This window comes from Oncorhynchus tshawytscha, linkage group LG26 (assembly GCF_018296145.1).
Source record: "Oncorhynchus tshawytscha isolate Ot180627B linkage group LG26, Otsh_v2.0, whole genome shotgun sequence".
NCBI lineage: Eukaryota > Metazoa > Chordata > Actinopteri > Salmoniformes > Salmonidae > Oncorhynchus > Oncorhynchus tshawytscha.
In genome coordinates, this window is record NC_056454.1 from 20,092,362 (window position 1) to 20,652,596 (window position 560,235).

General features: G+C 43.2%; 10 protein-coding genes and 1 pseudogene across 47 annotated transcripts; 5 read left to right on the forward strand and 6 right to left on the reverse strand.

Annotated features, from left to right (window-relative positions):
• Positions 1-31,272: 31,272 nt before the first annotated feature.
• caska (calcium/calmodulin-dependent serine protein kinase a) lies at positions 31,273-248,474 on the forward strand. 19 transcript variants are annotated; one of them, XM_042306876.1, is made up of 29 exons: positions 31,273-32,104; positions 117,928-118,040; positions 136,981-137,086; positions 139,836-139,913; positions 140,715-140,787; positions 188,560-188,662; positions 203,157-203,335; positions 203,473-203,595; positions 204,426-204,509; positions 204,626-204,725; positions 205,354-205,371; positions 205,647-205,768; positions 209,474-209,551; positions 214,205-214,339; positions 215,253-215,333; positions 217,373-217,561; positions 219,204-219,282; positions 224,886-224,971; positions 225,053-225,121; positions 231,418-231,492; positions 232,411-232,446; positions 235,736-235,780; positions 240,218-240,414; positions 240,650-240,765; positions 244,421-244,486; positions 244,594-244,674; positions 244,831-245,033; positions 245,148-245,231; positions 245,722-248,474. In XM_042306876.1, exons 1-29 carry the CDS (start codon positions 32,046-32,048, stop codon positions 245,896-245,898), a joined length of 2,955 nt encoding a protein of 984 aa, XP_042162810.1. In that variant the 5' UTR covers positions 31,273-32,045; the 3' UTR covers positions 245,899-248,474. The 19 variants fall into 19 exon arrangements, with proteins under 19 accessions (XP_042162810.1, XP_042162807.1, XP_042162808.1 ...); XM_042306873.1 differs by having other exon boundaries at positions 31,276-32,104; positions 244,406-244,486; XM_042306874.1 differs by having other exon boundaries at positions 31,276-32,104; positions 203,157-203,332; positions 244,406-244,486.
• gpr34b (G protein-coupled receptor 34b) lies at positions 182,196-185,927 on the reverse strand. Its single transcript, XM_024389178.2, has 3 exons — positions 185,507-185,927; positions 184,158-184,783; positions 182,196-184,022 (listed from the first exon to the last, which is right to left on the reverse strand). The coding sequence occupies exons 2-3, from the start codon at positions 184,751-184,753 to the stop codon at positions 183,455-183,457; spliced, it is 1,164 nt and encodes a 387-aa protein (XP_024244946.1). The 5' UTR covers positions 184,754-184,783; positions 185,507-185,927; the 3' UTR covers positions 182,196-183,454.
• An 11,654-nt stretch (positions 248,475-260,128) lies between the features above and the next one.
• On the reverse strand, positions 260,129-282,582 carry LOC112225327 (ATP-dependent RNA helicase DDX3X). 7 transcript variants are annotated; one of them, XM_024389182.2, is made up of 20 exons: positions 282,263-282,582; positions 278,137-278,185; positions 277,966-278,013; positions 274,911-274,970; positions 272,669-272,779; positions 272,024-272,150; positions 271,814-271,921; positions 271,473-271,572; positions 271,190-271,325; positions 270,873-270,967; positions 270,610-270,708; positions 270,008-270,168; positions 269,647-269,791; positions 269,409-269,553; positions 268,474-268,521; positions 264,597-264,778; positions 264,296-264,413; positions 263,553-263,709; positions 263,286-263,425; positions 260,129-263,101 (listed from the first exon to the last, which is right to left on the reverse strand). In XM_024389182.2, the coding sequence occupies exons 1-20, from the start codon at positions 282,305-282,307 to the stop codon at positions 263,004-263,006; spliced, it is 2,172 nt and encodes a 723-aa protein (XP_024244950.1). In that variant the 5' UTR covers positions 282,308-282,582; the 3' UTR covers positions 260,129-263,003. The 7 variants fall into 7 exon arrangements, with proteins under 7 accessions (XP_024244950.1, XP_024244947.1, XP_024244951.1 ...); XM_024389179.2 differs by having other exon boundaries at positions 272,600-272,779; XM_024389183.2 differs by lacking the exon at positions 274,911-274,970.
• Positions 282,583-285,879: 3,297 nt separating this feature from the next.
• On the forward strand, positions 285,880-288,504 carry rpl8 (ribosomal protein L8). Of its 2 annotated transcripts, none has more exons than XM_024389195.2 (6): positions 285,880-285,903; positions 286,714-286,856; positions 286,995-287,136; positions 287,292-287,510; positions 288,026-288,141; positions 288,317-288,504. In XM_024389195.2, the coding sequence occupies exons 2-6, from the start codon at positions 286,719-286,721 to the stop codon at positions 288,473-288,475; spliced, it is 774 nt and encodes a 257-aa protein (XP_024244963.1). In that variant the 5' UTR covers positions 285,880-285,903; positions 286,714-286,718; the 3' UTR covers positions 288,476-288,504. The 2 variants fall into 2 exon arrangements, with proteins under 2 accessions (XP_024244963.1, XP_024244962.1); XM_024389194.2 differs by having other exon boundaries at positions 285,901-285,981.
• Positions 288,505-288,946: 442 nt separating this feature from the next.
• On the reverse strand, positions 288,947-375,718 carry LOC112225329 (probable ubiquitin carboxyl-terminal hydrolase FAF-X). Of its 7 annotated transcripts, none has more exons than XM_024389189.2 (50): positions 375,239-375,718; positions 358,114-358,405; positions 356,298-356,443; positions 356,087-356,166; positions 351,630-351,742; positions 348,835-349,053; positions 347,780-347,895; positions 344,586-344,837; positions 344,253-344,391; positions 343,942-344,094; positions 342,924-343,028; positions 342,721-342,819; positions 338,268-338,375; positions 337,962-338,098; positions 337,261-337,299; positions 336,236-336,369; positions 332,348-332,438; positions 331,962-332,075; positions 331,551-331,779; positions 325,606-325,701; positions 325,112-325,323; positions 324,740-324,980; positions 324,459-324,608; positions 324,110-324,230; positions 323,727-323,857; positions 323,317-323,595; positions 323,047-323,172; positions 322,730-322,867; positions 322,163-322,329; positions 321,674-321,782; positions 319,585-319,731; positions 315,041-315,187; positions 314,590-314,797; positions 314,057-314,277; positions 306,964-307,154; positions 306,468-306,641; positions 305,662-305,803; positions 305,252-305,455; positions 304,390-304,960; positions 303,196-303,319; positions 302,688-302,922; positions 302,269-302,398; positions 301,929-302,114; positions 301,591-301,811; positions 300,414-300,502; positions 299,095-299,251; positions 294,188-294,400; positions 293,225-293,335; positions 290,854-290,958; positions 288,947-290,688 (listed from the first exon to the last, which is right to left on the reverse strand). In XM_024389189.2, the coding sequence occupies exons 2-50, from the start codon at positions 358,216-358,218 to the stop codon at positions 290,485-290,487; spliced, it is 7,929 nt and encodes a 2,642-aa protein (XP_024244957.1). In that variant the 5' UTR covers positions 358,219-358,405; positions 375,239-375,718; the 3' UTR covers positions 288,947-290,484. The 7 variants fall into 7 exon arrangements, with proteins under 7 accessions (XP_024244957.1, XP_024244956.1, XP_024244955.1 ...); XM_024389188.2 differs by having other exon boundaries at positions 300,414-300,499; positions 331,926-332,075; XM_024389187.2 differs by having other exon boundaries at positions 288,947-290,685; positions 331,926-332,075.
• Positions 375,719-382,485: 6,767 nt separating this feature from the next.
• On the forward strand, positions 382,486-424,618 carry med14 (mediator complex subunit 14). 2 transcript variants are annotated; one of them, XM_024389196.1, is made up of 29 exons: positions 382,486-382,917; positions 383,057-383,083; positions 383,200-383,305; positions 383,562-383,735; positions 384,137-384,266; positions 384,381-384,509; positions 385,900-386,007; positions 386,549-386,681; positions 386,836-386,986; positions 387,084-387,195; positions 387,337-387,462; positions 387,588-387,666; positions 389,212-389,371; positions 389,566-389,760; positions 400,218-400,352; positions 400,620-400,696; positions 401,639-401,799; positions 401,933-402,171; positions 403,933-404,085; positions 404,242-404,511; positions 404,625-404,874; positions 408,205-408,327; positions 408,927-409,106; positions 410,301-410,539; positions 412,783-412,962; positions 416,378-416,485; positions 418,161-418,286; positions 423,315-423,504; positions 423,647-424,618. In XM_024389196.1, exons 1-29 carry the CDS (start codon positions 382,745-382,747, stop codon positions 423,718-423,720), a joined length of 4,308 nt encoding a protein of 1,435 aa, XP_024244964.1. In that variant the 5' UTR covers positions 382,486-382,744; the 3' UTR covers positions 423,721-424,618. The 2 variants fall into 2 exon arrangements, with proteins under 2 accessions (XP_024244964.1, XP_024244965.1); XM_024389197.1 differs by lacking the exon at positions 408,205-408,327.
• Positions 424,619-424,879: 261 nt separating this feature from the next.
• Positions 424,880-433,213, forward strand: si:ch211-218d20.15. Of its 3 annotated transcripts, XM_024389200.2 has the most exons (8): positions 424,880-425,214; positions 425,461-425,579; positions 425,785-425,845; positions 425,949-426,016; positions 429,706-429,808; positions 431,935-432,053; positions 432,232-432,377; positions 432,581-433,213. In XM_024389200.2, the coding sequence occupies exons 1-8, from the start codon at positions 425,151-425,153 to the stop codon at positions 432,681-432,683; spliced, it is 783 nt and encodes a 260-aa protein (XP_024244968.1). In that variant the 5' UTR covers positions 424,880-425,150; the 3' UTR covers positions 432,684-433,213. The 3 variants fall into 3 exon arrangements, with proteins under 3 accessions (XP_024244968.1, XP_024244966.1, XP_024244967.1); XM_024389198.1 differs by lacking the exon at positions 424,880-425,214 and having other exon boundaries at positions 425,223-425,579; XM_024389199.1 differs by lacking the exon at positions 424,880-425,214 and having other exon boundaries at positions 425,223-425,579; positions 425,955-426,016.
• Positions 433,214-451,777: 18,564 nt separating this feature from the next.
• Positions 451,778-461,534, reverse strand: prmt2 (protein arginine methyltransferase 2). 2 transcript variants are annotated; one of them, XM_024389202.2, is made up of 9 exons: positions 460,843-461,530; positions 457,511-457,732; positions 457,107-457,268; positions 456,679-456,843; positions 456,086-456,261; positions 455,212-455,341; positions 454,418-454,554; positions 454,156-454,327; positions 451,778-452,131 (listed from the first exon to the last, which is right to left on the reverse strand). In XM_024389202.2, the coding sequence occupies exons 1-9, from the start codon at positions 460,954-460,956 to the stop codon at positions 452,099-452,101; spliced, it is 1,311 nt and encodes a 436-aa protein (XP_024244970.1). In that variant the 5' UTR covers positions 460,957-461,530; the 3' UTR covers positions 451,778-452,098. The 2 variants fall into 2 exon arrangements, with proteins under 2 accessions (XP_024244970.1, XP_024244969.1); XM_024389201.2 differs by lacking the exon at positions 451,778-452,131 and having other exon boundaries at positions 453,788-454,327; positions 460,843-461,534.
• A 5,869-nt stretch (positions 461,535-467,403) lies between these two features.
• Positions 467,404-480,602, reverse strand: LOC112225011 (annotated as a pseudogene).
• A 1,865-nt stretch (positions 480,603-482,467) lies between these two features.
• Positions 482,468-490,868, reverse strand: LOC112225335 (UDP-glucuronosyltransferase). Its single transcript, XM_042306491.1, has 5 exons — positions 489,823-490,868; positions 488,212-488,343; positions 485,912-485,999; positions 485,508-485,727; positions 482,468-484,254 (listed from the first exon to the last, which is right to left on the reverse strand). Exons 1-5 carry the CDS (start codon positions 490,759-490,761, stop codon positions 483,969-483,971), a joined length of 1,665 nt encoding a protein of 554 aa, XP_042162425.1. The 5' UTR covers positions 490,762-490,868; the 3' UTR covers positions 482,468-483,968.
• Positions 490,869-538,198: 47,330 nt separating this feature from the next.
• Positions 538,199-555,246, forward strand: gpr161a (G protein-coupled receptor 161a). 3 transcript variants are annotated; one of them, XM_024389205.2, is made up of 6 exons: positions 538,199-538,451; positions 542,253-542,661; positions 546,954-547,687; positions 548,490-548,597; positions 549,422-549,541; positions 554,405-555,245. In XM_024389205.2, exons 2-6 carry the CDS (start codon positions 542,297-542,299, stop codon positions 554,680-554,682), a joined length of 1,605 nt encoding a protein of 534 aa, XP_024244973.1. In that variant the 5' UTR covers positions 538,199-538,451; positions 542,253-542,296; the 3' UTR covers positions 554,683-555,245. The 3 variants fall into 3 exon arrangements, with proteins under 3 accessions (XP_024244973.1, XP_042162795.1, XP_042162796.1); XM_042306861.1 differs by lacking the exon at positions 538,199-538,451 and adding an exon at positions 540,922-541,666 and having other exon boundaries at positions 554,405-555,246; XM_042306862.1 differs by lacking the exon at positions 538,199-538,451 and adding an exon at positions 541,675-541,848 and having other exon boundaries at positions 554,405-555,246.
• The last annotated feature ends 4,989 nt before the right edge of the window (positions 555,247-560,235 follow it).

The window sequence follows — 560,235 nt, forward strand, 5'->3', positions numbered from 1 at the left end:
CTCAGACGAACAATCAAACAGGCAAAGCGTCAATACAGAACTAATATTGAATCCTACTACACCAGCTCTGATGCTTGTCGGATATGGCAGGGCTTGAAAAATATTACGCACTACAAAGGGCGTGAGCTGCCCAGTCACACAAGCCTACCAGACAAGCTAAATGCCTTTTATGCTCGCTTCGAGGCAAGCAACACTGAAGCAGGCATGAGAGTACCAGCTGTTCCGGATGACTGTGTGATCACGCTCTCCATAGCCGATGTGGGCAAGACCTTTAAACAGGCCAGACGGATTACCAGGACGTGTACTCAAAGCATGCGCAGACCAACTGGCAAGTGTCGTCACTGACATTTTCAACCTATCCCTGACCGAGTCTGTAATACCTATATGTTTCAAACAGAACACCATACTCCCTGTGCCCAAAAAAACAAAGGAAAATGATATAACCCCCCTGTAGCACCCACGTAGCATTGAAGTGCTTTGAAAGGCTGGTCATGGCTCACATCAACACCCTCATGCCAGAAACCCTAGACCCACTCCAATTCACATATCACCCCAACAGATCCACAGATGACTCAATCTCATTCGCACTTCACACTGCCTTTTTCCACCTGGACAAAAGGAACACCTATGTGAGAATGCTGTTCATTGACTACAGCTCAGCATTCAACACCATAGTGACCCCAAAGTTAATCACTAAGCTAAGGACCCTGGGACTTAACACCTCCCTCTGCAACTGAATCTTAGACTTCCTGATGAGCCGTCCCCAGTTGGTAAGGTTAGGCAACAACACATCTGCCACTCTGATCCTAAACACTGGGGCCCCTCAGTGGTGCGTGCTTAGACCCCTCATGTATTCCCTGTTCACCCATGACTGCATGGCCAAGCACGATTCCAACACCATCATTAAGTTTGCTGATGACACAACAGTGGTAGGCCTGATCACCGACAATGATGGGACAGCATATAGGGAGGAGGTCAGAGACAAAGGAGCTGATCATGCACCATAGGAAAAGGAGGGCCGAACAGGCCCCCATTAACATCGACAGGGCTGAAGTGGAGTGGGTCGAGAGTTTCAAGTTCCTTGGTGTCCACATCGCCATGGTCCAAACACACTAAGACAGTTGTGAAGAGGGCACAACAACACCTTATCCCCCTCGAGAGACTGAAAGGATTTAGCATTGGTCCCCAGATCCTCAAAACGTTCTACAGCTGCACCATCTTAAAATGCAATTACTTCCTAAAACAAAATACAAGGGATTCCGTACAAATTTGGCCACATTAATCTCCAAGTCAGAAAAAGGAACAAGCATCACAGCCTGGAATGGCAACTGCTCGGCATTTGACCTTAAGGCGCTACAGAGGGTTGTGCGTATGGTCCAGTACATCACTGGGGCCAAGCTTCCTAACATCCAGGACCTCTATACTAGGCGGTGTCAGAGGAAGGCCCAAAAAATGGTCAAGGACTCCAGTCACCCAAGTCATATACTGTTCTTTCTGCTACCGTACGGCAAGAGCTCCAAGTCTTGGACCAAAAGCATCTTTAACAGCTTCTACCCCCAAGCCACAAGACTGCTGAACAATTAATAAAATGGCCACCGAGACTATTAACATTGACATCCCTCCACCCTTTGGTTTTACACTGCTGCTACTCGCTGTTTATTATCTATGCATAGACACTTTACAAATTATCTCAACTAACCTGTACCCCCGGACATTGACTCGGCACTGGTACCCCCTGTATATACCTCGTTATTGTTACATACTTTTCTTGTGTTACTTTTTGATTAAATTTTTTTTTTCACTTTAGTTTATTTAGTATGAATGACCTTGCTCAAAAAGCTCCCGTTGGAACATTAAAATGTCTCCCAGGGAACTCTGAAATGGAACAATTAATTTATTTTGGCACCGAAGCTCAAATGACTGCCACTTATGTGCATTCAGTCCTCTCATGGAGAGGTGCCCTTGCGGGCTAAATAGTAGCAATCAAGTTCAGAGGTAATCCTCTATCTGTCGGATTGGGCCCAACAGGCGAATGGTCTCTGTGAACCAAAACGGGGCCACAAGAATCATCGACAAGCCCTCAAGCTCTTGCTTTCCAATGTGGGTTGAACCAGCCCGTGGGGGGAAATGCGTGAAGGAGGATCCAATTCAACTGGCACACCGGTGCATCTGTTCCCAAAGGAGCGCTCCTCATCAAGAAAAACAGACGACAATACACGTTTTCTTGCAATGCGTAAAGATCTAAGTAGGCCCTGCAGAACATTTCCTATATCTGGGAGACCACCCAGGGGTGTAGCCTCAACTCCTGAGAGAGAGGGCTGCACCCAAGTTGAGGCAACTGGGGACAGCATGCGCTCTGAACCACTGTCCGTCCCTCAGAATGGAGTTGCTTTCTTTTTATTTATTACATTTTATATTTAACCTTTACTTCACTAGGCAAGTCAGTTAAGAACTAATTCTTACTGATGGCCTTCACCAGCCAAACCAGGACGACGCTGGGCCCATTGTGCGCTGCCCTATGGGACTCCCAATCACGGACGTCCTGGTTGTAAATACAGCCTGGATTCAAACCAGGGTGTCTGTAGTGACGCCTCTAGCACTGAGATGCAGTGCCTTAGACTGCTGCGCACTCAACCCTCGGTGTGATACATCTGTCGTGATAACCTTGCAGGATACAACTCAGCCCATCACAGCCCAATGACAATTGCAAGGGTGGCGGGCTTCTTGCAGGCTATACAGCATGGGTGTTAAACTCAAAGGTGTATCAAAAACCCGCAGACACTCATCCCTACGTGAAATTAGTTTGACACATTGTCATTATGGGCACAGGGGGATCCGACAATGGCTGGGACTAGTACCCCGTTTGGACAGTAACCAAATGTGGGGGCACTGTTGTCACGGAAATATTTTTGTGGAGGGGCACACTGGTTTCTCAGACCCATGCTAAGGGCCCTAAAGTGCTTGGGGGGCTGCTTCCTTATCGGAGGTGCACGCAAGCTCCCGCTTCCTCCACTCGCTCCAACTCCAAGAATTGGAAATAAGAATGGGGTTGCCATAACGCCTGGGGAAAGCTAGTGATCTTTATTTACCAGAAGGCATGCATGCTAGCCGACATTAGCGAGGAGGCTTTTTAGTCCAAGCTAGGCTAGCTAACCTCTGACCGCAGCATGGTCTGTTTAGGATAACCAAGCGACTTAACGCTACATACACTAAACAAGCAGCTACCCAAGCAATTCCACCGTAGGGAGGCAGGACTAACTGGTAGTGGCTTGCCTCGGCGAGTTAGCTAACCTGGCTAGAACGCTATGCAGTGCTTGTTTAGCCTGGTTTCAAAAGTCTACATAGGACCAGATCACCAAGATGGGACCGGACCCTTCATCAACAACTCTGGGAAGAGAGGCAAGCGGTGCTTGACCAAGGCAGACACAGGCGGCAGAGGGGTAACCATCAAACCTGTCTGACTCTCTATTTGAGTAGCCTCCCGTAACTGGCAACAGAGCACACAGGACCTGGGTTGAGTGTGGGCAGCTTCAGCATACACCACGCTCAGGCAGAGAAGACATTTGCTTAAACCAAAGTCCCAAACCATCTCCACGTCCTGCAACTCAGACTCCGCTGAGGTATGGGTACCCGGGAGAGCGAGTCAAATCAAATCAAATCAAATCAAATTTTATTTGTCACATACACATGGTTAGCAGATGTTAATGCGAGTGTAGCGAAATGCTTGTGCTTCTAGTTCCGACAATGCAGTAATAACGAACAAGTAATCTAACTAACAATTCCAAAAAACTACTGTCTTATACACAGTGTAAGGGGATAAAGAATATGTACATAAGGATATATGAATGAGTGATGGTACAGAGCAGCATAGGCAAGATACAGTAGATGATATCGAGTACAGTATATACATATGAGATGAGTATGTAAACCAAGTGGCATAGTTAAAGTGGCTAGTGATACATGTATTACATAAGGATGCAGTCGATGATATAGAGTACAGTATCTACGTATGCATATGAGATTAATAATGTAGGGTAAGTAACATTATATAAGGTAGCATTGTTTAAAGTGGCTAGTGATATATTTACATCATTTCCCATCAATTCCCATTATTAAAGTGGCTGGAGTAGAGTCAGTGTCATTGACAGTGTGTTGGCAGTAGCCACTCAATGTTAGTGGTGGCTGTTTAACAGTCTGATGGCCTTGAGATAGAAGCTGTTTTTCAGTCTCTCGGTCCCAGCTTTGATGCACCTGTACTGACCTCGCCTTCTGGATGACAGCGGGGTGAACAGGCAGTGGCTCGGGTGGTTGATGTCCTTGATGATCTTTATGGCCTTCCTGTAGCATCGGGTGGTGTAGGTGTCCTGGAGGGCAGGTAGTTTGCCCCCGGTGATGCGTTGTGCAGACCTCACTACCCTCTGGAGAGCCTTACGGTTGAGGGCGGTGCAGTTGCCATACCAGGCGGTGATACAGCCCGCCAGGATGCTCTCGATTGTGCATCTGTAGAAGTTTGTGAGTGCTTTTGGTGACAAGCCGAATTTCTTCAGCCTCCTGAGGTTGAAGAGGCGCTGCTGCGCCTTCCTCACGATGCTGTCTGTGTGAGTGGACCAATTCAGTTTGTCTGTGATGTGTATGCCGAGGAACTTAAAACTTGCTACCCTCTCCACTACTGTTCCATCGATGTGGATGGGGGGTGTTCCCTCTGCTGTTTCCTGAAGTCCACAATCATCTCCTTAGTTTTGTTGACGTTGAGTGTGAGGTTATTTTCCTGACACCACACTCCGAGGGCCCTCACCTCCTCCCTGTAGGCCGTCTCGTCGTTGTTGGTAATCAAGCCTACCACTGTTGTGTCGTCCGCAAACTTGATGATTGAGTTGGAGGCGTGCGTGGCCACGCAGTCGTGGGTGAACAGGGAGTACAGGAGAGGGCTCAGAACGCACCCTTGTGGGGCCCCAGTGTTGAGGATCAGTGGGGAGGAGATGTTGTTGCCTACCCTCACCACCTGGGGGCGGCCCGTCAGGAAGTCCAGTACCCAGTTGCACAGGGCGGGGTCGAGACCCAGGGTCTCGAGCTTGATGACGAGCTTGGAGGGTACTATGGTGTTGAATGCCGAGCTGTATCGGAAACACCAAGCCCCCTCAAGAATGCTACACGATTGTCAAGAGAACCTGCACCTTGGACTATGGGAATAGTGCCATAGTCCGCTGATACCTTCCCCCAGTGCCGCACACTAACTGATTCGAGCGAGGGCAGACAGAATATGTGCCAAGACAAACAAGACAACAAACGTGAGTATCTTCTATTCATCTGGGCACAGTCGCGAACCTGGCTGGTAAGCCTTCGTTGTTTCGGTCACGTTAGCCCTCTTACTATTTCCTACAACCAGGCCAAGCAATCCGAAGAATAACTAATTGGTTTGTGGTCGGAAACTAGGAGAACAAATACAAACTCCAGAACACAACGTCCAGAGGGTGAGCACGCTCTACCACAAAGGGACAGATTAGTTGGCGCCAACTTAGTCTCACTTTCCAATTTGTTCTGTTTGTAGCGTGAACTGTTCTTGCTCACATCGAGGTGAAGAGCGGAAGAATTGAAGGAATGAATCCGAGCCTCAAGCTTATCACCTGTGGAAGGTAGGGATTCTAGCCAAGTGCGGATTTCATTGTCCTTGTCAGGCGTGATTTTAGTTTTTCAATCTAAGTTGCGAGAGTGTGACTCCCCATAGTTGTGTTGTACCGAGAGTACCGACTGAAAGGGAACCGAAAGACAGCAACTGTCTTGTCCAAAACAAGAGCGTTGGCTTTAGCTCAAAGGGTTAATGCTGTCTTCCTTCACAATGGACCATATCCATTTTTTAGGACACCCTCACTTTCATACCTCACCTCTTTAAGCCAATCCTTAACCCCTTGCAGGTTCCTAAAATGGACACTGTATGCTGTCATGGTGAGGTGAGTGATGTCTTGCTAGCTGTGGCCGTGTGAAGTTGCCTCTATCTCTCTCCACTCAGAGTTTCAGTTCAGGTGAGGACAGTCAACACTCAGACATCGGCCATTTAAGATAAGGGAGAGAGATAGCCAAGGTGTCTGGAGAAGACTTTCTAATACTTTCACTCTCTTTCTCTCTCTCACACACATACATAGGCCTACACAGACCACCATACGCATATACCGTACACACACACACACAAGGACATGACCCTGTCATTGATTTGTGCTGGAATTCCTGGTCTGCAGTACCATGCTTTAGCAGCAGAGGTCTCTACACCCAAACTACTTTAGGAAATGTACTAAAGTTTATCTTATCTTCTCTTACGTCAGTGGACCTTGTGTCAGAAAATAACAGATATTTTCCGATGTCAGCTATATCCTAGAAATCAATCAATTAAAGCATGTTTTTGGGATCATTCAGTAGTTTTAAGTAATTAAGTAGAATCCTGTTGAAAATCATATTAAAAGTAGAATTTTTATTCCTGAAACAAAAGTTGAAAATTATACTGTTGCTGCTTCCTGTTGTCATCAATTTCTGATTTATAGCCCAGTGAACTTGGATATACCATATACAGCAGTGGAGGGTGACGGAAGGATCTATAGGAGGACGGGCTCACGGTAATGGCTGGAATGCAGTGGCGGTCAGTGCCGTTTAAGATGAGAACAAGATGAGAACAATTTACAGCATATTGGATGACTCTCTAACATATTCCATTCACCCAGTTCAGTATAACAGCGATAGGTTTAGGCTACTACATGATACTAGAATTTTCCCTATACCCATCATGAGGTTGATACAACCTATCCTATGAAGGAAAGTTTACAAAGTAGGTGCACACAGGTCGAAAGACAAATATGAGGTGACATACAGGGACACATGGACAGACAGTGACATTCAATACCGCCTTGCACACTCTTGCTAGTTGAAGTCGGAAGTTTACATACACCTTAGCCAAATACATTTAAACTCAGTTTTTCACAATACCTGACATTTAATCCTATTAGAAATTCCCTGTATTAGGTCAGTTAGGATCACCACTTTATTTTAAGAATGTGAAATAGTAGAGAGAATTATTTATTTCATATTTTATTTCTTTCATCACATTCCCAGTGGGTCAGAAGTTTACATACACTCAATTAGTATTTGGTAGCATTGACTTTAAATTGTTTAACTTGGGTCAAACGTTTCGGGTAGCCTTCCACAAGCTTCCCACAATAAGTTGGGTGAATTTTGGCCCATTCCTCCTGACAGAGCTGGTGCAACTGAGTCAGGTTTGTAGGCCTCCTTGCCTCCACTCCTTTTCAATTCTGCCCACAAATGTTCTATAGGCTTGAGGTCAGGACTTTGTGATGGCCACTCCAATACCTTGACTTTGTTGTCCTTAAGCCATTTTGCCACAACTTTTAAAAGTATGCTTGGGGTCATTGTCCATTTGGAAGACCCATTTGCAACCAAGTTTTAACTTCTTGACTGATGTCTTGAGATGTTGCTCCTATATAGTCACAAACCTTTCCTCCCTCATGATCATATCTATTTTGTGAAGTGCACCAGTCCCTCCTGCAGCAAAGCACCCCCACAACATGATGCTGCCAACCCCATGCTTCACTGTTGGGATGGTGTTTTTTGGCTTGCAAGCCTCCCCCTTTTTCCTCCAAACATAACAATGGTTATTATGGCCAAACAGTTCTATTTTTTGTTTCATCAGAGCAGAGGACATTTCTCTAAAAAGTATGATCTTTGTCCCCATGTGCAGTTGCAAACCGTAGTCTGGCTTTTTTATGGCAGTTTTGGAGCAGTGGCGTCTTCCTTGCTGAGCAGCCTTACAGGTTATGTCGATATAGGACTTGTTTTACTGTGGATATAGATACTTTTGTACCTGTTTCCTCCAGCATCTTCACACGGTCCTTTGCTGTTGTTCTGGGATTGATTTGCACTTTTCGTACCAATGTATGTTCATCTCTAGGAGACAGAACACGTCTCCTAACTGAGCGGGATTACGGCTGTGTGGTCCCATGGTGTTTATACTTGCATGCCATTGTTTGTACAGATGAACGTGGGCATTTGTAAATTGCTCCCAAAGATGAAGCAGACTTGTGGAGGTCTACAATTTTTCTTCTGAGTTCTTGGCTGATTTCTTTTGATTTTCCCATGATTTCAAGCAAAAAGGCACTGAGTTTGAAGGTAGGCCTTGAAACACATCCACAGGTACACCTCCAATTTACTCAAATGATGTAATTTGGCCTATCAGAAGCTTCTAAAGCCACAACATAATTTTCTGGAATTTTCCAGACTTTTTAAAGGCACAGTCAACTTAGTGTATGTAGACTTCCGAACCACTGGAATTGTGATACAGTGAATTATACGTGAAACAATCTGTTGGAAAAATGACTTGTGTAATGCACAAAGTAGATGTCCTCACCGACTTGCCAAAACTATAGTTTGTTAACAAGAAATTAGGGGAGTGGTTGAAAAAGCAAAACAGGCAAAAAAATAATATATATTCATATATTTCAACCACTCACATAGAAAGTTGCATGGATTCATTCTGTGTGTAATAATAGTGTTTAACATGATTTCTGAATTTCAACCTCATCTCTGTACCCCACACATACAGTTCGTTTTCTGTTTAGGTCCCTCAGTCGAGCAGTGAATTTCTAACACAGATTCAACCACATCAACAAGGGACCTATTAGATAGATGGGTAAAACAAAACAAAAAGCAGATATTGAATAACCATTTGAGTATGGTGAAGTTATTAATTACAATTTGGATATCCTCTATCTCTGTGGCCTGTTGTTTGTATGCCTATCTGCCCTCTCGTTGGCTAGAATGGTCCCACCTCCTCCCGCCTGCCTTCCATCTTTGAGGACATGTATTTCCATTGTTAGAGCAGTCACTTGAATATCTTGTCAATATAATATACATTCTTTGGTTCTACATAGTGACAGGGGTAGATATTAATCTGTTTAAAGCAATCAATTTAGTATGTTCTTGATGACTATAAACTTTTATATTAACATCACTAATCTGAGATAAAAAGGATGTGTGATTCCATTCAGTTTATGTGATGAAAATGCAAGCTTGTGTAAGGTACACTTAGAAAAAAGGGTTCCAAAGATGTTATTTGTCTGTCCCCATAGGAGAACCCTTTTTGGTTCCAATTAAGGGTGTGGAAAGATTTCTACATGGAACCAAAAAGGATTCACCTATGGGGACAGCCAAAAAAAACATTTCAGTTCTAGATAGCACCTTTTTTTCTAAGAGTGTAGTAACACATACGGTTCACATTAGGGAAATTAGCTCAATATAAAATAATGTAATATGACCTAATAATTCAACATGTCAATTTAGGATGATAGCATATGTTGCCTTCTCCAACCTACTGCAACGATTACTTTTTTTCTCACTAATTTAACCATTTAGAGAGTTTTAAAATATTCTCAAACAACAATTGAACCGGCCCCTCTAGATTAGAGCCATACTGTCTGTGCAGCAGCTTGAACGTCCGGAGTCCCTACTGTAGTTGTTCACTCTCTGTTGTAATCGGGCCAAACACTAGATGGCCACAGTAGCGAAAGGCTTTCCTTCGTGATTCAAGGTTTAACACTTCTCTCTGGCTGTTCCTACACGTAGAGAAGAACCATTTATATTGATTGGGAGCAAATGCACTGCAGCTCCCATGGATTTGAGCATTATTCTCCTGTAAGGCATCTCAGCTCCTAGACGAGCCTCGCACTCCTCATTTCCACAAACTAACATGACTGTTTATCTGTGTGTGTGTGTGTGTGTGTGTGTGTGTGCGTGTGGCAGCCAGCCTCCCACTCTGAACCAGATAACCTAATAAACCTGGGTTGCAATAAGCAAAATCTCCTTCTATGATCATTAACCACACAATGTGTGTGTGTGTGTGTGTGTGTGTGTGTGTGTGTGTGTGTGTGTGTGTGTGTGTGTGTGTGTGTGTGTGTGTGTGTGTGCGCGTGCGTGTGTGTGTGTGTGTGTGTGTGTGTAACACTCTCCTCAGGGTGAAGTAAGAAAGCCAGAGACCACCCAAGGGAACCCTTGGAGATAAGGTAAGGTACTGTATGGTAAGGTATTCAGATGTAGCTCTGAGGAGTTTTCACAGCAATACAGACCAATGGGACCCAAATCCAATCCATACTGCCTTCCTCCCTTCGAACCCCCAACGGAATTCATAAAAATATTCAGCGATGTTCTGTTGAGAGAATCTCCCTTGCTTCTCAATATCACATGTGGTGTCCTGTATCCCCAAATTGTTATTTTACCCAAAAACTACCAGAAAATGGTGTGTTGAGGATTTCAAGGGGCCATCTGCATTCAGCTCAGCACACTGTCTTTTTTATGGGTGTGTGTGTGTGAGACGCACACACACATTACAAAGATGTGTTTGTTTTCAGATGCATTATATACTGAACAAAAACATAAACGCAACATGTAACAATTTCAAAGATTTCACTGAGTTTCAGTTCATATGTGGAAATCAGTCAATTGAAATAAATGAATTAGGCCCTAATCTATGGATTTCACATGACAGGAAATATAGATATACATCTGTTGGTCACAGATACCATTAAAAAAAAAATGGCCCTCAGGAGCTCATCAAGGTGTTTCTGTGCATTCATCGATAAAATGCAATTGTGTTCGTTGTCCGTAGCTTATGTCTGCCCATACCATAACCACACCATGGGGCACTCTGTTCACAATATTGACATCAGCAAACTGCTCGCCCACACAACGCCATACACGTGGTCTGCAGTTGTGATGCCGGTTGTACGACGTTAGAGGCGCCTTATGGTAGAGAAATTAACATTACATTATCTGGCAACAGCTCTGGTGGACATTACTTCAGTCAGCATGCCAATTGCACACTCCCTCAAAACTTGAGACATCTGTGGCATTGTGTTGTTTAATAAACTGCACATTTCAGATTGGCCTTTTATTGTCCCCAGCACAAGGTGAACCTGTGTAGTGATCATGCTGTTTAATCAGCTTATTGATATGCCACACCTGTCAGGTGGATAGATTAATGCTCACTAACAGGGATGTAAACAAATTTGTACACAACATATTAGAAAAATAAGCTTTTTGTGTGTATGGAAGATTTCTGGGATCTTTTATTTATTTCAGCTCATGAAACATGGGACCAACACTTTACATGTTGTGTTTATATTTTTGTTCGGTGGAGAATGCATAATTTATTTTCTCTACCTTTCAACTCTTGATACAAGGGAATAAAAACATCATTTAAAGCCTTTCATCTGGTGTATGATCACAAGTCTGGTGTAATTGATTTGTCAATATAACAGACACACACATAAACACAGACACACATCACATACGTAAAAAAGTGCCCTACTGTACTCTACTGTGCCTTGCTGTGTAGTATCAGCAGGGGAAATGCAGCTGTTACATGGTACCTTGCTGGGAGAGCTGGTGGGTTTGTGTATGGGGGGGGTATTTGATGTGTCCGCTCATGACAGCGTGTATAGCCTGTGGACACCTGGGACTCAGCTGTTGCCAAGAGAGCTCTCTCAACACCATCTCTCTCTCTCTCTCGCTCTCTCACACACACATATACACACAGAAATATACAGTGCCTTCAAAAAGTATTCATACTCCTTGACTTTTTCCACACAAATGACTCATTAATTATTCAACCCCTTTGTTATGGCAAGCCGAAGTCACTTCAGGAGTAAACATTCACTTAACAAGTTACACAATAGGTTGCATGGACTATTATTGTTATTATAATTGTGTGCAATAATAGTGTTTAACATGATTTCTGAATGACTAACTCATCTCTGTACCCCACCATACTGAATCATGGGTTATGGGTATGCTTGTCATCTGGAATTGCTTACCAAGAGAACATTTAAATGTTCCTGAATGGCCTAGTTGACTTAAATTTGCTTGAAAATCTATGGCAAGACTTGAAAATGGCTGCCTAGCGATTATCAACAACCAACTTGACAGAGCTTGAATAGTTTTTTGTAATGTGCAAATATTGTACAATTCAGGTGTGCAAAGCTCTTCGAGACTTACCCAGAAAGATTTGCAAACCATGTTTTCACTTTGTCATTATGGGGTATTCTGTGTAGATGGGTGAGAAAAAATCTATGTAATCCATTTTGAAGTCAGCCTGTAACACAGCAAAATTTAGAATAAGTCAAGGGGAGTTCCTAATGTTTGGTATACTCAATGTGTATATACTGTATATATACACACATCAAAATGAGCCCCCAAAATGGGGATACAACCACACACACACAGCTGCCTGACATCTGGCTGGGAAGGGAGAGAGAAGCCCAGGGGCTACAGGGAATTCCCCTATAGGCTGACATAACACCATATCACAAGAATTATCACACCAAACATCCTATACTAGGTTAGATCTCTATAACAGGGATCTCCAATTAGCTGTGTGCAGGATTGATTTCCATCCCAGCACTAAGATACCTGATACAAATAACCAATTACCATTATGGTCTTTAGTCTGAGTCAGGTGGTTGAGTCAGGTGTGTTACAGACGAGCTAGCATGAAAGAGACTCCTGCTCTATATGCTAACCCTTAAGCATGTGTCCTTAAAGCTATCAGAGCATGCTCTGTGACAGACTGGTAATCACCCAGTGCCTAACAGAAGATTACTGGAGTACTCATTTTCACAGCTCTGAAGGGTGTCATGTGCCATGGGGTGGATCCCGTCTAAAGTGCAATCCTTTCCTTGTGTCCTTAGGATCCTAGTTAGGGCTAGTGTGTGCAAGTGCGAGTGTGTCTAATCCTAGGTATATACTGTGTTTCAGTCAGATGTCATTACTGTACATGGAATTCATGTTCTGATCTCTACCTCTGTCTCATAGACACACAGCAGGGAGAAGGAAAAAAACCTTCTCATCCTCCACTCTCACTCTCTCTCCCTCCACTCTCTCTGTCCTTTGTTTTGTCCCTCCATTTTGTCCCTCCTGTCTTTCTCTTCCCTATTTTCTTCCTCTTTTATATCCCTTCATTCTCTCCTTCCATTCACTCCCTCCTCTCTCACTTCCCTGATTCAATTACCCATCACTGAGGGAGAACGGATCTCTACACCTTGCCTACTCGAATAATTTATTTACACACACACACACACACACACACACACAGACACACACACACACACACACACACACACAGAGAGAGAAGGATACACACACATACAGTGTGAAAGTATTCGTACCCCTTGACTCATTCCACATTTTGTTGTGTTACAGCCTGAATTCAAAAGGGATTAAACAGATTTTCTTCTCTCACTCATATACACACAGTACCCAATAATGACAAAGTGAAAACATGTTTTTAGAAATATTTGCAAATGTGCTGAAAATGAAAAACAGAAATATCTCGTTTACATAAGTATTCACACCCCTGATTCAAAACACATTAGAATCACCTCTGGCAGCAATTGCAGCTGTGAGTCTTTCTGGGTAAGTCTCAAAGAGCTCCAAAGTGTAATTAATAACTTAACCATGCTCAAAGTGATATTCAATGTCTGCTTTTAAAATGTTTACCCATCTACCAAAAGGGGCCCTTCGTTGCGAGGAATGGAAACCTCCCTGGTCTTTGTGGTTGAATCTGTGTTTGATATTCACTGCTCGACTGAGGGACCTTACAGATAATTGTATGTGTGGGGCACAGAGATGAGGCAGTCATTCAAAATCATGTTAAGCACTATTAATGCACACAGAGTGAGTCCATGAAACTTATTATGTGACTTGTTAAGCACATTTTTACTTATTTAGACTTGCCATAACAAAGGGGTTGAACACTTACTGACTCAAGACATTTCAGCTTTTCATTTTTTGTTAATTTGTAAACATTTATAAAAAGCATCATTCCACTTTTATGTTATGGGGTATTGTGTGTAGGCCAGTGACACAACATCTCAAATGAATCAATAAAAAATTCAGGTTGTAACACAACAAAATGTGGAAAAAGTAAGGAGGTGTGAATACTTTCTGAAGGCACTGTACACGCAATACACACACACACACACAACACACCCCAAACCACACACACACAAACACACACAACACACCCCAAACCACACACACACAAACAAACACACACACACACACACACACACGTACACACATACCCACACTCCAGCACAACCACACACACACCCCAAACCACACACACACAAACACACACTCGCACACACACGCGTACACACATACCCACACTCCAGCACAACCACACACACACCCCAAACCACACACACACAAACACACACGTACACACATACCCACACTCCAACACAAACACACACACACCCCAAACCACACACAAACAAACACACACATGCACACACACGTACACACATACCCACACTCCAACACAAACACACACACACACACCAAACCACACACACACAAACACACACACACACACCACAAAAGTAATGTGTATGTCTGGCCACTGACTGATAGTGTTGGCAATGTGTTGATGGGAATGAATTAAACCAATGATGACAATCTACATTAGCTCCAGACACCGCTGGCTCTGTTCATTTGGTTTAGCCCAAACGAAGCAAGAATGTGTGTGTGTGTGTGTGTGTGTGTGTGTGTGTGTGTGTATCGGTTGAATGGTATCAAATACATCAAACACGTGGTTTCCAGATGTTTGATGCCATTCCATTTGCTCCGTTGTGGCCATTATTATGAGCCGTCCTCCGCTCAGCAGCCTCCCTGGTGTGTGTTTGTTGTGTGTGTGTGTGTGTGTGTGTGTGTGTGTGTGTGTGTGTGTGTGTGTGTGTGTGTGTGTGTGTGTGTGTGTGTGTTTGCTCACAGAGATTGGTGTTAATGGAAGAATGGAGCGAGTGAATAATTGTGTTCCAGCTAGCGAGAAGCAACATCCATTAAAAATGTGTCCATTACATTCCTACAGCGTGCCTTTCAACCAGGGCTGTTTGGGGACCAAACTCTGGAGGTCAGATGAAATTGAGCATACTGCAAAAATAGCAATTTTTCAAGGCAGCACATTTAGTTGAAGAGCAAGAGCTACATAGGGGATGAGGTTTAACACAGAGACACTTGTGGGAGGAGACACACAGTGGTTTGGGTTCGCTGCATAAGGGAATACCATATGAAAATCCCGCCTACTACCTGGTTCAAGTCTTGTACAGTTTTTGAATTAGCGTAAAGCATATATCATCGAATTCATGAAAATGGGATCATTAAAGATGTAAATTTATATTTGCATTCATGGATCATTTTACCTTTAACCAATGCATTTTATGAATGTTTTCGATTATGGGTGTGAGGAGTGTGTATTGGAGGCGAAGTCAGGTGCAGGAGAGCAGAGTGTAGTGAACAGGCGCACTTTTTATTCCAGTCCAAAATGATAGCACAAAGTAACATAAAATGTGCCCAAACACGGAACATAGGCAAAAAGTAATGCGCATAACAATATCCACAATTCCAAAATACACGTAACACAAACAATCTTACACAAAGACATGATGAGGAACAGAGGAATAAATACATATGGATTGATTGGGGAAACAAAAACTGGTGTGAAGGGAACAAGACAAAACAAATGGATACATGAAAAATGGAGCGGCGATGGCTAGAAGGCCGGTGACGTCGATCGCCGAACGCCGAACGAACAAGGAGAGGAGCCGACTTCGGCGGAAGTCGTGACAATGGGGGAAAAATCACAATAAAAAAGCTTCATGACCAAATATCTCAAGTGATCATGTTTTCATGAATTTGATGATATAAGTGTGAAGACCATGATTGTGTCTCTGGCCTACACAGAATATCCCATAATGTAATAATGTAATTATTTTTTAAGATTTTTTTACAATTAATAAAAAACTAAACGTTGAAATGTCTTCAGTCAATAAGTATTCAACCTCTTTGTTATGGCAAGCCTAAATAAGTTCAGGAGTAAAAATGTCACATAATAAGTTGCATAATGAGGAATGAAAAAATTACCCCCCCCCAAAAAACTCTAACCTCCCCTGGTATTGTAATTGTGAGCAGTTAGCATGTCCTGGGGGTATGATATTTGTGCATCTATAACTTTCTCACTCATCATTATTCACAATTTATTCAGGATTATCCGTAATCATGGTAGCATCCACATTAATGTAGAACTGTTTAGAAACATATTTCATTCTTATTTACACTAAAAGTGACTCCAAAATGACACCATACATTATTTACCATTCATTTCTATTGGGCACAAAATAATTTGAAACACAACCAAAAACAAACAGCAAATTAAAGCTGCCAGTCTGCACTTTAACCTCAGAATCATTGTTTGATTTCCAATCTAAACTTTTGGAGCGTAGAGCCAAAATAAGAGAAAATGCTTCACTGTCCCAATGATTACAAAGGGCGCTATATCTGTTCAACGCAATGTATTTAGTTGTGAAGGTTCTGTGATGTTGTGCTCTCCTGACCAGGCCCCTGTATTAGCCTCTCTGAGTACTGAGAAAGCCATCATCTCTACAATACTGTCTACTCACTGAATGTGTCAGACAGTCGCTAAATATTTGGTCAATCGGTAGCTGATCTCCTTCCCCACTCAAGTATTTGAACATTCCTCTGACATTCTGACTGTATTTATGTCAGATGTGGGAATTAGTATCAGGGAGACAGAGACTCAGAGAGTGAGAGAGTGGGACAGAGAGCAAGAGAGAGCGAGAGAGAGCGAGCTGAGCAGAACTGTAAAGCATCAGCAACAGACAGTCTTTTTTTAAACCTGACACAAATGTATCGGTCTCCTCTCTCCTTCCCTCTGCTCCTCTCCTCCTCCCTTCTTCTCTCTCCCTCCACTTACCCTGAAAAGCACTCCATTAAGACAGGAGCTCCACGGTGAGCTAGACAGATGTGCTACCTCAACCCATACACAGCCCCGCTCTGGTAGATGCCTTCCTCATTTCACTCGTTCCACCAGTAAACCAAATGATGAATCCGCTCTTCCACGGCACGTCAAACAGGCATCGATTCCCTTAATGCTAACCGGCATTGATTTCTTGTCCGCTAATAACATTAGGGGGAATCTAACGCGGGAAGATGCATGGTTTCTAGTGTTTGCGGGAGAAAGGTTGGCCTAATAATTGGATTCTATGTGCTGGTCCGGGTTTTTTGTTTCTCCCCTGGATCCTGAAATAGGATGGCTGATGATGGTACATGTTTTTTCATTGACAGGCTTTGTCAATACTATAGTCGCAGAATAGCAGCTATTGGAACAGGTCTACTGTGGAAAGACCTTGTGGTTTTTACTCCTTAACAAAAACACACTCTTCCGGTCGTCTGGGGTCTGGCATTTGTCTGAATAGATGGGAAGTTCATAGAAGTCAATACTGTACTAAATGGAATCTATGGGTCAATGGTAAGTATGGGCAGCAGAAGAGAACTAGATAGATAGAGAGAGAGAGAATAAACAGAATACAACATTTAAAAATCAGACTAAACCAAATTACAACACAGTCAAAACAAAACGATATTACCAATTGGGAACGAAAAATCAAGTGCTATCTGGCTCTAAATCGACAGTACACCATAGCAAATTATTTGACCATGGTTACTGATCAAAACCTTAGAAAAACCTTGACAAACTAGTGAGCACAGCCTTGCCACTGAGAAGAGTAGACACAGGAAAACCTAGCTCCCTATAGACGAAAGGCTGTGCAACCGCTGCACCACAGCAGAACCCGTGACAGAGATGCATTTCCTTACAAAATGTAAAAAATATATATTTTTAGAGTGTCATGTCACCAAATTTGAAACCCTTATTCAAGGTTTCAAAGACCTCTCTGATGAGAATAGGCTACCGGCCTGTTGAGGGAAGATGCAGAGAGCTGTGGGTTGGCAGCGCACTACATTGCTGCCTGCCATAAAATGAGAGACAGTGCCTGACAGACCAAATAGCCTGCACATGTTCTCTATGCCATTGTTATTGTCTATTGTATAGTTATTTATACCCTTGATTATTGTGGTTACTGATTGTCCCATTGACAATATTGGTTATTATTATTTTAATTATGTTAATATTATACATTTCTCACTTAATCTCCAAAGTATGCTTTGGCAATATGTACATTGTTACGTCATGCCAATAAAGCAAATTGAATTGAAAGAGAGAGAGACTTCTCAGAAGGGTAGGTAATTTACACAATCTCCTTTAGATATGACAAGTTTGTGTAGGACTAGGTGACTGCAGGGCGCAGTCCAATAGGCAAAATATAAAACCCTCCCACAATGTATTTCCTCAAGTCAAGAATGATGCATCTCTATGCAACACTCTTGAATTGAATCTCAAATGTATTTCCTTGATTCCTCACATCCTCCCTCCTCGTCTTCTCAAAGTGCATTGGACCGGCAGATACGAGGTTCCTCCCCTCAGATGTTCTCCTCCAATGTGTTTTGAGGAGTCAAGGAGAGAGGACACAAGGTATCAAGGAAATACGATTGAGATGCACCCTGGTTCTCCCAATCCTCTTAGTAGAAAAGAAGAACAACTCCGCTCATGAAAAATTACAAAGGCTTTTTGTCTCACCCAGGGGTGAGATTGAAACACCCAACCAAGAAACAATTGTGAAAATCATTATGCCAAGAAGTGCATCATCTAGTCCTGTGATCTGAAATAAGCCTGGTTAAAATGAATTGTACATCAGAAGTTCATTCCAAGCGCTAAGAAGATACATTATGTAGAATAACTCAAGCAATATCTCTAGTGTAGACAGCTAAGTAAACACTAGTGAGATAATGTGGGTTTTGGAGTGTTTAGGGCTTGGGTTAGATATAAGTCCCCTCTGGTGTAGGGTAACCTACTTTATGAAACACCCTGAAAGTAGCACACACTGTATTTGCACACAAATACAAACACACACCACACACACACACACACACACAGAGACAGACTCACACATACGTACATTATACAATCTCTCTTGCTCTCTCTCTCACACACACTCTCACACACACACTCCTCCCAAGCACATTCACCCCTTGAAGGCACAGCAGATCAGCTCCTGTGAAAGAGAGGAGAGGTGGAGAAAGGAGACAAGAGAAGAGTGGAGCCAGGGAAGACAGAACTAGGGGCAGAGCACCAAAGGGTGAGATGCACCTCCAGGTAGGACCGCAATGCAGGTAAGATCAAAGAATCAGGTCTGTAATACCAAAACACAGTGGGCTCTGGTGAGCTTCAATTGTCTTCCAAAATGGCTGATTATCTCACAAACAGTGTTTATTTAGTTCATGAAGCTGGTTTCTTTGGTTCATGGTGTGTGGATGGTTTCATTTTTTAAAATCTGACATGTAGGCAATTTCTGCTGTGTGGCTGTTCTCCCACCTTAACTTTGGGCATGTCTTAAGCTTTTCAAGGTGAAGCATAGCGAGGGCAGATAACACACGCACATATACACACACACACACACACACGTACACACACACACACATGTACACACATACACACAAACACACACTGCCGTATGAGTCTAGAAAGGTGTAGGCTGAGATAAGATTTCTCCCCGATGTCCCAGATCTTTCTCATTTTTTCGAATTCCCCCCTGTGGTCACACACACACACACACACACACACACACACACACACACACACACACACACACACACACACCACAGCCAGTGGCATCCCAGCGAAGTGAGACAGCAGAAATTGCTGTCTGACTTCCCTTTGTTTGTTGTTTCCATCTATATTTCACAGAATAATACCAGCTGGATATGCAGGTTATCACATTTGGCAAAGCACCAGATGGAAGGACTTTTTATATCGCCCTTTATGCAGAAACGACACAGTGAAAAACTAAACTTTACATCCCCTAGGGCCTGGCTGTATTTAATCTTTCCAAAAATCATTAGCAGGGCGGAGGCCAGCGTTCAGGTGAGAATTTGGTTCTTACTTCTGAGATTAGGCTGTATCAGAGCCATGTACTGTATATAGATGTAAATACATTGTGATGTATCAGTATCAGACACACACTCACAGAGCTACTCTCTCGTTCCCTAATGTAAGCTGGACTACACCAGCTGTTAATATTCACTAGGGCAAACACAATGAATTAGTAGAAGGGTAAGTTGTAAGATATGATGGCACACGTGTGATGAAACAGTCTTTGTATGATGGCACACGTGTGATGAAACAGTCTTTGTATGATGGCACACGTGTGATGAAACACTCTTTGTAAGATGATAACACACTTGTGATCATTAGCATGTGAAAGCACACATGAATGCCTGTGCTCTATAACCAAATAGTTCCCTCCTGAGAAAAGCCAGCTCTGGAGGTCTCTGGGGAAGTGATAACGAAACAAGACATACAAACAAACATATAACAAAGAAAATTAAACTAGCATGTCTGCCGTGGCAACCCCAAATATTTTGACTGAATACCATCTCATTTGCTTCCAGGGGACTAGACAAAAAAACAAAATCCTATCGACCAAATGTAAGGGACACAAACTAAACCTTAGGAGGGTTTAGTTTGGGAAGGCTTCTCCAAGGCTCTCTGAATAATACAAACATAATTACACCACAGTTTAAAAGTTTGGGGTCACTTAGAAATGTCCCTGTTTTTGAAAGAAAAGCACATTTTTTTGTCCATTAAAATAACATAAAATTGATCAGAAATACAGTGTAGACGCTGTTAATGTTGTAAATGACTATTTTTAATGGAATATCTACATAGGCGTACAGAGGCCCATTATCAGCAACCATCACTCCTGTGTTCCAATGGCACGTTGTGTTAGCTAATCCAAGTTTATAATTTTAAAAGACTAATTGATCAAAACCCTTTTGCAATTATGTTAGCACAGCTGAAAACTGTTGTTCTGGTTAAAGAAGCAATAAACCTGGCCTTCTTTAGACTAGTTGAGTATCTGGAGTATCAGCATTTGTGGGTTCGATTACAGGCTCAAAATGGACAAAAACAAAGTACTTTCTTCTAAATCTCGTCAGTTTATTCTTGTTCTGAGAAATTAAGGTTATTCCATTGGAGAAATTGCTAAGAAACTGAAGATCTCGTACAATGCTGTGTACTACTGCGTTCATAGAACAGCGCAAACTGGCTGTAACCAGAATGGAAAGAGGAGGGGGAGGCCCTGGTCCCCAGACGCCTCACAAGTCTTCAACATGCAGCTTCATTAAATAGTACCCGCAAAACACCAGTCTCAACGTCAACAGTGAAGAGGCGACTCTAGGCAGAGTTCCTCTGTCCAGTGTCTGTGTTCTTTTGCCCATCTTAATCTTTTCTTTTTATTGGCCAGTCTGAGATATGGCTTCTTCATTGCAACTCTGCCTAGAAGGCCAGCATCCCGGAGTCGCCTCTTCACTGTTAATGTTGAGACTGGTGTTTTGCGGGTACTATTTAATGAATAGTCATTTACAACATTAACAATGTTACTGTATTTCTGATCAATTTGATGTTATTTTAATGGGCAGAAAAATTTGCTTTTCTTTCAAAAACAAGGACATTTCTAAATGACCCCAAACTTTGGAACCGTAGTGTATGCGGATAATTTCAAAACATTTATATTTTGTTAAATACACAACATTTTTAATACACTCGATTCACATTACAATGAAGTGCATACCTTTTATTGGTGTCCTTTAGTAGTGGTTTCTTTGCAGCAATTTGACTAAGAAATGTCACGTCTGCTCCCACTCTCCCTCTCCGATGCTCGAAGTCACTAGTTCACTCATCATTATGCACACCTGCCACCATCTTGACGCGCACCTGGGCTTAATTATGGGACTCACTTGGACTCCATCACATCATTTATTAATTACCCTATGGATGGTGTATCAATACACCCAGTCACTGCAATCTGTCACTTCCTCAGTTTCATTCCAGGGTCAGCATTGATGTTGTTACATTTCTCCTGTCCAGACTCTGTTCTTGTTTTGTTTCATGGCTATGTATTATTAAATCCACATCCTGTACTTGCTTCTCATCTCCCAGCATCTGTCATTACAAAACCGCAATAGAATGCTGACTCCACAATTGGAAGCATCAGGGAGGTTGTTTTTTTTGGTGACGTCGGGTCCGGGTGCCTCTGCCAAAGCAATTGGTGTGCCTCAGCTGGCTGGTCAGGCTCCCATGCCTCAGCCGGCTCGTCAGGCTCCCACGCCTCAGCCGGCTCGTCAGGCTCCCACGCCTCAGCCTGCTCATTAGGCTCCCACGCCTCGGCCGGCTCGTCAGCCTCCCACGCCTCAGCCGGCTTATCAGGCTCCCATGCCTCGCCAGCCAGCCAAACTCGCCCAAGTGGGACGCCAGGTGGTGCACCTAGAGAGGGGGGGTACTGTCACGACTGCTCCCCCTCTCCAGTGAGCGAGGTCACCAGTTCACTCATCATTACGCACACCTGCCACCATCGTTACGCGCACCTGCGCTTAATTATGGGACTCACCTGGACTCCATCACATCATTTACCTCCCCTATATCTGTCACTTCCTCAGTTTCATTCCCGAGTCAGCATTGATGTTGTTGTTATGTTTCTCCTGTCCAGATGCGTTTCTTGTTTTTGTTTCATGTCTATTTGTTATTAAATCCACACCCTGTACTTGCTTCTCGTCTCCCAGCATCTGTTGTTACAAAACCGATTCACACAGTCTCCTCTGAACAGTCGATGTTGAGTATAGGTATATATTCTGCATACCCCCATACCTTGTCACAACAAAACTGATTGGCTCAAACGCCAAATTCCACAAATGAACTTTTAAGAAGGCACACGGGTTAATTGAAATGGATTCCAGGTGACTACCTCATGAAGCTAGTTGAGAGAATGCCAAGAGTGTGCAAAGCTGTCATCAAGGCAAAGGTTGGCTATTTGAAGAATCTCATATAAAATATATTTGGATTTGTTTAACACTTTTTTTGGTTACTACAGGATTCCATATGTATCATTTCATAGTGTTGATGTCTTCACTATTATTCTACAATGTAGAAAATAGTAAAAATCAAGAAAAACCCTTGAATGAGTAGGTGTTCTAAAACCTTTGACTGGTTGTGTATGTAAATATGTTTACATGTGTTACTTATCCATACAGTGCCTTCATAAAGTATTCACACCCCTTGACTTTTTCCACGTTTAGTTGTGTTAAAGCCTGAATTCAAAATTGATTAAAAAATTTTTTTTGTCACTGGCGTATACGCAATACCCCATAATGTGAAAGTGAAATTGTGTTTTTTGACATTTTTTACAAATGAATTCAAATGAAAAATCTTAAATGTCTTCAGTCGAAAAGTACTCAACACCTTTGCTATGGCAAGCCTAAATAAGTTAATGTCACGCCCTGACCATAGAGAGCCCTCTGGGTTCTCTATGGTGTAATAGATCAGAGCGTGACTAGGGGGGGGTTCTAGTTATTATAGTTCTATGTTGGTGTGTGAGTATGGTTCCCAATTGGAGGCAGCTGAATATTGTTGCCTCTAATTGGGGATCATACTTAGTGTGTCCCTTTTCCCACCTGCGTTGTGGGATATTGTTTTGTTTAATGCCTATGTGTGCTACGTATGGCACGGTCGTTAATTCTTTGTTGTTTTGAAGTTTCACTGTAATAAATATGTGGAACTCTACTCACACTGTACCTTGGTCCGATTATTTAAATGACGGTCGTGACAGAATATCCCACCACTACAGGAACAAGCAGCGTGCCCAGGAGGTAAAGGAGAGTTGGACATGGGAGGAAATACTGGGTAGATGCGAGACCCTTCCTTGGTGGGAGTCGCCAAGGAGTATAGGAGGACAGCGATGACGCCGGGGTCAGCCCAAGGGCAACCCCAAGATTTTTGTGGGGGGGCACAAGGGGCAGTCGGCTGAGCCGAGGAGAGAGCCAGAGACCGTCTGGGAGTCAATGGAGGAGTTTGAGGAGGGATACCGGAGAGCGGTGTTGGCTAGGAGTATGCTGCAGGCGTTTTGAAGAGCGTGTCATCAGTCCAGTGAAACCTGTGCAAGCTCCACGCACCAGGCCTCCAGTGCGCCTTCCCAGTCTGGTACGTCCTGTGCCGGCTCCCCGCACTAGCCCTGAAGAGTGTGTCATCAGTCCGGTGAAACTTGTACCGGCTCCACGCACCAGGCCTCCAGTGCGCCTTCCCAGTCTGGTACGTCCTGTGCCGGCTCCCCGCACTAGCCCTGAAGAGTGTGTCACCAGCCCTGAGTCTCCACGAAGGTCTAAAGCTCGGAATCTCCAGCGACGGTTCACATTCCGGAGCTTCCAGCGACAGTCCATGGCCGGAGCCTTCCTCTGCGCCGGTGCCCAGTCCAGGCACGGCGTCCAGTCCCGCTCCATGGCCGGAGCCTTCCTCTGCGCCGGTGCCCAGTCTAGGCACGGCGTCCAGTCCCGCTCCATGGCCGGAGACTTCCTCTGCGCCGGTGCCCAATCCAGGCACGGCGTCCAGTCCCGCAACATGGCCGGAGCCTTTCTCTGTGCCGGTGCCCAGTCCAGGCACGGCGTCCAGTCCCGCTCCATGGCCGGAGCCTTTCTCTGCGCTGGTTCCCAGTCCAGGCACGGCGCCCAGTCCCGCTCCATGGCTGGAGCCTTCCTCTGTGCCGGTGCCCAGTCCAGGCACGGCGTCCAGTCTTGCTCCATGGCCGGAGCCTTTCTCTGAGTCGGTTCCCAGTCCAGGCACAGCGCCCAGTCCCGCTCCATGGCCGGAGCCTTCCTCTATGCCGGTGCTCAGTCCAGGCATAGCGCCCAGTCCCGCTCCATGGCCGGAGCCTTCCTCTGTGCCAGTGCCCAGTCCAGGCACGGCGTCCAGTCCCGCTCCATGGCCGGAGCCTTTCTCTGAGTCAGTTCCCGGTCCAGGCACAGCGCCCAGTCCCGCTCCATGGCCGGAGTCTTCCTCTGTGCCGGTGCTCAGTCCAGGCACAGCGCCCAGTCCCGCTCCATGGCCGGAGCCTTCCTCTGTGCCGGTGCTCAGTCCAGGCACAGCGCCCAGTCCCGCTCCATGGCCGGAGCCTTCCTCTGTGCCGGTGCTCAGTCCAGGCACAGCGCCCAGTCCCGCTCCATGGCCGGAGCCTTCCTCTTTGCCGGTGCTCCGTCCAGGCACAGCGCCCAGTCCCGCTCCATGGCTGGAGCCTTCCTCTGCTCCGGTGCCCAGTCCGGGCACGGCATTCAGCCCGGCTTCATGGCCGGACGCTAGTTGCCCACTCTAACCCTCCCATCTAGGCTTAGGTTTTGCGGTCGGAGTCCGCACCTTGGGTGGGGAGGTACTGTCACGCCCTGACCATAGAGAGCCCTCGGGGTTCTCTATGGTGTAATAGGTTAGAGCGTGACTGGGTTTTTTTTCTAGTGTTTCCCTTTTCCCACCTGCATTGTGGGATATTGTTTTGTTTAGTGCCTATGTGCGCTACGTATGGCACGGTCGTTAATTCTTTGTTTTGAAGTTGCACTGTAATAAATATGTGGAACTCTACTCACGCTGCGCCCTGGTCCGATTATAATTGACGGTCGTGACAGAATATCCCACCACTACAGGACCAAGCAGCGTGCCCAGGAGGTAAAGGAGAGTTGGACATGGGAGGAAATACTGCTTAACAAGTTACATATGTTGCATGGATTCACTCTGTGTTTATCATGATTTTTGAATTACTACCTCATCTCCCTACCTCACACATACAGATAATTGTAAGGTTCCTCAGTCAAGCAGTGAATTTCAAACACAGATTCAACTACAAAGACCAGAGGTTTTCCGATGCCTTACAAAGAAGGGCACCTATTGGTAGATGGGTAAAAATAAAAAGCAGACATTGAATATCCCGTGAGCATGGTGAATTTTTTAATTACCCTGTGTTTGGATTACCAGTCAATACAAAGATACAGCTGTCCTTCCTAACTCAGTTGCCGGAGAGGAAGGAAACTGCTCAGGCCAACTGTGACTTTAAAACAGTTACATTTAATGGCTCTGATAGGAGAAAACAACTGAGGATTGATCAACAACATTGTAGTTACTCCACAATAACCTAGTTGACAGAGTGAAAAGAAAGAAGCCATGAAATTAATAAAAATATTCCAAAACATGCATCCTGTTTGCAACAAGGCACTAAAGTAATACTGCAAAAAATGTGGCAAAGCAATTCACTTTTTGTCCTGAATACAAGTGTTATGTTTGGAGCAAATCCAATACACCCTCCATATTTTCAAGCATAGTGGTGGCTGAATCATGTTATGGGTATGCTTATAATCGTTAAGGACAGGTGAGTTTTTCAGGATAAAAATGAAACGGAATGGAGCTAAGCACAGGCAAAATCCTTGAGGTAACCCTGGTTCAGTGTGCTTTCCACCAAACACTGGGAGATGAATTAACCTTTTAGCAGGACAAGAACCTAAACCACAAGGTCAAATCTACACTGGAATTGGTTACCAAGAAGACAGTAAATGTTCCTGAGTGGGATACCTAGTCAGTTGTACAACTGAAATGTGTCTTTTAACTGAACTAGAGAGGTGTGGGGGGCTGCATTAATCAACAGCTTCAGTATCCAGGTTAACTGCCTTGCTCAGAGGCAGAACGACAGATTTTTACCTTGTCAGCTTGGGGAGTCGAGCCAGCAACCTTTCAGTTACTGGTCCAACGCAGAAAACACTAGGCTACCTGGCCGTGTTACATTTGGACTTAAATCTACTTGAACATTTATGGCAAGACCTGAAAATGGTTGTCTAGCAATGATCAACAACCATTTTGACAGAGCTTGAAGAATTCTTGAAAAGAATAATGGGCAAATGTTGCACAATCCAGGTGTGTAAAGCTATTAGAGATTTATCCAGAATGACTCATGGCTGTAATCGATACAAAGGTATTGACTCAGGGGTGTGAATATGGGATATTTCTGTAATTAATTTTCAATAAATTAGCAGACATTTCTAAAAACATGTTTTCACTTTGTCATTATGGAGTTATTATTATGAATTCAGGCTGTAACACAACAAATTGTGGAATTGTTTATTTTACTAGGCAAGTCAGTTAAGAACAAATTCTTATTTTCAATGACAGCCTAGGAACTTTGGGTTAACTGCCTGTTCAGGGGAAGTATGACAGATTTGTACTTTGTCAGCTTGGGGGATGCGAACTTGCAACCTCTCAGTTACTAGCCCAACGCTCTAACCACTAGGCTACCCTGCCACCCCATAATAAGTAATGGTGTATAAACACTTTCTGAAGGCACTGTATGTTTTAGTATGCATTTTATATACATGTGCTATTCATATATTTACATGTATTTCTTTAAACTATATTTAACAGTAGGCATGAGTAAAACATGAGTAAAACATAGCTCATGATATATGGTGATACTGTATATGTGCAAGAAATGTAATGGAATGCATGTCAAGTGCAACAGAAAAGAGGCACACAACACAGACAATTAAGACTCGAAAATGTATTGTTTCCTTTGTGAGCTCAGAAAGTCACTGGAAGGTCACATCCGAAAAACGATATATAATGAACAAATTACTTTTATGCACTTATCTGTATTTGAAAAGAAGGTATTTAAACAAGTTCACAGTTACCCTGAGGATAATGTGCCAGAGAGCAAAAAAAATCCACACAAGATGAAGAATTAGGGGTTAATGTGCGGTCGGTCTACCTGATTTGGTCGGGCTCCACTGTTAGCAGAGTGATACGAATTTGTGCTTCAATAAGTTTGGCTTCTTAGCATTCATTGTCATGGTTATCAACTGTACCGCAGAAATGTAAATCCCAGAAAATAGATGTTGTGGTGGCAGCTGCAGAGAAGCACTCGGGTGTACGAGATTTTACTGCAGGAGAGTTACAAGGTGTGTTTGAACTAAATAGTCCCGTCCTCCCAGGCCGTCGCCCTGGTGTAGGATCAGTTAGGGTCAAAGAAGTAGAATGGGGTGCTGTTTTATCTCTTTATTGAATTTCAATGTTTTATGAAATAGTGGTGTATGGCTAGTTGGTGGTGCAATTTTTTTCATTTCCCCATTATTTTTCAAATTTGTTTCACAAAATGTAACGTGATCGACCACACACTCCCGCACAGTAGGTGGATCCATGCAGAAGAAGAAGAAGAAAAAGAAGAAGAAGGCCTATCTCAGGTGTTCAACTTAACTTTGGGCTCTATTCAGATAGAGATTATTCAGTCTGAATTGGGGAATTTCAGGTTTACAGTGTGATTGAAATTTAAAGGCAATGTGCCAGCTTCAGCGAAGACTGCATCCCATGGTAAACGCTGCTTATGTCACTCAATCGGAAATTGCTTATCAATTTCTATCACGGAATCTGTAACACATCAGCTTTACAGATTGAATAGGGCCCTTGATCATTCCTGTGTCTGCCAGACAGAGGGACATGTTGGTGTGCTGCCAGGTTTATGGCATGAAAAAGCCTGGGTTTTCTTTTGAGAGCACTATTAAGATTTTATGTCCTTTATACCATGTGCTGTTTGTTAGTTTTGTTGTATATATTTTGTACAGCTCCCAGATTTATTCCTCCCACTGTTAATAAAAAACCCATCCTGAGCATTGCACCTGGGGTGTATTCATTAGTGCACACCAGAGCAAAATGTTTTGCACGGTTGCACCATAGCAAAATAAAACTTAATGTAAGAGTCTGTTATTGGACAAATTTATGTCACAATTTCTGCTTGTTTGCCTCTGTTTGGTTCCTAATGTGTGTGTGTGGCGAGGGGTGATATAGGCTTGTTTTTTGGGACAATGGTAGTTGAGGAAACAGACGCAATTTCACAGGCAATTCAACACAGGAAGCAGTGACCTAAATTCTCCAGCCTTATACAAAACCATAAAAAATAACCTACTGTATACATCAGCAGCGGTCAGTGCAGTTTAAGATGAGGGAGGACAACTTTTTTTTTCATGAGCATGGCCTTATTTCTTTTACAGCATATTGGATGACACTCATTCATATGCCATTCACCCAGTTCAAAGTAACAGTGATTGGTTTATGCTAGTACATGATGCACGCAAGTCTAGAGACAAATTTGAGGTGACATACAGTGACACATGGACAGACAGTGACATTCAATACCGCCTTGAACACTCTTGCCTGCATGTAGCTGATATAGTGTAGAATCATTAGTCCAACAGTTGCAAACAAGAGTTTATATTGGACAAATTCAGGTATGTTTATCTCTGTTTTATTCTGTTTGCTTCCATTTAATAATTTTTTTTCAACAGAATTGGCAGAATGAATACACCGTTCACTTTCATAGCAGCCACGTTTGTTAAAGAATGTCTAGTTGATAGGTAATCAACTAGCCGGACTGTTCCCCGGACTCCACGTGTAGGGATTTGTACAATGCATGAACAAGGCTATTGAACTTGACATTGGTGTCTGTCTTTATTCCTTTATCCAACACATCATACTGAAGCAACGTTGTATTGCTATGCTCTCTCCTCCTCTCACCTTTTCCCTTCGCTTGCGGACTTCAATGTGGACTTCAATGCACATTAAAGCACAGTAAAGCCAGTAAGCAGTCCCCCCGGCGGGCCCCAGTGGCAGTAAATTAATAAAAACAAAAGCTTACCTTGACCTAGAAGAGTTCCAGTGTTGTGTTGGAAAGTCATAGCCAGCTAGCTAACATAGCATCCTATTGAGCAGGGTGTTTCATCTCTTTGAGCAGGGTGTTTCATTAGGCTAAACTAGCTAGGTTAGTTTGCTGGCCAAGTAAGTGAAACTGAAAGCGAAAAGAAATGACAATCTCTCACTCTTTCTCTCTTGCTTCGCCTTCATTTTGGAAGAAATTAATTTGTTCAAAGCTGTTCAACTATTGTCTTTCTCTCTCTTTGAGACAACTACTCACCACACTGCAGTGCTAGGTAGCAGTAACTTATGCTTTCAGTACTAGATTAATTCTCTGATCCTTTGATTGGGTGGACAACAAAAGTCAGTTCATGCTGCAAGTACTCTGATAGGCTGGAGGACACCCCCTGGAAGTTGTCATAGTTACTGTGTAGGTCTATGGAAGGGGGTGAGAACCATGAGCCTCCTACGTTTTGTATTGAAGTCAATGTACCCAGAGAACAGAAGAAGAAGAAGCTAGCCAATGATTATAATGGTGATTCTGATCCAATCATAAATTCATACGTTAGCCTAGGACAACAAAATCTAAAAGCGTGTTCTCTTTGACAGCGGATTGCAAGTATATTGAGTCAACATGTTTTTTTCTACTTGCACTAATGCACGCACGCACGCACACACACTAACACAAACACACAGATAAATCAGAACATGGACAGCCACATCATATTTAACTGACTTCGATTGGACTGAATTGTTTTTGGTATCTTTTAGTTGTCACAATATTAGACTAAGCATAGGTGATTTGATGATGTTGAAATGTTGAAGTTGAAATGGTGCTGGAATGGTGGAGCTCCTGTTTTCTTTGCGACTTGCTGTAACTCTCCGTGGTTCTAAATCAAGTTGTTTAGTAGTCCATAAATGTCGTAAACATTAACTTGCTTGACCATGCTGTAGGTTATGTAACTGTTTGTTACATGCAATATGCTTTGTGGACTCCACCGGATAGAGGTTGCTCTCTGGTTTTGTGATGAAACAAAGGTGTGTTTGAATTCATTCTGCCACTGTGTCTTCTTATTGTCTCGGCCTTAAGCTTATTTATCACGGTCGCAAGGCATATTACCTAACAGTTATAGAGCAAATAACGCAATTATCACAACACATAGGTTGTAATATGGCAATTTTTTTCTGGCTTGCCTTCCTCAGAGACTTTACCCACACACCACTACTGCCATTCAATAGCACCGAATGAGTTCTGTTTGAGTTAAATAATTAATACTGCTGTGAAATATATTTTCCATAACCAAAAATATTTATTTTCAGCTGTTGTACAAAACCGAAAGTAAAAGACACAAAAATGTAATTTAAGCAGAGGAAGCATAGAAGTAGTGCACATAGAACAGCTCTACTGCTTCTTAGACTTGCTTTCAATGAGAATGACAGATCTATAACACACATTTCTATGTTGATTTGGTTGTGTCACCCAAAAAGTTACATATTGCAGGTTTACATGCCTAAGTGTGCATGCTGGGGTGTCATTTGCACTTTGAAAAGGTACACCTTGTTGTGATTTATTGTTATTTAAAAGTGAATCTGGAAACTGCGACTCGAAAACTACCACAAAGGCGCTCCCGCCACGTCATCTTGGCTCAAGCACCGTGTGTTTCAATTGTGGGATCCCGGTACGCAGCCGCTCCTGCGGAACCATAATGGTGGTTTGCGGGGCAGTTTCATAATCTTGGGTGGGAGGAGCTTGGCTATGCTGGACGAGGAGCGACGAAGGAAGATAGGAAAATTGGAGCAACGATAAAGTGAAAGGGAGAGAGAGAGAGGATTAGAGCACGCCCCTGAAGCCCATTTTCAGTTAATAGTTTTACCTTCCCGATCGAGTCGCGTGTGCACGGGAACCATGCGCGCTTTTCAAGGGGGACGAAACTAACCTTTTCACCTCTTTTGGGATGTGAAGAATGTAGCTAGACTACACGTATGTGTTATTTACATTAAACAGTATTTTGAGTAAATAGTTCGTTTTGTTGATGAACTCTACAAGATACACAGAGTATAGCTGTAGTTTTTGCAGCGGGTTGTAGCCTACGTGCGTTCTGGACGGTTGACTAATGTGGATCAGCGGACAGGGCACGCGACTCGAGTTGTTTATTATAACGTTTTACAATACCACCGTAGGCTTCGAGGAGGAGTAGCCTACATAGGAAACCGGGAAACCTGGGCAAGGTGGGGCAGAACCGGAGACCGTAAACGGGATTATTGAAAAACTCACGTTGCCTTGAAGCTTCGCACCGTAGTTGAACCACCGCAGCTACGCAGCGTTTTGGGGAAAAAAATATTTTTCTAGCCCATTGGAATTGGGGAAGCTTTATTCCCAACTCCTTGGTGATTAGTCTACGCTTCAAGTAGCCTAGGCTACAGAGAGCAGAACAGTTTGTATTCACAAAAACGTCCGTTTGTTGTGATTATTTGCTTTGGAACATACGTTTCAGGACGGATTTGGGGGGAATTATTTCCCCAGCCTCGCTGGACCATGGCGGACGACGACGTACTGTTTGAAGATGTGTACGAGCTGTGTGAGGTCATTGGAAAGTACGTGTAATGTTTGTTGCCTTTTATTACACTATGCGGTTACATTGTATCTCCCCGAATGTGTCCCCTGTCTAGAGTATTTTCTCTCTCTTTCTCTCTGTGTGTGTGTGTGTGTGTGTGTGTGTGACAACATGCACGGGAGACACTTCACAGTTCATCATGGTGTGGTGGAGAGTGAACACACACACCCTGTATCGGTCATGACAGCTGAGCTGTAGTGCATATTACCACGTCTGAGTTACATATTTTAATTCATAGCCTTCAATCTCCTGTGCAAGATGCAAGTCTCCCATGTTACACATTCCTCTATTAGCAATGTCAGATAGGTAATGACCTGTGATTTCTTATAGGTATGAGACAATCGCATGAGTCATGTGCAATCAATGTGTCATGTTGTACGAGAAGGCTATCTGCATATTGTCACTTGCGGTTGTGACTAGGCTACATGCAAATGTGACAATATAATCTTTCCTCTTTTGGTCACTCCCAGGAAATCCAATTACTTCAGAGCCAATGAAAATGCATGATTACTTCTCTGTGGATGAATTTATCTTCCTTCTTATGTTGTGGGTGCATACTTCTTTCCTGCAGTGACAGCAAATGTCTGTTCTATGTTCTTTATTCTATTCTATTCTATGCTATGCTATTCTACATGTTGTAAGTGGGCCTCCTCCACAGCTGCTGTGTGGGTCTGATTCTCTCAGTCTGGGATGATGAGGACACATCAGAATGATGATTATGGTGAATGAATAGGGATTCGGCAGGCTTCAAGTCCCAATGCATTACAACCCTGTCGGTCTGTATAGTCAATCATTGCCTTGGTGTCCTGTTTAGATGTAGGCTACTCCACTCTAGCATTTGCATAATAGTTGCACTGTAATTACATAGTCATTAGGTTGAGTGTAATTACACAATTGGAAAGGGACTTTTATATTACTCTAAACAACAGCAAAACGCGTGTTCATAAATACACTATACAGAAGGCTATCCGTGCATTAGATTTAGTACATTGGATAGAAGGTTTTCAGGCAGTTAGCAAGAGCCTCTCCCTGAAAATCAGGTCTTGAAAATCAGGTGTAAAACCAAAGGCGGAAACACATCAATCATCATATTGACGGGATCCGGGCTGGGTTGGCTTTGTTGACAGTGGCCACTGTGTGTGTGTGTGTGTGTGTGTGTGTGTGTGTGTGTTGTGTGTACTGACACTGTGTTTTATGGTTGGGCGGTATCCAGATTTCCATACCTTCATAACGTGACTGTGCCCCCCACCCCCAGTATACTAACAACACGCTAACAAGTACTAAGGAATCCCCAAGTACTAAGGAATCCCCATAGCGGATGCAAGGTAAATGCTAACGAGCGCATGCAAACATTTACCACTAAGAGAGACGACCCAGCTTATAAAGTTATGCAAGTATATAAAAAGGCAGTTTGCACCATGCACAAAACATATATTAGACAGCAGGATCTTTATCCAGGAGGCGATTGTCTCTGCTGCTGTTACGAAAAAGCTTGATCTTGCAAGCTAACATTAGCCACTTATGTTAGCAAAACCTAGCTGTAGAGAGTTTATTTTACACACCGTAGATAGTTAACCTAATGGTTATACGATATATAGCTGGCAAACTTTAGTAGTGGATTTCAGACAAATGTAACTTGATCACCTCACTAAGTTGCGCTGCAGGAGTGACTCACCTCACAAAGCTCCCGTTTTGCTTGTCCCTCTTTGTAAAAAAACATATGTGACTGGCTCAAACATCTGTTTTGGGAAACTAGTAACGGAACGCTTCATAATGAAAAATAATTTAACAGGCGAAATGTTGAGAGCAATCTACTTTATGTTTTACCTAGTGCACAAGTTGACTGCAGGTATTTCTGTAAAAAGTTTAAATAACGTCAAAGGTGGTATTGCAAAAGTCATGCAGAGGGTATTTCAAAATACCCGAGTTACGGTATAACGCCCAACCCTAGTGTGTACTGACTGGGCACTGGGCCTACTGTAACATGTTTAGGCAGGCCTGAAACCTGTGTGAGAAATGTAAAAGACACTGACAGACAAAATACCTGTCTCTGTACTTGATATCCGGAGGAGTTAGGTACACACACATTAAACAAACATTTGTAGGATGAAGTTTCCCCTAGACACTGGTATATGATCAGTTAAGCATTTTATCCCCGATGGTCAGGATTGGGGATAGCGTTATCTGATCCACGATCTGTGTTTCGTGGCAGCTGCTATCATACCAGCCTAGTCCCAATCCAGCCCAACAGCCGATCGGTCAGAACAGATATTGAAAGAGACAAGACTACAATAGTAAAGTCGAACACTTCAAATCTCCGCTTGTTAGCTGCACTCACAGACACACACTCATTTTTGTTTCTGTCAATTCCAGTGTGGTTTACAACACTTGAACAACATTTGAATAATCAACATCAGTCTTTGGTTCCTGCTAGACTACTGTTTAATGGAGCGGTGAAGTAGACTGTTGATTTGATCCTGTGAGAAAAGAGATTAACAAAGGGAACGGGGAAACCCTACCAAATAACCACACAGCCGTTTGCAGAGGCGTCACTTTAAAAGCCTAATGCTCCAGATCGTCAGGGTTTTATGTCGAGGTTAGATGCACAGTGATACTATAGGCCTATATATAGGTCAGCTTAACGCTGGACTGTGTGTGGAAGAGTAGGGTTTTTGCAGTGTGTTGTCCCAGAGTATGTGTGTGAATGAGATTTTGGCACGTGTGTGTGTGTGAGCGGGATTTAGGCCTAAGCTCTCAATTTTAGAACACTGACCTCAGGCACAAATCCTGTCTGTCTGTCAGCGAGTGTGTTGGTGTTTGGATGTGAGAGTGCACGTTTGTGTGTGCATGTGGCATGTTGCTGTTAGATTGATTCACTCTGTTCCCAAGACTGCAGGGGAATGGGAGGTGAAGAAGGGAGAAGGGAGGGAGTGAAAAGGGCGATGTGTTGGGAGTTTGTAGTAGAAAGAAGTCCAATAGTTTTACTTTGAGATGTACTCTACCTTCAGGCTACTCTCTTTTATTATCAGGCCTCTGATCAACTCAGAACAATGGATGTGTGTGAGTGTGTGTGAGCGTGCGCATGTGTGGGTTGTGTGGTGAGGGGCCATAATTAGTGCTCTGTAATAGAGGTTGACCGATTTATGATTTTTCAACGCCGATAGCGATTATTGGAGGACCAAAAAAGCCAATACCGATTAATCGGCCAATTAAAAAAAAAAAAAAAAAAAAAGAAGAAGAAAAAAAAGTGTTTGTAATAATGACAATTACAACAATACTGAATGAACACTTATTTTAACTTAATATAATACATCAATAAAATCAATTGAGCCTCAAGTAAATAATGAAACATGTTCAATTTGGTTTAAATAATGCAAACATGCTATGTAAGACAGCTAACGTTTCAGTTCCTTGCTCAGAACATGAGAACATATGAAAGCTGGTGGTTCCTTTTAACACGAGTCTTCAATATTCCCAGGTAAGAAGTTTTAGGTTGTAGTTATTATAGGAATTATAGGACTATTTCCCTCTATACCATTTGTATTTAATTAACCTTTGACTATTGGATGTTCTTATAGGAACTTTAGTATTGCCAGTGTAACAGTATAGCTTCTTCTCGCTCCTCACTAGGCTCGAACCAGCACCACAATGACAACAGCCACCATTGAAGCAGCGTTACCCATGCAGAGCAAGGGGAACAACAACTAGAAGGCTCAGAGCGGGTGATGTTTGAAACGCTATTAGCGTGCGCTAACTAGCTAGCCATTTCACTTTCACTCATCTCGGGAGTTGATAGGCTTGAAGTCATAAACAGCGCAATGCTTGACGCACAACGAAGAGCTGCTGGCAAAACGCACGAAAGTGCTGTTTGAATGAATGTTTACGCGCCTGCTTCTGCCTACCACCGCTCAGTCAGATACTTAGATACTTGTATGCTCAGTCAGATTATATGCAACGCAAGACACGCTAGATAATATCTCGTAATATCATCAACCATGTGTAGTTAACTAGTGATTATGATTGATAGTTTTTTATAAGATAAGTTTAATGCTAGCTAGCAACTTACCTTGGCTTACTGCATTCTCGTAACAGGCAGTCTCCTTGTGGAGTGCAACGAGAGAGAGGCAGGTCGTTATTGCGTTGGACTAGTTAACTGTAAGGTTGCAAGATTGGATCCCTGAGCTGACAAGGTGAAAATCTGTCTTTCTGCCCCTGAACAAGGCAGTTAACCCACCGTTCCTAGGCCGTCATTGAAAATAAGAATGTGTTCTTAACTGACTTGCCTAGTTAAATAAAGGTTTAATTGTTATTATTATTTTAAATCGGCAAATCGGCGTCCAAAAATACAGATTTCCGATTGTTAGGAAAACATGAAATCGGCCCTAATTAATCGTCCATTCCGATGTGTGTATGGTTGTGGGTGTGTCTGGTTGTGGGTGGGCCAGTTGCATGTGACAGCTCAGGCAGATGATGTCAGTGTCAGTATGGACTGTAGAATAAGTGCTGCATACAGTTCTGCTTATCCTGCTGTTTGGACCTCAGTCTTATTTCATTAGAACAGCCTTTATTTACAAGTGTTGCGTGATGCCTACATGCTACACACTATCTCTTTCTCACTCGCTCACACACAGACAGACAGACAGACAGACAGACAGACAGACAGACAGACAGACAGACAGACAGACAGACAGACAGACAGACAGACAGGAGTCAGTAGTCAGTAGGCCATGCAGTAGTCTCAGGCCTCGTACAGTAAACTATAATCCGGTGTAGTTCAACCCAGCCCAGCTCCATCAAGCCTCTTATCCATCTCTGCATGGGCAGCTTCAAAGGAGACTGAATAGGAAGTAATATACTCCTCTCAATGAATCAATGCACTCACAGGCCTGCCTACAGTCTCACTGTATATTTAACAATGTCCTCACTGTGGATTTAACCATGGGGTGTGTCCTTTACCGCACAGTGAAGTGGGTCTACTTTAAAGTGAATAGTGAATTACTGTCCATTTGCATTACCTTAGTCAGGGACTCAGACAGGCTTAATAAAGAGCCAATATGTAATCACTTTGCAGGGTGTGGGCACGAGTGTGGCACGAGTGTGGAAGTGTGTGTAATGGGAGTCAGCAATGTGTGTATGTGTATGGCCATACAATAGCCTGCCAGTCCTGCCCTCGGGCCCTACTCCACAAGGGGCTAAAGGGGGCTTACCCTCTCAGTTCAACTTGAGCCCCCTCAGTTGTAGTTTTATGTCCCTCTTTAAGGACTCCTGAGTGGCACAGTGGTCTAAGGCACTGCATCACAGTGCTAGAGGTGTCACTACAGACCTGGGTTCGATCCTGGGCTGTATCACAACCGCCTGTGATCAGGAGTCCCATAGGGCGGCGCACAATTGGCCCGGCGCCGTCCGGGTTAGGGGAGGGTTTTGCCGGGGGGGAGCTTTACAAGGAGTCTGTCATTGTAAATAAGAATTTGTTCTTAACTGACTTGCCTAGTTAAATTAAAAAGCTAAAAAAGTTTACATGATTGAGTGTGTCAGCACAATGGACAGGGCGCGCCACTGTGTGTGTCTTTGGAAAGCCACTGGGTGGCTAGGTATGAGTCCTTTGGGTTTCCATAAAAAGCAGGTTGGGGGGTGCTACTCATCTCTGTGGTAGGCAAAGTGAGCAATGTGATACCTGTAATATTTAGATTTTAAGGCCTGTGAAGTTTACCGTTGAAGCTGCTTCACTCAACTCTGCCTCACACCCCGCCACTACCGAGTTTAGGTAGCTTCTTGGCTAACTGTAAAAAGTGTTAGTCTTATTAGCCTTAGCCTATTTAGCTAGCTCAAACCAGCTAATCTGCCATGATGGATATCAGAAATGAACTTTGCCAAGTACCCCCCCAAAAAAAGAGAAGGAGAGCAACAGCAGCAGCATCAAACCACTGAGGCTGCCGCCAAGCCCAGCAGCGATGATGCTGTGTGTGCAGTGCCTACAAACCCTTCCACAAGCGGCGCCAGGATAATGGCTCCACAGCCGCCTGGAACAGAGGAGCCAGCCCAGGTTAAATCCTACCCTAGCCACAGGTTTTCTGTCCAAAAACATTCATTTAATAACAACTGGTTCATAGGAAGAGAGTGACTGGAATACTTGGTTACTGCTGATGCAGCATTTTGTTTCTCAATGTCGAAAGTTTTGTGTTTCCCAATGCTAAAACAGACAAGGCCTTCACCCAAGCTGGCTATTCTTACTGGAAGAAAGCTGTTGATAGTACCAAAGGATTTGCTATGCACGCATCAAGCAAAGAGCCTTAGAGGCGGCTCTTGGATGCTGTCATCGGTGAAATGTCAGAACGATTCAGGGAGGCCATGTGTGCCCTTGACCCCGAGAGTTATGACTTTCCAGATGTTGAAAAAGGTGAAACCATTGCTGGATCTAAGCAAAATAGATTTGGTGGAAGCTGAGATTGGTGTTGCTCCGCCCCTCTGGCTCCGATGAGGACAAATGGACCCCACTTGATATGCTGCAACAATTCTCTGAGCCTCTCTCCTCTATGCTGACCGTGCTTACTGCACTGAAACATGGACAGACTTTTGGGGCGTCCACAGCTACATGCGAGAACTCATTTTCCACTTTGACAAACGTGTTCAGTCTGCACAGAAGAGGCATGCTACACCCGAGGAAAGCTCAACTAATCCAACTGGCATTTGAGGGGGATCTTACAAGAAGATTTCAGGGAAAATGGAATGATCGATTACTTTTGAAAAGGTAAGATTGAAACAATCTAGCTGGTTGTTTATTATAAAAATCTTTCTTTTAGTGTGTAGGCCGCTGTCCATGGTGCTGATAGAGCGCAGTGGCAATTTCTTGCCATTGAACCTGTCACTTCATAGTCGAAAGCGTTTGAACTTTTATGTTTATTGTGGTATAGTGTGATATAAGCAGAATTCAATATAATTCCAATGAAGAACCCAAATGATGTCCCTGTGTGTAGCTACATATTTACATATGTTTCATTATAGAAATGGATACATTCAATTATGGTTTACTTGATAGCCTATTGGTTTTCGTTTCTGTACGTGTAGGAAGCGTGTTTATGGTAGGCTGGCATTGCTTAATTAATTAGGTGGTTTCAAATTTGATTCACATAAGTGTATTGTGCCATATGACAACATGTTGAACTCATGAGCGAGCTGAATGATTTTCCATGTTTGCCTTTATAGGCTTATTCATTTGGCAAGCAGCTGTGCATGGCTGCATCTCATTGTAGTAGGCTGTAGGCTATTTGGATCTCAATTCTCCTTTTGTTTACTGCGTTTGTTTATTGTTAATGTAACTAGCCTACATATAGATTGTGTCATGCATGTATCGATCTGATATTTTGTTTACTAGGACTACTACTTGGTACCACTGTTTTGTTCTGTTCTCATTCATTTGTTCACATTCGCAGATGTTGGTATTCTAAGCCAAAACTGCTATTTATTATTTTTGTTTCCATGCATGAATAACTAGGCTACTAATTTTAGCATCATTCACACCCTCTTATGCCTTAGCACTGCCCATCTCTTTAAGAATTCACATGTGAGGCCATGTGCTAAACAGAGTAAGGTAGTGTAGTAAACATCTAAATATTTCAAGACTAAAAGTGTTGAAAGTATTATCAAAAAGTAGTACTAAAAATACACTTGATGTAGTCCTTGGCCTATATTTTAATCTGACCTAGGTGCAGGTCATGTTTGTTCACATTTCCGTCTCTGGTAAACACACACTAAATAGAATCAAAGTTTATTTGTCACATGCACAGAATATAGAAGGTGTAAACGGTACAGGGAAATGGTTACTTGCATAGTGGAGTCTTTTGTCTAGACATGTAGGTAGGTAGTTAGCTAGCTAAACAAGGAACCATAATCCCAACCCATACTACTAGCAATAGAAAATGATTGTCATAGCTAGCCACCATGCATGAATCTGCAGGTATTTAAAGCTAACCAACTAGTTTCAATTTGATCTAGCTATCTAACATTAGGCTATAAATAGCAATGCAAATAGATTTCTAAGATATGAATAAAATTACCATACAGATCAACATTAGCTAACTAGCTAACAGTACGCTTTAACTTGCAATAAAAACAACTTTCTGACAAAATTAGATGCCATGGTTGCCCTTAGTTTGAAGATGTAATCCAGAGACAGGTGTTGGGCCAGCCTGTCACTCAATCAATGTCATTTTTTGCTATTTTTATATAGGGACAAAAAAATAAAACTGAGGGAGTAAGCACCCTTGTGGAGCTGGGCCTGAGGGCAGAACTGACAGACGTATGTATGGCCACACACACTTCCTACCATTAACACACACTTCCACACTCGTGCCCACACCCTGCACAGTGATTACATATTGGCTTTTTATTAAGCCTGCCTGAGTCCCTGACTAAGGTAATGCAAATTGACAGTAATTCACTCTATTCATTTTAAAGTAGACCCACCTCACTGCGTGGTAAAGGACAAGCCCCATGGTTAAATCCACAGTGAAGACATTGTTAAATATACAGTGAGACTTTAGGCAGGCCTGTGAGTGCACTGATCCATTGAGTGGAGCATATTACTTCCTATTCAGTCTCCATTGAAGCTGCCCATGCAGAGATGGATAAGAGGCTTGATGGAGCTGGGCTGGGTTGAAATAGTGACTTGCGACATATGCCTAGCTTCTTGAAACGGGTCACGTATTCATTACCAAAAGGGGCCTTGCTGTAGGACACTGTCCATTGTGCTGGTACAGCACAGCAGAGATAGACTACAGATTTCAAAAGCACTCAATGATCTTGGAGTCTTTGTATTTGAACTTTATGCTGCAGCCGAACACACCATTGGGTGCACACTGCCTGCCCTACAGGACATCTTCAACACCAAGTGTCGCAGGAAGGCTAAGAAGATCATCAGGGACCCAAGCCATGCCCTGTTCTCCCCACTTCAATCACTCACACAGGCAGTGCAGGAGCATCATGGCAAAAACTGAAAGACTGGCCAATAGTTTCTACCCTCAGACCATCAGGCTGCTGAATAGCCACCACTATTCAGCTACTGCTCCACCCTCCCCTGCTACTCCCCCTATGGACATGAATCTGAATCAGTTTGTTTTGGTATAGTGTGATTTATATAAGCAGAATTCAATATAATTTCAGTGCAAGAATCCCCCTAAAAATTGACCTCTCGCTGATTAAAAAAATAAAAAAAACACACCCACACACCAACATTTTCTGGGGATCAAAAAGGGGCTTAGGTGGTGGGCTTGGCAGGGGGCGTGGCAATGGGTGTTGTCGGCCCGGGTACATTTTTGAGAGATTTTTAGTAGTCCCAATCTTAATGGTGTAGAGGAATTTTTGCATTTTTAAGTCAATTTCATGCAATTCTACACATTTCTCTATGTAGCTCAGATAATTATCTTGTGGTTTTAAAGCTAATTCAATTCCTGTGCCAAGTGGAGGGTTAGAGGTTAGCTTGGTATAAACAGTGTTATGGAAGAGCAGAAGTCCATTTGCATTAGCATTAGTGTAGGTGATTAGGTTAGCAACAATATTATGACTCAAAGCAGACATGTGTCCCCCATTGAATGCATAAGATTCCTTGCTGACAGCAGGAAATCCGTGAACAGCTTGTTGACGGATGTCACTATGGTGACCCAAGGCTCTTTGGCACTGGGATCCAGTGGGATCCAGGCCCTACAGTGTTCAGATAATCACATGATAGTTAAGAGAAACCAAACGTCTCTTGCATTGATAAGAATGCACATTTCTTGTGTTGTGCATCTATTATTTGCCATGCAATTAACATGCCCATATTGGAATTGATTGAATATGTGACCCGTTTCAAGAAGCTAGGCGTTGAAAGACATAACTTTAGCCATCGAGAACTACAAAAGTTTTACTCAAGAACATTGATGCCCTGAATTTAGCAGGCACTATCGAGAGATAAGTTGGGAAAGGTTGTGGTGGGCTACTTTCTGCACAGGCCACGGTCAGCGTGAACTGGAGTGACTTGGCACAATGCTGGCCAAAGAAGATGTAGCTACAAACAAAACTAGAGGTCGATCAATTATGATTTTTCAATGCCGATACCGATTTATTGGAGGACCAAACAAAGCCAATACCAATTAATCGGCCGATTGTTTTATTATTATTATTTTTGTTTGTTGTAATAATGACAATTACAACAACACTGAATGAACACTTACTTAATATAATACATCAATAAAATCAATTTAGCCTCAAATAAATAATGAAACATGTTATATTTGGTTTAAATAATGCAAAATAATGTTGGAGAAGAAAGTAAAAGTGCAATATGTGCCATGTAAAAATGCTAACGTTTAAGTTCCTTGCTCAGAACATGAGAACATATGAAAGCTGGTGGTTCCTTTTAACATGAGTCTTCAATATTCCCAGGTAAGAAGTTGTAGGAATTATAGGACTATTTCTCTCTATACCATTTGTATTTCATATACCTTTGACTATTGGATGTTCTTATAGGCACATTAGTATTGCCAGTGGAACAGTATAGCTTCCGTCCCTCTCCTTGCCCCTACCTGGGCTCGAACCAGGAACACATCGACAACAGCCACCCTCGAAGCATCGTTACCCATCACTCCACAAAAGCCGTGGCCCTTGCTGAGCAAGGGGAACAACTACTCCAAGTCTGAGCTTAGTGATGTCACCGATTGAAACGCTATAAGCGCGCACCGTGCTAACTAGCTAGCCATTTCACATCGGTTACACCAGCCTAATCTCGGGAGTTGATAGGCTTGAAGTCATAAACAACTCAATGCTTGAAGCATTGCGAAGAGCTGCTGGCAAACCCACGAAAGTACTGTTTGAATGAATGAGTACGAGCCTGCTGCTGCCTACCATCGCTCAGTCAGACTGCTCTATCAAATCATAGACTTAATTATAACATAATAACACACAGAAATACGAGCCTTTGGTCATTAATATGGTCGAAATACGGAAACTATCATTTCGAAAACAAAACGTTTATTCTTTCAGTGAAATACGGAACCGTTCCGTATTTTATCTAACGGGTGGCATCTCTAAGTCTAAATATTCCTGTTACATTGTACAACCTTCAATGTTATGTCATAATTATGTACAATTCTGGCAAATTAAATACGGTCTTTGTTAGGAATAAATGGACATCACACAGTTCGCAACGAGCCAGGCGGCCCAAACTGCTGTATATACCCTGACTGCTTGCACGGAATGCAAGAGAAGTGACACAATTATAAGAAATTCATGTTAGCAGGCAATATTAACTAAATATGCAGGTTCAAAAATAAATACTTCTGTATTGATTTAAAAAAAAGGCATTGATATTTATGGTTAGGTTTGGTGCAACGACAGTGCTAAATCATCACAAGTAGGCTGTGATTCGATGAGAAATTAACAGACACCGCATTGATTATATGCAACGCAGGACACGCTAGATACACTAGTAATATCATCAACCATGTGTAGTTAACTAGTGATTATATGAAGATTGATTGTTGATTGATTTTGTAAGTTTAATGCTAGCTAGCAACTTACCTTGGCTTCTTGCTGCCCTCGCGTAACAGGTAGTCAGCCTGCCACGCAGGCTCCTCGTGAAGTGCAATGTAAGGCAGGTGGTTAGAGTGTTGGACTAGTAACCGTCATTGAAAATATGAATGTGTTCTTAACTGACTTGCCTATAAATGTGTAAATATAATATAATAAACTATTTTAAAAAATTGGGCCAAATCAGTGTCCAAAAATACCAATTTCCCATTGTTATGAAAACTTGAAATCGGCCATTCCAATTAATCGGTCGACCTCTAAACAAAATGGTTAAAGGGTTCCAGTCTGCCGTGATTCATTCATCCATGTATACTGGTAAGAGTCTAGCTACATTTTCAGATATTATACGTTTATCATTTTGTGAAAGTCTTTTTCATTGCAAGTTAAAGCGTACTGTTAGCTAGCGAGCGTTAGCTAGCTAGCATTGAACCTAGTTGGTTAGCTTTAGATACCTGCAGATTCATACTACAGCTATGACAATGTTTGTATTGGTAGTAGTATGAGTTGGGATTATGCCGGTTCATTGTTTCACTTTGCCAGATGATTACGACCCATGACGTTAGCCAGGTATGTGTGTCTGGGGGTGATTACGGCCATCTATTGTATTGTATTTCATGAACATGTGTACAAGTCTAGACAATATTGACCCATATACTTAGCAAGATGTGGCTGGGGGATTGTTATAGCATTTCTTTCACGTGACCCATCAATTTAGACAAATGTGTCTGGGTAATCATCTAATAATGATAAAATACTTATACAATATTTTTATCTGGACACTTTGTTTTTGATATTCCTACTATGCAAGTAACCGTTTCACTGAACCATTTACACCTTCTGTATCCTGTGCATGTGACACATAAACATCCATTTTATTTTATTTAGTGTGTGTTTACCAGAGATGATAATGTGAAGAACAACATGACCTGCACCAAAGTCGTATTAGGATATAGGCCAAGGACTAGAAAAAGTCTGTCTTTATCTGGAGTTTTTCCTTATTGTAGGCTACTACTTTTACCACTTTTAGTCTTGAAATCTTTGGTTGTTTACTACACTACTCACTCTGTTTAGCACATGGCCTCTCATGTGAATCCTTGAAGAGATGAGTGGGGCTAAGGCTTAAGCGGGTGTGAACGATGCTGAATGGGTGTAGACAAAGAAGAGCTCTCCAGTAGGTATACCAAAATATTCAAGGCAAATGTTCTCAATAGAGCGGTCACGAGTTTATCAACTTTCAAAGCAGAATTACTTTCCCATTGTTCCTCAACTGCAGTGTATGATGTACACTTTTCTAGCTTTGAGTCTCTACTTTAAACTAAAGTAAAAAACACCATTTAAAATCTTGCTGCATTGTACCGAATTTAGGTGGTGGGTCACATATGGCCCTTAGCCTAGAGTTCAGGTGAATTTGTTAATATTTTTATTTATTTAACCCCTATTGAACTAGGCAAGTCAGATAAGAAAAAAATCTTATTTACAATGACGGCCTACCCCGGCCAAACCCGGATGACATTGGGCCAATTGTGCACCGCCCTATGGGACTTCCAATCACAGCCGGATGTGACGCAGCCTGGAATCGAACCAGGAACTGTAGTGACACCTCTTGCACTGAGATGAAGTGCCTTAGACCGCTGCGCAACTCGGGAGCTCAACATCCTCAAACACACAGCCTTTATAAGGGGCCTTCATCCACACTGTGTGCAGTTGAAGTCGGAAGTTTACATACACCTTAGCAAAATACATTTCAATTCCCTGTCTTAGGTCAGTTAGGATCACCACTTTATTTTAAGAATGTGAAATGCTTTGTGAGGGCTTTGAGGGCTTTGTGATGGCCACTCCAATACCTTGACTTTGTTGTCCTTAAGCCATTTTGCCACAACTTTGGAAGTATTCTTGGGGTCATTGTCCATTTGCAAGACCCATTTGCGCCCAAGCTTTAACTTCCTGACTGACTGTCTTGAGATGTTGCTTTAATATATCCACCTCATTTTCCATCCTCATGATGCCATATGTTTTTTAAAGTGCACCAGTCCCTCCTGCAGTGAAGCACCCCCACAACATGATGCTGCCACATCTGTCCTTCACGGTCGGGATGGTGTTCTTTGGCTTGCAAGCCTCCCCCTTTTTCCTCTAAATATAACGATGGTCATTATGGCCAAACAGTTCTATTTTTGATTCATCAGACCAGAGGACATTTCTCCAAAAAGTACGATCTTTGTCCCCATGTGCATTAGCAAACCGTAGTCAGGCTTTTTTATGGCGGTTTTGGAGCAGTGGATTCTTCCTTGCGGAGCGGCCTTTCAGGTTATGTCAATACAGGACTTGTTTTACTGTGGATATAGATACTTTTGTACCTGTTTCCTTCAGCATCTCCACAAGGTCCTTTGCTGTTGTTCTGGGATTGATTTGCACTTTTCGTACCAATGTATGTTCATCTCTAGGAGACAGAACACGTCTCCTAACTGAGCGGGATTACGGCTGTGTGGTCCCATGGTGTTTATGCTTGCTCCCACGGATGAACCAGACTTGTGTCTGGAAAGGTCTACAATGTTTTTTTCTGAAGTCTTGGCTGATTTCCCCTTGATGTCAAGCAATGAGGCACTCTGTTTGAAGGTAGGCCTTGAAATACATCCACAGGTACACCTCCAATTGACTCAAATGATGTCATCAGAAGCTTCTAAAGCCATGACATAATTTTCTGGAATTTTCCAAGCTGTTTAAAGGCACAGTCAACTAAGTGTATGTAAACTTCTGACCCGCTGGAATTGTGATACAGTGAATTATAAGTGAAATAATCTGTCTGTAAACAATTGTTGGAAAAATGACTTGTGTCATGCAAAAAGTAGATGTCCTAACCGACTTTCCAAAACGATATTTTGTTAACAAGAAATTTGTGGAGTGGTTGAAAAACGAGTTTTAATGACTCCAACCTAAGTGTATGTAAACATCTGACTTCAACTGTATGTGTCAAGCACAGCCTCTCTGTTAGTTGTTTTCTGATGGGATAGGGGAGAATTCTGCTGAGAGGGTAGTTTTAGCACGCACAATTACCCAAAGACACTAGTGCAGTGTTCTCATATTTAGCTCCTGAAATCTTTATCCCTCATGTCAAGTCCATGAAAACATGGTCTCTTGCAGCTCTATGTGTGCAGCGACAAGAAAAATGCTCCTTCCATCATGTTCACACATCCCTCTTAGGAACATATTAGGAAATTAAAGGTCCAATGTAGCCATTTTTATGTTTTTTGCTTCCATCCAGCCACAAGGATTAGTGAGGTGGATTAGGCTGTTAGGCGATTAGGCTCGCAGTTGACGTTCCAATTCATCCCAAAGGTGTTTGATGGGGTTGAGGTCAGGGCTCTGTGCAAGCCAGTCAAGTTCTTCAATACCGATCTCGACAAACCACTTCTGTATGGACCTCGCTTTGTGCACGGGGGGCATTATCATGCTCAAAAAGGAAAGGGCCTTCCGCAAACTGTTGCCACAAGTTGGAAGCACAGAATCGTCTGGAATGTCATTGTATGCTGTAGCGTTGAGATTTCCCTTCCCTGGAACTAAGATCTCCCTTCACTGGAACCTAGCCCGAACCATGAAACAGCCCCAGACCATTATTCCCCCTCCCCCAAACTTTACAGTTGGCACTATGCATTGGGGCAGGTAGCGTTCTCCTGGCATCTGCCCCACCCAGATTCGTCCATCTGACTGCCAGATGGTGAAACGTGCTTCATCACTCCAGAGAACACGTTTCCACCGCTCCAGAGTCCAATGGTGGTGAGCTTTACACCACTCTAGCCGACGCTTGGCATTGCGCATGGTGATCTTAGGCTTGTTTGCACCTGCTCAGCCATGGAAACCCATTTCATGCAGCCCCCGCAAACAGTTTTTGTGCTGACGTTGCTTCAAGAGGCAGTTTGGAACTCGGTAGTGAGTGTTGCAACCGAGGACAGACAATTTACTCGTGCTGCGCACTTCAGCACTCGGCGGTCCTGTTTTGTGAGCTTGTGTGGCCTACCACTTTGCGACTGAACCGTTGTTGCTCCTAGACGTTTCCACTTCACAATAACAGAACTTACAGTTCTAGCAGGGCAGAAGTTTGATAAACCGACTTGTTGGAAAGGGGGCATCCTATGACGGTGCCACATTGAAAGTCACTGAGCTCTTCAGTAAGGCCATTCTACAGCCAATGTTTGTCTATGGGGATTACATGGCTGTGTGCTCGATTTTTATACACCTGTCAGCAAGGGGTGTGGCAGAAGTAGCCGAATCCACTAAATTGAAGGGGTGTCCACATACTTTTGTATAATATAGTGTATGTATAAAACATGAAAATCAAGTTTTGGACTGCACTTGGCCTTTAACATTGATTAAACGTTTTTCCAATTCCCATCATAATGCTTGAGACAGTCTGACAGTTGGCTACGTGATTTAGCTTAGCAGCTAGCTTAGGAAGCCAGTGAAGAAATCCCCCCTCCCTCTACTTTCAGTTTCAGTGAAGAAGACACAATCATTACTGTCTGTCTAGCCAGGCTGAACTGAATGCTAGGCTAATGCAGACAGACAGCAGCACTTTTTCAGGTCACTAACCTCAACGCTTCATTACAGATAACGGCACACACTGTCTGATTGCTTTTTGCCGACATGATCGGAATTTGGAATTTTTATAATTTTTAAAAATTCTCTGGAACTTACAGAAGTATTTTACAATAACATCACAGGACTAGTTAGGAGGGAGGGAAGTGACATGGCTGTGTCCTGATATTGTAATATGTTTTTACTCACTTGTCTGCTGAGTGAAAAAACTTTGTCTTTATACTCAAGTGCATCATAGTGCATTATAGTTCAGTGGAGGTAAAGAAAGGAAAGGAGGCTTTTTAGGAAGGGACAGGGATTACTTCAAGGGTAAATCCAGTTGAAATCAGTCACTTTTTGCCCATGGAAGAAGTTAATTCATGTTTGCCTGTGGAAGAAGTGAATTCATGTTTGCATGTGGAAGAAGTGGTCAGAAAGTGACTTTTTGGACCTGAATGTCAAAACATTTAGTTGATAAAGATGCTAAGAATTGACCCATTTTGCATACTCCATACTCCATGCATACTCCATGAGATAACCGTGTCTTCATCACTGGAAAATATAACAGTTGAGGTTGATGTAATTTAGAAGCTAGAGGTCTTCACAGGTTCAACAAGTTGGATAATAGTAATGGCCATAAAACACCAAACCATCACAAAAGTTTCTTAAAGCCATTCCAAATTCACATAGAAATGTGAGTTATAGATCTGTCATTGTCATTGAAAGCAAGTCTAAGAAGTGGTAGATCTGGTTTGTGTGCGCTATTTCTGTGCTTCCTGTAATTAAGTTTTGTTTTTGCATCTTTTTACTTTTTGGTTTTGTATAATAGCTTCAAACAGCTGAAAATACAATATTTTTGGTTGTAGAAAAGATCTTTCACAGTGGTTAAGATGGTACAATTATTTTGTCACAAACTGTAATTAGACACTATTATTTGCAACCAGGAAATGGCGGAGCGATTTCTGAATATTGCACCTTTACTTTATTAGGGTTATATCAAAGTAAGTCAAGTCATTATTTATAGGGGAAAAAAATCGAATAGGTTATTATATTGAGGCATTACATTACGTTTTTCATCTTCCCCTCTTTGGTTTTTCCTTTTCATGGTTTGCGTGTGAGTAGCTCTAAAGTACGCCTACATGTAATTCTATTCTGTTGAGGCAAATCAACAACAGTTGGAACTTAATTTTGCCAAAGAAAATGGCTCAACAGAATGAAACAAAACACATTATTTAAAGAACTGGTTTAAACCTTCACAGCAGCAATTTCCAACATAGGTGAGCGTTCTACCATAGGCCTACTACCCAACAAATGACAGTAATAGGTTAATGTTATTTATTTTACAACACGCCTGCTTTTAACCTATTTTAAACTAAATACGGAGCACAATATTAAAAAGACAGTTCGAACTTAATTTAACAAAAATGTCTCAACAAAACAGATCCTGCTTATTGTTTGAGAATTAAAACATTTTTATAAGCACCACGCAACCACACGTTGGATGAACAATTTCAGAAATTCAGCTGTTTTTCATCTTTCCTATGCAGTAATAAAGGTTTTACACATTTTTTTGCGTAATTGGCCGACTCCCACCATGGTAAAGGAGGTGCAGCGGTTTTTAGGGTTTGCCCATTACTGCCGGATAATCTCCGGGGTTTTGGCCAGGTGGCTGCTCCCATTACCTCACTGCTGAAGGGGGGTCCTGTACGTCTGCAGTGGTCGGCTGAGGCGGACAGGGCTTTTGGGCAACTAAGAGCTCTGTTTACCTCGGCTCCCGTGCTGGACCATCCGGATCCCTCTTTGGCGTTCATAGTGGAGGTGGATGCGTCCGAGGCTGGGATAGGAGCTGTGCTCTTTCAACGCTCAGGCACGCTACCGAAGCTCCGCCCTGTGCTTTCTTCTCAAAGAAGGGATGTGGGGGACTGGGAGCTGTTGGCTGTGGTTAAAGCTTTGAAGGCGTGGAGACATTGGCTTGAGAGGGCTAAACGCCCTTTTCTCATCTGGACTGACCACCGCAACCTGGAGTACATCCGGGCAGCGAGGAGACTGAACTCTCGTCAGGCAAGGTGTGCCATGTTCTTTACCCATTTTGTGTTTACCCTGTCCTACAGACCAGGTTCCCAGAATATGAAGGCAGACGCACTGTCCCGGCTGTATGACACAGAGGAGCGGCCCATGGATTAGACTCCCATACTCCCGGCCTCCTGCCTGGTAGCGCCGGTCGTGTGTGAGCTGGACGCCGACATTGAGCAGGCGTTACGTACAGAGCCCGCTCCCCTCCCGTGTTCTGTCGGGCGTCTGTACGTTCCGTCTGCTGTCCGTGACCAGTTGATTTATTGGGCCCACACGTCACCCTCCTCTGGTCATCCGGGGATCGGTCGGACGGCGCTCTCTGACTGGGAAGTACTGGTGGCCCACCTTGGCAAAGGACGTGAGGGTTTATATTTCCTGCTCGGTGTGCGCCCAGAGCAAGGCTCCTAGGCACCTGCCCAGAGGTAAGTTACAACCCTTACCTGTTCCACAACGGCCGTTGTCGCAGCTGTTGGTAGATTTCCTGACCTTCATCCCTCACAGGGTAACACCGCGATCCTGGTTGTTGTGGATCGTTTTTCTAAGTCCTGTCATCTCCTCCCTCTGCCTGGTCTCCCTACGGCTCTACAGACTGCGGAGGCCTTGTTTACACACGTCTTCCGGCACTACGTGGTGCATGAGGATATAATGTCTGATCTGGGTCCCCTGTTCACGTCGAGGGTATGGAAGGCGTTCATGGAACGTCTGGGGGTCTCGATCAGCCTTACTTTGTGTTTTCACCCCGAGAGTAACGGGCAGGCGGAGAGAGTAAACCAGGATGTGGATAGGTTTCTGAGGTCCTATTGGAAGGACCGGCCAGGAGAGTGGGCAGTGTTTGTGCCCTGGGCAGAGATGGCCCAGAACTCGCTCCGCCACTCCTCTACTAACCTCACCCCTTTCCAGTGTGTATTGGGGTATCAGCCGGTTCTGGCTCCTTGGCATCAGATTCAGACGAGGCTCCTGCGGTGGACGCCGCCCATGTCCACCTTCAGCACGCCATGCTGCGCCAGAAAGTTGGCGCAGACCGGCACTGCAGTGAGGCCCCGGTGTTCGCACCGGGGGACCCGGGTCTGACTCTCGAACTGAAACCTGCCCCGCCGCCTGCCCTGCCGGAAGCTGGGCCCGCGGTTTGTGGGGCCATTCAAAGTCCTGAGGAGAGTGAATGAGGTTTGTTACAAGTTACAGCTTCCCCCCGATTACCGTATTAACCCCTCGTTCCACGTGTCTCTCCTCAGGCCGGTGGTGGTTGGTTCGCTCCAGGAATCTGAGGTGCGGGAGGTTCCTCCGTCCCCTCTGGACATCGAGGGGGCCCCGGCGTACTCCGTTCGTTCCATCCTGGATTCAAGGCGTCGGGCGGGGGGGGTGTACTGTCACAACTTCCGTTATTCTGTTGCTTTTCACAAGGGATGTTTATTGTACAACATTTGCTACATTTTTGTGACTGTTTCGCGCCTTGCACTTTTACCTTTGGCTGGAGGTTTTGACGCAGTAGCGTCTGTCTGTTTTATTTGCCTCTGCCTTAATAAAGTGTGCGCCTGTTCACAATTCTCTGCTCTCCTGCACCTGACTTCTCCACTAGTAACGCAAACATTGACAGTACTCTTTCTCCTCTAACTATTGTTTTACTTTAATGAAAAATGCCTCCATGTTTGCAATCAACAGTAGCCTAGGCTCCTTTCACTCACTCTTTGTTGCGCCTCTGCACCAGGTGCACTTTTAGATTTTTTTTTAGATAATTCACTTTAAAAGTTACATTTGTTTTTATTTAACACCATTTTTTCCCTTCAGAAATGTGAAAATAGTTTCACAACCCTGCTTGTAAGCTTTTAAATGATATCAATCTCAACTGTTTATCTTTTCCGGTGATGAAGACTCATGGTCTGCAAAATTGGGAGTGGGGAAGAAAGTACCCAATTGTCATACTTGAGTAAAAGTGAAGATGCTTTAATAGAAAATGACTCAAGTAAAAGTTACTCCGTAAAATACTGCTTGAGTAAAAGTTCAAAAGTATTTGGTTAAAAATATACTTAAGTATCAAAAGTAATTAAAAGTAATTAAGTACTTAATTTTCTTTACGAATGTAGTGAAGTAAAAGTTGTCAAAAATATGAATAGTAAAATACAGATACCCCAAAAACCTTTTAAGTAGTACTTCAAAGTATTTTTACTTAAGTACTTTACACCACTGAAATAGATCACCTTTATATCTTGAATGTTTTATCATTCAGGTCCAAAAAGTCACTTTCTGAGCACTTTATACGAAGGGCAAATATGTATGGTAGGTTCCATTCAAATCAAAAGGGATGCTGTCATAGTGATTGAATTCAAATAGATTTACCCTCAAGGAAGGGATGAAGGATGGGCCATTGTCACAGATTCAGACCAGTGAAGCATTGAAGACGGTGGCAGGCAGAAACAGGCCAGTGCTCTTTTGTCTCTGTGTGTCTGTGGGTGTGTGGTCCAGAGACTGCATGCCCAGCAGGTCCTGTTGTCTGACGAGATGATTCATTTATTCATGAATTATTAATTCATTATCTTCCAGCTGCTCTAACAGTGTGTCATACGTGCATAATCTACAAGCAGATCACCCACATACCAGGAGTAAAATGTGGGGAATGAAAACATACACATTACACACATTGCCTCCCATAAACATACACTTACACACTCGTGCCCACCACCTAAGGTAATGCCAATGCACAGACAGACAGACAGACAAACAGACAGACACACACTGTGTCACTAAGGACCACCTCCCAACTCCTTGCATACTATCTATCCCATGCCTGCTGTCCTCCCCTGGCTTAAACATTGAGATCATTCCCTGCTCTCGTGTCCGGCCTCATCGTCCCTCAATGGCAACTCAGACTTTGACGCCTCGTCCATATGGACAAAATGACCTAATCATTTGGGGACCAAAATGGCACTTTATCCTGAGTGATTCTGGTGGTGTCTGACTCGGAGAAAAATTGGGCAAGACATCCATCTGTCCAAGCTGCTAATGCAGCCAGTTGTATTTTAGGAATAATTTCCCCTCCTTTCTTCCATCCCTCTCTGTTTATTTTCTTTCTTCCATTTCCGGTGGGCCTTTTGAATCTCAAGTCATCTCCTCCCTCCCTGCCAAAACACACAGTAACCTGGGTTACCACCCTGGCTGCATACACACACACCCTAACTAACCTCGAGGAGCCATTTCCAAGGAAACCACCACTTTTCAGGATTGGAGCTATAATTCCCCTGCAAAAACACAAAAACACCAAATCACCATCCCTACAACCCACACAGATTTTGGAGGACACTCCAAAAGACCACTCCTTATAAATCCACATGGAATAAAGAACGTTTAAGTGCATTCCCAATTCAACTTTATTTTTTGTTTCCTGATATCTGCATAATCTGATTGAGTTTACTCACATTCGCAACGATCCTAGACATTCATTGTGTAGCCTACATCATGACTTGCCTGTGTTATTGTCATTGATTGGCCATCTTGGAAAAACAACCGGCTGGCAGCCACCCGGCTCGAAAGCCCAGTGTTGGAGTGAGCTGCAGGAGTCAGTAAGAAGGCAGTGAAATAAAAGTTTTGCAAGTTCAGTTGTTTTTTGAGTCATCATTGTCGTGCGTGTCAGTAAAGGCTTCTGAGGGCAACAAAAAACAACATGTGGCTCCAATCAGAGAGCTATTTGTTTATGCGGAGAGAGAAGAGGAAAGTGAAAATATGTGCTGTGTTTGAGAGAGGATTCCCAGTTCCCACACTAGTGATGGTGGCTTTCAGATACTGAGAAGAAATGCAACAAGTCCATCTGCATACCCTCAGCTCTGTTTAGAGTTACTTCAAAATCTAAAGTGATAAGCTAAAAGTGTTTTAAAATAGGGTATGCGTGTGTTGTGATGTGACTATCATTAATTATTTCATCAAATCAATTAACTAGGTTGCATTATTACGTGGTTACATCAATCATGTAACAATTAACTCATTAGTAACTTGGGGCACCACAGAAAAACGTATTTAACGAGTTACTATCTTCCGATTTAAACTCTTAAGATATATTCATATCTATAGGTAACAGTCACTTATTAATGTATTATTACCTCGTCAGTCTCATTCTGAATGTCGTTGACCTCATAAACCTGCACAAACCCTAGCCTTAGTGATGATTCAGCGATACACAAATTGGCTTAATTATTTATTTACTAACTAAATAATCACACAGCACTACATAAACACACACACAGTATAGATGGTTGATTACTAACATAATGCAATGAAACACAGTCCCTAGTGGACTAACCCGATATCAGGGCTTGTTACACAATAGAAAGGGGGTGTGGAAAGATAAGGAGCGGGAGAGAGGAAGAGAGTGGACTTATCGTACATACAGTTGAAAAATACGCTCACTGTAAATATGGATATTTAGCACCCTAACAACGGCTCATTCAGATGTCTTTCTCTGTCGTCTATCTGTTGAACTCGATTGTTCAGTGTGATGGTTCAATGTAAGTCTCTGGTGGTCCACCAGAGGTCACAATGTTCTTCGTAGTTGTAGGCTTCTTTTGTTCGGGAGTGTTCATTAGAATGGTTCCATCAGAGGTGTATCACACGGTGGTGATAGGGAACAGTTCTTCTTTCCTGTCTGGGTCAATTGTTCTAGACTACTCTACTTTACATTACATTAGCTGCAGACTGACAATGTTTGGTATAGTCTTTGCCTTCAGAGGGTCTTACCATTTCCTGGTCTTGTAGTTTTAACCATTTCCAGCCATATAGCCACCGCTCCACGCTGTCTGGTCTGTAGAGATTTAACCATTGGTAACGTATTCAGCTCGCACTGCGCGTAGACTGGTCTCAGTGGCTGATTATTCAGGGTACAGCTAGAACCACTTTACACACCAGCAGCAACCCGACATGTGTTGGTTTAATGTAAATTCTTCAGCGCCGACACAATGTCTGTGCTCACATGGGCGTGGTTACTGACTGGATAAAACTTTATGACAACAATGATCTAATTTAGAAGGCTAAAATCACATTGTTATCACTAAAGTATTCTTATACTTAATAATTTATTTTATACAACATTTAGATGCAAACCTGACAACTCGGATGTGTACACTTTCAGAGTTACAGTTATCTTCTTATACCATCCTTAAAACCTCTTTGGGCTGCAATTCCGTTAACGGGATGACATGACAACAGCCAGTGAAAGTGCAGGGCGCCAAATTCAAAACAACAGAAATCTCATAATTAAAATTCCTGAAACATACATGTATCTTATACCGTTTTAAAGGTAGTCTTGTTGTTAATCCCACCACAGTGTCCGATTTTAAATGGGCTTTACGGCGAAAGCACCACAAACGATTATGTTAGGTCACCACTAAGCCACAGAAAATCACAGCCATTTTCCCAGCCAAAGAGAGGAGTCACAAAAAGCACAAATAGAGAACATGAATCAGTAACCTTTGATCTTCATCAGATGACACTCATAGGACTTCATGTTACACAATACATGTATATTTTGTTTGATAAAGTTCATATTTATATAAAAAAAATCTTGAGTTTACATTGGCGCATTACATTCACTAGTTCCAAAAACATCCAGTGATTTTGCATAGCCACATCGATTCAACAGAAATACTCATCATAAATGTAGATAATACAAGTTATACACATGGAATTATAGATATACCTGTCCTTAATGGAACCGCTGTGTCAGATTTCCCAAAAACTTTACGGAAAAAGCAAACCATGCAATAATCTGAGACGGCGCTCAGAACAATCAAGTCAAATTAGCCGTCATGTTGTAGTCAACATAAACCATAAATTACATGCTAAATATTCCCTTACCTTTGATGATCTTCATCAGAATGCACTCCCAGGAATCCCAGGTCCACAATAAATGCTTGATTTGTTCGATAATGTCCGCTATTTATGTCCAATTAGCTACTTTTGTTAGCGCGTTTGGTATACATATCCAAACACTCGTTCTGGTCAGCGTTACGTCGGACAAAAACTTAAAAAAGTTATATTACAGGTCGAAGAAACATTTCAAACTAAGTACAGAATCAATCATTAGGATGTTTTTATCATTAATCTTCAATGAAGTTCTAACCGGAGTATTCCTTTGTGTCTTGAGGAGCCATAGAACGCAGGTCGCTATCATGTGAAATGCGCGTGACCAGGAAATGGCTGACTGCCAGACACCTGATTCATTCTGCTGTCATTCAGTCCCACAACACAGTAGAAGCCTCATTCAAATTTCTATAGATGGTTGACATCTAGTGGAAGCCGTAGGAAGTGCAACTTCATTAATATCTCAAGGGGATTTTAATGGGAACTGTGTTGAATACATACCAACCTCAGTTTTATCACTTCCTGTTTTGATTTCTCCTCAGGTTTTTGCCTGCCATATGAGTTCTGTTATACTCACAGACATCATTCAAACAGTTTTAGAAACTTCAGACTGTTTTCTATCCAATACCAGTAATAATATGCATATATTGGCAATTGAGACTGAGGAGCAGGCCGTTTACTTTGGGCACCTTATTCATCCAAGCTACTTAATACTGCCCGCCAGCCATAAGAAGTTAATGACATCACAAAATACTAAATGATATGACATGATTATTGTTTGGATCCCCACCAACTATTCCAAACGTTTGGACATTGGAACATTAGTTTTGAAATCCAATCTTTTGATGTTGACGGCACAGTCTCTGTGACACTCAGACATTCCATTCTCAATACTGCAGAGCCAATGGCAGCGTTTCTGCAAGGTATTTACGATCTGGTTGTTAAGTCATAAAACCGGACCAACTCCCCCAGGAGAGAGAGAGAGTTTGGCTATCTGTCAGCCATTGGCCTGGTTGATCCGGCACCTTTGATCCTCACCCAGGAAAGAGAGTCATGACATGTGCCTTCACATACGCAAGTTTGTGTGTGCTCGTGTGTGTATGTGTCCGCGTGCATTGGTGTGTGTATTGTATTGGTGTAGACAAAGCCACCGCCTAAGCAGGTTTGACAGAATCCTGTCCTGAAGGTAGTTGTCCCTAACCCCTGACTGGCTGCACAGTGGCAGCCTGTCTGCAACTGCCTCCAGGGAAGGAAGTGCTAGAAGTTTATCCACAGCAACACATCACACTAGCTGCTGTATCCTAGGCCTGGTTCTTACACTGGCAGCCAGATAACCAGTAGTGGATTGTTATAATGGATGGCATTTATACAAAGGCTCAATGAGGTTTACATAACATTATATACCGTGCTTCTACACCTGCATTGCTTGCTGTTTGGGGTTTTAGGCTGGGTTCCTGTACAGAATTTTGTGACATCAGCTGATGTAAGAAGGGCTTTATAAATAAATGTGATTGACATCTATAGGCTTCGGTAGATACAGTGAGGGAAAAAAGTATTTGATCCCTGCTGATTTTGTACGTTTGCCCACTGACAAAGAAATTATCAGTCTATAATTTTGGTTATTTTGAACAGGTTTATTTTTAACAGTGAGAGACGGAATAACAACAAAAAAAATCCAGAAAAACCCATGTAAAAAATGTTCTGAATTAATTTGGATTTTAATGAGGGAAATACGTATTTGACCCCCTCTCAATCAGAAAGATTTCTGGCTCCTAGGTGTCTTTTATACAGGTAACGAGCTGATATTAGGAGCACACTCTTAAAGGGAGTGCTCCTAATCTCAGCTTGTTACCTGTATAAAAGACACCTGTCCACAGAAGCAATCAATCAATCAGATTCCAAACTCTCCACCATGGCCAAGACCAAAGAGCTCTCCAAGGATGTCAGGGACAAGATTGTAGACCTACACAAGGCTGGAATGGGCTACAAGACCATCGCCAAGCAGCTTGGTGAGAAGGTGACAACAGTTGGTGCAATTATTCGCAAATGGAAGAAACACAAAAGAACTGTCAATCTCCCTCTGCCTGCGGCTCAATGCGGATCTCACCTCGTGGAGTTGCAATGATCATGAGAACGCTGAGGAATCAGCCCAGAACTACACGGGGGGATCTTGTCAATGATCTCAAGGCAGCTGGGACCATAGTCACCAAGAAAACAATTGGTAACACACTACGCCGTGAAGGACTGAAATCCTGCAGCGCCCGCAAGGTCCCCCTGCTCAAGAAAGCACATATACATGCCCGTCTGAAGTTCGCCAATGAGCATCTGAATGATTCAGAGGACAACTGGGTAAAAGTGTTGTGGTCAGATGACACCAAAATGGAGCTCTTTGGCATCAACTCAACTCGCCGTGTTTGGAGGAGGAGGAATGCTGCCTATGACCCCAAGAACACCATCCCCGCTGTCAAACATGGAGGTGGAAACATTATGCTTTGAGGGTGTTTTTCTGCTAAGGGGACAGGACAACTTCACCGCATCAAAGGGACGATGGACGGGGCCATGTTCCGGCAAATATTGGGTGAGAACCTCCTTCCCTCAGCCAGGGCATTGAAAATGGGTCGTGGATGGGTATTCCAGCATGACATTGACCCAAAACACAATGGCCAAGGCATCAAAGGAGTGGCTCAAGAAGAAGCACATTAAGGTCCTGAAGTGGCCTAGCCAGTCTCCAGACCTTAATCCCATAGAAAATCTGTGGAGGGAGCTGAAGGTTCGAGTTGCCAAACGTCAGCCTCGAAACCTTAATGACTTGGAGAAGATCTGCAAAGAGGAGTGGGACAAAATCCCTCCTGAGATGTGTGCAAACCTGGTGGCCAACTACAAGAAACGTCTGACCTCTGTGATTGCCAACAAGGGTTTTGCCACCAAGTACTAAGTCATGTTTTGCAGAGGGGTCAAATACTTATTTCCCTCCATTAAAATGCAAATCCATTTATAACATTTTTGACATGTGTTTTTCTGGATTATTTTGTTGTTATTCTGTCTCTCACTGTTCAAATAAACCTACCATTAAAATTATAGACTGATAATTTCTTTGTCAGTGGGCAAACGTACAAAATCAGCAGGGGATCAAATACTTTTTTCCCTCACTGTACATACATGGACTCATCCCTAATCTCCATATGAATATTGTCTCCCATATCTCTCTCTCTCGCCAGGGCTGTAGTTTAAGGAGCTCTCCTACCAATATGTCATCACACCAAGAGAATATACTCAATGTGCTCCTCTACACACACACACACACACACACACACACACACACACACACACACACACACACACACACACACACACACACATCTGTGTTAGCAGTAGGCTGGGACAAGCCAAAACCCCCTCCAATTATCAGGCAATAATCTCCTTTCCTCTTCCCTCCTCTCATCTCTTCTCCCCATCCTATCTTCCTGTCCCCTGTATGTCTGCCAATAACCTCTTTAGCAACCTCATAAAAGTTCCTTGTCTGTCAGAAGCTATTACTCCATTACAGCTCATATTAAACCTCATATTGCCTGGTAATTACTACTACCACAGACCTTTGTGTGTGTATGAGGCAATGAGGCCCATAGATCCTCTTACTCAGTTCTATATACTTCATCCAGTATTTGTAAAGTCTCTAGCTGTGTTCGAATACCCATACTAACATAATACATACTTCATGAGTTTAAACTATATACTAGTAGTTAATTCTAGTATAATGTAAACAAACGGTATCCTTTCAGTTGAGTGTACTAGTGCTTCGCCTGTCTACCAGAAGTTGATGCTGTTGCTATGCAACGTCTTGCTTGCATAAGAAATTACTAGCCAAGTATCTTACGTCATCTTACGACTATACCGCTAAGCTAAGAATGATGTGAATAAATCAAGTTAATATACTGGCAAGTTCGATGTATTAGTAGCCAACTAACGTTCGGTATCTAGCTAACATACTGGTACATTGTTGCAACAGTGTTGCTTCCGTCACTCTCCTCACCCCAACTTGGGCTTCAACCAGGGACCCTCTGCACACATCAACAACTGCCTCCCACGAAGCATCGTTACCTACGCTCCACAAAAGCCACAGCCCACAGAGCAAGGGGAAAAAAACGTCAAGGTCTCAGAGCGAGTGACGTCACCGTTTGAAACACTGTTAGCGCGCATCCCACTAACTAGCTAGCCATTTCACACCTACTGTAATAGTAAGGTGTGAAGGAAGGTTTACAACGTAGGTGCACACAGGTCGAGAGACAAATTTAAGGTGACAGACAGTGACATTCAATACCGCCTTGAACACTCTTGCCTGCATGTAGCTGATATAGTGTAGAATCATTAGTCCAACAGTTGCAAACGAGAGTTTCTATTGGACAAATTCAGGTATTTTTATCCCTGTTTTTTTCCCCCATTTGCTTCCATTTAAGAAACATTTTTCAACAGAATCGGCGGAATGAATACACCTCTGATCACGCGTTAACAGAGGACACACTCATAACAGCCACATTGTATTCCTTCTCTTCCCTTCACTTGTGGACTTCAATGCACAACAAGTCAGCTGTATGTGACCAAGCGAAAAAACCTTTCCATGCCAAACCTCTATAAACAGCCTACATCGCTGTCACCATATTAGCTAAAGTAACGTCATAGTCAGCATAGCCTATAGAACTAATCCACAATAAATCCACAGCCATACACACGGACTCAAATCAGTTGATGATAGGACTTAGACAAGTTGTAAATGCAACAAGTACTGATCATATAATGTATCATATAATGGCACACAGCTTTATAAAAAAACTAAATCTGAGACATTTATAGTCTGTTTACATATATTTTAGAGGCTATTTATACAGGAATTTGGTATAAAACCTGTATCAACTGTATTTATCATCCTATGACAATATTTTAGGTTGACTATAATTCCATTACATCATTTAGGATACATCGCATACGTTTTTTTCCGTACATAAATAAAAGCAGGAAATGCATCACCTATGTGTCTACTGCCATTGATTCCAATTAGACTGGTTTTGGATTTCTCCCTGACCAAGATGCTGCCATTTTTGTCCAATTATGGAACTTTGAGGTTTATCCCCTCTAGTAAATTAATAGGATCTCTATGGTGCTGTGGCTGTATCACGTCCTCTGACACACACACACACACAATTCCTAAATCAGTGTTACACAACCATTTTATTTTGGGTTTGTTGTGCTGATTCACTCATGACTGCCTATTGAACCATGCACACATTACTACAGGCCATGTAGTAATACAAGGCCTGTAGTAGTAATGGCTCCTCTGTGGCAGGGAGATGTATGTGGGAATGAGCTGAGAATATTGCAGACAGTAATCATTTTGTCCCCGCATTCTCTCCCAAATAAAATTTCCCTTGGGGCCCCTCAAAGGCTAGGGCCGACTGTATGGATGTGGGTACGCAGACCCGCGAGCCCCTCATGAGTTCACATTTTTTGTGGCCCCTACCCCCATCAAAGTTTCCTATCCCAGCTCTATTGTCTCTGTGGTTATCCGTACCATCGCTGATGGTATGTATCCCTCTAAGAAATTCCCAACAGCAGGAATGAGAAAACGGGATCGAGCAGGGAAGTGAGTTATATTGACGGTGTAAGCCTCTATCTGATGCAGTGCGACACACATCATGCACACACACACACACAACATGTTGTTTACCAGGTCATTTTGTAATGTGACAGGCCGTTATGACAGAGAGAGAGACAGATGGACGCAGGGCTTGATGTGGCTCCTCTGTGGTGAGCTGAGAGGGAAGTCACAATTCAAACCACACAGAACCACACAGGCTTCACACAACAATACATTGCAGACTGGAAACAGCTCTCTGTGTTTGTATCTCTCCATCTCCCCATTTTCTTTGTCCCCCTAGCACTCTATTGTCACTGCCTCTTTCGCTCTCTTTATCCCACCCTATCTCTCTTTCTCTGTTCCGTGCATCTTGTCCACCCCTGCAGAATAATCTGAGCAGTGAAATCCTAACTCCGTATTACCATATCAGCATCATTAGACAGAGAGAGAAAGGGACAGAGAGAGAGAGAGACACAGACAGAGAGACAGACAGACAGACAGACAGACAGACAGAGGGACAGAGACAGACAGACCATTTCTCACCTCGCTCTCACCTCGCTCTCACCTCCTGTCTTTTCTCTCTGCTCCCTTCTCCTTTTTCATTCCCTTTTTCACTCTTCCACTCGTTCTTCCTTTCCTCTCTCCTGTTGAGTTGTTGCAGAGCCCCAGGCACAGTTCATCCATGCAGACAATAGTGTGTGTGTGTGTGTGTGTGTGTGTGTGTGTGTGTGCGCGCGTGCATGCGTGGTGTGTGTGTGTGCGCGCGTGCATGCGTGGTGTGTGTGTGCGCGCGTGCATGCGTGGTGTGTGTGTGCGCGCGCGCATGCATGCGTGCGTGCGAGCGAGCATAGCATGCTATTTCTGATCTGTGTGAGTTGCTCCCAGGCCCCCTCTCCCTGCCTCTGACGAGCTGCAGTGTGTGTTTGCACGGCCACGTTTGCTGTTCCTGTCATGACCATGCAGAGCTGTGCCTTTGATCGTGGTGCTGATAGCACTGGCCACACGCACACTCATACCTGCACATTGGTCAATTCACACACCCAGTTAGTGTTATCGCTTTCCACCCTGTGTGTCAACACACAATAACTGTACAAATCGGAGATAGACTTGTGTCCGCCCTGAGATTGTAAGGTTGAGAGGTTGGTCATGCCAAAGACTGTAAAAATGGATCCCGATGCGTCTCTACTTGGCACTCGGCATAAAGATAAATAGAATGGGTGTAGAGCCCCGCGATAGACTAGTGTCCTGTCCAGGTGGTGTACATCCAGCTGCCTCACGCCACAGAAACAGGATATGCTTTCAGGCTGCTTACAGTCAGACAGAACACAGACCTTTGGTTATTTTTCTATCTCTCTCTCTACACACACAGGTCATGCAGTCTTTACTCTATTTATTTACTAATAGCAGTCTCTCTCTCTCTCTCTCACTCACTCACTCACTCACTCACTCACTCACTCACTCACTCACTCACTCACTCACTCACTCACTCACTCACTCACACACACTGGCTACTGCCACGTCTCTACAGCCGGTCTTCTCTCTGCCACCCACACATAGAGTTAGGACTTGGACAGACATTCCAGTCTTTCCACACACAGTTCCAGTGACATATTGACTCTGTGGAGGCAGCCCTAAAGATTGGGCCTCTCAATCCAGTCTAAAGGTTAATGCAAGTGATGGGTCATGTCTTATTAGCTTGCAGTCCTCTAGTTCCTCTGCAGGTTTCTTTCTTCTAGGGCGCCTAGGTATTCTTTGTCATGGTTGTCAGTGTGCTGACTGCTTGCCCTTTGGGGATCTGAGCTGAGTTACTGAAAAGCACTTTGTGACAAATGTTGTAAACAGGGCTAGATATAAATGTGATTGATTGGGACTTGACAGCCTGCAAGCTATGTTCTGTTTCTCAGGACAACATGGCCATCCTTCTCTCACGATGGAGGGATGAAGAAAGGGCAATGGGGGAGGAATGGAGGGATAAAGGAGGAGAGGAACTGTTCTCACCTCTCTGCTATGTCTGCCCATCCCTCCATCTGTGTCACTATAGGGGAGAGGGGGCGAGTTGTTGTTGTTGGCCTCAGCGAGCATATGGGTATGTGTCTGTGTGTGCACGCATGTGTGTTATTTTAGCAGTGTATGTTTTGTCTAGTATTGTCTTTCTGTTGGGTTTTAGCCCACACTGCAGACGGTCAGCCAACAGCATGCAGGGATGTGTGTACTATAGGCCTGCTCGACTCTGCATTATTGTATGAACACACGCACACACAAACACTCAGCCGCCTCAAATATTTACAATCCGATTCTGCGGATGGACATCTATCTGTTTGTTTCTGGGACTGAATGAGAGAGGGAGGGTGAGACGGTTATGAGTCAGCTATTCGAGTTGTTTGGGCACATTTTGAATCCTTGACTTGTGTACTTGTTCATATTGTAAGAGCACGGTACTGTCTACTGACACACACACAAACCAGGGTTTCCGTTAGACAATGCCAGACAACGTGACTGGGAAGATGTTAAATTTACCGTACCCATATTGTCACGCCTGCTCCCGCTCTCCCGTCTCTGGCGCTCGAGGGTGCCAGGCTGCCCATTACGCACACCTGTCACCATCATTATGCGCATCTGTGCTCATTGGACTCTCCTGGACTCCTTCACGTTGTTGATTGCCCCCTCTATATCTGTCTGCTCCTCAGTTTTGTTTCCCGTGTCAGCATTGTTGTCGTAATGTCATTTTGTTCCCCCTGTCCTTCCTCTGTTTGATGTCCGTTTTCCATTAAATGTTCACTCCCTGTACTTGCTTCTCGTCTCCAGCGTCGGTCCTTACACTGGGTGCATAACCCATTAGGGCGTCTACCCACGGGACACAGAATTCACATTTACATTATGGTAATTCATATTTTTTTGTTTAACCTTTTATTTAACTAGGCATGTCAGTTTAAGAACTAATTCTTATTTACAATGACAGCCTACCCTGGCCAAACCCGGACGACGCTGGGCCAATTGTGTGCCACCCTATGGGACACGGCTGGATGTGATACAGCCTGGATTTTAACCAGGGACTGTAGTGACGCCTCTTGCACTGAGATGCAGTGCCTTAGACCACTGCTCCACTCGGGATCTTAACAGAACATACAACTCATTTTTTTTTTTTTTGAACTCATGTAATGTAGTAGCCAATAAAATGTCATTTTAAAACGTGTGTCAAAATGGGGGAAACACCATTCTAAACAGTGTCCCTGGGAAAACACCATTCTAAACAGTGTCCCTGGGAAAGCACCGTTCTAAACAGTGTCCCTGGGAAAACACCATTCTAAACAGTGTCCCTGGGAAAGCACCATTCTAAACAGTGTCCCTGGGAAAACACCATTCTAATCAGTGTCCCTGGGAAAACACCATTCTAAAGAGTGTCCCTGGGAAAGCACCATTCTAAACAGTGTCCCTGATAGCGGTTCCATATGTGACTGAGATGAAAATCTCTTTTAGAATCTTAGAGGGGGATCTAACGATGCAACAACTAGGATGGGTTGCTAATATGATTAGGATTGTGCCTCTGGCTTCTGGACAACAAAAGAAAGTTGATATGAAAAGCAATAGAACAGGGGAGAAATGGCATAGCCGTGGGTCCAATATGGAAAGAAATGGAAATACATTTGCCAAAATGATATAATACCTCCAGTCTATACAGAAAAAAAATCAAATACTTCACTAGAAAGCATAACTTGGCCACAGAGGAATTGAAGATTATTAGCTTCTGTGGATTGTTTCAAATCACAAGTTTTTAGACCTATGCCTGTTTGGAAAGCCCACAATTTGGGCAGTGTGCATGGCAATAGGTCTAGCTCAATACTCAGTTGTGGCTGTCAGTGAAAATCATCTGAAATACATTGCATTCGGAAAGTATTCAGACCCCTTCACTTTTTCCACATTTTGTTACATTACAGCCTTATTCTAAAATTGATTTAATTGTGTTTTTCTCTAATCAATCTGCACACAATACCTCATAATGTCAAAGCAAAAACAGGTTTATATACATTTTTGCGTATTTTATAAAAAATAAAAACTGAAATATGACATTTACATAAGTATTCACACCCTTTACTCAGTACTTTGTTGAAGCACCTTTGGCAGCGGTTACAGCCTCGAGTCTTCTACAAGCTTGGCACACCTGTATTTGGGGAGTTTCTCCCATTCTTCTCTGCAGATCCACTCAAGCTCTGTCAGGTTGGATGGGGAGCGTCGCTGCACAGCTATTTTCAGGTCTCCAGAAATGTTAGATCGGGTTCAAGCCCAGGCTTTGGCTGGGCCACTCAAGGACATTGGTGAATGGGAGGCACGCTTCAATGACCGGTTGAGAAATAAAAATAGTAGCTATTTTTAATCGCGCACCAAAACTGTTTTTAACACGCAATTACATTTAGAATTGTTGCGCAATGAATGGGTTTATTAAAGCACATGTTTTACTCCAGCAGCAACCAGCTGAGGAGCTGCAGGACAAATCCCCCTCAAAATAGGCTCTGTATGCTGTGCACATGTGATTAGTTGTGTTGGATAAATAAGATACATGATGACTAACAAAAATACACAGTCCAATTTAATTCCACTAAATTATGCACATTAACCTATAGACCGATAAGCATGACGGTCAAATGTATTTACATCGCCTGGTATTTCCATCAATGAATAAGAAGCATTATTTAGCAATGGGATTTTTTTTCTCCCGGTGATTTAGGCTGGAAACAGTTTTATTTATCTTATTTATTTTTATTGGCCAAAAGCCCTGACATTAACAAGCACATATACATACACATACTCCCTCTCCCTTTCTCTGTTTGCAGCTCCCAAGCCTGGGCTTATTCATCTACAGTAGTGAGTGGCACAGCTTAGCCATGTGCCACGTGTGTAATGCTGTAACTCGCTCTCTCCATTGGTCATAGTGTTAGACCTTCCTGAGGGCTCAAGGAAAGGAATAGTGGCTGCAGAAATCTCCTCCAGCAGCCAAGCAGGAAGTGGAACAGCTTAGCTCTGGTTTTGTTGTGGCATTAATAGCATAGAGATGGCTTTGCTACATAGGACAGACATGCATGCCCGGTTCCCTGTACTGCTCCATGGTATTGATATGAGGGATGGAAGGACTCTAGCCTGGTCCCAGATCTGCTAGTGCTGTCTTTCCAACTCCTGTGCTCATTGTCACACCAATGGCCATAGGAGATGGCAAGGCAGCACAGATCTGGGACCATGCTTGAATGACTCCAATTGACATTAGATCAGTGTCTAGAGGTAACTTCATCCATCCTTTACCCTAGTGCAGTAGGGAGTACAGTGTGTGTAATGTGTGTGTGTTGTATTGTTTAGGTTGTCGCTTAAATCTGGTCCTTTGACAGAGGGCAAAATGCTAGTGTCAGTGTTTTATACACTCTGGCAACCTTAACACAGTGATAACAGGAACACTCACACACACAAAACACATACACAGTGATAACAGCTCCTCAGCAGTTTTCACAAGCCCCTTTATAACAGCATACTGAGCTCTCTGCTACCTTCTGCCAAAGCAACACACCACGCCAAGCTCAACGCTCTGTCTGTCAACACACACACACATCCTGCTTTTCCTTATATTTCAATGTAATTTCCAGTTACTCATACTGCATGCTGTGTGCTAGCAACTTACAGTAGGCCTAGTCTGAACATATGGCTGTCAGTGTACAAAAGTACACATAGTGTCAATCCAGTAAAATTGAAGGCTGAGTGGATATTGAGTTGACTGAGAGGTCAAGTTTGGTTTACACACTTCTTTACAACCTCCTCTCCTCTTCCTCTCCCCCCTCTCTTTATTTAGAAAGTAAACAACAGGCACATTCTGTTGAATTGGTTTAAACCAACACCGGATTCCAAATGGTTGCCCTGGCAACCTCGTTACATCACGTTTACCTTTATGTTGACTCGGATGTCATCGGGTGCATGTGCGCATGCACGTGCGTGTGCTGATGCAGGCGCTAGGCAGGATGGATCGGAAAGTGTGGTGGCTTCGCACTCTGGGCTAGAATTCAAAACCTCTTCTTTGCGACAGGACAGAGAGTGCTGTGACAGCGACACACACACACACACACACTAGAGAGAAAATCTTGGCACTGAACTAAATGTTCCCGGGATAATGTGGAACAGAGGAGAATCACTGTCTTGTCTTCATTATGCACTCAGACTGACACACACACACCCCTGGTTGTAAGAATCATCTAATGACTCTACTGACCGTTTATAGTCCTGATGGCAGTGCCACTAGACAAACTTTCTGATGGTGTGTGTGTATGTGTGAGGAGGAGGTTGTAATCGCACTGGGGGTGTTTTGCTGTACTGCCGTTTTGTTTACTCAGATGTTGCTGTGGCTCCATTTCATTAGCATTGCTAAACGTGCTAGGTCCCACCACTACTTTGTGTGTGTGTGTGTGTGTGTGTGTGTGTGTGTGTGTGTTTGTACACATTTTACTTTACTTGGAAGTACCAGAAGTCCTCACAAGAATAGTAAACCAACAAAAATTCAGAGAAGTGAGGACATTTTGCCAGTTCTCACTTGTTAAAAGGGTATTTTAGGCTTAGGGGTTAGAGTTAGTGGTAAGGGTTTGAATGGGAATCAATTGTTGGTCCCCAAAAAGTCTAGTAAGACATAGCTGTGTGTGTGTGTGTGTGTTGGGTGGTATCCAGATTTCATCATACCGTCTTTCTCTCATCCCGGGATTTGTGGTATTACCGGATAAGTACACAAGGGGGTGCCATAAACCCACAAAAAACGCCCGTTGGGCGTCTATTACCAGAATGCTGACTACATTTGCACAAGAAATGGTGCATTACCATGGAGGCTGCTAACTAATTATACTAATGAGTGCAAACGAAAATAAACTAATTGCAAAGACAGGCAATCTAGCTCATAAAGTTGTACATACATTTGAAGTTGGAAGTTTACATACACCTTAGCCAAATACATTTAAACTGTTTTTCACAATTCCTGACATTTAGTCCAAGTACAAATTCCCTGTTTTAGGTCAGTTAGGATCACCACTTTATTTTAAGAATGTGAAATGTCAGAATAATAGTAAAGAAAATGATTTATTTCAGCTTTAATTTCATCACATTCCCAGTGGGTCAAAAGTTTACATACAATCAATTAGTATTTAGTAGCATTGCCTTTAAATTGTTTAACTTGGGTCATATGTTTCAGGTAGCCTTCCACAAGCTTCCCACAAAACGTTGGGTGAATTTTGTCCCATTCCTCCTGACAGAGCTGGTGTAAATGAATCAGGTTTGTAGGCCTCCTTGCTCGCACACACCTTTTCAGTTCTGCCCACAAATTTTCTATCGGATTGAGGTCAGGGCTTTGTGATGGCCACTCCAATACCTTGACTTTTTTGTCCTTAACCTCTCTGGGATATATGGTACGTTAGAGTCCCACCTCGCCAAGAGCCAGTGTAAGTGCAGGGCGCCAAATTCAAAACAACAGAAATCTCATAATTAAAATTCCTCAAGGATACAAGTATTTTACACAATTTTAAAGATAAAATTCTCGTTAATCCAGCCACAGTGTCTGATTTCAAAAAGGCTTTACAGCGAAAGGACCACAAACGATTGTTAGGTACCACCAAGTCACAGAAAAACAGCCATTTTTCCAGCCAAAGCGAGGAGTCACAAAAAGCACAAATAGAGATAAAATTAATCACTAACCTTTGATGATCTTTATCAGATGACACTCATAGGACTTCATGTTACACAATACATGTATGTTTTGTTCGCTAAAGTGCATATTTCTATAAAAAAAATCTAATTTTACATTGGCGCGTTACGTTCAGTAGTTCTAAAACATGCGGTGATTGTGCAGAGAGCCACATCAATTTACAGAAATACTCATCATAAATGTTGATGAAAATACAAGTGTTATACATGGAATTAGAGATATACTTCTCCTTAATGCAACCACTGTGTCAGATTTTTAAAAAACGTTACGGAAAAAGCAAACCATGCAATAATCTGAGTACAGTGTTCAGACAACAAAGCAGCCAAAAAGATATCCGCCATACTGTGTAGTCAACATTAGTCAGAAATAGCATTATAAATATTTACTTACCTTTGATGATCTTCATCAGAATGCACTCCCAGGAATCCCAGTTCCACAATAAATGTTTTATTTGTTCGATAAAGTTAAAAGAAGCTACTTGGACATAAATTATTGTTAGGGCGTTTGGTAAACAAATCTAAATGCGCGTTCAGATCTAGCTTAACGTCGGACGAAAAGTTAAAAAAGTTATATTACAGGTCGTAGAAACTTGTCAAACTATGTATAGATCAATCTTCATGATGTTTTTATCTTCAATAATGTTCCAACCGGAGAATTCCATTGTCTGTAGAAAAGCAATGGAACGAGAGCTGGCTCAATCCCCTCTCACTCGCCCCCACTTCACAGTAGAAGCCTCAAACCTCAAGCCTCAAGCCTCAAACAAAGTTCTAAAGACTGTTGACATCTAGTGGAAGCAATATGACCCCCTTTACACTGTATATTGGAATGGCAAAGAGTTGAAAAACTACAAACCTCAGATTTCCCACTTCCTGGTTGGATTTTTCTCAGGTTTTCGCCTGGCATATGAGTTCTGTCATACTCACAGACAACATTCAAACAGTTTTAGAAACGTCAGAGTGTTTTCTATCCAATACTAGTAATAATATGCATATATTAGCATCTGGGACAGAGTAGCAGGCAGTTTACTCTGGGCACCTTATTCATCCAAGCTACTTAATACTGCCCCCCTGTCACCAAGAAGTTAAACCGTTTTGCCACAACTTTGGAAGTATGTATGGTGTCATTGTTCATTGTTCATTGTTCATTTGGAAGACCCATTTTGGCGACCGAGCTTGAACTTCCTGACTGATGTCTTGATGTTGCTTCAATATATCCACACAAAGTATTCGGCCCCCTTGAACTTTGCGACCTTTTGCCACATTTCAGGCTTCAAACATAAAGATATAAAACTGTATTTTTTTGTGAAGAATCAACAACAAGTGGGACACAATCATGAACTGGAACGACATTTATTGGATATTTCAAACTTTTTTAACAAATCACAAACTGAAAAATTGGGCGTGCAAAATTATTCAGCCCCCTTAAGTTAATACTTTGTAGCGCCACCTTTTGCTGCGATTACAGCTGTAAGTCGCTTGGGGTATGTCTCTATCAGTTTTGCACATCGAGAGACATTTTTTCCCATTCCTCCTTGCAAAACAGCTCGAGCTCAGTGAGGTTGGATGGAGAGCATTTGTGAACAGCAGTTTTCAGTTCTTTCCACAGATTCTCGATTGGATTCAGGTCTGGACTTTGACTTGGCCATTCTAACACCTGGATATGTTTATTTTTGAACCATTCCATTGTAGATTTTGCTTTATGTTTTGGATCATAGTCTTGTTGGAAGACAAATCTCCGTCCCAGTCTCAGGTCTTTTGCAGACTCCATCAGGTTTTCTTCCAGAATGGTCCTGTATTTGGCTCCATCCATCTTCCCATCAATTTTAACCATCTTCCCTGTCCCTGCTGAAGAAAAGCAGGCCCAAACCATGATGCTGCCACCACCATGTTTGACAGTGGGGATGGTGTGTTCAGGGTGATGCGCTGTGTTGCTTTTACGCCAAACATAACGTTTTGCATTGTTGCCAAAAAGTTCAATTTTGGTTTCATCTGACCAGAGCACCTTCTTCCACATGTTTGGTGTGTCTCCCAGGTGGCTTGTGGCAAACTTTAAACAACACTTTTTATGGATATCTTTAAGAAATGGCTTTCTTCTTGCCACTCTTCCATAAAGGCCAGATTTGTGCAATATACGACTGATTGTTGTCCTATGGACAGAGTCTCCCACCTCAGCTGTAGATCTCTGCAGTTCATCCAGAGTGATCATGGGCCTCTTGGCTGCATCTCTGATCAGTCTTCTCCTTGTATGAGCTGAAAGTTTAGAGGGACAGCCAGGTCTTGGTAGATTTGCAGTGGTCTGATACTCCTTCCATTTCAATATTATCGCTTGCACAGTGCTCCTTGGGATGTTTAAAGCTTGGGAAATCTTTTTGTATCCAAATCCGGCTTTAAACTTCTTCACAACAGTATCTCGGACCTGCCTGGTGTGTTCCTTGTTCTTCATGATGCTCTCTGCGCTTTTAACGGACCTCTGAGACTATCACAGTGCAGGTGCATTTATACGGAGACTTGATTACACACAGGTGGATTGTATTTATCATCATTAGTCATTTAGGTCAACATTGGATCATTCAGAGATCCTCACTGAACTTCTGGGGAGAGTTTGCTGCACTGAAAGTAAAAGGGGCTGAATAATTTTGCACGCCCAATTTTTCAGTTTTTGATTTGTTAAAAAAGTTTTAAATATCCAATAAATGTCGTTCCACTTCATGATTGTGTCCCACTTGTAGATTCTTCACAAAAAAATACTGTTTTATATCTTTATGTTTGAATCCTGAAATGTGGCAAAAGGTCGCAAAGTTCAAGGGGGCCGAATACTTTCGCAAGGCACAAGCGTACTCTTGTGAACGTGGTACCTTCAGGCATTTGGAAATTGCTCCCAAGGATGAACCAGCCTTGTGGCGGTCTACATTTCTTTTTCTGAGGTCTTGGCTGATTTCTTATGATTTCCCCATGATTTCAAGCAAGAAGGCACTGAGTTTGAAGGTAGGCCTTGAAATTCATCCACAGGTACACCTCCAATTGACTCAAATTATGTCAATTAGCCTATCAGAAGCTTCTAAAGCCATGACATAATTTTTTTTATTTTTACAAGTTGTTTAAAGGCACAGTCAACTTTGTGTATGTAAACTTCATAATGTAACAATATGACAGATGAAATGAACACGATTGGCTTTATCTCTTAACGTATTGCACACATTGACTGCAGGTCAATACTTAAAAAGTAGCTACAAGTAATACAAAATGAATTGAAACACTTCAAATAAATAGTTTCAACGTTATTGACGGTATTGTGAAACCATCATGTGGCTATTTCCAAATACCCCGGTATACGGTATACCGCGAAAGACTAGTGTGTGTGTGAGAGAGAGAGAGAGAGAGAGTGTATGCGTTCCTGCATGTATGTGTGTATCTTTACGAATAATTTCATCAAAGTGTCACGTTGCTAAAGGAACGTGGAGGAATTCTACCCGCTCATCAGCCAGAGCACTACTGACTTGAAAATGGGCTATTCAATGGTAACGGAAATTACGCTTTAACTTAGTTTTTTTCACTTTAAAATATATGCTAAACAATAAACATTGATTTAAAAGTTTGCATGATGACTACTTTTAACAATTTCCACAGAAACATTTCCAAAAACGAATTTAGTGGAAGAACTGTGCAGAACAGTTCAGATGGTAACGGAATTACAGTAAAATCTCCCTCAAGTTTTTGTGACCATGTTTTCCAAAGCCTTTGTTAAATATCTGCTCCGAATTACGATTCAACAATGTTTGCAGAAAGAATGGGGTGTCATTGAAGAACTGGGGGTCATTGAAGAACTGGGGGTCATTGAAGAACTGGGGGTCATTGAAGAACTGGGGGTCATTGAAGAACTGGGGGTCATTGAAGAACTGGGGGTCATTGAAGAACTGCGACATTTTGAGCTTCCAGGAATTGTGTACAGATCCTTGGCAAAGGTAATCCATCCTCACTAACAGGGATGTAAACACATTTTGGCACAACATTTGAGAGAAATAAGCTTTTTGTGCTTTTGGAACATTTCTGGGATATTTTATTTCAGCTCATGAAACATGGTACCAACACTTTACATGTTGCATTTATATTTTTGTTGAGTATACGTTTCAACGTCCGGTGTCGGTCGGTGCTCAGTGGGTGAGGATGCTGGTTACAGTACATGGAAAGAGAGGGGGCTAAATAAGAGCTGGGAGATGTGACATTAACTGGAGAGCGAGAGAGATAGAGGCGGAGAGAGAGGGAGGGGTTGTCCAGTTTTACCACTATTGGTTTGACCACCAGACAACAGCAAGACAAAGAAAACAGTTATGAGCTGAACATAACAGTATGCCGGTAGAAAGGAGGACAGTGCAGGTGACCCAACTGTGTTTTGTGGCTTATGATTTCCTGTTGTTGCCAATTCAGTTGCAGTAATTCCCTTCATTTTTTGTAATTCCGTTACTAATTTGGTAACGAAGTTACGAGTTTTAATCTCTTCCTAATTCCAAACCTTTTGTGTCTCACTGCTTGATCTTGGCCAGGTGGTAGTTGTAAATGAGAACTTGTTCTCAACTGGCCTACCTGGTTAAATAAAGGTGAAATAAAAAAACGTTCATTATCGAGAAATGTAAAAAATCTTAAAGATATGTGGGTTTTTGGTAACTGGATTACAAGGCAATATTTCTTAAACATATAGAAGGTAAAACTAAATATAAGTGTTGATATTAGTTGTCAGGGGTCTTTACTTCAACATTATTGTGTTTTGATGTATTTCTGATACCTTTAAGACTTTCTCTGGTAGATGTGTATGCTCCTATAAACATCACATGTAGGTGCTAATGGGTCCTTTTACATGGAAATGCCCAACTGCAACAAGACAGGAGAAATCTCATCAATGTTATAATATCGATTCATTGGCTTCCATTTGGTGTAAAGATTAGCATAACTATGGGTGCGTTTAAATGTGAAAAGATTAGTGTAATTATTCAATGAATAAATATATGATGAATTGAAACTCTATGGTGTGGTAAATTGTCATGTGTAGAGGTTTATTAAAGGAATCCCATTCACTCTCAATGCACATCAGGCTGTTGACTAATTGTATCAGGTGTGCCAGTTTAGGGTTAAAACAAAAGGTGAAACGTCTGAGGGGCCTGAGGAGAGGGTTGGGAAACCCTTAGAGAAGGACAGTCCCCGTATTCTAAAAGTTCAGTAGACTAAGGTGTGGACAGATCATGACAGCTACAGTCTAGTTGCTGACTTTGATTGACATATTATGTAATCTCCTCAAATCCAGCAACCCCAAGCGTGCATTTGTGTGTGTGTGTACGTGCGTGTTTTATGTCATCGTTGGCCAGTGTGTGAGAGCCTATACGTCAGTATATGAGTAATATTTGGTGCTAGCTCCAGCCAACTAGAACAGATTAAAACAAACAAGCATGCAGACTTCTGCCTCCATACAGCACTACAGACTGAGCGAACAATGAGTCTGTCCGTCATGTATTCCCTTATTCAAACATGGATCCCACTAACTACCTCTCTCTTCCCCACACAGCTCAGTGTTTCCCTTAGGATTTGTTTCACCAGTGGTTGCAAAGTTAGCTGGGGGGGGCATGCTCAATGGCACGGTTTTAGAAGCCCTCCTTTTGGCAGCAGAGACAACATTTTGCTGTTTTAAAGCTAATTTCCTGCAATTGTACATGTTGATTGTTAGTTCTCAGAGATCTTATTTAAAAAAATAAAAATTGCACCATTTTCTTTTTTATGTGCTTTCTATCTGGTTTTAGTCATTTAAGTTTACAGTAAAAACGTTTTATCATCCTGAAAAGTAAAATATATTTTTATATATATAAAAAATGTAATTGTGGCCGCTGCTAAGTGCATATAGGGGAAACACTGATAGCTGTACACCTGTAGGCTGGTGGTATCTCCTACATGCTGCTGTATGGCACCTAAGGCATTTAAGTTCATTCCATGTCATTTCAGCAAGCCATGACACCCACCATGTCAGATTGTTCTGAAAACGTTTCTGTAGTTAGAAACAGATAAGATTAGCGTTCCTGAAACATTAAAAAAATATATATAATTTGGTCTCTGAGAAATTAAGCAAATTGATCGCACACAAATTTGCCATTTGAATGTATAGGATTAAAATGATCTTCAATAAATATAGTACCTCACATCCGGTTTGGATGATAATTCTTTCTAACAATGAGTAAGACATGAGGAATCAAGTAAAATTGTCAAAGCCACCCACGGACCCCCCACAATCCACATCAATAACACCCCAACAACCAGTATATAGTGCATTGGGAAAGTATTCAGACCCCTTGACTTTTTCCACATTTTGTTACGTTACAGCCTTATTCTCCAATTTATCAACCATTTTTTCCCAGCAATCTACGCACAATATCCAAAATGACAAAGCGAAAACAGGTTTTTAGAAGAAAAAAAACAGAAACCTTATTTACTTAAGTATTCAGACCCTTTGCTATGAGACTAGAAATTGAGCTCAGGTGCATCCTGTTTCCATTGATCATCCTTGAGATGTTTCTAAAACTTGATTGGAGTCCACCTGTGGTCAATTCAATTGATTGGACATATAAGGTCCCACAGTTGACAGTGCAAACCAAAGCCATGACGTCGAAGGAATTGTCAATAGAGCGCCGAGACAGGATTGTGTCGAGGCAGAGATCTGGGGAAGGGAACCAAAACATTTCTGCAGCATGGAAGGTCCCCAAGAACACAGTGGCCACCATCATACTTAAATGGAAGAAGTTTGGAACCACCAAGACTCGTCCTAAAGCTGGCCAGCCGGCCAAACTGAGCAATCAGGGGAGAAGGGCCTTGGTCAGAGATGATCACTCTGACGGAGCCTCAGTGTTCCTCTGTGGAGATGGACGACCATCTCTGTAGCACTCCACCAATGAGGCCTTTATGTTAGTGGGTGAGTGGCCAGATGGAAGCCACCCCTCAGTAAAATAAACATGACAGCCCACTTGGGCTTTGCCAAAAGACACATAAAGGACTCTGACTGTGAGAAACAAGATTCTCTGGTCTGATGAAACCAAGATTGAACTCTTTGGCCTGAATGCCAAGCGTCACACCTGGAGAAAAGCTGGCACCATCCCTACGGCGAAGCATGGTGGTGGCAGAATCATGCTGTGGGGATGTTTTCAGGGGAAGGGACTGGGAGACTAGTTAGGATCGAGGGAAAGATGAACGGAGCAAAGTACAGAGAGATCCTTGATGAAAACCTGCTCCAGAGCGCTCAGGACCTCACACTGGGGTGAAGGTTCACCTTCCAACAGGACAACGACCCTAAGCACACAGCCAAGACAACACAGGAGTGGCTTTGGGACAAGTCTCTGAATGTCCTTGTGTGGCCAGCCAGAGCCCGGACTTGAACCCGATCGAACATCTCTGGAGAGACCTGAAAATAGCTGTGTATTGACACTTCCCATCCAACCTGACTGAGCTTGAGAGGATCTACAGAGAGGAATGGGAGAAACTCCCCAAATACAGGTGTGCAAAGCTTGTAGCGTCCTACCCAAGAAGACTCACTGTATCCGCTGCCAAAAGTGCTTCAACAAAGTACTGAGTAAAGGGTCTGAATACTTATGTAAATGTGATATTTCAGTTTTTTGTTTTTTTTTGCAAAAATTCTAAAGACCTGTTTTTGCTTTGTCATTATGGGGTATTGTTTGCGGATTGATGAGGAGAAAAGACTATTTAATACATTTTAGAATAAGGCTGTAATGTAACAAAATGTGGAAAAGGTGAAGGGGTCTGAATACTTTCCGAGTACACGGTAGAGTATCAGTTCTCTACGTCTGACAAGTAGTATGGAGCTGCTGCTTGGAGTATTGCTTCTTCAACCTTTGATATGCTCTCTGTGATTCTGGTTTTGTTTATTTATTTCTGTTCAGAGAAATTAGCCATTGAAGTCTTGCATTCTATACCATAAATGAGTGTGAAGGTACCAAGATTTGCCCAATAGATACAGCTCTTCCTGCTACTGCCACCACACCCTATTACCCATGTTGCTGGTCTCTTGTGTTTATTCAATGGATCACAACATTTTCTTTGCAACTTTGGGTAGAAAACCAATAGCTTTTGCTCACGATGAAAATTAATGTTGTGGTGCAATCAATTAGCTTACTTTCTCAGAGTTCAAAATAATGTTTCAGGAATGCTAATCTTATCTGTTTCTAACTACAGAAACGATTTCAGTATAGTCTCTCCGAGTGTGCTCTGCTGTACCATACAGTAATATTAACATAGGGAGTAATCCGGGATACATCTGCCTACTGTTACTGTATGGCTTTAATGGGATCCTATAGACACACTGACTGACAGTGGAAACCCAGTCCCCCAGGCCTCTCCTGCTAGAGAGGGGGGTGGGGTGGAAAGAGAAGAGAAAAAGGGATAGGGAGACTGGAGAGGAAGAGAGACCTGATGAAGGAAACAGGAGAGTAGAGAAGGAGAGATATGGAGAGAGAGAGTATATATTGATGGGTTTATCTCCTCTCTTAGTCCAGATGTCTGTGTAGAGCTGAAGGGACTATTACTACAGGTCTGTCTGCATGTCTGTCTACTTTAAAAAAAAAATATTTTTAGGTATTTTCTTAAAACTGCATTGTTGGTTAAGAGTTTGTAAGTAAGCATTTCACTGTAAGGTCTACCTACACCTGTTGTATTCGGTGCATGTGACGAATAAAGTGAGTGTGTTTGTGTTTAATAAGCTGCTGGTTTAGACTCAGTATCCCAGCAGGACAGCAGGGTGATGGGAAAGACATGACCTTCTTGGTTGTTAAGAGGGAGACACAGAAACAAACGAACGGACTGTCTTTCCCATCACCATGCTGTCCTGCTGGGATACTGAGTCTAAACCAGCAGCTTATTAAACACAAACACACACACTCACTCATACAGAAAAACATATACGCATGCACACACACACAAACACACACATCCACACTTTTCTCTCTAGTGGCTAGAGTAGTAGATGGCCTATATGGTCACAGAGGAGCTCATTGTGTAAAATAAAGGCCTTGCTGAGAGCTTTCTACTGAGTATTGAGTTTCCTTACACACACACACACACACAGAGCAGACTCCCCAGTCAGACTATTGACTGTGAAGAGCTAGGGATCAAATAAATAAATAATTTGTCACATGCGCCGAATACAGCAGGTGTAGTAGACCTTACAGTGAAATGGTTACTTACAAGCCCTTAACTTCTTGACGCTACCCATCCCTGTAGCGGGATCATTTTCGTCAGCAACCGCTGAATAGCATAGCGCAACAGTCAAATAATATTACTAAAAAATATTCATATTCATGAAATCACAAGTGCAATATTGCGAAACACAGCTTAGCCTTTTGTTAATCACCCTGTCGTCTCAGATTTTGAAATTATGCTTTACAGCGAAAGCAATCCAAGCGTTTGTGTAAGTTTATCGATAGCATAGCATTATCTATACCTAGCATCAGGAAGCTTGGTCACGAAAATCAGAAAAGCAATCAAATTAACAGTTTACCTTTGATGATCTTCGGATGTTTTCACTCACAAGACTCCCAGTTACACAGCAAATGTTCCTTTTGTACCATAAAGATTATTTTTATACCCAAAATACCAACGTTTGTTTGTCGCGTTATGTTCAGAAATCCACAGGAAAGAGCGGTCACGAAAACGCAGACGGAAATTCCTAATAGTCTTCATAATGTCCACAGAAACATGTCAAACATTTTTTAGAATCATTCCTCAGGTAGTTTTTAAAATATATATTTGATGATATATCAATCGAGTGTGTAGCTTTTTCCATAACAGCGGGAGGAACAATGGCGGCTTTACTCAATTGCGCACAAACTCTCTCTGAGAGCCCCCACCTCTCCACTTACGCAATGTGACCCTTCACGCTAATTTTTCAATATAAAAGCCTGAAACTATGTCTAAAGACTGTTGACACCTTAGGGAAGCCACAGAATATGAATATGGAATATGGTTGATATCCCTTTAAATGGAGGATAAGCATGCATAGGAACACAGAGGTTTCAAAATAAGAGGCACTTCCTGATTGGATTTTCCTCTATTGCAGAACTGCAATATCAGTTCTTTTATACTCAGACAATATTTTTACAGTTTTGGAAACTTTAGAGTGTTTTCTATCCTAATCTGTCAATTATATGCATATTCTAGCATCTGGTCCTGAGAAATAGGCCGGGGGGGCAAATAGTGGGTCAGTGAGAGTGTGAACAGGGCAGAGTGTCTACCACAGGGGTCTCCAACCTTTTCTAGCATGAGAGCTACTCATATATATTTTTTATATAGCTTTCATTTAGGCACATTCTTCTCTTCTCTTTTCATCTACCCTGCTTCTCTTTCCTAGGTCCTTGGTGTTCAAGAGCTATGTTTTCTGTCAGTATACCCTTCCCCCAGTATACCTGGTACAATAATGAATAATAAACAACTCACATTTTATGGGGCCCCATTATAGGTTCTTTTTTTTTACTCTCAATATTGCAATTATTCATAGAGAAACAACGAAAATTGATCTTCTGAGTCCATCACAATGCTTAAATCCCATCAGAAAACAAAACTAAAACAAAAATGATTTTTTAAAACAAAACCTGACAAAGCTTGAGAGGATCTGCAGAGAATAATTTGATGGTAAATAATGCAAGCGACTTCAATGACTAATTTCGCTGCACAGGGGGGGAAAACATCCCCAGATTCACAGGGAATACATTACATAGTACGGAAAAGCAATACTTCAAGCCACAGCTTCATACTACTTGTCAAGCATGGAGAACTGATACTGTATACTGGTTGTTGGGGTGAGATTGGTACAGTATGGAGTGTGGGGTTCTGTGGGTGGCTTTGGCAAAACTTTTTTGATTCCTCATCTTACCCATTCCAACCATTCCAGTGTTTTACTTGCTATATTGTATTTACTTTGCCACCATGGCCTTTTTTTTGCCTTTACCTCCCTTATCTCACCTCACTTGCTCACATTGTATATATACTTATTTTTCTACTGTATTATTGACTGTATGTTTGTTTTACTCCATGTGTAACTCTGTGTTGTTGTTTGTGTCGATCAGCTTTACTTTATATTGGCCAGGTCGCAATTTTAAATGAGAACTTGTTCTCAACTTGCCTACCTGGTTAAATAAAGGTGAAATAAAAACAATTGGCAGGAATTGGTTTGGTCCAGATTGGATGTTGGTACAACATTTATTGAATATTATCTGAATCCTATACATTTAAAATGTCCAGTTTGGGTGCAATTAATTAGCTTCATTTCTCAGATATTACATTTCAACAAAATGATGTTTCAGGAATGCCAGTCTTACTTGTTTGTAACTACAGAAACGTTTCCAGAACAATTTGAGATAGTGGGTTGACTCAATGGTAAAACGTTTGATATCATTTTTTCCTGATTCGATCACTCTTTTCGACCAACTCTGATGGGTGTTTTTAGAAGTAGAATTTTGACAATATTACCGCCATATCAACGCACTCATCACTCGCGTTAAACTACTCTAAATCGCTTTAGCACAGTAGGCATCAAGTCACTTGCCGATAATGTTGCAAACAATGTTTGAAAGGTTGTGTCATTTTCATTGAACACAATCAAAGTTAACATAAGCCCTAGATGCCAAACTGATAGCCATGTCCAATTTAGTCATCTTTTTAACAATATGAAGTTGCTATCCAAAGAGAACATGATGTAGGTAATTAAATAATCGAAAGAAAAACATGTTTATTTGTTCGCCAAGTGGTTCTAAGTATTTCTGCATATCATGTGAAATTGGCCCAGAGATAGCGCTAGAGATACTGTTGCATGTACTGTAGGTATAGAACTATCAAAACGTTATTTAGACAACTCCAAAGAAATTCCATGTGGCAAAGGAACCACTGGCTCTCTGCAATTTTCTATTATGCCAACTCTTAACTAGTTAGGACAGCTCACGAGGGCTCCTAAATATCGGTTGACTAGGTGGGACTCTTATGATTAGAGAGGTTTCATGCATAGCTTTCATTTCTACCCGAGTAGGAGTAAAATGTCTATTCTCAGCACTTGCAACCAATTTCCTACTCCGAGAGACTTTGTGGCTACGGGCCTAGGCTTCTAGTAACCTCAGGGTTAAGCTTACGACTTGACTCGACAGAATTTGGGGAAACTCTGACTCATACTATATGTTGCCACATGCTGTCCCGTCCTGCTCCTAGCCAGCTCCAAGCCACTGGCCTGAGCAGCCTTTTACACTAGTCAGGAACAGACACCACGGAGCCGGTACTGGTACTTCCCTCCCCACAGCCATCCAGTCACAGAGCCAGGCTTGGAAAAGGGTTCTCACTAGATCTCACTGCGAAGTCAACATGGGCTATATCGGCAGAATTGATGAGGAACTAAATCGGCTATTCGTTTTTCATTTATGGTTCAGGTTAAGCATAATGTTACTATTAGTTGAAAGGTCTGTGGAGTGGAAGACCAGGGAGCCATACTAGCTGACAGACATGTCATCCGTTCTGACTTGCAGAATCAGCCATCTTGGGTTGCTGTAAACGGGTTGCTTTACATTGGCTTTGAGCAGAGCATTTGGGGGCTGAGAAGGACATGTGGAATGGTTACTTTTACTTCTCTTTGGGAGGTCCAGTCAGAGGAACAAACATCTACAGGCAATTTAAACTTCTATAAAAAAAACTCTGTATTTATCTCTAAGACTGCAGCTGCATGGCTGGCCTGACGTTGACCACTGGTTTGCAGTTTGTACAGAGGGAGAGTTCATGCCAGTATAATTCTACAGTCAGTGCTATTCTAGTTCTGACCTCCCACAGTAATCCAATGACATCATAGTTTAAACCCACAAAGGAAACTGTTGGTAGAATAAGCATTTTACTGGGTGGTAGCAGGCCTCAAGTTCTATAGTATCTTTGCTACACTAATGCCAGCTAGCTCTACTATGCAATACTGCTTTACATTTGACGTTAAAGCACCGTAGTGCATTGATTAGAAATCCTGTATATGCTGTTAAACAAATTATGTTTACCTGAAACTTGACTTTTCTAGTTGGATCTGTGTGTGTTCAAACCCAATATACCAGTTTTACCATTCATCAAGGTCTTTCTCTCTCTCTCTCTCTCTCTCGCTCTCGCTCTCGCTCTGTGTGTGTGTGTGAAATAGCCACGGGAGGGTTTTTCAATACTGTTGAAATGTTTAAAATAATATTTGTAGCTACTTTTGAAGTAAATACCTGTATTCAACTTGTGCAATACTTTAAGAGATAAAGAAGATTGCGTTCTTCATTTCACTTGTCACATCATTTTTCATTACGAAGCTTACCTATAGTCCCCAGTCACATGGTGTTTGTTTACAAGTACACAAGGACGAAAGACCTGCAAGACTCTTGACCCCTCCTAGATCAATATAGAATGTTTGTTTTGTGTGTGCAGCAAAGTGAGTAGCATTTTTTTAGTTATGTTTTAGTTACGCTATGAGCTGGGATGCCTGTCCTACAAATAGTTTAGGTCAGAGACTGTATAAAAAGTTCACAATCGGGATACCACCCAAGCCTAGTGGGTGTGGGTGTGTCAGTGCCAAAATCCCTAGCCTAATTGCCCCTCTCCCACAACACAGAGCGGTGTCTCATTATGGCAACCAACCACAGTGTATTTTAGAGACACACACACACACACACACACACACACACACACACACACACACTCATTCATGCAGCACAGTACTTATCATTTCAGTTTTGATATGCTCCCTAGATAGAGAAAGAGTGAGTAAGAGTAGGGAACGGGAGAGATGGAGTGTATCTGTGTGTGCGTTGTCTGTAGTGAGGATTTGTGATGTATGTATAGTAGATGGATGGTATTGCAGATCATCGCCTATTTAACATAATCATGCTGCTTCTCTGTGTGGAGTTAAATGCTTGCTAATGCCCCCCCCCCCTCCAATGCTCTCTGCTGCTCTGCCATGGTTATGGGCCTGCAGCTTATCAATGATTTACTAGGGGGAGAACAGGAGGAGGGGAGGATTGAGAGAGGATGAACTAATGGAGCATTGTCTATTCTAAACCATTCATGTTTCATCTGCTTGGCAGCAACACTGGTAAAATCAGTGAAGGGTTTGTGTTATTGTGTCACTGACTGTACAGTGTTCTCCTGGTAACACTTTACTAAATGCAAAATGTCAACTTACTGTATGTCAGCGACCCCCTCGTTGATTTTGTCATTATGTCTTGCGGTTGTTGACATTATGTACAGTACTGCTGATGAATGGAGGTCTGGACCTTTATGGCACAGGATGCTGTGTGTTTGCATTGCAACAGCAGGACTTCTGCTTCAAGCCCCACTCCGGCTCTTCCCCCTCAATCACTACATATACCAGTGACCCTCAGACTTTGTGTGTGGTGTGAGAATCTATTCTACTAGTCACAGAGGAACAGTAGTGCCAATTGTCTGATGTGTGGGACTTGGAATGGAAGATGGAATCCACCAGCATTCTTTCTTTTATGGCCTTACAGATTCCATCCAGTCCACTGCTGAGGTCTCTCTCCAAAGTGTCAGCATTCTAGCATTAACACTGTTTACGATGTCTATACAATCACTTGTGATTCAGAGTATCTGCACTTCTATATACTGTACTGGTGAATATACACACTGGTGGAGTAGCAGAGATACTGTAGTGCCACTTGGAGCTGTTGGTGTGCGTGATGAAATGGCAGCTAGTGACACTTTTTGGAGAACACATGTCAGGAACGAGGGAGGGAGAAAGGGGAGGAAAAGAAAGAATGCATTGCAAGGCATAGTCTGAGTGTGGGGGTGAATTTGCTGTCTTGCTGTTTTTTAGCGACATACAGACAGACAGACACTCGGTGGATTAGCTAGCTGATTTGGTACCTTACATTAGCCAAATAGCTAATCAATTCTCAGCCAACGCTCTGTTCAGTTAGCGTCGTGCCATATGCCTGATGGGAACCTTTAGCTGATAAATCCATCCGATGGAATGACTCTTAACGGAAGCACAGAAATGTGTAGGCTGAGGAGAGGGGCCATATCTCAATGCATCCTCTATGGCTTGTCGCTCCCTTTCTCTCTCTGGAGGAAAACAAGGGAATGTGTCCTTATTGATGTTTAAAACCCACTGCTCTGTTCTCCTTATTGATGTTTAAACCCACTGCTCTGTTCTCCTTATTGATGTTTAAAACCCACTGCTCTGTTCTCCTTATTGATGTTTAAACCCACTGCTCTGTTCTCCTTATTGATGTTTAAAACCCACTGCTCTGTTCTCCTTATTGATGTTTAAACCCACTGCTCTGTTCTCCTTATTGATGTTTAAACCCACTGCTCTGTTCTCCTTATTGATGTTTAAAACCCACTGCTCTGTTCTCCTTATTGATGTATAAAACCCACTGCTCTGTTCTCCTTATTGATGTTTAAAACCCACTGCTCTGTTCTCCTTATTGATGTTTAAACCCACTGCTCTGTTCTCCTTATTGATGTTTAAACCCACTGCTCTGTTCTCCTTATTGATGTATAAAACCCACTGCTCTGTTCTCCTTATTGATGTTTAAAACCCACTGCTCTGTTCTCAGCAGAGATTGCATTCATTCATTCATTAATTGAATAATTGAATGAGTGAATGAGTGAATAATTGAATGAGTGTGAGTGAATGAGTGAATAATTGAACGAGTGAATAATTGAATGAGTGAATGAGTGAATGAGTGAATGCGACTATTTAGCTATTTAGTACCAGCCGCCTTAGAAATTCATACACATCTATTATGGGCCTGGCTGAATATGAGTTTAGTTCATTACTCTAAGTAATGCTGCGTTGTCAGTTTAGGGAGAGATTCATTTCATATTAAAATGCCAAATATGTTTAAGGGTTTGAGTACACCACTGTAGTCTAGATCAGAGGGGAAAGCCAGAGAGGAGGAGGGCACTGAGGAGGGGGTAGACAGGGTAAGGGGTGGTTGGAGGGTTGAAGACCCTGTCACATTCCATAGAGGCTACAGTGTCCCCTCTCTCCCCCTCTGTGTTCCCTCTGGGGCCCGGCATAGCGGTTAGGGGCCAGCTCTCGACCCCCGTGGCCCTGGCGCTCACTAATTGTGTGTTGTTATTGTTCTGGTCCCATTCCCAACAGAAAATCTCCCACTTCCTCAGCGTGTGTGACAGGTCGGATAGAGGCAGGATCAGACAGGGTTAGAGTTGGTTTGAGGTTTCGGGCTTTAATTCCAGAGAAGACATAATCGGCAGCAATCAATCATTAGAAGTAGGTCTCCTGAAAAAATTCTAAAAACAAATGATAGACACGTAACTGCGTCTAAATGGCAGTTATTTGCCCCCTCACATCTCTCTCCAGTGTTTGTTTGAGTTTGGTTTGCTCTGCGGGGTTTTGTGAGTTACTGTGCTGTCCAGACTTGGTATGCTGGTCCACTGGCTGAACCCAAGCTGTATTTTACATGTATTTAATTCAGAAATGTTCAGAATCAAACAGGCACATTTTACATAGAAAAAAAGACACTTGTTAAAAGAAACAGGCCGAGCATGTTGTACCCAACAAGATAGTTTAAATAATATCAGTGCATATCTGGGCAGATGCTGGTGAGTGTCAGGCGTTTAATTGAATTTGTAGCACTGTTGGATCCACTTAGACTGATCAGCAGCAGCAGCATACTGCATCACACACACACAGACACATCAGATAGATGTGACGTGATACTGAGTGTGTACGTGGGTATCTGAATGGGCAGAGAGTGACGTGTGTGTGGACTAATCGTAAGGCTACTCGGCCACTGTTACCTAGGAGAAACGTGTTTGTACTATACACTCAGTCAAGGGCAAACTGAGGAGAGGACATGAGATAGAGATAGAGACTCTCCATGCAGTCTCAGATGCTGCTTTGATGTGCCACATCCACCTGTGTGCACACACAAAATCTCCTTCCTCTGATACCCTACTGTGTGGACTGTCCTCAATGACCTCACTGGATTAAGAATGTGCTGTTTGCAATGCACGGTATTCACACACCAATGCCTCTTAATTTAGACCTGCCTACCTCTCCCCGAAATATACCTTACCAAAGTTCTCTCTCTCTCTACCTCTCTCTTCTCTCACTTTTCTTTTTCTCTCTTTCTGTTCTTAATTCATTAGAAACATTGCCTTGGGCCTTGAAATTCCGTTACCAAAAAGCCACATATCTTTAAGTTGTTTTCTAATGAAATTTCACAGAAGTAACAGGTAAAGGTAAACCTATCAATGAGTTATTTTGTTTTTACTGATATCAGTTGTGTTTATGATTTATTAAGTGGTTAAAACAAATTCTGTTACCAAAAATCGGTAATGGAATTTGCGTAAAATTGGTAACGGAATTCCTGCAATTGAATTGGCTATAATGGGAATCATTGTAGTCACAAACCACAGTTGGGTTCACAAGTTTGGACATTACAGCACAGTAGAATACAGTAAACAAAAGTATAGTTTAGTACAGTATACAGAGCACACTAGAGTTGTGTACTCTATAATGTATTGTACTGTAGTAAACTATACTGTACTCTACTGTGCTGTACTTTGATGTCCAAACTTGTGAAACATAGACTCCTATGATTGGTTCAGATTTGGTCCGGTTTGGGGGTCAGAGCTCATTAAAAATAATAGCCAATATGTAGAATAATACCCAAATATGCAAAGGAGTATATCGCATACAGTTGAAGTCGATATCATAACTGCCATCAATAAGAGACATTACTGTGCAGCCGTATTCATCGACCTGTCTAAGGCTTTCGACTCTTGTCAATCACAACATTCTTATTGGCAGACTCAACAGCCTTGGTTTCTCAAATGATTGCCTCGCCTGGTTCACCAACTACTCCTCTGATAGAGTTCAGTGTGTCAAATCGGAGGGCCTGTTGTCCCGACCTCTGGCAGTCTTTATGTGGGTGGCACAGGGTTCAATTCTTGGACAGACTCTTTTCTCTGTATACATCAATGATGTCGCTCTTGCTGCTGGTGGTTCTTTGATCCACCTCTACGCAGACAACACCATTCTGTATACTTCTGGCCCTTCTTTGAACACTGTGTTAACTAACCTCCAGATAAGCTTCAATGCCATACAACACTCCTTCCGTAGCCTCCAACTGCTCTTAAATGCAAGTAAAACTAAATGCATGCTCTTCAACCGATCGCTGCCTGCACCCGCCCGCCCGTCCAGCATCACTACTCTGGACGGTTCTGACTTGGAATATGTGGACAACTACAAATACCAAGGTGTCTGGTTAGACTGTAAACTCTCCTTCCAGACTCACATTAAACATCTCCAATCCAAAATTAAATCTAGAATCGGCTTCCTATTTCGCAACAAAGCATCCTTCACTCATGCTGCAAAACATACCCTCGTAAAACTGACCATCCTACCGATCCTCGACTTCGGCGATGTCATTTGCTAAATAGCCTCCAACACCCTACTCAACATATTGGATGCAGTCTATCACAGTGCCATCCGTTTTGTCACCAAAGCCCCATATACCACCCACCACTGCGACCTGTACGCTCTCGTTGGCTGGCCCTCGCTTCATACTCGTCGCCAAACCCACTGGTTCCAGGTAATCTACAAGTCTCTGCTAGGTAAAGCCCCGCCTTATCTCAGCTCACTGGTCACCATAGCAGCACCCACCCGCAGCACACGCTCCAGCAGGTATATCTCACTGGTCACCCCCAAAGCCAATTCTTCCTTTGGCCGCCTCTCCTTCCAGTTCTCTGCTGCCAATGACTGGAACAAACTGCAAAAATCACTAAAGATGGAGACTCTTATCTCCCTCACTAGCTTTAAGCACCAGCTCTTGTCAGAGCATCTCTACCATTCCAGTGTTTAATTGCTATATTGTAATTACTTTGCCACCATGGCCTATTTATTGCCTTACCTCCCTTATCCTACCTCATTTGCACATGCTGTATATAGTTTTTTCTACTGTATTATTGATTGTATGTTTTGTTCATTCTATGTGTAACTCTGTGTTCTTGTATGTGTCGAACTGCTTTGCTTTATCTTGACCAGGTCGCAGTTGCAAATGAGAACTTGGCTCAACTAGCCTACCTGGTTAAATAAAGGTGAAATAAATGTTTATTTTTTTAAAGTCTGAAGTTTACATACACTTAGGTTGGAATCATTAAACTATAGTTTTGGCAAGTCGGTTAGGACATCTACTTTGTGCACGACACAAGTAATTTTTCCAACAATTTTTTACAGACAGATTATTTCCCTTATAATTCACTGTATCACAATTCCAGTGGGTCAGAAGTTTACATACACTAAGTTGACTGTGCCTTTAAACAGCTTGGAAAATTCCAGAACATTATGTCATGGCTTTAGAAGCTTCTGATAGGCTAATTGACATCATTTGAGTCAATTTAATGTGTACCTGTGGAGAAATGTCCTCTGGTCTGATGAAACAAAAATAGAACTGTTTGGCCATAATGGCATAATTATGTTTGGAGGAAAAAGGGGGATGCTTGCAAGCCGAAGAACACCATCCCAACCGTGAAGCCCCGGGGTGGCAGCATCATGTTGTTGTGGTGCTTTGCTGCAGGAGGGACTGGTGCACTTCACAAAATAGGGCAGCAGGTAGCCTAGTGGTTAGAGTGTTGAACTAGTAACCGAAAGGTTACAAGATTGAATCCCCGAGCTGACAAGGTAAAAATCCTGAACAAGGTAGTTAACCCACTGGGCCGTCATTGAAAATAAGAATTTGTTCTTAACGGACTTGCCTAATGAGGGAGGAAAATCATGTGGATATATTGAAGCAACATATCAAGATTTGCTTGGCTGCAAATTGGTCTTCCAAATGACCCGAAATATACTTCCAAAGTTATGGCAAAATGGCTTAAGGACTACAAGGTCAAGGTATTAGTGGCCATCACAAAGCCCGGACCTCAATCAAATCAAAGTTTATTTGTCACGTGCGCCGAATACAACAGTGAAAAGCTTACTTACAGGCTCTAACCAATAGTGCAAAAAGGGTATTAGGTGAACAATAGGTAGGTAAATAAAACAACAGTAAAAAGACAGTAGCGAGGCTACATACAGACACTGGTTAGTCAGGCTGATTGAGGTAGTATGTACATGTAGATATGATGAACAGAGAGTAGCAGTAGTGTAAAAGAGGGGTTGGCGGGTGGTGGGTGGGACACAATGCAGATGGCCCAGTTAGCCAATGTGCGGGAGCACTGGAAAACGTGGTTGCAGAAAGAACTGAGGGAGATTTTACTGAAATTATCATACCAAAAGTTGCATCTGCAGAGTACTTCCAGTGAATGTGGTTTTGTAAAAGTAAGGGCTGTCCTCGACCACAAAAAAATAATAGTAGACTGAGAGTCGTTTAAAATGTTTAAACGTGTATTTTTCCATATATAGACACAACCTATGTTTGAATAAAATCTTGTCTGATGCTTTAAGCAATGCGATTAAAGATGAAGACACACAAATTACTGAAGAATAATAGCTTATCCAGAAGAAAAAAACCTGTTCCCAACCCGAAACAACCCTCCTCCTCTCACAGCCTACTGCTGCTGGCCTTTGCAGATGCTGCCTTTATGCTTCTGAAGTTGCTGGTAATAGGCTACACCAGCGATCGGGAACCTTTTCCATTTGGAGTGCCAAGTTATTATACCATTTCTACATTTCTTTCATTTAATTTATAATAAAGTCTTTATCTCAAAATCAACGTCATATAAGAAAACAAAATTCTGTCTAAATGAAGATGATACAAATCTTAAAGTAACTTCCATTGCCAATATATAGAAATAGCCTACATAAAGCCAGCAAATTAATAAAAACCTTGCAGCCCGCAGGTAGAAAATATCCTGATAAAAATAAATATTCTATAAATCACATTGGCTACACATGGCCTGTCTTCAAGGAACTTGAAACATTCTATCAACTATAAATTTGGTCCGGCTCAAAGCTCCTGCTAGCAGACTTGCAGCATTATATAAAATATTCTGGGCTCTCAGTTTCTTGCACCAGTGGGCTCTGGACAAACAGACACACCTGTAGGCTATTTGCGCAAGGGATAAGAAGTAATCAGGTAGGCCCATCTTATGATGTTTCCACCGGATCAGAGCACAACACTTTTTTTTACCCCTTTCATGCTGAGTGGTTATTGAAAGGGAAAGAGCTGGAAAGATGTTTCAAATAGGCCACATTTAGGAACTATTTTCAATGGATGTAAAAACAGACTTTGTTGACTTGCTGTTTGAGGCAAAGAAAAAATATATTTGAGAAGCTCCACGGTGATGGTGAGTTAAGACAATCAGAAATAGTGTCAGATCCCCAAATGGGCACGTTTATAGGCCTACATTTGCACGCAGGTCAGGTAGCCTCGGCCTACTTCTGTGCATAATCAGGAGCACGTCCTTACTCAAGATTGAAAGGAGCGCTCCAAACAAAAGACAATGAATAAATTGACAACTCGTGAATGGAGTGAAATAAACCACAACTTTCTTCTCACACGTGTAGCTGCAAACAACGTGTCCACTCCTACAATGAAAACGGTAAGACTGTCATAATAGTATATTGAATGCATTAACAGGAATGACCGTAACCAAACAAACATTGTAGATGATAAATGATGGTTATTAAGGGTAAATGTACTACTGGTGATACTGGTGTGCCATCCCCGCAGGCTCCACGCATCAGACAGATGTGCCATAAATTATTTTTTATATGTTTGTTACACTTTGAAATTAATCGATTTTATTTGCCATACATTTTTTTGTGAATCTCAGCGCATTCCTTTGCCGTGGATTTGCTCAGTATTGGCTGGTTCTTCGATAGCTCTAATGTTGTTAAAGAGCTACACTCACTGACAGAGAGGTATGTTAACCTTCACCTTGTCTGCTGGATAGATCACAATCACACACAGACAGCTACCTACCTATGACCAGGTGTTATGACCAGCTAATGTTTCCTGCTACATTGTGTTCCTTAAGGTGAAAGGTCATGGCCTTTCCTACCTGTGTGTTACTATGGGGTGGTGTTAAGAGATATGACAGTTATATAATATCCTGTAAGAAGTGCAGAAATAAACCCTCCAGACTGGATGGGGTGTGTATCACTGGGAGTAGCTTATAAAGGATTTGAACTGAGGCAGAATCTCAAGATGGGGAACTCTTTGATTTAAGTAGGCTAGTCTTTTAACAGTACTGGGGAAGGCATGATAAGAATTAAACAGTCATCACTAGTGGGCTACCACACGTTTAGGGCCCTGCACGGGCATTAATTTTAAGCCCGAGACCTACTCATGCCTGTGATGTTCAGACCCTACCTTACAAGTTTGTGGAAATGTGAAATTAATGTAGGAGAATATAACACATTCGATCTGGTAAGAGATAATTAAAAAGAAAAAACATTTTCTTTGTACCATCTTTGAAATGCAAGAGCAAGGCTATAATGTTTTATTCCAGCCCAGGCGCAATTTAGATTTCGGCCACGAGATGGCAGAAGTGTATGTGCAATCTGTTAGACTGATCCAATGAACCATTGCATTTCTGTTCAACATTTTGTATCAAGATGTGCCTAATTGGAATATTAATAACTGTGCACTCTCCTCAAACAATAGCATGATATTCTTTCACTGTAATAGCTACTCTAAATTGGACAGTGCAGTTAGATTAACAAGAATTTAATCTTTCTGCCAATATCAGATATGTCTATGTCCTGGGAAATGACTTACAACCACATGCTAATCGCAGAGAAAAATAAGAGTTAAGAAAACGCAATAAAAGAACAATAACGAGGTTATATATACAGAGAGTACCGGTACATAGTCAATGTGCGTGGGTACAGGTTAGTCGAGGTAATATGTACATGTATGTAGGGGTTAAGTGACCATGCCTAGATAATGAACAGCAAGTAGCAACCGTGTAAAAAAGGGGTGGGGGGCAATGCAAATAGTCTGGGTAGCCATTTGATTAGCTGTTCAGCAGTCTAACCGCTTGGGGGTAGAAGCTGCTAAGAAGCCTTTTGGACCTAGACTTGGCGCTCCGGTACCGCTTGCTGTGCGATAGCAGAGAGAACAGTGTATGACTAGGGTGGCTGGAGTCTTTGGCAATTTGTAGGGCCTGTTTCTGACACCGCCTTGTATAGAGGTCCTGAATGGCAGGAAGCTTGGTCCCAGTGATGTATTGGGCCTTACGCACTACCTTCTGTAGAGTCTTGGGGTTGGATGCAGAGCAGTTGCCATACCAGGAAGTGATGCAACCAGTCAGGATGCTCTCGATGTTGCATCTGTTGAACTTTTTGAGGATCTGAGGACCAATGCTAAATCTTTTCAGTCTCCTGAGGGGGAATAGGCATTGTCGTGCCCTCTTCCCAACTGCCTTAGTGTGTTTGGACCATGATAGTTTGTTGGTGATGTGGTCCCATTAGAATGGCCCTCCTTTTCCTGTTGTTCACGATAATCTATTTTGTCTTGATCACGTTGAGGGAGAGGTTGTTGTCCTGGCACCACACTGCCAGGTCTCTGACCTTCTCACTGTAGGCTGTCTCATTATTGTCGGTGATCAGGCCTACCACCGTTGTGTCGTCTGCAAACTTAATGTTGGTGTTGGGGTCGTGCTTGTCCACGCAGTTGTGGGTGAACAGGGGGTACAGGAGGGGACTAACCATGCACCCCTGAGAGGCCCCTGTGTTGAGGATCAGGAAGTCCAGGATCCAGTTGCAGAGGTAGGTGTTTAGTCCCAGGGTCCTTAGCTTTGTGATGAGCTTCAAGGGCGCTATGGTGTTGAACGCTGAGCGTTAGTCAATTAAAAGTATTCTCACGTAGGTGTTCCTTTTGTCCAGGTGGGAAAGGGCAGTGTGGAGTGCAATAGAGATTGTGTCATCTGTGGATCTGTTGGGGCGGTATGCGAATTGGAGTGGATCTAGTGTTTTTGGGATGATGGTTTTGACATGATCAATGCCAAGCCTTTCAAAGCACTTCATACAGATGTGAGTGCTATGGGTTGGTAGTCATTTAGGCAGGTTACCTTGGTGTTCTTGAGCGCAGGGACTATGGTGGTCTGCTTGAAACATGTAGGCATTACAGACTCGGTCAGGGACAGGTTGAAAATGTCAGTGAAGACACTTGCCAGTTGGTCAGTGCATGCTCTGAGTACACGTTCTGGTAATCCGTCTGGCCCTGTAACCTTGTAAATGTTGCCCTGTTTTAAGGTCTTACTCGCATCGGCTTCGGAGAGCAGGATCACACAGACGTCCGGAACAGCTGGTGCTCTTAAGCTTCAGTGTTCATGCTTTAGTGTTGCTTGGCCCGAAGAGCACATAGAAGTAATTTCGCTCGTCTGGTAGGCTCATGTCACTGGGCAGCTCGCTGCTGGGCTTCCCTGTGTAGTCCGTAATAGTTTGCAAGCCCTGACATATTTGACGAGCTTTAGAGCCGGTGTAGTAGGATTCAATCTTAGTCTTGTATTGACACTTTGCCTGTTTGATGGTTCGTCAGAATTTTGCGGAATTTCTTATAAGTGCTCTTGTTCTTGAAAGCGTCAGCTCTACCCTTTTAGCTCAGTGTGGATGTTGCCTGGTGGGGTTATGTACGTATGGTCACTGTGGGGACGACGTCATCGATGCACTTATTGATGAAGCCAGTGACTGATGTGATATACTACTGTTTGCTTCTGCAAAATTAAAGGCCCGAGCTTGCCCAAAACCTGAAACAAAAATAACTTATTCCGTTAGTAAATCCATTAGCTGCTCCTCTCTGTCTGTCACTCAGTCGCTCCCTGCATGCAGGCAGCTCGCTGTGCATACACTCTTCTCATGGCGGCTCTGAGTCTGTGTATCCATAGCATCAGTCCCGCTTGGGCTGCTCTGCCAGAGATATTAGAGACGGGAGGAGATAGGAATCCCATTGGGCAATGAACGAAGGAAAGTCTAACGCCCCATCTAGCAGACAGTCGACCAATCACATTCACGTTATCATACTGTGTCATACGGTTGCTAAGCTAATCGTCACGCAATCCCATCTCACAGTCAGGGTATGCGTCGAGAAACGTGTCTATTTTCCTCAAGTATGTAATGTTACGATTCCAAAGCTATACAATATTACAGGTAGCAATTTAATTATCTCAAATCTTGGGAAAAATGTGTAATGTTGTGCTCCTTGTTGACGAAATTCATGCTAATGTTGGGTTTTTGAGTTAGCGCCTGACTCCCATTCACTCTATGAAGGAGAGCTCCAAAATTGGCCAGAATGCACCACGTGGCCCAGTGTCATAGCATGGGCAATGTACACAATGGGTGTTATTACGATTCCAATGGAGTTTTCTCCTCAAAAGTATCTCTGGCTCTGCTCAGTGAACGAATAGACATGAGATAGCAGTTAGCTGTTAGCTACTTTTGGTCGGTAAATGCTGACAAAACTCAAGAAACAATATAATACAAACTATTTGACACGGTTGAAGCACTTCTGACACAATGTGATGGACCTAGATATTACTGTACTGTGCAGCAGAGCACAAGCAAATGGCTCAGCTGATCAATTTAGTGATATCCGAGCCCTATCCGTACCCTAGTTATTGATGAAAAAACAGGCCCTACTGGGCTCTAACCTGATGCATAATGTTGGGGCCCGTAGGGCTCGGGTAAGGTAGCAGACTCTACAACCGGTATCCTACCTTACTTGATTAAGTGAGTGCTACTTGCAACTCACAGTACACAAACACCAAGGCCTCTCAATCCAGACCTGCTTAACTCCCTCCTTCCCTCCTCCCCACCTCCCATTCCTCCACCTCATCTTCTCTGTGTTAATGGGACTTCGTTCTACTTTCTCTGCTCATTAGCATCTGACCTCTAATGGACAGTGACCTGTGAGCTAGACAGGCAGAGAGGGGGCTTGGGGGCTGGGGCATTAACCCTTGGCCTTCTGTAATGTGTTAGTAGTACTGGCTGGATCTTATATAGCTCAAATGGTGTTAAAGAACTACGCTCACTGACAGGGAAGTATGTTAACCTTCACCTTGTCTGCTGGATAGATCACACACACACACCATTGTCATCATCATCATAATCAAGACTGGGTGAGTGGTGGGCCTTAGAACTAGAGGTTACAGTTCAGACAGATGTCTACGTGTGACCAGGTGTTATGACCAGTTAATGTTTCCTGCTACATTGTGTTCCTCAAGGTGGAAGGTCATGGCATTTCCCACCTGTGTGTTACTATGGGGTGGTGCTAAGAGATATGACTGGGAGTAGCTCATAAAGGATTTGAACTGAGGCAGAATCTCAAGCTGGGGAAATCTTTGATAGCTGTACTGGGGAAGGCAGAGATGAAAGTTTTAACTTTGCATGGTAAGAATTAAACAGTTATCACGAGACGGCCTCTGTGCAGTACCCTGCCCTGAACCTTAGACACGGTCACTTTCCAGCTACTAGGGATGTAAAGATTCACCTATACACATCGGTCCTGGTTCAAATGTTCAAGTTGTAAGTGCATCGGTCCGCGGACCCCAAACCGATCCAAATGTAGCATGCATCAGTCAGAAAATCTATTCAAGTGTTACAAATCGCCGGTCCACTAAAATGTTTTGCTCATATTACTTTCTTTCTAACTTCCGAAAATACCTCATATTTTGTGACAACTGATGTGTCCTCTTCTTCAGTGTCGAACTAAGCATATAACTGTGCTGACAGTTATTGATCAACAAGTCATTTGGCCGAACCACCCAGGCAATGTCAGTAGCCTAATCAAACTGCACAAACTGCACTGCTTTGCACAGTGAGGTAGGCCGCACGTCAACATTCAAATGTTTGTAAAAATGGTTTGTGCAATATAAGGCTTTATTAGTTGAGTGACAGCCAGTGTAATTGGGCTATTGTTATCAAATGCCCTGTTGAAAATGATGTTCTACCAGAATAAAATGGCCTAAACAACCGCCTGAGACACGACTCTCATCTGGCTACGTAGCATACCTGCTGATTGGGGCTCAGGCTGCATTAGATTTTACTTCAGCTGTTCAGGTTCCCCATCAACAATAGTTTTGGTAGTTTTGCTTTAAACAATCAGTAGATATGGTCACTTTTAGATATACAGGATAAAGTTGATACATTTCATAACGAGGACCACAATCGCTTTTTTACCCACACTGCCCTGTTGAAGCAGGAAGAACTTCCAAACGTCTGAACCATTCCATTTTGATTTGGGGAGGAGGGGTGAAATCCAAGTTGTGCTATATATTCATTGGCTATGTCATGCATCATAAATATTGATACATTGCTGTCTACAGTATACACACCATTCACATACATATAGATTTATATTCCGGACTCTGGTCCACATATAAATACCTGCAATTCTATCCATTTTGCCAGCGGTTTTGTGCTGTTTATTTAAATTGTAACGGTCGTCGTCGTTTGATGAGGAAGAATCGTGTGGTAAGTGTTCATGACTTTTATTCAACTGAACACTGAAGCAAAAATAACAAAGTGCAAAACGAAACCGAAACAGTCCTGTCAGGTGCAGAACACTAAACAGAAAACAACTACCCACAAAACATAGGTGGGAAAAAGCTACCTAAGTATGGTTCCCAATCAGAGACAACGATAGTCAGCTGTCCCTGATTGAGAACCATACCCGGCCAAAACAAAGAAATACAAAACATAGAAACAAGAACATAGAACGCCCACCCCAACTCACGCCCTGACCAAACCAAAATAGGGACATAAAAAGCTCTCTTCAAAGTTTAGGGCGTGACATAAATACTCTTTTTTCGACCTCACTTTTTATTATTTCTACTACTGTACATTTTAGTTACACTGTTTGTACACACCATATTAATTAATTTATATACTGGATTCTTGACATGGCTCATTCCAATATATCTACTGCTGTACTTATAAGTAAGTCTTGTTTTAAATCATCCAGTGTATGGCATTTGGATTACTGCTACAGTGCTGTTTGGGCTAATTGGATTCGTTTTGACGTTTTCAAGATTCTTTTTGTATTATTTGTGTACTTGTTTGGCATTTTTCTGCATTGTTAGGAGGATTTTGCTGCACCAACAATATCTCAGTAGGAGGCAAAATTATGGCTGCACGATATGGGTAAAAATGTAAATAGCATCTTATTTGTATTACCAAATATTGCGATTGAAATTTGACTTGCGAAATAGATCAAAACACTTGGGTGAACTGTTGGAATCAAATAAATAATATGATTTATATTAAGAAGCAAAGTGGAAAGCGGCTTGGTCGTTTGGAACAATGTGTTGACTGCATAGTTCCAAACAGCATGCACATTTACAGTGAATATAACAGCGGGGGCTGGGGCTTTGTGTGTGGAAAGCAGACGCAAGAGGAGTGAGGGAGAGCGCTGACAATCAGAATAAGCTATAAAAAACAAACGTTGTTTGGATCTCTATATGGATCTCTTGCGATATGGATATTACACAATATTGCGAATTCGATGAGAATTCTATACATTTTGCAGCCCTAGTGAGAATGACATTAGAAATGCAGCTCTGAGAATTGAGGACACACACACACACACACACACAAACAGGGCTCATCATCACAGTCTGACATGGTCGTGACCTGTATCTGAAGAGCAAAGTGGAGAGAGAGGGCAACACACACGCACAAAATCTGGTACAGGATCAAGTGTAGGTCATTGAAGAGAGTTGTCATACATAGGAAACATACCGTTTCTGTACTATACTGGGGTATATGGTATTACCAGAAGTACACACTAAGGGCGCTATTTCAATAAAAATGTTGGACGGACAAAACTATTGGTTGTGTCTGTAGTCTGGGTAACAGACCTTTTAGCTAACATTCCACTCCTTGCCATTCCAAAGAGACTGGCCTTTCGCCAATCTCAATGTTCAATATGCAGTTGGATTTGGGGCAGAGTTGCTCATTGGTTGTTGGAAATAACATTAATATATTCCATGACAATTTATAGAGCCTTGAAAATAGAATCAGAATTATAACAAAGTCAAAAAGAAACATTTAGCTGTTAGCTTGGCAAGTTGTTGTATTTTGAGGCTTAAAATCAAAGAGGTTTTGTGGTTGGAATTGCTGGTACTCAGGCTAGAACAGCATTTCCCATGCTCGGTCCTCGGGACCTCAAGGGGTGCACAGTTTTTTACCTTAACACTACACAGCTGTTTGATGATTAGTTTGTTATTTGAATCAGCTGTGTAGTGCTAGGGCAAAAACCAAAACGTGCACCCCTTGAGGTTCCGAGGACCGAGTTTGGGAATCCATGGGCCAGAATGTCTCTGACGTAACCAAGAAGCTTAATCTTGACATCTAGCCGCTTAGCTAGCAAGTTAGCAAACCAAATGCAAAGCTGGAGCCCTAAGCTGGATATAATTTATTTGACACATCTTAGATTTCTTATAGTTCTACTTAACGTATAGTTATAAGCAGTGGCGTAGCACACACCCCCACAGCCCCCGGGTATTGAAAGTCATACCGCAGTATTTCGAAATATCCCAGTATACGGTATAAGCAATATATCGCCCTAGCCTAGTCATTATTCTACAGTGGAGGTATGGTAATAGTAACTAGAGGGTTCATCTTACATCAATGTCTGTCCCTTGTAATGTCTGTCCCCATCACCAAATTACAGTATCCTCTTCCTGTCTCTCCTCTCTTCTTCACTCCTCTCTCTCCCTGTCTCTCGCTCTCATTATAGAGGGACCTCTTTCTCTCCTTTAACATCTGTGAATGGACTTGACAGACTGTATTAAAGGCTTGTATTGTTTTATGTTCCTTTTAGTTCATAAACAACTTGCCCCTTTCCTGTCTCCATTTGTAGTGAAATAAGTATATTCTTCTGTCAATTTGAATTTCTTTCCAAACGTACTCATTTTATTGTGTGTGTGTGTGTGTGTGTGTGTGTGTGTGTGCGCGCTCCTCAGCATGGCTTAGTCAGGCTATAGCTGACTGAAACCTGACGTCTGACTGCTTCCCACCAAATCCCTCTGGATCACAGCTCAGACACACTCCTAACCAACAGCCTTTACACAATACCACTACTTACTCTATCCCTTTCACGCTCTCTCTTTTTATCTCTCGCTATCTCGCCTCGCCCTTGTTCTTTTTCACTTTCTCTTACTCATTCTCTCTCTCTCTCTCTCTCTCTCTCTCTCTCTCTCTCTCTTGTCTCTACCTCCAGTGTTTTCTAAACGGTAGGGAGAACAAGAGGGAATTCTACTATAATGCATTGAATGACACTTGAGAAACACACACACATACAGGACACAATGTTGATGCCACCACCAACAACAGGGTTAAGTCTCCTGGGCTTCTCTGTCTGTCTCTATATCCACAGAATCAGACCCTATCATAGTTGTGTAACAATATTCTCTACTTAACTTCTACATAGAATAAGTTTAACTGATGTTGGCTTTAGAAAGTAAAGAGGATCACATGGACTGTACTGGCAGAGACCATACACACGGGCTTGAATAGAAATCATACTCTATCAATTGAATTTGTATTTATTAAGGATCTCTGTTAGTTCCTGCCAAGGAAGCAGCTACTCTTCCTGGGGTCCAGCAACATTAAGGTAGTTAAATACAATTGCAAATATTACATGACATTACATTTTAATAACGCTTTTCACAACACTTGAAGTGTGTTCCCTCACGCAACTACTCACTCTACTACTACATGTCTATCTCACACGCACGCACACACAGAGACACTTCGATAGCCCCAACCTACCATAGATCTATTATAATGTATAACTGCTCTTTATATTGATAGACTGATCCTATACTCTAAATGTCAGAGAGGGATTCAGTTGGTAGAGTTTAGCAACCGTGACTGAATGACTGCAGTATCACGGATCCACAAACACACACACACACACACACACACACACACACATAATAACATGCTCATGCCGTTTATACATATTTTACCACGCACACCCATATTGAAACAAGCTCTCTTCCACACATACAGAGGGTCATCCTTTCCCTAGGGGTTAGCCCATTATGTGAAGTAATGAGAGTATGTGAGTGATGTTGGTCACGCTTGTGTGCATTTGAGGGTGTGTGTGTGTTGTAAAACTGCTGACATTTACGGAATGAGATCCAGAGTGATGGATGCACTCTGAAGTAAGTGAGGAGTACTGACTGCAAATCACCTTCACTACACGTACATACTGTACACACATGCACGCACGCACACACACAAACACGTACATACACACACACACTTGTTACTGGCTCTGTTCTGTCGTACTAGGAGTCTGTTTCCTGTCGGGTCAGGGGTCATTACAAAGGTCATTGGGAGGTAAAAGTGGGTTTTGGTTCAGCTTGTCAAACACATGTCCTGTCCCACACTACTACTTTTACATTTAAACAGACATACGCACACACTCCTCTCTGCAGCTGCACATCACCTCTCCTTTCTCTCGCTCTTCTCCCTTCCTGTCTCCTATGTGAAGGAGGGGGAAGAGTATAATCCCATCTGATAACAGTTATACTGCATCAATTAGACCTGAGTCTGTGTGCAGCTGAACTCCATTCAGACCTCTAATGGCTGGCTCTGTACGCAGCTGCACTCTATTCAACCCCAGAGTGGTGGACTTTCTGTGCAGCTGAACCCCATTCAGACACATAATGGCGGCTTCTATGTACAGTCAGACTCAAAGTTTCAAGGATACAGAGTTCCTGCCTCTCAATCTGTTTAAGACTCTCTTTTTCCATCTCATTCTCTTCCTCCTTCGTTTATTCCTTCTCTCTCTCTGATTTCCTCTCCACAGACCAATTTTGAAAGTTTGGCTAATCGTGTGTGAATGTGAAATGAAGATTTGAAGATTGAAATGAAGATTTGAATATCATTTTGAAGATATTTACACGAGAGCTTCTCTCAATGAATCCTCCTCTCCTCCGCTTTCACAGTTCTTCACTCAACACACACACAAACAGACACACACGGTTTACAGTTTCACTTTTCTCTCTGGGGCTGCGTGTGAACTCACACTCTTATCTGTCTGTATATCACTCAGTCATCTTTGTTTTTGTCTTGCCTACTTCTCTCATGAATAAGAGATATATAACGCTACTGGTGTTTTTTCCCAGAGACAATTCGATCCTTATTGGTATGCTGAGGTTTCTCTTGTGCATCCTTTCTTTTCTCTGTTGTTTTTCTGTCTAGAGTTGACATTTAGCGTGTAGCTCCAGCAGACCTCACAGTCAGACAGTGAGCGAGGGACGGCGGGAGAGGGAGACTGAGACAGAGAAGGGGCGAGACGTGCCTGTAAAGGTAGACTGCATCAGATAAGGAAGGAGGACACAACATTTGCCTTACGAAGCTGTGCCACAAATGTCCCCGTCCCCCCCCGCTCGTTTTTGTACCATTCCCTCCCTGCTGGATATGACCTGTAAGATCCCAGTGAGATATCAGGAACATTGTCTGTTTTCTGTGTGTCTCAATAAAGCATGATACAAGTTAAAGCAGACTGACTGTATTGTTTTGTAGTTGAGAGGCCGTGTGGAGGGCTCTGTCCTTACTTATTTTCTTGATTCTTTCCTTGGTCTTTTCTTTCCATTTGTTTTTCTATGGTGGAGGGTTAAAGCACTGTTAGTTTAGCGGTACCCACAGATCTTTTTTTAAATTAGGGAGGAAGAGGACAGAGTTTTAGTTTCCTGGGGTTTGAACGGTGTGGTTGGCGCGATGGCTTCGCAGCCTAGCGCGGGAGAGACGCTGTTGTTACGGCATGGATTCAGGTGTGTTCCTGAGATTGGAGTTAAGGTGGAAGAGGTTTTGCTCGCGGTTGGTTAACAGGTAGAAGCTGAATTTATACGCATCCAGAGTGAACAACGCTGTGGTTGTGTTAATGATGGTGCCGATTTCTCCTCTTTCGACACCTTTGTTTAGGGTGGTAGTTGCAAAACTGCCTCCGTTTATTACGGTTGATCAAATCCGGAAAGAGAGGAGTTGGTTTGGTAAGCGGTTTTCGTGTGCTGTTGGCAGGTTTTCAGGCAGATGCCTTTAAGTATGTTGTTTCGTTCTGGAGGCAAGTGTTCATGTTTCTGAATAACAATGACCAACAGCTAAATGTGCATTTTAAGGTGAGGCATGGGGAGGGGCTCTATGCGTTGTTTGCCAGCACAGATAGCCTATGGTGCTTTGAGTGTGGGGATTTGGGGCATAAATGCTTTGTGTGCCCATATAAAGGCCATAGACACGGTGAGGGTACAAGCACCAGTGGGGGAAATCGAGGTCACCGTGCAGGGGGTCATGAAATGCAGGCAGCAGAGGCTGGGCCTAGTTATGCTATAGATGGTGGTGTAGTTGAAGCTGGGTCTAGTCATGCTATAGATGGTTGTGTAGATGAGGCTGGGTCTAGTCATGCTATAGATGGTGGTGTAGATGAGGCTGGGTCTAGTCCTGTTATGGATGGTGGTGTAGATGAGGCTGGGTCTAGTCAAGTTATGGATGGTGGTGTAGATGAGGCTGGGTCTAGTCCTGTTATGGATGGTGGTGTAGATGAGGCTGGGTCTAGTCAGGTTATGGATGGTGGTGTAGATGAGGCTGGGTCTAGTCCTGTTATGGATGGTGGTGTAGATGAGGCTGGGTCTAGTCAGGTTATGGATGGTGGTGTAGATGAGGCTGGGTCTAGTCAGGTTATGTATGGTGGTGTAGATGAGGCTGGGTCTAGTCCTGTTATGTATGGTGGTGTAGATGAGGGTCTATGTTATGGTGGTGGTGTAGATGAGGCTGGGTCTAGTCAGGTTATAGATGGTGGTGTAGATGAGGCTGGGTCTAGTCAGGTTATGTATGGTAGTGTAGATGAGGCTGGGTCTAGTCCTGTTATGTATGGTGGTGTAGATGAGGCTGGGTCTAGTCAGGTTATGGATGGTGGTGTAGATGAGGCTGGGTCTAGTCAGGTTATAGATGGTGGTGTAGATGAGGCTGGGTCTAGTCATGCTATAGATGGTGGTGTAGATGAGGCTGGGTCTAGTCCTGTTATGTATGGTGGTGTAGATGAGGCTGGGTCTAGTCAGGTTATGGATGGTGGTGTAGATGAGGCTGGGTCTAGTCAGGTTATAGATGGTGGTGTAGATGAGGCTGGGTCTAGTCAGGTTATGTATGGTAGTGTAGATGAGGCTGGGTCTAGTCAGGTTATGTATGGTGGTGTAGATGAGGCTGGGTCTAATCAGGTTATGTATGGTGGTGTAGATGAGGCTGGGTCTAGTCAGGTTATGTATGGTGGTGTAGATGAGGCTGGGTCTAGTCAGGTTATGTATGGTGGTGTAGATGAGGCTGGGTCTAGTCAGGTTATAGATGGTGGTGTAGATGAGGCTGGGTCTAGTCCTGTTATGGATGGTGGTGTAGATGAGGCTGGGTCTAGTCAGGGTATGTATGGTGGTGTAGATGAGGCTGGGTCTAGTCAGGTTATGTATGGTGGTGTAGATGAGGCTGGGTCTAGTCAGGTTATGTATGGTGGTGTAGATGAGGCTGGGTCTAGTCAGGTTATGTATGGTGGTGTAGATGGGGCTGGGTCTAGTCATGTTATGTATGGTGGTGTAGATGAGGCTGGGTCTAGTCAGGTTATGTATGGTGGTGTAGATGAGGCTGGGTCTAGTCAGGTTATGCTAGTGGATGAGGAGAGTATAGTGGGGAAGGGCAAGCGACTAGGGGGGAGGAGGAGGGTGTCAAGCGGAAGAGGAAAAAGGGGGAGAACAAAGTTTTATTTGTCACATGCGCCGAATACAGCAAGTGTAATAGACCTTACAGTGAAATGCTTACTTATAAGCCCTTAACCAACAATGCAGTTTTAAGAAAAATAAGTGTTAAGTATAAAGTAGATAAGTAACATAAAAAAATACAAGTAACAAATAATGATGCAGCAGCAGTAAAATAACAATAGTGAGGCTATGTACAGGAGGTACCAGTACAGAGTCTAAATGTGTGGGGGCACCGGTTAGTCAAGGTATTTGAGGTAATATGTAAACTCAGCAAAAAAATAAATGTCCTCTCACTGTCAACTGTGTTTATTTTCAGCAAACTTAACATGTGTAAATATTATAACTGAGACATAAACTGAACAAGTTCCACAGACATAATGTGTCCCTGAACAAAGTGGGGGTCAAAATCAAAAGTAACAGGCAGTATCTGGTGTGGCCACCAGCTTCATTAAGTACTGCAGTGCATCTCCTCCTCATGGACTGCACCAGATTTGCCAGTTCTTGCTGTGAGATGTTACCCTACTCTTCCACCAAGGCACCTGCAGGAAGATTGTCCCCAGTGGTATACTGGGCCGTACGCACTACCCTCTGTAGTGCCTTGCGGTCGGAGGCAGAGCAGTTGCCATGCCAGGCAGTGATACAACCAGTCCAGATGCTCTGTAGAACATTTTGTGGATCTGAGAACCCATGCCAAATCTTTTCAGTCTCCTGAGGGGGAATAGGCTTTGTCGTGCCGTCTTCATGACTGTCTTAGTGTGTTTGGACCATCATAGTTTGTTGTTGATGTGGTCACTACAGCCCTGTCGATGAGAATGGGGTGTGCTCGGTCCTCCTTTTCCTGTAGTCCACAATCAGTACAACACGCTTTGAAAAATGAGTAGCATGGTGTCCTCTCATCCATGAAACATTTTAGGATGAGGAAGTTGGTCACAACCTTGTGTAAGGGTCTTCCTTCAGATGCTGTTTAGATGAATGTAATTTTTTCTGGCACTAGGGCTTTGCTATTGGTCTCTTTCCTTGATGGCTTTTCTTTCACTTCTTATGGAAACTCTTCGGGTATGCTCGCTTAATATAAATGGCATCAGATATGTGGGAAAGAGGAGTCTGTTGGGTGAATATGTAAAACAAAAAAAGTACAGATGTTGTTTCTGCAAGAGACGCATAGTGATGTGGTGAATGAAGTCGTTTGGGGGCTCTGGTGGAAAGGGGAAAGTGTGCTGAGCCATGGAACAAATGTTAGTGCAGGGGTGGCAGTCCTTTTGCACCGGGGCTGTCTGTGTGTTGAGCCATGGGACAGATCTTAGTTCAGGGGTGGCAGTCCTTTTTGCACCGGGTCTGGCCGTAAAAATGTGCTCTTCAAAGGAGGTGTGTAGGAGTAGACTGCTTGTAGTAAAAGCAGAAATTAACAACAGGGGTTTTGTCCTTAGAAACGTGTAGGCGCCTAACACAAGGAGAGAGAGGGGTCATCTGTTTGGGTGTATCAGACAGGAACTCTCACAGGTAGCGCCTGAGGAGACGCCGGTGGTCGGCGGGGACTAGAACTGTACAATGTATTTTACGAAGATTGAAATGGAGAGGAGCCTGATTCAAGCTCAGTGAGGGGTGTTAAGGGACATAATTAAGCAGTTTGACCGAGTGGATGTTTGAATAACTAGACATTACAAAACAGTATACATGGGTGAAGGTTTTTGGGGCTAAGGTGAGTGCAGCCAGACTAGATCGGTTTTACATGTCCAAGAATCAGAGCAATAGACTGTTGAGCACTACCATTCTCCCAGTAGGTTTTTCGGATAACCACATAACCATGGCTCGGCTCTCTATTTCACCAGGGCCTCGGCAGGTATACTATTAGAAGTTTAATGTAAAGCTCTTACAAGATCCCAGTTTTTGCTCAGGTTTCCAGACTTTTTGGGGGAAGGTGGGGGCAGCTAAGAGAGTATGAGTCTGGGTCAATGGTGGGATGTGGGAAAATTCCAAATGTGGTATACAGCTCTCTCATCCTCAGAGGCTAGGAGGGTATTGGGAGAACTCGAGCGCAGTATCAGTGAAGTGGTGGTAGAGATGGTGGGGCAAGGCAATGTAGGCCTCAAGGCTAATTTAGCTGAATTACGTAGGGACCTGGGCAGTTTTTTCCAGGTTAAAGCAAAGGCAGCACTTGTAAGAGCTAGGTTCTCCATGCTCAAGGAGATAGATATTCCCAGATCCTTCTTCTTTGGTTTGGAAAGACAGAGCGGTGAAGCCAAGGGTATGCATTGTCTGTCGGATGGGCGGGTGACCTCTGAGGTGGGGGAGATGCGTGATCAGACTGTGGAGTTTTATACTGAGTTGTATAGAAAAGAACTGTGTGATCCTATGTGTGCTCAGGTTTTGTTTGCAGAACTCCCTAAGCTATCTCTGACACAGAGGGATGAAATGGATATTCCCCTGTTGCACCATGAACTAGCAGAGGCTGTAACCCAGATGTCCCAAGGCTGTGCACCGGGGGTCGATGGACTCCCAGTGGAGTTTTATAAAAACATCTGGGTAGGAGAGTTGCCGATGAGCTGTCGTCAGGCGGCTCTGACTCTCCTGCCCAAAAAAGGGGACTTGTGTGAACTTAAGAACTGGAGTCCTGTGGCATTGAACTGAAGGCCCATCTGGACATAGTACACAAGGACCAGACATATTGTGTACTGGGACGCTCAATCATGGACAACTTTTTCTTAATCAGGGACATGTTGGACTTGTTGAGAGTTTCTAATGTGAACTTTGGACTGGTCTCTTTAGACCAAGAGAAGGCTTTTGATAGAGTGGACCGTGAGTATCTGTTTGATGTGATGTTTGGATTTGGGGAAAGGTTTTTGGCTTGTGTGAAGATGTTGTATGCTGGAGCGTCATGTATGGTCAAGGTGGGAGGGGGCTTAGTAGGCCAGTCTGGGAGAGGCGGGGTATTAGACAAGGATGCCCTCTATCTGGGCAGTTATGTACACTAGCCATTGAGCCTTTATTGGGCCACTTTATTGGGCCACATGATGCACAGCTTCTCTCATAACACAGAAAGGACACCCCTGTCTCACTCCCAGGTTGACCCGTGCCAATCAGCTATTAGCGGCCAGGGCTCCATGTTGAACCCTCCACTGGAGGTCCCCTGACCTCTTTGGTACGTACTGGGGCTTTGTAGAGCCCCCTCCATCTAAAACCGACCATACTCTCCTCCCCACATATCACCTACCACTGATGTGCCTTCAGTCTTGTTAGGTTCCTAATGTTCCTCACCTTAATGGAAAGGTTATAAAGGGCTTTACCTTTAAAGTCCAACAAGTCCTCCAGACCCCCTTGCCAGTCCCCAGTCTCTGCCGTCACCTGCAGTGGCGGAAACAGTGGTGGCCCCTCCACCTTTGGCTGCTCAAACACCCCCCTTACCGGCTCAGACACTGCCTCCTCAACCTTGCCCAGGAATCTCTCCAACAGCCTAAGAGATGTTAGTCCTGTTTGTTGTGCCAGGACTTGCTGGGTTTTCAACCCCTCCTTCCCCAGCAGCCACATGTTACCCGGCCTTAGTAAACCCGCTGCGATCAGTCGCTTCTGCAGGGGGGCTGATTGAACCAATCTCAAAAGAAGGGCTGGATTGTGGAAGATTATAGGCTCCTCCCACAACCACAGCCCAGACTCCCCCTTCTCGTGTGAGCCTTAGCATCTTCCAGGTCCTCAGCACTGCAGAGTAAAAATCAGAGAGACCTGCTGTACTCAGCCTCTCCAGCCTCATGAGGAACAACTGCCGGTCCAACCCTAATCCGCCAGCTCTCCTCAGCAGCACGCATGCTGGTGAGCAGCGCGAACCACTGCTTTTAACCAGGGCAAGGTGACCAGAAACATGACCGAATACAAACAGTGTAGCTATTCCCTCCGCAAGGCAATCAAACAAGCTAAGTGTCAGTATAGAGCAGAGGTCGACCGACTGTGATTTTTCGATACCGATACCAATTATTGGAGGACCAAAAAAGCCGATACCGATTAATCGGACGATTTAAATTTACTTTTTTTAGTAAAAAAAGACAATTACAACAATACTGAATTAACACTTATTATAACTTAATATAATACATCAATAAAATCAATTTAGCCTCAAGTAGATAATGAAACATTTGGTTTAATTTGGTTTAAATAATGTGAAAACAGTGTTGGAGAAGAACGTAAAAGTGCAATATGTGCTATGTAAGAAATCTAACGTTTCAGTTCCTTACTCAGAACATGAGAACATATGAAAGCTGGTGGTTCCTTTTAACATGAGTCTTCAATATTCCCAGGTAAGAAGTTGTAGGTTGTAGTTATTATAGGACTATTTCTCTCTATAGCATTTGTATTTCATTAACCTTTGACTATTGGATGTTCTTATAGGCACTTTAATATTGCCAGTGTAACAGTATAGCTTCCGTCCCCCTCCTCGCTCCTCCCTGGGCTCGAACCAGCAACACAGCGACCACAGCCACCACATCGAAGCAGCGTTACCCTTGCAGAGCAAATGAAATAACCACCCCAAGGCTCAGAGCGAGTGAAGTTTGAAACGCTTTTAGCGCGCACTAACTCCCCAGGCATTTCACTTCGGTCACACCAGCCTCATCTCGGGAGTCGATAGGTTTGAAGTCATAAACAGCGCAATGCTTGACGCACAACGAAGAGCACCTGGCAAAACGCACGAAAGTGCTGTTTGAATGAATGTTTACGTGCCTGCTTCTGCCTACCACCGCTCACAGATACTTAGAAACTTGTATGCTTGTATGCTCAGTCAGATTATATGCAACACAGGACACGCTAGATAATATCTAGTAATATCATCAACCACGTGTAGGTAACTAGTGATTATGATTGATAGTTTTTTATAAGATAAGTTTAATGCTAGCTAGCAACTTACCTTGGCTTACTGCATTTGCGTAACAGGCAGTCTCCTTGTGGAGTGCAACGAGAGAGAGGCAGGTCGTTATTGCGTTGGACTAGTTAACTGTAAGGTTGCAAGATTGAATCCCCCGAGCTGACAAGGTGAAAATCTGTCTTTCTGCCCCTGAACGAGGCAGTTAACCCAACGTTCCTAGGCCGTCATTGAAAATAAGAACGTGTTCTTAACTGACTTGCCTAGTCTGCTGTTCCAACATGCTTCAAGAGGGCTACCATTGTTCCTGTTCCCAAGAAAGCTAAGGTAACTGAGCTAAACGACTACCGCCCCGTAGCACTCACTTCCGTCATCATGAAGTGCTTTGAGAGACTAGTCAAGGACCATATCACCTCCACCCTACCTGACACCCTAGACCCACTCCAATTTGCTTACCGCCCCAATGGGTCCACAGACGACGCAATCGCAACCACACTGCACACTGCCCTAACCCATCTGGAGAGGAGAGAGGAATACCTATGTGAGAATGCTATTCATCGACTACAGCTCAGCATTTAACACCATAGTACCCTCCAAACTCGTCATCAAGCTCGAGACCCTGGGTCTCGACCCCGCCCTGTGCAACTGGGTACTGGACTTCCTGATGGGCCCACCCCCAGGTGGTGAGGGTAGGTAACAACATCTCCACCCCGCTGATCCTCAACACTGGGGCCCTACAAGGGTGCGTTCTGAGCCCTCTCCTGTACTCCCTGTTCACCCACGACTGCGTGGCCATGCACTCCTCCAACTCAATCATCAAGATTGCAGACGACACTACAGTGGTAGGCTTGATTACCAACAACGACGAGACGGCCTACAGGGAGGAGGTGAGGGCCCTCGGAGTGTGGTGTCAGGAAAATAACCTCACACTCAATGTCAACAAAACAAAGGAGATGATTGTGGACTTCAGGAAACAGCAGAGGGAGCACCCCCCTATCCACATCGACGGGACAGTAGTGGAGAGGGTAGTAAGTTTCAAGTTCCGGGGACAAACTACCTGCCCCCCAGGACACCTACACCACCCGATGTCACAGGAAGGCCATAAAGATCATCAAGGACAACAACCACCCGAGCCACTGCCTGTTCATCCCGCTATCATCCAGAAGGCGAGTACAGGTGCATCAAAGCAGGGACCGAGAGACTGAAAAACAGCTTCTATCTCAAGCCCATCAGACTGTTAAACAGCCACCACTAACATTGAGTGGCTGCTGCCAACATACTGACTCAACTCCAGCCACTTTAATAATGGAAATTTATGGAAATATATGTAAAAAAAAAATGTATCACTAGCCACTTTAAACAATGCCACTTAATATAATGTTTACATACCCTACATTACTCATCTCATATGTATATGTATATACTGTACTCTATATCATCTACTGCATCTTGCCATCTTTATGTAATACATGTATCACTAGCCACTTTAAACTATGCCACTTTATGTTTATATACCCTACATTACTCATCTCATATGTATATACCATCTACTGCATCTTGCCTATGCCGTTCTGTACCATCACTCATTCATATATCTTTATGTACATATTCTTTATCCCTTTACACTTGTGTGTATAAGGTAGTAGTTGTGGAATTGTTAGGTTAGATTACTCGTTGGTTATTACTGCATTGTTGGAACTAGAAGCACAAGCATTTCGCTACACTCGCATTAACATCTGATAACCATGTGTATGTGACAAATAAAATTTTATTTGATTCCCTCCAGCCTAAATCGGTATGGTACAGCAGTCTCTGCGCCGCCTTTAGTCGGAATGCCCTGCTCTTCAGTTCCACCAGGCCCTGTCCTCCTCCATGGACGGACATGTACAACATTGCCGCCCTTAGTCAGTGAAGACCACCAGCTTGCGTGGCAGGTCTGTGACCAGACCGGCAGGGGATTGAGGACAGACAGTTTATGCCACAGGGAGGATGCCGCCATGTTGTTGATTATCAGCACCCTCCTTCTATATGACACTTGGGACAGGAGCCACTTCCACCTGGCCAGTCTTGACACCACTGCCTGTGACAGTGCCTCCCAGTTCTTCCTGACCCACCTCTCCGAGCCCAGGTATACCCCCAAAATGTTAAGCCCTTCACAACCCCACTGCGCACCCCCTGGAAGCCGAGGGGGGGGGCCCTATCCCTCCAGGCCCCACATAAGAGCTTTGCTCTTGCCCCAGTTCACCTTAGCTGACGAAGCTCCGTTGTACACCTTCAGAATAGTCTCTAGTGCCTGCATATCCTGCCCATCCCTGATCATCACAGAAACGTCATCTGCATACGCCGACACTCCAATGCCTGTTACCACACCCATGCCTGTCCAGCACACTCCCTGCAGTCTCCTGCGTAGTGTTTTTTGTGTGCGCCAGGTTAATGCCATTAATGTCTCTGTTGGAATGTCTGAATTAGTGGTTGGGGGTGGAGTTTACTGTAGGGATGCTTATAATGGGGTACAGGTATTCGAATAAGGAATAGGCCAAATGTGTTTTGTTGAATTTTCTGTTTGCTCAGGCAAAGTTGGCTATTTTGCTAACAAGGAGGAACAGGGTCAAAGGTGGGGGGATAACAGACCCTTTACTATTATTTAATGGGATGGTCTCTACGCGCCTTAGGGTGGAATTTGTGTTCTATAAAATTATTAGGCCGTCTGTATAGCTGGGTAAGATGGGTTGGATATATGGTTGTAGAAGTGGTGAGGTTTTGGTGATGTTGTGTTATATCGTGGGGTAGAGGGCAAGGTGGGTATGCAGCTCAGGGGGTATTTGTTTTTTAAAGAGGGGTGGTGGTGGTGGTGAGGCTGTAATGAAATGAGGATGTATCATTAAAGAAATACAAAAAGTCAAATGTATCTCTTTCTCTCTCTCAATTCTCTTCAAGGGGGTTTAATTGACATGGGAAACATATGTTCACATTGCCAACTCAAGTGACATGGATAAACTAAAATGAAATATTACACTCACACAAGTTCCAAAAGAACAGAGACATTTCAAATGTCATATTATGTCTATATACAGTGTTGTAACGATGTGGAAATAAATCAACAATAAAAGGGGTTGTATTTACAATGGTTTGTTCTTCACTGGTTGCCCTTTTCTTGTGGCAACAGGTCACTGATCTTGCTGTAATTGTACGGTGGGGCAAAAAAGTATTTAGTCAGCCACCAATTGTGCATGTTCTCCCACTTAAAAAGTAGGACATTGTAAAACTCACATTGTAGGATTTTTAATGAATTTATTTGCAAATTATGGTGGAAAATAAGTATTTGGTCACCTACAAACAAGCAAGATTTCTGGCTCTCACAGACCTTCTTTAAGAGGCTCCTCTGTCCTCCACTCCTCTGTCCTCCACTCGTTACCTGTATTAATGGCACCTGTTTGAACTTGTTATCAGTATAAAACACCTGTCCACAAACTCAAACAGTCACACTCCAAACTCCACTATGGCCAAGACCAAAGAGCTGTCAAAGGACACCAGAAACAAAATTGTAGACCTGCACCAGGCTGGGAAGACTGAATCTGCAATAGGTACACAGCTTGGTTTGAAGAAATCAACTGTGGGAGCAATTATTAGGAAATGGAAGACATACAAGACCACTGATAATCTCCCTCGATCTGGGGCTCCACGCAAGATCTCACCCCGTGGGGTCAAAATGATCACAAGAACGGTGAGCAAAAATCCCAGAACCACATGGGGGGACCTAGTGAATGACCTGCAGAGAGCTGGGACCAAAGTAACAAAGCCTACCATCAGTAACACACTACGCCGCCAGGGACTCAAATCCTGCAGTGCCAGACGTGTCCCCCTGCATAAGCCAGTACATGTCCAGGCCCATCTGAAGCTTGCTAGAGAGCATTTGGATGATCCAGAAGAAGATTGGGAGAATGTCATATGGTCAGTAAAAACTCAACCCGTCGTGTTTGGAGGACAAAGAATGCTGAGTTGCATCCAAAGAACACCATACCTACTGTGAAGCATGGGGGTGGAAACATCATGCTTTGGGGCTGTTTTTCTGCAAAGGGACCAGGACGACTGATCCGTGTAAAGGAAAGAATGAATGGGGCCATGTATCGTGAGATTTTGAGTGAAAACCTTCCTCCATCAGCAAGGGCATTGAAAATTAAACGTGGCTGGGTCTTTCAGCATGACAATGATCTCAAACACACCGCCCAGGCAACGAAGGAGTGGCTTCGTAAGAAGCATTTCAAGGTCCTGAAGTGGCCTAGCCAGTCTCCAGATCACAACCCCATAGAAAATCTTTGGAGGGAGTTGAAAGTCTGTGTTGCCCAGCAACAGCCCCAAAACATCACTGCTCTAGAGTAGATCTGCATGGAGGAATGGGCCAAAATACCAGCAACAGTGTGTGAAAACCTTGTGAAGACTTACAGAAAACGTTTGACCTCTGTCATTGCCAACAAAGGGTATATAACAAAGTATTGAGATAAACTTTTGTTATTGACCAAATACTTATTTTCCACCATAATTTGCAAATAAATTCATAAAAAAATCCTACAATGTGATTTTCTGTATTTTTTTTCTCATTTTGTCTGTCATAGTTGAAGTGTACCTATGATGAAAATTACTGGCCTCTCTCATATTTTTTAAGTGGGAAAACTTACACAATTGGTGACTGACTAAATACTTTTTTCCCCCACTGTATTTCACCCAATAGATATGGGAGTTTATCAAAATTAGATTTGTGGGTCTGTGTAACCTGAGGGAAATATGTGTCTCTATGGTCATACATTTGGAGGTTAGGATGTGCAGCTCAGTTTCCACCTCATTGTGTGGACAGTGTGGATATAGCCTGTCTTCTCTTGAGAACAAGCGCTGCCTTCGGCGGCCTTTCTCAATAGCAAGGCTATGCTTTGTACTGAGTCTGTACGCAGTCAAACATTTCCTTCATTTTGGGTCAGTCACAGTGGTCAGGTGTTCTGCCACTGTGTACTCTCTGTTTAGGGCCAAATAGCGTTATAGTTTGCTCTGTTTTTTTTGTCAATTCTTTCCAATGTGTCACGTAATTATCTTTTTGTTTTCTCATCATTTGGTTGGGTCTAAATGTGTTGCTGTCCTGGTGCTCTGTGGGGTCTGTTTGTGTTTGTGAACAGAGCCCCAGGACCAGCTTGCTTAGGGGTTCTTCTCCATGTTCATTTCTCTGAAACTGATGGTTTGGGAATCGCTTCCTTTTCGGTGGTTGTAGAATTTACGTTTGTACATGGAGGATATTTTTGAAGAATTATGCATGCAGTCTCAATTTGGTGTTTGTTCTGTTTTGAGCTGAGGATGATGTTAGAGTTTAAGTATAGCTCTCGCTCGCTCCTCTCTCTGGCCACAACATCAGAGCACATCTGCCTGGTTTCAGATGCATGAGCTGGGCTGAGGAGGAATTTACAGTGTGTGTTTTCAGTGGCTAACACCGTTGCTAATTACCGATCAAACAACCGTTAAATCCAAATGTCTTTCATGTGACTTCAGCCGTGGAAACCTCGGAATGTTTCCTTTCGCTAAGCTGTTGACCCAGGAGCTCTGCCAGGAGTTATGCTGTGTGTGTATTTATATTCTTTATTTATTGCATGATAAATGTCCCTGTTATGCTCAGAGAGACTTCTGCAGTACCCTCGGTCTCACCAGTTCTCTCTTGCTGTCACACACACACACAAACACACAAATGTAGACTTCACCATCCCTCTTCCTCTGAAGATGTAGGCGTTTCTGTCTCTGCTCCCTGACCAACGTCCAAAGGGAGCAATCCTATACACTAATCCTCATCTTCCTCTCTCTCTCTCTCTCTCTCTCTCTCTCTCTCTGATTCTTTCTCTTCCACACACTCCTACTCTCTCTATTCCTTCCTCTCTCCTGTTGGCTATATCTCCTTTCTCTTGGAAGGGAAGCTGTGGAGTCATTGTTTATTCATTAACTGTAACTGTATGCTATTGGGTTTCGTGCCTTCAGAGAGAAGGTGCTGCCTTGTTTCTAAGGGAACTCCAGCAGAGAATAAAGAACTTGAACAAATGCACTAACTCTACTTCTCATATACAGTGTTCCTGTGTGCTTGAATGTGCACGTGTGAGTGTGTGTGTGAGTGTGTGAGCTTGGTTATTGGAATGGATTTTGACCTCCATAAAAAATGACAGGCAGCCAGGTCAAAATGATTACACTTTACTCAGCATTATTGCTATCTAAGTGTGTGTGTGTGTGTGTGTGTGTATAGCAGATGGTTGATCAGATTAACGCTGCTTAGCTTCAGAGGGGTGATGTACAGAGAAACACTGCCCAGAGATGGTAAAACACAGACACACACACACACAGGCAGGCTGGAGAGCTGTTCATCAAACTAGTTTTGACTGCCGCTTGGTGATGACATTGATTGTGTGTGTTTAGTAGAATATTCCCAAATGCTCAACGGGAAATATGTGTCAATAGGTTTTCTCTGTCTTCTGGTTAAAAGCTCACTAACAGTTCAGACAGATGGGGGTAGACAGAGATGGTGAGGCATAGAGAGAGACCACTTATTTTCCCGTTCGTTTTGCACATTGTTACATTGCACATTGTATATAGCCAATAATATACCATTTGAAACGTCTATATTATTTAAAAATGTGTGTGTGTAATGTTTACTGTTCATTTCTGATTGTTTGTCCATTTATCTTATTTCCCTTCTGTTTTGTCGATTTCACTTGCTTTGGCAATGTAAACATATGTTTCTCATGCCAACAAAGCCCTTTTAATTGAATTGAAGAGATGGGGAGGGGAGGAGGAGAGAAGTGGGGAGAGGGAGAGAGATGGGGGAGTCGGACAGGGAGGGAATATGAAAGGAGAGCGACAGCAATGCGGTCAAACTGTCCCACACGCATGCACAAACGCACGCACCCACCCATACGCACTCACACTCATATTCAGTCTCTTTGTATTCTCTGAGGGTGTGTGTGAACTGGGTCATCTTTAATCAGACGTTGTCTAGCATACACACACCTGAGGCAGGAGAGGCTCTGCTTTCCAAGGAATGTGTGTGTGTATGTGTGAGGGTGTGTGTGTGCCTTCTGCTCTGTGCCAACTGCCAAGCTACTGTGAGAGGTCTGCGAGGGCAGCGGAAACCTTGTATTCACTAAACACCTCTCACTGACTCAGGGTCAACTCCATCTGTGTTAAGGTCACTGGTGTGGTTTACATTTTCCTCATCTTAGAATGATTCAACATCAGAACTGACTGAAGCTGATGGAACTGACCTCAACTCTCTTATCTAAACTAGAGTGCTTGGGTTGTATGTGTTTTATATAGTGTAATCATATTCAGCCTCAATGTCTTGCTTTTGGGTACTGCAGAGACGTTAAGGAACAATTGAATGAATACATTAGTCTGTGAAAGACTATACTTGTACTAGGGTCTTTCTATTTGATTTCAATCACTTTTTGACCGCACCCCTTCAAACTCAAACATTTCTCTTTTCCAGTGTTGAAGACATGGATGTCTCATGGGGTTTGCAAAATTGGTCAGCTTTGAGCACATCTATCTCCTAATTGTTTTGGCAATAAATGCTTCACAGAGTTCAAGTAACAGACACATCTCAACATCAACTATTCAGAGGAGACTGCGTGAATCAGGCCTTCATGGTCAATTTGCTGCAAAGAAACCACTGCTAAAAGACACCAATAAGAAGAAGAGACTTGCTTGGGCCAAGAAACACAAGCAATGGGCATTAGACCGGTGGAAATCTGTCCTTTGGTCTGATGAGTCCACATTTGAGATTTTTGGTTCCAACCGCCGTGTCTTTGTGAGACGCAGAGAGGTGAACAGATGATCTCCGCATGTGAGGTTCCAACTGTGAAGCATGGAGGAGAAGGTGTGGGGGTGCTTTGCTGGTGACACTGTCAGTGATATATTTAGAATTCAAGGCACACTTACCCAGCATGGCTACCACAGCATTCTGCAGCGATACTCCATCCCATCTGGTTAGAGCTTAGTGGGACTATCATTTGGGGCTATTTGACCAAGAAGGAGAGAGATGGAGTGTTGCATCAGATGACCTGGCCTCCACAATCACCTGACCTCAACCCAATTGAGATGGTTTGGGATGAGTTGGACCACAGAGTGAAGGAAAAGCAGCCAACAAGTGCTCAGCAAATGTGGGAACTCCTTCAAGATTGTTGGAAAAGCATTCCATGTGAAGCTGGTTGAGAGAATGCCAAGAGTGTGCAAAGCTGTCCTCAATGCAAAGGGTGGCTACTTTGAAGAATCTCAAATATAAAATATATTTTGATTTATTTAACACTTTTTTGGTTACTACATGATTCCATGTGTGTTGTTTCATAGTTTTGTACACTATTATTCTACAATGTAGAAAATAGTCAAAATAAAGAAAAACCCTTGAATGTGTAGGTGTGTCCCAACTTTTGACTGGTACTGTAAATCAAAAGGGGTACAGTTAAAAGGCTCTTACAATATATACAAAATGGAACAACCCACTATTTGTGTTTCTTTTGTATTTAATGATGAGATGGTAAGGTGTTCTGTCCTATGTATAAAGGTATGAGATGTTAAGGTGTTCTGTCCTAGGTATAAATGTATGAGATGTTAAGGTGTTCTGTCCTAGGTATAAAGGTATGAGATGTTAAGGTGTTCTGTCCTAGGTATAAATGTATGATATGTTAAGGTGTTCTGTCCTATGTATGACGATATGAGATGTTAAGGTGTTCTGTCCTAGGTATAAATGTATGAGATGTAAAGGTGTTCTGTCCTATGTATGAAGGTATGAGATGTTAAGGTGTGTGTGTTCTTTCCTGTGCAGGGGTCCGTTCAGCGTGGTGAGGAGATGTATCAACAGAGACACAGGACAGCAGTTTGCTGTGAAGATTGTAGATGTGGCCCAGTTTACCTCCAGCCCTGGACTCAGCACAGAGGGTAAGAAAACGCATGCACACACTATATCACTCTCTCTCTCTCTCTCTGTTGTGTGTGGATGCTGATGCTTATAGAGACAAATGTACACACTTATCAGCTGGGTGCAGGGTGATGTGGGAGGCCTGTGTGTGTGTGTGTGTGTGTGTGTGTGTGTGTGTGTGTGTGTGTGTGTGTGTATGTGTGTGTGTGTGTGTGTTCTCACTCTGAATCTGTACTCCAAATAACCCTTTAGCCCTGCCTCTGAGGTAAAAAAAAACTAGACATAGACATCTTGGTACTTTGTTTTGTTCAGAAAGCAAACTAATCACAAAGAGGCCAGTGAGTCATGAAATTGTCTGCACAAAGCACCAGACGCAGGGCACAGGCCTCATATCAAATCTAATGTTATTTGTCACATGCTTCGTAAACAACAGGTGGAGACTAACAGAGAAATGCTTTCTTACGGGCCCTTCCCAACAATGCAGAGAGAAAATAGAGAAATAATAGAAAAGTAATAACCCATAATAATAAAAGTAATAATAAATACACAATGAGTAATGACAACTTATAAACACAGGGTAGCAGTACCTAGTCAATGTGCAGGGGTACGAGGTAATTCAAGTAGATATGTACATATAACTATATAACTGTACATATAACTATGAATAAAGTGACTAGGCAACAGGATAGATAATTAGCAGTAACAGCAGAGTATGTGATGAGTAAAACAAGTTAGTGCAAAAAAGCCAATGCATATAGTCCGAGTAGCTATTTGGTTGACTGTTTTTCCAACTATTTAGCATTTAGCAGTATTATCGCTTGGGGGTTGAAGCTGTTCAGGGTCCTGTTGGTTCCAGACATGGTGCATCAGTACTGCTTGCCTTGCGGTAGGAAGGGGATCAGTCTATGACTTGGGTGGCTGGAATCTTTGACCATTTTTAAGGCCTTCCTCTGACACCGCTAGGATAGAGGTCCTGCATGGCAGGGAACTCGGGCCCCAGGATACAGTTTCAGCGTGAGGTGTTCAGTCCCAAAGTCCTTAGCTTAGTGATGAACTTAGAGGGCACTATGGTGTGGAACTCTGAGCTGTAGATAATGAACAACATTCTCACATAGGTGTTCCTCATGTCCAGGTGGTAGAGGGCAGTGTGGAGTGCAATAGAGATTGTGTCATCTGTGGATCTGTTGGGGCGGTATGCGAATTGGAGTGGGTCCAGGGTGTCTGGGACGATGGTGTAGATGTGAGCCATGACCGGCCTTTCAAAGCATTTCATGGCTACAGACGTGATAGTCATTTAGACAGGTTCCCTTCGCATTCTTGCAGTGATGTGTCCTATAAGAAGCATTGGTGGCAAATCTGCTTGAAACTTGTAGGTATTACAGACTGGGTCAGGGAGAGGTTGAAAATGGAATACCTAATTGTTAAATGCCGACCAGTCTACCTCCCGAGGGAGGTTTCAGCACCATTGAGAGAATCTTGACTGGCTGCATCACTAGATGTTCTTTACCAGTCAGTCATCAGATTTGCCACCAATGCTTCTTATGGGACACATCACTGCACTCTATTACTCCTCTGTGAACTGGTCCTCTCTGTGTACCTGTCGCAAGTCCCACTGGTTGATGCTTATTTATAAATCCCTCTTAGGCCTCACTCCCCCCTATCTGAGATATCTACTGCAGCCCTCGTCCTCCACATACAACATCTGTTCTGCCAGTCACGTTCTGTTAAAGGTCCCCAGAGCACACACATCCCCGGGTCGCTCCTCTTTTCAGTTCGCTTCAGTTAGCGACTGGATCGAGCTGCAGAAAACACTCAACCTGGGCAGCTTTTATCTCCCATCTTTTCATTCAAAGACTCAATTATGGACACTCTTACTGACAGTTGTGGCTGCTTCGTGTGATGTATTATTGTCTCTACCTTCTTGCCTTCGTGCTGTTGTCTGTTCCCAAAAATGTTTGCATCATGTTTTGTGCTGCTACCATGTTGTGCTGCTGCAATGTGGTGTTGCTACCACGTTGCTGTCATGTTGTGTTGCTACCATGCTGTGTTTTCTTGTGTTGCTACCATGCTATGTTGTTGTCTTAGGTCTCTCTTTACCCTATAATGACAAAGCAAAAAAAGGGTTTTACGACATTTTTGCAAATGTATCAACAATAAAAAACAGAAATATTACATTTATATAAGTATTCAGACCCTTTACTCACTACTTTGCACCTTTGGCAGCGATTACAGTCTCGAGTATTCTTGGGTATGACGCTACAGGCTTGGCACACCTGTATTTGGTGAGTTTCTCCCATTCTTAACCGCAGATCCTCTCAAGCTCTGTCAGGTTGCATGGGGAGCGTTGCTGGACAGCTATTTTCAGGTCTCTTCGATTGGGTTCAAGTCCGGACTCTGGCTGGGCCACTCAAGGACATTCAGAGACTTGTCCCAAGCCACTCCTGTGTTGTCTTGGCTGTGTGCTTAGGGTCGTTGTCCTGTTGGAAGATGAACCTTCACCCCAGTCTGAGGTCCTGAGCACTCTGGAGCAGGTTTTCATCAAGGATCTCTCTGTACTTTGCTCCATTCATCTTTCCCTCTATCTTGACTAGTCTCCCAGTCCCTGCCGCTGAAAAACATCCCCACAGCATGATGCTGCCACCACCATGCTTCACCATAGGCATGGTATTGGCCAGGTGATGAGCGGTGCCTGGTTTCCTCCAGACGTGACACATTCAGGCACAATAGTTAAATCTTGGGTTTCATCAGACCAGAGAATCTTGTTTCTCATGGTCTAAGAGACCTTTAGGTGCCTTTTGGAAAACTCCAAGCGGCTGTCATGTGCCTTTTACTGAGGAGTGGCTTCCGTCTGGCCTCTTTACCATAAATGCCTGATTGGTGGAGAGCTGCAGAGATGGATGAGGATTGATATTTCTTTCTAATAAGTAGTTTTCAAAATGCTTGCGATTGTGATTTTTTTCCTGAAAGGATCATAAGGGAGATAAATAACAGAAAACAGAAAAATGTAGTATTGTGGTTGATATGTACTTTTTTAAAACAGTATTACCATTTCTAAAAAATCCAGTGAGATTGTGCTTTCGTGATCCGTATTAAGTTTTACAGAGAGTTTAAAACGGCAAAGCTGACAAATTGCACTCAGTGCTTTGAGCAGCGCTCTCCATAGACAGACTGGGGAGAGCAGAGTACCGACCACCCTGCTAAGCCAGGGTTAGCAGAGTAAAAGTGATATAAATGAGCCCATTTGGGGATCTGTGTCACGCCCTGACCTTAGTATTCTTTGTTTTCTTTATTATTTTGGTTAGGTCAGGGTGTGACGTGTGTTTTTGTCTCATTCTAGGGTGTTTGTACTGTCTAGGAGTTTTTGTAGATTTATGGGGTTGTTTTCATCTAGGTGTTTATGTTGGTCTATGGTTGCCTAGATTAGTTCTCAATTAGAGGCAGGTGTTTATCGTTGTTTCTGATTGGGAGCCATATTTAGGCAGCCATCTTCTTTGGGTATTTCGTGGGTTATTGTCTATGTTATGTTGCACGTTAACACGTTGTTTATATAACGGTCACGGTCGTTTTGTTGTTTTTGTTTAAGTGTTCTTCGTGTTCTTCATTAATAAAGAAGAATGTATTCTAACCACGCGACGATCGTGACGATCTGATCGTATTTCTGATTGGCTTAACGCCCCACCACTAATGAGCTGTGGCGCTTCTCAAACTAATGTTTTCTTCACCTCAAACATCAAGCAAACTAAGTCTGTTTTTTCCTCCTCAATGTATTTGAGAATCTTTCCAAGTCTCTGAGGGCGCAGAATATTTGATAAAATATTGCAAGTTTGCTAGTTCAAGCTTTGGGCTGGACCAATTAGTAAATAGTTTACACAATGTTTCAAGTTTGTTGCAGACAGGCCATGCAAAGCCAATGTGATTTATAGGAAATACATTTTTATCAGGATCATTTCTACCTGCAGGCTGCAATGTTTTTAATTGTTGGCTTTATAGGCTATTTTTACATAGTTGGCAACAAACGTCACTTTTTAGGTTTGTAATCATTTTCTTTTAGGTTTGGATATAATTTGGATTAATTACAATCATTATACAATGGATATAAATAAACAGATGCCTCACAAGTCCTCAACTGGCAGCTTCATTAAATAGTACCCGCAAAACACCAGTCTCAACGTCGAAGAGGCGACTCCGGGATGTTGCCTTCTAGGCAGAGTTGCAAAGAAAAAGCCATATCTCAGACTGGCCAATAAAAAGAAAAGATTAAGATGGGCAAAAGAACACAGACACTGGGCAGAGGAACTCTGCCTAGAAGGCCAGCATTTCGGAGTTGCCTCTTCACTGTTGATGTTGAGACTGGTGTTTCGCGTGTACTATTTAATGAATCTGCCAGTTTAGGACTTGTGAGGCGTCTGTTTCTCAAACTAGACACTCTAATGTACTTGTCCTCTTGCTCAGTTGTGCAGAGGCTGTCTTTAACACAATGGACATCTACTGTACCTGGGCTCCGGGGGACTGGCCTGGGATGGGTGAGTTGGTGTGACCACTGATGGGGCAGCTGCCATGCCGGGAAAGCACTCCAGAGTAGTAAAGCGAATCATGGAGAGAGCACCAAGTGCGAAGTGGAACCACTGCTTCCTACACAGGGAGGCATTGGCAGCGAAATACATGGTGCCTGACCTCCACGCCACTCTTCAGGATGTGATCAAGTGTGTTAACTATATCAAAAACAGTTCCACGAAAAGCAGGTGTCTCCAGGCCTTCTGCAGGTATATGGGGAGAGAGCACCAGCAGGTGTCTCCAGGCCTTCTGCAGGGATATGGGGAGAGAGCACCAGCAGGTGTCTCCAGGCCTTCTGCAGGGATATGGGGAGAGAGCACCAGCAGGTGTCTCCAGGCCTTCTGCAGGTATATGGGGAGCGAGCACCAGCAGGTGTCTCCAGGCCTTCTGCAGGTATATGGGGAGCGAGCACCAGCAGGTGTCTCCAGGCCTTCTGCAGGGATATCGGGAGCGAGCACCAGCAGGTGCTTTATCATGCAGAGGGCCGCTGGCTCTGGGGTAAAGTGTTGGGTCGCTTTTATGAGCTTCACATGGAGATTGCTGCGTATCTTTCGGAAAACAAGTCACCTCTGGCCAAACATTTCAATTGTGAGGAATGGCTGGTGCAGGTTGCCTACCTGGCGGATATTTTTGATCATCTGAGTTCTCTCAATGTGTCAATGTAAGGGAGGGGGCACAATCAATTTGAACAGATGGATAAAGTGGATGCCTTCAAGATGAAGCTTACCGTTTTGTCAAAGCATGTTCCTAACGGGAGGATTGACATGTTTCCCAATGCTGATTTTGAGATTCAGAATCTGATCAACAAGTTGCACGGCAACACACTGAAAAACAAACATTAAACAGTATCTTGTCAAGCTGCAGGGAAAGTTTTGCGACTACTCCCCGGAGGAGAACAGGAGACAAGATGACTGGATACGCGACCCCATTTTGAATGGAGATGGGATGCGTCATGTTGCCAAGCAATTAAGATGACAGCTGTTGGAACTGTCATTTTGATCGCGGACTGAGCATGTGCCCTGGAAATGACACTGCCACAGTTCTGGAGCAGCGTAGTGGGAGAGTATCCTGCTCTCGCCTGTCGTGCAATCAGAACCATGCTATCGTTCAGCACTACATATCTGTGTGAAAGTGGCTTCTCTGCTATGGCCGTACTGAAAACTAAAAGAAGAAACAAACTGGACAGCCAGAATGACCTCCGAATGTCCCTGTCAACCCCGGACTTCAATAAACGTACCAACCTGAAGAAACACCCCCAGCTTTCCCGCTGATAGGCCCCGCACACAATAAATAAACAGGTTCATGAGTTCTTGTTCACTCTGCCAATTGTTATTGTTAATTAATTATGACATTCATATGACATTTTTCATATGACTGGTTAACTTACACCTTTTAAAAAAACTTCAAGGTTGTGAAACTATTCACATGGTAATTGATGATAAAAAAATACTAAGATTGTTTTTTTTCTATTTTATTAAACACTTATGTGTTAATGTTCATTAACACTATTGGACTGGTGTGTGTTACTGTTCATTAACATTATTGGACTGGTGTGTGTTACTGTTCATTAACATTATTGGACTGGTGTGTGTTACTGTTCATTAACAATATTGGACTGGTGTGTGTTACTGTTCATTAACACTATTGGACTGGTGTGTGTTACTGTTCATTAACATTATTGGACTGGTGTGTGTTACTGTTCATTAACATTATTGGACTGGTGTGTGTTACTGTTCATTAACAATATTGGACTGGTTTTAATGTCATGTTCTGAGTCTGATCATTTATTACACCTCTGAACTGGTCGCCTAATTCTCAGCTAATATGTCTGTGTAATGATTTTCTTTAACACCATAATAGTAGCCCAGTGAGACAGAGTCTATTTTGCAAGTGAAGCCTGCCCAAGAAGGCAGCTGCAATACAACATTACAAAATGCAATCATTAACAGTCCATAATATTGGTTTGTGAATAAATTGTTCTTGTCAAATTTGGGGCCCCAGGCAAAACCAGTTGAGAACCACTGGTCTACAGCTTATCTAACTCGAAGGGAGCTCGTCCAGTTCTCCAGTGATTGCACATTGACGATTTATTTACTCGCCGACTTAATTTTGCCAGGGTGCCCGCACGTTGGCCTCTCTTACACCATTACTTCCTGTTCCTGAGTGTCAGGGATAGTCCTAGTCTAGTCCGGGGCCTAGTCCGGGGTGTCCTGCGGCACCGGACTCAATGAAGTAGAAATCCTCATCCACATCCTGGTTAGTGACCACTGTTCTGATGTCCAGAAGATCTTTTCGGTCATAGGAAATGATGGCGGACACATTACAGTGGGGCAAAAATGTATTTAGTCAGCCACCAATTGTGCAAGTTCTCCCACTTAAAAAGATGAGAGGCCTGTAATTTTCATCATAGGTACATTTCAACTATGACAGACAAAATTAGAAAAAAAATCCAGAAAAGCACATTGTAGAATTTTTTTATGAATTTTGGTGGAAAATAAGTATTTGGTCACCTACAAACAAGCAAGATTTCTGGCTCTCACAGATCTGTAACTTCTTCTTTAAGAGGCTCCTCTGTCCACCACTCGTTACCTGTATTAATGGCACCTGTTTGAACTTGTTATCAGTATAAAAGACACCTGTCCACAACCTCAAACAGTCACACTCCAAACTCCACTATGGCCAAGACCAAAGAGCTGTCAAAGGACACCAGAAACAAAATTGTAGACCTGCACCAGGCTGGGAAGACTGAATCTGCAATAGGTAAGCAGCTTGGTTTGAAGAAATAAACTGTGGGAGCAATTATTAGGAAATGGAAGACATACAAGACCACTGATAATCTCCCTCGATCTGGGGCTCCACGCAAGATCTCACCCCGTGGGGTCAAAATGTTCACAAGAACGGTGAGTAAAAATCCCAGAACCACACGGGGGGACCTAGTGAATGACCTGCAGAGAGCTGGGACCAAAGTAACAAAGCCTACCATCAGTAACACACTACAGGGACTCAAATCCTGCAGTGCCAAACGTGTCCCCCTGCTTAAGCCAGTACATGTCCAGGCCCGTCTGAAGTTTGCTAGAGAGCATTGTGGATGATCCAGAAGAAGATTGGGAGAATGTCATATGGTCAGATGAAACCAAAATATAACTTTTTGGTAAAAACTCAACTCGTCGTGTTTGGAGGACAAAGAATGCTGAGTTGCATCCAAAGAACACCATACCTACTGTGAAGCATGGGGGTGGAAACATCATGCTTTGGGGCTGTTTTTCTGCAAAGGGAGCAAGACAACTGATCTGTGTAAAGGAAAGAATGAACGGGGCCATGTATCGTGAGATTTTGAGTGAAAACCTCCCTCAGCAAGGGCATTGAAGATGAAACGTGGCTGTGTCTTTCAGCATGACAATGATCCCAAACACACCGCCTGGGCAACGAAGGAGTGGCTTCGTAAGAAGCATTTCAAGGTCCTGGAGTGGCCTAGCCAGTCTCCAGATCTCAACCCCATAGAAATCCTTTGGAGGGAGTTGAAAGTCCGTGTTGCCCAGCAACAGCCCCAAAACATCACTGCTCTAGAGAAGATCTGCATGGAGGAATGGGCCAAAATACCAGCAGCAGTGTGTGAAAACCTTGTGAAGACTTACAGAAAACGTTTGACCTCTGTCATTGCCAACAAAGGGTATATAACAAAGTATTGAAATTAACTTTTGTTATTGACCAAATACTTATTTTCCACCATAATTTGCAAATACATTCATTAAAAAAAATCTGATTTTCTGGATTTGTTTTTCTCATTTTGTCTGTCATAGTTGAAGTGTACCTATGATGACAATTACAGGCCTCTTATCTTTTTAAGTGGGAGAACTTTCACAATTGGTGGCTGACTAAATACTTTTTTGCCCCACTGTATGTACAAAAAAAGTTCAGACCAGTGGGAAAAAAACCCACAACATCAGAATTGGTCAGCAGCTCATAAAACTGCAGCACCATTCATCCACTCTGAAAGAGAGAGAAATAGAGGTGTTCTATTTTTTTACTCCCTTCTCATGGTATCCAATTGTTAGTAGTTACTATCTTGTCTCATCGCAACAACTCCCATACGGGCTCGGGAGAGACGAAGGTCGAAATTCATACGTCCTCCAATACACAACCCAACCAAGCCGCACTGCTTCTTAAGACAGCGCGCATCCAACCCGACCAATGTGTCAGAGCAAACACTGTACACTACCGGCCAAACCCTCCCTAACCCAGACGACGCTAGGCCAATTGTGCGCCGCCCCACGGACCTCCTGGTTGCAGCCAGCTGCGACAGTGCCTGGGCGCAAACCCAGAGTCTCTGGTGGCACAGCTAGCACTGTGATGCAGTGCCCTAGACCACTGCGCCACCCGGGAGGTTCTATTTGTTTTTAAGAGGAGAAGATTGCAGGGTTCAATCTCAGTGAAGTCTGCCACTTTATTTTAGAGGACCACATATGGACTGTAGTTACTTCAACCACCTATTATGATATATCTTCCTTTTCTTGTCTCAGGCAAACGCACGCACGGAAGCACGCACGCACACACACACACACACACACACACACACACACACACACACACACTGAGCCAATTGAGGGTAAATTGGCAGCAGAGTATGTGCCTATTCTTTGCATAATTGCCTAACACACACATAGGTAACTGATGGCATCTCATCTGCAATGGAGACTCATACATCTACATTATATTACATTACCACTGTGCTCTGCCTTACCATTACCTCAACCACTGGCACGTTATACTTAGTGACCATTACAGCTCTAACGCCTACCTTCTATGAGAAGGAGAGAGAGAGACAGGCAGGCGGACCTGTAGAGTGAGAGATTAGGAAATGGATAAAGAGAGCGAGGGAGAAATAATGGTTTGAATTTGGAGGGCGAGAGGGAAAAGGAAACAAAGAGGGAGGTTCTGTGAGATCGGTCTTTCTGTGCTCTATGAAGGCTGTCTAATGAGACTGTTCTTTCCTGTCCGCTGAGCACATCCTCTGCTCTGTCATTAGGAACCTTCTTGAAAAATATAGACTTTTAATGCCTGATTCTGATCTCAAAGCACATTCCACATTCATGTAGGCTATCCTGGTACTAGCTGCTATGTTTTTACATTGCTGGAAATATATCATTTTTTGCTGAACAATGACAATGAGAAAAGTGAAACAAGGTTATTGATTTATATTGCTGGGCCCTCAAGTCCCTTCAGTATTGAATCAAGTTGATCAGAACTGCCATCTCTAAGTGTGTGTGGTCTGCGTGTGTCAGACTCAAGCGTTCATACGTCAATACTGACAACAGTAAAACAATTGCACTGTCCAATATCTCCGGAGAAAAACTGGGATGGTCCTCTTGTCTTTTGTCTGTTGTCTTGAGTGTCATACAGTTGTACAGTTTGTCACTCCACTCTCATGTTTCCACCTCCATTCTCATTTCTTCCTACTGGAGTGTATATGGACTAGCAGGAGATTTGACAGAGAGATATGTGTGCACGTGTGTGGCTCGGTATAGTCACAGATGGGTGTTGAATGGTAGATTTCACTAGAGTGAAGTATGATATGTCACTGTGTTGTTAGGTAGCTGATCCGGCCTGTTCCCCTGATGCAGGACACATCTGTGGTTTCTCCAGACAACACTGCTCCCCTCCGTGCTAGTCGGTTTGGCATAACAATTCCAATTATTATTACTAGTATTATTTATTATTTCTGTAGTAGTGTGTGTGAGTGTGTGTGTGCGTGCGTGCGTGCATGCTATGAAAACTCACTGTCAGGTTAAGTCCTTTTCTAAGTCTGCAAGAGTATTTGAGCTTAGCTTCTCTTCCTACCACACTCCACAGACAATCCCCTACAAACCCCTTCTGAACGAGGGATCATGTACCCCGCTCCACGGAGGAGAAATATATATTTTTCTACCAGAGCCAGGGATTTCTGTCATCCCTCCCTTCTCATAAAGCGAGTGATGGAAACAGAGTGATGGAAACGACCGAGAAGAACACAAATGAAACGTTTACTAGGCCTCCCATTCCTCTCCATCACCCTACCACCTGTTTGTATCCAATCACAAGCCTTGGCTGGAGCTCTGAGAAATCTATCGACCGTACACACACACACACACACACACACACACACACAACACACATACACACACACACAAACTCTAGATGGCAGTAACACTGTTTCCTTTGTTGATTTGTCTTTTATATTTCACATTTGTTGGGTGATAGAAAATAGAACAGTTACTCTTGAACAAGCAGCTTTAATACAGGAGAGTAGTCACACACACTGCTGCACAACAACTAGGGACGGGCCTGAAGGACCCAGAAATGGTGTGGGCCGGCGATCGATTGGCCAGCAGGGGTCACACACACTGCTGCACAACAACTAGGGACGGGCCTGAAGGACCCAGAAATGGCGTGGGCCGGCGATCGATTGGCCAGCAGGGGTCACACACACTGCTGCACAACAACTAGGGACGGGCCTGAAGGACCCAGAAATGGCGTGGGCCGGCGATCGATTGGCCAGCAGGGGTCACACACACACTGCTGCACAACAACTAGGGACGGGCCTGAAGGACCCAGAAATGGCGTGGGCCGGCGATCGATTGGCCAGCAGGGGTCACACACACACTGCTGCACAACAACTAGGGACGGGCCTGAAGGACCCAGAAATGGCGTGGGCCGGCGATCGATTGGCCAGCAGGGGTCACACACACACTGCTGCACAACAACTAGGGACGGGCCTGAAGGACCCAGAAATGGCGTGGGCCGGCGATCGATTGGCCAGCAGGGGTCACACACACACTGCTGCACAACAACTAGGGACGGGCCTGAAGGACCCAGAAATGGCGTGGGCCGGCGATCGATTGGCCAGCAGGGGTCACACACACACTGCTGCACAACAACTAGGGACGGGCCTGAAGGACCCAGAAATGGCGTGGGCCGGCGATCGATTGGCCAGCAGGGGTCACACACACACTAAAGCTTTCACACACACACATGCTTGCACATTCTCTCCATCTACAAACACACACTTGCTGAGGCCCCCTGTCCCAGTGGTGTGTGATGAATAGGTCAGACTGCAGAAGAGATAAGAGAGAAAAGCAGCCCTGAGAACCAGAGATTCATCACTTTCAGTCTCCCTACCTCCCCATCCCTCTCCCCATCCCTCCCTCCCCATCCCTCTCCCCATCCCTCCCACCATTCCTCCCTCCCTCTCACCATCCCTCCCTCCCTCTCACCATCCCTCCTCCTCCTCTCCAGGTGGTAGCTATAGTAATTGGGGCACCTGGCACCTAGAGCTCTACTACATGTACCAAGGCCTCTCTCTGCTGCCCCTTTGGAGCAGGTATTGACTACCAGCAGCAGAAACATCACACAGTGCACACACACACACACACACACACACACACACACACAGACAGACAGACAGACAGACAGACAGACAGACAGACAGACAGACAGACAGACAGACAGACAGACAGACAGACAGACAGACAGACAGACAGACAGACAGACAGACAGACAGACAGACAGACAGACAGACAGACAGACAGACAGACACACACACACACAGACACACAGACACACAGACACACAGACACACAGACACACAGACACAGACAGACAGATCAGGCCCTCCTCCAGAACAGGCTTTAACTCCCAGCTGGAGAAACTGGGACCTCTATTGAGATCTCTCTCTCCCCCTCCTCCCCTCCCCCCCTCCTAACTGCTTTATCTGTGGTGAGTCATTGAACATGGCACTGTTTGACATGCCCCCTGCAGTGTGCATGCGTGTCAAAGCCATATGGAGGTTTGTGCTTTCCTCCTATGGGTTTTGATCTGGCTTTGAAGAAAGTACATGGCCTTGTTGTGTGTGATCTATATCCATCTCCCTCCCTCCCTCTCTCCCTCCCAATTTTCATTCATTTAATCTCTTTCATTCAACCACACTTATGCAATCTCTCTCTCTCTCTCACGCTCCCTCCCTCCTCATTTATTGCCTCTATTCTGAGGTCAGCTGTAATACTGATGCAGTGATCTGAGAATCATTTCCATTCAGTCACTTCCAACCACACACACACACACACACACACACACACACACACACACACACACAGAGACCGAGGCCTGAGAGCTTCTACTGGGAGCTGAAACATTGTATCTTTTGGTATTTGTTTCATTAGTCCACGCATCATACTGTTTCTCTATTTTGTAGGTTCTATATCGGGAAATCTTGATTGCTGACATGCAAAACATTTTGCGACTGTATCAACAGTGGACTAGTGAAACAAATACCAAAGGATATTTTTTGAGCTGTATTTTCCTTTCAGCACTGTTGCGGTTTTGCTATTATCTTAATAATTATCTTAGGACAAACAATGAATTATCTTCGGACAAACACCCACTAGGCTAGCGCTAATAAGCGTTTTACTAAACCCACCAGGAGGCCTACAAGAGCCACGTGTCTCTCTGATTCTCACAGTGAAGCCATTTAGTGTTGTTATTCCAAGTTCTTTCTCTGATTATATAGCATGCTGTAATCATGAGTCCTGTTGCTATTAAATTCCCTTCTTGTCATTAGCCTACGTTTGCTAGTCAAGTGAAGTCATTTTCCTTCAGTTTGGGGATTTATTTTGAGTGCTTACTGTATGTTTGTTTTCGTTTGTGGCCGCTTCTCACGCCCACTGACATTTCCGTGTAGATGTGGGATTGCTCAAGAGGTGTGCACCCCTTTTTCCTGCCAGTTCTGCCATTTTGTTTATCTGTTAATTGAGATCACGGCTATTGAAGATGTGGACCGGTTTGATTTGAAGGCCTATGGATAATGTGATGTTATGGTGGTCTGTTATTAGATGTTTCTATAGCCTTTGTGTTGTGTAAATACATGTTTAACCAGTTTATGTGCAGTGTGCACCCCTACTCATTGTGGCTATGGTTTAGCCTAGAACATGGCCCAAGGTATTTCTACCTGGCTTTGCCAGAGTTCTGTAAGCTTGGAAGTGGAGCGTGTCCGCCTTCTCAGTACCTGTAGTCTTTTTACCTAAGTCCAGTTTTGGATTGTTTTGCTTTTGATTTCTGGGAAGAAATTCATTTTTGTTCATTGTTTTTTTTGGTAAGTCATTTTCGACTACTTGCCAACATGAACCTTTAGTGCCATTGCACTGACATAATTTATATGAACAAAATCACTATTTTATATACCTTATCCTTTACCTCCTGACTGCCCATAAAGGTGCTACACATATTTTTCCATTGTAATTTCAGAACATAATACAGTATATCTGCAGTAATAGTGGAAGGAAAGTGTTTCACGGTATTAATTACCTGCCAGTGTTGTGAATGGCTGTAATATTGGCTTATTTTCTTTCATTTGACCTTTTATTTATACAGGTTTTTTCTCATTGAGATAACATCTCTTTTCCAAGAGAGACCTGGTCCAATAGCAGCAGGGGGAACAACGTTTCAGACAAAACAACTTACATACACTAACACAACATTAAACAAAACTATAAACACACATACAGTACAACAGAAACATTTGTACATTAAAAACACAAACGTCTTGACTAAAAACAGCTGTCCTAAAAACAATTACACTCTTCTATGATGTATACATCGATCAAGTGTTTAAACTCCACCACCGAAACCAGATCATCGCATTTTAAAATGTTCAGGAGGGAATTCCAGGACCACGGTGCTAAGTAACTAAAACTATTTCTACCATGACCTGTTCAAATTTTTGGTACTGTTAGAAGCAAATCAGAATGGGACCATAATTGATATTTATTTACTAACCTGACTAAAACAGAGATAAACAGGCATTTTAGCCAATATGGCCTTATAAATCAGTGTATACCAGTGTCTAAGCCTACGCAAGGTCAATGACGACCAGCCAACAGCACTGTAGAGTTCACAATGATGTGTTAGACGTTTCTGATTTGTAATGATCCTGAGGGCTGCATGATATACTGAATCAAGTGCTCTCAGGGTAGTGGCTGAGGCCTGCATATATATAACATCACTAAAAACTAAAACCGACAGTAATGTACATCGTACCAGCTCCTTCCTGGCGTCAAAAGAAAAACAAGCCTTATGCCGGTAATAAAATCCTATTTTCAGCTTGAGCTTCCTTATCAAGTTCTCTACATGCAGTGAAGCTCAGCTTATCATCAACCCACACACCCAAATATTTGTACACTTTAACTTGCTCTATAGTATGTCCAGCCAATGTAGCAATGACATGATTTGTAACATGCCTGGCATTTGAAAATACCATGCATTTTGTTTTACCCGAATTTAGAATCAGCTTTAAATCATACAGATTCTGTTGTATGATGTTACATGCTCTTTGGGCATTTTCAAAAGCTAAAGATAAACTACTACCACTTGAATAAAGAACAGTATCATCTGCATAAAAAGGAACATCCACTGTTTCAATAAGATCCCCAATGTTGTTGATATACAAAATGAACAACAGTGGGCCCAAAATAGAACCTTGCAGAACACCTGAGCACACCTCTATGGACTCAGATTTACAACTATCCACCATTACACATTGTGTACGATTTGATAGGTACTTTATAAACCAATCTAGAGCATGACCAGTAATTCCACAACATTTTAATCTTTGCACTAACACAGCATGGTCCACGGTGTCAAAAGACTTCGACAAATCAAAAAAGACAGACAACACAATGCAACTTCTAAATCAAGAGCACAGTGGATGTCATTTAAAACCTTCAATGTTGCTGAAACAGTGCTGTGGTCAGACCTAAAACCTGATTGCATTCCATTTAAGAGGTTGTTTTCTTGGAGGTAGGCCTTCAGCTGCCTACTAACTAAGGACTCCAGTACCTTTGACAGTACAGACAATTTTGATATGGGACGAATAGTTGACAAGTAGTGAAGGATCTCCATTATTATTTCTCCAGTGTACGGAATGCCACCCACACTCTCCGATATCTCCTTTCACATTGCGTCCCTTTCTTTCTTTCTTTCTTTCCTTCTTTCTTTCTTTCCTTCTTTCTTTCTTTCTTTCTTTCTCCTGGAGCTCTGACATTGGCACTGCTGATGAATGTTAAATGTCCTCCGGCTGCATCAAAATGTATTGCAGGCTGTACTGTATGAATGAGAATTTGTGTGTAGCGGTATTTGTGTGTCTGCATAGTTTGGTTTTATGTGTGTGATAGTGCAGAGAAGGATATTAAAAGTGAATGCTGTTAAGAGTGAGGAGTAATGTGTTTTCCTGGAGTGTGTGCATAAAGCTGAAAAGTTAGGTACTCGTGTGTGTGTGTGTGTGTGTGTGTGTGTGTGTGTGTGTGTGTGTGTGTGTGTGTGTGTGTGTGTGCACAAGATTACATATGATATCTCACTCGTCTAGCTCCAATATTCCCTCCCAGAATAGCTGTTGCCTGGAGGTGGGTGGGTGTTAAGGTAAGTGCCTGCTGTAGGGGATGGGTGGATGAGGAGAGGAGCTGAGACGGGGCTCTTCAGTGCGACCATTTCCACCCGCATATGTGCCTAAATATTATGCTGTGCGACCTGTCATTTTTATTTAGGAGCACCAGAGTGAGTACCTAGAAACATTTTAAGGATTTTAGCTTTATTACCTCAAATATGTTTCATTGTGCTCCTAAATATCTTTGTGTTGCATCTACATTTTCCAATTTAGGCGCACACGTGCTCCTTGTAGAAAAAGGTTAGCGTGGAGCCCAGGGCGAGGCAAAAACAGGAGAGGGAAAGGGAGGAAAGAGGAGAGAGGAAAATAGATCAGAGCAACGCTGGTCCATTGTGTCTGTAGAACCAAGAAGTTCTACATTCTAACATTCCAGTGCTTGATGAAGATGGTGCTGTAGTCAAAACAACATGCAGCATGTTTGTGTTGATCTATTGGTTCTCTCACTCTGTAGTATACACTGAGTGTACAAAACATTACGGACACCTGCTCTTTCCGTGACATAGGCTGACCAGGGGAATCCAGGTGAAAGCTACAGTGTGATCCCTTACTGATGTCACTTGTTAAATCCACTTTAGTCAGTGTAGTTGAAGGGGAGGAGACAGGTTAAAGAAGGATTTTTAAGCATTGAGACAATTAAGATTTGGATTATGTATGCCATTCAGAGAGTGAATATAAGAGAAAATATTTAGGTGCCTTTGAACGGGGTATGGCACCCATTTGAGTGTCAAGAACTGCAACGCTGCTGGGTTTTTCACACTCAACAGTTTCCCATGTGTATCAAGAATGGTCGACCACCCAAAGGACAGCCAGACAACTTGACACAACTGTGGGAAGCATTGGAGTCAACATGGGCCAGCATCCCTGTGGAACACTTTAGACACCTTGTAGAGTCCATGCCCTGATGAATTGAGGCTGTTCTGAGGGCAAAAGGGGGGGGTGCAACTCAATATTAGGAAGGTGTCCTTAATATTTTGTACAATGTGTAATGCAGTACAGTGGGGACCAGTACTGAAAAAAGTATGAAAATGTATGCATTCACTACTGTAAGTCGCTCTGGATAAGAGAGTCTGCTAAATGACTCAAATGTAGATCTAAAAGGCTGGAGGTATTTCTGTTTGACAACCGGGTCACACATATAAACACATGATGGGAGGGAGGGAGGGAGGGAGGGGGGGAGGGAGGGAGGGAGGGAGGGAGGGAGGGAGGGAGGGAGGGAGGGAGGGAGGGGAGGAGGGTAGGAAGATGGCACGGTAGGGCATTGGACAGAGGGAAGGAGGGAGGGAGGGAGAGAGGGAGGGAGGGAGGAAGGGAGGGGGGGAGGGGAGGAGGAGGTAGGAAGATGGCACGGTAGGACCTCACATTGGACAGAGGGAAGGAGGGAGAGAGTAACAGATGATGGGAGGGAGAAAGAGAGGGAGGGAGGGAGGAAGAGAGAGAGGGAGGGAGGGAGGAAGAGAGGGAGGGAGGGAGGGAGGGAAGGGAGGGAGGGAGGTACGGTAGGACCTCACATTGGGGAGGGAGGGAGGGAGGGAGGGAGGGAGGGAGGGAGGGAGGGAGGGAGGGAGGGAGGGAGGGAGGGAGGGAGGGAGGGAGGGAGGGAGGGGGGAGGGGAGGAGGTAGGAAGATGGCACGGTAGGACCTCGCATTGGACAGAGGGAAGGAGGGAGGGAGAAAGAGAGGGAGGGAGGAAGGAAGGGAGGGAGGGGAGGAGGTAGGAAGATGGCACGGTAGGACCTCACATTGGACAGAGGGAAGGAGTGGCGAGAGTAACAGATGATGGGAGGGAGAAAGAGAGGGAGGGAGGGAGGAAGAGGGAGGGAGGGGGGAGGGAGGAAGAGAGGGAGGGAGGGAGGGAGGAAGAGAGGGAGGGAGGGAGGGAGGGAGGTGGCACGGTAGGACCTCACATTGGACGGAGGGAGGGAGGGAGGGAGGGAGGGAGGGAGGGAGGGAGGGGAGGAGGGAGGGAGGGAGGGAGGGAGGGAGGGAGGGGGGGAGGAGGTAGAAAGATGGCACGGTAGGACCTCACATTGGACAGAGGGAAGGAGTGGCGAGAGTAACAGTAACACACATTGCCTGTTTGGATGAAGCTTCATGTAAGCTCCTGATAGCTCCCCTAGTGTTGGCTAGTCTTAACAGCAGGCACACACACTCACTCACTCAGGCTTATTTCAGCAAGGCACAAGAGGGTGTGAAATATGGCCAATATACCACAGCTAAGGGCTGTTCTTATTATGCACGACACAACGATGGGTGCCTGGATACAACCTTTAGCTGTGGAATATCGGCCATATACCACAACCTCCCGAGGTGCCTTATTGCTATTATAAACAGGTTACCAGTGTAATATATAAATATTTTTCATACCCGTGGTATTCTGTCTGACATGCCACGGCTTTCAGCCAATCAGCATTCAGGGCTCGAACCACCAGGTTTATAATACCTGTTTGAGTTTATACCTTCAATTCATCTTAGGATGACAGTGCAATACCCCATTTGCATCCCTGTTGAAGACTCAGAATATTGATTTGTTCAAGCAATCACATTTTCTCCCCAAAATATTAAGGACACCTTCCTAATATTGAGTTGCACACCACTCCCCCGTTTGCCCTCAGAACAGCCTCAATTCATCAGGGCCTGGACTCTACAAGGTGTCTAATGCGTTCCACAGGGATGCTGGCCCATGTTGACTCCAATGCTTCCCACAGTTGTGTCAAAACTCAAGCTCTCACATGATCTTCACCACATTTATTTTTCAGATTGAATGGTTCTAGCGATGAGAAGGCGTGTCTACTGATCTAGCCTAACGTAGAGCATCGTTTTTTCCTCTCATTTACCGTACATGAGTTCTTCTGATGCTTTTCTCTCGAAAGCCAGAGACCGTGAATTCTAACCCCTGACCTCTCTCCTTTCCCTCTCTCCTTCACTTACCTCCGCAGATCTGAAGAGAGAGGCCAGTATCTGCCACATGCTGAAGCACCCTCACATCGTAGAGCTGGTGGAGACATACAGCTCAGATGGCATGCTCTACATGGTCTTCGAGTTGTAAGTCTGTCACACACTCTGTAACTTATCTATTACACATGATCACACACACACACACACACACACACACACACACACACACACACACACAGGGTAAAGGGGTGTGTGTATCAGTGTAGGAAGTTGTTCTAGAATGTGTTGGAAGTGAGAGGTTTTGTGATAATAGGAGTAGAGAAAGCAGAGAGAAGGACGGAGTAAGAAGAGGGAGAAAGAGATGGTAGAGGGCTGGAAGGATGACGGAGCCCGAGCGGACAGGTGGTAGAGGAAGTGATAGAGAAAGTAAGAGAGGGAGAGATGGAGAGAAAGGGAGTGAGTGTTAATGCCATATTACTGGGTTATTTCATAATACAGACAGTATGATTTTCAATACCGGTTAAAAAAGATATATATTGTGGGTTGGGGGGGTTATACCATTTCTTAGAAGTTAAGTAGAACTATAAGAAATCTAAGATGTGTCAAATAAATGACATCCAGCTTAGGGCTCCAGCTTTGCATTTGGTTTGCTAACTTGCTAGCTAAGCGGCTAGATGTCAAGATTAAGCTTCTTGGTTACAGCAGAGACATTCAATCCCCTCCTGGATCAAGATCCCTGTTGCCTAAATTGTCTTGTACTGTTTGTTTTAAATAGAACCCCTTGTGGGCACTTCCGCTAATACCGTATACCCTGGTATGGTACAGAAACAGTATGACTGCATGAACATCTGGATACCACCCAGCCCTAGTGAGAGAGGCCGGGCTGTAGAAGAGATAGTGTTTGCTGAAAAATAAGAAAGAGAGAGAACGAGAGAACGAAGAAAAAAAAAGCACAACCAATGTGGAATATGAAGAAGCAGAGATAAGACAAAGATTCCACACCAGAGGAGCCTCCCCTTAGGTCCCTGAAGACTCCACAGACACACACACACACGCGTGCACGAACACACACCATGGCAAATTCCTTTACGTGAAATATGAAATATGAAATGTCCTGTTTCACATCTCTCTCATGTGCGTCAAAGGATTCGATTAAAAATGAACAAGTTTCATTTTGGGTAACTTCCATAGCTTTATCACACACAAATATGCAGACCGACAAACACATGCGACAGACACACAGCTTTCAAACCGGCCCATAGCAGTGGTGTCTATTGAATATTGGATAGGTAAAGTAAAGACAGTAACACACACATCAAACTGTAATAAGCCTTTTCACCTCCTGAAGCCTGGACATTTACATTGACCTTTATGCTAAACTGACCTCTCTTCTTCCCCTCTCTCACTCCCCCTCCCTCTCCTTCCTCCTGTATCTCCCTCTCCCTCGGCCTCTCTCACTCCCCCTCCCTCTCCTTCCCCCTGTATCTCCATCTCCCTCGGCCTCTCTCACTCCCCCTCCCTCTCCTTCCCCCTGTATCTCCCTCTCCCTCGGCCTCTCTCGCTCTCCCTCCCCCTCCTTCCTCCTGTATCTCCATCTCCCTCGGCCTCTCTCACTCCCCCTCCCTCTCCTTCCCCCTGTATCTCCCTCTCCCTCGGCCTCTCTCTCCCCCTCCCTCTCCTTCCCCCTGTATCTCCCTCTCCCTCGGCCTCTCTCACTCTCCCTCCCCCCCTCCTTCCTCCTGTATCTCCCTCTCCCTCGGCCTCTCTCGCTCCCTCCCTCCCTCTCCTTCCTCCTGTATCTCCCTCTCCCTCGGCCTCTCTCGCTCCCCCCTCCTTCCTCCTGTATCTCCCTCTCCCTCGGCCTCTCTCGCTCTCCCTCCCTCTCCTTCCCCTGTATCTCCATCTCCCTCGGCCTCTCTCACTCCCCCTCCCTCTCCTTCCCCCTGTATCTCCCTCTCCCTCGGCCTCTCTCACTCCCCCTCCCTCTCCTTCCCCCTGTATCTCCCTCTCCCTCGGCCTCTCTCACTCTCCCTCCCTCTCCTTCCTCCTGTATCTCCCTCTCCCTCGGCCTCTCTCACTCTCCCTCCCTCTCCTTCCTCCTGTATCTCCCTCTCCCTCGGCCTCTCTCGCCCCCCTCCTTCCTCCTGTATCTCCCTCTCCCTCGGCCTCTCTCGCTCTCCCTCCCTCTCCTTCCCCCTGTATCTCCATCTCCCTCGGCCTCTCTCACTCCCCCTCCCTCTCCTTCCCCCTGTATCTCCCTCTCACTCGGCCTCTCTCACTCCCCCTCCCTCTCCTTCCCCCTGTATCTCCCTCTCCCTCGGCCTCTCTCACTCTCCCTCCCTCTCCTTCCTCCTGTATCTCCCTCTCCCTCGGCCTCTCTCGCTCTCCCTCCCTCTCCTTCCTCCTGTATCTCCCTCTCCCTCTGCATCTCTCGCTCTCCCTCCCTCTCCTTCCTCCTGTATCTCCCTCTCCCTCTGCCTCTCTCGCTCTCCCTCCCTCTCCTTCCTCCTGTATCTCCCTCTCCCTCTGCCTCTCTCGCTCTCCCTCCCTCTCCTTCCTCCTGTATCTCCCTCTCCCTCTGCCTCTCTCGCTCTCCCTCCCTCTCCTTCCTCCTGTATCTCCCTCTCCCTCTGCCTCTCTCGCTCTCCCTCCCTCTCCTTCCTCCTGTATCTCCCTCTCCCTCTGCCTCTCTCGCTCCCCCCTCCTTCCTCCTGTATCTCCCTCTCCCTCGGCCTCTCTCGCTCCCCCTCCCCCTCCTTCCTCCTGTATCTCCCTCGGCCTCTCTCGCTCTCCCTCCCTCTCCTTCCTCCTGTATCTCCCTCTGCCTCTCTCGCTCTCCCTCCCTCTCCTTCCTCCTGTATCTTCCTCTCCCTCGGCCTCTCTCGCTCTCCTACAGTATGGATGGAGCAGACCTGTGTTTTGAGATCGTGAAGAGGGCAGATGCTGGCTTTGTGTACAGTGAAGCAGTGGCCAGGTAAGACCACTTCCCATGATTCTCTGCCTGAAGAGTTCCGCCTCTCAAGGCCATACTTCGATGTGGCATTCAGCATTTCAAAACACAACACTAGTGAAAAAGAAATTCAGAGAAGAAAAGAAAAACACACGATACTAAAAACAACAGTATCCACTTGTTGCTGTTACAGTGTTGACATTATAACCAGTGGTGGAAAAAGTACCCCATTTTCATACTTGATTAAAAGTAAAGATAAATTCATAGAAAATGACGAAAGTGAAAGTCACCCAGTAAAATTATACTTGAGTAAAAGTAAAAAAAATGTTTTTAAATATACTTAAGTATCAAAAGTATAAATAATTTAATATTCCTTATATTAACGGCACAATTGTATAGTTTTAAATTTTTTTTACAGATAGCCAGGGGCACTCTCCAACACTCAAACATAATTTACAAACGAAGCATTTATGTTTAGTGAGTCCGCCAGATCAGAGGCAGTAGGGACGACCAGGGATGTTCTCTTGATAAGTGTGTGAATTGGACCAGTTTCCTGTCCTGCTAAGCATTCAAAATGTAATGAGTACTTTTGGGTGTCAGGGAAAATGTAAGGAGTAGAAAGTACATTATTTTCTTTCGGAAGGTAGTGGAGTAAAAGTAAAACATGTCCAAAATATGAATAGTAAATTACAGATACCCCAAAAAACAACTTAAGTAGTACTTTGAAGTATTTTTACTTACTTTAAGTACTATACACCACTGATTACAACAATGTTGTATCGAATCAACAGTCATGGTGTTTTATTGCTCTCTATCCCTCTCCAGTCACTACATGAGACAGATCCTAGAGGCACTACGGTATTGCCATGACAACAACGTCATCCATCGAGACGTGAAGGTAAGCCGGAGTGTCTCTTTGATAGTGTGTGTGTGTTTACTCTGAGTTGGGAACTTGCTCTGATTTTACCGACAGTGCTAAGCTCACCCCAGTCCTCTCCTCAGCCATCATGGCCCAGGCTACAACAGCTAAGGAGGGAATTCTCTCTGTTTTCCCGTCTTGGCCCAGACTTTTGAGTCTCTGTCTGAACAATGAATAAGTGATAAGTTGTGCTTCTTGTCTTCTCAATATTTTGTCTTCTGTCTGTCTGACGGCCTTGTTCTGGGTCTGTGATGTGCCGGGCAGATAATTTTATTTTTCAGGGATTTTCAACTCCACTCCTGGAGACCTAAAACAAATATACCTAAGCCAAAAACACCAGTGCAGTTCCTACCCTCACAGCATGCTATTGCCAGTATCACTACTGTTTCACACACTTAGTTGTTTTTGTATTTCATAAAAAACCTTCTGTGACAATATTCCTGTTATTACAGAAATAAATATAAGTGTTAGTTTGATCAGGCTCGTTAATGGTGAACCACACAGCTGGTGTTATCTGGTCAGGATGGAAGCTGTGAGATACCAGGCAGCTAGCTGGCACCCTGGGTGAGAACGTGAAGGTGCATCCTTTACGTCTCATGTGGGCTGATGATATGGTGGCGGTTTTGTTGTTATTGTTGTCCTGGCAGTGGTTAGATGATCAACTTTTCAACCTTGACTATATTGTTCCATAACCATGAGTCAACGTCAGACATTTTATCTTTGGAGATAAATTGCAATAACTATGAGTAGTGTGTAGTCGTTGTACGAGCTTCCTGAGTTGAAGCTGGTGTAGTTATGTTTGAAACCCCAAACAGTCTTATCATATACACTGAGTATACAAAACATTAGGAACACCTTCCTAATATTGCGTTCCACCCACCTCTACAAGGTGTATAAAGTGTTCCACAGGGATGCTGGCCCATGTTGACTCCAATGCTTCCCACAGTTGTCATGTTGGCTGGATGTCCTTTGGGTGGTGGAACGTTCTTGATACACGGGAAACTGTTGTGCGTGAAAAACCTAGCAGCGTTGCAGTTCTTGACACAAACCAGTGCGCCTGGCACCTACCATACCCCATTCAAAGGCACTTAGATATTTTGTCTTGCCCATTCACCTTCTGAATGGTGCACATACACAATCCATGTCTCAAGGCTTTAATTCCTTCTTTAACCAGTCTCCTCCCCTTCATCTACACTGATTTGAAGTGGATTTAACAAGTAACATTGATAACGGATCATAGATTTCACCTGGATTCACCTGGTCAGTCTAATTCATGTAATAGAAAGTGTTATTAATGTTTTGTATACTCGGTGTATATCCCTTTCAGAGAAAGAAGTAGTTTTCTCAGCAGGCACAGACAGAGTGAGACGGAAATAGCCTAAAGCACAGGCTGTTAAAACACTGCTGACAGTTTCCACACCAGACACTGCTGGGTACAGATATAGATCCCCCCCTTCTATCTCTCTCTCTCCCCTTCCTCCTCCTCTCTCTCTCTCTCTCTCTCTCTCTCTCTCTCTCTCTCAATCTCTGTTAAAAAGCTTGACAAACACTGTTCGCTATCACACATTGGCCATTATATATCAGCACTGATAAAACGTTGGGGTTTACAAGATCACAGCATAGTTTTAGTCAGCTACGTCTATACCCACTCTGCATGAAGATGCTCAGATATGTTATATACATACATTTCTTGGTTTGTAACTATGTTTTGAGGGTGACCCAGCTTTTGGCTCAATGGCTATGGGTTGTGATTAATGCCGGAAGAGCACAGATCAGAGACCTAGACCTATCTCTGGTTTCTCATTGGTGGAGATTGGTATCGAGTAGCTCTTACTTTATCATATGTAGCTTACTCTCTGATTAAGGGTTCAGGGGTCACACACGCGGGTTGTATGGCAACGCTGTCCTTGTTGAATAGGGAGCAGCCTGTGCGCCTCAGTGTATCGTGTGTGTCCCCCATGTGTGAAAGTCAAAAGTCATTGAATTCATTTCAATCCCAAGAAGCATAAATCACAGAGCCTCTCTTTTTATCTCCAATTATTCACAATAACCCCTTCTACTCACCACGCTGCGTGTGTGTGCGAGTGAGAGATTGGAACCACAGACGAGCAGTCACATGCCTGATTACAAAGAATAAGGCATTCTGAAAAGGAATGTTGACAAAATGATGGGAATGTGAATTTTGTGGAGAGAATCCGGAATCTTGGATGTTTACATTCTAGTTCCGGAATGTTGATGTTTTCATTCTAGTTCTCGAAGCAGAGATAATAAGGCAGTTTGGAATGTCAGATTGATAACCTTGTGATAATGGACTAGACTACAGGCTATTAACACTTGTGAACCTACTCAGATAAATGTCTACCTGTTTCAGGTAGGTGCAGTTGATGGAGGGATGCCTTACTGTATATTTACTGTGGAAGGGTCCAGAAACATTATCAGACACAGTGTCTTCAGAAAGTATCCACACCCCTTGACTGATTATACATTTTGTTGTGTTGCAGCCTAAATTTAAAAAGGATTTACATTTAAGATTTTGTGTCACTGGCCTACACATAATACCCCATAATCTCACAGTGGAATTGTGTATTTCGACATTTTTACAAATTAATAAAACATGAAAAGCTGAAATGTCTTGCGTCAATAAGTATTCAACCTCTTTGTTACGGTCAAGCAATGAATTTGAAACACTGATTCAACCACAGAGACCGGGGAGGTTTTCCAATGCCTCGCAAAGAAGGTCAACTATCTGTAGATAACACTTCTTTTTTTATAAAGCAGACATTGAATATCCCTTTGCGCATAGTGAAGTTATGAATTACATTTTGGATGGTGTATCAATACACCCAGTCACTACAAAGATACAGGCATCCTTCCTAACTTAGTTGCAGGAGATTAAGGAAACGGCTCAGGGATTTCACAATGGTGACTTTTAAACAGTTACGGATTTTAATGGCTTTGATAAGAGAAAACTGATTATGGATCAACAACATTGTAGTTACTCCACGATACCTAAATGACAGAAGGAAGGAAGGAAGCCTGTACAGAATTAAAAAGAAAGATGCATCCTTTTTGCAAAAGGCACTAAATTAAAACTGCAAAAAAATTATGCTAAGAAATTATCTGTCCTGAATACAAAGCATTAAGTTTGGGGCAAATCCAACACATCACTGAGTACCACTCTTCATATGTTCAAGCATGGTGGGGCTGCATCATGTTATGGGTATGCTTGTCATAGTGTTAAGCACAGGCAAAATCCTAGAGGATTTTGCCTGCAGACACTGGGAGATAAATTCCCCTTTCAGCAGGGCAATAACCTAAAACATGAAATTTTGCAGGAAATGCTTACCAACACGGCATTGAATGTTCCTGAGTGGTATAATAACTGTTTTGACTTAAATCGTTTTGAAAATCTATGGCAAGACTTGAAAATGGCTGTCTAGCAATGATCAACAAACAACTTGACAGAGCTTGAAAAAAATGTCAAATTCAATCCAGGTCTGAAAAGCTCTTAGAGATTTACCCAGAAAGACTCACAGCTGTAATTGATCAATGCCAAAGGAGATTCTAATATGTATTGACTCGGGTGTGAATATTTAAGTACATTTTGTTTTCACTTTGTCATTATGGGTTTTGAATTCAGGTTGTAACAAAATGTGGAATAAGTTAAGGGGTATGAATACTTTCTGAAAGCATTGTATCTCTTGCAATCAAACAGTAGCTACGTCTGTGTTCCGTGTGCACTCTAGGCTATAGAGAGAAATAGTAACGGCGTCTTTTTTGTAGGCACAAACTCCGCCATGGAGGTCTATGGTAAACACAGGCTTAGGAGATCTTATATGTTTTGTTCTACGAGATAATCTTCATCAGCTAATGTATTTTCTTTGTGCATTTTGAAGCATTTATGTAATTAAAAAAAGCACAAAAAGGCTCATGTTAATTAACTGATATTATCTCATAGAACAAAACGTATTAGATCTCCTTGTCACGCCCTGGCCATAGAGAGGCTTTTTATTCTCTATTTTGGTTAGGCCAGGGTGTGACTAGGGAGGGCGTTCTATGTTCTTTTTTCTATGTTTTTGTATATCTTTGTTTTTGGCCGGGTATGGGTCTCAATCAGGGACAGCTGTCAGTTGTTGTCTCTGGTTGAGAACCATACTTAGGTAGCTCTTGCCTACATGGGTTTTGTGGGTAGGTATTTTCTGTTTCATATCTGTACCAGACAGAACTGTTTCGGTTTCATTTTGTTCTCTTGTTATTTTTGTTTTAGTGTTCTGTGTTTAATAAATTCATCATGAACACGTACCACGCTGCGCATTGGTCCTCCGATCCTTCCTACTACTACTGCTCCTCAGAAGAGGAGGAAGACGAGTGTTACAAAATCACCCACCACCAAAGGACCAAGCAGCGTGGTGAGGAGCAGCAGAGCTACCTGGAGAAATGGACATTGAAGGAGATACTGGAAGGCAAGGGACCCTGGGCACAGGCTGGGGAGTATCGTCGTCCACAGGAGGAACTGGAGGCAGCTTAAGGCTGAGAGTTGGCACGGCTGGCAAGGAAGCCCGAGAGGCAGCCCCAAAAATGTATTGATGGGGAGGCACACGAGGAGTGTGGCAGAGTCAGGAGTCAGACCTGAGCCAACTCCCCGTGCTTATCGTAAAGAGCCAAGGATGGAACCAGAGCCGGTCAGGGCGAAATTGGAGGTGAGCGACGGAAGCGAAGCAGAGACAGTGAAGGAGTTAATGGGGAGATTGGAGGAGAGAGTAATGAGGGAGTTGCTGCATGTTGGTGCATGAGGCACGACATCCGCCCGATGGAGCGTGTCTGGTATTTGATGTCACCTGAGTCAGCTCTCCATACTCGTTCTGAGGTAAGTGCTAGCCGTCTGGTGACGACTGTGCCAGCCCCATGCACCAGGCCTCCTGTGCGCCTCCCTAGCCCTGCACGTCCTGTGCCAGTTCGGCGCTACAGCTCTCCAAGACGTGCTTACCATGGCGGGCATCGTACTGGTCAAGCACCGTGTTATGCGGTGGAGCGCACGGTGTCTCCAGTTTGTGTTCTTAGCCCAGTGCGCTACATCCCAGCTCCCCACATCTGCCGGGCTAGAGTGAGCATCCAGCCAGGACGGATGGTGCCAGCCCTGCTCTCCAGACCTCCAGTACGTCTCCTCTCCATGAACACGTACTTCGCTGCGCATTGGTCCTCCGATCCTTCATACTACTCCTCCTCAGAAGAGGAGGAAGACGAGTGTTACACTCCTAAGCCTGTGTTAACCTCAGACCTGATTTTCAGCGTTTATCCCAAAACTTTCCACAATCATTTTCCCCATTGGGATGGCTGAACAAACCAGAGGTAACTCCGGGTTTTAGGGCTACAAGCTCTATTTGTTGTAGAGTAATGCAGAAACAAGCCATATGCATTGTTCCATGGCAAGCACTGTATCTTTCCCTTCAAATACTGCATACTCGCTATGTCCACTGAACTGAATAGTTTATTGTCGAAGCTGTAACTGTATGTTGTCTCTGGTTTGTGTTCTTTGTGTGTGTGGTGTTATCTCTTAACAAAGACCAAACACACGCACGCACACACATAACAAAGCCTTCACCTCGCTATGTGTGGTGTCAGCACTGTGGGCAGTGAGCCACTGAGACATAGACCATACACGTAATTACTGGATCAGCAATACAGTGGTAGGCAAACAAGCTCTGTTGATATACATAACAAAACTGAACTCTACTCTTCAAACTGTAGCAACAGAGAGAAGTGAATGTTTGCTGCTTCCGAAAGTTATGTTATTTCTATTCACTAGGCTGTAAGAGGGGCCAGTGGGACTAATCTACACTCTGATAAACAACCAGACAGTGAATTGAAGAGAGATGGGTCTTATCTGTAACGGCTGATAGCTCAATATGGAGGAAATGTCACATTCTCCATATGAATGGAGAGAAGAAGGAGACCGTGAGAGGGATGGAGGGACGAAAGAGAACGAGGGAGGGGCGAAAGAGAACGAGGGAGGGACGAAAGAGAACGAGGGAGGGACGAAAGAGAACGAGGGAGGGACGAAAGAGAACGAGGGAGGGACGAAAGAGAACGAGGGAGGGACGAAAGAGAACGAGGGAGGGACGAAAGAGAACGAGGGAGGGACGAAAGAGAACGAGGGAGGGATGAAAGCGGCAGCACCTAGCAGAGCGATCTTAATAGGCTTTTCCTTTTCCTACTGTATACATTAGCTGGTAGAGTGACATTGACCCTCTCAGGTCTATGTGTTTTAGTGGCCACAGAAGCTTCTTAAAAGTATGATTAATGTTGTTTATGACTGAGTGGAATGGGGTGTGTCTACTGATAACTATCATGTAATGGGAACCAAGGGTTCCTGGCATTTGGATATAGACAATCCAGCTCTGAAAATGTGCAACAGCCACTGGAGTGGCGCACCATAGGGCTGGGCAATATGGCCAAAATATCATATCATATGTTCATTTCTGACCGTATTTGGCGGTATTTTATGTTTTGGATTAATTCAAGTTCTACATTTGCTTTATGAGTAGTGTGTGACTCTAGGGTGGTATCACATACAGTGCCTTGCGAAAGTATTCGGCCCCCTTGAACTTTGCGACCTTTTGCCACATTTCAGGCTTCAAACATAAAGATATAAAACTGTATTTTTTTGTGAAGAATCAACAACAAGTGGGACACAATCATGAAGTGGAACGACATTTATTGGATATTTCAAACTTTTTTAACAAATCAAAAACGGAAAAATTGGGTGTGCAAAATTATTCAGCCCCCTTAAGTTAATACTTTGTAGCGCCACCTTTTGCTGTGATTACAGCTGTAAGTCGCTTGGGGTATGTCTCTATCGGTTTTGCACATCGAGAGACTGACATTTTTTCCCATTCCTTCTTGCAAAACAGCTCGAGCTCAGTGAGGTTGGATGGAGAGCATTTGTGAACAGCAGTTTTCAGTTCTTTCCACAGATTCTCGATTGGATTCAGGTCTGGACTTTGACTTGGCCATTCTAACACCTGGATATGTTTATTTTTGAACCATTCCATTGTAGATTTTGCTTTATGTTTTGGATCATTGTCTTGTTGGAAGACAAATCTCCGTCCCAGTCTCAGGTCTTTTGTAGACTCCATCAGATTTTCTTCCAGAATGGTCCTGTATTTGGCTCCATCCATCTTCCCATCAATTTTAACCATCTTCCCTGTCCCTGCTGAAGAAAAGCAGGCCCAAACCATGATGCTGCCACCACCGTGTTTGACAGTTGGGATGGTGTGTTCAGGGTGTTGCTTTTACGCCAAACATAACGTTTTGCATTGTTGCCAAAAAGTTCAATTTTGGTTTCATCTGACCAGAGCACCTTCTTCCACATGTTTGGTGTGTCTCCCAGGTGGCTTGTGGCAAACTTTAAACAACACTTTTTATGGATATCTTTAAGAAATGGCTTTCTTCTTGCCACTCTTCCATAGAGGCCAGATTTGTGCAATATATGACTGATTGTTGTCCTATGGACAGAGTCTCCCACCTCAGCTGTAGATCTCTGCAGTTCATCCAGAGTGATCCAGGGCCTCTTGGCTGCATCTCTGATCAGTCTTCTCCTTGTATGAGCTGAAAGTTTAGAGGGACGGCCAGGTCTTGGTAGATTTGCAGTGGTCTGATACTCCTTCCATTTCAATATCATCGCTTGCACAGTGCTTCTCGGGATGTTTCAAGCTTGGGAAATCTTTTTGTATCCAAATCCGGCTTTAAACTTCTTCACAACAGTATCTCGGACCTGCCTGGTGTGTTCCTTGTTCTTCATGATGCTCTCTGCGCTTTTAACGGACCTCTGAGACTATCACAGTGCAGGTGCATTTATACGGAGACTTGATTACACACAGGTGGATTGTATTTATCATCATTAGTCATTTAGGTCAACATTGGATCATTCAGAGATCCTCACTGAACTTCTGGGGAGAGTTTGCTGCACTGAAAGTAAAGGGGCTGAATAATTTTGCACGCTCAATTTTTCAGTTTTTGATTTGTTAAAAAAGTTTGAAATATCCAATAAATGTCGTTCCACTTCATGATTGTGTCCCACTTGTTGTTGATTCTTCACAAAAAAAATACAGTTTTATATCTTTATGTTTGAAGCCTGAAATGTGGCAAAAGGTCGCAAAGTTCAAGGGGGCCGAATACTTTCGCAAGGCACTGTATATTCAAAATGATTTCAATGGGTCTTTCTCCATTCTGATTGTTTTATACTGTTCAATTCAACTTCAACATAAAATCATTTCCTGCATTTCCATCAGTGTCACGGCTCTCGTCGTAACGAGGAAAGGACCAAAGCGCAGCGTGGTAAGTGTTCATGATTTTATTTGATCACAAAACACTCAAACAAAATAAACAAGAGGGAAAACCGAAACAGTTCTGTAAGGAGCTTAAACTCTACAGAAAACAACTACCCACAAAACACAGGTGGGAAAAAGGCTGCATAAGTATGATTCCCAATCAGAGACAACGATTGACAGCTGTCCCTGATTGAGAACCATACCCGGCCAAAACATAGCAATAAAGAAACTAGAATGCCCCCCAAAGGTGCGGACTCCAGCCGCAAAACCTGACTCTATAGGGGAGGGTCCGGGTGGGCATCTACTTTGGTGGCAGCTCCGGTGCGGGACGCAGACCCCGTTCCACCTCTGGCTCCCCCCACTTTGGTGGTGCCTCTGGACTGGGTACCCTCGCTGCAGGCCCCGAACTTGGGACCCACGCTGCAGGCCCCGGACTGGGGACCCTCGCTGCAGGCCCCGGACTGGGGACCCTCGCTGCAGGCCCCGGACTGGGAACCCTCGCTGCAGGCCCCGGACTGGGGACTCTCGCTGCAGGCCCCGGACTGGGGACCCTCATTGCAAGCCCCGGACTGGGGACCCTCATTGCAAGTCCCTGACTGGGGACCCTCGCTGCAGGCCCCGGACTGGTGACCCTCGCTGCAGGCCCCGGACTGTGGACCCTCGCTGCAAGCCCCGGACTGGGGACCCTCGCTGCAGGCCCAGGACTGGGGACCCTCGCTGCAGGCCCCGGACTGGGGACCCTCGCTGCAGGCTACGGACTGGGACCCTCGCTGCAGGCCCCGGCCTGGGGACCCTCGCTGCAGGCCCCGGACTGGGGACCCTCGCTGGAGGCTCCGGGCTGGAGACCGTCGTTGGAGGCTCCGGGCTGGAGATTGTCATTGCAGGCTCCGTACTGGGGACGGTCGCTGCAGGCTCCCGGACCGGGGACGGTCGCTGCCTAAGTATGATTCCCAATCAGAGACAACGATAGACAGCTGTCCCTGATTGAGAACCATACCCGGCCCAAACATAGAAATAAAGAAACTAGAATGCCCACCCTAGTCACACCCCGGCCTAACCAAAATACAGAATAAAAGCCTCTCTATGGCCAGGGCGTGACAATCAGTTTCTGCATTTTCTGCACTCGTTTGAGATCATTTCCACACTGCCACGATATGGGCAAAAATACTAGGCCTTATTTTTTAACCAAATGTTGCAATTGCGATTTAGATCAAAACACTTGCGTGAACTTTTGGAATCATGGCAGTATAATGTGTATTCTAATTCTCTATTTAATAGTGGACACTTTGAATACGGTGTTGTTTGACATGACAACGAATGAAAATTCCATGGATGAGTTATTATGACAGGGTAAGAACCAAAGTGATGTTCAGTGTTTCCTAGGGGACCCTATAATCTTTGGCTACATTAAATCTTAATTCATGTAGCCAACATATTCATGCTTCGCCTATTCCTCTTTGATTTAGAAGATACTGTTGCACCATGCTGATTTAGGCCTCCACCAGCACTGGTATCAGGCTGTATTAAGCCCCCACCCCACCCCCCCAACCCCTCTTTTTGCACTGCTGCTACTCTCTGTTGATCATATATGCATAGTCACTTTAACTATACATTCATGTACATACTACCTCAATTGGGCCGACCAACCAGTGCTCCCGCACATTGGCTAACCGGGCTATCTGCATTGTGTCCCGCCACCTACCACCTGCCAACCCCCCTTTTACGCTACTGCTACTCTCTGTTCATCATATATGTCACACCCTGACCATAGTTTGCTTTGTATGTTTCTATGTTTTGGTTGGTCAGGGTGTGAGCTGAGTGGGTATTCTATGTTACATGTCTAGTTTGTCTAGTTCTATGTTTGGCCTGATATGGTTCTCAATCAGAGGCAAGTGTTCGTCATTGTCTCTGATTGGGAACCATATTTAGGTAGCCTGTTTGGTGTTGGGTTTTGTGGGTGATTGTCCTTGTTCTGTCTCTGTGTTACTTTGCACCAGTATTAGGCTGTTTCGGTTTTCGTGTTACAGTTATTGTTTTTGTATTTGATTCGTGTTTATTTTGTTTCATTAAACATGGATCGTAATAGCCATGCCGCATTTTGGTCTGACTCTCTTTCACATACAGAAAACCGTTACAGAATCACCCACCACAACAGGACCAAGCGGCGTGGTAACGGGCAACAGCAGCGAAAAGAGGAGTGGACATGGGAGTATGGTTTGGACTGCAAGAATATGGACTATACTACTTGGGAGGAAATAGACAGGTGGGCGGTCGACACAGGGAGAGTGCCGGAGCCCGCCTGGGATTCGATGGAGCAGTACGCGAAAGGGTATAGAAGAATGGAGTTGGAGAAGCAAGCACGGCGGCGCGGTAGGAAGCCCGAGAGTCAGCCCCAAAAATTTCTTGGGGGTGGCACACAGGAAGTGTGACGAAGCCAGGTAGGAGACCTGCGCCAACTTCCTGTGCTTACCGGGGGGCTAGAGAGACCGGGCAGGCACCGTGTTATGCTGTGAAGCGCACGGTGTCCCCAGTGCGGGTGCGTAGCCCGGTGCGGTACATTCCAGCTCCGCGTATCGGCCGGGCTAGAGTGGGCATCGAGCCAAGTACCATGAAGCCGGCTCTACGCAGCTGGTCTCCAGTGCGTCTCCTTGGGCCAGCTTACATGGCACCAGCCTTGCGCACGGTGTCCCCGGTTCGCCTGCATGACCCAGTGCAGGCTATTCCACCTCGCCGCACTGGCAGGGCGACCGGGACCATTCAACCGGGTAAGGTTGGGCAGGCTCGGTACTCAAGAGCTCCAGTGCGCCTGCACGGTCCGGTCTATCCGTCACCATCTCCACGCACCAGCCCTCCGGTGGCAGCCCCCGCACCAGGCTGTCTCTCCGGCTCATCCTTACAGAGGCTCCCGCCTGTCCAGCGCTGCCGGAGCCTTCCTCCTCTCCAGCGCAGCCAGAGTCTCCCGCCTGTTCGGCGCTACCAGAGCTCCCGCCCCTCAGTCCAGAGGCGCCAGAGCTACTCAGTCCAGCGCTGCCAGAGCCTTCCTCTCCAGCGTTGCCGGAGCTTCCTGTCTGCCCAGCGCCATCTGAGCTTCCCGTCTGCCCAGCGCCATCTGAGCTTCCCGTCTGCCCAGCGCCGCCTGAGCCACCTGTCTGCCCAGCGCCGCCTGAGCCACCCGTCTGCCCAGCGCCGCCTGAGCCACCCGTCTGCCCAGCGCCACCTGAGCCACCCGTCTGCCCAGCGCCGCCTGAGCCACCCGTCTGCCCAGCGCCGCCTGAGCCACCCGTCTGCCCAGCGCCGCCTGAGCCACCCGTCTGCCCAGCGCCGCCTGAGAAACCCATCTGCCCAGCGCCACCTGAGCCGCCCGTCTGCCCAGCGCCGCCAGTGCCGCCAGTCTGCCCAGCGCCGCCAGTGCCGCCAGTCTGCCCAGCGCCGCCAGTGCCGCCAGTCTGCCAGGTGCCGCCAGTCAGCCAGGTGCCGCCAGTCAGCCAGGGGCAGCCAGTGCCGCCAGTCAGCCAGGTGCCGCCAGTCAGCCAGGTGCCGCCAGTCAGCCAGGGGCAGCCAGTGCCGCCAGTCAGCCAGGGGCCACCAGTGCCGCCAGTCAGCCAGGGGCCGCCAGTCAGCCAGGGGCCGCCATTGCCGCCAGTCAGTCAGGGGCCGCCAGTGCCGCCAGTCAGCCAGGGGCCGCCAGTGCTGCCAGTCAGCCAGGGGCCGCCAGTGCCGCCAGTCAGCCAGGGGCCGCCAGTGCCGCCAGTCAGCCAGGGGCCGCCAGTGCCGCCAGTCAGCCAGGGGCCGCCAGTGCCGCCAGTCAGCCAGGGGCCGCCAGAGCCCCTCAGCCCAGAGCCCCTGCCCCTCAGCCAAGAGCCCCTGCCCCTCAGCCAAGAGCCCCTGCCCCTCTGTCCCGAGCCACCGCCCCTCTGTCCCGAGCTGCCGCCCTCTGTCCATTGAGAATAGTTGCCATGGTGAGGAGGTCACGGAAGCGGACAAGGTGGGGGACTAAGACTACGGTGAAGTGGGGGCCACGTCCAGCACCAGAGCCGCCACCGCGGACAGATGCCCACCCAGACCCTCCCCTATAGGTTCAGGTTTTGCGGCCAGAGTCCGCACCTTGGGGGTACTGTCACACCCTGACCATAGTTTGCTTTGTATGTTTCTATGTTTTGATTGGTCAGGGTGTGAGCTGAGTGGGCATTCTATGTTACATGTCTAGTTTGTCTAGTTCTGTGTTTGGCCTGATATGGTTCTCAATCAGAGGCAAGTGTTCGTCATTGTCTCTGATTGGGAACCATATTTAGGTAGCCTGTTTGGTGTTGGGTTTTGTGGGTGATTGTCCTTGTTCTGTCTCTGTGTTACTTTGCACCAGTATTAGGCTGTTTCGGTTTTCGTGTTACAGTTATTGTTTTTGTATTTGATTCGTGTTTATTTTGTTTCATTAAACATGGATCGTAATAGCCATGCCGCATTTTGGTCTGACTCTCTTTCACATACAGAAAACCGTTACAATATATGCATTGCCTTGAGTGAGAGATGACTCAAGTAGCACGCGTGAACTATAGAAATGGACGTTACACATGGCGTATCACATTTAACAAACCAAACACTGTTATAGAAGGTAAAGTAAAAACCCAAACCGGTCCTTACATCAATACCGGTATATAGTAAAATACGGTATACCACCCAGTCCTAGCGCACACACACTCTCTCTTTCTCTCTCTGTCTCTCTCTCTCTCTCTCTCTCTCCCCCTGTGGACCACTGGCATAGTTAATGAGTGTGAGCCATGGTAGAGATATTGTGAATTACAGCCCTAATCTGCTATAAACAGCCAGGATAAATCAGGTTTAAAGTGGAGCCAAAATAAATGCCTTTGATTAAAATGCTGTGATGGTTACCTTAATTGAGCTTAATATGTGTGAAAGTGTATATGCTTGACTGAAGGACACTTTTCTATTTTAAAAAAATCACACGCTCGTATGCACACACACACACACACACACACTCACGCGTGCGACCGTACACATTCTGTAAGCAGCTCTGGGTGTACAGAAGTGTCTGCTGAATGACTCAAATATCAAATGTAAATGTGGTCGTCACTCTTTTTAGCATAAACTCAGAGACATGATTATTGTTGTTTGAAAAGGTAGCACTTTGACTATTATATTCAGACAAGGAAATACAAACAGTGTGCACTCTGCATAAAGGCAGAAGACTTCTGCTGAAGCTAGTGTAGGTTAGTAATAATTGCTGCCTCTGGGCAATACCAGTGGGGATTTTTTCCTCCCTTCCTCTCATCCTCTCTCTCTCGATCTCTCTTTCTGTGTGTGTGTGTGTGTGTGTACAGTGGAGTGTGGCAGATTCTCTCGCCTGTCTGCCTTTGTCTAGTCCTCCCAGGGGACAGCCATCTGCAAGACCCACACTTCACAGAACAATACACACACACATCCTGCAGGATTAAACACATACCGCTTTACACCTATAAGATTTATAATACACATTTTTACATATGTATTACACAAGCACACCGCATACTGTATAAGTCACTCCTGCTCCCCCTCCCTGGCACTCGAGGGCGCCAGGCTACCCGTCATCATACACACCTGTTACCATCAGTACGCGCAGTTGCACTCATTGGACTCCCCTGGACTCCCTCACTTTGTTGATTGCCCCTGCATCGATGTCTGCTCCTCTGGGTTGTTCCCTGTAGTAGCATTGTTTGCCGTGTCGTGTTTATGTCCATACGCTGTTCCTGTTCCGCTGCATGTCCGTCTGTATTAAATGTTTCACTCCCTGTACCTGTTTCTCATCTCCTGTGTTGGGCCTTACAGTATCAGTTCCACATTTATTCTCCCTAATAAATATACACGGTGCTCTTTGAATAAAGTAGGAAAGAAAAAACAGCAGCACATGGTAAAAACATTGGTCTCACTTCTCCTGAAGTGTTGAAAGTTGTCAATGTAAGAAGTCTTTACAGAGCACTGCCCAGACTCCAGTTCCCCCTGGGTGACTCTTTCCATGGCCCCTGACCCTTATGACACAGTCACCTCCAACCTCCCACAATTCGGATTGACTCTGGTGGTGGCCTGCATGGTAGGCCTGCCTGATGATTGTTTTCTGGGCTTCTGTGGATGGGTCCTGTCCAACAGGAAATACATTTACGAGTTGGTGGCACTCCGCAGCGCAGCGAGACAAAGCAGGAAGTTCTTGACCTGAATCAAAAATCAACATACTGTTTCGATGTTTGACGGCTTCAAACTTTCCTTCATGTATGCCTATGACTGATGATAACTTAACTCCACAAAACATGATGTTCTTCTGGAAGTGCTCTTGAACCGAAAAAAAAAATGGGACAAATATTGCCTATAGTTATCTAATAGTCTATTGAAAATGCTGCGTAGTGCACCTTTCATTTAAAGGATAAAAGATGATGACAGAGAGAGGATGGCAGGGCCCCCTGGTGGCGGTGGTGGCTGGGTCAACTTTGTGCTGGACCATAGAGATAAAGATGAACTTGTGATGAGGAAGCAGGCACACTATCAGAACCACCTGAGAGGAGGAAAGGAGAAAAGGGTTTAGATGAGATGTAAAAACCCTGGATAAAACCAGTCATAAACTAAACAACTACATCAGTGAATTGAAGTCTACTTCATTTGTAAAAATGAAAACCAAAACAAACCAAAAACAGAACTCCCACCTGGATCACTACAATGTTCCGGAACACTTTTCCCAGCAGCCTCTGGGAGCCGTTGACAATGGTGCACCGCCGCGACCTCCATATGCTTGGAAACGTACAAAGTCAGCACCAGCAGGAAACACACAAAGAAGATCACAATGGCCGCCACCATTGTCCCCATCGACAGGCTGCCCCGCACCTCCACCGCCACACTGGAGCATATTCCCCTCCCCTCCTCCTCTCCCTCCATCCTCGCCCCTCCCCCCACATCTGTCTCTCTCACTAAATAGTAAACTGCCACAGGTACTCTGGCCAGCACCACCACCCGGGCGCACATGGTGAAGCCCACCCTCCTCAGTCTGGTGAAGACGTGGGGAAGCAGGGTCGGCGCAGGTGCTGGGGCGGGTGGCATATGTGTGCTAGATGAGGGTGGCGAAGCGGGTGAGCGGCACCCAGGTCAGGATTAAGACACTGACGTAGATATTGATATTCTGGACAAGTGTGACCCCGTGGAGGACTAGGCAGACCAGGCTCTGGGAAGGAATTGACGAGGGATCTTTTGGTGCTTTTCTTCCCTTTTAAATACATTTTAAGATTATTATTATTTTTGTGTCTTGTCACATATATGACCAATCCCCTTTGAGAAAAATAAGAATCAATCCAAATGTCAGTAAAAGATGGATGTACCTGTGAGCAGTAGTTGGCCAGGAAAGAGGTGGTGAGGGAGAAGAGTAAGTTGGACAGGTAGATTGCTGCGGGGACTTTCTTCCATTTAACAGGAAACACACAAAGAAGATCACAATGGCCGCCACCATCGTCCCCATCATCATTTCTAGACATCCATTTTCAGGTCTCGCCATAGATTTTCAAGCCGATTTAAGTCAAAACTGTAACTAGGCCACTCAGCTAACACAATCACATTCAGTGTCGTCTTGGTAAGCAACTTGTGTATATTTGGCCTTGTATTTTAGATTATTCTCCTGCTGAAAGGTGAATTCATCTCCCAGTGTCACGTGGAAAGCAGACTGAACCAAGTTTTCCTTTATGATTATGCCTGTGCTTAGCTCCGTTCTGTTTCTTTTTTATCCTGAAAAACACCCCACTCCGTAATGATTACAAGCATACCCATAACATGGTGCAGCCACCACCATGCTTGAAAATATGAAGCTGTACTCCATGATGTGTTGGATTTGCCCCAAACATAATGCTTTGTATTCATGACATAGTTCATTTCTTTGCCAATTGTTTTGAGTTTTACTTTAGTGCTTTATTGCAAACAGGATGCATGTTTTGGAATATTTTTATACTGTACAGTCTTTCTTCTGTCATTTAGGTTAGTATTGTGGAGTAAATACACTGTTGTTGATCCATCCTCAATTTTCTCCTATCACAGCCATTAAACTCTATAACTGTTTTAAAGTCGCCATTGGCCTGAGGGTGAAATCCCTGAGCAGTTTCCTTCCTCTCCGGCAACTGAGTTAGGAAGTCGCCTGTAAAGTGTAATTAATAACTTCACCATATTCAATATCTGCTTTCTTTATTTGAATAATCTACCAACAGGTGCCATTCTTTGCGAGGTATTGGGAAATCTCCCTGGTCTTTGTGGTTGCATCTGTGTTTGAAATTCACTGCTTGACTAAGGGGCCTTAATTGTATAATTGTATGTGTCAGGAACAGAGATGAGGTAGTCATTCAAAAATCATGTTAAACACTATTATTGCACGCAGAGTGAGTCCATGCATGGGGTATTGTGTGTATGCCAGTGACACACAATCTCAATTTAGTCCATTTAAAATTGAGGCTGTGACATTACAAATTGTGGAAAAATGTCAAGTGGAGTGAGTACTTTCTGAAGGCACTGTGGTTGTATGATATGTTGAAATGAGGAAGGTGTATGTGTAGCATCCATTTTCCTGTTTGTCGCTTTTGCGTTTGTACTATTGACTGTGTTTCTATGGTATTACATTTGAGGAGGGGAAGTGTGTGAGAGAGTTGGTGTGTTTGAGTTTGTGACTGAGTGTTTCTGACGCTGTTTGCATGCGTGGTTTGTGCAAGTTATTTTCAGTTGTCTGGGTGAGAGGTGGTGAGAGGAAGACCGTAGGGAACCAAGTTACAGGCCACCGACGTCTGCTGAGAACCACTCATGTAGCTGAAGAGAAAATATAGCCAAATAATGCATGTTGTTGTTGTGTTGAAAATGTATATATTGTTAAAAGATCCGTGTTACATTCTAATGTGTTTTTGTGATGTGACAGCTATTATCAGCTGTGTTTGTGCTATATATCGGTCAGAGGCAGTACTCCCAGCCAGCACATAACGTTCTGAGAACCATATGTTTCTTAGAGCTTGGTGAGAGTGTGGTTGTCCTATGGTTATTTTGCAAACAACCTTCCCACAAATTTCTGGGAATGGTGCAGGATAGTTGCTTGCGGTGGTGATTTTAGCATGTAAATCTTGATTGGCCAGACTTCCCCAATTTGTTTTAGATGCATGCCTTCAAAGCCACAATACTAAACAAAACATGAATTGTACTATAACGGACCATGTTTGTATGTGGCTTTGTTAACTTAATTATTATTATTTTTTACAATGTTTGCAAACTGATGTGTGGCACGTATTAATGACAAAATAACACGCAGAACAGGCAAAACATTTTTAAATAGTAATAATTACATATACAGTGTGTTTAGAAAGTATTCAGGCACCTTCACTTTTTATACATTTTGTTACTTTACAGCCTTATTCTAAAAGGGATTATATTGTTTTTTCCCCCTCAATCTACACACAATACCCCAGACTGGCAAAGGAAAAACAGGTTTCTATAAATATTTGCAAAAAAAAATGACAAAGTATTACGACTTTTTACTCAGTACTTTGTTGAAACACCTTTTGGCAGCGATTACAGCCTTGAGTCTTCTTGGGTATGACACTACAAACTTGGCACACCTGTATTTGGGGAGTTTCTCCCATTCTTCTCTGCAGATCCTCTCAAGCTCTGTCAGGTTGGATGGGGAGCGTTGCTGCACAGATATTTTCAGGTCTCTCCAGAGATGTTCAATCAGGTTCAAGTCCGGGCTCTGGCTGGGCCACTCAAGGACATTCAGAGACTTGTCCCAAAGCCACTCCTGCGTTGTCTTGGCTGTGTGCTTAAGGCCATTGTCCTGTTAGAAGGTGAACCTTCACCCCAGTCTGAGGTCCTGAGCACTCTAGAGCAGTTTTTTATCAAGGATTTTTCTATACTTTGCTCCGTTCATCTTTCCCTCGATCCTGACTATTCTCGAAGTCCCTGCTGCTGACAAACATCCCCACAGCATGATGCTGTCACCACCATGCTTCACCATAGGGATGGTGTCAGGTTTCCTCCAGGCATGACGTTTGGCATTCAGGCCAAAGAGTTCAATCTTGGTTTCATCAGACCAGAGAATCTTGTAGAAAATACTGTTCTTTTTGCAAACTCCAAGTGGGCTGTCATGTGCCATTTACTGAGGAATGGCTTCAGTCTGGCCACTCTACCATAAAGGCCTGATTGGTGGAGTGCTGCAGAGATGTGTTGTCCTTCTGAAAGGTTCTCCCATCTCCACAGAGGAATTCTGGAGCTCTGTCAGAGTGACCATTGGGTTCTTGTCTCCTCCCTGACCAAGGCCATTCTCCCACAATTGCTCAGTTTGGCCGGGTGGCCAGTCCTAGGAAGAGTCTTGTTGGTTCCAAACTTCTTCCATGTAAGGATGATGGAGGTCACGGTGTTCTTGGTGACCTTCAATGCTGAATAATTTTTTAAGCAACCTTCCTCACATCTGTGCCTCAACACAATCCTGTCTCGGAGCTCTATGGACAATTCCTTCCACTTCATGGCTTGGTTTTTGCTCTGACATGCACTGTCAACTGTGGGACCTTAAAAAGACAAGTGTGTGCCTTTCCAAATCATGTCCAATCAATTGATTTTAACACAGGTGGACTCCAATCAAGTTGTAGAAACATCTCAAGGATGATCAATGGAAACAGGATGCATCTGAGCTCAATCTCATAGTAAAGGGTCTGAATGTAAATAAGGTATTCATTTTATTTTATATAAATTTGCTAAAAAATATCAAAAAATCTGTTTTCGCTTTGTCTTTGTGGGGTATTGAGTGTAGATTGATGAGGATTTTGTTTTATTTCATACATTTTAGAATAAGGCTGTAACGTAACAAAATAAGTCAAGGGGTCTGAATACAGTACCAATCAAAAGTTTGGACACACCTACTCATTCAATGGTTTTTCTTTATTTTTACTATTTTCTACATTGTAGAATAATACTGAAAACATCAAAAATATGAAATAACACATATAGAATCATGTAGTAACCAAAAAAGTGTTAAACAAATCAAATATACATTTTAGATTTTAGATTCTTCAAAGTAGCCACCCTATGCCTTGATGACAGCTTTTCACACTCTTGGCATTCTCTCAACCAGCTAGGCCTCTTACAGTTGCCCACAGCAGTGAGTGGGTGGGTGGGTTCGGTCTGTATCTTTTACTGTAGTCTTCTGCAGCAGGGCAGGTGGCGCAAGGCCAGATGGAGTAAGGGATGTAAAATGCAGCTCAGAGCTGCTATGGTTATAGTTGCATTCTTCGCCTTCCATTGTGTTCTCAACTTCTCACAGTCTCCCCCATGTGGTGAGAGCAGGGTCACTGCACGCTGGACATGGTAGGGCAGGAAACATGCCACAAACACCACAACCACAGCTAGGATCTTCCTTCGTACTCTCAGACTACCACTCTTCATCCTCTGCCTCTCTCCTGCCCCTGAATGCACCTCCAAGTTTACACCCTGTATGTTCTCCCCCCTGCCCTCCGTCTCCACTAAACTCACCCCACACCCCTCTTCCACCTCACAACTCACCCTCCTATCCCCTGCGGTCACCCCTGTACTCACCCCACGCCCCTCCCTTGCCCCTCCTTCACTTGTGCTTGTGTTCTTGGACCCCCTGACCTTCTGCAGATACAACACTAATCCCCCATAGTTGACCAGAATAAAGGTGAGAATCACAAAAAACAGGGCCACCCCCAGGCAGTGTTGGTTGTTTAACGCTTCTCTGTGGTGATTCTCCAACATGTCAAAGCAGCTGTCTACTCCTCTTCCTTTTCCTCGTCCGAACTGAAATACCACATTGGCACTCACCACCGTTACCACAGTTACCCAGGTGACGAGGCAGAGTACCCAGCATTCTCTGGGCCTAGTAAAGGGCACGAGAATAGCAGGGCAAGGCCGCACCTACAACCAGGGAAAGATTTGAGAGCAAAATTGAGTGGTTGATTGAGAAACGTATTATTAAAAAATGTATTTTAAATATTAAAAACAACCTAATTCACAATGTTCACAATGTTGAGGGTCAGGATGATGGTGGGGGTCCTCCCCGACCTCATGAATTCACGCAGGATCAGGCCGTTGGCTAGGAAACCCAGGAGTGACAGGGCCAGGTAGAGCCAGGGTTTGACTTGTGTGTCGATGGGGTCAGGGTGTAACCAGCACTGTCTGGAAGAGGAGAGAGAGGAAGGGAGGAGGATTTGGGAGAGAGGAGAGAAGGGAATGAGCGACAGGAGATGGGGGGCATAAACAGTAATGATAACTTTGTGTGTGTGTTAATGAGTTCTTCTTACATCACATTTTCTAAGACATGAAGCCACAAAAACATACAAACTAAAGCCAGTTAGAGTTTCCATTCATTTCTGCAGTTATTATGAAGATCTGGTGAAAACAGCCAGGATAGGTTTCTTTGGAATTAACATTCATTTAATAATATCAAGGAATGAAGGAAGCAGATATACTGTAACCTTTATTTAACTTGGCAAGTGAGTGCATACAATGCAATATCAGACTAGATAACTTCCACATGGGAAACTTCATCTTGTTATTAACAAACAACCACACAAACAAAACAAACACACATTGCATAATTTAATTACCTACCTTAGGCACATGTCCCCTCAGATTTGTCCTGTTTTTAACATTTACAGGTGTTAAATTAATTAATTAATGTTTTATAATTATTAATAATTAATAAATAATTATTCATAAAAAGATCTGTCAGCTGTATTTTGCAGAGGGGGCACACTGACTGGACAAAGCAAAGAGTACAACCCCCCCCCATTTTCCCTAGTAAGTGGTTCCTTCCAAGGTGCACCGTGGAACAAAGATATGCTAGGCAGGATGCTATATACTCTAGTCAGTGCATGCAGACAGGATTGTCAGTGGAGGACAAGAGAGAGAGAGTGTTGAGTGACACAGCATTTTATTTGATTTTAGCTGCCGGTGATGGGCAGGACTTGCAGGAGGATGTTTGTATATTAATTTGATCAAGCTGTGTTGCCTATTGATTCCTTTATTGATGAATAAATAAAATACAAATGTTTTTTTTGTTTCTCTGTAATACTAGCCACCTAGCAATTATATGAAGTTGGCTTTAGCTAGTCAGCTAGATAGGTTTGTATTTATTATCCCCATTAGCGGCTGCCAAAGCAGCAGCTACTCTTCCTGGGCTCCAGCAAAATTAAGGCAGTTTATACAATTTTGAAACATTACAATACATTCACAGATTTTACAACACACTGTGTGCTCTCAGGCCCCTGTTCCACCACTACCACATACAGTTGAAGTTGGAAGTTTACATACAATCAGGTTGGAGTCATCAACCACTCCACAAATTTCTTGTTAACAAACTATTGTTTTGGCAAGTCGGTTAGGATATCTACTTTGTGCATGACACAAGTAATTTTTCCAACAATGGTTTACAGACAGATTATTTCACTTATAATTCACTGTATCACAATTCCAGTGGGTCAGAAGTTTACATACACTAAGTTGACTGTGTCTTTAAACAGCTTGGAAAATTCCAGAAAATTATGCCATGGCTTTAGAAGCTTCTGTTAGGCTAATTGACATCATTTGAATCAATTGGAGGTGTACCTGTGGATGTATTTCAAGGCCTACCTTCAAACTCAGTGCCTCTTTGCTTGACATCATGGGAAAATCAGAAGAAATCCTCAGAAAAAAATTGTCCTCCACAAGTCTGGTTCATCCTTGGGAGCAATTTCCAAACCCCTGAAGGTACCACGTTCATCTGTACAAACAATAGTACACGAGTATAAACACCATGGGACCACGCAGCCGTCATACCGCTCAGGAAGGAGACGCGTTCTGTCTCCTAGAGATGAACGTACTTTGGTGTGAAAAGTGCAAATCAATCCCAGAACAACAGCAAAGGACCTTGTGAAGATGCTGGAGGAAACAAGTACAAAAGTATATATATCCACAGTAAAACGAGTCCTATATCGACATAAACTGAAAGGCCGCTCAGCAAGGAAGAAGCCTCTGCTCCAAAACAGCTATAAAAAAGCCAGACTACGATTTGCAACTGCACATGGGGACAAAGATCATACTTTTTGGAGAAATGTCCTCTGGTCTGATGAAACAAAAATAGAACTGTTTGGCCATAATGACCATCGTTATGTTTGGAGGGAAAAGGGGAGGCTTGCAGGCTGAAGAACACCATCTCAACTGTGAAGCACGGGGGTGGCAGCATCATGTTGTGGGGGTGCTTTGCTGCAGGAGGGACTGGTGCACTTCACAAAATATATGGCTTCATGAGGAAGTTAAAATTATGTGGATTTATTGAAGCAACATCTCAAGACATCAGTCAGGAAGTTAAAGCTTGGTCTCAAATGGGTCTTCCAAATGGACAATGACCCCAAGCACTACAAAGTTGTGGCAAAATGGCTTAAGGACAACAAAGTTAAGATATTGGAGTGGCCATCACAGCGTCCTGACCTCAATCCGGGAACATTTGTGGACAGAACTGACCGTGTGTGCGAGCAAGGAGGCCTACAAACCTGACTCAGTTACACCAGCTCTGTCAGGAGGAATGGGCCAAAATTCACCCAACTTTTTGTGGGAAGCTTGTGGAACGCCACCCAAAATGTTTGACCCAAATTAAACAATTTAAAGGCAATGCTACCAAATACTAATTGAATGTATGTAACCTTCTGGCCCACTGGGAATGTGATGAAAGAAATCAGAGCTGAATTAAATCATTCTCTCTTCTATTATTCTGACATTTCACATTCTTAAAATAAAGTGGTGATCCTAACTGACCTAAGACAGGGAATTTTTACTAGGATTAAATGTCAGGAATTGTGAAAAACTGAGTTTAAATGTATTTGGCTAAGGTGTATGTAAACTTCCGACTTCAACTGTATCTACAGTACTAAATCCCTGTGTATATATAGTTTGAATGTTATCGTGTGTGTGCTGATGTTTGTAAGGTGTTGTTCCACAAGGTGTTTTTTATCTGTTTTTTAAAATCTCATTTTACTGCTTGAATCAGTTACTTGATGTAGTACTGTGTGCCTCCCATAATCTGATCTGGACTTGGGGACTGTGAAGAGACCTCTTGTGGCATGTCTTATGGGGTAATCATAGGTGTCCGAGCTGTGTGCCAGTAGTTTAGACAGACAGTTCGGTGCTTTCAACATGTCAATACCTCTCATAAATAAAAGTAGTGATGAAGTCAATCTCTTCTCCACTTTCAGCTGGTGAGATTGACATGCATATTATTAATGTTAGCTCTCTGTGTACATCCAAGGGCCGTGCTGCCCTGTTCTGAGCCAATTGCAATTTTCCTAAGTCCTTTTTTATGGCACCTGACCACACGACTGAACAGTTGTCAAGGTGCGGCAAAACTAGGGCCTATAGTACCTGCCTTGTTGATAGTGTTGTTAAGAAGGCAGAGCATCGCTTTATTATAGATAGACTTCTCCCCATCTTGGCTACTACTGCATCAATATGTTTTGACCATGACAGTTTACAATCTAGTGTTTCTCCAAGCAGTTTAGTCATCTCAACTTGCTCAATTTCCACATCATTTATTACAATATTTAGTTGATGTTTAGGGTTTAGTGAGTGTTTTGTTCCTAATACATTGCTTTTAGTTTTAGAAATATTTAGGGCTAACTTATTCCTTGCCACCCACTCTGAAACTAACTGCAGCTCTTTATTGAGTGTTACAGTAATTTCAGTCGCTGTATTTGCTGACGTGTATAGTGTTGAGTCATCCACATACATATAAAATCTGGCTTTACTCAAAGTCAGTGGCATGTCGTCAGTAACAATTTTAAAAAGCAAGGGGCCTAAACAGCTACCCTGGGGAATTCCTGATTCTACCTGAATTATGTTTGAGGCTTCCATTAAAGAACACCCTCTGTGTTCTGTTAGACGAGTAACTCTTTATCCACATTATAGCAGGGGGTGTAAAGCCATAACACATCAGTTTTTCCAGCAGCAGCCTATCGATAATGTCAAAAGCTGCACTGAAGTCTAACTAGACAGCCCCCACAATCATTTTATTATCAATTTCTCTCAGCCAATCATCAGTCATTTCTGTAAGAGCTGTTCTTGTTGAGTGTCCGTCCCTATAAGCATGCTGAAATTCTGTTGTCAATTTATTTACTGTAAAATAGCATTGTCTGGTCAAACATAATTTTACTAAGGGTTGGTGACTTACTTTAGCTTCCCTCCAGGCCTGAGGTCAGACATTTTCCTGTAGACTTTGAAGAGGTGACAAATAGGAGTGGCAATATCTGCTATCACCCTCAGTCATTTTCCATCTAAGTTGTCAGACCCCGGTGGCTTGTCATTGTTGATAGAAAACAATACTTTTTTCACCTCTTCCACACTGACTTTATGGCATTCAAATGTTATTTAAGGTGCCCCAAAGCTTTTTCTATCATTCTTTATGTAATTTATTTGTTTCATAGTGTAGTTTCTTTTTATTTAGTTCAGTCACATGATTTCTTAATTTGCAGTACGTTTGCCAATCAGTTGGGCTGCCAGATTTAATTGCCATACCTTTTTCCTCATCCCTCTCAACCATACACTTTTTCAATTCCTCATCAGTCCAAGGGGATTTAACAGTTTTTACAGTAATTGTTTTAATGGGTGCATGCTTATTAGTAACTGGAATAAGTAGTTTCATAAATGCGTCAAGTGCAACATCTGGTTGCTCCTCATTACACACCACAGACCAGCAAATATTCTTTACATCATCAACATATGAATCACAACAAAACTTCTTGTATGACTTCTTATACGTTATATTAGGCCCAGCCTTTGGAACTTTGGTTTTCCTAGATATGGCTATTATATTGTGATCACTACATCCTATGGATTTGGATACTGCTTTAAAGCAAATATCTGCAGTGTTAGTAAAAATGTGATCAATACATGTTGATGATTTAATTCCTGTGATATAATTACTGCTTACAATAGCTAGAGGATAAACAGATGTATTCGGTACAATTAGGACATCAATTAAATGTGTTTACCAATGCCCTTAAGATCATGTACATTTGGTGCAGCATTATGACGACTCATTGTCGCAATGGTATGGATTAACTGAGCTGGTCTTGGATCATTTACCAGTCATTGTTTCAACGCAGCCTTGAAATGCGTGGACAGAGTCCAGGAGGCCAGATGATTTGGATGGACTCCATCAATCATGTAGAGTATCTTCTGTTTCCAGAAGGTGTCAAAGTTATCAATAAAAGTGACTCCAGCAGAGATACAGTAGTCTTTAGCCAGATGTGTAATACCAGTAGTCTGCTGAATCTTTCACACCCACGAGGGTACTGGACCTAAAATGGTGGGCCGTTTTTGTTCCGAGCTAGCCCCCCTGATGTCGTTTGACCCCACATGGACTACGCAGTGTCAGGTCAGTCGGAAGCAGCCTTGTTATGTCCTGTACTCTTGCTCTTAGGTAGCACAGGGTTCTTTCCTTGGGGACCAAGATGTTTCTCTCACCATAGAGCTGCCTATGATGACAGCTGGTGATGTTGAATTGGGCCGGTCTCTCAGGCAGCCTCGCAGTCTGGTGAGGCTGGGAGCTCCGGGGATCTGAACCCGAGGAAGAAGCCACCGGAGAGGGAGACAGAGCCGAGGACGAAACACGGGTACCTCCGGATCCGATCTTGATTGGGAAGCCACCACAGACGAAGAAGCCGGAACCTCTGGATCCAGGGCGGCAAAGCTGTTTCTGGTCTGTGTCAATTCCGGGCTCAACATCTCCATGGAGACCCCCGTTGCCAGAGGACGCCTTCTTCGACTTCCACGGTGAGTGATGTACCTCCATGGCTGGTTGGTTGGATCGAGATCAGCTCCGTTCTCCAGGGAAGGGGGATACCGAGTCGGGGATGGAACCCTGCCTAGAGCCGACGCGACGGTGAAACTTCCACCAGACCAGAGCGGCATCCGGCTCCTGGGTTGGAAGAAAAATAAAAAGTAGGTGGGCGTGGGTTCTCCAGTAGCTTATGTAGGTTAACTACTTGCTTGCTAAGAGTAGCTAATTCGCTCCTGTAGTCCTCCACAAGCAAGCAGTTGCTACATTGAAAGTCAACGAGGTCCAAACGAGGTCCAAAAATTAAAGTAAACACAGCTCCTGCAACGTTGGAAACGTTCAACAGCGGCCTCCATTTGAGAGGCTGAGCCAGCTGGGCTAGCTGGGCTTTCACATCTCTCCCCCTATATGGAATCTGGTCCCAGGACAGATAGCAGCGCTCACAGCAATTTAGCCCAACAGGAGCCGCAGGATTCCAAATAAAATAAAAGTATATAAAAACACTGTCAGCTTTTAAACCGAGGTCTTTAATTCAGGTTTCAGCGTTCAACAGCAAACATACGTCGCGCTCTGATGTCAGATGATTGTTACTGCTGTTGAACAGGTTCCCAACCTCAACTACAGTATCTTTGCTGGCATGCCTGCTGGCAAGGTTGATAGACTTTAGAAAATACAAAAATTGCTTCAATTATTGGGTTATGATACTATATTCCAGTTGTACTAAACTCCTAAGGCATAACAGTTCTTAAAGAATCCATGTGCATGTCCTAAATTGTCCTAAATGTCCTAAATTCAAATGACAAATGAACAGGTTAAAAGGTATGCTTAGATAACATGCAGAAAAATGTACATATTTATTTACATAGAATCAGGCATAAGGATGATGGCTCTAGGTTGCAGGAAAGGTTGTTTCAGGTGCATGACGCCCTGGTACCATAGGCAGGGAAAGCTAAACTTTCCTTAAGTAAATTGAATTGCCAAAATTATATAGCCTAATTAGCCTACTCCTGTCTATACAGAAATAATTACAATTATTAAAATAGGCTAGAAAAACATGATTTGGCCACAGAGAATCATTAGCTTCTTTAAAAAAACAACAGCAATTGGTTACAGTCGGAAGGAAAAGCAGCGCTCGCAATTTGGGCAGCACGCGCAGCAAATACCAAATATATGATTGTTAAGTTGCGACTATTAGTGAAAAGTAGAGGCCCAGCCAGGAATATCACAATATTTCAAAATGCAATCGCGGGTAAACATAGTTTGAAAAGCAAATGGTTATTGCTGTAAATAGAAGACAATTGCACCAGCGGAGAGCATCGGCAATATTCCGGTTGAGTGTGCACAATGCATATTCACTCTTTATCATTGACTGGTTAGTGCCACTTAAGTAAGTTTTTGTCCAATAATTTCCTTCTCTAGTTTAGATGGACGTCATATTCTATTTGTGTCTCCCCTTCTCGTGGGCCTATTATATGGACAATGTTTTGTTTTATTGATTTTTGAGTTGAGTTGGCTACCCAGTCATTTGTCGTATAAAAAAACTGTCTGCTAAAGTCTCCGATCATACACTGCTCAAAAAAAATGAAGGGAACAGTAAAATAACACATCCTAGATCTGAATGAATGAAATATTCTTATTAAATACCTTTTTCTTTACATAGTTGAATGTCCTGACAACAAAACCACACAAAAATTATCAATGGAAATCAAATGTATCAACCCATGGATGTCTGGATTTGGAGTCACACTCAAAATGAAAGTGGAAAACCACACTACAGGCTGATCCAACTTTGATGTAATGTCCTTAAAACAAGTCAAAATGAGGCTCAGTAGTGTGTGTGGCCTCCACGTGCCTGTATGACCTCTCTACAACGCCTGGGCATGCTCCTAATGAGGTGGCGGATGGTCTCCTGAGGGATCTCCTCCCAGACCTGGACTAAAGCATCCGCCAACTCCTGGACAGTCTGTGGTGCAACGTGACGTTGGTGGATGGAGCGAGATATGATGTCTCAGATGTGCTCAATTGGATTCAGGTCTGGGGAACGGGCGGGCCAGTCCATAGCATCAATGCCTTCCTCTTGCAGGAACTGCTGACACACTCCAGCCACATGAGGTCGTTGTCTTGCATTAGGAGGAACCCAGGGCCAACCGCATCAGCATATGGTCTCACAAGGGGGTCTGAGGATTTCATCTCGGTACCTAATGGCAGTCAGGCTACCTCTGGCGAGCACATGGAGGGCTGTGCGGCCCCCACAAAGAAAGAAGAGACATATCTGGTATAGCCTATACTAGCCTAGGCCTACTCTACACGTGCTCAGCTATGCATTGAAATTTATTTTTTTGCAAACAGTGTTTGAGTTATATTATTAGCCTAAATGATGACTATCCAATTTACTCATCATATTACAAATAGTAGGCAATGATGCATGGAAAGCATGGTGAAAATGAAGGTCCCCAAACTTGACACTCATGCGCCTCCTATGCCTGGTACCAACTGTAGATGTGTTGAATATAGAAATCTTACCTTTGTGGATCGTTGCTGGTTCCGTTGAGCCAGTGAACAGATGGGTTAATGGAAGTCATTTGTTGTATATCATGTGTTGTTATATTCATCTTTCACTAGCATCAGACATGAACACTTCCTTTTAACTTTGTCTATCTCTCTTCCTGTTACGACCTCTCTACCTCACTCAAGGTCTCTCTCTCTCTCTCTCTCTCTCTCTCGCATCCTGTGTTGATAATAATAATTTGTTGCATTTATATAGTGCCTTTCCAAATCAAATCAAATCAAATGTTATTTGTCACATACACATGGTTAGCAGATGTTAATGCGAGTGTAGCGAAATGCTTGTGCTTCTAGTTCCGACAATGCAGTAATAACCAACAAGTAATCTAGCTAACATTTCCAAAACTACTACCTTATAGACACAAGTGTAAGGGGATAAAGAATATGTACATAAAGATATATGAATGAGTGATGGTACAGAGCGGCATAGGCAAGATACAGTAGATGGTATCGAGTGCAGTATATACATATGAGATGAGTATGTAAACAAAGTGGCATAGTAAAAGTGGCTAGTGATACATGTATTACATAAAGATGCAGTAGATGATATAGAGTACAGTATATACATATACATATGAGATGAATAATGTAGGGTATGTAAACATTATATTAGGTAGCATTGTTTAAAGTGGCTAGTGATAAATCATTTCCCATCAATTCCCATTATTAAAGTGGCTGGAGTTGAGTCAGTGTGTTGGCAGCAGCCACTCAATGTTAGTGGTGGCTGTTTAACAGTCTGATGGCCTTGAGATAGAAGCTGTTTTTCAGTCTCTCGGTCCCAGCTTTGATGCACCTGTACTGACCTCGCCTTCTGGACGATAGCGGGGTGAACAGGCAGTGGCTCGGGTGGTTGTTGTCCTTGATGATCTTTATGGCCTTCCTGTGACATCGGGTGGTGTAGGTGTCCTGGAGGGCAGGTAGTTTGTCCCCGGTGATGCGTTGTGCAGACCTCACTACCCTCTGGAGAGCCTTACGGTTGTGGGCGGAGCAGTTGCCGTACCAGGCGGTGATACAGCCCGACAGGATGTTCTCGATTGTGCATCTGTAGAAGTTTGTGAGTGCTTTTGGTGACAAGCCAAATTTCTTCAGCCTCCTGAGGTTGAAGAGGCGCTGCTGCGCCTTCTTCACGATGCTGGCTGTGTGGGTGGACCAATTCAGTTTGTCTGTGATGTGTACGCCGAGGAACATAAAACATACTACCCTCTCATCAATGTGGATAGGGGGGTGTTCCCTCTGCTGTTTCCTGAAGTCCACAATCATCTCCTTAGTTTTGTTGACGTTGAATGTGAGGTTATTTTCCTGACACCACACTCCGAGGGCCCTCACCTCCTCCCTGTAGGCCGTCTCGTCGTTGTTGGTAATCAAGCCTACCACTGTTGTGTCGTCCGCAAACTTGATGATTGAGTTAGAGTCGTGCGTGGCCACGCAGTCGTGGGTGAACAGGGAGTACAGGAGAGGGCTCAGAACGCACCCTTGTGGGGCCCCAGTGTTGAGGATCAGCGGGGTGGAAATGTTGTTGCCTACCCTCACCACCTGGGGGCGGCCCGTCAGGAAGTCCAGTACCCAGATGCACAGGGCGGGGTCGAGACCCAGGGTCTCGAGCTTGATGACGAGCTTGGAGGGCACTATGGTGCCCTCAAAGCTCTGTTAGGGGAGGAAAATCACCTCATCCACCACCAATGTGCACCCACTACAACTCAAAATAATGCTGGGTTAAAAAGCAACCCAGTGCTGGGTAAATAGTGGACAGAACACATTTTGGGTTATTCTTGACCCAGCAGTTGGGTCAGTTAGTTGGGTTATTGAGCTATGACCATATGGACAGTATTTCTGTTGCATGTATTGGAAATACATGTTTTAATTACTTCTAATGTATTTTGCAACAAGATCAAGCTGTAATTTATATTTTCAGAATGCAAAATACTTTTCTATACCATTTCTTTATAGTGGTTCACAATGTTGTGGCCCCCTTTCACTACATTGGTATCAAAGTCTGATGGCACTATGGTGTGGTAAGAGTGTCTGTAAAAATGAACAATTGCAAAGCGTGTGGAGTTTTATTCTAATGAGCTCCACCCTGAAACAAGGCAAATGACAATACTAGTGTTAGCGCAAGTATTAGAAGTCTATGGGTATCTACTAGCATGCTAGCAGATACCCATAGACTTCCAGTCATTGCGCTAACCCTAGTTAGCATTGGCTCGTGAAACTACCTCTATCTTCCTTCATACTGGACACAGAGACATAAAACATATCCACAAGTTTATATCCACAAATATCCACAAGACTCTAGGAAGTAGATAAAGGGACTAATTGTCAAAATCCAGAAGTATTGCTACTGCTACAGCACTTTGCTTCAGTGTCTACTTATTGTATTCACATTCTATGATGTAACAGGTCGTGTGTGTCAATGTGCAGGTCTTTGTGTGTGTGTGTGTGTGTGTGTGTGTGTGTGTGTGTGTTTGCATGCATGCATGCATTCATTGGTTGACCACCTTACAAGCTGAATACTCACCCACTGACTTCTGCTGAGAAACACTCATGTAGCTGAAGAGAAAATAAAGCGTATTGTTGTGTTGAAAATGTATTTATTGGTAGATCAGTGTTGATCTAGCAATGTATTTATTGGTAGATCAGTACAACACAGCTCAGCGCTGCTATGGTTGCGTTTGTCACACTCCATCATGTTTCCCCCTTCTCACAGTCGCCTCCGTGTGGTGAGAGCAGGGTCACTGCACGCTGGACATGGTAGGGAAGGAAACACGCCACAAACACCATAACCGCTGCTAGGATCTTCCTTCGTACCCTCAGGCTACCACCCTTCACCCCCTGCCCTCCCTCTCCCCTAAACACACCACACACCCCTCTTCCACCCCGCAACTCAACCACCTCCGTCACCCCTCCTTCACTGGTGTGTTTGTTCCTGGCCCCCCTGACATTCTGTAGATGCAACACTAGTCCCCCATAGCTGACCAGAATAAAGGTGAGAATCATGAAAAACAGCACCACCCTCAGGCAGTGTTGGTTGTTGAACTCTTCTCTGTGGTGATTCTCCAACATGTCAAAGCAGCTGTCTCCTCCTCTTCTTCTTTCGATCTGAAGTACCACACTGGCACTCACCACCGTTGCCACAGTTACCCAGGTGATGAGGCAGAGTACCCAGCATCCTCTGGACCTGGTGAGGGGAGTAAGGAGGGCAGGGCGAGGCCGCACCTAAAACCAGGGAAACATTTTAGAGCAAAATTGAGTGGTAGAGTAATTTATTAATTTAAAAATGTATTTTAAAACAAGAGGTCAATTAAAATAACCTCATTAAAAATCAATCCATTTAAGTTTGAAGACTTGTTGTTGTAGGTATCCATACCACGGTGGCGTAGCGCGTCACACTGGTCCAGAGAAGCAGCATTATGTTACAGTAGAGGTTGACGTAGAAGACTGTTATCATGGTTAGCATGGCGGCCTGACACACCGTGTCCCCTCCAGACCAGATGTGACCCCTCCGGTAGTATACCACCCGGAACAGGAAGCTGGTGCACAGCAAGAGGTCAGAGGTCACCATGTTGAGGGTCAGGATGATGGTGGGGGTCCACCCCGACCTCCAGAATTCATGCAGGGTCAGGCTGTTGGCTAGGAAACCCAGGAGTGACAGGACCAGGTAGAGCCAGGGTTTGACAACAAAATCGGGGTATAGCCAACACTGTCTGGAAGAGGAGAGAGAGGAAGGGAGGAGGAGGATTTGAGAGAGAGGAGAAGAGGAGGATGTAGTTGGAGGGAGGGGATAGAGTAGGGAGGTAGATGAGCAAAAGGTGTGTGTGTGCGTGTGTGCTTATGCTTGTCTGAGTTCTCACATCACATTTTTATCTGACATGGCGCCACAAACGAAACCAAGTAGAGTTCAAATCAATTTCTCCACTTATTAAGGTCTGGAGAAAACAACCAGGATAGGTTTCTTTGGAATTATCATTCATTTAATAATATCGAGGAATAAAGTTAGCAAATGTACAGTAAACAATGCATCCAGTACAATATCACACTGCATGTAGATAACTTCCACATGGGGAACTCTGTATTTTTATGGACAAACAACAACACACAAAAAAACTATTCTCACGTTTCATAGATTTGTAAAATCACACAGAAATATCAGCATCAAAAGTATCATAGCTCAAAAACTATTGATGGCAGGATTATTTTGTCACTGGTCTGCACAAAATACTCCATAATGTCAAATGAATTAAAAATGACATGCTGAAATATCTTGAGTCAATAAGTATTCAACCCCTTTGTTATAGCAAGCCTAAATAAGTTCAGGAGTAAACATGTGCTTAACAAGTCACATAATACATTGCATGGACTCACTCTGTGTGCAGTAAGTGTTTAACATGATTTTTGAATGACTATGAACGAATCTCTGTACCCCACACATAATGTCACGTGTGCTCCCTCTCCGGTCTCTAGGTCACCTGTCTGCTCGTCATGGCGCACACCTGTCACCATTGTTACGTGTAATTGCGCAATATGACACACACCTGGAGGCCATCACCTCCTTGATTAAAACACACTCCCTGAACTTGCTTCCCGACTCTCAGCTCACTCGTTACACATCTGTAAGGTCCCTCAGTCAAACAGTGAATTTTAAACCAATTTAACCACAAAGACCAAGGAGGTTTTCCAGTGCCTCGTAAAGAAGGGCAGCTATTGGTAGATGGGTAAAAATAAATACATTGAATATCCCTTTGAGCATGGTAAAGTTATTAAATACACCGCAGGGATTTCACCATGAGACCAACGGTGACTTTAAAACAGTTCGAATTTAATGGCTGTAATAGGAGAAAACTGAGCATGGATCAACATTGTAGTTACTCAACAATAGTAACCAAATTGACAGAGTGAAAAAAAGGAAGCCTGTACAGAATACAGGGCACTAAAGTAATAATGCAAAAAATGTGACAAAGCAGTTGACTTTTTGTCCTGAATATAAAGTGTTTGGGGCAAATCCAATACACATTTCTGAGTACCACTCTCCATATTTTCAAGCATGTTTACTTTGTCATTATGGGGTATTGTGTGTAGATGGGTGAGAAAACAAATCAATGTAATCAATTTTCAATTCAGCCTGTAAGACAAAATGTGTAATAAGTCGAGGGGTATCAATACTTTCTGAAGGCCCTGTAGAAATCATACCAGTGTGGATGATTGCTGGTTCCATTGAGCCTGTGAACAGATAGATTGACAGAGGACATATGTTGGGTATTATCTATTGTTAGATCCATCTTTGACTAGCATCAGACATAAACACTTCCTTTTAACTTGGTCACCCTCTCTCGATGCTTATATCTAATTTCCTGTTACTAACTTCAGATTCTCACCTAAAACTCAGTCACTCTCTCTCTCTCTCTCTCTCTCTCTCTCTAATTCAGTTCGAGGGCTTTATTGGCATAGGAAACGTATGTTTACAATGCCAAAGCAAGTGAAATAGATAAACAAAAGTGGAAAAAAATGAAACAAAATGTACAGTAAACATTACACTTCAAAAAGTTCCAAATATTATCTATACATACAGTGATGTAATGATGTGCAAATAGTAAAAGTACGAAAGGGAAAATAAATAAACATAAATTCAAGTTGTATTTACAATGGTGTTTGTTCTTCACTGGTTGCCCTTTTCTTGTGGCAACAGGTCGCAAATATTGATGCGGTGATTGCACACTAGTATTTCACCCAATAGATATTGGAGTTTATCAAAATTGGATTTGTTTTTGAATTCTTTGTGGGTCTGCGTAATCTGATAGAAATATGTGTCTCTAATATGGTCCTACATTTGGCAGGAGGTTAGGAAGTGCAGCTCAGATTCCACCTCATTTTGAGAGCCAGGTCTGCTTTCGGTGGCCTTTCTCAATAGCAAGGCTATGCTCACGGAGTCTGTACATAGTCAAAGATTTCCTTAATTTTGGAGTGGTTCCTACTTTAAAAGTTGCAAGCTTGCACCGTGGGACTTAGAGGTATGGTTTCATTGCTCCAGACCACCACAAGGGGGAGTTCGCTAATCGCTATTTAGCAATTTATGACTAGCTAACATTTGCCAGCTAGCTAGGTAGTATTATGACAGGAGAATGAATGTGTCATTTGTCTTGTTTAATGTTTTAGGGACTCCTGAGAGAACCAGCAAACCAGGCCGTCATCTTGTGAAACAGTGGAGAATCAAACTAGCTAAAGCATTTACTGCAAATTGAATGTACAATTGTGTAAGCTTGCCTTGCAATGCAGCTGAGGTGACATAGCTAGCTAACTATTTGCATGCTTATTGTGTAGTGGAGGATAAAAAATAACTGAATGCCAATGGATGTGTAGCTAGCTACAGTATGTAGCCGATCTGTGTATGGACCCTAAAACGTTAGGTTCTGAACTAATATTCATACCAAACTATGAACCTCAGCTATCATAGAGTCAGTAGAAAGGCCTCTTTTGTGTCCTATGTTTTTATAAATGTGACCTTAATTGCCTACCGTCTGTAGGCTGTTAGTGTCTTAACCTCTCTGGGATATTCGGGACGGTAGCGTCCCACCTCAACAACAGCCAGTGAAAGTGCAGGTTACCAACTTCAAAACAACAGAAATCTCATAATTAAAATTCCTCAAGCATACAAGTATTTTACACCATTTTAAAGATAAACCTCTTGTTAATCCAGCCACAGTGTTCGATTTCAAAAAGGCTTTATGGCGGAAGCACACCAAACGATTATGTTCGGTAAGCACCTAGTCACAGTAAAACACTGCCATTTTTCCAGCCAAAGAGAGGAGTCACAAAAAGCAGAAATAGAGATAAAATGAATCACTAACCTTTGATGATCTTCATCAGATGACACTCATAGGACTTCATGTTACACAATACATGTACAGTGGGGGGGGGGGAGTATTTAGTCAGCCACCAATTGTGCAAGTTCTCCCACGTAAAAAGATGAGAGAGGCCTGTAATTTTCCTCATAGGTACACTTCAACTATGACAGACAAAATGAGAAAAGATAATTCAGAAAATCACATTGTAGGATTTTTTATGAATTTATTTGCAAATTATGGTGGGAAATAAGTATTTGGTCACCTACAATCAAGCAAGATTTCTGGCTCTGTAACTTCTTCTTTAAGAGGCTCCTCTGTCCTCCACTCATTACCTGTATTAATGGCACCTGTTTGAACTTGTTATCAGTATAAAAGACACCTGTCCACAACCTCAAACAGTCACACCAAACTCCACTATGGCCAAGACCAAAGAGCTGTCAAAGGACACCAGAAACAAAATTGTAGACCTGCACCAGGCTGTGAAGACTGAATCTGCAAAAGGTAAGCAGCTTGGTTTGAAGAAATCAACTGTGGGAGCAATTATTAGGAAATGGAAGACATACAAGACCACTGATAATCTCCCTCGATCTGGGGCTCCACACAAAATCTCACCCCGTGGGGTCAAAATGATCACAAGAATGGTGAGCAAAAATCCCAGAACCACAAGGGGGGACCTAGTGAATGACCTGCAGAGAGCTGGGACCAAAGTAACAAAGCCTACCATCAGTAACACACTACGCCTCCAGGGACTCCAATCCTGCAGTGCCAGACATGTCCCCCTGCATAAGCCAGTACATGTCCAAGCCCGTCTGAAGTTTGCTAGAGAGCATTTGGATGATCCAGAAGAAGATTGGGAGAATGTCATATGGTCAGATGAAACCAAAATATAACTTTTTGGTAAAAACTCAACTCATCGTGTTTGGAGGACAAAGAATGCTGAGTTGCATCCAAAGAACACCATACCTACTGTGAAGCATGGGGGTGGAAACATCATGCTTTGGGGCTGTTTTTCTGCAAAGGGACCAGGACAACTGATCCGTGTAAAGGAAAGAATGGGGCCATATATCGTGAGATTTTGAGTGAAAACCTCCTTCCATCAGCAAGGGCATTGAAGATGAAACGTGGCTGGGTCTTTCAGCATGACAATGATCCCAAACAAAACGCCCGGGCAACAAAGGAGTGGCTTCGTAAGAAGTATTTCAAGGTCCTGGAGTGGCCTAGCCAGTCTCCAGATCTCAACCCCATTGAAAATCTTTGGAGGGAGTTGAAGGTCCGTGTTGCCCAGCAACAGCCCCAAAACATCACTGCTCTAGAGGAGATCTGCATGGAGGAATGGGCCAAAATACCAGCAACAGTGTGTGAAAACCTTGTGGAGACTTACAGAAAACGTTTGACCTCTGTCATTGCCAACAAAGGTTATATATCAAAGTATTGAGAAACTTTTGTTATTGACCAAATACTTATTTTCCACCATAATTTGCAAATAAATTCATTAAAAATCCTACGATGTGATTTTCTGGATTTCTTTTTTTGTCTGTCATTGTTGAAGTGTATCTATGATGAAAATTCCAGGCCTCTCTCATCTTTTTAAGTGGGAGAACTTGCACAGAACTTGCACAATTGGTGGCTGACTAACTACTTTTTTGCCCCACTTTGTTTTGTTTGATAAAGTTCATATTTATATTATTTATATATTTTTAAAAAAATCTTGTTCAGTAGTTCACTGGACCTGAGTAGCAGGCAGTTTACTCTGGGCACCTTATTCATCCAAGCTACTAAATACTGCCCCCCAGTTCCAAAGAAGTTAACGACAGTTTCACAGGTGCATGTTCATGAATTGTTTATGGTTCATTGAACAAGCATGTGAAACAGTGAAACTAGGGGGCACTATTTTATTTTTGGAAAAATAACGTTCCCAAAATAAACTGCCTATTTCTCAGGACCAGATGCTAGAATATGCATATAATTGACAGCTTAGGATAGAAAACACTCTAAAGTTTCCAAAACTGTAAAAATATTGTCTGTGAGTAAAACAGAACTGATATTGCAGGCGAAATCCTGAGAAAAAAATCCAATCAGGAAGTGACTCTTATTTTGAACCCCCCTGTCTTTCTATGCATCCCTATTGCCCATTGAAAGGGATATCAACCAGATTCCTTTTTATGTGGCTTCCCTAAGGTGTCTACAGCCTTTTGACGTAGTTTCAGGCCTTTATTTTGAAGAATGAGCGTAAAAGTCCACATTGCGTAAGTGGTCAGTTGTTGGCTCTCAGTGTGATTTTTGCGCTAAAACAGAGAGGTAGCCATTTTTTCTCCTGGTCCTAGTGAAGAGCCAACTGTCCCGGTTGATATATTATCGAATAGATATTTGAAAACACCTTGAGGATTGATTATAAAAAACGTTTGCCATGTTTCTGTCGATATTATGGATATAATTTGGAATTTTTGTCTGCGTTGTCGTGACCGCTATTTCCGGTGGATTCCTAGGCATAACGCATCAAACTAACGGAGGTATTTGGATATAAAAAATATCTTTATGGAACAAAAGGAACATTTGCTGTCTAACTGGGAGTCTCGTGAGTGAAAACATCCGAAGCTCATCAAAGGTAAACGATTAATTTGATTGCTTTTCTGATTTTCGTGACCAAGTTACCTGCCAATAGGTGTACATAATGTTTTACTGGTATATCGATAAACTTACACAAACACTTGTATTGTTTTCGCTGTAAGCATAATTTCCAAATCTGAGACGACAGGGTGATTAACAAAAGGCTAAGCTGTGTTTCACTATATTTCACTTGTGATTTCATGAATATGAATATTTTCTAGTGAGATTATTTGACCGTTGCGCTATGCTATTTAGCGTAGTTGATGACAATTATCCCGGATCCGGGATGGGTGGTTCCAAGAGGTTTTAAACACTTTACAATGACGATCTGTGAAGTTATTTGGATTTTTACAAATTATCTTTGAAAGACAGGGTCCTGAAAATTATACACTTCAACAGTGTTCAACAGTGTTCAACAGTGTTCCACTCCTGCTCCTTGGACATCAATGATTACACATTGTAACTATGCAATAGACTATAAACATGATTGATTTGTAATTCATATTTACAGAGAAAAATATGCATATCTGACTTCATCTGCATTAATCTGAGGACACAGGATAGTATTTCAATGAGATACTTAATTCCAACCAGTGGAGAATGTGAAACGCTTTGTTGAAAGAAGTTAATTATCCAGGTGTTATAATACATAATACATGCATTATAATTATCAAAATTGTAATATTATATTCTAAACACAAGTTCAATCTGTACTTCAATGCACATATGATGTGCATTATAAAACGAGGAAGAAAGACGAGGTGGGGAGAAAGGTGTAGAAGACAGAAAGGGAAAGAGGTTAGAACAGCGGCAGACAACATATGATTAATGAATTACAGTGCTACCCTAATATTCTCTCAGTTCATCACAATTGTAGTGTTTCCTAACCAGCCTTGGGCCCTGTAAGGTTATCTTAAGAGCGGTTGAGGTGGCGATAACGGGACTGGTTTCCTCTCTCACATCAAAACATACCTGCAGACGAGTGACAGATGGATAGAGAGAGTACATGATTCAGCCTTGTTTTTTTATTCTAACACGGTCCGTCATCATAATCATCAGGAGGTGAAATGCAAAACTGACCTTGGATCATTAACTCTGGGACTACTACATCTCTGTCTGTATTTCAATGTAAAGCATCTTTAATAATACTTCCTGTTGACCCGACCAAGTGACCTCTCACCTATGATCATGCTGCGCCCTCTGTGTCAGCCAGTTCAGATGCGGGAGGGGTTCACCAAAACAGCTGATATAACCTAGAGGATTTAGGGAGAAGGGGGAGAGGGATGAAGTGAAGAGAGGCTGTTATTGTGTGTGTCTGGTCTCACCTGGTGTCCACACTAAGTGGCTACAGAGTACTTTATGCTGAAAAACAGACACATGAGGACAAACAATAGAAGATAATGTCAATAGAAGATACTGTATGTGACGCAGACACCTATCTGAAACATTTAAATATAGAGGGCTATGTGTCTCACCACTTGGTTATTGCAAAGCTAACCCCCAGGGAAATAATGACTTGGCAGCAACAGATAGTTCAGTGAAAATGGCTGTGTTTATGTAGTGTAAATCTGAAAATTAGCAGCTGACATCTTAAGAGTTTTTAAATTAATGCATGTTAGACAGGTTCCATGTACAAGACAGGCAGAGAGGAAGAGAGAAAAGGAACACAGAACCGTTTAATTACCTCTGGTTATGGACACTTTTGGCAGCAATGAAGCTTCCACGGCCTGTTCCTCGGACAGTGAACATCTGGCAATATCTACATTTTCAGCCCATTGATCAGCTCGCTCTCTGAAAGTAAAGAAAATAGCTTATTTTTTGTAGATATTAAAACAATAACTGAGATATTACTTGTGTAGAAAGTAAACATCCGCACCTCGATGGTGTCAACTGTGCTAATGTCTGTGTAATGAAAAAGTAGGGAAAAAATATAAATAGACTATTTCTGGTCTCGATGACAAATGAGCTCGCTGCCCAAACATACATAATTACAGAGTAGATTCTCCTGATTAAAATGGTGCCCGACCTAAAAAATCCAAATATACACAGTGAGATATTTGACGAAATAGACCAGAATGCCTCTCCATAGGAAAACAATGGGGGCCGCTCAGCGTTCCAAGGGCAAAAAGTATTTTAGGGCTAGCATTTGATGACAACCAAGCTAGCTGCCCAGGCTTACATAATTAGAAAGAAGAGATTCTAATGGTTAAAATGGTGTCCGACTTGAAAGAAAATCTAAATATACACATTTCGGGATATTTGGCGGAATAGACAGACATGCCTATATTTCCCCATTAGGAAACAATGGGAAGACCGCAGATCAAATGTTCCAATCAAATGTTTTTGTGTTTACATTTTAACTATAAAACAACGTGAGCAGGTCTCATTGCCAACAATAGCGAAGCAGGCATTGTGACGTGGAACAATAAGCTGGGAATAGAATGTTCGGAAGGTGAGTTGTTGCCACATTGCTCAATAGATCTAATAGGAGCTGGCAGGGTGAAAAATGCTAAAATAAGGCCTGTTTTTTGCAATTACTTCAAAACGACAGCAAGCAGCTGGGAAATATGGTCATATTATGAAACTGGGCTCCACGGTGGATGCAATTAACTAGTTTTTATCAACAAAGAAAATAAAAAATGTCATGTGTCCAGCCTACTATCTACACGGATTTCAGAGCACTCTCGTCTGAGTGTACCAGAGCGCAGAATAATTCATTTACGAGCGCCCAACACCCGTTGAATATGACCGGTGTCAGTAAATGTCGGAAAAAAGGGTAATTAAATTGTTTCCAGTAGCACAATTACAGTCACCAACGCTCTGGTTAACACAAAAACTGCCTTACCAGCTCTGCTAGGCCGAGTAAAATGGTCTCATTTGTGTCTGGAAGTAGCTAACCAAGCTTGGGTGCTTGACTGCCGTTGTAAGGCCAGAACGCTCAAATCACCCCTACTCCTCGGCTCGAACGTCCAGTGTGCGCTCCAAGAGCGAAACGGTCTGAATTTACAAACTGACAATGCTCTGATTTTATGAGCCTCACGTTGTACAGCGCCATATTTTCTGTTCCATCCTAATGGAAACCCAGAGGATTTTTCATTTTTCATGGAATAGAAACACCATAGTATTAATCAAATGAATTAAGCAAGTACCAGTCAAAAGTTTGGACACACCTACTCATTCCAGGATTTTTCTTTATTTTTACTATTTTCAACATTGTAGAATAATAGTGAAGACATCACAACTATGAAATAACACCGGTCTCCCACGTGCCCTGCATTCTGTAGTACAGACATGGCCTGCTCTCCCTTATGTAAGGAATTAGACACTTTCCCATGTTTACTACAGTATGTATTGTAGACTGTACAGTAGCCTAAAAAACAAAGAAACACATTTTGTTAATAAAATAATTATATAATGAGGAACCACTATAGCATTCTCTCTCTCTCTCATGCATCCTATGTTACTGTGGGCAAAGAACACAATCTGTCTTACTGTGGTCAAAGACTTTACATCTTCTTATCATCGTTGGTAATACAATCGCTACACACTCCACCTTAATGAATAATAAAGTGGAGGGCGCCTTATAGTGGCCTCATACAGAGGTTGTTGTACTCTTCCCTGTCCATGCTAGACCTGCCTGACCTGCCTGAACTTGGGATATTGCTATTCAGCACTTTGAGTGTCTACTTGTTGTAGTCTGTCATTCGCATTGTCTGATGTAACAAGTCTTTATAAATCCATTCATATGAGTATATGACAAATCGATGCTTGGTTTTTACTGAGGGCCAACCAAGGCCCAATGTTGCAATATGTACAGTATACCAGTAGTATAACAACAATGCCATTTTCATTACATTGTTCAATTTATTCATTTTTTCATGTTAATTATTCAATATAGTTTCTAATGTCTCAAAATGTATCTGTTACAGGCAATATATGAAACATTGAAACAGGCAAAAAGCTGTTACAAAACCACTCAACAACCATCCTATAGCCTCTTCACAATGAATAGTAATATTTGATGTTTTGTCATCATAGTCCCACATATTTTATTTTAGCATAGCGTGTCTTCATGGCTTTTATAAGTGAGATTGGGTATTGTCTTTGTTGTTTTCCACCGGCATGTCATGACCAAGTCATTCAATTTCCTAATTTATAAAAGTCCCATTATGCTCTCAGTAATGTCACTGTGGTGTCTGTATGGTCCTCTCAATGTCTGTGCAGTCCTTTAACATGACATATACCCTGCAAAAACTGTCATCTGACTGGATGCTAATGCTTCCTTTATGATAAAGACTCTAATAGTTAATGCCCCAATTCCATGGAGTCGTGTTCATGCTCTCCCGGACTGTCCCTCTTCAAGTTGTTCTTGGCACAAAATGGCTTATGCTGGCTGGTCCTGATACCTGAAGGAGGATGGACTTTGCTGCTATTTTGTGGCCCAACAAAGTCCAAAACTGACCTTGGATCAGTGTCTAGTGACAACTTCATCTTATTTATATCTGAAGGAGGGAGGGCTGGACAGTTATTTTTCTCCTCAGATTACTGATGAAACTAATGGTTGGCTGCTCCTCAAGGCTCCTCCCACAATCCACACTGGAGCCACTCCCACTGCCACCCGAGGCACTCAGTCGGAACATGTTATTGACCAATCGGAGTGTCTCTTTCCTCACGGACTCCGACAACAGGAAGTACATCACGGGGTCTAGGCAACTGTTGAGGGCAGAGAGTAGCAACACCACTTCGTTGGCTTGGTCTATCACACCCCTCCAGAAGCAGGAAGTTTCGCTGATCTGGGAGACGACGTAGAACACCCGGACCATGTGATAGGGGACGAAGCAGATGGTAAACAGAAAGAGGACGAAGAAGGACTTCCTGGCAGTACGGCTGTAGCGGGTCGCGTTGGGGAGGTCCGGTTTATCTCTGGACGCCCTCAGCAGCTTGAGTGCAATTTTCCCATAAGACACCACAAGGCAGACAAACACAAACCAGAACACAGCAACCAGGAAGAGGTTGAAATAGGCCTTCCCCTGCGCATGCATTCGCTGTTTATACTGGAAACACCTGGGGGATTGGGAGAAAATAAAATTACTATTAGTGTAATTGTTCAAAATGTTGGACCCTACTCAAATAAAGCATATCAACAAAGTTCTCCTCGAAAAATATGTAAATTCATTTTTCTTGAAAAATAAAACCCACTTGTTCAATTCCTCGTTGCCCTCGGAGAGGAGGATCATGGGTATGACGGAGGCGAGGGCCAGGATCCAGATGGTCCCACAGACGGTGGAGCTCCATCTGGTGGCCTGGAGGCGAAACTGCCCCACGACGCTACGCTGGATCTTCAGATAGCGATCCACACTGATCAACCCTAATAAGGTGATACTGATATACATGTTCATATAAAAGATGTTTCCCACGACCTTACAGAGGGTGGGGCCCATGTCCCAGTGGTTCCCTTTACTGTGGTAGAGGACTCTGAATGGGAGACAGATGACCAGTAGCAGGTCGGCTAACGCTACGTTGATGAGGAATACTCGGACAGAGTTCTTCTTGGAGTGGACATATAGAAAGACCCAGAGAGCCAGTATGTTGCCGGCCAGGCCCAAGACAAATAGGACAGAGTAGAGGACTGCTAGAGGGATCTGAAGGGAGCTGTCGTCAAGTTGACAGTGTTCCCTGGGGTCAAGGGTTGTGGCGGTCAAGAGGTTCTTGAAGGTAGTCTCCGTGGCGATGAGTGAGTGGGAGGACTTGGGAAAGGGAAAGAATGTGACGTTGGCAGGGAAGTTGGTTGTCATAGCATCGGTTTCCCTCTTCAAACCTTAGTCCTGCATAGGGGAGAAAGTCAGGGAAAATAACATTTCATCCAGAAACTTTGTCTACTTCCTCGAATCATAAACTATCATAATAAAGACAGACACATTCCATATAGTGCACAAGCTCGTTTAAAAAAAATCTACTTCCTTAAATCAACCAAAAGTGTTTCTTGGTTCTTACAGAATGTTCTCTTGGGAAAGTTATTCGCTCTAATTAGTTCTGGTCTGTTTTGATGGCAGGAGGCCAATCTGGATGATTTAGGTCCAGATCAGCACCTAATCCACTAATAATTAATTATACTGTACATTACTCAGGTCCTGTACAAATCTCTGGCCAGCTGATTGACCACCTGACAAACAACTGCAGACTACACTACCTGGCCTACCTTATAGAGGAACATGCAGGGAATAACAGATTTTACTTTACTTTTCAAATTAACAGTGATACTTTTCCCCTTTGCAAAATACTTCAGAGACCTGCCAGTTAAACCTTGATTGAAAATGTTGCGGGTGGTATTTTGTAATTCCATCACTCAGGGCTCTATCCAGTATATGGAAATCATTTTGTCTTTACACTGTGAGAATATGATTTAGAATTTACATAATCAATGCGTTCGGTTTGAAACAAAAATGGCAACACAAGAATTCACAACACAATCACTCACAGCACATAAAATGATTTTGCCTTACCCTTAATCTGGAAACAGCTTTTCATTGAATACACACTGTACTCACCCAGTGAATTGTGACCATTGTAGATGTTGTTTCTCTTCACTCTTTGTGAATGTGCTTGTGTGGCACATTCATGTGTGGCACATTCTCTCCCTCTCTTTCATTCTCTTTCAGATTTGTAGTTCTGTTTTTAGCATAAATTGTATTTTCTTAATCCAGTCTGTTTTGCTCCAGCTTTTCTCCCCGTTTCATAGAAAGTTGGAGCTGCCCTAAATAGATGCCTGTAGATGAAGGTTCCAGGTCTCTAGGTTCTCAGTATCTGCCTTTCTACGACTTCAACTATTCTCTGGAGAACTGTGACTAACAGGTCGTAAAAGCCTCAGGATCCCCAGAATCTCTCTCCCCTCTTCCTCTCTCACTTTCTCTCTATTTCCTCTCCGTCTCTGCATTCCCTTCAGCTGCGATCTACTCTCGAAAGCTGTGAAATGCCAAAGTACAGAGTCTTAACTGAGAAAACTTCAAGCAAAAAGGGGGGTTGACTACAGCTTTCAACCACAGAGACCGAGAGACAGGGCAGAGCGCGCGCACACTTTTGCACACACACACACACACACACACACACACGGCCTAACCCTTGGCCCAACCCAGCATTTTGTGAAAAACTGAAAACTAGTAATAGATGGAGACAAAAGTAACTTCAGAATGAGACAGGAACTTGTCTTTTAAAGAGAAAAATACAAGAGTCTGTGGTGGTGATGGCGTCATGTACAACTCTTGTTAACAGATTTACACATGTATGTGTCAGCGATTCATTGGAGCAAGTCTTCAAACTGTCTTTGATGTGTAGGTTTCTGTAATGATGTTTTCATGGCTGTAGCCCTACTAAGACCATAGTAAATTAGACACACGCACACACGTACACTATATATACAAAGGTATGTGGACACCCCTAATTTGAGAAGTAGAGGAAAATCTGTTCTTCCCCCCATGTTGCTGACAGGTGTATAAAATCGAGCACACAGCCATGCAGTCTCCATAGACAAACATTGGCAGTAGAATGGCCTTACCGAAGAGCTCAGTGACTTTCAACAATTGCACAGTTATAGGATGCCACCTTTCCAACAAGTCAGTTTGTCAAATTTCTGCCCTGCTAGAGCTGTCCCGGTCAACCGTAAATTCTGTTATTGTGAAGTGGAAACGTCTAGGAGCAACAACGGCTCAGCCGCGAAGTGGTAGGCCACACAAACTCACAGAAAGGGACCACTGAGCGCTGAAGAACGTAGCGCATAAAAATCGTCATCCCTTGGTTGCAACACTGACTGAGTTCCAAACTGCATCTGGAAGCAAGAAGAACTGTGTCATTAAATGGGTTTCCGTGGCCGAGCAGCCTCACACAAGCCTAAGATCACCATGCGCAATGCCAAGCGTCAGCTGGAGTGGTGTAAAGCTCGCCGCCATTGGAACAGTGGAAACGCGCTCTCTGGAGTGATGAATCACGCTTCACCATTTGGCAGATCCTGACTGACGAATTCGGGTTTGGTGGATGCCAGGAGAACGCTACCTGCCCCAATGCATAGTGCAAACTGTAAAGTTTGGTGGAGGTAGAATAATGGTTGGGGCCTGGCCTGGGCCTTAGTTCCAGTGGAGGGAAATCTTAACACTACAGCATACAATGACATTCTAGACGATTCTGTGCTTCCAACTTTGTGGCAACAGTTTGTAGAAGGCCCTTTCCTGTTTCTGCATGATAATGCCCCTGTGCACAAAGCAAGGCTGGCATTTTCGAGATCAGTGTGGAAGAACTTGACTGGCCTGCACAGAGCCCTGAGCTCACCCCCATCGAACACCTTTGGGATGAATTGGAACACCGACTGCGAGCCAGGCCTAATCGCCCAACATCAGTGCCCGACCTCACTAATGCTCGTGGCTGAATGGAAGCAGGTCCCCACACGAGCAGCAGTTGTCCACATACTTCTGGTCATGTAGTGTACATACTCAAAGGATTTAGTTAGCTAGCCAAACACCCACACACACACCACAGAACAGCACAGGAGTCAGTAGTCTGTCAGACACAGGGTGGAGGGATAATGGATTTACCAGGGTGTTTTGCAGTGTTTATGATTATGTTGTTGTTTTAATATGCTCATATTAAAAGAGCCTATTTTATTGGAAGTAAAATGTTAACCCTACAGATACACTTGCAGATTCCGCTTACAGCTTGGCAAGAGCTGATGGAATTCTTAGCAAGTCCTATACCTAGATCCTATACCTAGATCCTATTCCTAGACAGCTTCTCATTTGCTCAAACTTTTTTCTTTGCTTCCCGATGTACAATATTATGTCTGACTTTCCACTGTAGTGGGGTACTTCTGGGTTTCAGGGTGGGTGTGAGGGTGTGTCTTGTATTTAGATTATATTTTATTGGTGTCTCCTTTAATGGTTTGAAATAGAACATCCTTCTGAGGTCGCTATGTGTGTCTTTAAGCGTCATTGTGAAGTCAAAGGCAATTTTCTGGATTGTGTGCACAATTGCTTATTTTATTTGACCAAGGCCTCTTTTTCAAGAGAACCCTTCATGAACACAATTTATAAAAATGTACAACATGCGAACATACAGCACGATACAAACATACCATACTACAAGCCGTTTCAGAACAAACACATTCTTCAACAATGAGGTCCTTCATTAACAACTTGAACTGCCCTTTGAGGCGCCAGAGCATCTGTAGATCATTCCATTTACGGAGCGATTTCCCTAATTCTGTAGTGGTCAACAGGACCTCTAGAGTTATAGCCATCCCTGTGATCAGGTCTGGTGGCTCGTATGTCTGTAATTTAAAGTAAAGTCAAATATGGCAGAAGTTTGCACAATTGGGCTTTATGAACCAAAAAGAGAGTCGTGCATGATCTGCGAGACTTAAGCGAGGGCCAGCCTACTTTCTGATACAGAATGCAATGATGTGTACTGAACCTATTGCCAATAATAAAGTGTAGATCACTATGATAAGCCATTGGATGCAGTTTAAATAATATACTGGCTATTTCATCAAAAATGTAATATATTGTTCTCTCTCTCTCCCTTCCACACTCTTTCTTTCTTTCCATTTGTCCTCCAGCCCCACTGTGTCCTCCTGGCGTCTAAAGAGAACAGCGCTCCAGTGAAGCTGGGAGGGTTCGGCGTGGCCATCCAACTGGGAGAGTCAGGACTGGTGGCTGGAGGTACACAACACATTGCATGCTGGGAATGTCCCTGTGCATCACTCAGATGTTTGCAGATCTGAATTGGGACTGGCTGTCAGGCTCCGTCCAATATTTACACTAAAATACCACATGGAATGAAGCAGAATGTACTGGCCATGCATTCTACATGGTTATCCTACTATGGATATTGGAAAAGAGGCTATATCAAGTTTATGTTCCAATATTTACACTAGTATACCATTTAGAATGCATGGCCAGTACATTCTGCTTCATTCCATGTGGTATGCTAGTATGGCTATTGGAACGTAGCCGCTCTCTTCTCACTTTGCTCTCTCACACTGGAAGGATACAACTTTTATCAACGTACTGTAGTCGGGTACTTGTAACTAGTACCTGCAATCAGCTTGTTTCTGCTATTTGTACATTCATATAGTTAATTAATAATGCAATCAAATAATTGGGAAAGATTGGCACTATTTAATTGGACAGACTTAGATTTCTGGGGTCAACTATCCCCTTAAAGCGCAACTGAAGGCAATAAACAACTGATTTGATAGGCTGTTTTCTGTGGCAATGTTATTAGTCAGAAACATTTATTCTAGTGTCAAAATTTACTACAGTGTAAATAGGTTAATTTTGTTCATAAAGTCAGTTTTTAAACTGTCTTTTGTAAGTGAGTTTGTCATGACTTGAAGGTTTGATTTTGATTTCGACAATGCTCTCTTACCCACTAACACAGGATACACAGCTGCAGTTGTTGCGCTCTATCCAATCCTACCGCAGAACACACAGACAGTGAGACAAACCTGCCCATCAGCGCAGGGGATCAGACTTTGTTTACGTAAGACAACAGGTCTCACATTTTTTTGTTGAGAAATACTGCACCAAACACCTTAGCTAGATGTAAAATTGCATGACTAAAACCTCCTTGGCGAAAACGTTAAAATGAATTACAAGATTTCTCTTCAATTAGATTAATTCAGAATATTTTGAGGAAGTAATACTGGCTTTGTTCCTATGGTTTCTCATGGGGGACAAATATCAGTAACTGCCACATTGAACCACACCAAGACTTAAATCAAGTTGTTCTTAATGAGCAACAGAGAAACACATGCGTAATCAGTGTGTTCAGTCGCTCCAAGGGTAACGCCACATGTAGTGTACCAGATGTATGAATGAATTGTTAGGTTAACATTTCATTTGAATGAGTGTTTTCACAGCAGACAGGATAAACCAACAAACTATGCTCCCCGGTGCCTGAATCAGGGAGGAAAATATATTTATCTTCATCCCTGATGCATTGTAATGCATTACTCATGATTTTGACACATCAGCCATCAGCTTTCGTCACACATTGGTTTGACCCAATAATCAAATTTCCTCTTACTAACAAATCAAATTGTATTTGTCACATTAGCCAAATACAACAGGTTCCCTAGACCTTACAGTGAAATGCTTACTTACAAGCCCTTAACCAACAATGCTGACACGTGTGTTTTAACAGGACGTTGAAACTACACACCTGTGTACGTGGCCTGACCTTAAAATAGGATTTAGACCTGACTGTGTCTGGTCAATCATGTTAGCACACACAAAAAAAATTCCAAAGACTCCAGCCACCCAAGACTGTTCACCATGTTCCCGTCCAGCAGGCAGTACCAGTGCATCAATTCTCAGTCCAACAGACTCCTAAACAACTTCTATCCCCTGGCCATAAGGCTGTTAAATTGCTAATAACTACTGCTCTCCCTCTCCCACAGACTATCCACGCGGACTCTATGCCCATCCACAGGCTCTACCCACTCACTGCCACTCTTACTCACACGCACACACACCTACTCACATACACACACCCTCACTCACAGACTCATTACTAATTACCACATGCTTACACCCAGTAAGCAGGACAGGAAAATGGTACAATTCACACACAAAATGGTACAATTCACGCACTTGTCAAGAGAACATCCCTGGTCATCCCTACTGCCGCTGATCTGGCAGACTCACTAAACACAAATGCTTCGATTGTAGATTAAGTTTCACTGTTGAAGTGTGCCTCTGACTATCTATAAATTTAAAAAACAAGAAAACCATTCCGTCTGGGTTGCTTAAAAGGATCGGACCCTTTGTTTCAATTTTCACCTAAAGTAACATACCCAAATCTAACTGCCTATAGCTCAGGACCTAATGCAAGGATATGCATATTCTTGATACCATTTGAAAGGAAACACTTTTACATTTGTGGAAATGAGAAATGAATGTAGGAGAATATAACACCTTAGATCTGGTAAAATATAATACAAAGAAAAAAACATGCTTTTTTTAAATAATCTTTGAAATGCAAGAGAAAGGCCACAATGTAAACTCAGCATAAAAATAAACGTCCTCTCATTGTCAACTGCGTTTATTTTCAGCAAACTTAACATGTGTAAATATTTGTATTAACATAAGATTCAACAACTGAGACATAAACGGAACAAGTTCCACAGACATGTGACTAACAGAAATGGAATAATGTGTCCCTGAACAAAGGGGGGTCAAAATCAAAAGTAACAGTCAGTATCTGATGTGGCCACCAGCTGCATTAAGTACTGCAGTGCATCTCCTCATGGACTTCACCAGATTTGCCTGTTCTTGCTGAGATGTTACCCCACTCTTCCACAAAGGCACCTGCAAGTTCCCAGACATTTCTGGGGGGAATGGCCCTAGCCCTCACCCTCCGATCCAACAGGTCCCAGAAGCACTCAATGGGATTGAGATCCGGCTCTTCGCTGGCCATGGCAGAACACTGGCATTCCTGTCTTGCAGGAAATCACGCACAGAACGAGCAGTATGACTGGTGGCATTGTCATGCTGGAGGGTCATGTCAGGATGAGCCTGCAGGAGGGGTACCACATGAGGGAGGAGGATATCTTCCCTGTAACGCACAGCGTTGAGAATCCCTGCAATGACAACAAGCTCAATCTGATGATGCTGTGCCACACCGCCCCAGACCATGAAGAACCATGAAGGACCCTCCTCCTCCAAATCGATCCCGCTCCAGAGTACAGGCCTCGGGGTAACGCTCATTCCTTTGACGATAAACGCGAATCCGACCATCACCCCTGGTGAGACAAAACTGCGACTCGACGGTGAAGAGCACTTTTTGCCAGTCCTGTCTGGTCCAGCGACAGTGGGTTTGTGCCCATAGGCAACGTTGTTGCCGGTGATGTCTGTTGAGGATCTGCCTTATAACAGGCCTACAATCCCTCAGTCCATCCTGTCTCATTCTATTGCGTACAGTCTAAGCTCTGATGGAGGGATTGTGCGTTCCTGGTGTAACTCGGGCAGTTGTTGTTGCCATCCTGTACCTGTCCCGCAGGTGTGATGTTCGGATGTACCGATCCTGTGCAGGTGTTGTTACACGTGGTCTTCCACTGCGAGGACGATCAGCTGTCCGTCCTGTCTCCCTGTAGCGATGTCTTAGGCGTCTCACAGTACGGACATCGCAATTTATTGCCCTGGACACAATTTATTGCCCATGCCTCCTCGCATGCCTAAGGCACGTCCACGAAGATGAGCAGGGACCCTGGGCATCTTTCTTTTGGTGTTTTTCAGAGTCAGTAGAAAGGCTTCTTTAGTGTCCCTAAGTTTTCAGAGCTGTGAGCTTAATTGCCTACCGTCTGTAATTTGAAGGAGTTTGAAATGATTTATACTTTTACTTTAGATACATAAGTCGATTTTAGTGATTACATTTACTTTTCATACTTAAGTAGATTTAAAATCAAATAGTTTTATACTTTTACTCAACTAGTATTTTACTGGATGACTTTCACTTTTGCTTGAGTCATTTTCATTTAAGGTATCTTTACTTTTACTCAAGTATTACAATTGAGTACTTTTTCCACCACTGCTTACACCACACACACACAACCCCTCACACCTACACTGCTGCTAAAATTATTATTGATTAGATGTATTACTACCATTACGCTGCTGTTAATTGATTATTGATTGCCATTACAATTGTTCCTATCTATTTATCCTGCTCCTGGTCACTATTATTCCTGTTTATATATTAGTATCTACTGTATCTACCTCAACTACTCCAGTGTCCTTGCACACTGTGCATATGGTACTCACCCTGAATATAACTTACACTGTCTTTATTCTTCCTTTCTTATCTCCCTTTTTGGGGGGTGCAAGTAAAGCATTTCACTGTACTTCAAATCAAACTTTATTTGCCACATGCGCCGAATACAACAAGTGTAGACTTTACCGTGAAATGCTTACTTACAAGTCCTTAACCAACAGTTCAGTTCAAGAAGAAAATATTTACCAAGTAGGCTGAAATAAAAAAGTAATAATAAAAAGTAACACATTAAGAATAAGAATAATGAGGCTATATACAGGGGGCAGTGATAACGAGTCAGTGTGCAGGGGTACAGGCTAGTTGAGGTGATCTTGTAGGTGGGGGCGAAGTGACTGCATAGGTAACAAACAAACAGCGAGAGGCAGCAGTGTACGGGGGGGTCCTATGTAAATTGTCCGGTGGCGATTTTTATTAATTGTTCAGCAGTCTAATGGCTTAGAGGTAGAAGCTGTTGAGGAGCCTTTTGATCCTAGACTAGGCGCTCCAGTACTGCTTGCCGTGCGGTAGCAGAGAAAACAGTCTATAACTTCAGTGACTGGAGCCTCTGACATTTTTATGGGCCGTTTGCATTACCCTGTGTAGCACCTTACAGTCAGATGCAGAGCAGTTGCCATACCAGGCGGTAATGCAACCGGTCAGGATGCTCTCGATGGTGCAGCTTTTGAGGATCTCATGACCCATGGCAATTTTTTTCAGGCTCCTGAGGGGGAAAAGGTTTTGTCATGCCCTCTTAACAACTGCCTTGGTATGTTTGGACCATGATAGTTCGTTGGTGATGTGGACACCAAGGAACTTGAAACTCTCGACCCACTCCACTACAGCCCCGCCGATGTGCCTGTTCGGCCCCCATTTTCCTGTAGTCCATGATCAGCTCCTTTGTCTTGCTCACATTGAGGGAGAGGTTGTTGTCCTGGCACCACACTGCCTGTTCTCTGACCTCCTCCCTATAGGCCATCTCATCGATGATTGTCGATGATCAGGCCTACCACTGTTGTGCGTCAGCTAACTTAATGATGGCGTTGTGTTTGGCTACGCAGTCGTGGGGGAACAGGGAATACAGGAGGGGACTAAGTACACACCCCTGAGGAGCCCCAGTGTTAAGGATCAGCGTGGCAGACGTGTTGTTGCCTACTCTTACCACCTGGGGGCGGCCCATAAGGAAGTCCAGGATCCAGTTGCAGAGGGCGGTGTTTAGTCCCAGAGTCCTTAGCTTAGTGATGAGCTTCGTGGGCAATATGGTGTTGAATGCTGAGCTGTAGTCGATGAACAGCATTCTCACATAGGTGTACATTTTGTCCAGGTGAGAAAGGGCGGTGTGGAGTGCGATTGAGATTGCGTCATCTGTGGATCTGTTGGAGTGGGTCTAGGGTGTACAGGAGGATGCTGTTGATTACCAGCCTTTCAAAGCACTTTATTGCTACCGACGTGAGTGCCACGGGGAGGTAATCATTTAGGCAGGTTACCTTCACTTTCTTGGGCACAGGGACTATGGTGGTCTGCTTGAAACATGTAGGTATTACAGACTCGGTCAGGGAGAGGATGAAAATGTCAGTGAAGACCCGCTGACATTGGTCCGCGCATGCTTTGAGTACACGTCCTGGTAATCCATCTGGCCCAGCGGCTTTGTGAATGTTGACCTGTTTAAAGGTTTTGTTCACATCGGCTACCAAGAGCGTTATCACATAGTCATCCAGAACAGCTGGTGCTCTTGTGCATGCTTCAGTGTTTCTTGCCTCGAAGCAAGCATAAAAGGCATTTAGCTCGTCTGGTAGGCTCGCATCACTGGCCAGCTCACGTCTGGGTTTCCCTTTGTAGTCCATAATAGTTTAAGCCCTGCCACATCTGACGAACGTCAGAGCCGGTGTAGTAGAATTCAATCTCAATCCTGTATTGACGCTTTGCTTGTTTGATGGTTCATCTGAGGGCATAGCGGGATTTCTTATAAGCGTCCGGACTAGACTACAGCTCCTTGAAAGCGGCAGCTCTTGCCTATAGCTCAATGAGGATGTTGCCTGTAATCCATGGCTTCTGGTTGGGATATGTATGTACAGTTGCTGTGGGGACAACGTCACCGATGCACTTATTGATGAAGCCGATGACTGAGGTGGTGTGTTCTTCAATGCCATTGGATGAATCCCTGAACATATTCCAGTCTGTGCTAGCAAAACAGTCCTGTAGTGTAGCATCCGCGTCATCTAACCACTTCCGTATTGAGCGAGTCACTGGTACTTCCTGGTTTCGTTTTTGCTTGTAAGCAGGAATCGCGAGGAAAGAATTGTGGTCAAATTTTACAGAGGGAGGGAGAGAGCTTTATATGCGTCTCTGTGTGTGGAGTAAAGGTGGACTAGGATTATGCACATGTGACATGCTGGTAAAATTTGGTAAAACTTATTTAAGTTTGCTTGCATTAAAGTTCCCTGCAACTAGGAACACCACTTCTTGGTGAGCATTTTCTTCTTTGCTTATGGCCTTATAGAGTTGGTTGAGAGCGGTCTTGTTTGAGAGTGCCAGCTTCACTTTGTGTTGGTAAATAGACGGATACGAATAATACAGATGAGTATTATATGATGGCAATTTGCATATACTCCAGAATGTTATGAAGAGTGATCAGATGAATTGCAATTAATTGCAAAGTCCTTCTTTGCCATGCAAATGAACTGAAAACACCAAAAACATTTCCACTGCATTTCAGCCCTGCCACAAAAGCACCAGCTGACATCATGCCAGTGGTTCTCTTGTTAACACAGGTGTGAGTGTTGACGAGGAAAAGGCTGGAGATCACTCTGTCATGCTGATTGAGTTCGAATAACAGATGGGAAGCTTCAAAAGGAGGGTGGTGCTTGGAATCATTGTTCTTCCTCTGTCAACCATAGTTACCTGCAAGGGAATACGTGCCGTCATCATTGCTTTGCACTAAAAGGGCTCCACAGGCCAGGATATTGCTGCCAGTAAGATTGCACCTAAATCAACCATTTATCGGATCATCAAGAACTTCAAGGAGAGCAGTTCAATTGTTGTGAAGAAGGCTTCAGGGCGCCCAAGAAAGTCCAGCAAGCGCCAGGACCGTCTCCTAAAGTTGATTCAGCTGCGGGATCGGGGCACCACCAGTACAGAGCTTGCTCAGGAATGGCAGCAGGCAGGTGTGAGTGCATCTGCACACACAGTGATGCGAAGAATTTTGGAGGATGGCCCGGTGTGAAGAGGGGCAGCAAAGAAGCCACTTCTCTCCAGGAAAAACATCAGGGACAGACTGATATTCTGCAAAAGGTACAGGGATTGGACTGCTGAGGACTGGGGTAAAGTCATTTCCTCTGATGAATCCCCTTTCCGATTGTTTGGGGCATCCGGAAAAAAGCTTGACCGGAAAAGACAAGGTGAGTGCTACCATCAGTCCTGTGTCATGCCAACAGTAAAGCATCCTGAGACCATTCATGCACATGTGGGGTTGCTTCTCAGCCAAGGGAGTGGGTTCACTCACAATTTTGCCTAAGAACACAGCCATGAATAAAGAATGGTACCAACACATCCTCAGAGAGCAACTTCTCCCAACCATCCATGAACAGTTTGGTGACGAACAATGCCTTTTCCAGCAAATCAAATCAAATCAAATCAAATCAAATGATGGAGCCTCTTGCCATAAGGCAAAATTGATAACTAAGTGGCTCGGGGAACAAAACATCGATATTTTGGGTCCATGGCCAGGAAACTTCCTTAATCCCATTGAGCACTTGTGGTCAATCCTCAAGGCCGGTGGACAAACAAAAACCCACAAATTCTGACAAACTCCAAGCATTGATTATGCAAGAATGGGCTGCCATCAGTCAGGATGTGGCCCAGAAGTTAATTGACAGCATGCCAGGGTGGATTGCAGGGGTCTTGGAAAAAGAAGGGTCAACACTGCAAATATTCACTCTTTGCATCAACTTCATGTAATTGTCAATAAAAGACTTTGACACTTATGAAAAGGTTATAATTATACTTCAGTATTCCATAGTAACATCTGACAAAAATATCATAAGACACTGAAGCAGCAAACTTTGTGAAAATTAATATTTGTGTCATTCTCAAAATTTTGGGCCACGACTGTAAATTGTCAGTTTCTTTGTTCAGCCACGTCTCGGGGAAACATAAGATGTTTTTAATGTCCTGTTGGTAGGATAATCTTAATAGTAGGTCATCAATTTTATTTTCTAACGATTGCACGTTAGCAAGAAGAATGGAAGCTATTGGGAGTTTACTCGCTTTCCTACGGATTCTCAGGAGTCCCTGTCTGCATCCCCATTTCCGGCGTCTTTTATTTGTGGAAAAGGTGTGGATCTGGTCCGGTTCCAGTGAAAACAGGATATCCTTCTCATCGGACTCATTAAAGGAAAAAGTTTCTTCCAGTCCGTGGTGAGTGATCGCTTTTCTGATGTCTAGAAGTTATTTTCGGTCTTAACCTCTCTGCGCACGGAACCCGCTAGCGGGCTGAAAGTCCACAACGTACGGTGATCGCTACATAAATAGTCATATTAAACATTCATGAAAATACAAGTGTCTCACACGTATCGAAAGCCTAGAATCTTGCTAATCCAACTGCGTTGTCAGATTTAAAAAAGGATTTACTGCGAAAGGATACAATGCGATTATCTGAGCATAGAGCCCCATAAAAAAACTATTTTAAACAGCACAGGCGTAACATAATCACAAACTGCATTAAAATAAATTGTTTACCTTTGACGATCTTCGTCTGTTTGCAATTCCAATGCTCATTGTTACACAATGAATGATCTTTTGTTTGATCAAATTTGTTTTTATAGCCTAAAACAAAACATTTTGTGAACCACTTGTGTCGTGAATTCCGTCTCATTCCATTTTCGACGACACATTCCAGGTAAATAATCCACACAGAACGTTACTTTTCCAGTCATGTTTGGTTTCACTGCAATCAACTGATTTGTTTGTAACACAATCAAACCTGATGGGCCATTTCGCGGGACGTATTGACTGAAAGAAACCGATTTGAAGACAACAAGTCATGACATCATTGTGCACCATTGATTTGCCCGCTGTTTCGTTGATTGACTGTCTTTTTAACCCAATGACCACTGATCGTCTTGAAATCTAGCTGGGTAGATAGCCAATGAGCTGAGCTAAACGGCAATACGCCATGTTTATGTGTATCAAGACCAACCCATGTAGTAAGCTTCAGCATAAAGTGAGTCATTCGCTATTGAAGTTTCATACCGGAAGAAGCTACGCATATTACGCACTGCAGTGTTTGGTGAATGTGCAGATTCAGCTGTTTATATATCAATCATTATGGTGACTAAGTCAGGGAAAGCTAAATCTAAGTCTAGATATACAGATGTACACACAATTTTAGAATAAATTGATTGGGAAAGTGAGACAGAGATTGTTGAAGGACGCTTCATTTAGCGATTGTGGAGGAATATTTTTTTTAAACGGGAGAGGACATTGTTTTGGACTGGTAAGTTCTTATCATGCTCTAATGCCCTTGTTTGAAATTAATAACATAAAATATTATTTGTGATTTATTTCATTTTATTTAGAAGCCATATATAAACATGCAATGTCATGAAATGTGAGATGCGTGTGTCTGCCGCCCCACCCCAACCCACATGAAATAGCCTATTTGAGGCTGTTGAGGAGAGGGCAGGGCCACATCAATGGCCAAAGTGAAATGGAGACAGTAGCTACAGCTGGTCTGTTGTAATATAATAAAGGCAGTAGATCTAGCTGGTCTGTTATAATATAATAGAGACAGTAGATCTAGCTGAAATGTCATAATATAAAAGAGACAGTAGATCTAGCAGGTAATAATAATATTATAATATATTCAACTTTCAACCTTCAACTCTCTATATATATATGTTTATTATACCTGTTGATACAGGGCTCATATGTGAAACTATTCTAACTGAACATTTTCTTTCACAGTGACACTGACTCCGAATGGGAGTCTTATCCGGTGTCCTGTGTTGTGAATTTAGGTATGCTCTCTCTAATTCTCTCTTTCTCTCTCTCGGAGGACCTGAGCCCTAGGACCATGCGTCAGGACTACCTGGCATGATGACTCCTTGCTGTCCCCAGACCACCTGGCCTTGCCGCTGTTCCAGTTTCAACTGTTCTGCCTTCGGCTATGGAACCCTAAACTGTTCATTTTTACTCTTGAGGTGCTGTCCTGTTGCACCCTCTACAACCACTGTGATCTCCACCCGGCACAGCCAGAAGAGGACTGGCCACCCCTCATAGCCTGGTTCCTCTCTAGGTTTCTGCCTTTCTAGGGAGTTTTTCCTAGCCACCGTGCTTCTACACCTGCATTGCTTGCTGTTTGGGGTTTTAGGCTGGGGCTATATAAATTGATTTGATTTGATAGAGGACTGAGGGTCTTCCAAATATTGAAAGTGTGTAAATAGTTACCCATGTTATTTTGTAAATGTATATATATATTTTCATATATTTTTTAATTCAATATTTTTTTTATTTTTTTTTCAAAAAAAAAAATCTTTCTTTTTTTTCTCAATTCTTTGGGGGGGGGGGTGTTAGAATACCATTTTGGTATTTTGTATATAGTTATTTGTTTCCAAATGTATACCTTCACCAATTGGGCCACTTGGGTACATTTGGGCTACTTGTGTGAGACACCTGGGTGACTTCATGATAAATGTCATGTAGCACACTCATTTTGGAAGTTATCATTCTGAAACTTTGCAGAAGTACTGTTGCCCTCTTATATTTTTCACTGAAATTGTCCCCATCTGAATGTTTGTTTTATCTTGTTCATTTTAAAGATGATGATACAAAAATAAAAATAAAAAACGTATGGTTTCTTTCATTGTTTTATCTAAACCAGATCTATTGTGTGTTATTCTCCTACATTCAATTCACATTTCCACAAACTTCAGAGTGTTTTCTTTCAAATGGTACCAAGAATATGCATATCCTTGGTTCTGTGCCTGAGCTACAGGCTGTTAGATTTGGGCATGTCTTCAGGCGGAAATTGCACAAAGTAGGGGGAGAGCTGCAAGAGGTTTTAAGAGACAGTAGCAGCAACATTATGCACACAATAAGTTAAAAAATAACTTATACAAAATAGTTTTTTTTTTACAAAATTGCACAATTGGTTGGGAGAATGTAGAACGTCAGCCATGTTCTTCGGCACCATCTTCCAGTGTGCATGTGACATATAACTTCAAACTTGAAAACGCACACTCAGAAGCGTAGTAAAGAGTGAGTAGAATATGAATATCAATGATGTTCCATGATGTTCCAATTTCTTTGGTAGTTTGTGGCTTCTGAAGCCAGAAGAAACACCACTTCTTCTTTCATATTCAGTAGAATTGACATTCTGTTCAGAAAAAAAGAAGTGATATTCTGTGTGTGAGCATGTGTGTGCGCATTCATGTGTCCATGACTTACTTGACTTAAAGGGGAACTGCACCTGCTGATTTGGCCTAGTTTTTTTTGCTTTCTCCTCAAGAAATGGGGGTGGCCAGCAAGAAATCCTTGCCAACACCAAGACACACCCATCTGTCAGAACCTTGCCCGCAGCTGTTTCCCCCCACTCAATCACAGCAAACAAACCTCCTGCCGGTTGAGTTCAATAACTACTGACAGATGTATGGTGAGATGCCAGAATAAGTTGAGTAGGTCAGTAGCCTACAGAGTAATATGAGAAGAATGCAATTGCTAAATTTAGATTTTCTAAACTAACTGTTTTGATAACTTCCTGACCAGGTTAGGTGATCTTTTTGTGATGTTCCGGGGACATCCTAGCAAATAATTGTTGTTTGCAGGGCTGTTGCTGGCACAATGTCTGTGGTTTAGTCAGGTGGAGGCTTGTTTGGAATTTCCTCAAAGTGTTATCTCCAGCACTCCATTTCTTGGGATTTTTTGGTAAGAGGGTTTCCCGTTTATCTCTAATGGGGTGGCTTCGGCTCCTGTTCTTCCCAGCCAGCTGTCCGGTGATCTTGTACAGCTCCTTGGAATTTTGTTGCTTTGGCTGCTGCCTCCACCTCGCTAGCAAGCTGTTCCTTGTGTGCTTTCTTTTCCCTCTTTCTGACCAACTAATTTCTATTTCTGTATTCCTGCTGCAGACTTCCTCTCTTGGTGTCATCCATTCCCAGTTGAGTTTGGTCTCCCTCCTTGCCTCTATTTCTTTCCAGGTGTCATCTGACACTTGTCTTTTCCCACTAAGACTGACTTTGCATAGATCCATTGTTGAGGGAAAATGTACTTGATACGATTGGGATGTTTTCTTGTCTCACTTAGCGATCTTAAGATGAATACGCTAATTGTAATTCGCTCTGGCTAAAAGCGTCTGCTAAATGACTAAAATGTACCTGTGATTGTCTTTTCTCCTAACTTCCCTGTGGCCTTGTACTTCTTCACCAGTTCTTGTGATGGCATTCTTGCATCTTGACCACTTGTCATCTATGTTTTCTCCCAATACTCAAAATATTTGAGATACGCCAGGAACGGGGAATACTGTATCTGGCTATTTTGTACTTTTCTCATCTCAAATCACCCCTGCGTCCAACTGCCAACCTTCCTCTTCACTGCCAATTTCATCCTGTATTATCCTATCGGGGTGATAGTCAGTCGATGTCGGCCCCTCTTTTGACTGACATCCAGGAGCAGTCTCCTCCATTTCCTGGTTATTGTTATGTGATCAATCAGTTTTTTTGTGGGCCAGGCATACCCATGTGGCTTTGTGGGTGGGTTTTTGTGGGAAGAGACCTCCTCAAATAACAGATTTTGCCCTTGGTTCACTCCAGACCTGACTGCCCTCGACCAGCACAAAAACACCCTGTGGCGTACTGCACTAGCATCGAATAGTCCCCACGATATGCAACTTTTCAGGGAAGTCAGAACCAATAAACACAGTCAGTTAGGAAAGCAAAGGCTAGCTTTTTCAAACAGAAATTTACATTCTTTAGCTCTAACTCCAAAAGGTTCTGGGACACTGTCAAGTCCATGGAGAATAAGAGCACCTCCTCCCAGCTGCCCACAGCACTAAAGCTAGGAAACACTGTCACCGCCGATAAATCCATGATAATTGAGAATTTCAACAAGCATTTCTCTACGGCTGGCCATGCCTTCATCCTGGCTACCCCAACAGCTCCCTCGCAGCTACTTGCCCAAGCCTCCCCAGCTTCTCCTTCACCCAAATCCAGATGGCAGATGTTCTGAAAGAGCTGCAAATACTGGACCTGTACAAATCTGCTGGGCTAGACAATCTGGACCCTCTCTTTCTAAAATTATCCGCCGCCATTGTTGCAACCCCTATTACTAGTCTGTTCAACCTCTCTGTTCAACCTCGTCCAAGATTCCTAAAGATTGGAAAGTTGCTGCGGTCATCCCCCTCTTCAAAGGGGGTGACACTCTAGACCCAAACTGTTACAGACCTATATCCATCCTGCCCTACCTTTCTAAAGGCTTCAAAAGCCAAGTTAACAAACAGATCAGTGATCATTTTGAATCCCACCGTACCTTCTCCGCTGTGCAATCCGGTTTCCGAGCTGGTCACCGGTGCACCTCAGCCACGCTCAAGGTACTAAACTATATCATAACCGCCATCGATAAAAGACAATACATAACCGCCATCGATAAAAGACAATGCTGTGCTGTCAGACTTCAACAATGCTCAGGATATATCTTCTCATCTCTCTAGCTAGTTGTGACAGCTTTCCTGTCTGGTAAAATGTTCTGACATTCCAGCATCCATTTCTCGTTCTTTCAGTTGAGTTTGGGCACCCTTTTAGAGTAGTCTGTTCAGCTAAGGTGAGGTGAGGTTGTGTTTCCGTTTAGTTTTTGAACAACTGAATGGGTGACTAGAAATTTTCAAACTACCAGATCTTTGGTAACTTTCAAGGATTTTATGCAATCTATCACAAGACGGGTACTTCAGATTTTCACGTGTCTGTAATTACCTCTAACCCTCTGTGGCCTTTTCACATGTAAAATATAAGTAATTAAATAAGATTATCCAAAAAATTACCAGTTACAATAGATTGCCATAGATTTTCTGTTAATTACCAAAATAACCAAAGATTCCGGTAACTGTGGTAAATTACCAGTAGCTTCGCAACCCTTCCCAGGCTGCTGTGCCCACTGTTATCTGCAGTGGTCGTAGATCATTTTCCTTTGTAAGGCTCCATGATCAATAGGCGGACTGTGCTTCGTCTGACCCCTCACCCTAGACCTGTCCGGTTTGGTCAGACCTGCTGGGAGTTACCTCCCACCTGCATAGCTCTGAGGGGTCGTTGAGGTACATAAGCACCCTCACCACGACAAGGTGACAGTCCCAGAGGAGAGCCACTTGTCCACACGTGTGTATGACTGAATGCGTGTCTACCCTTTGTCTCTTCCCTACAGGTCGTGTAGGAACACCCCACTTCATGGCCCCAGAGGTGGTGAAGAGGGAGCCTTATGGTAAGCCAGTAGATGTGTGGGGCTGTGGCGTCATCCTCTTCATCCTGCTCTCTGGCTGCCTGCCCTTCTACGGCACAAAGGAACGCCTGTTTGAAGCCATCTGCAGAGGCAAATACAAGGTAGTAGTTGATTTACAAAACGCCACCACACAATGATGTGTACAATAATAAATCCAGTCTGTGCCTATGGTATTAGTAGCCTTACCCCACCTGAAAATGTGTGTGCTTTTCTCTCTCTCCGTGTGCGTGTGTGTCTCCAGTTAAACCCCAGGCAATGGGGCCATATCTCAGAGAGCGCTAAAGACCTGGTGAGACGGATGCTCATGCTGGACCCTGCAGAGAGAATCACTGTCTACGAGGCGCTCAACCACCCCTGGCTCAAGGTACACACACACACACTGTCTGCCTCAAACTCCACTGGATCACAGCTCACAGCATACTGTAAATGATGGTGCATTATGTGAACATTTTGTGGGGGGGGGTATTTCAAATGGTACTGTAATTCCACCCCACAGAATACAGTACTGTATTTTTACAGTGGCAAACATGTTTTGACCACGAGTGGATGCATCGTATTGTTGTGTGGCTCGAGGCTGTATCTGTTGCACCCATTCGGGAAAGGGCTGTACAAAGTTAACTGGTATGTTGTATTATGGGAGCATTGATGTTTTTACAGTACATTATAAGGTATTGTACTGTGCCATTACACAGTACTTGCTTTGGTACTGTAATATGGAATACAGTCACTTGCCAGTGAGCTGCCTGTAAGTTACTGTCAAATTCACTGCAACCCATTTACAGTGTACACACACACACACACACACACACAGACACAGAGCCTTGTACAGCTAACCTTGTGGGGACACACAATTCAGTCCCATTCAAAATCCTAACCCTAACCTGTTCTCTTACCCTAACCTTACCCCTAACCCTAGATCCTAACCCTAAAACTAACCCTAGCTCCTAACCCTTCAAGTAATTCTAACACTAATTCTAACCTTAACCCTAAACCCACTAGAAATAGCATGTTGACCTCGTGGGGACTAACAAAATGTCCGCAGTTGGTCAAATTATTGTTAGTTTACTATTCTTGTGGGGACTTCTGGTCTCCCAAATAATAGTTAAACATGTCCACACACACACACACACACACACATTGTCTTCTTGGGATACCGAAAGGCTAGTAAAGTGAGATTGTGATTGTATTGATCAGGAGAGAGACCGTTATGCCTATAAGATCCACCTGCTAGAGACGGTGGAACAGCTGAGGAAGTTCAACGCCAGGAGAAAGCTCAAGGTAAGCTCCCCAAATTCTACTCTCCTTTTCTAGTTGGAATGACAATAGGAGTGTTAATGTTTTAAAACATTTGGTGCTGACAGGGAAGATGGTTTGTCTAACTGTCTCTGTCTCAGGGAGCCGTACTGGCAGCAGTCTCCAGCCACAAGTTTAACTCCTTCTACGGAGATCCACCAGAGGAGATGCCTGACTTCTCTGAAGACCCCACATCCTCGGGTAAGAGTAACATACACACACACACACGTTTGCACGTGCGCACACACAATTATTTACAACTCTGGGTTCCTGTTCTCCGGGCACCGATGATGTCGATTAAGGCAGACCCCCGCACCTCTCTGATTCAGAGGGGTTGGGTTAAATGCGGAAGACACATTTCAGTTGAATACATTCAGTTGTACAACTGACGAGGTATCCCACTTTGTCTTATGTCTTTTTCAATGTATTCACAAAGAAAATATCTTCTCTAGTGCTCTAACTCTTACACCGGCTTCTGGAACGTCATCCTGGAGAGCGACTGTACTGGGCTTGCAGGCTTTTGTTCCAACACTTGATTAAACATTATCTGTAAAACATGGACTCTACTGAAGACATACACACACACAGTTTAGAATTTCTCTAACCTCTGACACAGTACTGCTGTTCTTTTTGTTGGACTAACAAGTCAATTCAGCACCTCTGAAATCTTTGGATGGGCTGCACTGTTTTCCGAGAATGTTTCAGCCACAATTCTAGTTATTCTTTACCGTTGTTGTGTCCATGTAGTCCCTATATGAGGATGATAACTTAGTCAGTTTGTCTCAACGTAAACTCTGTATTGTTTGTGTTAATGCTGCCTTCCTGATAGGACTACTTGCAGCAGAAAGTAGGTATCCCTCCTCTAGGTATATACTGCTGTGTGTTCTGTATCTGTCTGTGTTGTCCCTAGTTCTCCAGCAATCAACTCTCACACACCTAGATCCTGCCTGCGTGTGCTTTGTGTCCATTTGTTGTTTTGTCTTGCATTATTTGTCCCTTTTTTCCCCATTTCCTGTTCAATGTATTCTCTTTTATTGTACTGTTGCCTACATAACTGTCTTACTGATTATGGATTGTCTGTTTTGACGTCCATGCGTTGTGTGTGTGTGTGTGTGTGTACAGGGGCTGTGTCTCAGGTGCTGGACAGTCTTGAGGAGATCCATGCGTTGACCGACTGCAGTGAGAAAGATATGGACTTCCTACACAGTGTCTTCCAAGACGAGCATCTACACACACTACTAGATGTGAGTAGACACACACACAGAATGAGACCAACACATAGGCAGACATACTGCTAGTCGGGCCACTAAAATGTAAGTCAGACAGATGTGGTGTTTCTGTCATTAGATGACGATCGGCACCAGCTGAGTCATCTTTAACCTCCTCTCTCTGACTGACTCATGTCTATGGCGGAGGGGAGTTTAGCTGGAGGTCAGACACTCAGAAACTTGAACAGCTGACTCCCACAGCTCTGTCTGCCTCTGACAGTTAGGCTACTGCTCCATTCCAATACTCTTAACTCCATTTTTGTCTGTAGGTCCTAGCTGACTACATTAACGGCTCATTTCCTTTAGCTAGCTAGCTATCTAGCCCGTTTGTAGACACCTTCCCTTGTTGACATGAAAATAAGTGAATATATGTGGGAGAAAGATTGTGCAAACTCCATATAGTTTATCAGAGGGTTATGTGGAGTTATAAGCATGTTGTCATGTTGTTCTTACAGAAAGAGAAGTGGAAGATGGACAGATTAGTCTCTCACTCACTCTCTCTGTCCCTGTCCCTCTCTCTTGCCAGTGTTTTCTGTGTTTTGTCTGTCACCCAGAACTCAGAGCAGCCAGCCAAACACCAAACCTCTCTGCTCCAGAGGGCACCAGCAGCTCACTGCCAAAACACACACACACACACCCTGCAGAGGAAACTATGCTGCACTCATGATTTCATGCCACATTAGGCGAGAAGCTGTGTGTGTGTGTGTGTGTGTGTGTGTGTGTGTGTGTGTTTGTTACTGAAGGCTATCTGGCTGGGGGAAACCGGGTTTTACTAAAGGGCTTACTTTGAGGCCTGTTGACTCTAAAAACTCTTATCTTAATCCTGAAGGGGTCTTGGTAACACTTGAATCACACCCTTCATCACAAAGTATAACAGCTTATGCAACTTCTGGCAACTGTCTTGACAGTCATAACACAAACTTATCTAGGTTGGTTGTGTGTGTGCGCGCGCATTCATGCGTTTTATGAACTTATAAGGCCTACAATATCTTAAGTTGAGGATGTGAGGTTTGGAGGGGGTTGGGAAAGGGAGTTAACAAATAGTGTTAGAAAAGGGTTAGTGGAAAAGGAAGGAAGGGGGAGGATGAGGCAGTTGCTTACGGACCCTGCCCCATTTGCCAGGGGCTGAATGGGTCAAGAAGAGAGAGAGAGAGGAAGACTTGTCTCCAACTCTCTCCCTGGGAAGGCCTTTCACTAGGAACCTGTTTCTGCAGATGCCCATTAGAGAGAGCAAGAGAGATCACACTGCTGCACTGAAAATTAAAAGAGAAGACCCAGACTCCATCACTGAGGAGAGAGAGAGACCCCCACAATCCAGCTCTGAAAAGCGACAGAAACAAGGAGAGCGAGGGAGACCCAGACTTCTGCACTGAAAAGAGAGTGAACAATGGGTGCTATTGTCAGGCCGTAGCCCCTTTCACTGCTGTGTGACTCCAGACTCCTGCAGTAGGCTATCTGTGAGTACATCTGTAGGGCTGATGTTACCATCCTCTCCACTCGCACACAGAGAGGCTCAGGAAAACTACAGATCCACGGGAAACGGAATGGATGTACTGTAACAGTAGCCTAGTCTGGATGCTAAGCTAGCTTAGTGCTTGTTGTGCATATTCTCTTCTGGGTTAGGGTGTTTGGTACTGCTTGGGACCTGGTTGGTGAGTCGGTCTTGTTGTTTCAGTGTGTGTCAGTGGTCCTTACTTGGGATGGAGTAAGGCTTTATTTCACTCCTTTTAGGGAGAACATTGTTGACTAACTTCAGACAACAGTTTGACAGTTAGGCAAATGAGTGATATGTTAAATGACAATATTTTAAGATATGTATATACACTTGTTTCTGAAAATGTCAAGTTTTAATAAGCAATCTGCAAGATCTTTTATAATGGTAGCACGTAGCATTAGTAGTTTGAAGTAAGTGCCAAGTGTAAAGTTCATCCAGTATGTCCTACAGTCTATACTTGAGGCAGTTTTATAAGACGGTCTGTATCGTCACATCTAAACATTGCAAGCAGATATGAAAATAGCATTTCCTGTTAGCTACCGAGACTTCATACACCTACTCAAAATGAAGCAGGCACTGTGTGTGCCTTGGTGGGTGTCATTGTGTGGGTGGGAGTGGTTTCCATGACCCTGCAAAGGGATATATCAGGAGTTGTAAAACCACAGTGCACTCCTTTTATCATTTTATCGTTATTATTTGAATTTATTTATTACTTCAGATTTTGCACCCCTACTTCCCGCAGCTATAACCCATGTCATGACAAAAATACTCCCGAATGCATCATTTTTTTTCAATTTTAGATTCTAGCTTTTGTTTTGGTTATTGTTAGTTCTCAAATATCTTATTGAAAAAATATACATGATCCTTTCTACATACTTTATATCTGGGTTTTACTTGTTTAAGTTTACACTGAAAACGTTTTTCCATCACTGTACTGTTTGAACATGGGCGGAAAGAAAAGAAAACAAAGAAAACACTTATGCGGACCGCCCAAGACTTTTCTATGCAGAAAAAACCCTGGACCCTGGTTCTCATGTCAGCCTTCCGCAGTAGTAGCAGACAGAGAAAGACAGAGCCTCTGAACTTTCCCAGGAACAGCAGGTGTCTAGTGCTCAGCCTCCCCATGCACTCCCCACACATACACACACAAACATCACACAGGCATCTGTCCAAACATGGTTGACTCCCACTGCAGACCCAGGCACCACAGACATCTCAAACATTCAGAATATTCTCCTCCTTTTCCCATCACATACTCAGAAATGACACACACAGCAGACTTAGCATGATAATACTGTCTGAATATCACTGTCTTAGTGTTCATACAAATAACACACACATTTAGTCAAATAAGTTCACGGAAGGATAGCCACAGAATGTACATTTCTAGAAAAACGGGTTCCCAGCTGTAGTTTCGACTTCTAAATGAGAAATACACATGAACTAAATGTTAGCTGTTTTCGTACCATGTTTCTGATTGTTGCCTAAACCAGCGGCTGAAAACTGCTACTTGTGATAGTACTATTGGTCTGCCTTGTGTCTCTGGCCAGGAGCTATGGGGAAATGCCTCTTTTGAAAGAGAGGTGTGTGTGCATGCGTGTACATGTACGTGCTGTCTTATGATGTCAGCTGCTCTCCTTTGATGTCCAGAAAAATGTGTACATTATCCAACACACATTCTTATGAAGATCATGAGTTCCATTTTTCTATCCTAAGTTATTTTATCGCTGACTTTTCAACCGAGCTCTCTTTTTCTGCTCTCAATAGTGTGAACAATGAACCAGACTTTTATTTGTGTCTGACACACAACTCCTCTGCTTGTCTTGGTTGGTTAGTGGAGACTACTCAACTGTGTGTACATTGTGTTTACACACTGATTCATACGCACGCACACAACCTCAACAGTTGATCTTGTATAGTCAGCTGGTTCATTGCATACAGAACCAAAGTGTTGATCCTCTTTCAGTCTGCATCATAAACTATATAATAAATGTTCCCTACATTGTAAATCTTCTGTAATGCTTAAATGAAAGCAAGCAATTGTCCACATTGACGAGAGCCTGGCACTAAAGACAACCGGTCATTCTGAGTACAGAGAGAAGGAACAAAATGTATCATTCAGCCATTGAAATGATTCACCATGAGCCATTCATTGTTGTTCAGTGTTGTGTGTCGTGTTGTTTCAGCTTTACGACAAGATCAACACCAAGTCCTCCCCCCAGATCAGAAACCCCTCTAGCGATGCAGTGCAGAGAGCCAAAGAGGTGAGCGCACACACACACACACACACACACACACACACACACTGATATAATGTTGTGTGCTTGTCACCATGCTTGTGAAGACTTATATGATTGATCACATGATCAACTCTATCTATCACATGCTGCTTCCTATGCCTCTGCCCTGATCAGTCTTCTTTACCAACACGGCTCTAGTTATTAACACATCTCTCATCCCCATCATTCTACTATTCATTATGTTCACATCGCAAATTACACCCTATTTCCCATGTAGTGCACTCCTTGGACCACAGCCCTATGTGGCTCTGATCAGAAGTAGTCAAAAGTAGTGCACTATATGGGGAATAGGGTGTAATGTGAGACATCCTATCTAACTCTTCAATGCTGTTATCTACTTCCTAAGCATTCTTTGGGTATCTGCTGTTTGTTTAACATTGGGTCAATCTGGCCTGGGGTCAGATTTTGAAAGAAACAGATTAAGAAGGTATTGACCAGAAGGGTCTCTCTGATCTTGAATCAGATTCTAGGGGTCAGGTGTGTTTATAAACTGGGTCTATAGTAGGTCAGCCAGCATGGCTTATTTGTTAAGAAGATTGAAGGAACAACAGCTAGTCAATATCAGAGATAGTCATTTGATCAAGACAGTTTGAAACTACTAAACTGTCAGAGTGAGGCCCTGTGTTTCATTCCAAAGGGTTTCTACCCTGAAAGAAAAGTGGACAAGGGCAGTCCGAGTGGGGGATAACAGTTTTGGAATGGAATGAATTCTATTAGATAGAATACAGTGCATTTGGAAAGTATTCAGACCCCTTTTTCCACATTTTGTTACGTTACAGCTTTATTCTAAAATTGATTAAATAGTTTTTTTCCCTCATCAATCTACATATATTTTTTGGCGAATGTATTACAAATACAAAACTGCTATGACATTTACGTAAGTATTCAAACCCTTTATACAGTACTTTGTTGAAGCACCTTTGGCAGTGATTAAAGCCTTGTCTTCTTGGGTATGAGGCTATAAGCTTGATTCACCTGTATTTGGGGAGTTTCTCCCATTCTTCTCTGCAGATCCTCTCAAGCTCTGTCAGGTTGGATGGGGAGCGTCGCTGCACAGCAATTTTCAGGTCTCTCCACAGATGTTCAATCAGGTTCAAGTCCGGGCTCTGGCTGGGCCACTCAAGGACATTTAGAGACTTGTCCCGAAGCCACTCCTGCGTTGTCTTGGCTGTGTGCTTAGGGTCGTTGTCCTGTTGGAAGGTGAACCTTCGCCCCAGTCTGAGGTCCTGAGAGATCTGGATCAGGTTTTCATCAAGGATCTCTCTGTACTTTGCTCTATTCATCTTTCCCTCGATCCTGACTGGTCTCTGTCCCAGACGCTGAAAAACATCCCCACATCATGATGCTGCCACCACCATGCTTCAGCACCAAAAATGGATTATTCCATCAACCTCATGGCTTGGTATTTTCTCTGACATGCACTGTCAACTGTGGGACCTTATATAGACAGGTGTGTGCCTTTCCAAATCATGTCCACTCAATTTAATCGACCACAGGTGGACTCCAATCAAGTTGTAGAAACATCTCAAAGATGATCAATGGAAAAAGGATGCACCTGAGCTCTATTTCGTGTCTCATAGCGAAGGTTCTGAATACTTATGTAAATAGTGTTTTTATACATTTGCAAACATTTCTAAAAAACATTTTTTTCTTTGTCATTATGGGGTATTGTGTGTAGATTGATGAGGAAAATGTTTTATTTAATACATTTTAGAATAAGGCTGTAACATAACAAAATGTGGAAAAAGTCAAGGGGTCTGAATACTTTCCGAATGCACGGTATGTAGCCTTTTCCACAAACTTAAAAGACCTATTAATTTTGCGGGTTTTCCACACCCATTGTTAGTGAAGCTATTCCACAGTCTGTTTGACCATTTATAGACCGTATTAAAATAATAACGAGCTCAGTGCTTGTTTATTTACACTTTCTCAGTTGTGTGTGTGTCAGAACTACACACACATATACATCAAAAAGACACCCACACACACATTTCCCCGTTATTTGTTGTCTATGCTGTAGTTGTTTGTGGAACAGTGGAGTGTATTGGGGTGGGCTGTTTTGTGACCTCTGGCGCCATTACTTCCTTTATACACCATTGGTACCAAACAGCCCAGTGGCCTCGCATACTCTGGTGCATAGTGTTTACCTCAAGCCAACTAGCTGCACTCTCACACTCTCAATGAACCAGCCTAGAGTGGAAGTAGCTACTTAACAGGAAATGGCGAGCTGGGGGTGTGCATCATTAGCTTGTGTATGGACTTTGACAAAACGTGCGCTTGTTTTGTAAGTGTGAAATGTTTGTTTTGGGCTCTTTTGTATGTGGAGGGCTATTAAAATGTATGTCTGACTAAGAAGAAGAGAGAGGGAGTGGGTGGAAAAACTAACACCGCTCTATTAACACTGGAAAAGACCTTTAGAGCAGTGTTAGGACTCTTTATGTGGCGTTGGAGTCTAAAGGACTTCAGTAATGAACCAACTCGAGTTGACCCAGTCTGGTCCTGGAGGGGACTTAGTCATGGCCTACTTATCGTTGTGTCTGGGTCATAGTTTTCCCTTTTTGAACTAGTCTAGTTGGATTAGGTTGTATGGAGGGAGACTGAACAGATGTGTGGGCGAGTGCATGCTTGTGTGTGTCTTTTTTATGCACGTGTGCGTGTAATGTTTCTTTAGTTGCCATACTTCCTCTAGAAGTGGGTCCTTTTATTTTGTCTCTGCTGAAATCCTTACTTTTTTCCTGAGTTCTGATCTGAGTGTCTTTCTAGTCAATGTTGTACATATTGATCCAGTATTTCACCACAGAACAAAACCTCTCTTCTTTCTTTCCCACCGTTGACTTAAAGGGACTTCCGCTGAAATACTCTGCTTGGCTTCCTGCTACTGATCCCCACTGGGGACACTGAAATACTCTGCTTGGCTTCCTGCTACTGATCCCCACTGGGGACACTGAAATACTCTGCTTGGCTTCCTGCTACTGATGCCCACTGGGGACACTGAAATACTCTGCTTGGCTTCCTGCTACTGATCCCCACTGGGGACACTGAAATACTCTGCTTGGCTTCCTGCTACTGATGCCCACTGGGGACACTGAAATACTCTGCTTGGCTTCCTGTTACTGATCCCCACTGGGGACACTGAAATACTCTGCTTGGCTTCCTGTTACTGATCCCCACTGGGGACACTGAAATACTCTGCTTGGCTTCCTGTTACTGATCCCCACTGGGGACACTGAAATACTCTGCTTGGCTTCCTGTTACTGATCCCCACTGGGGACACTGAAATACTCTGCTTGGCTTCCTGTTACTGATCCCCACTGGGGACACTGAAATACTCTGCTTGGCTTCCTGTTACTGATCCCCACTGGGGACACTGAAATACTCTGCTTGGCTTCCTGTTACTGATCCCCACTGGGGACACTGAAATACTCTGCTTGGCTTCCTGTTACTGATCCCCACTGGGGACACTGAAATACTCTGCTTGGCTTACTGCTACTGATCCCCACTGGGGACACTGAAATACTCTGCTTGGCTTCCTGCTACTGATCCCCACTGGGGACACTGAAATACTCTGCTTGGCTTACTGCTACTGATCCCCACTGGGGACACTGAAATACTCTGCTTGGCTTACTGCTACTGATCCCCACTGGGGACACTGAAATACTCTGCTTGGCTTACTGCTACTGATCCCCACTGGGGACACTGAAATACTCTGCTTGGCTTACTGCTACTGATCCCCACTGGGGACACTGAAATACTCTGCTTGGCTTACTGCTACTGATCCCCACTGGGGACACTGAAATACTCTGCTTGGCTTACTGCTACTGATCCCCACTGGGGACACTGAAATACTCTGCTTGGCTTCCTGTTACTGATCCCCAATGGGGACACTGAAATACTGCTTGGCTTCCTGCTACTGATCCCCAATGGGGACACTGAAATACTCTGCTTGGCTTCCTGCTACTGATCCCCACTGGGGACACTGAAATACTCTGCTTGGCTTCCTGCTACTGATCCCCACTGGGGACACTGAAATACTCTGCTTGGCTTCCTGCTACTGATGCCCACTGGGGACACTGAAATACTCTGCTTGGCTTCCTGCTACTGATCCCCACTGGGGACACTGAAATACTCTGCTTGGCTTCCTGCTACTGATGCCCACTGGGGACACTGAAATACTCTGCTTGGCTTCCTGCTACTGATCCCCACTGGGGACACTGAAATACTCTGCTTGGCTTCCTGCTACTGATGCCCACTGGGGACACTGAAATACTCTGCTTGGCTTCATGCTACTGATCCCCACTGGGGACACTGAAATACTCTGCTTGGCTTCCTGCTACTGATCCCCACTGGGGACACTGAAATACTCTGCTTGGCTTCCTGTTACTGATCCCCAATGGGGACACTGAAATACTCTGCTTGGCTTCCTGCTACTGATGCCCACTGGCGACACTGAAATGCTTTAAAATGATACTATACTAGCACAGATTTGACCCTCGTCTCTGTGGCTCTACTACGCGTATAGACACTAACCTTTCACCCCCCCCTCGATGCCGTCATCTTTTACCTTTATCAAACTTTACTCCCCCCGACCCTCCTGACATCCCCTGATCTTTGACCCAGTCACCCCTGACTCCTCCTATGAGGACCAACAACATCAGAGGTCACATGTATAACTGTCCCTCCCTGTGTCCTCCTCCTGGTCTAAAGAGCTCCACCCAAGACGACGCAAGTGCCGCTTTGAAACACCTGGAATATGTAAGCCCCCTGACGTCTTTCACAACCCAACACACACACACACACATACACACAAACGAAATAGACAGGAAAACCAGTTGGTTTTGTTTTAAAGCATTTTGGTATTTGACAGAGAGAGACTGGGCAACGCGTAGAGCTGTCTGTGACTCTGCATACGTGAGGCTGTAGCACAACCCATGTAGGCTGTAGTTCAGTGTGTGAGTCCATAAAGGAGTCTGTAGTGTGGCTGTGAGTGTGTTCTCTCTAAAAGAGGTTGTAAATTGTTCTGGGTCTGTTCATGTTTTAACTCAATGTTGGTAATAGCCTACTAGTACTGTATGTAAACTGTTTGTCTGTTGATTTTAGGTTTGGGTCTGAGAGGTGTGAATGTCTTTAAATTGATCAGAGATGATGAGTCAATGGATACAACAGTATTGAACACACACACACACACACGCACACTGATTGATCAATGGCGATGGCACTGGATTCATGTTCATACACCTTCCATTTGCCACACACACACACACACACACCTCTATGCGCCAGGCCTCTCCATCACCTCATTCAGCAGGCAGATGGGACATAGCAGATGCCAAATCAAGTCACTCAGAGAAGCAGGGGGCGTGATGAAGCCCTAAGGTGGACTCTGGTTGGTTAAGAGAAGCCATGAGGGGGGAGTTCATGGACTGACAGATTTCAAAGTGACGATTTTACTGGTTGAAGTGATTCTAAAGGGGTGTGTTTTAGGAACTGTTGAGAGGGTATGTATGTGTGTATAATCAGGTCAGAGGTTGATGTACTGTGTCACTCAATAGTCCACACATATACTCTCCTGCGTTTGTGTGGTTGGAACAGGCATTGAGCAGGACTACTTTAACTCTACAGAAAGGCCACCTGACTGACGCCCTGCGCTGTTGTCTCTACCTTACAGGTATTGGAAGAGATCTCTTGTTACCCGGAGAACCACGACGTCAAGGAGCTCAGACGGATACTGACCCAGCCGCACTTTATGGTCAGTGAAACCACACACACACACACCTCGACTTGGCTGTGTTTAGGCGCCATGACTGAAGCTATAGCAGAGAGGGGGGAGCAGATGAATGAAGATGGACAGAGGGAGGGTGGTAGAGTGACCGAAAGCAAGAGAAAATATAAAAGGAAGAGGAAGGTTTATTTATGTCAATCCCCCTGTGGGATGCCGTAGGCAAGACTGAAACTCCATGCAGACAGACAGAGAGAATAGTGTGCTAAATCAGGTCCTTTACATCTCTAGAGACCCTCACAGAGAAAGAGGGGAACAGAAGAGATAAGAAGACTCCATAGGGACGTGTGTGTGCGTGTGTGTGTGTGTGTGTATATGTGTGACATCAGTGACCTCCCTGGTCTTTTGTTCCCAGTGTTAAAGACAGAAAAACAGTCTCACTTCTCAAGGTGCTTTAAAAGCTTCACTGTTAATCTCATCACGTCACTGTGTCTTATCCTCCCCTCTGATCAATGAAGAGGTCAATACTACAAAGAGAGAAGGGGGGTGGGGGAAGCGGAGGAGGGAGGAGTCATCTTATCACTGAGGCATTATTAATCACACACTTCCACAGGATGGATAGAGAAAGGAGAGAGAGAGAAAGAGAGAGAGCGGTGTATATGTTGGAGTTGTATTGGGACATTTGGAGGAGAAGAACATTACATTGCATTTGGAACGGGGGTAGAGTGAGCGATTAGTCAGGAGTGAGAGAAAGAAATGGGGAGAAATAGGGGTGGAGATTTTGCGGGAGAATGTGTCTGATGTAATGTGTCCATGTAGAGCTGAGCCTGTCTTGGAGGCAGGAAGAGAGAAAGTTGGGGCCTAGCACTACAGGCTGTAGTGTGGAGGGAGAGATGGAAGGGACGTTTTGGAAAGAGGGAGAGATTATGTGAGGAACAGAGCGGTCAGTGAGTCGTATCTGATTTGGGGCCAAGCTTTACCCAGTCTGACAAGAAGGGAGAGGGGATGGAGAGAGGTGGGGGTGGGGGGGCAGAGGAGGTGAGACGAGGGAGGGAGGCACCATTAGGTACAAGCAGCCACATTCCTAGAGACACACACACACACACACACAAAGGGAAAGGTATGTGTGTCCCCAGCCTGCCACCAGTCTCTCAGGAGCATGCTACAGACAGCCCAGCTTTTTCACTTCGTCTACCAGCTATTAAGACTGGTGAGGAACTAGCATTCTCATTCTAACTGTTGAATTACATTTTTCTATTTTCCTCAAACTCTACTGTTGACCAGATATTCTAGAACTCTGGGTTTGACTTCAGAAATGCTTTTGTTTGGGAATTCAGTTTTTTTCTCTTGTAACTTGAGTACAGGAGTGTCTAGCTTTTAAGTACCTGTTGTAGTAGCGTAGTTTGCTGAAGGTATAATCATTTTCTGCTAACCTGAATCCTGCCTAATATAAAGTAGTTATGACACTGTTACAGCACTTGTCTATGTTGTGTCCATAGCATTGTTCGACTGAAGTTAGCATGCACTTTATAACTGTGCTGAAATCACCTCTGACCTGGGTGTTGAGAAAGTTAGTGGTGGAATGTCACTTTAAAGCCTCTATCTGTGGGTGGGGGGGATTAATTCTCTTCAAACCCCATGAGCCTGCTCTCATTAGTGGGCTCTTGTGGTAAAGTGTGTGTGTGTGTGTGTTTTTTAACTTTCGATGAGTGTATGCACTAGGGGAAGCCAGAGGCAGGTTAGTCTTTGTTGGGGTTTTATGCTTGCATGTCTTATGACGTTCCTAGTTTTTTGGTAAAGTACCTCTCAGAAATTCTCTCTGTCATTGAATAAAGCTAGCAGTCTGTGATGGGTGTCTGTATGTAGTTTTTTAGGAGGCGGTAGGGGGTGGCTTCTCCTGTCTGTGGGTATGTTATGAAGCCTTCAAGAATATACCGTTTATGTGCGAGAATCTATTACTTGCTGGGTGTCTAGGTGAGCCTTGCTGCAGACCCTTGATGATGTTCTGTCTTGCTCCCACTCCCTCCCTCCATCTCCCAATCCCCCTTTTTCTGTTCCCCTGCCTCTAGGCCTTGCTCCAGACCCATGACGTGGTGGCCCATGAGGTGTACAGTGATGAGGCTCTGAGGGTCACGCCCCCGCCCACCTCGCCCTACCTGAACGGAGAATCGCCCGAGAGCACCAACGGGGACATGGACCTGGAGAACGTGACTCGAGTACGACTGGTGCAGTTCCAGAAGAACACTGACGAACCTATGGTACGACACGAACACGGGCTATATACACACACATTGGGTCATTTGGGTTGACGTGCTCAGTGAGTAGATATATTTACTAGTCTTGATGATTCACTGATGAAAGCTCCATATCATATAAAATATTCAAGTAGATTTACCAAATATACATGGAGAATAGCCCCCCCAAAATAAGTCTATATATCAGACTTAACCTGTCCTATCTGAACGGACACAGGTAGAGGACAAGACTGTAGTCTCTCCTTGAGAAACCATATTGAAGCTATCTAACAACTTGCTCAGTTGTGCACCTGGGCCTCCCACTCCTCTTTCTATTACGGCTAGTGCCAGTTTGCGCTGTTCTGTAAAGGGAGTAGTACCCAGCGTTGTACGAGATCTTTAGTTTCTTGGCAATTTCTCCGATGGAATAGCCTTCATTTCTCAGAACAAGAATAAACTGACGAGATTCAGAAGAAAGTGCTTTGTTTCTGGCCATTTTGAGCCTGTAATCGAACCCACAAATGCTGATGCTCCAGATACTCAACTAGTCTAAAGAAGGCCAGTTGTATTGCTTCTTTAATCAGAACAACAGTTTTCAGCTGTGCTAACATATTTGCAAATGGGTTTTCTAATGATCAGTTAGCCTTTTCAAATGATAAACTTGGATTAGTTAACACAACGTGCCACTGGAACACAGGAGTGATGATTGCTGATAATGGGCCTCTGTACGCCTATATAGATATTCCATTTTTAATTATCAGCTACAATAGTCATTTTCAACATTAACAATGTCTACACTGTGTTTCTGATCAATTTGATGTTATTTTAATGGACAAAAAATGTGCTTTTCTTTCAAAAACAAGGACATTTCTAAGTGACCCCAAACTTTTGTGTGTCTGTGTGTACAGCAAATCAGCAATCTGTTCGCTAGCTTACCTGACCTGTGTTGATTGACAGTTTGCAATGAGAGGGCGAAGTGTGCGTTTCGCTAGCCAATCTGTTGTTGAATTACACATTTTTTTGCACAGGCGATTTTGAGACTACTGTCTCTGGCTGCATGGAGAGTAATCCATGGATTCTGTGCCACAGAATGAGTGACACAACATTACAAAATATGGCCAGACAATTTCAAGTCAAAGTCGAGTCTTGAGGCTCCAAGTCCTAGTCAATTCTCAAGTTATTTTCTATCAAGTCGAGTCTCAATCATCAAATTGTGACTTGAGTCCACAACTCTGCTGAACTCATGGACAATATGAACACATCTATAAACAAGTAATACTACTATATGAAAACCTTTTTTAAAAGTTATTCAAGTATAAATGACCAAAGGTACCATATATTACAATAGATTTTCTGTTCATTACCAAAATTACCGAAGATTCTGGTAACTTTGGTAAATTACCGGTAGCTTTGCAACCTTAGACACTGCAATTACACGCTCAAAAGCTGACTGTATTTATTATCCAGCACAGCAGTCCCACAAGCATAGTCATACACAGTCTGTTCTTACACACACATTCTATCGACTCTAGCTTTTTCTCCCTTCTCTTCCCTGTCTGTGTGAGATCAGCCTAGCGCCTCAGTCCCTGAACCTGAGCTTAACCCTATACGACCTTTCCATGACCTCAATGTTTGCTGACCTCTGACCCCTGTCCTCTCTCTCCAGGGCATCACGCTGAAGATGAACGATCTGAACCACTGTATCGTAGCCAGGATAATGCACGGAGGAATGATCCACAGACAAGGTAGCCAGCCATCTCTTTCTATTACAGCAGCTATTACTGGTTATCAGACTATACTATTATACATTATTACTGCATATTATCACACACACGGTTCAGAACGTCTCCCCAATATGTGCACGTATCAGGGGATATCTGGACATTACGTTAGAGCTGGGACGGTAAACCGAAAATAATGGACACCAAAATGACCACTTATCGTGAACATTTCGCTGATATCGTTCACCACGATAAATAGCCTTTAGGGCCCTACTAGAGGAATGTGTTTACATTAAATAAGGTTTCTAATATGGGGATTGTTAATGGGACAATTGATAGTGTGATCAGTCCAGAGAAGTTCCGATCTATGCAGTAGCGAGGTGTGGCGTAAACAGAGGAAGAGTCGTCTTTTTTAAGTTGTAAAAATTATATATTTACTGTTCACAGAATGGCACTCGGCCGGTTCAAGAAAGGGGAAACTAAATCCTAGCTTGGTTTAGAGCACTTCACTTATATACCAAAGAGTCTTTCGATAACAAATTAAAATACTCTTTTGTGGCTTTGGCTCTTCGCTACGGGCAATATTCATGCATGTTATTCGTCTCTTAATCTGTTTTTTTGTCTCTCAATGTCGTCCTCTTTCCTTTTTCTTGTTCTATATTCCTCCGTGTTTCTTTGTCCATGTGTTTCTCTCCTCCCGCGTCTCCCTTGTTTCCCTTTTGTCCGTGCGTAATTGCCCTGTTCCTTTTTTAGTAAGGTGTGTGTTTGGGGAGTCCTGTGACGTCGGCCAGGTTTCCCTACACCCCTCTGACTCCCATTGATTCCCGCCCCTCGGGTTGGTTCACAATAGCTACAACATTCAAAGTAGTAGATTTAAGGGTGATATAAAAAAAACAACTGTGGTGCACATTAATGTTATAAACGTACCGTTATCGCGATAATTCAGTCAATTTATTGTGATACATTTTTTTTGGTCCATATCGCCCAGCTATACATTGCATTGTCCCAATACTGAAGCATTAGCACCAGTCTACCTTACACACACATACAGTTGAAGTCGGAAGTTTACATACATCTTAGCCAAATACATTTACACTCAGTTTTTCACAATTCCTGACATTTAATCCTAGTAAAAATTCCCTGTCTTAGGTCAGTTAGGATCGCCACTTTATTTTAAGAATGTGAAATGTCAGAATAATAGTAGTGATTTATTTCAGCTTTTAATTATTTTATCACACTCCCAGTGGGTCAGAAGTTTATATACACTCAATTAGTATTTGGTATCAGTGCCTTTAAATTGTTTAACTTGGGTCAAATGTTTCAGGTAGCCTTCCACACGCTTCCCACAATAAGTTGGGAGAATTTTGGCCCAATCCTCCTGACAGAGCTGGTGTAACTGAGTCAGGTTTATAGGCCTCCTTGCTCAAACACACTTTTTCAGTTCTGCCCACAAATGTTATATAGGATTAAGGTCAGGGCTTTGATGGCCACTCCAATACCTTGACTTTTTTGTCCTTAAGCCATTTTGCCACAACTTTGGAAGTATGCTTGGGGTCATTGTCCATTTGGAAGACCCCCTTGCGACCAAGGTTTAACTTCCTGACTGATGTTTTGAGATGTTGCTTCAATATATGCACATAATTTTACTTCCTCATGATGCCATCTATTTTGTGAATTGCACCAGTCCCTCCTGCAGCAAAGCACCCCCACAACATGATGCTGCCACCCCCGTGCTTCACTGTTGGGATGGTGTTCTTTGGCTTGCAAGCCTCCCCCTTTTTCCTCCAAACATAATGATGGTCATTATGGCCAAACATTTCTATTTTTGTTTCATCAAAGCAGAGGACATTTCTCCAAAAAGTATGATCTTTGTCCCCATGTGCAGTTGCAAACCGTAGCCTGGCTTTTTTATTGGCGGCTTTGGAGCAGTGGCTTCTTCCTTGTTGAGTGACCTTTCAGGTTATGTCGATATAGGACTCGTTTTACTGTAGATATAGACACTTTTGTACCTGTTTCCTCCAGCATCTTCACAAGGTCTTTTGCTGTTGTTGGGATTGATTGATTTGCACTTTTTGCACCAAACTACGTTCATCTCTAGGAGACAGAACGCGTCTCCGTCCTGAGCGGTATGACGGCAGCATGGTCCCATGGTGTTTATACTTGTGTACTATTGTTTGTAAGATGAACGTGGTACCTTCAGGCGTTTGGAAATTGCTTCCAAGGATGAACCAGACTTGTGGTCTACGTTTTTTTTCTGATGTCTTGGCCGATATCTTTTTATTTTCCCATGATGTCAAGCAAAGAGGCACTGAGTTTGAAGGTAGGCCTTGCAACACATCCATAGGTACACCTCCAATTGACTCAAATTATCAATTAGCCTATCAGAAGCTTCTAAAGCCATGACATAATTTTCTGGAATTTTCCTAGCTGTTTAAAGGCACAGTCAACTTACTGTATGTAAACTTCTGACCCACTGGAATTGTAATACAGTGAATTATAAATGAAATAATATATCTGTGTCATGCACAAAGTAGATGTCCTAACCGACTTGCCAAAACTCAAATCAAATCAAATTGATTTATATAGCCCTTTGTACATCAGCTGATATCTCAAAGTGCTGTACAGAAACCCAGCCTAAAACCCCAAACAGCAAGCAATGCAGGTGTGGAAGCACGGTGGCTAGGAAAAACTCCCTAGAAAGGCCAAAACCTAGAGAGGAACCAGGCTATGAGGGGTGGCCAGTCCTCTTCTGGCTGTGCCGGGTGGAGATTATAACAGAACATGGCCAAGATGCTCAAATATTCATAAATGACCAGCATGGTCAAATAATAATACTCACAGTAGTTGTGGAGGGTGCAGCAAGTCAGCACCTCAGGAGTAAATGTCAGTTTGCTTTTCATAGCCGATCATTAAGAGTATCTCTACCACTCCTGCTGTCTCTAGAGAGTTGAAAACAGCAGGTCTGGGACAGGTAGCACGTCCGGTGAACAGGTCAGGATTCCATAGCCGCAGACAGAACAGTTGAAACTTGAGCAGCAGCACGGCCAGGTGGACTGGGGACAGCATACCAGGAAGTCCTGAGGCATGGTCCTAGGGATCAGGTCCTCTGAGAGAGAGAGAGAATTAGAGAGAGCATACTTAAATTCACACAGGACACCGGACAGACAGGAGAAGTACTCCAGATATAACAAACTGACCCGAGCCCCCCGACACACAAACTACTGCAGCATAAATACTGGAGGCTGAGACAGGAGGGGTCAGGAGACACTGTGGACCAATCCGATGACACCCCCGGACAGGGCCAAACAAAAAGGATATAACAAAACTATAGTTTGTTAACAACAAATGTGTGGAGTGGTTGAAAAACAAGTTTTATTGACACCAACCTATATGTAAACTACCGACTTCAACTGTACCTCACAAACACGTTATACACAGGAAACCACGTCTGTATCAAACACTCGCTTAGAGCAAGGCAGTTAACCCCTCCGGGTCTCTAGACCTACAGACCAGAGTTAGTGTGGGTTTTCATTATCAGCTCTGTACAAAAAAATAGAAACATGTCGTCAGACATGACACCTTGGACACTGTGCCACTGTCCACATATCACAGAGGGTTAGTTGGTAGTGTCACTGGAGTTGTTCCAGGTCATCGTCATGGCGGTCTCTGTAGATTGCTAGATCATACTAATGTGGCTCTTGAGCAGTCAAACACTTCTCCAGACTTTGTGAAACTGGGCCTACTATGCATTCGGGAAGTATTCAGACCACTTGACTTTTTCCACATTTTACTACATTACAGTCTTATTCTAAAATGGATTAAATTGTTTTATTCCGTCATCATTCTACACATAATACCCCATAACTACAAAGCCAAAACAAGTTTAGACATTTTTGCAAATTTGTTAAAAATAAAAAGCTGAAATATCACATTTACATAAGTATTCAGACTCTTTACTCAGTACTTTGTTGAAGCACCTTTGGCAGCAATTAGAGCCTTGAGTCTTCTTGGGTATGAGGCTACAAGCTTGGCACACCTGTATATCGGGAGTTTTTCCAATTCCTCTCTGCAGAGCCTCTCAAGCTTGCTGCACAGCTTTTTTCAGGTCTCTCCAGAGATGTTTGTTCGGGTTGAAGTTCGGGCTCTCGCTGGGCCACTCAAGACATTCAGAGACTTGTCCCGAAGCCACTCTTGTGTTGTCTTGGCTTGTATGCTTAGGTTCATTGTCCTGTTGGAAGGATCTCTGCACTTAGCTTTGTTTATCTTTGCCTCGATCCTGACAAGTCTCCCAGTCCATGCCGCTAAAAAACATCCCCACAGCATGATGCTGCCACCACCATGCTTCACCATAGGGATGTTGCCAGGTTTCCTCCAGACGTGACACTTGGCATTCAGGCCAAAGAGTTCAATCTTGTTTTCATCAGACCAGAGAATCTTGTGAGTCTTTAGGTGCCTTTTGGCAAACTCCAAGTGGGCTGTCATGTGCCTTTTACTGAGAAGTGGCTTCTGTCTAGCCACTCGACCATAAAGGCCTGATTGGTGGAGTGCTGCGGGGATTATTGTCCTTCTGAAATATCCTCCCATCTCCACGGAGAAACTCTGGAGCTCTTTCAGAGTGACCTTTGGTTCTTGGTCACCTCCCTGACCAAGGCCCTTCACCCAGATTTGCTCAGTGTGGCCGGGCAGCCAGCTCTAGGAAGAATATTGGTGGTTCCAAACTTCTTCCATTTAAGAATGATGAGGTAAAGGGTTTGAATACTTATGTAAATATGGTATTTCAGTTTTGTTTTTAATACATTTGCAAACATTTCTAGGCCTGTTTTGTCTTTGTCATTATGGGATATTGTGTTTAGATTGCTGAAAAAAAATGTGTATTTAATCAATTTTAGAATAAGGATGTAACATAACAAAATGTGGAAAAAGTCAATGGGGTCTGAATAGTTCCAAAGGCACTGTATACAGTTGTGGCCAAAAGTTTTGAGAATGACACAAATATTAATTTTCACAAAGTCTGCTGCTTCAGTGACTTTAGATATTTTTGTCAGATGTTACTATGGAATACTGAAGTATAATTACAGGCATTTCATAAGTGTCAAAGGCTTTGGTTGAAAATTACATGAAGTTGATGCAAGAGTCAATATTTGCAGTGTTGGCCCTTCTTTTTCAAGACCTCTGCAATCCGCCCTGGCATGCTGGTGGTGCCACATCCTGACTGATGGCAGCCCATTCTTGCATAATCGATGCTTGGAGTTTGTCAGAATTTGTGGGTTTTTGTTTGTCCACCCGCCTCTTGAGGATTGACCATCAGTTCTCAATGGGATTAAGGTCTGGGGAGTTTCCTGGCCATGGATCCAAAATATCAATGTTTGTTCCCCTAGCCATCATACAAACTGAGGCAGCAGACTTTGAAAATTAATATTTGTGTCATTCTCAAAACTTTTGGCCACGACTGTATTCAGAGTACATGTAGGAGTGCTGATCTAGGATCAGTTCTGCCTTTTTAGATAATAATAAATAAGAATATACGGACAGTGGGCACCTGATCCTAGATCAGCACTCTGAGACGCATAATGAATACTGCAATAAGGACAAACTGTAACAAAGACTGTCTGCCGTGTGTGTTGTAGGAACACTGCATGTAGGAGATGAGATCAGAGAGATCAACAGCATCAGTGTGGCCAACCAGACCGTAGAGCAACTCCAGAGGATGTTGGTGAGTGGACATTGTGTATGTACGTGTGTGTGCTGCGTGCCTGTGTACTTAAATGCTGAGTACGTGTGTTTGTGTCCACAGAAAGAGATGCGAGGCAGCATCACCTTTAAGATAGTGCCAAGCTACCGGACACAAGGATCCTCCTGTGAGGTAACGCACCGCCATTTCCCCCTCCCTTCTCTCTTTACCCACATCCTCTGTTGATGTTGTGAATGTTTAAATTCCTGACCCTTTGACTAACCAACCGCCTGCCTGGTGGCTGTGTGTGTGTGTGTTAACGCTTTCTCTCGGGTGAGGTTCTGTGTGCTCTACTGTGTTCCGCTCAAGGCTGGGTCAGACGTGCTGCACACCAATTTCACAACCAAGATACCGGAACTCCCCATAATGCCCCCCACCCTGAACCCTGGAACTCTGTGATCTGGCACCGACCACGCACACACACAGACCCCGCACCGCTGGCCAGTCAGTCACACAGAGACCAGAATTCCCTGTTGATACTCTGTAATGCCAAGTGGGAGCTAGTGATGATTTAGCCTGGCAAATAACATTTCAGCCTGACCTTGATGAGCCAGTCTTTGTGAGTCTACTGCCCCTCTGTGGCGAGATAGGGATGTGCAGGGATCATTGCTATTACGATTAGTAAGTAGGATAATCATGTTGATTTGATTGCACAGTCTATGAGCTCATTGAAGACATTGATGACTGTAATTTGGACTTGTTTATTGTGGAGTGTGAAATGTGATTTTTGTTGTATTGGTGTTACTAGATAGTAACTAGATAATGTGTAACCCCATCTCTAATGTAAGGCTGTTGTCGATGTGTAGTACTTTTGACCCCACACTCCTCTCCTGAAATAGCAACAGTTATGTTATGGTGGCTCTGTCTTTTTGTCTGTCTGTCTGTCTTTTTGTCTGTCTGTCCTTTTGTCTGTCTGTCTGGCTTTTTGTCTGTCTGTCTGTCTGGCCTTTTGTCTGTCTGTCTGTCTGTCTGGCCTTTTTGTCTGTCTGGCCTTTTGTCTGGCCTTTTGTCTGTCTGGCCTTTTGTCTGGCCTTTTGTCTGGCCTTTTGTCTGGCCTTTTGTCTGGCCTTTTGTCTGGCCTTTTTTGTCTGGCCTTTTGTCTGGCCTTTTGTCTGTCTGGCCTTTTGTCTGTCTGGCCTTTTGTCTGTCTGGCCTTTTTTGTCTGGCCTTTTGTCTGGCCTTTTGTCTGGCCTTTTGTCTGTCTGGCCTTTTGTCTGGCCTTTTGTCTGGCCTTTTGTCTGTCTGTTTGTCTGTCTGTCTGTCTGTCTGGCCTTTTGTCTGGCCTTTTGTCTGTCTGGCCTTTTGTCTGTCTGTCTGTCTGGCCTTTTGTCTGTCTGTCTGTCTGGCCTTTTGTCTGTCTGTCTGTCTGGCCTTTTGTCTGTCTGTCTGTCTGGCCTTTTGTCTGTCTGTCTGTCTGGCCTTTTGTCTGTCTGTCTGTCTGGCCTTTTGTCTGTCTGTCTGTCTGGCCTTTTGTCTGTCTGTCTGTCTGGCCTTTTTGTCTGTGTCTGTCTGTCTGTCTGGCCTTTTGTTTGTCTGTCTGTCTGTCTGTCTGTCTCTGTCTGTCTGTCTGTCTGTCTGTCTCTGTCTGTCTGTCTGGCCTTTTGTCTGTCTGTCTGTCTGGCCTTTTGTCTGTCTGTCTGGCCTTTTTGTCTGTGTCTGTCTGTCTGTCTGGCCTTTTGTTTGTCTGTCTGTCTGTCTGTCTCTGTCTGTCTGTCTGGCCTTTTGTCTGTCTGTCTGTCTGGCCTTTTGTCTGTCTGTCTGTCTGGCCTTTTGTCTGTCTGTCTGTCTGGCCTTTTGTCTGTCTGTCTGTCTGGCCTTTTGTCTGTCTGTCTGTCTGGCCTTTTTTCTGTCTGTCTGTCTGGCCTTTTTCTGTCTGTCTGTCTGTCTGGCCTTTTGTCTGTCTGTCTGTCTGGCCTTTTGTCTGTCTGTCTGTCTGGCCTTTTGTCTGTCTGTCTGTCTGTCTGGCCTTTTGTCTGTCTGTCTGGCCTTTTTCTCTGTCTGTCTGTCTGGCCTTTTTTCTGTCTGTCTGTCTGTCTCTGTCTGTCTGTCTGGCCTTTTGTCTGTCTGTCTGTCTGTCTGGCCTTTTGTCTGTCTGTCTGTCTGTCTGTCTGTCTGGCCTTTTGTCTGTCTGTCTGTCTGTCTGTCTGGCCTTTTTGTCTGTCTGTCTGTCTGTCTGTCTGTCTGTCTGTCTGTCTGTCTGTCTGTCTGTCTGTCTGGCCTTTTGTCTGTCTGTCTGTCTGTCTGGCCTTTTGTCTGTCTGTCTGGCCTTTTTTTCTGTCTGTCTGTCTGTCTCTGTCTGTCTGTCTGGCCTTTTGTCTGTCTGTCTGTCTGTCTGGCCTTTTGTCTGTCTGTCTGGCCTTTTGTCTGTCTGTCTGTCTGGCCTTTTTGTCTGTCTGTCTCTGTCTGTCTGTCTGTCTGTCTGTCTGTCTGTCTGTCTGTCTGTCTGTCTGTCTGTCTGTCTGGCCTTTTGTCTGTCTGTCTGGCCTTTTGTCTGTCTGGCTGTCTTTCTTTCTTATATTTATGAAATGCGCGCGCAGAGGCCTCGTGCCCATAAGGGCATGTGCTCCCTCAGATTTGTCCTGTTTTTACTTTTTTCAGACAAAATTAATTACTAAATTCAGTTTTAAGGCTAAGTTTTATCATAATTTTTGATAAAAAGTTGTTTTGCGGAGGGAGCACACTGACTACTGTATTTTGCGGAGGGGGCACACTGACTACAAGACCAGGCAAGCAGAGTACCCTCCTACTGCTGTGACTATTACCACACCGGCAGTCATGAGTCATGACTGCAGAACAATTCCACATGATGTAATCTCCTTTTATATCCTCTGGACATACCTTTGTAACTAGCTAATTACCATCAGCTCCTAATGGCCTGCTACTCAGGGCTCTATTCTTCCTCGAACCACTCTGACATCAATGCAAATGCCATTGAAAATCACATCAAACACTTATCAAAACAGTAGGCATATCATACTTTTAAAACTCACCTCACTGTGATAAAATTTAAGAACTTCAACAGCAGGTTGAAACAGTGTAAAACATAGTGGTTGTGGATGTTGTTTCAAAGCCTAACACAACGAAATGGACAGAGCTTTCTAAGGGGATGATGATGACTCATTCAAATCACTTATGAGCCCAAGCCCCAAAAAAACACACAAAAAAACAGATTTAAAAATGTGATTTTGCTGTTATACAATACAGAGCATACTACCGCATATTAGGCATGGCATAAAAACATAAAACAAAATGTATTTAAGATGTGGTACATAATTGGTCTAGCCTATACTTAAAAATTAAACAAATTTGAGTAATCGACGGTTGATTGTGGGGTTGTATAATTATTGATACTGGATGGACTGGTTATCTTATGCTGTATCACATCCAGCCGTGATTGGGAGTCCCAAAGGGCGGTGCACAATTGGCCCAGCGTCCTCCGGGGTAGGTCGTCATTGTAAATAAGAATTTGTTCTTAACTGACTTGCCTAGCTAAATAAAATAAAATGAATATGCTATGCTACAAAATGTCTATCCATGAGTCTGGGAGAGAACGTTTAGCCCAAGGCGATGCTGTTGGTTCATTGATTGTGCAGGGCGGCTTACAGTTAGCCTACAATTATAGTACATTTGTATTTGATTTTGAATAGCCTAGTAATAGGACATATTTTGTATTTTCAGAATTGAGTGACACATTACATTCAGCTATACAGACTATCACCACCATGCGCTTCCATCTCCTCTCTCTCCTTTACTCCTTTCTGGAGCGTGCAGAGGGGCTGTCAACAGTTTAGTGAAATATATTTCGTTGTTACATGTTACTATTGATGTTACCGCACAGATTTCACTTGGTTTCCCAATTTTTGTTATTTATTTAACCTTTATTTAACTAGGCAAGTCAGTTAATAACAAATTATTATTTACAATTACGGCCTACCTTGGTTAAGCCCAAACCCGGACGACGCTGGGCCAATTGTGCGCCGCCGTATGGAACTCTCAATCACTGCCGATTGTGATACAGCCTGGAATCGAATCTGGGTCTGTAGTGACGCCTCTAGCACTGAGATTCAGTGCCTTAGACCACTGGGCCACTCGGGAGCCCACTCGGGTAGCTGAAGGAACAAGGTTGGAGAGCCCACACAGAGTTTGGGCGGAATATCACCTGTCGGACAGCGAGCGCATGCTCCTCAAACAGTGGTTGATGCGTGGAGTGAAACAAGTATTATATTTATACAGAGCCTTCAGAAAGTATTCAGACCCCTTCACTTTATCCACGTTTTGTTACGTTACAGCCTTATTCTAAAATTGATTCAATAGGTTTTTTTCCCTCATTAATCTAAACACAATACCCCATAATGACAAAGCAAAAACAGGTTTTTAGAAAATAAAATTTATCTATTTAATCCATTTTAGAATTAGGCTGTAGCGTGACAAAATGTGGAAAAGGGGAAGGGGTCTGAATACTTTCCGAATACACTGTATATGTTTTGATTTTCTAAGGTTTGTATCATTCACAACTAAAGTTGCTAAAAAATTCTATCTAGCATATAGGACCTGTTTCAAATGATCACTTTTATGCTCAACATAGCCACTTCATATGTGCACTCGCTAAAAAAAAAAAAAAAAAAAAAAAACTTTTATTCAGCTAAGTTCAATTATATTCTTCTTACTAAAATCAGATATAATCAAATTAATGGCATGGGACTTGTCAACTAAATGAACAAGCCTAGGCCCATGCGATTTCCACAGAGTTGGTTATGGCTGCCTTTTCCTGTTACGCTCCTTGCCTATGGAATAGTCTGCAGACTAAACTTAAACTTGACTCTTGTCTTTTTTTCTTTTTTTATTGCTTGTAACTGTTTCGGGTAATGCAAGTTCATGTGCTGTTAGGTTATTCCTCTATGTGTAAATGTAATCTGTTGCTCTATTGTTTTGTGTTATCTGTGATCATTTTGTTTGTCTTGTGTAGTTTCTTAATCATTGTACCTAAACTGTATGTGTAAACATGTATACGCAGGGCCCAGCTGTAAAAGAGACCTTGGTCTCAGTCTGTGTTCCTTGTTGACATAAAGGTGTAATAATAGCATGGAGCCAGGTAACGTAGGCCTACAGTAGGCCAACTTATATTCTGTTCTTCTGGAATACATTCTCTTCATATTATAATGTTTTTTAAGACCTGACTAAAACACATCATGGATTTATTGTGATGGTGTAAATTAAACTGATTTTATTAGACTTTTTAAAAAATGTAGATGTCCCAAAGGCGTGCATCAGCGGCTTGTATCCATGGAGCTCTGCAGATGCTAAACCCGTTTATGTTAATTAAAGGTCCGTTACTGTGAGACACGCCTTTATGTGACGACAAACGTCTGGCAAAATGTCATGACTGCCACAGCCCTATCCCAAGTTAGAATAGCTTGTCTAGCTTTCTTATCTGGCATGCCTGCTGGAAAATGGCTTTACTTCTTGGGTTATGACACCCTATACCAGTGTGGTAGGGATGTAAAGATTTATTGATACACATTGGTCCCCATTTTCAAATGTTTAAGAGAAAAGTGCTACGGTCCGTGGACGCCAGACCGATCCAAGTGGAGCATGCATCGGTCAGAAAATCTATTCAAACGTTATGAATTGTCGGTGCACAAATATTACATTATTTTTACCTTCCGAAAACACCATCTTTTGTGACAACTGATGCGTCCTCTCTCCTTCAGTGTCGAAATGCATTTGTTGACAGTCATTGCTCTACAAGTCATTTTGCATGCCAAACATCAGGCAATATCAGTAGCCTAGTCAAACTGCTCACTGTGCCCAGCTTCGCACGCTGACCAATGAGCTGTTCCTGATGTTGCACATCTGCATGACAACTTCAGCATTCAAATACTAAAATGGCTAGCGTGATATTAGGCTTTATTAGTCGAGTTCCGGTTCACCATCAGCAGTAGTCTTGGTAGTTTGGCTTGATAATTTCACAACGAGGACAGCAATCACTTTTACAAAATCATTAGATTGTTCTTTGAGTATCAGGTTACATCCCCCCCAAGTCTGATTGTGGTAGTGGGTTGGTTGATGCCGAGTCTTCCTCATGGTTCAGCTCAGGTGCCTACATAGTACATGCACCATAGACATGCATCATTTAGTCTACTACACCTGTTGTTTATGAAGCATGTGTCAAATATGTTTAGTTTATTTGAAACTCCTAAGGCATAACAGTTCTTAAAGAATCAGTATATATCATTAACGTGACAATTGAACAGGTAAAGAGGTGACCTATATAGAGAAATATACCTGCTAAATCTGGACCCCCCCCCCCTTATCCTCACGTACTTCTTGTCCCCTCTAAAATAATGGGTGCATGAAGCCCCTGTGTGCGCACGCGTGTGTGTGCGCAAGTTTGTGAGTGTGTGTCTGACCTGTGTGTCTTGTTACAGAGAGAGTCCCCCTCCACCTCCAGGCAATCCCCTGCCAATGGCACTGGCCACTCCAGTGTTAACAGTTCTATCTTGGTAAGGACCCCCACCCCTAAACACCCAAGCAAACACCGAAACTGTCCCCTTCTCCGTCAAGTCGACCAACCCAGACCTTTCACTCTCTCCCCCAGCTGTTGTCTGTTGTCATTGTACTGTATATATTTTTTCAGTTTGATGAAACCCCTCTCCCATATTTGATGTATTTTTCTTTTCAGTTGTATATCACATTAAGTTATGATGCTGGTTGTTCAGACCAACCTTTGACTATGACCACATTTCCGATATCTCTGTTTACAAATTGGTGTGCTGTAAAACGCTGCCATGTGCTGTAAAAATGCTGCTGTGTGCTGTGCCTTTCTGCTGGCAGCCTTTTAGTATGCAGAGGAACTGGGAATCCTCAGTCAGTCACAGAAAAGGCTCCGGTCCTTTATAACTCTGTTCCTATAGAACTACCTCCAACCTTATCCACTGCTAGACCTACTTACCTAACTACCTACTCACTCACGTACTTGCCTACCTACCTCTTTCCTACCTACTTCTTACTTACCTACCTATTATTGAACCTACCTCTTACCTACTTCTTTCTTACCTACTTCTTTCTTACCTACCTACCTTCCTTCCTACCTACTTACGAACCTACCTCTTACCTATCTAACTACGAACTTACCTACCTACTAGCTGTACACCTTGGTATTGAAGCTGCTTTGCTTGCTTTCTGCTTCCTCGCTCTTTGAGTGTGAGAGAGAGAGACTGCCAATGCTCTTCTCGAACACTCATTAAAGTGCAACTCTGTTTGACTGTACCCTCTCTCTCTCTTTAAAATGTTTGACAGGAGTGGAGGGAATGTTCATGTCTGTGTGTGTGTGTTGTGTTCCGTATACAGTGTTATGGTTGTCTACATGCCTGTCTCTGGTGTAAACTCTCTCTCTGTCACTGGTGGGCTTTTCTCTACAGGATCTGCCGTCTACCATCCAACCCAAGGGTCGACAGGTGAATACCAGTGCTCTCTACCCCATAAAACAAACACACACACACACACACACACTGAACTGTAACTCACAACCCCTCCATCCCTTCCCTAACATTTAACTTCTACACCTCTGTGTGTGCACGTGTGTGTGTGTCACGCGTGTGTGCATGTGTCATGCGTGTGTGCGTAAGTAAGCATTTGTGCACACGCGCAGTGTGCTTGCGAGTTCACATGCTCACCATCCCCCCCAGCCGCCCTCCATTGACTCATTGCCCAGATCAACCCATATGAGGACACTCCGTTCACTTACAATGTTGTTCATATTCTGTGGCTCCAGATCTCCAAGCTGTTCCTGCATGTGTTTAGAGCAGGATAGTGCCTGCTGTGTCGGAGTCTGGCTTAGTGGTTAGCCCACCAGACTCCGGACCATATATATATATATACACCCGGCGACATGGGTACGAATCCCGTCTAAGCCCTTTCTCTGTCTCCCTCTGTATCTGTCTACATTCCAACTTTCACTGTCTGTAAAACAATAAAATAACCCCCAATATATATTTTTAAAGAATAGTGTCTGTTAGACTGGATAGTGGAAAGTATGTAGAACTACTGTAAGCTATGACCTCACCCGAAGACTACTGGATATTGGTCTCAATCCAAAACACATTAGACTCCGAATCTGCTCCAGCTGCTCAGACATGTGTGACCTAAAAAGAGCACAGGCTGAATTCAAATTGATTCAATCCGATCTGATGCTTTTTGCCGAGTTATTATTAAGATTTTGAAAGATTACACCTGGTCCCATAACTCTGAGTTGAACTCCCCTGTGGTAGAGAAAATGTTCTGTCTGGAAAGGCTGATATATTTCAATGAAACTAGACTTCAAATATACAGTCAGGTCCATAATTATTGTCACCCTTTATAAAGATTAGCAAAAATCTTTGTTAAATAACATTAATGTGGCACTTAATTCACTGGTCGTATGGCAAATACAGCTATTTGCCGTGACCATAAATAATACAATGCTGAGCTATATTGTACACTACAAAATATAATATCATTTAAATACTAATACAATTGCTCAAAGTAGTTTTTTTTCCTCAAAATGTAGGTGTCAAAATGATTGGAACCCCTCAAGTTTCTTATTAATGAAAACACATCTATGTTAACATTTTACTTTTTAAAATGAATCTCAGTTTATGGAACTGTATAATGTCCTTCCATGGCTTCTTGTGTCACTGGGGTATAAAAATGAGGTAACATGCATGTAAAATCCCCTTTTCATCCATCACCATGGGAAAAGGCAAAAAACAGAGAGACAAATGGTTGTTGACCTTCAGAAATCAGGCAATGGGTACAAACAATTGCTATAAAAAACAAATGTACCACTTACCGTTATTATGGCAACAATTAAGAAGTTTAAAACCACTGGGACAGGGGTAAACTTGCCTGGTATTGGACGCATGTTTATCTTGTCTCCACAGTGAGGAATACGGTTTGCGAGGCAAAGAACAGTTCAAGGGCCATAGCTGGAGAATTAGAGCACTTAGTAACATCTTCGGGTCACCAAGTCTCCAAATCTACAATTAGATGCCACCTCTATGCCAATAGGCTCTTTGGTTGCCAGAAAAAAATGCCTTTATTGTGAGCAACCAAAAAATGTAAACTGGAGTTTGTTAAACGACATTGGCACTTGGATTGGAGCCGGTGCTATGGTCAGATTACATGAAAATACAGCTCTTTGGTCACGTACACCAATAGTGGGTTTGGCGTTAAAAGAATTTGATGTTATGGAGTTATTTTGCTCCACTGGTCATGGGGCCCTTGTTTAAGGTCAATGACATCATGAACTAAGCCACAAACCTGGTTGTCTCTGCTAGGAGGCTGAAACTTTGCCGCAAGTAGATCTTCCAGCAAGATCAATAACCTGTGATTGGAGGAATGGTCCCTGCCAATGTGTTCTCCAGTCTCATTGAAAATGGGTGCCAATATTTTTTTGTATTACTTGTTAAACAAATCTCTTTCTCTGAGCAATTTTATAATATAATTGTCCCTATTTGTATTGTTAATTGTTAATTGTTAATGTATTGTTAATTTTATACAATTTTATACAATTTTATACATTTGTCTTTTTCAAATGGTGCAAATAATTTTGGACCTGACTGTAAATGTAAATATTGAAATACAGCTATTCTTTCCTAAATCTCATATTCTATTCACATTCTGTTCATATTCTCCTGGATATTTTTTAATCTTCCAATCATAATATAGTCGCATGGAGGAGTGAGTTGTCCCCCACCCTGGTTCCTCTCGCTCCCCAGCTCCCCTGCCTAGCCCAGGGACTCAGTGGCGTGTCACCAACACCCAGATCCTCCCCTTAAGAGATAACAGATTGTGATTGGGCATCCCAAAATCAGATCACTTAGTAGACTGGTGATCACCAGCCCCGGTCCTTGATGGCTATAGGGTAGTACAGGCTTTTGTTCCAGCCCAGCAATAACACCCCTGACTCTACTTATCAGGTGTCTATAATTTATTTTTGATGGCTAGTAGATATAGTACATGCTGGTTTGGGATTTAAGTCTGCTCACCCTGTGGGCCTATAGGACGATAGCTGGTGACTAACTGTAACTGTGTAACTCAAGAGTATATACCCAGTTAGTAAGGGCAATCCTAGCTGTAAACTAAGGACAGAGGCATTGTTAAAACAGTGGTCATAACCCTCCATCACCCTCTATTGTCATCTTTGTGAACCCCAAACCAAAAGAAATACTGAACCCCCCCCAAGCCTCCTATAATCTCGCCCATCACCATATAATATAATCATCAATTATGACCATTATGTTTGAAAAACCCATAACATAGATCACTGATCTCACAGTGTTGGATAGGTTAAAGCTCTTCCATGTCTTTCACCAATCCAGTCATTCCAGATCTTTTCAAATCAAGCCAGGAAGAAATGCGTGTTAAAAGCATTCTAACGGACCTGTCTTGTTGTCATAACCAGGGTTGGGGTCAATTCCATTTCATGAATTGAACTTTTTATTTGCGAATTGTACAATTCTCATCGACAGCAATAGCCTATTCATGAAATGAAAACTTCAATTCATCGCAATGAACTGAAGTAAAGTTGAATTGACCTCCAACGCTGAAGTGGCATCATCCATGTCAATCCCCTCCCATCACCATCACAAAAGTAGAGTTAACACTTCAGTCTCCATCTCCCCCGCGCTCTGCTCACCATACTGTGTGTGTAGACACTCTGTAGTCGTTTTACTGCATGATGTGTGTGATGCTTTCACATCCTAGATGGTCGTACCCAGACCTCCAATCAAGGATAAAATGTCCATCAAGGTAAGATATAATGTAGCCTCCATAGTGCTAAACCATAGAGATAAAAACAGCAGACATCCTAGGAAATGTTTATCTCTATGGCTAAACCTTAGATATTCCCTTTAGATGACTGTAATAGCAATAGTTGGTAACCAAAACACCATCCCATACAGTACAATCTAACTTAGACTAAGACCACTAAAACTACAATGCAAAAACCATAGTGTTTGGATTGTTGTAAAAAGTCTAGTCAAACTGTATTCAAAATGCATTATCATACAATTCTCTGAGAAAATGAATGAAATCAACATATTGCCTCATACATTATTTTATCAGACATACTTACTTTATCAGACAAGAATGGTAGCACAAGACTGGTTGTCAGGTCGTAAAGGTGTGCTAAATCAGTCAGTGATACAGAAAATGTAGATTGTGATTTAACAAGACCTATGGCGGATTCTGAAGAGTAACCTATGGCTAATTCTGAAGAGTAACCTATGGCTAATTCTGAAGAGTAACCTATGGCTAATTCTGAAGAGTAACCTATGGCTAATTCTGAAGAGTAACCTATGGCTAATTCTGAAGAGTAACCTATGGCTGATTCTGAAGAGTAACCTATGGCTGATTCTGAAGAGTAACCATTGGCTGATTCTGAAGAGTAACCATTGGCTGATTCTGAAGAGTAACCTATGGCGGATTCTGAAGAGTAACCTATGGCGGATTCTGAAGAGTAACCTATGGCGGATTCTGAAGAGTAACCTATGGCGGATTCTGAAGAGTAACCTATGGCGGATTCTGAAGAGTAACCTATGGCGGATTCTGAAGAGTAACCTATGGCGGATTCTGAAGAGACAACCCTGTGTTAACGATCCCTGTGCCATTTACAGTGCCTTCGGAAAGTATTCATACCCCTTGACTTATTTCACATTTTGTTGTGTTACAGCCTGAATTCAAAATGGATTAAATAGATTTCTTAACAATCTACACACAATACCCCATAATGACATATGAAAATATGTTTTTAGACATTTTTGCAAATGTATTGAAAGTTGAATGCATAAATATCTAATTTACATGAGTATTCACAATACTTTGTAGAAGCACCTTTGGCAGCGATTACAGCTGTGAGTCTTTCTGCTTTCCACACCTGGATTGTACAACATTTGGCCATTTATTATTTTCAAAAATCATCAAATTGGTTGTTGATCATTGCTAGACAACCATTTTCAGGTCTTGCCATACAGTTTTGATCAAATCTACTTAGTGAATGTTCCCGAGTTACATTTTCGTCTTCTTGGTAAGAAACTCCAGTGTAGATTTGGCTACAAGGTGAATGTGTCTGGTGGAAAGCAGATTGAACCTGGTTTTCCTCTAGGATTTTGCCTGTGCTTAGCTCCATTCCGATTACAAGCATACCCATTACATGATGCAGCCACCACTATGCTTGAAAATATGGAGAGTGGTACTCGGTAATATGTTTGGGTCAAATCCAATCTAACACAACATTTTGCATTCAGGACAAAAAGTGAATTGCTTTGCAAAATGTTTTGCATTATTACTTTAGTGCCTTATTCCAAACAGGATGCATGTTTGTACAGAAATCAAATATACCAATCTTCCTTCTTTTCACTCAGCCAATTAGTTTAGTATTGTGGAGTAACTACAATGTTGTTGATCCATCCTCAGTTTTCACCTATCACAGCCATTAAACTCTAACTGTTTTAAAGTCACCATTGGCCTTATGGTAAAATCCCTGAACGGTTTCCTTCCTCTCTGGCAACTGAGTTAGGAAGGACACCTGTATCTTTTGTAGTGACTGGGTGTATTGATACACCATCCAAAGTGTTATTAATAACTGCACCATGCGCAAAGGGATAATCAATGTCTGATTTTTATTTTATTTATGTTTTACCTCCCTGGTCTTTGTGGTTGAATCTGTTTTAAATTCACTCCTCGACTGAGGGACCTTACAGTTATACAGTGCCTTGCGAAAGTATTCGGCCCCCTTGAACTTTGCGACCTTTTGCCACATTTCAGGCTTCAAACATAAAGATATAAAACTGTATTTTTTTGTGAAGAATCAACAACAAGTGGGACACAATCATGAAGTGGAACGACATTTATTGGATATTTCAAACTTTTTTAACAAATCAAAAACTGAAAAATTGGGCGTGCAAAATTATTCAGCCCCTTTACTTTCAGTGCAGCAAACTCTCCAGAAGTTCAGTGAGGATCTCTGAATGATCCAATGTTGACCTAAATGACTAATGATGATAAATACAATCCACCTGTGTGTAATCAAGTCTCCGTATAAATGCATCTGCACTGTGATAGTCTCAGAGGTCTGTTAAAAGCGCAGAGAGCATCATGAAGAACAAGGAACACACCAGGCAGGTCCGAGATACTGTTGTGAAGAAGTTTAAAGCCGGATTTGGATACAAAAAGATTTCCCAAGCTTGAAACATCCCAAGGAGCACTGTGCAAGCAATTAATATTGGAATGGAAGGAGTATCAGACCACTGCAAATCTACCAAGACCTGGCCGTCCCTCTAAACTTTCAGCTCATACAAGGAGAAGACTGATCAGAGATGCAGCCAAGAGGCCCATGATCACTCTGGATGAACTGCAGAGATCTACAGCTGAGGTGGGAGACTCTGTCCATAGGACAACAATCAGTTGTATATTGCACAAATCTGGCCTTTATGGAAGAGTGGCAAGAAGGAAGCCATTTCTTCAAGATATCCATAAAAAGTGTTGTTTAAAGTTTGCCACAAGCCACCTGGGAGACACACCAAACATGTGGAAGAAGGTGCTCTGGTCAGATGAAACCAAAATTGAACTTTTTGGCAACAATGCAAAACGTTATGTTTGGCGTAAAAGCAACACAGCTCATCACCCTGAACACACCATCCCCACTGTCAAACATGGTGGTGGCAGCATCATGGTTTGGGCCTGCTTTTCTTCAGCAGGGACAGGGAAGATGGTTAAAATTGATGGGAAGATGGATGGAGCCAAATACAGGACCATTCTGGAAGAAAACCTGATGGAGTCTGCAAAAGACCTGAGACTGGGATGGAGATTTGTCTTCCAACAAGACAATGATCCAAAACATAAAGCAAAATCTACAATGGAATGGTTCAAAAATAAACATATCCAGGTGTTAGAATGGCCAAGTCAAAGTCCAGACCTGAATCCAATTGAGAATCTGTGGAAAGAACTGAAAACTGCTGTTCACAAATGCTCTCCATCCAACCTCACTGAGCTCGAGCTGTTTTGCAAGGAGGAATGGGAAAATATTTCAGTCTCTCGATGTGCAAAACTGATAGACACCCCAAGCGACTTACAGCCGTAATCGCAGCAAAAGGTGGCGCTACAAAATATTAACTTAAGGGGGCTGAATAATTTTGCACGCCCAATTTTTCAGTTTTTGATTTGTTAAAAAAGTTTGAAATATCCAATAAATGTCGTTCCACTTCATGATTGTGTCCCACTTGTTGTTGATTCTTCACAAAAAAATACAGTTTTATATCTTTGTTTGAAGCCTGAAATGTGGCAAAATGTCGCAAAGTTCAAGGGGGCCGAATACTTTCGCAAGGCACTGTATGTGTGGAGTACAGAGATGAGGTCATTCAAAGGAGGTCATTCATGAGGTCATTCAAAAATCATGTTAAATACTATTATTGCACACAGAGTCCATGGAAGTTATTATGTGACCTGTTAAGCAAATGTTTACTCCTGAACTTATTTTGTCTTGCCATAACAAAGGGGTTGAATACTTATTGACTCAAGACATTTCAGCTTTTCATTTTTAATTAATTGGTAAACATTTCGAAAAACATTATTCCACGTTGACATTATTGGGTATGGTGTGTCGGCCAGTGACACAAAATCTCAATTTAATCCATTTTAAATTCCGTCTGTAACACAACAAAATGTGGAAAAGGTCAAGAGGTATGAATACCTTCTGAAGGCACTGTATATCAGTATACTGCCTCAGAAAAGAGAGGCTCATTTATACCACAACTTATGTTTTGCATTATTCCCCTGTGAGGTACGAACAGGCAGCGACATACGCACACTACTCCCCACAGCCCATAGGGACAGGTGTCCAACCTGGCAACCGGAGAGAGAGGCTCATTTATAGCACTCAGCTATTTATATATTTTGTCGACCTGTGAGGTAGAACTACCCATAAGGAAAGGTCTCCAATCTGGCAACACATTAGTCTATATAGCCACACGCCACTCCTCCGTCTCCAGGTCTCCAGCCTGGCAACCGGGCGTCACAGGAAATAATGCCCATCCCATCTCAACACAACTGCTCTCTCTCGCTGTCTCGCTCTAGCCCTCTCTACATCCCTCTTTTTCTCTACCTCCCCCTCGCCTCTACCTCATCAGTGGCTAATTTACCCCATTCTGTCGTGAACTTTAACCTCTTACCCCTGTCTGTGTGTCACAGATCTATGTGAGGGCCCAGTTTGAGTATGACCCCTCCAGAGATGACCTCATCCCATGCAAGGAGGCCGGGATTCCCTTCCGGGTCGGTGACATCATCCAGATCATCAGTAAAGACGACCACAACTGGTGGCAGGGCAAACTGGAGAACACCAAAAATGGAACTGCAGGGCTCATACCCTCACCAGAACTCCAGGAGTGGTGAGGAGACACACAACGTGATATAACCCAGATCTCCATCTAGAGAATCATTCAGACTTACAAACCAGCTCCAGAACTGACAAGCTAGAGCCTTTTAGGATGTAGGGTAATTTAACACACAGAACCCATATTTAGAGAGAACCTGATCTAAGCTCCCAGAATGCACCCTCGAAGAACCCAAAGAAAACCTTGAATGATTGAGTTTTAATGGGTGTATTTCCCGCCGTGTTTACAGGCGTGTGGCGTGTATAGCCATGGAGAAGACTAAGCAGGAGCAGCAGGCCAGCTGTACCTGGTTTGGCAAGAAGAAGAAGCAGTACAAAGACAAGTACCTGGCCAAGCACAACGCAGGTACACACACACTGTCTCTCTCACAAGTACCTGACCAAGCACGAAGAAGGTACATACTCACTCACATCCATTCAAAATGTTCCTCAGCTGTTACTGCATGAATTGTGAGAGTCTCACGTGTGTGAGAAGGTGGCATGCGGGTCTGAGGGAGAGAGAGGGAATCTGGGGGCAGGGAGAGCAGGGAATTCAGGTAACAGAACCGTGTAACCTCTGCTGGCTCCAGTGACATAGTCATAGCAGTGAGACCTGGTGCTAGGGCACAAGGGCAAGTTTAAATATGAGGGTGAGTGTGCAGTTGGCATGTACAGTACAAGTGTGTGTGCTGCACGTGAGTGTGCATCACAGGAGGTTGGTGGCACCTTAATATGGTTTCCATGTGTTTGATGCCATTCGATTTTTCCCGTCCCGGCCATTATTATGAGCCGTCCTCCCCTCAGCAGCCTCCTGTGGCGTGCATGCACATTAATGTCTTGTTCGCATGTGAATATACATGTGTGGTTGTGTGTGTGAGAGGGTTTGTGATTGAGAGTGTGTTCCAAAGTGCCTTAGACACTCCCCACATTAAAGACAGTAGCCCACATTGAATGTCTCAAACCTACTTTGTGTCTCCACCAAAGGCTCTTGTTTCCTATGGACAGTTTAACACAGTGTGCGAGAGGGCAGCAAACATGTAGAGGGCAGCAAACATTGTGTCTGTGGATCTCGGGTGTCCGTGATCGCAAGGTGGCTGTCTCAACAGACCAGGCCAAGGCCAAAGTGCAGGAGAAACTGACACTGCCATGTGTGTCTGTGTTAGGACTGCAGCGGCTCAAGTGACACCAGTAACCAGTAAGAGGGGGAGGGAGGGTGAAAGGGACGTGGAAGGGAAGGGGCCATGGAGAGGACTTGCAGAGTTAAGAGGGGTTGGGAGAAGGAAAGAGAGGGTTAGGGGAGGTACTGGGGAAGATGGGAGCCGAGCTATAGAGCTGGAATGAGATTGGGGGGGAGAGAGAGAGGAAGGAGTATCAGGCCACTGGCGTATTTGGCAGCATGAACTGTCTGTTGCAGATAGACACATCCCTGACCTGCCTGCCCCACATTAAGTTTCATGACTGCTCAATCTTTGCCCTTTAACTGGGTTTCAAATGATGTTGAAGCCTGGGCACTCACCTCAGGCTTGCACAGATGAATGTAGCTGGGAACCTGGATGAGTGTGTCAGGTCCAGATCTAGATAAAGCCCACTTGACTAACTTCCCTACGTATTTATTTGGACAGTGAAGCTAAACCTTTTAATATTCGGTCCCGTATTTCTAGCACGCAATGACTACATCAAGCTTGTGACTACACACTTGTTAGATTCATTTGCTGTTTGTTTTGGTTATGTTTCGGATTATGTTGTGCCCAATAGAAATGAATGGTAAATCATGTATTGTCATTTTGTAGGCACTTTTGTTGTAAATAAGAATAGAATATGTTTCTGAACCCTTTTACATTAATGTGGATGCTACCATAATTTAATGAATGAATGGTGAATAATGAGTGAGAAAGAGAAAATATCCCCCAAAAAAAAAAAAAAAAGATTCTAAACTCCCGGTAATGGTGAGAGGTTAGCCTGTTTTGAGGGCATGATCTTTGTGCATCTGTAACTTACAAGTGCATGATACTAGAAATGCATGCAAGCTGTATGTGTAAAGAACCAACTGTGACTGTTCATATTGCTTCTCCGAGTAACAACAAAGCATGCTATAATTTTGCTTTACATTTTGTGCTTGCTCTCTAAGCATTCAAATCGGAGTCTCTCATATAGTTTGTTTTGCATGAACTATAGTCTGATTTTGAATGTAGTGTCATTCTCCTCAGGTACAGTTAGTGTGAGGATGAGAAGTGATGTGGTGGATAGCTAGCAGCATGTTCAGGGTACAAGGTCTATGACTCCAGGCCCATTCTAATTTTTGAAAGATGCATCTTTCCTACTTTCCCTCCTCAAGAGGCCAGTGTGGTGCTCTGGGTAGAAGTTGCCCTTTAGACACAGACCTCAGGTCAATATGCCCTGCCCAAATCCGAACCTTAACCATTAAGGGGAGAAATACAATACTGACCCTAGATCATCGTCTATGAGCAACTTCATCCTACTCTGTTGGGTGACTAATTTAAAGTAGTCCGTGCATCAGCGCTTTGCTGCTGCAGTGTTGTAGTGTTGTATTGCTGTATGTGTAGTAACTACTGTATTGTTGTGTAACTGAACCATGTTATGACCCTGTCCATCTCTCACGCTGTCCCCCTCAAAATGGCCTCTCTGCATGTAAGTAACAACCAGTGGCGCTATCTGTGGCTAACGCCTCCTTTGGTCTGATTCTCTTTCACTCTGTTTCTCTTTTTCCATTTGCGTTGTTATTAACCCTTTAGTTCACCAGGTGTCAGTCCCAGCGTTTCCGTTTTGTTTCTGTTTTCTCGCTCAGAGCAACAAGAGATCCAGCACAAAACGGAAAGAGCATAGATCGTTTTCTTTTTGGTTTTCTTCCTCACCCATATATTTTGTTTACTTTGGTGTTGTGTGTTTCAGATCTAGTCAGTTGTATTTTAAAATGGTACATTTGCCCCAGGGAAGAGTCCCCATTTGATACCCCTGAATATCTTTCTCGGAATGTGACACATGGCGCACAAGGTTATAAGGTATAAGAGAAAAAGGAGTGGAGAGAAAGCAGGAGAGACCATTCTATTCCAGAGAGAATACATGGTACTCCTGTTGTTGTATTTCCCATGTCACACACACACCCACACCCACAGCTGTTAGGTTCATGTCACCGTAGAGGTGACATTAGCAGTACCCTGTGTGCAGTACTCTCCACTGTAGGTAGGTTAAGGACACATGCTAATGCTGTACAGACTCCCAAGAGTGTCCAGTACTGTGTCCTACTGTGCTTTGTTCTCTCCTCCATCTTATTCAGCTCACCCCCTTCCATCTGTCCATCCATCTATCCCATTGTTTATTTCCAAAAATGTAAAAACTTAACACACACATACATTGTGGCATCACTGCGTTATTCACTTCAACATAATGGTTGTTCACCAGCTCTGCAGTTTTACCCTAACAGCTACAAAGTCTGTGTAGCCTCAGAGTAGAAGCAAAACAATGAGAATATTTTCCCTCCCTGTTTGCCAAATGAAAACAGTCTTATCCCAAATCTCATTCGATTAGGGCATTTGCCTGGGTTAGGATAAGTTACTCCTCAGATTTAGCTATTTGATTTAATGGTGTCAGGTTTAAGGACATACACGCCATTGAACTTATACGACTCCGAGGAGAGGTTCAGACTCTATCTATCCTTGTAACATCATAGTTCATTATCTCCCAACTGTCAGAGACAATATGTCTACTCCTTCATCTCATGGCTAGCCTGGGTGCTAGTCTGTTCCTCTTTTAGCCACCTTGTCCTTGTCATTCCCAAATGTTGATATAGTGTTGTTGAAACAGTACCCAGGCTATAATTTTCCTCCATTAACAACTAACTGTCACAGACATTCTCTCTGTCCCATAGCGCCACCTCACTGTTAGGGCCCTGTGTTCTCCCAGTGTAAGTGACTACTATGGAAGTCTGTCTGCGCCTCTCCTTCACAGTATCTCACTATCCCTCTCTTTCCTCCGTCCTCTTTTTCCAGTATTCGACCAACTAGATCTCGTCACGTATGAAGAGGTTGTGAAACTGCCTGCGTTTAAGAGGAAAACACTAGTCTTGTTAGGTAAGTACAAGTATCCATACTAGCATACTATAGAGGGTTGTGACGTATTGGCTAACGGTATTAGGTAGTGTGCTCGTATTGCGTTCTGACTGCTCTCTCTTCCAAAGGTGCCCATGGAGTGGGCAGAAGACACATCAAGAACACACTCATCACAAAACACCCGGACAGATTTGCCTACCCCATCCCACGTAAGACACACACACACACACACACACACACACACACAGATTTGCCTACCCCATTTCACGGACGACACAGTCACTGACTCGACCATCCATTGTGATTATCGTTCTTACTCAACCCCCCCCCTACCCCCTTTCATCTCTCCCTTCTTCCCTCCTCAGATACGACCAGACTTCCTAAGAAGGACGAGGAGAACGGGAAGAACTACTACTTTGTGTCACATGACCAGATGATGCAGGACATCAGTAACAATGACTACCTGGAGTACGGTAGTCACGAGGACGCCATGTACGGCACGCGGCTAGAGACCATTCGCCAGATCCACGAGCAGGGACTCATCTCCATACTGGACGTAGAGCCACAGGTGGGTGGGAGGGTGTATTTTCCACTTGTGCTTGTGAACACAGAGGGTCTTCTCAGGCATAATACACAGTCGCAAACACACAGGCCAGCTGACCTGGAACCTGTAATCCATTAGGCCTTGAAGGTCCTGCGGACAGCAGAGTTTGCTCCCTACGTTGTTTTCATCGCTGCGCCAACCATCACCCCTGGCATCAACGAGGTAAGACGTACATACACACAGATTGTCAACCTTTTTGTTGTAATATTGGAACGATCTGCAGCTGTAGCCACTTCTTTTTTTCTGCACTCCTCCATGTTCTTATCACTTTCTTCATTCATTTATTTTGCATGCTGTGTGTGAGATTCAGTTTTTCCGTTTCTCTTGCGTTCCATTGCATGGCTCTCAGCTCCCCAGGTGGTGCAGGAAGCTGCCAGTAAGTATGAGTGGAGAAAACGCTGGCCATAGTCAGTAGTGCTCTATTGTGTTGTACAGTATATTGCCTCAGTAAACCAGCTCACTCCTTTCTCTGAGTGAGGGTTACTATTCCTTCTTTAACACCAGGCTAAGCAAAGAACTGTCCTGAATCCCTACCCATCCACTCTATACCCTCCCTCGTTCTGTCATTTTAATTTAATGGGGCTTTATTGGTAAGACATCTGTCTCTCTCATTAAGTCTCTCTCACCCCCCCCCCCTTCTCTCTCTCTGTAGGATGAGTCATTGCAGCGTCTTCAGAAGGAGTCAGAGATTCTTCAGAAGACCTATGCCCATTACTTTGACCAGACCATAATCAACAACGAGATAGACGAGACCATCAGACACCTAGAGGAGGCTATAGACCTGGTCTGTACCACTGCACAGTGGATCCCTGTGTCCTGGGTCTACTGAGGATAGGAAGGAGCACCTTCTCTCCTCCCCTCTGTGTCTTTCTGGGTCCACTGTACCTGTATAGACACTACCCCCTCCCTCTCCCCTCCAATGTCTCCTCTCTTTCTCTCCTCCCTCCTCCCTTTCTCACTGGGGATGCATCTCTGCGATAACTCCCATCATTCCTTCGGAAAAGAAAAGCACCTCAACCAATCAGAAACCTCTGTGTACTGCACATGACCTTCAGCAGCCAATGAAACTCTGCCCTTACAGACTACCTAGCCGTAGTGTTGTATAAACAAATAAGTATTGTCATGTCTGTATTATCTAGGAGGCAACATTTTTGCAGATGTTTGTTTTAAAGAGACAGTACTGTATCTCCTCCCCGGTAGTGCACTGCAGCCTTCTACATCATGTGACTGTCTGTGCCCCCATCAGCCCATCCATCATGGATGTTGTAGTTCTTAGCTGTCCCTCTGTTGTAGTTTTTCTCTAATCTACAATTGCTGTTTGCGGGTATTCTCTTCCTCTCTCTCTGGACAGACTGAAGAAAAACACCACAGCCTCCCTTTATCTGGATCTCATCCTCAACTCCTTTTATTTATCTGCCCATTAACTCCTCTCCATTATTAGCCATTATCGTCTACTTCATTCACATAATCTTTCTCTGTCACTCTCTTATTGTTCATGTAGTTCAGTTTCATCTTGGTTCATTTTGACTGTACATGTTATTACACCCGAGTGGCGCAAGCTACTGCATCTCAGTGCTAGAGACGTCACTACAGACCCTGGTTTGATTTCAGGCTGTATCACAACCTGCCGTGATTGGGAGTCCCATAGGGTGGCCCACATTTGGCCCAGCATCGTCCGAGTTAGGCTGTCATTGTAAATAAGAATTTGTTCTTAACTGACTTGCCTTAAAAAAAATATATATATATAAAAACCCTAGCCAGCCCCTTCTCCCCTTCATACACACACTCAGACGGGGTACTGTCTCTTCTAAATGAATCCATAAATGTTTTAGACATTTCAATGAGGTCCCATGCATGTTGGACATTCGCAAGCTTCCATGCCGTCTGTCCGTGTTCCCCCAGTGTCCTGCTGTAACATCCTCCCAACTGAAAACCAACATTCCACACATCTGGAAGACTCCACTTGACCAAGGGAGGAAGCAAGGGGAACAGGAAATAACCAACAAAAAGAACCTTGACACCTATGCACATACCTTGGCATTTCAGATGACATTTCTAAAACCAGATTTTTCCATATCGACCATGGTATCAATGTGTTTGTAAAAACAAATGTGTGGTAGAACTTTATAATTACTCCACGTAATAAACATTTAATGGATTAGTAAATAGTATACAAAGGTGGGAGTAATGATTCACAAATGAATAAATGTAAGTAACCTAGTTATTCATACACAACTTTAAGTATTTAATGATTCATAAGATCATAAGTTGTTTAAAATAGGACCTTATAAACCATTTACTAATTATTAGTAACTCTTTTTGCATGGCCTCATCTAATGTGTGGGCTATTGATACTTTAATGTTTTGAGTGCAGTATAATTTCTCACAAGAAGATGGACATTGGTAGACATTCCAGCAGTATCTGATGTTCCTCAAGGCCTTAAAATGGCCCCAATAACATATCAATGGTTAAACAATAAGCACACAATAGAGATAAAATATATTGAACATTTTATTCCATCTATTTATCCATCCACGTATTAAATATTGCGTAATTTTGTCAGCTGTGTGAATAAGTTCTGTGTTTATATGTATTAGAAATTGGGAGTACCGGTTTGCAAAGTCTCCACCCTGGCAAAAATAAACTTGGTTTGCATTCGCAAGCTTAATAGCAAAATATTCACAATTACAACTCTTCCTCAAGTCCTTGCAACGGTTGTGTGACAACAGTTCTTGTGAATAAATGTTCAATATAGTTATTTTAACATCCCTTTGTTTTACGCCTATTCTTTTACCATTGATATGTTCTAGGCTATTTTGAGACCTTAAGAAGCATCAGATACTGCTGGAATGTCTCTACCAATGGCATGTCCATCTTCTTGTGACAAATTATACTGCACTCAAAACATTAAAGTATTTATAAAGTACAAATAGCCCACACATTAGATGAGGCCACGCAAAAATACATTATTATTAAAGAGTTCATAAGGACCTATATTAAACAGCTTATGAATGGATTAATGATTAATAAAATATTTACTAATCCATTAAATGCTTTATCACGTGTAGATATAGTTCCACCAAAATTGTCTGTGATTTGTTGTATAAGATAATCAAGAGGGGAGGGGATAAAATTACAACTGATTGCTGATTTGCCATTTCAGAAATGTGTTGTCTGAGAGTATTTCAATTAAGTTTAATCAATGAAAGATGAATGCTGATTTGTATTCTGCAACTGTATAACTATATGGAAAGGATATTTACACTACGTTTTGCAAGGTGAAGTCTTTGCAACGGAATAGGAGGTAGTTTGTGCATCTGAATAACCGTGTATATGAAATATGACTGATGATATGATTGCCCCAGTGTAAAATAGTCTACAATGATAAAGTTCTTCAGTATGAACAGTTTTTTTCACATATATTTCCTTTTATGTGTTGGAAAAAGTAACCTGTGTCTGGCTCTTGTCTTTGCACGCACACACCCAAGTAGTCTCAAAACATGTTTATTCAGCCAGAAGACGTTCAGGTTCATAAGCAGCATCTCGCCGTAATGTCATTCATATTACTGTAATCCCCACAGTGCATTTCTAGTCACACTCCAGTGGCGTAGCGCAGTTTCGCGGGGCCCCTGGCAAGGTCCGTGCGAGGGCACTGACATTTTGCAATGAGGCTGAGAGAAAATGTTGCAGTTATAGAGTTTCAGGATTCCTGAAATCCGGGACAAATATGTCTTAATATGAATCATTTTCTGTGTATTTTGATAGACTAAGGTATAGTGCATACAGAAAGTATTCAGACCCCTTGACTTTTTCCACATTTTGTTACGTTACAGCCTTATTCTAAAATGGATTACATGCATTTATTTCCTCATCAACCTACACACAATACCTCATAATGACAAAGTGAAAACAGGTTTTTAGAAATGTTTGCAAATGGATGAAAAATAGAAATACCTTATTTACATAAGTATTCAGCCCCTTTTCTATGCGACTCAAAATTGAGCTCAGGTGCATTCTGTTTCCATTGATCATCCTTGAGATGTTTCTACAAGTTGATTGGAGTCCACCTGTGGTAAATTCAATTGATTAGACATGATTTGGAAAGGCACACACCTGTCTATATAAAGTCCCATAGTTGACAGTGCATGGCAGAGCAAAAACCAAGCCACGAGGTCGAAGGAATTGTCCATAGAGCTCCGAGACAGGATTGTGTCGAAGCACAGATCTGATGAAGGATACCAAAACATTTCTGCAGCATTGAAGGTCCCCAAGAACACAGTGGCCTCCTCCATTCTTAAATAGAAGAAGTTTGGAACCCACAAGTCTCTTCCTAGAGCTGGAAGCCCGGCCAAACTGAGTAATCTGGGGAGAAGGGCCTTAGTTAGGGAGGTGACCAAGAACCCAATGGTCATGATGACAATGCTCCTGAGTTCCTCTGTGGATATGGGAGAACCTTCCAGAAGGACAACCATCTCTGCAGCACTCCACCAGTCAGGCCTTTATGGTAGAGTGGCCAGATGGAAGCCACTCCTCAGTAAAAGGCACATTACAGCCCGCTTGGTGTTGCCAAAAGGCACCTAAAGACTCAGACCATGAGAAACAAGATTCCCTGGTCTGATGAAACCAAGATTGAACTCTGGACTGAATGCCAAGCGTCATGTCTGGAGGAAACTATCCCTATGGTGAAGTATGGTAAGACTAGTCAGGACTGAGGGAAAGATGAACGGAGCAAAGCACAGAGAGATCCTTGATGAAAACCTGCTCCAGAGCGCTCAGGAACTCCGACTGGGGCGAAGGTTCACCTTCCAACAGGACAATGACTCTAAGCACACAGCCAAGACAACGCAGGAGAGGCTTTGGGATAAGTTTCTGTATGTCCTTGATGTGTCCAGCCAGATCCCAGACATGAACCCGATCTAACATCTCTGGAGAGACTTGAAAATAGCTGTGCAGCGACGCTCCCCATCCAACCTTACAGAGCTTGAGAGGATCTGCAGAGAAAAATTGGAGAAGCTCCCCAAATACAGGTGTGCCAAGCTTTATAGCATCATACCCAAGAAGACTTGAGGCTGTAATCGCTGCCGAAGGTGCTTCAACAAAGTAGAGTTAATAGTCTGAATATTTATGTAATTTCATTTTTTTTTTTTTATACATTTGCAAAAATTTCTAAACCAGTTTTTGCTTTGTCTTTATGGGGTATTGTATCTCGATCGATGAAGGGGAAAAAACAATTGAATCCATTTTAGAATAAGGTTGTAACAAAATGTGGAAAAAGTAAATGGGTCTGAATACTCCCGAATGCACTGTATCGGCTATCACACCATGTAAAGGAACAACAACCTAATTGATTTGTTTTCTATAAAACGCAACTAACTGGATTCGTCAACTTCGTCAGACACCATAAAAGGCATTTCATTTTTCCAATTATTGTCCAAGTGTTAAGGCCTCAGTTGTTTAAATCTAACATTAGATTATTCAAATATGTCATACAATTCTCCAAACATGCACTATTAAATGCTCCAGGGCTAATTTCCTTAGAATTCTGCATGTTTTCTAGATTTAGAACATAACATTTATAAAGCAAACATTATCCCTTAGGTCTAGCACAGCAAATACTGACATTTGTTTAAAGCTGCAATATGTAACTTTTTGGGCGACCTGAGTTTAATTTTTGAGTCTTTTGGTTTTGTACACCAGCTGAAAATACTATTTTTGGTTATTGAAAATATATTTCACAGCAGTTTAGATGGTACAATGAATGATTCTCTACACTCGCATTGCTTGTTTGTTACAAACTGAAATTAGATCAACTATTTGACAAATGGCGGAGCAATTTCTGCATATTGTACCTTTAAGCACATGTTGCAGAAGAGTGATTTCAATATGTTTTCAGAATATTGACACAAAAAAATATTGATCTTAAGGGGGTTAAACATCAATGGTGGAGTTGACAACAGATACTCAAAACAGTTAAGTACAAATATTTGTAAAATATGGAAAATTATTCATTTAAAAATCCCCAATAGAAAAAAAACATTCTATCAGATCTTTCGGAGTTGACGAAAATTGCATTTTTCTGCATACAAGTGGTATATACAGAAGCGATTTAGTTTTGTCCTCAGTTGCGTTATGGCTCTAAAACATATTTGAACCAAAATGTATTTTAATCTATCAGGTAGATAGTTGACAGTTTATGATTGTGACCATGGTGACTTCAATATTGTTTGTTTAAATCTATCAAAATAGAGAACTTTACAGACCATGAGTGGTCTTGTTGTAAATGAGGACATGAATAAGAGGGTATTATTGTCACGCGGGACTAGGTGGATGCAGGAATCAGACGCACCGAGAGAGTAACTGAGTTGAAGTGCTTTTACTCTTGCACACCAAAATAATAAGCCCAACAAAATACAGGGTGCAGGACACTATACAAGACAACCCAAAAACCACAGGGTGTCAAGTAAAGAAAATAAAATACATCACTACCTAACATGCACACACGTAACATTAAGACAATCCCGCACAAAACAAGGGTGGGTCAAACTACTACATATAGGGAAGCTAATTAAACCAAAATAAACACAGGTGAAACTAATAAGACAAAACCAACAGACAAACGAAAAAGGGATCGGTAAGCGGCTAGTAGGACGGGGACAACGACCGCCGAGCACCGCCCGAACAGGCAGGGGAGCCAACTTCGGCGGAAGTCGTGACAATTATGGTATAGCTGACCTTGCTCATTCCTGATTTTAAACAAATCTGACAGAGTTGACCAAATCTCCGGACACAAGTTTGAGAGAAATATTCTTTCAAATCAAGAAACTACATATGAAAAGTTCAGTTAATATCCATTATTGTCCATTTTTTTTAAAACACTTTTTTGGAGAGCAAGCATAGAGAGCCTACATGGAAATTGATAATATTGAAGCTATTTAGTAAATCTTTTTTTACCTTGTAAAATTCCCTAAATGTACATTTTAAGTTCAAGTAATACGTAAAAATAAAGTTTCCCTGCTGGACAAGGATTGTCCTGACTTTCAAGAATCCCTGAGCTAATTTCCTGCTATTCTACACATTTTGCCATGAGGCTGAGGTTTTTGCCATTTTAAAGCTAATTTCCTGTCATTCTAAACATCCTAGCCACCGTGCTTCTACACCTGCATTGCTTGCTGTTTGGGGTTTTAGGCTGGGTTTCTGTACAGCACTTTGAGATATCAGCTGATGTACGAAGGGCTATATAAATACATTTGATTTGATTTGATCTGGGGGGCCCAACCTCCGGGGGGACCCCAAACCCCCAAAAATCAAACACTTCCTCTGGGCCCCCCCTGCCTTCCAGGAGCTGTGGGGTGTGTGATAAGCCAGTGATTCACTCACACTTAACCCCTAAACACTTTCTGAAGACCCCTTAGATCAGGATCGGTAAGGGAAGACCCCCATGAAATTTACAAAAATGAATGGCAACTTATTGGCATTGGGCGAACCGTATACACAATCACAAATTCCACTCAAATGGACGGCAGTTCATCAAAACCATATTGCAAGCGAAAATTGGCAAATTCCAAGTGTCATACTGAAAAAAGCCTAAAGATGGCGAGCGTGCTCCTCTGCAGATTTTCATATGGCAAATGGTCACAAAGTCAGGTCCCAAGGGTGAGAAAATCTATTTTTTCTAAATTGTAAAACCTCATAAAGTGCTTTATGGACTGTTTTTTGAAATTCTTTAGATTTTATTTAGTCAATTATAAATATGTAATAACCGTATGGACATACATTTGTCTTATTTTATTGAGTTTGTCCATTTGCCATATATGATCATAGGAAGTCCACTTCCGAACCCAAAAGTCAGTGAACCACATCCAAATGGCATATATACTGACCACATATACACACACACACATATATATGTGTATATATATGTTAAGCTCTGAATCAACCTAGAAGGTCTACATGTTTGATCATAGGAAGTAAGAATTTCTCGTTGATGTTGGTTCAGCATGTCCATTTCGTAATGGGAAGTCCTTATGGATATATATTGGCAATGGACACTGTCAACTTGCAGAAGAGCATGTTCACACTGACAATATAGTATGTGTGTGATGGACACTGTCCAATTGCTTGTGGTGTTGATTTCAGCCTGTCCATTTGATGGAAAGTGTAAACTGTCCATTTGCAATGTCTTACAATGGGAATTTACCATCACGAATTGGACATGGTCTAATATACTGCAGAAATGCCAAATTGACTTATACATACTGACACCAAACTCACTTGGTCCAACTCTTTTAGAAGCCAACTATCACATATTTCAGACCTGGCCCACAATTCATAGCGCCTTCTGTTATAACCATTAAAAAAAATCAAAAACATAGTTACATTCGAACTGCGGGTCCAGTTCTGACATGTGTAGGCATGGCTGAGGCAACCCCGAATCCTGAGTTGAGTCGATAGGTCATTCGGAGACCGAGCAGCGATCTGAATTAGTTCTGAAAACTCACTTTTTCCAGGCGTTGCTTCGGGGTCCCTGAAAGAGCTATCGGAAAGAAACTTTAGGGTCTGTCTCTATGGACCGAGGCGGTTTCAATGCACTTAATCTTGTGATTCTGGGACTTTACTAAATGTCGTCATTTACGCGACGTTCAAAATGAATGTTTTTTTCTTGGACATCTGATGGGAGTGCCTGATTTACAGTTCATAAGGGTTGTCTAATCACACCTATGACATGTTCGAAAGATGACCATTTTAACCCTTCGAAACAGCCCCTATGACCCCAATTTAAGGCACTTCCGGTTGTCACTAGAAGCTAAAAGTAAAACACATATCCTCATTGGGACAGGCTATTACAGAATCCTGAGTTTCAAGTCTTTATGTTAAGAACTGACTGGTTGAATGCAGTGTTTTTCACTAACTGCAGGTTGTGAAATCAAAACCACTTTTAGGGTCAATTTAACCACTTCCGGTTGCTCCAGGAAGCTTAGAATCAGCACAGGTAATCCTCAGAGGCCTGATGGATTGTCATCGAAGACAGTTTGATTTGGCAATCAAAATATGCCCACATAGGCATCAGGTTGAAATTAGGAATACATTGCCCTGCTCCCCTATGGGGAGAGATGTCAATGTAAACTATTAGAAGGAAACACCCTGTTTTCACTGTTAAGGGTTAATTCCACACAGTCAAGGTTAGGCTTGCACAGATCGGGAGGACCTTGGGAACGTTCCTGTGGTGGAATTATGCTTCTAGCCTTAATAGTTCTGCCGCTGTCACCCAAAAGCACCTTAAATTTAGGTCAGGTTTCATTCCGGGCCTGCTATTTGCACGGTCACTGTGGTCAGACCGAGCGAACTGCGGTCAAGTGGGGCATCTCCTTGAACTCAGCACGGCCTAGAGACTACATTGACGTCATTTGCTAACACTTTTAGTGTTCATTTCAGTCTGTCCATTTGGTAATGGTTCACTGTTTAAACTTATTGGAAACGGACAAAAGTCAGCGTCCATCAGTCACAAAGATATCATTCTGACACCAAACTGATACATACGGACACCAAACCCACTTTGTCCAAATCGTTTAGAAGCCAACTATCACATATTGCAGAGCAGGCCCAAAATTCACAGCGCCTTCTGTTAAAACCATGACAAAAAACTGAAAAAACGTAAACGTCCATTTTTCAGGACCCCGTCTTTCAAAGATGGGGTCCTAAGACAGCGCTACAGGGAGGCAGGACGGACAGCTGATCGTCCTCGCAGTGGCAGATCACGTGTAACAACACCTGCACAGAATCGGTACATCCGAACATCACACCTGTGGGAAAGGTACAGGATGGAACGCACAATCCCTCCATCAGTGCTCAGACTGTCCGCAATAGGCCGAGAGAGGCTGGACTGAGGGCTTGTTGGCCTGTTGTAAGGCAGGTCCATACCAGACATCACCGGCAACAATGTCGCCTATGGGCACAAACCCACCATCGCTGGACAAGACAGGACTGGCAAAAAGTGCTCTTCACTGACGAGTAGCGGTTTTGTCTCATCAGGGGTGATGGTCGGATTCGCGTTTATCGTCAAAGGAATCAGCGTTACACCGAGGCCTGTACTCTGGAGCGGGATTGATTTGGAAGTGGAGAGTCCGTCATGGTCTGGGGCGGTGTGTCACAGCATCATCGGACTGAGATTGTTGTCATTGCAGGCAATCTCAATGCTGTGCGTTACAGGGAAGACATCCTCCTCCCTCAGGTTGTACCCTTCCTGCTGGCTCATCCTGACATGACCCTCCAGCATGACAATGCCACCAGTCATATTGCTCATTCTGTGCGTGATTTCCTGCAAGACAGGAATGTCAGTGTTCTGCCATGGCCAGCGAAGAGCCCAGATCGCAATCCCATTGAGCATGTCTGGGACCTGTTGGATCAGAGGGTGAGGGCTAGGGCCAGGGCCAGAGCCATTCCTCCCAGAAATGTCAAAAAGTAACAGTCAGTATCTGGTGTGGCCACAAGCTGCATTAAGTACTGCAGTACATCTCCTCATGGAGTGCACCAGATTTGCCAGTTCTTGCTGTGAGATGTTACCCCACTCTTCCACCATTTCTGTTAGTCACAAGTCTGTGGAACTTGTTCAATTTATGTCTCAGTTGTTGAATCTTATGTTAACACAAATATTTACACACGTTAAATTGGCTGAAAATAAACGCAGTTGACAGTGAGAGGACGTTTCTTTTTTTGCTAAGTTTAGTTACGTTCTAGCTGCGGGTCCAGTTCTTACATTGTGTAGGCCTAGCTGAGGCGACCCCGAATTTTGGCTTGATAGGTCATTCGAAGCTCGAGCAACGACCTTAATTAGTGCTAAAACTTTTTCCGGGCGTTGCTATGGGGTCCCTGAAAGAGCTATCAGACAGAAACATTAGGACCTGTCACTATGGGCCGAGGCGGTTTCAATGCACTTAATATTGTGATTCTGGGACTTTTCTAAATGTTGTAATTTTCGCGACGTTAAAAATGAATTGAAGTTATTGCAAATGGATGAGGCTGTTTCTTGGCCTGAGAACATTCTAGAGCCACATAACTCACCGTGCACTATTGAGTCAAGCTCTAGAAGCTCTACAAAGTTTCAGAGCTCTAGGTCTGATGGTTCTTTGATAGTTCGAACGCAGGTAACTATTGCCGGCTCTGTGTGTCTGTAAGCCTCTCACTGTGTCACTCCCCATTGTGTGTGTGTTTGTGAGTGAGTACAGAAAAATCACAGAAATCACGTAGAGCTCCGAAATCCGCCTTAACGGATTTGCCTGAACACGCCGCAACTGGATCTATAACTTTTTGGGGGAAAAAAACATTTCTTTAACCATCACCAAATGGATGTTGTACGATTTCTCTTAAATTACGATAGATACATGGCTGGTTCTTTTTTTTCTTATGCTGTAGGTTTATGTAGTTTGACGTGACGTGATCAAATTAGCGCTGTATTACCGTTTTTGACCTTTAATCCCAGAAAATGGGCATTAAGTGAAAGAGCGTTGAGGCATTGACGCGATCTTTTTTTCTGGACTAAAAGCACATTTGGCCAAACCTGTGCTCATCGAGTTGTCTTCGAAGTCTTTTCCATTTACGAGAAACGGCCATGTCCATTTGGTGATGTTTTGTCCATTTTCAATATAGCCAGTCGCCATCTAGTGGAATTTTCCAGTACAGAGGAAAAATGTCCCAAAAAAATGTTACATTTTGTAACGCGGAAACCAAATGTCCGAGAGACTTTATTTGATGACTTCCTGGAACACCGGGCCTTGGGTGAAAACCTGAGGCCGTCGGCCTATTTTAATAACACCCGCGGACGTCTAATAAGGGACTGTACATTTGCAATATGGAGATCCTCATCAACCATACGGGAAATGCCACTCGCATCCCTTATGTAGAAAAGAGCTGGATGGGTGCAAGTAAAATGGGAAAAACTCCTAGCTCATTATCATTGTCACGGTCAGGCCATACCATCATTCAGTTATTTAAGATCAGTAGTGGTGCAATCCAAAAGGAAATTATAATCCCTAATTCTTAGTTTATGTATATATTTTTGATCAACCAACATAAATACATTAAATAATACATGAATGCATTAAATACATGATAGAAATACATAATATAAATCACAGTTATGTAATATGACACCATGGCCTTGCAGCCTCTATCCCAGCCCAGGGGTTTGTCACCCCTAGTCCGCCTCCTAATCTCACATTAAAAAGTTAACAGCAGGCTCAATTCAATCCGTATCTGGGGAGATCCACATTATAGTTCGATTGAAATGTAAAGGCAATGTTCCCACGTTCGCAGAGACTGCATGCACAGTAAACAATGCAAATGTCGGCTCATGTCTGTGTGGTTGATCCCGATGGTCTCTAGCAATAGTGGATCATATTTAATTTATCACGTTGCTCAATAATTTTGGACATCTAGCCCACTTCATGGAATCATCATGGAACGCAGACTAAGTCTGGCAGTTTAAACCTGGAGCATGGTTTACATTTATGATGACTGGCCCGTTGTCATATCAGTTCCATGATTAGGGAAGATTTATAGGACAATTGGTCAACCCTTAGTTACAGTTTTCTGCCCTTTCAAAATTGAATGGAAATTTAACTGAAAACCCTTTTGAATGAAAACGGCCAGCGCAATCCTAGGATCCTTGGGACGTCCCTACCCTAAACCCTAACACGAAACTAACCTTTTAAAATGTCAACTTCAATGGGGTAGGGACGTCCCAAGGATCCCGGATTGCTCGGACTGAATGAAACTCCGTAAGGAAATATGTTGGCCAGCAAGTGTGAGGGTCCAAATCAATCAAATTAAGAATAACACGGAACCCAAACCGGCTGCGCGCGTGCGCCATCGTGCATAAATGTATTTTGTCCCCTCACACCAAACGCGATCACGACACGCAGGTTAAAATATCAAAACAAACTGAATGAATTACATTAATTTAGGAACAGGGTCAAAAGCATTAAACATTTATGGCAATTTAGCTAGCTAGCTTGCACTTGCTAGCTATTTTGTCCTGGGATATAAACATTGAGTTGTTATTTCACCTGAAATGCACAAGGACCTCTACTCCGACAATTAACCCACACATAAAAAGGTCAACCAAATCGTTTCTAGTCATCTCTCCTCCTTCCAGGCTTTTTCTTTTTTGGACTTCCCTATTGACATTGGCAACTTTCATAAATGAGGTGCATTACCACCACCGACCTCGTCACCCACGTGGGTATAACCAATGAGGAGACGGAGGTGGGTACCTGCTTCTATAAACCAATGAGATGGGAGAGGCAGGACTTGCAGCATGATCTGCATCAGAAATAGACAAGGGTTCTATTTTAGCCCTTGGCATCGCAGGCGCTCGTTGACGCGCTTGAGCAGTGTGGGTGCAATAATTGAATAACAAATGTCTAAATTTATTTTGCAACGCAAGCGGTGTGGTCAGCCTGTTTAAGGCTGTAACGTAACAAAATGTGGAAAAAGTCAAATGGGTCTGAATACTATTCGAATTCACTGAATATTGGCTACTGCCTGAAATTAGGTGACTCGTTTTATAGTGTTTGCTAGTGCTGTCTGCATTTAGTTTTGCTGGCTAACAAGTAATCTAGCTACGTTTAGCAGGTAGATTCCACTCAACGGAAGGTATAGTATACCTATTATAATTTTTACCCCAATTGATTTTATCAAGCTGCTGCGTCTCTAAAATCGTTCGGCGATTACTGATCAACCCGGCTAGCTAGCTAAACAGACCGCTAATGCAACGCATCGCTAACAGAAGACTCATATAATAGCCAATCACAACACTGGATTGGCCTATGGCAGGAATTTGTTAGGGGGGCGCCCGTCACTCCAGTGAATGTTCCCAAACCAAGGTTTCTAGACTTGGTTTTGACACCAGACAGATTTAAAGATCTGAAACCATGCACACCAACAATGCAGGATAGGTCTGTTTAAAAACGGTTCAGACCGCGTATACATGTTAATAGCGTTATATACATGGAGCTTGTAATCATAAAAGTCATGTTTTTCATTGACATGATTACAGGCACCTTACTGGATAGTTTAGTATTAAGTGTGAATAAATACATGAACTAATGATATACAAGGATTCAGTTTCACGAATGGTTAACAAAATACCTAGTAATGTATTTGCAGTTTATAAGCAGTGTTCTGAAAACTGTTTTGAATTTTAGTCATGGGCAAAAAAAAAAAAAACTCCATTAAAATAGGTAACAAGCACAAGACCCTCCAAAATCAACACAATGTAACGAGGAAATGTTGCATTATAACATCACCATGGAGCCAACACTAAAATGCCATTTAGGAATTATGAGAATAAAAGTCTGGCAGTCATAATTATAACTGGACATATTTTTTTTATATCATAAAACACAGTAAACAGATGCTGTGTTCTTACCTGTCGATCATGTATGACATGTCCATGTGTCTGTCCTGCCGGTTAGTCAGCAGAGCACACTCACATATAGGACTGAACAGGCTAATAGGTTGTCTGAGAGGCAGTGTGTGCGTATCTGGTAGAACAAGTGTGCAAGTACATTTGCATGAATAATGTGTGTTTGATAGTGTGAGCGCACCAGTGTGTGTTCCTGCACAGCAACCCCCACTAAAACCTGTATGTGCGTGCAGGGATCATCAAGCATGCTCTTAACCTCAACCACTGATTTGTGGTCAGATAATCCTAAATGCTTCTGGTATTCAACTCAATAACCAGTGACTTGATCACAACAGGGTTGTGTTCAGTAGGAATGTTGAAACAGAGCACAGGTGTACTACCCGAACTTGCCCATTAAGAATGTGCATCTTCATTTTAAATTGCAAAACATTTGGCGAAATTGTGCACTATTGAACACAACCCTGATATGATAACAGAAGAATTCCATAAATGAGACAAGTGAAACATGGTGTTAACAATGAAATCTCTCAAATTAACTGAAGCCCATCAAATCAACGCCAACTTCGCTGCACCTCTCCACAGCCACTCCAGGATATAGTCTGTCCTAGATTTATAAACACAAGTCTTAAGACATGCTTGATTTTTATAATATGGTACTTTTGCATTCAAACTTTATTTAGGTAAAATCATACAATAATTACACAGCTGAGTCTTTTCCCATGCTGTGCATTAGCCTCTAAGCTAGTACAGAAAGCAAAGTCTAAGTCTAAAGAGCTCTGGGTTGTTCTTCCTCAGGGCACTGAGCAAGTGGTGCTTGTAGCCTATTCTTCCTGTGGTCAGGCTAGCAGTTAATGTGCTGCTACTGTGGGTAACACTACTGCAGCTGAGACCTGCTCAATACTCTGAGGAAACAATCCCCAGAGGTGCCATATGCAAATGCAACAATAGAGAATAAACCACATTGTTTTTTTTAAGATTGTCATGTGCCAGACATACACTGGATTTTTTTAATAAATATAAGTCAGGTCAAATTAGAATAAAGAGTTATTATAAACAATGCATACAATTTGAGAATCCCGAACAGTTCTGCACCGATAGATTTAGGAAAATTAGATTTTGCTCTTTTAACAACTTTAATTCCAAACCTTGGCATGTTTGATTAATTCCATTTCTCTTTTTGAAGGCCAATTTGACTATATAATATTTAGAGATGTTTCAAGGCCTCAGGCCCTGACGTCTGTGGATATTATTATTTTTGACCGAGTCCAATATGTCTTAAACATTAAAAAGCTCACACTACCCCGAAATATATAATTTTTTTTCACGCATACAGGTGACATTCAACATTCAAGTGCCAGTGTTTTTGTTACCGTCTTTTGGTCAAGTTTCTTGTAACTTTCAAAGAATCACTTTGAGGCTTACAAAAATAAATATCTCTCAGAAATGCTTAATAAATTACACAAAACTAGCAGCAAAAGTAGAATCTAGAAATCTGTGTGCAAATGGCTAAATTCCCAACTGCTAAATCCCCTGGTCCCAAATAAATCCTGTTTAAATGTTGAGAACCCTTCCCCTTTGTAAACAAGCTGCGTTTTTTTCCACAATCTCCTCACACACAATATTTGGAAGCTTAAGGACATGTATTCAAGACATTTATATAAAACTCTAGATGTGCAATAAAATAACTTTTGTAAAACTTGATGGGCACGACAACAAACAAGGGCCTACACACAAACTCAAGTAGCACCTTTCAATCCATGTTCTCACTGTCAGTGCATCCGCTTTTAAAGTGAATACATTTAAAAAGTTCAAAAGGCACAATACACTTAAGAAACGTAGTGCACTTAGAGATACTCCAATGCCCCATCTCTCCTCCTCTCGTTGGCTGCTGCTCTTTGAGGGGAAAAGCCTTGTCTGGCCAGTCAGAACCAGAGCTTCATACACATCTAAAGCTGACTACCTCCCAGAGTTGACAGTACACATGTACCATAAGGAAGGGGACAACAGTCCCCAGTCTTTGGCCACCTTCACAGCAAGGAGCAATGGAAACCAAAGCGATGGCGGTGCACTGATAACCCTTGACCTTCACCCCATAACCCCGGCGACAACTGTTCTGCTGTCCAGTCCCTTTGCTTTCTGACTGGTTAACCCTTAGTGATGGACCTCCTACTGCTTGTCTCGGATAGATGAACCATGCCCCTCCAACACAGCTTGAAAAGAGAAAACGTCTGTAATTAAGTTAAGCCTGCGACTCGGTTCATTTGTCTTATATCTCCTTGACCAAAAAACAAAACACTAGCATGCGTAGAATACCGGCTCGGCGGTCAACGGTAAGACTGTTTAATGTTAACGCTGCACCACACCGTGCCTCCCCCCCGACGCTATCGTCCCCCCCGACGCTGTGGTCCTTGTGCAGCCATTTTGAACTTCACTTCCAAGATGGCGGGCATTTTTTGTTTTGATACATGTTTATAGAAGAAACATTTCACTCAAAACTGCCAGTTTTACAATACCACGCGCATGCGCCCGCTCTTCAAATGTAAACAAACCAAAAAACACTGCCCAGTTAATGTAGCTAGTGGCAGGTAACTTACTAGCTGCCATAACACTGTCAAGTCAATTCATTGAGTGTTTCTGTTTGAATTAAACCCTAGTGTGTGTTTGTTAGCATTGATTTTAACGACTTTCCGTGTTAAGAGATCACAACTGGAATGGCTATTGGAAAGACTACCGTATCCTTAGAGGAGCCTATCCAGGATAGAGTGAGCAAAAAAATTAAAAAGTAATCGAACTCTTCGTCCTTTAAAGATTAGAATACAGTTATTGGCCAAACTAGGAGTACGGCCCAGTGAGGTCGGACGCTACAGTGAAGTTAGCTGTTTGAACTCGATAAAAGGCTACATGATGACCCTGCGACAATTTTGAAAGGTTCAAATGGATTCATGACTCGAGTGAGTCACAATGCCCCCAGTGTTTGCCAAGGTTTGATTAAGTACAAGCTTTTTTTTTCTGTTTCTTTTTTCACCCCCAAAATAAAATACAATTTAGAGCTCTTGGCCACATTCATTTGGTGAAATGACAACAGAATTAGTCCTGTCTAAATTCAAAAGGCACAGTACATTAACATACAAATGATCCTCAGGTTATTCTTTTAGGTTCTTATTTTTGTTTATACAAAGAAAAAAGGATGTGCTGTTTTGAACAACAAAAGTCTAGAGTTGCTATATCAGACAATACATGTCAGCATCCTTACATGCGCACTCTTAATCTTAAGTGTGCAAATCTCTGCTCTTCTCCAGTGGATTGGCATCACGCTGGTTATATCTTCGCGTTGCGTCGTTCTCCATGTGAGAGAAGCGAAGGGGCAAAGAATCGCAATGTGTGTAATGTACTGTGTGTCAGTGAAAACTACACAGGGTTGAGTGAGCGGGGGTATTTTAGTCTGGCGTAGTCAACATGTGGTTTCCGTGAGGGGATCGGTTTGGTTGGTATGGCAACCGGGTTTCTATGACTAGTTGCCCCACCAGTCTGTTCCACTACCGGAGTGGCTATAGTTGCCACCGTAGCCTGCATCGTTGCCACCATAGGAGTTCCCGCCTCCAAAGCCACCTGGGAAGGACAGAGGTCGAGGGTCAGTAGATTGTTATGATAGCTGTATGCGAGTTACTGAATTAATCTATATGGATGACCCCTCACACATGATTGAGTCAGGAATTTCAAATCATCATGGATAAAAACTAAGGGACATTTAGAGTGGCTCTTCAAATGGTTCTGAAAAGGGGCTAGCGCTTACCTCCACCAAAGCCGCCACGGCTTCCGCCTCCTCCGTAACCCCCGGTGCGTGGGCCTCCGCGCCCACCACCACCACCACCAAAGCCACCACCACCGGGTGTCTGACGGTAGTCCCTGGCACCAAATCCACCAGAGGAGAACCTAGCGGAGCGAGATAACAAAAGTTGATAGACACAGAACATGTAGCTATTCTCCTTTCTTGAGAAGCTCCTTTCGATCTAAAACCATTGGTGGGACATTAACATCCCTGAAAAGGTTGTGCGTGCACCTCTTGGAGCGTCCGCGTCCTGTGTTGCCCTTGTGCTGGTTCTCATAACCCAGGCTCTCCAGCCAGGACGGCACCTCCTGCTTGGCCTCCACCAGGATGTCCAGCAGGTCTTTGGTGATGTTGCTGTTCTTGTCGTTGAAGAACGACGTGGCCAGACCTACAAAACGCAGACAGGTCTCAATACGCTACACACATATCATGCAGCGCAACTCTCCAGGGCATGCGGTGGAATGAGCAACTTCATGCGGTGGAATGAGCAACTTCAGTTCTTGAAAGACTTAAGGCTTCTTAAAAAGACTTAAGGCTTCTTAAAAAGACAATTCATGCAGTGTGTGCTCTTAAGTAATATAATAGTGTAGTTTTACTTGTTTATCCTCAGTTATTCTCTTGTTTCTACAACATGTTGCTGAGTCTGTTCGGACTAGCTACCATCCCAGTCGTATCAGATGTAATACACAGAGGCGCATGGCCAACACAAACACCGTTATTCACCGGCACCAGTGTGGTAATGCACTCTCCAACACAACGGAACAATCTACTATTGTGCAGAGCTAAGCACACCATTCTAATTATACAACTAACTATGCAGCAAACAAAAAAAAGCTCATTCTTGTTTTGGTAGAAAAATGTTCTAAAACGTTTTCCTTCGCATGGCCTCGAACACAATCTTAGTGTGTTAGAGCTGGGTCAAAATCCTACACACACACAATGGGTCATGATGGGAGAACACTAGTCCCACTCACCCAGGTTCCCCACACGGCCTGTACGACCGATACGGTGGACATACTCCTCTATGTCGCTGGGCAGGTCAAAGTTGATGACGTGCTTGACATTAGAGATGTCCAGACCCCGCGCAGCCACCTGGAGGAGAAGATAGAGGGAAACATGATGCAACCAGCAATGGCGAAAACCTTTCAGGTGGTGATTGTCGTTACGGTTGTAGTAGCTTCAATACAAATCCCGATACGTTTTGATGCGTGTAGGATAAAAAGGGGGAAATGACATCACTGTCTTCACAGAAGGGGTGTGTGTGTGTTGCCGTACCGCGGTGGCCACCAGGATGGGGCAGCGGCCAGAGCGGAACTGGTTCAGCGCCTCTTCTCTGTCTCTCTGGGAGCGATCACCGTGGATACTGGTGCAGGCGTAGCCCTCACGATACAGGAAGTCCTCCAGAGCGTCTGCTCCCTTTTTGGTCTCCACAAACACCAATGTCAGAGACTCCTTACCTAGACAGAGTGAGGAAGAGAGACGTAGCGAGAGCGCGCGAAAGAGATGAAAAGAAAATCAAGCAAACGGTGAGTACTTAACGCACAGGCTATGAGCAGGATAAAGACTTCAGACAATGAGAGGGTCGATGGGATCAGAAACAAAAAATGGTGATGCGCTAACAGAGCAGGTGCTGATAGGGTGACCACATGTCCCAGATGGTGCAGGACAGCCCTGCATTATGGCCCTTGTCAGACATTCCAACAAGTCTCTTTTACAGTCACATTGCACTCATTACAATATATATATCAAAGATGTGGTACTGGTGATGTTAAACACTTCAATTGTTGAGATCTGATATTCTGATGTAGGTCTACGTCATCTTCAACCAATCATATTTATCAGAACCTTTCGTGCTAAATTGCAGCTAATCTTTGAGTGGACAGTTTAACTTGTGCTTCTAATGAAGAGCTCACAAAAGGAGGTGGGCCAAGGCCTAAATAGCCGTATTATACTGAAAGGTAATTTTGTCAAACTTGTGAGGGTCTCAATTCTCATAACTTTCTTATTCAGCATTCAAAAGTATGTGGACACCTGTACATCGAACATCTCATTTAAAAAATAAACAGGCATAAATATGGAGTTGGTCCCTACTTTGCTGCTATAACAGCCTCCACTCTTCTGGGAAGGCTTTCCACTAGATGTTGGAACATGGCTGCCGGGAATTGCTTACATTCAGCCACAAGACCATCAGTGAGGTTGGGCGATTAGGCCTGGCTTGCAGTCGGTCGGTCGTTCCAATTCATCCCAAAGGTGTTCAAATGGGTGGTGGGGTCAGGGCTCTGTGCAGGACAGTCAAGTTTCTCCACAGATCTTGACAAACCATTATGGCCCATGCTTTGTGCACAGGGGGATTGTCATGCTGAAACAGGAAAAGGCCTAACCCAAACTGGTGTCATTGAGTTGGAAGCACTGAAACATCTAGAATGTCATTGTAGAGTCAAGATTTCCCCTCACTGGAACTAAGGGGCCTAGCCTGAACCATGAAAAACAGCCCCAGACCAATATTCCTCCTCCACCACCTAGCCTTCTCCGGCTATCTGCTAAACCCAGATTTGTTTGTCAGACTGTCAGATGGTGAAGCGTGATTCATCACTCCAGAGAACGTGTTTCCACTGCTCCAAAGTCCAACGGAGGCAAGCCTTATGCCACTCATATTGCATAGTGATCTTAAGCTTGTGTGTGGCTGCTCAGTCATGGAAATCCATTTCATGAAGCTCCCAACGAACAGTTCTTGTGCTAACGTTGGTTCCAGAGGCAGTTTGGAACGCTGTAGTGTTGCAACCGAGGAGAATTTTTAAGCTCTACCCACTCAGCGGTCCCGTTCTGTGGGTTTGTATGGCCTACCACTTTGCAGCTGAGCAGTTGTTGCTCCTAAACATGTCCACTTCACAATAAAAGCACTTAGTTGACCAGGGCAGCTCTAGCAGGGCAGAGTTGACAAACAGACTTGTTGGAAAGTTGGAATCCTAGGATGGTGCCACGCTGAAAGTCAGAGCTCTTCAGCACAGACCATTCTACTGACAATGTTTGTCAATGAAGAGTGCATGGCTGTGTGCTCAATTTTATACACCGGTTGTGACTGAAATAGCTAAATCCGCCAATTTGAAGGAGGTGTCCAAATATTTTTGGTCATGTAGTGCATTTGCTGCTACGACACCCACGGTAAATGCCGTAAAGCCTGGCAGTGAATGCCACGGTAGATGGGACTTGCCGACAAAGTTCAAATATTTAAACTTTTGTCAATCAATGCTAACACTTTTTAAAACGTTTTCTACCCGATGTTCATTAGCATTCTTTGTTTACTGAAGTCACCCTAGCAACGCATACCATCGTGCTGGCTTTTGCTGTCACCATATTTTTTTAACTTTCTTGTCCCGCTATGCCAACTGGTATGATGGTTTTGCGTCCCTCGTCTATATGCAGCATAACTGTTTTACATTCCCTGAGACCAACCAGAAATGGTTTCCTTGGCCAAATAGTGCCAGGCAGTCTCTTTCTGCATCACAAAATTTTGCACAAGGCAAAAGAGTAGGTGCTTCAATTAGCTTGTTCGTTGCAGCGGAAGGGGGATGTGTCTGAGGTATTTTTTGTTATTAATGTAGGCTACACTGTCCCACAAATGTGCCACAAAAATCTTGTTGTCCCGCATTTGGGTATTTTAAATGTGGTCACTCTATAAAATCGATGGTGGTGTGACTGAGTTCATCACCATGGAGCAACGAAACAAACGGCAACAGAAAAATGGAAATCAGGGGAGCAGAAGCATCATCCCTTTCACTGACAAATGATTAAGTGCAAATGGTTCGGTTTTGCAGCGTTATGCCAAATGTCCTCATAACAGAATTAGCCAGCTGTCCCATAACTCACAAAATGTCCTCAAAGCCATTTGGAATAGTACTAGTAAATGAGTGGTCTCAGTTTTGTCAGCAGTGGACCAACACTGCATTAATGGCTATCGGCACAAACGGTCAAGTGTGAACTGGATGGGGGGTGGATGGGGGCATGTGGTGGTGTCATTGTTGACATTCTCTGATGACTCTACGTCTAATTCAACAGCAGCAGCATTCAGTAACAGGTAGGCAGCAGGCTGCATTTGGGTAAGGTTGGCATGGCAACACTGAGCGATGAAGAGAACAGGACCAGGTTTGAGTGTCTTAAAAATGCATCCTGCCTTCCCTGGAATAATTGCTGATTTCACATGTTTGGATAGGTGAAGGCTAGTAGCATATGGCAAAAACATTCATCTATCCAGTCATAATATCTGTGCTAATGTCACAGAAGGCGGATGTCTATTCTAAATATTCAAATCAAGGCTTGGATATCTACATGCAGGTCTAGCGCCTAGGGCAGTGTTCACAAAACTCAAGACCTCAAGGGGTGCACATTTGGGTTTTTACCCTAGCACTACACCGCTGATTCAAATAACCAACTAATCATCAAACTTTGATTAGTTGAATCAGCTGTTTCTAAAATGTTTAACTTCATATTCATCATGTTGTCATAAAAAAAGATTGAAGTGTTTCCAATGACAACACCTACTCATAATTGGTTCAACACCGATGAGGTCATTGGAAACTCATCGTCTATCTTCCCCCCCCACAAAACATAGTTAATTTATATTTTTTCCCCCTTTAACATAGATGGACTAAACCTTCTTTTATAGGAGACGTAGCTCCTTTAGACAGTTGACTAACAGAGTGTAGCTCAGTTTACAAAGGCAACAGCCCAACGTGTCCTTAAAATCTCCCACACTTGTGTGGGTGTGTAACACCCAGACAGTAACACCAAGCCAAAAACACCAAAGCTGTGCTCCAATTAACATCCTCCTTTGAGGATGGTAAGCGTTACTGCTGGTTCTAATGACAGGGTTGGCAAACCCTGGTCCTGGAGGGCTGTAATTTAGTCTTAGTGTTGGGCTGGAACAAAAGCCTGCACACCACAGCTCCCCAGGCCTCGAGTTGCCCACCCCTGACCTAAGGGTAGGATTCCCCTGGCCCTGAGACTACAACCATTTTGTCTGGCCCTAAAGCTCTTTTGAGAAATTATGAAAGGAAAAAGAGGGTTGGGGACCAGGGAAGGGAAAAGGATGGAGTGGGATGTTTGCCAGTTGGGAGGGTCAGACTGGGGGTTATAGTACCATAATAATACTTACCGGGTGTCACTGCAGCCTCCTGAACATCAGGAGCATCACTGGGAATGACTAAATAAAACCAAACCGCCCAGTAGAGTAAACCAAAGGCAGTATGGAGTAACTTAACAGTTCTTAACAAATATGTAATAACTAGCGCTTTCCCAATCATCCACCCTCCGTTTCACCCAGGGGAGAATGGTGAAGGTTCATCATGTCAACTAGTTTAAGAGACATGTCCATGGGGCAGTTCATTTACTTTGGGCATATAGACTAACAGGTGGTTGGGGGTGGGGGCAAGGGAAAAGGCTATCAAATGTACCCTTTTAGATAAACACTGTAGCAAGTATCATCAAATTAGTTTCAATACATCTGTGACTGAACCAATGATTTAGATATACACACACTAGTTGACTGATACGGGGCACAGTGTTGAAGCCACCGTGTCTCCATCTTGGCACTGCCCCACTATTGTAAAAAAACATTTTGGAAGCTATAGAAATGCATTTCTTAATGTCTACATTTATGTTTTTCACATTTATTTTATTACTGACCACCTTAATGCACACTTGAAAATATATTTTGAGACAAAATATATAAAAACATCTTTAAAGTAAACATTTGACTTTACTAATGTTACTGTGCCCACTACAACACAAAATAATTAAAAACGTGTAATTTTGTCCTAGAAACATTAATTGAAATAGTGTAGAATTCCATTAATTCCTATGGAGGACTGCTTCTACTGGGGAGTGCCAATATGGCCGCCCGGTGGCTTCAGAGCCTCTCAATGACCAATACATATCATCAGCAATCCAGGGATAATATACATCATTGGATTGAACGTTATACCTGTGTGAATGATGGAGTTTGGTGTGAGAACGTGAGCGTGTGTAAAAGGGTTTGAGGGTTATGGGGTAGAGTTGGTGTCTTTGTTCGTTCACGTGTGCGTTCCTTACCTGTAGCGTTGAGCAGGTCCAGGAGGAAGGATCTCTTGTCACCATCCTCCACCCACACTACTTTCTGGGTGATGTTTTCTGAGGTGGAGCCCACGCGGCCCACGGCCAGGAAGATATAGTCCTCTAGGAAATCACGCGCCAGCATCTAACAGTCAGAAATACACACAGTCAGAAACCTGCACCCAGGATTTTACTCTATTTCTCAAGCTTGCGTCACTACTGGTGCATGCTTGTGTACCTGGATCTCCTTGGGGAAGGTAGCACTGAACATCATGGTCTGACGGATGCCTTTAGGGGGCATGGTGTCCTGCTCCACAATGCGTCTGATCTGGGGCTCAAAACCCATATCCAACATCCTGTCAGCCTCGTCCAGCACCAGGTAGCTGACAAGGATGACAGAAACAGCTCACTTAGCACTTTGGTCACTCACTTATGTTAGTGTTGGACAAAACATTAGCCATCTCATTATCATTAACACTAGCCAACTCGGCAGCACTAGTTAACCAGTGCTAATGAGTTAGCTAACAAGTTCTCTTGTTAGTTTTAGCAAACTCTTTGGTGTTAGCCAATTTGTTAGTGTTAGCGCCTGCCCCACTCACTTGCAGTAGTCGAGGCCAATCTTGCCTCTTTCCATCATATCCACCAGGCGCCCGGGTGTGGCCACCAGAAGGTGGCAGCCTCGCTCCAGGTCTCTGATCTGCTGGCCGATGTCAGCCCCACCGTACACCACACAGGGACGCACACGGGAGCGGTACGCAAACTAAGAGATACACAGGACAGTTCAGAACACTAGTACAGCCATAATTCAGTTTCAACCATCACCCTTTCATTGTCTTTGGAGTATCGTTCTATAACAGATGTTACCGAGATGAACACTTATGTTACATAGAACTTGATGCGCATTCATTTTGAAACGATATAAGATTGTACCAGTGATTAAAGATGGAACCAGAAGACATGGCACTGGGCATATTGCCCCTCCATAACACACACAGTACAGGGAAAGTGTGCATGCCAAGAAAATACATTTTATTTATCTAGTTGCAATCAATCAGCCTGTTGGGAATCAGTAACATTCAGTTCACCATCTTCCTTAGCCGCAACAAGGCTACTCTACTATACTGGTGTCACTACAACACCATTCATGGTCTGTCCATCGTGTATGGTTTTGTCTGTCTGTGGGTAGAGTTTTAGCCAACACCTTTCTGGACTCTTCGTAGATCTGCAGGGCCAGTTCTCTGGTGGGAGCCAGGACCAGGGAGAGAGGATACTGCTTACGGCGCCCATATTTACCACTGTCCTGTGGAGGGAAGCAACAAGTGTTGGTCAACCTCAACACACCACATAAATAAATAGCACACCTGCAAGTTGGGAGGGGGCAATTTAATTGCTTTCATAGAAAAGCAGCGTTTCAGATTGATGGAAAAACTCAACGTTGCAGGCTGCTTGTGTATGTGAGTGTACCTGTCCGTTCTTGCCAGCCGCTGCAGCGTCTCCAGGCCCCTGTGTGTAGATCTGGCTCAGCACTGGCACCAGGAAGGCTGCAGTCTTACCCGAGCCTGAGGAAAGGAACAGTCATTCATTTACTCAATACAATAATCATTCATTTTTTCTGGTCTGAAAGAAAAACCCCAAACATGTTTTAAATATTTAGCTAAATTTGTAATGCAAGAGAATCAAATTAAAGTCCCTAAACAGGCTCAATTCCATTTTATCCTCTAGCGAATCCTTCCGCTACCGTCTCCCACCTTGAAGTACAGCTTCTTCATTCATTCTCTTACCAGTCTGAGCACAAGCCATGAGGTCTCTCTTGGACTTGATGACCGGGATAGCGTATTTCTGGACAGGGGTGGGCCGCGTGTAGTGGGTCAGGGCAATGTTGCTCATGATGATCTCACCCATGTCCACATCATGGAACTGAAATACCAAAACACAGGCGCTGTTAGTTTTGGATCACTTCTACTCTTAACTTTTGTCAACAAGAGTTACTTGAAAGTGTTCCATAGCGTGTTTCCCTTGATCTACAAGACAATTGTTGACTGTAAAGCCAGTGACGTGACTTACACTATCAATGTGTGGCGGGCAGTTGGATCCAGTGGCCTCCACCGGAATGTCGTCGTATTTCTCAAAGTTAATACCTGTGTTGCCGCTTGAGAACAGCTCCCTGGATGAGCGGAAAAACATTGGGTTAGAGGACATCACATTAGACAACACCTAACATGACTCTTTAAAAAGTTACCCAAAATTGCTGAACACTCCTATTGCACACTCCCAGCTGTAAGAGTGAGTCTAAGATCAATATGGTTGAGTATGCTTATATAAAATGGCACACTTAAAGTTGCAGAACTCCTAGACACACTGGTTTTGGCCAATTTAACAGTTGAGAGGAGAAGAGTGTGACTCACGCTTCCAAGCGTTCGTTGGCGGGGCTGGGTTTGGACCAGTCCTCATCGTCCCTGGAGTCTTCCTGCCAGCGGTTGTTGCCTCCACCGCCATAACCTCCACGCTGATAACTACGACAGACAGATACACTGCTCAACACACTTCACAAACATCAGCTGTCTGAACACACACCTACTTGTATAGCAAAATACATTCCGCTGACTGGTACGTACCCTCTGCCCCCTGATGATCCACGGTCATTGTAGAAAGAAGACTTTCCCCTCCCGCCAAAGCTGTTATAGGCCGCGTCTTGTCTGGGAGTACCTCCCCAGCCTCCACCATCCTGTCCACCACTAAACCCTAGCGAGAGAGAGTGGATAGCTTAGTGAGTACCACCATTCAAATATTGCTTGGGAAGAAAACAGCCATTTTGGTAAATGGATTTGATCGAATGATTGGGGTATAGGATAGACTGAATCTGCAGGGGCGTTTTTTTCCCTGTATCTTTCAAGTATTGTCTGCGTATTTTATCAATAAAACATATAGCTATACGTGTCATAAGTAAAGGAGTCTTATTTGTATTAAGTTATTTTATTCTTACATTATTTAAATTACTGGTGACAAGGAAATTCTGCCTCTGCAGAGTCTATTAGTAGTCATTACCGAGTAAAAATGGGTCTATATGCACAGTAGGACCTAGAGGACCAGATCTAGAGCATAATACAATATCTACTACTTGCATTAGTCTAATAGTATTGGTTATTACTGCGGAATAGATCAATACAATTTGGCACAGTAGGTTTCCCCACCTGCGATGTGCATTGGCTGATTAAACGAGGCGCCACCCATGCCGTTACCGCGGTAGCTGCCACGCCCACCTCTGTCATTTCGGGGAGGCCCGCCGCGTCCCCCGAAGCCCGTATTGCGGTTGTCATGGTAACCATTGGCAAAGCCGTTGCTGCGTCCGCTGTCCCATCCTCCTGGAGAGTCTTCATGGACAGGGTGAGGGGAATGAAAGGAAGAGGGGGATGATGAGACGGAGGTAGAGAAAGTGTACTATGGGGTTGTCATGTTCAGAGACTACAAAGGGGATAGATTGGACTCCCAAGCCCACAGACAAAGGAAAATACTCACATCACTATTAAAATATCAGTTCCCATCACCCTCCTTTCAAGTGGGATTTCGCAAAGCTAGTGACTATTGATCAAAGGACTTCTAAAACTATATTTTAGAGATTCAACCTTGTAAAAAGGGAGGCCAACTGACTGAACTTGGCATTATGAGTTCACAACAGAACATCTCTGCAGAAAACCTATACTTCCAAAGAATCCTACAATACAAGATCAGACCATTATGAGTGCAGGCTAGGCAGCAGGCTGGTCAGGGGACCGTTTAGGGCTTCACCACTGCCAGACGTGACAAACAGCCCCAACCCATAGGGTTTTTCTTTCACTTCAAGGTGGTAAAGCTTCAGATAAAAGGTAGCCTAAATATGTAGTAAGCAGCAGCATCCACATCCACTGGTGGGTCCTCAGCAGCTCCTTCAACACCAGATTTCTCACACACGGGGCAAACCTAATGTGGTGAATACACACACCAGCTGAGGCTTCAGACCAGGCCTAGTGCTGTGCACAAACACACACTGTTCATATCCCTGGGCAATATGCAAACAGCGCTAGCTGAGTCAGCTAGTTTCATGTTGGACAAGGGGTCCAGAAATACTTGTTCATTTAGCCTAGTCCTCTATTGATGCAAACTGTGCATTAACACAAGGGATGCAATAACGTGTAATTCATATTGGTGCAGGCTGAATGAGCTACATTAATAAAAAAGACAATTCTGTCTAAATTACTTGAGTTGAAGGCTCCAACAGTAAGCAATATACTATATGAATGTATAGAGTGGCTTAGCCAATGTTCAATCAGACAGTAAAATTAGTAGGTCTGCTTACTCTTTATGGAGGGACTATTTCTGGACAGTAGAGTTAACACAGATTAAGGTGGAAGGATAGAGGAATCACATAACCAATGAGGATTCAGATCAGTCACCCCCTTGTATACTCCTAGAATGACCAGAAGGTAGTAAATACTACATACCAAAAGGTTTGTTTTGATACAGCTGTATTCCTACTGCAGATACACGACATAAGGATGTTAACATTGAGCATACTGCAGCTCCCATTGGCATTAGTAATACAGCCATTCTAGCGACGCAATCTCACTAAAAATATCAATTTTAAACAACCATGCAACAGAGGCAAGCTACTGCATACTAGAACACACAGCTTTGATACCAGTCCATGGCTGCATATTCTCAAGTGATACCCTATTCCCAGTAGTGGGAATTGGGTGTGGTGTTCTCTTAGGGGAATAGCCTACGTGGCATGCAGGTACACCATTTGTCTGACCAGACCCCATTGTTAAAGTGGTAAAAGTCTAGCTCCTGAGAGGCCAGTCTTGGGTAACCTAAGCAAAGGTACAGCTTTGGGGGCTATAAAAACAGATTCTCCTTCCATAAGTTGGCTGATGCAAGAGTAGTTTGACATGACACTAATAGTTACCGGCCACACAGTTATCCCACCCAGGTGTATAGTTATTTTTGTGTCTTTGGTGGCATTGAGGGTACTGCTTAAATTAAACTTTCAGGGACACTACATATTGTAAAGGCTTACAATATGGAAAATACTGTGGGTTAGAACATGTGCAAGATGGCACACACAAAACAAGTTCTCAATACGGATAGCTCATCATTGAAAGCAGCTATAATGAGATATTAAAATTAGATGTGCTGCAATGTCAGCAAAAGAATTTCAAAAATCTAATGCATTGGCCTAGATGGAGCTATCATATCCTGTTCCCTCACATATAATTTGTAAGCAGCATCTGAGCAAAACCAGCAGAAAAAAAGCAAATCAGTTTCAGGTTTGAAGCTGGGTGTCGCATTGTTTTTCAAAAGTCTAATCCCCTTCACATTGGGTTCCATAGACACAGATTCAGTTTACGTTGGTGGAATCTGTGCACCTGGAACAACCCACATTGGCGTTTCTGGTGTGTAAAAGGCCATTTCATGCAACTACAAATGCAGGGTGCCCTCAGCACAAAGGAGACGGAAGGCACTTACAGAAGTTCACTGGAGGTGGCACTGAATAACCGTACTGTCTACCAGAGGAATAAGCATTTTCTGTTGTGGGATAAAAATAAAATAAAAAACAATGTCACAAAAGTGTGAGATGAAGCTAACCCAAGAAACGCTTTACCATGATTAATGAGATGTTCATTGGGATATACTCTGGCATTTAATATGTGTACAACTTCTCAGAGGCAAGTCAGTGCTAGCCTAGTTAGCATGAGAATGTTTTCTTAGGACACCGGCTTGTCTTTCCCTTAAGAATATTGTGATCTGTTGGACCCAGTGGCAGCGAGCAGTAAACACAACTGGTAACTTTCCAAAACTAACAATCATGCAGATATTCAGAAATGGCAGAGAGAATGTTGATGATTTCTCTTGTGCATTAACTGGAAGTATTTTTGTTGGGCCAGGTCTAGAAAAAAAGTTGCCACGATTGAAACAATTGTACAATATCCTCTGCAATTTTTGGTGTATGCATCTCAAGGGTTTCCAGACTTTTGACACATGCCCCCAAAATAATCCCGGCCCCACCATGTTAAAAAAGTGATGTAATGGCCTCCCGGGTGGTGCAGTGGTCTAGGGCACTGCATCGCAGTGCTAGCTGTGCCACCAGAGACTCTGGGTTCGAGCCCAAGCTCTGCCGCAGCGGGCCGCGACCGGGAGGCCCTTGGGGCGGCGCACAATTGGCCTAGCATCATCCGGGTTAGGCCGGCAGGGATATCCTTGTCTCAACGCGCACTAGCAACTCCTGTGGCGGGCCGGGCACAGTGCAGTGTAGCTTGATTGGGTTGTGTTTCGGAGGACGCACGGCTCTCGACCTTCTCCCGTGCGGACTCCGGAGAGGCGTTGTAGCGATGACAAAAGACAGTAACTACTAACAATTTGATACGACGAAATTGGGGAGAAATGAGGGGTAAAAAAAGTTATGAAATAAACAATCAATGTTAACCTTTTTCTTCTTCTTTGAGCTATGACAGTAAAATTGATTGAGTGATTTGTAATAATATTTAAAATCAGAAGGAGTTATGGTTTGAAATTCATCAGAAATGAGGAAGTTGAGGAAAACAGGCAATTGTGTATGATCTTCTGTGTAGAAGAGATCATAGATGTTTTTTCCACCAGTCTGGTTTACAGCCTGCTCCTGCCCAGTCTGTTTTAAGACATTGAGGGAAACAGAAGACAGTGTTCCTGAGAGCCTCATCTTTCAGTCATGGGGTCACAATATTTTGTAGCTTAAACCGTTAGATCCACATTTCTAGGAAGAAAAGAGACACCGCTCATTTTATTACAACCGCTTTTAGCAGCTAAAAGCTGTATGAACCAAGCGCAGTGAGCAGTACGGACCCCATTCCAGTGTTTTGTCACCCCTGGATGGTCGGTGGCAGCTTTCCACGACAATCAATAGGACCCCAGGCGGTACGTTTCCTTATTTGTTAGGAACGCTATTACGTTTATCGAGAGCTGTAGAAGCATTGGCTTGCGGTAAACTCCTTACGCAGGTAGAAGGGCGACATTTGTACATTAAGTATTCCAGGTCATGTGGAAATAATAAAAATATGTTCACGCCTGTGAGCCAAGAGTTGTTAGTCAAGAAAGACACAAATCAGGTTGTACGTCATTGTAGGGCTGGGCAATATGGCTTAAGCCTATAAAAAAAAAATTCTAATTTATTGGTGATTCACAAACACACATCTAGATTTTTTTGTTGTTCTTCAAATAGGCGTGCGTTGTTGTACAATTAAAAGTAAAATACACTACATTTGACAGTCCACAATAATCAAATTAATTTGAGGCTTGTGAATTTATACCAAGGCTAAATAGATGAATAAGCCTTACACAACCACAAAACCCAATAAGACTTTATTTTAGCAAAAAAAGTTACATCTGCTTTTCTGATGGACAGCGTATTGAAAATGCAGATTTCGGAATTCTAACGCAACCCCTGGGTTTATTTTCTTTCTAAATCTTCTACACTAGGGAAGTGTATTTAACAAAATTTTATTATTTCGTCTAAAATGGTGTGGGGGGGGCTAAGGTGACATATGGAATTGTTTTACGACAGCTAAATGACCCATAGTCATACTCTTTGATTATGAATGTTAAGGCCCCTTTGGCTATCAAAAAAATATTGATTTTGGCCTCTATTACTAAAACCCATAGAAAACACACTCATAAAAGGACACAGAAAATGAATCACAAGATACAAGGTTGACGCGCGTCTTAAATCTAGGAGATATGTTTAAAAAAACTCAAAACCTTTTTTAAAAACACACATTTAACCCCTTTTTTGGTGTTACAAAACTACCTGTATTATTCAAAAAAAAAAAAAAGTGGTACCGGTTATCTTCAGATGAGTCCCGTGACCCTTGTGGGGGTCCTTGAGCAAAATGGAGAACGTTTATGAGAATTCCCCCTTTCCAGAATGTGGTCCCATTAGTTTGTAGCCCAAACGGTTCAGAGACTTGTGGGGGTCATAGAGCAAAACACCATCGTGTTAGTGAGTCTCCCCTTTTCATAGAAGGGGCATAAATTTGACGTTAGAAAAAAGATTTTCAGGATGTCTTATGGTCTGACACAGCTGGAGCTCTGCCACCTTTCACCACAGATGAGAAAGTGCAACACTGGAGGATGCTGATACCTCTAGCTTTAACTGACTGATTTTGATGGGGATTTTTTTTAAATGTAGCTTAGATTGATGCAACAGTGCTTCAATTAACTTGGGGATTAACTGACAAATGCATGGATTTCTGGTCGAAGTTGTAATTTCAACCTGTCCCGAACCCATTAAAACACTGGCCAAAACTTATTGCACACCTTCATTAACGACAAGTCCTTTGTTATCCAACGGCATTGAATATTTAAATGGAGAACATGGGAGTTTTTCGGGGGGGTGCAAGCCTGAAACAAGCAGACAGGTAGGCCTATAGAATTGGGAACAGGTAACAATCGGCAGAAGACCTCGCTCAGAGCGAGTCTGTACCCTGGTAATACAAGTCGGGGCTGATGTCTTGTATGTGATTTATTGGGTGTCAAAGATGACGCTTACCGTTTTTGGAAACTTCTTTGTTCCTCAAGTGAGGTGGAATGTAACGCCCTAGGAAGTGGAAAATGGTAGGACTATCAGTTTTCACATTGAGAAACAAATAGTATGGTAAAGCCATCAATGAAGATCGCCACAATGAGCTACACTGAATGCAAATTGTCTGTTAATACTTACTGCCTGTGCCTCCTCCCTGTCCGTCAGAGTTCAAGTCTAGGCCAGCAAGCTGAAAACACAAAAATACTGTTGGAGTGCATCAAGTGATTTTACCACAAGCATGGTCAAATACAACCACGGGGTGAATTAATGCTTCCAAATCTGATGGCGCAAAGTGCCAAAAGTCTAATCCTAGCACTGATTGGACAGGTTCAAGTTCAGTATGAAGGATAGCCTGTACAGTGCATTCAGAAAGTGTTCAGACCCCTTACCAGGTTCCACATTGTTACGTTACAGCCTTATTCTAAAATGTATTAAATTGTTTCCCCCCCAATCTACACACAATACCCCATAATGACAAAGTGAAAACAGAAATAATAAATTTACATAAGTATGCAGACCCTTTACTCAGAGCTTTGTTGAAGCACCAATGGCAGCCTTGAGTCTTCTTGGCACCCCTGTATTTGGAGAGTTCCTCACATTCTTCTCTGCAGATCCTCTCAACCTCTGTCGGGTTGTATGGGGAATGTCACTGCACAGCTATGTTCAGGTCTCTCCAGAGATGTTGGATCTGGTTCAAGTCCAGGCTCTGGCCGGGCCAAGGACATTCAGGAGACTTGTCACGAAGCCATTCTTGCATTGTTTTGGCTGTGTGCTAAGGGTTGTTGTCCTGTCGGAAGGGAAACCGTCACCCCAGTCTGAGGTCCCTAGCACTCTGGAAGAGGTTGTCATCAAGGCTCTCACTGTACTTTGCTCTGTTCATCTTTCCCTCGTTCCCAACTAGTCTCCCAGTCCCTGCCGTTGAAAAACATCCCAACAACATGATACTGCCACCCCGCTTCACCATAGTAATGGTATTGTCTAGGTGATGAGTTGTGCCTAGTTTCCTCCAGGCGTGATGCGTGGCACTCAGGCCATCAGACCAGTGAATCTTGTTTCTCATGGTCTGAGGGTCCTTTAAGGTGCCTTTCGGCAAACTCCAAGCAGGCTGTCATGTGCCTTTTACTGGAGAGTTGCTCCTGTCTGGTCACTACCATAAAGGCCTGATTGGTTGTGTCCTTCTGGAAGGTGCCCCCATCTCCACAGAAGTATTCTGGAGCTCTGTCAGTGACCATCAGGTTCTGGGACACGGGCCCTTCTCCCCCAATTGTTCAGTTTGGCCGGTCAAGGAGCTCTAGAAAGAGTCTTGTTGGTCCCAAACTTCTTCCATTATAAGAATGATGGAGGCTACTGTGTTCTTGGGGACCTTCAACGCTGCAGACATTTTTTGGTACCCTTCCCCAGATCTGTGCCTCAACACAATCCTGTCTCGGAGCTCTACAGACAATTCCTTAAACCTCATGGCTTAGTATTTGCTCTGACATCCACTGTCAACTGTGGGACCTTATATACAGGTGTGCACCTTTCCAAATCAGGTCCAATCAATTGAATTTACCACCGGTGGACTCCAAGTTGTAGAGACATCAAGGATGATAAATGGAAACAGGGTGCACCGTTGCTCAATTTCAAGTCTCATAGCAAAGAGTGTAAATATTTATGTAAATCAGTATACGTATGTAAATCTATATTTTATGAATTTGCAAGTGTCTACAAACCTTTCCTTGCTTTGTCATTATGGGGTATTGATGAGGGGGGGAAAGTATTGAATCCATTTTAGATAAGTCTAAAATAAAATGTGGAGAAACTGGAGGGGTCTGAATACTTTCCAAATGCACTGTATACTAAGTCAGTGAATCAAATGTTTACATTACTGAAGTGATTGTGTGTGGGGAAAGATGCTTTTATGACACTCCGGTTAAAATACCCAAACCAACTATATTAATTTGGGGACAGGTTTGCTGATGCTAGCTAATTTCTCCTTGGATATAAACATTTACGGATCAAGCATAAATTGGCCTTTAGTCTAGGCCGCCGCAAAGGATTAGTTCACTGAGATGGGCACATATATGCATACATACTGGTTACTGCTCGACTAAAACAACCTTGGTCGACCAAACAATCGACTAATTGGGGTCAGCCCTATTCATCTTTCTTCTGTTGATTTGATCAGCAGTTGACAACCAACTGAGACGCATTACCAGTTCTAATTTAGCGCCTAGCTACACAGACGCACGGAATGCTACAGGTTTGGTCAGCCTGTTAAATGCTGACCAGACCACCCAAGTTGCTTGTGCTGCAAAATAAATGTCCACAAACACATTAGTCAATCATTTCACCCGAACTTGCTTGCCAAGCGCTAAAACAGAAATTGATTCTATTTTAGATGCTTTAGGCGCTGTGGGTCGCACGTTTCCCATTTCCTCATTAGTTTTTAAGAGCATAATGTGGGTGATTGAAAGATGAACTTGGTACACACTCCAGTCCAGTTGGTGGCGGTAATGCACCTTAAAGTTTGCGTCCAATCGCCATATAAAATCCACAGAAAAACAAACTAGGTTTCCCCTTTATATGTATGGTTAAATTGTCAGAGTAGAGAACACACGGTTTTGTATGAACCAACATGTCAAGATTCTACAAAGATCCAGCTAAAAAAGGGCCATATGCATTCCAGCTAAAATAACAACCCAATGTTTTCCCACAGCAAATTAGCTAGCAACAGCACACTAGCTAAATTTCTATCATTGTTTCATGTGCATTTTGACCTGTCCCCAAAGTAATATAGTTGGTTCAGGTATTTTAATCTGCTTGCCATGATCGTGTCTCGTGGGGATAGACATGCACTGAACAGGTCAATGCATTTTGGTACACCAGAAGTATATTAAGTTGCAGAGGCAGTGCATATGTTGGATTTATCGAATTTTCACCTTCTTTACGTTTCTGTCAAGCCCTTCATGCATAAGGTTTGATGCATACATGAGATAAATCCAGCATATGCACCAAATAGAACGCACTACAACATAATGCTGCAAGGCAAACAATGCATTCCATTAGAATGTCATGTACTTCTGGTGTAACAAAATGTAGTGACATTAAAGGTGTGATCAAGGCTTTACCACCATAGTGAATCACGTGCAAAATATCCAAGACTAACGCTTCCAACACACCGACAGTGGTGGCATTTTGGTACACCAGAATTATATTCATTTCCGATGAAACGCTGCGTTTGCCTTGCAGCATTGCTTTGCAGCGGTAGTGCACACGTTGGATTTATCGACCGTATGCGTCAAACTGTATGAGTAGGTGGCTTGACAGAAGTGGCAGCAGCATAAAGTGAATGTTTAACTTTTGCTGCATACAAATCCAGATGATGCTGTCGGTGTGATCGAAGCGTTGTTCTGCTGACTAACGTTATATCCAAACACGATTATACCGGCGAAGTAACCTTATATAGACCAATATCCACATAACATTTATTAAAAGCAAGTTAACTAGCTATGTTTTACACAACTAAAACCCGACATTAACTCACTAGCTAGTCAATGGTAGATTTGCTTTGTAAACGCAGTCTGGAGTAGGTTACTTTATTCACCTACAGTACTGGCGATTGTTATTTCCTGCGCCACGTTTCAAGACTCAGCAGTTACTTTTACCGGCCGGTAAAATTGCATCAATCCAAACAGCTAAGTTAGCTAGCTAACGTAAACTAGCACGCTAAATGTATCTGAATATCAAATGTCAGCTAGGTAGTTATCTATGTTGCTAACAAGTATTGGTTCTGTAGCTAGATAGCCAACATTAACCAAGGCCTAAGCACGCCTGGTTAAAATTGCCGTGAGATCAACTACGCAATCGATACCGACCTGTTACGTGTAGCCAACTAGCCTGGCTAATTACATATTAAACACTAAAATATGTATTTTCGACTGTCAGCTAGCTAACTACATTAATATACAGTTATTGATAGCAAGTGTTCACTATATGTAATCGTTGAAACAAATAAATTGTCTAACTACCCAAGTCTTATCAAAACTGAATATTGCTAGGCAGCATCCGCCATCACCACAGTTAATGTCACCGGCGACACACCAACCACCATTTTACCAGCCACATCCACGCAGTTAGCTGGCTAACATTAACTTGGCTACGAACCGCTTTAGCTTGGTAGCTTAGCATACGCTTCGCTAGCTGACGGAACGTTATTTTAGCTGTCCTAACTCCATATTTCCTAAGTTATAATTGTATTGAATAAATTAAGTAAAACACTCACCTGCTGATCTAGACCGTGTTGATTATCGACGACCACATGACTCATAACTAAAGAGAATAGAGAGGGTTATTTGTCAAGGGAAAGTATTTTCTTTGTTAGCACACTAGCTAGTTTCTTTGAAGATCACAAAATTCTTCCTAGATTCCAGTCCGTAATATGTTGCTAACTTTATGTCCTTTCAGTCAATAAAACAAGTGTATTGTGTAAATAAATGTTCCTTTCTGTCAGTTTTTACGTGGTTGCAAATTAAAGTATCCACTCGAGCTGTAACCGTAACCTTCCACTGGCTTCTCCGTGGTGGAATGAAGCTAAGTTACGCGCACAGGTACCGCGAGATAACACTATTTTAGAACAGACATCGCGATGTTCCAAATTTTGTACATTTCCGCGCGGAAATACTAATCTGCATTCTTTTTGCTCAGGTGAAGTGCGTATGATAGTAAAGTAAATAATATTGCTAATAGCAAGCATATTAAATCGTAGTAAACATCTATTATGATAGGACATAAGAAAAGGAGACAAGGTGAAGGAAAAGAAGCAAAACCTTGTGCCGCGGCACTTTGGGTATTGCTTAATTGTCTGAAATGGCCTCTTCTCCTTGTATCAATCATCTGCAATTCAACACTGTAAGTGTTGGACAGGTTAAGCACACCATACTAAGTAGGTTCCACAAGGCAAAGCGTCAATACAGGACTAAGATCGAATCGAACTTCACCGGCTCCGACGCTCCTCAAATGTGGCAGGGCTTGCAAACTGTTACAGACTACAAAGGGAAGCACAGCCGAGAGCTGGAGCCTACCAGATGAGCTAAATTACTTCTGTGCTAGCTTCGAGGCAAGTAACACTGAAACATACATGAGAGCATCAGCTGTTCCAGACAACTGTGTGATCACTAAGACCTTTATTTATTTATTTAACTAGGCACATAATGACAGCCTACTCCGGATGACGCTGGCCAAATTGTGCACCGCCCTATGGGACTCCCAATCACGGCTGGATGTGATACAGCCTGGATGCGAAACCAGGTACTATAGTGATGCCTTTTGCACTGAGATGTAGTGCCTTAGACCGCTGCGTCACTCGGGAGCCCAGGTCAACATTCAGGACGTGTACTCCGAGCATGCGCTGACCAACTGGCAAGTGTTTTGTGTTGAAAGTGTTCTGACACTTTCAACCTTTCCCTGTCTCAGTCTGTAATACCAACATGTTTCAAGCAGACCACCATAGTCCCTGTGCCTGAGATCACAAAGGTAACCTGCCGAAATCACCACACACATACCCTCATATGCTGGCCCTCGCTTCATATTTGTCACCAAACCCACTGGCTCCAGGTCATCTATAAGTCTTTGCTAGGTAAAGCCCTGCCCTTATCTCAGCTCACTGGTCACCATAGCAGCACCCACCCGTAGCACGCGATCCAGCAGGTATATTTCACTGGTCACCCCCAAAGCCAATTCCCCCTTTGGCCGCCTTTCCTTCCAGTTCTCTGCTGCCAATGACTGGAACAAACTGCAAAAATCACTGAAGCTGGAGACTAATGTCTCCCTCACTTACTTTAAGCATCAGCTGTCAGAACAGCTGACAGATCATAGCCCATCTTTAAATATCCCATCCAACTACCTCATCCCCATATTGTTATATATATATATTTTGCTCCTTTGCACCCCAGTATCTCTACTTGCACATTCATCTTCTGCACATCTATCACTCCAGTGTTTAATTGCTACATTGTCATTACTTCGCCAATACGGCCTATTTATTGCTTTACCTCCCTAATCTTACCTCATTTGCACACACTGTATATTGATTTTTTCTATTGTGTTATTGACTGTACATTTGTTAATTCCATGTGTAACTTTGTGTTGTTGTTTGTGTCGCACTGCTTTGCTTTATCTTGGCCAGGTCGCAGTTGTAAATGAGAACTTGTTCTCAACTGGCCTACCTGGTTAAATAAAGGTGAAATAAAAATTATAAAAAATAGACTGTTCTCTCTGATAACGCACGGCAAGCGGTACCGGAGCGCCAAATCTCGGTTCAAGAGGCTTCTAAACAGCTTCTACCCGCAAGCCATAAGACTACTGAACATCTAATCAAATGGATACCCAGACTATTTGCATTGCCCCCCCCCCTTTTACACGGCTGGTCCTCTCTGTTATTATCTATAAAATAAGTCACTTTAATAACTCTACTCACATGTATATATTACCTCAATTACCTCGGCTAACCAGTGCCCCGCGCATTGACTCTATACCGGTACCCCCTGTATATAGCCTCACTATTGTTATTTTACTGCTGCCTTTTAATTATTTGTTACTTTTATTTATTTTCTTTATTTGGTATTTTTCTTAAAACTGCATTGTTCGTTAAGGGCTTGTAAGTAAGCATTTCACTGCAAGGTCTACACCTGTTGTATTCGGCGCATGTGACAAATACAATTTGATTTGATTTCCCCCTTGTCCTGCCAGGTCAGTACAGATAAGGAGAGGACGAAATACAACAAGAGGCTATTTTCTTACATGGCCTAATGCCTTCTTCAGACTCCTCTCTTGCTCTGCCACTCCCTTTCTATCTCTCTTCACCTCTTCCTTCCTCCCTTCTATCTTCTAGCTCAGTGATATAAGGAAAGAACATGTCTAGAATAGTGTTATAAAACTGCACATTTTTCTCTCTGCACCATGGCAAAATGTGTTGAAATTCAGGAAGTTAGCTGATTTCCAGACAAAAAAAGAGGCCGGTGCCCCGGGCCCCAAATGCGTTAGTCAGGCCCTGTGTTGAGGGGATCAGGTTAATCAGAGGTAATAGGCTGTGTGGCAGAGTTTACCTGTGGAAGATTTGAATAATAGCAAGCCACAGACAGGGATGAAGGGAAGCAGCAGGAGTTGGGAAGATGAAATCATTGGCCGTGTTCCCTTAATCAGTCGTTGCATGCATCACCCAATGATTGCATGCCATGTCATTGACTGTTCGGTTGCGCACCAGATTGCTATACCATATGATGTGGTTTGCTGATGCGTAAAATACCTATTCAGGCATTGTAAGATATGGCATGCATCAGCAACATCTGAGCAGAAGAACGCAAACCTTGTCTGTCCCACAGGTCAATCCTCCAGACCAGGCATTTAGCCTACCTCTTTTTGGGAATGTCAACAACCTTATTTAACCTGACAGTGAACTCAGTGTTAAAGGGCAAAAAATTGGGAAATTGTATGTGTTTAGATATTCATATTTTCTGAGTAGTGGAACATCGCTCTTTGTTCTACTTTATGTTCTTTTTAGTACTACATTGATATTGGTTACGATATTGTTGGGTTTAGTGCTTGCAAGTAAGGCATTTCACTGTACTTTTGTGCATGACATTAACACTTGAAAATGAGTGTAATTACGGAGGTGAAAGGGAATTAAATCGTGAAGTTACATGATGAGACATCCCTGGATGCGTCCTGCTCTGTAGTCCGTGTGTGTAAAGCAATGGAAGCTTTATCAAACACAAATAGATGTCTGCTAATGATCTGCTGCCATCTGTTGGGCAATCTAATTCACAGCAGCAAAAAAAACACGTGCCTACTGTTCCCATCAGCCCCACCGTATATTTCACCGGAAGAAATCGTAGGACTCTTCCTCTTTCCGTCATCGGGGTTTAGGTAGGGGAATGGCGATTTTATTCTCTTCACATAATCCGAGTTAAATCTGGTTTAAAATCCTATCATCCTCTCGAAAATGTAACCAGAATATATATAATAAACACTGTTAAGTATAGTCGTTTTATTATTTAAGCGACAAAATGTGATTATTGCGTTTTAATTCTTGGATGAGTGGTGTGTGTATGGGTGTGCAGTGACATGGCCTGTCGTTTTGGTGTACCTTACAGTAGTTGGTCACTAGCCGCTGGTAGCTCGATTTTCTGGTTCGGTGATTTGTTCAGACGTTCTGTATTTATCACGACCGTAGAGCCGCCGGGCAGTTGCTGTAGAATAATTCACAATAGCTTTTACCCAACGTTTATGTGCATGGTTTCTAGTTGGATGAACTTGTATAGTGTAGTGAGTGTGTTGGCGTTTTAAGTTTTAGAGGTAGCTAACTAGTGTTGGCATGCTAGGAAAATCAGCATGATGGCTGGCTAGCAACCATACACGCAAGTGTATTGTCTATTTTTATTATATAAAGTTTTCAGTTATCAATTCACCTTTCTTGCAGAACAGGATCCCTACTTGATTTCAGAGTTCGTTGGTTAACTAGCTAGGTAGATACTGTACATTTCTTCAGTGGCTAACTGCGGCAAGTGGCAGGTATTTGTTGAGCAAATACAAATAATAGTAGCTATATAACGTTACACATTCATGAATATGGCGTAACTTGCTATCATGTAGGCTATTGCTAGTATATCTGTTGAACTGTAGAAATCTCTACTTTTATCCTGGCTCTAACAGAATACTCTCAATTTTTCTTTCCAGTCACGATGGGACGTGTTATCAGGGGACAGAGAAAAGGTGCCGGCTCCGTGTTCAAAGCCCACGTGAAGCACAGAAAAGGTGCCGCTAAACTCAGACACATTGACTTTGCAGAACGTCATGGTTACATCAAGGGAATCGTAAAGGTAAGCGCTCTCACAATAGCTTTTGCTGTTAAAATATGTTTTCTACAAGGTCCAAAGTTGCGTTTGCCGTGCAATCTTTTAGGTAGTTTATTTTGTGTAACATCCATCTGCTTTGGACCTGACCTTTGCCTCTCTCAGGACATTATCCATGACCCTGGCCGTGGTGCTCCCCTTGCCAAGGTGGCTTTCCGTGACCCCTACCGGTTCAAGAAGAGGACTGAGCTGTTCATTGCTGCTGAGGGCATCCACACCGGACAGTTCATCTACTGTGGCAAGAAAGGTAAGGAATGGAGATTGACACGTACTTGGCAGCCTACAGGTTAACCCTGTGTCTAACACATACTATGCTGGTTAGATGGCAGTTGTCATCTCTTAGGATCTAATCTCCAACTACAATGTGAATACCTGGTACCTTAATAAATGTTCCCTTCTCAGCTCAGCTGAACATTGGTAATGTTCTGCCTGTGGGCACCATGCCTGAGGGAACCATCATCTGCTGCCTGGAGGAGAAACCTGGCGACAGGGGCAAGCTGGCCAGGGCGTCTGGGAACTACGCCACAGTCATCTCCCACAACCCAGAGACCAAGAAGTCCAGAGTCAAGCTTCCCTCTGGCTCCAAGAAGGTCATTGCTTCTGCTAACAGAGCTGTTGTTGGTAAGAACACAAAATATGACATGTTTGCTGATGCTTTCTGATTTAATGGGGAGAGGTAGATGCATGACCTACATTTTGATCTTTGACCACAAACCTTTGCCAGTGATTCAAACACCTGAGCTGACATGGTATATCTGTCGTTCTGCCCCTGAACAGGCAGTTAACCCACTGTTCCTAGACCGTCATTGAAAATAAGAATTTGTTCTTAACTGACTTGCCTAGTTAGGTAAAATAAAAAAGATTGTGTCAAGTTAACGACCTTCTCTTGGATCCTTGAAGTGTAAGGAATCTGCTCTGATTTCCAGCTGCACTGTATGCTGTATTTTGGATCGATTTGGTGACTGGTCGTTTGTAGGCGGATGGTTAAGCTAGAGACCAGAAACTTAAGTGGCTACAATTCTGATTTGCTGTTAAGAATACAGGTCATCGCACCTGACATGGTTGCTTTCAGAGCATATTGCCTAGGTAGGAAATCCTGTCCAATGCTTAATGGTTCTCTCTCCTCTGGGCTTCAGGTGTGGTTGCCGGAGGTGGACGTATTGACAAGCCCATCCTGAAGGCCGGTCGTGCCTACCACAAGTACAAGGCCAAGAGGAACTCCTGGCCACGTGTCCGTGGTGTGGCCATGAATGTAAGTGGAAATGAAATCTTCTGCATATTTATTTTGGGGTAGGTTCAGGCATTTTCATCCAGCCCTATGTTTAAAAATCTTATGTTCTACCTCAATCTCTGGAAAACTAATTATCTTCTCTGCACCTGATGTTTGTAAATGGCCCTTTGCTAACATGTTTCTAACTTCTTTCTAGCCTGTTGAACATCCCTTCGGTGGTGGTAACCACCAGCATATTGGAAAACCCTCAACTATCAGGAGGGATGCACCCGCTGGTCGCAAGGTCGGTCTCATTGCTGCCCGTCGTACAGGCAGACTGCGTGGAACAAAGACTGTCACGGAGAAGGAGAACTAATTCCCTTTACAATAAAATGTTCCAAGGAAGCTGATCTATGACTCCTTTTGTAGCGCCAGTGTTTGTAACCATGGAGTTGGATACGAGGACAATTCGCTTTGTTTTTGGTAGCACTCATCTAGCAGTGAGGGTTACATTTTATAAAAGTGTAGTAGATTTGAGTGCGGTTGATGGGGCCGGATCACCATAATTCGTCTGCTTAATGGCATTTATCCGAAGCACACATTTTGCAAATAGTTTTTCCCAACAATGAATTAAGACATGGTTCAAATAAAGGGAGCTTAATCATGGTATCACAAGGTCCGATCTAGTATGCTGCATTTTATAAGCCCAAGTTCAATACACTGCAAAGCATGTATGTAGGTATTGGCCATTTAGTTTTAGGCACATCCTGAGCACCCAGAAAGTAAATAGTAATTTTTCAATGTGCATCATGTATTTGCATATATACAAAAGACAGTCAAGATTCCATGTTCTTTATCTGCTAAGGGCAATGCTTTTTTTATTTTATATTTCTGTGCACAAAACCTCCTGAAAGTTCACATCGCGACTGTAGCTCCAGAATTCAACGTCACACCATGGCCAAAACAAAAGTCGGCAAACTGGGCGCAGAACTCTGTTCAGTCAATCTCCATTAAAAATAACACGGACAAATGTTCCTCAAATCAAATATTTTTTTTTGTGAAATACAACAAAATAAATTCTATAAAATAAGAGCAAAATATTTAAATATAATACGGTGTGCAGAATATTTTCATTTGCAGGAGTATTTGGTATTTGACAAATCCAAAAAATACACGGTTAAACTTACCAATTAAATACAGTATTTACTGATGTTTACGTTTAGCTCAAGTTGCAACATGACTAACCAGCCGATATCTTCTAACCCTACTGTGTTCCCATTCTCCCTGGAGGGAGAGGTCTCCGATGCTGCCGCCCGGTGAGCTCCATGAATGAATGGTAGCGGTCGTCTAAGACTAGGCTCTACCAAAAAGATACAGAAGCAAACCACAGTCTAGTACACATCAGGTAGCCTGGCAGAGCAAATCTGTTGCATATGTTTTTAATTTTCTCAATTCCTATAGATAAACTAAACTGACCGCCGAATGTGAAGTTGGAGGATTTTAACAATGAGCAATTGAAAAGCCACTTATTCTTACATTGGTTCAACAAGGGGTAGATGAGCATTAAAAAAGCCTAAAGGAAGTGTCCTCTAGGATTAAGGACATCAGTTGGGATGACATTTCCCCTTGCGCTACGCTATTCTGGTGAGAAGCCATGCTAAATGTTACAGCATATTATCTATAGCTTCCGAAAGGATTGGATTACCAGAACAAAAATAAAAGGCAATGAGAGTGCCAGAACAATTTTGCATCACTTTTTCACATCAACCAAAACACAGTAAAAGTTCACCCAACCATTCCATGTCTCACACTAAAACCCCAGCACGTGAGTTGATTTGGCATGGGTCAAGAGGTTGTCAAGGAGCTTAATATGTGTCCTCCTAAAGGTGAATGACCAGTAACTGATGTCAGACCAAATCGCACTGCTGCGCATGGGTGATAAAACAAAAAGGAGTTCTCTTAAGCGTTTTATTTTTTTGTTATCTCCCAACAGCAAACCTGACAAAGTTACGCTATTGCGGGGGATTAATTTTTTGAACAGTCAAAACATGAACATATTATGTACACCTTTCCGTCATGTAGACAAGCGCATCAGCATCGTCAGGCCTGGGTCATTATGTTTATTACCCCACTGCTGTTGACAGCAGCCAGGCCCCAGTCTGCAGGGCATAAGAACCCAGGGGAGAGCACCCCCCCTCCAGACAGGCAGCACAGGAGCAGGCTGGAGGGGGAGAGACTCACAGTAGGGGCCTGGAGAGGAGCTGTGAAGCCTGGCCCTGCCCTGCCGTGCCCTTGAGGCCCCCGATCAGGAGCTCGGTCGGTCGACTGGAGGACGAGAGGAAAGAGAGCAGGACGATGGAGGCACAGCAGAGGGGAGGGCCGGTGTTACTCCTTAGGCGGAGCAGGGGCCAAGGAGGTGGTGGAGGGGACCTCCTCAGTGCTCTCCCAGTTGTCTTGTGCTTGTGGGCCTGTGCCGGGCGCAGGGCCTGGGACTGGGGCAGAGGAAGGGACAGGGCCGGGGCGCTGGGGGTTGTTCATGTGCTGGGCAGCTGGGCCTGTGTAAGGCTGCCCGTGGGGGTGGTTGTTCTGCTGGGGAATGAGAAAACAATCAGTTTTTTGTTAAACTACTGATATGCGATGGAACTTGACCCAAAATGTCTGCCATAGATTCTTCAATTGTTGAGAAGTCTCTGTTTACATGGCTCCTTAAAAGTCTAAATATCATGCTACTTCTACAATATAGTAGATGTGTACCTGCTGAAACTGTGTCGTAGTCCCCGGAGACGAATGAGGGTAGAGGGAGATGTCATCTGGAGGGGAGGTGTCCTGATCTTCCGGGGCTTCCTGGTCATCGGGCTCCTGGGAAATGAAGTCAAAGAATAGTTTTATTCCCAATGCATTTTTCTACCTAACACCAACATTCACACACAGCTCAAGTCTATGGACCCAATAGCAGACCAAAGAGTCTGTTAATATGCCTTTGCACTGAATGGGAACGTTGTCCTACTTTAGCCTATTTTAACTGAATGAGATGAAAGCGAGGCACATGCTGTGTTAGGAGAGTGTGACAGCCTTGGATGTAATAATATCAACTGACAGAGGTATAAATAGAAAAGAGACTTTGTTATGTGAGTGGGTGTTATTCTCCGCTAGCGAGCTTCTCCACAGTGTGGGAGACATGCTTTTAACAAGCTCATGTTTCCATATAACACCAACGGGACTGGGGCCAGAGCTGTTCTTATAATGTTGATAAGGGCTAATTTGAAGGGTCTAATACTAGATGCGAATGCACTGGATCCGAGAAAAACTGAAGGATTTAAACACACTGCTTTCAGTTTGTTCAATCCATGATAGTTCTGTGGCGGTTAGGCCAGTGTTATCTTTAGACTAGCATCTTTGTGCTTGCATCAACTGGCCCTGTGTCTATCATGATTCGGTCTGCTTATAAAGACAGACTGACACACTACAACATCCAGCTGAACACATTACAACATGTGACCAGACAAACCAGGGATAGAGAACAGCTTGTGTGTTAGTCTAAGTGGGGTAGAGGTAGGTTGATGATATAACAAACGTATTGTACTGGAAATGTGCCTGAAAACATGCACTCAATACTACTACAGACCCCTATTGTCATCCTACAATAACGTGTGGGTAAAGTAGGTGCTGCCTATCGTCAATTAAACTTGTGCTCCAAAGACATGCTTTTTCTAAACTAGTGAGTCCATCTGTCCAGATTTATTATAAAATTGGACATGCATATAGATGGGTTACAATTCTAACTGTATGCAAGGCAAAGTTTCCGATAAAAACAATCAACATGGGCCTCCCGAGTGGCGCAGTGGTCTAAGGCACTGCAATGCTAGCTGTGCCACTAGAGATTCTGGGTTAGAGTCCAGGCTCTGTCGCAGCCAGCCGCGCCTGGGAGACCCATGGGGCGGCGCACAATTGGCCCAGTGTCGTCCGGGTTAGGGGAGGGTTTGGCCGGCAGGGATGTCCTTGTCCCATCGCGCACTAGCGACTCCTGTGGCGGGCCCGGGCACAGTGCATGCTGACATGGTTGCCAGGTGTACGGTGTTTCCTCCAACACGTTGGTGCGGCTGGCTTAAGGTTAAGTGGGCATTGTGTCAAGAAGCAGTTGGGTTGTGTTTCAGAGGACGCACGGCTCTCGACCTTCGCCTCTCCCAAGTCCGTACAGGAGTTGCAGCGATGAGACAAGACTAACTACCAATTGGATAAAACGAAATTGGGGAGAAAAAGGAGTTTAAAAAATGTATATTTTAAAAAATACAATCAACATTAAGACGTGAACTGTTCAATGAGTCCTGTTGATTAGCAATATATTAACACATGCCATTACATGGCTGATGCACAAACAACAGGTTGCCCCTATGTAGACCTAGTCTCAACACAAAAACAACATCACTTGAACACACAGTAAGTACACTACATGACATCAACACTAGGCTAGCACCTCATCATCCACTATAGCCAAGGCTAAGAGTTTTCGATCAGTTGTGTCATAAGGCCAGTCACACCGCAGGTTGAGTTTGCTTTGGGGAGGAGGAACAAGCGGTATCGATTGGATTAACAGTGTTACATTGAGATGGAGAACCAGTAAAACGTAAGGGAAGCCAGGAAGTCAGTGCTGCTTTAGGTAACCAATGGGACACTGCTACCGGACTGGAAAGAGGAAACGTTTGCTCTCTGTTTGCTGCTCATAGTTGGTGATGGTTCAACATTAGAATTGACCTGTTGGAGTTTGGCTCTATTAATTCTCTACTAGGATACATTTATCTCCAGTCTCTGCCTACGAACCTGGAGTTGGCTGCATTGTCAGTTACTGGATACTCAGAAAGGATTTTTTGGTTGAATCATTTGCACCATCACAAAATTTCAAAATCACTTTTGGGAGCAGCACGCAAACAGCCGAGCAGACATCTCGTCACTGCCATCTGTTATTGTCCTGCTCCAATACTCCAGACTGTGTGTGTGTTGTTACTGCCCAGGCTACTCTCCTCGTGTCACTGTGCTAGTGGACAGCAGTAACATCGCCCTGTATGGAACATCTAGAGAGAGTGGAGGAGGAGAAGGGTGGCTGTGGCGGTTATATATGAGGGCTTACAGTGTGCTGCTGTCCTGTCCCTTCCCCTGGCAAAAGCTGCTGTGGCGAGGACGATTTCCGCATGGCAGCATCTTCTTCAGACACCGCCTCACCGTGCTTCGTTAAGTGACACTAGTTTGAAATAGCATAATTGATATCATTGCATAATATATACAGGTGTCAATAAACGATGCTTTCAAGTGGATTTCTTCGTTTAAAAAAAAAAAGTTTTAAAGTAGCATATCATTTCATTTCTATCATATCGCTATTTATGATAAGGATCAATTAGGCTGGACATAATGTACACCGAGCTTCAGCAAATACAACTTTGTAACACAAATAAGGGAAATTATAGAAAAAAAGTATTGTAATAATGTTAGCTTACAATATATTATGGGCGTATAAACTGGAACTAAAATGTGTCAAAAACTCAAAGCCCTTGCCTATAGTAAAAACATGTATAAATTCTGAAGATTACAAAAATACTTAAGAAATCATTTCCCAGCAGATTACAGTTCACAGTTTCCAAAATAACCTTTGCGCTAACTTGGAACTCTCAACCATAGCTTTAAAAACATTCAGTTCCAGTAACACTTGAAAATACTTGAGACAGAGAAGAGTGAAAAAACAGATGGTTAGCGTCAACATGTTAACAATACATCACAAAGAAAATGGTATAGTTTATGTATTGCTGCATATTGAGGTCCCACATAATCAACACTGCTCTGTTTTACAAATTCATTAACACTATTATTACAACAGGCAAGCTCCGCGTCTCCACATTACATCATTTTAACTCTGTAGGTCAAAACCAACAAGGTCAGAATGATGCATCCTTCAAAAAGACACCACTTTTTTGGAGGGACTTTCCAATACGGACCTTTCTCTACTTCAACTACTACCATTTCGGCCATGCATCCATGTTAGATACTACTGTATTACCTTTGTGTTGTGTGTGTGTGCATCATTTGGTGTGAGTCTTACCTCCTCAGGGCAGAGTTCACAGGCCTTGGCCAGGGTCATGCGTGCGGAGTGCGAGCGCTCCAGGAAGTATCCGTTGGAGGTCTCGTTGCTCTGGACTGGGGGAGACCAGTTGTTGTAGGTGTACTGAGGGTTCCCTGTGTAGGGCCTCCTCTCCAGCTCGTCACCGAGCCACTCCACTGCCCACGTCCACTTACGCTTCAGGTCCCCGTTACTCTGCAGGACAGAGAAACACATACTATTACTAAGAGTGCTTATGAATTACCTTTTTCCTTCCGTTGCAATTCTGAATCCTGAAAATATGATTTCATTTTAAAACATAAAATAAAAAGATCAATGAAGGGCTATCTATGGGCAGGGGCGCAGCCATGGGTGAGTCTTGTTGGGCACAGGCCCACCCCACTGGGGAGCCTGGCCCAGCCACTGGGGAGCCAGGTCCAGCCAAACAAAATGAGATTTCCCCACAAAGGGCTTTATTACAGACAGAAACACTCCTCAGTTTCTGGGCTCCCGAGTGTCACAGTGGTCTAAAACACTGCATCTCAGTGCAAGAGGCGTCACTGCAGTCCCTGGTTCGAATCCAGGCTGCATCACATCCGGCTGTTGATTGGGTGTCCCATAGGGCGATTGGCCCAGCGTCGTCCGGGTTTGGCCGGAGTAGGCCGTCATTGTAAATAAGAATTTGTTCTTAAATGACTTGCCTAGTTAAATAAAGGATACATTTATTTATTTTTATTTACAAAAACTCATCAGCTGTCCGGGTGGCTGGTCTCAGACGATCCAGTAGGTGAAATAGCTGGATGTGGAGGTCCAGGGCTGGCGTGGTTACACGTGGTCTGAGGTTCTGAGGCCGGTTGGACGTACTGTCAAATTCTCTAAAATGACATTGGAGGCGGCTTATGGTAGAGAAATATACATTATTTTCTCTGGCAACAGCTCTGATTGGCATGCTGGCTACGGGAATGCCCATTGCACCCTCCCTCAAAACTTGAGATATCTGTAGTGTTGTGTGACAAAACTGCACATTTTAGAGTGGCCTTTTATTGTACCCCAGCACAAGGTGCACCTGTGTATTGAGCATGCTGTTTAATCAGCTTCTTGATAATCCATCCACCTGACAGCATTGGTATATCTTGGCAAAGGAGAAATGCTCACTAACAAGGATGTGAAGAAATTTGTGGGATATTTTACTTCAGCTCATGAAACATGGGACCAACACTTTACATGTTGCGTTCATATTTTTGTTTAGTATAGAACACAAGGCCTGTATTTTTAGAATACAAGTCCCGCAATAAAAAAAATAATTTAAATAAATCACATTTATCTATAGGACTATGCCAACAATGCCTAATTTGTCTAACCATTACAGATAAATCGTAATTGCTCAATTGCCCCATATATACACAGTGTACAAAACAATAGAAACAGCTGCTCTTTCCATGACATGGACTGTCCAGGTGAACCCAGGGGAAAGCCACGAGCACACCTCTTAAAACCACTTCAATCAATGAATGTAGATGGGGGGAGGAGACAGGTTGAAGAAGGCTTTTTAAGCCTCGAGACAATTGAGACGTGGATTGTGTATGTGTGCCATTCAGAGGGTGAATGGACAAGACAAAATATTTAAGTGCTTTTGAACAGGGTATTGTAGTACTTGCCAGGTGCACCGGTTTCAGTGTGTCAAGAACTGCACCGCTGCTGGGTTTTTCACACTCAACAGTTTCCTGTGTGTATTAATAATGTTCCACCCAAAGGACATCCAGCAAACTTGACAACTGTGGGAAGCACTGGAGTCAACATGGGCCAGCATCCCTATGGAATGCTCGACACCTTGTAGTCCATGTCCTGACAAATTGAGGCTGTTCTGAGGGCAAAAGGGGGTGCAACTCAATATTAGGAAGGTGTTCCTAATGTTGTGTACACTCAGTGAATATTCAGTCAATAAATAAGCAAGTGCCATTTACAGATACACTATGCAGAATTCGCTACGCCATTTCCTGGTTGTTAAAATTAGAATAGTTAGCCTAATTCGAGTTTGTGAGACAAAACAAGCAAGTATAGTGTATCAAAATGTTTACTTATTAAGTATTCAACCCCTTTGCTATGGCAAATCTAAATATGTTCAAGAGTACAAATGTGCTTAACAAGTCACAATAAGTTGCATGACCTCACTGTGTGCAATAATAGGGTTTAACATGATTTTTTATTTTTTATTTTAAACCTCATTTTTGTACCCCATACATTCAGTGATCTGTAAGGTCCCTCAGTCGAGCAGTGAATTTCAAACACATACTCAACCACAAAGACCAGAGGTTTTCCAATGCCTTACAAAGAAGGGTACCTATTGGTAGATGGGTAAAAATAAAAAGCAGACATTGAATATCCCTTTGAGCATGGTAAAGTTATTAACTACACTTTGGATGGTGTATTAATACACCCAGTCACTACAAAGAGACAGACATCCTTCCCAACTCAGTGGTCGTCGAGGAAGGAAACTGCTCATGGATTTCACCATAAGGCCAATGGGGACTTTAAAACAGTTAGTTTAATTACTGTGAAATTAGAAAACTGAGGATGGATCAACACCATTGTAGTTACCCCACAACAGTAACCTTATTGACAGAATGAAAAGAAGGAACCATGTGCAGAACAAAAATATTCCAAAACATGCATCCTGTTTGCAAAGTGTTATGTTTGGGGCAAATCCAAATAGATATTACTGAGTACCACTCTCCATATTGTCAAGCATAGCTGTGGCTGCATCATGTTATGGGTATGCTTGTAATCGTTAAGGACTGGGGAGTTTTTCAGAATAAAAAAGAAATAAAAAAGAAAGTAACGGAATGGAGCTATGGGGTTGAGATCTGGAGACTGGCTAGGCCACTCCAGGAAAAGCTTCTTACGAAGCCACTCCTTCATTGCCCGAGCGGTGTGTTTGGGATCATTGTCATGCTGAAAGACCCAGCCATGTTTCATCTTCAATGCCCCTGCTGATGGAAGGTTTTCACTCAAAATCTCACGATACATGCCCCCATTCATTCTTTCCTTTACACGGATCAGTCGTCCTGGTCCCTTTGCAGAAAAACAGCCCCAAAGCATGATGTTTCCACCCCCATGCTTCACAGTAGGTATGGTGTTCTTTGGATGCATCTCAGCATTCTTTGTCCTCCAAACACGACGAGTTGAGTTTTTACCAAAAAAGCTATATTTTGGTTTCATCTGACCATATGACATTCTCCCAATCTTCTTCTGGATCATCCAAATGCTCTCTAGAAAACTTCAGACGGGCCTGGACATGTCCTGGCTTAAGCAGGGGGACACGTCTGGCACTGCAGGATTTGAGTCCCTGGCGGCGTAGTGCGTTACTGATGGTAGGCTTTGTTACTTTGGTCCCAGCTCTCTGCAGGTCATTCACTAGGTCCCCCCATGTGGTTCTGGGATTTTTGCTCACCATTCTGGTGATCATTTTGACCCCACGGGGTGAGATCTTGCGTGGAGCCCCAGATCGAGGGAGATTATCAGTGGTCTTGTATGTCTTCCATTTCCTAATAATTGCTCCCACAGTTGATTTCTTCAAACCAAGCTGCTTACCTATTGCAGATTCAGTCTTCCCAGCCTGGTGCAGGTCTACAATTTTGTTTCTGGTGTCCTTTGACAGCTCTTTGGTCTTGGCCATAGTGGAGTTTGGTGTGACTGTTTGAGGTTGTGGACAGGTGTCTTTTATACTGATAAAAAGTTCAAACAGGTGCCATTAATACAGGTAACGAGTGGAGGACAGAGGAACCTCTTAAAGAAGTTACAGGTCTATGAAAGCCAGAAATCTTGCTTGTTTGTAGGTGACCAAATACTTATTTTCCACCATAATTTGCAAATAAATTCATAAAAAATCCTACAATGTGATTTTCTGGATTTTCTTTTCTCATTTTGTCTGTCATAGTTGAAGTGTACCTATGATGAAAATTACAGGCCTCTCATCTTTTTAAGTGGGAGAACTTGCACAATTGGTGCCTGACTAAATACCTTTTTGTCCCACTGTATACAGACGTTCCAACTTTGTACATTCTGCCCGTTCTTTGGAATTTTCTAAAATGGATGAACAACTCCACATTGAACACTGCATGGTGATTAATTACGGCCGCGACATCGGTTTGGTGAGTAGGCCTATGCTTAATGATTCTGATGAAAATATGCTCTTTGTCTTAATAAACAAATGTTTTAGTGTATTTTCAGTGTGGAACCCGTCTATGTTTAGGGGGGTTATAGCCTAGACTAACCAATTATATACTAGCAGTTCGCAAAGTAGCCTAAGCGGAAAATAGACGGGACGCAATTATTCCAAAACTGCTGCACGTTATTGGAACACATTTTCCTACTTCAATCAACCAGTCCATTTTGAATTTGTGATAAAGCTGTAGTCATTTGGCAAGGAATGTAGCTTGTGTATCCCATCAGTTAGATATGTTTTTCATAGGCATGGGCCAAACAGGATCTTGGGTGTGCACTCAGCACGTGTGTAAGTGTGTGTGTGTGTGTGTGTGTGTGTGTGTGTGTGTGTGTGTGTGTGTGTGTGTGTGTGTGTGTGGTGCAGTCGGAACGCAATTGAGTGAATGACACACGGAGGGGAAAGGGAATTTAGGGAGAAAAATTGTGCAATGCTTGGCCTCCTTTTTTGTTATGCCCCGCAAATGCACAAATGGAACACGAGAGTCATAGCAAATTAATGTCGTCTTCAAGACAAAATGTAATTTGCCCGTTCGGGCAGCCACAATGCACATTCCACGAAATAGTTTGTGTTTGAAAACATTTAGATCTTTGGTTAAAGATGGAGCTTTGAAGTTGGTTTGAGTACTAGATTACTCATGCCCATCCCTAATTCAGATGGTAGCATAGTGTAGTTGTGTCTCTTATACCTGTAGTATCTGGTAGGCCACAGAGCAGTTGCTGAAGAGGGCTACCATGCACTTGATACACTGGTAGGCCCGTTTCTGGTAGTGGTTCTTGGAGCGCTGGATGGTGTCAAATAGGCCATCCCTGTCATCTGGTATACCCTTCAGCACGTTGTGGATCCTACACAACCAAGCAGGGAGAGAAAAAACAGAGCGGGAATGATGATGTTGGCACAACAGAAAATCAACCAGAGACGAAATTCCAAACAGGGAAACCAGCCATTCCTAGAGGGCTACAGGGTGTGCCATTTTTTGTCCCAGCCCACAATTAAAATAATAAAAAATTGAGGTAATTAGTTAATCACAAATGTTGAATTTGCTCAAATTTGGCCCTAGATAAAGATCTATTCTATTTTAAAAGCAGTGCATTGAATTACAGGCAGACTATGCTTTGATTGTAATGGATGGAAACACAAAATTATGTTTTAATAGCATTTTCAACATAAACACCAAAAAAAGTCACTAACATCCAATGCTCCCAATGTTTAAGTAGGCCTACTCCCTCTTATCAATGCACACACACCCTCTTATCAATGCACACACACCCTCTTAACCTTTAAGTACTGTTAAAGCTTCAGGCATTCTAAATGAGTGTAACTATAGGAAAAAATAACTGTCTCTATGGATACAAAGAACAAAGAGATTTTAAACGTGTCCAACAATGTTATGAAAACCCTGTACTGTTCAGATAACTTTACACACATAGGCCTACACTCTCCCTCCCACACCCTCACACACACCCCACTCTTGCATATGCAGCCTACCATTGAAGCATCTCTTTGAGTAGCCTATTCCTTTTCAGTTTTTCCTGTGCCATCCAAATTTGTGCATAGCCTAGACAGTGGTCAAGTTATCCGGTTGGTAGCTAGCTAGCTAGCTAGCTAGCTAGCTAGCTAACATGACTAGCTAGCTAAACAATGTTATAAAACCAAAAAAATTGTGTCCTGCCAGTAGGTTAAAAAAGCCTGTGATAGGCGCACAAATCTGCAGCAGAAAGAAAAAAACTTAGCTCCGGTAATATTGTGCATAACTTCTACATGATTTTGGCTAGAGGCACACAGTCTTCAGCTATGTAAAGGCGCAACCATTGATTGTCGATGTGTTCCGTGTGGAAACACATGCACCTTAAATAAAAGGTTCCGTTTAGTGAAGAAGAAGCATGATAAACTTTGACAGCCCTAGTTCACACTAGGTTGGGACAAAAATCCTGAGTCCACTGAGTGACCCTTTCCAGATCAAAGTGAGGAGCAAAGATATGATGCTGCCCCCTGGGTCTGACCTACCTGTGAGTCTGCCAGGAGTCCTCAATGAGCAGGATCTGCAGCAGCAGGTCCAGGTAAGGCCTCAGCTCGTAGGTGTACGAGTACGCCACCTGGGGGATAACAAAACACACACTATCAATAAGATCTAGCACACATCTTATTAACGGAAATATGTCCAATATGAAGACATAAAGACCAGTCGGAGAAATTGATTGTAGGAGGAGGAGACTTGGGGCTTTTGAGATGCAATAGTTTCCCACCTCCTTATTGTATGGAACACTTCTAAATGTGACTTCACGGGCAGCTTCATTAAATAGTACCCGCAAAACACCAGTCTCAACGTCAACAGTGAAAAGGCGACTCCGGGATGCTGGCCTTTTAGGCAGAGTTCCTCTGTCCAGTGTCTGTGTTCTTTTGCTCATCTTAATCTTTTCTTTTTATTGGCCAGTCTGAGATATGGCTTTTTCTTTGGAACTCTGCCTAGAAGGCCAGCATCCCGGAGTCGCCTCTTCACTTGGATCAGTTAACACAATGTGCCATTGGAACACAGTCGTGATGGTTGCTGATAAATGTGCCTCTGTACGCCTGTATGTAGATTTTCCATCATTTATTCTTCTTTTTTTTTTCTAAAAATCTGCCGTTTCCAGCTAGAATAGTAATTTTCAACATTAACAATGTCTACACTGTATTTCTGATCAATTTGATGTCATTTTAAAATGGACAAAAAATGTGCCTTTCTTTCAAAAACAAGGACATTTCTAAGTGACCCCAAATTTTTGAACAGTAGAGTATATATTTACAAAAAAAGATACGGGGGATTGGAAATGATGCAGACAATTACAGTGATAGAAGCCACAATCTATCTGTAATATTAAAGCTGACCTACCCCCTAAAAATATATATACTTATATCTGTAAAACCTGTCTAGTTTGTGTGGGGGTGTGTGTGTGTGTGTGGTCTTGCTCTTCTACCCTCGTGGGGACCTGAAATCCCCAAAAGTACCCACAAGGATAGGAAAACAAGGAAAATTGTCCCTTGTGGGGACTTCACACGCCTCTACGAGGACAAAAGCTAAGGGGTTAGGTGTTAAGTATAGGGAAAATAGGATTTAGAATGGAAATAAATTGTAGGTCCCCACGAGGACAGAAAAACAAGTGTGTGTGTGTCCATCTGTGTTTTCACCAGTTTTAACACTTACCTGCCAGAGCAGCTCTGATAGTACAGTGGAGGAGAACTGGGGGTTTTCCCAGCAACTGAAGCGCAGCAGCTTGACCGTCTCCTCTGAGTTGCTGCAGTCCTCAATGATCTTTTTCACGTAGCTGGTCCTTACGAACAGGATCTCTCCCACCAGCTGCTGCACGGGCATCACCGGGGTGGTCTGGTTGGCATCACCGTACGGGTTAGGGAGAGGGGGGTTACCTGGATGTAGAGAGACAGAGGGAGAGAGAGAAGGACAATGAATATGACTCAGGTGTTACTGGTTCGTCTTTGTCCGTTGACCATAGGTCACGACCTCTCACCCCTGAGTGAACTCACCATTGATGGAGGACTGCATGCGCGCGGCCACGTCACAGCAGCGCACCAGTTGGGAGACTACGGTGTACAGTTTGCCTAGTTCAGCATACTGGTACTTTATGGGAGGGCCAGGCCCCTCGTCTAAAGCCACCAGCATGAAGGTAGCTGGGACACTCAGCTTCAACAACTGGGTCTTCTCTGCCAGCCCTGGAGAAGGGTGGGAGGGAGGGTATAAGGAAGAGAAGGAGAGCGAGGCAAGAAGAGAAATTAATAGCCAGTGAGCCATACTCTTCCTCAAGGGGTTGAGAGAGCAGGTGTGTATGGCAGGCTGTGTGTGTGTGTGTGTGTGTGTGTTCCTTACCCAGGTTGGCATACATAACGAAGAGGTTGAAGTACTGCTGCAGGTGTCGGCCGTGCTCTGACACCTCTCTCCTGAGCAGGTTCAATACAGTCCTCAACAGGTGGTCACTGAGACTCAGGTTATCACATGCCTGACACACACACACACACAGAGAGAGACAGAGAGAGAGAGAGAGAGAGAGAGAGGGGGAAGTTAAAACATATTCCACAAGAACAGAGAAAAGTTGCTTGTATGGGGTAATGCTCAGTATGCATGAAACGGGGGGGGTAACATTTGAAAACAGAAGCTGAAAACAAGAGTTCTTATTGGACAATTCCAGGTAGTACCTGCTCTGTTTCAAAATGTTTCACCCGTTTCATGCCTACTGAACACCATCCTGACAGTTTGTGTTTTAGGAATAGGAGAACCAGCCCATTCACCTGTGGTTGGGTGGAAGCTCCGACAGGAGAGGCAGTGGGGGAGGGGCAGGGTCCGTCTTGCAGGGAGAAGTGTGCAATGAAGACGATGAGTTTGGCAAACGCGCCCCGGACCTCGGCACTGGGGCACTCCAGTAGGTACTCGGAGAAGCGGTTGGTGTAGGCAAACAGGAAGTTGTGTGCAAACCAGTAGCGTACATTCTTACTGTGTCTCAGCAGGATGCAAAGTGCATCATACCTGGGGATGGAGAGAGAGAGATACACACGTGATTAGAGAAAGGGGAGAGGAGAGAGGGATGCGTCAACAGATGAAGGAAGCAGGGGTAGTTTCAGAAGGGGAGAGAATGATGCAAGGGAGAGTAGAGATAAAGAGTGAAGAGGAGAAAGGGGAGATTGATGAGACAGGGATAGAAAGGAATAACAAAACATAGAATAACAAAACAAACATCCTTCACTCAGGTCAACATCTGAACACAGGTCAAAGTTGAAAGGTGAGACAGACAGTACTCACCAGTCACTGGCGGGCCCCCTCACTACTTTCTTGGTGTGGAACCCAGTGCTGAATAGGAACTTAGCAGCCAACTGAACACTAATCATAGCCATCTCCTCCGCCTCAGGCAGTAGATGGTCTTGTCCTGATTCAACCAAACAACATAAACATTGCTTCAGACTTCAGTCACAAATTAGTATTAAAGTTCCAAATGGAACATTTCAATGAAAAAAGGAAAGAAAATTCATGTTTCTTCTCTAAATGCAAATTAGTGAAGGATTAAGTTGGTATTGAATAATATTCAGCAAGAGACTATTCCTGAGCTTCACAGAGCGAAATATTTCAATTTCAAAGTTAGTGAGAGTCAGTCACTGGAGCCGAATCCGAGAATCTCATCACTGTTCAAATAGAGCCGTATGACCTAATTTGCTGCTTACTCCTAAATGAGAGGCTGAAATTGGGGACATTGACGAGAACAGTTGTCCGTTTGCACACAAGACACTAAAAAGGAACAAACGCATCCTAACAAACCTCCCCTCCTATACACACACACACACACACACACACACACACACACACACACACACACACGAGCTGAAGCAATTCATCCCGACCAAGTGCTTTTACACTGATGGCTAACCCTGCAGTAGTCAGTTCATTTCCCTGTGCCTGTCGTGCAACAGACAGACAGACAGCAGTACACTGTGGCCTGGCTGGCTGGCTGCATTAATAATGCAGAAGGCAGAGGAAACTGCTGCAGTTTACAGTCAGCCAACGTTACGTTCAGCTCTGACATCCTACACTTTCATTCTTCATACAACTCTCTACGGGGGCGGTGAAGTTGAATACATCTCCAACACAGTGTTACCAGTGGTAAGATTAAAACGAGGGGGGCTTTGTCATCTTTTTAAATATTGAGAGGAATGAAAGTATCTGCTATTAAAGCAAAAGTCGTGTCGCTGTTACGGTGATTAAAAGCCTTGTTATGGTACTAAGGTGAGAGGTTGGGTCATTCACAGTAAACAAATGAAAAAGGCAAATCACAGTAATATCAATCTCACTTCTTGGGTTGTACACATTAGCAGGGGAAATAACAGGGGAGAACAAAGGAGACAAACAAAACCTCAGAGTAGCAGCAACACCCACCCCGAGAAGAGCTCTAAAACTCAAAAGGAGGTATTCTGAAGCGTGTGTGTGTGTGTGTGTTCCAGTTACCTGGCGGAGGGTTTAAATAGACACTGTTACAGGTCAGAAGTTTCTTAACAAACTGGAAATACTCCAGGCTGTACTGCATACGGTTGTGCATGAACTGCACATTCTGCTTGCGCACACTGCACTCGATTACACCGGGCATCTTGACCTGGTGCGGCGGCTTGTTGTTGGACGAGGACGAGATGGTCAGCTCCTGGATGTACTTGACCAGCTCACTGTCCTTGTCCAGTGAGTCCATCCGCTCGTAGAAGAGGATGTATGCGTTCCACCAGCGCTTCTGACGCCGGTACGACATCCTCTTCATCATGTGGTCAAACACCTCGCCCATGTACTCCCCTCCGAAGCACTGGTTCTTCATCTCCTCCTCGTCGTCCATCTTGCACTCCGTCACGTCGCCGTCGTCAAACTTGTACCAGCGGTTCCGCTCGCCGTCTGCCCCACCCACGTTCCTCTGTGTGATGTAGGAGTAGTAGTGTCCGCCGCTGGCCTGGCCTGAGTGGACCAGAACCCCAACCAGGCGGTACTTGGAGCTGCCTGGGGGCTCTGGTTCAGAGGGCTCGTTCTGCTGGATCACCTGAGGGCAGGACACAATAATTGATGTTGAAGTGAAAAACTTAATTGGTTCGTTTAAAGGGACAGTTCACTCCAAAGTGAGGTATGAAGACATCTGACACTGATTCTTTGGAGTGAATTGTCCCTTCAAATGGGATCCCATCTGAATTAATTTACATAAAATATTTCTCATTTCAACTATCTGAAATGTTAGAACGTCAACTACAACATTATGAAATCATTAAAATAGACATTTACTCCGTATTTCTACACACAATGTAATAATCTGTGTCATCTTCATGCCATCCCTAACCTGGTTCTCTGGGTTGACGTCGTCCCCCTCCAGCTTGGCCACCCCGGCTACTGTATAAGGCTCCATGTCCAGCTCCCTGGGGAACTCAAAGTAGTCGTTGAACTTGATGGCACACTCCCTCTCCCAGTCGTAGTCAAACCTCTTCAGCTGGATGGCCAGCACTGGGGGAAGCTTCTTGATCAGCAGCCGCTTCACTGTGTCCACCTGGAGGGTGGGGGGAGACGAGCAAACACGTTACTGCTACTAGCCTTCTGGTCAGGGGGCCTAAGCTAACCCTCCTCCTGGAGACCTACTGGGCAAGCAGGCTTTTGCTACAACCCTGGAAAGCCTATAGGAATGTAGCTGGTTAGGAAAAAAGGCTATTGGTCCATTTCAATTGTAAGATCTGATAAGAAAAACATTATTCTCACCTTCTTGTTGCACTTCTCACAGTGGTATGCGTTAGCACCCTCCAGCAGGTCTCCTTTGACGTACTGCTCCATTGAGTCCAACAGGTTCTGGTGGTTCCTGATGTCTACATTCAGAGTGGTGAACGACTCCTCACACTCATACCTGTAGCACACACAATATCCACATTCATTTCAACCAACACTGTATAGTCTCATAAATGGTTTGACTCGCTAGGTTTCCATCCAATTGGTGACGGATTTTCATGCAAATATTCACTTGGTGAAGGCCATAGGACTGCAAATGAAAGACTTCAACAATGTCTCTGTCACTAACAAATATAGTAATGGGGGTAACTCCATAACGCAATTGAAAAAGGCAAGGCACACTGGGAAATTATTGGAGGCGTGGATTGTGGGGGCGTTAAATTTAAGTATACCTTAATCATAACCTCTGGTCTCCATCCTGCTATCCACTTTGTATTTTATTGAAGCAGATAAGGTTGTGACGTAGGTAGTGACAAAGACATGTTATGCTGGAACATGTCAAGACAGAACATTTGAAAATGGTGAGAGGCAACCTGGATGTTTAGGGAGACTAAACACTGAAGCAACCTCATATAAAACCACTACAAACAAATCTCTCTCTCTGCAGAAATGGACATCTTCAAATCAATTACCCTGAGATGCGTGAACAATAAGCATTGGTCCATTTTGCCCCTAGACCAGATCTCAAGTCAGTTTCACATTCTCCCCCATAATGGTTGACGTTATGAATTGCCAAGATATCCCTGATCTTAGATTTGTTCCTATGGAGGTGTTTGAGTTACCTATGTGGGCACCCCTGGCAGATCTTCTGGTCAGCAAAGGATCCACCCAGCACCTTACTGAGCATGGCTGGGTGACCCAGGGCTTTCAGAGCCTCGTCCAGACTGTCCACTAGAGAGTTGAAGAACTCTAGGGCATCGTGCTGCTCTCGCAGATTCACAGGCTCGCCCCATAACCTATAGGATGGGATGAGGCTTAATCATTAATGGGTATTGTGTGTAGATTGATGAGGGAAAAAACGACTTAATCCATTTTAGAATAAGGCAGTAACGTAACAAAATGTGGAAAAAGTCAAGGGGCCTGAATACTTTTTGAATGCACTGTATAGTGTACATTTGTTTATTTTTGACCATTTTGATTAAAAACAAATCACAGTAAGGTACTTAATTGTTACCCAGATTAGAGATGAGATAAACACAGCTGCATTGGGCCTTTAAAATACTGGTATGTATGACCCATCTGGTTTTTCCAGGTAATCATTCTCTTCCCTCCACTGACCTGAACTGTTTCCAGAAGCCTCTCGGTATGTAGTACTGCAGTCTGGAGGAGGCCAGGTGGCCAAAGATGACCTGCAGGTGGCGCAGCACCCCGATGTTGTACTCCTTCCTGTCCTCCGATTTACTGAGCGATGGCTTGTCGTCAAACTGGTGGTGGTAGTTGAACACCTCATCTCGCGGGTCCACATTACTCTGTAGGGGCAAATGGACACACAGGGTTAAGCTGGGTCCTGGTCATTAGGACACACAATGGAACAGGTTTTAAACCACATACTCTGATACCGCAACACCCCACATCTTCAGTGCCATAAAAGTCTCTCAGCTAAGGAGCTAATATCAACTGCAGCTACCAATGGAACTAGAGCTCAGCCTTCAACACCATAGTACCCTCTATAAGCTCATCATTAAGCTCTGGGCCCTTGGTCTGAACCCCGCCCTGCACAACTGGGTCCTGGACTTCCTGATGGGCCGTCCCCAGGTGGTGAAGGTAGGAAATAACACCTCCACTTCATTGATCCTCAACACTGGGGCCCCACAAGGGTGCGTGCTCAGCCCTCTCCTCTACTCCCTGTTCACCCATGACTGCGTGGCCACGCACACCTCAAACTAAATCATCAAGTTTGCAGACAACACAACAGTAGTAGGCCTGATTACCAACAACAATGAGTCAGCCTACAGGGAGGAGGTGAGGGCCCTGGCGGAGTGGTGCCAGGAAAATAATCTCTCCCTCAACAAAACAAAAGGAGCTGATCGTGGACTTCAGGAAACAGCAGAAGGAGCACCCCCCTATCCACATCGACAGGACAGCAGTGGAGAAGGTGGAAAGTTAAGTTCCTCTGTGTACACATCACTGACAATCTGAAATGGTCCACCCACACTGACAGTGTGGTGAAGAAGGCACAACAGCGCCTCTTCAACCTCAGGAGGCTGAAGAAATTCGGCTTGGCCCCTATGACCCTCACAAACTTTTACAGATGCACCATTGAGAGCATCCTGTCGGGCTGTATCACCGCCTGGTATGGCAACTGCACTGCCGGCAACTGCAGCGCTGTCTGCCATACATATCATCAGGGGCTCACTGCCTGCCCTAAAGGACACCTACAGCACCCAATGTCACAGGAAGGCCAAAAAGATCAACCACCGGAGCCACGACCTGTTCACCCCACGATCATCCAGAAGGCGAGGTCAGTACAGGTGCATCAAAGCAGGGACAAAGAGACTGAAAAACAGCTTCTATCTCAAGGCCATCAGACTAAAATAGTCATCAATAGCCAGCCTCCACCCAGTACCCTGGTCTGAACTTAGTCACTGTCACTAGCTGGCTACCACCCGGTTACTCAACCCTGCACCTTAGAGGCCGCTGCCCTATGTACATAGACATGGAATAACTGGTCACTTTAATAATGTTTACATACGGTTTTACTCATTTCAAATGTATATACTGTATTCTAGTCTATGCCACTCCGACATTGCTCGTCATATATACACACACACACACACACACACACACTTGAAGTCAGAAGTTTACATACACCTTAGCCAAATACATTTAAAGTCATTTTTTTCACAATTCCTGACATTTCATCTTAGTAAAGATTCCATGTCTTAGGTCATTCAGGATCACCACTTCATGTTAAGAATGTGAAATGTCAGAATAATAGTAGAGAGAATTATTTATTTCAGCTTTTATTTCTTTCATCACATTCCCAGTGGGTCAGAAGTTTACATACACTCAATTAGTATTTGGTAGGATTGCCTTTAAACTGTTTCAGGTAGCCTTTCACAAGCTTCCCACAATAAGTTGGGTGAATTTTGGCCATTTCTCCTGACAGAGCTGGTGTAACTGAGTCAGGTTTGTAGACCTCCTTGCTCGCACACGTTTTTTCAGTTCTGCCCATCATTTTTCTATGGGATTGAGGTCAGGGCTTTGTGATGGCCACTCCAATACCTTGACATTGTTGTCCTTACGCCATTTTGCCACAACTTTGGAAGTATGCTTGGGGTCATTGTCCAGTTGGAAGACCCATTTGTGACTAAGCTTTAACTTCCTGACTGATGTCTTGATGTTGCTTCAATATATCCACATCTATTTCCTACCTCATGATGCCATCTATTTTGTGAAGTGCACCAGTCCCTCCTGCAGCAAAGCACCCCCACAATATGATGCTGCCACCCATGTGCTTCACGGTTGGGATGGTGTTCTTCGGGTTGCAAGCCTCCCTCTTTTTCCTCCAAACATAACAATGGTCATTATGGCCAAACTGGTCTGATGAAACAAAAAATAGAACTGAGGACATTACTCCAAAAAGTACGATCTTTGTCCCCTTGTGCAGTTGCAAACCTTAGTCTAGCTTGTTAATGGCGGCTTTGGAGCAGTGGCTTCTTCCTTGCTGAGCGGCCTTTCAGGTAATGTTGCTATCGGACTCGTTTTACTGTGGATATAGATACTTGTGTACCTGTTTCCTCCAGCATCTTCACATGGTCCTCTGCTGTTGTTCTGGGATTGATTTGCACCAAAGTGCATTCACCTCTAGGAGACAGAACGCATCTCCTTCCTGAGCGGTATGACGGCTGCGTGGTCCCATGGTGTTTATACTTGCATACTATTGTTTGTACAGATGAACGTGGTACCTTCAGGCGTTTGGAAATTGCTCCCAAGGATGAACCAGACTATATATATATATATATATATATATATATATATATATATATATATATATATATATATATATATATATATATATATATATAATAAAATATATATATATATAATAAAAATAAAATAAAAGAAAAGAGTGTTTGCTTCTCCAGAGGAGAGGACGTACCTTTCGGGAGGGAGAAGAAGGGGATACACCATCTCTTGGGAATGGTCACCGTGGATCCGGATGACCACCCGAAGGGAGCTCTCCAAGGAAGGATTGTGAAGACGGTGACACACCCGCGATTTATGTAAAAACTACCTCAGAGGTAGAAAACCTGCTCCTGACTCGTTTATTCCACCTTTCCGCTTTAGAGGAAAGTAGCCGTGTCCTGTGTCCATGGAGACACCCACTATTACCCCACCGTGAGTCTGTCCATTCTCACCCCGAAAGTAAGGTGTACAGTCAGGACGGGGAAAGTACCCCAGCTGAAGGTGCCATTATTGATCGGGAGAGACTGTCCCCCATATAAGAAGCTTTGGCAGATGACGTTACGCACCTGACAAAGGGGATCAGATCACTATTACCCCTCTATTACCCCAAGTCTATCACACGCCAAGAGTCAGGCCACCGGAGGGGTGCAGGAAAGCAGAGGAATAAAAAGACCAAGTCCAAGCTCGAGGTAGTAGCCCTACAAGGAAATGTAGCCTCGGCCTCGTCCTCTGGAGCAGAGGAAGAAATACAGACCCAACACCTCAGACAGCTATTCCAGGAATTGGGTCGTGCAATGAAGGGGTGAAAAACAGGAATTACTAATGGTGCCTAAACCATACAGGGATACTTCCCCTACAGCTAGCCCATTCCCAAATCCTAGGAGGACACCTGGCATGGGACAAAACAAGCGACAGAATCATGCAGAGGTTCTATTGGGCCCGTGTTACTCGAGATGTGGCCAGGTATTGCAGGACGTGTGATCAATGTCAGCGTACAGCTCCACGGCCACAACTGCGTAATCCTTTGATTCCTCTCCCCATAATAGAGACTCCCTTCGAACGCATAGCTATGGACCTCGTAGGACCCCTACCGAAATCCGCCAGAGGACACGAGCACATCCTGGTTGTCGTAGATTACGCTACCATGTTCCCAGAGGCCATACCCTTCGCAACATGTCGTCAAAGGAAATCGCCAAGGAATTGTTCATGCTGTTCTCCCGGCTGGGCCTTCCCAAGATGATCCAAACCGACCAGGGGACCACCGTTTATGTCCTGGTTGATGAAGGACTTCTGTCGGTTATACCAAGTTCAACAGATACGCACCAGCATATTCCACCCGCAGACAGACAGTTTGTGCGAACGCCTGAACAAAACGATTAAAAGCATGTTGAGAAGAGTGGTGTCCAGAGACGGAAAAAACTGGGACATGCTTCTGCCCAACTTAATGTTTGCCCTGCGAGAAGTACCCCAGGCGTCCACTTCGAATTGCTCTACGGCAGGTCATGTCGAGGGATCCTCGACTTAGCCAAGGAGACCTGGGAAGCCCAACCATGCCCATTCCAGTCGACGATAGAACATGTTACCCTGATGAGGGACCGCCTGTCGGCAGTCTGGCCCATAGTACATTTGCATTTGAAGAAGGCACAACGGACTCTAATCATAGGCCGGGTGTCAGCGACACCCAGGGAGTTCACCGTGGGAGAGAAAGTGATGGTACTTGTGCCCACGGCGAAACACAGCTTGCTGGCGCAGTGGAGGGGCCTTACGAGGTAACGGAAAGGGTATCACCGGTCAATTACCTCATCAGCAAACGGACAGGAGGAAGAAGGTCCAACTCTATCATATCAACCTGCTAAAGGAGTACCATGGGAGAGAGGAGGGTGTGGCTTTGATGGCCGTGGAGGACAAGGAAAAAGGAGGCCCTGCTACAGGTGCGCCATGGCCGAACTCTCCTGCCAGAGGAGTCGAGACAGCTAGCCATGCTGATTATGCAATTCGGCAGGGTATTCTCGCCCTTAACAGGACAAACAGATGTTCTGTTTCATCATATCCACACTGAACCCGGCAAGAAGGTGCATATCCGGCCTTACGGGATTTCCTGAGGCCCGCAGAGTCATCGTAAAGAACGAGGTAAGGGAGATGCTAAGGTCGAGGGTGATCGAGCCATCGACGAGTGAGTGGTCCAGTCCCATAGTCATGGTCCCCAAACCGGACGGCAGTATGGGGCTCTGCAACAACTTTAGGGGTGTAAAAGCCATCTCTACATTCAACGCGTATCCCATGCCCCACGTGGATGAACTCTGAGCGCTTAGGAAAGGCCAAGTTCATCACCACCCTGGATTTGACGAAGGGATATTGGCAAGTGCCGGTGGCTCTGGAGGACCGCCCAAAGACTGCCTTCACCACATCAGAGGGACTTTTTCAGTATGTGAGGATGCCCTTCTTGCGGCAACTTTTCAACGCCTCATGGATGCCATTCTACGGTGGTGTACATAGACGATGTGGTCATCCACAGCAAGGACTGGGATAGCCACTTCCTGCGACAACGGTCGGTGCTCGTGTGCCTGGAGGCTACAGGGCTGACGGCCAATTCCAAAAAATGCTGCCTGGGTCTATCCGAAGCGGAATACACCGTGGGGAACGGAAAAATACTTCCACAGGCACAAAAGACCAGGGCCATTCGGGACTGGCCGCGGCCCCAGACAAAGCAGGATGTTGGAGCCTTCTTGGGGATAATGGGATATTATTGCCATTTCATCCCTGGGTATTGCCAAACCCCTCACAAACCTCATCAAGAAAAGAGAGCCTGTGCGCTGATCCCGTCCTGCATGCTCCTGACTTCTCCCAAGAGTTCATTGCGCAGGTGGAAGCCTCAGATAAGGGGAGCAGAGCCGTCCTAGTTCAGGGTGAAGGCAAAGCAGAGAGGCCTACTCTCTTTATATGTAGGAAGCTCAGTGTTCGGGAACAGAGATATGCTACCATAGAGAAAGAGGCCCTAGCCATTAAGTGGGCCCTTGATTATCTCTGGTACTACTTACCCGGGCGTAGGTTTGCCCTCGTTACTGACCATGCTCCCCTCACGTGGATGGCCGGTAAGAAAAACAATAACATCAGAATAGCCAGATGGTTTCTTGCTTTACAACGGTTCTCTTTCCATGTCATCCACAGGGCTGGATCGAGAATGCGGACGCGCTTTCCCGACGTGACCAAGACTGGCGCCCAGCCCTCCAGTACGGTCCTGAGGGGGTAGGTATGTGGATGGCCCACCAGAGGGCAGGCTGCTCCCAGGGACAGTAGCCCAGTCCGGCATTGCAGTCAAGGTAATCAGAGGCAATTAAGCACAGCTGAAGGTACTAATGAGATATTCTCTTTCCCCTACAAGAGACAGGAGGGAACCGGCAGAGAGGGGAGAAAGAAAAGTGTTGCCTTCTACAGAGGAGAAGACGTACCTTTCGGAAGGGGGAAGAAAAGGACACCATCTCTTGGGAATGGTCACCACGGATCCGGACGACCACCGAAGTGAGCTCTCTAAGGAAGGATTGTGCGGTTCCACGATACTGCTCTCTACTGCATTACCCGTGATTGTTATAGTTTAAAGATACTCACCTTGTGTTTCTTGTTCTTGTGAAGAAGAAGATTTATGTTCCTCAATAGAGAATGTTGTTCAATTAAGAAAACCTGCTCCTGACTCGTTTATTCCACTTTTCCACTTTAGAGCAACCTCCAAGTACTTGGTCCGCTTACATATATTTCTTAATTTCATTCTTTTACTTTGAGATGTGTATATTGTTGTGAATTGTTAGATACTCCTGCAATGTTGGAGCTAGGAACATTTTTCACTACACCCACAATAACATCTGATAAATGTGTGACCAATTAAATCTTATTTTAACAAAACATGGATTAACCAACAAACGCAACATCACCATATGACTAAACCCTAGTATTTGCTTTCAGATAATTCTAAATTCCAGGGCCTCCAGAGTGGTGCAGCGGTCTAAGGAACTGCATCGCAGTGCTAGAGGAATCACTACAGACCCGGTCCAATCCCGGGCTGTGTCGCAGCCGGCCACGACCGAGACACCCATGAGGTGGTTCACAATTGCCCCAGCGCCGTTCGGGTAAGGGGAGGGTTTGGCCAGCTGGGATGTCCTTGTCCCATCGTGCTCTTGTGGCGGGCCGGGCTCATGCACGCTGACTTCGGTCGCCAGCTGTACGGTGTTTCCTCCGACACATTGGTGTGGCTGGCTTCCAGGTTAAACGAGCGGTGTGTCATGAAGCAGTGCGGCTTGTCGGGGTTGTGTTTCAGAGGAAGCATGGCTCTCGACCTTCGCCTCTCCTGAGTCCGTAACGGGTTCTGCAGCAATGGGACAAGACTAACTACCAACTGGATATCATGAAATAAAATAATATCATTCTATATTCTAAAGTCGTTCCTCGATACTGCTCTCTCCTGCATTACCTCGTTCTCCTGCTTCTCATCACCGGACATGTCATCGTCCACATCAGTGCCGGTGCCCTCGATGGCCAGAATGCCGTTGCGTATGGGCGGGATCATGTAGAGCTGCTGGATGACCGAGTTCATGTAGCAGGTGGCTCCGGCGTTCTTCAGTCCCACAAAGCCTTTAGTGGGCCTCGGTCCCACCGGGGGGAGATACTCCCACTCTGTCAGAGCCTCACAACCTGGGAGATGGGGTGGGGATATCATTTGGACATACACAATAACACAGGTGGATAGGTTCTGTGCCTCACAACCTGAAGGGAAGTAAATCTGGGAGTGAGTTCTTATCACTTTAGATTGTATCACTAAATTTAAGCGTAGAGTTGCAGGGATGTGATTGCCCCCAATATAAATTGAGAAGAAAGAATAATGTAATGATGAGATACAGATCAAGAGTAAGTAATAGTATTTCTGGCTTTCTGAGGTGCAAACATTGATCAGTGAAAGTTAATGGAGAACACAACTCTGTGTCGTTTTCCTCTTAGAGTTCCTACCTAGGTAGTACATATCAGTGAGCGTGTCGACCATCTGCTTTAGATTCCGGACACAGCCCACCGCCAGCGCCACCAGCAGCTCGAAGCCTGCGTTGATAGAGGCGGGGCTGCTACAGACAGGGATGGCTTGCTCCGTGGGGAACTCCCCACTCTTCATGTACTGCAGGTACACGTTCGATGCTGGGAAAATGAAGTCATCTATCAACTCCTGGACAGAGGGGGAGGGAGAGTGAGTTAATACAGGGTAAGAAAGTAACATTTACTGCGTGCGGCACATTTATTACAGCCACATACAGATATGAACGTCACTGCTAAAATTTTTAATATTTATTACCACATTAGATCATTCTAGAAGCTTCTGGTGGGCCAAATCAAATGTTTTCGAGGGCCCCACTAATGTCGGTGAATAAGTAAAAAGATTCAATTCAATACAAAATGGATGCCATCATACCTTGATGAGGTTGGCCCCTCCCTTCTCACAGCCGATGTAGTACTTCTTCTCTGATGTCTGGAAGGCCAGCAGCTCCTTGGTGATCCCGATGTGGCCCTCCAGGATGGTTTCCTCTACGCCCGTCTCCCCTGTCCTCTTTACCTCATCCTGGGACACACACACACACAGTACTAACAACCAGGGTCCTATTCATTAAACACCGAACAGTACACAACAGAAAAGGACTACATGGACTTGTCCAATAACAAGTGCTTGCTTGATTCCCCTCCCCCTTCCCGTTGATTAACATCTTGTTACGGTGTGTCCTAATGAATACAACCTAGCTCTGACTAGGGCTGTGGCAGTCAAGAACTTTCATCAGTCGGTGACTGTCAAGAAAATAACGGTCGGTCTCACGATAATTGACCATTAATTAACATACACATTTAGCATCTCCTGGCTTCCATACATAGCCTACAAGTTACTGATGCAGACATTTGGAACATCTACATTTTAAAAAGTATATTAAATCCATGTAATAAAGCTTACACATTCACAATGAATCCATTATTTATTTTATACACAGGTCTAAAGAAACATGATATGAAGAAAATGTAGTCTATTTCAGAATAACAGAATAGGCTACTCTGAGTTGTCCTTATGTTAGGCCCTGAGCTGGCTATGCCATATGACTATGGGCTACACTAGTTCATTTACCAGACAAGATCTGGTTAGAATTCCATGGCATTATTTTAGAATATTTTAGAGTAGAAGAATACAATTGAACAAAGCTGAATCAAACAGTAAGGATATTTTCTCCAAAAGATTTGAGGGAGTGCACACATTTGGCTATTCTGTGTTGAGTGGTTAACAAATAAATAGTTACTCCAATATGCTTAATTTAAAGTTAATGTAACTTTAGTTGCCCTACAAACGTTGGGCTATATGTTCAGATTTGTAATACATTGTAATGCTGCATGATGCGACTCTATTGATGATTTGAAAAAAAGTCTCTTGAAAGGCATGAGCTCTGCTTTGTTTTTTTTGCGCAGGCTGTACACACTTCATCAGCCTCTCATTCACAATTTGACAAGCACTTGATAATGCTTCGAATTTCCCGGCGTCATTCCCTTTGTTTGGTCGTAATGCACCCTAAAAAAATCCATGCCTTTTGTGGCCATTGACCGTTGTGCCCTTCTCACTGAGTGCTGCGCAATTCATGATCTAATCGGGTCTTCTCACAGGCTACAAGGGAAGCCAGACTTGTCTGGGATGCAACTGCACGTGTCCTTATCCAATTCAGAAGATATTAGAAGAACTGTCCACAGCAAAACGAACAGCAAAAACACTAGCCTACGTCAATCTACGATTCCCCACAGTACAAAAGTTGAACTATTCTATTCTGTGCAAGACATAAATATTCCAGCCTGGGACAGTTGTGGGCTGCGATAGATCCCAACTGAATACAACCAATAGCATCAAAAACCCTTTTTTACACAGTGAGGCTGGCGCAACAGATCAAAACGTTTAGCTTAAAATGTTGATAAACTATTAGGCAATTTTTTCACATAAGGACGCGTGCAGTTGCGTCCCCGACGTGTCTGGCTTCCCTGTGAGAAAGACCAGATTAGGCCATGAATTGCGCAGCACTCAGAGAGAAGGGCACAACAGTCACTGGCCACAAAAGGCATGGATTTTTTTAGGGTGCATTAGGCTATAAGTGTGAATGTTCCATTTAGTGAGAAAACACCATTAATCAAGTGACCACAAATGCAATTATCCCCAAACTTAAGGATTGGAAAGCTGCCGCAGTCATCCCCCTCTTCTAAGGTCTTCGAAAGCCAAGTCAACAAACAGGTCACTGACCATCTCAAATCCCACTGTACCTTCTCCGCTGTGCAATCTGGTTTCCGAGCCGGTCACGGGTACACCTCAGCCACGCTCAAGGTACTAAACGATAGGTACTAAATGATATCATAACCGCTATCGATAAAAGACAGTACTGTGCAGCCATCTTCATCGACCTTGCCAAGGCTTTCGACTCTGTCAATCACCATATTCTTTTCGGCAGACTGATGACTTTTCTGATGACTGCCTTGTCTGGTTCACCAACTACTTTTCAGACAGAGTTCAGTGTGTCAAATCAGAGGGCATGCTGTCCGGTCCTCTGGCAGTCTCTATGGGGGTGCCACAGGGTTCAATACTCGGGCCGACTCTTTTCTGTGTATATATCAATGATGTTGCTCTTGCTGCGGGCGATTCCCTGATCCACCTCTACGCAGACGACACCATTCTGTATACTTCCGGCCCGTCCTTGGACACTGTGCTATCTAACCTCCAAACAAGCTTCAATGCCATACAACACTCCTTCCGTGGTCTCCAACTGCTCTTAAACGCTAGTAAAACCAAATGCATGCTTTTCAACCGTTCGCTGCCTGCACCTGCACGCCCGACTAGCATCACCACCCTGGATGGTGCCGACCTAGAATATGTGGACATCTATAAGTACCTAGGTGTCTGGCTAGACTGTAAACTCTCCTTCCAGACTCATATCAAACATCTCTAATCTAAAATCAAATCTAGAGTCGGCTGTCTATTCCGCAACAAAGCCTCCTTCACTCACGCCGCTAAACTTACCCTAGTAAAACTGACTATCCTACCGATCCTCGACTTTGGCGATGTCATCTACAAAATAGCTTCCAACACTCTACTCAGCAAACTGGATGCAGTTTATCACAGTGCCATCCGTTTCGTTACTAAAGCACCTTATTCCACCCACCACTGCGACCTGTATGCTCTAGTCGGCTGGCCCTCGCTACATATTCGTCGCCAGACCCACTGGCTCCAGGTCATCTACAAGTCCATGCTAGGTAAAGCTCCGCCTTATCTCAGTTCACTGGTCACGATGGCAACACCCACCCGTAGCACACGCTCCAGCAGGTGTATCTCACTGATCATCCCTAAAGCCAACACCTCATTTGGCCGCCTTTCGTTCCAGTTCTCTGCTGCCTGTGACTGGAACGAATTGCAAAAATCGCTGAAGTTGGAGACTTTTACCTCCCTCACCAACTTCAAACATCTGCTATCTGAGCAGCTAACCGATCGCTGCAGCTGTACATAGTCTATCGGTAAATAGCCCACCCATTTTTACCTACCTCATCCCCATACTGTTTATATTTATTTACTTTTCTGCTCTTTTGCACACCAATATCTCTACCTGTACATGACCATCTGATCATTTATCACTCCAGTGTTAATCTGCAAAATTGTAATTATTCGCCTACCTCCTCATGCCTTTTGCACACAATGTATATAGACTCTCTTTTTCTTTTCCTACTGTGTTATTGACTTGTTAATTGTTTACTCCATGTGTAACTCTGTGTTGTCTGTTCACACTGCTATGCTTTATATTGGCCAGGTCGCAGGTGCAAATGAGAACATGTTCTCACCTAGCCTACCTGGTTAAATAAAGGTGAAATAAAAAAATATAAAACTTGAAACTCACACGCTGCTTGTAAAGCGGAATAATGTGCTTACATTTTAAGAAGTTATTTGGCTCCTTAAAACATATACATTTTGGGGCGGCAAGTAGCCTAGTGGTTAGAGAGTTGGACTTGTAACTGAAAGGTTGCAAGATCGAATCCCCGAGCTAACAAGGTAAAAATCTGTCATTCTGCCCCTGAACAAGGTAGTTAACCCACTGTTCCTAGGCCGTCATTGAAAATAAGAATTTGTTCTTAACTGACTTGCCTAGTTAAATAAAGGTCAAAATCAAATATAGGCCTATGGGCTAGGCTACAGGAGTTGACTATTATTCCAAGAACGTGCAAAGGCAAGAAGAATCTCAAATCTATTTTGATTAACACTTTTTGGTTACTACATGATTCCAAGTGTTATTTCATAGTTTTGATGTTTTCACTATTATTCTACAATGTAGAAAATAGTCAAAATAAGGTGTGCACAGACTTGACTTGTACTGTATGTGTGAAATTTGTTTTGATTTAGAATGGACCATTATCATGCAAGCAAGGGCAGGGGAAACACGTCATCTATGCATTTAAATATTAATATTAGGAAAGTTGAGAAAGTTGAGAAGTAAATATAGTAGGCCTATAGGAAGCTGATGGGATCCTTTTTTTAACATCACTCTCAGGCCATCACTCTGTTTTATCACGCAATTGCATAGCCTATAGAAATGTTGCGCAACAGGAGCTCATGTGCTCTCATGAAGAGTTTGATTAGATTTTAGATGACATTTGCATTGATGTCAGAGTGATTAGAGGGACAATAGAGTGCTGAGTACCAGGCAGTTAGCAAGTTTGGTAGGTTACTAATGATCATCAGCAGCATCAGAGCTTGGAGAAGCCTAAATACCGTGACTCAACGGTCGCGTGGAATTTGATTGCCTTCATGACTCGTGACCGCCGGTGTGACGGTAATACGGTTACCGCAACAGCCCTAGCTCTGACCAAGGACTAGAACCTCAGCCACGAGCTGCAATTAACTCAACACAAAGCTCAGGGGCATTATTCATGACACAAGATCTGGATGAATCATGGTCATACCCTGATCCTCTTGAGCCAGTCGATTTCATTGTTGAGCAGCACCTCTGCGTTGGGCAGGTTGATGTTGCTGTTGTAGGCATAGTTCAGGAGGTGCCTGAGCAGGGTGAAGTAGTCCCCAGCATGCTTGGCCCGCTCCTTAGCGGTGCTCTGGAACACAAACAGAGAGCATGTACATTCACATTAGTACTGTATTACCTGGAGCAGCAAGAGATCAATGTTTGAATACCTAATTGGGAATGTTTTTTTTTTTTTAAAGCTGTTGTAAAGCCATGAAAACCAGTTGACAGCTTACTTAACACTGTCTACTTTAAGCAGTACATGCATACCTTCTCCTTCCTTCCTTGAAGTGATCACTGCTCTCACCTGGCTGGATAGCAGAAATAATATATGATATGATATAATACAACCTTAGCTTATTCTGATTTGGGAGATCAGTGAGAACTTCAACGAAGGCAGGCAGTAAGAGTGCAAGTTCAATGTATTTGAACAGGGCCATGATTGCAGTGAAAGTAATGTAAAACCCCAAAACACTCATGTATGAGAGAGGTGCTGTACGTACCCCCAGCACAGTGAGAGGTGCTGATATGTACCCCCAGCACAGTGAGAGGTGCTGTACGTACCCCCAGCACAGTGAGAGATGCTGATACGTACCCCCAGCACAGTGAAGAGAGAGGTTCTGATACGTACCCCCAGCACAGTGAAGAGAAGAGAGAGGAGCTGATACGTACCCCCAGCACAGTGATGTGAAAGGTTCTGATACGTAACCCCAGCACAGTGATGTGAAAGGTTCTGATACGTACCCCCAGCACAGTGAAGTGAAAGGTTCTGATACATACCCCCAGCACAGTGATGTGAAAGGTTCTGATACGTACCCCGAGCACAGTGATGTGAAAGGTTCTGATACGTACCCCCAGCACAGTGAAGTGAAAGGTTCTGATACATACCCCCAGCACAGTGAAGTGAAGAGAGTTGCTGATACGTACCCCCAGCACAGTGAAGTGAAGAGAGAGGAGCTGATACGTACCCCCAGCACAGTGAAGTGAAGAGAGAGGTGCTGATACGTACCCCCAGCACAGTGAAGAGAAGAGAGGTGCTGATACGTACCCCCAGCACAGTGAAGAGAAGAGAGGTGCTGATACGTACCCCCAGCACAGTGAAGAGAAGAGAGGTGCTGATACGTACCCCCAGCACAGTGAAGAGGAGGTGCTGATGCATACTCCCAGTACAGTGAAGTGAAAAGAGAGGTGCTGATACGTACCCCCAGCACAGTGAAGAGAAGAGAGGAGCTGATACGTACCCCCAGCACAGTGAAGAGAGAGGAGCCGATACATACCCCCAGCACAGTGAAGAGAAAGGTTATGATACGTACCCCCAGCACAGTGAAGTGAAGAGAGTTGCTGATACGTACCCCCAGCACAGTGAAGTGAAGAGAGTTGCTGATACGTACCCCAGCCCCCAGCACAGTGAAGTGAAGAGAGAAAGGGATACGTACCCCCAGCACAGTGAAGAGAAAGGTTATGATACGTACCCCCAGCACAGTGAAGAGAAAGGTTATGATATGTACCCCCAGCACAGTGAAGAGAAAGGTTATGATACGTACCCCCAGCACAGTGAAGAGAAAGGTTATGATACGTACCACCAGCACAGTGAAGAGAAGAGAGTTGCTGATACGTACCCCCAGCACAGTGAAGTGAAGAGAGTTGCTGATACGTACCCCCAGCACAGTGAAGTGAAGAGAGTTGCTGATACGTACCCCCAGCACAGTGAAGAGAAAGGTTATGATACATACCACCAGCACAGTGAAGAGAAAGGTTATGATACGTACCCCCAGCACAGTGAAGAGAAAGGTTATGATACGTACCCCCAGCACAGTGAAGTGAAGAGAGTTGCTGATACGTACCCCCAGCACAGTGAAGTGAAGAGAGTTGCTGATACGTACCCCCAGCACAGTGAAGTGAAGAGAGTTGCTGATACGTACCCCCAGCACAGTGAAGAGAAAGGTTATGATACGTACCACCAGCACAGTGAAGTGAAGAGAGTTGCTGATACGTACCCCCAGCACAGTGAAGAGAAAGGTTATGATACGTACCCCCAGCACAGTGAAGAGGAGGGTGATGAAGAAGAGAAGGGGTCGATGGCCCATGCAACACCTGGTGGCCATGAGGAAGAACTGCTCCTGGGCCATCTGACGAACTGACCTGGAAACAGATCAGAAGACAATTATACTACAGACAAACTAATCCATCAATCCACCAACTGACCTGGGGACAGATATTATCATTACCATAGACACAGACCATCCCACATCTCATCCACTACAAGAAGCAGTTACAACACAGAGACCACTGTGGTACACCAGCAGCAACCAGCCTTGAGGTGTGGCAGGCTGCTCTTCCAGCCTAACATGAAAACATCTACATTTAGGTTATTTAGCAGACGCCATTTAGAAGACTCTCTTATCCAGAGCGACTTACAGTCAAGTGCATCTGATGCTGATAGACAGGCAAACTGGCGCACACACACACACACACACACACACGTCGTCTCCTTACACAGACACACGGTGGTGGGTACATACTTGCTGTGGCAGTGCATTAGCAGGTCTATGATGAAGGTCTGCCAGGCCTTCTCCTTGCTGAGTGTGTCCAGAGCGGTGGGCAGCAGGGAGAAACACAGGGTCATGATCTCCAGGGCCTCACAACACACCTGCTCATCCTCCTCGTCCGGCTCCTTAGCAGCATTCGTCTGTAGCGGGGGAGGACACACACACACACCGCTGTGACTTTATAAACACACACTTCTCTGTTTTTCAGGAAGCAGGTGCACACAATTAACCAATTAGTCCCTTCGGCAAGCACCACAGAGACACACAGAAAGACAGACATTAAACAGACGCTCAACACACACAAAAACAGATCTGTGACTGTATAGGCTAAACAATACACACTAGCCTCATCAAGGTAGAAAATATACAAACAACAAACAATTGTGAACTATTAATAGAAGGAAAATCCATGAGTGTAGTGGCCTACACAACACCCCACTATAGAGCAATGGGATCTGCACAGTCTCCTAAGACTGAGACCAAAATAAAACAGATAATCAATCAATGGACTGATGATCAAAGGATAACGGCCATGCGTACCTTCTCGTAGATCTTGCTGATCTCTTCGTTGGAGCTAAAGACTAGCTGTACGGTGCCACAGCCCGACGCCCACACTATCTTCTGCACCGCCCGGATCACACAGATGTCTGGGATGTACTTGGACGCCTGGAAGAAGTTCTGGAAGAGACAAGAGGGAAAAGGAAGGAGAGGGAGGGAACAGTTCAATTAAAGCAGATGATGTCACAGGCATCAACATAGTTGCATACGTACAGTCTGTCCCTCCACCCCATCTCTCCCCACTTCTTTAATTCCCAAGTACTCCTTCCTCCCTCCCCGTTTCTCTCCCTCCCTCTCACCTCGTCAGAGATCTGCTGAGCCAGGCGTATAGCTACGTTGCGGAGCATACACTCTGAGGCAGGGTTGGGGATGTTTTGCAGGGCACTCTGGAGGACCAGGGCTTGGTCATGAGTGGCCTGGTTGATCTGAAGAAAGAGAGAGAGGATGTTAGCATTAACATGGCAATCACAATCCTAGTTCGACTTCGCATGCACACGTTTGTGTGTGAGTATGTGTGTGTGTGCGCATGTCTCAGTGTACACGCGCTTGTGTGCGTCTAACCAACTAACCGGTGAGACTGGTATTGTCCCCTCAGCATTGGGCTGGCAGGCCTCGGCCACAGCTTTAACGTGTCCAAACCCCACGGCGGTGAGCAGCAGCTTGGCGATCTTCAGAGCGTTGAGGTACGCCCCTCGCCGTGTCTCCATGTCGGCCGAAGGCAGGAAGTTGTTCCGTGTGAGCATGCTCAGTACAAGAGGCAGCCCGCCACTCTTCAGGAAGTTGTACTGGAAGTCGCTGGCATCCTCCCCCAATGTGGCGCTGGCTGGCATGAGTAGGGCATACACCACCTGAGGAAGGGAGGGGGAAAAGAGGTATACAAACACACACAGAGTGGAAGTGGTCAACAGAGAGCAAAGCATACACCACCCAGTATGGTAATGATGAGACAGCCAGCAGTGATCACAAACAAGAGACCCACCTCTATGAGGTAGAGGACTTGTGATGGCGAGGGGCCAAAGAAGCGCGAGTCCAGTGTGGGGCTGAGGCTGTTCTCTCCCAGCTTGGCATGGTCCAGACACATGGCACGCAGGATCTCCACGGTACTGTTATCTACACAAACCCAATCAACAGGCCATTTACACATCCCACATGTATGTTTCGTTTTAACCATGTTTCGATGCTATAAATCATTTTATTTTACAATTACAACCTTACATTTTGTGTTCTGAACTATACCCATGAGGCATTTATAGTTATATTCAACAAATTAATGGTAACCACTAATTTTAAAGTCTAAAAAAACGGATGTAGGAATTCCAGATTGCCCCTATAAAGTGAGTGAGTGCCAGAGAGAGTGAGTACCTGGAGGCATTAGCTTCATGAGTACCCTGGCTCCATCTCGTAACAGAGGCATGTTAATGCCACAGCCCAGGTCCGCTACCTGCCACAGGAAAGATATGTAGCGCAGGTGGAGAGACATGATCTGGAGACAGAGAGAGGAGCGAACAGACAAGGGGTTAACATTGTTCCATTTACTCATCTGCAGTCATGCATGAGATAGGAGTTTTTCCTACTAGCTTGATGCTTTCCTAGGCAAAGGCAACATTTTGAATTATTTTCTAGGCAAGGACCAAGAGAGCTAGGCACCCTTTCTGATGAGGTGAGAGGTGAAGCGCCACTCCGGGGAAGTTTGTGTGTGTGTGTCGCTCACCACTCCAGGGAGACAGCTCTCCACCTCTGGGTTGGGCCCGTCGCTGAAGTGGTTGCCGTGGTTACCAGGTGAGCCGGTGGAAGAGTCTGAGGAGCTGTCTGGGCTGGACGGCATGTTGGCACTCACCTGGGTCAGCTTGGCTGTGATCAACTACAGACACAACACAACGGGAGAATAGAAGACATCATACAGACCATTTCCTATAAATGACCTACACAAACAAGCTGTAAAGAACCCACCGGTGACATGAGGCTCGTCAAAACACAGCTCATCACGCTTACCGTTTTGTCTTTGAGGTTGAGCTGGCCAATCAGCTTTCTGTCATCGGCTGGGTCGACGACATCCCCGCCAATGAAGAGCTCTATCTTGGTGTGCGTGGCGTTGGCCTTGATGCGTGTGAGGATACCACGGCGCACCGAGCCGATGGTGTCGTTGGTGTGAGACCAGATGTCCAGGTCATCTACCTGACGGCCCTGGTTAGGAAAACGCACGGTCAACGTGATGTGCTTCCCCCGGAACGCCCTGAGAGGTAGAGAGGAGGGAGAGAAGAGAAAAGAGGAAGAGGGAGCGAGGACAGGTTAGGGTGAAGTGGTTTGGGGGAAGAAAAAGGTCAGGACAACAAGCTTAAGCTCAGTGCTTGTAGGCTCCCCTACCTGGACATGGGCAGTATGGTCCTCTCCTCGTGGTAGTCGCTGTCACACTCGTTGATGTACTCCTTGAGCACAGTGAGCACGCGGACCATGCGGATGGCTTCCTGCCGGGCCGAGTTGATGCTGTCCTTGTCCCCGTCCAGGACACGCAGCGTATCGTACGACGCCTTCAGACGGTCGAAGCACGACTGGATGAAATCCTCGTGGATCTCTACCTGCATGGGGGACAGGAGGGGTAGTGAGTTCAGGAGAAGGGCATTCATGTCTAACGGTTGACATCCTGTTTGTCTGGAACTGCAGTGTTCCAATCCATCCCTCAGATAATAGAACCAACATGTACATCAGTGATCCCAGAGAAACGGATTGGAAAACATTGTGACGGTACCGAGGTATCACATATATTTAGGTGGCCGTCTCAAAACGGCTAGATGATTTAGGTTGATCTAATAGCAGATTGAGCTGTTATTGATACCGGGACAAAGGGCACCGATGGTTACCTGATTGACTTGTAGTTTTGGTCCGAGGTTGGTGTAGATCTCTTTCAGCAGGTCTATGGCTCGACTGGCGATGTCATCGCTCCCTTGAATTACGACCTGGCAGGAGGAAATAACAGACTGATTCAATGGACGCCTACGGCCCTCTCCATCAAACAGCCCTGGAGACAACACTGAAGAGACTGTGAGTGGTATGACTCATCATCCAGACTAGAGGTTCATTAATAAGCACTCAGCGGCAGCACACAGAAACATAACTCAAATACGGTCTGTGTGTCTGTGTTTGTACCACGCAATGCTTACCAGCCAAACCAATAACATCAGTGAATGAGCTTTACTTAGGATGCAATAAAATTAATTATTCACAACCAAACATTGCATACAAGGAAATCATATGACCACAAATGTAGCCTCGGCCCCTACTGTGCAAACAGATCTAATACCCAAATATACAATAACAACTCCCGAATCAGCTATTCATTGCAAGTGGAAACAAGGTTTACAAATCCCACATCTAAAACAAATGAAGCAAATCATCTAATATGCCCAGAGTGTGAATAACAATGTCAGAATAACACTTGAAGCCAATGCAGGAAATGCAACAGATTCTCCCATTGAGGGATTATTGGACATGTAGGTAACTAAAACAAACAGATAGGCCACTGATGCTAACTGCAGCCCCTGAAATAATCCCACAGAACCCAGAGGTTTATATACACATAGAAATAGCAGAAGAAATATGTATGGTTGAGCGTCACCTCAAATAGCAGCATTCAAGGATATGGTCTTTGAAGTTGTGCATTTTTAAACGGTGAGACAATATTTTTTCACCGATTATTTCCACGACTGATGAAAACGAGTTCTCATGGCGCTCTCTTGTCCTTCTGCATATGGTTGAGCTATATGTTTGGAACATCGAATGGCAGTATCGAATCGCTATACATATAGAGTAGAGGTCGGACGATTAATTAGGGCTGATTTCAAGTTTTCATAACAATCGGTAATCACCATTTTTGGACCCGATCATGGCCGATTACATTGCACTCCACGAGGAGACTGCGTGGCAGGCTGACTACCTGTTATGCGAGTGCAGCAAGGAGCCATGGTAAGGTGCTAGCTAGCATTAAACGTATCTTATAAAAACAATCAATCTTAATATAATCACTAGTTAACTACACATGGTTGATGATATTACTAGTTAGTTTATCTAGCTTGTCCTGCGTTGCATATAATTGATGTGGTGCCTGTTAATTTATCATTGAATCATAGCCTACTTCGCCAAATGGGTGATGTAACAAGAACATTCGCGAAAAAAAGCACTGCCGTTGCACCAATGTGTACCTAACCATAAACATCAACACCTTTCTTAAAATCAATACACAAGTATATATTTTTAAACCTGCATATTTAGTTAATATTGCCTGCTAACCTGGCTCGTTGCGAACTCTGTGAAGACTATTTCTTCCTAACAAAGACGGCCAACTTCACCAAACGGGGGATGATTTAACAAAAGCACATCTGCGAAAAAAACACAATGGTAGCACGAATGTACCTAACCATAAACATCAATGCCTTAAACTCAATACACAGAACTATATATTTTTTAAACCTGCATATTTAGTTAAAAGAAATCCAGGTTAGCAGGCAATATTAAACAAGGGAAATTGTGTCACTTCTCTTGTGTTCATTGCACGCAGAGTCAGGGTATATACAACAGTTTGGGCCGCCTGGCTCGTTGCGAACTAATTTGCCAGAATTTTACGTAATTATGACATTACATTGAAGGTTGTGCAATGGAACAGGAATATTTAGACTTGTGGATGCCACCGTTAGGTAAAATACAGAAAGGTTGTTTTCAAAATGAGAGTTTCCGGATTTGACCATATTAATGACCTAAGGCTCGTATTTCTGTGTGTTATGTTATAATTAAGTCTATGATTTGATATTTGATAGAGCAGTATGACTGAGCGGTGGTAGGCATCAGCAGGCTCGTAAGCATTCATTCAAACAGCACTTTCGTGCGTTTACCAGCTGCTTCAAGCATTAAGCGGTTTATGACTTCAAGCCTGTCAACTCCCGAGATTAGGCTGGTGTAACTGATGTGAAATGGCTAGCTAGTTAGTGGGGTGCGCGCTAATAGCGTTTCAATCAGTGACGTCACTCGCTCTAAGACCTTGAAGTAGTTGTTCCCCCTGCGCTGCAAGGGCTGCGGCTTTTGTGGAGCGATGGGTAAGGATGCTTCGAGGGTGGCTGTTGTCGATGTGTTCCTGGTTCGAACACAGGTAGGGGTGAGGAGAGGGACAGAAGCTATACTGTTACACTGGCAATACTAAAGTGCCTATAAGAACATCCAATAGTCAAAGGTCAATGAAATACAAATGGTATAGAGAGAAATAGTCCTATAATTCCTATTATAATTACAACCTAAAACTTCTTACCTGGGAATGTTAAAAGGAACCACCAGCTTTCATTTGTTCTCATGTTCTGAGCAAGGAACTTAAACGTTAGCTTTCTTACATGGCACATATTGCACTTTTACTTTCTTCTCCAACACTTTGTTTTTGCATTATTTAAACCAAATTGAACATGTTTCATTATTTATTTGAGGCTAAATTGATTGTATTGATGTAGTATATTAAGTTAAAATAAGTGTTCATTCAGTATTGTTGTAATTGTCATTTATACAATTTTTTATTATTATTTTTTTTTTAATTGGCCGATAAATCGGTATCGGCTTTTTTTGGTCCTCCAATAATCGGTATTGGCGTTGAAAAATCATAAATCAGGTCGACCGCTAATATAGAGCATTGGGAAAGTATTCAGACCACTTTACTTCTTCCCCATTATGTTACGTTACAGCCTTATTCTAAAATGGATACAATCGTTTTTTCCCTCATCAATCTACACTCAATACCCCATTTAAAGTCTAAAAAAATGGATGTAGCAAAAAACACAAAACTGAAATATCACATTTACATAAGTATTCAGACCTTTTACTCAAGTACTTTGTTGAAGCACCTTTGGCAGCCTTGAGTCTTCTTGGGTATGATGCTACAAGCTTTGCACACCTGTATTCAGGGAGTTTCACCCATTTATATCTGCAGATTCTCTCAAGCTCTGTCAGGTTGGATATGGAGCATCGCTGCACAGCTATTTTTTAGGTCTCTCCAGAGATGTTCGACCGGGTTCAAGTTCGGGCTCTGGCTGGACCACTCATGGACATTCAGAGACTTGTCCCGAAGTCACTCCTGCGTTGTCTTGGCTGTGTGCTTAGGGTCGTTGTCCTATCGGAAGGTGAAACTTCACCCCAGGCTGATGTCCTGAGCGTTCTGGAACAGGTTTTCATCAAGGATCTCTGTACTTTACTCTGTTTGCCTTTCCCTCGATCCCGACTGCCACCACCATGCTTCACCGTAGGGATGGTACTCATTTTCCTCCAGACCCGACACCTGGAATTCAGGCCCAAGAGTTCAATCTTGGTTTAATCAGACAAGAGAATTCCAAGCAGGCTGTCATGTGCCTTTTACTGACGAGTGACTTCCATCTGGCCACTCTACCATAAAGGCCCGATTGGTGGAGTGCTGCAGAGATGTTTGTCCTTCTGGAAGGTTCTCCCATCTCCACAGAGGAACTCTGGAGCTCTGTCAGAGTGACCATCGGGTTCTTGGTCAACTTCCTGACCAAGGCCCTTCTCCCGCGACTGCTCAGTTTGGCTGAGCGGCCAGCTCTAGGAGGAGTCTTGGTGTTTCCACACTTCTTCCATTTAAGAATGATGGAGGCCACTGTGTTCTTAGGGACCTTCAATGCTGCAGATATTTTTTGTACCCTTCCCCCAGATCTGTGCCTCAACAGTATCCGGTCTCGGAGCTCGACGGACCACATGGCTTGGTTTTTGCTCTGACGTGCACTGTCAACTGTGGGAACTTATATAGACAGGTGTGTGCCTTTCCAAAACATGTCTAATCAATTGAATTTACCACAGGTGGACTCCAATCAACTTGTAGAAACATCTCAAGGATGATCAATGGAAACAGGATGCACAGAAGCATTTCGAGTCTCATAGCAACGGGTCTGAATACTTATGTAAATATTTGTATTTTTATTCTCTATAAACCTGTTTTTCACTTTGTCATTATGGGGTATTGTGTGAAGAACGATGAGGAAAAATACAAATGTAATACATTTTAGAATAAGGCTGTAAAGTAACACAATGTTGAAAAAGGGAAAGAGTGAATACTATCCGAATGCACTATATATACAGTGCCAGTCAAAAATGTGGTGACACCTACTCATTCAAGGGTTTTTCTTTATTTTTACTACATTGTAGAATAATAGTGAAGACATCAAAACTATGAAATAACACATATGGAATCATGTAATAACCCAAAAAGTGTTAAACAAATCAAAATATATTTTAGATTTGAGATTCTTCAAAGTAGCCATCCTTTGCCTTGATGACAGGTAGTCACCTGGAATGAATTTCAATTAACAGGTGTGCCTTCTTAAAATTTAATTTGTGGAATTTCTTTCCTTCTTAATGCGTTTCAGCCAATCAGTTGTGTTGTGAAAAGGTAGGGGTGGTATACAGAAGATAGCCCTATTTGGTAAAAGACCAAGTCCATTTTATGTTAAGAACAGCTCAAATAACTAAAGAGAAACGACAGTCCATCATTACTTCAAGACATGAAGGTCAGTCAATACAAAAACATTTCAAGAACATTGAAAGTTTCTTCAAGTGTAGTCGCAAAAACCATCAAGCACTATAATGAAACTGGCTCTCATGTGGACTGCCACAGAAAAGGAAAACCCAGAGTTACTTCTGCTGCAGAGGATAAGTTCATTAGAGTTCACTGCACCTCAGATTGCAGCCCAAATAAATGCTTTAGAGTTCAAGTCACAGGCACATCAACTGTTCAGAGGAGACTGTGTGAATCAGGCCTTGATGGTCAAATTGCTGCAAAGAAACCACTACTAAAAGACAACAATAATAAGAAGAGACTTGCTTGGGCCAAGAAACATGAGGAATGGACATTAAACCGGTAGAAATCTGTCCTTTGGTTTGATGAGTCCAAATGTGAGACTTTTGGTTCCAACCGCCGTGTCTTTGTGAGACGCAGAGTGGGTGAACGGATGATCTCTGCATGTGTGGTTCCTACCATGAAGCATGGAGGAGGTGGTGTGATGGTGTAGGGGTGCTTTGCTGGTGACACCATCTGTGATTTATTTAGAATTCAAGGCACAGAACCAGCGTGCCTACCACATCATTCTGCAGTGATACGCCATCCCATCTGGGACTAGCATTTCTTTTTCAACAGGAAAATTACCCAACAGACATCCAGGCTGTGTAAGGGCTATTTAACCAAGAAGGAGAGTGATGGAGTGCTGCATCAGATGACCTGGCCCCCACAACCACCCAACCTCTACCCAAATTAGATGGTTTGCAATGAATGGGAACGCAGAGTGAAGGAAAAGCAGCCAACAAGTGCTCAGCATATGTGGGAACTCCTTCAAGACTGTTGGAAAAGCATTCCAGGTGAAGCTGGTTGAGAGAATACCAAGAGTGTGCAAAGCTGTCATCAAGGCAAAGGGTGGTTACTTTGAAGAATCTAAAATCTTAAATATACTTTGATTTGTTTAACACTTTTTTGGTTATTAGATGATTCCATGTGTTATTTCATAGTTTTGATGTCTTCACTATTATTCTACAATGTAGAAAAAAGTAAAAATAAATAAAAACCCTTGAATGAGTAGGTGTCCAAACGTTTGACTTGTAGTGTGTGTGTGTGTGTGATAAATATATATACACACACACACAATTGTGTGAATCGCAATACATGTCGTATCAACACCTAAGTATCGTGATAATATCGACATTGAGGTCCCTACCAATTCCCAGCCCTACTTACGAGTAACAGCTGTCTGTTATAGTGAAAAAGCTAATAACTCACCCTCCAGAGGTAGTCCAGTCCTATGAGCTCCAGGTCGTCCATCATGTAGGCCCTGCGTTTGGCCACCAGCTTTCCCTCCCGGCAGTTGACAGCCTTGAAGAACCTCTCGAAGCACTTCATGCCGTTCTCTGTGAGCAGAGACGGGTCCAGCTGGAGGACGTTGTTCTCAAAGAAGTCCTTGTTAATGTCTGGGTCCAGGTCTGGCTCATCTCCCATCAGCTTGGAGTACCTGGGGATGAACAACAGAGTTGAGTGGGTGTTTTTTTATTGTTGTTGAGAACATTCAAGTTGAGAAAATGTTGAATATTTGACTTGTTCTCCATGACAGAGAGAAAGGAAATAACATAAATTGAAACATGTTGGAGCCATATTCACCCTTTCGAGGTGATAATATTGATGATGGCAGCGTACCATTTGAAGCAGGCCTCTCTATCACATAGGAAGACAGCGTTTTCGGCCAGGCACTTCCAGATCTGTTTGGCCTGAGGAGCACAGAGCCACAACTGGCCATCCTTCAGCAGGAACCTGGGGACAACACAGACACATACATTAACCATGAAGATCAGATGACAGTGGCTTAGTTCATGGCTCAATTCCATGAATTGTATTCATGAAGATGGAGCTGGGTCGTATTCATTAGGTCACGCAAAGGAAAACATTTTAAAAGTGTTTTGCAAAGTAAAAGAACAATTAGTGCTTCTTATTGGACAAGTACAGACAGTGACTCATGCCTGTTTCAGTGTGTTTTCTTCAGTTTGGTGCCTAATTAATACAACCCCGCAGATGTGATGTCATACCTCAGGAAGTTGAGTCTCTCCTGGACTTCCTGTACGTGGCTGTAGCGGCTCCCTGCCCTCACCGTCTGGGGGTCAAACTCTGCCTGCTCGGCTACATAACACACAGGACCATCTACATCAGGGCTCAACATACATCTTTAAATATCACGCAAATACGGATGTTTTTCAAATGGAAAACTAACATGCTAACTGCCCAGGGTTAGATACAGAGGGTAGAGAATGTAGAGAAACAAACAGTGTACAAAACATTAGGAACACCTGCTCTTTACTTTCCATGACAGACTGATCAGGTGAAAGCCATAGCCACTTGCTAAATCCACTTCATATCAGTCGTCACCAACCGGTCGATCGCAATCAACTGTTCGATCTTCAAGCATTCCTAGTCGATCACCAAACATTTCTGTAGAAAAGCCAATGATAAAGGCTTGCACACCTTTTTGTATTATTTGCGTTTCACTTTTGTCGGTAGGTGCACTTGATTCAGAAGCCCTGCGCACCGGAGTAGGCAAAGTGTTGTCATTTTGAACAATTGAAAAGTCTGAAATGACTAACTTCTCCTACCCGGCAGACCTGGAGATCCATGGTTAAATCAAGCGCGTCTACTGCGCTGGCCAATCGAATAGCTCAAATCACAGTGCCTACAGGTCGGATACTAGCCTATGTGAAATATCATAACTTTTAAAACCATGACCAGAGAGAGACTCAAAGAATATAGCAAAGAGCTGCTGTTATGATTTCATGTAAAAAAAATATATACAGTGCCTTGCGAAAGTATTAGGCCCCCTTGAACTTTGCGACATTTGCCACATTTCAGGCTTCAAACAAAGATATAAAACTGTATTTTTTTGTGAAGAATCAACAACAAGTGGGACACAATTATGAAGTGGAACGACATTTATTGGATATTTCAGAACTTTTTTAACAAATCAAAAACTGAAAAATTGGGCGTGCAAAATTATTCAGCCCCCTTAAGTTAATACTTTGTAGCGCCACCTTTTGCTACGATTACAGCTGTAAGTCGCTTGGGGTATGTCTCTATCAGTTTTGCACATCGAGAGACTGAATTTTTTTCCCATGCCTCCTTGCAAAACAGCTCGCTCAGTGAGGTTGGATGGAGAGCATTTGTGAACAGCAGTTTTCAGTTCTTTCCACAGATTCTCAATTGGATTCAGGTCTGGACTTTGACTTGGCCATTCTAACACCTGGATATGTTTATTTTTGAACCATTCCATTGTAGATTTTGCTTTATGTTTTGGATCATTGTCTTGTTGGAAGACAAATCTCCGTCCCAGTCTCAGGTCTTTTGTAGACTCCATCAGATTTTCTTCCAGAATGGTCCTGTATTTGGCTCCATCCATCTTCCCATCAATTTTAACCATCTTCCCTGTCCCTGCTGAAGAAAAGCAGGCCCAAACCATGATGCTGCCACCACCATGTTTGACAGTGGGGATGGTGTGTTCAGGGTGATGAGCTGTGTTGCTTTTACGCCAAACATAACGTTTTGCATTGTTGCCAAAAAGTTCAATTTTGGTTTCATCTGACCAGAGCACCTTCTTCCACATGTTTGGTGTGTCTCCCAGGTGGCTTGTGGCAAACTTTAAACGACACTTTTTATGGATATCTTTAAGAAATGGCTTTCTTCTTGCCACTCTTCCATAAAGGCCAGATTTGTGCAATATACGACTGATTGTTGTCCTATGGACAGAGTCTCCCACCTCAGCTGTAGATCTCTGCAGTTCATCCAGAGTGATCATGGGCCTCTTGGCTGCATCTCTGATCAGTCTTCTCCTTGTATGAGCTGACAGTTTAGAGGGACGGCCAGGTCTTGGTAGATTTGCAGTGGTCTGATACTCCTTCCATTTCAATATTATAGCTTGCACAGTGCTCCTTGGGATGTTTAAAGCTTGGGAAATCTTTTTGTATCCAAATCCGGCTTTAAACTTCTTCACAACAGTATCTCGGACCTGCCTGGTGTGTTCCTTGTTCTTCATGATGCTCTCTGCGCTTTTAACGGACCTCTGAGACTATCACAGTGCAGGTGCATTTATACGGAGACTTGATTACACACAGGTGGATTGTATTTATCATCATTAGTCATTTAGGTCAACATGGGATCATTCAGAGATCCTCACTGAACTTCTGGAGAGAGTTTGCTGCACTGAAAGTAAAGGGGCTGAATAATTTTGCACGCCCAATTTTTCAGTTTTTGATTTGTTCAAAAAGTTTGAAATATCCAATAAATGTCGTTCCACTTCATGATTGTGTCCCACTTGTTGTTGATTCTTCACAAAAAAATACAGTTTTATATCTTTATGTTTGAAGCCTGAAATGTGGCAAAAGGTCGCAAAGTTCAAGGGGGCCGAATACTTTCGCAAGGCACTGTATATATATATATATATTAAAACATAAAAGCCCTTCTCCCTATTCCCACTCACGCTGCAATGAATGAGTAGCCCTGCATTTGTATTATTATTCGAAGCTCATCGTGTTCATTTTAATATCGAGGAATATTTCACTTTCACTGAGGACTGTCCCCTCTCTCTGCTCAGCCTCACCGTGAGAGGATAACCCTCTGCTGCTCTCTCCTTCCCTTCGCTGAGACTAATGCAATGTTCAAAACATCTGGGAACTCTGACATCTCCGACTTAAGTGCGTTCACTCTTCCTGGGGTCCACATAAAACACGACATAATACAGAACATTAATAGACAAGAACAGCTCAAGGACATTTTTTTTATGTATGTAGTTATGTCCTTGAGCTGTTCTTGTCTATTAATATTCTGTATTATGTAATGTTTCATGTTTTGCGTGGACCCCAGGAAGAGTAGCTGCTGCTTTTGCAAAAGCTAATAGGGATCCTAATAAAATACCAAATACCAAGACAACAGGGATTTTGAAAAAGAAAAAAAAAAACTAGATCCGACTGGGAAAAATAGTTTTTAAATGGTCATCCAACTCGGAATTCGACCGGAGCATCACGGACGTCGTGATTTGACCTAGTTTTTTCACCCTGTGTTCCCAGTTGTCTTGAAAGTACCATGACCATCAAATGCAGGTACCATCAGTCCAGTAAAATAAAAGCTAATTATTTGATAATTATTTCAATTTATACTTCAGCTGTGCCTCATAAGTTGTACACCAACTACTGATCTATTTTGTTATCAAAGCTAGAGTTTTGAAATATAATATGGTCTGTATAGAAGAACAATATTGGCAGGACAGGCATATAGCCAATATGCTGTGATAATGTATTAGGCCTGCCTACTGCAAACTTCATTTCCTACAGAACTGTTTTATTGGGTTAATGTTACATTTGAGTCATGTTGAAAAAAAACAGAGTGGTAGATCTCTGCTTGCTTTTTGACTGCGAAAGTGATCTTTACTCAGAAAAGGAAGGTGACCACTGGTGTAGATGAAGGGGAGGAGAGAAGGATTTTTAAGCCTCATGACAATTGAGACATGGATTGTGTATGTGTGCCATTCAGAGGATGAATGGACAAGACAAAATATTTAAGAGCCTTTGAACAGGGTTTTGGTAGTACGTGTCAGCCACACCAGTTTGACTGTGTCAAGACCTGCAGCGCTGCTGGGTTTTTCACGCTGAACATCAAAAATGATCTACCACAAAAAGGAAGTCCAGCCAACTTGACACAACTGTGGGAAGCATTGGAGTCGACTTGGGCCAGCCTCCCTGTGGAACACTTTCGACACCTTGTAGAGTCCATGCCCCGACGAATTGAGGCAGTTCTGAGTGCACAACTGAATATTAGGAAGGTGCTCCTAATGTTTTGTACACTCAGTGTAGTATTTCTGAAGAAGTCTGAAAGTCAAGAATGAGGCAATCGTGATTAATGAGAAAATCGAATCCACTGTGTCAGGTGAGCCGTACCTTTAGAGAACTGCCTCATGGTCTCCATGTAGGCAGAGAGGTTCTCAGCCACCAGCGTGACCAGGGCATGGTTGTGTTGGAGCTGGTTGATCAGGTCATGACGATAGAACACATGAGGACTCCTCTGAGTCTGACTGTATAGCAGAGAGTGAGGTGGAGAGAGATATGAAGAGAGAAAGAGATGGAGCGAGAAAGATAGTTGGAGGGAGAGAGAGAGATGGAGAGAGAGGGTGGAAAAGAGAGACAAAAGTTCAGAGACTTAGCCACCATGTCTATGACAAGTAGACAACTTCAATTTATACTCCCACTCCTACTAATGAAATTATTACAATGATTTGCGTGTACAATTAGTGGAATTTTGTTGCTTATCTGCACCTGTAGCTTAAAGAAATCCATTTTGGTATATCGACTGTTCTAACCAGTAGGCCATTATCTGTGTGTGTGTGTGTGTGTGTGTAGCAAGAGAAATGTTGAGGAATTTCAGTCTTAAAATTACTAGGATGTTGTGTTCCGGAAATGTGAGTATGCAGCACCCTCAGAAATGCCCCCCAAAATGTCACCCTGCAAACAGTCAGTGATTGGAGCTAAGAAGAGCAGGTGCAGAAAAAGACGCATTTCAGTGTGACACCCTTTTCCCTATGTATTGAAATACTTTTGCACCCAATTCCCCAAATAATGCACTACTTGACAAGAGCCCTTTGTGGCTCTGCTCAAAGGTAGTGCACTGTTTGTGGTAATTTGTGGCTCTGCTCAAAGGTAGTGCACTGTTTGTGGTAATTTGTGGCTCTGCTCAAAGGTAGTGCACTGTTTGTGGTAATTTGTGGCTCTGGTCAAAGGTAGTGCAGTAGTGTATAAGGAATAGGGTGTAATTTGAGATTTACCCTGAGAGAGGTTTGCTAAAGCAGATTAATGAATGAAAATAAACATTACAGATCTGTTGTACCATCTGAGAGAGTCAATTAGAAATTATTTACAATTTATACAAAATATTGCCATAATATCCCCCAAATTAGCTGTCAACTTACCCCGCTAAGTTCGTTTGTATGTTAATAGGAATTTTCTTTCTGAAAAACAACAGGCATGTGGTGTGCTACATATTTGCTGCATTTACTTGTACTATTTCAGTCAGTACAACTGCACGTTGTTATTAAAAGCAGCACCTTATTCAACAATCTCCATGCTACTTTGAGAGCTCAGCGTTTAAGAAGCAAGATACATTCGCTCAGTTTTAGTCTTCAAGAATGCTCCCAGTCTAAGCGTTAGTGAAAACCTGGTCAAACTGGGTGGCAAGGTCAAGTCACAGACTGTTGGCAGAAAATCCCTGTTTACAAAAGAGTTGGCATGCCTCAGCCTCTTTGGAAATGTGATTAAAATGCCAGAGACATCTGTGTCAGCTATGTGAAAAATCAAAGCCATGCTTTAAATGCGTAGAGTAAATGTATAACCAAGCATAGCATTCTGAGCACAACAAAAATTAGCCTTTTTTTAAGTGGGGTGAAATATTTAACTATTTAAAATGTTGCAGATAGAAACGTAAAGTATTGAGCTGACAAATCCCTTTTGTACATAACAAAAAACGTCTGCTCTACACTGTGCATTTCTATCTGTTACGTCCTGAATAATACTCCATTTGTACTCATTCTGCTTCCATATCTTTGTCAATCACTAGCATGTTCAACTATGTCCCTCCTCCAAGCCCGTAGTTGAACTCTGACCATCTCCTTACCTGAGATTCTGAGGAGCCTCTCCGAACAGGCTACAGATCTCTCGGATCTGCTTTAGTGCAGGAATCACCCATTTGTCATTGGTGCGCAACTCTTCTATGAAGCGATCGATCCACTGGATCTTCTGCGTGTCTCGATCCTGAAATGAACACGAACATCCGTATTCAAGGAACACACACACAGCCATAAGCCGATTCTTCTGAACACTCCAATATACCGCTTCAAATAAATCTTAATTGATTGGTTTTCAGTACCTTGAGCCGTGTGGGAAAGCAGTTGCCTGGCTCTTGACTGGTACCTAGTATTACCTGAGAGCAACTGTAGTCCAGTATCTTGATGTGAGCACTGAGAGCCTGGTCCATGATGTCTACAGGCACGTCATCGCTGTGAGCCAGGTTCCACAACAGGTTCAGCACCTTGTGGTGAGAGGAGAGGAACCTTCAGTACTTCTATCCAAACAGAGCACAAGGAGCTGGAATAAGACATCTCTTTAACCAATGCTTGACATTCAGGGCTGCCTGCTGGCTAGGGGAGGTTTAGGAAACCCCTCGGGCCAGGGGAGGTTTAGGAAACCCCTCGGGCCAGTCTATCATCCCAGTCAGTGGTCCGCTTGGGCCAGTGAAAAAAAGGTTAAGGATATATAACTGTTTAAAAAAACATGAATTCCCGAAGCTGCTAGTTCATTATGTATACTGAACAAAAATAAGTGCAACATGTAAAGTGTTGGTCCCATCTTTCATAAGCTGCAAAAAAAATCCCAGAAATGTTACATATGCACAAAAAGGTTATTTCTCTCAAATGTAGTGCACAAATTTGTTAACATCCCTGTTAGTGAGCATTTTGCCAAGATAATCCAGCCACCTGACAGGTGTGGCATATCAAGACGCTGATTAAACAGCATGATCACGGGGACAATAAAAGGTCACTCTAAAATGTGCAGTTTTGTCACAATACAATGCCACAGATGTCTCAAGTTGAGGGAGCGTGCAATTAGCGTGCTGACTGCAGGAATGTCCACCAGAGCTGTTGCCAGAGAATTGAATGTTCATTTCTCGACCATAATTTCTCTACTGCCTCCAACCGTTTTAGAGAATTTGGCAGTCTAACCAGCCTCACAACCACAGACCACGTGTAACCACGCCAGCCCAGGACCTCCACATCCGGCTTCTTCACCTGCAGAATTATTTGAGGGGGGGTATTTCTGCCTGTAATAAAGCCAATTTGTGGGGGAAAAACACATTCTGATTTGCTGGGCCTGGCTGCCTTCCAAGGACCACCATGGCTGCACCCCTGCGCAGTCATATGAAATCCATAGATTAGGGCCTAATGAATTGATTTCAATTGACGTATTTCCTTATTAGAACTGTAACTCACAAAAATCTTTGAAATTGTTGCATGTTGCGTTAATATTTTTGTTCAGTTTAAAAAGCTTAATTGCTCTGTGCCGCACACAGCCTAGTTTGAGATAATCTGTTGGGCGGAGAGAGCACACAGGCTAGTTTGAGATATCTGTTGGGCAGAGAGAGCACACAGCCTAGTTTGAGATAATCTGTTGGGCGGAGAGTGCACACAGGCTAGTTTGAGATATCTGTTGGGCAGAGAGAGCACACAGCCTAGTTTGAGATAATCTGTTGGGCAGAGAGAGCACACAGCCTAGTTTGAGATAATCTGTTGGGCAGAGAAAGCACACAGCCTAGTTTGAGATAATCTGTTGGGCAGAGAAAGCACACAGCCTAGTTTGAGATAATCTGTTGGGCAGAGAAAGCACACAGCCTAGTTTGAGATAATCTGTTGGGCAGAGAAAGCACACAGCCTAGTTTGAGATAATCTGTTGGGCAGAGAAAGCACACAGCCTAGTTTGAGATAATCTGTTGGGCAGAGAGAGCACACAGCCTAGTTTGAGATAATCTGTTGGGCAGAGAAAGCACACAGCCTAGTTTGAGATAATCTGTTGGGCAGAGAAAGCACACAGCCTAGTTTGAGATAATCTGTTGGGCAGAGAAAGCACACAGCCTAGTTTGAGATAATCTGTTGGGCAGAGAAAGCACACAGCCTAGTTTGAGATAATCTGTTGGGCAGAGAAAGCACACAGCCTAGTTTGAGATAATCTGTTGGGCAGAGAAAGCACACAGCCTAGTTTGAGATAATCTGTTGGGCAGAGAGAGCACACAGCCTAGTTTGAGATAATCTGTTGGGCAGAGAGAGCACACAGCCTAGTTTGAGATAATCTGTTGGGCAGAGAAAGCACACAGCCTAGTTTGAGATAATCTGTTGGGCAGAGAGAGCACACAGCCTAGTTTGAGATAATCTGTTGGGCAGAGAAAGCACACAGCCTAGTTTGAGATAATCTGTTGGGCAGAGAGAGCTAGTTTGAGATAATCACAGCCTAGTTTGAGATAATCTGTTGGGCAGAGAGAGCACACAGCCTAGTTTGAGATAATCTGTTGGGCAGAGAGAGCACACAGCCTAGTTTGAGATAATCTGTTGGGCAGAGAAAGCACACAGCCTAGTTTGAGATAATCTGTTGGGCAGAGAAAGCACACAGCCTAGTTTGAGATAATCTGTTGGGCAGAGAAAGCACACAGCCTAGTTTGAGATAATCTGTTGGGCAGAGAAAGCACACAGCCTAGTTTGAGATAATCTGTTGGGCAGAGAAAGCACACAGCCTAGTTTGAGATAATCTGTTGGGCAGAGAGAGCACACAGCCTAGTTTGAGATAATCTGTTGGGCAGAGAAAGCACACAGCCTAGTTTGAGATAATCTGTTGGGCAGAGAAAGCACACAGCCTAGTTTGAGATAATCTGTTGGGCAGAGAAAGCACACAGCCTAGTTTGAGATAATCTGTTGGGCAGATAATCTGTTGGGCAGAGAGCACACAGCCTAGTTTGAGATAATCTGTTGGGCAGAGAAAGCACACAGCCTAGTTTGAGATAATCTGTTGGGCAGAGAGAGCACACAGCCTAGTTTGAGATAATCTGTTGGGCAGAGAAAGCACACAGCCTAGTTTGAGATAATCTGTTGGGCAGAGAAAGCACACAGCCTAGTTTGAGATAATCTGTTGGGCAGAGAGAGCACACAGCCTAGTTTGAGCTAATCTGTTGGGCAGAGAAAGCACACAGCCTAGTTTGAGATAATCTGTTGGGCAGAGAAAGCACACAGCCTAGTTTGAGATAATCTGTTGGGCAGAGAAAGCACACAGCCTAGTTTGAGATAATCTGTTGGGCAGAGAAAGCACACATATCTCCAACAGCTGATTGTTTCGTGGAGCAGCTCACCGAAGACTGACAGCGATAGGAAAGAGGTAGGAAAGATGGTGCAAGTTATGATATCTACCTGTAAAGGCTAAGGCCAGAAAGGGTATGTAAACCAGGTATGTAAACCAGGTATGTAAACCAGGTATGTAAACCAGGTATGTAAACCAGGTATGTAAAAAGTCTTGGAACATTTGCGATGTGCAATTCAGTCATCATGGAATAGCCTACTTTGAATTCAGACATTTAGGCTATTTGGTCCTTGAAAAGTCCTTGACATGCTGGTAGCCGATTTAGAGGTTCAACGGCTCCAATATAATTAGGCCGATTCACGATTTCCTTTATGATCCGTTTTTATGAGATGTAGCCGCTTTCATTTGTTTCAAGCCATTTCAATTGATAGGTGCTGCGCTATTCGGTTGCTTTTGTTGGGGTAAAACCAGGTACGGAAGGATATATTATTACAAAGGGAACCCGTTTTTTGCTCACTTTCTCATTTTTTAAAATGTATTTTATTCATCCGTTATTTTACCAGGTAAATTGACTGAGAACACGTTCTCAATTACAGCAACGACCTGGGGAATAGTTACAGGGGAGAGGAGGGGGCCAATTGTAAACTGGGGATTATTAGGTGACCGTGATGGTTTGGGGGCCAGATTGGGAATTTAGCCAGGACACCGGGGTTAACACCCCTACTCTTACGATAAGTGTCATGGGATCTTTAATAACCTCAGAGAGTCAGAACACCCGTTTAACATCCCATTCAAAATACAGCACCCTACACAGGGCAGTGTTTTTTAGACCAGAGGAAAGAGTGCCTCCTACTGGACCTCCAACACCACTTCCAGCACCATCTGGTCTCCCATCCAGGGACTGACCAGGACCAACCCTGCTTTTAGCTTCAGAAGCAAGCCAGCAGTGGTATGCTGCTGGCATGCTGCTGTTTCAAGCATACAATAACTCTTCAACATCTCAAATGTTGAGACTGACTAGCTACTACATGGACAGACTTCATGTTTATGTGTTTGTGTCAGGAACATCTATCGCTGCATGCAGTCTATTTAGTCAGACAATGCCCACATGATGACATATTTTAGAATAAATAAAAATACATGTCAATGTCAATGCATAATGCTGTTAGGAAGGCCTATAAAATAAAATAAATTATGCTAATGTATACTTTTTTCAAACATTTTTGGGGGTGAAGTTTTATTTCTTTCGTCTATTACAACAATGAAATATAACATGTAGGTCCTTGAAAATTACAATGAAGTGCTTGAAAAAAAGTCCTTGAAAGTCCTTGCATTTGTCTGTATGAACCGTGTATAGGATACTTGCTACGACCTAATGGAAGATAAAATCACCTGCTATTGAAATTATGCTCGCATCATTCGCTTTACTGATAGATCTTGACCTGGTCAATATTTTGTTCCATTCGGGCCAGTAGCTTTCATTTGTCACTGACCCCGTCTGGACTGGCAAATTGACCTGAATGTCGAGCCCTGATTACCTTGTGGGCCATCACTCCATCCTTGTCATCCTCTGCCAGACGACGGATCAGCTCCAGCAGCTTCTCACGCTGCTTCTTACTAGCGTTCGTCCAACTCGCCTGCAGGCCACAAACACCACCACGGGGGTTAGGAGAGCAGTGTGTGTGTGTGTGTGTGTGTGTGTGTGTGTGTGTGTGCGCGCGAACGGAGAGAAGTCTCTCACCTTGAAGCAGTCAAAAAGGTGGTCGAGCTGCTCAGGGGAGAAGTCCCAGGCCAGCTTGGCCAGGAGGTCGTGGACGTTCTTCACGATGGCCTCATGTTTACCAGCCTGCGGGTGGAACAAAGTGTCAACAAACATGTAAACAATCACATTTCCTGTTTCCAGCCTCCGATAGACAATGCAGGAGCACATAAACATAATTTAATGGACCGAGCCATGCTTAGGAAAGGGCGTTTTCAGTCGATCAAACCCAATGACCTGGAAATCCCCCAGCTAAGACAAGGGATTTCCCATTCTGCTTTTAGAGCCGTTACAGGTAAAACCATGCTTTTGGTGCACTTTTTGAGGCACTGTGCTTTTACCGGTATTTCCAGCATTAACCACGAGTGTTGCTGCAGGTAAGAAATCCTAGGAAATATTTTGTAATTGACACAAGCCATCTCCAAATCAATCAATCAATGTCTGGTTGTGTGTTTGTGTTTGGCGGAGGGACCAGAAAATGCGTAGCTCTGCCACTTAAGGTGTTGGCTTGAAAGTTGCTGGACCCAGGTTCGAGTTCCAGTCTGGGCTACCCCCCCAAATTCATTTGAATATAATTCCATGGTTGGTTTCATTGACTTTCCCCTTTAACTGCACCGAATTTAACAGATTTTTTTGATACAACTTCTGAGTCTGTTGGAGAGGTATAGAATCACTGGTCTACAAATTGTATTCCCTCACAAATAATAGGTTTTGTGAGATTAAGATTCACAGAGCTACGCCTCCCGACTCAGCCAATCACGCAAACAAACACACACGCACAACCAGACATTGACTGGAGACAACTTGTGTCAATTACAGCACATTTCCAAGGATTTTTTACCTGCAGCAATTATTGTGGATAATGCTGGAAATACTTGCTAACAAGTACACAAAAAAGCTTTGCCCTAGTTATAGGTCATATCCCTTTCACCTGAACCATGCACGATGTGTGTGATAATCAATGGCTCTCTCTTCAAACACACACACAAACACACAGTACCTGTGCAGCCCAGATGTTGTCCAGGTCCTGCATGGTAAGAGCTTTCTCTTTGATGACGAAGCGAAGTATCTTCTCTAGTTTTTCTACGTACTGAGGCTGGTGCAGACTGTCCCTCAGCACGATGGACAGGATGTGGTTCTGCTGGATCCACTCCTGAGAGACAGAGGCATCTTTCAATCTCCACTCAAACACCAACAGTTCTGCTGACTATGCCACCAGAAACAACACCAATGTACACTCTCTATATTACGCACTTTGTGACAAAAGCGCTCGTTATAAAAATACATTTGATAGGTTGGTGGTTAACTCACCGCCATGCGCTCTGCAGTAAGCCACTCCTCCTCCTCAGGGTTGCCATGTCGATGTGTGTAGTAGGACACACTTGAGATTACCTTGTTTACTTCATTTAGTGCATTCATTTTGCCATTAAAAGAGGAAATTTGCAATAACCTGTGGATGAAAACAACCACCACAGATTACTATCAACAAATAGTTCACATTGGGGCAATCCCTAACAAAAGACTACAAAACCCTTATTGACATGAATACATGATTTGTGCACATCTCAGGTTAGCATTCAGCCAACAGTTTGAAAGGCAGGTGTTTTAAAACAAAAGCTTTAAGACAGTTTGTAGCGAACTCACCTAAGAATCATTTTTAACCTAAAAATCTCTAAACTCTTCACGGTCTCCTCCTGCCCAGGCACCCTGGAGGCCAGGTTCTTCAGGGACTTGATGATCATGGACAGGGCGTCATTTTTGGCTTCGTTCTTGGCCTCCTTCTTCAGCTCCTCATCTGTCAGGTTCTCCAGAAACTGAGGAACCATCTCGATGACGGGCAGGAAGTACTTCTTCACCGTGTGCAATGTGAGGAACTCGTAACACTGCCCAAAAGGCCTGGAGGACAACACAAAACAGTCGCAACACGTCCAGTAGACCATGTCGTTCCCCTAGCTCTATATAGGGTTCATACACATTTTATCATTTTGATTCACATGACTAAATTCCCCGCAATTGAACCGAATCCCAACTAATATAATGGCGGAGTGAATTGTTAGTTAAATCAAAAAGAATAATTTAAATTAATCATATGAATCGTTCAAAAAAGTAAATCAACTTTGAATGGCCTTATTCACGAGTGTTGGGGGGAAAGTTTTTTGGGACATGAATACATGCTAATAATAGATAAACGGTAAACTAGAGGCTACAATTAAATGTTTTGAATTGGCTACCTAGTTATTCGTCTATTCTTTATCATATTTTATTGGCCTACCTGCTACTGCAATGTCCTACTGTCTCTCCTTTAGTTACGGCCCACTCGTCTCGCACACATGCAGGTGATGCACGCAAACAAAGACACGCTAAAGTGTCATTCCGATCCTGGCTAGTATGTGGATTTTTATTTGATTGACAAAATTTTTAAAAACCGTGGCTAAATAACTTACATTAACCAAAATGATTAAATACATTTCAATTACTTTTCCAAACCTTTTTGGATTTGATCATTTTCCAAATATTTTCCAGGCCTGTAAAACACCATTATAAAACTCCATGAGTTTTCCAGGATTTTTATGACCATATGAACCCAGTCTATATGTTGAAGCATGTTTATTAAAAAAAACAAGAGTTGTGAGTTTGATTGTTGTATGGGCCACATTAAAGCATTTTCACAAACCAGTCATGAAGACAGCTATCAGAGCAAGAACCTGAGGCCTTCTTTACTGGTGGGATGATATACACTGGTGGTGCATGGAGTTGAGTTAGCCTTTGGAAGTATTCAGACCTGGACTTTTTCCACATTTTGTTAGGTTTCAGGCTTATTCTAAAATTGACTAAATCGTTTACCCCCCTCAATCTACCCACAATACCTCATAATGACAAAGCAAAAACAGATTTTTTCAAATGTATTAAATATTAAAAAAAACATAAATATCACATCTACATAAGTATCAAGACCCTTCACTCAGTACTTTGTTGAAGCACCTTTGGTAGCAATTACATCCTCGAGTCTTCTTGGGTATGACACTACAAGCTTGGCACACCTGTATTTGGGGAGTTCCTCCCATTCTTCTCTGCAGATCCTCTCAAGCTCTGTCAGGTTGGATGGGGAGCGTCGCTACACAGCTATTTTCCCGTCTCTCCAGAGATGCTAGATCGGGTTCAAGTCCGGGCTCTGGCTGGGCCACTCAAGGACATTCAGAGACTTGTACCGAAGCCTCTCCTGCGTTGTCTTGGCTGTGTGCTTAGGGTCATTGTCCTGTCGAAAGTTGAACCTTCACTTTAGGCCAAAGTGTTGAATCTTGGTTTCACCAGACCAGATAATCTTGTTTCTCATGAGAGTCTAAGTGCCTTTTGGCAAATTCCAAACAGGCTACAGAGATGGTTGTCCTTCTGGAAGGTTCTCCCATCTCAACAAAGGAACTCCGGAGCTCTGTCAGAGTGACCATCGGGTTCTTGGTCACCTGACCAAGGCCCTTCTCCCCCGATTGCTCAGTTTGGCCGGGCTGCAGGCTCTACGAAGAGACTTGGTGGTATCAAACTTATTCCATTTAAGAATGATGGACGCCACAGTGTTATTGAGGACCTTCAATGCTGCTGACATTTTTTGGTACCCTTCCCCCTTTTCTGTGCCTCGACACAATGTTAGCTAGCAAGTCTGTCTACACAAATAGTGAGTTAATGTTACCTAGCTAGCTAGCTAAATATCCCTTCACTGGTGGGCTAAAGCTAGCATGTCACCATGTGAAAAGGTATGACTACACAAACCGTGAGCTAACGTTAACTAACTGGTTAGCTCACTAAAGACACAGATCTGGTATCCTTCCCCAGATCTGTGCCTCTATACAATCTTGTCTCGGAGCTCTATGGACAATGCCTTCGACCTCTTGGCTTGGTTTCTGCTCTGACATGCACTGTCAACTGTGGGACCTTATATAGACAGGTGTGTGCCTTTCCAAATCATGTCCAATCACTTTAATTCAACACAGGTGGACTCCAATCAAGTTGTAGAAACATCTCAAGGATGATCAATGGAAACAGGAGTGCATCCTGAGCTCAATTTCGAGTCTAGCAAAGGGTCTGAATACTTGTAAATAAGGTATCTTATTTAATTTGAATACATTTACAAAAATATTCTAAAAACCTGTTTTCACTTTCTCATTATGGAGTACAGTGTGTAGATTGCTGCCGATGTTTTATTTTTTTATTTAATACATTTTTAAATAAGGCTGTAACATAACAAAATGTGGAAAAGGTCAAGGGGTCTGAATGTTTCATATAAAGTGAATTTGTGGGGGGACTAGATACATAAAGTGCTTTCATTTCTAAACTGTAAAACATATGCATTGGAAATACCATTGAGTAAAAGGTGACATTATGTACTGTCGCCTCGTATAGAAAATGTTCTCAAATAAAAAAATACTGGAGTATAGAGCTAAATTTAATGTAGCTTCACTGTCCAAATAAATACAGCGGGAGTGTGATGTAGAAAGCACTTGGAAATGTAATGAAACATGCTATTAAAGCAGGAGTTTTCAACCTTTTCTTGCCCAGGGACCCCCACCCAGGCAAACCAGGGACACCCATATATGTCAGCAACAAGAACAACAAAAATAATGTCTTATTATCAGGTGGATGGTAATGGCAAGTAATCAACATTTTAAAATGAATAGATTTGGTAGACTCATTATGTTGACCTCACTACAGCTCTAACAACTAGAAAGGTATAAGAAAATTGTGCAGTTTTGAAGCCAATTTCGCAGACCCCCTGCCCTAAGGGGCCAGTGACCAGTTCGAAAACCCCTGCATTAAAGTGTGTGTGTGTTCACAGGCCAACTCACTTGATAAGTGCGGCGATGATCTGGACGTTCAGTGCTTGGCCACCTATGAAGCGATCGTGCAGTGTTTGAAACCCATTTAACGAGCCAAATTTGTTTATTAAATCCACCAACCAGCCCTGTAAACAAAGAGCAAAAAAGAACACACATGGTAAAGACACTCACCATCCGACCACTATTCACTCAAGTTGTTGAGCTATACAAATATATCCCTCTCGTCTCGCAGCTATTACACAGAAAGGCTTGGGTTGATTGAAGAGAAAATCAGAGGAGAACTGGTTGGCTTCTGATTCAACCCACATGCCCAGAGGCTGCAGCAGTGTTCATATTGGGCTGCCTGCCATCTACAGCAGACAGGCAGCTGCCGCCTTGGCTTCCCTCCGCAACAATGTTCACATTGACCACCCCGGCCCACGCTCCATTCATCGCACTTTTCATAGAAGAAATCACACTCTCCCTGGCATGGCCCACTCTCATTTAAACTCAAAAACACTCGAGTGCATCCTTTTCTTGTATTTTCATCCCTCTTCCATTTTCTATGCAGTGCACGGAGGGATCCTCCTCTGTTTCTGTGCGCTGGCCCTAAGGCGGCAAGCCCAGAGCAAACAATACTGCTCTGTAGATTTGTTCCAAGAAAATAAATTGCAGGCCAACAGATGACTAAAAAGACTGTTCTCTGTTCCTATGGCAATCGCAGATATCCAGAGGATATTTTATTTAGTCTCAATTCAAAAAATGTATTCAAACATTTCTCATTGTGCAGATATGAAGAGATTAAGATGGGAGAAAAAGAAAAATCTAAATACAGTGTGTGCAAATGTAGTAAAGTGGGGTTTATTGGTGATTTTGGAAAAAGATATTGGCTAACAGGAGTAAGTTGTAGTGGTAACAGTCCCTGCAACCAGGGATAGGCATTTGAAATGTTTGACTGTTCTAGTGCCCACGTGATATTTATTTGGAGTAATTGATGGGAGAGTATCAAGGAGTACAATGGGAGAACAACTTGGGTGAGAAATAAGAAATCTTTGGGGGGGGGCTACCTTGAATTCGAACCCTACCTTGGGGGAGCGAGGGTCAGGGGGGCGGGCGAAGAGCTCATCATCGGCCAGCTGCACCCCGGCAGGCACCGTCTCAGAGGGCCGTGTGCCGTTGTAGATGTGGAACTTGCAGTGGGGGTTGGTGGCCATGGCCAGCAGCTCCAGCAAGGGGAACCAGTCCTGAGAAAGCTTGGCCACACACAGCTCCACCAGCCGGTGTGTGTTGTTGATGATACACCTCTGGACAGGGAGAGAGAGCGAGAGAGAGCGAGAGCGAGAGCGAGCGAGAGAGAGCGAGAGAGAGCGAGAGAGAGCGAGAGCGAGAGAGAGCGAGAGAGAGCGAGCGAGAGAGAGCGAGAGCGAGCGAGAGCGAGAGCGAGAGAGAGCGAGAGCGAGAGAGCAGTTAGTTTAATAATTTCAAAACAATCAGTGAGGTGATTTGCCCTGAAACAGCACAAGAGGTCTATTTCAATCTTAACATACAAATGTAAGCAGTAATAGCTCTCTGATAGACAGAGAACATTTTGAAAAAGCCTTGAAGTATAGTCTGGTGCCCAGAGAAAACCCAACCCCTACTATAGCCCCTAACCCTTCAAGTCTTTGTAGACCTGGAGGAATCAGAGTGGCACAGCGGTCTAAGGCACTGCATCTCTGTGCTAGAGGCGTCACTACAGACACCCTGGTCCGAATCCAGGCTGCATCACAGCCAGCCGTGATTGCGAGTCCCATGTGGCGGCGCACAATTGGCCCAGCGTCCTCCAGGCAGTCATTGTAAATGAGAATTTCTTCTTAACCGACTTGCCTAGTTAAATAAAGGTTCAATAAAAAAATAAGAAAAATGTATTTAAAGATAGCTGTCAGCAACATGGTGACGGCTCCACATAGCCTGGTTGACACTAGTTACCACAGCCATAAAGTCAAAATTGGTTACACGGCAAAAATTCATGAAAACAAAAATTTGCTCTTTGGTCTTAATTTAAGGTTAGGCATAAGGTTAGCAGCAGGGGTTGTAACCAGTTTAAGGAACAGAAAACCAGGATCTATTTTTTTGGAGGGAAGGAAATTAACAATTATTATCTTATCCTTCCAGTGTCTGCCGGCCAGCATGATTTCTAGGTTAAGGACACTATAGTTATCATGTTTCACATTAGATTTATTAACAACAACAAAAAAGGTATGACGTGTTTTGAATTCTGGTGTCGCTGCACACACACACAAGCTTGTTAGCTAGCTCTGGTCCAAAGCATTGAGCCAGCCTCGGTGATGAGCCAACTATCAGATGTTCAGATGTCCTCCATATTAGCCGCTCCTCCTCAGGTATCTAGCTAGTACTATGTAATTGATAGGCTTTCTACTAATATCCTAAAAACAGTCAAATGCACATTATATCACGATGCCCAGTGCTTCAAGCCAAGCCTCCATGTCATGTCAACCCCGCAAAACTTCTGTCAGATCTCACGCCCTACACTGTCCAAGCATGTAAACTAGCTTGCCCGGTCCATAGCAAGCAGCTCTATCCGCAGTGATTGGTAGAGTTAATTAATGAGCTAAATGTAAAAACTCTTGATTTCACAGGTTTAAAAAGGAATGATATAAACAGGAAAAAAAAATGTGTTCAAACCAGTTCAGAACTTATTAATGCTGGTCGGAACAGAACAAAAAAAATGTTTATTTTTTATTTAACTAGGCAAGCCAGTTAAGAACAAACTCCTATTTACAATGACAGCCTACCCTGGCCAAACCCTAACGACGCTGGGCCAAATTGTGCGCCACCCTATGGGACTCCAAATCATGGCCGGATGAGATACAGCATAAAATCAAACCAGGGTCTGTAGTGACGCCCCTAGCACTGAGATGCAGTGCCTTAGACCGCTGCGGTTCTATTCAGAACAAAAACAAATGGGAAATAATTTTGGTTCCAACCCCTGGTTAGCAGGGTGGTTAGGTTTAAAAATCAGATTTTAAGAAGAGAGATTATAGAAAAGGGCAGGGTTTAGCCATAATTATAACTTTGTGGCTATAGTAACTAGTGCCAGAAACAATGTATATTGTCTAGTTTGATATCTTATCCACCCTACCCCTGACATTTCTCAAATCTGAAATTAGCCCCACCTTTCCCTTTGATATTGTACTCCGTCAATCCTTTCATGTCTAAGTCAAGTCCCAAGAAGTAAGTGTGAGACATAGGAGTTGATTTGAGACTATTGGGGTGGACCTGAGCCCATAGCTAGATATAGAGCTGGGCTGTCAGAGTGGGTGGCTCACACTCTACTGAGAGCGGCTATTCAGGGTCAATGTTACTGAGTTAAACAGAACAGCCAAACCAAAGCCCCCTCCTCCAATAAAAAGAGCATTGATCACCCCTGGGATTCTCCGTTCATTTTTCCTTCTTTGCTCCAGCTCAAGGGTCCAGATAGCAAACTGTGTTGACCGACAAGACTGAGGAACATAAGCCACCTGCTTTGCTTTCAACAGATGACAGAAAATAAATTCATCGGATCTCAACAGGAGGGTGCTTCTGGTGATGTCACTCCCCTTAGCAAGGCCCTGTTTGAATACTTCTTAAGAAATGCATCCTTCCCTTCTTGAGTTAATCACAATTAACACAATTGGATTCAACACAATTGGATTGGTCAAAAAACAGGATTTCCGTTGGATAGGTTTCACCAATCCAATCATGTCAAATTAGTGATTACCCTAAGGAAGGGACTGGGAGGAGGAAGGGTTTTCAAAGTTTTGGAAGTGGGTCCGTGACTTCTTAAAAAACAGTGACCATTATCCTGATGAAATGATATACAATAAAGAAGAAGACTCACATGGATCTCAAACTTCCACCCGCTGACGGCCTCGTCTGTAAGGATCTTGGTGAAGGAGATGGTCAGGCCATCTCGGAAAAACCTCTGGCACGCCTCACACTTCACATCAAGTCCTAAACAGAGAGAAAATAATTAGGTGCATGGAGATATTGTACTCCCACATCAGTGAAGGCTCCTCAGGAGGAAGGGAAGGACCATCCTCCTCAGTGAATTTCATAAAAATGTAAATAGTTTAACTATACTTAATATATTCACATCACAAAATAATGTATTAAAACACACTGTTTTGCAATGAAGGTCTATAGGGTAGCACAATGACACTGTTTTGCAATGAAGGTCTCTAGGGTAGCACAATGGTGTAGCCGGAGGACAGATCGCTTCCGTCCTCCTCTGGATACAATGACTTCAATACAAAAACCTAGGAGGCGCATGGTTCTCACCCTCTTCCATAGACTTACACAGCAATTACGACAACTTCCGGAGGGCGGCCGCCAGCCTATCAAAGCTCTTGCAGCATGAACTGACATGTTATCCACCCAAGGATCAGAGAATGAATCTATTACTGAAAGCATAAGCTACAGCTAGCTAGCACTGCAGTGCATAAAATGTGGTGAGTAGTTGACTGCAGCTAGCTAGTTTAGCCTACTCAAACACCCAGCTCAAAAGAGAGAGGGATATTATGTTAGCTAGCAAGTCAGGGTAAGCTTTTGGTTTTATTAATTTATTGCCACAGGGGCCCTCCGGTGTAACTCCTAAACTGCTTGCTGACTGTATACTGTACTGCATGATTCTAGCCGGTTTACTAACCTGTTCTAGTAGTTATGTGGTCTATGAAGTGTGCTAATATGGTGTCATGACTTTACCTCCTTGGTAAGGATCAAAGGTGCCAGATCAACTGGCAATGGCAGACAGATAGCCAAATCCCTTTGTTACCGTGAGACTTTTGCCGCCCCGAACTTCAACATCAAACAATGGACACTGGGACCACATATTTCAACATCCGAATGTTGGGAATGATGAGAGATGGAATATGGAAAATGTATGTCTATTTTGTTGTCATTAAAATAGTTATGAAGATGCTATAACAAAAACATTGTAACTTGTAGAGCTTTAACACTGTGTATATCAGGTTTACATTATTTAGGTTGTGTAGAAAATATCAAGGATAAAGAGAACGTTTTTGTGACGATAGGATTGTTTTTAGTTCCCTAACAAGATCATAGTAATTATGATGCCTTGCTTCGTAACTAGCCATGCCCCAGGGAGCGTGTCACGTAAAAGCCCCTTTCTACCCGAGGGTATAAAACGATTAAGTTCAGAATGAATATAATCAGACTAGATGGATCGAAAGCTGCAGCTTGGTCCACATTAGTCACGAACCCGAAAACTCCAACACTAGGTTGAAGAAGACAAAGGAACCTCAACTTCTTAAGGTATAGGGGGCAGCATTTTCACTTTTGGATAAATAGCGTGCCCAATTTCAACTTCCTGCTACTCATGCCAAGAATATAAGATAAGCATATTATTAGTAGATTTGGATAGAAAACACTCCGAAGTTTCTAAACCTGTTTGAATCATGTCTGTGAGTATATCAGAATTTATGTAGCAGGCAAAACCGTTCAGAATTCTTTTATTTTAGGTCTCGGTCTGTTCAGTGAGTTCAGTGAGAACTTGTTTTCAGTTCCTACCGATTCCACTGGATGTCACCAGTCTTTGGAATTTCGTTGAGGTTATTCCTTTGTGCAATGGAAGTAGTAAGGCCATCTAGGAACTGCATAACACTGTTGAGAGTTGCGCAAGACTTGAAAAGTTGCTTGGTTTGTTGTCTTCCTGTATTGAACACAGATAGACCAGTCTTCAATTTGATCGATTATTAACGTTTAAAAATACCTAAAGTTGTATTACAAAAGTAGTTTGAAATGTTTTGGCAAAGTTTACAGGCAACATTTGAAATATTTTGTAGTGACGTTGCGCAATTTGGAAGCTGTTTTTTTCTGGATCAAACGCGCCAAATAAATGGACATTTTGGATATATATGGACGGAATTAATCGAACAAAAGGACCAATTGTGATGTTTATGGGACATATTGGAGTGCCAACAAAAGAAGCTCGTCAAAGGTAAGGCATGTTTTATATTTTATTTCTGTGTTTTGTGTCGCGCCTGCCGGGTTGAAATATGCTACCCTCTTTTACTGTTGTGCTATCATTAGATAATAGCTTCTTATGCTTTCGTCGAAAAGCCTTTTTACAATCTGACATGTTGGCTGGATTCACGACGAGTGTAGCTTTAATTTAGTATCTTATATGTGTGATTTAATGAAAGTTAGATTTTTATATCATTTTATTTGAATTTGCCGTGCTGCATTTTCCCTGGCTTTTGGCCAAGTGGGACGCAAGCTTCCCCTATACCATAAGAAGTTAACAGTTAGTTGAGTAGCTGTATCTAAGAAGGTGAATTTAAGTTGGACCATCCGGTTATTCTCTTCAAATCATCGTTGCCTACACTGTTTTTATCACCACTCTGGGATCATCGACACGGCTGATTAGCCGTCCTCAGGAGACCACTTCCAGAACGAATTCAAATAAACAGACAACTAAGAAGAAGGACATTGTGACCTCTTGTGGACAATCAGAGACACCCGCGAACGAAGGAGGCCATTCGAAGAACAGGCCCCCTTCTCACCAAGCGGAACCCTGCTCATGAAGGCCTGGGCCCAACAGAGATACCCAGCGAAGACCTTCAACACAGAAATACATACATTACCTCTTAGCCAAAAGAGCGGCAGTTCGGGCAAGGTATTAGGGCTACTGTAAGGATAGTTTCCAACTGTATCCAAGTGTTGCTTCTCTTTCTCGCTCTCTCTCTCTCTTTAACTCTCCATCTTGTGTAACAAGTGTCATAGTGTTAGTCTGCTACGGACTTGTTGTCATCGTATTAAGTTTCTTATCAATAATCTATACAGTGTGTATGAGTGTGTCTTATGTTATCATTTAGCTAATTAGTAAGTAAATAATAAAATTAATTTGTGTGGTACGGAATGATCAGAGAGACAAGGGTTTGTGCAGATTTACGAAGGCTGCGACATTCAGAACGAGATTGATGAGGTAATAATTAATAATTGACTGTTATTGATGTAAGAGATATTTATATATCTTTAGAGTTTAAATCGGGAGATAATAACTCAAACACATTTTCCTGTGGTGCCCCAAATTCCAAATGAGTTAATTGCTACATGATTAATTTAATCTTGTACCAATTAAACATAGTAGGAAATTATTCAATAAATAACAGTCATCACATTAATGATAGTCACGTCAATGGTGATAACGATGTAGGCTATGTGCAGCAGTTAACGGTTATGATATGGTTTGGACGTTTTTTTTTGCCTTGTCAGACAGCTGATGTGTTGTGCACTGAAGTCCACAAGCAATGGGAAAACTTGAGAGGAGGAGAATGTGAAAATGCGAGAAGTAATTATACAATGAGCAAAGTGAAGATGCTGTTTGTATGTGGCTGCTATGAAAGTTAACTGTATTGAGTGTGATCAGGAGTGTATTCATTCCGCTAATTCTGTTGGAAAGCTTTTCTTAAACGGAAACAAACAGAACAAAAACGGGGATAAACATACCTGAATTTGTCCAATAGAATCTCTCGTTTGCAACTGTTCGACTAATGATTACAACCTAGATCTGCTAGATGCAGGAAAGAGTGTGCAAGAGTGTGATGGGTTTGGGCTTGGCGGTATAGGTATTGGACTATATGGTTTGTTAAATGTGATACAACGGCATTTACTATGGTCATCTCTCTCCCTCTCCTCCTGCTGCCACACAAAAACTCGGCATTTGTTCAAAATCACGAGGAGAAAGTCCCATTGCTGAAATCACAATTTATTGTGACAATGGTTTGTATAGGTGGCTAAAAATTTTAGTATCATGTAGTAGCCTAAATCTATCAATTTTACATGAATGGAATATAAATGATAGTCATCCAACATGCTGTAATAGAGTTTAGAAATTATAATAAAAGATGCAGAATTTGACAAAAATCATTTGTTTGATGGATTCAACAATATAAAAGTAATCTATCAATTTTACATGAATGGAATATAAATGATAGTCATCCAACATGCTGTAATAGAAGTAAGCCCATGCTCAGAAAAAAGAAAATCACCCTCCCTCATCTTAAAAGTCAACGAACGCCACTGTACCACAGATTTTTTGGGAAGGGCTGCAAGTCAAATATCAATCTAAAGAGAAACTAAATGGAGTCATTGACAAAGCGAAAGTAGAGTGAGTCAGCTACCAAGCAAGTCTAAACGCCATACACTGTGGGTGAAATACAGTGCAGTCATAATATTTCAAATGTGTACATAGCCAAGCTTGCTATACCATCTCGCTTGCCATAGTTCAAAGTATTGAGGAGTGATTCGAGGAATAGAATGAATCAACATTCTTACCTTTTTTACTAAGCTCTATAGCAGCTTCTAGAAGAACCTCTAACTCTCCCTTTGGAAGAACTGGAACCACCCAGCGGGGTCTGGAAACAAAACATCCACATGAATACAGATACACACACATTTCGTCTCACAACCACACACACCTCCTTATATTAACACACCCACCCACAGAACTCAATGCCAAACATACATACGCCTGTTGTGTTTGTACCTGTTGATCATGTCATCCAGCTTGGCCAGGTCTGTGTGAGGGAAGGCAGGCTCCTCCTCCTCCAGCTGGGGGGGGCCGTCCCCCTGACCCTGCTCATCCGGGGGGCTCACTGGAGAGTTCTCATTGGTGGAGTTAGGGGACGCCGTCTGAAACACACCATCAAAAAACAGAATTTAGGGCAGAAATTCCCCGAATCCCAATTTCGCAATAACCCGCCTCAAAACTAGGGGAAACACTGACTCATAATATATAACAGGAGAGCCAGAGAGCCTAGTGACAGTCATCTGGACAGAACCAGTCTATTCCCAGTTCCCACCAACATTCACTCTTCAACACAAGCTCACATCATTCAGTCCTAACTTGGGATCTGCACTAGTCACTCAGACTTTCACTCAAAATCATGCATTGATGACATTGGGAGATTTGCATTAAAAAAATTATAACTTGCAATCTGCACACGTCACTGAAGTTAAGGTCCAGCCCATAAAGAGCTGAGAGACGATTTCACAAGGAGGCACTGCTGTGATAAAGATCTTATCTGAGGCCCCTGTTGCAGCCAGGTCTCAAAACCTGTGACTGTACTCGAACAATCTACAACAAATTTTGGATTTTTTACTAACAGTCGCACTGTAGGATAGAAATGATCAGCTATAGAACTCCATCTCCCCGAAACATACCCATGTGTTTTGTTTTCCTAATGTAGCCTAAGCTAAAGCCAATTAGCCAAACCTTGAGGTACAAACAACATTATACACAAGCGTGCACAAAATGCACATTGCACACACACTAGGGGAGGCATGGAAAATACTTGACACCATGTCAGTGTGTGTGTGTGTGTGTGTGTGTGTAATATATTAATGTGGCATATGCAGTTGTTAAGGAGAAATGCAGCATGTCTCTTGAATCTTAAGGCTGTGAAAAGCCACAGATAAATGATTCTTTATTCCCATCATGTCTTCAAGAACTGTGTGTGTGTGTCTGACATATGTTAATGACTGTTCGTATGTATGAGCAGCAGTGGTAGCAGCAAGTGTGTGTGTCTGATGCGGGTAGCGGAGCTGCAGAACTTGGGAAATGTGGGGGTGTGTGGAGAAGGCTCTTTCTGCTTGGTTGACCTACATAGCCAGCTTGCCTCTCACGTCTGGGTGCTACTCATCCCTAGCCCACACACTCTGTCCCTAGCACACACACTCTGTCTTTATCTATTACTCTGGGGCTTGTGTTTGTTGATTCCTACCTCTTCCTTCCAAGTCTCCCTGCCTTCTTTTTCTTTCTCCCTCTGTGTGCCTAGGTGTGAGCACTGACTGTCACCCCCCACAGTTTGATTCAATTAGATGCGTCTCTGTGCTGCTGCTGTAACAATGTGGGCCACTGGTGCAGTATTTGTAACAGAACAACACTCAAGTCTAAACAATACACCAAAACAGCATCCATCAAACACACAACTTGTGTTATGGTTTCAGAGGCCAATACAGGTTTGATTTATAGTTACCGTTAAATGAATCAGGACAGCTTTATGCCCCACAGGGCACGAGGAGGACGTTCAAGTCATGCTATGTGCTTTAGCACAAAGAGGAGCAGGAGGAGAGGATGGGGGCAACAAACGGCAGAGAGGAAAGGTGAAGAGGGGAGAGTGAAAGGCGAGAGATAGAAGAGGATGTTGAGACAAAGAAGTGAGAGGATAGAGAAGTGAGAGGATGGGGCAGAGTAGAGGTAGAAAAGAGAAAGAGGACTAGAAGAGAGCACAAGTCAAAAACAGGATGTTGAGGTGAAGGTCAGAAATTAAAGAAGAGGATGGGACAGAGAGGCTTCTGACCTGGTTCTGTGGCAGCGGGGGCTGGCTCTGACTCTGAGCGTCGGGCGCCTGGCCTGCCTGGTTGTCGTTTCCCCCAACAGGAGAGCCACGCGTGGTGGCTGTCATGCTCGCTACGGGGCAGATCTTGGCAATCTTGGCCTCTTTTAGGGAGCACTGGCCAGGAGGGAAATCACAGGAGGCGCCTCAGCAACCTCAGAGGCAGAGCAGAGGGAGGAGAGCAGCGGCCGTGGTACGAGAGAGAGGGACAGAACCACCTGGAGATCTGGACGGGCCGCTGAGACCATTGCATAACCTGGAGAGAAGAGGGTTATAAGGTGTAAGGGTTTTGTTGTCTGTAGACAAAATACTGCATGGTGGGCTCACTCACAAAAAAGTACAAACACGATAGGAGAGATTTCATGGGTCCATTCAATCAATGGGATCACATCTCCGTTTAAGGTCCGTTTGTGTGTTATATACAAGGTACGTTTCTTTTTTTAAAGTCCATTATGTGTTGTCAAATCGAACCACAACTAGCTTGTTTGGGGGTCTCAGTGACCAACTTTGTCAGGTGAGCCTGATCAAGTTTTTGGTAAGCAAAACAATAAACATACACCGAATTAGAAATGTGAAGACGAGCAGGTTTCAATTCTGAACGGTTCTCTGGGTCCCATCAGATTGGAAGGGAACAAACTTTTGTATTTTCCCCCGACATTTGCTTGATTGGGTTCCATTTTTGCAGTTTGGAAGCTTTGTTGAGACAATGTGCGGAAGTAAGAGATAAACGCTAGAGCGCTGACGTGATAAGAGGGAACGGTACAGAGAAACCTGTTAAGCATGCACCCTCTATGGCTGGGCTGCTCCTGAGTCTGGGTGTATCATTTCCAGTCAGATAAGCTGAGAGCTTGGCATGGATTGGCCAGGTTGTCAGTATGACCATTAGTGAAGCATAATATGACCTAGCTGCCAATCCAGTACTTGTTAGCACCACTAGACATCTTTGCAAATCCTACTTTTCTAGCATTCTGGCCTGGTCTTGTTTCATGCAGACACCCAGACATGGCTAGCCAGGCAGTGGAATCAAATGTTTGTCAGAGGTTAAAATAAAATGTAGATAATTTCCTACAATGATATTGCTAGCAACAAAGAGGGGTAAGACAGTGGGAAAGATAACAATTCTCAACAGATGGAAATAATCTCTCTGTTCATCAGTGAGGCTGAGAACTAGCACGTATCAAGGGCTGTAGTGAAGTCGGAGAGAGCAGGCAGCAGCATCTCCGGTTAAAACAGCATGACATTGACACCATTGGCCTGACTCTGGAGAGGAAGAAGCCTAAAAGACCTCTGACTGCTCGTACCGCATGGATCCAATTAAGGTTAGTAGTGGAAATGCCACTACTATTGCATAAGGAAATCTACAAGTGCACATTTTAGTCCCTCATTTTGTTCGCAAGCAAAGTTGTAAGCTATTTTACACAAACAAGCAAGAGAACAAGACAAACAGTTGTGGTTCAAGTCTTGCTATATGACTACAATGGAGTGGAGTGTTACCTAGGGATGGCACAATTATCGTATAAATCTTGTAGCCGACAATTATGGATAACAACCGTGAACAAACAAAACAAAAAACATAATCGTCATACTGTCATTCATTTCAGGAGAAAGGGGATTCAACTTCATATTTAAGTAAATATAGTTTATCTAACAGCATTTCAATTTTTAATTTATTATAACACATGAAGTGGGTAAAGTTATTACATGCAGAAACACTTTAGTCAAAAGTTCCAGGTGAAAATCATTCATTTTTCAACAGGGTCGCCACCAAGGCTGGTTGTATTCATTAGGTACTGTGTCACATCCAAATTTCAAAGATGCATTTCAAGTCAAACATTTTATAATTTTTTTATAAATAACATTTCTATGACAATTAATCATTACCCAAAATTCCATAACAGCCCTAGTGTTATATAAACGTGCTCATTCAGACAGTATAACGATCATCATGCACGCAGCATAACCGACATGCCAGCAAGAAAAACTATTAATAGTCAAGTGGATCATTAGCAAGATTGAATTGCCTGTGTTTCATAGTGCTGTTATGTCACCTATGACCCTGTCCACATTGTTCAGATGTTGGAATCAAGTGGGCTACCTTTGAGTGCACAAAACATTAAGAACATTAAGTTCCTAATGTTTGGTATACTCAGTGTATATTTCCCAGAATGAGAACGAGTTGCAAAAATCCTTATATAAATGTTTCATGCTTATTGCACATTTATAAAACAGACTAGACAGCTAGTATAACAGTCTATGGCTAAAATGCTCCAAGCAGAACCTGACGCAACAAACTGAACATTCATTTTCCAGAATCATTGTTCATTGATATTCACATTTTAGCAGTGTCTGCTCTGCGCATAATTTGTGCAGTTGAAACATAAAAAGGGTATCATTAGAAAAGATCACTTCTCCTCTACTACAGTAAAATAATGTCTCTGTGTGTTTCGGTGTCCACAGTGCATTTGGAAAGTATCCAGACCCCTTCCATTTTACCACATTTTGTTATGTTGCAGCCTTATTCTAAAATGTATCAAATTATATTTTTTTCTCAATCTACACACAATATCCCATAATCAGAAAGCAAAAACAGGTTTTTAGAATTTAAATACCATATTTATATAACTATTCAGACCCTTTGCAATGAGATTTGAAATTGAGCTCAGGTGAATCCTGTTTCTGTTGATCAACCTTGAGATTTTTCACAGCAAAAATTGAATGGAAGAAGTTTGGAACCACCAAGACGCTTCCTAGAGCTGGCCAACTGGCCAAACTGAGCAATCGGTTTGAAAGGCCTTGGTCAGGGAGGATGGTTACTGACAGAGCTCCTCTGTGGAGATGGGAGAACCTTCCAGAAGGACAACCATCTCTGCACCACTCCACCAATCAGGCCTTTATGGTAGAGTGGCCAGACGGAAGCCACTCCTCAGTATGTCATGACAGCCTGCTTGGAGTTTGCCAAAGGGCACCTGAAAGGTCTCTGACCATGAGAAACAAGATTCTCTGGTCTGATGAAACCGAGATTGAACTCTTTGGCCTGAATGCCAAGCGTCACGTCTGGAGGAAACCTGGCACCATCCTTACAGTGAAGCATGGTGGTGGCAGCATCATGCTGTGGGGATGTTTTTCAGCGGTAGGGACTGGGAGACTAGTCAGGATCGAGGGAAAGATGAACGGAGAAAAGTACAAAGAGATCCTTGATGAAAACCTGCTCCAGAGTGCTCAGGACCACAGACTGGGGTCCAACAGGACAATGACCCAAAACAAACAGCCAAGACATTGCAGGAGTGGCTTTGGTACAAGTCTCAATGTCCTTGAGTGGCCCAGCCAGAGTCCGGACTTGAACCCGATCTAACATCTCTGGAGACCTGAAAATAGCTGATTCTGTTGGACCAAACCTCAAATGCAAATAGCGAGTTGAAACCACTTTTCAGAGAAGAAGTCGTGATCTCTCATCTTTGTTGTGTGAGTGGCAGGGGGAGGGGCATGGTGTGTGTGTGCAAACAGAGAGGAAGAGGCGAAGTGAGAGGTTTCACGCTCGCCAAGAAAAGCCCAATACGTTTCTATTAGCTTATTTTGGACCTAAACTTCTTGCCTGCCTTTTCCCACCTTTGGGACAATGACTCCCATTGTTACGGTGGAGACATGAGCATCTTTCTATAATATACAGATCTCTGGTGTAAATGGGAAGGTGCAAACAGCACACTAGGAGGATAGGAGACGAAACCAAAAAGACAACATGAGAGCAAGCGGACATAAATGCTCATAAAAATGATTCTTGTGATAAAGGCATCTGGAATATCGTGCAAAACCATTCATTCAATATAGTCGCCCTACACTCCACTTGGAATAATCACTGAACAAGGAATAAACCGCTGAGTGACCAAAAGCCACACGATGGAAACGCTTACAATGTGTGCTTAGCGTGCAAGACTCATTTAGACAGGTAGCCCAATTCTGATCTGATATTCTTTTCACTAAATTGGTATTTTGACCAATCAGATCAGCTCTGAAAAATATCTGAGGTGAAAAAATCTGACTGATCAATACCAATTAGGTGGAAAGAATATCAGAATTGGGCTGCCTGTCTAAACGCAGCCAAAGGGTTATTCCTACAAGACCACTGCACTCAGTATTCTCCTCCAAAATCCCATAGCATTGGCCATCCAGACAGACCTCTCCTAAAGTTTTAGATTGAGCAACAACAAAAGCCATTGTTCAGAAAAAATCCAATCCTCAGTTTAATATTCATCCGACTGAGATCAGAAGGAAAACAAAGGAATAGCCTAGGCCTAAGCACTCAAAAATATTGAACAAAAATAAAAGCAACAATTTCAGTTACAGTTCATATATAAGAAATCTGTCAATTGAAATTCATAGGGGCCTTAATCTATGGAAAATAATACAGATATGCATCTGTTGGTCACAGATAACTTTTTTTTAAAGTAGGTGCATGGATCAGAAAACCAGTCAGTATCTGGTGTGACCATTTGCCTCATACAGTGTGACATCCTCGCATAGAGTTGATCAGGCTGTTGATTGTGGCCAGTGGAATGTTGCCCATACCATAACACCACCGCCACCCTGGGGCATTCTGTTCACAACTTTGACATCTGCAAACCGCTCGCCCACACGACACCATACACGTGCTCTGCGGTTGTGAGGCTGGTTGCACGTACTTCGAAATTCTATAAAACAAGGGGGCTTATGGTTGAGAAATGAACATTACATTCTCTGGCAACAGCTCTGATGGACATTCCTGCAGTCTGCATGCCAATTTCACATTCCCTCAACTTGAGACAAATGTGGCATTGTGTGTGTTGTATGACAAAACTGCACATTTTACAATGGCCTTTAATTGTCTCCAGCACAAGGTGCACCTGTGTAATGATCATGCTGTTTAATCAGCTTCTTGATATGCCACACCTGTCAGGTGGATGGATTATCTTGGCAAACAAGAACTGCTCATTTAGGCCTAGATTAGATTGGGAGAAGACTGAAGTTCATACAGTGAATTTGGAAAGTATTCAGAACCCTTTACTTTTTCCAAATTATGTATAGAATAAGGAAGTAATGTAACAATCAATACACAATACCCCATAAGAACAAAGCAAAAACAAAACTGCAAAACTTAAACACAATTTCAGACCTTTGTGGGAAAGGTCAAGGGGTCAAGGGGTATGAATACTTTCTGAATGCACTGTATGTAATGGAAATGTGTGACATACTGAACTTGCTGCCTGCTTTTCCTACTGCCATAAACCCTGACCAGAGGAAAACTTGTAAATTATTCTACAAAACCACATATTCTGGAAATGAGTCATACATAATTTCTAGTTGGGTCTTATTCTAGACATGTAGGCCTAAAGTGATGGTGGTGCACATGGTGTTGTAGTATTTTAACTCTGGGCACCATACAGCAAAGACAACTTGTCTTTCTGAGTTTCAGACAAGAGAGGAAAGGATTTCCTTAAGTAACCATGGGATTGGTTGGCCAGGAAGCCGGGGGTCTTTTATCCCTTTCACGCTCACTCTTCAAGTCATTCCACCTCAAAAAGCACAAGTAAGAGGATTTACACCCACCATCTCAGATAGTTCCTGTAGTTAGAAATATAAGAATGGCATTCCTGAAACATTATTTTGTTTAAATATAATTGGTCATTTAAAATGTATAGGATTGACTGACTGCATTGGTTCTTTTTATAAGAAACATTGTGTTGAAAATCCAAAAATGTTTGCATAGTCAATTTACACACAGTCCTGACACACACTCTTACCCCACCAGACATGCCACCAGGGGTCTTTTCACAGTCTCCAAATCCAGAACAAATTCAAGAAAGTATACAGCATTATATCTGTTCCATCTCATATTGCTCAAATGAAAAGCAAACCTGGTTTAAAAAAAACTGATAAAGCCAACATTAACTGCACAACGCCTCTCCCCTATTTGACCTAGATAGTTGTGTGTATTGATATGCATGCTACAGTGAGTTAGGCCAGGGCGAAAAATACCATATACCAGGGTATTTCTATCCAGCTCAGAGATCCAGCTATGCGTTTGGTTTGCTAACTTGATAGAGCTAAGTGGCTAGATGTCAAGATCAAGTAGTATTTTTATTTTACCTTTATTTAACTAGTCAGTTAAGAACAAATTCTTATTTTCAATGACGGCCTAGGAACAGTGGGTTAACTGCCTTGTTCTGGGGCAGAACGACAGATTTTTACCTTGTCAGCTCGGGGATTTGATCGTGCAACCTTTCTGTTACTAGTCCAACGCTCTAAACACTAGGCTACCTCCCGCCTGCAATGGAGCTGCTGCTTGGAGTATTGCTTTTTCAACCTTTGTAATGCATTCCTTTGAATCGGGTGATGATTTTTTGTCTCTTGTTCAGAGAGATTTGACATTGAAGTCACTTGCAGTTTTTACCATAAATTAGTCTGAAAGTACCAAGTTTTGCCCACCGATGCCGCTGTCCCTGCTACTGCCACCACACCCTTTTATACATTTTGCTGGTCTCATGTTTATTTTTATTTATTTATTTTTTATTTTACCTTTATTTAACCAGGTAGGCAAGTTGAGAACAAGTTCTCATTTACAATTGCGACCTGGCCAAGATAAAGCAAAGCAGTTCGACAGATACAACGACACAGAGTTACACATGGAGTAAAACAAACATACAGTCAATAATACAGTATAAACAAGTCTATATACAATGTGAGCAAATGAGGTGAGAAGGGAGGTAAAGGCAAAAAAGGCCATGGTGGCAAAGTAAATACAATATAGCAAGTAAAACACTGGAATGGTAGTTTTGCAATGGAAGAATGTGCAAAGTAGAAATAAAAATAATGGGGTGCAAAGGAGCAAAATGAATAAATTAATGAAAATGAAATACAGTTGGGAAAGAGGTAGTTGTTTGGGCTAAATTATAGGTGGGCTATGTACAGGTGCAGTAATCTGTGAGCTGCTCTGACAGTTGGTGCTTAAAGCTAGTGAGGGAGATAAGTGTTTCCAGTTTCAGAGATTTTTGTAGTTCGTTCCAGTCATTGGCAGCAGAGAACTGGAAGGAGAGGCGGCCAAAGAAAGAATTGGTTTTGGGGGTGACTAGAGAGATATACCTGCTGGAGCGTGTGCTACAGGTGGGAGATGCTATGGTGACCAGCGAGCTGAGATAAGGGGGAACTTTACCTAACAGGGTCTTGTAGATGACATGGAGCCAGTGGGTTTGACGACGAGTATGAAGCGAGGGCCAGTCAACGAGAGCGTACAGGTCGCAATGGTGGGTAGTATATGGGGCTTTGGTGACAAAACGGATTGCACTGTGATAGACTGCATCCAATTTGTTGAGTAGGGTATTGGAGGCTATTTTGTAAATGACATCGCCAAAGTCGAGGATTGGTAGGATGGTCAGTTTTACAAGGGTATGTTTGGCAGCATAAGTGAAGGATGCTTTGTTGCGAAATAGGAAGCCAATTCTAGATTTAACTTTGGATTGGAGATGTTTGATATGGGTCTGGAAGGAGAGTTTACAGTCTAACCAGACACCTAAGTATTTGTAGTTGTCCACGTATTCTAAGTCAGAGCCGTTCAGAGTAGTGATGTTGGACAGGCGGGTAGGTGCAGGTAGCGATCGGTTGAAGAGCATGCATTTAGTTTTACTTGTATTTAAGAGCAATTGGAGGCCATGGAAGGAGAGTTGTATGGCATTGAAGCTTGCCTGGAGGGTTGTTAACACAGTGTCCAAAGAAGGGCCGGAAGTATACAGAATGGTGTCGTCTGCGTAGAGGTGGATCAGAGACTCACCAGCAGCAAGAGCGACCTCATTGATGTTTACAGAGAAGAGAGTCGGTCCAAGAATTGAACCCTGTGGCAGCCCCATAGAGACTGCCAGAGGTCTGGACAGCAGACCCTCCGATTTGACACACTGAACTCTATCAGAGAAGTAGTTGGTGAACCAGGCGAGGCAATCATTTGAGAAACCAAGGCTGTAGAGTCTGCCGATGAGGATGTGGTGATTGACAGAGTCGAAAGCCTTGGCCAGATCAATGAATACGGCTGCACAGTAATGTTTCTTATCGATGGCGGTTAAGATATCGTTTAGGACCTTGAGCGTGGCTGAGGTGCAACCATGACCAGCTCTGAAACCAGATTGCATAGCAGAGAAGGTATGGTGAGATTCGAAATGGTCGGTAATCTGTTTGTTGACTTGGCTTTCGAAGACCTTAGAAAGGCACGGTAGGATAGATATAGGTCTGTAGCAGTTTGGGTCAAGATTGTCCCCCCCTTTGAAGAGGGGGATGACCGCAGCTGCTTTCCAATCTTTGGGAATCTCAGACGACACGAAAGAGAGGTTGAACAGGCTAGTAATAGGGGTGGCAACAATTTCGGCAGATAATTTTAGAAAGAAAGGGTCCAGATTGTCTAGCCCGGCTGATTTGTAGGGGTCCAGATTTTGCAGCTCTTTCAGAACATCAGCTGAATGGATTTGGGAGAAGGAGAAATGGGGAAGGCTTGGGCGAGTTGCTGTTGGGGGTGCAGTGCTGTTGACCGGGGTAGGAGTAGCCAGGTGGAAAGCATGGCCAGCCGTAGAAAAATGCTTATTGAAATTCTCAATTATGGTGGATTTATCAGTGGTGACAGTGTTTCCTATCTTCAGTGCAGTGGGCAGCTGGGAGGAGGTGTTCTTATTCTCCATGGACTTTACAGTGTCCCAGAACTTTTTTGAGTTAGTGTTGCAGGAAGCAAATTTCTGCTTGAAAAAGCTAGCCTTGGCTTTTCTAACTGCCTGTGTATAATGGTTTCTAGCTTCCCTGAACAGCTGCATATCACAGGGGCTGTTCGATGCGAATGCAGAACGCCATAGGATGTTTTTGTGTTGGTTAAGGGCAGTCAGGTCTGGGGAGAACCAAGGGCTATATCTGTTCCTGGTTCTAAATTTCTTGAATGGGGCATGTTTATTTAAGATGGTTAGGAAGGCATTTTTTTTTAAATATCCAGGCATCCTCTACTGACGGGATGAGATCAATATCCTTCCAGGATACCCCGGCCAGGTCGATTAGAAAGGCCTGCTCGCAGAAGTGTTTCAGGGAGCGTTTTTCAGTGATGAGTGGAGGTCGTTTGACCGCTGACCCATTACAGATGCAGGCAATGAGGCAGTGATCGCTGAGATCTTGGTTGAAGACAGCAGAGGTGTATTTAAAGGGGAAGTTGGTTAGGATGATATCTATGAGGGTGCCCGTGTTTAAGGCTTTGGGGAGGTACCTGGTAGGTTCATTGATAATTTGTGAGATTGAGGGCATCAAGTTTAGATTGTAGGATGGCTGGGGTGTTAAGCATGTTCCAGTTTAGGTCGCCTAGCAGCACGAACTCTGTAGATAGATGGGGGGCAATCAGTTCACATATGGTGTCCAGAGCACAGCTGGGGGCAGAGGGTGGTCTATAGCAGGCGGCAACGGTGAGAGACTTGTTTTTAGAGAGGTGGATTTTTAAAAGTAGAAGTTCAAATTGTTTGGGTACAGACCTGGATAGTAGGACAGAACTCTGCAGGCTATCTTTGCAGTATCTTTGGTGGTAGATTGCAACACCGCCCCCTTTGGCAGTTCTATCTTGTCTGAAAATGTTGTAGTTTGGAATTAAAATTTCTGAATTTTTGGTGGTCTTCCTAACCCAGGATTCAGACACAGCTAGAACATCCGGGTTGGCAGAGTGTGCTAAAGCAGTGAATAGAACAAACTTAGGGAGGAGGCTTCTAATGTTAACATGCATGAAACCAAGGCTATTACGGTTACAGAAGTCGTCAAAAGAGAGCGCCTGGGGAATAGGAGTGGAGCTAGGCACTGCAGGGCCTGGATTCACCTCTACATCGCCAGAGGAACATATTCAATGGATCACATAATTTTCTTTGCAACTTTGGGTATGATGAAAATAGATTGTGTGGTCAAGCAAGTGCTCCAAGGACGAAATTCAGTTTGTATTTCTCTTAGCAACCTAATGCATCAACCCAAGACTCATTGAATAGTCCCCCCAAAAAATGGCAGCTCTGAATGGCAGCTCTATCCGTATGGTAAAAGTATTTTCCTACAAGCACAAAACTTTGATAGAGAAATGGACTAGTGACAAAAAAATGTGACAACCCTAATAAAATACAATGTGTTTTTCAATAAAATTATTAGAAAACGTCTCTATACGTACTGTGGTTAGTGATTGCAAAACCATTGCAAAACACTACACAGTGTGTGTTTGGGCCTTTTTTGGGATTAAAGTAATAAAACACAAGACACCATTAAAATGAATAAAAGGGTGTGGTGGCAGTAGCAGGAAAAGTGGCATCTAGTGGGCAAAACTTGGTACTTTGACTATTTTATGGTTAAAAATTACAAGCGACTTCAATGTCAAATGTCTCTGAAGAGGACAAAAACCATCACCAGATTCAAAGGGAATGCGTTAAAGGTTGAAGAAGCAATACTCCAAGCAGCAGCTCTATACTACTTGTCAGACAGAGAGCTGATACAGTATACTGGTTACTGGGGTGATGTTGGCTTTTTACCATTTTATTGGGTTCTTCACAATTATGGTCGAAATCACGTTAGGTGCTATATATTTACTGAAGGTTATATGAACCCTATGAATTTAAAATGGCCAATTTAGGTGTAATCAATTAGCTTCATTTCTCAGAGATCAAATTATATTTCATATTTCAGGAATGCTAATCTTATGTTTCTGACTACAGAAACGATTTCTGCTGAAATGACACGGAATGATCCCTTTACAATTCTGTTCCAGACCAGCACAGAACGTCTGGACGAGATGCCTTTTTTCTCTGTCTTTGGGAGACCTGCTCAACCACTTCACAAATCAAAATAAAACTTCCTCAAAAATGAAGCCAAACTGCGGACAAATATAATTTCAATAAACCAGCCTACAGAAAGACATAACTTTATCATAGCTTCAACTTCATCGAATGTCTATCTCCATAACCTTTATTGTCCCTCCAGCTGGACCGTACAATCTGGTTTATAACCACACACACTGACCCTGTATGAGCCAACAAAGGCCAGCCACAGCTCCAGAGGACACATAAGGCCATGAGCCATAATGATGAGTATTGTTTACTCTCTCGGTCCTCTCCGCCCAGCTGGAAGCCTGGGCACTGGCTAGTGCTCAGTCTGGCACAACTCAAATATAAATATATTGATTAGAATAGACAGACATGCCTTTCTTTGACATGTCAAATACTGAATCATGTCTGATTATCTATTCATGGCATTTCGATCTGCAAAGTCCAGTATGTTGCATCCTCCTGAACACAGGGACGACACCAGTCCTGCCTGGCAAAGATAGACAATATGACTGGAAATCCAATCCACACAAGTATTGGAACATGAGGGTTTGATCATGTATTCTAACATGATATTTCCTTCATAAAGGCCACCCCTGCTAAGTCATTGTCAACATCCCCCAAAAATATATATTTACATTTTTTTGTACATTTTCTGCCAAGACACCCTTTAAAAGGGACAGTGTGAGATTCTGGCATTTCGGTCCTTTTTTTCGATTTACCCAGAGTCAGATTAACTCATGGATACAATGTATTTTTACAGTTCTAAGTTGCCAACTAGTGTTAAAGCAATTGCTAACTAGGGTTAGCGCAATGACTGGAAGTCTATGGGAACAGTTCATGTTGACTTCCAGTCATGGGAACAACTAGCATGCTGGCTGTTCCTGTAGACCAGGGGTCAGCAACATAAGGCACACGAGGGAATTTGCCTTGGCACGCCAATGCTTGGCAAGCCACCCCATCCCACCCCCCCAAATAATACAAATAATTAAATGATATAGGCGGCACTGAAGATGAGAATAGTTTACACATGGCTAACAGCTAGCAAACCTTTATTTTTTTAAATATATTTTTTTTAAGTTCAGGGCACAAAATGTCATCAGCAAAGAAAAATAAGGCAAGCGTCCGCTCATTTATTGCCTCCGATTCCTTTTACTTCAGGGCCAGGCTGTTTGCTCTCTGTTGTAAAACTGCTGTTTGTCAGACATCAAGTGCACATTGCATTTTGAAACGAGACATGCGGACCAGGCAGAAGGAATCAAGAGGTCCGTGCCCAGGTAAGAAAAGCAAGGCACTGTGTTAACAAAAGTAAAAAAATATATTTAAAAAATTGTGCAGTGCATTGCTAAACAAGGAACCATTTATTGATGGGGAATATATCAAGGAGGCTTTCCTCAGTAGTTGACAGGCTTTATTTGAAGGATTGCCTAACAGACACAATCTTCTCAAAGATAAGACATGCACATGTCTGCCAGAACTGTTGAAAGGCATGTTCTCAAAATAGCTGAAAAGGTAAAAGAGTTGCAAACTGTAGAGTTAAAAGATGCACCTGTGTTTAGCGTGGCTCTTGATGAGAGTGTGGATGTGAATGACATTACACATCTGGTAATTGTTGCAAGATACCGTGACAGAGCAGGTACGCAAGTAGCTGCTTTGTAAGTAGCTGCTTTGTCTAAAACCCATACATGGTAACACTAAAGGGGAAGGTGTAGCAAAAAAAGCCTTCACGGGTCATTTTGAGGAGATGTGTCAGTATTAAGAACATATTCACTATTACAACTAACTGTGCCCCCGCTATGGTGGGGAAATAGGATTTGTAAAGCTGATTGAAAATATGATTGGCCACCCCGTGGTTAATTTCACTATCATTCACCAAGAGAATCTGTGTTCCAAGAATTCAAATTCCAATTTAGGTACTGTAATGGCTACTGTAATTAAAATGGTAAATTCCCTTGCTGCTCGCTCATATGTCACAGTGTCAGTCACTGCTGGAAGAGCTTGAACAAATCCACAAAGACTTGCCTCTCCACTGCAGTGTCAGGTGGTTAAGTGGAAGGAAGGTTTTGGAACGGTTCGTGGAATGTGATACAGTTGAAGCCTTTCTGGCTACAAAAAGGGCCAAAACTACCCAGAGCTTGAGGATGAGGATTGGCTTGTAAAACTGGATGTTTCTCACTCACATAACAGGTCACCTCAATGAGCTCAACCTGTGCCTGCAGGGTGCAGGCCAGACAGTGCTGGATCTGTTCCATGCACGTAAGGCATTCCCTGCCAAGCTAGACGTCTACTTGCGGGATATTCAAAGTGGAAAGTTCCGCTACTTCAAGCAACTCAAAGGGCGGTCAACGCGGCACACTATCAGTACATGGGGATGCTGTACAAGGGGGTGCTGAAGTCCGAGTTCTCTGTCCGATTTTCATGCCACATTTTTTGATGAAGCCAGACAACTTTGAGGAGAGCAACTTGGGTCTGTCTGTGTTTCAGTGGATAGGGACCGAGGACTCTGAGATGCAGCTGTTCTAGCTCAAGGCCACCTCCCTTTGGTCATCGAAATTCACAGCGCTGCGCAATGAACATGAAGACAGAAACCAAGGGGCCTCCATTATCCACTGTTGGGAGAGCCTGCCAGTGAAAGATGACAGTCTGCAGAAGGTTGCATGTGTAATGCTTTCAGTATTTGGATCCATATATCTTTGTGAACATATCTTTTCACACATTAAGTCGATCCCTTCACGCAGCCGGCTGACAACAGACCACTCGGAAGCCTGTGTGCAGCTAAGTCTCCAAATATGGCGCAGATATGTGGCTCAGCAATAGAAAGCAGAGACAAGAATCACACTATAAAATAAAAATCGGTAAGATGGGATGTTCAGTACAAAATTATATAAGCTTGTGATGTTCATGGCAGTACATTTCAGGAAGTAGTAATGTGAACATGTGTGTGTGTTGCAGAGGATTTGGAATAAGAGACTGGGGAGACAGGAGACAGAGTAGGCTACGATTCTCAGCAGCAGATATGGACTTGATAATACGGAAATAAATCAATTTTTATTACATTCAGTTATGTTTAGGGCTGTTGGTAGGCCTGTTGGTAGGCCTATATTTACATTTTTTTGTACATTTTCTGCCAAGACATGTGCGTCTGTGATTTAAAAATAACAATTTATTGCAAAATACAAGGTTATGGGAACCTTATATTTTGCAATAAATTGTTATTTTTAAATCACATTTATTATTCAGCCTTTTAGTTCTGTAGCCTGTTTTAATGGAACGGTTCTACAAAAATGCAAGTAATGAGGTTCAATTTATACATATTAACAGACGTATAACTCACATTTCCAAGTGTTGCAACAAAATTTCCATAGAAAAACAATTGAAACGTCTGATAAATGCAATTGAAAACGGCAAGGAAGACGCACATAACAAGGAAATGATGAATCCATCTTGATGAAAACGCAAAGGAATATGGTCCAGAAATCAAGACACTAAACATATTAAAACCACTAAATTCAGGCCATCAAGTCAAAATAAGGACAACTTCAAATGCAGATATCAAAATGACCATTGCATTAACACTGCTAGCCACAACAGCATATTTCAGGCAAATATACATAATGCATGAAGAGGCATAACATCAAAGGAATTGCTTACAATCATCAAGGATGCATGCCAAACAAATTCAACCAAACAATGGCAAAAATCACTAAGTACAATACAAAGATCAATAAATGCATTTTAAAGGAGTGAAGACCACGCTGGATTCAACACCTTGGACAGAGCCTTGGTGCGGCTTTGCTCATCTGGGCTCCCGAGCAGTCTAAGACACTGCATCTCAGTGCAAGAGGCGTCACTACAGTCCCTGGTTCAAATCCAGGCTGTATCACATCCGGCCGTGATTGAGAGTCCCAAAGGGCGGCGCACAATTGGCCCAGAATCGTCCGGGTTTGGCCATCATTGTAAATAAAAATTTGTTCTGAACTGACTTGCCTAGTTACATTTTTTAAATCTAATGTAGGGAGGCCTATAGTTGAGCTCTGTGGTGCTAATAGAAAGCTCCTCTGTTTAACAAGCTATGGAATTCTCCCGTTTCTGGGCAATTAGACATTCAATAGACAATTAGTTGTACTGCACATATCATAACTGGCATGCAGATCAGTAGAAATGGTAGGATAAATTCTAAAATTGGCACTAGACACAAGAGGTTGCTGTAGATTTAGCCATTACACCAACGCTAGATAATAACAGGTTGCAAAACTACCTACAACTTCCTTCAATCTGCATGCAGAGACATAAAAATAGTATCCATGAGTTCATCTGACTAAGATGAAAAAAGGGCTAAGTTGCCAAAATCTTGCACTCTCTCTTCAAGATAGGAGTGACAAGTTGCAACTTATGTATAGCAAACAGCAAGCAGTGGCACAAATGAGAGCCAGGAGCACACAGCTGTCAGCCCAGCCATTAAGGACATTTTGAGGATACTGAAACATTTCCTGTGCTTTCTGCAGGTGGCCACTGACGTCAGAAACATACCATTAAACAGCTTCTACTAAAATATATTTCCAAGCCTAGAAAGCCCAGCTCAAAACAACATTATGTAGGCTACATTGAATTACCATTCATTTCAATCAGTAACTATGTATTGAAAATGAAACCATATTGAATGGCATTGTTAGACACGGTGGTCATCCTCTGTTCAACATCCTTCAGTCTCTCACTGGAAGGCTAATAACACAGAAATGCTGTTGCGGCCTGTCGGGCTAGCTAGCACTCTAAACATCACTTGCTGGCTATGCCATGTTATGAAATGGGCCATTAACTACAGCTATATAACGGATAACATGGGCAAAGACAAGACAGTAATGGTCAAACTGACAGTCTACTCCGAAATCAAACTCGAATATTAGCTATGTCCATGATGACATTGGAGGTAACAAATAAATAAATAAATAAATAAATAAATAAATGCTACTGATCTAGTTAGCTAGCTGATTAGCCATGTATGTCTTCCATCATTATGGTAAGATCACTAGCTACGAAAACAATCACTGGATATGTAGTATAACTATACTTTTTCAAGGAGGTTGACCAGTAACTGAGAAGCTTGTTGACGCAGTCGTTTACAAGTTATACAAATAAATATCACAATCGACCCTACACGTCCATGATTATGCTCCTTCATCTTTGCTAGCTAGCTATCTAGACACATAAAATACTTAGAACACGATCAACATGTAGGTTGGCTCTGATCTGAGTTGATTCATAAAGGAAATAAATATCTTATTCTGAAGTCAGAAATGGCATATCTTTAAACAACGCAAATCGAAAACTTTGGTAAAACACAGCTAGCTAAATTAGGAAGCTAACAACACTCTTTACGGCTAATATGACTTACAGAAAGCCTGATATCGCAGTGCGAACTGCCCCTTGAAGGCCTAGTTTCCAATCGCAGTGTTCCGGGCCTTTGGCCTGACCAACTAGCGTTAAATAACCGTTGATGCAAGTTCTCTTGGGTACGTATAGGTAGCTAGATACCTGGCTAGATTTACAGACACATTACGAACTGCTCGTTAAGAAACATTTACATTCAGCAGAGAAGGGGCTAGTTAGCTAACTCGATAACGTGAGCTAGTTAGCTGAGCTAACTGTAGGTATGTAGCTAACATTAGCTACTGTGGTTGTTTTGGAGTAGGCCACGCAACCAAGTCCATAGAGAAATAATTTTATGCGGTACTAGCTAACGTTACCTTGTCAATGTTGGCTTGGTGAGCTATCTTATGTCACTGTGCGACATTTCACGATTGAAACCATAATAAAACTCAGACATTAGGGTTCAGGGTGAGGAAACGCCTGCCATTACCTAGATAACATAAACGTCAACTAACTAGTAAGCAAACGAACATGATCTGGCTGATATCGACCCGGCTTTCAACAACGTTAACTATTTTGATCGCTAAACAACTAGCTAACTCCACATTGAAGACCCGTTTTCCCTGCTCTGACAGTGGGTGAGTCAGTAAACTTGGCTAACTAGCTAGCCAACGTTAGCTACCTTCTGCCAGAACCAACTAACGTAGCATGTTTCCAATCCAAGTTGAATTATTCAATGATTAAAGACGTGTATCAATGTATTTCAGTACAATAAAATTTCAAACAAAAGAAATAGCTAGCTAATGTTACTGCCATACCCACACTACACCAGTTGACACTGTTAAGAGCGCAAGCTAAGTTAGCTAGCAAACTAGCTGCTAACAACTTACCAGGAATTTGATAGGACTTCTCTATTCACGAACTACTCCAGCCTTGACGATTGTGTCGTGGTTTATGACATAAATGTGTCCTATATACTGCAATTTCATAATAAGCTCAACGGTCTGTTAGAATAGCCTGTTTTTTGGTCATATCTTGGGTGTTTTTCCTGCGTCACCAGCGCGGTAGCAGCCCCCCCGACTCTATCTAGTCGGTCCTAGCCAGTCAGTCACAACTTGCTGCTAGCAGAGAGCCGCTTCAACATGGCGGAAGCACAGCCCTGAACAACGTCGCTGGTGAAAACAGATGCCGAACTCCAACCGTCAACAGTAGTTAGCGAGCCAACTACTAGCTCCTCTGTGTAGAATCACTTTGCAAATGGAACCCGTGCTGAATGGTCAAAAATCCATACAATGTAGATGGTTGACTCTAACCCCGATGTTGGATTCGCTTATCCAGGATTTTATTTAAACCCCGATTTCAACGCTTGTTGAACCAAAAAGGGGTTTTGTAGGCCTATATATCGCCTCCTACTGTCATGGATCTGTTGTTGAGTCTGTTGGTCAGATATTCAACAACAAAAATCAGCGGACATTGAACACATATAAATTGGTCAGAGATGAATATGATCTATCATAAATTGTGTATTATTGGGCTAATAAGACATTTCAATTGGCCCAAGGAGTAAAAACTAAGGCTCTGTTCAAATACCAGTAGGACACTTTGAAATACATTCCTTCCTTTATTCTTTCATGTGGGTGATTAATGATCTGACATGATTCGTGAAATCAATGCATTCTTCAATGAAGCAATTATTTTAATTTGAACAAGGCCCCCAAAATGTGTCCCCTTCCAGGGGCAGCGGGTCTCCTTGGCCCTTCCCAAGAGTGGGTGCCAGAAGATACCAAACCTACCTTTACTATTTTTTATACTGTGTTGCACTGAGGTTGGAATGCAATCATGGTTACATTAAGACACCGTTTGTAATGGCAGTGTCAGCTAATCAGCTCCTTTGTTGTTCAACACGATGTGCCATTCCATATTTGCTGCTGTGGCTACTGCTCGTTAGCGTGAGGACGAAAAGGTCAGTTTTCTGGGGAAACTAGCAGTATTTAAATCTTCTTGGTAGAGCAAGGTGGATAAAGGTAAAATTTGGAGTCCAGTGGCATATCCCACCCCTGCATAGAGGTACATTTTCTTACCCATATCTCGTTCCAACTCCACAGTGTCTTAATGTAACCATGATTGCATTCCAACCTCAGTGCAGTTCAGTGTAAACAGTCATAAAGGTAGGTTCGTTATCTTCTGGCAACCACTCTTGGGAAGGGCCAAGGGGTGTGAAAAAAAAAGTGACCACCATTTGCCTCATGCAGCGCGACACATCTCCTTCCCATAGAATTGATCAGGCTGTTGATTGTGGCCTGTGGAATGTTGTCCCACTCCTCTTCAATGGCTGTGCGAAGTTGCTGGATATTGGCGGAAACTTGAACACTCTGTCGTACATGTCAATCCAGAGCATCCCAGACAAGCTCAATGGGTGACATGTCTGGTAAGTATGCAGGCATGAAAAAACTGGAACATTTTTTGCTTCCAGAAATTGTGTACAGATCCTTGTGGCATGGGGCCTTCCATGAAACATGAGGTGATGGCGGCAGATGAATGGCACGACAATGGGCCTCAGGATCTCGTCACGGTATCTCTGTGCATTGAAATTGTCATTGATAAAATGCAATTGTGTTTGTTGTGTTATACCTTATGCCTGCCCACACCATAACCCCACCACCGCTATGGGCACTCTGTTCACAACGTTGACATCAGCAAACCGCTCGCCCACACAACGCCATACACGTACTCTGCGGTTGTGAGGCCGGTTGGACGTCCTGCAAAATTCACTAAAACGACGTTGGAGGCGGCTTATGATACATAAATTAACATTAAATTATCTGGCAACAGCTCTGGTGGACATTCCTGCAGTCAGCGGAGGCGGCTTATGATACATAAATTAACATTAAATTATCTGGCAACAGCTCTGGTGGACATTCCTGCAGTCAGCATGCCAATTGCACATTCCCTCAAAACTTGAGACGTTTTGTTGTGTGACAAAACTGCACATTTTACAGTGGCCTTTTGTTGTCCCCAGCACCAACTTCTTGATATGCAACACTTGTCAGGTGGATGGATTATCTATGCAAATGATAAATGCTCACTAACAGGGATGTAAACAAATTTGTGCACAATATTTGAGAGAAATACAGTGGGGCAAAAAAGTATTTAGTCAGCCACCAATTGTGCAAGTTCTCCCACTTAAAAAGATTAGAGAGGCCTGTAATTTTCATTATAGGTACACTTCAACTATGACAGACAAAATGAGAAAAAGAAATCCAGAAAATCTCATTGTAGGATTTTTTATGAATTTATTTGCAAATTATGGTGGAAAATAAGTATTTGGTCACCTACAAACAAGCAAGATTTCTGGCTCTCACAGACCTGTAACTTCTTCTTTAAGGCTCCTCTGTCCTCCACTCGTTACCTGTATTAATGGCACCTGTTTGAACTTGTTATCAGTATAAAAGACACCTGTCCACAACCTCAAACAGTCACACTCCACTATGACCAAGACCAAAGTGCTGTCAAAGGACACCAGAAACAAAATTGTAGACCTGCACCAGGCTGGGAAGACTGAATCTGCAATAGGTAAGCAGCTTGGTTTGAAGAAATCAACTGTGGGAGCAATTATTAGGAAATGGAAGACATACAAGACCACTGATAATCTCCCTCGATCTGGGGCTCCACGCAAGATCTCACCCCGTGGGGTCAAAATGATCACCAGAATGGTGAGCAAAAATCCCAGAACCACATGGGGGGACCTAGTGAATGACCTGCAGAGAGCTGGGACCAAAGTAACAAAGCCTACCATCAGTAACACACTACGCCGCCAGGGACTCAAATCCTGCAGTGCCAGATGTGTACCCCTGCTTAAGCCAGTACATGTCCAGGCCTGTCTGAAGTTTGCTAGAGAGCATTTGGATGATCCAGAAGAAGATTGGGAGAATGTCATATGGTCAGATGAAACCAAAATATTACTTTTTTGGTAAAAAAAACTCGTCAACTCGTCGTGTTTGGAGGACAAAGAATGCTGAGTTGCATCCAAAGAACACCATACCTACTGTGAAGCATGGGGGTGGAAACATCATGCTTTGGGGCTGTTTTTCTGCAAAGGGACCAGAACGACTGATCCGTGTAAAGGAAAGAATCAATGGGGCCATGTATCGTGAGATTTTGAGTGAAAATCTCCTTCCATCAGCAAGGGCATTGAAGATGAAATGTGGCTGGGTCTTTCAGCATGACAATGAACTCAAACACACCGCCCGGACAAAAAAGGAGTGGCTTTGTAAGGAGCATTTCAAGGTCTTGGAGTGGCCTAGCCAGTCTCCAGATCTCAACCCCATAGAAAATATTTGGAGGGAGTTGAAAGTCTGTGTTGCCCAGCAACAGCAGCAAAACATCACTGCTCTAGAGGAGATCTGCATGGAGGAATGGGCCAAAATACCAGCAACAGTGTGTGAAAACCTTGTGAAGACTTACAGAAAACGTTTGACCTCTGTCATTGCCAACAAAGGGTATATAACAAAGTATTGAGATAAACTTTTGTTATTGACCAAATACTTATTTTCCACCATAATTTGCAAATAAATTCATTAAAAATCCTACAATGTGATTTTCTGGATTTTTTTTCTTCTCATTTTGTCTGTCATAGTTGAAGTGTACCTATGATGAAAATTACAGGCCTCTCTCATCTTTTTAAGTGGGAGAACTTGCACAATTGGTGGCTGACTAAATACTTTTTTGCCCCACTGTAAGCTTTTTGTGCGTGTGGAACATTTCTGTGATCTTTCATTTCAGCTCATGAAACATGGGACCAACACTTTACATGTTGCGTTTTTGTTCATTGTAGAAGAAGATGAAAGGAAATACTCAAAGACTTGAAGTCCAGTGTACAATTACCTTTGGTTAGGATCAGAGACCTGCACAGCATGAATGAATGAACTATGAACTACTGTTGGGAGACAACAGCTAGAGAAAGCACTCAACTGCTGACTCACTGGACAGCCATAGTCCAGCGGCTAGAGCGGGATTAACCCCTGCACACACATTTTCCCTCTACAGCTGTGTGTGTGGATAATTGTTTGTGTGTGTTCCAGCACTTTCCCTTTATCTCCTCCTTTGTGCATCGACCCTCATGCCTGTCATGTCAGTGGGTTGAAATTTCAGCCAGGGCACAGTTGTTCTTGAAATCTACAAGTAGGTGAAGCAATCTGGTAAATCCATAATCTGACCATAATCTGCTTTCTCTGTTCTCCCCAGAGCTTCATCACTTTTCCAGACAAGGCAGCCATGTAATGCAATAAGAGACTTTGATAGTTATTTTAAGAGTTTATTTCCAAAACACTATGTCCATTTTTAGTAGGTATCAAATAGTTGATTTGGCCACATACAATGTTTTTGCTATCTCTCTGATGGGTTTGTTTATATTTTTCACCCTAATGATGACTTGTTTCACTGGCAGTGACAGCTCTTCGGACTTCATGTTGAGGGTTAACAGCAACAGATCCCAAATGCAAATGCCACACTTGAAATCAACTGCTTACTTGTAAATTAACTAATGAGGGAATGATACACACCTGGTCATGGAACAACTGAGCAGCCAATTGTCCCATTACTGTTGGTCCCTTAAAAAGGGGAGATCACAAATAAATCGTGCTGTAATTCCTATAATGTTCACCCGATTTGGATGTAAAGTTGAAGTCGGAAGTTTACATACACTTAGGTTGGAGTCATTAAAACTTGTTTTTTAACCACTCCACAAATTTCTTGTTAACAAACTATAGTTTTGGCAATTCAGTTAGGACATCTACTTTGTGCATTACACAAGTAATTTTTCCAACAATTGTTAACAGACAGATTATTTCACTTATAATTAATTGTATCACAATTCCAGTGGGTCAGAAGTTTACATACACTAAGTGCCTTTAAACAGCTTGGAAAATTCCAGAAAATTATGCCATGGCTTTAGAAGCTTCTGATAGGCTAATTGACATAATTTGAGTCAATTGGAGGTGTACCTGTGGATGTATTTCAAGGCCTACCTTCAAACTCAGTGCCTCTTTGCTTGACATCATGGTAAAATCAAAATAAATCAGCCATGACCTCAGAAAAAAACATTGTAGACCTCCACAAGTCTGGTTCATCCTTGGGAGCAATTTCCAAATGCCTGAAGGTGCCACGTTCATCTGTACAAACAATAGTACGCAAGTATAAACACCATAAACACCACTCCAAAACTGTGATAAAAAAGCCAGATTACGGTTTGCAACTGCACATGGGGACAAAGATTGTACTTTTTGGAGAAATGTCCTCTGCTCTGATAAATCAAAAATAGAACTCTTTGGCCATAATGACCATCATTATGTTTGGAGGAAAAAGGGGGAAGCTTGCAAGCCGAAGAACACCATCCCAACCGTGAAGCACAGGGGTGGCAGCATCAAGTTGTGGGGGTGCTTTGCTACAGGAGGGACTGGTGCACTTCACAAAATAGATGGCATCGTGAGGAAGTAAAATTATGTGGCTATATTGAAGTATATCTCAAGACATCAGTCAGGAAGTTAAATCTTGGTCGCAAATGGGTCTTCCAAATGGACGATGACCCCAAGCATACTTCCAAAGTTGTGGCAAAATGGCTTAAGGACAACAATGTCAAGATATTGGAGTAGCCATCACAACGCCCTGACCTCAATCCTATAGAACATTTGTGGTCAGAGCTGAAAAAGCATGTGCTAGCAAGGAGGCCTACTAACCTGACTCAGTTACACCAGCTCTGTCAGGAGGAATGGGCCCAAACTCACCCAACTTATTGTGGTAAGTGGTAAGCTTGTGGAAGGCTACCCAAAATGTTTGACCCAAGTTAAACCATTTAAAGGCAATGCTGCACTCAATTAGTATTTGGTATGTAAACTTCTGACCCACTGGGAGTGTGATGGAAAAATATACAATTTGCAAAAAATCATTCTCTCTACTATTATTCTGACATTTCATATTCTTAAAATAAAGTGGTAATCCTAACTGACCTAAGACAGTATTTTTACTAGGATTAAGTGTCAGGAATTGTGAAACTGAGTTTAAATGTATTTTGCTAAGGTTTATGTTAACTTCTGACTTCAACTGTAAATATCTTTAAATTAAACCTGAAAGTCTGCACTTTCAGCTCATGTTCATTATTTAATTTGAACTCCAATATGCTGTGGTAGACAGAGAAAATTATAACTTGGTCTATGTCCAAATATTTATGGACTTGACTGTATATAGCGTTTTGCAAAAAACCCCATGTTTTAATTCAACACTAAAATCAATTAATAAAGATTCTGAGAACAGTAATATATTACACACACATAAAGGTACCCATAAGAAATAGTTTCTGATGACAAAAAAAACACAAAGTTGAAAAATGTGTGGATGCAGCGTTTTGGAAATAAACATATTTGTTTATGATTATCTTGTTTCACAGTTAGATTGTGTTAATGTTTTGATTGCCATGTCATTTGCAGCCATGTCATATTGACATAAAGCTATGTATCATCCTGTGGAAATGAAATGGAAGGGAATGGAAAAGTCATTCCTATTTCCTGCCTCTGGGAATTGAGGATTCAGCAGTTATTCAAATCAGAATTCAACCCTAATACCTTTACCACTGACCCTGCCACTGCCAACATAATCCATGTCTTGTCATGCTTTTCTTTATCACCAGCCAGTTTCCGGTCCACGAGGAATTGAAATTAATTGCATCACATATACATAACTTTTATTTCATTTATTACATTTATTTTATTTTAGGGACAATACACATCAATCTTCAAATATCTAACATTTATACCAAGTGTGTGTCTATTTGTTTTGTCCTGTATTTTGTTTTTTCTGTGTGTTCTCCTCGGGGGCAAATAAGGTGTATCTGTTTTTTGATCTATCTTACTAAAATGTCATGCACAATATCCCATACGAAATGACAGGGCATCTTATAAACAAACAAAATACCTTAATTATCGCTCACGAAAACACAGGCGCTGATCAGGGACCAGTTTGATTGTTTATGGTCTAACCTATTATTGACAAATCTAGTGTATGAATACTGATCTTGGAACAGCAGAGTAAACTCTCACGAGCGACTCCTTATATTGTTTCTTTAAAATCCGTATCCGGGTCTTCCTTTCCACCAAACCGTGATCACTTCCCGTCAGACTGCAAAGATGGCGGTTGAACAGCATTGAATCTTGTCTGTAATAAGCAATTAAAACGCGGGTATTTGCGACTTTTTTATGGGGCGAAGTCGCCGAGCCCCTACTAAATAACTATTTTGCGCGAAATGGTGTAGAATACGTGTAAGATTGGTACCAGTTCAAAGTTATTGCGAGTCGATAGTTTAAATTTTTTTCGGTCTCCATCCGTGGAGCTTGCGTTATTTTAAAATGGCTCCGGTGCAGATTGGATCAGATGGGCAACTGGTCCCTATCGGGGGTCCCACCTCGGTCACCCAGCCGCCACCTCCCGGACCCCCGGCCACCCAAGGGGTCCGGCTGAGCCTGCTGATTGAGTTTCTCCTGCAGAGGACCTACCATGAAATCACCCTGTTGGGTGAACTGTAAGTCATGACTAGACCCCGTTCAATGCAATGGGTATTTATTAGTTGAGATTCCTTCATTTTCATGGCGATTTCATAAATTGTGGTAAAATTACGTAATACCTGAAAGTTACCAATACTGTTTCTGTCTTTCTTGCAGTCTTCCCAGAAAAACAGACATGGAAAGGTATGCTCGTCTCTTGTTTCACTGGGTGTACTCACTGATGAAATTGACTTGTCAAATTAGGAATGTTGTTGTATGTGACATCTATTTTTGCCTGTATTTTCTACTGTTTCTAACAGAAAAATCGAGATTGTCCAGTTTTCCAGTCGGACCAGACAGCTGTTTGTGCGTCTCCTTGCCCTAGTGAAATGGGCGAGCAACGCCGGGAAGGTGGAGAAGTGTGCGGTATGTATGCTAGAATACAGTACTCTACACCAAACACTCTCAAAGTGGGCATAGACAACCAGATACTATCTTGAGTTATGCACATAACTCTCACCTTTTCACATAAAACTTTTCAGGATTTTCCACACTGACATCAGTGCAGTGTTTATGTTTAACTTTGAGTTAGGCTTTCTTGCACATAATTCAAAATAATACTGAGTACGGTCATAAGCTAACCTGACCTTTAACCCCTAACCTTCTGTTTTCATGGTCACAGATGATCTCCAGCTTTCTGGACCAGCAGGCCTTCCTATTTGTGGACACTGCTGATAGGCTGGCATCGCTAGCAAGGGACGCCCTGGTGCACGCCCGCCTGCCCAGCTTTGCCATCCCGTTCGCAATCGACGTGCTTACCACCGGGTCATACCCTCGCCTGCCCACCTGCATACGGGTAAGACACTCCTAACTGGTCTGTGTTCATTTACATTTTTTTCTTGTAGTCTATTGTTTTGACCTCTTGACCTGGCCTCTCTTATTTTAATTGAAAGCTGGTTCTCAGTTGACTTGCCTGGTTAAATAATGGTCAAATAGAATGAGACACCTGATGACCTTTGTGTTCGTAAGCCACTATGATTGAAGTAGCCTCGGTGCCTGTCTAGTTTGGCCAAAAATGCTGTTCATGTATGTACTCTGTCAGCTATGTGCGATGTACATCGTGCACAAACACAGAAATCTTTAGTAGTGCGTTACTGCCATCAACTGGACTGGAGTGTGGAATAGGGACGGAGAAATCTGAAGCCCTGTTTGGCCCAGTGCATTGACCGCTGTGTGTGTGTGTGTGTGTGTGTGTAGGACAAGATCATTCCTCCAGACCCCATCACTAAGGTGGAGAAGCAGACAACCCTGAACCAGCTCAATCAAATCCTTCGACATCGTCTTGTCACGACAGACCTACCACCCCAGCTAGCCAACCTCACCGTGGGTAAGGATCACACACACACACACACACACACACACACACACACACACACATATATATATATATATATATATATATTAAAATAAAAGCTGGCCAACCTCACTGTGTGTCTCGTAGCAAATGGGCGTGTGAAGTTCCGTGTGGAGGGGGAGTTTGAGGCCACACTGACGGTGATGGGTGATGACCCAGATATTCCCTGGAGACTGTTGAAGCTGGAGATACTGGTGGAGGACAAGGAGACTGGAGGTAAGATACACAACATGCTTGACAAAGCACCAAACACACAGAACCCACTACTAACGCACCAAACACACAGAACCCACTACTAACGCACCAAACACACAGAACCCGCTACTAACGCACCAAACACACAGAACCCGCTACTAACGCACCAAACGCACAGAACCCGCTACTAACGCACCCAATTAAAAAACATAATTGGGAGCACTGATACTACTAACTTAAAAAATTACAAGCACCACATAACATTTAGCAGCACCAGAAAAAAGAGCCTACATTGGGCATATATGAATCTTAATTATTTGAAGCACATCATCTGAGAATATATCCTTTTTCATTTCTTTGCCACCAAATGTTTGCATAATGGTAAAGTTACCAGGTTGTTAAGGCGATATGGGCAAAATCATAGAAATAGAATGATTATTCCAATTATGTGATTGGTGTTGTTTGACATGAGGTTAAATGATAAGCCAGGTAAGAGTTATGACATGGTAGGAACCAAAGTGCTGGTCAGTGTTTCCTAGGGGACCGTAATAGCATTTGAATAGATGCATAGAAGTTGCATTTAGACAAATATTTTAGAGTAGGCTATCTGATTCAGAACATGAACTGTAACACGGGTCAATTGTAAGGTAACTTGGGGTAAAACGCCACCATACCTCAATCTGTTTTTTGGAGTGACTTACATAAGTGGTTTCTGTGAGAAGTACAGGCAGTGTTAACCCTGGTGGCGGTTTACCACAAGTTATCCTAACATTATTTTTGCTATGTTTATTCAATTTTTTTTAGACATAAAATTCATTAATAGGATGCTAACTAGTTAAAAGATCACATTTGGGATCTAACTAGTGATTAGCCCAACAGGGTAAATGCAGATAGGCAACCCCATGCTTCAGCCTATTTATTTATAGCCACTGTGCTGCATCAGTTGGGCTAAACACAGATCCCACTGCTGACGCGACACAAACACAGATCCAGCTGCTGACGCGAAACAAACACAGATCCCGCTACTAACGCAACAAATAATCAAACACAGATCCCACTGCTGACGAGACACAAACGCACAGATCCCGCTGCTGACGAGACACAAACGCACAGATCACGCTGCTGACGAGACACAAACGCACGCACAGATCCCGCTGCTGACGAGACACAAACGCACGCACAGATCCCGCTGCTGACTGGTGAGATGTTTGAAAAGGAAAAGTCCAGTGTTCAATTCTTACAATATGTACAGAAAATTATAATTATTCTAGTCCTGATGCTCAGGAGTAATCCAACTTGAATGAAAGACATATCTTGTACTTGCAAAAAACAAAATTTTAAGATTGCATTATTATTTTTTTTGTTAACTCCTTTTTCAATATTTTCCCCTCCGTCTGCCCCCTCCTTCCAGATGGCAGAGCTCTGGTCCACAGTATGCAAGTGAACTTCATCCATGAGCTGGTGCAGTCACGCCTGTTTGCAGATGAGAAACCACTGCAGGATATGTACAGCTGCCTGCGTATCCTTTCACTGTGTGTGTGTACTGTTTCTGTGCAGACAGTGAGCTCAGGGCCATGTTTGGCTTGAGCTGCTGCAGTGAATGTAATTGTGTCTGTGTGTGGTCACATACAATATTGACCAACAGTGACCATGCGTATAGCAAGCCAAGGGACCAACAGCATTTCAATGAGTGCCACAGCCAACAGTCACACTGTCTTTCAGTTTATCAGTTTGTTTCCATGAACCAAGCAGAAATATTTACATTTCAAATAGTATTTAGTGGGAAATGAGTAATGCTACATGTATTTATAATACTGTTATGCTCAATAGAACGCCAAGGATTTGTTTCTCAGTCATTTGTTGTATGAACCTCATTGGGTCTTCATAGCAAGTATAACTCCCAGGCACAGTCTGGTTTCATGGCTGAAGTCTGTCACCACACGCACACATCCTGGGTGTGTATGTATCACGTGTGCCTGCATTTCTTTATCTGTGTGTATTGTGAGTAAGTGTGTATCCATCTTCCTGGACCATCCCTTCCTTAACCCCGTCCCTTCTAGACTCATTCTGCCTGTCTCTTCAGCTGGAGGTCCTCCACTCCCAGACCCTCATGCTGGTCCGAGAGCGCTGGGGAGACCTGGTGCAGGTGGAGCGCTACATGCCTGCCAAGTGCCTCACACTGGCCGTCTGGAAGTAAGAGAAACACAACTACTCACTAAGAAGTTACACATTAACAGGCCTGATTGATTGGTTTGTTGAATGCATATACTTTTGTCATTCATCACAAGGAAATTGGTCCATCATTTGACCTTTTTCTTTGTCCCCCCCTCTCTCCCTCTCTCTCCAGCCAACAGGTCCTGGGACGGAAGACGGGCACTGCGTCGGTCCACAAAGTCACCATCAAGATTGACGAATCGGACTGCTCCAAGCCTCTGCAGATCTCCCATGATCCTCCGCTCCCTGCCTGCGACTCTAGACTGATGGAGAGAGCCATGAATGTGTGCCAACGCCAAGTTCCTCACAGATATGGTGCTATACAATTTTTGTTGTTGTGATGACCTAATTTCCTGTCTTTATTCCTGCCCCCTCCTGTAGATTGACCACTTGTCAGTGGAGAAGCTTTTGATTGACAGCGTGCACGCCCGCTCCCATCAGAAGCTGCAGGAGCTGAAAGCCATCTTGAAGATCAGCAACCCCAGCGACAGCTGTGAGTCTGTCCTCTCTGACTTAGCTAGACACTGATTAATCCAACCACACTGACCCAGAATGAAATGAACAATGTTGTGGAGCGATACAACCATGTTGTCAGTGTGTGATGTTGTTGTTATTGTCCCTACCTGTGTTTCAGCGTTCATAGAGACAGCTCTGCCCACCCTGGTCATTCCAATCCTGGAGCCCTGTGGACGCTCAGAGTGCCTGCACATCTTCGTAGACCTGCACTCAGGGATGTTCCAGCCCATGCTGTATGGAATTGGTAAGCCGGGAGGTGCACATACACACATGTGCACACACTCATGCATACACACACACCACATCGGTAAGCTGGGAAACACACACACATACAATGTACTCACTTCCACTGTGCCTGTCTGTCTCCAGATCAGTCCATATTGGACGACATCGAGAAGACCATCAATGACGACATGAAGCGCATCATATCCTGGCTGCAGCAGCTCAAGTAAATCCACTTCCTGTCTCTCTGTGACAACTGCCTGTCATGTCACATCACTACTCCTCAGAAGGCCTTCATACCGCTAAATCCACACTAGCACACTTTAGTATGCAAAGTGCTTCACCCTAGTACCTTAGTAGTGTATACTTTGTATACTGAACAAAAATATAAATGCAACGTGTAAAATGTTGGTCCCATGTTTCATGAGCTTAAGTAAAAGATCCCAGAAATGTTCCATATGCACAAAAGTGTATTTCTGTACAATGTTGTGCAAAAATTTGATTTCATCCCCGTTAGCGAGCATTTCTCCTTTACCAAGATAATCCATCAACCTAACAGGTGTGGCATATCATGAAGCTGATTAAACGGCATGATCATTACACAGGTGCACATTGTGCTGGGGGAAAATAAAAGGTCACTCTAAAATGTGCAGTTTTGTCACGCAACACAATGCCACAGATGTCTGAAGTTGAGGGAGCGTGTATTTGGCATGCTGATTGCAGGAATGTCCACCAGAGCTGTTGCCAGAGATTTGAATGTTAATTTCCCTACCATAAGCTGCCCCCAATGTTGTTTTAGAGTATTTGGCAGTACATCCAACTGGCCTTTCAACTGCAGACCACGTGTAACCTCGCTAGCCCATGACAACGAACACAATTACTTTTTATCAATGGCAATTTCAATGCAAAGAGACACCGTGACGAGATCCTGAGGCCCATTGTGGCGCCATTCATCCTCTGCCATCACCTTATGTTTCAGCATGATAATGCATAGCCGCATGCCTCAAGGATCTGTACACAACTGGAAGCTGAAACTGTCCCAGTTCTTTCATGACCTGTATACATACCAGACATGTCACCAATTGAGCATGTTTGGGATGGCAGCGTGTTCCAGTTCCCGCCAATATCTAGCAACTTCACACAGCCATTGAAGAGGAGTGGGACAACATTCCACAGGCCACAATCAACAGCCTGATCAACTCTATGTATGAGGCAAATGGTGATCACACCAGATACTGACTAGTTTTCTGATCCACACCCCTACCTTTTTTTTTAAGTATCTGTGACCAACAGATGCATACCTGTATTCCCAGTCATGTAAATTTGTTCAAATCTATGAAATTGTTGCGTTTTATATTTATGCCCATACGGATATGAGAACAGATCTTGTGCCCTTCCATGGAAATGTGCTTCTATGCAGGCGAATCATTTCTGAAATGGCTTAGGGTGTCTGTGTAAATTCCGTAGACCAGCACTCTACTGTGTGTGTGGTTGAGTATGACATTGTGTGATATGCATAGAAATGTAATTACTGGAACAGAGATTGAAGTCAATGTTCTGTGATTTTATTTCTATGATGTGATCTGGCCAGGAAATGGCTTGTTTGTCAGTCAGGGAAAGAGTGTTAGCAGAGTGATAATGATGTCTCACTGATGTGTGAATGTAGGACTGTGAAATAGCTGCTCATTGGCAGAGTCTGGTCTATTTGGAGAATGTCGAATTTCAGTTTACTTATGTTTTTCTCTCTCTTTCCTCACCACTCTTCTTCCAGGTTTTGGTTAGGGGAACAGAGGTGTAGACAGTCGGTGAAACACCTCCCCACTGTTTGCACAGACATACTACACCTCTCCAACTCCGTCTCCCACCCTGCCGGCAGCCTATCAAAACACAGGCTCTTCATCCGGCTAACCCGCCTACCACAGTATTACATTGTAAGTGCCTCCCACCTTATCCCAATTATTTGTCCCCAAAAACTGTTTGTTTATTGCAAACACAAGAAAATGTAAAACAATATACAGTACATTAACCATGCACAACTTTCCCACTCTTCACTCTTCCTCATTACTGTTTTCTCCCATCAATCTCTCTCTCCCTCCCTCTTCTCTCCCCTTCCCTGTCTCTCTAGGTGGTGGAGATGCTTGACGTGCCTGGCTGTCCCACAGAGCTTCAGTACAAGTACTCCTTCCTTTCTGTGTCTCAGTTGGAAGGTGAGGAGGGACCTCCATGCGCCCAGCTCCTTCAGCACTTCAAACCCAACCTGGAGCAGCTCGTCCTGGACAATTGCGCCAGCCGTGGGGCCCGCCATGGCGCTAAGAGAAAAGTAGGAATGGATTGCAGAACTGCTTGTACGGGTTACAATCAGGGCTGTTGTGTGACCGTATTATCGCCGCACCCGGCGGTCACGAGTCATTAAGGCAGTCAAATTCCACGTGACCGTTTAGTCATGGTAATTAGGCTTCTCCAAGCTCTGATGCTGCTGATGGTCATTAATATCCTACCAACCTTGCTAACTGCCTGATATTCAGCACTCCATTGTCCCTCTAATCACTCTGACATCAATTAAAAAAATTGAAAATCAAATCAAAGATGTTGGGCGACATTTCAATAGGCTATGGCAGTATAATCCCGTACCTCTTCAAACATTCAACCTCCAGCTGCGTACCCCCTCTAGCACCAGGGTCAGCGCACTCTCGAATCTTGTTTTTTTGCCGTCAATGTAAGCCTGCTACACTATACAATACATTTATTAAACATAAGAATGCGTGTGAGGTTTTGTCACAACCCGGCTCATGGGAAGTGACAGAGCTCTTATAGGACCAGCCTGACCAGGGCACAAATAATAATCAATCATTTTTCTCTTTATTTAACCATCTTACATATAAAACCTTATTTGTTCATTGAAAATGGTGAATAACTCACCACAGGTTAATGAGAAGGGTGTGCTTGAAAGGATGCACATAACTCTGCAATGTTGGGTTGTAAATGGGGAGTCTCAAATCATTTTCCACACACAGTCTGTTCCTGTATTTAGTTTCATGCTAGTGAGGGCCGAGAATCCACTCTCACATAGGTACGTGGTAGCAAAGGGCATCAGTGTCTTAACAGCGCAATTTGCCAAGGCAGGATACTCTGAGCACAGCCTAATCTGAGCGTAGCCTAATCCAGATATCTACCAGTGGCTTCTGATTAAATTACATTTTCACAGAACCACTTTTTGCATTTTCGATGAGGCTCAATTGTTCAGATATCGGTAAGTGGACTGGAGGCAGGGCATGAAAGGGATAACGAATCCAGTTGTTTGTGTCATCCGTTTCGGGAAAGTACCTGTGTAAATGCTCACCCAACTCACTTCGCTATATCACATTTGACCTTGTCTGTAAGCTTGAGTTTGTTTGCACACAAATCATACAATGATTGAAAGACCTGTGTGTTGTCCTTGTTAATGCAGACAGAGAAAAGCTCCAACTTCTTAATCATAGCATCAATTTTGTCTCACACATTGAATATAGTTGCGGAGAGTTCCTATAATCCTAGATTCAGATCATTCAGGCGAGAAAAAACATCACCCAGATAGGCCAGTCGTGTGAGAAACTCGTCATCATGCAAGCAGTCAGACAAGTGAAAATTATGGTCAGTAAAGAACTTTAAGCTCGTCTCTCAATTAAAAGAATACGTGTCAATACTTTGCCCGTTGATAACCAGCACACTTCTCTATACTGTAAAAGTGTTACATGGTCACTGCCCATATCATTGTGTAGTGCAGAAAATACACTATACAGTTCAGGGTCCTTGCATTAACAAAATTAACCATTTTCACTGTAGAGTCCAAAATGTCTTTCAAGCTGTCAGGCATTCCCTTGGCAGCAAGAGCCTCTTGGTGCAGTGTACTCAAGTGCCGTCAGGAGCAACTGCTTACACACAAGTTACCACTCCACTATGTCTCCCTGTCATGGCTTTACAGATACCAACATGAGCAGCAGCTACATACGGTTCATTTGTGGAATTCCCGTGAGAGAGTAACAGTTAATGTGATTGGATGTTAATTATTAGACTAGGCTACCTGTATTTGACATTGTGTTGTTATTTCGCTGAACAGTAGATGGTTTCATTTTATTTTGGGCAGTAAAATGAGGGGGGACGACTCACATGTATAGCCCCGTTGGAAAATAAAAACAGTCTGTTTGGATTTAACTTTCTTTTTTTTCTTTTTTCTTTCTGACGGCAGGGGTACGCGCACCCCAGTTTGGCGCCGACAGAGATGGCCGCCTCGCTTCGCGTTCCTAGGAAACTATGCAGTTTTTTGTTTTTTTACGTGTTATTTCTTACACTAGTACCCCAGGTCATCTTAGGTTTCATTACATACAGTCGAGAAGAACTACTGAATATAAGATCAGCGTCAACTCACCATCAGTACGACCAAGAATATGTTTTTCGCGACACGGATCCTGTGTTCTGCCTTACAAACAGGACAACGGAGTGGATTCCATGCAGCGACCCAAAAAAACGACTCAGAAAAAGAGGGAAACGAAGCGGTCTTCTGGTCAGACTCCGGAGACGGGCACACCGTGCACCACTCCCTAGCATTCTTCTTGCCAATGTCCAGTCTCTTGACAACAAGGTTGATGAAATCCGAGCAAGGGTAGCATTCCAGAGGGACATCAGAGACTGTAACGTTCTCTGCTTCACGGAAACATGGCTCACTGGAGAGACGCTACCCGAAGCGGTGCAGCCAGCGGGTTTCTCCACGCATCGCGCCGACAGAAACAAACATCTTTCTGGTAAGAAGAGGGGCGGGGGCGTATGCCTTATGGCCAACGTGACATGGTGTGATGAAAGAAACATACAGGAACTCAAATCCTTCTGTTCACCTGATTTTAGAATTCCTCACAATCAAATGTAGACCGCATTATCTACCAAAAGAATTCTCTTCGATTATAATCACAGCCCTATATATCCCCCCCCAAGCAGACACATCGATGGCTCTGAACGAACTTTATTTAACTCTCTGCAAACTGGAAACGATTTATCCAGAGGCTGCATTCATTGTAGCTGGAGATTTTAACAAGGCTAATCTGAAAACAAGACTCCCTAAATTTTATCAGCATATCGATTGCGCAACCAGGGGTGGAAAGACCCTGGATCATTGTTACTCTAACTTCCGCAACGCATATAAGGCCCTGCCCCGCCCCCCTTTCGGAAAAGCTGACCACGACTCCATTTTGTTGATCCCTGCCTACAGACAGAAACTAAAACAAGAGGCTCCCACGCTGAGGTCTGTCCAACGCTGGTCCGACCAAGCTGACTCCACACTCCAAGACTGCTTCCATCACGTGGACTGGGAGATATTTCGTATTGCGTCAGATAACAATATTGACGAATACGCTGATTCGGTGTGCGAGTTCATTAGAACGTGCGTTGACGATGTCGTTCCCATAGCAACGATTAAAACATTCCCTAACCAGAAACCGTGGATTGATGGCAGCATTCGTGTGAAACTGAAAGCGCGAACCACTGCTTTTAATCAGGGCAAGGTGTCTGGTAACATGACTGAATACAAACAGTGCAGCTATTCCCTCCGCAAGGCTATCAAACAAGCTAAGCGCCAGTACAGAGACAAAGTAGAATCTCAATTCAACGGCTCAGACACAAGAGGCATGTGGCAGGGTCTACAGTCAATCACGGACTACAGGAAGAAATCCAGCCCAGTCACGGACCAGGATGTCTTGCTCCCAGGCAGACTAAATAACTTTTTTGCCCGCTTTGAGAACAATGCAGTGCCACTGACACGGCCTGCAACGAAAACATGCGGTCTCTCCTTCACTGCAGCCGAGGTGAGTAAGACATTTAAACGTGTTAACCCTCGCAGGGCTGCAGGCCCAGACGGCATCCCCAGCCGCGCCCTCAGAGCATGCGCAGACCAGCTGGCCGGTGTGTTTACGGACATATTCAATCAATCCCTATACCAGTCTGCTGTTCCCACATACTTCAAGAGTGCCACCATTGTTCCTGTTCCCAAGAAAGCTAAGGTAACTGAGCTAAACGACTACCGCCCCGTAGCACTCACATCCGTCATCATGAAGTGCTTTGAGAGACTAGTCAAGGACCATATCACCTCCACCCTACCTGACACCCTAGACCCACTCCAATTTGCTTACCGCCCAAATAGGTCCACAGACGATGCAATCTCAACCACACTGCACACTGCCCTAACCCATCTGGACAAGAGGAATACCTATGTGAGAATGCTGTTCATCGACTACAGCTCGGCATTCAACACCATAGTACCCTCCAAGCTCGTCATCAAGCTCGAGACCCTGGGTTTCGACCCCGCCCTGTGCAACTGGGTACTGGACTTCCTGACGGGCCGCCCCCAGGTGGTGAGGGTAGGCAACAACATCTCCTCCCCGCTGATCCTCAACACTGGGGCCCCACAAGGGTGCGTTCTGAGCCCTCTCCTGTACTCCCTGTTCACCCACGACTGCGTGGCCACGCACGCCTCCAACTCAATCATCAAGTTTGCGGACGACACAACAGTGGTAGGCTTGATTACCAACAACGACGAGACGGCCTACAGGGAGGAGGTGAGGGCCCTCGGAGTGTGGTGTCAGGAAAATAACCTCACACTCAACCTCAACAAAACTAAGGAGATGATTGTGGACTTCAGGAAACAGCAGAGGGAACACCCCCATCCACATCGATGGAACAGTAGTGGAGAGGGTAGCAAGTTTTAAGTTCCTCGGCATACACATCACAGACAAACTGAATTGGTCCACTCACACAGACAGCATCGTGAAGAAGGCGCAGCAGCGCCTCTTCAACCTCAGGAGGCTGAAGAAATTCGGCTTGTCACCAAAAGCACTCACAAACTTCTACAGATGCACAATCGAGAGCATCCTGGCGGGCTGTATCACCGCCTGGTATGGCAACTGCACCGCCCTCAACCGTAAGGCTCTCCAGAGGGTAGTGAGGTCTGCACAACGCATCACCGGGGGCAAACTACCTGCCCTCCAGCACACCTACACCACCCGATGCTACAGGAAGGCCATAAAGATCATCAAGGACATCAACCACCCGAGCCACTGCCTGTTCACCCCGCTGTCATCCAGAAGGCGAGGTCAGTACAGGTGCATCAAAGCTGGGACCGAGAGACTGAAAAACAGCTTCGATCTCAAGGCCATCAGACTGTTAAACAGCCACCACTAACATTGAGTGGCTGCTGCCAACACACTGTCAATGACACTGACTCAACTCCAGCCACTGTAATAATGGGAATTGATGGGAAATGATGTAAATATATCACTAGCCACTTTAAACAATGCTACCTTATATAATGTTACTTACCCTACATTATTCATCTCATATGCATACGTAGATACTGTACTCTATATCATCGACTGCATCCTTATGTAATACATGTATCACTAGCCACTTTAACTATGCGACTTGGTTTACATACTCATCTCATATGTATATACTGTACTCGATATCATCTACTGTATCTTGCCTATGCTGCTCTGTACCATCACTCATTCATATATCCTTATGTACATATTCTTTATCCCCTTACACTGTATAAGACAGTAGTTTTTTGGAATTGTTAGTTAGATTACTTGTTCGTTATTACTGCATTGTTGGAACTAGAAGCACAAGCATTTCGCTACACTCGCATTAACATCTGCTAACCATGTGTATGTGACAAATAAAATTTGATTTGATTTGAATACCTCGGCTATACAATTGTGAGAGAACAGAGTGATTGCCTCTACTGAAAAGAGGATGATCAGCTTTCTATAAGCTAGGCCTACTATATATTTTTTTCAACTTTCCTAATATTAAGCACATTGCTTCTCTTTACAACAGGAGTATAGCCTACCTGTCTTGCATGAAAATAAACCACGGGGAAAAGCGTCCTCCATTTGCTATTTAAGTGCATAGATGACATGTATTTTTTCCCGCTGCCCCTGTTTCGATACAGGTGCATGATAATGGTCCATTCTAAATCAAAACAAATTTCACACATGATTTAGTATATATAAAGACTAGATTAAATCAAGAATAGTCTGATGGGTGACAATATATCATCACTTGCATATATCATCACTTCAAATCAAATTTTATTTGTCACATGTGCCGAATACAACAGGTGTAGTAGACCTTACAGTGAAATTCTTACTTATGAGCCCCTAACCAACAATGCAGTTTTAAAAAATATATGAATAAGAAATAAAAGTAACAAGTAATTTTAAATATCAGCAGTAAAATAATAGCGAGACTATATACAGGTGGGTACCGGTACAGAGTCACTGTGTGGGGGCACCGGTTGGTTGAGGTAATATGTACATGTAGATAGTTATTAAAGTGACGATGCATAGATGATAACAGAGTAGCAGCGGCGTAAAAGAGGGAGCAATGCAAATAGTCTGGGTAGCCATTTGATTAGGTGTTCAGGAGTCTTATGGCTTGGGGGTAGAAGCTGTTTAGAAGCCTCTTGGACCTGGACTTGGTGCTCCGGTGCCGCTTGCTGTGCGGTAGCAGAGAGAACAGTCTATGACTAGGGTGGCTGGAATCTTTGACAATTTTTAGGGCCTTCCTCTGACACTGCCTGGTATAGAGGTCCTGGATGGCAGGAAGCTTTACTGGGCCATTCGCACTACCCTCTGTAGTGCCTTGCGGTCGGAGGCTGAGGAGTTGCCATACCAGGCAGTGATGCAACCAGTCAGGATGCTCTCGGTGGTGCAGCTCTAGAACCTTTTGAGGATCTGAGGACCCATGCCAAATCTTTTCAGTCTCCTGAGGGGGGAATAGGTTTTTTCGTGCCCTCTTATGGCTGTCTTGGTGTGCTTGGACCATGTTGGTGATGTGGACACCAAGGATCTTGAAGCTCTCAACCTGCTCCACTGCAGCCTCATCGATGAGAATGGGGGTGTACTCGGTTCTCTTTTTCCTGTAGTCCACAATCATCTTTGTCTTGATCACGTTGAGATGTTGTTGTCCTGGCACCACACGGCCAGGTCTCTGACCTCCTCCCTATATTTCCTTATCATTGTTGATCAGGCCAACCACTGTTGTGTCATCGGAAAACTTGATGGTGTTGAAGTCATGCCTGGCTGTGCAGTCATGTGTGAACAGGGAGTACAGGGGGGGACTGAGCACGCACCCTTGAGGGGCCCCTGTGTTCAGGATCAGTGTGGCGGAGGTGTTGTTACCTACCCTTACCACCTGGGTGTGGCCTGTCAGGAAGTCCAGGCTCCAGTTGCAGAGGGAGGTGTTTAGTCCCAGGGTCCTTAGCTTATTGATGAGCTTTGAGGGCACCATGTTGTTGAACACTGAGCTGTAGGCAATGAATAGGATTCTCATATAGATGTTACTTTTGTCCAGGTGGGAAAGGGCAGTGTGGAGTGCAATAGAGAGAGCATCATCTGTGGATCTGTTGGGGCGGTATGCAATTTAGAGTGGGTGTAGGGTTTCTGGGAGAGTGTGATCAGTCTTCCAGAACAGCTGGTGCTCTCATGCATGTTTCAGTTTTATTTGCCTCGAAGCGAGCATAGAAGTACTATAGCTTGTTTGGTTGGCTCTTATCACTGGGCAGCTCTCGGCTGTGCTTCCCTTTGTAGTCTGTAATGGTTTGCAAGCCCTGCCACATCTGACGAACTTCAGAGCCGGTGTAGTACGATTCGATCTTAGTTCTGTATTGATGCTTTTCCTGTTTGATGGTTCGTCGGAGGGCATAGCAGGATTTCTTATAAGCTTCCGGTTTAGAGTCCCTCTCCTTGAAAGTGGCAGCTCTAGCCTTTAGCTCAGTGCGGATGTTGCCTGCAATCCATGGCTTCTGGTTGGGGTATGTACTAGAGGTCGACCGATTAATCGGAATGGCCGATTAATTGGGGCCAATTTCAAGTTTTCATAACAATCGGAAATTGTTTGTTTTTTTGACACCGATTTGGCCGACATATTAATTTTTTATTTATTTATTTTTTACACCTTTATTTATCCTTTATTTAACTAGGCAAGTCAGTTAAGAACACCTTATTTTCAATGACCGCCTAGGAACGGTGGGTTAACTGCCTTGTTGAGGGGCAGAATGACAGATTTTTACCTTGTCAGCATGGGGATTCAATCTTGCATCCTTACAGTTAACTAGTCCAACTCTCTAACCACCTGATTACATTGCACTCCACGAGGAGACTGCCTGTTATGCGAATGCAGTAAGAAGCCAAGGTAAGTTGCTAGCTAACATTAAACTTATCTTATAAAAAACCATCAATCAATCATAATCACTATTTAACTACACATGGTTGATGATATTACTAGTTTATCTAGCGTGTCCTGCGTTGCATATAATCGATGCGGTGCGTATTCGCGAAAAAGGACAGTCTTGCTCCAATGTGTACCGACCCATAAACATCAATGCCTTTCTTAAAATCAATACACAAGTATATATTTTTAAACCTGCATATTTAGTTAATATTGCCTGCTAACCTGGCTTGTTGCGAACTCAAGACTATTACAGCCAACTTCGCCAAACGGGGGGTGATTTGACAAAAGCGCATTTGCGAAAAGGGCACAATCATTGCACGACTGTACCTAACCATAAACATCAATGCCTTTCTTAAAATCAATACACAGAAGTATATATTTTTAAACCTGCATATTTTGCCAAAAGAAATCCAGGTTAGCAGGCAATATTAACCAAGTGAAATTGTCACTTCTCTTGTGTTCATTGCATGCAGAGTCAGGGTATATGCAACAGTTTGGGCCGCCTAATTTGCCAGACTTTTACGGAATTATGACATAACATTGAAGGTTGTGCAATGTAACAGGAATATTTAGACTTGGGGATGCCACCCGTTAGATAAAATACGGAACGGTTCCGTATTTCACTGAAAGAATAAATGTCTTGTTTTCGAGATAATAGTTTCCGGATTCGACCATATTAATGACCTACGGCTCGTATTTCTGTGTGTTATGTTATAATTAAGTCTATGATTTGATAGAGCAGTCTGAGCGATGGTAGTCACCAGCAGGCTCATAAGCATTCATTCAAACAGCACTTTCGTCCGTTTTGCCAGCAGCTCGTCGCTGTGCTTCAAGCATTGAGCTGTTTATGACTTCAAGCCTGTCAACTCCCGAGATTAGGCTGGTGTAACTGATGTGAAATGGCTAGCTAGTTAGTGGGGTGCGCGCTAATAGCGTTTCAATCGGTGACGTCACTTGCTCTAAGACCTTGAAGTAGTTGTTCCCCTTGCTCTGCAAGGGCTGCGGATTTTGTGGAGCGATGGGTAAGGATGCTTCGAGGGTGGCTGTTGTCGATGTGTTCCTGGTTCGAGCACAGGTAGGGACGGAAGCTATACTGTTACACTGGCAGGTATATAAAATACATTGTATTGAGAGAAATTGTCCTATAATACCTATAATAACTACAATCTAAAACTTCTTACCTGGGAATATTGAAGACTCTTGTTAAAAGGAACCACCAGCTTTCTCATGTTGTGAGCAAGGAACTGAAACGTTAGCATTTTTACATGGCACATATTGCACTTTTACTTCGCCAACACTTTGTTTTTGCATTATTTAAACCAAATTGAACATGTTTCATTATTTATTTGAGGCTAAATTGCTTTTATTGATGTATTATATTAAGTTAAAATAAGTGTTCATTCATTATTGTTGTAATTGTCATTATTACAAATAAAATAAAAATACTTTTTTTTTTAAATTGTCCGATTTAAATCGGTAGCGCCTTTTTTTTGGTCCTCCAATAATCGGTATCGGCGTTGAAAAATCATAATCAGTCGACCTCTAGTATGTACGTGCGGTCACTGTGGGGACGACGCCATCGATGCACATGTTGACGAAGCCAGTGACTGATGTGGTGTACTCCTCAATGCCATCGGAGAAATCCCGATACATATTCCAGTCTGTGCTAGCAAAACAGTCCTGTAGCTTAGCATCTGCTTCATCTGACTACTTTTTTATTTTTATTGTATTTAGTTTTTCTACAAACGTTGGGCTATATGTTTTCCGATTTTTAATACATTGTAAGGCTGCACGATGCAACTAATGATAATTTTGAAAACAGTTGTTTGAAGGGCTTGAGCTCTGCCTAATTATTTTGCACAGGCTGTAAACACTTCGTCAGTCTCTCATTCACCATTTGTGAAGCACTTGATAATGCCTCGAATTTCCTGGCGGCATCCCCTGTGTGGCCATAACGCACCCTAATATTATATATAATAATGCCAATGAATTCTAATCTAATCTTGTCTGCTAAATAATTGCCAGATCAGGGCCTAACATATCGTAAGGACAACTCCGAGTATGCTTTTCTGTTCTTCTGAAACACTACATTTTTTTCTTTAGACCTGTCTAAAATAAATAATGGACTTATTGTGAAGGTGTGTAGGCTATATTACATGGATTTATTAGACGTTTTAAAATGTAATGTTCCAAAGGTCAGCATCAGTGTCTTGTGTGGAAGCCAGGAGATGCTACATGTGTTTGTTAATTAACGGTCAATTACCGTAAGACCGACAGTTATTTGCTTGACAATCACCGGCTGACTAAATTTTGTGACCGCCACAGTCCAATGAATTCAAATATTGATGATCTGAAACCATGCCCTAAAATAAGTAATTGAAGGAAAAATACTTACAATATACATATAAACCCTGATATGTTCCTGAATAATGAAATAAGAAGTGTTTATAAATTAAATGTATTATCATTAGATGGTCAGTTATCTCACTGTATATCTCCTCTCTCTTCTCTGTCCTCCAGTTGTCAGGAGACCAGGGGGCTCTGGAGCCCAAGAAGCCAAAGCGCTCAGGGGAGATGTCTGCCTTCAACAAGGAGCTGGCTCACCTAGTGGCCATGTGTGACACCAACATGCCCTTCATAGGCCTCAGAGTGGAGGTATGGATGGAGGGAGTACCCACTTTTATTCTCTATCTTACAACTCTTACTCACTCTTTACTTTTCCACAACTTCCCATTCTACTATTCATATCTTTCTTCATCATTCCTCTTCCTATCCATCCCTCTCATCCTCCTTTCCTCTCCTCCTCTGTCCCTCTATCCAGCTGTCACACATGGTGGTTCCTCACCTCCTCTTTTTTGTCCTCTCCTCATCTCTCGCTTTCTTCCCCTCCATTCCTCCTCTGTCTAACATGTCTTTCTCTAGTTATCTCAGATGGAGATTCCTCACCAGGGTGTGCAGGTGGAGGGAGACGGCTGCAGTCACGCCATCCGCATCCTCAAGTAAGTCTCCACATCATGCAATTTATGTTAGTGGCACTGTCACCAATATGGAAGTCAATGGGAATGTTAAAGGGGCAGTGCGGTCAAATGTGATTTACTTTTTTTTTTTGTATTGATGTTTTCACACTGCGATTGAAATAACACGGAAATTGGGAAAATTATGTGCAAGAGCTTTAAAAAATGAAAACCGCCTGGAATTTCAGCCTGTTCAGGTGGGATGGCGTTTTTGGCCCACAGCATGACATCACAATCTGATCTGATTATTACCAATGACCAGTCATCTTTTATTGGCTTATGTATCCTCCTACTTTAAAGGGGTTAGCAGGGTTTGCTTTAGAGTCTAGACCACACATGTCAAACTCATTCCACAGAGGGCCGAGTGTCTGCGGGTTTTCGCTCCTCCCTTGTACTTCATTGATGAATTAAGGTCACTAATTAGTAAGGAACTCTCCTCACCTGGTTGTCTATGGCTTAAATGAAAGGAAAAAAAACAAAACCCTTTGACACCCCTGGTCTCGACGGTCCTATACACCAAGTAGGGCTGTGTTTGTAATATATTAACATTTTATCAACATGCCCACCCGAACCGACTGAGCATTTCAATGGCAAAAGGAAGCTCAGGGGAAAAAATTATAAAAAATATATATTTGGAGTGATATTAGATACAGTAATAATATAATAAATATTAGATACAGTGATAATATAATAATAATATGTTTTTATGAAAATGACTGCATGGGGGCTTTAAAGATGATACTAAAGTCAGAAAGTGTCTGATTGCAATTTAGTTTCTACTGATTTGAACTGAAACGTTCTTGCAGCGCACTTGGACACATACCTACAAAAATAATATATGTATATAATTGATTTATTTTGATTTATACCCATCATTTCAGTGATAGATATGTACCTAACCCCTTGTGGTCCTGTTCCTCTCCCTAGGATCCCTCCCAGTAAGGGCGTAGGGGAGGAGACGAGGCAGGCACTGGAGCGCTCTCTACTGGACTGCACCTTCCGTCTGCAGGGTCGGAACAACCGTACCTGGGTCGGGGAGCTGGTTCTGGCCAACTGCCCGCTCAACAGCACACACAGCAAGGAACAAGGTACATACTAACACAAACACACATGACCACATACAACACACACAGAAATGCACATGTTGTCACACACACATACTACCCAAACTGAGTTTAATGTGCCCTTATCTCTCCCTTTTCTGTGTGTGTGTGTGTCCAGCCTCTACGCGCCACGTTTACCTAACCTATGAGAACCCTCTGTCTGAGCCTGTGGGAGGGAGGAAGGTGGTGGAGATGTTCCTCAACGACTGGAGCGCCATCAGCCAGCTTTACCAGTGTGTCCTGGTGTTCTCACGATCACTACCAGAGATGCCATCCTACCTGAGTCTGTTCAGTGAGATCCGGCTGTATAACTACCGCAAACTGGTTCTGTGCTACGGCAGCACCAAGGGTAGCTCGGTGAGTAACGTCTGAAATCTAACCTGCGTCTATTACCTCTCTAAACATTCCTTTCCACCTAGGGAGTGTTTGGTCCCTTGCAGTGGTTGACATTAACGGTTGCCCGATTGCCGGGGGAAGGTAAACTGAACAGTCGGGCAGGTGGAATCTGCTTTGTGGCTTCCTGAAAAGGCAGGTGACATTCTGTCCCAAAGACAACCTTTAAGTCACGTTGACTATAGTGTTTTAATTTGTGCAAAAGTGACTCGTAACAAAAAATAAACTGAGCCAAGTGATCATAGTTATTCTCCCTACATTCTCGTTTCCCTCCGTTATGTGTCTGACTCAATTTCGCAAAAATGATTTGACACCTTTATGTTCATGAAAGAAGGCACAATTTAAAATTTGTTCTGCCTGAGCAAGTTTGACCACAAATCAGAAACCACTATGATGAACCATCATATGCTTTTAATGGATCGTGGGAAAATAGCAGGAATAGGCTTTTGTAGGCTACAGTCAAAGCTATGTCTTCCAATGGTGCGACTGCTGTTGGCATCCAAAGATAATTCAACTTGAATAAACGCTTGAAGATAAGGACGACAACAGTGGTACTGATATCACTTGTTATTGAATCACACTGCTGCTCTTCCATTTATTTGAATCTTACACATTGTCTTTGTTGTGGGTGGCTGTTTACAAATGTATATGTATTTTAACCCCATAATGGTTGAATTGAAGATGTTTAAGCTGCCTATCAGTCATTGTTTTTGTGTTCAGGGCTGTGTTCATTAGAACCAAACGGACGCAAACAGAGCGTTTCATTCTGTATATGAAACGTTTTGCAACAGAATTGGAGTAATGAATACGTCCTCCCTAATGGACTGCCAACTACAAATATTAAGCAAATTTTACACCTGTTTCAGTAGCGCGATTTGCGGGCCAAATTGTGCTTGCAGTCCATTTTGATAATTACCTCGCAACTCAAGTAGTCCTAAGTGTTTTTCAGTTTAGACAGAGAAGATAGGCCGAAACATTTGATTTAGTTGTCCCATAGTGTAGCCATTGTTAACTGTTTCATTCATTTGCCATAAGAAAAAGGTTTGTGGAAAATGCTACCCCCTTGCCGCCTCATCATTAAAAGGGAGAGTTCGTCAAAATTAAAATGTCATCTTTGTTATCCCCAGACATGGCTGGTTCCCCAAAAAGTACCTTTCATGCCCCTAAGTTACTGTTTTCTGTGATTATTACTTCCTTTCATATGTATAACTAGCGATGTGACGAATGTAATAAAAAAATCTTAGGCTAACAAAAAAAAGTAACTACTGTCGACCTGTGGTATTTTGGATCCATTGCGGAATAACTGCAAAATTACTGCAGTAAAAAAAAATGTTGGGACGCAGTATTTGCAGTGTGCTCTGACTGCAATCTTTTTTCCTAAGGGCAACATTTAAACAACAAAAAATTCATAGTTTAAACGATACCATTTAAAAAAAATTACATATAATTCAGATATGGTCCTTCATATTACTGCTAAGGAGCGATGCAGTTCAATCTACCACAGAGGTACTTGACATTTTACCATTTGTCTAACAGACCGTTCGATTTTTTTGGGGCAAGTGTCCATGACAATTGCGCAAGAAAAACATGACATCGATTTACAAGTGCCTTTGAGAGCTTTAGTGTAAATCCCTGCCTTGTATGTTTCCTTACTGTTTGTAAATGTACTATATAAATACATGGGATTGATTGAGACTCTCTCTGCCGCCACTCGTTCCCCTCTAGGTGACCATCCAGTGGAACAGTAGCACCCAGAGGTTTCATCTCTCTCTAGGGACAGTAGGACCCAACTCGGGCTGTAGTAACTGTCACAACATTATACTGCATCAACTGCAGGAGATGTTCAACAAGACCCCTACTGTGGTCCAGCTACTACAGGTATTGCACGCATACACACATACCTGGGCTTGAACCTAACTATGCAGGGGCAGAACACGCACATACTCTTACATACACTGGGACCCTCCACCAAAGTGGCACAAATTCGATTACCTTTATTTTGTAATCATTGTCTAACTTCCCTCCCCTCCCAAGGTGCTGTCGGACACCCAGGCCCCTCTGAATGCCATCAACAAGCTGCCCACAGTGCCCATGCTGGGGCTAACGCAGCGCACCAACACAGCCTACCAGTGTTTCTCCATCCTACCCCAGTCACCCACACACATCCGCTTGGCCTTCCGCAACATGTACTGCATCGACATCTACTGCCGCAGCCGTGGGGTGGTGGCCATACGAGACGGGGCCTACAGCCTCTTCGACAACACCAAGATCGTGGAGGGCTTTTACCCTGCCCCGGGACTCAAGGTACAAGGGAGAGGGCTTGGGTGGGTTTGTGTGATTGTATCAGGAATTTGAAAGTGCCTAGATTCTGTTGTATAGTTCCCCTTAAGGATTCTCTCTCTCTCGCTCTCTACCAGACGTTCCTCAACATGTTTGTTGACAGTAACCAGGATGCTCGGCGACGCTCTGTCAATGAAGACGACAACCCGCCCTCGCCCGTGGGCGGTGACATAATGGACACCCTCATGAGCCAATTTCAGGCCCAGCAGCAGCAGCAGACAATGAGAGGGGGTCCTGGGGGGGTGTACCCTCCCCTCACCTCCCCGCCCACCCCTTACCATCCCAACGTGGCACCCTCGCCATCCATGATGCCCACACAGTCCCCAGGTGAGAGGGATGTGTGTTCCCTCTTTGTGCCACATGTGCTTGGCAGCCCACTATGGAGCAGAGGAAAGAGACCAAATGCTATCTGGTCCTCTCCTCACCCATCATCCACCCGCTAAGTGATCACACTCTTTGTGTGTGTGTTCATCCTGCCACTGCTGTCATGCACATTGCTGAATGGCAAACTGTGTGTGTGCGAAAGTTGAGTCCAGAAGGGAGAAAGCATGCACCCAGTCCTGCTCACCCATCTCAGCCCTAGAGCCGCTGCCCAGCTTCAGCCTGTGTGTTTGCGTGTGTGTGTGAGTGAATGTATGTGACAGGGTTTCTGTTGGGAAAACGTGGAGCCAGACAACATGACCGGGAAGATTTTAATTTACCGGCCATAAAATGTTTTTGTCTTTCTGGGTGCATTGCGCGCCAGGGCGGCTACCCACGGGGCTCAGAACGAGTGAAATCACATTTAGAATGAGGTAATTCATTTTAAAACAAACTAAATGATAATCTATGTAATCCCCAAAAATAATTATTTATCATCAACAATAACTAGTAATGCTGCATACTATAAGAAAGGTTCAAATCTCACCTTTCTGGTAAAAATAGTTATGAATTGCTGAGGTGTAATTACATTTGAGGATACAATATGAATATTATGACAATATTAAATATTTTATGATGTTCTTCCTATAAAAAAAACTATGAATAATACTTGAAATTACTTATACTGTCTAAATATAGTATAATCATATTGTAAAATTACTAGCTATAAGAATTCACCTTCCTTATCTGCAAAATATGCATTTGTATGTTTAGTGTACGTATTTGCCTAAGGTCTCGCTTGAGCCAAACCTCTGCCCCCATCGCTGTGAACGTCTCACAGAGCTCTAGCTTGGCTTCTTGAACTCGTTAGGAACTCTCCTTTCATCTCATAATCTTATCCGTCAATGAGTTTTTTTAAATGTAGTTATTTTATATTAATTGCTATAAATTGATGTCTGAATGTATTATAGAGATGAAACCACTCTCTCCTGCTGCGCTACGATGTAATGATTGCAGGCATGTGCTTTGTAAGTGGCTGTTAACTCGAAATGACACAATGAGAAGGTTACAGTTGAACAAAGTTTACTATACTGTATGAACACACAAGGTAGCCATTCCACTCAAGGCTAGGTCCATCAACAACCAAACCTCCTGCACAGGCACACTCTTGACAGAGTGATAGCCCCGTAATGACCGAAATATAGGTATACTTAAAACATGAACTTAACAGCTGTGACGCAGGGTTCAGCCAGGAGTTGATGGATAGTCGGAAGAGCGAAATAAATGGTAGGAGGGACATCCCAGTGGTTTCATTTTTAACATTCTATGTTACACAAATATACTACTGTTCTGTGGGAACCAGGGCTATCGCTCAATGCAAGCCATTTCGATCTATGGTGTTCACAGATCGATTTATAAGCGAAAATGTCGGTAGGTACCGATACCAGGCCGGTCCCCTAAACAGGGGACTTTACATCTAAGAGTAAATTATTAACCGAACATGTAATGAAGCAGCCAATTAAACTTAATTTTAAAACATTTGCCGAAATGTAATTCGCGGGAACACCATTCTAAGCAGTGTCCCTGGGAAAGCACCATTCTAAACAGTGTCCCTGATAGCGGTTCCATATGTGACTGAGATGAAAATCTAAAGATGCAACAACTAGGATGGGTTGCTAATATGATTAGGATTTACCAAAATTATATAATTACTGCTGTCTATACAGAAATAAATAAAATAATTCACCAGAAAGCATGACTTGGCCACAGAGGGATCAAGGATCATTAGCTCGTAGGCTTATGCCTATTTGGGAAGCCTGCAATTTGGGCAGCGCGCATAGCAGTAGGCCTGGTTGATTATTGACTTGCGTCTGTCAGTGAAAAGCATCTCAAATATGTATCTGAGTAAATTATTGAGTATAATTTAAAAATGTTGAGACAAGGGGAGAGGTGTGTGGCCAAGATATAGCCTAGTCTCTCTCTCTCCCGCTCAGCTGTCTCCCGACAATTCTTGAGCATTCATTGTGTGAATTGTTTGCCCTTGTGCGCAATGAGCATGGGTCTGGTTTCTATATCCGTATAATGTTGAGGGAGCGCGCGCGACTGAGCACACGTAGAAGTACCTGGCCTACTACGCAGAAATGTAGGAGTGTTTTTACTTTTTTTACATCCATTGCACATGATAATTTATTAACTATAGTTCCACACAGTAAGCTATTTGAAAAATCAGTACAACAATCGCCGGTGTGAACGAGCAATGGGCCTAGAGCAATAGGCCTAGTGCTGCATTGGCTAATAGGCTCTGAGTTCCATGTGCTAATTTCTTTCGTCGCTAATGGATCACGTTGTATCAATGTGTCCGTATGGCAGGGGATGGTCTCAGGGGATCTCCCTTTAGTTTACTTTTAACTTTGAGATTTTTATCATTTAATTCATATTTTTATGATTAACCACGTGACAATGATTTTGAGAAATGTAAACTTGTATTAAATTAACAGTTCCATGAAAATGCGCATATGATAAACATAGATTGAAATGGCAGGATGAATTTGTAGGCTTCACCGAACTTGAAACTCACACGCCGGCTATGAAGTCTTTATAAAATAATTGCCTTTCGGGTTGCAAACAATTAAGTATGTTTTCAAAATTCATACTGCCTCCAGCTCACATTGTAAAGTGGTGGGTAATGCGCTGATGGCATGTTGCCTGCACTTGAATGGTGAATGGGAGTCGCGCTTCAATTACCAGTTGAGAAATACAAAATAGTAGCTATTTTTATCGTGCACCCAAACGGTTTTTAACACTCAATTACTTTTAGAATTGTTGCGCAATGAATGGGTTCATTAAAGCACATGTTTTACTCCAGCAGCCACCAGCTGTGGAGCTGCAGGAGAAATCCCCTTCAAAATAGGATCTGTATGCTGTGCACATGTGATTAGTTGTGCTGGTATTTGAATAATAAGATACATGATGACTAACAAAAATACACAGTCCAATTTAATTCCACTAAATTATGCAAATTAACATATAGACCAGCAAGCATAACTGTCAAATGTATTTCCATCGACTTGTAATTCCCTCAATGAATAAAAATAATTAATTTGTAATTGGTAATTTTGGCCGGCAACAGTTTAAAAAAAAAAAAAAAAAAAAAAAACATTTTTGGGGGCCAAAAGCTGACAATTGCCGGCTAACGGAAATCCTGGTATGCGAGTGTGTGTGTGTGTGTGAGCTGATCCTATTGGCTCGTGTCTGACGAGCCTTATTGGTCGGTGTGGTGTGTGTGTGTGTGCGCAGGGACCATCCATGCGTCGGGTTCCCCTAGCGGAGCATTGAGGGCTCCCTCTCCCTTTGGGCCCACCCCTTCTCCCTCCTCTCTTGGCATAGCTATGGGCCCAACCAGCTTTGCCAGCCCGCATGGTAAGTGGCGCAACGCACTGACCACAGGGACAGACCGGGCTGGGTTAGAGGATGGGAGTGGGCTGGGTTAGAGGATAGTAAGGATGAGGCTATGAGGCTGGACTGGGGTAGAGGGGGCTGGATTGTAGCAGGCTGGGCTGAATGGATGGGTCCTCCATGGAGTATAACCATAGCCAGACCCTGGTGCAGGTTGAGAGAACGCTGTCTCTGGGTAGGCTGAGGATGGGACTGGGCAGGGCTGTAGACCAACCTCCCAGCCCATGGACCGGGACTTGTCCCTGGGATGTTGCTCACCGGTCTCTCTGATAGTTCTGACACCTGTTTAGTCCGTTTTGAAGTGGTTGAGAACCCCATGTTGACTGGGCAGTGGGTCACGTTGGTGGTTTAACTGTGGAGAGTTTTCAGAGTTAATGGGAGAGAGAAAGTTCTGTCAATCAGTGAGTGTTTGAGAGAGTAAAAAAATGTCTGTGATTGTCTGAGTACACTGTAATGGGTTCATGACAATGAATGATGAAGATTATAAGGATGATGATATCAGTGGACGCTACTGATGTTGATGATGATGGTGGTATGCGTCTGGCTACGTGTCTGTTTCCCAGGTGCTCTGGACCCCAGCTCCCCTTATGCCATGGTGTCTCCCAGCCAGAGGGGCCAGTGGCCAGGCTCTCCCCAGGTATCAGGGCCATCTCCTGGGGCTCGTATCCATGGCATGTCCCCTGGAAACCCTTCACTCCACTCACCCATCCCCGACGCCTCACACTCCCCACGCACTGGCTCGAGTGAGTATCACATAAACGACTGACTGACAATCCACTCCACTGAAAATCTAATGTTTTTACAAAGATTGAAGGGATGTTAACCTCTAGGGGGTGTGGGACGGTAGTGTCCCACATGGTCAACATCCATAGAAATTGCAGAGCGCCAAGTTCGAATTAAATTACTATAAATATTTAACTTTCATGAAATCACAAGTGTAATACATCAAAATAAAGCTTACCTTGTTGTTAATCCAGCTGCCGTGTCAGATTTCAAAAAGGCTTTACGGCGAAAGCAAACCATGCGATTATCTGAGGACAGCACTCGGCACACATTACATACAGACATACAGTTACCAGCCAAGTAGATTTGTCACGAAAGTCAGAAATAGCAATACAATTAATCACTTACCTTTGATCTTCATATGGTTGCACTCACAAGACTCCCAGTTACACAAATGTTTGTTTTGTTCGATAAAGTCCCTCTTTTTATCCCAAAACCTCAATTTTGTTGGTGCATTTTGTTCAGTAATCCAATGGCTCAAATGCGTCACAAGAGGCAGACAAATTCCAAATAGTATCCGTATCGTTTGTAGAAACATCGTCAAACGATGTTTATAAATAAATAATCAATAATATTTAACCCGGACATTAGCGTCATCAATATAGAAGAAAAACAAGAAAGGTGCGCTCTCGGTCGGGCGCAGGAAACAGCTCTGGGGACATCCCACTATCCACTGGCTCAAAGTTGTCATTCTCCCTCATTTTTCTTTTCAGAATAAAAGCCTGAAACAATGTCTAAAGACTGTTCACAACTAGTGGAAGCCACATGAAACGGAATCTGGGTCCTATCCCTTTAAATGGTGGCTAGGCATTCATTGGAAAAACAGCCATTTCAAAGTAATGGCACTTCCTGGATGGATTTTCCTCAGGTTTACACCTGCCATTTCAATTCTGTTATACTCACAGACATTATTTTAACAGTTTTAGAATTATATGCTAATTAAACTAATTATATGCATATCATAGCTTCTGGGCCTGAGTAGCAGGCAGTTTACTTTGGGCATGCTTTTCATCTGGTGGGGAAAATAGTGCCCCCTACCCTAGTGAGGTTTTAAGACCGTTGCACGAATGTATATTTAAAAAATAATCATCTTTAAGGACGTGTTCAGTCTCACCATTCTTTAGGCTAACGGTACTGTCCGCTCCTCTCTCCAGGTTCCGGGGCCATACCCAGCAGTATGCCCCCGCCCCGTAAGCTACCTCAGCGTTCCTGGGCTGCCTCCATCCCCACCATCCTCACCCATAATGCCTTGCACGTGTTGCTGCTGCCCTCGCCCACACCCTGCCTGGTGCCGGGCCTGGCAGGAAGTTACCTCTGCTCGCCGCTGGAGCGCTTCCTGGGCTCGGTCATCATGAGACGCCACCTGCAGAGGATCATCCAATTAGAACCCAACGTGAGTGGTGGAGATCTGCGGTTGACTCATCTTGGTTTAGTCCATCTGTCTGTCTTGTTCAGTGTGTGTGTGTGTCTCTATCTTTGTCCATCCCTTCCTCACTCTGGTTTTTGTTTTGAACATATTTCTGGCTTTCCTCACACTTCTCTCCTTTTCATCCTTCCATTTCTCTGTCTCTCTTCACCTCATCCAGTTGGAGGTTAACGTGAGTGTTACCTTTGTAATCAAATGTTTGTTCATACCCCATCTCTTGAGCTTAACCAGCTATCTCTCTCATCCAGTTCAAATTCATCTCTGTCATATTCCTCTGTAGAGGCTCTCAGAAGGGCTGTCCCTTATTCCAAAGCTTTTTTCCAACCTTGGATCTCTCAAACCCTCAACCCAAGCAGTCTGAGTTAAGGTTGAATGGCTTAGGGTTTTATGGCGGGAACCCATTTACCGGGATTTACCGTCCAATACCACTCCCTTTTCCTGGGATAAATAAATCAGATAAACCGGTGTGAAATCTCACTGTTAAATGATATGCGATGTGTAAATCTGGCTTCTCTACAGCCTCTGCATGATGAATCATCACCGCTCAGGTTAGGACAGGCAGTTCACAATGCATGTAGACCTATCTCATCATGGTAACTTTTTTTTTTTTTTTTTTTTTTTTTTTTGTAAAGTCTATGTGCACGCTCTAGCAGTCTTTCTCTCGCTCTCTCTCCAACTCCATTCCAATTGCATCCAAAATAGATAATCCTGTTCTAGAATGATCTATAGCCCTATATATAGATGTCCTTGCCTACTTCTTATGTAAAACATTCAATGCAGTATTAGCCTTATATTTGCTAATTAATTATGGATTATGCATAATAACCTGTCTTTTGCGTAATACGCACACACCTATGCTCCGCTGGCCTCTCTCCTTAAAAAACGCTCCTTAGTTTTTCCTGCATGGGACTCCAAGAGCTATTTAATTTAACTGTTGAATGTGAGGCTGGTATGAAGCAACAATAGAGAGAAAGGGGAGGTAGGCTAATAACATTAGAGGAAATATTATTAAAGGTATACACTATATATATATGTGTATGTGTGTGTGTATGGACACCCCTTCAAATGAGTGAATTTGGCTATTTCAACCACACCCGTTGCTGACAGGTGTATAAAATCGAGCACACAGCCATGCAATCTCCATAGACAAACATTGGCAGTAGAATTGCATTACTGAAGAGCTCTGACATTCACCGTGGCACCGTCATAGGATGCCACCTTTCCAACAAGTCAGTTCGTGAAATTTCTGTCAACTGTAAGTGCTGTTATTGTGAAGTGGAAATATCTAGGAGCAACAACGGCTCAGTTGCGAAGTGGTAGGCCACACAAGCTCACAGAACGGGACCGCCGAGTGCTGAAGCGCGTAGCACGTAAGAATCGCCTATCCTTGGTAGCAACACTCAGTCCCGAGTTCCAAACTGCCTCTGGAAGCAACGTCAGCACAAGTTTGTCAGGAGCTCCGTGAAATGGGTTTCCATAGCCGAGCAGCCGCACGCAAGCCTAAGATCACCGTGCGCAAGACCAAGCGTCGGCTGGAGTGGTGTAAAGCTCGCCACCATTGGACTCTGGAGCAGTGGAAATGCGTTCTCTGGAGTGATGAATCACACTTCACCATTAGGCAGTCTAACGGACAGATCTAGGTTTGGCGGATACCAGGAGTACGCTACCTTCCCGAATGCATAGTGCCAACTGTAAAGTTTGGTGGATGAAAAATAATGGTCTGGAGCTGTTTTTCATGGTTCGGGCTAGGCCCCTTAGTTCCAGTGAAGGGAAATCTTAACGCTACAGCATACAATGACATTCTAGACAATTCCGTGCTTCCAACTGTGGCAACATTTTGGGGAAGGGCCTTTCCTGTTTCAGCATAACAACGCCCTTGTGCACAAAGCGAGGTCCTTACAGAAATGGTTTGTCGAGATCGGTGTGGATGAACTGAAAGTGCTTTATTATCGGGATGGAACATTTGTAAAATACAGGGAAAATATGCAACCCAAGTCTCAGTAGATGGAGGCTAATATTCTACTCCATTATAATTTGACCTTTTGAAAAAGTCCATACCTCTTTGTAGATTGTTCCACATTGTTACTTTATGGAACTAAACTCTCCCTTGTATTTATCTTTAGGTTTTTTTGTCTGTCGTTTTTTTTCTGTTATAATCATCTTTTCTCTCCTCTTCCTTTTCTCGCCTCTCTCCCCCTCTCTCTCTTCAGCTGTCCATCGTGAACTCTAATGAGCCGGGTGTGATCATGTTCAAGACAGAGGTGTTGAAGTGTCGCGTGGCGCTCAACCCAAAGACCTACCAGACCTTGCAGCTCAAAGTCACCCCGGAGAACGCCGGGCCCTGGTCACAGGAGGAGCTACAGGTCTTGGAGAAGTTCTTCGAGACCCGGGTAAGACTAGTGACTTAGACTAGTGACTAGCATCTTTGGATCCTTTAAGATTGCTATTTAAAAACCATGTATTATTATTGTTGGGCAATTCCACGGTAAAAGAGAGACGTTGAGACTCACTACTTCACTTTAAAATGTATGCCAAACAACAATCATTGACTGCAAAATTTAACAAGCCATACACCTATATACAGAAGTCTACTTTTAACAATTGACATTTTTACTATAACATGTTTTTGTTGAGGAACAGTGCAAACTTTAGTACGAGATTTACTTTAAAATCTTCCTCAGTTTTTTGTGACTACGTTTTCCAAAATATACTAATCAGAAAAACTACTCCGAATTAAGATTCACAGATGACTGCAGAAATAATGAGGTGTCAGCTATGATATGACACCATGAGTTGGGAAAAAATCTATTTTAGTTATTGAACTAAGGTAAGTGAAGTGGATCAACACCCGGTAACATAATGACAATGGTCCTTGATCTGTACTATACAGAAATGCATAATTATGAATGTCATTCTCTTCATGGTGATGTATCCTGAATAGGTACACAAAGGTAGAAAATATAATCTCCTCAATTGCATATTTTAATGAGCTCCACCCCCAAACAAGACCAAATCTGGTTGGTCGAGAATGGACCAAATCTGTACCAATCAAAGACATCTATGTTTCACAAGTTTGGATATCAAAATACAGCAGAGTACAGTACAGTTCAGAAATGTAGAGTACAGTAAAAAGTATTGTACAGTCCATTAGAGTAAAGTATATTACATTACCTCTGCTGTACTGTGCTCTACTGCAACTGTGGTATGTGACTACTATGATTTCCCATTGTGGGAAAGTGACACATTTTAGTCACTTAATAATTCATAAACAAAATTGTTATCAATAAAAACAATTAATTGGTAGGTCTACCTTTATTTGTTACTTCTGTTAACTTTCAGATTCCTCCCTCATGAGGGAGAGAAATGAGAACATATATTAAAGATATGTGGGTTTTTGGTAACAGAATGACAATATACTAGGCTATATTTCTTAAACTTACAGAAAGCAGAATTATTTCCACAAAACTAAATATAAATGTTAATATTAGTTGGCAGGGGCCTTTACTTCAACATTATTTCTAATACCTTAAGACTTTTTCAAGTAGATGTTGTTTAAGACCCCTTTTCCTTCTTTGTGCCCAGAAATCAAACATGGATTTTTAAGATGGAAAATGGCTGGAAAAAACATCTATTTTGCGAAAATATAGACTTCGCTTTCATTTGACACCGCATTTCATATGCTCCTATAAATGTCACGTTGGTGCTCATGGGTCCTTTTACATGGAAATGACCGTATACATACGCACGCACACATCCTTATTCAATAACCAATTTGCTAAGAAGTAACACCTTTCAGTATTTGTAAGAACTGCTATCCCTTAACGGAGAATTGTGAGGCTTTTTATTATGCTTATTTATCGGTTAGAACCATGTGGACTTTACATTGGGAAGAGCAGGAAGCCACTGAAGATGTTGTGGTTACTAGAATTATCATAGAGCATCCTGCCTGAGGGGAGACTCATGTATACCACATTTCCTTGCTCTAGTTCTAAAGTCAATACATTAGAAATATACTGATGGTGGCCTTGATGGTGAATGTTTTACACATTATCCATAATTCTCTGCTCACTACTAAAGACAATATAAAATAAACATCATATTGAGAGTTATGTAACATTTCTTCTATATGTGGGCCATTCCGCCGAATCGGTTCTATTTGCATGTAACTTTTCGCAATGAAACTTAATTCTTTGTCTTTTTTCAGCACTGTATCTAATAACACATGTTTAACTATTCAAAATGTGTAATGGTCAATCTCTTGCAATTAAAAAAAATATATATATATATTTTACAAGTTTTCTAAATGGAAGATGGTTGTGTTTTTCTCAGTCCTGTTACCAAAAGTCCTACAACTATTTAAATATCAACTAAAAGGCATGCCAACTTGTTTTTGTTTTTCCGTAAATAAATTATTGGTTACATTTTCAAAAAATATATCTGTAGCTAAAAAGTCAGAACTTATGCAGGCAAAATGTTTTTTGTTTTGTTTAACACTAATGATGTGCGCTGAGAGTTTGGAAGCAAGGGAGTGAATATTTAATTAATAAATTAAACATAGTACAAAACAAGAAACACGAACAACACACAGACAGGAAACTGAAACAGAAACAATAACGCCTGGGGAAGGAACCAAAGGGAGTGGTATAATCAAGGAGGTGAAGGAGTCCAGGTTAGTGTCAATAAGCGCTGGTGTGCGTGACGATGGTGACAGGGGTGCGTAATAATCAGCAGTCTGGTGACCTAGAGACCAGAGGGAGTATACGTGACATTTTTTTATTTTTAAGGGAGACCCCAACCTCAATTTGATCAAAAATCTATCATGTGATTTATCAAACAATTGTTTAAATGATGGACCAAACATAATTGAAAAATAAGTGGTTTCATCTTTATTTTTTAAATAAAAAACGATTAAGTAACAGGAATGAGTGCTGAGTGACAGGAATGAGTGCTTGTGTCTAAGAGAAACTGGATGTCACAGAACTTCCTTGAATTAAACAAAGATAAAACAGAGGTCATTGTATTTGGCAAAAAAAGATCTGAGTCTAAATAGCAACTTTTTTTTTATTACCTTTATTTAACTAGGCAAGTCAGTTAAAGAACAAATTCTTATTTTCAAAGTGGGTTAACTGCCTGTTCAGGGGCAGAAAGACAGTTTTGTACCTTGTCAGCTCGGGGGTTTGAACTTGCAACCTTCTGGTTACTAGTCCAATGCTCTAACCACTAGGCTACCATGTAACATGAAAGCAGTAACAATTGTGTGCGCTAGAGGCGCCACTACAGAACCTGGTTCGATTCCAGGCTGTATCACAAATGGCTGTGATTGGCGAGTTCCATAGGGCGGAGCACAATTGGCCCAGCGTCTTCCAGGTTCGAGTTTGGCCGGGGTAGGCCGTCATTGTAAATAAGTATTTGTATTTAACTGACTTGCCTAGTTAAATGAAAATATGGGGTATAGTGTGTAGATGGATGAGGAAAAGTTTTTATTTAATCTATTTTAGAATAAGGCTGTAACGTAACAAAATGTGGAAAAAGTTGAGGGTTCTGAATACTTTCCGAATGCACTGTACACACACAACTAAGTGAGCCATTGCATTGGAATACAACATCTCTGGCAGAATAGGATCTGATTAACACTGGGTGAACTGACCTCATAGCAGGGCATTTGAATCTGAAGCTGGAAAAGTTGCAAGAATATACATGTGTAGTAACAGGCTTTGACTAAAAAGTAAAGTCTCCCCTCTTCATGTCCTTTTCCTCTCGCTTTCCCTCGCTTTGTCCCTTTATCCTCCCTCATCTTCTCTTCAGGTGGCTGGCCCTCCGTTCAAGTACAACACGTTGAATGCCTTCACCAAGCTGCTTGGGGCCCCCACCAACATCCTCAGGGACTGTGTCCGCATCATGAAGCTCGAACTGGTGAGGCCTTTACCTCTGGCTGTGGTTGTCACTGGGTGGGTGGTGCTGCTCCATAACTTTGTGTCCGTTATGAATGAGGGGCAGGCGATATGTTTGTCTGTGTTTCTGCCTGTGTGTGAGAGACAAATATATGAGCGACCGCCTCGGCTCCATCTTATGTAGCAACATTTTTATATTGTGTTTTTTACATTGAATAAAAGTAGACACACAGAACTAGAAAATGGTACATCATACACTGGGAAAGTAATTCTGCTTTGAAGTTGATAAACTTGTAACCCCACCTTTGAGAAAATGGCCCTTGAATGTTTTGGTACACCAACTGGAGGGCTCTTTGTCTACACCCATTCAGCGTCATTCACACCCGTAGCCCCACCAATCTCTTTAAGGATTCACATGTGAGATCATGTGGTAAACACAGGCTATATCAAATAAAATAAATAAATAATTTAAAAAGTATTTGTCACATGCACAGGATACAGAAGGTGTAAATGGTACAGTGAAGTGGTTACTTGCATAGTATGAATATCAAAAACAAAGTGTCCAGATAAAATATTTTTATCTTTATTAGATGATGCTCAACTGACACACTTGTCTAAATTGATGGGTCATGTGGAGGAAATGCTATAACCACCCCAGACACACCTGGCAAATTTTTAATGGGTCACGTAATAATCTGTCCGAAGTGGAGTCTTTGTTTAGACGTGTAGCTAGCTGGTTAGCTAAACAATGAACTGGCATAATCCCAACTCTTACTACTACAAATACAAACACTGTCATCGCTGTAGTATTAATCTGCAGGTAGCTAAAGCTAACAAACTAGGTTCAATGTTAGCTAGCTAACATTAGGCTATAACTAGCAATGCAAATTGATTTTTGATTAGAATATTACTATACAGATCATACATGTAACGTTAGCTATCGAGCCAACGTTTGCTAGCAAACTAACAGTACGCGTTATTAACTTGCAATAAAAATGACTTTCTGACTAAATTTGAAATCTGAAAATGTAGATGGACTCTTACCTGTATACATGGATGAATGCTTCAGGGCAGACTGGAACACTAACGGTGTTTTGTTTGTAGCTACGTCTTGTTGGCCAGCATTGCCAAGTCACTCCGATCCACAATGACCGTGGCGTGTGCAGAAAGTAGCCTAAAACGTTTTCCAACTGATCTGTCGATAGTGCCTGCTAAATTCAGGGCATCAATGTTGAGAAAAATAGCCAAATCTTTGTAGTTCTCGATGTCTTAACGTTATATCTTTAGAAAGCGATTCGGTAGAAAGGACTATCAACACCTACTGAGCAGCTCACATTTTTAACAGAAGCATGCTACATGACAGACCAATCCAAACTCATCTCCCGGCATGTCCAGCCCATCCAATATCTCAGCCAATCATGGCTAGCGGGAAAGTTCCTGCCTTTTTCCATGGCTAATCCAACTAGGCTCATAATTTAACAATTGTATTATTATTTATCGATGAAACAAGTTTGTTATTAAGGCAAATAAAAGTTCACGTTGCAGAAGGCATTTCTGCCAAAAAACATAATTATTTTTATGTTCAAATGCCGCTCCTGTGAAGTAGTGACGTGCGACATACGCTTAGTTTGCAGAAACGAGTCATGTGTTATGGTTGTGATGGTCTCTCTCATGTCTCTTCATCCTTTCCTCTCCAGTTCCCTGACCAGGCCACCCAGTTGAAGTGGAATGTCCAGTTCTGTCTGACCATCCCCCCCAGTGCCCCTCCCATCGCCCCTCCAGGAACTATTGCGGTGGTGCTCAAGTCCAAGATGCTCTTTTTCGTAAGTACTGACCTTTTGACAAGTGTTGTTACATACAGTACCAGTCAAAAGTTTGGACACCTACTCATACAAGGATTTTTCTTTATTTTGACTATTTTCTACATTGTTGAATAATAGTGTACACATCAAAACTATGAAATAACCCATATGGAATCATGTGGTAACAAAAGTGTTCAACAAATCAAAATATATTTAAGATTTTAGTTTCTTCAAAGTAGTCACCCTTTGCCTTGATGACAGCATTGTACACGCTTGGCATTCTTTCAACCAGCTTCATGAGGAATGCTTGTCTTGAAGGAGTTCCCACATATGCTGAGCCCTTGTTGGCTGCTTTTCCTTCACTATGCGGTACAACTCATCCCAAAACATCTCAATTGGGTTGAGGTCGGATGATTGTGGAGGCCAGGTCATCTGATGCAGCACTCATCACTCTCCTTGGTCAAATTGCCCTTACACAGCCTGATGGTGTGTTTTGGGTCATTGTCCTGTTGAAAATCACATGATAGTCCCACTAAGCGCAAACCAGATGGGACTGCGTATCGCTGCAGAATGCTGTGGTAGCCATGCTGGTTAAGTGTGCCTTGAATTCTAAATAAATCACTGACCGTGTCACCAGCAAAGCACCCCCAACTCTTCAGACCAAAGGACAGATTTCCACCGGTCTAATGTCCAGTGCTCATGTTTCTTGGCCCAGGCAAGTCTCTTCTTCTTATTGATGTCCTTTAGTAGTGGTTTCTTTGCAGCAATTCGACCATGAAGGCCTGATTCATGCAGTCTCCTCTGAGCAGTTGATGTTGAGATGTCTGTTGCTTGAACTCTGAAGCATTTATTTGGGCTGCAATTTCTGAGACTGGTAACTCTAATGAACTTATCCTCTGCAAGAGGTAACTCTGGGTCTTTTCTGTGGTGGTCCTCATGAGAGGCAGTTTCATCACAGCGCTGGATGGTTTTTGCAGCTGCACTTGAAGTAACTTCAAACTTCTTGAAATTTTCCACATTGACTGACCTTCATGTCTTAAAGTAATGATGGACTGTCGTTTCTCTTTGCTTATTTGAGCTGTTCTTGCCATAAAATGGACTTGGTCTTTTAGGAAATAGGGCTATCTTCTGTAAACCACCCCTGCCTTGTCACAACACAACTGATTGGTTCAAAGCATTAATGAAAGAAATTCCACAAATTACGCCTGTTAATTGAAATGCATTTCAGGTGACTACCTCATGAAGCTGGTTGAGAGCTGTCATCAAGGCAATGGGTGGCCAATTTGAAAAATCTCATAAAATATTTTGATTTGTTTAACACTTTTTTTGGTTACTACATGATTGCATGTGTTATTTCATAGTTTTGATGTCTTCGCTATTATTCGTCAAAGTAAAGAAAAATCCTTGAATGAGTAGGTGTCCAAATGTTTGACTGGTACTGTAAGTCTTATAAAAGAGGGTCTATGTCAAATCAAATCAAATTTTATTTGTCACATACACATGGTTAGCAGATGTTAATGCAAGTGTAGCGAAATGCTTGTGCTTCTAGTTCCGACAATGCAGTAATAACGAACAAGTAATCTAACTAACAATTCCAAAAAAACTACTGTCTTATAACACAGTGTAAGGGGATAAAGAATATGTACATAAGGATATATGAATGAGTGATGGTACAGAGCAGCATAGGCAAGATACAGTAGATGATATCGAGTACAGTATATACATATGAGATAAGTATGTAAACCAAGTGGCATAGTTAAAGTGGCTAGTGATACATGTATTACATAAGGATGCAGTCGATGATATAGAGTACAGTATCAACGTATGCATATGAGATGAATAATGTAGGGTAAGTAACATTATATAAGGTAGCATTGTTTAAAGTGGCTAGTGATATATTTACATAATTTCCCATCAATTCCCATGATTAAAGTGGCTGGAGTAGAGTCAGTGTCATTGACAGTGTGTTGGCAGTAGCCACTCAATGTTAGTGGTGGCTGTTTAACAGTCTGATGGCCTTGAGATAGAAGCTGTTTTTCAGTCTCTCGGTCCCAGCTTTGATGCACCTGTACTGACCTCGCCTTCTGGATGACAGCGAGGGTGAACAGGCAGTGGCTCGGGTGGTTGATGTCCTTGATGATCTTTATGGCCTTCCTGTAGCATCGGGTGGTGTAGGTGTCCTGGAGGGCAGGTAGTTTGCCCCCGGTGATGCGTTGTGCAGACCTCACTACCCTCTGGAGAGCCTTACGGTTGAGGGCGGTGCAGTTGCCATACCAGGCGGTGATACAGCCCGCCAGGATGCTCTCGATTGTGCATCTGTAGAAGTTTGTGAGTGCTTTTGGTGACAAGCCGAATTTCTTCAGCCTCCTGAGGTTGAAGAGGCGCTGCTGCGCCTTCCTCACGATGCTGTCTGTGTGAGTGGACCAATTCAGTTTGTCTGTGATGTGTATGCCGAGGAACTTAAATCTTGCTACCCTCTCTACTACTGTTCCATCGATGTGGATGGGGGGGTGTTCCCTCTGCTGTTTCCTGAAGTCCACAATCATCTCCTTAGTTTTGTTGACGTTGAGTGTGAGGTTATTTTCCTGACACCACACTCCGAGGGCCCTCACCTCCTCCCTGTAGGCCGTCTCGTCGTTGTTGGTAATCAAGCCTACCACTGTTGTGTCGTCCGCAAACTTGATGATTGAGTTGGAGGCGTGCATGGCCACGCAGTCGTGGGTGAACAGGGAGTACAGGAGAGGGCTCAGAACGCACCCTTGTGGGGCCCCAGTGTTGAGGATCAGCGGGGAGGAGATGTTGTTGCCTACCCTGACCACCTGGGGGCGGCCCGTCAGGAAGTCCAGTACCCAGTTGCACAGGGCGGGGTCGAGACCCAGGGTCTCGAGCTTGATGACGAGCTTGGAGGGTACTATGGTGTTGAATGCCGAGCTGTAGTCGATGAACAGCATTCTCACATAGGTATTCCTCTTGTCCAGATGGGTTAGGGCAGTGTGCAGTGTGGTTGAGATTGCATCGTCTGTGGACCTATTTGGGCGGTAAGCAAATTGGAGTGGGTCAAGGGTGTCAGGTAGGGTGGAGGTGATGTGGTCCTTGACTAGTCTCTCAAAGCACTTCATGATGACGGATGTGAGTGCTACGGGGCGGTAGTCGTTTAGCTCAGTTACCTTAGCCTTCTTGGGAACAGGAACAATGGTGGCCCTCTTGAAGCATGTGGGAACAGCAGACTGGTATAGGGATTGATTGAATATGTCCGTAAACACACCGGCCAGCTGGTCTGCGCATGCTCTGAGGGCGCGGCTGGGGATGCCGTCTGGGCCTGCATCCTTGCGAGGGTTAACACGTTTAAATGTCTTACTCACTTCGGCTGCAGTGAAGGAGAGACCGCATGTTTCCGTTGCAGGCCGTGTCAGTGGCACTGTATTGTCCTCAAAGCGGGCAAAAAGTTATTTAGTCTGCCTGGGAGCAAGACATCCTGGTCCGTGACTGGGCTGGGTTTCTTCCTGTAGTCCGTGATTGACTGTAGACCCTGCCACATACCTCTTGTGTCTGAGCCGTTGAATTGAGATTCTACTTTGTCTCTGTACTGGCGCTTAGCTTGTTTGATAGCCTTGCGGAGGGAATAGCTGCACTGTTTGTATTCAGTCATGTTACCAGACACCTTGCCCTGATTAAAAGCAGTGGTTCGTGCCTTCAGTTTCACACGAATGCTGCCATCAATCCACGGTTTCTGGTTAGGGAATGTTTTAATCGTTGCTATGGGAACGACATCTTCAACGCACGTTCTAATGAACTCGCACACCGTATCAGCGTATTCGTCAATGTTGTTGTCTGACGCAATACGAAACATCTCCCAGTCCACGTGATGGAAGCAGTCTTGGAGTGTGGAGTCAGCTTGGTCGGACCAGCGTTGGACAGACCTCAGCGTGGGAGCTTCTTGTTTTAGTTTCTGTCTGTAGGCAGGGATCAACAAAATGGAGTCGTGGTCAGCTTTTCCGAAAGGGGGCGGGGCAGGGCCTTATATGCGTCGCGGAAGTTAGAGTAACAATGATCCAGGGTCTTTCCACCCCTGGTTGCGCAATCGATATGCTGATAAAATTTAGGGAGTCTTGTTTTCAGATTAGCCTTGTTAAAATCCCCAGCTACAATGAATGCAGCCTCTGGATAAATCGTTTCCAGTTTGCAGAGAGTTAAATAAAGTTCGTTCAGAGCCATCGATGTGTCTGCTTGGGGGGATATATACGGCTGTGATTATAATCGAAGAGAATTCTCTTGGTAGATAATGCGGTCTACATTTGATTGTGAGGAATTCTAAATCAGGTGAACAGAAGGATTTGAGTTCCTGTATGTTTCTTTCATCACACCATGTCACGTTGGCCATAAGGCATACGCCCCCGCCCCTCTTCTTACCAGAAAGATGTTTGTTTCTGTCGGCGCGATGCGTGGAGAAACCCGCTGGCTGCACCGCTCGGATTGCGTCTCTCCAGTTAGCCATGTTTCCGTGAAGCAGAGAACGTTACAGTCTCTGATGTCCCTCTGGAATGCTACCCTTGCTCTGATTTCATCAACCTTGTTGTCAAGAGACTGGACATTGGCAAGAAGAATGCTAGGGAGTGGTGCACGATGTGCCCGTCTCCGGAGTCTGACCAGAAGACCGCTTCGTTTCCCTCTTTTTCTGAGTCGTTTTTTTTTTTTGGGTCGCTGCATGTGATCCACTCGGTTACACTGGTTGTAAGGCAGAACACAGGATCCGCATCGCGAAAAACATATTCTTGGTCGTACTGATGGTGAGTTGACGCTGATCTTATATTCAGTAGTTCTTCTCGGCTGTATGTAATGAAACCTAAGATGACCTGGGGTACTAGTGTAAGAAATAACACGTAAAAAAACAAAAAACTGCATAGTTTCCTAGGAACGCGAAGCGAGGCGGCCATCTCTGTCGGCGCCGGAAGTATAATTACCATATATTTGTTTTAATGCTTTACAATTGAATTCCAGTGAAGTGTACTGAAGTTGTATAAAGTATAGCTAACCATGTTCTCTCCTCAGCTCCAGTTGACCCAGAGGCTGCCGGTTCCCCAGGAGCCGGTGAACATCATTGTTCCCATCGTATACGACATGGCCACGGGCCTGACCCAGCAGGCAGACATCCCGAGACAACACTCCTCCTCTGGGGCTGCAGCGCTCATGGTCTCCAACATCCTCAAGCGATTCAATGAGCTGCATCCCGCACGACAGGGTCAGTGAGATTATCGATACACAAAAGATTGAATATGAACAGGAAATAAGATGATTTGATTGGTTAGGAAAGCAAGAAAAACATTTTATGTTTTTTTTAATGGTATTATACTAACATTGGATGTGTTTTTGTCTCCTTTTAGGTGAGTGCACTATCTTTGCCTCAGTTCACGAGCTCATGGTCAACCTTAACCTGCCCCCCGGTGGTCGCCAGTAGCAGCCGCACCTCCCTGGTCAGAAATGGAACGAGAACCAGAACCCAACTCAATGCGGTTCCATTCTCGAACAGGGATACGTTCCTTTCCAGAGTCTAGTGAACTGGGGACGAAGTGTGCCCACTGGATTTCCTAATGCAACATATCTCCTCTCTGCCTCAGCCAACCGACTTAAAACTGATTTTTTTGTTTGTTAAAAAAAGGAAGCAGAATTATGCAGAAGATCGTTTATTCTTGATAGAACACATGACTCCAATTAAGGAGCGTATCTTGAAAGAGAGAAGTTTTCGATATAAAAAGAACTTCAAAGGCTGCTTTTACACAGGCTGCCAAATTCTGATATTCTTTTCCAGTAATTGGTCTTTTGACCAATCACATCCGATCATTTTCAGAGCTGATCTGATTGGTCAAAAGACCAATTTGTGAAAAATATATAATAATTGGGCTGTGTAAATGCAGCCAAAAATAAATATTTTTGTCTTTCTCCAGATGCACTTCTTTTCAAAGGATTCAGAAATTAAGAATATGGGTGTTTACCTAAATATGTACATTGTTGTATATTTCAGCATTGAAAAGAATAATAAGCCAGTTGGATAAGTAAGACTTTTACTAGTGTGAGACTTCACATTCTTTCTTTTTTTATAATCCAAGATATCAATACTGTTGTGGTATTGGGGATGTATTCTTTCTTAATAAACTATTTAAATGTATTTTTCCCTGATTGATGTCAAGACCTAGTCCCTTTTTAGTTCAAATGTGTCACTTTGAAATACTGTTAAACTGTGACAAACTTTATAAGCCAGCTGTATTTTATTATGACTGCTTTTGAGTCCTGAATGAAGAATCGAAGACCTATTGTCTGTCTTTGATTACTATTTAATAAACCAGTCAAAAACGTGAGTTGTCCATTTCTGTTTTGACCAGTCTCTGGTGATTCACAATAAGACGAAATAAAAAACATCCACTTTCGCTTTGCGAAATCATCGATTTACGATGACATCATCCAGAAAGCAGACTGGTCTTCAATAGGGGTAGGTTCAAAACTTCAAAGCTGCTGTTCGATCTGAAATGGTAGGCTATATCTACTGTTCTGATGTAAATTATATCAAGCGTTCTTCTAGTGTGTGTGCGTGTGCTGTATTTCCAATGCATACTTGCTTTTGCTTGTTTCCATTTCTCATGATGTACCTTATTTCACATTGCTGAATGTTTTGATGGATTGGATCTCAACGATGAATTGATCTTGAACCGTTCAAAAATACCTCAGTGATCTTGAACGCACCCCTTGTCAGACAAAAATATTTCTGATCGGCAATGAGCGCAAATCTTTTCCGCAGCGATACACGGCCACTAACACACACCAACGTTATTTTTTTTTCTGGATGATAAAGGTCGATTTGTCAGATAATAGGTTGATAACGCTAATCGAGATATGGCAGCAGTCAGCTTCTCCGAGGCACTCTGTCAGCCGTGCGTTTATCACGAGAAATTCAAAGGTAAGTCGAGCATCATTGACACATTATTTAGTTCATTAATTGCATGTGCGATTTAACTGGTTATCACACGACGTACAATGGCGTACTGCTTTGATTTGAAATTAGTTAAGTTGCATTGTACACAGATTGTCGCGTACAATAGGGATTCTTCAATTCTACACATTGCATTCCTAGCTATCTGTTCTGATCTAAACGTTGCAACCCTCTTGGGGGGGGAACCTTATGTGCTGAAACCCCTGTTGTCAGTTGAGCTGAATGTAAAGAGACCCCTGATGCCTGTCCACCTGAGTCCAGAGCAGGTGGGGCTGGAGATGCTGTATCTCTGTGGACAACTGGACCTTCTCATCAGGGCACAGGTACACCAGGTGAGAACTCATGCATCCCATCTGAGTATACCCTTCCTCACCAGAACTTACTGACACTTGAGTATGAGAGTACTGTAATGGAGAACTTGAGACATTTTTGATATTGTGTATTTGGAAATTAACTGTATTATGTTTAGTAGACCTACTCTATTTGTGCACAGCCTCTTTTGAAATGTATTTTCACTCCCATTCCCCTGTATTACAGTTCCAGGAGCAGCTGAGACAGGACTGTAGCCCTGAGGAGTCGGCCACTTTCCAGGAGCAAGGTGAGTCTCAATCAGAACAGAACAGATGCTCTGAAGTAGGCCTAACCCTAACTGCAGCTCTTGTCACCTTGCCTTGTCTAATGTCCATTTTGTATTTACCCAGGAGCAGAGATTATTGATCAGATGCTCCAATGCTTAGAACACCTGCCAAAACCTATGCCGCACCTGGAGGTAGTACCACATCAACCTATAACAACATATACAGTTGAAGTCGGAAGTTTACATACACTTAGGTTGGAGTCATTAAAACTTGTTTTACAACCACTACACAAATTTCTTGTTAACAAACTATAGTTTTGCCAAGTCGGTTAGGACATCTACTTTGTGCATGACACAAGTCATTTTTCCAACAATTGTTTACAGACAGATTATTTAATTTATAATTCACTGTATCACAATTCCAGTGGGTCAGAAGTTTACATACAGTGAGTTGACTATGCCTTTAAACAGCTTGGAAAATTCCAGAAAATTATGTCATGGCTTTAGAAGCTTCTGACAGGCTAATTGACATAATTTGAGTCAATTGGAGGTGTACCTGTGGATGTATTTCAAGGCCTACCTTCAAACTCAGTGCCTCTTTGCTTGACATCATGGGAAAATCTTTTAAAAATCAGCCAAGTTCTCAGAAAAATAATTGTAGACCTCCACAAGTCTGATTCATCCTTGGGAGCAATTTCCAAACGCCTGAAGGTACCACGTTCATCTGTACAAACAATAGTATATAAGTATAAACGCCATGGGAACACGCAGCTGTCATACCGCTCAGAAAGTAGACGCTTTCTGTCTCGTAGAGATGAATGTACTTTGGTGCGAAAAGTGTAAATCAATCCCAGAACAACAGCAAAGCACCTTGTGAAGATTCTGGAGGAAACGGGTACAAAAGTATAAATATCCACAGTAAAACGTGTCCTATATCGACATAACCCGAAAGGCCGCTCAGCAAGGAAGAAGCCACTGCTCCAAAACCGCCATAAAAAAAGCCAGGCTACAGTTTGCAACTGCACATGGGGACAAAGATTGTACTTTTTGGAGAAATGTCTTCTGATATGCTGAAACAAAAATAGAACTGTTTGGCGATAATGATCATCGTCACGTTTGGAGGAAAAAGGGGGATGCTTGCAAGCCGAGGAAACACCATCCCAACCGTGAAGCACGGGGTGGCAGCATCATGCTGTGGGGGTGCTTTTTTGCAGGGGGGACTGGTGCACTTCACAAAATAGATGGCAACATGAGGAAGTAAAATTATGTGGATATATTGAAGCAACATCAAGACATCAGTCAGGAAGTTAAAGCTTGGTCACAAATGGATCTTCCAAATGGACAATGACCCCAAGCATACTTCCAAAGTTGTGGCAAAATGGCTTAGGACAACAAAGTCAAGGTATTGGAGAGGCCATCACAGCGCCCTGACCTCAATCCCATAGAAACATTGTGGGTAGAACAGAAAAGCATGTGCGAGCAAGGAGGCCTACAAACCTGACTCAGTTACACCAGCTCTGTCAGGAGGAATTGTGGGAAGATTGTGAAAGGCTACCCGAAAACTTTTGATCCAAGTTAAACAATTTAAAGGCAATGCTACCAACTACTAATTTAGTGTATGTCAATTTCTGACCCACTGGGAATGAGATGAAAGAAATAAAAGCTGAAATAAATCATTCTCTAATATTATTCTGACATTTCACATTCTTAAAATAAAGTGGTGATCCTAACTGACCTAAAACAGGGATTTTTACTAGGATTAAATCTCAGGAATTGTAAAAAACTGCGTTTTAAATGTATTTGGCTGAGGTGTATGTAAACTTTCAACTGTAAATATAGCTGCATGCAGCAAGTTTCAAGTTTTATTAGTTTTAGGTAAGGGATACACAGTCCAACGAAATACTTACTTGCAGGTTCCTTCTCAACAATGCTACCACAATAAGAAATAATTAAATATAACAATACAAACATGAAGTAAAGGTCTCAGTAGAGTAGAATGAAAATTTTAGCATAAGAATATGACAGGAAGGCACAATTTATAGTGCAATATTTACACACGTTTTGGGGAAGGGCAGGGTTCAAGCTATGGCAATACAGTGCAACCATCTGGACAAATTGGACACATCTCCTTAGGATGAGCTATTTCTGTACTACTTACCACGCTTGCCAAATATCAGAACTCAAAATCAAACAGGTCGTGCAATATGCTTTTGATGTTGTTGACTTTAAACGTCTCCAGAACCGCTAGACCGATCGGCAAGCCTCTAGCCAATTAATATGGCCGCTATAAGCCAATAAGCTTCTATGAATGGCTTTTCCTGTCCAACAGTGCCCGCATGCGGCCAAACAGTACCATACTATACAGGTTAGCTAGACTCACATCCCTGAGCACCAGTGATGTAGTGCTGTCGGAGCGCAACTTATTTTGATTTGATAATACATGGAGCTGGTAAAAATATTTTTGAAAAATAATTTCTGAAGCTGAACAATTGAATTGATGAATGATTATTTTACATAACAGAACCAAATCTAATATCCTAGCATAGGTAGGCCTATAACGTTACACTAAAAACACCAAATTTCTAGTGAGATTTTAAGAGCTGAAGCTAAATAGTCACATTGCTTTTCGCATGCGGCCAAAACTCAACAGCGCACGCCACTCGGCAGGATATATGCTTTGATTGAATCAAAATACAACAGGCTAATAGTTTGTTAGCACCATCTGCTCTAATTCACTCACGAAACAGTAATTTAATATTTAAGTGCATATTCCCATGAAGACCAAATGATTGGCATGCAGACACAGTTTGGACATTTCACCGGTAAAATGTAAAGGATTATCATTCATGATTGTCAGTGATGAATGCCTATTTTTGAAATTTGGTATTGCTAACTTGGTGTTTGAGGGTATCAAAAATATAACATTTTCCTGAGATTAAATGTGTGGGCATAGACAGACATTGAAATTGTAGGATGCATTTTATGCACATTCTATACAAATACTCAGTAGACTACATCTGTCTGTACAAACTTTGATTGAGAAATAATGATGTAACAAAAAAATAAATGCTCTCCTGTACCTAAAGAAATGGCACTACACCACTGCATGTGGGCCAAATTTCAGGACTGTGGGTCAAACAGATCTAGAGATAAATATGTGCCCATTATAGCACCACAATATGGTCGATCTGCCTGCGCTTGCATATTTTTAGTCTTTACAGTGTTTAACATGTACATCAAGTTATATGAATAACCATGCATGATTTACATGCATTTGTCTTAAATCAAACCCACTTGAATATTTATTGGTCCATAGTGGCCATGTTTGAGATATTAGCCTGGAAAATATTGCATTGAGAGACCTTGGTTTATAGATGATAAATATCAAGTTTCATGACAATTGGTCATTCGGTGCCAGAGTAGCGTTGTGTTTTTCACAAAATTCAAAATGACATTATGGTTCCTTGAGGCAAATGTGTTTTTTGTGAGGAGAGTAACTTATTTGCTGACTTGCACTCTAGGTCACACAGGGTGAGGGGGGTAAGCTTTCAAAGTTCAATCACTTGTTATAGCGCCACCATGTGGCCAATTGGCATGGCATTGCATTAGATGCTGTGGCCCTTTACCATCATGCAAGGTTATATCCTCCTCAGCCTTCTAATCTCACATTAAGTTTTTTCACCAAATCTGTGGAGAACCTGAATAATGAACGCCAACAAATTCAACAGGGTTTCACCCAGCTTTGCTGTTTAACCCCTAAGAAGTTTAAATCATCAGTTGAGCTCCTATTCCAAATATATTCTCAAGTATTTTTAAGGGGATGTTACATTTTTTCATTCATGTGATTTGTCAGAATTGTGAAAGATGTGGGGTTTTTTCAGGACTATCTTGACATGGTGGGTCTGTCGACCATGTACCCTCGCGTGGAGGTGTTCCTCATCCAGGGCAGTCCAGTAGACATGCTGGAGAAACCCCCAATGGATGGTAAGATCGGGGGTTAAAGCAGCCCAGTAGACATGCTGGAGAAACCCAAAATGGATGGTAAGATCAGGGGTTAGAGCAGCCCAGTGGAGACACCCCTATTGATGGTATTGAGTTAGGGTTTAAGAGGTCAGTTCACTTCATCTTTATTTAAACAGCATAGTCCACTCAGCAATAATTTTTGTACCAGTTGGGGGGGTTAGGGAGACCAAGCACTGACACCTGATTCAACCTATCATGTGCTTGTTTTTTTGTTAAATAAAGGTTAAGTAAAAAATAAAATAAATCATGGTCTTGAATTTAAACTACAGTTATTTGAACCAGGTGTGTAAAACTGGTCTCGAACAAAAACCTGCCCTTCAGAACTAGAATTACCCACACTAGACACATATCTACACTGAACAAAAATATGAACGCAATATGTAAGTGTTGGTTTCATGAGCTGAAATAAAAGATCCCAGAAATGCTCCATATGCACAAAAAACGTTATTTTATCAAAGATCATCCATCCACCTGACAAGTATGACATATCATGAAGCTGATTAAACAGCATGATCATTACACAAGACAATAAAAGGCCACTCTAAAATGTGCAGTTTTGTCACACAACACAATGCCACAGATGTCTCAAATTTTAAGGGAGCGTGCAATTGGCATGCTAATTGCAGGCATGTCCATCAGACGCCTCCAACATCATTTTACAGAATTTGGCAGTACGTCCAAACGGCCTCACAACCGCAGACCACGTGTAATCGCCATCCCAGGACCTCCACATCCGGCTTCTTCACCTCCTGGACAGCTGATGAAACTTTGGGTTTGCACAACTGAAGAAGTTTTGCACAAACTGTCAGGAACCGTCTCAGGGAAGCTCATCTGCGTGCTAGATGTCCTCACTAGGGTCTTGACCTGACTACAGTTTGGCGTCGTAAACGACTTCAGTGGGCAACTGCTCACCTTTGATGGCCCCTGGCAGTGTACTCCGGATTAATCCTGGTTTCAACTGTACTGGGCAGATGGCGTGTGGGTGAACAGTTTGCTGATGTCAGCGTTGTGAACAGAGTGCCACATGGTGGCGGTGGGGTTATGGTATGGGCAGGGATAAGCAACGGACACAATTGCAATTTATTGATGGAAATTTGAATGCACAGAGATACCGTGACGAGATCCTGAGGCCCATTGTTGTGCCATTCATTCAAAATGTTCCGGTTCTTCCATTGCCTGCATAATCAACAGACATGTCACCCATTGAGCATGTTTGGGATGCTCTGTTTGATTTCCCGCCAATATCCAGCAACTTCACACAGGCATTGAAGAAGAGTGGGACAACATTCCACCGGCCACAATCAACAGCCTGATGAACTCTATGCAAAGGAGATGTCATGCTGCATGTCACGGGATGTCACGCTGCATGAGGCAAATGGTGGTCACACCAGGTACTGACTGCTTTTCTGATCCACACCCCTACTTTTTTAAAAGTTATTTTTTAAGGTATCTGTGACCAACATATGCATATATGTATTCCCAGTCATGTGAAATCCATAGATTTGGGCCTAATGCATTTATTTCAATTGACTGATTTCCTTATATGAACCATGGCCAGCGAAGAGCCCGGATCTCAATCCCATTGAGTACATCTGGGACCTGTTGGATCGGAGGGTGAGGGCTAGGGCCATTCCCCCCAGAAATGTCCTGGAACTTGCAGGTGCCTTGGTGGAAGAGTAGGGTAACATCTCACAGGAAGAACTGGCAAATCTGGTGCAGTCCATGAGGAGATGCACTGCATTACTTAATGCAGCTGGTGGCCACACAAGATACTGACTATTACTTTTGATTTTGACCCTCCCTTTGTTCAGGGACACAATATTCCATTTCTGTTAGTCTGTGGAACTTGTTCAGTTTATGTCTCAGTTGTTGAATCTTATGTTCATAAAAATATTTACACATGTTAAGTTTGCTGAAAATAAATGCAGTTGACAATGAGAGGATGTTTCTTTTTTTGCTGAGTTTATAACTCAGTAAACAAATGTAATTGTTTTTGTTCAGTGTAGTATGCAATGATTATAAGCAGTTTATAAACAGACACTTCACCTTTATAACCGCTTATACCTAAGATTGTGTCTCTGTTGCAGAATACTTCTCACACATCGGGAGGCTCAATCAGCTACTAGTACTTAGTCAGCAGCTAGAGGAGGATGTAAAACATCTCGGGAGCCACAAATACATCGCCCACCAGCTGTCAGTTATATATGTAAGTGGTCTACTCATTTCTATTTTGTATACTCTATTCTATTGGTAGCCGATTAGTCTGTTCTCTATGTTTATTATATTCATAGGTCAAACTCGACGGTACAATAATAATTTCCCCCATTGCACATTCACGGTTTCACAGTGATTTACAAACTTTATCTCACCTTCATGTGTTGTAGCAAGTGCTCAGCTCATTCCGAGGTATCCAGCCACTGTCAGTCCTGAAGAAAGAGATTGAGGCCAACTTCAGACAGATGAAGACATCTTTGCTGACGGAGGAGGGCTCCAGGCAGGAGCCTCAGCTCCCAGCACACTACATCAGCTGGTGAGAGCAGGAGCTATTGCTTTAAATTATGGACTGCATTCAATTATCACACTTTCCTTGCAGTGCAGTGAATGCCCCAAGTTTCACTATCAGGCTAACCTAATCCCAACCTAACTCCAAACCCAGTTAGTATTAATTGGTTTAATGTGATTACTTTACAGTTACAATCATAGTGTACTCTTTTGGAATGTGTGTCCCTGCAGGATATTGGAGCTGACTCTTAGTATAACGTCAACAGTCTCCTCGCTACCAGAGGAACTCACTGAAGACCTGAGTCCAGCCATGACCTTTGTGTCCCAGCTATGACATCACACCTGACATTGAGCCCGTGTTACATATTACCAACCCGTGGAGCTGAGGGTCAACAACATTTAAACAAATTGTTTTTTATTAATGTCCGACAGACCAACCCGGTGATTCAAGAATGATGTTTTGACATGTCACTGTCATTTTATTGAATAGGGTCCTAAGCTCTCATTGGTTAAGTGGATGAATGTTAATGAATGTGTTATAAATGTGTTAGGCCAAATGTCTAAAAAAGAGGTGCTAAATAATGTTACTGTATGAAATTGCATTTGAACAAATTGTTTACATTGGCCAATGAATTAAATTGAGAGATAAGCCTATAGACTGAAAATCTTCTGAATTTCAATAACAGAGATTGACCACGAGTCATAGATTTGAAAGAGTACAGGCTAATCGGGCAAAATGGCCACGGAAGTTCAAGGCCGACCGTGGTAGAGCATACATTGTTAGCGGAAAACAGGATAGTGAATGGAAAAATGGAAATCCTCATGGTCAATCATCGTCTGAATAAATACACATTTGAAAGAAAACCATTGTACCAATACTTGCTTCTAATACACCAGATATATGTCATTGAACCGATTATTTGGTTTGATTATTTTATTGGCTATCAACTTGTGTTACTCAGCTAGGCCTGCACTGTCACGCAGTGTTGCCAACTCATTAAGGAAAGTAGCTATAAATCAAATCAAATGTTATTTGTCACATACACATGGTTAGCAGATGTTAATGCGAGTGTAGCGAAATGCTTGTGCTTCTAGTTCCGACAATGCAGTAATAACCAACAAGTAATCTAACTAACAATTCCAAAAATATTGTGATGGACGCTGTAGGAGAGAGGAATAACCTCGTGTGAGAGACAAAAAGTGAGTAAAAAACATCCTAAATATGTTTAGAACTACAAATGAACTTCTGTTGATTTTTTTTTTTTATGTCACAATTCCAACCATCCTCTAATTTGTGACTTCAAAGTATTCTAGTGATTGGGACCGGGGAAAAGTGACCCAAAAGAGACACTCCAGCAGAGTTACTTAGTTTTTTAGTTAAGTTTTTTAATTTGGTTTGGTTTTTAACCTTATGGTCCACTTAGGAGCCTACAACAAGTCACAGTAAAACATGAACATTTTTAACCATAACAATTTTTTTTGTATACATTCTACATTAACAATCTAAATGGACCAAAAAGAGACAATAGAAAAAACTGTCAATGTGAGAAAATTATGGTAACTAGTCTGGCCCTAATTCAGGTTCGTTTTTTAAAATGTAAACCAGGGCGGGATCAGCCAGCGGCAGCTTCCCGCATGCGCGATTCATTTGCAGTCTGGACGCGGATGGGTGAACATCTGCTCTGACTGCAGTTGGGAGGGCCTGCTGCGCGAGGACTGAGTGCTTTGAGGGCCGCACCCGCTGCTCGTTGAGAAGAGTAAGAACGATACGTGCTTTCACGTCAGTGTCTCCAATAACACCAGAAAAAGTCGCTAGATTTGTTGCGAGTCGCTTTTTTGAAAATGTGTCGCTAAAGGGGTCTGAATACTCGCTAAATATAGCGACAAAGTCGCTAAATTGGTAACACTGCGATGTCCGCGTCTTCTTCGGTGGGGTTTATCGGCGGGTGGCATCCAACGTTATGGTGCATTACCGCCACCAACTGTACTGGAGTGTAGTCCAGAGAACGCGAGAAACCTAATCCTACCTACCAGCCCCGTTTCTTAAAAAAGCTAACAAAATATTTGGGACTATATCTAATGACGTTATACTCAATATACTCTTTAAACTAATTTCCTGTATCCCCTTCTCCCTCATAGTAGATCTCATCCTCTCTCTTTCCCTCCATTTCTCCAACGTCACTCCATATCATGCTTTTTGCCTCTGTCTTGCTCATTGAAACTAGCACATCAGCATCCCCACTACTTAGTGCTTGTTTAGCCAGTATATCAACTGCCTCGTTCCCCTCCACTGTGTGACATCTAGCCTTTCCATGGTTCGGCAGCCCGTACAACAATACGCTATCCTTCCGTCGTCTATTACAGTTCTGATCAATGCAACATATATGGTCTTCAATGAGGCACGTCCAGCCCCCCACTCCTTCCCTGTCAGACAGCACAAATAACGACCTCCCAATATCCGTCGGTACCTGAGAGTAAGCATCATTAATCATGATTGAGGACAACATATGACTAATCACGCTCCCCTGTGGTGTACCATTATCCACCATGTAGCTGCCTGAAAGAGACTTCCTCACCTGGATAGACCTTCCAAACAGGAAATCCTTTATCCAGTTGTACGTTCTTCCTCCTACCCCCATAATATCAAGCTTGATTAACAACCCCTCCTTCCACATCATATCATACGTCTTCTCCACATCAAAAAATGCAGCTTCAACAGTCTCCTTGTTCACCTGAGCCTTCCTGTTCTCTGCTCATAACAGAGCACTGGGTCCATTGTTCCCCTACCCTTCCTGAATCTGCTCTGATGTGGCGATACTAAGCCCCTGCTCTCCAGGAAGGAAGTTAGCCTATCCGTTATCATACACTCCATAATCTTACATACATGTGATGTTAAGGCCATTGCCCGATAGCTTGTTGGCCTCGTTGGGTCCTTTCCTGGCTTCCGGATTGGTACCACTATTGCCTCCTTCCAGCTGCCTGGTAGTTTCCCCTCCCACACTCTATTGTACAACACCAATACATTATCCAGTGCCTCATCACTAAGATGGGCCCTCATAACATAGCACACCTCATCTTTCCCAGATAAAGTTAACCCAGCCTTACCTCTGCCATGGTAAATGGTGCATTCAATGCATAATTTACATCCTCCCTCCTATCCAGCAATCCAGGATGTTCCTCTCTTGTTCTCTCTCTCTCCCTCTGCCCTTCTGACAAATTTACAGAGCTATGCACTTGGACAAACGCTTTGGCCATCATCTCTGCCTTCTCATCTGTTGCTGCCACATCCTCCCCACTCATCAACACTGGATAATCCCACTCCCTTCTGACCCCACTCATCCTGTTAATCATCCCCCACACTTCTCCCACTGGTGTCGCCCTTCCAATGGTGTCACAGAACCAACGCCAACATGACCTCTTTGCCTGAGGAATAGTTCTCCTCAGAGCCTGGGCCCGCTTATACTGAATCAGATGTTGGAAGTTATGTGTCCTTTTCAGTACTGTAAATGCTCTGTTCCTACTCCTCACCATTGCCCCACACGCCTCCGTCCACCACAGGACTGCTTTCCTCCTCTTCCTCCCTGAACTCTTAGGTACTTCTGCGTCTTTCTTTTCCCAAATGCAGTTAAGCCAAAACCACGCCCCGTTATTCAGAGGGGCGTTCTACTATGCTTCCATTGGCTAGCATTTGACAGCTGTTTGCTCGTCACAGGGCTCACGGCAGCTGTTGGCTCGTCACAGGGCTCGCGGCAGCTGTTGGCTCGTCACAGGGCTCGCGGCAGCTGTTGGCTCGTCACAGGGCTCGCGGCAGCTGTTGGCTCGTCACAGGGCTCGCGGCAGCTGTTGGCTCGTCACAGGGCTCGCGGCAGCTGTTGGCTCGTCACAGGGCTCGTGACAGCTGTTGGCTCGTCACAGGGCTCGCCACAGCTGTTGGCTCGTCACAGGGCTCGCGGCAGCTGTTGGCTCGTCACAGGGCTCGTGACAGCTGTTGGCTCGTCACAGGGCTCGCCACAGCTGTTGGCTCGTCACAGGACTCGCCACAGCTGTTGGCTCGTCACAGGGCTCGCCACAGCTGTTGGCTCGTCACAGGGCTCGCGACAGCTGTTGCCTCACAGCCTGTTGCTTGAGAGACTATCCTGAGGTCCAAACACTTAAAATACGCACCCTATCCCCACAGCCCTCAAATTAAGTGGACACTTCTGATGACGTATCATGACGTCTGATGAGTATACACTTGCAGGGCAAGGGGCAAGGGAGGAAGGAATGATTTTTAAATGGACCACACTTGGCCGGAAATTTGTCACTCGTTCATCCCCTGATGATTGTGTTTTCAGCCACCGGTGGCTTGTGGGTGCTTTATATGTGCTACATTCAATTATGAGTGCATGTCTACTTATATTAAATATATCATTATTAATATACGCCTACTGTATGATAGCTAGCAAATGAATTAGCTAACTAATGTTAGAGTGCCTAGCTGGAACTTCTGAAGAAGGAAAAAGTTTTATTTCTACAATTTCCAAAAGATAACCAAGCAAAAACATATTTACTTTTTACGTAGTAGCAAAATGTCTAACTTATTTGCATTCGTTTTTTACTTACACTTGTATGTTGACTTCTCCATTGATGTTGTTTTTAAGTTTTCAAAGACTTTTCTTAGCAGATGTACAATCATCGCGAATTGAATTATGGGGAGTTTCAGGCCCTGGAGTGAACATAATTGTACACTCGCAACGAGGGCTGAGGGGCTTACATTGCAAACTTCCCTTGCTTGGCTAATCATTTGGACCATCCTCCAAGATGGCGACGGGGATTCCCCCAAGGGCATAAGGCGAGGGTGTGTCTTTTAAGTGTTTAGACAACAACCCCATGGGATGACCACACACCCCTGAATGACAGTGACCTTCTAAAGTAAGGATGGAAAGCGTCATTTAACAATTAGCTGCCTACTGTAATGCAGACCTATTATTATCATGTTTGGTAACATTTGCCCATATATTTACTTCAGAGTTTCAATGAGTTGTAAAAATGTCTCAGAGAACTCTGCTGAATTCCCTCAATTGAAGGTCAGCTAAGCTAACCTTGGCTACTTAACATTACTAGCTCAATATTTAAAGTTGTTATATTATCATTAGTTGTCTATCAGGTAAAAGCATGTGCTTATTATTCATAATTTCTCAATGACCTATTAGCTAATAATTTCTTTATTTACTATATTTACTATATATATTAATAATTTCTATACATTTCTATTTGGAGTTGGCTACCCCCGGGTACAAATATCATATTTGTTCACTTGTGGAGAGACCTACCCATAGAGAACACTCAACTTTTGAATTAAGCCTATGCCTAGGCGTGAATTCGGTTGAAGAGTTACAAGAGTGGCTTCTAAAGACTAAAGACACTGGAGTGCCATGGAGGGTCAGCATAACAACACCCAGGAAAGGACATACAATTACTCTCAAGGTAATGATTGAAGTTTGTAAAAATGAGATTTTATCAGTAGGATAGAGCAAATGTAAGGCATGCAGACATTCAGATAATTAATACAATACACCTTCTGTTTAGGCTGATTACAGATGCCGTCACAAGATTTATAGTAGATCCCCCAACAAGGGAACATCAAAAAACACTTGCTGGCCCCCCAAAATGAGTATCACTCTGATACGCTGTGTCACCGGAAAGGGGAGGCTGAGCAGGTGTGTGAATGGTTTATTTACATATACAAGCCTGCCCATTGTGGTTAATCATTCTCTAACTTTGATTTAGCTGAACACAATCAAATGTTTGTTCTAGGAGCAAGGACCCACATCTTCCTATGTATCCAGCCATGGTGTGTGTATCCAATGTCCACAACCACAATCTCTTTGTGGCTGATGCACTTAAACACCGGGATATTGAAGTCAAAGCCACAGAGACCTTGTCAAGGCTATTTGAGATTGGGCACTCCCTTTTATCAGATTTGGATGTGCTAAAAAGTGATCTGCAGATAAAAAGTTCTGTTACCGGTACATATGTCTTATACCCAACATCTTCTCTCTTTCTTAAACATATTTAAGGTAATTCAGATGTACTCTGTACTCTGATTGGTCTCACCCACATACATCTCATATACACTGCTCAAAAAAATAAAGGGAACACTAAAATAACACATCCTAGATCTGAATGAATGAAATATTTGTATTAAATACTTTTTTCTTTACATAGTTGAATGTGCTGACAACAAAATCACACATAAATTAACAATGGAAATCAAATTTATCAACCCATGGAGGTCTGGATTTGGAGTCACACTCAAAATTAAAGTGGAAAACCACACTACAGGCTGATTCAACTTTGATGTAATGTCCTTAAAACAAGTCAAAATGAGGCTCAGTAGTGTGTGTGTGGCCTCCACGTGCCTGTATGATCTCCCTACAATGCCTGGGCATGCTCCTGATGAGGTGGGGGATGGTCTCCTGAGGGATCTCCTCCCAGACCTGGACTAAAGCATCTGCCAACTCCTGGACAGTCTGTGGTGCAACGTGGCGTTGGTGGATGGAGCGAGACATGATGTCCCAGATGTGCTCAATTGGATTCAGGTCTGGGGAACGGGCGGGCCAGTCCATAGCATCAATGCCTTCCTCTTGCAGGAACTGCTGACACACTCCAGCCACATGAGGTCTAGCATTGTCTTGCATTAGGAGGAACCCAGGGCCAACCGCACCAGCATATGGTCTCACAAGGGGTCTGAGGATCTCATCTCGGTACCTAATGGCAGTCAGGCTACCTCTGGCGAGCACATGGAGGGCCCCCCAAAGAAATGCCACCCCACACCATGACTGACCCACTGCCAAACCGGTCATGCTGGAGGATGTTGCAGGCAGCAGAACGTTCTCCATGGCGTCTCCAGACTGTCACGTCTGTCACGTGCTCAGTGTGAACCTGCTTTCATCCGTGAAGAGCACAGGGCGCCAGTGGCGAATTTGCCAATCTTGGTGTTTTCTGGCAAATGAAAAACGTCCCGCACAGTGTTGGGCTGTAAGCACAACCCCCACCTATGGACGTCGGGCCCTCATACCACCCTCATGGAGTCTGTTTCTGACCGTTTGAGCAGACACATGCACTTTTGTGGCCTGCTGGAGGTCATTTTGCAGGGCTCTTGCAGTGCTCCTCCTGCTCCTCCTTGCACAAAGGCGGAGGTAGCGGTCCTGCTGCTGGGTTGTTGCCCTCCTACATATCTCCTGATATACTGGCCTGTCTCCTGGTAGTGCCTCCATGCTCTGGACACTACGCTGACAGACACAGCAAACCTTCTTGCCACAGCTCGCATTGATGTGTCATCCTGGATGAGCTGCACTACCTGAGCCACTTGTGTGGGTTGTAGACTCCGTCTCATGCTACCACTAGAGTGAAAGCACCGCCAGCATTCAAAAGTGACCAAAACATCAGCCAGGAAGCATAGGAACTGAGAAGTGGTCTGTGGTCCCCACCTGCAGAACCACTCCTTTATTGGGGGTGTCTTGCTAATTGCCTATAATTTCCACCTGTTGTCTATTCCATTTGCACAACAGCATGTGAAATTTATTGACAATCAGTGTTGCTTCCTAAGTGGACAGCTTGATTTCACAGAAGTGTGATTGACTTGGAGTTACATTGTGTTGTTTAAGTGTTCCCTTTATTTGTTTGAGCAGTGTATTATCTGTGTTTAAGAAAATGGCTATAACAATGCATTTTCATATCATATGCAGTGTAAGATAGCAAATCTTGGGAGACTACAGAGCCAAAATCAAATTTAAAAAATATACTTTTCTGTAGAATATATTTTTTGAGACAAAGTTTATTTGACATTTTCACCATGTATTTGGCACAGATTGTATCAGAAAGACTTTAGGAAAGAGTATGGAGTGCAGAGTGGGCCTTCCATGGTGTCAGCACTAGAGAGGCAGAGAGTACAACCTCAAATGCAGCAACACCTGGAAGCACCAGGCTGCAGTGGTGCAGAACTTTGGATGCTTCTCTAGCAACTTCCTTCCCACAACACCAGAGATGCGGGCTGAGCTCTTTAAAATAACATCAGGAGGTAATACAGTGAAAACAAAACATTATAAAACCCAACATGAAATGAATGTACTGTTAATGTACATAAATACATGCATCAGTGTTCATTGTATGTACTTTGAATACCTGTTGTAGCTAACATTTCCCTGGAGTTCCTGCAGCCCCTGAGGGACACAGGTCAGCCAAGAGGTAAGTCAGACAGAGGTAACATGCCTGTACTCAAGAAATACTTACACTGTTTCACAGACATAATACAACCACTAAAATAGATTGTCATATCATTCACCAGTATGATTCTAACTATTAGCTACAGCTCATTCCAATCAACAACTTGGGGATTCAAGCTCACCAGTAAAAGGTATGCAGCTTAAACATCAATGTTCAGTACATCCACACTTCATGAATGAATACAGTAAAATGATTTAGACTGGCACTTGTATTCTGTTTGGGTCATCGTTTTCCATTGTTTTCAAATAATGGTATACGGTATTGTCATTCATATTGAGTGCAGTTGAACAATCCAAATATACAACCTTCATTGTACCTTAGTCGTCGTATCTTAGTAGTTTCCATGTTCACTTACAGACAGGGCCACCTGCTTGGAGGAACAAACAGAGTGTGCTCCTCACCAACAGCCTGTGCCCAGTGACAATGATGAGAATTGTACTTCTAAGTTCACATTTAGCACGGACATTATTTTGACAGTGACATATTTTCTGTAATTTTAGTTGTCTGTCACCTAATAATGGTATGAATTACTATACTTTTACATTGCACAAAAAAAATATGTTTACAGATATATCCTCTGAATTATCACCAATTGACTTGGTTGCTGGAATGCTGGATGACCTCAAAGTGCTGAGTATTGATGACAACTTTAGTGAGGAAATTTAATGCAATTAAAGGCAATCCATCAAGGCTTGTGTCAGCCATCCATTGCTTTAGGAAGTCTCACATCAGCCCAACGGCTAACAGCACAGCAGCACTCCAAAGAGCTGCCAGACGACCAGGCCCTATGATTCCCTGATAGCCTACAGCTGTTGCCCGTCGTTCCAACAAGGCTGGTACAAAATGGCGTCTCACGACTGGACGACCAAAAGGCCAGAACAGTGGCGCGGAACACCCATACTGTTCACATGCTAAAAGGAAAAAGCCATCAGAAATTAGACATCACAAGTTGTCTGACTCAGTGTATGCAAATAGTTCTCACACAGTGAATAAAGCACATGTGAAGTAAAATGTTCCCTTTGAAGTTCCTACTGTGTGTATTAAGGATTTAGCGAATATGATGTAAAACATAACTAATCAGTCGAATATGCTATGCTACAGCCAAGGGCAAATGTTATTAATCAGTGTGCAATGTGTGTGCAATGATCTGTAACACCACTAAGCAAGGGGCATCACCAAGCAAGGGGCATCACCAAGCAAGTGGCACCATGAAGACCAAGGAGCTCCCCAAACAGGTCAGGGACAAAGTTGTGGAGAAGTACAGATCAGGGATGGGTTATAAAAAAATATCAGAAACTTTGAAAATACCATGGAGCACCATTAAATCCATTATTTAAAAATGGAAAGAATATGGCACCACAACAAACCTGCCAAGAGAGGGCCGCCCACCAAAACTCACGGACTAGGCGAGGAGGGCAACACAAAGAGACCAAAGATAACCCTGAACGAGCTGCAAAGCTCCACAGTGGAGATTGGAGTAACTGTCCATGCGACCACTTTAAGCCGTACATTCCACAGAGCTGGGCAGTACAGAAGAGTGACCAGAAAAAAAGCCATTGCTTAAAGAAAAAAATAAGCAAACACGTTAGGTGTTCGCCAAAAGGCATGTGGGAGACTCCCCAAACATATGGAAGAAGGTACTCTGGTCAGATGAGACTTAAAATGTAGCTTTTTGGCCATCAAGGAAAACGCTACGTTTGGCGCAGACCCAACACCTCTCATCACCCCGAGAACACCATCTCCACAGTGAAGCATGGTGGTGGCAGCATCATGCTGTGGGGATGTTTTTCATCGGCAGGGACTGGGAAATTGGTCAGAATTGAAGGAATGATGGATGGCTCTATATACAGGGAAATTCTTGAGGGAAACCGTTTTCAGTCTTCCAGAGATTTGAGACTGGGACGGAGGTTCACCTTCCAGCAGGACAATGACCCTAAGCATACTGCTAAAGCAACACTCGAGTGGTTTTAGGGGGAAAAAAACAAAAAAATGTCTTGGAATGGCCTAGTCAAAGCTCAGACCTCAATCCAATTGAGAATCTGTGGTATGACTTAAAGATTGCTGTACACCAGCAGAACCCATCCAACTTGAAGGAGCTGGAGCAGTTTTGCCTTGAAGAATGGGCAAAAATCTCAGTGGCTAAATGTACCAAGCTTACAGAGACATACCCCAAGAGACTTGCAGCTGTAATTGCTGCAAAAGGTGGCTCTACAAAGTGTTGATATTGGGGGGGTTAATAGTTCTGTTTTTTTGTCTTATTTCCTGTTTGTTCTTCAAAGTGGTAGGCAAAGTGGTAGGCATGTTGTGTAAATCAAATGATACAACCCCCCCCCAAAAAAAAAAAATCCAGGTTGTATTCTTTCGCAAGCTACTGTAAATGCTTCACAGAGTTCAAGTAACACATCCCTGCTGCAAAGAAACCACTACCAAAGGACACCAATAAGAAGAGACTTGCTTCGGCCAAGGACCACGAGCAATGAACATTAGACGGGTGGAATTCTGTCCTTTTGGTCTGATGAATCTGAATTTGAGCTTTTTTGTTCTAACCTCCATGTGTTTGTGAGATGCAGAGTAGGTGAACGAACGATCTCCTCGTGTGGTTCCTGCCGTGAAGCATGGAGGAGGAGGTGTGATGGTGTGGGGGTACTTTGCTTTTTTATTTTACCTTTATTTGACTAGGCAAGTCAGTTAAGAACAAATTCTTATTTTCAATGATGGCCTAGGAACAGTGGGTTAACTGCCTGTTCAGGGGCAGAACGACAGATTTGTACATTGTCAGCGCAGGGGTTTGAACTTGCAACCATCCGGTTACCAGTCCAACGCTTTAATCACTAGGCTGCCCTGCCGCCCCTTTGCTTGTGACACTGTCTGTAATTTATTTAGAATTCAAGGTAAACTTAACCAGCAAGGCTACCACAACATTCTGCAGTGATACGCCATCCCATTTGGTTTGGGTTTAGTGGGACTATCATTTGTTTTTCAACAGGACAATGACCCAACACACCTCCAGTCTGTGTAAGGGCTATTTGACCAAGAAGGAGAGTGATGGAGTGCTGCATCAGTTGACCTGGCCTCCACAATCACCCGACCTCAACCCAATTGAGATGTTTTGGGATGAGTTGGACCGCAGAGTGAAGGAAAAGTAGCCAACCAGTGCTCAGCATATTTGGGAACTCCTTCAAGACGGTTAGAAAAGCATTCCTCATGAAGCTAGTTGAGAGAATGTCAAGAGTGTGCAAAGCTGCCATCAAGGCATAAGGTGCTACTTTGAAGATTCTCAAATATTAAATATATTTTGATTTGTTTAACACTTTTTTGGTTACTACATGATTCCATATGTGTTATTTCATAGTTTTGATGTCTTCACTATTATTCTACAATGTAGAAAATACTAAATATAAAGAGAAACCCTAGAATGAGTAGGTGTGTTCAAACTTTTGACTGGTAGTGTATATCTATATTTTTTTTATCGCTAAACAAGTGGGGCTCAAAACAGGTGGGACTCTGCCCCACCTGCCCTGAATGACGGGTCATCACTGAATATTGAAACATTTATTTAAATATACTTCCCTAACCTATTCGACGCACCGCCTATGAAAGACTTCATATGCCATTTCTCTCCTGTTCTATTAGTTTTCATATCAACTTTCTTTTGTTGTCCAGTAGCCAAAGGTATAATCCTAGTCATATCAGCAACCCATCCTAGTTGTTGCATCTTTTTATTTTATTACTCCTCTTTTCAACTTTCATATGCTTTAGAATGGAGTTTTCCTGCTAATTGCATTTTTAGCAAATGTTGGAAAATTATGTGAGAGAGAGAATACAGTATTCGGCAGGTGTCCGAAAGTGATTGATTGACCTATTTTATGTGCCACGTGGTTATGCCCATATATGTACATCCTGTCCGGAAGTTCTCACACTATCGAGTCAGTGTTTATGTAACTTGATAGTGCAGCTGTTCTTTTGAAGTAAAGCATGTGTTTGCACTAAAGCTGTCATGGTGATTGATGTGTAGTGACCTTGTTGAACTGTGGAATGTGATTGAACATTTGAAAGAGTAGGGAAATGTTGTAGGGAACTTATGGCTCTGCTGTTTAGGGATCTTGTATATGAAACAGTAATTTCCGGGGTAGGTCAGCCGGAGTATAAGTCAGATCTGTGAACACCACAAGCGCCAAGAATCCTCAAGAGAGCTAAACCACAGAAGACTAAAGAAGAAAGAAATAAAACATGGATTTTTTTATTACTGACACGCCCGTGGCGACCTTAACATTGGAAGCTGGACCCTGGTTAAAACAGAGAAAGGGATGAGTTTAAATCAGAAATACATGATGCAGTAAAAAAATGTTTTCTACATTTGTATAGAACCCAAATACCTCCCGTAAATGTGCTGAAGGATCAAGTGTTGATGTCTAATGGACAACTATGGGGGTATATGTTTGATACCCGGCCTGTAGAGTGAAACTCTATACCATAGCCAAAGGAGAAGATTATACAGACCAGACATTAGGAGTGGACTACAGGCTTGAAGACTGGCATGTGTTTCTCAAGGTGGTGTGTCCTGAACTGAGAGTTATCACAAAGGGGTATAGCTTCTTCATGGGCTACGAGGCCCGTTGGGAAGGTGCCCCTGACTCCTCAGGAAGAATGTTTCATAGGGTGAAAATACAAAGAAAGAATGGACTTCCATGTAGGTGCATGGAGTTCTATATCAGCAATGAGAAAATCCTCAACCGCAACATCCATGATGGTGGACTGACCGGGGATTTTAAGTTGCGTATGCTTATTCCTTTTAAAAGTTGGGATATAATGGAATTGAAAATGTTAGTTAGTGGATGCTCTCTTTGTAAAGAGCCAAAAATGGCAGTGTATTGTTAAACTAAGGCAGTGCATTATACATATGAATCCTAAGGATGTGGTTCAAAGGAACCCCCAGAAGGGTCATCCCCTAAAAAAAACTAAGTACGTGGCTGTTACGTTAATACCAAAGGAATGGTTCAACAATAAAAGGGGGTGACCATAACTCCTATGGTTTTTCATTTCAGCATATACCATGGATATTCGTATACCATAAGAGGACTCCAATATGTCATGGTATCCGCAGGGAGTGGAAATATTTGATCTTTCACATGCCCATATATTGGGATTCATCCCCAACATGTAGGCTAAATTACCACTGGTCCTTATAGCTCCCTTATCATCCCAGAGATTTGCACACGTTTCTGAATCGGGATGGAGTTCAATACTTTTTTCATTTGGTTCAGGGGTAGGAGCCTGTTCAACTCAAAGTTGATCCTCTCTACAGTTCTATAGAATCCTTTTTTAATCTTTATAGGTGTCCTTTAAAAATACAAATCACTGTCCTTATCCTTGATATTATACCAACTATGTGGGTATGTAATCTTGCTGAGACCTACTTCCCAGGCCTCTGATAACTCTATAGGCTTTGGAAAATTGGTTGTATAATTCAAACTTTTGTTATTCCTATATATATCTGCAGACGCATTACTGCAGACGCATTACTGGGGTATAATCCACTGTGCTCCATGATGCACTCCAGTGTACACTCGAATGGAGCTGTTTTTATCATGCATGAGGGTTTAAGTTAACCCACACTGCCTCCACCACCTCTTCCTCCAATACCCAACTGTTGAACTTTTGTGGCCAGTTTTTCCAATGGACCAGCACCCATTTTTTACTCTTTTCTCTCTTTTGATCCAGAATCTCCTCCACGTGAAAGACTGTCTTTATCCATCTTTACCTTCTGGAGTTCCTTCTCATAAAAGGAACCCTCTATAAGCTCACCATCATAATCTTTTAACTTGTAGACTGGAGGTATACGTGGTAGACATTCAGTAACTGTGAACAGCTCATCGCTGTAACCTTGCTCATATTTTTTGTCGAAAACACCCATCAGCTTGGAGATACGTGCCAAGTCCTCCACTATGAATTTTTAAAAAAATTACAAATTCTTACGGCGAAGGTGGAACAAACCATACAGATTTTTAAAGACTCTAAAAGAGTTTTCAGAAGAGACCTCGGAGGGTTTCATAAGTATACTCTTATGGTAGCTGTAGTTGTAACCCTTTACTAAATCTTGAACTATATCCACATATCTATGGGTGTTGTGAGCTGTAAAGTATTTCCACATCCTCTCCTTCAAAGTCCTGTTAAAGCGTTCAACAACTGAAGCTTTCAAATCCAAACCTGTAGCAAAATGTATGATATTGTGCTTCTTCATGAGTTTCTGAAAATTATTATAAAAAAATTATTTACTGCTGTCAGTCTGCACTTTCTTGGGTGCTCCTCCTTCCTCCAAGATAGAGTCAAAGGCCCGGGCCACCTCTGCCCCACCCTTATTTTTTAAAGACCCTTACAAATGCTATTTTAGAGAATATCTATAACCGTTAGCATGTATCAATTTCCATCATTTTTATCTGCAAGTGCCTGCATGTCACGTAGATCCGCCTGAAACTGGGACAAGGGATGAGTAGAAAAAAACTATATTTTGTGGAAATTGTTTCCGCACAGGTTTATGCAGAGTGTAAGCATCCTGCTCTGTTAGCCATTCATTCACTAGAGCAGCGCCTAACCTGCTACCTGTTTCTTCAGCTATGGCTCTCTGGAACCTCTCCTTCCCCCCAAAAGACCATGGGTTAGGGTTAGAGGGGGTATAATAAATGTTTTTCAGCATCTGCTCAGCCATCCTTCTTGGCTTTCCGATGTACAATAACATTAATGAGCCACTTTCAAATAATGAGAACATTTCATTTTCATTTTTGCATACATTTTTTAAAGTATTACGTATCCATACAATTCTGGATACGTAGCAAGATATTAGTACCCGTTTTCTCAAAGACCCATGCATGCAACACATGGTATACGTGTTTTACATTTACAGGCTTATATCTCTGAATTTTAAAACACAAACATCCGTTATAAGTATATAAACCAAAAATATAATACATGTTACAATTAAATGATGGTTCAAACAAATAAACTTGTTGGGCTATATGTTTTGATTATTAATACATTCTAAGGCTGCAAGATGCGACTAATGATGATTTGAAAAAGGTTGCATGAAAGGCATGTGTTTTTTTGCACAAACTGTACAAACTTCCTCAGTCTCTCATTCACAATTTGACAAGCATTTGATAATGACTTGAATTTCCCGGCTGCATCACCTTTGTGCGGACATAATGCCCCCGAAAACAATCCATGCCTTTTGCAGCCAGTGGCCGTTGTGCCATTGAGCTGAATATAATAATTATAATGGCTCTCAGTCATGTGATCATGTCTTTCTCACAGGCTACAAGTGAAGACAGACACATCTGGGACGCAACTGCGCGCATCCTTATCCAATTCGGAGGCGCATATGGAAGATATTAGAAGAACTGTCCACATTTACTTTCCATCAGCTAACAAGATGAGTAGGCCTAATGAACAGCAAAAACACTAGCCTATGTCAATCTACTATCTCCCATAGTACAAAAGTTATTCTATTCTGTGCAAGAAATAAATATTCCAAACACAGTCTGGGACAGTTGTGGGATGCGACAGATCCCAAATCAATACAATCACTAGCATCAAAAAACTGTTTTAAGTAACAGATGAGAATGTTTATATTAAAATGTTGTTAAATTAGGCTATTTCTTCACATTATAAGCGCAGCAATGTGCACATGGCAGTAGGCCATAAGCGCAAATGTTCCATTAGCAGGAAAACACCATTATCAAAAGTGACCACAAATGTGATCATTCATGTAATGCTTTTATTATAATGGTGCATTTCTATGGTGAAAATGATCTTCTCCAAACTCTGTGTATACTATGCCAGTTAGGCTCTACACCCATATTAAAGCAATTAATGTGCTTACTTTTAAGAAGTTATTTGGCCACTTTAGTTGTGATACAATCCTTATCAAAACATACTGTATAGCCTATAGGCTAGGCGACATGAGGTGTGCAACTATGATTTGAAATAGTTGCAAAAAAAACATACCGTTTCTTTCCTTAAATTTTTAAGGCTGGGGGCAGTATTGAGTAGCTTGGATGAATAAGGTGCCTAAAGTAAACGGCCTGCTCCTCAGTCTCAGTTTCTAATATATGCATTTTATTATTAGTATTGGATAGGAAACACTCTAAAGTTTCTAAAACTGTTTGAATGATGTCTTGTGAGTATAACAGGACTCATATTGGCAGGCAAAATCCTGAGTTGAAATCAAAACAGGAAGTCAGAAATCTGAGCTTTGTATGTATTCACCAGAGTCCCCAATGAAATCCCCTTGAGATAGGAATGATGTTGCACTGCCTAGGGGTTCCACTAGATGTCAACCATCAATAGAAATTATAATGAGACTTCTATGATGTTGTGGGAGTGAATGATAGCAGAATCAGTCAGGTGTCTGGCAGTCAGCCATTTTCTGATCATGTTTATTCCTCGTGGTAGTCACTTGTGTTCCATTGCTCATGAAGACAAGAAGTACTCCGGTTGGAACTTTATTGAAGCTATATGTTAAAAACATCCTAATGATTGATTCTGTACTTAGTTTGAAATGTTTGTTCGACCGGTAATATCACTTTTTGAAGTTTTTGTCCGATATAACGCTGACCAGAATTAGCGTTTGGATTTGTATACCAAACACGCTAACAAAAGAAGGTATTTGGGCATAAATAATGGACATTTTCGAACAAAACAAACATTTATTGTGGACCTGGGATTCCTGGAGTGCTTTCTGATGTAGATCATCAAAGGTAAGGGAATATTTATCATGTAATTTCTTGTTTATGTTGACGCCATCTTTGCGGCTGTGGTGTTTTTACTTTTGAGCGCCGTCTCAGATTATTGCATTGTTTCTGTTTCCGTAAAGTTTTTAAAAAATCTGACACAGCGGTTGCATTAAGGAGAGGTATATATATAATTCCATGTCTATAACTTGTATTATCATCTCCATTTATGATGAGTATTTTTGTTGAATGATGTGGCTATGCAAAATCACTGGATGTTTTTGGAACTAGTGAATCTAATACGCCAATGTAAACTCAGATTTTCTGATATAAATATGAACTTTATCAAACAAAACATGCATGTATTGTGTAACATGAAGTCCTATGAGTGTCATCTGATGAAGATTATCAAAGGTTAGTGATTAATTTTATCTCTATATGTGCTTTTTCTCTCTCTCTCTCTTTGGCTGGTAAAATTGGCTGTGTATTTTAGTGAGTTGTTGGTGACCTAACATAATCGTTTGTGGTGCTTTCCCCGTAAATCCTATTTGAAATCGGACACTGTGGTGGGTTTAACAACAAGACTACCTTGAAAACGATATAAGATGTTTGAGGAATTTTAATTATGAGATTTCTTTTCTTTTTAATATGGCACCCTGTACTATCACTGGTTGTAGTTACATCGCTCCCGGTAACGGGATCTCAGCCATAAGAAGTTAAACTGGGCATCATTCACAAGTGATAGGCTAATATTGTCATCCATCACACTATTCTTGATTTAATCTTGTCTTTACATATACTAAATAATATATGTGTGAAATTTGTTTTGATTTAGAATGGACCATTATCATGCACCTGTCTCGAAACAGGGGCAGCGGAAAAAATGCATGTTATCTACTGTGCATTCGGAAAGTATTTTGACCCCTTCACTATTTCCACATTTTGTTACGTTACAGCCTTATTCTAAAATGGATTCAATCGTTGTTTTTCTTCCTCTCATCAATCTACACCCAATACCCCATAATGACAAAGCAAAAACAGTAAAAAAAAAACAAACAGAAATATTACATTTACATAAGTATTCAGACCCTTTACTCAGTACTTGAAGCACATTTGGCAGCGATTACAGCCTCGAGTCTTCTTGGGGATGACACTACAAGCTTGGCAAACCTGTATTTGGGGAGTTTCTCCCATTCTTCTGTGCAGATCCTCTCAAGCTCTGTCAGGTTGGATGGAGAGCGTCGCTGCTCAGCTATTTTCTGGTCTCTCCAGAGATGTTAGATCGGGTTCAAATCCGGCTCTGGCTGGGCCACTCAAGGACAGTCAGAGACTTGTCCCAAAGCCACTCCTGCGTTGTCTTGACTGTGTGCTTAGGGTCGTAGTCCTGTTGGAAGGTGAACCTTCACCCCAATCTGAGGTCCCGAGCACTCTGGAACAGGTTTTCATCAAGTATCTCTCTGTACTTTGCTCTGTTCATCTTTCCCTCGATCCCGACTAGTCTCCCAGTCTCTGCCAGTCACAGCATCCAATCGAAGCTATCAACTGCCTTTTATCTCATGCCTTTTCTCTCAGGAGTGCAACATGGGTCCACGTGGAGTGAGCATGTAGAGAGGTCCCATACAAACTTCTCTCATGCTGCTGTTGTACTGGTCCAAAAATGGACAAGATGCAATGGTCGGTAAAGGATGGTGAGAGATTCGTCTGCTAGGTTTAAATCAGAATTATTCCCCAGATATTGAAAACATTATCAAGGGCCATCCACTTTGAACATTTGCCATTGGGAGGACAAACACTATCCGAGGAAGAAAATGAAGAAATGCAGGAAGAATGAGTGCCGGGAAGGAGGGGGGTGGTCTACTGTGCCTGTAATTAAATTAGGCTTGTCCAAAATTGTTTATTTCAGGTATCAGGTTGATTGTGAAGGTCTGCACACTGCAAAATGTATTATAATTTAGACAAAAAAATGCATTGAACATGCCACTCGTGACAAAAGCTCCAGCTGAAATGTCATTGACAGAATCCATAAATTAAATTGTGTAATGAAGTATGTGTGTAACTGTTTAGATTGTACATCCCAGAATGAAGGGTTTGAAAGGATGAAGTATCTGGTTTTATGTGTTGATTTCACTTAATTTAATAGAAGTATAGAACCTTTTGATAGAAGCTATAATCTAATGCTTACCTTAAAATGTAAGGCTAATTTTTATATAAGAGGAGAGAATGTGAAGGAAATGTTTGTTTGTGCTTTTCTAATAACCTATTCGACTGGGTTCATACAAGTGACTGATTGATCCGTATCAGTATAAGCAATTTGTCAGTATGCCCAGAACATTGTTTTGAGAAGCGAAAAGGATATATCAGTTTCAAGGTCTCAGCTTGGAGAGAAGAAGCCTCGTGAGGTATTGGTCGGTCACATGCATGAACCAAACGTTAATGATGAATTCAAATATTTAATAATGTAAATCATGCAAATATAACTTGTCTGCAAAAGCAGTATATAAGAGAACTAACAGGACTTCTGACAGAGCTCCTGACAGACGTGTACTACTTGGTGCATTATGTTTGTTGGAACCTTTCCAGCTTGCTGATAATAAAGTATGATCATTTAAGTTTGACTTGGAGTCCCTGGTGGTATTTCCACAACACTCCTTATGGAATTGTCATGTTTGGCTTGACAATGACAATGGAGTAGGCAAAGCCACAAACAGATCTGGGACTAGGCTGCTATATCCTTCAATGACAGCCTATGATGTCATCATCTCCACATAGGGAAACTCTTTGTCTGGACCTACAGGGAGAACAGAGCAACAGGTGAGGTGACAAGTCTATAACTTCTTAGATATCTAGATCTACAAAAACACAGTAGAATCCCTCATTACATTCATGTCATTATATTCATGTCAGAAGACTGAGAAAGGATACTTAGTAATGAAGTTACTGCACACACTGCAGGGGGAATCTTTACTTCCACTTACAGTACCAGTCAAAAGTTTGGACATTCAAGGGTTTTTCTTTATTTTGTACTGTTTTCTAGATTGTAGAATAATAGTGAAGACATCAACACTATGAAATAACACATACGAAATCATGTAGTAACCAAAAAAAGTGTTAAACAAATCAAAATATATTTTATATTTGAGTTTCTTCAAAGTAGTCAACCTTTGCCTTTGACAGCTTTGCACACTTTTGGCAATCTCTCAACCAGCTTCATGAGGTAGTCACATGGGATGCATTTCAATTAACAGGTGTGCCTTGTTAAAAGGTCATTTGTAGAATTTATTTCCTTAATGCATTTGAGGCAATCAGTTGGGTTTTGACATGGTAGGGGTGGTATAAAGAAGATAGCCCTATTTGGTAAAAGACCCAAGTCCATATTATGACAAGAATAGGTCAAATAAGCAAAGAGAAACGACAGTCCATCATAACTTTAAGACATGAAGGTCAGTCAATCTGGAAAATGTAAAGGACTTTGAGTTTCTTCAAGTGCAGTCACAAAAACCATCAAGCACTATGATGAAACAGGCTCTCATGAGGACTGCTACAATAAAGGAAGACCCAGAGTTACCTCTGCTGCAGAGGATACGTTTGTTAGAGTTAACTGCACCCAAAGAAATGCTTCACAGAGTTCAAGTAACAGACACATCTCAACATCAACTATTCAGAGACTGTGTGAATCAGGCCTTCATGGTCGAATTTCTGCAAAGAAACCACTACTAAAGGACACCAATAATAAGAAGAGACGTGCTTGGGCCAAGAAACACGAGCAATGGACATTAGATTGGTGGAAATCTGTCCTTTGATCTGATGAGTGTACATTTGAGATTGTTGGTTCCAACCACAGTGTCTTTGAGACGCAGAGTGGACGGAACGGATGATGAACGGATGACCTCTGCATGTGTGGTTCCCACTGTGAAGCATGGAGGAGGTGTGTTGGTGTGGGGGTGACACTATCAGTGTTTTATTTAGAATTCAAGGCACACTTAACCCGCATGGCTACCACAGCAAAACGCCATCTCATCTGTGGGATTAGTGGGACTATAATTTGTTTTTTCAACAGGACAATGACCCAACACACCTCAAGGCTGTGTAAGGGCTATTTGACCAAGAAGGAGAGTGATGGAGTGCTGCATCAGATGACCTGGCCTCCACAACCACCGACCTCAACCCAATTGAGATGGTTTGGGATGCGTTGGACCGCAGAGCGAAGGAAAAGCAGCCAACAAGTGCTCATCAAATTTGGGAACTCCTTCAAGAAGGTTAGAAAAGCATTCCAGGTAAAGCTGGTTGAGAGAATGGCAAGAGTGTGTGAAGCTGTTATCAAGGAAATGGGTGGCTACTTTGAAGAATCTCACATTTATTTTGATTTGTTCAAAACTTGTTTGGTTACTACATGATTCCATATGTGTTATTTCATAGTTTTGATGTCTCACTATTATTATAAAATTGAGAAAATAGTAAAAAATAAAGAAAAAAACCCTTGAATGAGTAGATGTGTCCAAACTTTTGACTGGTACTGTAAGTTGAGTTTTCACTTAGTCATGCATTACTGTCAATGGGAAACTAAGTGAAAAGTTGAGGTAAACAAACAGGCCCCATGGTTTAACAACACCCCCCACTCCACCCAATTTTCCAGTTACTCACTAATATGTATAAAAGGGGTAAACCTGCAAATAAGTGGTAAATAAGGGGCTGTTTGAAAGGGGGTCATTCTTTACAGGTAACATACCACATCTTCTGTCTGAAATGGGTATAAGTGAACATTTTAGGTAAGTGGGAATTACGATTCACCCCTAAAAGATAGAGGATACTTGCCATGCAGTTTCCTGTTTCCTCTGTGCTGCTGATTCTCCATTGGATGGTAACAGTCATGTGACGTCTCCAGACGGGGTTCCGGTGTAGAAGGATGATTCCAGACACCGTCTCTCCACCGAGCAGCGAAATCGGCCCGTCCAGCATGAACAGAGTCTGCTTCCAGTGGGTTGGCCTGATGGAGGGTAGAGGGAGGAGCTGATATCGCATTGGCTGTACTGATTGTGAAAGCTGCTAGGGCCCAATGTCTACCTCCCCTACTTACTCAGAGTAGGGCCCAGTGTCTAACTCCAATGTGGTTTTGTCTCTCTCCAGGCTCTGGAACTGAACTCTGAACCAGGACGTGAACCCGTGGAACGTCCCGGCCTTTTCCACGATGAAGGTAAACTGGCCCCTCAGCTCCTAGACAGGGAACTCGTTGACTTACATGTATGTGTGTGTGAATTACATGTTATTATATTGTTTTACACCATGGCATTGTTGAATACTAATTTCTGATTGGCTTGAAGGGCATTCTAGAGTGCGTTATTTTCCTATAGCACACAGTATATTTGCACGGTAGAATTCAATGGCTATAGTTCATTTTTACATGTTTTGTTTGAGCTGCTTTTGACAGAAAAAGTCTAATTGAAAACAGTATTGGTATTGTTGAATTCTATTTTCATAACAGCAAGCTAGGTCTGATGGTTTGGTTAGCTAAACTAGCAAGTCTGTTCGTTTGGTTACAACGGCAACTACTGTAGCTATCTAGTAAACTTGCTAGCTACTTCAGTGGATGTTGAACACATTATCCTGTCAACTTAACACATTTCTAGTGGCAAATGTATTAAATTATAGCCATGGTATAAAAAGGATAATCAACTCAGGGCTCCATACGTTCTCTGGAAAATAATGCAACTCAGTGGAAGTTCAGTTCCACTCTGCTAGTGCGTCGTGGAACACACCTTCCACTTCGTTCATTATTTTCCAGAGAATGCTTAGCCCCTTGTTGATTATCCCTTACATTTACACTCTGTATATAATCCAGTACCAGATCTGTGAGAACTAGACGTACTGTACCTCTAGATCTGTAACATGCAGCGTGAGCATGTCCAGAGTGATGACATCACAGGGGGTGGCCAGGCAGTCTTCAGGCTGGAGGAGGTGGCTGAACCTGGGCCTGGAGAAGAACTCTGACTGGGCCAGGGATCTGGAGGGTGGCGGCAGTCACATTAACTAGCCACTCAATATTGTTCAATGACAGACTTACCCGATTGGTTTGGTTGTTTAATTTGCACTGTAAAGACTGGAGCATAGCTGACACAGCAATTTTAAGTTTGTTGTTTGACTTTACCATAGATGTTACGCTTACCACTTCACACCAAACTACACCCTCGCCACCGAGAGACAGCTTGCCAGAAACAGATTAAGCCTAGTCCTGGACTAAAAAGCAAGTGCTTCTTAGTTCAGGATTTGTATAGGCTTCATCTATATCTGGGAAACTGACCCCAAAAGTATGTAGTTAAAACTTACTGTCCATAGTGTTGTCACTACTGTAGTTGCATCACTGTGACATCACACCTGACAGACAGTCTCACTACTGAAACCCTCCACATTGGAAATAAACAAACAGTTACATACACTCCTGGTTTACACTTGACAAACACCTCAGGACAACTCATGTCATTTAAAATAAATGACAAAACAGGCAAAAGCATCATGAAAAACAAACTAAGAATACTTATATAACAACTACAGCTCCATTAACTGATCACATCAGGGATTACATTTAGAGAACTCAAATGGACATGGTCAGTCAGACCCATAGAAATAGAATCATCATAATACAATAATAATGAAATAGAATCACCATGGTCAGAGGCTCCAGGTCTGTTCTAGTGATTCTATTTCTATGGTGTGACCACTGGGGCTTAACCCCAGCTTTGGATCTTACTGGAGGGCAGTGAAGTCCAGTCCGTAGGGCTGCTCCCAGAAGCCCATCCTCTCTGTGTAGTAGTCCAGGGCCTGACAGGGGACCAGGCAGAGAGAGGCCCCAGAGGGCCACATCATCCCCCCCTCACTCAGCCAGCGGTCCCGCGCCTGCAACACTGACTCTACCATGAACTCAAACTAGAGGAGAAGAGAGACAGTTGTTATTTAAACACCTGAGGCAGAACAGGGTCGTATTCACTATGAAGCAAATGGGCCAAAACAGTGAGGGACTACCTGAATTTATCCAAAAAGAAATGCTTGTTTTCATTTTCCATTGCAAAATGCTTTGCTATGGTGGAGATCAGGAGATGAGAAGCAAGAAGGTTCTCAATCACAGAAGTCTTTATGAAACAATGGTGTTAGTGGATTCAGAGGTTAAAACAACAACGCAGGGTAGACTAGTGGTTAGAGCGTTGGGCTAGTAACCGGAAGGTTGCAAGTTCAAATCCCCTAGGCCGTCATTGAAAATAAGAATTTGTTCTTAACTGACTTGCCCGGTTTAAATAAAGGTCAAATAAAAATAAAAAGTTTTGTTGGCAGCATACAGTTCCCTACCAGCAGACAGTTGCCCATCCACTCTGAGATCAGGATGTCTACTGTGCCTGGTAGCTCCAGCTCCTCAGCCCGACCCTGGAAGACTGTCACAACCTCCTCACAGCCGTTCTGCCTCACCAGGGTCTCAGTGTGTTCTGCTATGGAGCTGGCCTCCACTGCATAGACCTACAGAACAACACAACACAACACAACACAGGACTTAGCACACTTACAGGACAGAACAGGAGTTACTTACAGCACAAATGCATGGTGTTTGAATGTACATTGTTCACTAGATGGAGATATAGGCATTGTAATATAAAGGCTCAAAATAAAAGTTGACTGATATCTGGCACTAAACATTAATTTAACAAAATATCTTAGACTTTTATCTGCGATATGAATTGTTACTGATTATAATGATATATATATTATCTTGATATCCTTACAGCTTTGGGCTGGGCCAGGCGGGCACAGAAGAGGCTGATGACTCCGGTGCCACAGCCCAGGTCCATAACCACCTTGCCCCTTAGGGGGGCGCTGTTGGTCAGAATCACCTGGCGGTACGTCTCCGTCCTCGCTCGGTCACTCAGCATCTCCAGTTGAAGCCTCTGGGTCAGCAGAAACACAGACAACAATATTAACACATGTTGCATAGGTCACCTCCCAAATGACACCCGTTTCTCTATATAGTGCACTATAGGGAATAGGGTGCCATTTGGGACACATCTGGGCTCTGGTCAAAAGTAGTCAAATATATATTTAAAAGAATGCCATTTGGCATGCAAATAATAGCACTGTGTAGAAATGTATGTATTGTTAATTAGGAAGAGAGAGAGACAAGAAGCCAAACCAGTGTTCCATAGCTGCCAAAGTACTCTTCATCCTGCCAGGGGTCCTCTGAGGTTTCCTCTGAGGTTTCCTCCTCCACACCTTGTTTTAGGTAACTGTCCTCCACATCTTGTTTCAGGTAACTAGATGGAACGTAGCCACAGAGGCCTCCTAACTCCGCCCACCACCAGTCAGCTGATGTCTTGGTGTGGACCAGTAACCTGTCTCCAGCTCTGAAACTCAGCTGTGGTCAGAGAGTGTTAGCATTAAGGTCAGATGGGGTCAGAGATAGACATACACACATAGACAAACAGCTGGGGAAAGAGACAGACATACACATACTGTAGACATACAGCTGGGGTAAGAGACAGACATACACACAGACAAACAGCTGGGGTCGGAGACAGACATACAGTATAGGTGTCAGGGACAGACATAGACAAACAGTATAGACATATACTACCGTTCAAAAGTTTGGGGTCACTTAGAAATGTCCTTGTTTTTGAATGAAAATCACATTTTTTGTCCATTAAAATAACATAAAATTGATCAGAAATACAGAGTAGACAACGATAATGTTGTAAATGACAATTGTAGCTGGAAACGGCTGATTTTTTAAAATGGAATATCTACATAGGCATACAGAAGCCCATTATCAGCAACAATCAGCAACCTGGGCCTCCCACTCCTCTTTCTATTCTGGTTAGGGCCAGTTTGTGCTTTTCTGTGAAGGGAGTAGTACACAGCATTGCACAAGATCTTCAGTTTCTTGGCAATTTCTCTCATGGAATAGCCTTCATTTCTCAGAACAAGAATAGACTGAAGAGTTACAGAAGGAATTCTTTGTTTCTGGCCATTTTGAGCCTGTAATCTAACCTACAAATTCTGATGCTCTAGATACTCAACTAGTCTAAAGAAGGCCAATTGTATTGCTTCTTTAATCAGAACAACAGTTTTCAGCTGTGCTAACATAATTGAAAAAGGGTTTTCTATGATAAACTTGGATTAGCTAACACAATGTGCCATTGGAACACAGGAGTGGTTGCTGATAATGGGCCTCTGTACACCTATGTAGATATTCCATAAAGAAATCTGCAGTTTCTAGCTACAATAGTAATGTACAACATTAACAATGTCTACACTGTATTTGTGATCAATTTGATGTCATTGTAATGGACAAAAAAATGTGCTTTTCTTCAAAAACAAGGACATTTCTAAGTGACCCCAAACTTTTGAATAGATAGTGTGCATATAGTTGTAAGAAAAAGTATGTGAACCCTTTGGAATTACCTGGATTTCTGCATATATTGGTCATAAAATTTGATATGATTTTCAACTAAATCACAACAACAGACAAACAAAATAAACAAAATAAATCTCAGAAGACCTAAGTTTAAGAATTGTTGGCTTGCATAAAGCTGGAAAGAGTTACAAAAGTATCTCTAAAAGTCAGTCCATGTTAAGACAAATTGTCTATAAATGAAGAAAGTTCAGCACTGTTGCTACTCTCCCTAGGAGTGGCTGTCCTGAAAAGATGACTGCAAGAGCACAGTGCAGAATGCTCAATGAGGTTAAGAAGAATCCAGGAGTGTCAGCTAAAGACTAACAGAAATCTCTGGAACATGCAAACATCTCTGTTGACGAGTCTAAGATACATAAAACACTAAACAAGAATTGTGTTCATGGCAGGACACTACAGAAGAAGCCACTGCTGTCCCAAAAAAAACATTGCTGCACGTTTGAAGTTAAAAAATTAAAAAAAGAGCACCTGGATATTCCACAGTGGCACTGGCAAAATAGCCTGTGGACAGGTTAAACTAAAGTTGAGTTGTTTGGAAGGAACACACAACACTATATGTGTAGAAAAAAGGCACAGCACACCAACATGATAACCTCATCCCAACTGTAAACTAAGGTGGAGGGAGCATCATGGTTTGGGGTTGCTTTGCTACCTCAGGGCCTGGACAGCATGCTATCATTGACAGATAAATGAATTCCTATGTTTATCAAGACATTTTGCAGGAGAATGTTAGGCTATCTGTCCGCCAATTGAAGCTCAACAAAAGTTGGGTGATGCAACAGGACAATGACCCAAAACACAGAAGTAAATCAACAAAATAATGGCTTCAACAGAAGAAAATACACCATCCTGGGGTAGCCTAGTCAGAGTCCTGACCTCAACCCGATTGAGATGCTGTGGCATGACCTCAAGAGACCTGTTCATACCAGTCATCCCAAGAATATTGTTGAACTGAAACAGTTTTGTATAGAGGAATGGTAAAAAATTCCTCCTGACCGTTGTGCAGGTCTGATCTGCAACTACAGAAAACATTTGGTCGAGGTGATTGCTGCCAAAGGAGGGTGAACCAGTTATTAAATCCAAGGGTTCACCCTGCACTGTGAATGTTTACATGCGTTCAATAAATACATGAAAATGTATCATTGTTTGTGTGTTATTAGTTCAAGCAGACTGTTTGTCCATTGTTGTGACCTAGATGAAGATCAGATCAAATTGTATGACTAATTTATGCAGAAATCCAGGTAATTCCAAAGGGTTCACAAACTTTTTCTTGCCACTGTACATACTGTTGTTGGATTCGGGGTAAACTTTGAACATTGTTATAAGCATAGTATATAAAGGAGTGGAAGAGACTTTTTTGTCAGAGGTTAATGGTTCTCTGTGGAAAGAAAGATGGCTTTGGACTGTGTTGGGTGGATGGGAGGAGGTCACAGGATTGCTATAAGGGAAGCGGATAGACATCTGTGGATTAGGCGAAGGAGGGGTTGAGGTCAGATCCCCTGAAGGGAGAAATTATGGTTTATTATCCGATTACCAACTTCCTGTCGAACCATAAGATGTAAGGATTGGCGAGAAGGAGGAGTGCCTAAAGTGGAGTATATACACTTGTAGTGGTGGAAACATGTCTTTGTCTGAATTAAAGCTGTATCGACCCTTTGGGAAGAACTAAACTTGGTTAAGATACTCTAGTATCCATGAGTTATTTACTCTGAAAAATGAGAACTTAACACTGTATACACATATAGATAAACATACAGTATAGACGTACATAAAATGTCTGAGGGGACTTCTCAGGCATTCTAGTGTATTTAGTATGGTCATTTAAAGCCACACCATTAAAGAGTGGACCATCTACAAAATTTAAAAACAATGGAGCAAATGCATCCCAATTATACTGAACAAAAATATAAAAGCAACAATTTCAAAGATTTTACTGAGTTACAGTTCATAAAAGGAAATTAGTTGATTTAAATAAATTCATTAGGCCCTAATCTATGGATTTCAAATGATTGCGATGAATCGATAATAAAGTTTATCTCCAGACAGTCACCCACCTGGTCGCTGCCGCAGCTCGTGAAATCAGACAGTCCTATAAACTCCTCTGGTGGATTGGTGTAATCTTCATCCTCCTGATGCATCCTGATCGAATCATCAACTTTCTTAAACATAAAAACTTCAGGCTGGAGGTTGTGTCCACAAACTTCTAATAACTTAGCTATAGTCAGTCATTAATTTAATTTGCTAGTCTCGGGCAGAGATATACTGGTATTGCGATCTAAAGGTAATAAAAAGTAGCACGATATTTCATATTTTTATGTTAACTTAGTGTAGCCTAGAGCCAGTTGTGTTTATTTCCGGTTCCAGGATTTCATGACTACGTATGTGTCGGTTGGAAACATGGGAGGGACCTACCTGAATTTGTCCAATTGAAACTTCCGTGGCCTCTCTTCCTATACACCGCACACTGACGTCACGTACAGATGCGTGCGACTCTTGTCAGTAACAACAAATTCGACATAGCCCAGATTTACGTTTTTATTAGTTCTGAACGAAACATTTTTGGGGTGGGGTGGGTTCTCATACGCTTACAATGATGTTTTGATTTTTGCTTGAACAGTCGCTAATATTATGTCTGGTTGTGATCTTTGCAAAATAACTATTTTGTATGCAGCAGTTGTTAGCTAGAATGCTAACGTTCATTGATAAATAGCCATTTTACTGGTTATAAGTTCAAGAGTTTTTAAGTAAAATAAATAAAGTTGATTTGCGATGATGACAAACATTATATGAAGTAAAAATAAAAAAGGAAATGAATACCAGCCTTAAATTAAATTAGAATCCAAAAGTGTCACAGCGGCCTAAAGTACTGCATTGCAGTGCTTGAGTCGTCACTACAGACTCGGGTTCGATCCCAGACTGAGTTACAGCCAGTTGTGACCGGAAGACCCATGAGGCAGCACACAATTGTCCCAGCGTCGTCCGTGTTAGGGGAGGGTTTGGCTGGCCTGGATTTCCTTGTCCCTAGGGACTCCTTGTGTCGGACCAGGCACCTGCAAGCTGATTTTGGTCGCTAGTTGAACGGTGTTTCCTCCGACACATTGGTGCGGCTGGCATCCGGGTTAAGCGAGGAGTGTGTCAAGAAGCAGTATGGCTTGGCAGGGTCGTGTTTCGGAGGACGCATGGCTCTCGACCTTTGCCTCTCCCGAGTCCGTGGGGGAGTTGCAGCGATGGGACAAGACTAACTACCAATTGGGGAGAAAAAGGGGTAAAAAAATAAATAATCCAAAGTAGTGTGAAATGCACTCATAAACTACATGTAAATAGTCTCTATTTTTGCTTCTATAAGAACTCCCCTTTGTTCTGCCACCAACTTGAGTGCAATGCCCTCATGAGGCAATATTTGCAAACACAGAAAGGGGTATTTGGTTCTTAAATGGTAAAAGGTTTCCGTAATGAATAGGGGTCCCAATACGTTTTGTTTTTGGAAATCGGAAATTAATTTGTTTTCTAATTTATTGGGTTCACAATTTGACATGAAATAACAGAAAACAAATAACATTCAAATCTATTAAATGTTTAGATTTTAGTTTTTTTCATACCCGGAAGTACACACCCCCTCATGGAATATACTTAGAATTTAGGTGGTGTGTTTACACCCTAGGTTGGCAGCAAAAAGAAAGGATTAGACTGTGTGAGTGTGACAGGAAGATACAAATACTAACGTTAGCTAAAATGCAGAATAACAACTGAACAAAGATGGCTTGCAATAGGTGGCTAACTAGCACTAGCTGGCTACTGACTACCTAGCAGGCCAGAGCTACCTGCTGCAAAAAGATCCGATTTCTCTTACTTTCTGTAGCTAACTTAGCTATACTGAACAAAAATATAAATGCGTGCTCGGCGTCCTCACCAGGGTTCTAACTGACTTCAGTGGGAAAATGCTCTCCTTCGATGGCCACTGGCACGCTGTAGGAGTGTGCTTTTCACGGATGTATGCCATCGTGTGGACGAGTAGTTTGCTGATGTCAAAGTTGTGAACAGAGTGCCCCATGGTGGCGGTGGGGTTATGGAATGGGCAGGCACAACGAACACATTTGCATTGAGATACTGTGGCGAGATCCTGAGGCCCTTTGTCATGCCATTCATCCGGTTCCATCAACTCATGTTTCAGCATGATAATGCACGGCCCCAAGTCGCAAGGCTCTGTACACTAAAAATGTCCCAAGTTCTCCCATGGCCTGCATACTCACCAGATGGCACCTATTGAGCATGTTTGGGATGCTACGGATCAACGTGTATGACAGCGTGTTCCAGTTCCCGTCAATATCCAGCAACCTCATACAGCCATTGAACAGTGGAACAACATTACAGTCCACAATCAAAAAAAGCCTGATCAACTCTGCGAAGGAAATGTGTCGCGCTGCATGAGGCAAATGGTGGTCACAACAAATACTGACGGGTTTTCCTCATCAATACGGCATAATGATGACGCAAAAACAGTTTAGACATTTTGACAAATTTATAAAAAATAAACTGAATCACATTTACATAAGTATTCAGACCCTTTACTCAGTACTTTGTTGAAGCACCTTTGGCAGCAATTACAGTCTAATTGGTTATGACGCTACAAGCTTGGCACAACTGTATTTGGGGAGTTTCTCCCATTCTTCTCTGCAGATCCTCTCAAGCCCTGTCGGGGTTGGATGGGGAGCGTCGCTGCACAGCTATTTTCAGGAATCTCCAGAGATGTTAGATTGGGTTCAAGTCCGGGCTCTGGCTGTGCCATTCAAGGACATTCAGAGACTTGTCCAAAAGCCACTCCTGCGTTGTCTTGGCTGTGTGCTTAGGGTCATTGTCCAGTTGGAAGGTGAACCTTCGTTCCAGTCAAAGGCCCTGACCGCTCTCTTACAGGTTTTCATCAAGGATCTCTGTACTTTTCTCCATTCAGCTTTGCCTCGATCCTGACTAGTCTTCCAGTCCCTGCCGCTGAAAAACATACTTCACAGTAGGGATGGTGCCAGGTTTCCTCCAGATGTGACGCTTAGCATTCAGGCCAAAGAATTCAATCTTGGTTTTATCAGACCAGAAAATATTGTTTCTCATGATCTGAGAGTCTTTAGGTGCCTGGTACGTACGCCTCTAGGAAGAGGGAATGCAACACCCTGCTACAACTCAATTCCCCGTGGAGTGAAAGAGGTATGGAGGACTGTAGGTGCGAATAAGGACGACAAAGGCAGAGAATGTTACCGTTTACAGAGAATTTATTCCATCACACGGTAATGTTGGGGAAAAGGGGCTGAAAGGAACCAAATCAAAGAAAGTAAACATCAAAGCCCCCTCTCCTACCTTACATACCTACCCACCCACAACTTACCTAACTAGCACCACCTGGCACTCTAACCAAAATACAGGGGATGGTCCGCCCAGGTCTTCCCTAGTGTGCATAGACAGAGTATATACTATGGGAATATGTATGCCCGCAGGCCTCTTGCCTAAGCACTCCCAAGGTGCCTTCACCTTTCCTCTGGGAACAAGAACTATTTCAATAATCAAAACACTGCGTCCTATTTACACACAGAACATATAAAATAAGCTCTCATATATATATATATATATATATATATATATACAGTGCCTTGCGAAAGTATTCGGCCCCCTTGAACTTTGCGACATTTTGCCACATTTCAGGCTTCAAACATAAAGATATAAAACTGTATTTTTTTGTGAAGAATCAACAACAAGTGGGACACAATCATGAAGTGGAACGACATTTATTGGATATTTCAAACTTTTTTAGCAAATCAAAAACTGAAAAATTGGGCGTGCAAAATTATTCAGCCCCCTTAAGTTAATACTTTGTAGCGCCACCTTTTGCTGCGATTACAGCAGTAAGTCGCTTGGGGTGTCTCTATCAGTTTTGCACATCGAGAGACTGAAATATTTTCCCATTCCTCCTTGTAAAACAGCTTGAGCTCAGTGAGGTTGGATGGAGAGCATTTGTGAACAGCAGTTTTCAGTTCTTTCCACAGATTCTCGATTGGATTCAGGTCTGGACTTTGACTTGGCCATTCTAACACCTGGATATGTTTATTTTTGAACCATTCCATTGTAGATTTTGCTTTATGTTTTGGATCATTGTCTTGTTGGAAGACAAATCTCCATCCCAGTCTCAGGTCTTTTGCAGACTTTTTTTTATTTTTTTTTATTTTTTACCTTTATTTAACCAGGCAAGTCAGTTAAGAACACATTCTTATTTTCAATGACGGCCTGGGAACAGTGGGTTAACTGCCAGGGGCAGAACGACAGATTTGTACCTTGTCAGCTCGGGGGTTTGAACTCGCAACCTTCCGGTTACTAGTCCAACGCTCTAACCACTAGGCTACGCTGCCGCCCCAGTTTTCTTCCAGAATGGTCCTGTATTTGGCTCCATCCATCTTCCCATCAATTTTAACCATCTTCCCTGTCCCTGCTGAAGAAAAGCAGGCCCAAACCATGATGCTGCCACCACCATGTTTGACAGTGGGGATAGTGTGTTCAGGGTGATGAGCTGTGTTGCTTTTACGCCAAACATAACGTTTTGCATTGTTGCCAAAAAGTTCAATTTTGGTTTCATCTGACCAGAGCACCTTCTTCCACATGTTTGGTGTGTCTCCCAGGTGGCTTGTGGCAAACTTTAAACAACACTTTTTATGGATATCTTTAAGAAATGGCTTTCTTTCTTGCCACTCTTCCATAAAGGCCAGATGTGCAATATACGACTGATTGTTGTCCTATGGACAGAGTCTCCCACCTCAGCTGTAGATCTCTGCAGTTCATCCAGAGTGATCATGGGCCTCTTGGCTGCATCTCTGATCAGTCTTCTCCTTGTATGAGCTGAAAGTTTAGAGGGACGGCCAGGTCTTGGTAGATTTGCAGTGGTCTGATACTCCTTCCATTCCAATATTATCGCTTGCACAGTGCTCCTTGGGATGTTTAAAGCTTGGGAAATCTTTTTGTATCCAAATCCGGCTTTAAACTTCTTCACAACAGTATCTCGGCCCTGCCTGGTGTGTTCCTTGTTCTTCATGATGCTCTCTGCGCTTTTAACGGACCTCTGAGACTATCACAGTGCAGGTGCATTTATACGGAGACTTGATTACACACAGGTGGATTGTATTTATCATCATTAGTCATTTAGGTCAACATTGGATCATTCAGAGATCCTCACTGAACTTCTGGAGAGTTTGCTGCACTGAAAGTAAAGGGGCTGAATAATTTTGCACGCCCAATTTTTCAGTTTTTGATTTGTTAAAAAAGTTTGAAATATCCAATAAATGTCGTTCCACTTCATGATTGTGTCCCACTTGTTGTTGATTCTTCACAAAAAAATACAGTTTTATATCTTTATGTTTGAAGCCTGAAATGTGGCAAAAGGTCGCAAAGTTCAAGGGGGCCGAATACTTTCGCAAGGCACTGTATATCTGACATACCAATCAGCTCTCTCGCCAACCAACACAGGACATACATCATCTCCTGATGAACAGAATACTGGCTTAAAAACTTCAGAAGGAGTTGGTAATTGAAGACAGCTATTTCTGACGAGAGGGAGGGGTCAGCTCCAATCATCAATCATCAATCATCAACACACACATACAAATACACAAACCACAACAGAAACTGGGGAACGTAACAGTGGCTTTTGGCAAACTCCAAGCGGCTATAGTGTGCCTTTTACTGAGGAGTGGCTTCCGTCTGGCCACTCTACCATAAAGGCCTGATTGGTGGAGTGCTGCAGAGGTGGTTGTTCTTCTGGAAGGTTCTCCCATGTCAACAGAGGAACTCTAGAGCTCTGTCTGAGGGACCATCGGATTCTTGATCACCTCCCTGACCAAGGCCCTTCTCCCTCGATTGCTCAGTTTGGCCGGGCGGCTAGCACTAGGAAGAGTCTTGGTGGTTCCAAACATCTTCCATTTAAGAATGATGGAGGCCACTGTTTTTTTTCCTTTCTTTTGACTGCCAACCTAGGGTGTTAACACCGCCACTAAGTCCTGTCAATTTTCTATGAGGAGGTGTGTACTTCCGGGTATGAACAAAACAAAAATGCAAAAATTGAATTAAAGGGGTTATTTGCTTTCCGTTAGTCCATGTTCAATTTTGATACAATAAAGGCAACTTTCAAATTCAGAAACTAAAAATGTTCTGGTTCTTCTTACAATTTTTTTAACTTAAATCTAAATAACTTAACAGCCCCAGCCCATTTCTTTGCCTCTAACTGCAATGAAAAGGGACAAAGATGCAACTTTGTATTACAATTTATTTGTAGATTTTCACAATGTTTTTTTTCAATTGAAACATTACAAACAATGAAACAATGAGTGGCCAGACAGAAGCCACTCCTCAGTAAAAGGCACACTATAGCCGCTTGGAGTTTGCCAAAAGCCACTACTGAAGGTGAATGGAAAGGCTCTGGAGCAACGAACCGCCCTTGCTGTCTCTGCCTGGCCGGTTCCCCTCTTTCCACTGGTATTCTCTGCCTCTAACCCTATTAAAGAGGCTGAGTCACTGGCTTACTGGGGCTCTCTCATGCCGTCCCTGGAAGGGGTGCGTCACCTGAGTGGGTTGATTCACTGATGTGGTCATCCTGTCTGGGTTGGCCTAGAGTGGGCAGTATAGTTACTCTGGACTCTAGGGCCTGATGGCTTGGGCTGGGATTCAATCTGTAGCGCATTGTAGCGCGCTTGACATTTTAAGGTACTTTCTGATTGAGCCAACATCTGCAGCGTTTACTGTGAATGTGATCTCAGCAAACACAGGAACATTGCCTTTAAAAGGCACATTATCGTCGACAGCGCTCTACAACGAGCCTTTGATTGAATCCCAGCCTAGGCCACAGGAAGGACATTCACTCCTTCTTCATAGTCTTCTTCGTTCCACTACACTTGCGGAAGCAGACTTTGCAGCATTTAACAGTGACCATGACAACAATGAGAACTATAGTGAGTAGCAGAGTGAACACGTCCAGACTGTGGTACTGGATCCAGTTGAGGTCGTGAGCGGCGGGTCTTAGGTGTTCCGCTCCGCCGTGGCGCATAACAAACTCCGCCCAGAACACAGCCAGGTCCAGGGGCTCGATGGGACGGTCCTTATGTACCGCTGACAGCTTCAGCATCTTCTCCTTGTAACTGGGGCAGAAGGACAGATGCAACAGGGTTTCCAATCTCCTCATAGACTGGGGCTGAATTCTAATGAGGAACTCAGACGTTTATTTAAATCATGCATTGTTGACAATATATTTGCACTGAAACTCAATATGTAGATCTCAAGTTAGGATTTGGTCCCTGTACTGTTTGCACTGCTATATTTTTATCCTACTTGTCCTGTTCATTTGAGCTTGTGCACTAAAATGTGTCTACACCTCAACAATTTATAACTATTTTTACCAGAAAGGTGACATTTTAACCTATCTTGGAGAAAGCAGCATTACTAGTTATTGTTGATGGTCCTCTCATGATAAAAATTACTTTCGAGGATTATGTAGATTCCATTTTGGATTACATGTAGTTACATTTTAAGAGATTAATAGTTTGTATTTTCAGTGTATAACATGTCCTTGTAACATTATATATAAACGCAACATGTAAAATGTTGGTCCCAAGAAATGTTCCATATGCACAAAAAGCTTTTTTCTCTCAAATTTTGTGCACAAATTTGTTTACATCCCTCTCAGTGAACATTTTGTCTTTGCCAAGATAATCCATCCACTTGGCAGGTGTGGCATATCAAGAAGCTGATTAAACAGCATGATCATTATACAGGTGCATCTTGAGCTAGGGACAATAAAAGGCCACTCTAAAATGTGCAGCTTTGTCACACAACACAATGCCTCAATGTCTGAAGTTTTGAGGGAGTGTGCAATTGGCATGCTGACTATAGGAATGTCCACCAGAGCTGTTGCAAGCTAATTTAATATTAATTTCTCTACCATAAGCCGCCTCCAATGTTGTTTTAGAAAATTTGGCAGTACGTCCAACTTGCCTCACAACCACAGACCATGTGTATGGCGTTGTGTGGGTGAGCAGTTTGCTGATGTCAATGTTTTGAACAGAGTGCCCCATGGTGGTGGTGGGGTTATGCTATGGGCATAAGCTATGGACAACGAACACAATTCCATTTTATTGATTGGCATTTTGAATGCCCAAAAATATTGTGATGAGATCCTGGGGCCCATTTTCTATTAAAGGTATCTGTGACCAACAGATGCATATCTGTATTCCCAGTCATGTGAAATCCATAGATTAGGCCCTAATTTATTTATTTCAATTGACTGATTTCCTCATATGAACTGTAACTCAGTAAAATCGTAGAAATTGTTGCATGTTGCAGAGATGGCCGCCTCGCTTCGCGTTCCTAGGAAACTATGCAGGTTTTTGTTTTTTTACGTGTTATTTCTTACATTAGTACCCCAGGTCATCTTAGGTTTCATTACATACAGTCGAGAAGAACTACTGAATATAAGATCAGCGTCAACTCACCATCAGTACGACCAAGAATATGTTTTTCGAGACGCGGATCCTGTGTTCTGCCTTACAAACAGGACAACGGAGTGGATTCCATGCAGCGACCCAAAAAGACGACTCCGAAAAAGAGGGAAACGAGGCGGTCTTCTGGTCAGACTCCGGAGACGGGCACACCGTGCACCACTCCCTAGCATTCTTCTTGCCAATGTCCAGTCTCTTGACAACAAGGTTGATGAAATCCGAGCAAGGGTAGCATTCCAGAGGGACATCAGAGACTGTAACGTTCTTTGTTTCACGGAAACATGGCTCACTGGAACGACGCTATCCGAAGCGGTGCAGCCAGCGGGTTTCTCCACGCATCGCGCCGACAGAAACAAACATCTTTCTGGTAAGAAGAGGGGCGGGGGCGTATGCCTCATGGCCAACGTGACATGGTGTGATGAAAGAAACATACAGGAACTCAAATCCTTCTGTTCACCTGATTTAGAATTCCTCACAATCAAATGTTCAGTATACTTCCTTGTATTACGTTAACATGATGTCTGACCTCTTGTCGTTGATGACCTTGTTGAGGGCCTCCACCAGTTTCTCTGAGGTGATATCGAACAAAGTGAGCACTTCCCCGACACCCCTCACCGCCATGCGATGTACGTTGTCACTCTGGTCACCGAACAACGGAAGCATCACCATGGGAACACTGTTACAGATCCCCTCGTAGATACCGTGGGTTCCTCCGTGGGTGATGAAGGCCTTGACCTTGGGGTGGCCTAGAACATGGAACATAGAACATTCACCACGAAGAAGAAGATGTATTGTTTCTCTTGCAAAATGGCAACAACAGTAGCATGTGTTTACTGAGAAGAGTACCCCTCTGTAACGTCTGTAACCCAGGTGGTTTTCATCATAACTATATCATTGTAACATTATCTCTGATGATGAGACGAAACCAACCCAGCAGATCATTCTGAGGAAGCCACTTCATCAATCTGACGTTGTCTGGAGCGTTCTCAGGCACCACTCCTGTGTACCTCCACACCACCTGAAAACAGGGAACAGTTTACTTAGTTTATCAAGTCATATAGAATCATCTGACAATTCTGGATATAGTGGTGAAGGTACACAACTTTGTAGTGGAATATAAATGTGTGTCTGGAGAGTTTTAAGGCATAGCTCCAGTGTACACCACACAAACTGAACAACATAGAACAGCAGCTTGCCATGACCCTTGACGTAGTATATGGAGAATATGCAAATGTCATTGAAATCCATGTAATTACAGCATTCCTCAGAGTTAAGTACAACGGGGGACAAAGGACTTGTTCTTAGTCTAGATTAATGGTGGATTGGAGATTAGGCCTATATGCAGCGTTGGGTAGGTAATTTTCTAAATGTAATCCGTTAGTTACTAGTTACCTGTCCAAAATAGTCATCAGTAACGTAACTTTTAGATTACCCAAACTCAGTAACGTAATCTAATTACTTTCAGATTACTTTCCCCTTAAAAAGGCATTAGAAGAAGACAAAAATGAATATTACCAATTGAATGACATCTATTGCAGGATAAATCCATGTTAGAGTTTACATAGCTGGCCATAAATGGATGTTGCATTTTACATTACGGGTTGGTTATGTAGACTTCTTCTAACCCATTGCTTTCTGCTATAGATAATTATACAATCAGGCTGTATTGATTTTGTTTTATTAGGATCTCCATTATGTAACGGTTTTCTAGTGGTGATGAAGGAGAGTCGGACCAAACTGCAGCGTGTCGATTGCGATCCATATTTATTAAACAAAACGTAAATACGACTAAACACTAAACACTACAAAACAATAAACGTAAATGAAAACCGAAAACAGCCTATCTAGTGCAAACTAACAGAGAGTACAAGTAAGACACTAAGGACAATCACCCACGACAAACTCAAAGAATATGGCTGCCTAAATATGGTTCCCAATCAGAGACAACGATAAGCACCTGCCTCTGATTGAGAACCACTCCAGACAGCCATAGACCTTGCTAGACAACCCACTAAGCTAGAATCCCAATACCACCACCAAAACCCCAAGACAAACACACCACAATTACAAAAACCCCATGCCACACCCTGGCCTGACCAAATACATAAAGATAAACACAAAATACTTTGACCAGGGCGTGACAGAACCCCCTAAGGTGCGGACTCCCGAACGCACCTCAAAACAATAGGGAGGGTCCGGGTGGGCGTCTGTCCATGGTGGCGGCTCCGGCGCGGGGACGTGGACCCCACTCCTTTAATGTCTTAGTCCCCTCTCCCTTCGTCCCTGGATAGTCCACCCCGCCGCTGACCATGGCCTAGTAGTCCTCACCCAGAACCCCACTGGACTGAGGAGCAGATCGGGACTGAAGGACAGCTCGGGACTGAGGGGAAGCTCGGGAGTGAGAGGAAGCTCAGGAGTGAGAGGAAGCTCAGGAGTGAGAGGAAGCTCAGGAGTGAGAGGAAGCTCAGGAGTGAGAGGAAGCTCAGGAGTGAGAGGAAGCTCAGGAGTGAGAGGAAGCTCAGGAGTGAGAGGAAGCTCAGGCTGGTAGATAGATCTACCAGATCCTGGCTGGCTGGTGGTTTCAGCAGATCCTGGCTGACTGGCAGATCCTGGCTGACTGGCAGATCTGGAAGAGTCTGGTTGACTGGCAGATCTGGAAGAGTCTGGTTGACTGGCAGATCTGGAAGAGTCAGGTTGACTGGCAGATCTGGAAGAGTCTGGTTGACTGGCAGATCTGGAAGAGTCTGGTTGACTGGCAGATCTGGAAGAGTCTGGTTGACTGGCAGATCTGGAAGAGTCTGGTTGACTGGCAGATCTGGAAGAGTCTGGCTGACTGGCAGATCTGGAAGAGTCTGGCTGACTGGCAGATCTGGAAGAGTCTGGCTGACTGGCAGATCTGGAAGAGTCTGGCTGACTGGCAGATCTGGCGGCGCTGGGCAGACTGGCGGCGCTGGGCAGACTGGCGGCGCTGGGCAGACTGGCGGCGCTGGGCAGACTGGCGCGCTGGGCAGACTGGCGACGCTGGGCAGACTGGCGACGCTGGGCAGACTGGCGACCCTGGGCAGACTGGCGGTGCTGGGCAGACTGACGACGCTGGGCAGACTGACGACGCTGGGCAGACTGACGACGCTGGGCAGACTGACGACGCTGGGCAGACTGGCGGTGCTGGGCAGACTGGCGGTGCTGGGCCGACTGGCGATGCTGGGCAGACTGGCGATGCTGGGCAGACTGACGGCGCTGGGCAGACTGGCGACGCTGGGCAGACTGGGGGCACTGGCGGCGCTGGGCAGACTGGCGGCACTAGCTGCTCCATATAGGCTGACAGCTCTGGCGGCTTCTTACAGACTGACCGCTCTGGCGGCTCCGTGCTGACTGGCAGCTCCTTGCAGACTGGCAGCTCCTTACAGACTGACAGCTCCGTGCAGACTGGCAGCTCCTTGCAGACTGGCAGCTCCTTGCAGACTGGCAGCTCCTTGCAGACTGGCAGCTCCATGCAGACTGGCAGCTCCATGCAGACTGGCTGCTCTATGCAGACTGACAGCTCTGGCTGCTTCATGCAGACTGACATCTCTGGCTGCTCCATGTAGACTGGCTGCTTCATGCAGACTGGCAGCTCGGGCTGCTTCATGTAGACTGACAGCTCTGGCTGCTCCATGCGGACTGACAGCTCTGGCTGCTCCATGTAGACTGACTGCTTCATGCAGACTGGCAGCTCGGGCTGCTTCATGTAGACTGACAGCTCTGGCTGCTCCATGCAGACTGACAGCTCTGGCTGTTCCATGCAGACTGACAGCTCTGGCTGCTTCATGCAGACTGGCAGCTCTGGCTGCTCCATGTAGACTGGCTGCTTCATGCAGACTGGCAGCTCGGGCTGCTTCATGTAGACTGACAGCTCTGACTGCTCCATGCGGACTGACAGCTCTGGCTGCTCCATGCAGACTGGCTGCTTCATGCAGACTGGCAGCTCTGGCTGCTCCATGCAGACTGACAGCTCTGGCTGCTCCTTGCAGACTGGCAGCTCTGGCTGCGCTAAACAGGCGGGAGGCTCCGGCAGCGCTGTAGAGGAGGATGGCTCTGGCTGCGCTGAACAGGCGAGGCACACTGAAGGCCTGGTGCGTGGTGCTGGAACTGGTGGTACTGGATCGAGGACACGCACAGGAAGCCTGGTGCGGGGAGCTGCTACCGGAGGGCTGGGGTGTGGAGGTGGTACTGGATAGACCGGACCGTGCAGGCGCACTGGAGCTCTTGAGCACCGAGCCTGCCCAACCTTACCTGGCTCGATGCCCACTCTAGCCCGGCCGATACGAGGAGCTGGAATATATCGAACCGGGCTGTGCACCCGCACTGGAGACACCGTGCGCTCCACAGCATAACACGGTGCCTGCCCGGTCTCTCCAGCCCCCCGGTAAGCACAGGGAGTTTGCGCAGGTCTCCTACCTGGCATAGCTATACTCCCTGTAAGCCCCCCCCCAAGAATTTTTTGGGGCTGACTCCCGGGCTTTCTTGCCAACCGTGTTCCCTCGTATCGCCGGCTCCTCTCTCCGGCTGCCTCTGCTCTCCTAAGTGCCTCCACCTGTTCCCATGGAAGGCGATCCCTTCCCGCCAGGATCTCCTCCCATGTGTAGCAACCCTTGCCATCCAATATATCGTCCCATGTCCAATCCTCATTGCGCCGCTGTTGCTGCCTTTGTTGCCTCTCCTCTTTCGGCTGCTCCTGCCTGTTGACACGCCGCTTGGTCCGTTGGTGGTGGGTGATTCTGTAACGGTTTTCTAGTGGTGATGAAGGAGAGTCGGACCAAACTGCAGCGTGTCGATTGCGATCCATATTTATTAAACAACGTAAATACGACTAAACACTAAACACTACAAAACAATAAACGTAAATGAAAACCGAAAACAGCCTATCTAGTGCAAACTAACAGAGAGTACAAGTAAGACACTAAGGACAATCACCCACGACAAACTCAAAGAATATGGCTGCCTAAATATGGTTCCCAATCAGAGACAACGATAAGCACCTGCCTCTGATTGAGAACCACTCCAGACAGCCATAGACCTTGCTAGACAACCCACTAAGCTAGAATCCCAATACCACCACCAAAACCCCAAGACAAACACACCACAATTACAAAAACCCCATGCCACACCCTGGCCTGACCAAATACATAAAGATAAACACAAAATACTTTGACCAGGGCGTGACACATTAGCTGACACCAATGGCTACAGCTAGTCTTACTGGGGTCTGACACATAACGAAAAATACATTACAGTCAAAAGATTTTACAATTGACACTGTACATTAACATGTAGTTTGCGTGTGTGTGCATCTATCAGTTACACATACATGTCAGTACACACAACAAGTAGGTCATATGGGGGAGAGGCCTTGTGACTGGAGGTGTTGCTTTATTTGTTTTTTGATATGGAAGGGAGTTCCCTGCAATCATAGCTCTGTATAATACTGTATGTTTTCTGGAATTTGTTCCCGACCTGGGGACTGGGAAGAGACCCCTGGTGGCATGTCTGGTGGGGTAAGTGTGTTTGTCAGTGTTGTATGTAAGTTGACTATGCAAACAATTTATTTCTTATAAAAACAAGAAGTGATGCATTCAGTTTCCTGAACTCTTAGCTAAGAGGGACTGGCATGCATAGTATTGATATTAGCCCTCTGACGACAATGAAGAGCAAAATGTGCCACTCTGTTCTGGGCCAGCTGCAGCTTAATTAGGTCCTTTGCAGCACTTGACTAGACGACTGGACAGTAATCAAGATAAGATAAAACTAGAGCCTGCAGGACTTGCTTTGTGTAGTGTGGTGTCAAGAAAGCAGAGCATCTCTTTATCACAGACAGAGTTACAACCATTCAATATTTTTTGACCATGACAGTTTAGAATCTAAGGTAACACCAAGTAATTTAGTCTCCTCAACTTGTTCAACAGCCACACCATTCATTACCAGATTCAGCTGAGGTCTAGAACTTAAAGAATTATTTGTACCAAATACAATGGTCTTAGTTTTAGAGATGTTAAGGACCAGTTTAGTACTGGCCACCCATTCTGAAACTGACTGCAAATCTTTTGTTCAGGGTTGCATTAATTTCCCTAGCTGTGGTTGCTGACACGTATAGGGTTGAATCATCAGTATACATGGACACACAGGCTGAAATCTAACAGTATAGCTCCCACAATCATCTTCTTATGAATTTATTTCAACCAATCATCAGTCAATTGTGTTAGTGCAGTGCATGTTGAGAGCCTTTATCTGAAAGCATGCTGGAAGTCTGTTGTTAATTTGTTTATAGATGAATTGCATTGCATTTGAATGATTTTGGCTTCCCTCCAGGCCTGAGGACAAACACTTTCTTTACATTAAAATCCAGTCTGACCGATTTCCAGTCATTCCAATTCATTTAATACCCCTTGATCTTCAAGAATAGGATTTGCAAATCAGTGGTGGAAAAAGTACCAAATGTTCATACTTGAGTAAAAGTCAAGAAAACTTAAAAGATAATGACTCAAATAAATGTGAAAGTCACCCAGTAAAATACTACTTGAGTAAAAGTCTAAAAGTATTTGGTTTTAAATGTACTTAAGTATAAATCATTTAAAATTCCTTTATATTTAAGCAAATCAGACGGCACAAATTGTTTGTTTATTTATTTACAGATTGCAAGGGACACATTACAACACGAAGACGTCATTTACAGCATTTATGTTTAGTGAGTCCGCCAGATCAGAGGCAGTAGGGATGACCAGGGATGTTCTCTTGATAAGTGTGTGAATTAGACAATTTTCCTGTCTTGCTAAGCATTCAAAATGTAACAACTACTTTTGGGTGTCAGGGAAATTGTAAAGAGTGAAAAGTACATTATTTTCTTTAGGAATGTAGTGGAGTAAAAGTAGTCAAAAATGTAAATAGTAAAGTACAGATACCCCAAAAAACTACTTAAGTAGAACTTTCAAGTATTTAAAAAAAAGTACTTTACAGCACTGTTGGAACTATAGATTGGCCAAATTGTTTTACCTGAGCATAACCCCAAAACAAAGGACTTATTAACCTACTCTGTTGTTTATGCTGCTCTCATGGAATGGCATGCTTGAACACTCCTCTTAGAAAGAGGATTCCAAAAGGGTTATTTGGCTGTCCCCGTGGGAGAACCCTTTTTGGTTCCAGGTAGAACCCTTTTGGTTCCAGGTAGAACCCTACGTGGAAAGGGTTCTACATTGAACCCTAAAGGGTTCTACCTGGACCCAAAAACGGTTATTCAAAGGGTTCTCCTAAGGGGATAGCTGAAGAACCCTTTTAGGGTCTAGATAACACCTTTTTTTGTATGAGTTTACTGAAAAGTGCTATATGTGAAAAATACATGCCATATGCTGCATTTACTATAGGCCTATTGTTTACATTGTTGTTGGTGACACATTGATATCTCGATAAGCTGTTTAAGTCTAGCAAAAGTGGACGAGTTTGAGCATCTATCTGTTAGGCCTATGGACAGTTTTTCTTATCAGCACAAATGAGATTGAGCAACAAAAGCCCCACTCGTGGTCTTCTTAAATTAAACTTGTTTTTAACAATATGGAAGAAAATATCACTGAGGAGTTTAGAAAGGAAGAACTGCCTCAAATTCTTATTCCATAGGCTGAGATCTGTACTATGTAGCTGTTGCAAGAGCGGATTTTTCACTGGCTGTCCACAGGTCGCAAAAACAATGATACGGCAGCTTAAAATAATTGAAAAGTAATCGTAGAAGTAATCATCCAGTTTTTCAAATGTTTCTGTAATATGATTACACTTCTTTGCTGCTGGTAACAGGTTACAGATACATGTAACAGATTACAAAAAAACATGTAACGGATTTCATGTAAATCATTAGTCCCCAACCCTGCCTATATGGTTAGCACGCATAGTACTGTGCTATTACAAACGAACATCTCAACTAAGCTAACATATGGCATTGTTTTAAGATGGTCATACTATTGATCATTTAGCTATTTGATTTTGAATTTCAGGACCCCATTTGGTATTAAAAATATATATAAAAAAAATGTTATTTGATGAAATATTGAATTTGGCCTTTACTACTACAGCCCATAGAAACGCATTCATTCATAAATATCAGAAAAGACAGTAAAAACATAACTCATAAGGAATAAGGTTTTAAAGTGTCTGTCCTATATCTAGGAGATGTAAGAAAGCTCAGGAAATATGTTGTCAGTTGTTGATGTCTACAGAAGACGTAGAGACTGTATACTTAAAGATTGTGTTGGTCAGAAATGGTTAACTGTGGGAAACATTATGTAATAGACAGACGATGGGTGCATTCCAAATAACACCCTATTCCCTATATAGTGAACTACTTTTGACCAGCTGTGGTCAAAAGTAGTGCAATATATGGAATAGGGTGCCATTAGGGCCAGCATCGAGATGTCTTTACCCTCTGAGGGATCTTGCTGAAGGCATCAAAGAACTGCTTGGCATTCTCCTCAGGCATCTGAGAGATCATAGAGCCCAGGGTGAAGACCACGAAGCCATCCTCTCCTGACTCATCCACAAACTAATCCAGGTCCTGTTGAGGCACGGTGGAAGAGTTAGTTTACAAAAATATTTTACATTTACACTGAACAAAAATATAAACGCAACATGCAACAATTTAAATGATTTTATGAGGAAATCAGTCAACTGAAAAAAAATAATTAAGTCATAATCTATGGATTTCATGTTGCTGGGCAGGGGTGCAGCCATGGGTGGGCCAGGCCAGGCCAATCAGAATGAGTTTTTCACCACAAAAGGGCTTTATTACAGACATAAATATTCCAAAATTTCATCAGCTGTCCGGGTGGCTGGTCTCAGACGATCCCACAGGTGAAGAAGCTGGATGTGGAGGTCCTGGGCTGGCGTGGTTACACGTGGTCTGTGGTTGTGAGGCCGGTTGGATGTACTGCCAAATTCTCTAAAACGACATTGGAGGCGGCTTATGGTAGAGAAATGAACATGAATTTATCTGGAAACAGCTCTGGTGGACCTTTCTGTGGCATTGTACTGTGTGACAAAACTTTACACTTTGGAGTGGCCTTTTATTGTCCCCAGCACAATTACTTGTTCCTTATCTTTTATTTCTTATTCTTGATTAGGGGCTTGTAGGTAACCACTTCACTGTAAGGTTTACACATATTGTATTCGGTGCATGTGATTAATAAAATTTGATTTGATTTTAAGGTGCACCTGTGTAATGGTTATGCTGTTTAGTCAACTTCTAAGAAGTAAGAAAAACAACCACATATTACAGTTATTGCAAGTAGACCCTTCTCCGATATATCTACAGAACCACACACACGATGAACCAAACACACAATGAATTGTGGTCCTTCACTATGCAATGGAATTGTATGTACATACAGGCAAAAAACAAAGAGCAACTGCTGTGTGAAACCTTACCTCATGGTGCTCATCAACATTTCACATTGAACAATATAAACAGACAAGGCATCAAATTATTTAATTCACATTAAAAAAATGTATGTCTAAATTCCACACATCAGTATTAGAACAGTCTTTGGTCTGCTTAGCAAAACATTAACTGAAGGAGGGAGGGTGAAGTTGTGAAAGGATACCATGCCTTGATAACACACCCTGTATTCATAGAAGATAAAGGCATAATCAACCCTACAACAATCACATCTAACCCCATCCCTTACCCCACAGAACAATCCCTGCAGAGTAGTTTATCTTCCTCTGGTTTGTCGGGTAGGAACTAGAAGGGCCCCTCAGTTCCTCTGTTAGATCATAGTGGCCACATTCCAGGAAGAAATAACATGTCTGTCCTAAATGGCACCCTATTACCCAAATAGTCAACTATTTTTGACCAGGGCCCAAAGGATTCTGGTCAAAAGTAGTTCACTACATAAGGAATAGGGTACCATTTGGGACACATCAATGCTGTTCCTGGCTCAGGTTTCACTGGCTGAACACAGTGTTTAGAAAAGAGAGAGAATGCAGGGTAGTACATAGAGGGACGCTCTCCCAAAGTGAATGTTGAGCAGAAACTCTATTTCAATGTTTTTCTTTGTATTTTCTGGGATGTGTGGTGTGGGGGTATAAATGCCACAGTAGTGAATCTATCCCTTGAGGTTTCTGGACCTGGTTCTATATAGGGTGCACAGCTACGCACAGTTGAAGTTGTTTGTTCTAAAACATACTCTTATGAGACTCACTGCTGGAAGTGGAGCTCTTTTACCACAGTTGAAGTTGTTTGTTTTAAAACATACTCTTATGAGACTCACTGCTGGAAGTGGAGCTCTTTTACCACAGTTGAAGTTGTTTGTTTTAAAACATACTCTTATGAGACTCACTGCTGGAAGTGGAGCTCTTTTACCACAGTTGAAGTTGTTTGTTTTAAAACATACTCTTATGAGACTCACTGCTGGAAGTGGAGCTCTTTTACCACAGTTGATGCCTCCAATAATGACCATGTTGGGCATCCTGGGTTTGGGATACTCAAAGGAGTAGTCATACCTCAGCAGCCAGATCACCCCGTGACCCAGCAGTTCCCTTTACGTCATGTCCTTATCTAGGTACCTACTGGTCAGCTCATCAAAGCTGGCAAACATCACCGTACACAGGTAGCTCTCCAGACTGTACATGAGCATGTTCTTAACCCTCCCTAGGAAATCCATGTGGTCAGTGTTGCCTGAGTGGAAGTGTGGTACATAGGAGGGGGGAGTGGGGCACTGGGCAGCCTTCTCATCCAGCCCACAGGGGATCCCCCTCAAGAAGTACACCACTGGGCTGTTGAAGGAGTCAGCGATGATGGATCCACAGGGTAGAATGGGGTCAGTCAGCATCAACTGAAGTATTTCTCCTCTCAGTCGCTTCATCAGGGGTTCGTCATACAGCAGACCCTCACAGCCTTTCACCTGCATGGTGGTGAAGTGAACCAGGTGCTGCACGTTCACGAATATGTCCATTACATCCGGGGCCTTGAGGAATGCAGCGTCCTTCAGTTTGTTGACATTCTCCTCCAGCTGTGCCTTGCTGTAGGGGACCCTGAAGGTCTCAGTCCTGTAGTAGTCAGAGCCCTGGATGAGGATGGATGTGTCAGGGACCAGCACAACCATCTCATAGCCTCTGGCCGCCAGCTCCTTCACCAGCAGCTTCATGCTCAGCCAGTGGCTCCCATCTACAGGCATCACCAGGACCTTGTCCCCCTGGACAGGTGCTGGACACAGGGCAATGCAGCACAGCAGAATCAGCAGTCCCAGCCTAAGCCCCTGCATGATGCTGCCTCCACCCATTATGCTGTCACCACCATGCTTCACCGTAGGAATGGTGCCAGGTTTCCTCCAGAAGTGACACTTCTCTTATCAGACAAGAGAATCTTGTTTCTCGTGGTCTGAGAGTCTTTAGGTGCCTTTTGGCAAACTCCAAGCGGGCTATAGTGTGCCTTTTACTAAAGAGTGGCTTCCGTCTGGCCACTCTACCATAAAGGCCTGATTGGTGGAGTGCTGCAGAGGTGATTGTCCTTCTGGAAGTTTCTCCCATCTCAACAGAGGAACTAAAGAGCTCTGTCAGAGGGTCCATCGGATTCATGATCACCTCCCTGACCAAGGCCCTTCTCCTCTGATTGCTCAGTTTGGCCGGGCGGCCAGCTCTAGGAAGGGTCTTGGTGGTTCCAAACTTCTTCCATTCAAGAATGATGGAGGCCACTGTGTTCTTGGGACCTTCAATGCTGCAGAAATGTTTTGATACCCTTCCCCAGATCTGTGCCTCGACACAATCTTGTCTAGGAGCTCTACGGACAATTCCTCATGGCTTGATTTTTGCTCTGACATGCACTGTCAACTGTGGGACCTTATATAGGCAGGTGTGTGCCTTTTCAAGTCATGTCCACTCAATTGAATTTACCACAGGTGGACTCTAATCAAGTTGTAGAATCATCTCAAGGATGATCAATGGAAACAGGACGCACCTGAGCTCAATTTTGAGTCTCATAGCAAAGGGTCTGAATACTTATGTAAAAAGGTATTTCTACAAACATGTTTTCAATTTGTCATTATGGGGTATTAGGTGTAGATCGCTGAGAAAATGTTTTTAACATTCATTTTAGAATAAGGCTGTAATGTAACGGAATGTGGAAAAAGTCAATGGGTCTGAATATTTTCCAAAGGCACTGTATAGATGTAGGATTTAATTTGACCATTTTCTCACAGCAGGAAAATAATCCCGTAGCAACCGGAAATGAGAATTATTGTATGGATTATTTGTATGGATTATAATTAATTGATATTTTTGTAGAGGCTGAGACATTTTAGGGCAAATCAAGTCTGACATTTTAAAGTGTAAACTACAAACTTTAGAAGCTTTTTTAAACATTGAATACACTACAAGTTTGCATTTCCTGCAACAACAGGCTGATCAAATTAAGATCCTCGGCCAATTGTCGTAGCAGTAGTCGTGTTCACAACTGAAGAGCATAGCCTGTTTGCCTTTCACTTTAGCTTAATTGGATATTGTTGTATGTGTAAGCAATACCTAAGTTAGCTATATAAAGTACCAGATAGACCATTTACAGTAACTACTGTTCATTATTGCTCAGTAAATAAACACCATCAGCCGACTGAAGATCTAGCTAAGTAGCTACAGAAAGTAATGGAGAAATTTGACCTTTCCGCAGCAGGTAACTCTGGTCAGGCAGCTTCATCTTATAGCAGGCTGAGGGACTAACTTACTTCCACTAGCTACTACTATCTAACATGAGTATAGTCAGTAGCCAGCAAGTGCAAGCAAACTTTGTTCAGTTGTTGTTCAGTTTGTTCTATTGGCATGTAAACTTCCAAAAAAGTTCTGCATCTTAGCTAACATTAGTATTTTTATCTTCCAGTCATACTCAGTCTAATCTGTGTACTTCTGGGTATAAACAAAACAACCACTTTTATTCAATTTTTGTTTTTTATGTGTTTCCCGTTATTCCATGTCCAATTTTGATACAATAAATTAGAAAAGAATGCAATTTTCAAATTCAGAAACAAAAAATAAATATTGAGCAATTTTCAGTTTTTTTTTACTCTCCTTTTTTGACTTGGAAATAAACAATAACTTAACTAATACAGCCCCAGCCCAATTCGTTTCCCTCTAACTGCAATGAAAAGGGACAAAGATGCAACTTTGTATTACAATTTATTTGTAGATTTTCACAATAATGTTTTTTTTCACTCGAAACATTATTACAAACATAATGAAAAAGTACTGTACAACAAAAAACAATAATTACTGAAATGAAAGCTAGACAGTCAGGGAGCATCGGAAATTCCAAAAACGTTGGATAAAGGACTACACTTAGCAAATTTTGACGGCGAGGAAATATTTTTTAAAAGTCAGTGGTGCTCTCTGGACCTTGATGAAGACCGAATGAGGCCCAGGCAAAATGACACACCTGCCATAGCTTTTTACTGTCAAAATTCCTTTCAAAGACAAAGAGAAATTCTCTCTTGCCACTACATTGTCACGGATCCCTCCGGAACATTCATTACGCACACCTGTCCCCTATTCCCACTGATTAATACTTGTATAAGTGTGCCCTTTGGTTTCTATTGGGCTGTCGATTATTGTTCCCGTGTCCACTGGTGGTGTGAGTACCTATGCGTTGGTGCAGCTGTTATGCTGCGTGTCTTATATATTGTGTATTATGGGAATCGTCCTGTGTCGTTCAACGAGGTTTACCCTCGCTCTTTTGTTTGGGTTCAGCCCAGTGTTTTAGTATACGTGTTTGTTTTGGGTGTATTAAAAACCCCTATTGTGTATTCCTGCACCTGTCTCCATAATCCTTTATACCAACATGACATATATTGGTTGTGTTACCAGGATCTTAAGTTGTATAAAAATAAAGTTGTACACTCAATATATATACTCCAAACAACTGATTAAGTAAACCTAATAACCAACGTTTTGGTAACTCTGACTGCGCGACTTGATTTATTTTTATACAGTTCAATCCTTGTTGGTTAGCGCCTATACAAAACAATGTGGGTGTGCGTCAGCTCATGCTTTTTACTAAACAGGATCTTGAATTGGCATCACACATGCTAGACAGGCCAACAGTTTTGAAGTCACACTCCAACAGCACAGTGGCTGACTGTGGAATAAATAGGAGGCTGCTGAGGGGAGGACGGCTCATAATAATGGCTGTAATGGAACAAATGAAATGGCATCAAACACATGGAAACTATGTATTTGATACCATTCCAGTCATTCCAATCCAGCCATTACCAGCAGTTAAGGTGCAACCAACCTCCTGTGGTGGAATGAGACTGTCTTGCTGGTGGCAGGCATCAGGCCTTATTGACAACAGATACATGAAGTTACTCTGACATTATCCTGAGATATCAAACAAACATAAAAATGTTATACACAGGGCCTAGAGTGGGCAGTATAGTTACTCTGGACTCTAGGGCCTGATGGCTTGGGCTGGGATTCAATCTGTAGCGCATTGTAGCACGCTTGACATTTTAAGGTACTTTCTGATTGAGCCAACATCTGCAGCGTTTACTGTGAATGTGATCTCAGCAAACACAGGAACATTGCCTTTAAAAGGCACATTATCGTCGACAGCGCTCTACAACGAGCCTTTGATTGAATCCCAGCCTAGGCCACAGGAAGGACATTCACTCCTTCTTCTTCTTCATAGTCTTCTTTGTTCCACAACACTTGCGGAAGCAGACTTTGCAGCATTTAACAGTGACCATGACAACAATGAGAACTATAGTGAGTAGCAGAGTGAACACGTCCAGACTGTGGTACTGGATCCAGTTGAGGTCGTGAGCGGCGGGTCTTAGGTGTTCCGCTCCGCCGTGGCGCATAACAAACTCCGCCCAGAACACAGCCAGGTCCAGGGGCTCGATGGGACGGTCCTTATGTACCGCTGACAGCTTCAGCATCTTCTCCTTGTAACTGGGGCAGAAGGACAGATGCAACAGGGTTTCCAATCTCCTCATAGACTGGGGCTGAATTCTAATGAGGAACTCAGACGTTTATTTAAATCATGCATTGTTGACAATATATTTGCACTGAAACTCAATATGTAGATCTCAAGTTAGGATTTGGTCCCTGTACTGTTTGCACTGCTATATTTTTATCCTACTTGTCCTGTTCATTTGAGCTTGTGCACTAAAATGTGTCTACACCTCAACAATTTATAACTATTTTTACCAGAAAGGTGACATTTTAACCTATCTTGGAGAAAGCAGCATTACTAGTTATTGTTGATGGTCCTCTCATGATAAAAATTACTTTCGAGGATTATGTAGATTCCATTTTGGATTACATGTAGTTACATTTTAAGAGGTTAATAGTTTGTATTTTCAGTGTATAACATGTCCTTGTAACATTATATATAAACGCAACATGTAAAATGTTGGTCCCAAGAAATGTTCCATATGCACAAAAAGCTTTTTTCTCTCAAATTTTGTGCACAAATTTGTTTACATCCCTCTCAGTGAACATTTTGTCTTTGCCAAGATAATCCATCCACTTGGCAGGTGTGGCATATCAAGAAGCTGATTAAACAGCATGATCATTATACAGGTGCATCTTGAGCTAGGGACAATAAAAGGCCACTCTAAAATGTGCAGCTTTGTCACACAACACAATGCCTCAATGTCTGAAGTTTTGAGGGAGTGTGCAATTGGCATGCTGACTATAGGAATGTCCACCAGAGCTGTTGCAAGCTAATTTAATGTTAATTTCTCTACCATAAGCCGCCTCCAATGTTGTTTTAGAAAATTTGGCAGTACGTCCAACTTGCCTCACAACCACAGACCATGTGTATGGCGTTGTGTGGGTGAGCGGTTTGCTGATGTCAATGTTTTGAACAGAGTGCCCCATGGTGGTGGTGGGGTTATGCTATGGGCATAAGCTATGGACAACGAACACAATTCCATTTTATTGATTGGCATTTTGAATGCCCAAAAATATTGTGATGAGATCCTGGGGCCCATTTTCTATTAAAGGTATCTGTGACCAACAGATGCATATCTGTATTCCCAGGCATGTGAAATCCATAGATTAGGCCCTAATTTATTTATTTCAATTGACTGATTTCCTCATATGAACTGTAACTCAGTAAAATCGTAGAAATTGTTGCATGTTGCGTTTATATTTTTGTTCAGTATACTTCCTTGTATTACGTTAACATGATGTCTGACCTCTTGTCGTTGATGACCTTGTTGAGGGCCTCCACCAGTTTCTCTGAGGTGATATCGAACAAAGTGAGCACTTCCCCGACACCCCTCACCGCCATGCGATGTACGTTGTCACTCTGGTCACCGAACAACGGAAGCATCACCATGGGAACACTGTTACAGATCCCCTCGTAGATACCGTGGGTTCCTCCGTGGGTGATGAAGGCCTTGACCTTGGGGTGGCCTAGAACATGGAACATAGAACATTCACCACGAAGAAGAAGATGTATTGTTTCTCTTGCAAAATGGCAACAACAGTAGCATGTGTTTACTGAGAAGAGTACCCCTCTGTAACGTCTGTAACCCAGGTGGTTTTCATCATAACTATATCATTGTAACATTATCTCTGATGATGAGACGAAACCAACCCAGCAGATCATTCTGAGGAAGCCACTTCATCAATCTGACATTGTCTGGAGTGTTCTCAGGCACCACTCCTGTGTACCTCCACACCACCTGAAAACAGAGAACAGTTTAATTAGTTTATCAAGTCATATAGAATCATCTGACAATTCTGGATATAGTGGTGAAGGTACAGCACTTTGTAGTGGAGTATAAATGTGTGTCTAGAGAGTTAAGGCATAGCTCTAGTGTACACCACACAAACTGAACAACATAGAACAGCAGCTTGCCATGACCCTTGATGTAGTATATGAAGAATGGAGAATATGCAAATGTCATTGAAACTCCATGTAATTACAGCATTCCTCAGAGTTAAGTACAACGGGGGACAAAGGACTTGTTCTTAGTCTAGATTAATGGTGGATTGGAGATTAGGCCTATATGCAGCGTTGGGTGGGTAATTTTCTAAACGTAATCCGTTAGTTACTAGTTACCTGTCCAAAATAGTCATCAGTAACGTAACTTTTAGATTACCCAAACTCAGTAACGTAATCTAATTACTTTCAGATTACTTTCCCCTTAAAAAGGCATTAGAAGAAGACAAAAATGAATATTACCAATTGAATGACATCTATTGCAGGATAAATCCATGTTAGAGTTTACATAGCTGGCCATAAATGGATGTTGCATTTTACATTACGGGTTGGTTATGTAGACTTCTTCTAACCCATTGCTTTCTGCTATAGATAATTATACAATCAGGCTGTATTGATAATGTTTTATTAGGATCTCCATTAGCTGACACCAATGGCTACAGCTAGTCTTACTGGGGTCTGACACATAACGAAAAATACATTACAGTCAAAAGATTTTACAATTGACATACTGTACATTAACATGTAGTTTGCGTGTGTGTGCATCTATCAGTTACACATACGTGTCAGTACACACAACAAGTAGGTCATATGGGGGAGAGGCCTTGTGACTGGAGGTGTTGCTTTATTTGTTTTTTGATATGGAAGGGAGTTCCCTGCAATCATAGCTCTGTATAATACTGTATGTTTTCTTGAATTTGTTCCCGACCTGGGGACTGGGAAGAGACCCCTGGTGGCATGTCTGGTGGGGTAAGTGTGTTTGTCAGTGTTGTATGTAAGTTGACTATGCAAACAATTTATTTCTTATAAAAACAAGAAGTGATGCATTCAGTTTCCTGAACTCTTAGCTAAGAGGGACTGGCATGCATAGTATTGATATTAGCCCTCTGACTACAATGAAGAGCAAAATGTGCCACTCTGTTCTGGGCCAGCTGCAGCTTAATTAGGTCCTTTGCGGCACTTGACCAGACGACTGGACAGTAATCAAGATAAGATAAAACTAGACTTGCTTTGTGTAGTGTGGTGTCAAAAAAGCAGAGCATCTCTTTATCACAGACAGAGTTACAACCATTCAATATTTTTTGACCATGACAGTTTAGAATCTAAGGTAACACCAAGTAATTTAGTCTCCTCAACTTGTTCAACAGCCACACCATTCATTACCAGATTCAGCTGAGGTCTAGAACTTAAAGAATTATTTGTACCAAATACAATGGTCTTAGTTTTAGAGATGTTAAGGACCAGTTTAGTACTGGCCACCCATTCTGAAACTGACTGCAACTCTTTGTTCAGGGTTGCACTGATTTCCCTAGCTGTGGTTGCTGACCCGTATAGGGCTGAATCACCAGTATACATGGACACACAGGCTGAAATCTAACAGTATAGCTCCCACAATCATCTTCTTATGAATTTATTTCAACCTATCATCAGTCAATTGTGTAATTGCAGTGCATGACTAAGCTAACATATGGAATTGTTTAAAGATGGTCATACTATTGATCATTTAGCTATTTGATTTTGAATTTTAGGACCCCATTTGGTATTAAAAATATATATAAAAAATGTTATTTGATAAAATATTGAATTTGGCCTTTACTACTACAGCCCATAGAAACGCATTCATTCATAAATATCAGAAAAGACAGTAAAAACATAAATCATAAGGAATAAGGTTTTAAAGTGTCTGTCCTATATCTAGGAGATGTAAGAAAGCTCAGGAAATATGTTGTCAGTTGTTGATGTCTACAGAAGACGTAGAGACTGTATACTTAAAGATTGTGTTGGTCAGAAATGGTTAACTGTGGGAAACATTATGTAATAGACAGACGATGGGTGCATTCCAAATAACACCCTATTCCCTATATAGTGAACTACTTTTGACCAGCTGTGGTCAAAAGTAGTGCAATATATGGAATCGGGTGCCATTTGGGCCAGCATCGAGATGTCTTTACCCTCTGAGGGATCTTGCTGAAGGCATCAAAGAACTGCTTGGCTTTCTCCTCAGGCATCTGAGAGATCATAGAGCCCAGGGTGAAGACCACGAAGCCATCCTCTCCTGACTCATCCACAAACTCCTGCAGGTCCTGTTGAGGCACGGGGGAAGAGTTAGTTTACAAAAACGTTTTACATTTATACTTATCAAAAATATGAAACGCAACATGCAACACTTTAAATGATTTCATGAGGAAATCAGTCAACTCAAATAAATTCATTAAGCCCTAATCCCGGAATTTCATGTTACTGGGCAGGGGCGCAGCCATGGGTGGGAGCCACGCCCACCTACCACTTGGGAGCCACGCCCACCCACTGGGGAGCCAATCAGAATGAGTTTTTCCCTACAAAAGGGCTTTATTACAGACATAAGTACGCCTAAGTTTCATCAGCTGTCCGGGTGGCTGGTCTCAGACGATCCCACAGGTGAAGAAGCCGGATATGGAGGTCCTGGGCTGGCGTGGTTACACGTGGTCTGTGGTTGTAAGGCTGGTTGGATGTACTGCCAAATTCTCTAAAACGACGTTGGAGGCGGCTTATGGTAGAGAAATGAACATGAATTTATCTGGAAACAGCTCTGGTGGACATTTCTGTGGAATTATACTGTGTAACAAAACTTTACACTTTGGAGTGGCCTTTTATTGTCCCCAGCACAATTACTTGTTCCTTTTCTTTTATTTCTTATTCTTATTCTTGATTAGGGGCTTGTAGGTAAGCACTTCACTGTAAGGTCTACACCTATTGTATTCGGTGCATGTGATTTGAAGGTGCAGTACGTCCAACTGGCCTCACAACCCCAAATCACAGTTATTGCAAGTAGACCCTTCTCCGATATATCTACAGAACCACACACACGATGAACCTAACACACAATGAATTGTGGTCCTTCACTATGCAATGGAATTGTATGTACATACAGGCAGAAAACAAACAGCAACTGCTGTGTGAAACCTCACCTCATGGTGCTCATCAATATTTCACATTGAACAATATAAACAGACAAGGCATCAAATTATTTAACTCACATTAAAAAAAATTATGTCTAAATTCCACACATCAGTATTAGAACAGTCTTTGGTCTGCTTAGCAAAACATTAACTGAAGGAGGGAGGGTGAAGTTGTGAAAGGATACCATGCCTTGATAACACACCCTGTATTCATAGAAGATAAAGGCATAATCAACCCTACAACAATCACATCTAACCCCATCCCTTACCCCACAGAACAATCCCTGCAGAGTAGTTTATCTTCCTGTGGTTTGTCGGGTAGGAACTAGAAGGGCCCCTCAGTTCCTCTGTTAGATTATAGTGGGGTGTATAATTGCCACAGTAGTGAATCTATCCCTTGAGGTTTCTGGACCTGGTTCCATATTGGTTGCACAGCTACGCACAGATGAAGTTGTTTGTTTTAAAACATACTCTTATGAGACTCACTGCTGGAAGTGGAGCTCTTTTACCACAGTTGAAGTTGTTTGTTCTAAAATATACTCTTATGAGACTCACTGCTGGAAGTGGAGCTCTTTTACCACAGTTGAAGTTGTTTGTTCTAAAATATACTCTTATTAGACTCACTGCTGGAAGTGGAGCTCTTTTACCACAGTTGATGCCGCCAATGTTGACCATGTTGGGCATCCTGGGTTTGGGATACTCAAAGGAGTAGTCATACCTCAGCAGCCAGATCGCCCCGTGACCCAGAAGTTCCCTGTACGTCATGTCCTTCTCCAGGTACCTGCTGGTAAGCTCGTCAAAGCTGGCAAACATCACCGTACACAGGTAGCTCTCCAGACTGTACATGAGCATGTTCTTAACCCTCCCTAAGAAATCCATGTGGTCAGTGTTGCCGGAGAATAAGCGTGGTACGTAGGATGGGGGAGTGGGGCACTGGGCAGCCTTCTCATCCAGCCCACAGGGGATCCCCCTCGAGAAGTACACCACTGGGATGTTGAAGGAGTCAGCGATGATGGATCCACAGGGTAGAAAGGGGTCAGTCAGCATCATGTGAAATCTTTCTCCTCTCAGTCGCTTCATCAGGGGCTCGTCATACAGCAGACCCTCACAGCCTTTCATCTGCATGGTGGTGAAGTGAACCAGGTGCTGCACGTTCACGAATATGTCCATTACATCCGGAGCCTTGAGGAATGCAGCGTCCTTCAGTTTGTTGACGTTCTCGTCCAGCTGTGCCTTGCTGTAGGGGACCCTGAAGGTCTCAGTCCTGTAGTAGTCAGAGCCCTGGATGAGGATGGATGTGTCAGGGACCAGCACAACCATCTCATGGCCTCTGGCCGCCAGCTCCTTCACCAGCAGCTTCATGCTCAGCCAGTGGCTCCCGTCTACAGGCATCACCAGGACCTTGTCCCCCTGGACATCTGCTGGACACAGGGCAAGGCAGCACAGCAGAACCAGCAGTCCCGGCCTAAGCCCCTGCCTCAGTCCCAACCCTGGCCCCAACCTCAGCCCCGGCCTCAGCCCCTGCCCCTGCTTAACCACAGGAATACCCTTCCGCCAGCCCATGCCTCTCTGACTCTCTGCTCAGTTACACAAGCTGTTTTGTGAGAAGGAAACTACCTCCCTGAAGTCTGGCACTGAATGCTACTGAGAGGGGGCTGGACCTCAGACTAAACTGTGTGTGTCTGGGTCTGCCTTTGCAGGCAGGCTGTTATGTAACCCCAGTCAGTCCTTCCTGTTGACTAACGTCTATCTGCAGGCTGAATGGTTCAGGTTATTGATGACATGGAGAGGATTAGCTCGCTAGTAATTTCAATGTGACAGCCTTAACATATAGCGCTGAGTTGGTTCTGGGTGCCGATATTAGCTGCCTATTGACTAGTGACTTTTTGCTAAAGTATAACAGTTATACTTATTATCAGTAAAACATTGTATTAACAAGTACTGAAACCAGAAAAGTAAGCATCACTCATTTTAATGGGCTCTGTAAAAAAAAAAAAAATTTTTTTTAACACAACACTCATTGATAATACAGCCTTATACTTTTTTCCAATAGTCCTCATATTGCTATAGTTGAATTGATGGTTTTCTTAGTTCTACAAAATAAACTGTTGTCTGTTATTCATAAATGTCCCATTGAGTAGCACGACATTAGCTATCTTTACAATAACTTGTCCAGTGATTTTTTGTTGTTGTCTACATTTAAAAAGTTCGCATCGAAAATAGATGCGACAATTGCCTGCTAAGGTGCTTTTCCATTTAACTACCTTGTCGATAAAAACTGGACATAATGGCGTCACACCTACACATTTTTTAAAAACACGCAAAACCCTACAGTGTTCAATGATAATGTAATGGTTGTTTTCATTACCCATGTAGGAAAATTGCGCATTAATAAATTGGCGACAGCCTGTATGCCCTCCTATAGGAGGTAGGCTATAGAATGCAATAATGTACTCATATGTGTCATATTTTAACAATTCTCATGTGCAAACGTATCGCCAAGGTCCATGCCATGTTGAAACGTTTACTCTTGTAGATCTGAAATAATTGGATGTTGAAAGTTGCCAGCCAACCAGAAAAGCATGGGGCAGCAATTTAGGCATTCTGGGAAGTCAGGACAATCATTGTCCTGCACAGAAACAGAATTTTATAGTTGACATTTTTTATTTAGCATGTAGCAGACATTTAGAATGAAATGAGAAGTGACGAGATATAGTTACTGATACATCACATGCCCCGTGTACCTTCAAAATTATTAGGCAATCATTATATATTTTAAAAAGAAAACGTTTCCATTATGATTTGTCGCAATAAAGAAGCTAGACAAAATAAAAATGCACTCCTGTCGAATGGATAGGAAATTGATTATATTGCCGCCGTTTCCATTACACATTTTGTGCGACAATTCTTTTGTTGAATAAACCTGGGTCAATGGAAACCTGCTTAATGAAAAACAAAAGTAACGGGAAAGGTCATTACAGAGCACGCAAAATGCAAGTCATAGTTAACCCTTACACCAATAACCCTGCTCTGGGAGGAGTCATGATGGTATTCTAACCATTGAGCTATAGCCTAAATCTCAAAGTATTACCTCATATTTCGTGAGGAATCCAGGTCATTACCCCTTCAACTCCTCCCATTTCTCCTCCCACCCAAAGCACTGACACGCAATCTTAAACTCTCAGTGGCACGCCAACCTGCATGCACACATGCTTTCGCAACCACGGTTGCATGCACAGACGCTCACACACTTTTCACACGTTGATATACACACACACACACACACACACACTTCAAAAAAGACCAGTGGCGTGCGAAACAAGCTGCCTTGGAAAACAGACATCCACACCTCCAGTCCGGGGGAGATAACATCAAACATATCATATATAGAAAGGAAGTTCACCTACAGTTATTGACACCACGGTTGATAAAACACCTTCAGCAGAGTGACACATACGTTACATTTGTCCTACACTATGGTAAAGAAGAATATAATATTAGATATCCTTGAACATTCCATTATATGGAAAGAATAAATCTGCATTGAAATAACACTACGTTTTACGCAATCAACACTTTCAATCACAAATTACAATACAGTAAACAGTGCTAATCAAATATTTGGAGGTGAAATTACTGTGATCAACAACAACAATGTAATCCTGAATACAGTCTCACCCACAGAGAGCCTTTCTTCTCCACCGCCTATTTGCTCTCTACTCACAGTGAAGGTTTCTGATTAAAGTGAAGGTTTCTGATTTCTGATTAAAGAAACTAAATATGAAGTTACTGTACTTTCAGTGATCGTACAGTTTTCTGTTTGTTGTTACCATGTTTGTTTTCCCATCTTCACTGAACAAAAATATAAACGCAACGTGTAAAATGTTGGTCCCATATTTCATGAGCTGAAATAAAACATCACAGAAATTTTCCATATACAAAAAGCTTATTTCTCTCAAATTCTGTGGACAAATTTGTTGACATTCCTGTTAGTGAGCATTTCTCCTTTGTCAAGATAATCCATCCACGTGACAGGTGTGGCATATCAATAATCTGGGTTAAACAGCATGATCATTACACAGGTGCACCTTGTGTTGGGGACAATAAAAGGCCACTCTAAAATGTTCAGTTTTGTCACACAACACAATGCCACAGATGTCTGAAGTTTTGAGGGAGTGTACAATTGGCATGATGACTGCAGGAATGTCCTCCAGATAATTTAATATTAATTTCTCTACCATAAACCGCCTACAAGGTCATTTTAGAGAATTTGGCAGTACGTCCAACCAGCCTCACAACCGCAGACCACGTGTAACCACGCCAGCCCAGGACCTCCACATCCGGCATCTTCACCTGGGGGATCATCTGAGATGAGCCACCCGGACAGCTGATGAAACAGTGGGTTTGCACAACTGAAGAATTTTTCCACAAACTGTCAGAAACCTTCTCAGGGAAGCTCATCTGCATGCTCGTCATCCTCACCAGGGTTTTGACCTGACTGCAGTTCGGCGTCATAACCGTAACTTGTTGCCAGAAGTTTGCAAATGTTTACCAATAGTGGTGAATCTGCGGCAAACCTTTGGCAACAATAATAATTTTTTCCACTAGTGGAAAACAGTTTGCCAGAGATTTCTTTCTGGCAAACAATTGTCTCAAGGATCTATTTCAATCGGTGGCAAACCTGTGGCAACAATATTTATTGACATAAGTGGCAAACAGTTGACCAGAAGCTATTTCTGGTGAATACATGAGTTCCAAGACCTGTAACCGTTGAGGACCAGTCAGGGGGAAAATGGAAACCAAGCTATCTAGCTACCTACCGAAGTTGTCTGATGAGTGTCTAACTTACAGTATTAATTACATTTCCTTATAAACTTTAAAAATGTGTTAGCTAGCACAACAGCTCGGTTAGCAACATTATGAGCTAACTTGAGCTTCACTTTTGCAGATGGATACCCATCGCCTACCCGTGGTGTTGGAAGAAGCTGCATTGGAAGGAGGATGCATCAACACCCTGGAAAGATGTCTGTGGTACACTCACACATAACACTTTTTTTGAGTGATAAATGAGTGCATTGTTTTCAAGCTTGATAAGGTAAATAATGTATTTATTATTCTCCTACATGTACCTATACAGTGCATATGGAAACTATTCAGACCCCTTGAACCCGATGAACATCTCTGGAGAGACCAGAAAATAGCTGTGCAGTGACGCTCTCCATCCAACCTAACAGAGCTTGAGAGGATCTGCAGAGAAGAATGGGAGAAACTCTCCAAATTACAGGTGTGCCAAGCTTGTAAAGTCATACTCAAGAAGACTCGAAGCTGTAATCGGTGCCAAAGTTGCTCCAACAAAGTACTGAGTAAAGGGTCTGAATACTTATGTAAATATGATAATTCTGTTGTTTATTTTTAATACCTTTGCAAAAATGTCTAAAAAAAAACATTTTTGCTTGGTCATTATGGGACATTGTGTCTAGATTGATGAGGGGGAAAAATTATTTAATCAATTTTAGAATAAGGCTGTAACGTGACAAAATGTGGAAAAAGGGAATTTCAGAACATTCTTTGTAACAATTAGATTAGATTTTTTTATTAGATTTTCCATTGCTTTATACTAGTAGCTAGCTCATCTTCATCATGTGTTGTTCCTTCTCTCTTTCTTTCTAGAGGCAATCAGTTACAAGGCAAAAATACAGATTGAGGACTTCAATTAAACTGAGGACAGAGAAATATGTGTGCATCAGGTCAAGGCTTCTAGCATGCGTTGCTGTGAGTTAACAATAATTCATTTTGGAAAATGAATATGAATTGCCTTATTATAGGCATAACTAGAGTTGCAAATGGAGGGTATATATTACTGGAAACTTTCTAAGTTTATCAGTAAACTCCCAGAATTTGGGTATTTTACAAGGATTTGATGTAATCTACCACTTGACATGGCCCTCTTGGGTACTTCAGATTATCGCAGATGTCTGTAATTATCTCTGGCCCTCTGTGTGGCCTTATCACATATAAAATATAGGGGGAAAGAACATATATATATATTTTAAAATAAAAAATAGAATGACAAACTGCAAAACATTATCCTAAATATAACCCATCAACTTAGTGAACACCATTGGTGTTTAATAGGAGAGTTTCAGCATGAAATATATCCTATACATTTTTTTTTACACACTTTTATTTATTTTACTATGTCATTATGTATTTGTTTGTCAATGTTTTGGTGTAAAACTGGTATCAGTTGTGAAAAAGTTCAGTTGGAAGAGTTGCAGAGTTAATTGAAAATAATGCCATTGTTGATTAGTTGTTAGGCTATTTTCTCTTGAACCATAAAGTATATCTGTTAGAAACAAAGATTTGCCAAAGTAAGATATTTACATTTTGACTCCATCCAAACAGATTCACAGGAGATTGTAGGAGAATTTCCATGACATGTAGGATTTTCAAGTATCTATATTGTTTTCTTAGATGTAGGGAGCATAATTACTATGGGGTTATTCATTAGACATGTGTAAGCATAAAATAGACTGGATCCATGTGAATGTATAAAGCAGGACCAAATATAAGGCTAACTGTTAGACATGTAAAAACAGAATGTGAGCAGAATCTATGTGAATGTGCCAAGCTGGAACAACATAGACCTGACCGTCTTGGGCCATGTCTGTTCTTGCAAAGGCTACTGGACATGTATATGGGTTAATCATTCATAACCAACATAGGCCTAAACTTGTGAAGGCCAGCGACTGTGTACTTTAGTTAATCAATTATAGAACCACAAGCCACCATTGTTCCTGTTCCCAAGAAAGCTAAGGTAACTGAGCTAAACGACTACCGCCCCGTAGCACTCACATCCGTCATCATGAAGTGCTTTGAGAGACTAGTCAAGGACCATATCACCTCCACCCTACCTGACACCCTTGACCCACTCCAATTTGCTTACCGCCCAAATAGGTCCACAGACGATGCAATCTCAACCACACTGCACACTGCCCTAACCCATCTGGACAAGAGGAATACCTATGTGAGAATGCTGTTCATCGACTACAGCTCGGCATTCAACACCATAGTACCCTCCAAGCTCGTCATCAAGCTCGAGACCCTGGGTCTCGACCCCGCCCTGTGCAACTGGGTACTGGACTTCCTGACGGGCCGCCCCCAGGTGGTGAGGGTAGGCAACAACATCTCCTCCCCGCTGATCCTCAACACTGGGGCCCCACAAGGGTGCGTTCTGAGCCCTCTCCTGTACTCCCTGTTCACCCACGACTGCGTGGCCATGCACGCCTCCAACTCAATCATCAAGTTTGCGGACGACACAACAGTGGTAGGCTTGATTACCAACAACGACGAGACGGCCTACAGGGAGGAGGTGAGGGCCCTCGGAGTGTGGTGTCAGGAAAATAACCTCACACTCAACGTCAACAAAACTAAGGAGATGATTGTGGACTTCAGGAAACAGCAGAGGGAACACCCCCTATCCACATCGATGGAACAGTAGTGGAGAGGGTAGCAAGTTTTAAGTTCCTCGGCATACACATCACAGACAAACTGAATTGGTCCACTCACACAGACAGCATCGTGAGGAAGGCGCAGCAGCGCCTCTTCAACCTCAGGAGGCTGAAGAAATTCGGCTTGTCACAAAAGCACTCACAAACTTCTACAGATGCACAATCGAGAGCATCCTGGCGGGCTGTATCACCGCCTGGTATGGCAACTGCACCGCCCTCAACCGTAAGGCTCTCCAGAGGGTAGTGAGGTCTGCACAACGCATCACCGGGGCAAACTACCTGCCCTCCAGGACACCTACACCACCCGATGCTACAGGAAGGCCATAAAGATCATCAAGGACATCAACCACCCGAGCCACTGCCTGTTCACCCCGCTGTCATCCAGAAGGCGAGGTCAGTACAGGTGCATCAAAGCTGGGACCGAGAGACTGAAAAACAGCTTCTATCTCAAGGCCATCAGACTGTTAAACAGCCACCACTAACATTGAGTGGCTACTGCCAACACACTGTCAATGACACTGACTCTACTCCAGCCACTTTAATCATGGGAATTGATGGGAAATGATGTAAATATATCACTAGCCACTTTAAACAATGCTACCTTATATAATGTTACTTACCCTACATTGTTCATCTCATATGCATACGTTGATACTGTACTCTATATCATCGACTGCATCCTTATGTAATACATGTATCACTAGCCACTTTAACTATGCCACTTGGTTTACATACTTATCTCATATGTATATACTGTACTCGATATCATCTACTGTATCTTGCCTATGCTGCTCTGTACCATCACTCATTCATATATCCTTATGTACATATTCTTTATCCCCTTACACTGTGTATAAGACAGTAGTTTTTTTTGGAATTGTTAGTTAGATTACTTGCTTTTTATTACTACATTGTCGGAACTAGAAGCACAAGCATTTCGCTACACTCGCATTAACATCTGCTAACCATGTGTATGTGACAAATAAAATTTGATTTGATTTGATTTGATTTGATTTGATTTGATTTGATTTGTATTGGGGAGACATGTTACATACTGGAAAGATATGTTTTTATTAATCAAGTACTTGTCACGCCCTGGCTTAGTATTTTGTGTTTATATATTTATTTGGTCAGGCCAGGGTGTGACATGGGGTTATTTTGTGTTGTGTTGTGGTATTGGGGGTTTTAGTAGGTATTGGGATTGTGGCTGAGTAGGGGTGTCTAGCATTGTCTATGGCTGCCTGAGGTTCTCAATCAGAGTCAGGTGATTCTCGTTGTCTCTGATTGGGAACCATATTTAGGTAGCCTGGGTTTCACTGTGTGTTTGTGGGTGATTGTTCCTGTCTTAGTGTTTTGTATTTCACCAGATAGGCTGGTTTGGTTTTCATGATTTCATTTCGTTAGTTTTTGTAGTTTCTGCATGTATAGGTTTTCCTTCATTAAAATATATCATGAATCATCACCACGCTGCATTTTGGTCCGATCCTTGTTCTACCTCTTCGTCAGAGGAGGAGATAGAAGAGAGCCGTTACAGAATCACCCACCGGACCAAGTGGCGTGGTAACAGGCAACAGCAGCAGGAGCAGCAGCATCAGCTGCAGTGGGAGAGGTTGCACCACCTGGAGAAATGGACATGGGAGGAGGAACTGGACGGTAAAGGACCCTGGGCTCAGCCTGGAGAATATCGCCGCCCCAAGGAAGAACTGGAGGCGGCGAAAGCGGAGAGGCGCTGGTATGAGGAGGCAGCATGGCGACGAGGATGGAAGCCTGAGAGTCGGCCCCAAAAATTTATTGGGGGGGGGGCTCACAGGGAGTATGGCTATGCCAGGTAGGAGACCTGCGCAAACTCCCTGTGCTTACCGGGGGGCTAGAGAGACCGGGCAGGCACCGTGTTATGCTATGGAGCCCACGGTTTTTCCAGTGCGGGTGCATAGCCCGGTGCGGTTCATACCAGCTCTTCGTATTGGCCGGGCTAGAGTGGGCATCGAGCCAGGTAAGGTTGGGCAGGCTTGGTGCTCAAGAGCTCCAGTGCGCCTGCACGGTCCGGTCTATCCAGAGCCACCTCTACACACCAGTCCTCCGGTGGCAGCTCCCCGCACCAGGCTTCCTGTGCGTGTTCTCTATCCAGTTCCACCAGTGCCAGCACCATGCATCAGACCTACAGTGCGCCTCGCCTCTCCAGCGCTGCCGGAGTCTCCCGCCTGTTCAGCGCTGTCGGAGCCTTTCTCCTCTCCTGCGCTGTCGGAGTCTCCCGCCTGTTTAGCGCAGCCAGAGCCTTCCTTCACTCCAGCGCTGCCGGAGTCTCCTGCCTGTTCAGCACAGCCTGAGCTGCCAGTCTGCATGGAGCAGCCTGAGCTGCCAGTCTGCATGGAGCAGCCAGAGCTGCCAGTCTGCATGGAGCTGCCAGTCTGCATGGAGCAGCCAGAGCTGCCAGTCTGCATGGAGCAGCCAGAGCTGCCAGTCTGCATGGAGCAGCCAGAGCTGCCAGTCTGCATGGAGCAGCCAGAGCTGCCAGTCTGCATGGAGCAGCCAGAGCTGCCAGTCTGCATGGAGCAGCCAGAGCTGCCAGTCTGCATGGAGCAGCCAGAGCTGCCAGTCAGCCAGACTCTTCCAGATCCGCCAGTCAGCCAGACTCTTCCAGATCCGCCAGTCAGCCAGACTCTTCCAGATCCGCCAGTCAGCCAGACTCTTCCAGATCCGCCAGCCAGCCAGGATCTGCCAAAGCCAACTACCTGCCTGAGCTTCCCCTCAGTGCGGGGCTTCCCCTCAGTGCCGGGCTTCCCCTCAGTCCAGTGGGGTTCTGGGTGAGGACTATTAGGCCATGGTCGGCGGCGAGGGTGGATTATCCCAGGACACGAGGGGGAGGAACTATGACATTTATGGAGTGGGTCCACGTCCCGAGCCGGAGCCGCCACCGTGGACAGACGCCCACCCGGACCCTCCCCTATGGGTTTTAGTGTGCGGCCGGGAGTCCGCACCTTGGGGGGGGGGGTCTGTCACGCCCTGGTCTTAGTATTTTGTGTTTATATATTTATTTGGTCAGGCCAGGGTGTGACATGGGGTTATTTTGTGTTGTGTTGTGGTATTGGGGGTTTTAGTAGGTATTGGGATTGTGGCTGAGTAGGGGTGTCTAGCATAGTCTATGGCTGCCTGAGGTTCTCAATCAGGGTCAGGTGATTCTCGTTGTCTCTGATTGGGAACCATATTTAGGTAGCCTGGGTTTCACTGTGTGTTTGTGGGTGATTGTTCCTGTCTTAGTGTTTTGTATTTCACCAGATAGGCTGTTTCGGTTTTCATTATTTCATTTCGTTAGTTTTTGTAGTTTCTGCATGTATAGGTTTTCTTTCATTAAAATATATCATGAATCATCACCACGCTGCATTTTGGTCCAATCCTTGTTCTACCTCTTCGTCAGAGGAGGAGATAGAAGAGAGCCGTTACAGTACTATTAGAAATGCACTTATACTAGGAACATATATATATGCAATAAATGTATTAGAACTGTGGTGTTGACACCAATATAATCTAAACTTGAGCAAGATAAGTCAGATGTGGGTGTTAACAGAAAGATAATGGTGGCGCAAGGCCAAGGGGTGTTAATCATTTACATAGAGATGAGTGACTATGTATGTTATGCAAGTGTGGAAAGGTATAAAAGCTGAGTACTGAGACTGGAGAAATCAGTTCTTCCAAGGAATTGCGTGGCTTCTGTTACTTTTGTAATAAAGTCTAATTGAATTTACAAGTATATCTGAGAAATATTTGATTCAATATTTCCACGACAAGATCTGACTAGTTTTTTTGTATTGCTTTGTTTTATTTTCCAATCACGAAAATGATTGTGGTCCCTGAAGGATCTACAGTGGCAAGAAAAAATATGTGAACACTTTGGAATGACCTGGATTTCGGTATAAATTGGTCATCAAATTTGATCTGATCTTCATCTAAGTCACAACAATAGACAATCATAGTGTGCTTAAACTAATAAAACACAAACGACTGTATTTGTCTTGTCTATATTGAATACATAATTTAAACATTCACAGTGTAGGTTGGAAAAAGTATGTGAACCCCATAGGCTAATGACTTCTCCAAAAGATAATTGGAGTCAAGAGTCAGCTAACCTGGAGTCCAATCAATGAGATGAGATCGGAGATGTTTAAAAAAAAAAGTTATTCTTAGGAGTGGATCAGCTTACTATTGCGTAAAGATTGCTGTTTCCATCAATGTAATTGTCTTCCTCATTTCCAATCCCCCATATATTTCTGGGGTAAATATATATATCCATATACATACACATACATACCCATACATATACATATGCATACATGAACATTAATACATATACACATATATACATACACATACCCATATAGATATACATATATATTTTTAGAATATACCTTTATTATTCCCCCCAAACCCTACCACCCTTCCCCCAATTGGAGTAAACTAATAAACAATAACACTTAGGCTTCTACCTTCAGATTACACACCCTAAACACATTTTACAGACAATCTATTTTACAATAGTTATATTTTGTTTGTTTTTAGTCCTTCCTCTATTACTGATGTCCATCCAGTTTGATTTCTATTTGTAACTGTGCCATTTCACAACATTTCTGAACCTATAAACATTTTACAGACCGCGTATGTTTTACATTGGTTACCTTGTTATTAGTCCCACCCTTCAGCTCCATTCAACCCCTCCCATCTATCTCTTAACACCATTCATTTTGGATTTCTATTTGCCATATATTTTTCAACTGTGCTGTGATGCTTCACAAAAGTACTGAACCTTTCTATTCTCATAGCTCATGTAAATTAAAGAGAAACATTTTTGCTAAAATAATTATTATATTATTGATTGATTGACTATGGCTTTTCAAATCACCCAGTATTGCTATCTGCAGCGTTAGTTCTAGGCAAATGTTGCAATTTTTCAGCCATTCCTGGACCTGTGACCAAAAACGAGCTACATATGGACAATACCAAAATAAATGATCTAATGACTCTGCCTCCTCACAGCAAAAACTGCAGAGCTGGGAATATTTTATCCCCCATATACAGTTGAAGTTGGAAGTTTACATACACTTAGGTTGGAGTCATTAAAACTTGTTTTTCAACCACTCCACAAATTTCTTGTTAACAAACTATAGTTTTGGGAAGTCGGTCAGGACATCTACTTTGTGCATGACACAAGTAATTTTTCCAACAATTGTTTACAGACAGATTATTTCACTTACAATTAACTGTATCACAATTCCAGTGGGTCAAAAGTTTACATACACTAAGTTAGCCGTGCCTTTAAACAGCTTGGAAAATTCCAGAAAATTATGTCATGGCTTTAGAAGCATTTGATAGGCTAATTGACATCATTTGAGTCAATTGGAGGTGTACCTGTGGATGTATTGTTTGACATCATGGGAAAATCAAAAGAAATCAGCCAAGACCTCAGACAAAAAATTGTAGACCTCCACAAGTCTGGTTCATCCTTGGAAGCAATTTCCAAATGCCTGAAGGGACCACGTTCATCTGTATAAACAATATTACGCAAGTATAAACACCATGGGACCACGCAGACATCAGACCGCTCAGGAAGGAGATGGTGCGAAAAGTGCAGATCAATCCCAGAACAACAGCAAAGGACCTTGTGAAGATGCTGGAGGAAACAGGTATATCTATATCCACAGTAAAACGTGTCCTATATCTACATAACCTGAAAGGCCGCTCAGCAAGGAAGAAGCCACGGCTCCAAAACCGTCATAAAAAAAGCCCGACTACGGTTTGCAACTGCACATGGGGATAAAGAATGTACTTTTTGGAGAAATGTCCTCTGGTCTGATAAAACAAAAATAGAACTTTTTGGCCATAATGACCATCGTTATGTTTGGAGGAAAAAGGGGGAGGCTTGCAAGCCGAAGAACACCATCCCAACCGTGAAGCACGGTGGCAGCATCATGTTTGTGGGGGGTGTTTTGCTGCGAGGAAATGGTGCACTGCGCAAAATAGATGGCATCATTCGGATGGAAAATGATGTGGATATATTGAAGCAACATCTCAAGACATCAGTCAGGAAGTTAAAGCTTGGTCACAAATGGGTCTTCCAAATGGACATTGACCCCAAGCATACTTCCAAAGTTGTGGCAAAATGGCTTAAGGACAACAAAGTCAAGGTATTGTAGTAGCCATCAGAAAGCCCTAACCTCAATCCCATAGAACATTTGTGGGCAGAACTGTAAAAGTGTGTGCGTGCAAGGAGGCCTACAAACCTGACTCAGTCACACCAGGTCTGTCAGGACGAATGGGCCAAAATTCATCCAGCTTATTGTGGGAAGCTTGTGGAAGGCTACCCGAAACGTTTGACCCAAGTTAAACAATTTAAAGGCAATGCTACAAAATACTAATTGACTGTATGTAATCTTCTGACCCACTGGGAATGTGATGAAAGAAATAAAAGCTGAAATAAATCATTCTCTCTACTATTATTCTGACATTTCACATTCTTAAAATGAAGTGGTGATCCTAACTGACCTAAGACTTTTTTACTTGGATTAAATGTCAGGAATTGTGAAAAACTGAGTTTAAATGTATTTGGCTAAGGTGTATGTAAACATCTGACTTCAACTGTATATAACATTCTATTGGTTGCAAGAATTTGTAAAGTAATTTAAATTGAAAAATTTGAAGTTTTGAATCTGGAGTTGTTTTGTGTATCAATTCATAAACAATGTGCCATGGAATGGGTACATCAAAAATCTCTTCCCAACTATTTTGCAGTTTATATGGCACAGCTGTCAGTTTTTTGGTCCTCAAATGAAATTGGTATGTATTTTTATTTATCACACTTTTCTTTAACCATTTATGTTCTTTAATGCAAGTTCCTTAATTTTTTCCTCTTCTACTTGCCTCTTCCATTTTTGTGGTAATTCTGTAATTAGTTGGTGGTAATTTGGGGTAAAGCAGACATTTCCATATGTCTGTGTTGGCTGCATGTGTGACATAACTACACCAGTCCTATTTATATCATTCACTAAAATTATAACTTTTTAAAAAATGTATTTGAAAAATACGTTTTTTTGTTATCAATTAGTATATTTGAGTTTAACCACAATATTTGTTGTATTATTTGTTCTGTCTTTTCAGGTGGATTAAACTGAAATTGCAACCAACTTTCTAAGGCTTATTTAAAAAATAATGATATTTTATTTCCTTTACAAACAACCAGTAGTAATCTGAATAAAGTAGTAGCAGTAGTAATCTGAATAAAGGGAGAAAGGCCATTCTTGAACATGAGGTGAGACATTCCTACCAATTTACTAGAGAACCAGTTTGGATTTAATTATAACTTTTGTATGACAGATGCATTTAGTGAGAGGTCTAATGCTTTAATATTTAACCATTTCTGCCCTCCGAATTCATATTCGTTATACACTGCTCCAAAAAATAAAGGGAACACTTAAACAACACAATATAACTCCAAGTCAATCACACTTCTGTGAAATCAAACTGTCCACTTAGGAAGCAACACTGATTGACAATACATTTCACATGCTGTTGTGCAAATGGAATAGACAACAGGTGGAAATTATAGGCAATTAGCAAGACACCCCCAATAAAGGAGTGGTTCTGCTGGTGGGGACCACAGACCACTTCTCAGTTCCTATGCTTCCTGGCTGATGTTTTGGTCACTTTTGAATGCTGCCGGTGCTTTCACTCTAGTGGTAGCACGAGACGGAGTCTACAACCCCCACAAGTGGCTCAGGTAGTGCAGCTCATCCAGGATGGCACATCAATGCGAGCTGTGGCAAGAAGGTTTGCTGTGTCTGTCAGCATAGTGTCCAGAGCATGGAGGTGCTACCAGGAGACAGGCCAGTACATCAGGAGACGTGGAGGAAGCCGTAGGAGGGCAACAACCCAGCAGCAGGACCGCTACCTGCGCCTTTGTGCAAGGAGGAGCACCGCCAGAGCCCTGCAAAATGACCTCCAGCAGGCCACAAATGTGCATGTGTCTGCTCAAACGGTCAGAAACAGACTCCATGAGGGTGGTATGAGGGCACAATGTCCACAGGTGGGGGTTGTGCTTACAGCCCAACACCGTGCAGGACGTTTGGCATTTGCCAGAGAACACCAAGATTGGCAAATTCGCCACTGGCGCCCTGTGCTCTTCACAGATGAAAGCAGGTTCACACTGAGCACGTGACAGACATCTGGAGACGCTGTGGAGAACGTTCTGCTGCCTGCAACATCCTCCAGCATGACCGGTTTGGCGGTGGGTCAGTCATGGTGTGTGATGGCATTTCTTTGGGGGGCCGCACAGCACTCCATGTGCTCGCCAGAGGTAGCCTGACTGCCATTAGGTACCGAGATGAGATCCTCAGACCCCTTGTGAGACCATATGCTGGTGCGGTTGGCCCTAGCTTCCTCCTAATGCAAGACAATGCTAGACCTCATGTGGCTGGAGTGTGTCAGCAGTTCCTGCAAGAGGAAGGCATTGATGCTATGGACTGGCCCGCCCGTTCCCCAGACCTGAATCCAATTGAACACATCTGGGACATCATGTCTCACTCCATCCACCAATGCCACGTTGCACCACAGACTGTCCAGGAGTTGGCGGATACTTTAGTCCAGGTCTGGGAGGAGATCCCTCAGGAGACCATCCGCCACCTCACCAGGAGCATGCCCAGGCATTGTAGGGAGGTCATACAGGCACGTGGAGGCCACACACACTACTGAGCCTCATTTTGACTTGTTTTAAGGACATTACCACTTTTTTTCACTTTTTCCACTTTCATTTTGAGTGTGACTCCAAATCCAGACCTCCATGGGTTGATAAATTTGATTTCCATTTATCATTTTTGTGTGATTTTGTTGTCAGCACATTCAACTATGTAAAGAAAAAAGTATTTAGTAAGAATATTTCATTCATTCAGATCTAGGATGTGTTATTTTAGTGTTCCCATTATTTTTTTGAGCAGTGTATAAATAGGTCATTTTAATTTTGTCTGGCTTGCCATTCCAAATAAAATGGAATATTTTTTGTTCATATAATTTAAAAAGCAGGTTACTAGGTGTAGGCAAAACCATAAGCAAATAGGTAAACTGTGACTAAAGAGTTAATCAGGGTGATTTTTCCACTAATAGACAGGTATTTCCCTTCCATGGTAGCAAGATCTTATCTATTTTTGCTAACTTTCTATAAACATTTATTAGAGTGAGATAATTTCTTTATTTTGGGATTTGTATACCAAGTATGTCCACATCTCCGTCAGACCATTTAATTGGTAAACTACATGGTAATGTAAAATTAGATTTTTTTTTTAGTGATCCAATACGTAACACTCATAATTTGGTTTTAATCCAGAGAGGTTAGCAAAAGTATCTAGATCCTCTATGAGGCCATGGAGGGATTCTAATTGTGGTTTTAAAGGAAAACATGAATCATCAGCATACAATGACACCTTAGTTTTTAAGCCATCAATTTCTAATCCCTTAATATTATTGTTGGATCTAATTTTAATAAATAATAAATAATAATAATAAATAGATATGCCAATAGTGGACATCCTTGTTTTACTCCTCTTGATAGTTTAACACTTTCTGAGATGTAGCCATTGTTTACTCTTTTACAACTATGGTTACTATACATCATTTTATCCTATTTTATAAGCGATTGCCCAAAATTGAAATATCCCGGGCATTTATATATAAACTCCAGTCGTACTTTATCAAAAGCCTTTTCAAAATCAGCTATGAAAACCAGGCCTGGTGTCCCCGATATTTCATAGTATTCTATTGTTTCCAGTACTTGTCTTATATTATCCCCAATGTATCGTCAATGTAAAAAATCTGTCTGAGTAGGATGAATAATATCTGACAATACTTTTTTAATTCTATGCACCAAGCATTTTGCTAGGATATTTGCATCACAACACTGAAGTGTAAGAGGCCTCCATTGTTTTAAATGGACTGGATTTTTATATATACCACTTGTTCCTGTTTCAGTAATAATGATATCAGACATTCTTGTTGCATGTCAGATAATCTACCATTTATATAGGAGTGAGTGGTTAAAACATGTTAATAATGGTCCTCTGAGTATATCAAAAAACGTTTTGTATACTTCCACTGGTATGCCATCCAGCCCTGGAGTTTTCCCAGCCTTAAAGGCCCCAATTGCATCAAGAAGTTCCTCCTCTGTATTTTGGCCTTCACATGAGTCTTTCTGTACAGATGTTAATTTGACATTATTATTAGGAAAAAAAATACATGCAATTAGCTTCAGTTAGTGAAGATGGAAGAGACTGAAACGAAAACATATTCTTGAAGTACTTTACTTCCTCTTTCAAAATATAATTTGGTGAATCATGTATGACTCCATAATTTGTAACAAGGTTGAATACATTTTCTTTTGGTAGCATTTCTATATTGAAGATTGAAAAATAATTTGGTGCATTTTTCCCCATATTCCATCCAGTTTGTTTTATTTTTATAATATATTACACTGGATCTTTCTTGAATAAGTTCCTACATTTCTTGTTGTTTTTGTTCTAACTTATTCTGTGCCTCTATGGTACCGTTTTTATTGCTATCTAACTACTGTTACTCCTTCAGTTTCCTTTGTTAATATGGACTCTTTTGATCTAAATTGTTTTTGTTTTATAGATGAGTAGTGAATTGCATGGCCTATAAAGGCACACTTAAAAGTGTCCCATACAATAAGGGGATCTGCTGTACCTATGTTATGTCTGAAAAAGTCAGTTATAAATTCTGTCCTAGTTCTAAACAATTTATAATCTAGTAGGCTTTGATTACATTTCCAATATCCTCACCCAAGTGGAAATTCTGTAAGAGTAATGTATATGCCAAATATGTGATTATCCGACCACATTCTGTCCCCTATCAACACTTTTTAAACTTTTGGTGCCAGAGAGAATGACATAAGAAAGTAGCCAAGACTACTAGCTTGATTAAGCCTCCGCCATGTATATCTCATTAGGTCAGGGTATTTAACTCTCCATATATCCACTAATTCCAATATATCCATGACATTCATGATTTCCTTAAGTGCCCGAGGGGGATAGTTTGTAGTGTGATTTCCTTTCCAGTCCATAGAGGTATTTAAGACCGTATTAAAATCTCCCACCATAATAACAGAGTCTAGTGTTGCTTGTAGAGTTGATCAATTCTTATATATATTTTCATATATAAATTATTTTATATATATTTTTTGGACAATTTGCACATTTGGATCAAAATGACTGTTAATTAATACCATCACCCCTTTTGAATTTCTTTGCCCATGGGAGAAATATATTTCGCCCCCCAGTCCTTTTTCCACGAAACTTCATCTAAAATTGTTGAATGAGTTTCCTGTAAACAATAGATATTATATCCCTTCTCTTTTAGCCAGGTAAATACTGATCGTCTTTTCTTATTATCTGCTAAGCCATTACAATTATAACTGGCTGTACTTATTTCACCACTTACCATAATCAGACACAACTTTCAATTCTATTTATCAAAATATATGTTTGTAAATGTACCATTAAAAAGTAACAAGATGATTGAGTGTCTATATTGAGTCGTATGAAAAAGTTTGGGCACCCCTCTGAGGCTGCATAATAATTTACTCTGTCGTCACAGAAAATGATCACAGTGGCATGCCATTCATTTTCTAATAAAAGTTAAGTACTGGGGTATTGGCCAGACAGATTTTTAGTGTAGCAATATTAAGTTGTTTGAAATTAAATCAGATGTGAAAAATAGGCTATGCAAAAATGTGGGCACTCTTGTCATTCTGTTGATTGGAATACCTGTAACTACTTAGCACTGATTAATTGAAACACACAATTGGTTTGGTGAGTTCATTAAGCCTTGAACTTCATAGACAAGTGCATCCAATCATGAGAAAACGTATTTAAGTTGGCCAATTGCAAGTTGTTGTTCTCTTTGACTCTCCTCTGAAGAGTGGCAACATGGGGGCCTCAAAACAACTCTCAAATGACCTGAAAACAAAGATTGTTCAACATTATGGTTTAGAGGAAGGCTACAAAAAGCTATCGCTGAGATTTAAGCTGTAAATGTCCACTGTGAGGAACATAGTGAGGAAATGGAAGACCACAGGCACAGTTCTTGTTAAGGCCAGATGTGGCAGGCCAAGTAAAATATCAGATAGGCAAAGGTGAAGGATGGTGAGAACGGTCAAAAACAGCCCACAGACCACCTCCAAAGACCTACAACATCATCTTGCTGCAGATGGTGTCACTGTGCATCGTTCAACAATTCAGGGCACTTTGCACAAGGAGAAGCTGTATGGGAGAGTGATGCGGAAGAAGCCTTTTCTGCACACACGCCACAAACAGAGTCGCTTGAAGTATGCAAACGCACATTTGGACAAGCCAGCTTCATTTTGGAATAAGGTGCTGTGGACTGATGAAACAAAGAATGAGTTATTTGGTCATAACAAGGGACGTTATGCATGGCGGCAAAAGAACAGTAAAATTTGGTGGGGGTTCCATCCTGCTGTGGGGCTGTGTGGTCAGTGCCAGTACTGGGAATCTTGTTAAAGTTTAGGTTCGCATGGATTCCACTCAATATCAGCAGATTCTTGGGAATAATGTTGAAGAATCAGTCACAAAGTTGAAGTTACAGCGGGGCTGGATATTTCAACAAGACAACGACCCAAAACACAGCTCAAAATCTACCTGGGCATTTATGCAGAGGAACAAGTACAATGTTCTGGAATGGCCATCCCAGTCCCCAGACCTGAATATCATTAAGAATCTGTGGGATGAATTGAAGCGGGCTGTCCATGCTCGGCAACCATCACACCCAACTGAACTGGAGATGTTTTGTAAGGAGGAATGGTCCAAAATACCTTCATCAAGAATCCAGACACTCATTAGAGGCTATGGGAAGCGTCTAGAGGCTGTTATTTTAGCAAAAGGAGGCTCTACTAAATGTTGATGTGATTTTTCTATTGGGGTGCCCAAATTTATGCACTTGTCTAATTTTGTTTTTAATGCATATTGCACATTTTCTGTTAATCCAATAAACCTCATTTCACTACTGAAATATTACTGTGTCATCAGTAATTTGATAGATCAAACTTAAATTGCTGATCCAAACACCCGATTATTTATAAATGGAAATCATGGAAATTGTCAGGGATGCCCAAACTTTTTCATAAGACTGTAACTGTACCATGACATTCACATTGCTACTAAGTAAACCTCCAATTGGTCCCCACTATTCCACCTGCTAAAAGCCCTCCTCATCCCGAGTTGGGTTGTCATCCCAATGCCCGGCAGACCACCCCTGACCTCCCGTATCCCATAGTCCTGAAAAGACTGGGATGCATCCTTCGAAAAGAGTACACAGTGCCATTTACAGAACAGAAGTAGGCCAACTGCCAAATGCATTTCCATCGCTCTCACCTTGATTTATATTATATATATCCATCAATATATATATATATATTAAAAATCCTGTTTCTTATTTTACACAATTAGCTATTAATATATGTAATAATGTAGGCAATTTATGCAAAGCATTTTACCTGTCACCAGTCTCGCCATTACCAAAATTACATTATTGCAAACAATTATTATATTAGAAAACAATTATTGTGAATCGTCCTATATTGGCCAACATATTTTACTCTCTTGCAACAGTTGTGGGATACACACATACACCCACACACTCACACACACTCAACCCCTTTCCCCCACACAACCATAGGCTCACATTCTCAACAGTTGCACTATTCCAGAGCCCAACTCAAGAAAGGTCTTGATTTACGAATGCATATAGTTGCAGATGTATGAGAAGGCCTGCAAAACTGTGCAAAACAATGGGCAGAAATGGGGAGATTTTATTAACCAGATGATGAAGGTCAAATGTACCCCTTTCCCCTGAAACACCCACAACACTTGGAGATTTGAGATGTTGGTTAGAGATGCCTTGCCCTATAAAAAACACTCACATAATTTCAGTTTGCTATTCACAAGAAGCATTGCCTGATGTGAACCACTCCTTGAACAAAAGAGATCTCAGAAGACTTAAGATTAAGAATTGTTGACTTGCATAAAGCTGGAAAGGGTTACAAAAGTATCTCTAAAAGCCTTGATGTTCATCAGTCCACGGTAAGACACATTGTCTATAAATGGAGAAAGTTCAGCACTGTTGCTACTCTCCCTAGGAGTGGCTGTCCTGCAAAGATGACTGCAAGAGCACAGTGCAGAATGCTCAATGAGGTTAAGAAGAATCCTAGAGTGTCAGCTAAAGACTTACAGAAATCTCTGGAACATGTTAACATCTCTGTTGACGAGTCTACAATACGTAAAACACTAAACAAGAATGGTGTTCATGGAAGGACACCACGGAAGAAGCCACTGCTGTCCCAAAAAAACATTGCTGCATGTCTGAAGTTTGCAAAAGTGCACCTGGATATTCCACAGTGCTACTGGCAAAATATTCTGTGGACAGATGAAACTAAAGTTGCAAGTTGTTTGGAAGGAACACACAACACTATGTGTGGAGAAGACAAGGCACAGCACCTCAACTTCAAAACCTCACCCCAACTGTAAAGTATGGTGGAGGGAGCATCATGGTTTGGGACTGGTTTGGGACTGCTTTGCTGCATCAGGGCCTGGACAGCTTGCTATTAACGATGGAAAACATTAATTCCCAAATTTATCAAGACATTTTGCAGGAGAATGTTAGGCTATCTGTCCGCCAATTGAAGCTCAACAGAAGTTGGGTGATACAACAGGACAACGACCCAAAACACAGAAGTAAATCAACAACAGAATGGCTTCAACAGATGAAAATACGCCTTCTAGAGTGACCCAGTCAGAGTCCTGACCTCAACCTGATTGAGATGCTGTGGCATGACCTTGAAAGCAGTTCACACTAGACATCCCAAGAATATTGCTGAACTGAAACAGTTTTGTAAAGAGGAATGGTCAAAAATTCCTCCTGATCGTTATGCAGGTCTGATCCGCAACTACAGAAAACATTTAGTTTTTAAATCCAAGGGTTCACATACTTTTTCCACCCTGCACTGTGAATGTTTACACGGTGTGTTCAATAAAGACACAGACACATATAATTATTTGTGTTATTACTTTAAGCAGACTGTGTTTTGACCTAGATGAAGATCAGATCAAATTTATGACCAATTTATGCAGAAATCCAGGTATTTCCAAAGGGTTCACATACTTTCTTGCCACTCTATATGAGATACCCCTCTTCTTCCTTCATGTTTCCTTCCTAACATTCCAACACCACTCTTTGAGAGCTTACTATGCCCTCTATTGGTGGAATTGTACATTGACGCACAAATATATGAGAGATATGAAAAAATATAAAAATATGCACATCCAACTTATCAGGAGCAGGACAGAAGAACGTATCAAAGAAAAAAGGAAACCCCGCAACTGGTATGCTCCCAATGTGATTGAACAAGACACACAAAATAGACAACGATTCGATCCAAGTTGGCTCTTTACAGGTCAAACGCCACTGTGAAACACACCCACTTAAATAACATCTCGAGGCATTTACATTGGGTGATTTGAATACATCCAGTCAATTGAATACATATGATACATTAAAGTCACATTAAATATTACAGACATATAGACATATGGAAAAACCATGAATACAAGTAATATAGGTGTGCAATAAATATTAAAACACGTGAGACAAATGCATCAATCATTTTGCATACAATATTATATAGGGACATTTTTTTTAAAGCCGCCCCCTGAGAGCAGGACACATTTGATTAAACCACATGGTGGTATTGAAGACACACCCAGATCTAGTTTGATCATGGCTATATCTCATTATTTTTTAAATTAATTAACCTTTATTTAACTAGGCATGTCAGTTAAGAACAAATTCTTATTTACAATGACGGCCTACCCCGGCCAATTCCTAACCCGGACGACACTGGGACAATTGTGTGCCTATGGGACTCCCAATCACGGGCGGTTATGATACAGCCTGGAATCAAACCAGGGTCTGTAGTGACGCCTCTAGCACTGAGATGCAGTGCCTTAGACTGCTGCGCCACTGAGGAGCTCAACCGTTCATACACTCTAAAAATAAAAGGAGTATCCTTTAGGGGTTTTTCAAATTGAAGAACCCCTAAAGGAACCCCTATAGGAACCCCTATAAGTTCTTAGAAGAACCCTTTTCTTCATCAAAGAACCCCTTTTACTGGATCCTCAAAGAACCTTTTGAAGAACCGGTTGGCGTTTTTGAACTGCCCCCGTTATTATTTTTATTAACGACAATAATATGCATAACAATAACAACAATAAAACAATATTTTAGTTCTCAGTGTTTATTAGTATTGTAGTGGAAAAGCAGAATTAAAAAATCCAAATATGAGGTAAACTCCCAGCAGAGCCCCAAGTCCAATGGGTATATCCTCTGGCGTGTTGATGTTAATGTGTGGATGTTCTCTGTATCCATAGCCAGAATGATTTTGCAGTGATGGTGATCGAACAGGTTTCCTGTTTTATTCCTCAGAGGTGTGGGGAGGGTGAAGTCTGTGAATCCCAAAAATGGTCATTATACAGATGATTAACAAAATATCCACATGACAGTATTCTCACCTTGGTTTTTGTGGTGAATGAAAAAGTTATGTGTTGGTCCATTTACTCTGATGTGATGTGTAATAGTCTGGACATACAATGTAATGTTCTAAGGCAAAGAGTGAGTGTGCAATGGAGCTGATAATCAAAGTTACATTGTTTATAGTGAATAGAATAGAATGTTAGATGTCATGATGTAAAAATAGGGCCTTTAGGATGTTGAAGACATCCCATGAAAGTGGAATACCTTGAATAAGTTTAATAAAAGTTTAAGAAGTATAAATAGTATAAAAAAGCTTCAGCTTTTTACAAGTATTTTTGTGGTAGTGGAAGAAGTTTAAAACGTTTTAAGTAAAGCGGTGAAATATAGTCAAAGTTCAATATATTAAAATATCTGATCTGATTACTTTGATTGACTATATCAACCTTAGTACTTTGCACTGTGGGACAGTTAGATCACATATTTAATAACAAATAACTACACTAAGACTTCACTCATAAGGAATTAGAAAGGTTTTAGGCTATCATTTGGGGAGAGAAATATGAAATACAGTATGATGGTGCATCTAGTGGAAGAAGTTTAAACGTTTGTTTGTGTTGAACAAATGTTATGGTAGTTGAAGTAGAAATAAATGACTTGGGCGAAGTAGCGAAATATAGTCAAAGTTAAAGGTCGAGTAAGTTAGAATTTTGTCTGCAAATTTACTCATATTTCTATTATATGTAAATCAAATCAAAGTTTATTTGTCACGTGCGCCGAATACAACAGGTGTCGACCTTACAGTGAAATGCTTACTTACAGGCTCTAACCAACAGTGCAAAAAAAGGTATCAGGTGAGTAGTTTATGATTAGTGAATGCCAGAATGGAGTTATTTTGTGGGGCAGTTAAATCACATATTTCAGCACAAATTACTACACTCAGACTACCACCACAGAATATGTCAACTGTAATAATAGAGTACAGAAGACAAGGAGGCATTGGTGAAGTTATACATAAATAAAACATGTTCATGAAGTCCTCTCTGGGCTGGAGAGGATAAGTGGGAAGAGGGACCCACTGGCAAGAGAAGGGCAGCCCTTCCCTCAGAGCACCTATGCCCCCAGGGGGACACACAGTCAATACATCTGTTTCATTATTTCAAATGCAAATAACAGATTTTTTTATCATGAACATGTGTTGACCATCAAAACGCAATTCTGCTTTCACAAAACATCGCATTTTCCTTATGGTATTCCGCGACCAACGTTAATTTACAAACACACTCAACTGTAGTTTAGACATTTTCGGTTTTATTAGAGTTGTATAGCCTATTCAGTTGAGTCAGTATGTCTTTATTTACTCCACACAAATGTTTGAAATCAAAACAAGGTAGTCTCCAATCCTACTTCCACGTTCAAGTCAAGGAATTTTTGAATATTCCTTGGTTCTAGTGGGTGGCAAGCACAGAATTGCACATCAGCACCACTAGCTGGATGGGAGTTTACTAATTTGCAAAGCAGCGTACAGACTAGTACTAAAGGTAAACGATAACTACATGTAAGCAAACAGTGGTAGGTTAGTTTAGTGGGTTGGAGTGAGCTGTGTGGCATAGTAAGTCTTACGTGCTCCCCCATTATTATCATTTGAAAGTTCGGAAAGGTTCCATGGTAGTTCGCATCACCTAATTTAGCTGTTACTAAAACAGCTGTACCTCTTGATTGGTAGTAGATCATTCTGCTCTGATTCCAGATTTAAATAGCAGAGAAGTAGACCAAAAGTAGTTGATGCGATTACTAAAACAGGTGTCATTTTTGTCCCATTAATAATTAGAATATGTAAGATATCTAGAGTTGTGCTTTGCCTTCAGCAAGCACACCTAATAATACTATGAGAGAAAATCCAGAGTTGCGCTTTGCTTTCAGTATAATGTATATTTATATATATATATATATATATATATATATATATATATATATATATATATATATATATGTGATAGAGACAAGTACAGCCACACAACATCTAAAAGGACATACACCGACAAATGATCTATGCATCCAACCAAGACCACATGCATCTATAGAGATAGAACAGTTATGTGCCAATAGCTAGGTTTCCATACAATTGGCAACAGATTTTCAGGCAAATATTCTAAAATCTTTATAAAAACAATATGTGCATTTTCCCACCAGAGATGTGTTTCCATCAAATTGACTTGTTGGGGATAAAAGGCTGTGCATGATGACATACTGCATATAAAAATAACTTTTGAGGTTAAATTCCCATGTACCGAATAAAAAAGACAAACTAAATGAGTTTCAAATCACATTTTCAAATCTACTGATGATTTTGTCACAAATTGTTTTTGCGTTACATAGCGAAGTAGAACTTATGAAGTTAGCATGCCAATAGAATAAACTCAACAACTTTTTTTTGCTGCTCCCACATGATATAGTAATGATAAAAGTGTACACCACTGAAAGTAGAGACTGGGTAGAGACTCGTAGGGTGTTTAACATAATTTTGGTGGGTGCTATGCTGGCCGTAAGGTTCCAAGGTCACAATAAAACTAAATTATGAATGAGAATGTCATGTTACTTTTAGTGCCATATTGGAGAATAGTTTGCCTCACTATGGCTCTGCCCCTACCTACATACAGTATACTCAGTGTAACATTTATGTTGCTGCTAATGGGTTTAGGGATAGTTTCCCGGACAGAGATAGAGCCTAGTCCTCGACTTAAAAGCTAGAACAAAGGAGATAATTCATTGAAAGGGCTTTTTAGTCTAGGACAAGGATTAATCTCTGTCAGGGAAATCTGCCCTTAGTGCACTCAGTGGTTTTCTAGACATCTCCTGCTGCAATGTATATAGTGTTGCATATGATTGTATCTGTTTTTGCCATGTTACGGTTGTTTTTCTTAGCTCTTGAGAGTATAGGTTCCTTGTAATAACACTACATTTAACATGTTCTAGTACAGATACATTTATAATAGACTGGGGTGGCAAAGGGTCAGAAACCTTCCGGTAAATTTCCGGGATTTTTCCAGACATTTTCCATTGGGAAGTTGAGCCCGGGAATTTTGAGAAATATGCTTAAATTCATCAAAACAATTAGCTTATAACAGGGAACCTTTTTTTGTGGGATACACATAAGGCAATCCTAGGTCTTGTGGCATATTTTGGTTTAACTATCCCCAATTCAATGGAATTGCAACCCTCTGCATGCACAGTGCCTTCTTCCATCACATGAACAGCTGATTATCAAGATGTTGCACAACTAATGAGATGCTATTGAGCGCACACTACTACACTGTCTGTGCCAAGGACTACATGCTTTCTGGTAAGTTTTGATTACAATACTGGGTGGGGTGAATATATTTTATAAGACATACATGATTTTTTGTTAACGAGTAAATAGTAGCCTACAGAAAGGTGAGATTAAATTATTTCTAACTTGTTAACAATTTCTGCTAGTTAAGTTTTTGCTACCATGTGGGTTTTAGCTTGCTTGAGCCTGCTAACTAGATTCCAAGATGGCGTAGCAGTGCGGATGTGTTTGCCGTTGTCTCGTGTAAATTTGACTTTTTTCCGTCTTTTTGTAAATATTTCAATCTCTTTCAACCTTCTGGCAACCCGTCTCACCCAATGTGATATGGATCTGCTATTTTTAGACTTTAAAGCTAGAACCTACATCAGAAGCTAGCCATCAGAAGCTAACCAGCTAATTAGCTACTAGCTATTGAGTCATTGTTAGCCACTGCTAGCGGCCTTTACCTTTAGCTCAGACTCCAGACGCTTTTAGCCTGGATAATACCTGCCAGTCTGCGCAGTGTGATATTAACCCTGAGCGTATTGGACTGCTTTTCTCCACGCGGCTACACAGCTGATGCCTCCCGGACTCTTCACTAACACGACTAGAAGCCACTACATCACCGGATTCCTGCCGTAAGCTCTGGACATTTGCATCGGATAATCGCAGCTAGCTAGTGGCTACCAAGTGGCTATAGTGGCTAATGCACTTGTCCCAAAGCTAGCACTAGTCAGCCTCGAGCCAGGCGCATCTCCGGGCTAGCAAACAAAATTACTCCAGCTACAATTGGCTTGGACCCTTTGTCGACACGGAGCCCCGCAGATCCATCACGATTGGTTTGTGGACGTAATTCCTTTCGATATGCCCTCACCCGGCCTTTGCCGGTCGTCGGTGAAGACGTTTCTGCTAGCCCCGGCCTGCTAACTTTATGAACAACGTGTCTCCCGCTTGCTATCGTAGTAACGACTACCTAACGGCTTCCCTGTTTCATCTATTGTTGTTCGCTGGACCCTATGACCACTTGGCTACACAGCTGATGCCTGCTGGACTGTTCATTAATCACGCTACTCCATTTAGTTTATTTTGTTTATCTGTCGGCCCCAGCCTCGAACTCAGGCCTTGTGTGTAGTTAACTGACCCTCTCTGCCCATTTGTCGCCATTTTACCTGTTGTTGTTGTCTTAAGCTGATTAGCTGTTGTTGACTTACCTGTTGTTATCTTAGCTAGCTCTCCCAATCAACACATGTGATTGCTTTATGCCTCGCTTTATGTCTCTCTCTAATGTCAATATGACTTGTATACAGTTGTTTATGGTAGTTATCATTGTTTTATTTTACTGCGAAGCCCCTAGTCCCACTCAACATGCCTCAGATAGCTATTTTTTCCCACCTCCTACACATGCGGTGACCTCACCTAGCATAACTAGTGCCTCTAGAGATGCAACCTCTCTTATCGTCACTCAATGCCTAGGTTTACCTACACTGTACCCGCACCCTACCATACCCCTGTCTGTACATTATGCCCTGAATCTATCCTACCATGCCCAGAAATCGGCTCCTTTTATTCTCTGTCCCCAATGAACTGGACAACCAGTTTTGATAGCCTTTAGCCGTACCCTCATCCTACTCCTCCTCTTTTCCTTGGGTGATGTAGAGGTTAACCCAGGCCCTGTGTGTCCCCAGGCGCTCTCATTTGTTGACTTCTGTAACTGTAAAAGCCTTGGTTTCATGCATGTTAACATCAGAAGCCTCCTCCCTAAATTTGTTTTACTCACTGCTTTAGCACACTCCGCCAACCCTGATGTCCTTGCCGTGTCTGAATCCTGGCTTAGAAAGGCCACCAAAAGTTTTGAGATTTCCATCCCCAACTACAACATTTTCCATCAAAATAGAACTGTCAAAGGGGGAGGAGTTGCAATCTACTGCAGAGATAGCCTGCAAAGTTCTGTCATACTTTCCAGGTCTATGCCCAAACAGTTCGAGGTTCTAATTTTAAAAATTAATCTCTCCAGAAATAAGTCTCTCACTGTTGCCACATGTCATAGACCCCCCTCAGCTCCCAGCTGTGCCCTGGACACCATATGTGAATTGATTGCCACCCATCTATCTTCATAGTTCGTTCTGTTAGATGACCTATACTGGGATATGCTTAACACCCTGGCTGTCATTCAATCTAAACTAGATGCCCTCAATCTCACACAAATTATCAAGGAACCCGACAGGTACAACCCTAAATCCGTAAACATGGGCACCCTCATAGATATTATCCTGACCAACTTGCCCTCCAAATACACCTCTGCTGTTTTCAATCAGGATCTCAGCGATCACTGCCTCATTGCCTGCATCCGTTATGGTTCCGCAGTCAAACGACCACCCCTCATCACTGTCAAACGCTGCCTAAAACACTTCTGCGAGCAGGCCTTTCTAAATCGACCTGGCCCGTGTATCCTGGAAGGATATTGACCTCATTCAGTCAGTAGAGGATGCCTGGATGTTCTTTAAAAGTAATTTCCTCACCATCTTAAATAAGCATTCCCCTTTCAAAAAATGTAGAACTAAGAACAGATATAGCCCTTGGTTCACTCCAGACCTGACTACCCTCCAAACGCACAAAAACACCCTGTGGCGTACTGCACTAGCATCGAATAGTCTCCGCGATTTGAAACTTTTCAGAGAAGTCAGGAACCAATGCACACAGTCAGTTAGGAAAGCAAAGGCTAGCTTTTTCAAGCAGAAATTTGGGACACTGTAAAGTCCATGGAGAATAAGAGCACCTCCTCCCAGCTGCCTACTGCACTGAGGCTAGGAAACACTGTCACCACCGATAAATCCACAATAATCGAGAATTTCAATAAGCATTTCTACGGCTGGCCATGCTTTCCTCCTGGCTACCTCAACCCCGGCCAACAGTTCCACACCCCCCACAGCACGACTCCATTTTGTTCCTTCCAGCCTACAGACAGAAACTAAAACAGGAAGCTCCCGCGCTCAGGTCTGTTCAATGCTGGTCCGACCAATCGGATTCCACGCTTCAAGACTGCTTCGATCACGTGGATTGAGATATGTTTCGCATTGCGCCCAACAACAACATTGACGAATACGCTGATTCGGTGAGCGAGATCATTAGAAAGTGCATTGGCGATGTCTTACCCACAGCAACTATTAAAACATTCCCAAACCAGAAACCGTGGATTGATGGCAGCATTTGCGCGAAACTGAAAGCGCGAACCACTGCTTTTAACCAGGGCAAGGTGACCGGAAACATGACCCAATACAAACAGTGTAGCTATTCCCTCCGCCAGGCAATCAAACAAGCTAAGTGTCAGTATAGAGACAAAGTAGAGTTGCAATTCAACGGCTCAGACACGAGAGGTATGTGGCAGGGTCTACAGTCAATCACAGATTACAAAAAGAAAACCAGCCCCGTCGCGGACCAGGATGTCTTGCTCCCAGACAGGCTAAATGACTTCTTTGCTCGCTTTGAGAACAATACAGTGCCACTGACATGGCCCGCTACCAAAACCTGCGGACTCTCCTTTACTGCAGCCGACATGAGTAAAACATTTAAACGTGTTAACCCTCGCAAGGCTGCAGGCCCAGACGGCATCCCCAGCCACGTCCTCAGAGCATGAGCAGACCAGCTGGCTGGTGTGTTTACGGACATATTCAATCAATACTTATCCCAGTCTGCTGTCCCCACATGCTTCAAGAGGGCCACCATTGTTCCTGTTCCCAAGAAAGCTAAGGTAACTGAGCTAAACGACTACCGCCCCGTAGCACTCACTTCCGTCATCATAAAGTGCTTTGAGAGACGAACCACACTGCACACCATCTGGACAAGAGGAATACCTATGTGAGAATGCTGTTCATCGACTACAGCTCAGCGTTTAACACAATAGTACCCTTCAGACCCTGGGTCTCGACCCCACCCTGTGCAACTGGGTACTGGACTTCCTGACGGGCCGCCCCCAGGTGGTGAGAGTAGGTAACAACATCTCCACCCAGCTGATCCTCAACACTGGGGCTCCACAAGGGTGCGTTCTGAGCCCTCTCCTGTACTCCCTGTTCACCCACGACTGAGTGGCCATGCACTCCTCCAACTCAATCATCAAGATTGCGGACGACACTACAGTGGTAGGCTTGATTACCAACAACGACGAGACGGCCTACAGGGAGGAGGTGAGGGCCCTCAGAGTGTAGTGTCAGGAACATAACCTCACACTCAACGTCATCAAAACAAAGGAGATGATCGTGGACTTCAGGAAACAGCAAAGGGAACACCCCGCTATCCACATCGATGGCACAGTAGTGGAGAGGGTAGTACATTTTAAGTTCCTCGGCGTACACATCACGGACAAACTTAATTGGTCCACCCACACAGACAGCATTGAGAAGAAGTTGCAGCAGCGCCTCTTCAACCTCAGGAGGCTGAAGAAATTTGGCTTGTCACCAAAAGCACTCACAAACTTTTACTGATGCACAATCAAGAGCATCCTGTCGGGCTGTATCACCGCCTAGTACGGCAACTGCTCCGCCCACAACCGTAAGGCTCTCCAGAGGGTAGTGAGGTCTGCACAACGCATCACCGGGGGCAAACTAGCTGCCCTCCAGGACACCTACACCACCCGATGTCACAGGAAGGCCATAAAGATCATCAAGGACAACAACCACCCGAGCCACTGCCTGTTCACCCCGCTATCATCCAGAAGGCGAGGTCAGTACAGGTGCATCAAAGCAGGGACCGAGAGACTGAAAAACAGCTTCTATCTCAAGGCTATCAGACTGTTTAACAGCCACCACTAACATTGAGTGGCTGCTGCCAACATACTGACTCAACTCCAGCCACTTTAATAATGGAATAATTTATGTAAAAATGTATCACTAGCCACTTTAAACAATGCCACTTAATATAATGTTTACATACCCTACATTACTCATCTCATATGTATATACTGTACTCGATACCATCTACTGCATCTTGCCTATGCCCTTCTGTACCATCACTAATTCAAATATCTTTATGTACATATTCTTTATCCCTTTACACTTGTGTGTATAAGGTAGTAGTTGTGGAATTGTTAGGTTAGATTACTCGTTGGTTACTACTGCATTGTCAGAATTAGAAGCACAAGCATTTCGCTACACTCGCATTAACATCTGCTAACCATGTGTATGTGACAAATTAAATTTGATTTGATTTGCCCAAGCCTCCCCAGCTTTTCCTTCACCCAAATCCAGTTAGCAGATGTTCTGAAAGAGCTGCAAAACCTGGACCCTTACAAATCATCTGGGCTAGAAAATCTGGACTCTCTCTTTCTAAAATTAGCCACCGCCATTGTTGCAACCAATATTACTAGTCTGTTCAACCTCTCTTTCTTATCGTCCGAGATTCCTAAAGATTGGAACGCTGCCGCAGTCATCCCCCTCTTCAAAGGGGGTGACACTCTAGACCCAAACTGTTACAGACCTATATCCATCCTGCCCTGCCTTTCTAAAGTCTTTGAAAGCCAAGTTATTAACAAACAGACCACTGACCATTTCGAATGCCACCATACCTTCTCCGCTGTGCAATCCAGTTTCTGATCTGGTCATGGGTGCACCTCAGCCACGCTCAAGGTTCTAAATGATATCATAACCACCATCGATAAAAGACAGTACTGTGCAGCCGTCTTCATCAACCTGGCCAAGGCTTTCGACTCTGTCAACCACCGTATTCTTATCGGCAGACAACAGCCTTAGTTTCTCAAATGACTGCCTAACCTGGTTCAATTCTCGGGCCAAATCTTTTCTCTGTATATATCAACAATTTCACTCGCTGCGGGTGATTCCTTGATCCATCTCTGCGCAGACAACACCATTCTGTTTACATCTGGCCCTTCTTTGGACACTGTGTTAACTAATCTCCAAACGAGCTTCAATGCCATACACTCCTTCCGTGGCCTCCAACTGCTCTTAAAAATGCTAGTAAAACTAAATGCATGCTTTTCAACCGATTGCTGCCTGCACCCTTCCGCCTGACTAGCAGCACTACTCTGAACTGTTCTGACTTAGAATATGTGGACAACTACAAATACCTAGGTGTCTGGCTAGACTGTAAACTCTCCTTCCAGACTCATATTAAGCATCTCCAATCCAAAATTAAATCTAGAATCGGCTTCCTATTTTGCAACAAAGAATCCTTCACTCATGCTGCCAAACATACCCTCGTAAAACTGACTATCCTACCGATGCTCGACTTCGGCAATGTAATTTACAAAATAGCCTCCAACACTCTACTCAGCAAACTGGATGCAGTCTATCAGAGTGCGATCTGTTTTGTCACCAAAGTCCCATATACCACCCACCACTGCGACCTGTATGCTCTAGTCGGCTGGCCCTCGCTACATATTCGTTGCCAGACCCACTGGCTCCAGGTCATCTATAAGTCTTTGCTAGGTAAAGCTCCGCCTTATCTCAGCTCACTTGTCACCCACCCATAGCACGCGCTCCAGCAGGTATATCTCACTGGTCATCCCCAAAGCCAACACCTCATTTGGCCGTCTTTCCTTCCAGTTCTCTGCTGCCAATGACTGTAACGAATTGCAAAAATCGCTGAAGTTTGAGACTTACACCTCCCTCACTAACTTTAAGCATCAGCTGTCTGAGCAGCCCATTGTAAATAACCCATCCAACTACCTACCTCATCCCCATATTGTTTTTATTTACTTTTTTTTAGCTCTTTTGCACACCAGTATTCCTACTTGCACATCATCATCTGCACATCTATCACTCCAGTGTTCATTTGCTAAATTGTAATTACTCTGCTACTATGGCCTATTTATTGCCGTACCTCCTTACGCCATTTGCACACACTGTATATAGATTTTTCTATTGTGTTATTGACTGTACTTTTGTTCATCCCAAGTGTAACTCTGTGTTGTTGTTTTTTGTCGCACTGCTTTGCTTTATCTTGGCCAGGTCGCAGTTGTAAATGAAAACTTGTTCTCAACTGGCCTACCTGGTTAAATAAAGGTTAAATAAAAAAAATAAAAAAATAAACTGAGGAGTGTTAATTCACCTATTTCCATACATGTTTAATTTTAAAACATCTTAGAAAGGAGTTGTTTAATCTAACTGCTTAACTATTTATCTGTACATGGAATTGTATTTGTTGTTTTTTTTACTCATTTTTTTCTAATCTTTACAGGAAAATGCCACGGGCACTATCTGTCGTGTGGAGACATTTCACTGCAGCTAATGTAGAAGGTAACGCTGTGTACATTTGCAAATGCTGTGCCAAATAATTTGTGAAGAATGTAACAAAGATGCAGAATCTGGCCAAGGGCATAAAGTTCCCTCAGCGCTCACAACAAGCAACCTTTGACAAAAGCCCCTCTACTTCTATTCAAGGTGAAAATGATGAATCAGACACCTTATCGATATGGAGGAACGTAGTCAGAGAAATGCTAATGAATGTCTTGCTCAAGCTGTTTACGCAACTGGTTCACCTCTGATGCTCACAGGCAATGTGTATTGGAAGAGAATTCTGAATGTTCTTTGCCCAGCATACACCCCTCCAACCAGACATGCTTTATCTACTCATTTGCTGGATGCAGAGTTCAACAGAGTTTAAGTGAAGGTCAAGCAAATCATAGAGAAAGTTGACTGTATTGCAATCATCTCTGATGGGTTTTCAAATGTTCATGGGCAAGGAATAACTAACTACATCATCTCCACCCCTCAACCAGTATTCTACAGGAGCACCGACACAAGGGACAACAGATACACCGGTCTCTACATTGCAGATGAGCTGAATGCAGTCACCAATGAGCTTGGACCACAGAAGGTATTTGCACTGGTGACAGACAATGCTGTGAACATGAAGGCTGTGCTGCTCATGCATTGAATCTGTTCCTCAAAGACATCATGGCATCATGGATCTTTGGCTCTATCCCCTGTTGCCTCCATCATCCTCCACATCCCACCAACATCAGCCACCTCAGAGCGCAACTGGTCCTTGTTTGGGAACACACACACCAAAGCACGCAACAGGCTGGCAAATACAAGGGTTGAAAAATTGGTGGCCATCTCAGTCAAACTTGAGGCTTTTTGAGCCTGACAACGAGCCATGGATTTCTTTTCAACAAGGTTGGAAAGTGACAGTGAAGATGAGGCCTCAGAGTCTGATGTTCAAGAGGTGGTTATTGAGGAGGTCCAGGGAGAAGACATGGAAGCCTGAGAGGAAGACAACCAAAGCTTTAGTTTCATTTACAGATGTATGTTGAAAACATTTTTGGGAGATGCAATGGGGATCATTCAATATTCCCTTTCTTTTGTTGTTCAGTGAAATCATCCCATGTGAAGAGTAAACTTTATTTATTGAATTTGACCCCCTTTTCTCCCCAAGTTGGTGGTATCCAATTGTTAGTAGTTACTATCTTGTCTCATCGCTACAACTCCCGTACGGGCTCGGAAGTGACGAAGGTTGAAAGCCATGCGTCCTCCGAAACACAACCCAACCAAGCCACACTGCTTCTTAACACAGCGCGCATCCAACCCGGAAGCCAGCCGCACCAATGTGTCGGAGGAAACACTGTGCAGCTGACGACCTGGTTAGCGCACACTGTGCCCGGCCTGCCACAGGAGTCGCTAGTGTGTGATGAGACAAGGATATCCCTACCGGCCAAACCCTCCCTAAACCTCCGAAACACAACCCAACCAAGCCACACTGCTTCTTAACACAGTGTCAATTGTATGTCGCCCCACAGACCTCCCAGGTCGCGGCCGGCTGCGACAGAGCATGGGGGCGAACCCAGAGTCTCTGGTGGCACAACTAGCGCTGCGATGCAGTACCCTTGACCACTGCGCCACCCAGGAGGCCCAAGAGTCAACTTATTTAATTAAAGTTCAATTCGTAACTAAATAGTTTAAAAAATAAATATATTGGAACGATTTAATCATTTGCAATTATGTCTACTTATGATAAGGTAAAATGTTTATGTTTCTGTCTCCATATGATTTGGAAAATGTATCCATTGCAAAAAACATCTACATTTAAATGGTATTAATATCAATTTGTATATATTTCCGTTAATTCCCATATATTCCCGTTAATTCCCACGGAAAGTTCCCACCTCTGAATATTCCCCAAAATGTGCAACCCTAAATATGACTTGTACTATCTACTTTAAAAAAAAACTCTGTCAGTATGATATCTAGTGGCCTTTTTCAGTACTTCAATTATCCACTGGTGTCTGATTATCCCTTGCTCTTTGTGTGGCCTTGTCTGCCCACTATTGTTTGTGGAGATACACTTGAAAACAAAAGATCAGGCTGGAATGCATTGAGTTGCACATTCTACATGTTATCTTGGCTACTAGAAAATATACACTGAGTGTAAAAAATATTAGGACCACCTGCTCTTTCCATGACATAGACTGACCAGGTGAAAGCTATGATCCCTTATTGATGTCACCTGTTACATCCACTTCAATCAGTGTAGATGAAGGGGAGGAGACAGGTTAAAGAAGGATTTTTAAGCCTTGGGATAATTGAGCCATGGATTGTTTAAGACAAAATATTTAAGTACCTTTGAATGGGTTATGGTAGTAAGTGCAAGGCGAACCTATTTGGGTGTATCAAGAATTGCAACGCTGCAGGGTTTTTCACACTCAACATTCCCATGTGTATCAAGAATGGTCTACCACGCAAAGGACATCCGGCCAAAATGACACAACTGTGGGAAGCATTGGAGTCAACATAGGCCAGCATCCCTGTGGACTGCTTTCGACACCTTGTAGTCAATGCCCCAACGAATTGAGGCTGTTCTGAGGGCAATAGGGGTGCAACTCAATATTAGGATGGTGTTCAAACTCAGTGTATCCACAATAGGAGCCTTAAAACAGCAATAAAACTACCACTGTAGTGGTATAATATCATGTAAAGTGTGGTTGCAAGTAGCCTAGCAGTTAAGAGCGTTGGGCCAGGTTGCTTGAAAGGTTGCTTTTTCAAAACCCCAACCTTTATTAGGTGAAAAAAAATCTGTTGATGTGTCCTTGAACAAGGCATGTAACTCTTAATTGCTCTCCCTTAAATCGCTCTGAATAAGAGTGTCTGCCACATGACTCAATTATAATATAATTTTCTAGTGCAATTCACGTCCATCCAAAAATGATGAAAACACACACACACAAAATTATGAAAACGCACACACGCTCTCATCATTGACCACACAGTCTTCTTTAATGATCTTCAAAAAGCAGATAAAGGATCAGTTTTGCTTTTACCATATTGTATTGAGAAGGAGACCTGGTCATGATCTTCAATCTGCCCTCCTCAGGCATTGAGAATGCACGCCTACATCATCCATAACCTTTATGTGTGAACCCGGTAATCTCTTTGTTGGTTCTGCCTGTAGGTTCGTAGCCTGGCTGACGAGACCCACATGACCACACAGTGAGGCAGAGTTGCAACTCACTGGTCTGGACAGGAGGCAGTTTGTTAATAGAATATTAGTTCAGAAATTGTGCAGACTCATTGATTGGTTCTTTTCAAATGTATTTTTTTCTTCTTCTTGAGACCTCTCGTTGTTTGGATTTGAAAATCCAACAGTTGTAATGGAAGGGGGCGGCGTTCGGGGCCTGTAAGCTGTGCCTGTAAGCTGTGCCTGTAAAGCTGTGCCTGTAAGCTGTGCCTGTAAGCTGTGCCTGTAAGGCTGTGCCTGTAAGGCTGTGCCTGTAAGCTGTGCCTGTAAGCTGTGCCTGTAAACTGTGCCTAAGCTGTGCCTGTAAGCTGTGCCTGTAAGCTGTGCCTGCTGTGCCTGTAAGCTGTGCCTGTAAGCTGTGCCTGTAAACTGTGCCTGTAAGCTGTGCCTGTAAGCTGTGCCTGTAAGCTGTGCCTGTAAGCTGTGCCTGTAAGCTGTGCCTGTAAGCTGTGCCTGTAAGTGTTTAAGTGAAAGACATGATGAGAACCAACCAGTAAAAACACCACCACCTTCATTATCAATGCATCATGATGACAACATCAAAACAGCCTTTCCATACTCTGAAGTCAGGGGGACTTAGAGTTTAGGGGCTCTATATTAACAAACCTAATGCAATGGTAAATCTAAGGGTAGGTGCTAGTGCTATAGGTTCCAAGGCTGTGTCAGAAATATTTTAGCTATTTTCACTATCAAAATTATTGTCACACTTGCTGGCGTTGGCGCGAAAGGGCTGGGTTTTAATGAATAAAAGTTGTGGGTGCGTCCCTCATTGGCTTGGCCCCACACTGGCCAATTAGAATGTGCTCCAATGGTGAAACGTGGTTGCTTCATGTTGTGTATTTAGGGTCTTTTATGTATTGCCTTGGAATCAACTCCAATTCCAATGCTATTCTGTTATAGAACAATGTGGACTGCAAATGGGTTCAAGTTATCATATTTAGCAAAGATAGATCTACATTTCGCTATGCTTACAGAAATAAAATAACGAAATGTAGACCTGTCTTTGCTAAATATGTTAACTTGAACCCATTTGCAGTCCACACTGTTCTAAGTAATTGCATGGCTTCAATAGCATTCACACTGATATACAGTGCATTCGGAAAGTATTTAAGACCCCTTCACTTTTCAACATTTGTGTGGCCAGGCGCTAAAATAGATCTTGGTTCTATTTGTGAAGGTTCACGTGCTGCAAGTCTCGGCTCTCTTGTGGAATTTCTTTCCTTCTTAATGCGTTTGAGCCAATCAATATTTTATATTAGAGATTTGTCATAGCTACTCTTTGCCTTGATGACAGCTTTGCACACTCTTGGCATTCTCTCAACCAGCTTCACCTGGAATGCTTTTCCAACCATCTTGAAGAAGTTCCCACATATGCTGAGCACTTGGCTGCATTTCCTTCACTCTGCGGTCTGACTCATCCCAAACCTCCTCCTCCATGCTTTATGGTGGGAAATACACATGCAGAGATTACCCGTTTACCCACACCACGTCTCACAAAGACACACTGGTTGGAACCAAAAATCTCAAATTTAGACTCCAGTCCAAAGGACAAATTTCCAACGGTCTAATGTCCATTGTGGATGTCGATTAAGGCAGCTCCCTGCACCTCTCCGATTCAGAGGGGTTGAGTTAAATGCGGAAGACACATTTCAGTTGAATACATTTAGTTGGATAACTTACGAGGTGTCCCCCTTTCCCTTTCCCATTGCTCATGTTTCTTGATACAAGCAAGTCTCTTCTTCTTATTGGTGTCCTTTTAGTAATGGTTTCTTTGCAGCAATTCGCCCATGAAGGCCTGATTCACGGTCTCCTCTGAACAGTTGATGTTGAGATGTGTCTGTTACTTGAACTCTGTGAAGCATTTATTTGGGCTGCAATTTCTGAGGCTGGTAACTCAAATGAACTTATCCTCTGCAACAGAGGTAACTTTGGGTCTTCCTTTCCTGTAGCGGTCCTCATGAGAGCCAGTTTCATCACTGCATTGAAGTAACTTCAAACTTCTTGAAATGTTCCGTATTGACTGACCTTCATGTCTTAACGTAATGATGGACTGCCGTTTTTCTTTGCTTATTTAAGCTGTTCTTGCCATAATAGGGACTTGGTCTTTTACCAAATCGGGCTATCTTCTGTATAGCCCCCCCCCCACCTTGTCACAGCACAACTGATTGGCTCAAACGCATTAAGAAGGAAAGAAATTCCACAAATTAACTTTTAAGAAGGCACAACTGTTAATTGAAATGCATTCCAGGTGTCTACCTCATGAAGCTGGTTGGGAGAATGCCAAGTGTTTAAAGCTGTCATCAAGACAAAGGATGGCTATTTGAAGAAACTCAAATATAAAAGATATTTTGATTTGTTTAACACTTTTTGGTTACTACATGATTCCATATGTGTTCTTTCATAGTTTTGATGTCTTCAATATTGTTGTACAATGTAGAAAAGAGTAGAAATAAAGAAAAACCCTTGAATGAGTAGGTGTTCTAAAACCTTTGACTGGTAGTGTAAATAAGGTATTCCTGGTTTTTATTTTGTATATATTTGCACAAATCTCTAAAACCCTGTCATTATGAGATATTGTGTGTACTGTAGATTGATGCGGGGGGAAAGGATTTAATCAATTTTAGAATAAAGCTGTAACGTAATAAAATGTGGAAAAGTCAAGGGGTCTGAAAACTTTACAGATGCAGGTGCATCCTGTTTCCATTGATCATCCTTGAGATGTTTCTAGAATTTGATTGAGTCCACCTGTAGTAAATTCAGTTGATTGGACATGATTTGGAAAGGCACACACCTGCCTATTTAAGGTCCCACAGTTGACAGTACATGTCAGAGCAAAAACCAAGACATGAGGTCGAAGGAATTGTCCATAGAGCTCAGAGACAGGATTTTGTTGCGGCACAGATCTGGGGAAGTGTATCAAAAAATGTCTTCAGCATTGAAGGTCCGCAAGTACACAGTGGCCTCCATCATTCTTAAATGGAAGAAGACTCTAGACTCTAGACTCTTCCTAGAGCTGTCCGCCAGGCCAAACTGATTAATCGGGAGAGAAGGGCCTTGGTCAGGGAGGTGACCAAGAACCCAATGGTCACTCTTACAGAGCTCCAGAGTTCCTCTGTAGAGATGGGAGAACCTTCCAGAAGGACAACCATCTCTGCAGCAATACACCAATCAGGCCTTTATGGTAGAGTGGCCAGACGGAAGTTACTCCTCAGTAAAAGGCACATTATAGCCCGCTTGGAGTTTGCCAAAAGGCACCTAAAGGACTCTCAGACCATAAGAAACAAGATTCTACTAAAGGACACCAATAAGAAGAAGAGACTTGCTTGAACCAAGAAACACGAGCAATGGACATTAGACCGGTTAAAATCTGTCCTTTGGTCAGATTTTTGGTTCCAACCTCTGTGTCTTTGTGAGACGTAGGGTAGGTGAACAGATGATCTCTGCATGTGTTGTTCTAACCACAAAGCACAGAAGAGGATATGTGATGGTGTGGGGGTGCTTTTCTGGTGACACGGTCTGTGATTTACTTAGAATTCTAGGCACACTTAACCAGCATGGCTACCACAGCATTCTGCAGTGATATACCATCCCATCTGGTTTGTGTTTAGTGGGACTATCATTTGTTTTTCAACAGGACAATGACCCAAAACACACCTCCAGGCTGTGTAAAGGCTATTTGACCAAGACAGAGAGTATTAGAGTGCTGCATCAGATGACCCGACCTCAACCCAACTGAGATGGTTTGGGATGAGTTGGACTGCAGAGTGAAGGAAAAGCAGCCATCAAGTGCTCAGCATATGTGGAAACTCCTTTTAGACTGTTGGAAAAGCATTCAAGCTGGTTGAGAGAATGCCAAGTGTGCAAAGCTGTTATCAAGGCAAAGGGTGGCTACTTTGAAGAATCTAAAATTGATTTTTGATTTGTTTAACACTTTTTTGGTTACTACATGATTCCATACGTGTTATTTCATAGTTTTGATGTATTCACGATTATTCTACAATGTAGAAAATAGGTCAAATAAAGAAAAACCTTTGAATGAGTAGGTGTGTCCAAACTTTTGACTGGTACTGTATGTGGGATAATAGCGGACAAAATTGCCACATCTTCAATTTAAGCCTACTAGAAAGTGTGTGCACTCAGGCCTGGAGGGAAGCTTAAGTAATTCCGCTACCCAAGAATAGTAAAGCCCCCTTTACTGGCTCAAATAGCCGACCAATCAGCCTGTCACCAACCCTTAGTAAAATTGTGTTTGACCAGATACAATGTTATTTTACAGTAAACAAATTGACAACAGATGTTCAGCATGCTTATAGGGAAGGACACTCAACAAGCACAGCACTTACACAAATGACTGATGATTGACTGAGAGAAATTGATGATAAAATGATTGTGGGGGCTGTCTTGTTAGACTTCAGTGCAGCTTTTGACATTATCGATCATAGTCTGCTGCTGGAAAAACTAATGTGTTATGGCTTTACACCCCCTGCTATAATGTGGATAAAGAGTTACTTGTCTAACAGAACACACAGGGTGTTCTTTAATGGAAGCCTCTCAAACATAATTCAGGTAAAAGCAGGAATTCCCCAGGGTAGCTGTTTAGGCCCCTTACTTTTTTCAATCTTTACTAACGACATGCCACTAGCTTTGAGTAAGGCCAGTGTGTCTATGTATGCAGATAGCTCAACACTATACACGTCAGCTAGTACAGCGACTGAAATGACTGCAACACTTAACAAAGAGCTGCAGTTAGTTTCGGGAATGGGTATCAAGGAATAAGTTAGTCCTAGTTCTCCAAGATGGCGTAGCAGTCGGACGTCTTGTCGTGTCGTGTCCCTTGTATATATCGTATATATCGTTTTTTTTAAAAACATATTTTTCTTCGCATATCTTTTAAAACATTTTGCTAAACCTCAACTTCCAAATACTCTCCTGCAACCCGCCTCACCCAATGTTGCTATTTTTTCTGAAGTATTTATATTTACTTCGGATCCGGATCCCCTCAACTGAAGCTAGCCAGCTAACTACCAGCTATCAGTCAGCAAACCATTGCTAGCGGTCTTCAGCTAACCGGTCATCAGCTAACCTTTAGCTCGGAAAGCTCTCGCCAGTTCGAACAACGCGACTCTATCCAGAGCATAACGGACCTATTATTATTTTTTATCCCCGGATTCCCACCGGATTCCCACCGCAAACGGAACATTTTCAACTGGATCTTCACAACTAGCTAACTAGCTAACCACAACCCCGGATGATTACTCCTGGCTAGCGTTTCCACCCACTTAGCTTGAAGCTAGCCCGGCGAGAGCTCCTGTGCTACCACCGAAGCATACTCCTGGGCTACAATATCCGGACCCACGACCGGTCTATCGATGTCACCGCATGAAGAGGCATAAACAGACTCACCCCATCGCGACGCCCCCCCAAAGGCTAACTTTCTAGTCCTTGCTATCTCCTTGCTTGCTAATTCGGCCTGCTAACTGCTAGCTTGTTTAGCCCCGGTCCGCTAACTGCTAGCTTGTTTAGCCCCGGTCCGCTAACTGCTACCTTGTTTAGCCCCGGCCTACTAACTGTTAGCACAGGCCTGCTAACCGTCTGAATCGCCGCGTCCCAAACACTCACTGGACCCATATTTACTTTCAATCTCTTTTCGATTTTTAATTTGTTTATACCTTCCGGTAACCTGCCTCACCCAATGTGATACGGAATCGCTATTATTTTTAATTTTTAGAACACACTCAAGAACCTCCAGAAGCTAACCAGCTAACTAGCTACAAGCTATTTAGTCATTGTACTCGCCAGTCCAGCTTCCCTGCCCCATCCACCGCTGCCCCCTGGACACTGATCACTTGGCTACATAGCTGATGCATGCTGGACTGTCCATTAATCACGGTACTCCATTCTGCTTGTTTATGTTTTATCTGTCGGCCCCAGCCGCACTCAGGCTCTGTGTGTAGTTAATCCGACCCTCCCTGCCTAGTCAACGCCATTTTACCTGCTGTTGTTGTGCTAGCCGATTAGCTGTTGTTGTCTCACCTACTGTTTTAGCTACTGTTTTAGCTAGCTCTCCCAATTCAACACCTGTGATTACTGTATGACTCGCTGTATGTCTCTCTCAAATGTCAATATGCCTTGTATACTGTTGTTCAGGTTAGTTATAATTGTTTTAGTTTACAATGGAGCCCCTAGTTCCACTCTTCATACCCCTGATACCTCCTTTGTCCCACCTCCCACACATGCGGTGACCTCACCCATTACAACCAGCATGTCCAGAGATACAACCTCTCTCATCATCACCCAGTGCCTGGGCTTACCTCCGCTGCACCCGCACCCCACCATACCCCTGTCTGCGCATTATGCCCTGAATATATTCTACCATGCCCAGAAATCTGCTCCTTTTATTCTCTGTCCCCAACGCTCTAGGCGACCAGTTTTGATAGCCTTTAGCCGCACCCTCATTCTACTCCTCCTCTGTTCCGCGGGTGATGTGGAGGTAAACCCAGGCCCTGCATGTCCCCAGGCACCCTCATTTGTTGACTTCTGTGATCGAAAAAGCCTTGGTTTCATGCATGTCAACATCAGAAGCCTCCTCCCTAAGTTTGTTTTACTCACTGCTTTAGCACACTCTGCTAACCCTGATGTCCTTGCCGTGTCTGAATCCTGGCTCAGGAAGGCCACCAAAAATTCTGAGATTTCCATACCCAACTATAACATTTTCCGTCAAGATAGAACTGCCAAAGGGGGAGGAGTTGCAGTTTACTGCAGAGATAGCCTGCAAAGTAATGTCATACTTTCCAGGTCCATACCCAAACAGTTCGAACTACTAATTTTGAAAATGACTCTCTCCAGAAATAAGCCTCTCACTGTTGCCGCCTGCTACCGACCCCCCTCAGCTCCCAGCTGTGCCCTGGACACCATTTGTGAATTGATCGCCCCCCATCTAGCTTCAGAGTTTGTTCTGTTAGGTGACCTAAACTGGGATATGCTTAACACCCCGGCAGTCCTACAATCTAAGCTAGATGCCCTCAATCTCACACAAATCATCAAGGAACCCACCAGGTACAACCCTAAATCTGTAAACAAGGGCACCCTCATAGACGTCATCCTGACCAACTGGCCCTCCAAATACACCTCCGCTGTCTTCAACCAGGATCTCAGCGATCACTGCCTCATTGCCTGTATCCGCTACGGAGCCGCAGTCAAACGACCACCCCTCATCACTGTCAAACTCTCCCTAAAACACTTCTGTGAGCAGGGCTTTCTAATCGACCTGGCCCGGGTATCCTGGAAGGACATTGACCTCATCCCGTCAGTTGAGGATGCCTGGTCATTCTTTAAAAGTAACTTCCTCACCATTTTAGATAAGCATGCTCCGTTCAAAAAATGCAGAACTAAGAACAGATATAGCCCTTGGTTCACTCCAGACCTGACTGCCCTCGACCAGCACAAAAATATCCTGTGGCGGACTGCAATAGCATCGAATAGTCCCCTCGATATGCAACTGTTCAGTGAAGTCAGGAACCAATACACGCAGTCAGTCAGGAAAGCTAAGGCCAGCTTCTTCAGGCAGAAGTTTGCATCCTGTAGCTCCAACTCCAAAAAGTTCTGGGACACTGTAAAGTCCATGGAGAACAAGAGCACCTCCTCCCAGCTGCCCACTGCACTGAGGCTAGGTAACACGGTCACCACCGATAAATCCATGATTATCGAAAACTTCAACAAGCATTTCTCAACAGCTGGCCATGCCTTCCGCCTGGCTACTCCAACCTCGGCCAACAGCTCCGCCCCCCCCCCCCGCAGCTACTCGCCCAAGCCTCTCCAGGTTCTCCTTTACCCAAATCCAGATAGCAGATGTTCTGAAAGAGCTGCAAAACCTGGACCCGTACAAATCAACTGGGCTTGACAATCTGGACCCTCTATTACTGAAACTATCTGCCGCCATTGTCGCAATCCCTATTACCAGCCTGTTCAACCTCTCTTTAATATCGTCTGAGATCCCCAAGGATTGGAAAGCTGCCGCAGTCATCCCCCTCTTCAAAGGGGGAGACACCCTGGACCCAAACTGTTACAGACCTATATCCATCCTGCCCTGCCTATCTAAGGTCTTCGAAAGCCAAGTCAACAAACAGGTCACTGACCATCTCGAATCCCACCGTACCTTCTCCGCTGTGCAATCTGGTTTCCGAGCTGGTCACGGGTGCAGCTCAGCCACGCTCAAGGTACTAAACGATATCATAACCGCCATCGATAAAAGACAGTACTGTGCAGCCGTCTTCATCGACCTTGCCAAGGCTTTCGACTCTGTCAATCACCATATTCTTATCGGCAGACTCAGTAGCCTCGGTTTTTCGGATGACTGTCTTGCCTGGTTCACCAATTACTTTGCAGACAGAGTTCAGTGTGTCAAATCGGAGGGCATGCTGTCCGGTCCTCTGGCAGTCTCTATGGGGGTGCCACAGGGTTCAATCCTCCGGCCGACTCTTTTCTCTGTATATATCAATGATGTTGCTCTTGCGATTCCCTGATTCCCTGATCCACCTCTACGCAGATGACACCATTCTATATACTTCCGGCCCGTCCTTGGACACTGTGCTATCTAGCCTCCAAACGAGCTTCAATGCCATACAACACTCCTTCCGTGGCCTCCAACTGCTCTTAAACGCTAGTAAAACCAAATGCATGCTTTTCAACCGTTCGCTGCCTGCACCCGCACGCCTGACCAGCATCACCACCCTGGATGGTTCCGACCTTGAATATGTGGACATCTATAAGTACCTAGGTGTCTGGCTAGACTGTAAACTCTCCTTCCAGACTCATATAAAACATCTCCAATAGAAAATCAAATCAAGAGTCGGCTTTCTATTCCGCAACAAAGCCTCCTTCACTCACGCCGCCAAACTTACCCTAGTAAAACTGACTATCCTACCGATCCTCGACTTCGGCGATGTCATCTACAAAATTGCTTCCAACACTCTACTCAGCAAACTGGATGCAGTTTATCACAGTGCCATCCGTTTTGTCACTAAAGCACCTTATACCACCCACCACTGCGACTTGTATGCTCTAGTCGGCTGGCCCTCGCTACATATTCATCGCCAGACCCACTGGCTCCAGGTCATCTACAAGTCCATGCTAGGTAAAGCTCCGCCTTATCTCAGTTCACTGGTCACGATGGCAACACCCATCCGTAGCACGCGCTCCAGCAGGTGTATCTCACTGATCATCCCTAAAGCCAACACCTCATTTGGCCGCCTTTCGTTCCAGTTCTCTGCTGCCTGTGACTGGAACGAATTGCAAAAATTGCTGAAGTTGGAGACTTATCTCCCTCACCAACTTCAAACATCTGCTATCTGAGCAGCTAACCGATCGCTGCAGCTGTACATAGTCTATCGGTAAATAGCCCACCCATTTTTACCTACCTCATCCCCATACTGTTTTTATTTATTTACTTTTCTGCTCTTTTGCACACCAATATCTCTACCTGTACATGACCATCTGATCATTTATCACTCCAGTGTTAATCTGCAAAATTGTAATCATTCGCCTACCTCCTCATGCCTTTTGCACACAATGTATATAGACTCTCTTTTTTTTCTACTGTGTTATTGACTTGTTAATTGTTTACTCCATGTGTAACTCTGTGTTGTCTGTTCACACTGCTATGCTTTATCTTGGCCAGGTCGCAGTTGCAAATGAGAACTTGTTCTCAACTAGCCTACCCGGTTAAATAAAGGTGAAATAAAAAAAATAAAAAAATTAACTAAAATCATTGTATTTGGGACAAATCATTCACTAAACCCTAAACCTAAACTACATCTCGTAATAAATAATGTGGAAATTGAGCGAGTTAAGGTGACTAAGCTGCTTGGAGTTACCCTGGATTGTAAACGGTCATGGTCAAAACATATTGATACAACAGTCGTTAAGATGGGGAGAAGTCTGTCCATAATAAAGCGTTATTCTGCATTCTTAACAACACTATCAACAGGGCAGGTCCTAGTCTTGTCACACCTGGACTAATGTTCAGTGGTGTGGTCAGGTGCCACAAAGAAGGACTTGGGAAAATTGCAGTTGCCTCAGAACAGGGCAGCACGGCTGGCCCTTAAAAGTCCCCGGTAGAGCTAACATGAATGACATGCATGTCAATCTCTCATGGCTCAAAGTGGAAGAGAGATTGACATCATCATTACTTGTTTTCGTAAGAGGTGTTGACAAGCTGAAGGTCCAGAGCTGTCTGTTTAAATACTAACACACAACTCAGACACCCATGCATACCCCACAGTACATGCCACCAGAGGTCTCTTCACAGTCCCCAAGTCCAGAACAGACTATGGGAGGCGCACAGTACGACACAGAGCCATGACTACATGGAACTCTATTCCACATCAGATAACTGATGCAAGCTGTAGAATCAGATTTTAAAAGCAGGTAAAAATACACCTTATGGAACAGTGGGGACTGTGAAGTAACACAAACATAGGCACAGACACATGCATACACACACAATAACATACGCACTATACACACACATGGATTTTGTGGTAGTTGAGTATGGGCCTGAGGGCACACACTTAGTGTGTTATGAATTCCGCAATGAATGTATTGTAATGTATTTGTATAACTGCCTTAATTCTTCCAGACCCCAGGAAGAGTAGCTGCTGCCTTTGCAGCAGCTAATGAGGATCCATCGTAAATACAAATACAAATGTGATATTTCAGGGTTTTATTTTTAATACATTTGCAAAAATGTCCAAAAACCTGATTTTGCTTCACCAGTATTGGGTATTGTGTGTAGATTGATGAGGGGAAAAAACTATTTAATCCATTTTAGAATAAGGTAACACATTTTGTAAAAAGTCAAGAGGTCTGAATGCTTTCCGAATGCACTGTAGCTAATATGCTGTGATAATGTATTAGGCGTACTTACTACACAAATGTCATTCATACAGATTTAAACGTTAACGAAACTAACCAAATGTGTAGACATAGCCTTATCCACTAGTTAGCCTATTTTTATTACAGCAACAAACATATAGTTTCACTCGTCGACGTAGGCTATTTGTATCATGTTGAACGTGAAAGCAAATGCAACTGTCTTGCATAAAAACTATCTAAGAACGAACTAACTCAAGTAACACCCATAACAGACCACCCACATACTGAGAAGGGGGACCCGCCAGCAAGGACAGAGAAGACTGAGTTCAGTCAGTGGAGGGCTAGTGGAGGACGCCATTGAAACCGAGAACTGACAGACTTTAGGATAACTATGAAATGGGGAAAATTCAACAACTATTTCTACGTTGAATTAAAGTTGTAGTGCAATGAACACAACTTTCGTTGCCAGTTCGTGGGAGATGACGGTCCTCAACGCTGTTCTAGAGGTGAGAAGACAATAGTAGTGGAGGTGGGGAGTCTGCCAGGACAATGGAGAAAGTTTTAGCTAGCGAGTTAATAGAAGCTAGCTAGAAACAGGGTCAAAGGGGGACGACGGTATTCAAAATCTTTAAATAGCAGAAATTATGTAAGTAGCTAGCTAGACCTTTATAGGTTATTGAAGCGTATGTATGTTGTCATTTGTAACAGTGAGTGAACGGTGTCTGTGTCAATCATGCGAAACTCGTGTTTTTTTTGTGTGTCTACGTTAACCCCTCCCCCAGTGCTGTCTGTATAAATAATTATTTTACAAACTCCAAAAACAACTGAACGACCCTTTCTTGACAGCAAATGTTGTAAAAGTAGTACATCTGGAAAGTTTGGGTTTAATATTTGAAGGGGTGACCTGAGCTGTTTGTCAGAGTTTTGTTGACAGTAAAATAACTAGGCTGCAGCTTTCTAATTCATAAACGCTAATTATCTTTAGTGCCTATTGCCAATAGTATCAAAGATGTTTTAGAACTAACCCAAGATGGACCGTAAACCTGTCATTTCCAATGGGAGCAAATGAGTCAGTGGGCAGAACAAGCTATTGAGATCCTATTGGTGCGTTCTAGCATGTATTTCCGTTAGGGAACGCCTACTCTGAAGTGCATATCTGCAGTAACTCAACTCGATTCGCCCTTGCATTCCTAAAATAATTTAAAAAAATGTTTTGGCAAAGGCTAAAGCCTACAAAAGGTAGGCGACCCTGTTCGTAACATATTCAATTTTTTGGGACCAGACAACTTTATTGATTCTCAAACGTTTCATTGATGAGCAGAATGTCGGCTGAAATCTCTCCCCATTTTTCCCCCCACTGCCAGCCACTCGGCTTCCTCTCATCACCATATATGGTTGTGAGTGGAATCGCCAACCGGATGTTTCAGATTTCTCCAAACTTCAGCTTTATACATTGGGTGAAACATCTGGCTCATTGTTCGATCTGTGATAGTATCTTCGGGCCATGCGAGTTTTTTTAATAGCCTCGGCGCTCCGTACGGTTTTGGTAACATAAGGAAGGTACCGTACATCGGCGTTGAATCATTTTCAAAACAAAAGGTTAAATTAACTACACACATTTTATAGGGTTAGGGTTCCCACATGGCCATGTTTCAGCGTTTGTTTACGGAAGACAGAATCAACTGCCTGTGTTCATTGCCCATCTGTCTCCGAAAACCTGTGTGTAAATGGAAGACAGACGCCACAAACGTGTTGACACTGAAAACACAGTCGACTTCAACAGTGTTAACCGGTTAATTGTATAATTTGCATTTGTGGAATTATTTTGATGTGGTATCGAAGTAGGTGGCTTTATGTTTCTAGAACTGTACCGCAATTGACAATCGATTCATGTTTAGATTGAGTATTTTGCTGCCAGGGTAATTTCGCCTCTAAACAGAACATGTTATGTCCTTGGACTATAAGGAGTAACGTTGGTCTCCTTTAGTCCATTATTAGGCTGTAGCTTACTCTGTAAATTGTAAGCCTAGCTTACTCTGTAAATTGTAAGCCTAGCTAATGCAACACGTACAAAAGTAACTTAAGAATTCAGACAGAGTAAAAGCGCAATACAGTTAGCTATACATTTAACTACATCGACTCCTGTTGGCACTCCCTGTATATAGCCATACAATTTGATTTGATAACTAGGTATTATTTTTAGGTCACAGAATGAAGGAAAACAGTTTCATCCATTCCACAGGGTGTGGAAGTTTATTCTGCATTCCAGCTGCGCAAGTCTGGATCTCTGGTCTGGACCAGTGGTCTGGACTCAAGGGATCAAATCCTTATCTTGTTGTCTTTGCTGTCTGGCTGTGTTGCCATGCCATATTATCCCATTAATGTAAGAAACCACAGCCTGATAGCATCACTGGGGGAGAGCTCCCAGCCATCCCAAAATTGCCAAAGACTGTTGAATAGCTATGAATAACTACTGCCTCCCTCACCCACAGACCATCAGCACTGACTCAATGTTCATCCACAGGTATTTACCCACGCAGACACACACCTACACTGACACTTAGTATGCCAAACATTAGGAACACCTTCCTAATATTGAGTGTCCCCCCCCAGAACTCTACAAGGTGTCAAGCGTTGCACAGGGATGCTGGCCATGTTGACTCCAATGCTTCTCAAAGTTGTCAAGTTGGCTGCATGTCCTTTGAGTGGTATAACATTCTTGATTCACACGGGAAACTGTTGTGTGAATAACCCAGCAGCGTTGCAGTTCTTGACACAAACCGGTGCGTCTGGCACCTACCATACCCAGTTCAAAGGCACTTGGATTTTTTGTCTTGCCCATTCACCCTCTGAATCACACAATCATGTCTCAAGGCTTAAAAATCCTTCTGTAACCTGTCTTCTACCCGTCATCTACACTGATTGAAGTGTATGTAACAGGTGACATCAATAAGGGATCATAGCTTTCATCTGGTCAGTCTGTCATGGAAAGAGCAGTTATCTTTAATGTTTTGTAAACTCAGTGTACACACACACACTCATCACCATGCACACATCCACTTATGCTGCTGCTATATTGATTATTATTATCATTCATATTTATCTGGCTACCAGTCACTTTTTACCCCTGTTTACATGTACATAACTACCTCAATCACTCCATTACCCCTGTTTACATGTACATAACTACCTCAATCACTCCATTACCCCTGTTAACATGTACATAACTACCTCAATCACTCCATTACCCCTGTTTACATGTACATAACTACCTCAATCACTCCATTACCCCTGTTTACATGTACATAACTACCTCAATCACTCCATTACCCCTGTTTACATGTACATAACTACCTCAATCACTCCATTACCCCTGTTTACATGTACATAACTACCTCAATCACTCCATTACCCCTGCACATTCTAATAATAGTACTGGCACTGACCTGTATATAACTGCATTCTCACAATTCTTTTTGTATCTCTCATGTTTTTTTTCATGTATTATTACTGCTCTGTTGGGATGAGCTCACAAGTAAGCATTTTATTGCCTGGCTGCCCAGACTCCTTTCTCTGGCCAAATGCTACGCCACAGACATTAGTTTCTTCTCTGCAATGAGTCTGGATCTGAATACCTGCACACCCTTCACCGAATGTAAACACATTCCGGTCCGTCTGATTGGTCCAGAATCCGATGGGTTGGGCCAGAGACAGAACACGCGTGGGTAAAGTGGTGGTTTGAAAATGTTTTATTGGCTTTGATACTCTGATTGGTTAGAGACACTCCAATCGCTGATGACTTACAATTGTACAATGTCCCTCGTCTTAACAACAAACGACTTCAAGGATGGCAGTCTCAGACTGAAGTATGTAGCGAACGACAGAGCAGCTGAAGAATTTAGTGTGAGTCGTCAGGCTAAGCATTTCACTGTTTCACACCTGCTGTAAGCTGTGCATGTGACAATAAAACGTTGAAACCTGAATAAATCAAACTAGACTACAGTATATTGTGCTGCTGCGTCGGGCACATTTGTGTAATTAGATTGACAAATGACCTAACATGTCAGTTTAGTGAACTAATCTGGCTTCTCTTCTTCCCCATACATATACAATGTGCATAGCTTACGCACTAGCTAAACAATGAGAGCAAGGGGGAGAGTGTGTTTGTGTGTGTCCTAACCTAACCATTAGAGGATAAAATGCTAAACTACATTTGAACCCTTGAGGCTTCAGCCCCAACTAACCTCAACTCCAAGCCTGTGGTTGTGTGCAGTTCATTCTAACCCTATCCTCTCCCCTCCTTCTAGTCCCCTGGTATGCCCTGTCTCCTCCGGCAGCCCAGCACCTCACCATGAATGCTAGCGGGAATGTCTCCACTGCGGGAAACGCCACAGCTGCGTGGGACGCTGGTGGGGGCCCGGTGGTGCTGGAGTCAGTGTTCATCGTCACCATCGCCCTCCTGGCCTGCCTGGGCAACTTCCTCATCGTGGCCACTCTGTACCGCAGGCCCTACCTCCTCACACCCAGCAACAAGTTTGTGTTCAGCCTGACCCTGTCCAACCTGCTGCTGTCAGTGCTGGTGTTGCCCTTTGTGGCGGTGAGCTCAGCACGGCGGGAGTGGGTGTTTGGTGTGGTGTGGTGCAACTTTACCGCCCTGATCTACCTGCTCATCAGCTCGGCCAGTATGCTCACCCTGGGGGCCATCGCCATTGACAGGTCAGTGATAGTACCCCTACACTGGGATGGCTGCTTGCAAGGTACAATATGTTTGTTGGGGATGTTGTGCTGGAGGTGTTCACTGGTCCAAAAAGTTGGACCCGTTCCGAAATGGACCTATGGTTTTCCCACCCGGATCCGATATTTTTAAATATAGAGACCTGTTCTGAATATACCTGATCAGATCCAGACCTGGCCCGATCCAAGCCAAGTGAGGGAAGCAGCAGATAAAGCACAAGAGGAGGGAGAGGTCCTGCTCTAGCAGGCGGGGGAGGGGCCATACTGTCAGCGAGTGAGACAGGAAGGAGGGAGAGATGGCAACAAGCTGACTCGCACTATAGTAGACTAATAGTTGCCAAATCTACACTGAACAAAAATATAAGCGCAACATGTAAAGTGTTGGTCCTGAGCTAAAATAAAAGATCCCTGAAATTTTCCATATACACAAAAAGCTTATTTCTTTCAAATGTAGTGCACAAATGTATTTAGATTCCTGTTGGAGAGCATTTCTCCTTTACCAAAATAATCCATCCACCTGACAGGTGTGGCATATCAAGAAGCTGATTAAACACCATGATCATTACACATTGTGCTGGGGACAATGAAAGGCCACTAACACAGATGTCTCAAGTTTTGAGGGAGCGTGCAATTGGCATGCTGACTGCTGGAATGTCCACCAGAGCTGTTGCCAGATAATTGAATGTTAATTTCGCTACCATAAACCACCTCCAATGTCATTTTAGAGAATTTGGCAGTACTTCCAACCGGCCTCACAACCGTAGACCACGTGTGTGGCGTTGTGTGGGCGAGAAGTTTGCTGATGTCAACGCTGTGAACAGTGCCCCATGGTGGCGGTGGGGTTATGTAATGGGCAGGCATAAGCTACGGACAATGAACACAATTCCATTTTATCGATTCCAATTAGAATGAACAGAGATACAGTAATGAGATCCTGCAGCCCATCGTCGTGCCATTCATCTGGCGCCATCACCTCATGTTTCAATCTGATAATGCATGACCCAATGTCGGGAAGGATCTGTACACAATACACGGAAGCTGAAAATGTCCATGGCCTGCATACTCGACAGACATGTCACTCATTGGGCAAGTTTGGGATTCTCTGGATCGAAGTGTACGACAGCGTGTTCCAGTGCCCGCCAATATCCAGTAACTTCGCACAGCCATTGAAGAGGAGTGGGACAACATTCCACAGGCCACAATCAACAGCCTGATCAACTCTCTGCGAGAGATGTCGTGCTGCATGAGGTAAATGGTGATCACACCAGATTCTTATCCATGCCCCTACCTTTTGTTGTAAGTTATCTGTGACCAACAGATTCGAATCTGTATTCCTAGTCATGAAATTGTTGCATGTTGCTTTTATATTTTTGTTCAGTATAGGTTATTTAACATCCAATATGTAGTAAATCAAATCAAATCAAATTTTATTTGTCACATACACATGGTTAGCAGATGTTAATGCGAGTGTAGCGAAATGCTTGTGCTTCTAGTTCCGACAATGCAGTAATAACGAGCAAGTAATCTAACTAACAATTCCAAAAAAAACTACTGTCTTATACACAGTGTAAGGGGATAAAGAATATGTACATAAGGATATATGAATGAGTGATGGTACAGAGCAGCATAGGCAAGATACAGTAGATGATATCGAGTACAGTATATACATATGAGATAAGTATGTAAACCAAGTGGCATAGTTAAAGTGGCTAGTGATACATGTATTACATAAGGATGCAGTCGATGATATAGAGTACAGTATCAACGTATGCATATGAGTGATGAACAATGTAGGGTAAGTAACATTATATAAGGTAGCATTGTTTAAAGTGGCTAGTGATATATTTACATCATTTCCCATCAATTCCCATGAATAAAGTGGCTGGAGTAGAGTCAGTGTCATTGACAGTGTGTTGGCAGTAGCCACTCAATGTTAGTGGTGGCTGTTTAACAGTCTGATGGCCTTGAGATAGAAGCTGTTTTTCAGTCTCTCGGTCCCAGCTTTGATGCACCTGTACTGACCTCGCCTTCTGGATGACAGCGGGGTGAACAGGCAGTGGCTCGGGTGGTTGATGTCCTTGATGATCTTTATGGCCTTCCTGTAGCATCGGGTGGTGTAGGTGTCCTGGAGGGCAGGTAGTTTGCCCCCGGTGATGCGTTGTGCAGACCTCACTACCCTCTGGAGAGCCTTACGGTTGAGGGCGGTGCAGTTGCCATACCAGGCGGTGATACAGCCCGCCAGGATGCTCTCGATTGTGCATCTGTAGAAGTTTGTGAGTGCTTTTGGTGACAAGCCGAATTTCTTCAGCCTCCTGAGGTTGAAGAGGCGCTGCTGCGCCTTCCTCACGATGCTGTCTGTGTGAGTGGACCAATTCAGTTTGTCTGTGATGTGTATGCCGAGGAACTTAAAACTTGCTACCCTCTCCACTACTGTTCCATCGATGTGGATGGGGGTGTTCCCTCTGCTGTTTCCTGAAGTCCACAATCATCTCCTTAGTTTTGTTGACGTTGAGTGTGAGGTTATTTTCCTGACACCACACTCCGAGGGCCCTCACCTCCTCCCTGTAGGCCGTCTCGTCGTTGTTGGTAATCAAGCCTACCACTGTTGTGTCGTCCGCAAACTTGATGATTGAGTTGGAGGCGTGCATGGCCACGCAGTCGTGGGTGAACAGGGAGTACAGGAGGGGGCTCAGAACGCACCCTTGTGGGGCCCCAGTGTTGAGGATCAGCGGGGAGGAGATGTTGTTGCCTACCCTCACCACCTGGGGCGGCCCGTCAGGAAGTCCAGTACCCAGTTGCACAGGGCGGGGTCGAGACCCAGGGTCTCGAGCTTGATGACGAGCTTGGAGGGTACTATGGTGTTGAATGCCGAGCTGTAGTCGATGAACAGCATTCTCACATAGGTATTCCTCTTGTCCAGATGGGTTAGGGCAGTGTGCAGTGTGGTTGAGATTGCATCGTCTGTGGACCTATTTGGGCGGTAAGCAAATTGGAGTGGGTCAAGGGTGTCAGGTAGGGTGGAGGTGATATGGTCCTTGACTAGTCTCTCAAAGCACTTCATGATGACGGATGTGAGTGCTACGGGCGGTAGTCGTTTAGCTCAGTTACCTTAGCTTTCTTGGGAACAGGAACAATGGTGGCCCTCTTGAAGCATGTGGGAACAGCAGACTGGTATAGGGATTGGTTGAATATGTCCGTAAACACACCGGCCAGCTGGTCTGCGCATGCTCTGAGGGCGCGGCTGGGGATGCCGTCTGGGCCTGCAGCCTTGCGAGGGTTAACACGTTTAAATGTCTTACTCACTTCGGCTGCAGTGAAGGAGAGACCGCATGATTCCGTTGCAGGCCGTGTCAGTGGCACTGTATTGTCCTCAAAGCGGGCAAAAAGTTATTTAGTCTGCCTGGGAGCAAGACATCCTGGTCCGTGACTGGGCTGGGTTTCTTCCTGTAGTCCGTGATTGACTGTAGACCCTGCCACATACCTCTTGTGTCTGAGCCGTTGAATTGAGATTCTACTTTGTCTCTGTACTGGCGCTTAGCTTGTTTGATAGCCTTGCGGAGGGAATAGCTGCACTGTTTGTATTCAGTCATGTTACCAGATACCTTGCCCTGATTAAAAGCAGTGGTTCGTGCCTTCAGTTTCACACGAATGCTGCCATCAATCCACGGTTTCTGGTTAGGGAATGTTTTAATCGTTGCTATGGGAACGACATCTTCAACGCACGTTCTAATGAACTCGCACACCGTATCAGCGTATTCGTCAATGTTGTTGTCTGACGCAATACGAAACATCTCCCGGTCTTGACTGCATCAAACCAGGAGGAGCTAGTTAATATTAACTTGCAAGGCTAGTTGAGGCTGCAGTCATGCGCTTTCTTATCGTAACAACGACTCCATTCAGAAAATTATGTAGAGGCCTACCTGTTGGCTCTTGGTTGTTGTAGCCCATCTTTCCCCTTTAACGTTTAATTCTTTTTTAATTCCATCTTCCATTAAGCATCTCCTAACTTTTGCCAGACACGGAGGCTCTGTGACCATAGCCTAAAAATCCCTGTCACTTCCTGGCTGGTTGGTTGTTATGCTGCTCATCCCCGGAACATACTTTCTTGGTGGAATTTCCTTGCACGTTAAAATGTATGTAGGATTCCCGAACTGCGATGTTTTTTTCTCTCCATTGCCTCACGATCTATCATATTGTGCACAATCATTTTTGGATATTTTTTTACACTGATAGAATGTATGGTTTTGATAATGACATTATCATTGTGCCCACAGGTACTATGCTGTACTGTACCCCATGATCTACCCCATGAAGATCACAGGCAACCGGGCGGTGGTGGCAATCGCCTATGTGTGGCTGCACTCCCTGGTAGGCTGCCTGCCACCCCTCTTCGGCTGGTCCTCCTTCGAGTTTGACCGCTTCAAGTGGACATGCGTGGCGGCCTGGCACCGCACCCCTGCCTACACCGCCTTCTGGGTCACCTGGTGCAGCCTGCCGCCACTGCTCGCCATGTTGGCCTGCTATGGCGTAATCTTCCGCGTGGCACGCCTCAAGGCCCGCAAGGTGCATTGTGGGACGACGGTGGTCGCGTCTTCAGAAGAAACGTCATCGGGTGCTCAGAGGAACGACCAGCGTAAAAACTCATCTACGTCCACGTCGTCCAATGGAAGCCGGTGGAGTTTAGTGTATGCTGGGAGCCAGTGCAAGGCTTTTGTCACCATTATGGTGGTGATCGGGACCTTCCTGGTGACCTGGGGCCCCTACGTGGGGGTGGTGTGTACAGAGGCCCTGTGGGGTCAGGGCAGCGTGTCCCAGGGCCTGGAGACCCTGGTGGCTTGGCTGTCCTTCTGCAGCGCCGTCTGCCACCCGCTCATCTACGGCCTGTGGAACAAGACTGTGCGCAAGGAACTGCTGGGCATGTGCTTCGGGGATCGCTACTACCGCGTGGAGTCCTTCGCCACACGCCACCGCACGTCACGCCTCTTCAGCATCTCCAACCGCATCACAGGTGAGCAGGGGGAGGGTGCTGGTAGTGTTAGGTTGAGGCTGAGGATGGATGAGATTTGAACTGGCTTTGTGTGCTGAAAACCAGCACAACCTTACTGGTGCAACATAAAATCTTTTTCTGTTGTGTTCTTTGTTGTGCTGTATGGCTGACCCTGCTATTGTGTTAATAGTTAAGTTGACTGTGTTACATTGTGTTGTGGTGTGTTGTATGTAGGGCTGTGACAGTCATTACGTATGGGCATTCCCATTCAAGTCAATGATGGCTTAATGGGTGGACTGGCTGCTATTGCGAGTGTACCGATAAGAGTAAAGCAGGAAGTATACCCATCAATATGTGCTGTGATTTGTTGATTCAACCGGACATCATTTGAATTCACATTCTACATTACCATGGAAATGATTGCGTCACAATACCAGGCAGCCATTGCGAGGGTAAACTCCCAGTCAAATGGCCAGGGCTAGAGTTTCCAAGCCGTTCTATTCATTATATTTCTATGTGTGCTACTGCAGGGAAGGGACATTTCCTAGGCAACATAAAACTCCTTGCTTATTTCAGTAAGGAGAAAAAAAAGTTGAATCACGTTGGTAAGAGTCCATGTTACCGCAGAAAGAGACACTAACGCATGAATGGGCGGCTGTCCCGTCTTCAGTCAACCAATTGTGGAACAAACACCTATGACGGTTATTTTATTTTCATCACTGTCTTCATCCATAACCGTTGGTTATACAATTATACATAATTGTGCCAGCCCTAATTGTATGGCGTTGTATATTTGACCCTGCTGTTGTGTTTCTTCCTGCAGACCTGGGCATGTCCCCTCACCTGACGGCCATGTTGGTGGGAGGAGGGCAGCTCCTGGCCCCCGGCAGCAGCACTGGAGACACCGGCTTCAGTTTCACTCAGGACTCATGTGAGTGGCGGACACAAAAAGCTGGCAAAGACACAACACTGTTTCCATAAGACGATTCAAACAAGACCTTTAAGTCCTAGTCGAAATGCAGTGTCTGAATATACTGAACAGTACAGATATAGCTGGGGCATATTCATTGTGGAAACTGTTTACCGTTTAAGAACAAAACAGGGTCCCTCCCTTTTTCATTTGCTTCCGTTGAATAAATGTTTTGCAACATAATGAATACGCCCCTGGTCTTCCAGTACCTTTTAAAACTGCTCCCTTAGGGCTTTATTGCTGATAAATATTGTTTAGCCTAGTTCTCTGTTGTATCATCATCATCCCTCAGCTGTGTTCTGATCAGCCCAGATTCCTGGTTTGTGGCTCATGTCTTGGCAGAGGGTAGATGGTAGTGTGTGCACTGTATTATCATGTGTAATCATCTGTCATGTGTGTGTGATACTCCTCATTGGTGCAGCATCAACAGGCGTCATCACAGGCATTCACACACTTTTTTTCACATTTACTTTTTTTGTCATTTAGCAAGAGGCTCTTATTATTTTCATACTTTTTTTTGTCATACTGGTCCCCCGTGGGAATCGAACCCACAACCCTGGCATTTCAAGCGCCTTGCTCTATCAACTGAGTTACCTGATTTAATACTATTTTGAGTCTTTCGGATTCGTTTAGAGAAGACACACATTGTAAGTACAATAGGATTTATTTTCTTTAGTGTCTGTCTGCTATGCATCTTGTGGTTCCTTAATCTCTAGTGAAATACTGCACTACAAATACACTACAAAATACTGAAGGTCATGAATCCCCCCCCTTTCCCCATACAGGTACAGACGTGATGCTGCTTGACAACTTCTCCACAGATGGCTCCTCCCACATTGGAAGCGTGGCCGTAAAGAGGCGGAGCTCGGTCACCTTTGAAGACGAGCAACAGCAGAATTCCAAAGGTACCTGTCCGTTCTCACTCGAGAATGAAACGTTTGGGGGGCTGCTGCAGTTCGAACAATATTATGCTTATTTCCCTCGCGGCAGTCAAGCAATTGTATTCCGTCAAGAGTCAAAGTAGTCCGGTGGCGGTCGCATCTAGACCTCAATTCAAAGCTATCAATAAATAATTTTATTTGTATGCCAAGCAATCGCAACTGTACATTGTTTGAAGCACACTTTTTACTAAGTCTCTAAGGGTGTTTTCACATATAGTCCTCTTTTAAACAAACCGATCTCAGTCTTCTTTAAAGTGAACTCTGGGGTAAAAAAAAATATAAAAGAACACAGTTCTCTTTGCCTTTGAATGAGGACTCAACTTTTTTTCCAGTGCACTTCAACTGTTATGTGGGCCGAGTCCTCTTTACATTCACATTGCTATGTTTTTCCAAGATGCACTCTAAGTTTTTACAAAGATCAGGACAAGCCATTCAATCAGAATGAGTTATTGAACAGCTAAGATATACCTACTTACATTTTGGAAGCTAATAGATTGCATTTAGTCAAAGTATGAGCCATAATAATTGTAATTAGAAGATACTATTAACATGAAAATGTGATTGGTAACAGAACAAATAGCAATATAATGACTTTTGAATAAATAATGCTGTAATTTAAAATTGTACACCCAAGGTAGGCTACTGCCCCTTTAAGAACTAGAGATTTTGTACCCTTTTTATGATTCTCAGCAAATATGTTGTCTTCTCACCCTATTCAAAACCCACAATCAATAAACAATTTATGAAGCTCTCTTAGCCTATACATCACATATTGCAAACAAATAATCTAAACTAAAAACTCAATGTGAGGGGTTATGGCAGGGGAAACTGTGTTGCAGTAGTCTAGTGTGAGGGGTTATGGCAGGGGAAACAGTGTTGCAGTAGTCTAGTGCGAGGGGTTATGGGAAGGGAAATGGTGTAGCAGTAGTCTAGTGTGAGGGGTTATGGGAGGGGGAATGGTGTTGCAGTAGTCTAGTGTGAGGGGTTATGGCAGGGGAAACAGTGTTGCAGTAGTCTAGTGCGAGGGGTTAATGCAGGGGAAACTGTTGCAGTAGTCTAGTGTGAGGGGTTATGGCAGGGAAAACAGTGTTGCAGTAGTCTAGTGTGGTGCGGGAATAATGACAAGGGAACCTGGGGAGCTTTGCGTTCGCATTGTCCTAAAAAAGAGACCACCTCTCTAGATGTTGTCAGTTCAATTCGCTTTGGGGGCTCTTTTGAGGGGTCTGAGTTCCTTTGGAGTGTTCACACTGCACAAAAAATTAAGCGTATCCCACTGAGTTCACAAAAATAGGCTTAAAGGGACAGCTCCAATAAGGCCCCTATGGTGAACGAGAGGCTTGTAGAATCATGATTCTTTCAAGTTTTTAGGTCGCCGGTAGGGGATCCTGTGTGCTTGGGGCATTACTGAATCAATTTTTTAATTAATTTTTTATTTATTTCATCTTTATTTAACCAGGTAGGCCAGTTGAGAACAAGTTCTCATTTACAACTGTGACCTGGCCAAGACAGAGCAAAGCAGTGCGACACAAACAACAGTGTAACACAATAGAAAACTCTATATACAGTGTGTGCAAATGTAGTAAGATTAGGGAGGTACGGCAATAAATAGGCCATAGTGGCGAAATAATGACAATTTAGCAATTAAACACTGGAGTGATAGATGTGCAGAAGATGAATGTGCAAGTAGAGATACTGGGGTGCAAAGGAGCAAAAAATAAATAACAATATGGGGATGAGGTAGTTGGGTGGGCTATTTACAGATGGGCTATGTACAGGTGCAATGATCTTTCAGCTGCTCTGACAGCTGATGCTTAAAGTTAGTGAGGGAGACATTAGTCTCCAGCTTCAGTGATTTTTGCAATTCATTCCAGTCATTGGCAGCAGAGAACTGTAAGGAAAGGCGGCCAAAGGAGGAGTTGGCTTTGGGGGTGACCAGTGAAATATACCTGCTGGAGCGTGTGCTACGGGTGGGTGCTGTTATGGTGACCAGTGAGCTAAGATAAGGCAGGGCTTTACCTAGCAAAGACTTATAGATGACCTGGAGCCAGTGGGTTTGGCGACGAATATGAAGCGAGGGCCAGCCAACGAGAGCATACAGGTCGCAGTGGTGGGTAGTATATGGGGTTTTGGTGACAAAACGGATGGCACTGTGATAGACTACATCCAATTTGCTGAGTAGAGTGTTGAAGGCTATTTTGTAAATGACATCGCCGAAGTCAAGGATCGGTAGGATAGTCAGTTTTACGAGGGTATGTTTGGCAGCATGAGTGAAGGATGCTTTGTTGCAAAATAGGAAGCCGATTCTAGATTTAATTTTGGATTGGAGATGCTTAATGTGAGTCTGGAAGGAGAGTTTACAGTCTAACCAGACACCTAAGTATTTGTAGTTGTCCACATATTCTAACTCAGAACCGTCCAGAGTAGTGTTGCTAGACGGGCGGGTGCGGGTAGCGATCGGTTGAAGAGCATGCTTTTAGTTTGCTTGCATTTAAGAGCAGTTGGAGGCTACGGAAGGAGTGTTGTATGGCATTGAAGCTTGTCTGGAGGTTAGTTAACACAGTGTCCAAAGAAGGGCCAGAAGTATACAGAATGGTGTCGTCTGCGTAGAGGTGGATCAGAGAATCACCAGCAGCAAGAGCGACATCATTGATGTACAGAAAAAAGAGTCGGCCCGAGAATTGAACCCTGTGGCCTCCATAGAGACTGTAGAAGTCTAAACAACAGGCCCTCCGATTTGACACACTGAACTCTATCTGAGAAGTAGTTGGTGAACCAGGCGAGGCAGTCATTTGAGAAACCAAGGCTGTTGAGTCTGCCGATAAGAATGCAGTGATTGACAGCCCTGGCCAGGTCAATGAATACGGCTGCACAGTATTGTCTTTTATCGATGGCGGTTATGATATCGTTTAGGACCTTGAGCTTGGCTGAGGTGCACCCACGACCAGCTCGGAAACCAGATTGCATAGCGGAAAAGGTACGGTAGGATTCGAAATGGTCGGTGATCTGTTTATTAACTTGGCTTTCGAAGACCTTAGAAAGGCAGGGTAGGATAGATTTGGGTCTATAGTGTTTCCCCCTTTGAAGGGATGACCGCAGCAGCCTTCCAATCTTTAGGGATCTCAGATGATACAAAAGAGAGGTTGAACAGGCTAGTAATAGGGGTTGCAACAATTGCGGTGGAGTATTTTAGAAAGAGATGGTCCAGAATGTCTAGCCCAGCTGATTTGTAGGGGTCCAGATTTTGCAGCTCCTTCAGGACATCAGCTATCTGGATTTGGGTGAAGGAGAAATGGGGGAGGCTTGGGCAAGTTGCTGTGGGGGGTGCTGAGCTGTTGACTGGGGTAGGGGTAGCCAGGTGTAAAGCATGGCCAGCCGTAGAAAATGCTTATTGAAATTCTCGATTATTGTAGATTTATCGGTGTTCACAGTGTTTCCTAGCCTCAGTGCAGTGGGCAGCTGGGAGGAGGTGCTCTTATTCTCCATGGACTTTACTGTGTCCCAGAACTTTTTGGAGTTTGTGCTGCAGGATACAAATTTCTGTTAGGAAAGCAAAGACTAGCTTTTTCAAACTGCCTGTGCATTTAGGTTCCTGTCTTCCCTGAAAAGTTGCATATCGCGGGGGCTATTCGATGCTAATGTATTACACCACAGGATGTTTTTGTGCCGGTCGGGAGTGAACTAAGGGCTATATCTGTTCTTAGTTCAATTTTTTTTGAATGGGGCGTGCTTATTTAAGATGGCGAGGAAAGCACTTTTAAAGAACAACTAGGCATCCTCAACTGACGGAATGAGGTCAATATCCTTCCAGGATACCCGGGCCAGGTCGATTAGAAAGGCCTGCTCGCTGAAGTGTTTTAGGGAGCGTTTGACAGTGATGAGGGGTGGTTGTTTGACCGCGGACCCATTACGGACGCAGGCAGTGAAGCAGTGATTGCTTAGATCCTGGTTGAAGACAGCAGAGGTGTATTTAGAGGGCAGGTTGGTCACGATGATATCTATGGGGGTGCCTGTGTTTACGGATTTAGGGTTGTACCTGGTAGGTTCCATGATAATTTGTGTGAGATTGGGGGCATCTATCTTAGATTGTAGGATGGCCGGGGTGTTAAACATATCCCAGTTTAGGTTACCTAACAGTACTCTGAAGATAAATGGGGGGCAGTTAGTTCAAATATGGTGTCCAGGGCGCAGCTGGGGACTGAGGGTGGTCTATAGCAAGCAGCACCAGTGAGAGACTTATTTCTGGAAAGGTGGATTTTTAAAAGTAGAAGCTCGAACTGTTTGGGCACAGAACTGCATAGCATGACAGAACTCTGCAGGCTATCTCTGCAGTAGATTGCAACTTTGGCCCCCTTTGGCAGTTCTATCTTGGAGGAAAATGTTGTAGTTGGGGATGGAATTTTCAGAATTTTTGGTGACCTTCCTAAGCCAGGATTCAGACTCGGCTAGGACATCATTGTTGGTGGAGTGTGCTAAAGCAGTGAATAAAACAAACTTAGGGAGGAGGCTTCTGATGTTAACATGCATGAAACCAAGACTTTTACGTTTACAGAATTAATGAAATGAAAAATTATGAAAAGGAATTAATGAAATGAGTCAAAAGATTTGTTCTTTTGACTGAATGAGTTGAAAAGATTTGAGCCAGTAAAAAGACAACTTCCCGTCACTAGTACATTCGTTCCACTTAGGCATATGAGCAATCAGACTCATGTGTAAATGTGTTCAATATTTATTTGAGCAATTTCGCATCAGGTCTTCATCACCATTCATTGTAATAGTGCTGCAAGGATGATGACTCGATAACTCAATTTCTGTTCCCTATCCTCTCAGCTGCAGAGAGCACCACCATCCCTTCTACTGTCCAGGTCCAAGTAGAGATACACAAATCTCTGGACACCTTCGCCTCCTGCCTGGCCAGGGCCATCGAAAGCGACGCTAAGCTCACCCTCTTTGGCGAGGACACACCCCTATCTGGGGTGTTGTTTGCGGCTGCGGCGAGGGGGGCACAGAGGCCCCGTTACCTTGACGGTCAGAGACTGAGGCTGGAGAGCATCGATGAAGGGATCGTCAAAGACGACAGAGAAGACCAAGAGAGGGAGAATGCATAGAACAAATATCCCTTTTCTTCTTTTAGGTACCTAAGAGTTTATGGTACATTGGGCATTGCATACTTTATAATCTTTGAACTCAGTACGCACAGTGTATATATTTAAAATAGACATTTATAACAATGCAAGGCTTCTGCCAGTTACAGTACATGCCTCTGTATCTATTCTCATGTGAATAGATACTTCACATTTACAAGTGGGCCCAATGGCCAATTTTCATATGTTGAAATCTTAAATAGCAATACAAACTAAGGACATTTTTGGACCAAATGCGTGCCATATATTGAGTGCCTTGCTAGTTGTACTATATATACACCTCTGTTAAATAGGAAGCCTTAACTACTGTATCTTGACGGTTCAATGTTTGTATTTTCATTGGAAAGATTTTGTTTATGCCTATGATAATGTCTTAAGCCACTTATTCCTTATTTTCTTTCCATGCTTAAAGACTGCCTCTTGCTGTTGTGAACAGATAAGTGAACAGATAAGTCTGTTGTGAACAGATAAGTCTGTTGTGAACAGATAAGTCTGTTGTGAACAGATAAGTCTGTTGTGAACACGTCTGTTGTGAACAGATACGTCTCTGTACGTCTGTTGTGGAGTTTTAGATGGGGGTGCGTTCAGCCGGGAACAACGTTGTGGAACGTTCATATAGAAATGTTTCATGTAGAACGAACATGCAGCAGCATACCACCCTGCATACCACTGCTGGCTTGCTTCTGAAGCTAAGCAGGGTTGGTCCTGGTCAGTCCCTGGATGGGAGACCAGATGCTGCTGGAAGTGGTGTTGGAGGGCCAGTAAGAGGCACTCTTTCCTCTGGTCTAAAAAATATCCCAATGCCCCAGGGCAGTGATTGGGGACACTGCCCTGTGTAGGGTGCCGTCTTTCGGATGGGACGTTAAACGGGTGTCCTGACTCTCTGAGGTCATTAAAGATCCCATGGCACTTATCGTAAGAGTAGGGGTGTTAACCCCGGTGTCCTGGCTAAATTCCCAATCTGGCCCTCAAACGATCACGGTCACCTAATAATCCCCATTTTACAATTGGCTCTTTCATCCCCCTCCTTTCCCCTGTAACTATTCCCCAGGTCGTTGCTGTAAATGAGGACGTGTTCTTAGTCAACTTACCTGGTAAAATAACGGATATAAAACATGCCTCAATGACATGTCAAGTAAGGTATCATGTCAGTTCTATTCATGACATTTCTATCTGCAACCTTTCACAACATTTGCCAACTGAACGTGGCCAGGTATTCCCGGGAGGAGAACTTCCTTGTTCTCAGTAGCTGTAATGCTTTTGGAGCATAGGACCAACTTCCTGTATACTTCAACATTTCACAGTACGGCATGTGAAAACATGCCCTATAAGATAATGTACATTTGAATGCACTTGAATAATGCAGTACCCAGAGTATGAATCCGTCCCCTTCTGATTTGTATGTTGTTTTGGAAAGCCGTGACTTATCAAGTACACTATATATATACAAAAGTATGTGGACACCCCTTCAAATGAGTGGATTCGTCTATTTCAGCCAAACCCGTTGCTGACAGGTGTATACAATCGAGCATACAACCGTGCAATCTCCATAGACAAACATTGGCAGTTGAATGGCCTTACTGAAGAGCTCAGTGACTTTCAACGTGGCTCCGTCATAGGATGCCAGGAGAACGCTACCTGCCCCAATGTGTAGTGCCAACTGTAAAGTTTGGTGGAGGAGGAATAATGGTCTTGGGCTGGTTTTCATGGTTCGGGTTAGGCCCCTTAGTTCCAGTGAAGGGAAATCTTAACGCTACAGCATACAATGACATTCTAGACGATTCTGTGCTTCCAACTTTGTGGCATCAGTTTGGGGAAGGCCCTTGCCTGTTTCAGCATGACAATGCCCCCGTGCACAAAGCGAGGTCCACACAGAAATGGTTTGTCAAGATCGGTGTGGAAGAACTTGACTAGTCTGCACAGAGCCCTGACCTCAACCCCATCAAACACCTTTGGGATGTATTGGCATGCTGTCTGCGAGCCAGGCCTAATCGCCCAACATCAGTGCCCGACCTCACTAATGCTCTTGTGGCTGATTGGAAGCAAGTCCCAGCAGCAATTTTCCAATGTTTAGTGGAAAGCCTTCCCAGATCATGGGAGGATGTTGTAGCAACAAAGGGGGGACCAACTCCATTTTAATCGCCATGATTTTGGAATGAGATTTTTGACGAGCAGGTGTCCACATACTTTTGATCTGTGGTGTATCTCTCCTGTCAGTATTACTCTACAATGGTCCTAGTGTGGGTGAGCTGCAGGCTTTGCAGGACTGTGGTATTTTATCAGACTGACAAAGTCAAGCACATAATAGGACACCATAAAGCCACTTACAGTATTACTGTATTTTTCAAAAATGTTTACTCTGTTGGTTAGGATTTCTGGTCATGTGGGCTCTCTATGTCCCTGTAGCGAGGGACACCTAGCCTGATCCCAGATTTGTAAGTGCTGCTTCAGTCAACGCCTCTGACTGTGCTTTCAAGCACATACTGATCTGAAGCCAGGCTAAGGTTACCATCCCTTGTTCAAACACTATAGTTATCACATATCTAACACGTTATACATTCTGAATCACTTCACTAGAGCACCATTTCTCACCCTGAGAGAATCACTGTCGATCCTATTAGCAATTTGGGGTGTTTACCTCAGAACTGAGTGTTCCACTCAGCGGCCAGTTTATTAGGTGCACTCGTCTAGTACCGGGTCGGGACCCACTTTTTGCTTCCAGAACAGCCTGAATTCTTTGGGGTATAGAAACATTGCTCAATTGGTATCAAGGGATCTAACGTTGGCCAGGAAAGAAATCCCCACACCATTACACCACCGCCAACAGCCTGTACCGTTGACACCGGGCAGGATGGAACCATGCACTCATGCTGCTGACACCAAATCCTGACTCTGCCATCGGCATGACTCAACAGCAACCGGGATTCGTCGGACCAGGCAACGTTTTTTCCATTCAATTGACCAGTGTTGATCGCGTTCCCACAGGAGCTGCCTCTTTTTGTTTTTAGCTGAATGGAGTGGAACCCGGTGTGGTCATATTCTTCAATATCCGTGACAAGAACCAACGAGTTGCACGTTCCAAGATGCCGTTCTGCACACCGCTGTTGTACTGCGCCGTCATTTGCCTGTTTGTGGCCTGCCTGTTAGCTTGCATGATTCTTGCCATTCGACCTCCTCATCGAGCTGTTTTCTCCCACAGGACTGCTGCTGACTGATTTTTTGTTGTTGTTGGGTCGCACCATTCTAGGTAGACCCTAGACACTGTCGTGTGTGAAAAACCCAGAAGGTCGGCCATTTCTGAGATTCTGGAACCGGCGCGCATGTCGCCGACGATCATACCACGCTCAGTCGCTTAGGTCACTTGTTTTGCCCATTTTAACGTTCAATCAAACAGTAACTGAATTTCTCAATGCCTGTCTGTCTGCTTTATATAGCAAGCCACGGACACGTGACTCACTGTCAGTAGAAGAAAACCATTTATGAAAAGGGTGTTGTACCTAATAAACTGGCCCTCGTGTATATCTGTATTTATCTGTGTGTCACTGTCCCAGTATGGTACTGCATTGTTAGAGCAATACTCCAGAACGTAAGGTATTATACACTTTTGATTTCCACTAAGGGCTGGATTCATTCCTTATCGCATTAGATTTGCATTTATAGTGTGATTTAAATTTAAAGGCAGTGTTCCCACATTCGCAGAGATTGCATACACTGTAAACGATTTGGACTGAATCCAGCCCTAAGATATTTTGTACTGTTGGATTAAAGTTTTTTTTATACATAGCAGAAGCTTTCTGTGTTTTAGTTGGCTGGGTAACAATATTTCAAGATTTCTATCATTTTGCTCACTGCCATGACTCCCAGATTGTTTAATCTTGCCAATGTCTTGCAATACTCTAACCAAATACATTTAATCACAAAGTCCTTTTTATGCACGCTTAGACAAACACAACAGAGCCCTGCATGAGGGTCAAATCTGGAGGACTAGGTGATCTTTCTCTGATGCTGACGTAAGGTTTTTAAATGGGTCAACACTCGTAAGGCCACAGGCCCAGACGCTATTCCAGGGAGTCTTCAGGGCATGCGTAGACCAGCTGGCAGGCTGGCAGACATTTTCAACCTCCCCTTGTCCCAGTCTGTAATCCCCACATTTTGAGCTGATTACCATCATTCCTATCCCCAAAAACTCTTAAGGCATCCTGCTACAATGACTGCCACCCTGTAGCACTCACATCTGTACTAATGATGTGCTTTGAAATGCTGGTCATGGCACACAACTCCATCATCCCAGACACCCTGGACCCACTCCAATTTGCATACCACCCCAACAGATCTACAGACAACGCAATCTTAACTCTGCCCTCTCCCACCTAGACTGTGAGGATGCTAATCGACTACAGCTCAGCATTAAACACCATAGGATCCTGAACTTCTTGACTGGCCAACCCCAGGTGGTAATAGTAGACAACGCCTCTGCCACACTGACCCTCAACAAGGAGGCCCCCCAGGGGTGTGTGCTTAGCCCACTCCTGTACTCCCTGTTCACCCACAACTGTGTGGCCATGCACGACTCCAACTCAAAAGTTTTCTGATGTCACGGCGATGGTCGGCTTGATCACCAATGGCGATGAGACAGCCTACAGAGAGGTCGTCAAGCACCAGTATGGTGCCAGGACAACCTCTCCCTCAACGTCAGCAAGACCAATGAGTTGATTGCGGACTTCAGGAAACAGGAGCGGGTGCACACCCCCATCAACATCGGGGCTGCAGTGGAGAGTGTCAAGAGCTTCAAGATCCTTGGTGTCCACATCACTGATGACTGGTCCTCTCACTCCAGCACAGTCATGAAGAAGGCACAGCAGTGCCTCTTCTCCCTCAGGAGGCTGAAACGATTTAGCACAGATCCTTAGGAACTTTCACAGCTGCTCTATTGAGAGCATCCTGACTGGTTGTATCCCCATCTGGTATGGCACCTGCAACGCCCCTCGACCAGAAGGCCTACAGAGGGTCGTGCGGACAGCCCAGCGTATAACTGAGGGTGAGCGCCCAACCATCCAGGACGTACATGCCAGGTAGTCTTAGAGAGGCCCGAAAAATGTCCAAAGACTCCAGCCACCTGAGACATGGACTGTTCTCCATGTAGGTAGTCTTAGAGAGGCAAGGAAAATGTCCAAAGACTCCAGCCACCTGAGACATGGACTGTTCTCCATGCTCTCAGACGGTACCAGTGCATCAAGGCTCAGACCAACAGACTCAACAGCTTCCATCCCCTGGCCATCCCCTCCCCTCACACCTACACTGATTATTGATTAGATGTATTACTACCACTACACTGCTTTTCATTGATTGCCATTAGTGCTATCCTATTCATGCTATCCTGCTTCTGATTCATATTACTCCTGTTCACCTGTATATATTAATATCCATCTGTTATCCTGCTACCGGCCACTTCTATTTTCACGAATATAGTGTACAAAACATTAAGAACACCTCTTTCCATGACAGACTGACCTTATT

Coding starts and splice junctions, on each gene's coding strand:
- caska (XM_042306873.1), top strand. CDS start 32,046: ATGGCGGACGACGACGTACTGTTTGAAGATGTGTACGAGCTGTGTGAG. Junction 32,105..117,927: donor CTGTGTGAGGTCATTGGAAA/GTACGTGTAATG, acceptor TTTCCTGTGCAG/GGGTCCGTTCAGCGTGGTGA. Junction 188,663..203,156: donor GTCAGGACTGGTGGCTGGAG/GTACACAACACA, acceptor TCTTCCCTACAG/GTCGTGTAGGAACACCCCAC.
- gpr34b (XM_024389178.2), bottom strand. CDS start 184,753: ATGACAACCAACTTCCCTGCCAACGTCACATTCTTTCCCTTTCCCAAG. Junction 184,023..184,157: donor GGCAACGAGGAATTGAACAA/GTGGGTTTTATT, acceptor CCAATCCCCCAG/GTGTTTCCAGTATAAACAGC.
- LOC112225327 (XM_024389179.2), bottom strand. CDS start 282,307: ATGAGTCATGTGGTCGTCGATAATCAACACGGTCTAGATCAGCAG. Junction 264,779..268,473: donor GGAGGCTGCAGTGACACCCG/GTAAGTATTATT, acceptor CACTCTGTCTAG/GTAAGGAGTCTCTGACATTG. Junction 264,414..264,596: donor CCATCCTGGTGGCCACCGCG/GTACGGCAACAC, acceptor CTTCTCCTCCAG/GTGGCTGCGCGGGGTCTGGA.
- rpl8 (XM_024389195.2), top strand. CDS start 286,719: ATGGGACGTGTTATCAGGGGACAGAGAAAAGGTGCCGGCTCCGTGTTC. Junction 287,137..287,291: donor CATCTACTGTGGCAAGAAAG/GTAAGGAATGGA, acceptor TTCCCTTCTCAG/CTCAGCTGAACATTGGTAAT. Junction 287,511..288,025: donor TGCTAACAGAGCTGTTGTTG/GTAAGAACACAA, acceptor TCTGGGCTTCAG/GTGTGGTTGCCGGAGGTGGA.
- LOC112225329 (XM_024389186.2), bottom strand. CDS start 358,218: ATGACAGCCACCACGCGTGGCTCTCCTGTTGGGGGAAACGACAACCAG. Junction 356,444..358,113: donor CCCCGCTGCCACAGAACCAG/GTCAGAAGCCTC, acceptor GGTGTGTTTCAG/ACGGCGTCCCCTAACTCCAC. Junction 344,838..347,779: donor ATCATCGCCGCACTTATCAA/GTGAGTTGGCCT, acceptor GTTGTCCTCCAG/GCCTTTTGGGCAGTGTTACG.
- med14 (XM_024389196.1), top strand. CDS start 382,745: ATGGCTCCGGTGCAGATTGGATCAGATGGGCAACTGGTCCCTATCGGG. Junction 412,963..416,377: donor AGAAGTTCTTCGAGACCCGG/GTAAGACTAGTG, acceptor TCTTCTCTTCAG/GTGGCTGGCCCTCCGTTCAA. Junction 418,287..423,314: donor AGTCCAAGATGCTCTTTTTC/GTAAGTACTGAC, acceptor TTCTCTCCTCAG/CTCCAGTTGACCCAGAGGCT.
- si:ch211-218d20.15 (XM_024389198.1), top strand. CDS start 425,292: ATGGCGTACTGCTTTGATTTGAAATTAGTTAAGTTGCATTGTACACAG. Junction 425,580..425,784: donor TCAGGGCACAGGTACACCAG/GTGAGAACTCAT, acceptor CCTGTATTACAG/TTCCAGGAGCAGCTGAGACA. Junction 432,378..432,580: donor CCAGCACACTACATCAGCTG/GTGAGAGCAGGA, acceptor GTGTCCCTGCAG/GATATTGGAGCTGACTCTTA.
- prmt2 (XM_024389201.2), bottom strand. CDS start 460,956: ATGTTTAAGAAAGTTGATGATTCGATCAGGATGCATCAGGAGGATGAA. Junction 457,733..460,842: donor CGAGCTGCGGCAGCGACCAG/GTGGGTGACTGT, acceptor CTCTGACCACAG/CTGAGTTTCAGAGCTGGAGA. Junction 456,262..456,678: donor GGATGGGCAACTGTCTGCTG/GTAGGGAACTGT, acceptor CTTCTCCTCTAG/TTTGAGTTCATGGTAGAGTC.
- LOC112225335 (XM_042306491.1), bottom strand. CDS start 490,761: ATGGGCTGGCGGAAGGGTATTCCTGTGGTTAAGCAGGGGCAGGGGCTG. Junction 488,344..489,822: donor AAAGAGCTCCACTTCCAGCA/GTGAGTCTAATA, acceptor GTGCCTCAACAG/GACCTGCAGGAGTTTGTGGA. Junction 485,728..485,911: donor TCCTCAGAATGATCTGCTGG/GTTGGTTTCGTC, acceptor TCCATGTTCTAG/GCCACCCCAAGGTCAAGGCC.
- gpr161a (XM_042306861.1), top strand. CDS start 541,561: ATGAGTCTGGATCTGAATACCTGCACACCCTTCACCGAATGTAAACAC. Junction 548,598..549,421: donor CAGTTTCACTCAGGACTCAT/GTGAGTGGCGGA, acceptor TTCCCCATACAG/GTACAGACGTGATGCTGCTT. Junction 549,542..554,404: donor GCAACAGCAGAATTCCAAAG/GTACCTGTCCGT, acceptor CTATCCTCTCAG/CTGCAGAGAGCACCACCATC.